General features: G+C 38.6%; 8 protein-coding genes, 3 non-coding genes and 1 pseudogene across 29 annotated transcripts; 6 read left to right on the top strand and 6 right to left on the bottom strand.

Moving 5' to 3' along the window:
• Window positions 1–9,995: 9,995 nt before the first annotated feature.
• Psmb2 (proteasome 20S subunit beta 2) lies at window positions 9,996–42,432 on the top strand. Its single transcript, XM_047521529.1, has 6 exons — window positions 9,996–10,206; window positions 15,483–15,605; window positions 18,538–18,608; window positions 38,370–38,532; window positions 40,027–40,076; window positions 42,197–42,432. The coding sequence occupies exons 1-6, from the start codon at window positions 10,116–10,118 to the stop codon at window positions 42,302–42,304; spliced, it is 606 nt and encodes a 201-aa protein (XP_047377485.1). The 5' UTR covers window positions 9,996–10,115; the 3' UTR covers window positions 42,305–42,432.
• A 6,475-nt stretch (window positions 42,433–48,907) lies between these two features.
• Window positions 48,908–64,855, bottom strand: Tfap2e (transcription factor AP-2 epsilon). The gene is made up of 7 exons (XM_047525324.1): window positions 64,628–64,855; window positions 64,018–64,500; window positions 63,401–63,452; window positions 53,486–53,708; window positions 52,021–52,139; window positions 50,994–51,135; window positions 48,908–49,960 (listed from the first exon to the last, which is right to left on the bottom strand). The coding sequence occupies exons 1-7, from the start codon at window positions 64,853–64,855 to the stop codon at window positions 49,678–49,680; spliced, it is 1,530 nt and encodes a 509-aa protein (XP_047381280.1). The 3' UTR covers window positions 48,908–49,677.
• An 8,552-nt stretch (window positions 64,856–73,407) lies between these two features.
• Window positions 73,408–82,951, bottom strand: Ncdn (neurochondrin). 3 transcript variants are annotated; one of them, XM_047539262.1, is made up of 7 exons: window positions 82,565–82,951; window positions 81,189–81,329; window positions 79,116–80,084; window positions 77,906–78,147; window positions 76,774–76,998; window positions 76,220–76,362; window positions 73,408–74,915 (listed from the first exon to the last, which is right to left on the bottom strand). In XM_047539262.1, the coding sequence occupies exons 2-7, from the start codon at window positions 81,309–81,311 to the stop codon at window positions 74,479–74,481; spliced, it is 2,139 nt and encodes a 712-aa protein (XP_047395218.1). In that variant the 5' UTR covers window positions 81,312–81,329; window positions 82,565–82,951; the 3' UTR covers window positions 73,408–74,478. The 3 variants fall into 3 exon arrangements, with proteins under 3 accessions (XP_047395218.1, XP_047395212.1, XP_047395219.1); XM_047539256.1 differs by having other exon boundaries at window positions 82,229–82,951; XM_047539263.1 differs by lacking the exon at window positions 82,565–82,951 and adding an exon at window positions 81,750–81,984.
• Kiaa0319l (KIAA0319 like) lies at window positions 82,780–186,864 on the top strand. 3 transcript variants are annotated; one of them, XM_047539243.1, is made up of 21 exons: window positions 82,780–82,898; window positions 86,361–86,530; window positions 118,309–118,826; window positions 149,813–150,059; window positions 153,523–153,624; window positions 157,032–157,129; window positions 159,908–159,995; window positions 161,258–161,350; window positions 163,491–163,623; window positions 166,603–166,831; window positions 168,050–168,173; window positions 168,750–168,882; window positions 170,641–170,789; window positions 171,808–171,959; window positions 172,314–172,452; window positions 174,101–174,260; window positions 177,985–178,127; window positions 178,916–179,038; window positions 179,750–179,840; window positions 181,013–181,104; window positions 185,673–186,864. In XM_047539243.1, exons 2-21 carry the CDS (start codon window positions 86,389–86,391, stop codon window positions 185,858–185,860), a joined length of 3,144 nt encoding a protein of 1,047 aa, XP_047395199.1. In that variant the 5' UTR covers window positions 82,780–82,898; window positions 86,361–86,388; the 3' UTR covers window positions 185,861–186,864. The 3 variants fall into 3 exon arrangements, with proteins under 3 accessions (XP_047395199.1, XP_047395205.1, XP_047395207.1); XM_047539249.1 differs by lacking the exon at window positions 82,780–82,898 and adding an exon at window positions 83,045–83,235; XM_047539251.1 differs by lacking the exon at window positions 82,780–82,898 and adding an exon at window positions 83,273–83,393.
• LOC124969017 (U6 spliceosomal RNA) lies at window positions 115,692–115,798 on the bottom strand. Its single transcript, XR_007105911.1, has one exon. It is a non-coding gene; the product is annotated as a U6 spliceosomal RNA (small nuclear RNA).
• Trnas-uga (transfer RNA serine (anticodon UGA)) lies at window positions 127,169–127,241 on the top strand. Its single transcript has one exon. It is a non-coding gene; the product is annotated as a tRNA-Ser (tRNA).
• An 8,287-nt stretch (window positions 186,865–195,151) lies between the features above and the next one.
• Zmym4 (zinc finger MYM-type containing 4) lies at window positions 195,152–381,647 on the bottom strand. 8 transcript variants are annotated; one of them, XM_047543836.1, is made up of 31 exons: window positions 381,329–381,612; window positions 321,359–321,425; window positions 290,985–291,030; window positions 253,827–254,351; window positions 252,108–252,169; window positions 251,576–251,746; window positions 244,033–244,117; window positions 243,544–243,799; window positions 238,351–238,525; window positions 238,032–238,244; window positions 234,594–234,744; window positions 234,138–234,253; window positions 233,453–233,728; window positions 233,129–233,279; window positions 232,140–232,312; window positions 230,940–231,090; window positions 229,884–230,024; window positions 229,524–229,561; window positions 228,124–228,268; window positions 224,976–225,094; window positions 224,148–224,319; window positions 221,919–221,972; window positions 221,357–221,536; window positions 220,676–220,770; window positions 215,241–215,412; window positions 214,974–215,069; window positions 212,133–212,284; window positions 202,064–202,175; window positions 200,253–200,501; window positions 198,159–198,288; window positions 195,152–197,003 (listed from the first exon to the last, which is right to left on the bottom strand). In XM_047543836.1, exons 4-31 carry the CDS (start codon window positions 254,338–254,340, stop codon window positions 196,796–196,798), a joined length of 4,557 nt encoding a protein of 1,518 aa, XP_047399792.1. In that variant the 5' UTR covers window positions 254,341–254,351; window positions 290,985–291,030; window positions 321,359–321,425; window positions 381,329–381,612; the 3' UTR covers window positions 195,152–196,795. The 8 variants fall into 8 exon arrangements, with proteins under 8 accessions (XP_047399792.1, XP_047399790.1, XP_047399793.1 ...); XM_047543834.1 differs by having other exon boundaries at window positions 212,133–212,302; XM_047543837.1 differs by lacking the exon at window positions 321,359–321,425 and having other exon boundaries at window positions 212,133–212,302; window positions 381,329–381,647.
• On the top strand, window positions 320,102–320,541 carry LOC124979434 (60S acidic ribosomal protein P1-like). The gene has a single exon (XM_047543855.1). The coding sequence runs from the start codon at window positions 320,197–320,199 to the stop codon at window positions 320,539–320,541; it is 345 nt and encodes a 114-aa protein (XP_047399811.1). The 5' UTR covers window positions 320,102–320,196.
• Window positions 327,395–327,468, top strand: Trnat-cgu (transfer RNA threonine (anticodon CGU)). Its single transcript has one exon. It is a non-coding gene; the product is annotated as a tRNA-Thr (tRNA).
• A 60,361-nt stretch (window positions 381,648–442,008) lies between the features above and the next one.
• On the bottom strand, window positions 442,009–448,620 carry LOC124964740 (nuclear transport factor 2-like; annotated as a pseudogene).
• Window positions 448,593–463,481, top strand: Sfpq (splicing factor proline and glutamine rich). 2 transcript variants are annotated; one of them, XM_047549954.1, is made up of 12 exons: window positions 448,593–449,508; window positions 450,086–450,274; window positions 450,626–450,927; window positions 451,023–451,118; window positions 452,039–452,235; window positions 452,330–452,414; window positions 452,755–452,872; window positions 453,389–453,437; window positions 453,516–453,637; window positions 462,374–462,421; window positions 463,113–463,197; window positions 463,387–463,481. In XM_047549954.1, exons 1-10 carry the CDS (start codon window positions 448,699–448,701, stop codon window positions 462,395–462,397), a joined length of 1,992 nt encoding a protein of 663 aa, XP_047405910.1. In that variant the 5' UTR covers window positions 448,593–448,698; the 3' UTR covers window positions 462,398–462,421; window positions 463,113–463,197; window positions 463,387–463,481. The 2 variants fall into 2 exon arrangements, with proteins under 2 accessions (XP_047405910.1, XP_047405900.1); XM_047549944.1 differs by lacking the exons at window positions 462,374–462,421; window positions 463,113–463,197; window positions 463,387–463,481 and adding an exon at window positions 456,040–456,413.
• Window positions 463,482–528,463: 64,982 nt separating this feature from the next.
• Window positions 528,464–552,053, bottom strand: Zmym1 (zinc finger MYM-type containing 1). 7 transcript variants are annotated; one of them, XM_047523443.1, is made up of 10 exons: window positions 551,982–552,053; window positions 546,020–546,186; window positions 544,582–544,654; window positions 544,151–544,400; window positions 538,239–538,413; window positions 537,933–538,145; window positions 533,455–533,608; window positions 531,809–531,946; window positions 531,603–531,640; window positions 528,464–531,228 (listed from the first exon to the last, which is right to left on the bottom strand). In XM_047523443.1, exons 2-10 carry the CDS (start codon window positions 546,110–546,112, stop codon window positions 528,922–528,924), a joined length of 3,441 nt encoding a protein of 1,146 aa, XP_047379399.1. In that variant the 5' UTR covers window positions 546,113–546,186; window positions 551,982–552,053; the 3' UTR covers window positions 528,464–528,921. The 7 variants fall into 7 exon arrangements, with proteins under 7 accessions (XP_047379399.1, XP_047379405.1, XP_047379414.1 ...); XM_047523449.1 differs by lacking the exon at window positions 551,982–552,053 and adding an exon at window positions 551,706–551,973; XM_047523458.1 differs by lacking the exon at window positions 537,933–538,145.
• Between the last annotated feature and the right edge of the window lie 24,663 nt (window positions 552,054–576,716).

Here is a 576,716-nt window from a genome sequence, read left to right on the forward strand (position 1 = left end):
TTTTTTAAAAAGGAGAAAAAGGAAAATCTACTGTATGACAGTCATATACTAATGAAACCTCCCAGTGTTCAGTAGCCTGATGCATGAGAGGTACCTGACAATGAGCTTCAAGCCTCCAGCAGGCGTTGAAGGATGGGATTTGCCCCACCCAAAGATCAGAGTTACGGCTTCCAGGATTATCCAAGATGGCCTTTCTGGCTTCGAAATGTGTTGGCAAATGGGGAGCTGCAGCTCAGGGGTGGACGTGGTCAGCTGGAGGTCCTGGAGATGGGATGCGGTTGTCCGGCAGGGTTCCTGGAGGTCCGGTGTGTTTGGTGTAGTTGTGGGATCCTGGAGGCCGGGACCTCCTGCTTTTAAGGCTTTCTTTTTTACTACTGGTTTTCCGCAATTTGATTGTGATGCAGATCTGTGTAGCTCATTTCATGTGGCTGGTGATTGGGGATTGTCTAAATTCTTAGATATGTTAGTTTTTATTTTCCCTCCAATTTGAAAACTTAATTTCCTTTTTGCAATACTGGGGATTGAACCCAGGGACACTTACCACTGAGCTACATCCCCAGTTCTTTTTGTTTTTTTAATTCGGAGACCGGGTCTCATTACGTCACTGAGACTGTCCTCAAACTTGTGATCCTCCTGCCTCCGTTTCCCCAGAAGCTGGAATTATAGGCATGTGCTATAGTGCCTGGCCCTTTTTGCTATTATTAAAATTTCTGTCTCCCTCTCTCTCCTTTGGGGACTTTAATTATATTACATTAAGGTATTTGATCTTGACCTACAATTTAGTGATGTATTTTTTATTCTGCTTCCAATCTTTTTCTCTCTCTTTCACTTTGGGTAGTTTTTATGTGATATTTTCCATAGACTATAATGGTTGGAATTGGGCTTTTCCTTGGCATTTTACATTATAGCATCTCTTATTCTAGAGGTCAAGGATTGTATGTGAGGTTTCTGCCAACTGTTAAGCATGTCTACTAATGATGTATTTAGTAACCAAGGAAGTAATCAGTGGTGAATCTCTGAACCTAATGGACCCACTATGAGAGGGGACTAAACTTGGCCTCTATTTGTTATCTGATCCTCATAAGCCTTAACCTAAGTGGGGAGTCATGATGGCTCTTTGAAGTCTTAGGTATAAATATTGAGTTGGATCCTATAACCAAAGCCCTTAAAAATCTGGGTATTCCCTTTTCTTGGTATATGGTTGCCTGAAATGACTATATCATCCCTTGGGGAAAAACTAAGGTACTCAATACTAAATGTATTTGTCCTGGTGTTTTAGAGTCTTTGGGGAAGGACTAGTACTTCTTTAATTAGTAGGTTCTACTTGCTTGGGTTTGGACATTTGACAAGTGATTTGAACTTTCTATTGAGGTGACTTACCTCTGTATTCCAATTTATTCTTTATCCCTTTTGATTATGTGTATGTTAAGCACTACCTGGTTACCCATCTATCGTGCCCCTAGGAAGACTATGTTCTTTGTGACATCTCTTGAACCTGGAGGCCAAGAGTTCCTCTCTGGTCACTGATGTAATTACAGCCATCTTGTTTTTGATGCCTCTGTGCTGGTATCTTAGTCTGTTTTCTGTTGCCATAACAAAACATTTGAGATCCAGTAACTTATAATCAATAGAATTTATTTGACTCAGTTCAGGAGACTGGGAAGTCTGAGAGCATGGCACTGGTATCTGTTTGACATCTGGTGAGGACCTACTTGCTGCATTGTAATGTATTTATATGGTGGAGGGCATTACACGATGAGACAGAACAAGTGTGCTACCCTGAATTTCTTTTCTTTTTCTCACAAAGTTATTAATGCCATTGTGGGATCTGTATTAGTCAGGGTTCTCTAGAGGAACAGAATCAACAGGAAGTATGATTATAAAAGGGAGATTTATTAGATTTGCTTACACAACAAGAAGCTGGATAATCCACAATGGCCTTCTGCAGCTGGAGAGCTGGAAGAACCAGCAGCTGTGCAGTCTGAGGTACTGAAGCCCCAGAACAAGAAAGATCAATAGTGCTACCCTAGTCCGTGACCAAGGCTTCTGAAAACTACCTGGAGAATCACTGGCAGAGTCCACTTTGGAAGAGTGAGGAAATAAGTCATATATCCTCAGGAACAAAACAGCAATCAAGAACTGTTCAAGAAGAGTGGAGCTTGCATCTGCATCTGCTTCCTTGTTCTTCCAGCTTTTATTCCATCCTATTGGGCAGTGCCGTCCACGCTTAGGGAGGGGCTCCACTTCAGGTCACTATCCCACATGCCAATCATTCCTAGACACGCCCTCATTGACACACCCAGAGGCCTCTTAATCATCGGCATTTCTTAATCCAATCAAGTTAACAATTCAAATTAACAGGGTCCCATTCTCATGATCTTATCTATTTATTTATTTATTTATTTTTTTTTTTTGCGGTGCTGGGGATCGAACCCAGGGCTTTGTGCTTGCAAGGCAAGCACTCTACCGACTGAGCTATCTCCCCAGCTCATGATCTTATCTAATTGTAATTACCAATCAAAGGCGCCACTTCCAAATACCATCAACAAATGATCCTCTGTGCCCCCACAAAGCACATGATTAATAGGTGGGTTTTTGAACTGATTAGACCAATTTTAGCCTGTTTACTTCAGAGTCTGTTAATCTTTTTCTCCACAATTTGCCAATCCAATTCTAGTTTCTTTATTTTGTTTAACACAAATTATTGCTTTTCAAAAACTTCCAAGTGTAATCTCAGCAGCATATTAAAACCATCTCTTGGGGTCCTTGTTGAAATTGTTACTTCTTTGCATATTAGTATTAGTCAGGGTTCTCTAGAGAGCAAAGCCAACATACATACATACGCACACATATGTATGGTTATAAAAGGGGGATTTATTAATTAGTTTACAGGATCAGAAGTTGGATAGTCCTACAGTCGCCATCTGTAGACTGGAGAGTTGGAGGAACCAGGAACCAGCGGCTACTCAGTCCAAGAAGTTGGAGCCTCTGAAGAAGAAGGACAAATGATGCAGTCCCAGCCTGAGACTGAAGGTCCAGAAACTCCCTGGAGAATGGCTTGTCAGAGTCCGCTTTGGAAGAGTGAAGGAGTTGGAGTCAGAAGTCTTCAGGTGATCATAGCAGCAATCAAAGCATCCCCTCAAGAAGAACTGAGTTGAATTTACACTAGCTTCCGCCTTCTTCCACCTGTTGTTTCATCTAGACCCTTAGCCTATTGGACTGTGATCCCCACATTTGGGATGATTCTCCTTTCTGGAAACACCCTGATCTATACACCCAGCAGGTTCATCTTAGGCATCTCTTAATCCAACTGAGTTGACAATCCAGATTAACCATCACACTGTGTCATGGTAGAATTCTCCCATGCTGAGAATTCTGTCCTATCTTATATTCCCTTGATACAGCACACTCAATATCCACACCCAAGCACATTATGCTGGTTCCTGCTGGCACTTCTTAAAAGATCCTGCTGTTACTTTTATTCTCTGTATAATCTTTGTCCTTTTTGCAGGACCAAGATATCCCCAGAGAGGATGTACTGAGATTTGACCCTAACTATGAACCACTGGACAGAAAGGGAGTTGGGGACAGATCCTAATAAGAGAAAGAGTTATTTTATAGGACACCTATCTTATTTGAGGCTTTTGCATAGATTTCTAACATAATCTTTCAGCAAGAGGGATGGATCACTTCTGTAGACTAGAGAGATTAGAAGAATCTTAAGATTTAATGTTCTTGGTTTTGTTGCAGATATATCCCTATATGAGGTTTCACTCCTTTGTCAGGATCCTAACTTGAAGTAAGAGACTGACTTTAATTCAGTCTTTTGGAAACTTTGTCACTCTGCAGTTAAGTCTGGGCCTGACCTTCAGGTCTCTGCTCTCAAGCTGTAGAAGAGGGTCCCTAGAATGAGCATGCCAAGGAAACCTTCTGATTCTCACACTTTGCTTCAAATTGTTGGTTAACAGAGTTGATATCATCAATTTTTCATCTTTAATGAATCAATATCACAAAGCAACAGCCACCCAATTCCTTGGTCCTTGCAATTACTCTTTTATATTTCTCAGATGTCCAAGTGTTTGTTTCAACTAGAGCACCCCCTTCTACTGTATCCCATTTTCAGTAAACACAGGTGGAAGTCTCAACAATTGCACTGCTACAGTTTCGCACAAGGAAACTCTGGAGGACAAACCATATCCCATTTTTAAGTTAAGGGAACTGATCTTTAATAACTGTGTCAGTAAATCAATGGCCAAGTGTGGACATAGGTGTACCTTCCAGGCGAAGTTGACTTCCATCTGGCTGAGAAAAATTCTCTGAATAAAACTAAAATTCTCTGACCAAAATGTCTGACAAGAACAACTTAGAGGAGGAAAAGTTTATTTTAGCTCATGGCTTATGAGATTCAGTCAACTCCATCACTCTGGGCCCAAGGTGAGGTGGAGAATCATGGAAGAAGGGCTTTGCAGAGGACAGCTACCTACCTCATGAAGGCCAGGAAGCAGAGAGAAAAAGAAGTTGGGGATGAGGGGAACAAGATATAACCCCCAAAGGCATGACTGCCTACAGTTACCACCCAGCATATTAGTCCTTTCAAATTATTAATCCATCAAATGTGTTAATCCACTGATTAGGCCACAGCTCCCATAATCTAATCATTTCACTTCTGAATATTCCTGTATTAGACACAGGAGTTTTAGGGGTAACACCTCATATCCAAACCATAACACTGGGACATTTGTGCCAGGTAGGTAAAGGGGAGAGGAAGAGGGCATCAACAGCATCCACACATTAACTGCCCTGAACACTTCAGGATGTAATTCTCATTTCCAATCTACCCTTGTCCCAACCCTATTATCTAAATTGACAGAGTCTTTTGAGGATGGACTAGGCTGATGCTTTCATCTCAAGTTGGGTCTTTGTAAGGTAGCCTCCCATTTTATGGCCACATTACATAACAACACAGTCATTCTTTCTTTTCTTTTTTTCTTTCTTTCGGTACTGGGGAACGAATCCAGTACCACTGAGCCACATCCCCAACCCTTTTTATTTTGGGGGCTGGCTTTGAACTTATGATTCTCCTGCCTTGGATTCTGAGTTGCTGGGATTATAGGCATACACCACTGTGCCTAGCTGACATGATCATTCTTTATTAAGTTCCTGTCAAAGTCCCCAGGGTTTATAAGGGACTATGATGTATTTCCTTATATTTACCAAGCAAGCCTACATCCTTTTCCCATCTCAAGAAAATAAAAATCAAATCTCCTTCTGAATGTCTCTTTTGCAAATAAGGAAATGGTGCTCAGACTAACTGAATTTTGTACCAAAGTTGAAAGAGATAGGGATGAAATCTGATTTAGGTGTTGATTTTCAGTCTTCCCACTACATCTGGGGTTAGGAATCTATGTCCATGGGCCAAATCTAATTCCCTGCCTTCCCAAACTGTTTTATAAATAAAGTTTATTGAAACATATCTATGCTCACATTTTTTACCATTTTCCATTCCTTCAAAAGGACACTAGAGTTTATTCAACCTGTTGGAAAGGATTAAGAATAAGTCCAAAGTCCACAAAGATCTTTTATTGCATCACTGAAATAACAGATTGACTGCAGGACTGTGTTTCTGTGGCTGGATAACTCTTAGGTCTTATTCATCAGCCTGCTGAACTGTTCCTTTTTCAGAAAAATAGATATCATCCAAAATTTTTCTGATATCCTTCTTTTTCACTGTTGTGGTTTCCATGCTCATTTTTTTTTTTTTTTTGTATTGTCTACGGCTGCTTCCACACGACAAGGGCATCATCGATTAGTGATTACAGAGATGGTGTGGCCTGCAAAGCTAAAAATATTTACTCTTCCTTTACAGAAAATGTTGTTTACTTCATGCTGTTCCCAGTGAGCCTCCACAGACTTCCAAATTCATTTTCTTCCTTGCCTCAGGTTTATTTGTACAACTAGCACAGGAGGACCACCCAGCCCATGCAGATGGCAGCCCAGGGCTCACACCCGCCCTTCTGCTCTCACACTGGCAGAGGTCTTTATTATGACGACTTCATGAGGGTGAGGGCAGCTTTGGGAGCCTGGTCAGGAGCTAGAGATGGACCTTGAGCTGCACCCTGGGCCTTGGTCTTGGTTTGAGCCTTGGCCTTGGGCTTGGCAGTGTGGGGATGAACACATTCCCAAAACTTAGGGTAAGCCATATAGGCAAGTCAATTGAGCTTGGACTCAACACCTTTTGGGATCTTGGGTTTAACTTCCTTCCCAAGGGTCTTGATAGTCTTGGCAGTGTTGACCTGAATCTTCTTCAGGTGCTTCTTGTCAAAATTCAAGTTCCTCAGGAACAAGGGGTCTACCTCCTTAAGAAAGTCATATCTTTGTGTTCAGGGTTTCTTTTTTTTTTTTTTTTTTTTTTCCTTTTTAACATTTTTTTGATTCATTGTATACAAATGGGGTACAACTTTTCATTTCTCTGGTTGTACATGAGCCACATCATTTGTGTAATCATACATGTACATAGGGTAATGATGTTTGTCTCATTCCACTATCTTTCCTCCCCACCCCTCATTTTCCTCTACACATTCCAAAGTTCCTCCATTCTTCTCTAATCACCCCCACACTCTGCCCCCTGTTATGCATCATCATCCACTTATCAGAGAAAACATTTGGCCTTTGATTTTTTGGGATTGACTTATTTCACTTAGCATGATATTCTCCAACTCCATCCATTTACCTGCAAATGCCATAATTTTATTCTTCTTTATGACTGAATAATATTCCATTGTGTGTGTGTGTTTCTTTATCCATTAAATTATTGAAGGGCATGTAGGTTGGTTCCTCAATCTAGCTATTGTGAATTGAGTTGCTATAAACATTGATGTAGCTGTGTCATTACAGTATGCTGGTTTTAAGTCCTTTGATTATAAACCGAGGAGTGGAATAACTGGGTCAAATGGTGGGTCCATTCCAAATTTTCTGAGGACCCTCCATAGAGTGGCTGCACAATTTGCAACCCCACCAGCAATGTGTGAGTGTGCCTTTTTCCCAAAATCCTCACCATGTGTTCAGGGTTTCTTATGCCATTTCTGTGCCATTTTCAGAACTGGTCATATGTGGTGTGGTTCTCGAACTTGTCCATGAATGCACCAAAATTCCAAAGTTTGTTTAATTATAAGACTCCAGTTATTCTAAAATTTTAATTGGAGAGGCGTTCTCCCTGCTTCTAAGCACAAGTTCAGTCTTAAAAACCCACGATACTCTATACTAACATGAAGTTAGGACAGCTCTAGTTTTACTTAGTTAGAGGCAATTTTAGAAGTCCTGGAGCGAAAAGGAAAGATTGGTGCTTTAAAAAGAAGTTTATTTTTGGTTTGTTTGGTTTTGTTTTGGTATGGGAGGTTGAACCTAGAGAGCTTTAGCATTGACTACATTCCCAAGTCCCTTTAATTTTTCATTTTGAGGCAGAGTCTCACTAAGTTTCTTAGGGCCTCACCAAATTGCTGAGGCTGGCCTCAAACTTGTGATCCTCCTGCCTCAGGCTTCCTAGTCACTGGGATTACAGATGTGCACCCCCACACCCAGCTTGTTAGGAGTAAACCAAATGGCAGATCTTCCAATTCAGAGTTCTGTAGTTTTAATGAACAAATGAGTGAATGATTATTGATATGTACAAAGGAAAAACTCTGAAAGGATACAGACATTTGGTGGGTTTACCTTTGGTAGGAGGAAAAGAGATTTAATTTCTCACTTCTGTATCATTTGTGTATGCATATATGTATTACATAACTGTGTACTTTTCTGCAACTAAACAACGGAGAAAGAGAGTGGGCTAGCAGTAACTGGGCTTCCCCAGTGGTGTTTAAGAAAAGAATCTTTCTAGGATGATGGATGCAGCTGTGTTCATAGTGGGATGGTTGACTTAATGACCTCACTTGCCCCTGGCATCCATTTCATGATAGATAGGCTGCCCTAAACTCCTCAGGCTCTAGGTTCTTTTACGGGCAGAGAACTAGAAGAAACATTCAGAGTGAAACGAGTACTTCAATTTTTGAAGAGACAAATAAATTGCATAGTTGTGTTAGGAGATATAATTGCAACCCCCCCCCCCCCATTTCTCAAGAAGCGAGAATGAAGACTCAGTTGTGGGTACTAAAACTTATGGAATATTTTACCATCATCGGAATTGCTGCAACATTGAAAGGGATGACTGTTATTTTTTAAATTTAAAAATTACAAGTACCCAGGTGCAGTGGCACATATCTCTGATCCCAGCAACTCAGGAGGCTGAGACTTGAGGATTACAGGTTTGAAGACAGCCTCAGCAATTTAGCAAGACCCTCAGCAACTCAGCAAGACCCTGTCTCAAAATAAAAAAATAAAAGGACTGGGGATGGAGCTCAGTGGCAAACTGCCCCTGGGTTCAACCTCCAGTACCTAAATAAATAAATAAACATTATAAGATATGATCTGGGAGTGTAGCTCAGTGGTAAAGTGCATGTTTTAGTATGAACAAGGCCCTGGGTTTAATCCCCAGCGCTAAAAATAAATAAGCAAACAAACAAAACATATGCAATACATGAGCATTGTAAGACATTTAAACAAAACAAGTGTGCACAAAATAAAAATAAAAGTACTCTCTTTGAATCACACTTACCAATGCTTATAATTTTACCTTAAACATTGTAAATAGATATTTTCCCATTCATATTCAAGTATTCATTTTTTAAACAACATTGCATTGTGCTACAGATATGAAAGGATTTTCATTTTCAATCTTGGGCCATAGAATATGTAGGTATATTTAGCTTCATTTCATTTCTTTTTGTGGCTATATTATATTCCACTGTATGAGTATACCATCATTTATATAACATTTGTATTTAAACATGTCAGTTGATCCCTTCTTTGTTGCTCTTGCAGTAGGGAAACACTATCTCTGTACACAATATTTGGGTTATTTATGCAAATCTTTGGATACATAAGATCCAAATACATAAGATTATTAAAATTACACACATTTTTTTTGAGTGCTAGGAATTCAACCAAAGGCCTGTACCATGCTAGGTGAGCACTCCACCGAGCCACTCCCCTGGACACTGAATTTTAAGATATCAAATAGTCCTTTATGAGGTCATATAATCATAATATTATCACCAATTCACATTTTTCTCATTGTTTATTTGTCATTTTGCCAATTACCATCAAGATTGAGGATTTTTTTTTTCAGGTTTCTTGGTCATTCATGTTTCTTTCTTTATGGATTGCTTTTCTTAATCTTTCTTTTTGTTTGTTTTTGGAGACAGGGTATCACCATATTGCCTAGGGTGGTTTCAGATGCTTGAGGTGCTCAAGTGATCCTCTGGCTTCAGCTTCCTGATCGCTAGGGTTATAGACATGAGTTTAGGAATGGCTTTTAAGTTACAGATATCAGCTATTTCATCTGAAACATCCCCAGAATGACTTTGCACCATATTAGAGTTGTAATCTTATGTAGTCAGAGCTGTTTTTTCCCCGTATTGCTTCTTAGTTCTCCGTCACGTTCAGAAATATGACTCTTCCAAAGATTATGAAAGCATTTTTTTTTTTCTTTCTATCATTATCTTTGCGACTTTGGTCATCATCCTTCTATCTTTAATGCAATCATGTATTATTTTTGTGAAGGATGTTAAGTAGGGCTCCTCTTAACTTTTCTTCAATCTGGTTTGCAGGGAAGGGGTTCCGGAGAGATTTTTGCCCAGCAATGAAGAGAAAGAGAAACCTGCGAAACTACCACTTTTGGGCTACCACACGTGCTTGGCTCTTTAAATACAGTGCGTGATTTCGCCCTCAAACGGATTTTTAAAATTCAGATTTGCAGATAAAAAGCTGGGTGTTACCCAAGTAACGATTGGCGGAGTCAAGGACAATCCCAGAGGCAAGCGCAGGGCAATGCTCCCAACGCCACGCCCCTTTCCAATCTCTCGCGATAGTTTACGTCATCCGAGAGCGCCAGTGACCCAGCCGGTCGCGCGGTCTGCGTCGCGCGGAGGCTCGCTGGGCAGTGCTGTCTCACCGGTGAGGCGGAGAAACCGACAGGTCCCCCATCCTGTCCCGTTTGCAGACCCCAGCCTTCCGCCACCATGGAGTACCTCATCGGCATCCAGGGCCCCGACTATGTTCTTGTCGCCTCCGACCGGGTGGCCGCCAGCAATATTGTCCAAATGAAGGACGGTGAGAGGAAGCACAGGCCCTGCCGGGCCTGGGTAGGGAGGGAGTTCGTGGGGATGTAAGTCCCGGGGAGATCTGGAGGGTAGAACCCGGGCCATTCTGCGGTTTTTTAGAACCGAGGAGACTGTCAGGACAATCCCAGGGCCCTGGCATTAGCTCCTAGGTCAATGCTGTCCTTTTGCTTCGCTAAATGCTTCTTACTAAGTGAGAGAGTTGCCTAAGGGAATTAAGTTTGTAAGAATTGAAGCGCCCGCCCAGCTCTAGGCTCCCTAGAACCCCGAATTTCTCATAAGTTTCCGTTGTCGCTAGTAATGCGGTTAGTTTGCGGTCAGTCAAAGATGGGATCCTGGGCAGGGTGAGACTGTGGGACCAGAGATTTGGCATTTCCCTTCTGCCTCCCTTATCTAACTGTGTCTCAGCATCAATCCTCCTTTTTCAGTTTTCTCTGGCTTCCAGGTTTTCCTTATAGTTAAGTAGTTATTGGAGTTTGGAAACTAGTGCCCTATCACTTATTTGCATTAATGCTTTGTACAGGTTATTTTGCAGTACCCAGATTTACTCATCTGTTAGATAAGTAATATCCAATTCGAAAATTGTTGGGAGAATTGAGTGAATTGAGTTGTGTGCAAATGCTTCACACTTGACAGACATTTAATAGTAATAATGCTGCACACTATCTGGTGCCTAAAGTGATTTGCATTAATTCATTTATCCTTTTGTGATGGGCACTATTATATTCTCACTCTGCAGATGTTAATTTGAGGCACAGAGGTTAAGAAACTTGCCTAAGGTCACAAATGGCAGAACCCAAGTTCAACCATGTACGATCTGAATCCAGATATTTTACTCATAACAATTATCCCATACTCTCTATAGTAAAGTAACTCAATACATAATTTAAAAAATATTTTGATTGTTGATCTGCACAGTCCAAGGATGTGCTTTCATGATCCATTATAGATGTGCTACTGTTGAAAAAGTGTGCTTTGGGTCAGATGATTTAAAATTCATTTGACAAATTGTTGGGGACACCTATGTGCACTTTTTACAGTGCTGAGGGGATGAAAGAAGAGTTAGATGTGATCTCTATTTTTAAAGAAGTTACAATTGAGATGTGTGTACAAATAATAAGGACAAGTTAGAAAGTGATTTGTTGTAAGACAAGTGCAATCAGACTTCTCAGTTAATGCAAAGGAAGAATTGTTGTTAGGTAATTAAGAGGAAGAAGAGATTCTTTCTGGTTGTAGAGATTAGGAAAGGTTTTGAGGGTAGGTGACAGTTTATCTTGGGTTTAAGGAAATATATTTCATCTGGGATTTCCTGCAGGATCTGAACAAAGGCAAAAAAGTATCTGCTACTGTTTTTGTAAAGAGATAGGCATCTATTTGGTTGTCAAGACTGTGACTCCCATCCAGGAAAATGGAAAGAACTCTGAGGGACTTTGCTTGAGGTCTGCCCTTTCTAAAGAAGAAAGGAGGATCTGAAATTGGTTCATTAAACATCTGTGATATGGATTGTTCCTCAAGTGAGATTACTTTATGAAATTCCATGATTAGTTGGTAGAGGTTCTGTTAGTAAACCAGTCTCCAAAGGAGTAAATTTGTTTTGAGAATAAATAAGCCCATTATTTGAATACTGAGGTCTTTGATTAAAAAAATTATTTGAGCATGAAGTAGTGCTGAGGTAAAGCAATGACCAAGTCAATACCTTTACAGGTTTTCTGTTTAATCCCATAATGTATATAAAATCACTTTGAGGAATAGATTGTACTTTAAGCCCACTTATATGCACAGTACTTCTAGTTGTTACAGGGGGTCAACCTATTGAATATAATCCATAGAAGGGACCAAACATTAAGAAAACAAGGAAACAAGTACTATAAAATGATTTTGTATGAGAAATGAAGTATTACTAGTTAGTATTAGATTACTTTTAAAATGAGTTCAGGAGTAAATCCTAAGAGAATTCACAGAAAAAAAAAAAGATCATTATGGTTTGGGAGAAAGAGAATTTTAGCTCTCAAAAGACAGTAGGAAGGGCTGGGGTTGTAGCTCAGTGATAATAGTACTTGCCTAGCACATGTGAGGCACTGGGTTCGATTCCCCAGCATCACATAAAAATAAATAAAAAGTATTGTGTCCATCTACAACAAAAGATATTTTTAAAGAAAGATGATAGGAAATAATTGCACTCAACTCTCTCATTTTCCCTGTAGTTTTTTCCGGTATAAAAATTTTATGATAGGTTGGGCATGGTGTCATCAGCCTGTAATTCTAGCCACTCAGGAGGCTAAGGCAGGAGTATCACAAGTTCAAGCCCATCCTAGGAAGTGTTACCAGACCATCTTAAATTAAAACAAATAAACAAACAAACAAACCCCATTAATTTTAGAATTGTATTGAGAACTTCTCCTAACCATTTCATGAAGGAACTTGTATAGAATAAAATACTGAAAATAGTAACCTTTTGAGACTTATTTTCTGCAAGCATAAAATGCAAATAATTGTTATAATCAATTTTCTAGTAGGTCAGTTTGTTAAAAAAAGAAAATTGAACTCAGGGGTGCTCTACCATTGAGTTACATCCCAAGCCCCTTCCCCTTTCTTCAATTTTTTATTTTTTTAATTTTTTTTATTTTTTTTATTTTTTTACGTTTACATAGGGTAATGATGTTTATTATATTTTTCCCCTCCCCCCCACCCCTCCCACCCCTCTCCCTTTCTTCAATTTTGAGATAGCATCTTACTAAGTTTCTTAGAGCCTCTGCTGAGGCTAGTCTCCAACTTTCCATCTTCCTGCCTCAGCCTCCTGAGTTGATGTGATTACAGGTGTGCTCAGTTTGTAAAATATTTGGATACTGTAGAGAAGACATATCCCAAAGTTTGACTGCTTATTAAAGTTAAATGGTGCCACTCTGGGTTTGGTTATGCAGCATGCTGCCTTTTGTGCCTCTTTTCTCTTGGCCTTTATAGAATTGCTTTTAAGTTACTCAGAGTATTCCAGCCCACAATGAACTCTTGGTTCTGAATTCTAATAGCATATATAATCTGAACTACATTACCCAACACTGAGGATAATAGTATTGTACGTGTATAGAATTCAGTACAGTTTTCCTTACCATTTTACGCATTTGCACCTGGAACTTAGAGAGGCAAATGATTTGCCCAAGTTCAGAGTACTGGGTCCAGATCACAATGGAGGTTAGTCCACTTGGCTTTACGTAGTATTACACAATGTTGTTCATTTTTTTGTCCATTTGTTTCATGTATATGGATCTTGTAAATTCCTTGTCAAGGGCTAGAATGCCCCTAGAGCTGTACGGGCAGTTTCTTATAGAACAGAGAGCCATTACTATCTGTTACTTATGTTTTTGTATCATCCTCCACTGGACATGTTCACAGTTTAAAAAAAGATTTGGTTTTGTATTAAGTTCATTTTTAAAATTCAGTGGCTTAAAAAAAAATTCAGTGGCTTAGTGCTTACAATTTTAGCCTTTTCTTAAATGTGACATAAATTCTTTGTAAACTCATTCCCCCTCCAAAAAAATAAGAACAGCTTTTTTCTTATAACAATAGTGCAAACTTATTAAATAATATTTTCTTACAAAAGTGGTGCATATTAAGTATAGAAATTTAGGAAATACTGATAAACAGAAAGAAGAAAATAAAAATTGCCCATGTTCTTACCACTGGCAAGAACTTAGAACATACCCTTCTGGTCCTAAAGTGAATGTTTTATAAACAAGTTTGCAAACTAACAGTTTTTAAATCTGTAGCCTGTATAACAAAGTGTATTTGTTTAAGTTTTTAAGGCAAACGATACTATCTACAGACGCATTTTATGGGGGTTTTCCCCTCAAAGTCTAAGAATCCATATTACCAGTATCTACAACTCTCCAACATTTGTAAAGTATTTGATAGTGACATTTATTCTTTAAATCCTATTAAGAGATTTTGATATTTCAAAAGCTTTCATACAGGAAACATGTCTCCCAGGGAAGATTATTCAGCACTATTTGAAAAATGAAAAGTGAAAGTGAGGGTAAGATAGGAAGATTTAGACTTTTTCTGAAGCTACTGACTGAATACGGAGTTTTCTTCCTTAGGCAATAATTGTGATCTGAATATTTATCTATCTAATCTGAAGGAGTCTGGTTCAGCTAGATAAGGGTAGAGTATTAGGATTTTTGTGAGGTATTTTAAATGACTTACTGTTAGAATATTTGCTTTGGCAACCACTTTTTTTGCTTTGGAAATGGAGTTGGTTTATATTCTCAGCTAATTTTTTTCTTCCTTCTTGAGGTGATTCCTTAATTCTAATTGTCGCACTGATCCTTTTTATATTCACTTTTGTATATATATAAGTACAATAAATAACATTAGTATTTGTAGAAACATTTCACAACTTTGTGATCATGAACCTAAAGGTAATCACCATTGACTGGATTCCTTCAGTTTCCTCTGTTCTATTCCTTGCATTTCATATGCCTTTAAATGTTTTAATTAGTATTTTATTTATTTATTTATTTTGTTGTGGGAAATTGAACCTAAGACCTCACTTGATTTACCACTGATCTACACCTAGCTCCAAATTGTATTATTATTATTATTATTTTGTGTACTGGAGATTGAACTTGGGAGCTTTACCTCTAAGCTACATCCTAGCCCTTTTAATTTTTTTTTTATTTTGAGACTAGGTCTTACTAAGTTGCTTAGGGCCTCCCTGAATTGCTGAGGCTGATCTTGAACTTGCAATCCTCCTTCCTTAAGCCAGTCACTGGGATTGTAGGTGTGCACTACCACACCTGGCATCCAAATTGTATTTTATTTTATTATTTATTTTTGGTACTTGGAATTGAACCTGAGGTGCTTAACCACTGAGCCACATCTCTAGCCCTTTTTTATTTTTTGAGAAAGGGTCTAAGTTGTTTAGGACCTTGCTAAATTGCCAAGGCTGGCTTTGAACTCAAGATACTCCTGCCCCAGCCTCCTGAGCTGTTGGGATTACAGGTGTGTGCCACTGTGCCTGGCCAATTTTTTATTTTAAATTGTCACATTTCATCTGTATTTTTCAACTGAAATGGACATTATTAAAATATGCCAATGGTTTAACATGGATAATGAGAGAAATTAATAGTTTCCTATTGAAATCTTCTAAAGACAGTGATTAATAAAATTACTCAATATAGTTAACTAATAAACCTGTTTATAAAGTTGTATATGTATTAGCTGTCAATTTATGTTAAGGCAATTTCTAACATGAATTTTTTCTTTGACCAGATCATGACAAGATGTTTAAGATGAGTGAAAAAATCTTACTCCTGTGTGTTGGAGAGGCTGGAGACACTGTACAGTTTGCAGAATATATTCAGAAAAATGTACAACTTTATAAGATGCGAAATGGTGGGTAAGACTCAGAGTATAGCTTTGTCAGGTGTATTAGATTGCTAGGGCTGCTGAAACAAAGTACCACAGGCTGAGGGGATTAAGCAGCAGAAAATTTTCCCATAGATCTGGAGACTAGAAGTCCAGAATTCAGATGTCAACAGTGATGATTTCTTCTGTCTTCTGAGATCTTTGTTCTTGGCTTATAGATGGCCATCTTCTCCCTGTACCTCACATGATATTCCCTCTGTATTATTTGTCCAAATGTTCTCTTCTTATTAGAAGGACACCAGTCGTATTGGATTAAGGCCCACCCTAATAACCTCATTTTAACTTTTTTTGTGTGTGATAACTGGGCATCAGACACACAGACATTCTACCATTGAGCTACCTCTCCAACCCTTTTTATTTTAAGACAATCTTGCTAAGAGGCCAAGATTAGCCTTAGACACGTGCTATCCTTCTGCCCCAGTCACTGGGATTACAGATGTGTGCCCCCCCCATACCCAGCTAATATCAGATTTTTTAAGTGTTAGATATTTCAGAGAATGTGATTTGAGGTGAAGTATATATTAATCTCAGAGCTAAAAGACCTGAGAAAACTTGGCTTTACTATTCCCTCACTGCCCCCATATACTATTTTCTAGGTGACAAGGCATTTATCTTCTATGGGCCTTTATTTTCCTTATCCAAAAATGGGATTATAATTATATTAATGCATAATACATATGAAAATGCTTTGTTAATTAAAAGCACTGTGTAATTATAAGGCATTTACTGTGCCTTAAAAGGATTCTGTGTTACATTTCTGTTAAGTTTCTGTCTACAGACATAATTGGAACATTGTGAGATATTTTGTGAGCTTTCTCTGGAGTTAATGAGCACTTATCTACAGGGAAGGCCTCCTATCAAACAACACTAGCTACTAGTCCTCTAACCTAGGAAAGCTTGTAATGGTACTCTGGAAGAGAAAACCGAATTTCCAGTTATCTACTTCACAGTTCAGTAACACTTACTTTCCATGCTGTAAAATTACATTTTGCATATGTAATGATATTCAAATTAAGAGCTTAATTTACATATGTAAAATGACTAGATAAAATTGATTCATACAGTTTTTTAGGCAGCACATTTAGCACTATACATCCAATTCCATAATTTTTTTTTTTTTTTTTTTTTTTTTTTTTTTTTTTTTTTTTGTGGTGCTGGGGATCGAACCCAGGGCCTTGGGCTTGCAAGGCAAGCACTCTACCAACTGAACTATCTCCCCAGCCCCTTCCATAAATATTTTTAAGGATCTCATCTATGTTAAGTATTGTGCTTAGTACTGCACAAAATTCAAAAGATGAACAAGGCTCAGTCCCTGCTATTCAGAAACCAAAAGCACATGATACTTAGGTTTTTAAATTGTTTGTTTGTTTGTTTGTTTGTTTTTATGTTACTATGGGTAGAACCCAGGGATGCTTTACATACTGAGTTATATCCCTATTTGAGACAGATTTTATTAAGTTTCCAAGACTGGCTTCCAATTTGCCATTCTACCTCAGGCTCCCACGTAGCTGGGATTACAGGTGTGTTCCACCGTGCCTTATTGGTACTTAGGTTTAAGCATTTTTAAGGTGAAGGAGTCTGATAATGGTTCTGAAATACAGTAGGTACAGCAATATTTTACCATCTCTGCTAGGAGAGGAAGGCAGCCAGGACAGGGAGGAGGAGAGGGAAAAGGAGTTACTGGGGAACAAAATTAACCAAATTATATTGTTATACTGTGTGTACATACTATTCTATACTATTCTGTTTTCATGAGACACCGCCACTTTTTTTTTCTCTCTAGCTTCTACATATGAGAGAAAGCATATGACCCTTGACTTTCTATAGCTGAACTGGTATTTTACATGCAAGTCCACTGACTTGTGGATTATTCTTGTGCCTTTTGTCACTTATCTGATTTTACTGGGGAGTTAAGTTCCAAAGTTAATGCATTCTTAAATGCATAGTTGACATTATTCCTCTGGTTGTGTGTTTGTTGGCATTACAACTTTTTAAAGAGGTTTAATACTCTGTTTTTAAAAATATTGTAGAATGATGGAAACATTCTTTTTCTTTCCTTTTTAAAATATTTTTTAGATGTTGATAGACCTTTATTTATTTATTTTTATGTGGTGCTGAGATTGAGCCCAGTGCCTCACACATGCCAGGTAACTACTCTACCACTGAGCTATGACTCCAGCCCCAAAACATTCTTTTTCTATGACTTTTACTTTTTTGAAAATCATACTACACTCTTAATAAAGCTATGTGTTTTTTAAGCCAGGTGTGGTGGCATACTCAGAAGGCTGAGGCAGGAATATTGAGGTCAGCCTGGGAAACTTAGTGAGACCCTGTCTCAAAACTTAAAAAAAAAAATTAAGAATGGCTGGGGACATAGGTCAATGGTAGAGTGCCCTTGGGCTTGATAATAATAATAATAATGCAAATAATAATAATATTGTATCTTTTTTATAAAGTATGACTCTGAGACTATCTAACTTCCAACCTCTCTTTTCCAGTGTTCTTTTAAAATTACTAAAAAAATTAGCATCACATGACTGATTTTTCTCTTCCTCTCTCCCTTACTGCCACTTTACTTTTCCAATATGTGTGTTTGTATCCCTTTCCTTCTAAAGAGGAAACTACATTCTGTTGATGAATTAATAACTTAAGCAAGACTATGTATTTGATCAGTTTGAACAGTTACCCTGATCCTGTTTGGAGCCAGGAAATTGCTATCAGTACTTACCAGCTCTTTCACAGCTGTTACATGAGGATAGGGACTAGAAGTAGGATGGTACCCCCACCCCCATCTATGTACATTATATACTCTGAATAGATAAAAAATAGTGGACTTTAAAAATAGGCACTGTTATTCTTTTTGCTTCACTTTAAGTATGAATCTTTATCTCTGTACTAGGATATGAGTTGTCTCCGACAGCAGCAGCTAATTTCACACGCCGAAACCTGGCTGACTGTCTTCGGAGTCGGGTAAGCAATATAGCTGGCAGCCTTAGATGAGAGCAGAAAAATCACTGTACTTCTTTTGTCTTCTTTCCTTTAGGTACTGGAAGTTGAACCCAGGGACACTTTACCGCTGAGCTACGTCCTCAGCCCCTTTTATTTTTATTTTGAGGCAGGGTCTTGCTCAGTTGCTGAGACTGGCCTCAAACTTGTGATCTTCCTGCCCCAACTTTCCAAGTCACTGAAATTATAGTAATGCACTACTGTGCTAGCCATCTGTACTTTTCTTATGTTCCTGTTAGACATGAGCAGTATTTTTGCCCTTTTCAGCCCTCCTGAACCTTTCCATTGCTATTCACTCATTTTTCCCCCCTTTGGATTTGTTTTCATTTTGCACAGTTGTTAATTGATGTCTAGAAGGCAAATATACATTCACAAAGAATTTGTTTGGGGCATACTAATACAAAGGTCTGTTTTAACATGAAGGACTTTTTTCCTCCCTAAAGATTTTATTTTATTTATTTTTGAACAGTTGTAGGCTTAACAACAAAATTAAGAGAAAAATACAAATATTTCCCACATAAACTCCACTCATACACATATTTATAGCTTCCAACATTGTCAGCATCCATCAGAGTGGTACATTTGTTGAAGTTTATGACCTACATTGACACCCAAGGTTCATAGTTTAGATTAGACTTCCTCTTGGTGTTGTACATTCTGTGTAATGTGTAATGACCTATACCCATCATTATAGTGTCATATGTAGTGTTTTCAGTGTCCCGAAAATCCTCTTGCTCTACCTGTTCACCCCTCTCCACCCACTCAACGGCTGACAACCATTGATCTTTTTACTCTCTTTGTTTGTTTGTTTTTTGTGGTGCTGGGGATTGAACCCAGGGCCTTGGGCTTGCAAGGCAGGCACTCTACCAACTGAGCCATAATCCCAGCCCTTTTTACTCTCTTTGTAGTTTAACTTTTTCCAGAATGTCATGTAGTTGAAATCATACCTTAAGTAACCTTTTCAGATTGGCTTCTTTCACTTAGTAATATGCATTTAAAGTTCCTCTGTCTTTTTATGGCTCGATAGCTCATTTCTTTTTAACTCTTAATAATATTCTATTGTCTAGATGTAATACAGCTTATTTATCCACTCACTTCTGAAGGACATCTTGGTTGCTTCCAAATTTGGGCCAATACAAATAAAGCTACTGTAAACATTCATGTTTAGGTTTTGTTTGGATGTAAATTTTTATTGCCTTTGGATAAATTTACACCAAGAAGTGTGATTGCTGGTTCATACATTGAGTATGTTTAATTTTGTAAGAAATTGCCAAAATTTCTTTGAAAGTGTTTCCATAGCAAATCATTATTCTTAATTCTTAACGACTAAAGGTTCTTAAATGGCAGTAGAGGTAAACGGTGCAGATTTTCATTTTCAGATTATTTATTTGTGCCTTTTTATGATCATTTTTGCCAAAGCATAGGGAGTTATTCCTCCTCCCTTATTTTCGCCTTGTTCTCTTAGAACTTTTTCAGTTCTGTTGACATCATGTTAAAAGATGCACCATTAAGGATTAAATGCATTAAAGGTTGTGTGGGATGTGCCAAGAAAGTTCATATGATTAAGTAAGATGTGTATCATTCCCTTCCCACAGGGACTAAGTAGATAGTGGCTTACCATGTGACCTTAGCCCCCTGTGCCTGTTTACTCATCTATAATATCAAGATAACTTCCCAACCCCACAGGAGTGCTAGGAAGATGAATGCTTGTAAATCATAATATTTAACATTCATGTGTCTTTTGCCCAAAGCATTTTGCTTAATAATTTAATCTACTCACAGTTCCTCTGAGATAGTAGTTAATTCTCTATTGCTGATACAAAGTGAAAAGCATAAAGTGGCAAAGGGACTGGTTCAGGTCAACAGCAGGACAGATGGAGCCACAGTAATGATACTATTATTTGACTCTTGCCTTAAGATTGCCTCTTTTGTTCCTTAATAGTTTCTAGAACCCTAGTGCTGTTCATGGTTATGTATATGATTGCTTAAACTGAGCTATATAGAATCCAAACAAATACAGGTGTTAGGTTTTTTATAAAGTTAACACATCTTTTTATAAAGTTGCACATCTTTCAAGCAGTTTATTCTCCAGTGCCTAATACTACTGAAGTAAGAACTTCTTAGTACATAGAATCTCTCCCAGTACTAGTTTTGACCCAAGGGTTTACAATCTAAATGATCATGAAGTTTGAGGAGCAGCTGGAGACATGATGGATTGGGAGGAAGAGACAAATTTACATACATTGTTTTGATATGAGTGAAAAGTCGGTGGTTGGTTTGTTTGTTTGTCTTTTTGTTTTCTTGGGGTGGGGTGGGGTTTGGTACTAAGGACTGAACCCAGGGGTGCTTAACCACTGAGCAACATTCCCAGTCCTTTTTTATATTTTATTTGGAAATAGGGTCTCACTGAATTGCTAAGTGCCTCCCTAAGTTGCTAAGGCTGGCTTTGAATTTGCGATCCTCCCGCCTTAGCCTCCCAATCTGCTGGGATTACAGGCATGTGCCACTGTGCCCAGCAGTGTTCTTTTCTTGTTCATTCCTCCTTGAGAGAGGAAAATGGGTCATATAGAATTGGCCACTAAGAATTTCCCATGGTATTCAGCAAGAAGTATGCCATGGCTCCCAGTTGAAATGTTCCTCCAACTTATCAGGCAGAACCGAAATAAGAATTCCAGCTTTGGGCACAATAAACACTTTGTCATTAAATGCTGCAGACATTAAGTGAATTAAGCTCCTTTTAGAATTGAGATAAGAGTGGCAGTGTGCTTCATGCAAATGCAGTGAATCCTGTTAATCTTCCCCTGGCAGACATGTTTGATGTCTTAACAAGTAAATATCCCTTGTAGACTGTGTTGTAGAATTCTAGTAAATGTTGACTACTTCTGCCTTGTGCTTCCATCATAGGTTCAGTCCTTGCTCCCCTACTCCTAGCAAAGTAGATTTTTAGTTCTAAAATACGAATTTATACCTTAGTCATTTTATTCTGAGAGAAAGGTGATAGTTTTGTCAGTCTTCCTAATAAGTAAAAAGTCACTAAATTTAGTTGTTTAAGGTCTAATTGCCACACACATGCGTGTGTGTGTGTGTGTGTGTGTGTGTGTGTGTGTGTAAGAGAGAGAGAGAGAGAGAAATGTTTGGTGGGGAGGACATTTATTAGATTATATAATGAATCGTATGTAAACTGCTTCTGTAAGATGGCAGGCAATTAAGCATTGTAGTTAAGAGCACAGTCTGGAATTAGGCTGTCAGGCTTGAATATTTGCTTAAGGACTTGCTAGCTGTAGGTCTTTGGACAAATTCTAAGCCTGATTTCCCTATTCACAAAATAGTAATACTTCATAGAATTATTTGTTGTATAGATTAAATGAGGTAGTCATGCAAAGTTTTTCACATAATGTATAGCACATAAAACTAGTGAATGATTTTTGTTTTCATGCTGCTGTTCTTGTTTCACTAATTGGTACACGTTAGCTTCCTGTAGTGGACTTTTCATTGTGCTATTTTAGTTGAACTGATCTGTTAGTAAAGTGGGGGATTGAATATTATGTGCTAGAATTTGTTCTAGATCTGTACAGTCTAATATATATGGTAGCCACTAGCTATGTAGAGCTCTTTAAATTTAAATTAACTATAAATTATAAGTATTCTTATTATGATTCTGTAAGATGTGTGTCATACCTATTTTACTTAAAAGCTCCTGAGGCTGGTGTGTAGCAAGATTAAGGATTTCTCTTGATTTGTCCAAGTATATGTGTCTGAAGGGTATGGTGGGTGCGTGTGTGTGTGTGTCTGTGTGTGTGTGTGTGTGTGTGTATAGACTATAAACTGAGCTAAGATTCTATCTTCAGATGTACTCTTTTGTTCTGTTTTCTTTTTTAATTACTAATGTCTGAGTATGTTTGTGTATTTAGAGGATCCTAAAATGTTCCTTTCTATTAAATGTCAAGATCCCCACGTATAGATTAAATGAGGTAGTCACGTAAATTATATAGATAAGGTATGAATATGTATCTATTCACTAAGTATATCAAATCCAACCCCTTCTTTTATAATCTCAAATAAATTACTTATGTTTGCTGAGTTTCACTTTCCTCATCTGTTAAGGAGTATTCAAATGTGTCAGAAATTTTTTTAAAGTACCCAATTACAAGAACTGAAAACAAGTGGTTCAATAAAATATATTTAGAATGAATGAATGATACCGCCCTAGAAAAGAGTATTTATTAAATGACCCCATCATTAAAGAACTATTTGGATTTTTGACAGGATTATTTTGAAATTTTTGCAGTGACTTTTAGAAATTTGGAATTTGAGCAAGGCTTGCTTTTTAAAATTCTCCTTAATGTTTGATTAATCAACTAGGAAGGATGAAAAGTAATAGGGTTATTTCTTTCTTACAATTATGAATTATGAATTATGCAGCATGTTTGGTATAGAGTTGTAGCAAATATTGACTACTTCTGTCTTGTGCTTTCTACCATAGGTCCAATCCCTACTGGGATACCCTAAAATTATCTATTAGTATTCACCATCTGTATTTTACAGATGTGGAGACTGAGGTATGAACTAGCCAAATTTGTTGCCCATGGAGAATGTGGAGTTTTGTGGACAAGTCTAATGTAGAACGCTGCATCCATGGTGTATAATCTTCAGGACTTTACTACTGCCACTTATTGGCCAAACTGTTCTTATAGAACTTTTTCTGAAGTGCTTCCTGAGCCTTTGGTACCTAATATTTTCATAGGGCTAAACTTGTAAATGCTTAGTAAATAAACAATAGAAATAATGAATTGGAAAGATATCTAGCCCGGTTAAATAGTTTTCAAACCTTATTTCATAAAGCTACCTTAGGAAACTCACCAAGAAAGACCAGTGTTGTGAAACTTTAGCTGTGTTTCATGTAGATCAACTCTGCTTTGATCTCTTGTATATATAGAAATTGCATGTGAAATTTTATTTGAAAAGGTAGCTGTACCATTCCCTTCCCACCATAGTGTAAAAACTAATAATATAATGGAAAGACCCTTCTCTGAGAAGCTTAGCACTAGCTCTACTGTGAGTTAGTTGAAAACCTTGGGAGAAAGAGAGCAATTGATTGGATGATTTTTATAGTTTCTTTTAGTCCCCAAATAGCATGGTTTAAAAGTACGATGTCATATAGCTCAGTGGTTGAGCATGAGGCTAGCGTGCTTAGGGCCCTAGGTTCAATCTCTGGCACCAAGGAAATAAATAAAGATCCAAAGTCAAGACCATAGTTAGTTAACTTTTTCAGTGAAAGGAAAAGGAATTTTAGAAAGAATTTTCTAGAAGTGACCATAACTTGTCCTAGCAGTCTGCTATGAATTTGAGTGAATTTGGTCTGGTTAATAGTAGGCACATACAGTGGGCTCCCACCCTAGAAGAATCCTGTTGCTTTGAGCCTTCTGTTTTGCAATAGTTATTCTTTCATGCCTTAAGTGGCTGGCACAAAGACATCATCTGTTTATTGGTATCACTGAGGTCATGTGACCTTGTGAACAGATGGCTCAGGTGGAACCTTTACTTTGCAGGTCTTGTCCCTAAACACTACCAACCATTTGTTACATGTGATTAAAATATCACTAACAAGGGTAATTTCAGTGCTTTTTGGCAAATGTGGTTAGCAGGATGTGACATGACGCAGCACTGCCTTCTTCCTCCATGTGCCATCTCCCTTGAGGCCTCATCTCTCTTGCTCTCCCCCATCTTACCCATGCCCAGGCTTGCCTTCTAGCTCACCTGCTCCAGATGGGCGGCACAGTGGGAGGACACTGGCAAAGGCAGATGTGTTTATTTTCCGGAGACAAAATGTTGTGCTGCTGCAGATGGCAGTGCCTTAGAGCAAATGGCAGCCTTTGACACCGCTGCCACATAGCCTGGGCATCTTGACAGACAGTGCTGGCTTACTTATAGTAAAAGGGAAATTGGGGGAAAAAAATCAAGATGTTAATCATGAATTGCCTGGACATTTTGATGCCAGCAGCAGCCCTTTTAGACCTGGAGATCAGGTTTTCCCTCCACCAGACATCAGTCAGTTTGTCAACTAAATGTGGATTTTAAAAGTCTATGGGCCCAGAGTTATGTCTGTTCATAACTTTTGCCCTCATAGCCTCAATAGAACACAAAGTAAAAACTGGAAACACATAACTACATTCAGATGGATATTCAGTGGTATTGCAAAACACATTTATATCCCAGGTCACATCTCACAGAGGTCTCTTAGGGGTGGCTCATGTCTGCCCCATTGGAGATACTGTTGTTCTATTTTTAGTGATCATTTTGATTATCCAGAGGGCCAGGGACAGATGTGCTTTGAAGTTGAGGTTCCTTAATTAATATGACAACACTTTGTACTTATAGTGTTTTTCTACCAAGAGGAATAAAAATTCTGACAGCTGCCCTTTTAAGCAGTTTGCTTATGCAGTCATTAAGGTTTGAGTAAGTCTATTAGGAAGACAGAGAGTGGCTGTTGAGTCATTGTACTTACCTAGGCTCCTAAGAATGTCAGGAGAAGATTCTTCTTTGAAGCTACTAGCTTTATTAGGAAACCTTTATTTCCCTCTTTAAAAAAAAAAAATATGTGCTGTTTTTCCCAGCCCTAGTGCTGATAAAGTTAGGAGTTTGCAGGTGTAAAGTCTTCCCCCTCCCCTTCCCTGTCTCTCTCCAGGGGGTTGTATGTGAGAAGGTGTTGCTTTCTCACTTAGAGAGCATATATGTGCTACCCTGTTGGATGCCTGCTGTGAGCAGAGAACCCCTGTTCTGGTTGAATGAAATAAGTCTGTTGGATGACTGGAATTGTGCAATCTTATAATGCCAACTCTTCACTTAAAACGTCTTTCCTATCCACAGTGGGGAGGGGGGCCGCAATATTGGTAATTGATTTAGATTTATATTGTTCTGAAATTTGTGTCTTAAACATTTATAGTTTTCTGCTAACGTTTGGTTTAAGAATAGAGCAGCAGAATATTGTGTCTGTTTAATAAGAACATACTTTATTTATACAATGTTTACCATTAGAAATAAAGATTTAGGGGCTGAGGTTGTAGCTCAGTGGTAGAGCGTTTGCCTGGCATGTGTGAGGTACTGGGTCCCATCCTCAGCACCACATATAAATAAATAAATAAATAGTGTCCATCTATAACTAAAACAATTTTTAAAAAGAAAAAGATAGATAGATTTAGGTTGGATGGGGTAGCACATCCCTGTAATCCCAGCTACTTGAGAGGCTGAGGCAGGTGGAAACAAGTTTGATGCCAGCCTCAGCAACTGGTGAAACCCTGTCTCAAAATAAAAAACGAAAAGGGCTGGGGAAATAAATAGCTTAGCAGGAGAGTACCCTTGGGTTCAACCCCCAGTACCTCAAACAAACAAACTAAAACATTTTGTACACCACCTTCTTAAGACTGCATTAATCCAGTACCCCGATCTGAGTAGGCATAGGTCTGTGTGCATGCCCTCACACACACTCACAGATAAGAAAGTGCATATATCCTGGCATTGTGATGCCTCTTTTTAACCTGCCCTGACCTAGAATCAAGCAGAGGTGAAATTTAGGAACTGATTACCATGAGGTTTTCTTTATACTCTCCCCCCAAAATAACATCAAAAATGAAGGGCAGTGAAAAAGGGTGGACTAATGTTTTTGACCTGGGAGGTGGTTGCATGTGAGTTTGTTATATTCATTAAGCTATACATGTGTGTTTTATGTACTTTTATATGTTATTTTATTAAAGGCTTAAATAAATAAAAACAAAAACTAATAGGGTAGAAAAACATAATTTTTAAGTTAAAAATGAAAATAAAAATGTATAGATTTACTAGTACCTTTGAGTGTGGATAAGAAAGCAAATAGAATTACCCAGATTGGAAAGAAAAAAGGAAGGGAAAAGAAATAATAATGTCTGAATCTTTGTAAACTAAAGTATTTTACCAGAATTCCTTACTTCCCTTTCTGATGCCTCTGAATAGGTGCAACTTCTTATAACCGAGATGTTCTGTAACTGCTAATAGTTATTCATTCAGTAAACCTCCAGCCTGCATTGTCCTTGGGGCTGAGGAAACAGGTGCAAAGCTCAGTGTGTGCCTTCAGATGGGGAAAAAGAGAAGAAAACAGTCAGTTGCACTGCTGAGTGACAAGTGCTAAGATACCCATATACACAGGGTGCTCTGGGGACACAGAGCTTAATCTGAGCCTTGATGTACTAGCTGTTACTAAGAAATATGAAACAAAAGGGAAAGCTGGAAGCACAGACCCAAGGTGAGTGAGAATGTGTGTTAGGTTAGGCATACTGTTTGAAAACAATGTTCAGGGCAGGGACTAGTTCTCTGCGCTTTCAACTTCTATTTTAACTACTTTAGTTAATGGGGTACTATTTATGAATTAGAGCTCTACTGATTAAAAGCAAATATAATTATGGCACATACTATGTTTATTAAATTCATACTCGAGTTTGTTAGCTAAGACTAGAGTTTTGGGGGAATCATAAGAGATTAAAATTAGAGAGGTAGTTCATGTTATGAAGATTGATAAAGCTTTATCCTGAAAGCAGTAGGCCTCTGTAGAAGCTTGTTGGCTAAGAAAAAGTTAGTGTGAGCAGATGAGATTTGGTTATATCATTGGCTACTCTTTGGTGGAAAATTTGGGGCAAGAATGAAGGAAGCAGGGAGACCTATGAGAAGCTTTCATATCCACTGGAACTATAGGAAAAACTGTGGGACCTAGGTCGTTACTAGGGAACTCTGTTCTAATGGAAGAGCTCCTACTTAATCTTTTCCCCAAGAGTTCCTTGATACTTTGTATAAATGCTCTGGACATCTTGGAAACATGTACAATTATATGTAGTCCTAATGTTCAGCATTCATGTTATATTCACAGATATGCTTATTGTAGAAAACTTAATATATGTCTTGTAGTATGTAGGTCTGTACCAAAGCATGGCTTCTGCGTTTGAGTTTTAACTAAAAGGTATATGGAATCTTAAATTTTCCTTGGGAACTGCTAACTCATGGCAGCGGGGTCGGGGTACAGATATCAAGTGGCCTTGTTGCAAACATGGTGTTGGTTTTGCCATTGCACAATCAGCAATTTTATTTTGATGTTATTTGGGGGGTAAGCGATATTTTTGATTAGCAAGTAAAATTAATGTAGAAAATAAATACCGTGTTAACTAGTTGGTATAATAAGGCATCTGTGCCATGTTGCATTTCAACTCATTAAATTTCTAAACTTGTAATTACAATAAGGTTACAACTTTGATTTGGGGAACCAGTCAACCTTGGTGTTAGTGATGGCTTTAGAGAACTAAAGTTTATAGAAAAGTTGGAATTATTGACAAAATTGAATTTTGTCAAAGATTGAAATATATACAACATTAAATTTTTTTTTTCTTCTGAAGTTCAGATTTATTGGGCACCTACTGCTTACCAGGCTGTTTTCCAGGAACTTTAATATAATTAAGCACTTTAATTCTTCACAACTCTTGTCAGACAAGCAGTGTTATCCCCCACGTTACAGATGGGGCACTGGAGGCTCCAAGTAGACTGTCTAAGGTATACCAAATACACTTTCAGAGAATGATTTAAGACAGAAAAGAAACAAGAGTGGAACACTTGTATAATCCCAGCTACTTGGGAGGCTGAGGCAGGAGGATCACAAGTTTAAGACCAGCCTGGACAATTTATTGAGACCCAGTCTCAGAATAAAAAATAAAGGTCTGGGATGATAGCTCAGTGGTAGAACACCCCTCGGTTCAATTCCCAGTACCACAGAAAGAAAAGAAACAGGAAAAACTTGGTTGGATAGTCTCATTTTCAGAGCAATGTTTGATTTACTTCATCTTGGACTTCTGAAAGTCAAAGGTTTGTTTTGTTTGAAACATGCTTGCCTCCTTATTTCTAGTATGAGAATTTATAAACAGTTCGTTTGTTGTTTTAGTAATACAAAAGATAAGTGTGTCTGATACAAAGAGAACAAGAAAAGTCAGGCAATCAGTTTCCTGTTTGTGAAGCTTAGTATAATATTCAGATTCTGGTCAATTTAAACTTGTACTTTTTTTGAGAGGAAACAGCTTTCAGATTCCAAATCCCTACTTTTCTTTGCTCCAGTGGTACCCATAGAAATAGGAGGATGACCTGCTTTGAGTTCTTGTATACTCACCTTTGCCAGTGTTCTCTGATTGTACTTATGTCCTCACATAGCTCTTAATTGCTGGTTCAACATTTATCATACAAACTTTCTCTGAACTTACCCCACCACACTCCCCCATATATATGTTATCCTCAACTTCTTTGTGCTATTAATGGCAACCAGGAATACGTCTCTCATTGTAACCTGTTCCTTTGCTTTCTTATAAAGGTGAGTGTGAGAGCATATATATTCATGACAATAAAACCTCTCAACTGACTGTCTATTTGTTCCCATTGACTTTGGCAGTACACTGTTTTTTCTTTCCAGCTGCCTCTGAATGGCTCTATTTAAGCTCATTGGGTCTAAGCTGAGCTCTTAGCATTTGCATGACCACTTTTCCCCTTGAGAGTCTTCTCTTTCTCCCTTCCCTTTTCTATTCTACTAATTATTCAGTCCTATCAAGTTAGTTCACTTTCTAAATACATCTCATATGCCATATCTCCCCCTCATTCCCTTCTGCTTCTGCCTTAGTTTGGTCTTCATCTTCCATCTATACTTTTAAAGTATCTTCTGTTCTCCCTTGCTCTTTTTCATCCCAGTTCATCTTCCATGTAGCTGTCAGTTGCAGTCCTAAAGTGGTAATCCATTTGTATTACTTTTCTATCTAAAAATCCTCTATTTTAAGAGAAGAGGAACTCAGTGCTATGGTGCATATCTATAATCCCAGCTACTTGGGAGACTGAGGCAGGAAGACTGAAAGTTTGAAGCCAGCCTGGGCAACTTAGTGAGACTCTGTCTCAAAAATAAAAAGGGTTGGGGATGTCCTCTGTGATAGAATACCTTTCGATTGATCTCTAGTACAGGAGAGAAAAAAAGAAAATAAAAAAAAAGGAAGGAAGAAGAAATACTGAAACCAGTAGAATATTTGTTCTGAGACATCAGGATTCATCAGGGTTTCTTGGCACCAGTTAACCTGTGTCCTGATATGGAAAAAAGACTTGTTTTGGCAGAGGGATGGGAGTGATAAATTTTCACTGGCTCTGTGGTTTACATATTAAAATTGATTTTCTTTAGTCCACTAGGTAAATGATAATGCTATCCCAGTACCTGCTGAAATTCTGATTCTCCAAGTACATATGTCCCATAGTCACCAGTACACAACATTCCATGTTCTTCTGTTGCTTTACTTTTACATATGCTCTTTCCTGTCTGGAATCCTTTGTACCCATGCCTACCTTGGGAGCTTCTTCCAGATTCAGGCTTTTATCTTCATCACCTGGAGAAATACTATACTTCTTATAAAAGTAAATGCTAATAAGTAAGCAATTATGGAATTTATTCACATTCCAAATGTAGAAGTGAAGTTGGTTGGAGCATCTGCCCATTTTGTAATTATTCTGTCTTGTAGTCCCAGAGAACTCTTGTAGGATTTGGTTGAAGCATTTTATGAACTATGTACTTTTATAGGTAAGGCTAAAAGAGATTGAATCTACACATAGGTTCCCTTTAAAAAAAGAATATATAAACAGTATGATAGCACAGGCCCATAAACCTAGCAACTTAGGAGACTGAAGCCAGAGGATTGATTGCAATTTTGAGGACAACCTGGGTAATGTGGTAAGACCCCATCTCAAAATAAAAATGAAAAGGACTGGGGATGTAGCTCAAATGCCCCTGGGTTCAATCCCCAGCACAAAAGAGGGGGAAAAAAAAAAAAGAATGTATCCCAGAGGATTAAAGTCAAGGGTATGCATGGTTCTTCCCATCCTCTTCCCCAACCATAGGACCTTACTCTTTTAGAGCTAGAAAAGGTACTTAGGTCATGATAATTGGAAGTTGCTGAATTTTAAGTGTTTGAAATAGTGAATGTCATTTCAGGTATGAAACATTTCTTTAGTTAAGATGGGGAAATTGAATTTTTAAAGTTATACCATCAAACCTACCCAAAGGTAGTAAATTCTGTTGGTTATTAAAAACAAGTTCCTGACCTGGTGTGGTGGCACATGCCTGTAGTCCAGTGACTGGGGAGGCTGAGGCATGAGGATCTTGAGTTCAAAGCCAGCCTCATCAATTTAACAAGGCTCATAGCAACTCAGTGAGACCCTGTCTCTCACTAAAATTAAAAAATGGGGGCTGGGGATATAGTTCAGTTGGTAGAGTGCCTGCCTCGCAAGCACAGGGCCCTGGGTTCAATCCCCAGCACCGCAAAAAAAAAAAAAAAAAATGGGTTGGGGGACTGGGATTATAGCTCAGTGACAGAGTGCTTCCTTGTACACATGAGGCACTGGTTTTGATCCTCAGAACCACATAAAAATAAATAAATAAAGGTATTATGTTCATCTACAACTAAAAAAATAATTAAAAAACTTTAGGCCGTGGGCTGGGATTGTGGCTCAGTGGTAGAGCACTTGCCTAGCATGTGTGAGGCACTGGGTTAGATTCTCAGCACCACATAAAAAGAAATAAAGATATCTTGTCCAGCTACAACTAAAAATTTTTTTTTTAAAAAATGGACTGTGGATATGGTTCAGTGGTTAAGGCCACTAGATTATTAATGAAGTTAAAATGTGGGCATTTACAAAGCAGTTAAGATGTTGGCTATCTATTATGACAGGTATTTATAGACTAGTAACTTATATGTAGCATAGTTTTAGGAGTCATAATTGTGACTTAAGTCTGCCTTTTTAAAACTTAAAATAATATTGATTGTATACATCTTGACAAATGAAAGAGAGGACAATAGACTGGCATTAAAATAGTACATTCTGAAATATTTGAGTGTGCAACTGACATTTACATATTGAATCATATTTTTATACTGATTTCCATTTTGTGTAGGCAGCATGGTTTCCTGGAAAAGACTTGCAGTTGGGAAGCCTGAATTCTGGTCCTTATTCTGATGCTAATTACCTGTGTGATCTAGGGCAAGTCACTGTCGCCTCTTTGAACATTAGTCCTTACATGTGTAAAAGGGACACTGGATGCTAGTTGAACTCATAGATCCCTTCTAACTCTAAATTATATTTTTATGAAATACTTTCAGTGCCAAAGATGGAATATTAAGCAGCTTTGACAATCAGGGGACTAAAGAATTAACGGGCATGGGGCTGGAGGTATAGCTCAGTGGTGGTGAGGTATACCTCAGCTGGCGGTATAGCTTACTGGGCTGTAAGAGGCCCAGGTTCAATCCCTAGCACTGAAGAAAAATAAAAGAAATAGCTTACACACTGTTCCTTTCAAAGTCCCTTATCTGTTTAGGGTATGTAGGAGTCTATTAAAAAACACTCATCTCTGGGCACACGTGTCTGTCCCATTGGTGGTCTGTATCTCCTTCCATGTTACTGACCCACCAGGAATGGAAGTATGCCTCCCATACTGCTTAGCATTCCAAGACACAGCACACCACAAAAGAAACTGCACCCCTCTTCAAGGCACCTCACTCATAGCTGTGTCATCCTAGTCAATTAGAGGTGGCAAAGGCTGGCCTGGCTCCAAAGGAAGACTGTCAGTTCCTCTCCTTTTCTGTGTCCACGCTCGGCAGGATGCTTCCTCACGCCCACCTCTCTCCCCCTTGCTGTGACTTTGGCTTCCGCCAGATGTCACACCGCTGCTTGTCACCGCCCAGATTTTAGTCGCTGATTTTGTTGTTTCAGTGTATTTGTCACAACTGTTCTCTTTAGCTGTAAAATTTATGGAATTTCACGCTTTTCTTAATCACCAGTGTTTCTTTTTCTTGATAGAGGGACTATACAAGGAGTTTTATGAACAAGAGTGGGAGGGAGGGAAATGCTCCATCTAACTTAAAGGAAGTTTCTGTGTGTGAGATGTACACTCCCTACCCCCAAGTGCACAAGAGTCCAAAGTGGAACTGTGGTTATTTCAACAGGACTCAGAGGCCTAGAGATAACTTTTATAGTTATAATTTAAATTTTTAGTATTTTAAATTTGTACATTTTATTTGGTATGTTACAATCATTCGACATGTGTACAGTGAATATCAAATCATGGTAATAAGTGTTTCCATCTAATTAATAATAAATAAACTTAATTATTTTTAAGTTGGGAATTTCATACTCTTGTTGTTGTTTTGAAATATATTACAGGTTGTTTTGCACTGTAGTTACCCTAGTATGCTAAAAGAAGAACCAGGAATAATTCCTGTACACTGTTTTTGATGCCCCATATTGAATTTTTTTCTGTCCCCACTTCTCTTCCCAGTTTCTAATAACCACTGTTTCATTCTGTTTTTCTACAAGGTTGACTTATTGGTTTCTCCAAAACCAGAGATATGTAAGTCCATTTCAATTCCAGAAGGACGTGTATACATAGAAGATGTGCTTATTGGCTAATACCCCTGACTTCAATTTTTTCCCTTTTGAAACTATAAAAAGCTTTCTCTGTGATAGTATGTTCTTGGTCTTATTATCATCAAATCTTTTAATGATTATGAGACATCATTACTCTGTGTACATGTATGATTACACGAATGTTTAAAAAAAATGGAGTCGAATCTGAAAAGTGGTAGTGGTGATAATAGCCTATTTGAGCCCTTCCCATGTATTTTATTTAAACTTTACCACACCCTATAATGGTGGATATTTGTATTATCCTTGAAGAAATCTCAAAGTAACCTAAAGCTTGCCAGGCACAGTGGTTCATGCCTATAATCCCAGTGGCTTGGGAGTCTGAGGCAGGAGGATTGCAAGATCAAAGTCAGCCTTAGCAACTTAGCAAGGTGATAAGCAACTTAGCAAGACCCTGTCTTAAAATAAAAATAAAGGACTGAGTTAAAAAATATATATATATATATATATACATATATATATGACCTAAAGCTCCTTATAAATAAGCTTATACCATGTATTTGTTAAGGGAGGAAAAGTGCTATAACTAAATGTTTGGGTTCATTTACTGGATGGACATTTGGACATTTAAGGTTAGTTCAAAACTATAATATTTAATCTTAGCCTTTGCTGTGGAAGATGCCTAGTCATGTAAGATATAGTTCTTCCCCTTGGGGACCTCATAACTTTGTCTTATTACCTAGACTATCTGCCTAAGCAATTAGAATAGTGGAGACAATTAAAGGCTAGATTATATCATGTGCAGAATGGAAATTACTTTGTCAAAGATAGAGGATTCCTAGCTGTCGTGTCATTATTGGTGTTTGCATTTCTCCAAGATAACTAGACAAATTCTCACATGTAGTACCATAATGAGAAAGAAGAGAACTGGTGAAAAAGTATCTAGAAGTAATATTCAGTATTCAGGACATATATCTGTAAGGAAGGAAATGTCGAAGGTACTTGGTACATGTTAATTTATTTCCCAAATAAATTCTGGGGGGCTAGGATGGGTGGACCATGAAGCAGGCATGATCTCAGTGTCTCTGTGAATGCATGTAACAGTGAGCATTGTTACTTATGGCCCCAGAAAAGAGTCCCAGGAAGGGAGAAAAGGAAACTTTCATTTACTAGGCAGTATACTGGGCTCTTCTTCATCATCTTTGTCTTCATCATCATCTTTTTTGCAATGCTGGGGCTGGGGTTTGAACCCAGTGATGCTGTACCACTGAGCTACAGCCCTTTTATGTTTTTTTTGTTTTTGTTTGTTTGTTCGTTTGTCGTTTTTTGTTTTGGCACTGGGGATCAAACCCAGGGGTGCTTTACCACTGAACTACATCTGCAGCCCTTTTCAATTTTTTATTTTGAGATAGGGTATCACTGAGTTGCTTAGGGCCTTACTAAGTTTCTGAGGCTGGCTTTGAACTTGGAATTCTCCGCCTGAGCTGCTGTGAATACAGGAATGCACACCGTACCTGGCCCCATATAAGAATTTTATTTTCTACCTCAGTGCCAGGAATAATTTGACTTCTCAAAATTACTTGCATTTTTGTTTCATGGACATTTCACAGATTATTATATTTCCCTAGTAGTAACATTTACCATTTATAATCCTTTACTATGTTTTAGGTACCATGCTTATTGTCATTTATATGCATTATCTCTGAATCCTCACTGCATTATCTTATTTTAGATGAGAATAGTAATATTCAGAGAGGTTAAGGGACTTAAGTCACACATGGTAATAGAGCCAAAATTTAAAGTCAGGCCTAGCTATTTCTTCCTGAGATATTCATGCTGTTGATCTCTTTGGGTGGTTCTGAATGCTGGACCTGCATCCTAAATTTTTCTTTCTATAACAACCTGTGTCTAAAGAGAGGTAGAAAGAAGGATCCAGAGCTAAGCTAAAAGAAACAAATGTATGAATTCGTAGAGATGCTAGCAGTTGACTTAAACTTGGATTGGTTCTCAGATACAGGACCTATCACTTTTTTTACATTGGTTTAGTGTTCTTCTTGTGATATTAGGCATTAGCCACATGTGTAATGCTTTCTGGTATGTTTTTTATTATTCATTCAACAAATATTTATTGAGCATATGTTATATACTTGAATATCATTGAACAAGCCAGACATAGTCCTGCCTTCTTAAGGTTTATAATTGGCATAAATATTTGAGTAGGTGGGTTGTTTTATCTATATTTTGTTTTTTTCTTGAGCACACCACAAGCAGTCACACATGTGTATGCTGTAATTATAGCACAAAATTGAACTCCTTAGAATTTATCTTGTTCCAGGAAAACACTACTAAATTCAAAATCTGAAGAAAGATAGCAGTTATGAAATGTATAACTATGGGGCTTTGTCACTTTGAATGCCACAGTTCTTAGAGTGAGAGAATGACAGTACATAAGATTTTATTTGGAATTTTAAAAAACTACTGTGAGCCAGAGATCTTTGATGGAGCATTGTCAGAGAATTTCAGAAACTGCAAGTTGTTACACAGATGTATTGATTTAATTAGTCTGGATAACACCATTTATTTATGCTTAAGCATCTCACACATGCAAAAGTTGGTAATTTGAAGTCGCACAGTATTTGTGAGTTATCTTTTATACCACAAATTGTAGCTTCTGAATACCAACTTTGGTGAGTATGTGTATCAGATGCTCAAGCGTAAATAAATGATTATATAGACCAGTTAAGCAATGTAGTTTGCTTATGAAAATCTTTTGTCATAGGATTTTGTTTATTTGGTACCAGGATTGAACCCAGGGATGCTTACCACTACGTCACGTTGCCATCCCTTTTTTTTTTTTTTTTCATATTTTATTTAGAGAAGGGTCTCTGAATTGCTTAGGGCCTCACTAAGTTGCTAAGGCTGGCTTTGAACTCACAATCCTCCTGCCTCAGCCTCCCAAGCCGCTGGAATTACAAGTGTGCGCCACTACACCCAGCTGACATAGGTTTTTATGTAAAATCTCTGGCAGTGGCTTTTAAGTAACATCAATTGTTCTAAATACTATTTAATCTTAGAATATAGGCAAGAGCCTCATTAGAAACAAACATCTGGGTTCTGCTGGTTAAGGACTCTTTGGGAATCTGAGTGGATCCCTAATATAACATTGAAACTTGGTAAGATTTTTTTGGTTAATCATTGGGTGGTTCTGGCCAGTGAGTGGAGAAGGGTAGAGTTATTCTCTTAGCAAAAAAGATTAATTTATTTTGTGATGAGTAAGAAACTGTATTATTAATTTTCTGTGGGAAGAGAAATTAGTTAGAATCATTTGCTATTCTCTCTCTCTCTCTCCAATTCTAGTTTTAACTGTAAGAACAGCAGTGTATTCAGATTTTGAAATGGTATTTTCCCACTTTTAAAAAATTGCTATTAAATATATTTTTATCTTTAGCTAATTTAAACAGTTTGTTGTTTACTGTGGCAAGTTATCAAAAGGTGGCTAGTATGTAGCTAATGCACTAGGAATTTAGGTAAGTGTCTTTTCTTCCAGAGTTTGGGATGTTTCACCTCTATTGTTTTTTTCTCAAAATACTCCCTAGAAGATAGAAAGGGGAGGATTAATTAACTCACTTTTACACATAAGAAAGCAGAAGCTCATAGTGGGGGTTAAGGTGAGACTTACTGAGAAGGTTGTCCCAGGCGTGACGGATAAGTCCAAAGCTTGACAGAATGCAGCACATTACTCGTTGGGAAATGTGATAGGCAGATAATAATTTCTTCAGAAGTCTTGACCACTGCTGGTTAGTTCCTTTTCCTCCAAGACTGTCCACCATCTCGTCCCCAAGGCAGAAACTTGTTTGTAGGTTAGGGCTCCTCTGTAATCTTCAAGAGATTTTTAGGAACTCTTCCTAGTTAGCACAGCTAGTTTGGGAGAACAATTCTAAGTAAACAATAATACTTTCATGTGTTCTTTTAACATGAATTTCTTCTGGTTACTAAGTGCCCATATTAATCAGTGTTGAAAGAATATGACATGTCACTTTAAAAAATCATTAGCTATACTTACTTCATGTTCCATAATAGGGTATATGCACAGTTAATAGAATACATACATTAAGTATAGGGATGGGCACATAACCACGGGTAAGACTTGTTCACTTCTCACTGAAGCAAATGCAAGAGCAGAAACACATCTTGCAGTCAAAAGGGAAGCCGTATAAAATGGGAGTTCCACCACTGATGGCTGGGGACATGGACAGACTGAATTTAACATGGTGAATGGTCCAGTTGGTGAACAGAAAAATAATTATCCATTTGGAGATAAAAAGCAAGACATACTTAGTTCAGTTTCTCTATAATTTGTGTTTTTAGGCTTGCAGATAATACAAAGAAAAGACATTTATTAATCCAAGTTAGTCTCATTGATGAACAATAGGTTTTATCTATTTTAGGAGAACCTTGTTATATTAAAAAAAAAAAAAAATTAGCATTTACCTAAAGCTATCGTTCTGGCACCACCATGTTTCTTTGTGTTTGTGAACTTCCATTACTGCTATCTTCATTAAAAGTCTAGTGATTTCAGGGACTGGGGTCAGAGCTCATTGGTGGAGCACTTGCCTCACACATATGAAGCCCTGGGTTTTATCCTCAGCACCACATAAAAATAAATAAAGGTATTGTGTCCATTTACAACTAAAAATATATTTTTTTAAGAAGTCTAGTGATTTGATTTAAATACTTGAGACATACTCTCCTTCCATCTCAATAATTATTTATCACTTCGATTTTGGTCCCAGATACCCAGATGGAGCTTAGATTTTGTTTTGAGATGCAACTTCATGTTGCCATTCTGACCTTGAACTCCTGGGCTTATGAGCTTATTTGTTTTGGGATGATATGATTAGAGCTATTTTCTTTAGTCTGTGGCCTGACACTCAGAATTATTGTTTGTTGGTTTCAAAAATTAGGAATGACACAAGGCCACCCATGCTTTGCCTTTGAAGTGCTTTCATGTCAGGTTCTTATCCATAGGCTTTAAGAACCAAGCAGCTTTTTCATATATCAAAAGTGCTCCAAATGTTCAAAGAAACCAAGTTGACCTCCCTTCACCTCTGACCACACTCCAGTCTTCTAGATTGCTCTATGTTTTTACTTTATTGTGATTTACTCAGTTGCTGCTAAATTTCTTATTCATCAAGGGTCAGAGTACTACCATTTGCCTTGGGAAGGGATGTTGGTGTTCTGCTTTAATCATCACTTTGCCATTTCTTTCCTTTGCAGACCCCATATCATGTGAACCTCCTCCTGGCTGGCTATGATGAACATGAGGGGCCAGCACTCTACTACATGGACTACCTGGCTGCCTTGGCCAAGGCCCCTTTTGCAGCCCATGGTTACGGTGCCTTCCTGACTCTCAGTATCCTGGACCGATACTATACACCAAGTAGGTTCCAGCACTGCAGGAAAGGAGCAGTAGCAGAGCCCTTTGCTCAGCTACTTCCCAGTGTGTCCACCTTGGAGTTGGGTGGCTGAGTCCAGAATAAAGGGTGGATCCCCTCTGGAAACTGTTTTCACGGGTCAGTAGGATCTTTACAAAGCTTGTTGATAAAAGACTTATTTTGTCAGCTAAAATGAGATACTGCATATCTCTAGAACAGTTTATTTTGGTTTATTTTGGGTTTTGGTTTATTTTAAAGGGGGCTCTGGAGTAGGTGTCATAGTGAGTAAAACATTTTTATTAGGTTCTGTAGTTCTTCAATTACATGAATTAAGTTTTTGCACTCATTTTGCTCTGCCTGGATGCCCATTGACACTTCAGCTATAGAGAATGAGTGAGTAAACCAAGTAGTTTGTGCATTGTTTTGAACTTGTGAAGATGAACAGGTCCTTAGCATGACAACTGAGGGTTTCTTTGTTTAAACATCAAAGCTTTTTAAGGTCAATGACTTGGACCTTTCCCTTCATTCTTAGCCCCTGATTGCTGCTCTCTTCTGCAAGAAAAAACTGTCCATTTACTTGTCAGTACACTGTTAGTTGGCAGAACCTCAGACCCAGGGATGCTTTTGTGCTAAGTTCTATCTTCTGACCTCAGTCTCAACCTCAGCTTCAGCCATGGCACTTGGAATTCCTAGTTTTTACAGGCTAAAGATATAGCACAGATAATTACTTCTCTCCTTATATTCTGTTCTTCCCTCTCCGTGTCATAAGAATCTGGCATGTTCATTCCTTTTTGGTGCTGTCCTCTTGTTCAACCTCAGCCCTACTAGAGCTCTAGGCCACATCCTGAAAAGAATTAGCCTGGCCTCCTGGTGACTGTCTCTTGATTTGGCATCTGTCAGTAATACAGCTGATTCGCCTACCGAAATAACCACCAACCACCCCTGAAGCCTAACTGTGTAATATGTCAACACAGTTTGCCATGCCCATAGACAGTTCCTTTGCATCCTATTTTAGGAGCATCTCAGTCCCATCCTACGAATTCTCATCCCATTGTTAAACTGAGACCCCACTGAGAAAGTAGGGCTAAAACTCTGGCCCTGTCCTCCCTTTCCCTGATTTGCAGCTGGCTGGGGCAGATGGAATTGATTTAAGCCCTAGACTAAAGGAGGGTGGAGGGGGTGGGTTATGAAAAAGAGAGGCAGGCTGCTGGACTTCTTCAGAGGCGGGTCCTGGCCAGGGGAGGCAGAATTCCGTCATGCTTACCCTTCTCTGTAGCAAATCAATTTGCAATGGCTTGTGGCTGCTGGAGCACTGAGTCTGGGCACCCTCAATTGCATATGGAATAAGTTTGTTGCAGGCTTAGAAGGCTAAGTGTTTTTTTGCCTTTTCTGTTTGTCTGGCACTTATACCTAAAGAAGATTGAAACTTCATCAAAAGCCTCTGAGAGTTGGACATAATGACAGCACCTTGAGTGTTTGGCGTGTGTGTTCTCTTTCAGCTATCTCACGTGAGAGGGCAGTGGAGCTTCTTAGAAAATGTCTGGAGGAGGTGAGTAGCTCCTGAAAGGATCCTGAAAGGAATGTTTTGTGTCTTGGTTTGCCAATATCATACCCATTCCTTGGTTGCTTTTGTTCTGGGCCTTGCCAGAAGGTGTAATAAATACCTACTGACCAGATGTGAAGTTACCGCCAGTTTGGTGTGAGTAGCAAGTTTATTTTTCTTTCATGGGTCACCTTCTCATCAATGTCAGTTTTACAATGTAATTACTTTTCTTTCTGGTTCATACAGACCATTGGTTCTCAAAATTCAGTGTGTATAAGAATCATCTGGGGAACTTATTAAAAAAGCAGGTTACTGCTGGGCATAGTACTATATGGCCTTGTGATCCTTCTACTGCAGCTTCCCCAATCACTGGCAAGACTGAGGCAGAAAGAGCACAAGTTCCAGGCCAGGCGTGGCAACTTAGCGAGACCTTGTCTCAAAATAAAAAAAATTAAAAGGACTGGACTTGTCGGTCAGAGCATCCCTGGGTTCAATCCCCTGTACCACAAAAAGAAAGGAAAGAAGTAGGTAGGTTTCTTACTATGCTTCTGTCCCAGCCTCTGATTTTGATTCCATTGTCCTTAGATAGAGAGGGAGAATCTATTTTTTAATGGACAGTCCCAGGTAATTTTGCTACAGGTGATGTTTGGTACCATACTATCCATACCTGCTATAAAAATTTTTGCCCTAGACTTGATACTTGCTCTGTTCTTGTGCCACCTGATATTGCCCTATTCTACTCCCTTAACTGTGCATGAACCCTTGTAATCTGGAGACAAACCCTTCCAGAGCATTGAGGAGTTCACAGAAAGCAACTGGGAAGCTTTAGACAGAAGGGGAGAGTAGCCTTTGGTTGGTGAGACAAGAACCTGTACCCGCCCCCTTCCAGTACTACTACTGAGAGTCTCAGGCTTTAGGTGTGAATGTAGGGTAAGGTGGCAAAAGAGTTCCATTAGGCTTCTTCATTCTCTTACTCTTCTTGTGGCCTAAGGATGAATTTAGTGAGAGTAGCAGGATGGGAGCAGGTTTGGAGGCTTGGCAGTATTGTCAGTTTGCCTGTTACATGGTCCTGTCCACAGTACCCTCTCCCTTCTTCCTCTTCTTTGTAAATCCCCTTTCCAAAGCAGACACTGAGAATAAACTCATGTACTTTTTAAATTTCATGTACTTTTCTTAACCATTCAGCTAAGAGACCATATTAGTCCCAAATGTTGCAAGGGGCTGCTGGGAAGAAGCCACTGGAATATCAAATGCTCTTTTGAGATTTTAATCCCTGTGGATTCTAAAAAGAATCCTTTTTGAAACCCTTATTTCCTTATTTTCACCTTTTCTTGACCTTGGAGCTTGATTCTGACCATAAGAGTCATTAGCCAGAGAGGACTCTGGAAATGGAACGAGCTGTTGCTGCCTAAAGTCCTCAGCTGCAGAAGAAATGGAAACATGAAGGGAGGGAGGGTTAAGCCTGAGGAGGTGGACATTTTCAGGGTAGGCTTCTGAGGGAACCGCTGGAAAGCCTGGTGTGTTCTCTCTGGAGGCTGGAAGTGAGATGTCCAGGAAGAAAAGATTTCAAACCTATGTTCCTCAGTAATCTCCCAACTGGATGAGTGTGATTTCTGTATATATACTTCACAGCTGCTTTGGAACAGCCTCAACCTGGACTGGAGGAGACAGAAGCAGGGTTTGTCCAAGAACTGTTCTGTTGATACCCTTCTCACCACTCTGGCAACTGCACACTCAAGTTCACTCACACTTGCCTGGTCCTTCTGATGAGGGTAGATGACTAGTGCAAACCTTTGAGACCTAGGAGTGCACTGCTTTGGTTTAGGACTTTTCTTAGGACAACGGGGATAAGAACATTGGATTATCTCTTTCTTTCATCAGCTAACTGACCAGAGACAGGTCTCCAGCTGCATCTCCCATGTCACACTTGAGTTGGCCTCCAGCTACTGTTTGGGCATTCCTGTGTGCCCTAGTGCCAGTTGCCCCCAGTAGAATATCTGGGGGGATATTCCCACAAAAGTAGGAATTTTTATCTGCATATATCCACCATACCTGAAAGAGAGCCTTCCACATACTTAGTGCCTAATAAATGTTTGTTAATTGGTTTCCTTTACATCTCTCTGCAGCTCCAGAAGCGCTTCATCTTGAATCTGCCAACCTTCAGTGTTCGAATCATTGACAAAAATGGCATCCATGACCTGGATAACATTTCCTTCCCTAAACATGACTCCTAACATCATACCCTCCTTCCCACTTACCAGGGAACTTTTTTTGACAGGAACCTTTAATTTTTTTCTACTCTTTGGATGTGCACTCATGATAGATGGTTAATTCTGAATAAAACTGAATATGGGTAAATTGACCTTTCTGTCTTGACTCTCAGTTTATCTAACATCACTTCGGAAAAGAACTGGACAGAGGATTATGTTTTTTGCCAGGACTGTCCTTCCTCATGCCCCTTTCTCTTTGTTAATGCTCTAAGTGCCCTTAGCAGCTGACAGCCCCCACATTCTGTTTCACTGCCCAAATTCTTTTCTATCTTGCTCTTTCATATATCTTGCTTGCTAATATTCCATTCTCTCTAGAACAGTGGTTCTTTTTGCCCTTAAGCTTAAAGTATTTAAATTAATTTAGGAAGGTATTACATGCATTTAGCAAATTATGCAAATAATACAAAAACACATAATAAGAAATGTTTCCTCCCATCCTTAAAATCTGATCATCTGCTTATCTTCCCAGAGAAAATTTCAGTTACAATTGTTTTTTTTAAAGAGAGATTCTATTCCTGTGTAAAGTATACATACACACACATACATGTAGACATACAGACACACACCCCCTTTAAAAAGTATTTCAAATGTTCTATGTATTGCTTATTTCATTTAACACTTTTTTTTTTTTTTTTTTTTTTTTTTGCGGTGCTGAGGATTGAACCCAGGGCCTTATGCTTGCAAGGCAGGCACTCTACCAACTGAGCTATATCCCCAGCCCTAGAGATTGTTTTCTGTCAGTATATCTAGATCTATCTTAAATTCTTGTTGAAAGTTACATAATATTCCTTTAAATTGGTATACCTTGGGCAGTTAACCAGATAGCTGCTTTACCCCAAACTAGCCTTTTGGGAATAACATACATATATGCTAATGGAACCACTAAACAGTGGTTTCTTTGTGTGTGTGTGTGTGTGTGTAACTGGGGATCAAATCCAAGGCCTTACACTTGCTAGGCAACACTCTACAACTGAGCTACACTCCTATCCCCTAAACAGTGGTTCCTAACCAGATGCTTGTATCTGAATCACCTAGAGTGTTTCCTTTCTTAGTGTACAGATTAGGCTGTACCCCTAGATTCTAAGTAACTTTGGGGTTTAGAATAAGAATTTTTTTTTTAATTTTGTTTTTAGTTGTGGATGGACACAATATCTTTATTTTACTTGTTTTTTTGTGGTGCCAAGGACTGAACCTAGTTCCTCACACGTGCAAGGCAAACGCTTTATCTCTGAACTACAACCCTAGCCCTAGACATAAAAATTTTTAAGAAGTTTTCCAAGTCATTTTTATCATCTGTCATGATAGAAAACCACTGGGTTGAATTCTTTGGGGCTTTGGCTCTCAAACTTCAGTGTGCATCCTAACCGTTTTTAGGGCTTGTGAAACAGATCACTGGGTCCTACTCCCACAGTTTACGCTTGTTTGGGAGCCTGAGGTTTTAAATTTCTAACATTTTCAGTCACTGATGGGGAGCCACACTTTGAAACTAAGTCTCACTTTATCCCAGGTATAGATTTTTGTTTTTTTAAAGAGAGATCATATGAACAGTATTGAGTTAATAACAGGTTTAGGTGTCTTAATATACTTTTTAATATACCAGTAGTAGTGCTTTATACCATAAGAAAACTAATTATCAAATAAAGCAGGGGTTGGGGCTGGGGAGATGATTCACATTACCACAACTGGGTCAGCCTCAAACATCACTGAATGGACATCCAGACCTCACCAGGAATGAAACTTTCTCTTCCTTCGATGTTAATGTCCTTAGGGCAGTCTCAGGCAAGCCAGCAAACCCACCTCAGTGGGTCAGTTCTCCCTGCTGAGTTCCAAATCAACTCATTCCTAACCATCACCCTCTAATGTCAGAGACATCAAACTCAACATGTCTGAAGCTGAGCTTTACCATCTGCCCCCATCCAAACATCCTCTACATTGTTCCATCTTAGAAAATTAGTTACCTGTCTCCCAGGTGCCCAAGCTAGAAGTATAGGCATTATTTATGTTTAATAAACTTTTATTTGGGAATCATTTTGGTTTCACAAGAAAGTTGCAAAGATAATAGTCCTTAACCCCTTCCCATCTGGTTTCTGTTAGCATTTTACATAACCATGGTACATTTGTTAAAACTAAGAAACCAACATCAACATCAGTATTAACATCAGACTTTTTCAGATTTCAAGTCTCCAACCCCACTATTCTGGCTCATCCCCCACCAATTGATTTTTTTTTTTTTTAGTTGTAGATGGACATAATATATTCATTAATTCATTTATTTTTGTGATGCCGTGGATCCAACCCAGTACCTCACAAGTGCGAGGCAAGTGCTCTCCACTGAGCTGCAGCCTCAGCCCCACTCCATCAATTCTTAAATACATTAACAACCTACCTTCACTCTGTTTAATCTCTTCTCTCTCCAGTTGTTTCTCATCTCACTAAAATAGTAGTTGACCATCTATTACTTCAGTTCTCTTAAAACTTTCTTTTGGTTTTTCATTGCTTATAGAATAAAGCCCAGTTGTTTGGTTTGACATAATAGGCATCTCACACTCCTCTCCCAACTAGCTCCCTAATTTCCTTTCCCTTTTACACCTCATAAAGCCCAGCTCAGTTTCCATGACCATAGCATAGACTTAGGACTTCACAACTGTAAACAAATAACCTGCTGTAAGAAGGGTAAGTACTACCTTGTGGAACTTTTCTTGTATGTATGTGTGTGTGTTTTGAATCATGATGCTGTACACTCATACTTTTTTGTTTTCTTCTAGATTTTATTTCTAAAAATGCCAGCCATGTCCTAAATTGATTTCTTGAAGTTTGAAAAACCCTAGGAATGAAATGATTCTTTAACACTCCTGGCCAAACATTGCCCAGAATGGTCTTCCAATTGGTTTCCATCTGCTTGCAGGTGATTAATACACAGAAAACAATTTATTCCTTCCCAGGCTTAGGGTGGGAGGGGTCAGGTTGGAGAAGAGAGCAGCTGTTTTGCCTGAGGGCCAGGAAGCTCAGCTTTGACTGGTGAAGGGTTGGGAAGACTGACAACCTCTGAGAGAAGGAAGAAGGCGCTGAAATGGCTTGAGAAGATCTTGGTGTTGCCAACTGAGCAATGGAGACTAAGCCTGCTCTGTGTAAAGCCCAGAGTCCTGTCACTATTGCTGTCCTTACCTCAGTCCTTTGACAGGGAAACCAGCAGTGCTCAAGTAAGAGGAGGGACCTCCCAATTCTAGAAATCTGTGTGTCAGGAGGAAGTGTGTGAGAAAGCCTGCACCTCATGCTTAATTGGGAAGGGAAGACTTTCAAACACTGCCCTTATTTCTCCTGAAACACTCTGACTCTTTCAAAGAAAACAGAAAGGCATTTTCTTTGAGTATAAACTCAAACACACAATTTGAAAAGCATGTTGCTTACCCAGTCTAAATACTCTCCATTTAATTCACAGCTTCTTGCTTTGCAAAAGAGAAGTTGTGTAAACCAGAGTGAATACCTTTTCTTTAATCACCATCTCCTTTTCCTCAGGGCTAAACCCAGCTAGTCAGAGGCTAGCACACTTTTGCTATGGGGAAAAATAATGGGAAGAATCAAATGCTGAGACCTCATTAGATGCTTCTTATGCCACTTACACAGTCTCCACACTTGCTTCCTCTGCACTGTTAATGATCCTGACCATATGCTGGCGTAGCAGAGCCTTGGGGCATGAGGGGCTGGGAGGACCTGCTTTCCCTTGTTGGCACAGGCCTGTGATTCTGCACAGGGCCTTGAGTTGCAGTAGAAATGAAGGGAGGGTTGTATCAAACAGATCTATGTGAGATCCATTCACTTCTGTGACACGAGAGACCCTTGGCAAGTTATTCAGCTACGATTTTCTTAATTTTAAAATAGGTCTGGCTGGGTGTGGTGGCACATACCTGCCATCACACAGCTTGGGAGGCTGAGGCAGGAGGAACACAAATGTGAGGTTAGCCTCACCAACTTAGTGAGAACTAGTTTCAAAATAAAAAACGGGCTGGGGATTTTGCTCAGTGGTTAAGTGCACCTGGGTTCAATCCCTGGTACAAAAAAATAGGATAGATAGGTAGGTAGGTAGGTAGGTAGATAGATAGATAGATAGATAAAAATAGGTTGTAGTGAGGACAACCTGGGCCTTCGTGAGAACTACTTCGTCCTTAGGGAAAGTTGTCTGGCATTGAACAATTATTGAGGAACTAGCTTCTTCCTTGTTTATCAACCTTTTATTGATTTGTTGTTATATATCAGATGTTGTATAAGTTAAATGCCTTTTATGTCATTTCAACCTCTCAACTTCCCATAATCTAAGATAATTTTAGTAGAAGAATGTCTCTTTCCAGGTCCTGGGCTTTGGTTACAGCACAGCATACTTCCACCTTCCCCCATTTTTCCTTTCCTATGGGTGGATTGAGGATTTGAAACTTCCCAGGAAAAGAAGTCACATCTTTGGACTCTTATCCTGAAAGATGATGCCTAGACCTCAGATGCCTTGCACACCTTCACCTCTGCAAAGCACCCCAACTTCTGTGCCTGACAGCATACCTGTAAAGACATGGGGTAAGAGTTGTCTAGGCAGAGGCAACAGTGGTTGCAATGGCCCTCGGAGAAAGTTTGGGGACTAGAAAATAAATCTGTGTGACTGGAGGAAAGGGGCTGTTGAAGAGAACAGTTTAAGATGAGGTTAAAGTCCAGGTCATTGTAGGGCCTTGAGATGAAGGTATAACAGTGAAATCAAGCCAGTAGGGAGGCTCTTATAGCCAGAGGATGAGGGTGGTGGCAGTGGAAATGGGAAGATAGATTCTGAATCAATAGGACTTACTGGGGAATTGAGTGTAGAGGAAGAATCAAATATGACTCCCCAGTTCCTGGCCTGAGCAGCTGGGTAGAAGATGATGCCATTTGCAAAGATAAGTTTGGAGGAGGTCATGATTTGTGTAGAGTCAAGTCCTCCATGTTGTTATAAGTTTGAGGTGCCTGTTAGATAATCCAGCAGAGACATCAGGCAGGCAGTTCAACCCTGGAGTTCAGGTTTCAGTCTCAGCCAAAGATGCAAATTCAGGGATTTGCAGCATAGAAAAGATGTGTAAAGTCATGGGATTGAATAAGAATCTAGGAAGACAGGATAGAGAAGGGAAGTGCAACTTTTAGAAGTCAAATAGAGAAGAATCCAGCTGCTGGGAGCATGGTGGCACACACCTCTAATCCCAATGGCTTGGGAGGCTGAGGCAGGAGGATTGTGAGTTCAAAGCCAGCCTCAGCAACTTAGCAAGGCCTTAGCAACTCGGAAAGGTCCTGTCTCTAATAAAATACAAAAAGGAGTTGGGGATGTAGTTCAGTTCTTAAGTACCCTTCGGTTCAATTCCCAGTACCAAAAAAAAAAAAAAAAAGAGAGAGAAAGAAACAGAGAGAGGGAGATAGACAGATAGATATTAATTGAGAGAGAAGAAGCCAGCAAAGTAGACAGAATTGGGACCAGTGATGTCAGGGGTAATCAGGAGTGTTTTAAAGAAGAGCAAGTAGTAAGCCATGTCAAATGCTATTGTTAAATCCAGAAGTCCTTTAGATTGACATTGTGATCTTTGATGACCAGGCTGAATGGATTTCAACAGACTAGTAGGAACTGAAGTGGTTTGAAGAGAATTGGGGATGAGGAGATGGAGGTAGGGTGTAGCAATCTTTCAGAAACTAGCCAGTTTTCAGAAACTGGCTAGGGTTGTGGCTTAGTGGTGTAGCACCTGCATAACATGGGTGAGTCCCCACGTTCAATTCTCAGCACTGTAAAAAGCAAAATAAACTTCAAATGCAAAGGAAATATATAGATGGGGAAAAGATTTACATTTGTTTGTTTGTTTTGCGGTACTGGGGATCGAACTCAGGGCCTTGTGCTTGCAAAGCAAGCACTCTACCAGCTGAACTATCTCTCCAGCCCAAGATTTACATTTTGTAAGTAAGAGATCCTACAATATGTGTGCTTGTGCTTGGGGAACAATCTAGTAGACAATTCAGTAGGGAGGGAGAGACTGATAATGCAGGAGAAAGAAAAGATGCCTGAAGAGTGAAATCCTCAAGAAGAGATATGAATTAGTGTTTGCCTGATAATCACACACTCACGGAGTCACCAGCGTTCACAGACACACATGTGTACCTACTACCAACAGTCATGACAACACATTACAGAGACCTAACAGCCAAAATGACACATTCACCTACAGGACCAGCAAGTCTCAGTAATACACACAGAGTATTCACTTGACACATACTCACAGACAGCCACACTGACAAGCCAAATAGACCCATAACATCTGTACTCCCTCTCAGGTGTCCACACCCCTCCTAATGTGTTCCCCCTTAAGGACCTTTTTCTTGCCAAGCTCCTCCTAAATCCCAAGTTCTGCCTCTACCCAGTGATCTTATCCCCTTAGGAGGCAAATCTAGGTACCTGGACTGAAGAAGGACAGGAAGGATTTCATAACCAATGAAAGGTTTTATTCAGAGATGGAGGAAGCAATCTAAGAGATGGGAGGTATATCAACTGCAGGGTGGAGAGAAACAGCAAATACAAAATCCCTGGTGATGACCTCAGGGTGCCTGACACACCCTTCTTCCCTCCCAGCCCATGCCCAGCTCTTTGTGAGCAAAACACCCTCTCTATCCTGGTCCTCTCAGAGTATGAACAGAAAATAGTTAAGCAAATCTCCAACTCACTGGGATAAATAAGTTGTGCTGGACATTTTTAAGCTTTCAAATTTAATTACAACATATATAAATAAATAGGACAAACAGTAACAGGACTGGGACGTGCAGCCTAGATTCAAGTTCTGCAAGTTGTGCTTTGTCTTGGTTCCTCAGGGGCCTCTCCTGCCCACTTTTCTCCAAGAATGGGACCTCCTTCCAGCACCTCTTTTTTGGGGTAGGAGATTCTGGGATGAGGCTCACCAGCTCTTTAGTAGCACCTCTGATTTGTAATAATGTCCTCCAGCCATTAGTAAAAAGTAGAAAACCTTGGCCCCTAGGATCCTGCTGCTGCCCAGACTCCCTAAAGAGTAGGGCTCTGCTCCACGAGCCAGACTCTTCCAAACCAATTCCCTGTCCAGGTCCTTTTCAGAAAAGGTCAGACAATTGCACATGTGAGACATACCTGGACTCTTAACAACAGACCACTAGAGAAAGGCCACCTCCCTTGCTCCTATCCAGAGCCCTAACGAGTTTCTGGATGAATATTCTTTGTCTGGCCTGACTCTAATCCCACCTTTTAGTCCTTTCAGGGCCACCCTAGGAGCTAAGTCTCAGCTGAGGTCTTGGGAGTCCCTTGGGATGAGTGAGATATTCTGTTATTTCCGATGTTTGGCATCCTTCTCTGAAGCCTTGGTTTCACCATGTCCACTGCCTGTACTGCTTAGAAACATCTTGTCCAGTCCCTTGAGTGACTCCAGCAGGTAGTTCTGGAAGGCAGTAAGGGCAGCACAGATGGCAGGCCCTCCAAAGCCATGGGTGATGAGGCTAAAGTGTGTCAGGCAACTCTGCACGCCAGGCTCCAGGATGAGGGCTGGACGGCTGTTGCCCAGTGGGGAGCGATCCTGAGCCATCAAGTCCGCAAACTCCTTGCAGATCTGCCTGGAGGGGGAGGAAGGTCAGAGGTTAAAGGACAAGACCCAGAGAAGAATCTGTTCTGGGTTCTTAGATTACACAATTGCTTGACTCTCCCAACTGTCTACAAATGATGATTATACACAGAAAAGAAAACCAAGGTTCAGAGAAGTTAACTGAGTAGCCCAATATCATACACCCAGGAAACAGCACATGCTCTATGGACTGCACTGTGCTCTCTCCTTGTGGATGTCCTGCCCACATTTAGAGGTCAGCTCAACTTCTTTTTACCTTATTCAGGAAACTTGCCTTGATACCCCCTACCACCCCCAAAACCCAATGCTTCACAGAACTTTGTCTTTGAAATTATTAGGGAACAGAGAAATTTGCCTTACACAATTGAAATACTATCTAGCAGCAAATCATGAGGCTTAGATGCTGTGCCAAGTACACTATATATATCATCTAACTTAATCCTGAAAACAAATCTATATTATCATTATCCCTGTCATATGGATAAAGAAACTGGTTTCAGCAGGTCAGATGACCTGCCACAGGGACTAAGCTGGGATATGAGTCCAGCTCCAGTCTGTGATCATTATCTATTTCTTTGTGCATCCTTTAGTGGCTCAGGCAAGATCAGTCATCACTCTTCTTTGCACCATGGAACCAGCCAGCATCTTAGACATTACTGGAACTCAGGAAGCACTTGAACCGATTCATGAACTAGGTGTGTTCCACCATAGATAGGCTTTTCCAGCGTACTATAACCCCCAGGGTTCTCCATTTGATAATCCCATGAGTCTGGTTCCTCTTCTGGCTAGGTCTGAAAGTGATGAACATGGTGCCCAAATATACCCACCTGTGGTGCCCAGGTATGCCAGTGCAGCATGCAGGAGTGTGCCCATGTGACCCTAAGCAGGGAGTCCAGGTGTGCCTGCGTGTGGTGCTGTATGCCACATGTAGGTGTGTGCTCATAGGTAGGTCCACTGTGCCCAGGTCCGAGGTCGGTGGCTGTGCATTGCACTCATGACAGCCTGAACACAGTGCCCTCACTCACTTGGCAGCCAGCAGCATGCTCTTGCGGCTGTGCAGTTCCCCGGGGTCAGCGTGCTGTCGGCACAGGTACTCAGCAGCTGCCTTGGCTGGGAACTCAGTCTCACAGACGTAGCCAAAGTCTCGAGCCAGGTGCACAGCCTCTCCTGTGGGGATCAGAGCTGTCACTACTACCATGTGTGCCTCTGAGCCTGAACCCAGCCTTGAACCTCTGACCCCCCTGGCCAAGGGGCAACCTGCCCCATCCCATTTCTGAAGATACCTCCCTCCGATTTCCTGCACCAGCCCAGATTCAGACTCAGCTCCATTACCCTGTCTTGGGACTACTGGGATTGGGCTTGGAACTTCCAGAGGCAGAGCCCAGAGTCACTGACCTCCAGGGAAGAGGACTGTCATCATCCCATCTAAATACCACATCCAAACACTGGCTGCGCCTTTGCCTACATGCACACAAGTCGCTCTCTACTGCATGTGCACATGTATGCATGGACATGCAAGAAGACATAGTGTCCCTCAGTATCCTCATGGGACTGGTTTTAGGATTCCCTGCAAACACCCAAATCTGTGGGTGCTCAAGTCCCTTATATACAATGGCATAGTGTTTGCATATAACCTATGCACATCCCCCTATACAACTGAAATCATCTCTAGATTACTTATGATAGCTAATACAAAGTAAATAGTTTTACTGTATTGTTTAGGGAATAAACGACAAGAAAGAACTCTGTTCACGTTCACTAGAGTTACAATTATTTCCAAACATTTTTGAGCCATGTTTGGTTAAATTCTCCGATGGGAACCCACAGATATAGAGGGCCAACTATGCACACATATCACACACACACACACACACACACATACACACACACACACACATTCTTACACATGACACAGAGTACACGCACAGATACTGCAAAGCTTACATTAATACACACACAACTAAACACACCCTCCTGCATTAGAGACAGTCACGCCGGATGACACAGACCCCCTCACACTCATGCTCACGCCCACCTTCAGGTCTCACTCACCCTCCACCAGTGAGGTCAGCAGTGTCACGTTGGCGGCTTTCCGACGGCCAGCTGGCAGGTTGAGCCCAATCTTCTCTAGTCTTTCCCGTAGACACCGGCCACCATTCTTGGACTTGGCCCTTGATATACAGAGACAGAGAGAGACAGACACACACAACTATGAAGATAAGAGAGAAGCCTGTGGGCTAAGTGACACTTACAGGGCCTTGTTGCCTGCACCAACCCCTGTTGAGGCTTGGGTTTGGCCTTGGAGATTCTCTGGGGTCTCTTTTAGCAAGATCTCAACCTCCTTCTAATTTTACTGGTTTTGCAGTCAAGACTGGCTCAGGGGGCCCAGCACCTGACTCCAAGATTCCCTCACTTCTTCCCAATTCTCTCAACAGCAGTGGCAGCCCAGGGTGGGGAAGGGCAAGATAGGGCAGCATCTCAGGGTCCTTTTCCCCACTTTAGCACATTTGCTGGGGATGCACAGACCCACATGCAGACACATATAGAGACACAGATAGGGAGACACAGGTAACGCAGTCACCCAGGACTCAGACACACATACACACAGATGAATGCACATTGAGGGCCAAGTACACAGAGACACCACTAGAGACATGCATGCAGAGACAGACTCAGACACAGAGTACACGCACAGACACTGCAATATGATCACATCAAATCAGGATCCCAGAGACATACAGACAGATACTCAGTCCCTCTGGGAAGCTCAAATTGTCCAGGAATAGGGAGGCACCTCTACAAATTGGTGCCCATACAGAACTACAGGCATGCAAACTTACATAAGACTAGCTGCATGTGCACATGCAATCACACACTGAGTAGGACACACTCTAGGCCACACATTCCCACTGAGTAACAGGATGCTCACACTAATGGAAACATATAATTCCAGTCATCTCCTAACACACAAACACACAACATCCTCAGACTCATCAAAACTTACAGCCCTGAAGCAGAAGTACCCTTCCTAGGCACAAGGGCATGCATAGAGAAAAACACAGCAAGGAAGACAAACCGACAACTACCAGGATGCTCCCCACCCTCAACACACATATACCAGTGAGGTCTGTGCTGCCAGGGAACGGGCCTTAGCTGCTGGGGTCCCTTTCCAGGGGGAGGGGGAGATAATATTCTCTTTTCCAGACTCAGCCTCATCCATCCTGTCCAACATGGGTGAGTCCTCCAATCCTTTCTCTTTCTCTGTGTTTAGGCTTCTTTCTCTATTCCTCCCTCCTCCCACACACAATCTCAAAGGTCTATGGGAACTGCTGGGGACCTGGGTCTGCCCCGCAGCGCATGCATGATCTAGTGTCCCTGGGCCTTCCTCCTCCAGGGAGACTGGGGTGGAGATGATGTTTGGGCAGGGAGTGAGACTGGCCCCTTTTCTGATGACTCAAAAGGTCTAAAGAGACCAGGGATTGTGGGTGGCGCAGGGGCTGTGGGCTGGCCTTCCTACCTGCGAAGGACGCCCCCCAGGAGGGAGGCGTTGAGGCACTCAGGAGGCGAGAGTCGCCGCTGTACTTCCCCCACGGTAACCTTGTACTTGGACGTTGAGCTGAGCAATGAGAGCCGGCCAGGCACGGAGCAGAAGACCTCACTGGGGTTGGTGATGCCGCCAACCAGGCTGTCTTTGGCCAATGAGAGGGCTGAAAGGCTGCTGGCTTTGGAGGGGATGGGGACTGTGGAGTGGAAGGAATGAGAAAGTGGGGGACACTGAGTCAGCAGCCACAGGTCAGTCACCAGCCAGCTGGGGAGCAGGCACGTTCCTGACTCACCAACCATGTGCCTTGAAACACCCCAGTATCCCTGCTTTTCAAAGGGAGAAACAGAGGTTAAAGTGATGCACCAAGTCCACTCGGCTAACGGGTGTGCATCTGAACCCAAAGTGTCTGGCTCTCGAACTCATGTCCCCCAAAGTCTCCAACATGATTCCCTCTTAAAACTCAGCTTCAGCAGACTGCTGATATCTTGGTGGGTGCTATTAGTGAAGGAACTGGACATGAGAAAACGGAGTCTGAGCTGGGGACAGAATTCCTGGGTCAACACGACAGGGCCATGCTGTCTGAGCAATCACAGGGAGTCTTCAACACCTACTCCGCTTAAGCTCTACCCTCCCACCTCCTGAGATCAACGAGGGAGCTGGGAGCTTCAGACTTCCCCCATCCTGGGGAGCAGGAGGTTGTGGCCCTATTAGGCCTCCAGCCCTATTCTCCCTGCATTCCTTCTGGGATGCTCTAGGAAATTAATAAGGAAATAAACCCCAAAGTGCCCTTGCCCAAATACTTCTTAATTAATACTTCCTTTATGAAAGGAAGGGAAGGGAACTAGAAGTTAATCCATGTTGTCGCATTGTCCCAGATGTGGAACACCTATAAAAAGTTTAAAATAGCTGGGCGTGGTGTTCACTCCTGTAATCCCAGCAACTCAGGAGGCCGAGGCAAGAGAATGCAAGTTTCAAGCTAGCCTCAGCAAACTGGCAAGGCTCTAAGCAACTTGGTGAGACTAAGCCAGATCTGGGGACATGGCTCAGTGGCAAAGCACCCCTAAGCTCAACCCCCAGTACCAAAAAAAAAAAAAAAAAAAAAAATTTAAATGAAGTGTAGGGACTGGGACTGGAGTTGTAGCCCAGTGGTACAGTGCTTGCCAAGCATGTGTGAGGCACAGGATGGATTCTCAGTACCACAAAATAAATTAAAAAAAAAAAAAAAAAAAAAAGGTATAATGTCCATAAACACCTAAAAAACATTTTAAAAATGAGATGTAATATATATTATAATATAATATATAATATATTATGTATATAATATATATACAACATATAATACAATCATATGCCATAATATAATTATGTAACAGTAAGAATATAATTATGTATAACTTAATAATTATAATAATAATATTAACTAATGTAATAATATATAAGCTCTAAATAAATCATGACTCCCAACCTATTTTAATGTACCTGTGTCAGTTTTGTTGAAATATTCACAGAATTTAAAACTTAGGGCTTAATGGGTTAATTTTCTAAAACTCAGATAATGTTGCTCTAAAAGAAAGTTCTTCCCACAGTCTAACCTCCATCTTCCTGCTTGACCACAGGGGGAAGGGAGAACATTGAGGCACTTGCTTCTTCAGAGGAACCCCTTAGGCTTCTGTTTTTTCAGCAAACTGAGAACCTCAGAAGACAAGGTTTGTGTGTGTGTGTGTTGGCGATGGGAATTGAGTGAGGGGTCTGGAGTTAACAACTACTGAGCACACACCATGCTTTGAGTTCACATAGATAATCCCCCTGAACCCTCAGAACCACCCCCCAGGGAGCTTCCCTTATTCCCACTCTACAGATGAAGAGATTAAAGCCTCGAGAGGTGAAGTCAGCCAGCGAAGATCACAGGGCTGCTAGGCTGAGAATCAAAAGCAAACCCAGGACTGTGGTCTCAAAGGCAGTGTCCTTAGCCTTTCCACCACTTGGCAAACTTGCTGATCACCTGTGTGACAAGAACCTTGCTACACCTCAGGAATACAGAGGTAAACAAGGTTCACCCAGTTAGCTTAGAGTTAGCTAACTCTGCCTAGTCTGGCAGAGCCCTCTTCCCTCTCTGGAAGACCATCCCCACCTTCCACCCAGCGGCCCAGCCAGACACCCTGTCCTGCAGTATTTGTATCCTCACCTGCCTTGCATGCCGCCCCTTTTGTGCACAGACAGACACTTGCTCACTTCCCACCTGAATTTCCTCACAGACCCTGCTCTGGTGCCTCTGCTCCGTTCCAGAGGGATCTTTCTGAATTATGCTTCACTTCACAGCCTTAAGCCCATCAATGCCCCGTGAGTTCCCTGAGGATCAATCCCCAACTCCACAGCTGTGGGGAATGATGTCACCTGCTGTCAATGAGGGCCAACTCCATCCCACATGCTGTATGTGAATAGCCCTGAGAAGGAGAGCTGATATCCACGTCCCATGTCAAAAGGAAGAATGGAAAGTTCAAAGAGGTTAAAATGGCACCTCAAGTAAGGAGCAGAACTCACTCTGGCTACCGACTCCGAAGCTCATGACCTTGACCACAATGCTACAATGGCCTCCTTTACCCTCCTTTGTGTTTTGCCTGCTGGTCTTACCTGGTCACATTGACTAGGAGAAATACAACGTGAGTCACATATGTAAACTCCCAGACCTGCTCATGTGTATGCAAGGGTGCCCTATCCCCAGGTCCCTCTTGGCCTGTTTTCCTCTGCTTGGAGGGGACTTGGGGCAACAGAACTATTCTACAACTGGGTTGCTTTAGTGGTTCCATGACTACATGTATACATTTGTCAAAACTCACAGAAATGGACATTTAGAAAGGGCGAACTACACTGTATGTATTTTATACTTCAAGCTTGACTTTTAAAAAATAAAAATACAAATTGATCAATGAGAAATAAAAAGGGGCTGGGGTTGTGACTTAGAGGTAGAGCATTTGCCTAGCATGTGTGAATTTGATCCTCAGCACCACAGAAAAACAATAAAATAAATTGTGTCCATCCACAACTAAAAGAAATATTTTTTGAAAATTCTTTTTTTTTTGGGGGGGGGGGTGCTGGGGATTGAACCCAGGGCCTTGTGCTTGCAAGGCAAGCACTCTACTGACTGAGCTATCTCTCCAGCCCCTAAAAGAAATATTTTTAATAATTAAAAAAAGAAATTAAAAGGACAAAGTGACTGTTCTCTCTCCCATCACTCCTAGTCAGAGGGAGGGATCAGAGAAACAAAATTTTTTTCTCTTCTATTCAATTGCTATTAAAACCTGGTGTGCCCTGAGATCAGGCCAGTGAGAGGGGAGAGAGACCAAGGCTGTGTGAAGCTGTTTGTGCATGTGCAAATATGGATGTGTGTCACAGAAGTGACCGTACACAAATTATATGCCCTTGTCATAGAGCAGTAAGGGTGAGATTGTTCATGTGTACACTCACTCAATACTTAGCCACACCTCTGTACACAGACACTGTCTCTGCCCTCCTTGAGTGTGCAAGAGTGTGACCACATGCATATGGACACATGCAAGTACCTTTTCCTGTCTATGGTAGATTTATGCAAACTAGGTGCAGCCAAGTGTAAGTAAGTGACATGGCAGGGAACATGTGTTTGTGTCTATGAATAACAGACCTTGCTGCTTCTGGTTCCTTTTCCTTCAGAACCTCTTTCCTCAAAAATGGCAAGAGGGATGGAGTCCAAGGTTAGGGAAGCTGGTGTGTTGGCGGGGGCGGGGGTCATCATGTAGGGGGCGGTTAAACTAGCCCAGACTGGAAAGCTGAGACATTGGTGTTTGTCTCCCACATCCACAGGACAGTTCCCACCAGTGACTCCTGAAGCTGAAGTGGTCTGCCAGTGGCATGCCTCTGGTCACACAGGCAGAAGCCATTCATGTACTCATGGGGCACAGAGCTGACACAAGAGCTCTCAGTTATTCAACACACATACCCAAGTCACACTCTGTCCACAGGTGGTAGATGCAGTCTGGTTACTGAATCTGGGGGGTTGTGCAACAGACTCTCAGAAAGCTTGTTAAAATTGCAATTCCTTCTAGAACCAAACAGAGGAGAAAAATCTTCATGATCTTGGGTTGGGCAATGAGTTCCTAGTTATAACACCGAAAGCATGATCCACAAGAGAAAATAACTATAATTGGGACTTTATCCAAATTAAAAAATTTTGTACCTCAAAGGATGCTATTAAGCAAATAAATAGATGATATACCAGGTTGGAAAAAAATGCTCACCAATCATATATCTGACAAAGGAGGTGTGTTCAGAACATTAAAAAAAAAAAAAAAAAAAAAACAACTCTTAAAACTCAACAAGATAATCTAATTAGGAAAACAACAAAATATGTGAAGATGTTTCACCAAAGATGATAGATGAATGACTAATAAGAACAAGAAAAAGTGCTGATCATTCATCATTAGAGAAATACAAATTAGGCATGGTGGTGCAAGCCTGTAATCCCAATTACCTGAGAGGCTGAGGCAGAGGATCACAAATGTAAGGCCAGCCTCAGAAATTTAGTGAGACCATGTCTCAAAATAAAAAAATACATAAAAGATTGGGGACATAGTTCAGTGGTAGAGTGTCCCTGGGTGGTTCAGTCCTCAGTACCACAGACAGAGAGAGAGAAAGAGAGAGAGAGGGAAAATTAGGACTATACTGAGATACCACTAAATGGTTATAATAAAAGATAATACCAAATGTATGTGAGAGTCTGGAGAAACCAGAATCCTCTCATATTGTTGGTAGGAATGTAAAAACTTAAAAAGCTATTTTTATTTTTTGGTACTCAGGATTGAACCCAGGACTACTTAACAACTGATTCACATTCCCAGTCCTTTTTATATTTTATTTAGAGACAGGGTGTCACTGAGTTTATGAGGCTGGCCTTGAGCTCATGACCCTCCTGCCTCAGCCTCCCTAGTGGCTGGGAATGATTACAGGTGAGTGCCACCAGGCCCAGTCAGTAAAGCCTCTTTAGAAAACAGCTTGAGCCAAGTATGGTGGCACACACCTGTAATCCCAGAGACTTGGGAGGCTGAGGCAGGAGGACTGCAAGTTCAAAGTCAGCCTCAGCAACTTAGTGAGGCTGTAAGCAATTTAGTGAGACCTTGTTTCCCTAAATAAAACATTTAAGAGCTGGGGACATAGCTCAGTGAAAAAGCACCCCTGCATTCAATCCCCAGCACCAAAAATAAATAAATAAACACATAAATACATAAATAAAATAGAAAACAGTTTGGCAGTTTCTTTAAAATTAAACATAAATTTACTATATAGTCCAGCGATTCCATTCCTAGGGATTTTCCCAATAGCAAGGAATACACATGTCTGCCCAAAGGCAAGTATATAAATGTCTACAGCAACATTACTCCTAATTGCCAAAAAGTGGAAACAACCCAAGCGCCCATCAAGTGACCACCAATGGTTAAATAAAAATGTATGTTGCTGGATGTGATGCTACATGCCTATAATCCCAGTGACTCAGGAGGCTGAGGCAAGAGGATTGTAAATTTGAGGTCAGCCTCAGCAACTCAGTCAGGTCTTAAGTAACTGAAAATTATGCAAATTTACAGACAGAAGCAGATCAGTGATTGCATAAGGCTTGGGGGAGATAAGGATGAGCTACAAACGGGAATGAAGAAATTTTGAGGGGTGACAAATGTCTCAAAGTAGATTGTGCTAATGGTTCTACAACTCTATGCATTTTACCAAAAGTCATCAAATCATATTCATAAACAAATGAATTTTAGCTATGCCAATGTTTCCTCAATCAGTTAAAATGCAAGTTCCAGGGCCGTACTTTCAGGGATTCTCATTCAGAGGTGCCTAGGAACTTCTTTTTTTGGGGGTGGTGGTAGTACCAGGGATTGAACCCTGGGGCACTTAGCCACTGAGTTACATCCCCAGCCCTTTTTATTTTTTTGTTTTTGAGACAGGGGCTTGCTAAGTTGCTTAGGGCCTCACTAAATTGCTAAGGCTGGCTTTGAACTTGGAATCCTCCTGCCTCAGCTTCCCAAGCCACTGGGATAGGTGAAATGGTCAGAACTGCATTTTTTGCCAGCACCACCAGGGGATCCTGATGCCTGTGCTTCCTTAGCCCACACTCAGGGTCCCAGGGGTCCAAAACCTTGAGTGGGTGGTGCAGCAGGAGGAAGGCATACAGGAGGGACAGTGACCCTTTCCCCCCAGCTTTCTTGAGTCTCTTCTACCCCAGCAGCACCTGCCAGTTAAGTTTCTTTCTCATCAACTGTCAGAGGGTTTCTTTTAAACATACTCTCATCCCTTCTCTCCCCTGCTTCACATCTTCCATGGCTCCCACAGCCCTTGGGTTAAGTCCAAACTCTCTGCATTGCCACTGTTCTTTTAGTTGCTTTCTAGAGCAGAGAGCAGCCTGAGAGGCAAGTGAGAGTGCTGTGGAAGTACAGGGTTAGATTCTGTCTTTATGTAAAATTTTTATGTCATGTTTGTTAAGGATTTTTGCATTTTTAAAAAATTTAAAATATTCCTTTATTATTTATCTTCATTCGTAAGGTGAGTACCTCACTCACCTCGCCCCACTACTTGGAGATTCATTTGGAAAGCCAGGGGAGAGGGTGACTGTTGGCATCAGTCACTATCCAAGAGATCCTCTGAGATTGGACAATTGATTCCCCGCTCCAAGAGGGCAACTACCCTCTCTTCTGGGGGGGATGGAGGAATACAATTCAATTCTTGATCCTAAACCACGCCCCTCCCGCTGTGACTGTATAACACTGAAACCCACACAAACTTTGACTCATTTTATCCTAACTGGTTTTCCCACATGGAGGGCATTTGCACATGCTTCACCCAGTGTGGTAAAAGTAGATCGGCCCTTTCCACGCTCCCTCTCCCAATGCACTCAGATTTCAAAACCCAGCACCCAAGCCCTCATGCGCACCCACTGCGCCTGGCTAAAATCTCTCTCCTCTGAGAAGCCTCCCGACCTCAGGCGCTTGCAGCTCATTGTCCTGTGAGTTCCCACCATGTCATGCACAGACAACAACCCCCCCACCCCCCGCACACACACACACCCCGCCCTTCTCAGCTGGAAAATATTTCTGCCCCGCTTGGTCTCTCCTACCAGTCCCGCCTGCTTTCTGTTTCTCTGGGGCAGGTTGCAAAACTGGAGGTGACAAATGTGCGCAGAAAATGGAAGGATCCTCACTTCCCCTCTGTTAGGCCTTACTCCAGTCTGCCACCCTCAAGCCCACGAGGTGGCTGCAAGGGGTCGACCTGGAAGCGTGTGTTGGGGCCGGGCGTCGCCGGCCCTCCGTGTCAGGACAAGCGCCTAGAGTCAACCAAGATTGCACAATCAAGGGCCGGGTCCTGAGGGCTTCCAGGCTCCACTCCCGGGTGGCACTGGAGAGATGGAGGCCCGCCAACGCTGGAGGACCTGGAAGAGTGGGACGTTTCAGCTGGCCAAGAGCGACTTTCTATAATTAGGGCCCGGGAGGAGTGGGGTCCCTCGCCGCACCCCGTGGGGCTGGAGTTCCCCGGGAAACAACAGGGATTCCGGGGGCTATCATAAGGGCCCAAAGACCAAGAAAGGCGCTAACCCATCGCCCGGTTGGCGACCCACGGGGCTGGCTATGAGGCCGGGTCCCACAGTGACCGCAGAGGACCAGGGAAAACTGGTCCCTGCGCCCGGGGCATCGAGGCTCCTGGGGGCAGGGCTAGAAGTGGGCTGCCTGCTTCGTCACAGCGGCTCCTCCAGGTGGGGACCGCGGGAGCCAGCTGTGCTTTGGCTTTTGAGAGGACCGAAGGCGCAGGCATTGACATTCTCTACTCTTCTGATGCCTGCCTGGCCGCCGATTGCCAAATTCCGAGCAAGAACTAGGCGCTTCCTTCCGCCAGGAGCCCGGGGCTCTGGCTTCCACCGCTTCCCCAGCTTTGCTGCAGCGCCTCGGGCTATAACTCAGGTTCCCCGCTTAGGTCGCCGTCGCTCCGCTTCATTCCACTCGGCCACCTGCGAGCTGGCACTGCCATCCAACCAGGGTGCGAACTCACGTCCGTGCCTTCTGCCAGCTCCCGCGCCCATATCCGCTCCAGGAAGCCAGCGCGCAGCGCCCTGGACAGTCCAGGGCACACTCACTGTGTCTTTGGGACTGCCTTTGGAGACTTAAGAGCACACCTGAGATTCAAGAGTGTTGGAACCGGATGTCCTTTGAAAGAAACCAGCTCTGGGTTGATTCCAGTCCCTCCTGGCCAGGATTCTACATTAAGGTACTCAGAGAAACAGCAGATTCTTTTACCCTTCCTCAGGACAGAGGTCCCTAAGTTCCTTCCCAAAATGTAGGGTCTTGATCTCCCTAGTGAGTGAGTTAACCTAGGTCACCTGTCCTTGAACCTGGATGGGAGCCAGGAACTGGGGAATTGCAAGATGGTCCTATTTCCAGGGAACAGTGGACAAAGTATAATGGAAGACTCTTGGAGGTAGTACATCCAAGTGTCCCTTCTATCAGGACAGGGGCTGTCCACTAAGCCAACAAAGCCCTGCTAGTTGGCCTGGGTGGGATGCACAGTGTGATTGCTGGGGTCTCCCCACAACCCCAGCTACTGCTGACATAGCCCAATTCCTGGAGCTCCCCAGCAGCAAGTTCTGGGAAGCCTGTCCTCTCATTCCCTCTACACTGTCCTCCAACTCAACCCCAGTTCCTGGAAGTCCAGCTCCATCTCCCATTCCTATTCCTGTGGGTGGGGCCCTCCCCTGAGAACCTGCCAGGGGCAGACAGCCTGGGCTTTAATTCACTTGTTGAAAAATAACTACAGCCAAATCTAGCAGGAATAGAACCTGCCCCAGCATGGTTCTGAGGCTCTTCTGTGCTTCAGATTTCCTTTGGTGAACTGCCCCAAATCCTGCACTGGATCTATATCTGCATTTCACCTTTCCCTGGCACAGTCAGAACTTGGTCCTCAGACCCGAAAAGCCACTCAATGGTGTGTCTCATACACTTGGTTTTACTAATGCAAAAGGACACAGAAAATACACAGGAAGGGACCCTCACATGGCCAGAAATTATCAGATAAATAAGGACAAATTCCAGGACACAACAAAGACCCTATCACATACAATGAGAACCCCAAATAGAGAAATGTACCCCAAGTACACAGATGCAAATTACAAATACATTCACCGCAATAAAGACATACCAAGAAATATCAGACATACACAGGACCTTGAACTCTAACAAAGATAGAGACATCCAGGAGTAGGCAGGCTCTGACCCACAAGCATACAGCCTAATACAACAATATTCAGTTCTAATCCTAAATACAGTGGGAAGCTCCAGCTGAAAGAAAATTCCCTTGCAGAAAACCAGAAAGGCCTCAAGGCTCTTCAGAGAAGGAAGGGTAGGAAAGCCACTACTGGGCTCCAAAATGCTAATGCTCTATAAGGTGGAAATCACTTACAAAAACCTGTGGAACAACACTCCCATTCCCGCCTCTTAGGAAGTGGGGAAGTGGTTTAACTCGTTCTGCAAATTAACTCCAGATCCACAAGAGCGCCCTCCCTTCGGAGAGGAAAGGTCAGGCCCAGGAGTCGCAGCCAAGGGAGCAGACCCAGCTCAGGCTACTGCAGGCGGCAAGTTTCAGGACAGTCACTGATCCCGCTCTGCTGTCCAACATCTAGCCAGGTCTGCAGCCTTTGCTGTCCCTTGCTCAGCCTTTGCTGTCTCTTGCAGCCATTGCTCAGGAAGAATGTTCAGTGGCCACCGAGCCTGGTGACGCACATGAGGCACTGGCAGCAGTGAAGAAAATGGGTCTGTGCTCCCCGGGCCTGTACTATCTCGCCTGGCTCTGCCCTGGCCGTTGCACGCCATTCCTTACCTTTCTTGATCACAGACTGGTCCAGGAGGCTCATTCCCGGCTCATCCATGACCTGCAAGTAGGTGAAGATGGCAGGGAGGGCGCGTGTGAATTTAGTCATCTGTTATTCCCGAGACCCTGCTGCCCCTGATCTCTGTCCGTTCCGCCCTACATGCACCATCGACGCGGGAGTCGGCGACCAACAGAATCAGGAGTAGCCGTGGTTCGCACTGTCTGCCTCCAAGCTGGGGTCCTGGGTACTTACGGTGGCTTAGACAATCAACTACCGCCTCCCTTCACTCTAGGCGCAGGATGCCCCAGAAGACTGCCCAGCAGACAGGTATGGATGCCCAATGTGGCTCAATGGCACACGGAAGAAAGAGAAGGGATTTGATCCCTCCCTGCCCAGGGTTGCACAGGCATAGCGCACTGACAAAGTGCCGGTCTGCCTTAAACGCCAGTCAGTGTCTAACCCAGGACGTGGGACATATCCTCGGAGTCACGAGTGGGAGAACAGGGAGAAGTTACGTCCCTGCATTTGTCACTTTTTGCCTCCAGTCAGGGTGCTAAATCGCCGCAGCAGCCGGGGAGAGAGAAGACGGCGTGGGCGTCCCATCCCAAGACCCCTCGAGTCTCACCTGCAGATCCTCCAGGCCAGGTGGCGCCGCCAGCCCGGGAAGGCCGAGGGGCGCCTCGGCTAGGCCGTGCGCGCCGTCGGCCAGGCTGTGAAGTAGCCGGGGCACTGTGGCAGCGTAGTCACGGCGCGGGTCCAGACTCAGAGCGCGGGCGGGTGGCGCCAGCAAGCCGGGCGGCTCGTCGTGGGCGCGGGCGGCAGCGCGGGGTGCGGCCCAGGCAGCCTGCGGAGGTTGCGGCTGCGCCAGGGGCGTCAGGCCGCTGTATGGGTCGCCGGCCAGGTGGGGAAAGGCGGTGGCGGCGTCGGGTGCCTGGCCGTAAGGCAGTGGCGGCTGCGGGTAGGGCGGCGGGAAGTAGGGCGGCTGGAAGTCGGCGGCAGCGGCGGCGGCCGGCGTGTGGCAGAGCGGTGGCGCCGGTCCATAGGCTGCCTGGGGCAGAGACGACAGACGGGCCCCGCCAGCTGCTGCGCCCAGCCCGTCGGGGCGCTCCTGGGAAGGAAAGGGCGAGTTAGGCACCGACTGGCAGCTGAAAGGACCCCAGCCGGAAAGGATCCTTCTTGAATCCGGAGGATCCAGCTGCCGTCCCACCCTCTTGCTAGGGCCCAGTGTCTATTACCGAATGACCCGCGGGCGCAGGAGCCTCAGGCTGGGGTCCGTGGTCTCCTACCCACCTCCCTCTAAGCTGGCGGAGACCTTGTTGCTCCCTCCCTCTGAGATTTCGTTGGCGCAGGGGCAGGAGGTTTGGAAGATGCAGCACTCGGGCTCCTCGATTCTTGGGCCAAGTGTGCCCGGTGCGGCGGGACCTGAGACTACTCACCATGGCGGAGTAAGTGTGCACCAGCATGGGGCGGGTAGTGCGGGGTGTGAGACGTGGCGGTTGCAGAGCCCTCGCCCGACGGCGAGCGCTGCGGGAAGAGGTGCGGGGAGCCCGCACAGCCCCCTGGGTTCACGGCGCGACAGCTGGGTACCACCCAGCCCAGAGCCCAGCGGGCGTGAAGTCCTCAGCTGTGAGCGCCCCGAGGCTGGTCCAAGGAGCAGAAAGGACCGGCCGCTGATGGCACTTGGAAAAGTCGGTCAACGGGTACCCAGCGCCCGCCCTACTCCCTCTGAGCACAGCCTGGTCCATGCACTCCAGTTATAGTGGCGGGGGCGCGCCAGGCCTCGGGGGCGCGCATTAAAGAGACAAGCTGTGGCCTCTCTCTCCTTTTCCCCCAGCAGTCGCCAAAAGGAGGGCGTGGCTTTGGTGGGACCCGGTGGGAGGGAGGTAGCAGGGAGTGAATTCGACCCCTACTGATCTGAGTTGCATTCTGAGTTCGAAGCTCTCGCAACTGCAGTGAAACAGAGGGTTCGAGGCTGGGACGAAGAGGCCCTAGATTCGCTCAGCTCTCTGGCATCCTTAACTTTGCTCAAAGCACAACTCCTTGCTGGCCTCAGCTTTCTGGTCTGTAAAATGCGTATCATTTCTCAGGAACGGAGTTTTAGGGGAAAAAAAGAGAGCAATTGACTTATTTATTTATTTATTTATTTATTTTTGAGAAAAAGGAAAAAGAAGGTTTATTGCATTGCTGGCAAAGGAGAAACACAGAGGACTCCTGTCCCAGAGGCTGTGATCTGCCCATCAGCAGGAAACAGGGTACTTTTAAGAGGTGACTCAAAGGCTACATTCCTGTGTTCTCTGTCTTCAGTTGTAATTCACTTGTTAATTTGGGAGATAGTCATTTCTGAGATCTTCTGGTACCATCCCCAAAGTCTGGATTACTTTGTTCTTATGGTGGGCGTGTACTCATGGATAACTCTGCCTAGGATGGGGAAGAAAGGTAATCCTGTTTCCCCAAAGATTAGGGAGGAGGAGAGATTAGGGAGGAGTAGAGAGAGGAAGAGAAACATGTCCGTTTAAAAAATAAGTTGCAGTGGCAGAGCAGCAAGGGTTATTCAAAGCATAAAGTGAACCACTGTTACATTTCCCCACTGTCAATTTCTACCTTCAATTTTTATGGCAAAATTGACAAGACATCTCCAAACTGCTCCCTGTTGAAAAGGGCACTGGTGAAGTTGGGGGAAGTAACCCAAAGTCCTTGTTCTCTAGCAGGTGGGGTGTGCAGAGTTAAGGGCATTCAGCATCAGAGCAGGATTGACTTAATCTTTAACCACCTCGATCTGGCTTTGGATGAGGTGAATGATTGTAAGTGTGGAAGAAGTTTGTGAACTGCAAACTCAAGGCCATCAGCTCATATACGCAGGTGTCTATGTGCATCTGTATGGGGAGTCCCTCTTTCTTGAGTGGCTCTGGATCAAAACCCCTCTGAAGGTGACCACTTCACTCCGGCTTCCTGGGTTTGTAACCCTAATGCCAAGCCAGAGTCTGAGGAAGTTGAAGACACAAACTGGCCAGAGACAGCTGCTTGTGTGGGGTTTTGGTGCTAGCTGCACATGAGAAGGAAACGAGATGTTTCTGAAGCCATAGGTGTCAGGGCTGAGTATGGCCCTTAACATCCAGATGCTGTTGAGTGAAGCTGTGTGAAACTGACTCGCTTGGTGCAGTTGTTACACTAACATGCACAGGCTGTGTGTTTGTGTGTTACCATGGCAGGCACTGGCTGACTGTCAAGCACGTTTCAATCTCCACAGTCAATCCCTCTTTTTTCCCTCTAAAACTCAACCCTCCCCTCCTGAGAAGCAGAGACAGGGATTAAAGAAACGCAAATGAGAGGAATGCTAAGGAGAATGGGAATTAAGAGAAAAGAAGGAAGATAATCTATTTTTCCATATTTTATTGGTTCATTATTGTTGTACATAATGGTGGGATTTGTTGTGACATATTTGTACATGCACACAATATAACACTATAATTTGGCCAATATAATTCTCCAGTATTTCCCCTTTCCTGTCCCTCCTTCCTTCCCCTGGTCCTGTTACTCTACTGATCTCCTTTAGAATTCTTGAGATTCCCCCACCTTTTTTTTTCTTTTTCCTCTCTAACTTCTTTTTTTTTTTTTCTTCTTAATATGGTGCTAAGGATTGAACACAGTGCCTCACATGTGCTAGGCAAGTGCTTTACCACTGAGTCACAACCCCAGCCCTCCTCTCTAACGTCTACATATGAGAGAAAACATACCATCATTGATCGTCTGGGTTTGGCTTATTTTGCTTAATGTAAGGGTCTCTTAAGTTCCATCCATTTTCCTGCAAATGACATAATTTCACTTTTATTTATATAGCTGAATAAAACTCTGTTGTGTATATACACCATATTTTCTTTATCCATTTATCCATTGATGGACACCTAGGTTGATTCCATAGTTTGGCTATTGTGAATTGTGCTGCTATAAACTTGGGTATGCATGTATTGTTATAATATGAAGACTTATTGTTTTGTACTGGGAATTAAATTCAGGGGCACTTTACCACTGAGCTACATCCCAAACCCTTTTTGTTTTTTGTTTTGAGACAGGGTTTCACTAAATTCTGTGGGAGCTTGCTAAGTTGCTAAGGCTGATCTCAACTAAGATCAGCTTTAGGATTGCCAAACTAAGGCAATCCTCCTGCCTCAGCCTCCTGAGTTGTTGGGATTACAGGCATGCTCCACCACACCCAGCTTGATGACTTAAAATTCTTCAGGATAAATCCTGAGGAGTGGTATAACTGGGTCATATGGTGGTTCCATTCCTGGATGATTTTGTTTTTGTTTTGTTTTGTTTTGTTTTGTTTCTATCAGAGATTGAACCCAGGTTTGCTTAACCACTGAGCTACATCTCTAGCCCTTTTTATTTTTTTTGAGACAGAATCTCTTTACGTTTCTTAGGACCTCGCTAAATTGCTGAGGCTGGCTCTGAAATTTTGATCTTCCTGTCTCAGCCTCCCCAGTGACTGGGATTACAGGCATGTGCCACTGCACCTGGCTTCCATTCCTAATCTTTTGAGAAACCTCCTAAGAAGGAAGATATTTTAAAAAGCAAGAAAATGCACAGGGCATAGTAGAAAAAATAACAGCAAAGATTTATTACCTAATGTGCCAGCCTCTGTGCTAAGGAGTTTATGAATAATAAGTTATTTAACCTTCACCATGGCCTTTTGAGATCTATCTGCAGGTGAGAAATGAGGTGAGGCAGTGAGAGTTGAAATGACAAGCCCAAGGTCAAGCAGCTAGTTAAGTGACAGGGCTGGGGTCGTCCCCCTCTGGTCTTTCTCGGTGCTCAGGATCACTGTTGTGTACTGCCTTAGATTTAGGAGCCTACAATTTAATCCTGCCTCTAATTTAATCCTGTGTGATCCCAGGGAAGTCTCTTCTCTCTGATCTCAACTTCTGTAACAACAATAACAACAATAAAATAGGGTAGGATGGAAAGGACTAGTTGTTTTCTTAGATCTCTGTTTAGTGGGGTAGTAGACAAGAAGGTAAAGGTAACAAAATTGAGATGGAGTAGAAGCAAAGGAGACAGGAGGGTGACATGATTAACTCATGGAATGTATGGTACTAGGTGAATATCTTGGGAGACATGTGACTGGTGCAGAGCCCAGACTCGGGTCATCTCAGCTTGAGGAAATGTGGGGAAAGGAGTCTAGCAACCAAGCATTCACCACTAAGAACTTTCCTGAGTCTGGAGCCATCAGCAAGGGTGGTGGATGAGGTAGAAATGGGCAGCTCTTCAGGCTTCCTGCTCAGGATACATGAGAGGTCAGGAGTGAGTTGTGTCTGTGGGTACATCCCTCTCCTATCCTAAACTGTAACCTCAGGAACTCACAAGTCAAGCTCCAGGAGAGGTGTCAGTACCTGGCAGGCACGTGGGTGGACACCTTCAGAAGTCCAGGAGTGTCTAGGGGGTTGATGTCCATGCCCAACTCTGGAGATCCCACTGCTTCCCAACAGGCTGGAGAAGGATGAGCTGCCTATTGGTGGCTTCCTTGGGTTTCCTCACCCTCATTTCCTGCAGTTTCACACATCCCCTTCTCGCCTCTTTCTCCTCCCACTCTGACCATTTCACGCCCATCCTTAACGTCAGCTTTTCATTCTCAGAACAGTGGCTGACTTTTCTTACCTTCAGGAGCGAGCTCACCCTCTCTCAAGTCTCTAATGACTCTGGCTGCTGTTATTTCCCAACCATGTTACCTTCAGTCTGTAGATCTCACTAGAGATCCAGAACTACACATGCAAGTACCAGCTGAGATCCCTTCAGACATTTCCTTGCATCCATCTGAGTTTCCAAGTCAAACATCTCCTCTGCCCCCACCACCAACCCAACCTGCTTTTCCTGAGTTCTAAGTTCCATAAATGACACCACCAACCTTCAAACTGAAAACTTGCCAGTCATCCCAGAAGAATCTGGGAACTTTCCCTCACTTCCACAAGCCAATCATTGAGGAGTGTTGCCTTTTCTAACCCTTAAATATCTACCCATGGGATGTTTGTAGTGGAGACTTGAGATGGGTATCCCAGAAGGCCTACGGCACCACTCTCTCAGCAACTTAGGCTACCTTACTCTTTCTCTAGTTCTCAAAGTGTGTCCTTGGAGGGGCATCATCAATAACATTTGAGAACTTGTTAAAAGTGCCAACTCTTGGACTCCACCCCAGATCTACTGACTCTCAGCACTCTGGAGCCCTGCAATCTGTTTTAATAAGTCCTTAAGGTTACCCAGAGCTCACCAAAGTTTGAGGGTCACTGTGTAGGCCATTGCAACAACCCTCTAACTGGTGTTCTGACTTCATTCATATCTCTTTTGCTGCAATTCCAACTCCTTTCAGCAACAAGAGTGACTGGACCGTGTCACCTCCCTACTGAAATGCCTCCTGGGACTCCCATGGCCTGTCTTCAGGAAAAAAACTTAAAACACTCTAACCAACTTTCCAGACTCTTTGCAGTTATAACTAACTTCCTGTTTCGTGAACTACTTCACAAGAAGTTTAAAGGAGAGCTGGGCAAGGTGGCACATGCCTGTACTCCCACTGACTAGGGAAGCTGAAGCAGGAGGATCTAGAGTCTGAGGGCAGTCTGAACAACTTAGTAAGACCCATCTCAAAATTATAAAATAAATTAATTAATTTAAAATATAAAAGGGTTAGGGAAGTAACTCAGTTGTAAAGGATCTCTGGGTTCATTCCCTAGCACTGAAAAAAAAATTTAAAAAATAAGCCAGGCATGGTAGTGTATGCCTATAATCCTAGCAACTCGGGAGGCTGAGGCAGGAGGATCAAAAGTTCAAAGCCAGCCTCAGCAACTTATCAAAGCACTAAGCAACTTAGTGAGACACTGTCTTAAAATAAAAAATAAAAAGGACTGGGGATGTGGTTCAGTGGTTAAGTGCCCCTGGGTTTGATCCCTGGTATCAAAAAAATAAAAAATACGGCTGGGTTTTGGCTCAGGTAGAGTGCTTGCCTAGCATGCATGAGGCATTGGGTTCAATTCTCAGCACTGCATATAAATAAATAAATAAATAAATAAATATGTAAAAATATTACATAAAACTTTAAAAAAATAAAGCAGTTTAAAGGATAAACAGAAAATATGTCTGGCACTGCATGGAACATGGCAGGTGGTCAATGAATACATAGTAAGTACATGATAAATGAATGAACAGATGACTTTATGAATCCTCAGCCAATTAAGGGATCCTTTGGGAAGGCTGTGAATATGACCCTGGGCAGGTAGACATGGGACCCAGGTACAATCTGAGGAGATCATCTTGTAAATAAGTGGTTTTGCTTATGTCTACTGGGGAGAGGGATCTTTTCATGGCCTGATGCTGCTTTGGGGCTCCCCCAAACTGTAGAATCCCATGGTTTCAGACTCTGGGACCCTTCTGTTTCAGTGCCAAGGGACTCCACTTTCTGAGGCATGGAGGTTAGGATTTCTGGTTGTCCATTTTCTGAGATACATGCACACACCTGGGGCCTGGGATGTGCACATCCTGGAAAAATGGAGTGTACAACATGCATAGAGACATTCATGGGAAACATACGTACACATGGAAATACAGGACATATATTGACACACAGTTGTGCATGCTCCAACATACATGAACTCCCAGGTGGCATACTTGGCATATTACTCTCTGCAGGTTCACCTTTCCCCTGCTCTTTTCAAAAAGTGAGCTTGTGTTTGAACTTTGTGGTAAGAAAAACTCATGTCTGCCTTCCTTACTGTTGACAGTAAGGAAGGCAGACATGGACTTCTTCCTGGACGAAGAAAGTGTTTGACAACCTTCTTCACTGGGTCTGGTTGGTAGTATTTCCGCAAAGGGGAAAATGGCACAAGAAGATGCAGAGGCTCCACCTGGTGGTTAGATCTTACAACTGCGGTTCAGAGCTCCCTTTTAACCTCAGGGGAATCACCAGGAGTAAGGCTTGGTCTCTCCCAAGTGCAGCCTAGCCAGTTCCTCACTCCTGAGCCCAGAACTGTCTGACCAAACCTCATTAAAGTGCAGAACTCAGTCTGCCTTGTGTTTTCAATCTTTTCTGGGCATAGTGTCCCACTGTAATGCCCCCTGGATATTTCACAAGTTGTACAAATTCACCTTTGACTAAATAGCTGATCATTTTTCACAGACCTGTTTCTCTCAGTGTTCCCCATGATAGCCCCACTCTCCACTCAGTGGCCCAGCTCAGAAGTCTGCAGTCATCCTTGGTTCTCCTCCCCTTCTTTGTTCTTTTCACATTCAATTAATTGCCAAGTCATGTTACCTTACTCCTACCTGTACTGTCTCCATCCTCACTGCCACTGGCTTAGACATATCACCTCCTCTCGAGCTCCCTGCCTCAGTTGTTTCTGATGGCTAATCATCTTTCTGAAATGCAAGCTGGACACAGGCACAGTGGCACACACCTATAATTGCAGTGACTAGGCTGAGGCAGATGGATCCCAAGTTCAAGGCCAGTCTCATAAATCAGCAACATCCTGTTTCAAAATAAAAAATAAAAAGGACTGGGGATGTAGCTCAGAGGTAAAGCACCCCTTAATTCAATCCCCAGTACAAAAAAAATGCAAAATGAATCCTACTTAATCTGTTCAAAACTCTGCAGTCTGGTCCCTCATTATGATCCCATATCTAAGCTTCTGAGTTCGGCACAACAGGAATCCTGGGATCTTATCCAACCTCACCTTCTGCCACTCCCCACTTCACACTCCACTGTGGCAATAATAAGCATGTAAGCCTTTATGCCTACTGTTTCTCTGTCCACCTGGCAAATCCCTCCTCTGCCTTTGGTCTTGGAACAAATACCTGCTGAGTTTTCTTGGACTCGTTCAGCCAAGCTGAGAGGCTTCATGACCCAGTCACACCATTTTAACTCCGTAAAAACCACTGATTATACCTTTATGTTGCCGTGTCTGTTTCCCCTCCAGATTTTAAACTGTTTGAGTGCAGAGGCTATGTCTTTTCATACTTATCCCAGAGAATCCATACCAAGAAGGCTTTTAGCACATCCAATAAGTAAATGAATGTTCTTGTTATGTATAGCCAACCACAGGTGGGCAACAGGATGTGCTCCGTGAACACTTGTAGGCTTGAAGGTCTAAGTGAAGGAGTCTAGACAGTGTGGGCCTGGGGCTAGTCTGGCTCCAACTTGACAGTTTTGGTTTACACCAGCTGTGGTAGAGGGTGCTTGGCTTGTCTCTAGCTGAAGCTCTCAGGATCCTTCCCCTCTCACTTGGCATAGAACAGAGGTCAACAGTTGGTAGCCTAAAATCCACATTTGGCCTGTATGTTTTTTTAGACCAGTAGTGATTTAATGAAAAAAGAAAAGAAAGTTACCAACACCCAAAATTTGGATTTCACATAAAAATTAGGATTTCTGGCTTGGCACCATGGTACATGCCTATAATCCCAGCTGAGGCAGGAGGGTCACCTTTGAGGCCAACCTGAACAACTATGTGAGCCCCTATCTCAAAATAAAATTAAAAAGAAAAAGCTAGGGATATAGCTGAGTGGTAGAACACTTCTGGGTTCAATCTTCAGTACCACCAAAAAAAAAAAACCAAAAAAACAAAAAAACTTTCTTAAAAATTGGAGGGTATGGCAGTGCCTCTTGGCAACAACCTGTTGACAAGGGAGGGGGCAGTGCTTCATTTGTCCCAGAGCCCCCAGCAGGTCTGGCCACATCAACAGCGGGGATTGTGAGTCTGCTGTGTCAATGAAGGGTATGGCTGAGAGGAGTAGGGGTCTGTGTGGAGGCCTGGCTCTAGCTGCAATACCTCGAGCAAATCACGTATCCATGCCTATGTTTCTCCATCTGTAAAATCGGAATTATAATCCCTTCTTCCCAGGATTCCTGGGAAGGCTGAATCACACATTGTGAAGTGTACTTAGCAGGACATGTGTTCAGCAAATGATAGCTGTGAACTGACGGTGCCTGCGAGGGAGAGCAGGTGCAGGGCGGACCACACAAGAGGCTTCTTGTCACCAATGAACATTTATTGAGTGTCCACATGTGCACAGCTTTGAACTTGGCGATCACAGAACATACTGGGGGAGGGCTGGGGGAAGCAAGGGATCAGGTGTGGGGGATCCCTTCCCAGGTTCGTAAGGTAGTCCCTGCTGGAGCCGCCAGTCGCGTCTCTCTGCAGAGAGGAGTAATAGCAGGGGTGGGGGCTGAAGCCAGGCACCACGGTGGCAATGGGGTGTGATCACTGGGGAAACATGCGGAGTCTGGGGAGGTGTTCCTCCTGTTCCTGGCTCTGGCCAGGCCAGATGGCACCAGAAGGACAGGAATCAGATGCTCGGGTGTCCAAGCAGGGATAAATACAAGCAAAATAAATAACCCCCCAACCCCCATTATCACTCTGCTGCAACATGACACATAAGCTTAGAGACCCGGGCCCAAGGACTCTTGGGTCCCCTTAAGGAAGCTTGGGTGGAAGGAGGTTTCCCCACCCCTGACACTGGTCTGTCTGCCCCAGGTTGCCCTGAAGGGATAGGGGCAGTTCAGACCCTGGGTCACTGAAGTTGAAAGGAAGAACTGTGATTTCAATGGCCTGAGGCTGCTCTCTGCCCAAGGGGGCCAAGGGCAAGAGCCAAATGGCCGATTTAAAGGACGTGGACCTGGGGAGCCAGAAGGGGCACCACAGCCTGGGGAGGCCACGCCCTGGCCGGCAGGGCACTTGGGCTGAGGCAGTCAGCTCCTGCCAGCCCTGTCCTACCCTGGGGCCTCCCTCCTGCAGGGGAGCCAGACATTGGGCACAATGACACCTAGTGCCCCCCTCTCTGGGGGCTTCTCCAACCTTCCCCGGCCTGGCGGGGACAACCACGTTGATTTCCAAGCCGATCCCTGCCCCCATGGGGGCCTGGGGGGCGGGACGCAGTTCCTTACACTTGAGGAGTGGGCACCATGCCCTTGCCCTCAGAAAAGCCAGAAAGCTGGGGTGTTTGGGGGGAAGGAGTCTGGGGAGGGGGTCTAGTTTGGGGGCTTCAGGGAAGATGCCTCCTCCCTCCTTCCCTCGCTGCCCGCCCCCGGGCCTGTCCCCAGTGGACACCCTCAGGGCTCTGACAGGCACTGTTCCAAGGCGGCCATGCGGTAGTGGCTGGCCGTTTCCTCACCTGCCTGCAGCCTCATGGCCTCCCGGCACAGCCGATTGGCCCGCGCCAGCTCCACCAGAACACCCTGATAGGCGGCCACCATCTCAGGCTTGACAGAGTTGGGGCTGACACTGCCTAGCAGCTGGAGTAGCTCTTGAGGCCAGCGGGAGCGCAGGGCAGCGGGGGCCAGCCAGGGTAGCAGCGGCACACAGCCTGTGAAAGCCTGCATGCCCAGAAACCAGAGCTCCTGCAGGTCAGCCCAGATGCCCTCATAGTCAGGAGACAGGGCCAGTACTGCCTGGTCAGAGCCAGGTGTGGCCCGTGCCACATGGGACTGCGATAGGAAGAGGATGGCGGCTCCGAAGAAACCTCTGGATGCTGGAGTCCCCTGAAGAGCTGGAAAGCATGGAGAAAATGGTAGATGAACCAGATGGGCCAGCGCTGGGCCAGTCCCTCACTTTCCCTCCTGTGTGGACACACTCAGAGCTCAAGCATCACTTGGAATCAGACTGTCTGGGTTCAGACCCTACTTTCACACTTACTGTATGACCTTGGGCAGTTAACTTTTCTGGGTCTTGTAAAATGGGGCCACTAGTGCCAATCTTAGCAACTTGTTGTGAGAATTAGATGTAATAACCTTGGTACATGCCATCAAGACCTCTATAAGTATGGGAGGTGGGAGTGATCCACACATCAGAGAGAACTCTGAAAGGTTCTCACAGCAGGGACCTCAGCAGCTGAGCGACCTAGAGCTCTTCAACTAGAGGCTGTGGAGGCACATGCTTGATTCCTAAGCCAGAAGAGGGCGCTGAGGGTGGAAGTGAGCAATGACCAGGTTTTGGTGAACTGCCATACTGGGATTCTCCTCCTCTGCAGGTGCTCTCCAGGAGGCTTTGCATCTAACCTGGTAAGCTAGTACTGGGACCATGACATGGCGGCTCTATTGGAGGTTGACTGAGTGTGTGTGTTGGGGGAATGACCTCCTGGTTTCTGGTCCAAAGGGACGTGTTCCCCTTCCCACTGCTAGGTACCCTGCTGGGATCCCCAGAGAGAAAACAGAGGCAGCTGAGGGTATGGGCACGTTACACCCTGTTCCCGGGCATCTGCTCAGCTCCTCCAACCTGACAGATGGGGCACAGGGAACAGGCGGGGACAGAGGGACTGAAGCAGACACCCACGGCCACAGTGGGAGACACTGAGGGCTTCCAGAGGCTGAAGGGGACGCCCTTCCCCCTGCACACAGCCAGAGTGAGGCAGGGTGGCAGAGAAGCTGTGCAGAGGGGCAGAGTGCTGACACCTGTCACTGAGGCGGGTGAGCTGTTGTGCAGTGAAAAACCTCAATGGAGGGAAGTCAGGTTTCTGACTCAGGCCCTGGGTGGGGGCGGCTCCACCTTGAAAACACTGGATTTGGAGTCCTTGGGCTGCCAGGGATTCCAGGTGCCTGTGCCTGTGCCTCTGAGCAGGCCTGTACTTAACACCCACCAGACCTTGCCTTAAAAGTCTTTAGAAGGAAGAGAATGTTATCATTTTGGGAAGAAGGGTGGGGGTGGCGGATAGAGATAGAGATATACTGTAGAGATTTCCTCTTGACAGAAAAAATCTGCAAAATCATTTTCTGTAAAAGGACTTATGCCCGGAGCACAGCAGATCCACTCAGGTCTTCTGCCCTCACCCATTAGGCCTGGGTCCCCAGGGCTTACCTGGAGATGTGCTAAGGAGTCGGGCCATGAGTAGGCCCAGGGTGGCCACATTGGCAGCCAGAAGCAGCCTCCCTTGTTGTTGCACCAACGCAGGCAGAGATGTCATCAGAGTGTTCATAAGAGATGTGAAGCAGGCATCACGCCTGGGGGAAAAAAGGGAGGCAAGGATGGGGGCAGGAAGAGGGTTAGTTGACCAGATCAGATCCTTTGGAAAATCTGGATCTGGGACCCCCGACTTCACTGGGCCAGAGTCTGGCAAGGAATCAGGTAGCAAGGTGAAGAGTTAACCTTGAGCCCCAACCATAGCATCTGGGGTTATGGCTGGTGCTGAGAGATGTACCTCAGGAAAATACCTAGGGGTTCAGACATGCCAAATTCTTGAGTAGAACTGGCTTTGTCTATTCTGAGACTCTTTCATTCTAACACTAAGAGAAATCCAAATGCACAGGGAAGCAAAGTAGAGGTCAAAATTTAAGGCACTCAGGCAGCCCCCCCAACCCCATGCTTGATTGGATCGCCTCCCAGCCTCTCCCAAACCCCTCCAAACCCCTCACTTGATTAGCCCTGGTGCAGTGACCACGAGGTTGAGGAAGATGTGACAGCAGGTCTGCAGGCCGATCTCCACACTGTCAGGCAGCACTGACGTGTCATGGCCAGGGGATGTGAGCTCCCACTGCTGCAGGAAATACTTGCAAAGAAGTGAGGGGGCCCCCTCCTTGATCAGGATCTCCCGGGGCCCATCTTCAACAGTCAGGTGGCACCAGCCGGGCAGAAGGAGCCTGGGGGTGTGGAAGGGCAGACGTGTGTGGGATTGGGAGAGATGAAGGTACAAAGATGTCCTTTTTCAGGGTACCCTGCCTAGGAGAAGTGAAAGTAGGGGAAAAGAAGGATATGTCCTAGTAGGTATTACAGAAAAAGCACAAGATTCAGAGTTACACAGGCCCAGGATCAAATTGAGGCTCGGCCATACAACTTGACTGCAGTAAGTTACTTTAACCTCTTTGAGTCTCAGTTTCCTCATCTTTAAAATATGAAACTTTTGTCAGATTTGCCATGTGGACCAAGTGAGATAGATAAGCCTGGAGCAGTGGTGCATGCCTGTAATCCAGCAATTTCGGAGGCTGAGGCAAGAGGATCGCAGGTTCGAGGCCAGTCTTACCAACTTAGAGAAGTCCTAAGCAACTGAGTTCTCACCTGTTTTAAAAAGGGCTGGGTCTGGGATTGTGGCTCAGTGGTAGAGTGCTTGCCTAGCATATGTGAGGCACTGGGTTCGATCCTCAGCATCGCACAAAAATACATAAATAAAATAAAGGTATAGTGTCCATCTACAACTAAAAAAAAAATAAGTTTTTTAAAAAAGTGTGTAGCTCATTGGTAAAGCACCCCTGGGTTCAATCCCCAGTACCAAAACCAACAAACAACCAGAGATAGTTCTAGTAAAAGGTATAGCAAAATACCTGGCTTGTAGCAGATGCTCAATAAACCTATGTTCTCTTTTTGAGAAATCTGGGATTTGGCAGCTCAGGAGTCCTGTGGGAACAAGCCTCCCAAAATGAATAGAAATGATCCTCAGAGAACTCTCATGGCCCCATGAAGCCTAGCACAGCCCAGTTTATGGGGGACAGTCTGTGTGTGATGGTTTTCTTTAGAATGGTCTGGCTCAATATATTGTAATAACAAACTCACCTGAGAGCATCCCCTGGCCAGGTGGGCCCTGGGGTGGTGGGGGAGATGGCCAAGTTGGCCACCTGCTGTGAGAGGTCATTGGCCTCCTCCGCCTCCTCATAGAGGGTCTTGGCATAACGAACGAGGAAGGGCAGCAGCTGGCACACCTCCTTACGCAGGGATGAGGTTTCCTCGGCCAACCAGGCACCCAGGATCCGAACGGAGGCAAACACGAAGGGTTCCTTCTGTTTCTCTGGCCCCACCTGTTGCCATAGGACCCCTCTGAGATAGAGCAGGACCTGAGACCCTCCCCTGTTTTACCAGCCTGCTGGCCAGTCTACAAATGGAAAGGAATGCTGGCCTGTGAGCCCTTCAGAGGTGGGCACCAAGCCTTATCCTACCCTATGTACCCAGTACCCAGCAAATGGGACGGACACACCCAACAGAGCAGGACCTCAGTGCATGTCTGCTGAGACTCAAGGCACATCCCCATCTCTCCACCACCAAGAGAGTTCAAGGCTGGGAGGAAACTCTCAAGACTACAGCTAAGTAACATTCTATGGAGGCTCTGACCTGGGATGGGAGGACAGGTCATGCCATGAACATATAACCAACAGTGGGAGGAGGGATGCCCTTTTGGGCTAAATAAGAAAAAGAGACCTGAGCTGGATATGTGGCCAGTGAATTCAGTGGCTGGAGTAGACCATTAAAGAGAACAGAGTCATAACTGAATCCCTGCAGGACAGGAGAGTGGGCTTCTCAGAGAGAAAGGGAGAAAGAGGTTGGGAGTGAGTGGGTAGTAGATTTGACTGAACCTCTAGAAAGGCCAGGAACTGGGCAGCCTTGCTCCTTTTTCCTGCACCACTATAAGTCTGTATGTGTACGTATGTAAAACAATGCTCCAGAGTGAGCAGAACAGACTGCTTCGACTTTGCGTGTGGTGTGTAGTGTGTGTGTACTGGGGAGTGCTGTGTGAGTGGGAGGTTACTGTGTTGTGTGTGTGTGCTGGGATGTGAGTGCACATATGGTGTGTGGTATGGTGCTTCGTGGAGGCTTGCAGAGGGAGGGAGAGGGAGGGAGGCTAGGCCACACACTACTCCTGAGGGCTGCTGCAGTACCAGCCCGCCTGCACATGCAGCTTTGTCTCTTCATTATACCCCTTTTCTTTGCCTCTGGCTCCTGCCCCGGCTCCCCGACACTGGGCTGCCTCTGTAGGTCACTAGCCACTTACCTGCTGCAAGTAGAGGATGACTGCTCCAATGGCCTCCTTCATGATGCTCACGAGCTGCACCTTCTGTGGCTCCTTCAGCAGTGACTGCTCACAGCGGGTACACTCCTGGATCCCCAGCTCCATGAGGGCATAGCAGGCAGTCACCACATCCTCTTTCACCTCTGTGCCTGTCTCCTCCAAGGCCAGTCGCACCTCCACACATGCCAGATTCACCAGTAGGGCCAGGAATTTGCTCCCAGAGCTGCCCGCCGGGATCCAGTCAGAGCCGCAGGCGTGTGCCAGGCGGGCTGCCAGCTTCAGGGCAGGGTTGCGCTGCCAGGAGCTCAGCTTGCTTCCCAGGATGCGCGCCAGCCCAGCCTGCAGATCCCGGAGGCATTCAGGGGGCACGGTTGTTGGGGGCAGGAAGAGGGGCAGCAGCTGGCAGAGCTCAAACTTGCTGGCATCCTCGGCTTTCTGGAAATCCTCACTGAGGCCCCGCAATACTGCCAGCAGGTCGGGCTCCGCCTCCTTCCAGCACTGTGTCTCTGCAGCAGCCAGCAACCCCACCAGGAGTGCCAGGGCCTGGTCAAAGCCATAGCCATGGCCCAGGTATGCCTGACACAGGGCAGACACGGTGCCACCAGCAATGAGGTGCCGGGGCCCTCGGGGTGTGCCTGCTACAGCTGTCAGGCACTGGTAGGTGTCATCAATCATGGAGCGGCGGGCAGCATCATCAGGGTCCCCCCGGGCTGTGAGGAAGGTGCTAAGGATAGGGATCTTGTTCAGGACCTGGGGATGGGTGGCCAGTTCAGGGTCACTGCAGAAACAGGCCAGCAGGGCCACACCAAGGGCACGGAGAACGTGGTCAGGGCAGCCATCCGGTGCCTCCTTGGTGGTCAGGAGACGATTGGGGAAAGTGAAGCCAACGGCATCAAAGATCCGCCGCCGGGTTTTGGCATCGATGTCACCTGCTTTGACTGCCTTGGTCACCTACAGGGGCATTGGGAGGGGTAGTATATGCTATTAGCAGGATGAAAGGAAGAGGTGGCAAGGATCGTCCCTTCCCTGAACCTTGGGGCACTGAGTACTAATAGGATTAGGTTATGCAACGAACTCACTCTGGGATCATTTCATCCAGCTCCTTCTTTTTCAGGCTGATGTGACTTCTGGGATCCCTCTCATCTATGATCATCCCATGGCAGGGGGATGATTTAGTCCTTCTCAACCACTCATTTGGGCACTTCATTACCTGGTCAGTTGAGAAGTTCTTCCTGATATCTAATCTAGATGCCCACAACCTGGGTTGGAAGGGGCTTAGAACTCAAGTGTTTAAAATTCCCCAAAGATTTAGGGTCCTTTCCTAAATGCTGTCTCCAGATAAGTCTCTGATCCATTTCCGCCACCTTCTCAGGGGAAATGGCTCCTGTGTCTCGCTGCTCTGCATGTCAAAACATTTCCCCTTACATTTCACCTAAACACCTCCTCTGCTGCAGTGTGAGCCCTTGACTCCAGAGCCTTCTCCCTGTTGCCATGGCAAACAAGCAGCGGCTGTACTCCCTCCTCCCTTTACCCCCCACACACTACTCACCCCCCCTTTCTAGCACTGCAGCTCCTGCTCCACTGTCCCCAGCCTGGGTTCCTCCAAAAGGCCTAAGACCCAAACCAGCTCTCTTACCCTCAAGATACCTGCTGCCATCCTGGTCATCCCCTAGGACCCTTCTTTAATCACTTCCCGTCCTGTTACTCTTTCAGATCCCAGAAAAATTATCCCAAGCCCTCAAGTACTTTGCACTAGTTACTACCTGCTGCTGTTACCCTATGAGTCAGCTCCCATCTGCTATGGGACACTCCACAAAGCAAACCCAGGCAGCCTCCTCCAATGCCCCCAGTGCCACAGCCCTATTCACCCACATTCTCCCCTTTTCTCCCATTCTAGGGGAGCAAATGAGTACAAAGGTAGGGGTCTTAGAACTCCTTTGGTGCCCCCGAAGTTGCCAGCACCACCTATATTTCCTTGGGGACTGGCTGATCCCATTCCTTGGGGGCCCGACCACCCAGTCCTTCCCATCTCCCAATTATCATCCAGTTCCTTACTAGCAGCAGGGCTGCAAACTGCTCGCTGTCATTCTTGGCCTCACGGAGAGCTCCCAGGTAGCGCTCCAGGGTGGGGTTTCGGCTCTCTGCCTGGTTCAGAGCTGGCTCACAATCCGAGGCCATGATGCCCGCCTTGCCCAACTGTGAACACAAGAGGGACTGAGCATCCCTCTGCAGAGGAGGGGTGGGGGCGGGGGCAGGGGTGGGAGTGGAGGATGGAGGGAGGGATTAGCACAGAGGGAGAGGAGGGAGGATTTGGAGGGGTGGCTTCCTTAGGACTGACCTCCCTTGGAGGGGTGGGGGGACTTTAAAAGGCTGGACCTGCATATCCTTAGGGGTGAAGAAGGGACCCTGGTCCAAGGTCACCTCCAGAAAGTGGGAAAGGAGGACTGTGGATCCTGCTGCTCCGCTGGACAGCTCTCCTCACCAATCTCCTGGGAGTGGGAGGCGGCTGGTCCCACCAATTAGTGGACCCCTGACACATGAAGTCAGTATTTATCTCCCTCTCCAGGAGCACAGGGAGTAAGTAGTGAGGACAGACAGGGAGGAATGGAGACATACATGGGTGAAGTTCGATTATCCGGACTGGAGCTGACATGGGGGAAAAGGGCATCCTAGGCTTCTTTTTCCCCTCCCTTCTTCAGATGAGGCAGGAGATAAGCTTCAGCAGAAGTGAGATTTCGAGCTCACCAGGGAAGGTCTGGAGGCCCCTCTGGGGACCCCATCCCTCCAGCCAAGGCTCTCAGTCGCCCCCACAGGCTCCTTGCCTTCTCTCCTTTCCCTCCCTCGGGCAGAGGCTGCAAGAGCAGCAGCAGCAGCAGCAGCAGCAGCAGCAGCAGCAGCAGCAGAATTAACCCCTTACGTTCCCTGTCCTCGCCCTCCCTTTCCAGCTACCAGCCTGAGGAAGCCGGTAGGGTTGGAGAAGCAAGAAGGGGTCGGGTAGCTCCCGGGACAACAGCGAATCCAAAAGCCGGATAATCGAAGCGGGGCTGTAGAGATGGGGAGATGAGAAGGGGAGCAGGGTTCTTGGCGGTCACCACCTGTCCCGCCGAAGCCAGGTCACAACACGACATTGATGAAGTCACGACAGGGCGGCGATGAGATCACACTTCACGATGGCGCGATGATGTCACGAAGAGATCACAGCAAAATCACGACATGGGGGGACAGCCCCCAAAGATGATGGGGCAAATTAAAACAAGATATGTATTGAAAAGGGCTGTGACAAAATGGAGTCTCGACAGGGCGCGATGATGTCGCGATATGGCGCGATGATGTCGCGATAGGGTCCCCGGGGTGCGTCGGCATCGATCGGCGCCGGTTCGGAGAAGCCCCGGCTGGGATGCAGGGGAGGGCCTGAAGGGGGCTGAGCTCACCAGGCTGCGGCCCCGAGCGGTGAAGTCTTCTGCGGGCGCCCTGCTGCCGGAGCCTGGGGCCGCTGCTCACGCCGCGTTGCCCACTCCGGGCTCCCGGCTGCTGCAGCTCCACCCCCACCCCCGCATCGCCCTCGGCCAATCCGCGGAGGCTTCACTCCGGGCTCTGACCAATGGCGCGGCAGGGCGCTACGCCGTCGGTGGTGCCGCCGTTGCCGCCATCTTCCTTGTGGGTATTGCCCGAGTTTGGGCCCTGGGGCTCGTGCAAAGAAGGCAAGGTGCAGGCTGTCCCAGGAGAGCGGGAGGCGAGAGGCTGGGGGTCCAGACTCCTTCGCTTGTGCGTAGTTCTACCCCCAGCGCTGCCCCTCCTCCCCCTCGGGCTCGCGGCTGGAATTGCGCTTCCGGAGGGTGGGGGCGGGAGGGCTTGATTAGCATGAAGAGTGTGTTTCCGGGTTGAGCCCCGGGAGGTGGGAGGAGGCGGCGTTTCCGGCCGACGTCGCTGTCCGGGGAGGCTGAGGCGAGAGGGAGCTGTCCGGGTGGGGACCCCGCACTACCTTCTTCCTTTTTCTCCTCCTCCGGGTGAAGGGAGAGAAGGTTGGGGCCCCGAGCCCATGGACCGGGAGGAGGCGGAGGCCGCCGAGAGCCGGGGCCCCGCTCTATGGCCCTGAGCCCCGGTAGGTGGCCGGGGCGGCTGACTGCCAGGCCGAGGACCATGAGCTCAGGGGAGGGGCTGGCGGGACCGACGATGCCTGGGGGTTCGCTGGCCCGGTGTTGGGACTCGGAGGTGGCGCTCCTGGCTGGCCAAGGCAGTCAGCTGCTTCTGGCCTTGCAGGTGCGGAACTCGAGTCCCAGACTGAATCCCGCTTCTTTTGGGCCCCGGTCTAGTCATGCAGCTCCCTCCATTCCCTGACAGTCAGTACTGACAGATCGGGCTCAGGTCGCTGCCGTCCTTCTAACACCCTCGACCTCTGCAGCCTCGCCTTTATCTGCTGCTGTCTCTGGTGTTTGATCATCCACCGAGACTGAAAGTTGATGCAGAGTAAGGGGGGCGGGGTTGAGTGTGATGTGTAAATTACAATTCGAAACCAACCTCATTCAGGATTTTGAAAATTATGCCCCGCAGAGGGTCCTGTGGTGCCTGCAGTGAGTACAGAGGTGAAGCCTAGGAAGTCAAAAAGAAAATCTCAGCGAGGTTCCAGGAATGCTTTGTCTTCTCTCACCTCGTGATGGTTGTGCTCATCGACAATGGATGCTGTTAGTGAAGAGCATTAGTCAACTCTCCTTGTGCTTTCTTATGGTTAACAGACTGGAAACTAGGAACGATTTGGAAAGACGACCTCCCAGAACAATCTGTTCATTTTTCAAGCTATTTGGAAAACAGTGTCTGCAAATATAAGCAAAGCTATTCATGGCAGTCTGTTCTGTAACTTTCCCAAGTATCTGAGACTTTTTTTTCTTTAAAGCTTTATTTTTGATTACTCACACCCGCTGAATAGGCTTTTTCAGACGTGCTCTGTCCTTATTCAAACATATCTTATCGCTGTGTACATAAATGGAGTTCCACGTATGTAGCTGACAGACTGAACTATGATACATCCCCCATCAACCTGAAGTATTAAGTAAACATTACCCCCTGCTCTCTCTGAACAGCTGCTGCAACAGAGAATGCTTTTATTTCGAGTGTACTTGTAACGCCCTAAATGCCAGAACTATTGGGAGCTTTTCTGGATTTTCATTTGTCAAGTATTGTGGGGGTGTGTGTTCTCTCCCTGGGTTGTTATCCTTTGATTTGATAACAAACCATTTGGATCTTGGTGCTGTGTTGTTTCTGCCTGTGGTCAGCAAGCCTTTAACTGGACCCTAGCAGTGATTTGTGCCCATAGGGAATTGTAGGTTTCAGCAGAAGGACTGGTTAGCAGTTCAAATGGAAATAGATGTGCCTCTCTTGTGCACGGTTTGTAAGATATTGCACTTCTAATCAGCTTGCTAGTCCAATGGTGTTTATTACTCCTGTTTTCAAAGCCTATTCATTTCTTTTTTCTGCTTTTCCCGCCCACCTGCCAGGCTACTGATGACAGGTGTTGAGTCACCTTGAGTTTTAAATCCTTTTGTGGTAGGCAGAAATGTGTTGGGTAAGATCATACACACACACACACACACACACACACACACACCCATTCCAACCTGGAAGGCTACAGAAGTTGCTGGATATACTTTCTAACTTAGGCTCCATTTCATAATCTCTTGAGTGTATCTCTGATCCACACATCTCTTTTCTGTCCCCTGTTTCCTAACATACAACTATGAAACAAACTAGAAAAAGGAATGGTTTCTTTTTTCTTTTGGGTGCTGGGGATGGAGCCGAGGGCCTTATGCTTGCTAGGCAAGTACTTTAACTGAGCTGCATTCCCAGCCCCTAGAAATAGGAATTGTTGGACGAGAAAGATGAAGTCCGTTAAGGCTCAGTGAAAACCTTTTCTTAGGTAGGTTATACCTCAGTTTTCTAGTGTGTTTGTGTTTGTTTCCTGGCATTAGCTTTGAAATCCAACCTAGGTAATGCTGATCTGGATTTCTGTGAGCTCGCTGGAGGTGAGAATTAGGGGTTGTCATTCTGTGTTGTCAGATGTGGATGGCAGGCATACATATATATTTAAAATTTCTTTTTGTGGGGAGGTACTAGGGATTGAATCCCAGGACCTCCTCACTCATGAGGGCTCCACCACTGAGCTATGCCTGCAGCCCATTTTTTAAAATTTTATTTTTGAAAAGGTCTTGCTAAATTGCCTAGATTGGCCTTGAACTTGTTATCTTCCTGCCTCAGCCTCTTGCATACCTTGGATTACAGGTGTGTATCATGGTGCCTGGCTGATGGGTACATATTTAGGGTAGAAGTCTCCCCCAACCCACCAGATGGGGATCTTGCTGTGTTGCTCAGGCTTGCCTTGAATTCCCAGGCTCACACAATCCTGTTCCCTCAGCCTTCTGAGAAGCTGGTGCAAGCTGCTTTGCCTAACCAATAGATTATTAGTTGCTTCTTCAGAACTATATCAACCCTCTTATTGCCAAGATTTATATAACAATTTATAGAATATAGAAAAATTGTGTAAAGAGGAAGAAACTTTTTTTTTTTCTTTTCCTGCTAGAAGGGACCTAAATCATCTAACCCTTAAATTCTGGAATAGCCAGCACAGTACCTGACAAATTACTGAATGTGTGTATGAATTTAAGCCAGGAATTGTAGATGACTCTTAGGAATTGGGGGAATAATAGGAAGTATATAATGGGTAGATTTTTAAAGATAATAGTGGTGGGAATTGTAACAAACTGGAGAGTGACAGTACATGCCCTAAATATGATCACATTAAAAAAATTTTTACAACTCCCGCAGGTCAGTTTAGTCAGAAGTCCAGCCTCTTTTTATAGATAAGAAAATGTGTTTGGTCAAAGTCACGAAGCTATTAGCAGAACTGGAACTGAAAAATCAAAAGCATTTTTCCCTCCCAGGCTGCTACTCTTTCCATTCTGTTACATAAATGATTTACTGTTAGATTAGACAATAATGGAATATAAAATGTTTCAGTTTTACAGTGAATTCATTTTATTTCCCTTGCTCTGTTGTTATCCTGATAATTATAGGTTATGTCAAAGCTCAGGTTTAAAATTTATAGACAGGGATGTGCACTGAAAGACAAACTTGAAATTTTTCTTTCTCCTAATCTGTCACATTCTCCAGCATTCCACATTTCCAGGAATCAATTATTAATTACTTGGCATTTAATTTCTTTTTCTGTCTTTCTAGTGTACTGGTTCTGCCAGTCTGGAAGGCCATGGAGAAGAGGCTGGGAGTCAAGCCAAGTCTCGCTTCCTGGATTTTATCAGGATGTTGTTGGCAGACATCCATGAAGTGGTTGAGAAGCCGGTACCTGCTTTATACTTGCTTCTGCTTCAGTGCTCTGTGGTTGTCAACAGGTATTGTTTTCTTTATAGATTTAAGATTCAAAAAGGGCACTCTGTTTGAGTCCCTCAGTTCACTTTAAACACTACTAAGAGGCAGAAAAACAGTTTACTACTTGACAGAAAATGTTATTTTTTGGTATTAAAGTTTTTGGGTTAGTTTGTTTTGTTTTGGAACCAAAATTTAAATAAAAAACTGGCACGATCATTTTGTGATTTGAAAAAATGCTTTGAAAAGAAAAAGCTTTCAGAGTTGGACAGATCTGGGGCCTGGAGCTGGATGTTTCTACTTAATGACTAAGGCCTTGGGCAAGTTACCTAGTGTCTTTGAGGAAGGATAAGATCCATCTCATAGTTTGATTTGAGAACGATTTAATTAAAACATGCAGTACAGCACTCTGAACGGACATGCTTAGTAAATGATACTTTGCTTCCTTTCCTAGAGGAGAGAATGTATTCCTTGCTTTTTCCATAGAAAATGCTGTGTTTTGTAGAGTAGGCTTTCCTCCTCAAGATTATTTCACCCCACTAGAGCCTATTGCCAGGAGTCAGTGCCAAGAAGGCTGAATATCAAAGGAAAATACTTTTTTTTTCCCCTTCCCTCTTTCAGTTCTTTTATTGACACAGTTCCTTTTCAGAGTATGGAGTGTGAGAAAACAGCAATTTGAAAAAGACTTCTGAGTATACTGCCATTCTGGGCAGTGACCAAAATCCTTCTGCTATAGAGACCACTGTTGGGGATAACTCATCAGACTTTTGCTCTTGTAATTATAAAGATTTATGTTGCTTTTCTAAAGCAATTGGTGGTCATGATTTTAAGAGCTAAGTAATTACTGTATTTAGCAATTTTACTAACATCAGCTTTGGAGTTTTTGTTATCTTACAGTGGTGGTTGATGATTGTATAATTAATTGCAATTGATAGAAAAGTGACCTAAATGTGTTTTTTCATTTTTTTTTTGTTTTTGTTTTTTTGGTGCCAGTGATTGAACCCACGACCACTTTACCACTGAGCCACATCCCCTGCCCTTTTTTATATTTTATTTAGAGACAGAGTCTTGCTGAATTGTTTAGGGCCTTGCTAAGTTGCTGGGGCTGATTCTCCTTCCTCAGCCTCCCAAACTGGGATTATAGGCATGTGCTACCGCACTTGGTAACCTAAATTTTTTTTTAACCCTATGATGTTTTCTTGACTATTTCTAGGCAACATTTAATGTAAGACCATTTGAAGTAAAAAAGTTACTGATTTAACTCCATCAAATTAGAAAAATAACATTTTTTAAGTGTATCATTCACATACCAGACTCCTGGTTATAAACATTGCATACATTTTCTCATTTAATTCTCATGATAACCCTAAATCAGATAGTTTTATTATCATTTTGTAAATTAGGAAATTGAGGCCCAGAGAGGCAAAATGACGTGACCAAGGTCACACAGCAAAAACATGACAGGTTTGACCCCTCCAGAGCACATCTTTTACAGATAATCTTTTTGAGGACCAACAACTTTCTCTTTACCCAGAACCTTGATAAACAGCTTGTTATTTGAGGGATTCGAAGAACAGGGGAGGGATAAACAAGTCTGGGTCTTTCTGTGTAAAGACATGGGGCTGGGGATATAGCTCAGTTGGTAGAGCGCTTGCCTCACAGACACAAGGCCCTGGGTTCAATCCCCAGCACAGGAAAAAAAAAAAAAAAAAAAAAAAAAAAAAAGTAAAGACATTTAGTGTTGCTAAGGGATGATGTGGTTGCCCTAATATATGCTGGAGAATTTTTAACAGAGAACTCCTTGGCATAAGTATATGAGACCTAAAAGGTTTATTTCCTTTGACTTAATTCCCCTTTCAAGTATCTCAAGGATACATTTAGGTAGTTGTGCCTGAGAGCATGCATCAACACTCATTTTTTTCTATGCTGTGAAACATTGCTATAACCTGCTCAATGATAGGGCAGTAGTGGAATTTTTGCATATTCACAAATGCAGAAGATATTATCTAACCCCTAAATAATAATTTAGAAGAACAAGAACATGAGGAAATGCTCCTAATGTTAAATGATGAAAGCAAGATATGCAGTTACATTTTCACTGTACTACCAATTTTGTGAAAAGAATAATTATATATAAATAGAAAACAGTCTAAAATAAGATATATAACTAAAAGTTCATATATATTTTTTGAGTAGTGGAATTATTATCACTTTTTGTCTATGTTTTTCAGATCTTTTTTCAGTGTATTTTTATAATCATTTTTATAAGGGAGGAAAATACCTACCTGAAAAAGCAGCAACAAAAAATAGCAGCAAAAAGCAACTGGTGATAACTTGAGTCAGGTTTTATATATTGTGAGTTTACTCAGTTTTTACCTGAAGTCTTAGGTTTTTTCCTGGTCAAATACTTTTTTTTCCCCCCCAATACTGAGGACTAAACCTAGACCCAGAAGCATTTTACCATTGAGCCACATCCCCAGCAAATTTAATTTTTTATTTGGAGACAAAGTCTCGTTAAGCTTCTGAGGCTGACCTCAAACTTTCAATCCTCCTGCCTCAGCTTTCTGAGTTGCTGGGACAGGTGTGTACCACTACATCCAGCATTCAAATACATTCTTAATTGTTTGCTGTTGTCATTTAGCTCATGGAATGTAGGGATTATTCCTGAAAAAAATAACCAAAATAAGGGAGTTCTTCAGTTGTCTCCTGTTCCTGTTTACCACTTAATAGTTTATTTCATCCTTGGTAGAGCCCCAGTCTCTCTGACTTATACTTTAAGGGTTTCTTTTCTTTTCTGTTTTTGGTTTCAATGATGAAGCTTGCTGCAAGAAAATAGTGGTTACAGTTTATCTGATAAAACCACTGTCTTCCTTGTAGGCCATTGAATTGCTATTTTTATGTTTAATTTTACTATTAAATGGCTTGAAAATAGCATTTTGGACCTGGCAGTTATCATTTGGAAACAAAGGTGAGGTGATCCTTAGAACTTAGAAATTCCTGTAGTAATCTGTCAATTTCTTGAGAGCAGGGATCTTTATTCTTTTACTTGTACTTAGTATTCCAAGTAAGTACAAGTGCGTGGTACATAGTAGATGTGCCATAAAGATATTTATTCGCTGAATAAATTAATAAATTAGCAATAGGGGTGTTATGGTTTGGATATGAGGTGTACCCCAAAAGCTCACGTGTGAGACAATGCAAGAAGGTTCAGAGGAGAAGCGACTGGTTTATAAGAGTCTTAACCCAATCAGTGATTTAATCCCGTGATAGGGATTAACTGAGTTGCAACTGAAGTGGTAAGGTATGGAAGGAGGAGACTGGAATTGGGGTGTGGCTTTGGGGTATATATTTTGTACCTGGAGAGTAGAGGTTTTCTCTCTGTGCTTCCTGGTCACCGTGATGCAAGCTGCTTCCTTCTGCCACCCTCTCCTGCCATGATGTTCAGCTTCACCTTGAGCCCTGAGGAATGAGGCCAGCCTTCTATGGACTAAGACTAAAACCTCTGAAACTGTGAGCGTTTTCTCCTCTACACTTGTACTGGTCAGATCCCTTTAGTCACAGCAGCAAAAAAGCTGATTAAAACAGTGGGAATTCTCTTTTGAGAATTAAACTGCAAAATCAACATAGTCAGAACAGAGATATACAAAGTCTCCTTAAGGAGCCACTGTAATCCCACTGGCTCAGGAGGTTAAGGCAGGAGGTGAGTTCAAAGCCAGACTCAACAACTTATTGAGGCCTAAGCAACTCAGTGAGACCCTGTCTGTAAATAAAATATTAAAAAGACTGTTGATGTCACTCAGTGGTTAAGTGCCTCTGGGTTCAATCCCTAGTATCAAACAAACAAACAAAAAAACCTCAAGGGACTAAAATCTTAACAAATAGATTAACATATTGAAAGAAAGAATGTGTACATGTGAAAAGGTGAAGAGGTGTGTGTGCAGGTTTGTTGGAGATGCGTGGATAGACCTAATTGGTCCTGGAAGCCTAAAACAAGACACTAATACAGGCCTAAAACTAACAAATGGCTATGAAAACTTCTGCTGACCTGCTTTGGGGAAGGAGATTACACAGTTGATGTATTTAGGGTACAGAGAAAAAAATATTTAATTCAGAAACATTACTTGAGAACTTACTTGAAGTCTGGGCCTAGGCTAGTCACCTGGGGTGAAAAGATGGAGAAATACTTTGCAGAGTCCTGCTGGAACCAGAGAGAAGGCATTTAGCTTAGAGATGAAGGGAAGATCCTTTCCAGAGAGGCTGATATCTGAGCAGTTTTGAAGGTTGAATTCGAAGGATTCAAAAGATGTTCCCAAGCAATGTGAATGTAAGAACAGAGGCATAAAGTGTGGAGCAGCCTGGTATACAGAGGAAACTCCACCAGCTGTTTAGTGAAGCTGTAGTATAAGAAGCAAAGCTTCCTGGAGAGGTAGGTGGTGGTCAGGTCACAAAGGATCTTGTTTGCCATGTTAAGAAGTCTCAGTTTTGTTTTGTTTTGTTTTTCTTTTTAGATATACATGACAGTAGAATGTATTTTGACATATTATATATATAATTGGTGTATATATATATATATATATATATATATGGAGTATAATTTATACTAATTAAGATTCTATTCTTATGGTTATACATGATGTAGAGATTCACTGTGGTATATTCCTATATGAATATAGGAAAGTTATATCCAATTCATTCTACTGTCTTTCCTATTCCTAGCCCCCCTCCCTTCCCTTCATTCCTCTTTTGTCTAATCTGCTGAACTTCTGTTCTTTCCCTACCCCTTTTTGTGTGTTAGCATTCACATATCAAGGAAGCCTCAGTTTTAATTTTTTATGCAGGCGGTCTGCAAATTACTTTGATTATGCATTAAAATCTGTAAAAAAGTTGAGTATACACTACAGTATATTTTTAAACATTATATCAAGTAACACTGAACTAATTGTATATATTAAATTATATATATAATTATATATATATAATGCCCAAACCAAAATTTAATTTATTTATATATACGTACATACATACATACATACTGGGGATTGAACCCATTGGCATTCTACCATTAGGATACATCCCCAGCCCTTTCCATTTTGAAACAGTGTCTTATTAAATTGCTGCAGTGGCTTTGAACTTGCCATCTTCTGGCCTCAGCTTCCCAAGTAGCTGGGATTACAGGTATTTGTGACCATGCCCAGGCAAAATAAAAATTCTAAAAGGATGCCCTAGTGATTTTCTAAAATCATGCCCTAGTGATTTGTCTGTATACTTCTTATAGGCAAATACTCTATAGTACTTTAACATTGTTGTCAAATATTATATTAATATGTATTAATTATATTGTAATATCAATAAATATTTAGGTCAGTTTTGCTGAAGTATAAGAGAATGATAATGGTGGAGATGGGAGGAAGATGGGAGGTCAGGGCTGGAGATAGAGTATTCATTAGGAAGTTAATGAAATAATCCAGGAGAAAGTTGGTGAGGTTCTCTGTCTTCAAGGAATCTCTCTCACTGAAGAGAACAGTTGTACTCAATACCAACCAATAAATGTAGTCCTAAATAAATGGGTAGACTTTAGGTGTTTCGTAGTAAGAGATCAGAGGTTATTTTTTTTGAGATATACCACTAATTTTAGATCAACATTCTTATTTCCAAAAGAAACCCTGAAAACAAGATATATTCCATTTGTTTACAATAAAAATAAATTAAAAAAAAAAGAAACCCTGAACTTATTACCAGTTGCTCCCTATTCCCCTGACTTCAGCTCCTAGAAATTACTACTTTATAATGTGGTTTTGCTTGTTCTGGATATTTCATATAAATGGAATCATATATAACTTTTTGTATCTGGCTTCTTTTGTTTTCAAGGTTCATCTGTGTTGTTGCAGTTTTCATTCCTTTTAATGTCTGATTGTTATCCTGTTGTCTGGATATGCCAAATATATTTGTTGATTTACTAGTTGGTAGACACTGGGACGTTATTACTTTTTGGCTATTATGGGTAATGGTGCTCTGAAAATTTTTGTACAAGTTTTAGTGTGAACATGTTTTTTCATTGTCCTGAGTATGTACCTAGGAGTGGAATTGCTGGATCACGTGATAACTCTTTGTTTAAATTGTTTTCTATGGCACCTGCCCTGTTTTACATTGAGGGTTCCAATTTTCTCTGTGTCTTCATCAATGCTTGTTATTATCCATCATTTTTATTATAGTGGAGAAAATTAAAAGGTTAGAAAATCAGGGAAGGCTTCAAAGAAAAAGCAGAGGTTGGCATTGGGACTAATACATATCCAGTTTGCCAACAAACTAACATAGCGAGAGATAAGAACTAGGGAACCAACCAGATGGTAGAGGTTTCTTAGTTCATTCATTTGTTCATTTTTTATTACGTATTCACTCAACAAATATTTACTGAGTAGGCACTGTTCTTTGTGAGACCTTTGTGTAGTTCCTAACTTGGTCTTCCCGGTCAATAAAACTATATGAGAGAGCAAATCATGTTTGGTTTCTCTGTTCTCCTACCTCTGTCCTCTTCTGAGTTCAGTGAGATCTGACTTCTGCCCAAACCTTTTTGGTTTTTGCCAAGGTGACCACGACCTGTCCTGGTTGGACACTTTCACATTTTACCTCTCCTAACATCTGTGCTGCACTTGATCCCTTTGCCTATTTTCTTTGGACCTTTCTTCACTTGTCTTAGTTATTCCATGCTTTTCTTTTTCCTCCTTCTAGCTGAGGCACTGTGCTTTCTAGTTATTTTTCCCTCATTCCCTACTCTGTGTCTCTTCAGTATTTTCTTCCTCAGAGTTCTGTTTCAGACCTGTCTCATCCCACTCTTTTTTGCTCTCTCTAGACTGTCTCATTCCTGCAACCATTCCTGCAGTTGTAACCTATGTGCTCACCACTCCCAGATCTACAGCTGCTCCTGAGCACCAAACCACCTGTCTGTCACGTATCTCTAACTAGATGTCTCCCAGCTACCATTGAGTTAACATATCAGAACTGAACTCTTGAATTTTTGCTCCTTTCTCCTCCTTTATTCTCTATAAACATAAAAAATACCATCTCTACTATATTTTTTAAATTTAATTTGGTTTAATTAGTTATGCTTGACAGTAGAATGCACTTTGATATATCATATATAATGGAGCATAATTTCTCATTCTTCTGATTACACATGATGTAGAATTCCTCTGGTCGTATAGTTATATATGTACACAGGGCAATAATGTCTGATTCATTCTACTATCCTTCCTATCCCGGTACCCACTCCCTTCCCTTCAGTCCCCTCTACCTAATCTGAAGTAACTCTATTCTTCCCTAGCTCCGGACCCCATTGTGCATTAGCATCTGCAAAGCAGAGAAAGCATCCAATCTTTGGTTCTTTGAGATTGGCTTATTTTGCTTAGCATGATATTCTCCAGCTCCATCCATTTACCAGCAAATGCCATAATTCTATTTGTCTTTGAGGCTGAGCAATATTCCATTGTGTATGTATTTTGAGGTAGAAATTCCTGAGCCATTCTTTTTTTTTTTTAGTTATAGGTGGACACAATAATTTGTTTTTTTTCTTTTTCTTTATTTTATTTATTTTTTATGTGTTGCTGAGGATCAAACCCAGTGTCTCACACATGCTAGGTAAGCCTTCTACCACTGAACCACAATCACAGCCCCCTGAGCCTTTCTTTATTCACTCTGACAGGTTCAGAGTTCTAATATGGTCCTTGGTTTTTTTTGGGTTTTTTTTGGCAGTGTTGGGGATTGAACCCAGAACCCAGGGCCTCGTGCTTGTGAGGCAAGCACTCTTCCAACTGAGCTATATCCCCAGCCCCATGGTCCTTGCTTTCTACCCCCAGCACTGCTTGTCTTCTAGTGATTCTGTTTCCCTTTCAGTCCTGTAGCATCTGCCATCTGATAAACCTCAAGCAGTCTTGCCCTGTGCCTTTATTATAGAGCCCTTGGCCTCAGACTGGTAGGAGACCTTCCCACTGGATTCTGGAACTTCCTTTTTATAACTCCTTACTCTCCAGTTTATTATCTCTTGAATTCTAGCCAAACACATATTTCGGCCTCTGGGGCTCATTGAGATCCTTCTGTTTAGGTTCTAGATTACCCTGCCACAGTTGGGAAATTGTTCTTTAATAGAGAATTGGGCAGTTGTGAGGTTCACTTCAAGCTTTCCTTTTCTCAGGATTGCAACCTTGCACTGTTTTCTCCTGACTAAAAACAGTTGTCTTGTGTATTCTATCCAGTTTTATAGTTGCTTATGGCAGGATGATGAGAGGTGCCAAGTTCCTCCATCATGGCTAGAGCAGACTCCTACTGTGATTACCTGTTTATATGTCTGTTTGCTCCACAGAACTGACTTTGACTCAGAGTTATATCCCTAGCACTTAGCACATAGTAGGTAGTAACATAGGTTAGGTTGGAGTAACCTAAAGACAATGCTGGAAAGAGTACTACCTTGGAATGTGTGTTAGGGAGAATCCTTTTTTCCTCTCTACTTCTCAGTCTCTGCCCCTTAAGTAGGTGCTTTACTCTCCAGGAGGGAACAACATTTGGAAGGTAACTTTTGCTCTTTCTTCACCTTTTCTCTGCCTCACTCCACAAACAGCAGAGTGATTTTTCTGATTGATGAGGTTAGAAAAGAATCCTGTTGTATGGAGTGAGTGGCCAGTCTTCAGGATCTGCATTGTTCTTACCCTGCCATGTGCTGCCCTGCCCATGCTAGGGCAGCCTTATTTCCAGTTAAGTTTAATTCTGTATTGGAAAGTATAAGAAAGGCCATTTCTGATTACGTATCTCTGCCATGTTCTCTAGTCACCCTGTCACTTACTATAAAAATGTCAGTTTGATCTTCATCTTCCTTAACTGCCATGTTTTATATTTTAATTAGTCCCAAACTCTGGGTGGGAGAGTTTAATTATTATCCTCAGCCCTCTCCAAGTCAGAGGCTAAGCTCCTGGCCTAGCAAGAAATCTTTTCCTCACTAGCTGCCCTTCTTTTTTGTTTTTGTTCCTACTTGTGTCTGTGAGCACAGGTAAATGTTCCTGGCCTCACTTTCCTTCTTTGCCCTTACCCTTTGGTAGGACTTTGAGGGCAGTAGCCCATATTATAAGCAGTTAGACCAAGCAGTATCTTTCCTTTAAGAGAATGATATATTATGTTCATTTTTTATTTTTTATTAGAGCATTATAGTTATACATAGAAGTTGGGTTCATTTTGACAAAATCATGCATGCATGGAATTTGATTTTTCAATTCCCATTAGCCCCTCTACCTGCTGAAAATTATATATTTTGAGCATGCATTGGTCTTATCTTCAGGGGAAAAGCATTTTGGGTAGACATTTTAGATGGCATTATATCCCTGCTCTTCTTGTATTTTCTGGGCACCTAATTTCAGGTGGATGACTAATGGAATGTACCTTACAGCAATGAGCCTTCAGCAGGAACTTTTCCCTGCCAAACTATCCTATATTCTTAACTATATTGCAGTACAGGAACATAATAAATTATTAATCCTAAATCTGTCTCCTCAGATTGTAGGATAATGACTTGAGTACATGGCAGCTGGGAGACGGTAGACTTTTCTGGCTGTTAACACAAACCATGTAAACTTTTCGATTCTAAAATTCAGCTAGCATTGAACAAATCTGTGGGATCTTGTTATATCACAATTTAATTGACATAAGACCAATCAGAATCCCTAGTTAGTCTCTCTCCAATGAAATTAAATCCTTGTATCTTGCTTAGATAGTCTCTGGTAAAAGATAATCATCTTATGTCCTTCTACCTTGGAAAACTATGATTTTGGTGAGTTCTTTTTGTCTTTTAGAAAAAAACTATACAAACATAAATGTATTTTCTAACTTGTGTAATAAGTGAAGAGGGATGAGAAAATGGCATAATTAGCAGTAAACCTCAATTTTAAAAGCTCTTTTAAATTGACCCATCTGAGAAATTTCTCATGGGAGGAAATATGGTAGCAGAGTAGTTTATAAAACAAAATAACAGTTTCAGGCCAAAGCATAGTCTTTTGGTTTATTTTGGAGATCTTATAAAAATCTTAGTATTTAGAACAGCTTCTAATTCAAGACATTGTATGGAATTGGCAGGAACATGGTCAAGAGCTGTGTGTAGTTAATATTTGGATATCTATTTTCAGGTGAGCAGTACTGATAAGTTTGGGTCAAAATGGATAGCTCTTGATTTGAGGGTCTGTTCTCCCCACCCCTGCCACACACTTTTTTTGTGTGTTGTGTACTAAAGATTGAACCCAGGCTAGGCCTGGTGGCACATGACTGTAATCCCAGTGATTTGGGAGGCTGAGGCCAGAGGATCACAGGTTCAAAGCCAGCCTCATCAATTTAGGAGGCCTTAAGCAACTCAGTGAGACCTTGTCTCTAAATAAAGTATAAAAAGAGGACTAGGGATGTGGCTTAGTGGTTAAGCACCCCTGGGTTCAATCTCTGGTACCAAAATATAAAAGTAAAAAAAGATTGAATCCAGGACGCTGTGTATGCTGAGCAGGGTTCTACTATTGAGCTATGCCCTTATCCCCTAGGGCCTACCTTTAAATTTTTCTTTCTGATCCTTCATCCAGGAGTTTCCTTAACAAAAATCAGCCCATGTGGTTAAGATCCCATATATACTTTTGATTCTGCACAGAACTGGTAAGTTTCAAAAAGAAGTTTAAGAATTGGACTGCCTGTTCATCAGCTAACAACAGATAGATAGTGGCCAAGAGTGGGGTTAGTAGTCAGACAAGCAAGAGTCTGAGTCTTGGTTTTATAGACTGAGTGGTGTTGCTGAAACCCACCTTTGATCAGGTTCTTCATTTATAAATTTGGGAATGACAGTACCTCTAGGATTTTTGTGAGAATTAAATAAAATATTAACACTAAAGACTTATTAGCCCTACTCCTAGCAAATGTTAGCAATAGTTATTTTAACGTGATGGCATGAAGTCCAAGTTGTTTAAAGTCTTGCCTAATCTTGGGATGATCCAGTGGCCAGCAGGTTCTATGCTGATTCCCTGTCCCCCAGCTGAGTACTGGGGATTGAACCCAGGGGCATTTTAGCACTGAGCTACATCCCCAGTTCCTTAAAAAAATTTTTTTTTTTTTTGAGACAGGATCTTGCTAATTTGCTTAGGCCCTTGCTAAATTGCTGAAGCAGGCCTTGAGCTTGGGATCCTCTTGCCTTAGTCTCCTGAGTTGCTGGTATTATAGGTGTGGACCATCTTGCCTGGCTCTGCTGGTTTCTTAAAGCTTCTGTCCAGAGGTATCTCAGTCTGCTCATTACTAAATATAATGTAGGCAGCTGGGCTTTTTGCATTTTCAGAAAAAGTAGGCCTCCATTCATTTGGTTTTACAGACTTGGCATTGATTGAAACTCATGACAGGGTGAACAGAATTGTCCATTTTCCATGGTGGTAATCTGCCACTAAGGAGCATGTCAGGCTACTTGTTTCCTCCTCTAGCTAAGGTAGCTTTTCCTCTGGAGGAGGAGGACTCTCTTATCATGATACCACCTTGCCCTCTGCAAGGCTTATTTCCCTGAACACTGATGTATGCTTCCACTTTGCAAGGCCTTATTCCAGGCCAGGTCTACTCTTTGGTCAGGATAGTGTTTTGACTGGGTCAGTTCAATAGCAGTTTTGGATTTTGTGTTTTAGTAGCTTGCAGAGTGAGTTAGTCCCTTCCTTCTAAGCATATTTCTTGTGTCCTCATTATAAGCATTAGAAATACAGTGGAGAGCAAGACATACAGCCTCTGGCCTCATGGAGCCTGCTGTCTGTGTATATCTTTGCCTTGCTTAGGGACCAGAAATTCTGTTTCAGAGGAATGATGTTATTGGTATCAAGATTCCCTCCAAGAAGTCTGAGCCCTCCCATGGGTTCTAAGGTGATGAAATGACCATAGAGATGTAGTCTTTCTTGCAGAATTCTAGAAATGTAAGCGAGGGAATTTGATGTCTCAAGCTGGTCAAAATGGAGTAACCTACTGCTAAGAGTTATGTAGATGTAGAATGAAGTCCCTGTCTCCAGTTGTACTTTTAGTCCCGCTTACTCTCTCACCTTTAATAATTAATCTATATCCCTGAATAAGCATTGAGGGTAGTTATCTGGAGAGAGCTCTACAATAGCAACCTTTGCCCCCTGTTTGGAAGTGCGTGTCCTCTGGTCATTTTATGTGTATTAGATATAGCCAGTTAGTCAGCACTTAAAGGTCTTTTTCTGTGTCAGATGCCTCTGTCTTTTTTGGCATCAGGCTTGTTCCTCAGGCCCTCAAGTGAACAGTTCCAATGGTTAGCATCATGCAAGCACCAAATTATATAAGTCCTGAATTTCCCTGGTCAATCACAAAGGAAAACTATACAATACCCTAAGACAAGAAGGAGTTGTGAATGTGCTTGGATGGTGACTTAAATATTACAGACATTATCTAAGGAAAAACAAAAGCAGAGAGGAATGCTGACCAGGCCTGTCTCTACCCACTGAATACTCTACCCCTAAAGGTGGGAGCCCAGAGTTTCTCACAATTCTCCTTTTTAAACTCTCCCAGCAGATGACAGGATTTTTAGGAAAGCTTTTTCTTCCAACTGGCTTGACATTATGCTTTGATTTTAATCCAACAGCACATCTGAGTTCAAAATAAATGTGTGCTCATGAATTCTCTCACTTTTAGGTAATAAAGGGAATGAGTAGTATTAACAGTCCTGGAGAAGAGGTGTTTACATTGATTTGGTTTCACTTTTGTAAATTTAATTTCAGACTCAGGTTTACAGTTTTAAGGGAATTGCCATCTTGCCTGTTAAGAGATGGCTCCTCTTTTTTTTTTTTTTTTTTTTTAAATATATATAGCTCAGTGTTTATTGTCCTTAACCAAGGGCAGCCTGAGTCAGCTGGAGGCTTATGGAAATGAGCCTGCTAGAGTGAATGAGTCTTAATCAGAATAAATGAAGCAACTTTGTAGAGAGGAGCTGAAGAGCCATATTCCATTTCAAAAAGTTGAGTAATCTGCATCCTGCTGGGTAAGTCTGGGCATCTGACCTGAAGCAAAATAGCCCCGTGCATATGCTGAAGCAGCGCCAAGCTTTCCTTCTACCTGTGGGCTCTACTTCATCAGTTCTAGCTGCTTGGCTTTCAAAATTGCTCTCAGCTGTGCTCCCCAGAGTGCACTTATAAGCTGCACTCTGACATTTCTCACAGTGCACTTTTCAAATAACAGGGTGAATTTTAATGACTCTTTGAAGGGTTCCTGAGAGGGCTTGGCCCCTAAGTTCAGGTAAGCAGACCTCAAGAAGGATTATTTGCTGAGGGTGGTCAAGGCAGAAGCAAAAGTCTTCTGGCTTGTCCCCGGAGACTCTTCTCTGATAAGCATACCCTCCTTTCTTTTCCCAAGCTGCTTTGATTGAGCTATTTCGCCTCCACTCTTTCATATTTCATATGGGGGTTGCTGCCTTGGCAGCATGGCTGCCCTGTTAGTGAAGAAGTGGTAGAGTGAAAGTTCTCTCTCTGTGATGTGTTTCTAGGGGTTTTCCTGTGTGCCTATGGAGAATGTGTGTGTTTTTGAGAGACAATGAGACACATTTGGGTGTCCTTATTACTTTCATCCCTAGAATTAATGTCACTTTTGAATCTGCAGAGAAGTGTTGCTATTTTACAGATGAAGTAAAGGGCCTGTTTCTCTGTGGTTAGTCTGTACAAGATAATTTGATAGTCAGAAGCCTTGACCAATTCGCCCATTTTTACTTCTGTTAGTAGAATGTAAATTACAATCAATTTGAAAATGGAGGTATAAGAGAAACATCTATGTATCCAAATACGTGTCATAAAAATGAAGTCTACTGAAAGCCACCTATCTGCAGTAAAGAAGCAGACATGGATGTCAATACCAAATTCTCTGAGTGTCGGTGCTATAGTAGGGTGATGAATTGGACTACACTTCTCTACTACTTGTGATCCTTGGTTCTTTGTAAATGTTGCCTCATATTCAGTGTATCAAATATGTTACCTGCATTTAAAATACCTTCTCTAGGATACTTAATTCAAATAATGATAACTAATAAATAGGTGTTAGATGCTTACATAGATAACATACATTTCAGGTCAACAAATACTGTAACAGGCTAAAACCCAGTTTCTATCATCAGAGAACTTACAATATGGAGGCAGAGGTAGATGTAGAACATAAAGAAGCACAATAAATTTGCAGCACAATGGGTCAGCTAAGAGTAGAACCCTGTTCTATAACAGTCTGGTGAGACATGAGATATTCTCATTCCTTTGAACCTCTTCCAGGTTCATCTGAAGTGGTTTTTAACCTGCAGAGTTCTTTTTACTTTTTTATTTCAGAGGCAGGGAAGAGAGGACGTACAGCTCTGTAACGTCTAGAGAGTAAGAGTCCTGAGAAAAGTATTTCTGTACAGATACAGATTGGCTTTGATTTAATTTAAATAAACTGGCTCTCAAAAATTCTAAGAATACTAACTACTCACACAGTTTTGCTTTCATTTACACACAGATGAGAAAGCAGCTGTAGCTCTGCTTTTTATTTGCTATAAGCAAAAAGTAGTTTGAGATATTTAAGTGTTTGAAGCTCAGTTGTATTGAGTCCTCACATGTCCCAGTTCAGCCCACTGCAGGTTTTTTTTTAATATTAAAAAAATTTTTATGACACTTACATAATGCTCCAAAAAGGGAGATTTTCAATGGATAAATTGACATAAACTTTTCTTCTATTGGCCGTAGCTGCTGAAATAACACTTCATGCCTAGCTATATTATTTCCTTATTTCTTTTTAAGCTTATTGCTATTTTATTTAATTTATATATCTTTGCTGCAGCCTTCTAAATGATCTTTTCCTAAGAAATAAGAAAACAAACCAGGAAAAAAAAAAGGCAGAAAAGAACATCCTCAAAACAAAACAGTGCTCTGATTCAAGGTTCTTTGTGTGGGTTTCAAAAGGAGGTTGGTGTGATTGTGGTGAATGCAAATAATTTATCAGCCCATAATGACTGCAGTCAGAGATGGCAATCAACTGCAGGTTCTTAACAATAATATCTATAAGTGGGCCAATACAGGGAATTGCTAGATTCACAACATCCTTTCTAGGTGTTTTTCTTTTTAGAAAAAAATTGTTTTCTTTTTAGAACCACTTTCATACACAGACCAAAGTTTATCTGTTATCATTTGATACCTGTGCTTTTTGAAATACAAAGACAGTGGTACATAGAGAGGTGTTGGCTCCCTTCATGCTGTGGCTGGGAGGCGTGCTCTCCTTGCTGACAGCATTCTCCAGAGTCTTTTAGTCATAATGTGGTGGGAGAAAAAGCGAAGCAGGATTCTGAGTACATCACATGGCGCAGTGTAACCCCCTAGATACAGTTTTTTTTTCTTCCAAAAGTACATGTTTTAATCATTTGCCATCAATCTGCCTTTAAATATTATAAAGCCCATGATGACTGGATCATTTCTGAACAGGTGGCTTTATGGTAGGAGAGCTATTTTCATCTACCCCAGTGATTTGATTGATACTTTTTTTTTTTTTTTTTTTTTTTTTTTTGCAGTGCTGGGGCTCACACCCAGGGCTTTATGCATGCAAGGCAACTGCTTTACCACTCATCTATGTCATCTTTGGGCTAGACCTCGACAGATGATGGGTCAAGCAACTATCCAATTAATGCAAACTTTTTATTTATTAATAAGTATCAGATAGAAGCTAAATATATTAGAATTGTGATAGGATGGTTTCCTTTTTCACCCAGGAGAAGGTGAGTATGGATCTAGGTGTCAGCAGTGATGGATGATTGTTTGCCTAGGTGAACTGGGAGGCAATGCTCCACTGTTGCTTGTTCAGAAATTTTCATGGTGAAGACCTCTCTCACCTTTAAGTGGAGTGATCTGAAATAGATAGCTCAGGGAACTGAAATTTGATGAGGAAAGATTGCTTTGTGATTTGAAAGGATTTTCTAGTTTAGGGTATAGGCAGGAAAGGCTCTTAGCTCCTGATGTTACTCAGTTATCGCTTCATCCACTTGGCTTTTCTTGTTTCTTAACATCTCTTATTATACTTCTTTTTCAGTACTCTCCCAAGTGAATTTCAAAAACTCTTAATTTGTGAACTAGGAACTTTGCTTTCTTCTTCTGTCTCTTCTTTCAACCAAAGAAATTAATTAACATTTAAGGATCTGACTCAAATGATTAAACTCGAATGATTGCATTCTGGAGCTGACATCTTTTGCCAATTTTGTTAGATTAAAAAATATTTAAATATTGGGTGAATTTTTAACATTAAAAAAAAACTTTTTACCTACTATGTGTCAAGTGTATATAAAGATAAGATATAACCCCAGCCCTTAAAGAGGGCAGAGTGTATGAGGCAGACAAACAAATATGATCAGGGAAAGAAATGCTATGATAGAGCTGGGCACAGTGGCATATGCCTGTGATCCCAGCTATTCAGGAGGATCACAAATTTGAAGCTCACTGGACAACTTTGTCTCAAAATCAAAAAGGGATGGGGATGTAGCTCAGAAGTAGTGTTTGCATAGCATGTTTGAGGCCCAGAGTTCAATCCCCAGTTCTAAACAACAACAACAAACCCCTACCCCTTACCACATACAGGCTATGATTTAGGTATATGTGGGGTACATAAGAGAGATAGCTTGGGGTGAAGGTTGCATCAGGGATGCCTTCCTGGAAAAAGTGGTGGCTGAGCTGAAAATAAGTATAGCAACAACAAAAATAATGGCAACTAATATTTACTTAGTTTTTACTATATGCCAGGCATGTATTAAGTACTTTGCATAGATTATCTCCTTTAATATCTTTAATGACAAGGTGATTTAAGAGCTATTATCATTATTCCTGTTTTATACATGAAGAAACTAAGAAATTTGACTCCAGATGACCCAGTTAGGAAGTGACTAGACTGAGATTCAAACACAGGTAGTCCTATTTTAGGAGCCAGAGCCTCAACTGCAGATTTTTGGGGTGGCTGAGAATAGTTAAGGGACAGGGATATTGATCTTGATGTGGGATTTTCTTTGACACAAATTTCAACTCAATTTTCTAAAGGTTCGGATGAACATCACCTTGGGGACTGAACATATTTTCTTATTAAACCTAAATTATATGAGAACATTTTTCATATTTTCTTTAACCTGTGAAGCATAGTTATTCTACCTTAAGTAGGTAAATTAAAAGGACTCCCCCCCCCCATTGTCTATAAGTATTGCTCTCTGTTAGACAGATGTTATGGTACTGTTTTTTTTTTCTCTTCAGCAATTTGCCACAAAGCCAGTACCTTTGAGGCTTCTTTGGTGACAGTCTTAGAGGAGAGGACTTGCTCTTCTGAGCATTATTGACTAGCTAAGTGCTACAAGGCCCAGCTTTTGTGATTGAGCCCTTCAAAACTTGTTTTCCATCTGGCAGATCATCTAGAGTTAATGTCAATAGTAACTGAGATGTATGTTGGGCAACTAGTTCCTGAGGGTTTATCTTGCATCAGAATGGTCTTGGGGAAAAATGGAAACACTATAGTCAAAGGAAAAAGAGTCAGAATGTGGACACAGAGCCTAATAATACTTGTATAGCAGTCAGTTTAGTTTCAGCAAGTCACCTACACCATAACATTTAACAAACTGTTCTCTTAACAAAGCTAGGCACACAGCAAAGGCGGTGAATAGTAATTATTTTCTTTTCAAAGGACTGCTTTTGTGAGGCAGCTGCCACCTTTCAATATAACCTATATGCAGTTGAGGAGAAAACTCTCCTCTTTTGAAAAGAAGGAGAGAGGGCAATGGTTATTACTCTAGCCTTTTCTGAACTTCATAATACTGGATTGTGTTTGTCAAAGGTTTTAGGTACTCCCTCTGCTTTGCTTTCTGAGAATGGTAACCCCTGCAGGAGAGAACTGGTGAGGAGAATAACATGGAGCCATTTTTGTTTATCAGTAGTTATGCAGGTGACAGACATGCTAACAGTAAAAAAGAAGGTAGAGGTGCCCCCTGAGGTGGTTTGATTTTGAACGGTTACTGTGAGTTTATTTTTGGATGATAGTGTGCTTGTTGATCCCATATTTGTATTGCAGCCATCTTGGCTAAGACGCACTGCTTCTGAGAGAATACATACTTTTGATGATGCCTACAAGAAGACAGGTGGTACAGAGCCACAGTTCACTGGTTACAGCACCAAATTTAAGGCTTCTGCCTTACTACTTGACAATAGTTCATTATGGTTGTAATGATCAAAGGAAAACTTTAAACAAATTCTTGTTCATTTTATAAGATGATGAGGGTGTTTTGTTTGTTCATTTGTTTTTTGTATTGGAGATTGAACCCAGGGGTACCTTACCACTGAGCGCATCCCCAGCCCCTTTTGTTTTTTATTTTGATACAGTGTCTCACTAAGTTGGTGAGGGTCTGGCTAAATTGCTGAGACTGGCCTTGAATTTGCAATCCTCCTGTCTCTGCCTCCCAAGTTGCTGGGATTACAGGTGTGCGCCACCACACCCAGCAAATTGTGAGATTTTTGAGAACAGAATTTCAGCTTCATCTGGGCATGGTGGCACATGCTTGTCATCTTAGCTACTCAGGGGTCTCAGGCCAGAGGACTCAAGTTTGAGGTAAGTTTAGGCAACTTAGTGAGACCCCATCTCAAAATTTAAAAAATGCAAAGGTAACTCATTGGTAGAGCATCCAGGGTTCAATCCCCAATCCCCACCCCCACCACACACAGAGTAGCTTCCATGAATGTTACAATTAAGTTTAAATTTTGCCTATAAATTACCCTATGTGTTATTTTTTTTGCAGAGAAACCCTTAACCAAGAGAAGAATTTATCAATTGCTGTTTATTTTTTCTTTTCTGAATTAATATTGGTGGTTCATTCTTTCTATTCCCATTTCTACCATCATAGCCCTTCCATTGGGAAATAGTATGATGAATTTGGTTAAATTCCTGGCAATTTAAACAGCATGGCTTCTAAGATAGTGCTGCCATATGGCTGCCAACCATTGCAGTTTCCAAGTTTTCTCATGAAGTCAAGCTTGTTACCTGAGATTTGAGAATGCCAGAGGCAACAGCACTATCTCTAAATATTTCGAGTTGTTCACAGTTTTCTAAAAGAATTTAATGAATTTCCTTCTGGCAATAATTCATATATTCTGCAGACTTTTCCATTCTGCTGCTTGGAATTATGAAACCTGGTCTAGATTTTGTGCCAGATTTATTAGAATTCTGTCTTTTGAGAGGTAGTGATGTAAGTACTGCTAGTTCTAGAACTTCTTGTTTTGGGGATCCTCCAGGTAATACATATGGGAGCCCTGTCTTCTGTGCTTCACCCTGGTTTTAGAAAGAAAGAGATTGGCTTTGCCCCATTGTTCTCACCCCAGATAAGCTTTCTACATGCCCCTACCAGCAGTGAGTTCCAGACGTTCCCAAAGAGTTTTCAGTCTAAGGTTCTACCAACTATCAGCCCTTCTTTGTAAAGATTTAATGTTGCTTTTTCCTGGACCCTGGGAGCAGAGCCAGGCTATGGCAACATGGGCAGGGAGAGGAACTGATCTAAAATTGGAATTTATTTTCATCTTACCTTTTATCTAAGTTACTTCTACAATCCAATATTGACTCTACCAATGCTCTCCCTCTTCCTCCTCTCATGAACTCTGTTTCCCAAGAGTAGCAACAATGAAAATTGAATCTTTGAGAGATTAAATTATTTTTCAGAGGTTAAATTTCTAGAAAATTATGGTCCTACAACTGAAACTAGAACCTCTTAACTATTTAAGATAGTTGCTTATCTTTTAATCATCTTGAAGAACTATACGCCAGTGAATGAATGAAGAACTATTTTTCTTTCCATATTTTTATTACTGAATACCTAATGGAGCAACATTAAATAGCATTAAAAAAAAAAAAAAAAAAAAACCTCAGTCAAAATCCCACTAACTGAGCCAGATGCAGTGGTTGCATACCTATAATCCCAGTTACTTAGAGGGCTGAAGCAGCAGGATCAGAAGTTTGAGGCCTGCCTGGGCAACTTAGCAAGACCTTGTTTCAAAATAAAAAATAAAAAGAACTGGGGATATAACTCAGTGGTAGAGTGATCTTGGGTTCAAATTCCCAATACCATAAAATAAACTAAAGTGAATTTGGATGCGGTGGCATATGTCTAACTCAGGATGCTGAGGCAAGAGGATCACAAGTTTGAGGCTAGATTCAGCAACTTAGTGAAACCCATTTCTCAAGATAAAAAATAAAAAAATAAAAAGGGCTGTAGCTCAGTGGTAAAGCACTCCTGGTTCAATCAGTAGTACTGCAAAAACAGAAGCAAAAACAACATGTAAACTGGAAGACCAGAGTACCTCTTCTCCTTATTGGGAAGCATTGGGATTAATTTTTGTAGCAATGTTATAGCCTGCTAACCTCCCCCAGGCCTCACATTTTTCATACTTCTAGTCATTGTCAAAGATATAAATACTTCTGATCATCAGCCTTCTCCCAGGTTCTATTCCTTTGAGATAATACAAAGGATCTAATTGTCAAATAAGATTTACGTGAATCAGAGATCTTACTCATTACTAAGGATTAGTAATAAATTTAAGAATAAAGCAATCAAAAGGTACAGTGAAATAGGGAGAGTCTGGGACATTTTGTATGACTCCCCAGTTTCTTCCTTTCCTCATTGAATGTGTTAACTGTGGACCAGGGTAATGGGTGAGGTCTCCTGCAAAGGCTTTCAGGTCACCTCAAAAGTATGGACAGTGTTTGGGTTATGAAATGTTTCCCTTTTATACTCAGATTATTGTGTAGTTTACCTGACATTCTTAGGGGAACCATGGAAGCAAAGAAAGGTCTTTGCAGGACAAACCAGTCTATTAGTCTCCCCCAGTCCTCACCTCCTTTCTCAGAGGTCTGTGTTTTACCAGAGCTGTTAGCAACATGCAGGGAATAGATCATTTTGTTTTCTTTGACCTTGAAATCTCTATAAGTCCCCCATTCCAAGTGCAGTCTGTTTCTCCCAGATTCCATTGCTAAGACATTCCTCATGATCTATCTCAAATCTTTTGCCATTTGTATCAAGGATGAATAGGTAGCCATCCTGCATCATTTCCTCATATTTTCCATCTTCTCTTTCTAGTTATGAAGTGCCTTCCTTACCCATTATGATTTGTGAGTCTGATTTGACATTCTTGTATAACTTCGTGCTTTTTGACTCACTGGCACTTACCATCTTCCCCTCCCAACTTTTAAATTGTGACACGAATCCATTGAATTAATAAACCTCATTTATTCTCAGTCTGGTTAGTTAAGACATTAGATAGAATGTTTTGAGACTGACTTTCTCTTGTAGAAAGACAGTCTTCCCTTTAGCTTGCAGGCAATAGCTATTCATTTTCCCCTATTTCATGTTCTTTTTTTAAAAATATTTTTTTAGATGTTGATAGACCTTTATTTTATTCACTTATATATATATGGTGCTGAAAATAGAACCCAGTGCCTCGCACATACTAGGCAAGTGCTCTACCACTGAGCCACAACCCCAGCCCTCCCATGTTCTTTTTAGTTCAGAGGTAGGGTTGATGTACTTATCATGACTCACTGCTACTTCTTGAATATTAATCCTCCACTTTCAAGTAAAAACTTGACTCTTTGAGGTTTCTATCACTAATCATTACAATTTACCAGCCATTCACCTCCTTCACCTATTGTGGCAGATGGGCTTTATTCCTTTCAAAGGTTTTTGTCAGCCTGGATGTTTTCAGTACAACCTGTTTAATACTTGACCACTTGGTTTCCTGACAGTTCATTTCTTCATTAGTTTAATATTCCATTCATGCATATGCACATGTTGTTTATGTATGTATTCATTTATAAATGGTTTTTGTTTGTTTATTTTTTGAACTGAGCATGACTGTAATCCCAGCAACTCAGGAAGCTGAGGCAGGAGGATTGCAGGTTTGGGGCCAGCCTCAGTGACTTAGTGAGAACTTGTCTTAAAAAAATAAAAAAAGGCTAAAGATATAGCTCAGTGGTTAAGTATCCCTGGTTCAAATCCTGGTACCAAAAAAGAAAAAAAGCATTTTTTAAAACACAGTGTAATATGCCAAGCCCTATGCTAGAATTTGAGATACAGTGATGAAAGGGCGAAAACATAATAACCTAAGACATGACCCTAAAGTACATTGTAGTGAGGGGAAAAGACATTGAACAAATAGCAGCTTTCTGAGGAGAAGATAGCTGAACTGAGATCTCATAGGAAGAGTAAATTAGATGGAGAAAGGAATCAAGAGAGTTCCAGATAGAGTGACTGCATGTGCAAAGGCCCAGCAGTAGGGGTGGGAGGGGTGGAGGGGGGAGAATGGTCCATTTAAAGAATTCAAGAGGATTGTTGGGTTGGAATGCAGAGGAGGAGGGAGAGAATGATACAAGGTGGGATCAGAAAGATAGGCAAGGTTCAGATCATTCAGGATTTTTTTAGGTTAGGTTAGGATTTGTTTGTGCTGCCAGGGATTGAACCTAGGGTCTCATATATGCCAGGCAAATTCTTTTCCACTAAGCTATACATCAGCCCTGTGTTAAGAATTTTGAGTACTGGAGTTGTAACTCAGTGGTAGAGTGCTTATCTAGAACATATGAGGCACTGGGTTTGATCCCCAGCACCATGTAAAAATGAATAAATAAAAAGCAAGGTATAAAAAAAAGAATTTTGGTCTTCATTCTAAGAGCTCTAGGAAGCCATCGAAAATTGTGTTTAACTTTTTAGAAGTCGTTTTCAAAAGATAATACCTGTAAATTATTAGAAGTTCAAAAGGCATTAAAGGGTATTTGGTGAACAGAAAAGTCTATTTCAGTCTCTTAGCCACCTAGCTTCCCTTCCTAAAGGCGATGATGCCAATTTCTGGACTATTCCAAAAATAGTCTGTGTATATATACACATACACCATACAGCATTTTCTCTTTTCCTCTTACAGATAGATTGTAGCACATTATTCACACTGCTCTGCCCCTTTCTTTTTCATATAATGTGCCCTGAATATTGTTACATGTCAGAACTCTACACATTGACTTTATTCATCCCTGTAGCTGCATGGATCTTCCATAATTCCCAGTTCTCAGTGGATGGGTGTGTAAATTGTTTCCAGTATTTTAATGTTTCAGTCTATATACTGTGAATACTTTTGATACTTTTGTTTTACATAACAGACAGAGAGGTATCACGTGTTGTATTGTCATTAAAAGTCATCAGAGATGCAGTCTGGGCTGGAAGTAGGAATCCACATTTAAGAGCTCTGGGAGTGTATGTAGTAACTGAAGCCATGGCATGGGTGAAATTATATATGGAAAAAAGTGTATTTCACCATACCAAATCACTTCTAATTCTTGCCAAGTTCTTTCTCAGCCTTGAGACTTTGTTTCTTTGCATTTCTACTTCCCTATCTCCTTTGTTTTATTTCCTTTTTATCCCTTAAGTCCCAGGTTACTTATCACTTCCTCAGGGAATTTGTGTGCAATTTTATATTTAGCCGTTTACTTTTTTTTTTTTTTTTTTTTTTTGTGGTACTGGGGATCGAACTCAGGGCCTTGTGCCTGCAAGGCAAGCACTCTACCAGCTGAGCTATCTCCCCAGCCCAGCCGTTTACTTTTAATGTTATGTTGTACATAGTTTTTCATCTTGTAACATGGTCCTTATTAATGACTTTTTCAAACATGTATTGGTATCAAGTTGACAGATTATAATTTACTTAATTTTTCCCCTAGAAAGACCTAATATCATAGAATATACAAAGGTAGAATGGTTGCCTTATTAATGAGTTCACAATTGTAGAGGGCAATCACAAAGGCTGGAAAATACTTGGGAGTTGGTTTAGAAGGGATTTTAACCCTAAATTGGTTGAACTGAATATCTTTTTAAAAAAAATCCTCCTCAATACCTGAAATTTGATGATTCTTTTATGTTTTATATCCTAAGTGAATGTGAACATCTTGTGTGTTTCAGAGTATATAAATTGCAAGAAGTTGAATACATTGTTCTCAAAAATATAAGGAGAGTATGTATCTGAAGTTTATTTAATGTAAGAATGAGGGAATCAGTAAATCGTAAAGCTTCTTTTAAGGAAAATAGATTTATGTGATCAGTCATGAAAAGAATGATGAAATAAGTTTGTAAGTTAGATATGAAGCATTAATAGTTTCATAGGACAATAAACCAAAGGCTTATCTGTTATATCTCTTTAATAAAATCAAAGTCAGCCAGGTGTGGTTGCATATACCTGTAATAATCCCAGCAACTCCAGAGGCTGAGAAGATTACAAGTTCAAGGCCAGCTTCAGCAATTTAGCAAGACCCTAAGCAACTTAGACCCCGTCTCAAAATTAAAAATAAAAAGGGCTGGGGATGTAGCTCCGTGATAAAGTACCCTGGGTTTTATCCGCAGGCTCCCCCTCCACAAAAAATCAAAATCATTTATAGCTTATCAGTATTCTATAAGTTAACATCTACATTCAGGTTCTTTTCAGTAGTAAATAGTAAGTCAAACAAAGGTACGTTTTCTTAGATGAGAATTTGGCAAACCTTTTTTTTTTTTTGGTGTTGAGGAATGAACCTAGGGGTTCTTTACCACTGAGCTACACTCCCAAACTTTTTTTTTTTTTTAATAAAAGTTGTTGATGGACCTTTATTCTGTTTATTTATATGTGGTGCTGAGAATCTAACCTAGTGCCTTACACATGCTAGGTAAGTGCTCTCCATTGAGCCACAACCTCAGCCTTCTCATTCCTTTTTTTTTTTTTTTTAAGATACCATTTTTTTTTCTTTTAATTTTTTATAGACTGCATTTTGATTCATTGTACACAAATGGGGTACATCATGTCATTTCTATGGTCGTGCACAATGTAGATTCATACCATTTGTGTAACTGTACATGTACATAGGGTAATGATGTCTGTCTCATTCCATTTTCATACCCCTCTCCCTCTCAAATTTTGAGATAGGGACTTGCTAAGTTGCTGAGGCTGGCCTCAAACTTGAGATTCTTCTCACCTCCTGAGTCACTGGGATTACAGGCTTTATATTTGGCTCAGTCAGGCATTACCTCATCTGGCTGGCAAACTTTTTCTTAAAGGGCCAGGTAGTATTTTAGGATTTGTGGGCCTAATGGTCTGTTGTAACTGCTTAACTCTACCAACGTAGACAATGTAAGTAAATGAGTATGACTGTGTTCTAATAAAATTTTATTTGCAGAAACAAGAAGAAGCCCAAGTTGGCTGCTTAGGCATAGTTTATGATCCCTGGTTTATTGAATCTGTAATGATATCTTTTTTTTCACTCTTGATACTGTTAATGACTAGTCTCTCTTTTTTCTCCTGTGATTAGTCTGGATAGGATTTTATCGGTTTTCTTGATCTTTCAAATGAGAGTTTAGTTTCATTGATTTTTTTTTTGTTTGTTTGCTTTCTGTTTGATTGATTACACTTTATTATTTCTTTGTTCTTATTTTGGGGTTTGATTTATTCTTTTTCAAGCTTTTATGAATGGAAGCATATGTCTTTTATTTTTCTGTTTTAGTTTAACCTTTATTTTTCCAGACCTTTTTGAATGCATATGTATAATATATTTATACAAACAAAAATAGCTTTAAATAAATGATAGTGGGATAGCTTAAAAAAACTAAGCAAGACTATAATGTATAAATTTTTTGCAACTTTTTAAAACTTAAGTATAATGGGGATACTTCTATGACTGTATGTAGAGTTCTACCTTATTCTTTTCCATTGCTATATTGTAGTCTATAGTAGCCATTTCCATATTGACAGACATTTAGGTTCTTCAGATATTTTATTAGTATAAACCTTGTAGAAGTCATGTGTTTTTTTGGGGTGCTGGGGATCGAACCCTGGGCCTTGTGCTTACAAGGCAAGCATTCTACCGACTGAGCTATCTCCCCAGCCCCTAGTATAAAACTTAATACAATGAACATCTTTTCATATGAGAAGGCTTCCAGGATAGAGGTCACAGAATATTTTTGTTAAATGTATAACTTATTGAGTAGCTCCTCTTTGAAGGTCAGAAGAAATAAATGACTTCTGCGTAATTTCCCACACTAGCTATAATTGATGACCATTTCTTTGTTATGAATGTTCTTATATTCTTTAAAGGCTAAACTTTGGGGAAAAGCCTTCCACATTCATTATCATTGTAAGGTATGAAGACCTGAGCTGTGCCTGAAGGGTTTCTCACTTTTCTTATGGTGATAGTGTTTTCTCCAATATGAGTTTTCTGTTGTTCAATGACTGAACAACAGTCATTGAACTTTTTCCACAGTCATCATACTGATGGGGTTATTTCCACTCTTGAGTTTTCTGATGTCCAGAAGCAAGGGATGTGATATCCCAGAAAGCTTCCACATATACAGTAGTGATAAGATTTCTCTCCTGTGTGCATTCTTTGATGACTAATACGAGTTGAGCTCTTCCTAAATGTTTTTCTGCATTTGTTATACTGATTAGGTTTCTCACCAGGATGGATTTTCTGATGGTCCATTATAGTTAACTTTGAAAACTTTCTTATATTTCATACATTTAAAAGGCTGCCTTCCACCATGTGTCTTTTTATGATGAGCAGACTACCCTCTGAAAAAAGACTTTCCAAATGATGAAATTTTTAGGGTTCCTGACTGTTTTGAATTCTCTGATGACTTTGAAAGAATAGGGTTCTTCCTGAGCACTTTTTCATATTTATTGCATTTATGTAATTTCTCTCTAGAATGAACTCTCTGATGATTAATAAGTGTTAAGTGCTTCTTGAGGAATTTCCCACATTCAGTATGTATACAGAGTTGCTTGCCTATATGGATTTTATGATGACTTAAATAAGATGATAGTGGGATAGCTTGTTCATAAAAATTATTCAACATTCTTTACTTCTTTGGGTATCACCAATATGATTTCTCTGGTGATTAATAAAGGAAGAATTATATTTGAAGACTTGCCCATATTCCTTGCATTATAGTGCTGCTTCTCTGTCATAATACAGGCCTCTTTCCATCATGATGCTTGTTTGCTCTCCCAGAAGAGGCCCTTCAGAAGCATTTTGCTTGAGGGCTAACATCTTTCAAACCAGTACCCCTGGACTACACAAGATCTGATGAAACTTCTCACAACTCCATGCAGGGATCTGCCCCTTGCTCCAGCTGAGTGATTTGTTTTGGTTTGAAAGAGAGATGCCCACAGTCACCAGAGTCCCATAGTTTTCAGACATGTCCCTCTGCAGTGCCAATTGAGTGGCATCAGGGGCTTCCTTCAATCTGTGTAAAGGCCACAGCCACATCCTCAGGTGTCAGTGACCCTTAGATCTGGTCTGTTGATAATTTTGGGGCCTTCCGTCTCCTGAATTGTACTCCCAGGCAAGAGCAGAGAATCTTGTGTAAACTAATACTTCTGGAGGCTAAAAATCCAAAATCAAGGTGTAATTATGGTTGATTCCTTCTGAGACCCTGGGTAGAATCTTTTGTTGCCTCTTCCTAGATTCTGGTGGGCACTGTCAGTTTTTGTCATTCCTTGGCTTGTAGCTCTGTTGCTTTAATTGCTGCCATCACATATCCTTTTCCCTGTGTCTCTTTAAATCATTGGTTATAGACTTTTCTTGTTTTGGGAAATAAGTGTTTAAAGCTATGAATGTCCCCCTAAGCATTGCCTTTACTGCATCTCACAAATTATGATGTATTTTCATTTTAATTCAGTTCAAAATATTTTCTAATTTCCCTCATGCAGTTTCAGCCTGCACTCAGGTAAATTTAGTACTCATTGAAAGATTTAAGGAACCACTAGCCAGATTTCTAGAGTTCTGTGTAGCTTCCTTCTTTCTGATACTTTGTTAAAAAAATTCTAGCTGTCAACAGCTATTCCCCAACTCAGCCATTCCCCACCCTGTTCTGTTGAATTCCCCTTTCTTTCTTTCTTTCTTTTTTGCGGTGCTGGGGATTGAACCCAGGGCCTTATACTTGTAAGGCAAGCACTCTACCAACTGAACTATCTCCCCAGCCCATGAATTCCCCTTTCTTTAAAAAAAAAAAAAACAGAACTTATTCCTCCTATTTAGTTACATTTATATATTTTATATATATAATATATATACATATGTATTATATATATATATATTTTGCTGAGGATTGAACCCAGTGCCTCATGTGCTAGGCAAGCGCTCTACCACTGAGCCACAACCCCAGCCCTGAATTCCCCTTTTTTATTCCACAAAACTCCACCAGGATGCTCATAGGGCCCACATGGTTTGCTTTCTTTCTCCCAGGCATCACAATCCTGCATTGCCTGTTGTCTCCAGTGTCTACAAACAGTTGCTTCATATATTTTATGTGGTTTTCTAATTGGTCATGGTGGGAAGGATAGTAGTGGAATCACAGTTTTTTTTTTTTTTTTTCCTCAGTACTGGAGATTCAACCTTGAACCTAGAGGTGCTTTACTAGTGAGCTATATCCCCAGCCCTTTTTATTTTATTTTGAGACAGTGTCTTGCTAAGTTGCCTTGAATGTGTGATCCTCTTATCTAAGCTTCTTAAGTAGCTGGGATTATAGTTGTGTCCATCTGTCACAGTGCATTTTAGAAAATTAAATAAAAGAGTAGATTACAGAAAAGTATGTTATTTTCATCATGTTGACTTCTTCAGTATGTTAAATATGAGAGTTTTAAGAATGGAGGAAAGTTGATTTAAAGGTAACTGACAGTAGTTACTGATATAACAGTTTGTCTATTCCAACAGGGTTTGCAAAGATTCATATTTTTGGTGACTGTGGGAAAGTAGATAAAGAAATGGCGGTTATTTCTGAAGTCCTTGGTAGCTTCATTTTTTCATTGTTGTTGTTATTATTATTTATTTATTTTGGTGTTGGGGATTGAACTCAGGGGCACTTAACCACTGAGCCACACCCCCAGCCCTTTTTTTTTTTTTTAATTGTAAGCAAATGGGATACATGTTGTTTCTCTGTTTGTACATGGCGTAAAGGCGTACCATTTGTGTAATCATAAATTTACATAGGGTAATGTTTGATTCATTCTGTTATTTTTTCCCTCCCCCCCCATCCCTTTCACCCCTCTTTTCCCTCTATACAGTCCTTCCTTCCTCCATTCTTGTCCTCCTCCCTAACCCTAACTCTAACCCTAACACTAAAAAAATACGGAAGGCTTCACGAATTTGCGAGTCATCCTTGCGCAGGGGCCATGCTAATCTTCTCTGTATCGTTCCAATTTTAGTATATGTGCTGCCGAAGCGAGCACCCCCCAGCCCTTTTTTGTATTATATTTAGAGACAGGGTCTCACTGAGTTGCTTAGTGCCTCACTAAGTTGCTGGGACTGGCTTTGTACTTACAATCCTCCTGCCTCAGCCTCCTGAGCCTCTGGGATTATAGGCATGTGCCACTGCACCCAGCTTCATTATTTCTTTCTTTTTTTTTTTTTTAAATTTATTTTTATTGTAAACAAATGGGATACGTGTTGTTTCTGTTTGTACATGGAGTAATAGCATACCATTTGCATGATCATACATTTACATAGGGTAATGATGTTTGATTCATTCTGTTATTTTTCCTTCCCCCGCCACCCCTCCCACCTCTCTTTTCCTTCTATACAGCCCCTCCTTCCTCCATTCTTGCCCCCCTCCCACCCCCCATTATGTGTCATCATCCGCTTATCAGTGAGATCATTCGTCTTTTGGATTTTTGAGATTGGCTTATCTCACTTAACATGATATTCTCCAATTTCATCCATTTGTCTGCAAATGCCATAATTTTATTATTCTTTATAGCTGAGTAATATTCCATTGTATATATATATATATATATATATATATATATATATATATATATATATACCACAGTTTCTTTATCCATTCATCAATTGAAGGGCATCTAGATTGGTTCCACAGTCTGGCTATGTGAATTGAGCAGCTATGAACATTGATGTGGCTGTATCTCTGTAGTATGCTGATTTTAAGTCCTTTGGGTATAGGCCAAGGAGTGGGATAGCTGGGTCAAATGGTGGTTCCATTCCAAGTTTTCTAAGGAATCTCCACACTGCTTTCCAGAGTGGCTGCACTAATTTGCAGTCCCACCAGCATTGTATGAGTGTACCTTTTCCCCCACATCCTCTCCAACACCTATTGTTGCTTTCATTATTTCTTAAGGATGTTCTCTTTTCTCCAGCTTTGTAATTTACCTTGCCAGGTATTACATTGGTACCAATGTATCTCTTTGCTTTTAAAGAACAATGGCAGGTTAGTTTCCATACATAGTGCTTCTGACTCAATAGTCCAGAAGGCTCCCTTTATCTTCCTTTTATCTCCTTTTATCTGTTGCTTAGTGTCTGCATTTAGTCTGTTGGATATTTAGTAAGTATTTTGTGTGGGACAGGTTGGCTCTGGCTGATGATCAACTTGTTTCTTCAGTCAGAACCTCTTTTCAGTTATGTGTTCTTGCAAAACATTATTATTCTTTGATAATAGAAAGTATTATGCTTTGATTCTGTTACATGTTTTCACTATGTAATTCAAATGTGTTATTCAAATATATAATTCAAATATGTATTTTTATGTTATAACTCTGGGCTCAGACTAGGGTGAGGGAAGAAAGGCACTCAGAGCATGAAGTTTAAAGAGATTCTTCCCTGTCAAGTTTGCTTAAAGCTACCCTGAACTCATGTGACTCTTAGAGTGAACATCTTAAATTTTGTATCTGGGATTCCTCTCTTGCTTTAGTCTTGTTCTGTTCCTCTGTAATCCTGATTCAGTGGTTACAGATACCTATAAAACACAAACCTTAAAAATTAAATTGTAACAACTTTCTTTTAGAATGTTTTGACGTTATTTCTTCTAAGAAAACAGAAGTGAGATAGTATATTAGGAAAATCAATGCCATGCTAGAAATAGTTCCGCAGCTCAAAGTTTATCTGTAAACAACATTAGCTGAAACTTTGGACCATGTAATTGGTTACCCGCAATAGGTCACTATTGTACTTTTTCTTATTTCTTATGATGTGGCTTGTTGTTCAGGAGTTCCTTCTGATATAATCCCTTTCATGACTTAAATTTTTGGTAATCTTTAACTACTACTGTGCTGATGCCATGTTATCAAAGCCACCTGACTTTGGTGGCAAACAATTGGTTAGAAAACATGTATGTACCTGTAACCTGATGAGGTCAAGAATACTCAGTCTGTGTTGCTGCCAGTTGTAGCTGGTTCTGGCACCTGTTCTGGCCCCATAGTCTTCATATTGTCCCTAATAGATACCTTAGAGGTAGATGGGAAGTGTTAGGACTCTGTCCCCTGTAGTCCCATGTATTTCTTTCTTTTTTTAAAAAATACTGTCATTTTATTTATTTATTTATTCATTTATTTATTTGCAGTGCTGAGGATGGAACCCAGTGCCTCACATGCTAGGCAAGCACTCTACCACTGAGTTATAACCCCAGCCCTAGTCCCATGTCTTTCCATGAGAATAATGCTTTTTAAAATTTTTTCTTTTTTCTTTTTCATAAACAAATTCTGCATAAGGCTCTATATGGCAGGAACTCATTGAGAAGGGGAGCCATTGATGAACGTGGAGCAGTTCTCCTTCAAGCTAAAATACCCTGAACCAAAAAACACTTGACAGTTTCACTTATTTGACAGTTTTCTTACCCTCTTAAAAACCTGTCTTCAAAATACCCTTGAATGTTAATCAATTCAGGGCTCTTTATAAAGCAGTAGACTGTTTTTCATTCATCCTAAAATGTTCCATTTTTTGTTTTTAGATGCTGTTGAAAGCGGGTGCCACCAGGGGAAGACACAATTTGGAGTTGGCCTGAGAACTGGGAGAGAAAATCACCTCTGGCTTTTTAAAGGAACCCCCTCTCTCCAGTCATGTTGGGCTGCCTGCTGCCAGGACTCGGCCTGCCATGCACTTTGGTGGCTAGAAGGGATATGCATTCAGGCTGACTGTAGCAAGCCCCAGAGCTGCCAGCCTTTTAGGACAGACTCTTCTAATTCCATGCTGGTATTTTTAAAAACATTCCAATCTGCAGATGATTTGGGCTTTCTATCTGAAGAGGATATACCACATATTCTAGAGGAGGCCTCTTGGAGGAGGCAGAGCCCACCCAGAGCTCCACTCAGATCTGCTATGTTTTCCAGTGACCAACAGAGCTTAATCAGGAAGCTTCAGAAAAGAGGAAGTCCCAGAGAAGAAGTCCTTCCACCTATAGTGGCACAGCATTCTAAAGAGAATGACTCTAATGAACTAGGTATTCTGACTGCCAATGGCTCTGCAGAGGTAAGCATATTATGAATAAGGAGCAGAGAAATTTCAATCTGTTGTTTCATTTCCACATATGAACAGTGAGGCTGGTGGTGGGCAGTGCTCACAGGCTGAGAAGTGTATATATAAAGTTGGTGGGTGTCAATCTTCATGGGTACTGCCCAGATGTGCAAGGATGATATGACCTTTGAAATGTTCACTTCATTCTGGTCTGACCATTGTTTTGGTAAAAGCAGAAAGCTGCTCATTATCTGGTCTTATCTGGTTCTTGGCTGTAGGTAAGTGCAGTTGTGTGGGTGTTAGTCTCCATCAATGCTTCTGTGGTGTTTTCTGCCAGATTGCAAAACAGTTGATTGGTGTAGTTGTAGTCAGGTTCTCCTCCATCTCCCCCTGTAAACACATTTCTTAGGAGGTAGTTTCTATTCCAGTCTGAATTAGCTATGCCTGGTACTGCAGACTAAGATCTGACCTGCTGGATTGTGAAGCTGGATGTGGCTATTAGCCAAGAAGTCTCTGGGGTGAATTCTTACCAAGCTGCATATGCCAAGGGACATACCACCAAGAGAGTTTATTTTGCTTATTATGTTTCTTCATTGTTGATCTCCCTGGGCAAATGATTAAAAGGAAATGACTCACTCTATGCTTAGTCTTCCTTGATTACTGTGACTTATTTTTGTATTTGTTTTGTCCTAGTTGTCTCCATCAAGTTGAAGCCAGAGTGGGGAGTCTACTATATACCAGGCACTGTGTGTGCTAATTGTTGTACTGTATCATTTTGTTTAATTTTCATAGCAATATTTCCAAGTAGGTATTGTTAGCCCTATTTCACTAGTGAGGAAACTGAGGCCCAACAAGTTTGAACAACTGCCTGTGACCATGCAGCTAATGATTAGCATAACTAGAATTGGAATTCAGTTTTATATTAAAGTAAAAACCCTTTCAGCAGAGTATTAGAGTATATAAGTGTTTGGTTTAATTGCCATAGACATTTATGGAAACCTACTATCATTGTCAGGTACTTTTCTAAGCACTAAATGTACAGAAGTGAACCAGACATGGTCCATGCCCTCAGGTCATTTATAGTCTAGTGGAGACTGAGACTTGAAACTAGGTATTTACAATAGTGTATAATTATTACATTAACAGTAATTATTATTATTTATGTACATAAAACAGAACACAAGGAGGAAGTGATTCAGTTGAGCAGGCAGGTGGTATGTATGTACAAGTAGTATTTGATAGAGATTATCAATATTTCTTGAAAGATGTATAGTATTTCACTAGGGGGCTAAAGATAGTAAAAAGCATTCTGTACAGACCCAAAGTCTATGAAAAAGCTCAGTCAGCAAGTATTCTAAAGCTTTTGCCATGCACTAGGTATTTTGCTGAGCTGGGTACTAAGAATATTATAGTAAATAAAGAATATTTGACTATTGCCCCAGTAGAACCCATACTTCGGTAAGAAAATCAGATATTATGTTTTTAATAATTAAATAATTATATGTTTGTTGTGGGTTATGAGAGGATAAGTAGAGTGCTGTGAACATCTAGCAGAAATCTAATAGAGATTAAGGTTGTCAAGTAGGCATTGTGAAGGACAGAAGATGGCAAACTAGGTAAGGAAACAGGAAGATTGCTGGGTAGTGTTGAAGATGGAAATTATGCACTTATAATGGTGGCACTGAGCTTAACAGTTGTGTGAGTCTCCTCAATAACTCTCAGAAACCCTGTCAGGAAAAGACTGATAGCTTGACTCATTCAGGATAGGAAATTTGCTAAGTGATATGTACAGAAAGAAATTGGAACATGGAAATTGAGGTTGTTGTCAAGAGAGCGGATGGGAGAGAGAGAATAAGAAGATACAGAAAGAGGCAAAGATAGGAGGGGACTGAGAGAGGTAAAAATAGGGAAGTTTGGCATTTAGAGATTTACATGCTGGGAAGCAGATATAAGGGAACTGGTAAACGTGAGTCCTGGTGGGACAGAGTATGGGCTTTTTTTTTGAGTATGTACTTTTTGAATTGAAGATTTTGGGGTGGAGAAGTTTTTCTGATGACAGGATTTGAGGTGCCAGTATGAAAGAGGGTTGTTGGGGTAGAGTGGACCGGAGATAAGGAGCTCAAAGAAGTCCAGCAGCTAAAAAAAATGTTAAATGAGTTATCCATGAGGATATTGAGATAGTTTTTAATAATGATGATGGTGTTGATGATAGCAGTACCAGCTAATGTTTACTAAGCACTTACTATGTGCCAGATGCCATTTACATGTATTAACTCTTTTTTTTTTTTTTTTTTTTGGTAGTAGTTGGGATTGAACCCAGGGCCACTCTGCCACTGAGCTGTGTCCCCAGCAGGGTCTTACTAGCTGAGGGGCAGGGTCTTGCCAATTTGCCAAACCTGACATTGAACTTGTGATCCTCCTGCATCAACCTCCCAAGTATGTGGAATTACAGATGTGCACCACCACACCCAGCTTCATGTATTAATAACTCCTAATACAAATAACAAATCATATTACTATTATTATTATTCCTATTTTATAGATGAGGAAGCTCAGAAAAAGATAGGTTAAGGAACATAGCAAGGCAACTCAACTGTCATATGGTGAAACCAAGACCTGAACCTGGGCAATCTGATACTATCCAGAGTCTGTCCTCTTAACCTTCTTACTCCTGAGATAGGACTTGAGATGAGGAGGAATTTTAAAAGCTAGATGTCAAAGCCACCTATAAAGTAGGAGGAATGATAAGTAAGTTGGAGATGACAGCTGTGATGAAAGTTGAACTGTAGTGCAGCAAAGGAAAAGAGGTTTTCACAGGAAAGTAGAAGAGTAATGATTTGCAAAGGGCACTGGGAAAGGGGATCAAAGAAAATACTTACAGCATGCCAGAGGATAACTGTGGCCAATGAAATTAGAAATGGATCAATAGAATTGAAAATATGATAGATTTAGATCTGAGAATCTCTTGGAAGATAGTGAAAACTCAAACTCAGGCCTTACAGATTCAGAAGGAAGACCCTGAGGTTGTGTTTGCTGGGGAGTTCTTTTTCTTCTTGCTTACCAGTGGTGAGCACTGGCAATGAATTGCTGTTAGTGATTTATTTTTCCCTCTTATTTGTTTGTTTGTTTATTATGTACCAGGGATTAAACCTAGGGGTGCTCAACTACTGAGCCACATCCCCAGCCCTTTTTATTTTGAGACAGGGTCTCAGCAGGGCCTTGCTAAATTGCTGAGGCTGGTTTTGAATCTTTAATCTTCCTGTCTCAGTCTCCCGAGTTACTTGGATTATAGATGTGCACCACCATACCTGGCCTCCCATATTTTTTAATTGATATGTTGTAGTTGTACATAATGGCAGGATTTGTTGTTACATATTTGTACATGAACCCAATATAACACTATAATTTAGCCAATATTATTCCCCAGTTTTTCCCTTTCCCTTACTTCTTCCCTCTCCCTGGTCCCTTTCCTCTACTGATCTCCCTTTGATTTTCATGAGATCCAACCCTCCACCCCCAAAACACACACTTTCTTTTCTTGCTTCCTCTCTAGTTTCCACACATGAGAGAGAACATAACAACCCTTGACTTTCTGAGTTTGGCTTATTTCACTTAATATCATGTCTCAAGTTCTATTCATTTTCCTGCAAATGACATAATTTCATTTTTTTATGGCTGAATAAAATTCCACATTTTCTTTATCCATCCATCTATCCATTGACAGACACTTAGGCTGGGTTCCGTAGTTTGGTTGTTGTGAATTGTGCTACTGTAGACATGGATATGCATGTATTGCTATAGTATGATGACTTTAATTCTTTAGGATAAATGCCAAGGAGTGGTATAATATGGTTGTTCCACGCCTATTCTTTTGAGGAAACTTCATACTGATTTCCATAATGGTTGTACTAATTTACAATCATATAGCAGTGTAAAAATGTTCTTCTTTCTTCATATCTTCTCTAACATTTGTTATTGTTTGTGTTTTTTTTTTAATTTAAATTTTTTAAAATTTTTACAGACAGCATTTTGATTCATTGTACACAAATGGGGTATGACTTTTCATTTCTGTGGTTGTACACAATGTAGATTCACATCATTCATGTAATCATACATGTACATAGGGTAATACTGTCTGTCTCATTCTACTATCTTTCCTTCCCCCACTCCCTCCCACCTCATTTTCCTCTACACTATCCAAAGTTCCTTCATTCTTCTCTCCCCACTCTCACCCCACTGCCCCCACATTATGTATTGTCATCCACTTATCAGAGAAAACATTCGACCTTTGATATTTTGGGGCTTGACTTGTTTCACTTAGCATGATATTTTCCAACTTCATTCATTTACCATCAAATGCCATAATTTTATTCCTCTTTATGGCTGAGTAATATTCCATTGTGTATATATACCACAGTTTCTTTATCCATTCATCAATTGAAGGGCATCTTGGTTGGTTCCACAATTTAGCTATTGTGACTAGAGCAACTGTAAACATTGATGTGGCTACGTTACTGTAGTATGCTGATTTTAAGTCCTTTGGGTATAAACCGAGGAGAGGGATAGCTGGGTCAAATATTGGGTCCATTCCAAGTTTTCTGAGGAATCTCCATACTGCTCTCCAGAGTGGCTGCACCAATTTGCAACTCTACCAGCAATGTATGAGTGTGCCTTTTCCCCCACATCCACACCAATACTTATTATTATTTGTATTCTTTTTTTTTGGTGGTGGTGCCAGGAATTGAACCCAAGGCCTTGTACATGCAAAGCAAGCACTCTACCAACTGAGCTATATCCTCAGGCCCCTGTATTCTTGATAATGGCCATTCTAATTAGAGTTAGATGAAATCTTAGGGTGGTTTTAATTTGCATTTTTTTAATTACTAGGGATGATGAGCACTTTTTCATATATTTGTTGATCACCTTTATGTCTTCTGTGACATGTCTGCCCATTTCCTTAGCCCATTTATTGATTGGGTTCTTTGTATTTTTGGTGTAAAGTTTTTTAAGTTCTTTATAAACTTTAGAGAGGAGTGCTCTGTCTGAAGTGTATGTGGAAAAGATTTTCTCCCACTCTGTAGGTTCTCTTTTCACATTATTGATTGTTTCCTGTGCTGAGAAAAAGTTTTTCTGTTTGAATCTATCCCATTTATTGATTCTTGCTTTTATTTCTTGCGCTGTGGGGGTCTTATTAAGGAAGTCTGGTCCTAAGCCCACGTGATGGAGATTCAGGCCTACATTTTCTTCATTGGTGAAGGGTCTCAGGTCTAATTGCTAGGTCCTTGATCCATTTTGAGTTGAGTTTTGTACAGGGTGAGAGATAGGGGTTTAAAACTGAATTTCCAGTTTTGCCAGCACCATTTGTTGAAGAGGCTATCTTTTCTCCATTGTAAGTTTTTGGCACCTTTGTCTAGTATGAGATAACTGTACTTATGTGGGTATGTCACTGTGTCTTCTATCCTGTATTGTTTGTGTTTTTGATGCCTGCCATCCTAACTGGAGTAAGATGAAATCTCAGAGTAGTTTTGATTTACATTTCCCTAATTGCTAATGATGTATTTGTTGACCATTTATATTTTTTCTATTAAGTTTAATTCATTTAAGTTCATTATTAATTGGGGTTTTTTTGGTGTTTTTTGAGTTCCTTATTTATTCTAGATATTAATCCTGTCAGAAGAATAATTAGTAAAGATTTTTCTCCCATTCTTTTTCTTTTCTTTTTTTATTTAATTTTTATTTTTACAGACTGCATTTTGATTCATTGTACACAAATGGGGTGTAACTTTTCATTTCTATGGTTGTACACAATGTAGATTCACACCATTCATGTAATCATACATATACATAGGGTAATACTGTCTATCTCATTCTGCTATCTTTCCTTCCCTCCCTCCTGCCCCATTTTCCTCTACATCATCCATAGTTCCTTCATTCCTCTCTCCTCATCCCTGCCACTCCCCCTCATTATGTATGGTCATCCACTTATCAGAGAAAACATTCAGCCTTTGGTTTTTTGGATTTTTCTCCTATTCTGTATATTCTCCCTTCATGTTCTTGTTTCCTTTGCTGACAGAAGCTTTGAATTTGATGCCATCCCATTTATCAGTGTTTTACAGTATTTCCTGAACTTTAGTTCTACTGAGAAAGTCATTGACTGTGTGTATATGTTGTATTGTATATGTTTTCTTCTAGGAATGCATAGTTTCTGGTCTAATTTCTAGGCCTTTGATCCATTTTGATTTGACTTTTGTGCAGGGTGAGAGATGAAGAGTCTAGTCTCATTCTTCTACATACAATAACCAGTTTTCCCAGCACCAATTGTTATAAAGCCTGTCTTTTCTCCAATGTGTATGCTTTTGGTACCTTTGTGAAGGATCAGATGACTATATCTGTGTCGGTTTGTCTCTGTGTCTTCTATTCCATACCTTTGGCCTGTGTGTCTCTTTTTCTTCTGGTACTATGTAAATTTTTATTACTCTAGCTCTGTAGTATAATTTTTAAAATTCCTTTTAGATATACATGACAGAATGTATTTGACATATTATACATACATGGAAGATTCCATTCTTGTGGTTGAACATGGTGTGGAGATATACTGGTCATGTATTCATATATGAACATAGGAAATTTATGTCCGATTCATTCTACTGTCATTCCTATTCCCATCCTCCCTCCCTTTCCCTTCATTTTCCTTGTCTAATCCAGTTAACTTGTATTCTTCCCTTCACCCACAGCCCCCCTTATTGTGTGTTAGCATCCACATATCAGAGAGAACATTCGGGCTTGGTTTCTTGGGATTAACTTAACATGACAGTCTCCAATTCCATTCATTACCAGCAAATGCCATAATTACATTCTTCTTTATGGCTAATACTCCATTGTGTATATATACCACATTTTATTTATCCATACATTTGTTGAAGGGCACCAAGAATGCTTCCATAGATTAGCTATTGTGAATTGAGCTGCTATAAATATTGCATAACTTGAAGTCAGGTATTGTGATACTTACCAGCATTGCTTTTTTGGTTAAGAATTGCTTTGGCTATTCTAGGTCTTTTATATTTCCAAATGAACTTCAGGACTGTCTTTTCTAGTTCTGTGAAGAATGTTATTGATATTTTCATGGGGATTGTATTGAATCTAAATATTGCTTTTGGTATTATGGCCATTTTAATAATATTATCTCTTATCTACTCAAGAATATGAGAGGCCTTTCCATTTTCTTCAGTGTCTTTCTTCAGTTTTCTATAATTTTCATTGTGGAGGACTTTCACATCCTTAGTTAGATTTATGCCTAGGTTTTTGTTTTTGTTTTTTGAAGCTGTCATGAATGGGATTGATTTTCTGATTTCTTTCTCAGCAGATTCATTATTGGTGTATAGGAAAGCTGTTGATCTTTGTATGTTGATTGTATAACCTGTTACTTTGCTGAATTTGTTTATTAGCTCTAGAACCTTCTGGTGGAGCTTTTTGGATCTTCTAAATGTAGGATCATATCTGCAAACAGTGATAATTTGCCTCTCTTTTCTATTTTTATCCTTTTTATTACCTTCTCTTGCCTAATTTCTCTGGCAAGAATTTCTAGTACTGTATTGAATAGGAGTGGTGAGAGTGAATATCCTTTTCTTGTTCCAGATTTTTTTTTTTTTTTTTTTTTTGGGTATTGGGGTTTGAGCCCAGGACCACTTAACCACTAAGCCACATCCCAAGCCTCTTTAATTTTTTATTTTGAGACAGGGTCTCACTATGTTGCAGAGACTGTTTTGAACTTGTGATCCTCTTTCCTCAGCCTCCCAAACTGCTAGGATTATAGGTATGTGCCACTATGCCTGGTTTTGTTCCAGATTTTAAAGAAAGTACTTTCAGTATTTCCTTAATCACTATGATGTTGCCTTTGAATTTGTCGAATATAGCCTTTATGATGTTGAGGTAGGTTCCTTCTATCCTTGGTTTCTTCAATGTTTGAATGGGTGCTAAGTTTTGTTTGCTTTTTCTGCATCTATTGAGATGACAAAGTCCTTAATTATATTTATGTCAAGAGTTACATTTATTGATTTGTGTGTATTAAATCATCCTGGCATCCCTGGGCTAAAACAACCTTTGTCATGGTATGCAGTACTCTTAATATGTTGCTGAATATGATTTGCTAATATTTTATTAAGGATTTTTGCATCTAAATTCAACAGAGATATTGGTCTGTAGTTTTCTTTACTTGACATAGCCTAATCTGGTTTTGGTATAAGTGTGATATTGGATTCATAGAATGAATTTGGAAGTGATCTCTTCCTTTCTATTTTGTGACTAATTTGAGGAGCATTGTCATTAGTTCTTCTTTAAAGATCTGATAGAGGGCTGGGGATGTGGCTCAGTTGGTAGAGTGCCTGCCTTGAAAGTACAAGGCCCTGGGTTCAATCCCCAGCACCGCCAAAAAAAAAAAAAAAAAAAAAGATCTGAGAGAATTGAGCTCAGAATCCATTTGGCCCTGGGCTTTTCCCTTTTATTACTGCTTCTAACTCACTGTTAATTATTGGTCTGTTTAGATTTTCTGTGTCTTCTTGATTCAATTTGTTAGATTGTATGTGCCTAGGAATGTATTCATTTCTTCTAGGTTTTCAATTTATTGGAATAGAAGTTTTCAAATAGTCCCTGATGATCCTCTGAATTTCTGTGATGACTGTGGCAGTTTATCTTTTTCACCTCAAATTTTATTAATTTGTATATTCTTTTTCTTTTGGTTAGTTTGGCTAAGGATGTATCAATCTTGTTTATCTTTTTAAAGAACTAACTCTTCATTTCATTGATTCTTTTTTTTTATTCTTAATTTTATTGATTTTGACTGTGAACTTTATTGTTTCCTTTCTTCTACTGGTTTTGGAATTGATTTGTTCATTTCATGTTTTTCAGGTGCTTGAGGTATATCAGAAAGTTTGTTGTTTGGGATCTTTTGTATTATCTTATGTAGGCACTTATAACTATAAACTTTACCGTTAGAAATGTCTTCACAGGGGTTGGGGTAGAGCGCTTGCCTAGCACGTGTGAGTCACTGGGTTCGATCCTCAGCACCACATAAATTATATAAAGGTATTGTGTCCATCTACAACTAAAAAATAATAATAGGAAAGAAATGTCTTCACAGTGTCCCAAAGGTTCTGTAATGTTATATCACTATTCTTGCTTGAGTCTAATTTTGAAAGTTCTCCTCTGATTTCTTCTATCACCCATTCATCATTCAGAAATTTATTGTTCAATTTCCATGTATTCATATAGTTTCTATAGGGTTTTTTAGTGTTTATTTCTATTTTCATTCTATTATGATCTGACAAGATGAAGGAATTACATCAATGTTTTTGTATTTGCTAAGAGTTGCTTTGTGGCCTAAACTATGGTATATTTTTGGAAAAGGGTTCATGAGTTGCTAAGAATTGGATAGTGTAGGATGAAATAGTCAATGAAATATTGTAGGATGTCTATTAAGTTCATTTGATTTGTAATATTTTTCAGGCCCAAGGAGTTTCTACTGAGTTATGGGTGACCTATCTACTGGAGGGAGAGATGTGTTGAAATCAGCCAGTACTACTGTACTGGGGTCTGAGTCTTTAATTTGCATAATGTATGTTTTATGTAATTAGTTGCAATAAAATTTGGGGCATAAATACTTATCATTTTATCTGCTTGTTGGGTTGTTTTCTTTGGCAGTATGTAGTGATCTTCTTTGTCTTTTATGCTTAATTTTGGCTTGAAGTCTGCTTTGTCAGATATGAGTCCTGCTTGTTTTCATATTCCATTTGCATGGCATATCAGTTTCTCTCCTTTTACTTTCAGCCTGTGGTTGTCTTTGCCTGTAATGTGCGTCTCTTGCAACAACATATAGTTTGGTCTTGTTTTTTAATCCATTTTTTCCAGCTTTATATCTTTTAATGGGAGAGTTGAGACCATTTACATTCAATGTTATTGTAGAGAAATGTTTATTCCTGCCATTTTGATTTATTTCTAGTGTTTAATTTGGTCCTGTTTCTCACTTGATTAGCTACTGTTCAAGTGAGATTTGTTCATTTGTGAACTTGGGTTTGTTTTTGATTTCTTCCATGTGAAGTATTTCTATAAGTTTTTTCTGTTGTGCTGGCTTAGTAGTCATGAATTCTTTTAGTTTCTGCTTATCTTAGAAGATTTTTACTTCTTTGTTTCTGAAGGATAGCTTTTCTGGATGTCGCTGTCCTAGTTGACAGTTGTTTTCTTTCAGGACTTAGAGCACATCTTTCCAAGTCCACCTGGATTTTAGTTTGTGCTAGGAAATTGAGAATAATTCTGATTGGCTTGCCTCTAAATGTGACCTGACATTTTTCTCTTGAGACTTTAAAAATTCTATCCTTATTCTGTAAGGCATTAATTATAATGTGTCATGGAGAGGTTCTTTTTTTGATATTATCTTTTTGGGGTCTGAATGCTTCCTATATCTGGATGTCTATCTCATTCTCAAGGTTTGGAAACTTTTCTGTTATTATTTCCCTTGAAGAGGTTATCCAATTATGCATTCCTGCATTTCACAACCATCTTCAGTTCCAGTGATTCTTAAATTTGGTCTCAGTATTATTCAAGAGTTCTTGTATATTCTGGTCATGGTTACCTATTTTCTTAACTGTCTGAATATTCAAGACTGGCCACTTTGTCTTCAAGCTGTGAGATTCTATCTTCAGCATGATCTACTCTATTAGATTTTCAACTGCACATTTTATTTGATTTATTGTGTCTTTCATTTCCATGATTTCTTTTTCAGTATCTCTATCTCCTTATTGAATTTGTCATTCATATCCTGTACTGATTTCCTTAATTCTTTCAGTTGTTTTTCTGTGTTCTTTTGGAATCATTAATCCCAATCCATGGAGCAACTGGAAATGCAGCCTTCCTCTAACCCACCATCTTGAATTCCTTAGTGAATAGGAATTTAAGAATTTCATGGTCTGACATAGAGAGTGGGTGGATATGGAGGGAGGAATATTGAACTTGAACTGTGAACTCTAGGATAGGAATGGGCTTTTACTGCAGCTAGTGTTGTACAGAGGCATTACATAGTTTGACATTACTTTTTTTTTTTTTTTTAACATGGTACTGGTATTGAGCTTAGGGCTTTGAGCATGCTAGGGCAGGTGCTTTATCTCTGAACTACATCCCCAACTTTTTTTTTTTTTTTTAAGATGGGGTCTCATTAAATTACTCAGGCTGACCTTGAACTTGCAATTCTGTTACACGTTCCCAAGTAGCTAGGATTACAGGCCTGTGCTACCACTCCCAACTTGACATCACATGTTGAGAATTGCAAGCATTACTGAAAAGTGGGAAAAAGTGATATCTTCAGATCTCTGCAAGTTATATTAGACCCTGTATACCATGCTTAGGAGCTCAATTCTTACTCTGAATGCTGTGTATAGTTCTGGAAGATGATGAGATTCCCTCACAATAGTGAACTGGAGTATTTCTTCAGGGAGAGAACTTGAGAGTTCAAACTTCTTAATGTACTAGGGAAAGGAAGAGAAATATATGCACTGCAAATCTTTTCCTTCTAATTAGCGATTACTGGCTAGCGATTAACATAAAAAATTACTGTTTTTATAAGGTAGGTCAAGCAACTTGGTATTCAAAGTAGGGAAAAATTGTATCATACTGCTCTTTTCTTGCCTGAAATGGCCTGCAAAGCTGCAAAGGCATTGGATTCTCAGTAGGCATTTTTCATTCTTTTGAATACATACTTATACCATATCCAAAAGCAGGTATTGTGGTCCTTTTGCACTTCCAAAAGTGGATAGAAATGTCATTTTTCCTCTTTTCTCCACTTAAAGAGGGAGAAACTTATCCCACTGTTTCAGTACTGCACCCTTTCAGTGCCATGGTTGGCAGAAGGAACATGGAGGTATGTTAATTGGGTCCTGGCATGTGTACAGTACAAGTGGTTCAACCCCCTGGCAATTAATTGCTGCTGGACTTGCTTTGTTACAAAGTAAAGAGTGATTTCTTAGAGCTCAGGAATGAAGGGTCACATAGGTGGCCCCACATATAAGATTTGGCTGTAGGAAGACTGCGGTGTTGTCTCTATCATCCTTATTTCCCTGTTGCCAGTATCAGTCACAGCATTTCAGCCCCCAGTGAGCCGGTGGCTGGTGTGGAAAACATGACCTAACACCTCTCTGCTACCTTTTTGCACAGAAAACTCCCATGCTAACTCCTTAACTTATCTCTTATTAGTAGATAGAGGTGTGGGGTGTAAGTAGCAACAGAGAACTTAAGCAAGGACAGCATCCTGAGGTCTGTTTCATGTATTTGTATTTGTTTTCTTTGTGTGTGTGTGTGTGTGTGTGTGTGTGTGTGTGTGTGTGTTTGGTTTGTTTGTTTTTGCTTTATGTTTTCAGTGTTCTTCACTTGCTTACTTTTGGTTTTGTTTTAAAATTCCTTCCAGATCCTTTAGGCTTATGAAGTTGTTGGCAAGAATTCATTTATTCTTCTGGTTATTACTTCCTGACAAATTTGGAATCCCTCAGGGCCTAGTTTTTCTGAGATTCTTATTCTCAGTTATCTGATGGATAAGCTACAAACCATTGCCAAAACTTTTTTAGCCCCAGAACCCCTTCCAGACCTCTGACTTGGATAATGTGTGGTGGTTTCCCACACCTCAGTAACTTAACTCTTCAGTAGATTATCACTAAGTATCCTCTCTGCCTTCTAATTCTATATGAGTGGCTATTGTATCAGGAGAAAAACTGGGCAGCCTGTTTGCTTGTTGAATGTGGACATGACAGAAATGCCTGAAGTTGTGGTCGTCCTTTTTCAAAAGTATTAGTTTTTGAATCAAAATACCTTTTCCTTATTTTTGTCTCTCATAACTGCCCACTTTTTCTATGCTCTCCTGAGTTCTGGTTCTTTAATCTGCTTATCTACTTTTTACTGTGTGTAATAAGTTTGAAATTGTGTTTGTTAGCTACTTTGTAAGCTGATCTATTTGTTGTCTTGGTATTTGGACTGCTATAATAAAATTCCATAAACGAAGTGACTAAAAAACATCGTTTATTTCTTACATTTCTGGATGCTGGGACATTCAAGACAAAGGCACCAGCAGATTTGGTGTTTGGTGAGGGGCCTGTTCTTAATAGACAGTGCCTTTCAGGTATTTCCTTACCTGGTGGAAGAAGCAAACAGCCTCTCTTGGGTTTGTTTTATAAGGAACACAGTCACCTCCCAGAGGCCTACCTCCTAATACCATCATGTGGAGGGGTTAGGATTTCAACATATGCATTTTTTGTGGGGACACAAACATTCAGTTCATAGCACTTATGCAGGAGGAGATTATGAGGATTTGTATGAGTGCAGTACAGATCCTTGCTATCCGAAAGAACTTGAGTCATGGGGAAAAACTTTTAAAACTGGCCATTCTTATTTAACATTACAGACTGCCATCCTTCCCTCTTTACCACTTTATGGATGGCCCTAGTTTCTTTCAGTAGACTCAGAAAAGACATAAGTTTGTGACTAAGTGCTAGAAAGATAACCTTGCCATATACTTCAGCCTTAGCTTTGTTGCTGGGAGTTGGGTTGGTGTGTCTTTTAAGTCCCATTGGCTTTACTGCTGGAGGAAGATGTTGTCTCCTCTGGTAGAATTTTTATTAGTAACCATGGTAGATTTTTGTCTAATTACAGTGGTTTCTCAAATCAAAGTGTGTTGAAAGCTGGTGTGTGTGTGTGTGTGTGTGTGTGTGTGTGTGTGTGTGTGTGTTACTAGGGATTGAATGCAAGGGTACTTTACTGCTGAGCTACATCCTTTCTCTCTATTTAAAAATATTTTTAGGGACTGGGGAGATGGCTCAGTCGGTAGAATGCTTGCCTTGCAAGCGCAAGGCTCTGGGTTCAATCCCCAGCACCCCCCAAAAAAAATTTTTTTTTAGTTGTAGATGGACACAATACCTTTATTTTACTTATTTATCTTTATGTGGTGCCTCACACATGCTAGGCAAGTGTTCTACCACTAAGCTACAACCCTGATCCCCCAATCCCCTTTTTTTTTTTTTTTTTTCCATTTTGATACAGGGTCTGAGTTGTTGAGGGTGGCCTCAAACTTGTGATCTTCTTGTCTCAGCCTCTTGAGTTGCTGAGATTACAGACATGCACCATGGTGCTGGGCAACTTTATTTTTATTTATCAATATTGTTTTGCCTGTTTTAGCTTTTTTTGCATAACCATTCAAATTTTTTTAACATAAAATTTTAGTTGTCCTTGGATCTTTTTATTTATTTATTTATTATTTATTTATTTATTTATTTATTTATTTATTTATTTATATGCAGTACTGAGGATTGAACCCAGGGCCTCATACATGCCAAGCAAGTGGTAACTGAGCCACAACTCCAGCCCTAGTCATCCAAATTTAAGGAACATGTTGCCAATTTCTTTTGAAAAATTCTTCTGAAATTTTGATTGTGATTGTGTTTAGGATGCAGATCAATTTAGGGAGATAAGATAGCCTAATGGTATTGTTGATTTTGCTGATACATGAGCACAGTTTATCTTTCCATTTAATTAAGTAATTTATGATTTCTCTCAATGATGTAATATGGTTCTCACTGTACAGCTCTTGTCTATCCTTTGTCAGATTTATCCAGATTTGTCAAACTTTGCTACTGTAATTGGTATTTTTTTTTAAATTCAGTTTATGACTGTTGCTAGTATGTAGAAATATACTTTCTTTTTTTGTGTGTGTATTGATCTTATATCCTACAGTCTTGTTAAACTCACCTAATCATTCTGGAGCCTTTTTTAAAAAAAAAAAATAGATTCCATGGAATTTTCTCTCTGTATAATCATGTCTTTTGTGACATGAGAATTTTACTTCTTTTCCAGTTTGGATGTATTTTCTTTCTTTTTCTTGCCTTGTCACATTAGCTAGAATCTCAAGTACAATGTTGAATACAAGTGGTAAAAGTATACATCCTTGTCATGTTCTCGATCTTGGCAGCATTCACTCTTACACCATTAAGTCTGATGTTAGCTGTTGTAGGTTTTCAAAGATGTCTTCTCTCAGGTAAAGTTCCTTTCTGTTCCTAGTTTGATGTGAATTTTTGTTTAATTTCTTAAAGTACTGAGAATTGAACCCAGCAACATGCTAGGCAAGTGCTCTACCACTGAGCTATATCTCTAGCCCTTGATGTGAAATTTTACCTGGAATATATGTTGGAGTTTGCCAAATGCTTTTTCTTCATCTATTGAGATGATCATATGGTTTTTAATTTTTAGTGTGTTAGTACGGTGAACATTGTGGTTGATTTTCAATGTTAAACCAACCTTCATTCCTAAGATAAATGCTTTTTGTTCTATTTTATTAAAATTTTGTTAGGAATTTTTGCCTGTAGATTTCTTTTCTTATAGTGTCTTTGTTTTTAATATCAGAGTAATGCTGGTTTCATAGAAAAGTTCACTGAAAAGTTTTTCTTCTTCAATTTTCTAGAAGGGTTTGTATAGAATTAGTATTATTTACTTCTTGAACATTTGCTGTAATTTCCCAGTAAAGCAATTTGAGCTTGGCATTTCCTTTTGTAGGAAAGTGTTAAATTGTAAATTCAATTGTATCATCTCTTTCATTGCTGATAATGGTAATTCATATTCTCCTGCTTGCTCATTCTCTTTCTTCTCTTGTTCTGGCTCTTGATTTCTCACTTTTCCTGATCAGACTGGTGAATTTTTTTTTTCAAAGAACCATATTTGATCTAATTATTTTTCTTTATTTTTTTTTCTTGTTGTTCTTTATTTTACTGATATTTGCTCTAATCTTTTTTATTGCATTGCTTTACTTTAATTTGGATTTCATTTGGTTCTTTTTTCCCTTAGTTTCTTAAGATGTAATTTGAGATCACTGATTTGGGACTTCTTTATTTTCTAGTGTGTTTATTTAGTGCTATAAATTTCCCCGTAAGTACCATGTTACCTGCATCCCATTAGTTTTGATATTTTGTGTTTATAGTTTCATTCAGTTCAAAATATTTTTTAACTTCCCTTTTGTCTACTCTTTTGACTCTTGGGTTATTTAGAAACAATTTAGTGCCATATAGTGTCCAAATATTTGGGGACATTTTCTAGATATTGTTTTATAATTTATTGGTAATTTAATTCTACTGTAACCAGAGAACATTCCATGACCTGGAATTATTTTAAACTTATGGAGATTTGTTTTATGGCCCAGAATATGACCTATTCTAGTAAATGTTCCATGCTCACTTGAAAAGAATAAGGATTCTTTATCCCACTCCTCAGGTATACCCAAAGGACTTAAAATCAGCATACTACAGTAATGTAGCCACATCAATGTTTATAGTTGCTCTATTCACAGTAGCTAGATTGTGGAACCAACGTAGATGCCCTTCAATAGATGAATGGATAAAGAAACTGTTGTATATATACAATAAAGAAAATTAAAATTATGGTATTTGCAGGTAAATGAATGGAGTTGGAGAATATCATGCTAAGTGAAATAAGCCAAGTCCAAAAAACCAAAGACCGAATGTTTTCTCTGATAAGTGGATGAAGATACATAATGGGGTGGGGGTTGGTTAAGAGAAGAATGGAGGAACTTTGGATTGTGTAGAGGGAAATGAGTGGGTGCAGGGGGCAGGGGAAGGAAAGATAGTGGACTGAGATAGGTATCATTACCCTATGTACATGTACGATTACACAAATGGTGTGAATCTATCATGTACAACCATAGAAATGAAAAATTGCACCCCATTTGTGTACAATGAATCAAAATGCCGTCTATTAAAAAATATGGATTCTGTGTTGTTGAGTAGTGTTCTATAAATGTCAATTAGGTCAAATTGGTTAGTGTTGTTCAAGTCTTATATATACTTACTTATTTCTGTCTCCTTTTTTCATCAGTTATTTATAGAGAGTTGATGAAATATCACTATAATTTTGGATATATCTCTTCTTTTCTCCTTGTTCAATCAGCTTTGGCTTCATGTATTTTGAAGTTTATTATTAGATGTGTAAATGTTTAAGATTGTTAGGTTCTCTTGATGAATTGGCCTTTATCATTATTAAATAATCCTCTTTATCTTTGGTAATACATTTTGCCTTGAAATCTGTTTTGTCTCATATGAATATAGCCACTTAAACTTTCTTTTGATTGGTGTTAGCATATCTTTTTTTATCCTTTTATTTTTAATTAATTTTTTCCTTTATATTTAAAATGATTTTCTTATAAGCTACATATAGCTGGGTTGATTTTTATCCAATCTGGCAATCTCTGCTGATTAATTGGAGTTGGACTGCATTTACATTCACCGTGATTAGATTCAAACTTACCAACCTAGTATTTTTTCCTATTTATCCCATGTGTTCTTTTGTCCCATTTTTCCCCTACTTTATGCCTTCTTTTGAGTTAATTAATCTTAAATTTCAGTTTATCTCTTTTGTTGGCTTATTAGTTGTAGTAGGCAGAGTAATGACCCTCGAGGATGTTAACATCTTGATTCTAGGAACCTGTGAATGCATTATGTTACTTGGGAAAGATGATTAAGGTTGCAAATGGAATTTAATTTGTTTATTATTTGTCCTTAACATGGGAATATTATCTTGCATTATCTGCATAGGCCATAATGTAAACAGAAGAGACCTTTAAAATGTAAGAGTAAGTTGTTGCTGTTATTTTCCCTGAGAGATCTGCTATCATTTTATCATTGTTCCTCTATATATAATGTTCCTTTTTTCCTCTGGTTGTTAGATGATTTTCTCTTTATTATTATTTTAAGCAATACCATTTTTCTTCAAATATTTTTTCTTGCCCTCTACCTTTTGAGAAAGCCAATTATAGGCATGCTTGACAACTTGAATTTGTTTCACAGTTTACTGATATTCTGTTACTTCTTTTCAGTTTTTTTTTTTTGTTTGTTTGTTTGTTTCAGGTAGAATGATTGCTGTTAAAATTCTGCAAATTTACTGGGTGCAGTGGTGCATGACTTTGTCTTCAGCAACTTAGGAAGCTGAGGCAGGAGAATTAAAAGTTCAAGGCCGGCCTCAGTAATTTAGCAAGACCTTCCAAAACTTAGCAAGACTCTGCCTCAAAATAAAAAAATAAAAAGAACTGAGAAGATAGCTCAGTGGTAAAGTACTCCTGGTTTTAACCCCCAGTACCAAAAAATTTTTAAAAATCTTCAAATTTACTAATCTTTTCTTATACATTGTCTAAATCTGCCATTAAATCCCCACTGTATATTTTTCATTTCAGACATTGTAGTATTGATCTTCAGAAGTTCGTTTTGGTCTTTTTTATGCCTCTGTGTCCCTGCTTAAGTAGTGGTTCCCCCTTGTCTGTGAGGAATATGTTCCAAGACTCTCTGGTAGTTGCATAAAATTATAATACTACTGAACCCTATATAGACTATGTTTTTTCCTGCGTGTACATATATGCAATAAAGTTGAATTTATAAATTAGGCACAGTAAGATACCATGGTAGTCAGCTTCCTGTCACTGCAGCAAAACCCTGAGATAATCAACCTAAAGGAGATAAAGTGTCTTTTAAAAAAATTTTTTTTAAACTCAGCTTTGGAGGTTTCACTCCATGGTCAGTTGTCTCAGTGCTCTTGGGCTGGTGGCAGTATGTCATGGGGGAAGTGCATAGCAGAAGAGTCCTGTTCACCTCATGGCAGCAGGGAAGTAAAGAGAGGAAGAGGAAGGACCAGGGTCCCAGTGTTCCCTTTAAGGGCATGCCTCTTTATTAAGTCCTACATCCTTTTTTTTTTCCCCAGTGCTGGGGGATTGAACCCAGGGCCTTGTGCTTGCAAGGCAAGCATTCTACCAACTGAGCTATATCCCCAGCCCCCCGTCCTATGTCCTTTTAATTTAATTTGAATTTTTTTTAATACTGGGGTTTGAACTCAGAGTTCTTTACGCCTTATCCACACCCCCAGCCCTTTTTATTTTTTATTTTGAGGCAGGATCTTGCCAAGTTGCCCAGGTTGGCCTTGAACTTGTGCTCCTCCTTCCTCAATTTCCCAAGTAAGTTGGATCACATGCACCTGGGTAAGCCCTTTTCCAATTGCACCATGGGATGGGAATTAGGGGTTCAATACATGGACCTCTGGGGCAAATTTCGTATCTAAACTATTGCCGAGACTTATAGCAATAATAATAAAATAGAAAACGTATTGGGTAGAATAAGGATTACTTGGATACAAATACTGCAATATTGTGATAGTTGATCTGATAACCAAGATGGCAACTAAGTGACTAATGGATGGGTAATAGTGTCGATACATAGGACAATGGGATGATTCATGTCCCAGGAAGGACAGAGCTATATGGCTTTCAAATTTATTGATAGTGTTACTCAAAAATGGTGTACAATTTAAAATTTGTATATTGTTTATTTTTGGAATTTTCCACTTAATGTTTTCAGAGTGTATTGATTTTGGGTAACGGAAATCACAGAAAGAAAAACTGATTTAGGAAGGACTGCTATATGCTTAGTCTTTCTTATAGCTTTTTGAGTATATGGAATATAATCATACCAATTAGTTTAGTGTCCTGTCTACCAGGTCTGTCATCTCTGTTATTTCTGGGATCTGTTTGTTTCTTCCCTTTGTTTCTTTTTCTTCATTCCTCCCTCCCTTCTTTTGCTGGGTATCTACCCCAAGACCTCACATATGCTAGGCAAGCACTCTGTCACTGAGATACATAGACCCCCATCCCTCGATCAGTTTTAATTGATTGATAGTTTTCCTAATAACAAGATTTATTTTCCTGCTTCTTTACATCAGTTTATTTTTGGTTGGGTATCAGCTCTTATAAATTTTACCTGGTAGGGTGCTGGATATTTTTGTACTTCTGTAGATATTAAGATATTATTCAGCTTTATTCTGGGATGTGGCTAAACTATTTGAAAACAGTTTGATCCTTTGAGTTCTGCTTTTAAGTGTTGTCATGCGACTTCAGAGCTGCAATTAGCCTAGGATGAATATTTCCACACTATTAAGGCAAGAAAGACCTTTGTTAGTACTCTGATGCCCTGTGAACTATGAAGCTTTCCATTCTGGCTTTTTGGAATAGGTCCTATTTCTAGTCCGTGTGAATTTGAGTACTTTCCTATACTTTTAACTGGCTCTTTCCCTGGCCTTGGGTAGTTTCCTCACATACATGAAATGTTTATTACTTATTTGAATGCTTGAAGGGGGTCTTCTGCAGATCTTCAACATTCTCTTTGAAGCTCTGTCCTCTGCTGGACTCCCAGTGCAGACATACCCCCGTTCTCTGCTGGATTGCTCCTTCCAATGCTATGGCCTAGAAATTTTCTCCAGATAGTCATCTGGGGCAAGAAAGGCCTCACCTTAGTTGCTTTTCATCTCTTAGGAATTGCTGTTTTTCATTACTTAATGTCAATGTATTATCATTGTTTTATATACTTTGTTTTTTAAAATACATGAAAATTAAAAATTTTTTTAAAAAATTGGTTTTAAAAAATTATTTCAGGTAGGATGATAAATCTGCTCCCGATTATGTACTCCATCTTCGCTGGAAGCAGAAGTTCACTATGTTTTTTTGTACCTCCCCCACCTTTTTAATAAAAACATTTTGGCTTTCATCTGTGAAACTTACTATTCCCTCTGGTATTTACCTCCCCAGATTAGGCCCAGATGCTCTCTTAAGGGTTTGCACAAAGATCCTAGCCTCCGTCATCATATTTTCAGTTCAAGAACATTATGCTTGTCATTCAAACTCAGCATTTCCAAATATGTACTTAATCTTATCTACTTGTATCTTTGTTTACTCTTCCAGTGTACAATTGTCCTTTTTATCAATAATTATCAAGGATAGTCTATACTTACTTTCTTTCTTTGGTTCACTTTTGTTTAATCCTCAGCCCTGTGAAATTTGGTTTCTACTGAAGCTGCTCTTGCTGATATCACTGGTAACATTACAGTTGCCACTTGTACTATATTCTTTTTAGTCCTTATTTGATTGGACCTCTCTTCATACAGGTTGCAGTTTTTCCTTATTTCTTATTATAATACACTTTATGATTCTTTTCTTTCTATCTGATGATAACTTTGTAGTCAATTTTGTGGGTCATTTCCTCTATTCACATATTCAACCTTGGTAATCCCAAATATTTTTGAACTTCTGTTGCCTTTGCTTGCATGCTTTGTGTTGTAGTTCATCCTTTCTCATGACTTTAGCTACTATCCTTGGAAACTTGAATCCAAGCCTGTTGGAATTTCCTAGAGGTACTTTATTATTTGTTTAAAAAAATTTTCCCCCTTTATTTCTTTTTTTTTTCTTTTTAGTTATATATGACAGTAGAGTGTATTTTGACATATTATATATACATGGAGTATAACTTCCCATTCTTATAGTTGTACATGATCTGGAGTTACACTGTTTGTATATTTATATATGAACATAGAAAAGTTTTATGTCTGATTCATTTTACTGTCTTTCCTGTTCCCATTCTCTGTCCTTTCCCTTCACTCTCCTTTGTTTAATCCAGTGAACTTCTATCCACCTTCCCTCCATTGTGTGTTAGCATCCACATATCAGAGAGGACATTTGGGCTTTGGTTTCTTGGGATTGGTTTATTTCAGTTAGCATGATAGTATATAATTCCATCCATTTACCAACAAATGCCATACTTACATTCTTCTTTATGGTTGAATAATATTCCATTGTGTATATATATATCACATTTTGTATTTAAAATAGAAAATATTTTATATTCCATTCATTTGTTAAAGGGTACCTCAGTAGGTTCCATAGCTTGGCTATTGTGAATTGAGCTGCTATAAACATTGATGTGGCCACACCACTATAGTATGCTGATTTTAAGTCCTTGGGGTATATACCGAGGAGTGGGATAAGTGGATCAAATGGTGGTTTCATTCCAAGTTTTCTGAAGAATCTCCATACTACTTTTCAGAGTAGTTGCAGTCCCACCAATTTGCAGTCCCACCAGCAGTGTATGAGTGAACCTTTTCCAACCCTAACCTTTTCCCCACATCCTCACCAACTTTTGCTTCTTGTATTCTTGATAATTGCCACTCTGGAGTTAGATGAAATCTCAGTGTAGTTTTAATTTGTATTTCTCTAATTGCTAGAGATATTGAACATTTTTCCATATATTTGTTGACTAATTGTATTTCTTCTTTTGTGAAGTGCCTGTTCCATTCCTCTGCCCATTTATTGATTGGGTTATTTGTTTTTTGGTGTTAAGTTTCTTTAGTTCTTTATATATTCTGGAAACTAATGCTCTAGTTGAGGGGCAGGTGGCAAAGATGTTCTCACATTCTGTGGGCTCTCCCAGAGGTACTTTATATTTAGTATATCTAAAATACAACTTGCCTCTTATTTTTTAAAGTTGCTTTTCTGTAGACTGCCTTGTATCTGACACTGCTATAATCAGTCCCTCACCCAGGCTGGAACCATGAGTGCCATTTTATATGCTTTTCCCCAAATCCCAGATCTATTTTAGTTTTACAAATATTAGATCCTTAATATTTTAAAATCCATCCCACAGGGGGTATTTCCAGTAACGATGGCAAAGTGAAGTGGTCTCCTGAACCTTCCCACAGGTAATAATGATAAAATCTGTTTAAAAAAGAAAGTATCTTAAGAAGCTGGAAAGCATCCAAAAGCAGAGAGAAGCTAGAGGAAAGTACAATTTTGAAAAATGGCAACTGGAAGTGATTAGAATTGTGAATTGCAGCTTTAAATTTTTTTGCCTGAGGGCATTCAACAACCTCCACAGCAGAGAAAAGTGGCAGAGGAAAAACCCAGCCTTGCTTTCTTAAGTTGGTTAAGAACAGAGTTCCCAATATAAAAAGTACCTGGAAATTTAGCAGGAGGACCTTATAAGTAAAAACCACAGAAGAGGGTGAACCCCATAACTGGCTATAAACTAAAATCCCTGGCTGAACCTCTAAACTATACCTGAATAGGGAGATTCCAAGAGGCCTGGTGAAAAAGCAGGCAGAGGTCGGAGAGGTCACACCAGATGAGCTCTGTGAATTTACTACTTTTTGAGCTGAGTGAACTAATTGTGGGACTTTTAAAAGTTATTTATAGTTAGTTTTTATTTTTTATTTTTTTTAGTTAGTTCGAACTATCCATGGGATACTAGGTGGCAAAAATCTAAAGCTTAATGAGCTTGAGGTATCTGTCAGAAGACAGAATCTTAGGCTGAAAAGTTAGGGAAGAATCCCTGGAAGCAAAGTTCAGCAAGGACAGACCCCAGATGTGAGTGAAATCTGTGGCTAAAGTGTTGGCCAGTTAGTTATCAGTAACACATGCAGACATGTAGGAGCCAGGTTGAAAAAGCAGCTATAAGAATTACACATACCCCATTTGTTTACAATAAAATAAATAAATAAACAAAAAACAAAAAAAAGTAAAGGGGAATCACAGTAAAAAAAAAAAAAAAAAAAAAGAGTTACACAGAAATATCAGTTGAAGGAACACTGCAGTGGGGACAAAGCCTATGGTTTAAATCTAGATAATTTACTTGCCTACTAGGGAAATCCCCCAACAATTCCAAAGGAAATACAGTAGAATCCAGAGCTACTATGTATTTCAGACAGAATGTCTAGTAGTCAACCAAAAATTACTAGACATGCAAAGGCACAGGAAAGGGTAACACATACTCAGGGACAAAAGGCAGTCAATAGGAACTACTTCCAAGTTGACTCAGATGTTGGAATTTGTAGTCAAAGCTATAAATATACATATATTCAGAGAATTAAAGGAAGTTGGTTTTAGCAAGTGAACAGATAAGGAATTAAAAAAAAGAATTGGGGAATAATTTTATAAATGGGAAACTGAAAACAAGAGGGCTTCATTTATGGCAGCAAGAAGGGATTGGTAATTTTCTTGTAAAAAAACTGAGGAAAAACCAAATATTTCAGGGCCCTAGTAATAAAATGAAGCCCTGAGCGCCATGGTGAGTGCCTGTAATCCCAGTGACTGAGGCAGGAGGATTGCAAACTCAAGACCAGCCTCAGCAACTTAGATTCTGACTCAGGAATGAAAAAGAAGGACTGGGGATGTAGCTCACTGGTAGAACCCCTGGCTTCTATTCCCAGTACCAGGGAGGAAAGGGGAGGGAAGAAGTGATACCAATCTTGGAGATCAGGTCTGGGAGATCAGGTCTGGAAGTTCAGGAACTGGTCCTTGTTCTTCCCGGTTTTGAAGATAAAACCCCTGAGAAATGCTGAGGCAAGCATAGAAAGCAAGTTTTATTTAGAAAAGAGCGACAGAATTCTGTGAAGAGAAGGGGGTCCAGAGCTGGGTATCGGCTGAGTGGGTATGTCTTGCTTTTATAGACCCTAGAACCCTCTTTTTAATCATTGCCTTCTCTTCTCTGTGTACTTGCCTGAGGACAGGAAGCAGCAGGATCAGAGTCATTAACTGTTAGCAATCCATTGTCTTTTCTTTGACGACCAGCTCTCATCCTCTTAACCCTATCATTTATTATCTATACTGAATGCCTGACCTTCACCCCCTGCCTCAGTTTGCTGAGGAATGTGACATATCCTGTCCATTCAAGCCAGGCCGGGCTGCAGGCAGATTGCTTTTTGGCAAAAAAGACATGTGGGGGGTCAGCACAGCGGGTTCATTTTATAGAATGATTCCCTTAACCTCTTGTTCCCACCATCATGTGTCTGTCCCTTTACAGAAGCAGTAGAAAAAAATGAAAAAGCATTTATTCTTAAAAAGCTGGTAATGCTTTGAGTGAGTACAGTGGGAGTCAGTGGTTGTTTTCCTAGGCTTCTCCCATCTGTCCCTATCTCCATTGCCTCAGCTCTGGTGACAATAATTGTGGTTTTACCAGTGTTGACCAACTGTGAAAGTAACAACTTTTTTGCCAGAGGGGGTGGACTTGGTTCGGAGTAGAGGGTGAAAAATCACAGCCTTGCCAACTGAAAGTGGCCAACTTGGTTAGAATCAAATGCATAGAATCCATGGCTTTGCTAGCCAGCAGTTACTATACCTTTTGGGGTGAGTGGAGTGGTAGACCTGCCAGAAATATTAGAGAAATTCCTGAAAACTAGAGAGCCATAGATGGCCTCCACATATTTCTGTCTTATTAGTAAACTACCTACATCTGAAGAGAGACTCAAGCATGTCTGATGAAAAGGAAAACTTAGGGCATACTTGAGAATTGGCTGCAATTTTGAATGCATTTCTCAGCCAACAATGGATTAACAAAGGACAAATACTTTATGGGCTTAAGGTATATAAGCAACCTCTGCCTAGATCTTTGGCTGAATAGTAGTTAACTATGCAAACACAGGGATACTTCCAGATGCAATTTGAAGTCAGAGTCTACAATTTACAGGCAATTTATTACAAATAATCAATAGCCTGTCAGAAAAAATCTAGAATTGCTACAGTATATTATCAAAAACATCCCGTTTTAAACCAGATATTATGGACTTGCCAGGAAAGAATCGGAAGGTGTGACTCACAATCAGAGGGAAAATTTAGTAGAAAAGAATTCTGACTGGGCCTCCCCATTAGATTTATTCAGAGTTCAAGGTAGCTGTTAAAAATATTACTGTCTAGGATTACTGGGTTTATTGTCTGTGTTCAGCAAATAATTGAAGAACAGGACACAGAGATAGCAAGCAAGAAATAGGTTTATTGCAGAGGCCACAGAGATACAGAGGCAGACATATCCAAAGAGAAGGGGCCCCAGAGCTGGGAATCCAGTGAGGAGTTTTGGCTTGTTCTTTTTGTGATCTCTGGAATTTCCTCTTTTCCTTATTCCTCCCCTGTTCACGTGGTCTTCACTATTATTGATTGGTGCCCCCTCTGTCCACAGGTCTGTTTCAGTTTTTCAATTGGATACCTCCTCCCACCCCCACCCCTGCCTTAGGAGCACAAGTATGGAAGTGTCAGTGTGATTGGGTCCCCTGCTTGTGTCCAGGAGCATGTTCCTCAAGCAGGAAGTTGTCCTCATCAGAAGCCCCTCTTCTGCCCCGACCTCACTTGCCGTCTTGCCCTGGTTGCCTAAGCCCTTCTACATCTCACTCAAAAACATGCTTTAAAAAATTAAATTGCTAGGGTTAGAGTTTTAAAGGAAAATGAGATGATAAATAGCTCTAACTACTTTTCTTCAACATCATATTAGAAGTCCTAGCCAATGTGATAATGCAATAAAAAGAAATGAAAGAAATACATATTGGACATGAAGAAGCAAAACTTCCTTTATTCATAGATGATATGATCTTGTACCTAGAAAATGTCAAGGAATCTACATAAAATTTAGCAAGATTGTAGGACATAAGGTCAGTATACAAAAATCAATTGTGTTTACTAATAATGAGCAATTGGGAATTGGAGTTTAAAAGTGTATTGAAGCATCCAAAAAACATAAAATACTTAGAAATAACTTTAATAAAATATATGCAAGAACTATATTCTGAAAACTACAAAGCACTGCTGAGAGAAATTTGAGAACTAAATAAATGGAAAGAGAAGCCATGGTAGCTTAGTGTTCCTGCCACACACCCCCGCTCTACTCCCTCTGAAATTTCAGCATGTTACCTTTTTTTGGATTAGGCTGTTTGTAAATATAATTAGGTAAGTATCTTCTGATGAAAGGGTGGGCTCTGAATTCAGTGACTGGGACTTTACAAAAGAAAGGGAGATATGAATCCTGTGAAGTTGAGGGCACAGGTTAGAGTTGTGTTACCACAAATTGAAGCCAAGGAATGCTTAGAGCCTCTGGGAACTAGAAGAAGCAAAGGATTCCCCCAGAGAGAGGAGGATGGCTCCGTGAACACCTTGAGACTTCTGGTCTCCAGAACTGTGATAAATTTCTGTTGTCTTAAGCTACCAAGTTTGTGGTAACTTGTCATGGAAGCTCTAGAGAACTAATATAACCACACACATGGATTGGGATCTAGGATGATCAAAACAATTTTGAAAAAGAACAACAATGTTGGAGGACTTAACTAATTATAAGACTTACTATAAAAGCCAGTGTTCAAGGCAGTGGTATTGGTATAAAAATAGACTAAAAGTAAACTCCAGGGGTGCTTAACTACTGAGCCACATCCCCAGCCCTTTTTATTTTTTATTTTGAGACAGGGTCTCACTCAGTTATTTAGGGCTTTGTTAAATTGCTTGGCTGTCCTTAAACTTGTAGTCCTCCTAGCCCAGCCTCTTGAGTCGTTGGGATTACAGGCATGTGCTATCATGTCTGGTGGAACGGGTAATCTTTTAAATGGTGCTAGAACAATTGGATGGTGATATAGAAAAAAAATAAACTTTGACCCTTGCCTATTACAATATGGCAAAATTAGTTCAAAATGGAAGGATCATAGACCCAGATTTAGGAACTAAAACTATAAAACTTGTATAAGATAACACAGGTGAAAAATTTTATGATCTTGGTTTTGTTTGGAAAAAATTTCCTAGATATTATGTCACTAAAATCATGAACCATAAAAAAAGAGGTAAGTTGGAACTCATCAAAATAACAGATTTTTGTGAATTAAAATATAATGCTGCCAGGCATGGTGGCACGTGCCTGTAATTCCAGCCACTTGGGAAGCTTTGTTAGAAGGATCACAAGTAGAAAGCCAGCCTCAGCAACTTAGCAAGACCCTGTCTCAAAATAAAAAAGAACTGGGGATGTGGCTCAGTGATTAGGCTTGGCTGGGTTTAAGCCCCAGTATCAGAAAACAAAAATAGAAATAAAAACAAACAAAAATTCCCTACCAAGAATAAAAGATAATGCTAAGAAAGTGAAAAAGCAAGTTACGGTTTAGGAAAACATATGTGTAAGTTACATTTCTGACAAAGGACCTGTTTGTAGAATATATAAAGAGGTCTTGTTACTCAGAAAACTAATATCCCATTTTGAAACTGGACAAAATATGTGAGCATATAGTTCATTAAAGAAATCATACAGATGTCCAGTAAATACATGAAAAGTCAATCAGTGTGATTAATCATTGGGAAAATGCAAATGAAAACCATAATGAAATGCCACTATATCCTCTAAAATGACTAAAATTAAAAAAAAACTTCCAGAGCTGGACATGGTGATACATTTCTGTAATTCCAGAGATATGGAAACTGAGGTAGGAGAATTGCAAGTTTAAGGCCAGCCTTAACAACTTAGTGAGACTCATCTCAAAAAAATAAAAAATAAATAAAAAATTTCCACATCAAGTTCTGGCAAGGTTGCAGGATATAATTGGAGTGCTCAAACTGGTGGTAGTGCTATAAAATGTCACAAAGACTTTTGAAAACTATTCAGCAATTTAAAAAAAAGATACACTTTCCCTATGACTGAACATTCTACTTCTAAGTACTTACCTAAAGGAATGAACATTCAATTCTATATAAAGGCTTGCTGGAGAATGGCTTTGGCAGCTCAGTTTTAATAAGCAAAAAACTGGAACCAATCAGATATCCATCTACAGACAAATGAATAATACATGTTCAACATCACTAATATCCAGGAAAGTACAAATTAAACCACAGTAAGATACCACTTCATGACCACTACCATGACATGAAATAAAAAGATCAGGAATACCACGTGTTGAAGTTGTGAGCAGCTGGAACTCTCTCATACATGGCTGGTAGAAATGCAGAGTGGTACAGCTGCCTGAGATAACAGTTCTCAGGTTCTTAAAATGTTAACCATGTCCTTATGTATATAATCAGCAATTCTGCTCCTAAGTATTTACCCAAGAAAATTAAAAGATATGTTTGCAGAAAATTTGGGTTCAGACATTCATAGCAGTTTTACTTATGATAACTGAGAACTGAAAACAACTTAAATCTCCATTGATAAATCTCTATAATGGAATACTATTTGGTTAAAAAAAAAAGTGTTTGTTTTCTTAAATAATTTTTTTTAGTTGTATTTGGACACAAGACCTTTTTTTTCTTTTTTTAAATTTTTATGTGGTGCTGAGGATGGAACTCAGTGCCTCACACATGCCAGGCAAGTGCTCTACCACTGAGCCACAACCCCAGCTACAAGAGTGGTGCTATTGATACACACAATACTGTAGATGAATCTCTAAAACATATTGAGTGAAAGCAGCCAGAAACAAAAATAGTGTGTACATGTTTCCTTTTATAGAAATCTAAGAAAACCCCAACTAATCTTAGAAAACAAATCAGTGGTTACCTGAGCCTGGAAGTGGAAGAGGAATTTACTGAAAGGGGCATGAGTGAACTTTTAGGGCTGATGGAAATGTACTTTTTCTTAGTTGTGGTTAAGTGGGTGTACACATTTGTGAAACGATTGACCTTATACATTTGAAATGTGTGCAGTTTATTTTATTTGGATTACATTTCCACTAAGTTGATTTTTAAAAGTACATACTACCACCCTTGCAGCCACTCATTTCTCATTTGGATGACTGCAGTACACTCCTGAGAGGTATTTCACTACACTCCTGAGTGGTATTCCTGCTGTTGCTTTACTTCTTCAGACCCAAACAGTACAATATGACCTTTTCACTTCCCTGCATACACCCTTTAATTGCTCACCAAGCTGGCTCCTTAACCTGGCCTATAGCCGCCTTCTGTGGCCCTTACCTGTCTGTCTAGCTAATCATCCATTGCCTCCTGCTTCTTACTTTGCTTTTGGCTCTCCGTTCCCAGAACAGACCATGCTAATTTCATTTCTTGTGCCTATACTTATTATCTTCCCTAAGTCTTTTGTTTAGTAAACAACTTTATCCTTTAAAGCCCAGCTTAGGACTCTTTTTATCCAGGATGTACTTTTCTTTTTTAAAATTTATCCTTCTCCATGCCCTCCCTCTCTCCAAGGGAGAGGGGGTTAAGTACCTTCAGTTAGTTTCTTTGGTTCACCATAACTTTTATAAATATATTTACCATTTTGACTTATTATGTTTTTAGTTCTTACTCCACCACTTGTTGAAGACAATAATTAGTTTTATTTATATTTTGGATCCACACAGCCTGTTCCATAATAGGGGCTCAAAAAGTATGTTGGAAATATTGACTATAAATGTTAAGAAGATACAAAAGTATACATAGTCTGGTTATTATTCTTTTATTTTAAATAAAAACTCTCCTTAGAAAAGAACTGAGATCAGGTATGGTGACATGTGCTTGTATCCCAGCTATTTAGGAGACCAGAGGATCGCAGGTTCCAGTTCCAGCCCAGCCTTGGAAATTTAGTGAGACCCTGTCTCAAAATAAGAAATTAAAAAAGGACTGGGAAATGTAGCTCAGTGGTAGAGAAACTTAGGTTCAATCCCAGTACCAGCAGGGGGAAAAAGTGATATAAATCTTCTCAGTTATTTTTCTTTTCTCTTTCTCCTCCTGTCCGCCCCACCTGTGTGTGTGTGTGTGTGTGTGTGTGTGTGTGTGTGTGTGTTTCTGGAGATTGTGCATGCTAGGAAAATGCTCTACCACTGAACTACATCCCCAGATTTTATATCAACATTTTAAACACTGTTTTTCTTTGGGTGGTTTGTTAGCTTTCCATTGCTGAAAACAGAATACCTGAAATAAACAAAAGGTGAAAAGATTTATTTTGGCTCCATTTTAGAGGTCACTTGGTTCTATCGTTTGGGCCTGTGGTGAGGCAGCGCATCAATGTTGAGGAATATATGGTGAAGCAAAGCTGCTCATCTCATAGCAGCTAGGAATCAAAAAGAAGGAGGGAGGAAGAGGCCAGGCGCAAAATATAGCCTTCAAAGACATGCTCCCAGTGACTTACTTCCTTCAACTAGACCCTGCCTCCTAAAGTTTCTACCAACTCCCAGTTGTGTCACCAACTGGGGACCAAATTTTCAACACATGAGCCTTTGGGGGACATTCCAGATCCAAACCATTAACAGGTAGCAAGATTAATTCTTTAATATTTTTTGCATTTTTGTGTCTTCAGGAAATCATTTAATGTACTAATATTTCATGGGATATAACCTGAGAAACTAACTTTTGCTGACTCAAATTATTTTTTACATTTCTTTAGGTCCCGAAGGCAGTTACAATTTCCAGTCCCTTAACCACAGACCTGACTGCAGAGATTGCCGGTCAGCCAAAGAGTGTATCAGTCCAACCTGAAACATCAGAGGATCCTGGAACTATGCCCAGCACTCAGCAAGTAAAAAGTCCTGGGAAAATCCAAACTGCTATCCCTCTTCCAGTGGCTCCCACCTACATTTATACCACTCCTACCCCCCAGGACTCCTTCCAGAGCACCTCAGCACCCTACCCAGGTGAGGCCCTTTGATCCTGCTCTTGGAGATAGGATGGAAAAGTGAAGTATTCAATCCAAATGTTTGGTTTTCTCTGCTTTTAATTGATTTGAGTATATGTATAACTCAGAAATAGAATTACTGGATGATTTGATAATTCTACTTTTAGTGGGTTTTTTGGTTGGTTGTTTTTGTTTTGGTACTGAGCATTGAATCCATGGTGCTTTACTACTGAGCTACATCCCCAGCCCTTTTTATTTTCTATTTTGAGACAGAGTCTCACTCAGTTGCTGAGGGTCTCACTAAATTCTTGAGGCTGGCCTTGTGATCTTGTGATCTCCTATCTCTACCTTCTGAGACACTGTCCTTATAGGCATGTGCCCCATGCCCAGCAAAAGCATCTTTGTATATTTATTTTTTTATTTTTGGCACCAGGGATTGAACTCAGGGGTACTCAATCACTGAGCCACATCCCCAGCCCTATTTTGTGTTTTATTTAGAGACAGGGTCTCTCTGAGTTGCTTAGTGCCTCACATTGCTGAGTATGGTTTTGAACTTGCGATCCTCTTGCCTCGGCCTCCTGAACTTCTGGGATTACAGGCGTGTGCCATCACACCTGGCAAACATCTTTGTTTTTAAAGCAATCCATAGGAAGGAGATTTATATATAGTGTTACCTTAACAAATTTGTGCTTCATAGGTACTGCTCTAAGGTATTAGGAGGAAGTGCTTAATTAATGGTTAATAGTTAATCCTAAAAAAGTCAAGAGGGTGAAGTAAAGCCAATAAAAGTACATTTTTGCCAATTTTTAATTTCCTAGGGTCTTTTTTGGTGGTACTGTTACTTGAAATTTTAGTGTTTAAATTCTTAGGCACCAAAGTAACTTTCAGTGTAATTGTAAAGGGTTTGAGTTGGACTGCCTTGACTGTCCATTTTTTCGTTCATTGCACTCTCTCTATGATTTCCCTTTTTGTTTTTTTGAAAGTTACTTCAGAGAGCTCTTATTCCATCTCCTGGGGCCATCCAGAGGCTGCAGCTTCCATAAAGGATGGTTTCATTTTTCTCCAAGTGCAATGTTCCCAAACAGAGGCAGATAAATCTCAAGTTTCATATTTATCTGGGAAGCCCTTTTCACCTCTGTATTAAAATACGAGTTGACCAGTCTGGTGTTTTCTTTAAGCTCTCCTAGCATTGAAGTATCATACGAAATGAAGATTTATTGTCAGAGAAGAAATAAAATTTATATAATCAGTAGTTCTCAATAGTCTGCAAGCATTTTTGATTGTTATAACTGATGGGTGGGTGGAACTATTTTTTTTTTTAAATTTCTGACTGCATTTTTATTCAGTTAGTTTAAAATATTTTTTGTTGTTGTTGTAGATGGACTGAATACTTTTATTTTTATTTATTTATTTTTATGTGGTACTGCTGAAGATTGAACCCAGTGCCTCATACGGACTAGGCAAGCACTCTACCACTGAGCTACAGATCCAGCTCCCTGGGTGGTACTATTGCCATGTAGTGGGTAGGAGCCATTGATACTGCTAACCATCATACAGTGCTCAGGACAGTCCCCCTACCCCCAGCAAAGGATTTTCTGTTTCAGAATGCCAGTAATGCCAAGGTTGGAAAACCTTGACATAAGAGGAATGGCTGGTGAATGGTATAAGAACAGTTCATAGCTATTTACAGTCTTGGGTGTTCCAAAGTGCTAAAGCAATTCAAGAAGTAGATCAGTTGAACTGAAATGGTCTGGGAAGATTTTTTTGGAGGCAGTTTAAAGCTAGAAACAAAATGCCATATTTAGAATACAGAAAGGCAAACATTCCAATGAAAAATAGCTTTAGTAAAGTCCCCAGGAGTGGACCATGGTTTCTGTGGAGCACAAAAGGAAAAAACAGTGTAACTTAGAGGCAGAATTGGATAAGGAAAGCTGAGTCTGTGAGATCAGATCATGATGGTTCTGTAGTGCCAAGTTAGAAGTTTGGCTTTAACATAGTATGGGAGCAGGGGTCTTAAATAGGAGAGTAACGTGGTGGATGAGTATTTTAGAAAAGACTAATGGTGAGGGTGTTTTATGAAAATAGAGTGGATTCGAGTGGGGAGAGCTAGGAGAAGGGAGATCAGTAACAACTAGAATGGAGAGAAAGTAAGGCAGGCCTTATGACTGACATTCATTTTTCTTATTTATGTATCTTATTAAAAAGTTATTTAGTTATTTATTATTTATAAATATATGAAAAAGTGTTCAACATGTCTAGTAATTAGAGAAATGCAAATTAAAACAACTCCAAGATTTCATCTCACTCCAATTAGAATGGCTATTATCAAGAACACAAACAATAATGGATGTTGGCATGGATGTGGAGAAAAAGGCACACTTTTACATTGCTGGTGGAGTTGCAAATTTGTGCAGCCTCTCTGGAAAGCAGTGTGGAGAATCCTCAGAAAACTTGGATTGGACCCACCTTTTGACCCAGTTATCCAGTTATCCACTCCTTGGTTTATACCCAAAGGACTTAAAATCAGCATACTACAGTAACGCAGCCACATCAGTGTTTTATAGCAGCTCAATTCACAATAGCTAGATTGTGGAATCAACCTAGATGCCCTTCAACAGATGAATGGATAAACTGTGGTGTGTATGCACAATGGAATATTATTCAGCCCTAAAGAAGAATAATATTATGGCATTTGCAAATAAATGAATGGAATTGGAGAATATCATGCAAAGTGAAATAAGCCAATCCCAAAAAACCAGAGGCTGAATGTTTTCCCTGATAAGTGAATGATAATATATAATGGGGATTGGGGGATAGGGAGTGAGAGAAGAATGGAGGAAATTTATGTCAAAGGAAATGAGAAGGAGGTGGGTATGAAAAATAGTGGAATGAGACAGACATCATTACCCTATGTACATTCATGTATGATTACATGAATGGTATGAATCTACATCATGTACAACCGTAGAAACGAAATGATGTACCCCATTTGTGTACAATGAATTAAAATGCAGTTTGTAAAAAATAAAAAAAAAAGTTATTTATCAACATAAAGGCAATCCTTGAAACAGGATTTGAACTCTTTGGAAAGTATTGTATAAAGAGGACTTAGGGACTGGCCGTAATTAAAATACAGTGCAGATAAAGAGAGATGGGAGGAAAAGTAAAATAATATGGTGTGATGATAACCAAGAACTTTAAGAGGGAGACAGCAGGAGTAAAGTCCTCCAAGGTGATGGTGGAGATTGAGTTAAGCCGTTAGATTTACTAAGCAGCCACTTGTTGATGACCTTAAGAGATCCTTTTCAATGGAAAAGTAGAGACAGAATCAAACTTCGGGGGATTAGAGAATAGAAAAATAATTAGGAAATGAAGGCCATAGCTGAATATTGTTCAGGAAAGGAGTCTGATCACAAAGGAAGGAGAGAAATGGTATAGTCTAGATCTATTTCTTATTTCTGATATTTTTATTTTATTTCTAGTTATCAAGGAACTGGTGGTATCTGCTGGGAAGAGTGTCCAGATGACCCTGCCTAAGAATGAAGTTCAATTAAATGCATATGTTCTCCAAGAACCACAGAAAGGTAAAAATTCCTTTATACTTGGGTTACGTTTCAGTGTACAATATCCATATACCTCAACTCACTCTTTACAAAATAGTCCTGTGAAGATAGGATATAACGTGTGGGAGAACAAATATTTCTGGAGTACAAGAGGCAATAGGGTTTGAGATGTTAAGCCTGGGTTCAAATCCCAGCTTAGCCAGTCTTTAACTGAATGATTTTAAGCAAATGACTAAACTTCTCTGAGTCAGTCTCTGTCTCTTTTTGTAAAATGAATAATAAATAATTTCTACTTCATAAGGTTACTGTGAGGGCAAAATGAGATACTATATAAATCACCTAGTTCAGTGCCTAGCATATAGCTGATACTCATTACATAGATCTTACATCTTAGGTTGTATTATACCTATTTATTTGCTTATTTATTTTTGGTATTGGGGATTGAACCCACTGAGCTACATGGCTCACTGGCTCACTGGCTTTACCACTGAGCTACATCCCTAGTCCTTTTTTTTTGAGACAGTCGTGCTAAATTGCTGAGGATCTTGCTAAATTATTGAGGCTGGCCTTGAACCTGTGATCCTCCTGCCTCAGCCTCCTGAGTCACTGTAATTAGAGGCATGTGCTACCACTCTCAGCTATTTTACCCATTGAAAGAGGAAGAAATTGTGACTCATTAACCTGTTTATTTTGGCCAAACAACTAGCAAATAGAAAATGTAGAACTTGGAGAGAAGTTATTCAAGACTACTAACATAGGTTTGTCACTTAAAAAAAATTGTTATACAAAATTCAAATTTATAAAATGTATATTTCTTAAAAAAATTTTTTTTGGACTGGTCATTGAACTCAGGGATGCATTACACCACTGAGCTCTATCCACAATCCTCTTTTTATTTTTTATTCTGAGATAGGGTCTTGCTAAGTGCTGAGGGCCTTGCTAAGTTGCTGAGGCTGGCCTTGAACTTGTGATCCTTCTCCCTCAGCCTCCCAAGACACTGGAATTACAGGGCCATGCCTGGTCAGATTTATAAAATATATAAATGAGTTGGTGATTAATTCACTATTTAAGGAAAGTTTTGTAACATGAGCATTCTTTCACCTTTGAAGTATATTTTCCCACAACAGTTTGACTTATAAACACAAACATTTTCTCTTAAAACTACCTATGACATGAGTGAAGCATTGGAAAATTATTGTGTTGGATTTATGTTACTCTCATTAGAAGATTAGTCAAATAGAATGCTCTTCCCTATTCAGGATGGGTCCTTCCATTTCATGCACTTGTTTCTAACACAAAATTCTTAATTTCTGGGTCTAAAACCAAATACTGTATTTATGCAAAAAATACTTTTCTAGAACTCAAATCCCTCCTCTGGCCAGTATTTCTGCTCTCAAATTGAGGTTTTATTACCAATTCATTCTACCTTTAGAGAAACTCTTTCCTTTCTTTCTTGGGTGGTAAATTACAGTGAGTAGATTTGGTGGCCTTTGAAGATGGAGTTAAGAGCTGTCTTGACCAGTGTATGAGAGATTTGCTGGGCTCTGCTTTTTTTTTTTTCCTTCAGTGCCGGGGTTTGAACCCAGGGCTCTGTGCATGATAGGTAAATGCTTTCCTACTAACTACATCCCCAGCCCTGCTTTATTTTTTTCTAACCTGTATTTGCATATACATTTCTTTGAATTACTGTCATCTTGTAGATCAGTGTTCCAAAACACATCCTTCAGATACAGATTCTTTTTATCTCTTCTCTGCCCAGTTCTTCAGCTTTAATTAAATCCATGCAATAAATGGTCTAAAACTTTACAAGATTGGGGGCACTGAGGCAAGGCAAATTCTGCATACTCTTTGGACTTCTCCTGCCCTGTGGCAGCCCATTAGAATCCCTGAGGAGTTCAAAGGTTAGTTTCAGACTACTGCCCTAAATCATTATAGTCAACATTCTAACAGACCTATACTCTGTTTTTCTTATCCTTGGGCAAATTTCTGCCTGTAAGGCATAATTCTTCCCCTCAGCTTCTCTGTCCTAGGAATATCTTCCCTTTTTGACATTGCTGTTACTAGCTTTGCTTTACTTTTGGTACTGGAACTGAACCCAGTGGCACTTTACAAGTGAGCTGCACTCCCAGTTTTTTGTTTTGTTTTTATTTTGTTATTTTGAGACAGGGTCTTGCTAAGTTGCTGAGGCTGTCCTTGAACTTGCAATCTTCCTGCCTCAGCCTTCTAAGTCTCTAGGACTACAGGTATGCACCACCATGCCTAAGTGCAAGCTTTAGTTATTTAAAAATGATCGGTTCCCAAACTAGTGAGCATTTATTTTCTGTGTGGAAAAGCATTTCCAATTAGAGTTGGAAAAAATGTGTCTCAGCATGAGTCCTGTCTCTGCTGCTTCTTACTGCTTCTCCTGACCCAACTTTTTGTGTATACATTTGTGAAAGCAGCTGGGACTGACAACTCTCCAAAACTACTAGTTTGCTGACATGAGGAAGATCATGAGTCCCAGGCTTATAAAATAACATCTGGTCTTCAGATGAAGGATATCTAGGAATTAAGACAGAAAGTGTGCTAACTTTAACACTTAAACTCGTGAAAGAAAGAGATGACTGCCCTCTGCTAAGAATTTGAGGTTTCTTTTTTTTCTCTTTTTGGATAGTCACTAAACCTTTCTACCAAATCCTACCCTTCCCTAGCCAGAAATGCAATTTATCCCTCTTCCTCCCAAATTGAGACCAGTTTTACTGGGCGGGATTCCATTTAGATAACAGGATTTTACCCTTGTGCTACCAGGTGATATAGTCTGAGCTGCAAATGAGGACCGTTTAATGTTTCATTTGATCTTAATTAATTTCAGTGGGGCCTGTTTTAAATGGGCCATGCCCTACCATCTTCTGCAGTGTGTTATTTAGCTCAGCAGGAATGAAGTAGCTCTTTTAACTCACTAGGGTGTGATGACCTCAGTGAGAGGAGCATTGTTAGCACTCTGTAAAAAGCTATTTTGGAACCATGTTATTTAGAAGTCATTGCTGTTCTTTGTTGCAAAAGAAGTTTTGCAAGAAAATGGCCTTTGTTCCCAATGAGCTCACCTATAGAGTTGGTAGGGCATGTGTTTTCAGTGAGATGCCATACTCCAGCAACCTGCACATTTAAGGGAGGATTGACCTGAGGGTGGGATGGGGCAGAAATGAGCATAGTTAGCAGAGAGAGGATGGAAGAAGCCTTAATTTGAGCCAAGTCAGCAGAATCCACCCTTTATTTCAGCAGACAGTTTGGTTTCCCTGCAGGCTTTGGGGGTACAGACTTAAAAACGAAGGCCTTGTCAAGATTTAAAAGAGATTCATTATTGGCAGCCTTTAGAAAAGATTTGCTATTGGCAGCCTCTTTGTGTGTAGGTGTGTGTTTTCATGATTTTCATAACTGCCCTTCTATAGGAGAAACCTACACCTACGACTGGCAGCTGATTACTCATCCTAGAGACTACAGTGGAGAAATGGAAGGGGAACATTCCCAGATCATGAAACTATCCAAGGTGAATTTGCTTCCTTTCATTTGCAGGACTAAGGCAGAGTGGGTGACTACATTCTAAAATAGATAGTATAGAATTTTCTGTCCACACTGAAGTTGGGAATAATATTTCAGAAGTGAACCCTTCAAGTCTGACTGGCTGACATCCAGTGTTTGTTAGTGTATGATTCTCAAATTTTCATTTATGGTGAGAAGACTAAACCAGTATGGCAATGATAGCTGAAAATAAACACTAAACAGCTTTGAAAGGGTAGCATAAGGATTTTAGAATTCGGGAGATAGGCTAGGTTATTTGTGGCCACATGACTGTGTACATTGACTCAGTCCCTTTGGGAATCCATATAGTTATTAAGAGCCATAAAAATGTTAATTTTCTTTGGCCCTTACTGATTCATTCATTAAATGGACAGTTATTCTTCATACACTGGTTATGTGGCTGCCATTGGAGATTAACCAGTGAATTAATCATATTTCAATGTTCAAGGTAATGGAGGCACCTAGGAAGTAGGGAAGGCTAACACGTGATGCACTAGGTCAGTGCAGGGTTCATTGGAGGCCCAGAAAGTTAGAGTAGATTTCTTAAGAGTTTGCCTACTTGGGTCTGAAAGGTGACTGACTTCCTGGGTAAAGGGTGGAGGGAACATAACCCAAGAAAAAGAAGCAGCATGTTCATTGGGCCAAGAATGAGAGAGAAAACGTGGGGAGCAATACGTGGTTCAGCCTGAGTGGACGCTCATGTTTGAGAAGAACAGTGGCATAAGTCAGCTGGAGAGATGCAGGGCCAGACGAGGTGAGCAGAGCCTCATATGCAGATTAAGGACTTTGAATCTCATCTAGAGGGAGGGAATAGGGAGCTTTTGAAAGGTTTTAAGTAGAAGAAAGATGTGTTCAGATTTTCAATTTGAAGAGATCACCCTGTCCTCAGATTGGAGATGAAACTATGTGGTGAGACCAATGAAGATTGCATAGAAAACTTAAGTGGGAAATGGTACTATCCTGAGTACAAAAACTAAATAAATGATATTAAATGAGAAACCACCAATTGAGCTCATACCATATGCCACACATGGTGCTGATTGTTTTACTCAATTATTTCTTCTAATTGTCATAATATCCCCAAGATGTAGGTGTTAGTATTTGTTTTACAAATAACAAAACTAAAATTTTAAAAAAGGAGGTGGTTTGGCCAAAGTTCACAGAGACATTAAACAGTAGATTTGAACCAGAGATATAATTCCATACTTTAATAACTAATATGATGAGTAGTTAAAAACCAAGGTGATGGTTTGATCCCCAGTACCACACAAAAATAATAATAATAAAATAAAATAACTAAGGTGTGGCAGTATAAATGGAGACGAGTGAGTGGAGGTAAGCTTGATAAAATGTGATGATCAGTGATTTGTGTGGGGTGTTGGGGTAGAGAAGACTAGGATGATTGTAGCTTTTTTGGCTTAGGCACCTGAATGAATGTTCACTGGAATAAGGAGCAGAGAAAGGGTAGCAGATTTGGGGGAAATTTTTAGATGATTAGTTTGCTTTCAGGTGGAGTGAGCTTAGGTACTTATGAGACATTTGAGTGGAGTTGTCCCAATAGCAGCTGGGGGAAAGAAACTAGAGACTGGAGACATCTGAGCTAGAAAGATATCAAATAGCTAATTGAAGCTAGAGTCATAGATAAGATCAGCCAGGGAGAATGTTTGGAGTGAAGAAATAGGCAGACTGAGGTTGGAATCCTGGGATGTGTTCTCATTTAAGGGATGGTAGGTAGGGCAAGCTGGAGGAAATAAGGAGTAGGTACAGAAGAGAAAACCAGGAGGAAAGCATTACAAGGGCGAGAGTGGTCAGAAATGCTACCTGTGCCCAATTAGTGTTTATCCAAAGGAGATAAGTCAAAAGAAATGTTATCCCTCATTTTTCTTGAGGATGTTCATTACAGCATTAGTCATAACAGTAAGTTTGGAAGTGCCCCAAGCATCCAACAATGTGAAATGTTTATGACACATTTATTATTCATAGTCATTAAAGTGAACATTAAAAAAGACTATATCCTAATAGGAAAAGGGTTCATGCTAAATGAGTAGAAAAAAGAACAATAAAAAGTTTGATATTTTGGTTTCTTAGCTAGACTTGAATACCACTGAAAACTGAACTGCTCGAATTTCGTTTTTATAAGTGGGAATCTTGATTTATTTCCAGACCCCAACCCTAGATAGTGACTGGTATATGATTGATTCTCAATAAATGTTTGTTGAATGAACTGGATAAAACTAGTTTTTTCATGTGGTCAAGGATTGGAAGGAAATGGAGAAATACGATGAGTTGATTGTTAGGGTAATGAGATGGTAGGTGATTTTTATTGCCCCCTTTTATGTTATGTTCATATAGTTAATAGAAGTCAGGAGGGAAAACTAGATATTTGGGAACTATTTGGAATTTTTACAAGATGTTTTTCTTTGAAGAGATGATTATTTTAATTTCATAACTCTGTGATGTAGGATGGTTGGGCCCTTAATGTTCTGAAAAGAAAATGGGAGTACAGAGAGATTGAAATCCCTTCTGTTATTCTAGAGGCAGCTAGTAATAAGACTCACATTAAAAGCTATGTTTCTTTTTAGTTTAACTCATTGTTTAATCTCTTCAGCTAGTTTACTTTTTCCATTTTGAAAATAGGATGAGGAGAGTGCAGGATTCAGTCTGCAAAAGCTCAGATAGTTATGTTGTCTTAAATACAATTGCTGTTCTTGGTGGTTGTCTGAAAGATCCTCTCTCGCTTCTGCAGCTGACTCCAGGCCTGTATGAATTCAAGGTGATCGTAGATGGTCAGAATGCCCATGGGGAAGGCTATGTGAACGTGACAGTGAAGCCAGGTACGTGTTTCCAGCCACCACTCTCATTTCTTTCTCTGAAAGACTCCTGAAGAGAAGGAAATTTGACTTTTGGGTTTTTAATCCCATCCTTTTTTCATGAAGTATTTATCAGGCATTTCCTAATTCAGGGTAGTAAGAGGCTATGTCAGCAAAGTACGTATTTGTTCCAAGTGTTCTAGTTGGAACACTGGACTGGGCAGGGAAACATTAGTCACTGCGTCCACAGTGCAGTGTGCCCTAAGCAATAACCTACCTACCACAGTACTACTCCAAGTGGGGCCATGCCGAGAGAGGAACCCAGGAGCCCAGAAGCATGCAGAAGAACCCATCAAGTGACCAGTTCTTTCTTATATCTTTCCAGAGATGTGGGCCTTTGTACACAGAATTTCTCATTTAGACCTTAGTCTCTTTCGCCTTGGAAACCAAATCCATCCTGTCATTCTTTTAAAATGAGCCACTGTTGGCACATCATAGTGCAATAGCAAGGTATAAAGTATCTTGTTTTGCATTTTCAGAGAAATTTGGAAGCTAGAGAATAGTACACGTACTAGCACAAATTAATACTGTTTCCTGCCTTTTTTCTTAATAGATTTTCTTTTCATTTCTTGAGTTTTGTAGCCGATGTAATCTTTTTACCTTCTTTAAAATGTGGTCGTGGTCAGGAGGCTGGGGATGTAGCTCAGTGGTAGGGCCCTTATCTAACATGAGCAAGTCCCTGCTTCAGTCCTCAATATGAGGATCAACCTGTAGACTGATCATTTCTCAAAGAAAAGGCCACTGGATTTGTAGCTCACAGTCATTCATTCAGGTGGACCAGCGTGGTTTGTGACCTTCCCTTATACAGCCGTAGTCACCCCCTACACCATCAACTTGGGGATGGTTGAGAAATCACCCATTATCTTTTCAGTATTGTCTGTGCCAAGGAATGGTTTGTTTGCCAAGGTTTTTATTACACAAAGCTTGTTTGTTGTGCATCTCTCTCAGGCCAGCCTGAAAGCAGCCACTGACTGCTCTTGAGCTGGATACACAAGAGCATTGAGAGCATGCACAGGGCACAGTCTTAGGAGTGGTCAGGTTTGAAAGAGGCCTGTACATTCCCAGGTTTCTTACGTTAGAATGGCAACCTGGACTTTAACATCTGGTGATACTTAAGCCGTCAATTATTGTAATGAAGCTGATTTATAACCCACTTGGATATGACTCGACCTTCTTAGAATTTGTAAAGTTCCCTTCCCAATTTCTCCTGGGTCACTTTCTTGCAGAACCCCGTAAGAATCGGCCTCCAGTTGCTATTGTGTCACCCCAGTTCCAGGAGATCTCTTTACCAACCACATCTACAGTCATTGATGGCAGCCGTGAGTACTTGTCTAAATGGGACAGAATGTGCTCACAGTGTACTCTCATAGAAAACTCTGGTAGAAGGTTCAGGATCAGCTGCATTCTGCTTGAACCAATCTTCTTGACCATGTTATGGGTCTGAAGTAACTGACAGGACAGGCCCTATTAAAATCCCCAATGGCTTGTTTGAAATGATACTTCTGTTCTAAGATGCAAGAAAGTGGGGTTATACATGTATTTAGAATTACTTTAGTTGAAATTGTCTGTTTTTCAGATTTGCTTTGATGGTTTCCTTTCTGGGCTTTGGGAACAATATTTCTTGCTGTCATGCTAGATAAGTAATTGAGAGGCAGGACCTGGGAGCACTCACTCTGCCATTAGTGCCTAATAAGATTGTGAGCCTTCTCCTGGGGAGACTCAGAATGCTCTCCATGCCTTCCTGGACTCACTACCATTTTACTCTTCAGAGTAGCATCACCTGATGGGTGACAGGAGAGGATTTCTGGGTCTTAGATCTTGATCTTTGCAGTGTGTGCAGGAGGTTTCAATCCCATCTTCTCAGTGGTATTCTCTTGGTTTCTTTTGAGACTCATTAAGGCTCCATTACCCTGTCTTGGCACCAACAGTGGTTTTTGTCAGATGTATTCACTGCTTTGGCAGAGGACCCTCTAACAAGGTTAAGCATTTCTTGTCATTGGTTTTGGCAAGAGAAATAGAAGAATAGAAGCCAAGAGGGAAGAGACAGAACAGGAGGAAGCACTTATAGAAAGTGTTCATATAGCACTGTTATTTTATAGTTTTTGAATAGGTCAAAGTTAAATAATACATAAAGGTACGCAGTGAAAAGAATCATACCATCCCTGTCTCCCAACTATTCAGTTTTTCTCCAGACAACCAATGGTATTGTTTTATGTATCCTCTCAGAGATTTTTTTATGCATATATAAGAAAATATGTATATAGTATTATCCTCTTGTTTACACACAACACATGTGTAAACATTGATAACACATTATATGCACTATTGTATATGTATGTGCTTGTTTTTCTGTTAGAGAATTTTTCTCAATCAGTGCATGAAAAGCTTATTCTTTTAGCAATTACACAGTGTTTCTTTATATGGCTATTTAATTTCATTGTGTGACTATATACTTGTTTTTGATCTCTGATGAACATTTAGACTTCATTTTTTTCTTTTGCTATTACAAACATTATCATAAATCTTGTCAACATGATCTTTAACATATATATAGTACATCTATAGAGTAAATTCCTAGAAGGATTCGTTGCTGAATATAATTTCATTGTATGAATACAAACTTTCAATCTCTAGGATGACCATTTATATTACTTTGATTCTTTTGCTATTACAAATGTTATCATAAATAATATTGTCAACATGATGTTTAACACATGTGTAGTGTATCCGTAGAATAAATTCCTAGAAGAATTGCAGGAACAAAGATATATATTACCAAAGTACTCACTGTGGAATAACTAGTTGTATCAGTTTATGCTTCCACCATGACTAATGAGAGGTCCTTTTTCCATACATTTACCTATATAATGTTCTGTGAAGCTTTTTTAAAAACAATCTGATAGGTTCAAAAGTGATATATCAAGTGTAATTTTAATTTGTTTCTTTTTAATGAAGTTGAGTATGTTTTTATGTTTTTAAGAATTACTGCTTTTCATCTAGGCATGGAGGTACACACCTATAATCCTGGTGACTTGGGAGGCTGAGGCAGGAGGATCACAAGTTGGAGGCCAGTCTGAGCATCTTAGCAAGACCGTGTCTCAAAATAAAAAATAAAAGGGGTTGGAGGTGTAGCTCAGTGGTAGAGTACCCCTGGTTCAATCCTCAGTACTGGGTTTGGGAGGGAAATTCTTTCTTTCTTTCTTTCTTTTTTTTTTTAACAGTAATATTTTAATCAGAGGTGTCCTGTGTTGGAGTTCCTAGAAAACAATGCTGTGGAATATTCATAGAGAGACAGAATGACCCAATATTTCTAGGAAAGAAACACTCTAGAGAGATATCTGTAATTTCATGAGGTTTTACTAGCTTGAAATCTCTGAGGTAGTTGCCCTGGTTTGCGTAAACTGGTAAGTGCTGGGACCCAGCATTTTCATGTTGTAAACAATGTTCTTTGTGGTTCAGAAAGCACTGATGATGATAAAATCGTCCAGTATCATTGGGAGGAACTTAAGGGGCCTCTGAGAGAAGAGAAAATTTCTGAAGATACAGCCATATTAAAACTAAGCAAGCTGGTCCCTGGGAACTACACCTTCAGGTAAGTTAGGATTCAGTGTCAGGTTGGCCAGAGACCATCCTTTTTTTCCCTCCTGTATTTGGCATTCCTGTATGAGTCTGACAAATGTCAGTTCACTGTGGATCTGACTGATAGTAAGCCTTTAGTTTCATTGGTTCTGTGAGCCATAGAGTGCTTGTGATCACAACAATGGTAATTGCTCAGGGCACAGAGTTGGTCTAGTAGATCATGATCCACCATAGTCAGTACTTTTCAAAGCTTTATGTGGGAGATCTCCAACTATCTTCTAGGATTTCCACCATTAAGTGAGAGGACCCATCTCCTTTGCCTTTTCTCAGGTATAATCCAGAATTTCTCAGGTCTAATCCATCTTGTCAAAACTTCCTCAGCTCCAGATGCCTTATAGTCTTTACTTTTGGCTAGTGGTTTGTTTCAATATGATTTGTAGGATCTTTCTTTATTGGGCCTTTTGGGAGGATTTGATTCAAAGAAAGCCCTTCGGGGAACTAGTGTTGACATTTTAGAAAGTGCTTTTTAGGCTTTGAGGCTGACTCTAGTATAATCCTTGTTATATTTGCATAATTCCTTTTGTGTTACAAAGCACTCGTAGATGACCATCATACAAACACCACATGTAGATGTTACTGTCCCCATTTTATAGTTGAGAAAAATGAAACTGCTTGTATTTTGTAACTCTGAGATCACACAGCTAGAAATTAAAAGCAGATTTTCTAATCCCCAAGTCAGGATTCCAGTCTACTCCATTCCTTATCTTGATCCACATATATTTTGGTTATGCTTCCTTGAATGTCTTTCTCAAACTGTTGAAATTCTGCTCATTAGGACAGACTATGACTCTCCTCTTTCCCTCAGTGTTTCACCAGCACCTGCCATAGGGTGACAGCTTATTCATGGGCATCTGTCTTCCTGTAGGTCTGAGATTGATCAAGTTTTAGACTCTGCTAGGGTCACAGAGATGAGTGTTCTAATGCAACCTTTACCATACACATCAATTTGCAAATTCAGACTTAGCAGCATTCTCTACCAGAAGGTAACTTAAAATGAAAAGTTGAATTGGTTTTTACTATAGATTTTTTTTTGCTTTTTTTTTTTTATTGTAAACAAATGGGATACATGTTGTTTCTCTGTTTGTACATGGCGTAAAGGCATAGATTTTTTAAATAGAAAATTTTCCATTTATAGAATTTAGCCTGGGCCAGGTTAATCCTTTTTAAAAATAGGGACAATAATAGCTAATGTTTTTGAACATTTACTGTATGCTAAGTACTGTTCTGAGCTCTTTGCTTATAGTATCTCATTTCATCCTTTTAACTGACATCATGGTTACACTTATTAACATATTTGGAAGTTTGGGCACAAAGAGGTTAAGTAATTTGATCAAGGTCATGCAGCAGTCCGACTCTAGAGTCTGGGCATTTAGCCACAATGGTAGACCACAGGTTGTTGTGTGGATGGGACATTGGGAGCAATTTTTTTTCCCCTAGCCCTCAATATGTTTTTAATCTATGAGATGATGGGTTTGGGATTTGATTAGCATTAAGGCCCAATCTGGTTGTGGTTTGCTTGCCTTCTCCTCTCTCCTAATTTTATATGCCAGTAGCTTCTTTCCTGGGCCGTATATTCAGCTGCTTTTTGGTTCCAGGGTCTGTGCAGGCAGACCAGGGACTGTTTGGGGTGAAAATCAGCAGTGGGCAGCTGCCATTTTGCTGTCTGCCTGTAACCCCCTTCTGTTCTCACACAGGAGATAAGTAGGTATGTTAGCAACAACACACCTGTGAAAACAACAGGGAAACTGGGAAAAGAGGCCAAACATCTGTGACTTTTCCATTTCTAGTACTTGCTGACTTGTACATGTGTGCATGTCCCAGGTTTTTGTGTTTTTTCCCTTAAGGCTGAAATATCAGAAATCCCCTTCAGACCACAGGTAAAAGTGGGATTGCGGGATAAAACCCCAGAGATGTCTGACTCTGTCTAAGGCTGGTGAGAATTAAACAAATCACATGTCTTTTCTATGCTTTTCCTCTTTCTGTCAGCAAAATGGAAGGATCCCAAACCTCCTTGCTTGCTTATGCTCACATTTTGAGGTGGCATGAGAAGCTCTAGGCTGTTCAGCTGGAAGGCATCATTTAGGTAAAAGCCTGCTCTTATAAAAGAACATTTTTTTCTCTTGCAAATCCTGTTTCTCACTGGCACAAACTGTGGGCCTGTTGCGTGGGAGAATTCATTTCCATCTCAAACTCCTGCCTTACCAGAGCCAGCCCTCCTGGTCTGTCCCAAAGGCTGTGTGCCCAGGATGTCCATTCTTATGATATGGACACAGCTAAAACAGGATGTTGGGGACAGTCTGCAGCAGACAGAGTGTGCTCTATATAGTGTGGTGTCTTTGAACTAGGGGTCAGGGATTATCTCTTTGAGGCTAGATTTCTGAGCTTTGGGGAATCAGAGAACTGGGCTTGCATCTTGGCTCACCATGAAGCCCTGGGCATGTTGCTTCTTTTCTCTAAGCCTCCTGTAGAGTGCACTGATGATACCTACTCTATATGGTTGCCGTGAGAACTGTATTAGAATGCATATAAGATCTCAGCATACAGATTCTCGCAGCAGAGCAAACTGGTGCTGGAGACATTCTGCCTGTCAGATCCTGAGTCCACTGCTGTCTAACTGAATGACCTTGAGTAGGTTACTTTTCCTCTCTTTGCCTTGGGCTCCTCATGTGTATAAGGAATAATATGAGGATAATATTTTATAGAGCTTTTAGATGGATCCAATGAGATATAAAGTGCTTGGAACAGTTCCTGTCTCATAGTAAACCCTGAGTCAATGTTAGCATCTTGTGTTACTTTGCTTTTCCAATAGGAAAAGTAAGAAGAGGTAATCCTGCCACCTTGGGATTTCATAGTCTTGATTTTCAATCCTCTAGATTTTTTCCCTCTTCCCAAACACCCATCCCTTATTGCACTCCTCTCTCTGCCCTGATAGCTTGACTGTAGTAGACTCTGATGGAGCTACCAGCTCCACCACTGCAAGCCTGACAGTGAACAAAGCTGTGGATTATCCCCCTGTGGCCAACGCAGGCCCCAACCAAGTGATCACCCTGCCTCAAAACTCCATCACTCTCTTTGGGAACCAGAGCACTGATGATCATGGCATCACCAGCTATGAGTGGTCACTCAGCCCAAGCAGCAAGGGAAAAGTGGTGGAGATGCAGGTAGGAGGGAATGGTTTCTGTCTTCTCTTGTCCAGGGGATGAAGAGCTGCTGGATTGGGTCACCCATTCAAGGTTTATTTCTTTTCCATTTCAATTATGAAAGTCAGATTTGTACATTTAGATTTAAAAAAGAAAATCCAAAAACAAATCCAGAAAGTTTTATGGATCTTTGGTTGACAGGTTAGCAATAATCTTTATCTTAAACCTTTAGTATTGGGGGTGGAAAGATTGATGAGAAACGTAGTTGTTCTGGGTGACTCCAGAGGGTCAACTACTTAGAAGCCACAAGGGTTCAAATCTTGGTGTGCTCTGTTCCCAGTTGGAGTAGATTGTCTGACTCAAGGGTGTCTTCTCTGGAGATACCTAAGAAGAGATTAGATCTGTCACCAGGCAAGTCACATAAGAGGCAAGTCACATAAGTAATAAAGAATACTGTGTGGGACTCTGGTGAGCCAGAGAGCTTAAGTCCTGATTGCAGGGGTCCTCTGCTCTTTGGGTCCAGCTGGCTGTTGCCACATGGAAGTGTGGTTCCAGTATTGCTGGCTAATCCAGCTTTTCAGGAGCAGACAGAAGCTAAGGACTTTATGTGAAAATTTGCAACTTTTAAAATACTATAGACCTGGCCTGCAGGCTGCCAGTTTTGCCCACTGTTCTACAGGAAGCTCCTGTTAGAAGTTGGCCCGGAATTATTTATTATGTTCCTTCTGATATTCAAGATGCTGTTTCTAGCCAGGCACAGTGGTATGCCCCTGTAATCCCAGCTACTTGGGGGACTGAGGCAAGAGAATCTCAAGTTTGAGGCCAGCTGTGGCAATTTAGGGAAGCCCTCAGGAACTTAGCAAGACCCCATCTCAAAATAAAAAAGAAAAAGGGGTGGGGATGTAGCTCAATGGTAAAGCACCCCTGGGTTCAATATCCAGTCCAGGGGGCGGGTGGGGGAGATTTTCTGTGTTTCTAGTTTAGAGACCTGACTTAAAGCCCATATTGTACTTGGGTTTAATTCTTGTAGTGTTAAGTTTTGCTGCTGTTGCAGAATCTTTGCAAGATGTCACTCATGTCTGATCCAGCAGTTACTAATTACATTGAACTGGGAGATAATAGCCCATTACCCACTTAGGTTTAGAAAACTGGGTACATCATTTCTATCAGAGTAAGAATTATTATGGGGTGTTGTGATTCCAGGAGCCCACTTTTCCACTCCTGAATTTCTGTGTGTAGGGTGTTAGAACACCAACTCTGCAACTGTCTGCAATGCAAGAAGGAGACTATACCTACCAACTCACAGTGACTGACACAATAGGACAGCAGGCCACTGCTCAAGTGACTGTTATTGTGCAACCTGGTAAGTTCCATCCCTGGGGTTCAGGCTCTTCTGTTGGTTGGTCCCATTAACCTTGAGGGGTGGAAGGTTTGGGTTCTGAGGTTGTGAGGTTAGGAGCAGAAAGCACCAACCCATGGAGCCTCAAGAGCAACTTCTTTCATCCATTTCCCTCATGCTTTCTTCATGGCTAGAGATGAAGGGTTCTTCCCAGCCTCAGCTTGTGCCTTTACCTTGGCTAGTTACTATACTTTTATATGGGCCTCAGAGGTAGAGGTGACACCATCCCAAATCCTACCATGTTTTTAAAGGTCAGCTTAACTCACTTCTCAGGAAAGCCCCATCTTGTCACTCAAATCTTATAGCATTAGATTTCAGATTTAGCACGGCTTTATAACGGAGCTGTGTTTCTTTCAGAATTGTTGGTATATTTCAGTCTTATATTCTTGATTGTTAGCTCCCTGACATCTCTCCCACATATCTGACATTTCTGTGGGTTAAGAGACAGAGTTCCCATGGCTACCAGAACATGTCTCACTGGGTCCTCTTCTTTCCCACCTGGACTGGCTGCTTTTGACCTCCATGTTTCTCTGTCTCTAGAAAACAATAAGCCCCCTCAGGCAGATGCGGGACCAGATAAAGAGCTGACCCTGCCTGTGGATAGCACAACCCTGGATGGCAGCAAGAGCTCAGATGATCAGAAAATTATCTCCTATCTCTGGGAAAAAACACAGTGAGTGTTGACACAGAACCCTGATCTGTGGAAAGGCTCTAGACCTTGGAGGAGCAGTTTTATTTGCTTTTAAGAGTTGACTTATTTTTATTGGCTTATTCAGGAGGGTCACTGAGAAAGAAATGTTTACAATCCCAAACTTCATCTCTTAAGAAAATAATACCACAAATAATTTTTGCAAGGAAAAAAGAATGCTTGCCATCAGTCAGTCCCCAGGTGGTACCGTATGGTCATGGTGCTTTTGCAGGTACAATCCATTTTCTAAATGCAGTTTAATTACACTTGAGAGGCAGACTAGGAGGGGTAATGGAGCAGAAAATACCATTGCTCAAAATTAACTGGGTAAGGCCAGTGGGGGATGGGGCAAGCAACTATCCAGAGAATTGAAAACAGTCTATTAGATGAAGGCATTTCTCTGTTGTTTTCTGGGAAGACACCATATACCAGTTAATTTAGCTAGAGGCAAAGGCCATAGCCCAAATAATACTAATTAAACTGAAATTACCTAATTCATCCATTCTTGGTTCTTGCAGTTTGTTTCACCTTCTTTAAACCATAACAAATGGAGCTCAGGTTTTATGCAGGATCTCATAGGAAGTGAAAGAATTAAAAGAGTTAAAAGCATTCTTAATTTTCAAAGACAGCAACCATAGGACAGACTGTTATTTATTTTATTTTTTTAATTTACACGCACACACACACACACTTATATGTATTAATTCTTTTTTGAACTAGGGATTGGGGATGGGTGGAAAAGGGCTTTAATTTCATCATTGAAACTTATTTCACTTACAGTTGCTGAGGTGAATGCTAGAAATTATTTCTCCCAGCACTTGTTTCTGATTTTGGAGAACCTAATCTCCCTCAGCCTGCCATGTTTTCTCTTTAATTATTTATTGAAGACAGGCCTGATGAACCTTTGAGCTGAATTTTAGTAGCTTTTGTGGCAGAGAATACTTAGAGAGCTTCATGGAGGAGACTCTTTCAGGAGAGGCTATGCAGGTCAGAGGTAATAAGTTCAAAAAGCAGAATGAACCAAAACTGACTCTGAAGTCTGCAGGTTTCTCTGGTTTGACCTTAATTTGAAGGAAACTTGGGGTATTCAGGACTGCAGCTATGAGCAGCCGTGTGCCTGGATGTTGGCATGCAGGTCCCTCTGCTGGTGCAGGTTGCTCACTGAGCAGGATGCGAGAAGGTGGGATACAGGTGTGCTGGTCCTCTGTGGCCCTGTCCTTGAGGTGGAGGAAGCTTTGCTGATAGAGCTGCTATGAAGAAGATCTTTGTCCTGAGAGGTCCCCTGCAGCCTGAGCCTTTTCCTTTCCTTGATTTTTCCTCAGGAGGGACTTGGGCATGTGGTTAAGAAATGCATTTTGCTTATTTGCTGGCAAGAGATGAACCAACTCCTGAGCCAGAAATACTTTTTAGAAACCTCATTCTTAAATCATTTTGATCATATACCTGCTCAGAGAACTTCATTCCTTTTATAAACTGGAACAGTTTGAATGCTCTAGAAACTTATAGAAAGGATAAGCCTAGATCTCTTTGAAAGCTGGTGAGTGGAATTTTCTGGCCAGCAGGTAGCCTGTATTTTGGGACCAAATGACACTTTGTCCAAATGGAATATTTTTAAACATGTCCTGTCAAGGTCTGGGAAATAATAATTCATGTCTCCGCTGAGGCAGTAATGGTCCCCTCCCATTGTATCAGGGACAGGGGAGAGGAAGATCTAACTCCACCCACAAATATTCTTTTTTCCAGGGGACCTGATGGGGTGCAACTGGAGAATGCTAACAGCAGTGTTGCCACTGTGAGCGGGCTTCAAGTGGGGACCTACGTGTTCACCTTAACTGTCAAAGATGAGAGGAACCTACAAAGCCAGAGCTCTGTGAATGTCATTGTCAAAGAAGGTATCTTCCTGCCTTGAGTTTGTATAGTACCCTCTTTGGGTCAGATGACTGAGAAATCTGCCATGTCTTGTTTGGCTGCAGAAATTGATTAATGATAAGAGGTGGAGAAGAAATTGGGACGAGGGTAGCTATTATTTGCTTTTTTTAATGCAGTGTTTGAGTGTTTAATATGAATTTTAACTTCCTTCCTTCCCTTCCTCCTTCCCTTTCTGTATCCAATTGAATAGGAAAAGAATTAGGATTCAGCATTTTGATTTTGCTGCTAAATCCTGGGGTTTCATGACTCTCCCACAAACTACAGTGACACCTGCTGTCAGGCCTTATAATGACAGTGCTATACTGCAGCTTCCTGTGCCTGTCCTTTGAGCCCACAAGCTGAGGCCAAATTGAGGCAGGAGTTGATTGACATGCCCTGATTTGACAGGCACAGTGACCAGGAAGGGCCATCAGCTGATGGTAGAAAAACCCATCTGCTGTGCAAGGATTGTCCAGTATAGTCTGTTATGCTGAATCTGTACTGAGCTACACCCAGCAAACAAAGCTGCTAGTGTGGTCCGGGATCAGAGTGGTTACTATCCTTTCTCTACAGTAAAGTACCAACAGAGGAATGAAAAAGATATTCAGAGAATAACATTTTAAGGTATTTTAAAGAAGAATTTGTGATGTCAACTGAATGAAATCTACCCCAAGACTTTATGCCTCTTTGAGCCTTTGTTTCCAATTATCATATAACTCCAAGATGGGGAAGTGGCTTCTTCTCAGGAAGGCTGCTATGAGACCACAGGAAGAAAGTACACTTGTGCCCTGCTGTGTGGTGTCAGGAGAACATATCTCTGGGTAGGACTGGAGCTTCTGCAGCTCTGGTGGCTTTAAATCTGCACTGCTGGTTGCTGGCACAGACAGGCATTAAGATAGCTCCCTGCTTAAGATGCTCATTTAATTTCCCCATAAGCACCATGAAGCAGCATTCCTTCTTTTCCAGAAAGTCTCATTATTTCAATGATTTATCTTTGGTTAGAAATGAACAAACCACCTGTAGCCAAGATATTGGGGAATGTGGTGATTACCTTGCCCATGAACACAGCAGAGCTGGATGGCTCCAAGTCCTCAGATGACAAGGGAATAGTCAGCTACCTCTGGACTCGGGATGAAGGGAGCCCAGCAGCTGGGGTAAGTGTGCCAGGAACTGGGGAGCTGCACAAAGTCTAAGTAGCAGCTGATGAGGGGGAACCAACACTCCAGTGTCTGTTTTAACAGGCCCCTGGCATCAAACCAGGATTGTTCTCTGAATCCAGAGAGGTTAAGTGAATTACGCTCAGTCGCTCTGCAACTAGTGTGGCACAGAATGTTTTTTGTCCCTTGATCCTAGCAGCTGTGGGCAGCAGTGCTGTTATGGATCAGGAACTGACACAGATTGAAACAGTCCAGCCCAGACAGAACCTAGTTATGGCAGAAACAGCAACTGACTTCAAGAAAGGAGTGGTATTTTGTTCTGCAACATAGCTGTGTTGTTCAACCCTACAGGAGGTGTTAAATCACTCCGACCATCATCCTGTCCTCTTTCTTTCCAACCTGGTTGAGGGAACCTACACATTTCACCTGAAAGTGACTGATGCAAAGGGTGAGAGTGACACAGACCGGACGACTGTGGAGGTGAAACCTGGTGAGTTCACTTAGTGATAAGACTGAGTGGAACTGCCAGACGGGCTGATGGAGGCCTCTGTCTTGAGATGCCTTCCTCTCTAGCATGGACAAAGCCAGATGGCATGCCCAGTTTGAAAAGCAGTCTATAGCTGGGTGTGATGGTACATGCCTGTAATCCCAGTGGCTTGGGAGGCTGAGGCAGGAGGATTGCAAGTTCAAAGTCAGCCTCAGCAACTCAGTGAGACCCTGTCTCCAAATAAAATAAAACAAAGGGCTGAACCCAGTGGTAAAGCATTCCTGGGTTCAATCCCCGGTACCAAAAAAGAAAAGAAAAATGAAAAACAATCTAGAAATTCCATGCTGCAAAGTCCTTAGGAACTTCTTACTCCAGCAGTATACCTCTTACCTATACATCTGCTCATCTCAGATGGAAAAAACAAAACTCAGACAGGGTAGGGCTTGCTCAGTGTCACACAGCAGTTGTGCCAGAACCAGGCTTTTGTGCCCCAGCCAGCACTTTGTCCGCTATTGTGGCTGAGGAGATAGGACTCAGATGCATTGGGAACCTGAGCACAGGAGTAGCTCAAATCATGTTGTCTCATCAGCACCAGATGCAGAAAACGAAATTATTTGTATAAGTTGAGCCTCAGGCTCTATCTGACAGCTCAGGAAAGGTAATGTGACTGGTGACCTGCATACATTTGAGATTTCCAGAAATAAAATTTTATTCTTACATAGAACCATGTTTTTGTTTTACTTTGAGACTAATTTGGTGGAACTGAATGTGGAGGTGGGACAGAGCTTTGTACGTCCTGGGGTTCTGATGAGCAGGTATTAACTTTAAGCTTAGTCTTACTTAGGTCAAGCTCATGCATAGAGGTTTAGATGGGAAGGGATCTTGGGAAGTCTTCTAAGCCTTGTCCTGCCCCTGGGAAGGACAACAGCCAAGACACCATAGAGTTTCTTCTGTGTTCGAAATCAGGTAGAACAAGCAAATGGTGCATCCAAGTATTTGTAAATAAGGTATTCTGAACAATTCACTTTAACTTCTAAATGTGGAATAGTCTTTAGGACATGTTCAGAAGTAAAGCATGGTAGTCTTTTAGTTCTGGACTTGTAAAAAGACAGTGTAGCTGTGCGTTTGCTCTAAGGAAATCCTTCCTTAGCTACCTGGATTTTCTTTGTGTTTCCTGTATTTAAACCTATTGAGATGGATGCATTCACATTACTGATAATATTCAATAAGACTGAGATAGACATTTTTCCTCCTGTTGTCATAGACAAAGTACAGCAAGTCACTGAAAGTCAGATGGGATCAGGAGAGACTGCATGGCTCCTCTCTTGGCCTGGAGAGCTCAGCAGTACCATTGGGACAGAGGTTTTTAAAACAAAGGCTGCAGTGTACCCTCCTCCCTTGTCCCTTCACTAAGTCCTTTGCCTTGATGTAACCTTGCCCCCAGCACACATGTGGCAGTTCTCAGGTTGGTATAAAGCTTTCCAAGCCAGCCCCAGATTGTCTTGTGAGGAATTTACTATCATCCATTACCACTGGAAGAAGGACTAAATGTTGTCACTACTTCCCCTCCTATGACAAAGCAAATGCACAGTGGCAGGTCTGTGTTAACTCTCCTACTTGCAAAGCCATGACCGATCCACATGCTTTCCAGATCCCAGGAAAAACAACCTGGTGGAGATCATCTTGGATGTCAACGTCAGTCAGCTAACTGAGAGGCTGAAGGGGATGTTCATCCGCCAGATTGGGGTCCTCCTGGGGGTGCTGGATTCCGACATCATTGTGCAAAAGATTCAGCCGTACACGGAGCAGAGGTAGCTGGGCAATGAATGGGGGGAGAAAAGGAAAGGTCAGCGGGTAGATGGAGAATGGTGGGCTCTCTAACCAGGAACCACTCATGGTGTTAGTCTCATTAATGAGCTTGCCCTTCTGACACAGGTTGCATGCTCTGTATTGCATACCAGCCAGGTGCTAGGGCACAAGGTCTGAGGGTGGGTTCTATTACTTTTTGCAGACTACAGTCTGGGAAGGGAGGTAACCAAGTAAACATATCACCTCATTATGGGGCAAATTTGACACAGAATGTGCTATCAGGGAACCTCAGAGGCAAGGGCAGTCAATTCTGGGGAATTCCAAGAGAGCCCAAAGATTTTCCAGAAGTAGAACATGCTTTGACCAGTACAGGAGAACTAGAAGGAAGTTCAGAAGAGGGGAGCAGCATAAACTGTGACCCTGAGTTGGAAAGTGCCAGGTTTCTTCTGGAAGAAGTCATTTGGTTCAGAGCTTAGGGAGCCCCAGGATGTGTTCAAAGATAAGGCTGCCTGTGGAGCCTGAGAACACTGCATGCAAGCCAAGGAGTTTAGCTGTGACAGTTTTGGTGGGAGGCCCCAAGTTAGTTTTATGTGTGTGAGGTTTTGTTTGCTTTTAAAGCAAGGACATGACATAATTAGTAAAGTAAAATCAATAGGGTGAAGATTCAACTAAAATGGGAAGAAACAGAGGCCAATCAGAGATCTTCTGGACTAGCCCAATAAAAAGGTGGTGACCCTGAATTGAGAGATAAAAAGAAGATATTCAGAGGCAAACTAGCAGACCTTGGTGGTCCTTGGGAAATGGAGGTGATCTGTGGGTCGCTTTTGGTTTGAAGGTCTGGATGGATGGTTCAGGCCAATAAGTGAGATTAGGGAGGAAGGAGGAACCTGTTTTGACTACTGAATTTGGGTTGTCTTATGGTCTACACAGGGAGATGTTCCCCAGATGGTCCTAAGTATAGGCTGGAACTTGGGGTGAAAGGAAGAGCTAGGAGTCACCAGTGTCTAGGAAGAAGTCAAAGCCATAAGGATGGATGAGTCACATCAGGGTGTGACAAGAGGGCAAGGACAGAATTCTGGAGAACACCAGTATTTAAGGAAGAGGCAGAGGAAGACGAGGCAGCAGAGAAACTAAAAAGAACAGCCAGGGAGGTGGGAGGAAGGCCAGGTGGCAGTGATCTGCTGGAAGTTGAGGTACAGTCTGGCATTGGGGGCTACTGGTACCTTCAGATGCTGTGGGCGGTGGTACAGTGAGAATGCACAACAGCTGGGATGGGTCAGGCTCCCGTGAACACCACAACGCCAGTGACAGCAGAAGGAGGCGTCACGTCCCAGGCAGAGCTTCTAAGTAGGAACCTCTGCAGAAGCTGTTACTGGAAGTCCTATGGGGGACAGGATGAAAATATGCCTTTTTGAGACAGTAAATCTTTGAGCCTTTCTATCTGTTGAGGGCAAAGCGCTGAGGAAAAGGAGGTGATAGAGATAAACAGAGTTGAACTGAGGAAAACCTGGGGCTGGTGTGGTAGAGCTGGAGGAGGAGGGGGAAGTACTGCCGAGGGAAGTTGGAGCATTGGTGCCAAGTCCCATGTTTTGTCTGTGTGGCAGGGTCAGGGCCATCGGCCTCGAAGAGGGGAGAGTGAAGTAGGAAGCAGGGAGACTGGTGAAAGTTGGGAGCAGCTCTACAGAGGGATGCCAGCTTTGAGCAATATTAGGGTCTCAGTCAGAGTCCAAGACATGAAGGGAGAACAGTGCTTCCCACTTGTGACTACGCACTAGAATGACCTGGGGCTTTATGACAGTACCATTGCCCAAGCCTTATCCCTGGAGAGTAGGATTCAGCTGGAGTGGGACCTGGGCACCTAAGGTTTAAAAGCTTCCCAGGAGATCTGATATGCAACCAGGGTAGACTGGACCAGAGACAGTTTGATTAGGACGCACTCATTCACTCCTTCCTTCATTCCTTCATTCTTTCTCCTCCTTCTCATTCTCCTCTTTCTCCTCCCTCCTCCCACTCATGCTTCTCCTTCTTCTCTCCTCCTCCTTCCTCCTCCTCCTTGGTATACTCAGCAGCCTAGGAGTAGCAACAGGGCAAAGTCCAGGTTGGTGGGAATCGGGTGGGTAGAAGCAGTTGAAAGGTTTTAGCCAGAGTGCTGGTGACAGCATTGTTGGTGGATTTGTTCAGACTTGCCATCACAAGGTATGAGAAAGAGAGAGGCATCTGGATTTCTCTGGGTTCCTGCTTGGACTGGGTTGACTGAGCTGAGAATTCAGCTTGGGGGAGGTGGGGTATTACAGCTTCTGCATACCACCGTGAGCCGTGTGATGTGCACAGCCACTTCACCTCTCAGAACCTGTGTCACCTGTGAAAATGCTAGTACCTATTTTATAAGATTGATACTGAAGATTAAATAACATGATATTTATATATATCCCTAACACACTCAATTAATGGTTATTACCATGAGTTTTTTTTTTTTTTTTGTGGTACTGGGAATCCAACCCACAGCCTTGAGCTTGCAAGACAAGCACTTTACCGACTGAGCTATCTCCCCAGCCCATGAGTTTATTTTGAGACATGTTGGGTTCCAGGCTTCCGAGAGATCTGGAGTAGATATTCTTACAAGCATTTGCAGGTATAGAGTGGTCACTATTGGTTCTGAAGGGAGAAGAGATAATGATTTGAGAGTTATTAGTATACCCACAGAAACTAAAACTATAAGTACAGAGTAGGTAACTGGGAGAAAATAATGGGACATGGACCATACATCTTTTAAGGTATGTTTTCTTGATTTTTTGGAATTTGCAAGACTTCATTGTTAGTCTTACTGTGTAGCAAGCTTTTAGTTGATGATGGTTCTTTCCAAACTTTCATGTTGTACATAGAAAATGATAACTATTTGCACTGACACCTTGGGATAAATACAAAGGTTACTTATACTGGCAGCAACTGGTCCAGGGCCTTTGAGATACCTGGGTCCTCCCAACCAACCTATGCTGAGCAAGTCAGTGTCTTGGGCACACCTTTAAATCCAATGTGACCCACTGATTAGGAAGGTTTGATTTATGGAGTTTGAGAAGCAGACTATCAAAAATTAAGGCAAAGACACAGAGAACTGATTTCATGCTACCCGTATATGAGTTCAGACATGGTCCATCTTGAATAGAAACTGACGATCAGAAAGCAGAGATTCTGGGCATGGAGTAACGGTTTTGTACCAGCCGCACCATCTTTCTTTTTACTGTTACAGTAACAGTCGTTTTGGCTGTTTGGCCTATTGATAATCTTTGATGCTTTCCAACAGTTTACATTTTATAAAGTACTGTAGTTGGTTTAACCAGTGACCAAGCCACAAACCCAGCAGCACCATGGTCAACTGTGAAAAGGCTAATGACAAATATTGCCATAACCAAATCCCCAATCTTCTCTTCCTGTCATCCTGTTAGTTGGGGCATTTTTAAAGTATAGGCTTTGGAGTCAGTCATGGTAGGGTGAGGATCTGGCTCTGCCATAATTAACTGTGTGACCTTGGGCAAGTTACTCAACCCCTCTGAGCCCCAGATTGTCCTCTGTGAAATGAAGATGGCACTGATAAGACTTTCTCACTGGCTTTCTGTGACAGAACGCACAGCGTCAGGCACAGCAGAATGTTCTTGGTAATTAGTAAGTGCTAGCTCCTGCGGCCCTGTGGGTCACTCCAGCTCATCATACTGTCACATGTCTCTGCAGCACCAAGATGGTATTTTTTGTGCAGAACGAGCCTCCGCACCAGATCTTCAAAGGCCACGAGGTGGCAGCAATGCTCAAGAGTGAGCTGCGAAAGCAAAAGGCAGACTTCCTGATATTTGGAGCCCTGGAAATCAGTACTGTCAGTGAGTAATCCTGGGGCACTGGGAGGAGAGCCTGCCCATCCCACAGCTTTCCTCTGCCCCGCTGTGTTCATCTCCTTTCTCTGGGAACGCTCAGTCGTTTTCTTGCACCACCATTATGGCAGGAGTCCCCATTCGCCTAGGGGTCCTTACCCTATGCCCTGTGCCAGTGCGCCCTAAGAGTGCTCAGGGAGGCTGCAGCTTGAATGAAAAAATTGTCTCTTTATTTTCACTAACCTCAGGTTGAAATTCATAATCTCCCTCAGTGACACAGATGGGTACAATTAGCAGCACCTGTGACTTCAAGCAACACAAATCACATTTCTATCACATTACATGACAGAGCACCATTTTTACTCATCACTACTATTTCAGCATTATAATAGACCCACTACTAAATCTTATTATAATGTTTTAATATTATTTCAAAAATTTGTGTTCTTAAATATTTCAAACCACATTCAATATAACTACTCCCTTTGTTATACTCTATGTATTGTCTTTTTGAAGTTTGTTGTTCTCAGAAGTGGGTGTATGAGATGTAAAAGCTGGAGAGTCTCTCATAGAGCAAGGGAAGACCAACCGGAACTGTCTCTGGTGGCCTTGTTGACCCCTCTGCCTCATGCAGCATGCACCAGCCATGCTGTGAAAGCTCTTGAGTCCGCTCACCAGGAAATGGCACCACAGGGCACTGAGCAGGGCTTGCTTGAGTGTCCACAGCCCCACATGCTGGATCCTGGTTGTCCCCTTGGCACTGATTGTCAACATTTTCCTTTTCCTGCCACCTATAGCATGTCAACTGAACTGTTCTGAGCATGGCCACTGCGATTCATTCACCAAAAGATGTATCTGTGACCCTTTTTGGATGGAGAATTTCATCAAGGTGCAACTGAGAGATGGAGACAGCAATTGTGGTGAGTCTGTGTGGCCCAAGCTGGTTGCTGTGGCTGGAGTGTGGATCTGCACCAAGGGGACAGGTACTGATATTTCTGAGGAGATGAGCAGGTGAGGAAGAGAACTCAATGTGCTTTCTGTTTGCAGGGGGGCATTTCCTTTTTTCTTCACACTAGCTCAAGGTTAGTGGAAAATCTGGGCATGGTGTACACGCCTGTAATCCCAGCAACTCAGGAAGTTGAGGCAGGAGGATGGCAAGTTTGAGGACAGACTGGGAAACTCAGTGAGATACTGTCTCAGAATAAAAGAAAAAAAGGGCTGGAGATGTAGCTCAGTGGTAGAGTGCCCCTGGGTTCAACCCTCAGTACTGGAGGTTGGGAAGAAAACTCTGGAGCACTCATGGAAGAAGAACGAGGCTTAAATCAGACTGGATGGACGCTGCAGTACCCCACCTGGCGTCTCTCCTTCTGGAGCACCTGTGTGCTGTCCCCTAGTGGACGCCTGCAGTCCCCTCATGAAGACTTGTGCCTGCACACTACTGCAGGACCTCAGAGCACTCACAGCAGGGCCTGGGAAGTAGGGACCCTTCAGAAGCTTGCAGGCTTCAGCTGTCCTGGGCTCCAGGGTCTGGTCTTTCCTGGCAAAAAACTACTTCCTGCCCAAGCAGGACAACTCATCCATGCCTTCCAGCCTCTCTCTTCCCAGCCTCACCATTTTGATTTTCTTGACAGAATGGAGTGTGTTATACGTTATCATTGCTACCTTTGTTATTGTTGTTGCCTTGGGGATCCTGTCTTGGACTGCAATCTGTTGTTGTAAGAGGTAAGATGGATTCTCCTTTGAAACTCATTTGGGGGGCTTGTCATTTGGTACTTTCCACATTGAAGGACCACAGTCATGGTTGGAGAGGTTTGGCTCACACAAGGCCTATGCAGAAAGTTCCTCACCTTCAAACTCTGCTGAGGGCAGGCCCACATACCTTTGGTCAGGTGGGGAGACTGTTGCTGTGGAGATCCACAGCCTCAGAACCCTGGAGTGGAGAAGGGTGGAGTGGATCCCACCCAGGTGCACTCCTTGGATGCTCCACCCCCAGCCTTACACTTGAACACAGGAGTTTTCACACAGCTTCCTTCCTAGCTGAGAATCGTGTGCGTATCTGATTTCACACAATTGTAGACTTGGGTTTATGATGATGAGTGGTTTAGGTTTCTTCATTTAAGTCTTCCCATGTAGTCTTACAACATTCTGTAGTTACATTTATTATAGTTTTTCATTATTAATATGACTTCTGTGTTTCCTGTGTGTTATGATAACATTTTATAGGTAATATCTTTTTTATACCTGTAGCAGCCTTTCCTCATTTTATGAATTAGGAAACATAGGTTCGGAAAATCATGTCACCTGTCTGAGATGCAGTTAGTGAGTGACAGGACTGGGATTTAACCTGCAATGTTACCTCATATAGAACTTAGAAAATTAAGAGAATTTTAAAAATTCCCACCCGCCTGAGACAACCACCTTGAACCACCTCAGGAACACCAGGGAGTCTGCTGCTTCTTCCTCCCATGCCACGTGCAGGTTTCCTTTTCTGTTGTCCTTGCTGTATGTGGAGTGATGAGACCATAACATGGTCACAGCTCCCTTGCCTTCCCAGGGCTGTGAGGAACATTTTTATTTTATTTATTTATTTATTTATTTTTTAAGTTTTGATGGACCTTTATCTGTTTGTTTGTTTGTTTTTTTATATATATATATATATGGTGCTGAGGATCGAACCTGGTGCCTCACACATGCTAGGCAAGGACTCTACCACTGAGCCACAAACCCAGCCCCATGTGAGGAAGGTGTTTTGAGGAACAAATCACAGTTGCCACCTTCCCTGGCTGCAGAATGAGGAGAGCCACCTGCAAGGGAGGTCCCTGCATGCACTGGCCCTTGTCCTGAGCCTCAAGAGAGCATCTTTCCTGAGCAGGGATGGGAATTGTGTGTTTTAGGCAAAAAGGAAAACCCAAGAGGAAAAGCAGGTACAAGATCCTGGATGCCACAGATCAGGAGAGCCTGGAGCTGAAGCCGACCTCCCGAGCAGGTAGGCTGGGAGCTGGACCGTGGCCAGCTCATTGACCCACAGCTTCGTGCTGCAGACGTGGTTCCCGTGCCTGTGGAAAGTACAGGCGGGACGGGCCAACTGCTGGGCCCACCTCCCAGTGCTCCTTCCACTCCGCAGAGATGCCAGGCCTCCTGGTTCCCTTGCCTGCTGTCCCTCAGGCTTACCATCTGGATTCAGCTTTTCAAGCTGCCCATGTGGTGAGGTTCAAGGTCCTTGGCCCCTTATGCCTGTTCTTTCTGGACACAGAGCAGATCAGAACAAGTGTCTGCTAGCTTACTTCCTTCTCAGTCACCTCCTTCCACCCTCCTCTCTCCATCATCTGGTGGTCCACAGCTGCCATTTTTGTCTTAGGCAGAGATGCCCCAGCTGCCCTGCTGGCTGTAGGTGTTTCAGACAACTGTCTGCCACGTGCCTCCCACTGAAGGATTTCCTACTGCACCAATAGCTCCAGTGATTGAGTGGTGGCACTGGCGGAGTTAGACGGGTTGTGGACCTCTCTTCTTTGCTAGGCTTGGTTACGTGGTGACCTCATCATGCATGCCACAGAACAGGTGCCATATGTTTATGGGAGCTGTGCTCCATACAAGCTATGGCAAATCCTCTGCAAGTAGAACCATTTTTATAGAAAATGTTAATTAAACCCCCTCCTGCTTTGGGCTTTGTGTTAAAGGAGGCTGCAGGAAGTAGAGTCCTGACAGGCTCTGCCGTCAGAGAATTTCAGCCTGGTTGGGGAGACATATCTGCAGAGAGGAAGCGTTCCTGGGCAGGCAGCCCATCCTGGGCTCTGCTCCATCTGAGCACTGTGGGCGGGGCCTGCCTCAAGCCAGCGCATCAGGAAGCAGAGGACTGAGGAAAGCCACAACACCCACCCTCTGCAGTGCCGAGTTCATCTTTATGGCGTTACTCTCTTTTTCTCCGTCTTGGAATCTTCATGATTCACTGTTTCCAGCACAAAAAAGCTACAGCTTTGGTCTAGTGGGGCCTTTGTGAGCTCATGTCAGTTTGTTTTTCTAGGATCTTCCTCTTTCCTGAATAAGTCCTACTATTTTGTATCTCTGTCCAGAAAGCTCTTTATCATCCCCCTTCCCCTCCCCAAGTCATGCTCACAATTACACGAAGTGTGATCATGAAAAGTCTTCATAAAGAGTAACCCGCTGGGTGGAAGTGAGCCAGGCAGACACGCTTGGGCTGAGCATCACAGGCGGGGCTGGCCCGGCTGGAGGGCAGAGCTTGTTGGAGGAAGGAGACAGAGGTGACATCCTGGGCAGATGAGCTGGGCCGGGGAGCAGGGACCTGGCTGTGGGTTTCTTCTAAACAGAGGAAGCCACTGGTATTTTTAAAGGGGGTACAGATATATTTGTTCTGATGGTGATGAGAAGAGACATCTTGAAAGTGCCATCTTTGGAAAATTAACCTGCTGACCACATAAACCAATTGAAGGGAAGAGGTGACAGGGAGGCTACAAGGAGAGTTTTGCAGTGGTCTGTGGACGAGTGACAGTTTCTTGAACAGTATCGTGTCCGTGGGGCAGTAGGGTCAAGGCCGACTTCTGGGCTGAGAGACAGAGAATAATATAGCACTGTCGAGAGAGCTGGACGTCTGGTGCAGCAACTGGGTGAGAGGAGATGATTAAATTGAACTCAGCAGAACACTCAGGACTGGAGGTACAGAGGGCAGCCATCCCCTGCTGGTGAGGATGAGCCCCCCACAGCCGGGGCCTGCAGCCCTGAGCAGGGAAGGCCAGGGCCCCAAGGTGGACTGTGAGGAAGGGCTGGGACCCTGAAGTCAATGCTTGCTGCTGCTGAGGCCCGAGAGTCAGCAAGAATGATGACCCTGGGAGGATACCAGCCACCTAGAGAGCTAGGACAGAATGTGAGTGCGGTCAGCCAGGAAGTAGGGTGGTGAGGAAGTGGAGGCCCTTTTTGGGGCATGGAGAGGTCCTTTTCAAAACTAGAAAAGTTGGAGTAGCAGGACAGAGGGCCAGGGCTTTAGTGGTGGCTTCTATGCACAGAGATGCAGAAGGTGTGGTCTGGCAGAGGTGACATTCCTGTGGAGGAGGGGGCTGTGGCATTAAGGTGCCTCTTGAGGCAGGCAGTGCTGCGCTCAGGAGCCAGCATGGTGATGAGAACATTCACAGGACACCTGGCACCAGAACCTGCCTGTGAGACAGGGTGAGAGGTTCAACAGTGTCCTCCTCTTGTGGGCAGCCTCTGGCCAGGGAAGGAGGGGACCCACCAATGGGTCTGAGCAGCCAGAAGTGCTGGCTTGTGCTCTGGCTCTGTGGATGGGCAGGTTCAACAAGGGTGCAGCCACTGCAGGATGCCACTTGGGTTCAGGGACACATCACACAAGTGTAGAGCTACAGAAGTTCAGCATGAGGAGCTGAGAGTGGGCATGTGGCACAGAGAGGGCAGTGTGTGGTGTTAAGCCTGAATGGAGGCCCGTTGGGTGTGGACCATGAAAGCAGGGCCGCTGCATGGAGCAAGGAGATGCCCGCCCTCAGGAGACAGGTCTGCGGTCAGCAGTTCTGGTTTGGGGTCTGGTTTTGTTTTGCTATTCTATTGGTGTTGTTCTTGTTTTTGTTTTCAAAAAGTTATATTAAAATATAGTAGATTAAACCATATTAAATTACTGGTATTTAACTTTTTGACCTGCAAAATAGTCTGTGGTTCAACCCAATCTGGTCGGAAAATTGTAGGTATAGCCATGCTGGGTCTCCACAGGTGAATGCACTCAGGTAATTAGCTCTCCAGGTCCCTGTTTTGTGCTTCTGTCCTGTCAGTTCCCTTCCCCCAGTTCACACTGGTGTCTTGGAGTAGTTTATATGAAAGGAATCATGTGTTTGGCTCCTTTCACTCACCATTAAATTGATGAAATTTATCTGTCATTCATTCACATTGCTGTCCAATTTCTGTTGTGTAAATGTATTTATTCACCATTATAGTCAATGGGCAGTTCTTTCCATTTTGGCTCTTGAGGGTGCTGTGAACATTCCTGTCTGTGCCTTTGATGGACACAGGTGTGGATTTCTATTAGGTGTAGACCTAGAAATGGAATTGTTGAGTCTCAGGGGATGTGGATGTTCAGCTTTCATTGGTAGTATGTGTCCCAGCTTGCCATTTTTAGGGCGAAGTCCACTCAGTTCTTTAGGCCAACAGGAGCTAATGGTGGGAGGGCCCTGGGTGAGTCTCTGGCTCTGGAACCAGGGATGGATGTCCCCAGCGGGACCCTCTCCTTGGTGTGGGTAGCCCTAGAAGGCAAAAGCTCCCTAAAGGACAGGGAGGCAGGGGTGGGCATAGCAACTCCAGGGGCACAGCAAGGCCTTTCCCTGTCCTAGGCTTTACGCTGGCCACTGTCCCCACCGTATTGGGGAGAAACCTCAGTTGTCAGTGCTCTTCTACTGCTCTTAGACCCAGGGGAGGGCAACTTACAGTCATGTCCCAGGGCTGTGCTCCTGATGTGGATAAGGCTGCGCAAGCTCCTTGCCAGATTCTCAGCCACAGCACAGATAAAACTGCACGTAGGCTAAGTTGGCAAGAGGTATGGTCCCCAAGAAGCAGATGCTGTCAGGGAACCCAGAGCACTCAGAGCTATAAATCAGGCTGGCTGGGAAGGGCAGGGTGGCCCAGGCTCTGGAGACACTGTTGCGATGTTTTGGAGAGTAACTGTTAGGTGATAAGGTTTGGGGGCTGGCTGGTTCAAACGCAGCTCATCTGACTGGTCACCTTTTCAATAAAGGAAAGAGCTTAGTTCTTGGGAGCAGACAGAGCTAGGCCCGAATCACTGCCATGGTGGGGTGTCCCTGTTGGCAACTCCTACTTCTAGCCTCCCCTTTGCTTTCTCTGGAGTATTTGCACCAGCCAGAGAGCAGCCATTTTGCTGCTGAGCAGGATCCACCCCAAAACTATTACCAGACCGCATTCTGACTGGCGCAGCAGCAGCCAGCAAGTAAGTAGTACAGGTGGCATATAACATGGCTTGCAGTCTTAGGCATCTTTTCTGACCCAGGTGCTTCTCATGGTCCCTGGTTTGTGTTCTGATGAGATGGTTGCTTGGGACTTTGAGAGTTCCCACTTCTGCCACATGCCTGCTCTCCCACCTCCAGGCCCCACCCAGTGAAGCCAGACTCAACCCAGAACCACGGAGCCAACATGGACATGGAGTGAGGCTACATCCTCACGCTGTCAGGGACTCACTGTCCTTACTGAGCTAGGAGATGGCTCGAGGCTTGTTCTCCAGGGTCCGAGTTCTCTGGCTTTCCTGCCTCCCACCTCATTCCACCACCCTGTTCAGAAAGGGGTGTGAGAACACACTACAAATCTAGAAGGAAGTAGAATGCCACTGGGGGGCACTAACCAGAGCTCAGGAATACTGGGGGTAAAGACCCAGCAGCAGAGCCCAGGTCTGATCCCCAGGCTGTGCTTTCTGTGACTTCCCTTAGTGGACTGTCCCTTGGCTCCTGTTTGGGCTGGGATGAGGGTACAGGGTGTGGCTTGGGCCTGGGAAGGGCTGTCTCCTGACACTGGGGTTCGTCGTTTTCCTTGCAGGCATCAAACACAAAGGCCCCATGCTGAGCAGCAGCCTGATGCACTCAGAGTCGGAGCTAGACAGCGATGATGCCATTTTCACGTGGCCCGACCGGGAGAAGGGCAAACTCCTGCATGGTCAGAATGGCTCTGTGCCCAACGGGCAGACACCACTGAAGGCTAGAAGTCCACGAGAGGAGATCTTATAGCTACCTGGTCTGTCTCCTCAGAGCAGGGGTTGGTAGTGCCAGGGCCCACGCACGGCCAGGCTGGTTCCCCACCACCCAAGCCTGCGGGCAGCTGATCTCCCAGTACCTGCTGGTCACTCCACCCCAACACCCCACCCCAAACTGCTGGTACTTGAATCACAGACACTGTCCAGGAACCCGTGAACGAAGCTGTGAATGAAGAGGTTTCCTCTTTGAACCTGTCTGGTAGGCCCCCAGATTATCCGCACCTCAGGGCCTCCTTTATTACAAGCCCGCCCTTCCCACCCAAGGGCAAGTACAGCCTGCTTCAGCATCCTCTCCAGCTGCCCTGTGGTAGTGCAGCTTCCTGGCTCCAGGGGCCCGATGGAGGGCATGTTCTTTGTTCTCTTCTCTGGGGCATAGTGGGTCCCCTGGCAAGGCCAAGAGGATGTGGCATCTCTGTCCCATTACTGATACTAAAACACTAGTGCAGAAACAATGTCTGGCCCTCAGCATGGGAGCCTGCTCCCTTCTCTGATCAGCACTATCAGGAGAGGATTAGCTATCCAGGGGTGACAAGGGGCCCTGGCTTTAGGGGCAGTTGACACAGGCAGCCTCCTCTTCTCTCCCTCTGCTGCTCCAGGCTCAGGCCACCGCTCTGTCCCTAGAGGAGACAGCCACAGACTGGAATGTTGTGGCGTGAGAGTGCATGTGTGTAACTGCCCACTGTGGTCCCCCCCATCCCTCCGTCTGTCTTTTTTCTGTGTCCACTGCACGTGTGTGTTGAGTGAACGTGTGCATCTCCTCCTCATAGGGCTCTTGGCTGCTCAGAAGGCAACTTTAACTCAGAAAGACTCTCAGCTCCTTCAAACAGAGAGGAATCCCACTGGTTTCTGTCACTGTTCCTCAGACCTAGTATCTGGGAGTTGAGGAATGGGAGCGCTGGGGGAATGACTTTAAAAAAAAAAGACGTTTCTACTGCACTACTGTGTGTTGTGAGATGATTAAACATGTATTTAATTGTGTGCCTACATCTCTGACCTGTGTCACAGGGCCCACCATGGCCGCAGCCTGCAAGGTGCTGGTCTCTGGCAGGCAGTCTTGGACCTGCCATCAGCACATATGACCCCTGGTGCTGGGCCCTGTCTGCATTGGTGGGGGGGTGTGCAGCACTCCTGCCCTTTGGTTAAGGGAGGCAAGTTTTTGTCCTTTCTTTCCTTATTTTTTATTAATATTGAAATAATAAGTGTCCCTCTATGTCTAAGCTAGGGGACAGAGTGTCCTAAGATTCTCCTTTGGGTTGACCAGGCCCCAAGTATATGCACTCTGCTTTGTTCATGGAGCCCTTTGCTGGGCATGTGAAAGAGGGGGAGGGCTGGGCCAAGAACGGGAGATGAGAGCAAAGGCCATTGAACTTGTGTTTTGCCCAAGGCTCTGTATAAAAGCCAGCTGTAGGAGGGCAGCAGTGTCTCTGGACAGGCCCAGAAGCCAAGGCATAGCGAAAAGTGCTTCAGTCTACACATGTGGTGACCGAGCTCAGGCTCAACAGAGCCCCTGCTCATGCTGCTCAGGACTTCTTCAGAAACAGTCCTGGGGTTCCAATGCAGTAGGTCTGGGATGGAGCATGAGAATTTGCCTAGAAGATGCTGATGCCCCTAGTACAGGGCCCCCCAAGGACCTCTAGGTGAGAAATGCATGGTCAGTGACACACAGCTGCAGCCTTCCCATCCTGAATGAAGGTGGAGGGAGTAAGTTCAGAGAGAGCTCTAGCTTGCCAAGGTGTACACTCCAAGTGAGGGGCACTGCTCAGCTGAGAGTGATAGGGCTGAATGGTGGCAGTGCTGCAGTCTTGACGGCCACAGCAGGTGGGCTCAGGGCGTGGTGGGCACTAGGGGAGGAGCCTGACCAAACATTCAGCCTACACAGAGCAGAAACTATTCACTATTTGAAGCTTGGGCAACAAAAACAATGGAGCTGGGTGAGGCTGGCTAGGCAGGTGGACATGTAGGAAGGTAAGGACCTGGTGAAGCCGGGGCACTGCAAGCAGCTTCGAATTCAGGAAGGCTCTCAAGAGTTTGAGGGCCCTGGCTTTCCCCTGGCCTGTCTGGTAAGCAGCGATAGCTGCACAGGTCCTCACACACACTGGGAGAAGATGCCTGAAGTTGGGCCATCAGTCCCCAAGATAGGCTGGTGGAGCAGCCTTGACACTTTTGTGGACTTGTGTTGACTGGTTTGAGGGCCCCTATATATGCTCTGGTCAAACTCGGCCACCGCTGTAACCCTCCCACTCCCTAACCCCCCCATCTGGTGGCGCCTGCTGACGGTGGCTACCTAATGTCTAATAGAATTGGGCTGTTGCCATCCACTCTCGTGCCTCTGCCCTGCCCCTAGAACAGGGTGGGCACCTGTGCCCAAGTGCTACCCAAACAGGCACAACTTCCCTGCTGCCTCAGGAGCACCAAGTTGCTCAGGTTTGACACTGGAGGGTACCCATTAGTTTCCCCTGATCACAAGAAATAAAACTGAGGTTACCTCTCATGGGAAGGGAACTTTTATCCAGTTCTGAGTGCTGATACCGAGTACCTCTCCTGGCGACTTACTTCGGTGCCCTACTACACCTTCCTGGCTGTATTTTATCCCCTCCTCTAATAAATCAACACATTTTTGTGCACTGACATTGGTGGTTCTCCCTTATTATGATTCTTATTAGAATAACTTGGGAAACTTTTAAAAAGCACCGAACCCTAGAACCTAAACCCAGAGTTTGATTTTTAAGTATTTAACTATCTTTTATTCCTCAGGTAGGGCTGGGGAGATAGCTCAGTTGGTAAGAGTGCTTGCCCAGCAACATTAAAAAAAAAAAAAAAAAAAAAATTTCCTCAGGTAATTTGTGCAGGCATACCATGCCCTTGAGAAGGGGAAAAATAGCTCTTAGCAGCTCAGCTCCAAAAGACTGGGTTTTGGTAGATGAAGAAGGAAGCCACCAGGCACCATCTCCTGATCAGCCCAGGAAAAGGCCCTTGAGGTTCGGTGTGGCAGAGGTTGCTGTTCACCAAACCCCAGAGCTTGTCATGTCCCCACAACTGCTGACACAGGTGGTATATCCTTTAGCCCAGAAAACCAGTCTCACTTTAAATGTCCATTTCTGTGATCTTGCTTAAAGAGCCAGGACAAAACAGCAAAGTGTTTAATTCAAGCTTTGTACTATAAATGGCTGCAGCATTTCAGGATTCTCAACTGGAAGTACAGCTACACCAATAAGTTGTTTTTGCAGTAGTCACCGACACTCAAACCTTTGAGAACTTGGTGCCCGTAATAAATATTTTAAAAGTTCCCCTCAAATATGTGGGCATCCCTAAGGAGATGGATGGCTATATACTGGAGGGGCAGGCAGGACATGAGTGAGATGTGTGCTATTGCTGGATGGGGAACAATTGGTCAAGTTACTGGTATCAGTGAGACCCTCTCAAGGCAGCTGAAGGCTCTGCTGGGATGGACAGGGGTGGGCTGGTGTATGACACTTAGGGATTGTGCCTTTCTCCTTGGCACTGCTGCTTCCCAAGACCTGAATCAGGTATCTCTAAGCAGTGGCGAGGGGATTGGCCAATACTAACTGTAAGGTACCTGGAGGTCAGGACCTTCCCTTTAAGGTCACTGGCAGGGACAGTGCAGAGGTAACAGGCTAACATACCCAGATGCCACTTGGGGAATATGACCTCTGTCCCCCAAAACAGCAATTAAACATGGACTATCCAAACCAAGAATTCAAAATGAGGCAATTTAATTAGGGAAATCCTAGCAATGTGAAACAGAACATGAACTAAGTAGAAACATTAAGTGTAAAAACATAGTGAATAGGATAAAGGACAGCTGGCTCAAAAACAGTGAGCTGGAGCATACTCTGGTAAAAACATGGGATCACGTGCTGTCCACACATATTTGTTGAATGCTTGCCCTACCCACTGAGAAGACAGGCAATTTTAACTCAGTAATAAGCACAAGTCTAAGGCATTCCTAGAAAGAAGTGGTAGTGTCCAAGACGATCACTGAACGTGGAAGGGGGATGGGGTAGCCTGGAACACATTGTTTTGAATTAACAAATGCTAAAGAAGAAGAAGAAGAAGAAAAAAGATGTCAAGTCAGAAAGATACAGCCCATCAGAAGAGGAGCTTCTGTTGGCCAAATCTAGGACAAATGGTTTCAAAATAAATAATCAGAGCACCAGATGTTAACTTTAAAAAATTTTTAGTTGTAGATGGATGCAATATCTTTACATTTACGTGGGGCTGAAGATTGAACCTATTGCCTCACATGTGCTAGGCAAGCGCTATACCACTGAGCCACAATCCCAGCCCCATCAGATTATAACTTAATGAGTAAAACAGGAATCCATGAATCTATGATGTATGTGTGTATATATGTGTATGTATGCATGCATGTAAATTGTGGGTGTAAAATCAATATTTTTGTTCCTCCAGTACTGGGAACTGAACCCAGGGATACTCTAATACTGAGCTACATTCCCAGCACTTTTTAAAATTTTGAAACAGGATCTTGCTAAGCTGCCCAGGCTAGCTGGTACTTGCAATCCTCCTTCCTCAGCCTTCTGAGTCCCTGAGATTACAAGTGTATGCCACTTAACCTGGTTTCAGTATGATTTAAAAAAAAAAAAAATCCAAATTCTAGAGCAAAAATGATGGTGAAAGCCCCGTATTGGACAAATATTCATCAAGAGAAACTGCAAAACAGGACTCTGTGGAGAAAGTGGGGGAAAGTGGGTGAAAAAAAAGAACAATCAAAAGGTAAAGAGGATGGTTATTACTATATCTCCAACACATCTGAAAACAAAACAAAATTGCAGGTAAGAAAAGGGAGAATGGACAATTTGGTTTAAAAAAGGAAATGAGAAAATACCTAGAACAGACTGATACTATCATCCTGTCTGAACTTGGGCACAGTTGAAGCATGCTGACAGAAGAATTCAGATGTGAAATCATTTTTGGAAACAGAAGATTAACAATGAAGGAAGCACTCACTCACGTATTCCAAGAATGAACAACACGGCTGGGGTTGTGGCTCAATGGTAGAGCACTTGCCTTGCATGCATGGGGCACTGGGTTCGATCCTCAGCACCACATAAATAAATAGAATAATGAATGAACAACATAGGGGGGGACATGAAAAATAGTGAGAAAGCCAGAAAAACATGGTAAGACTGACAAAATCAAATGCTGGTTCTTAAAAACTTGAGTAGACCAACAAGTGTTATGTAAATGAAAAGGCAAAGACTTTGGGGGGGAGGGCAATAACCTTAACTACACTAAGGAATTTTTATATAAATTGTTTCACCAAATGAAAAAGAACTAAAACCTGTCTAGATCTTTAACAGTGATTCCAAAACCAAACAAGTATTCAAGAGAAAAAATACTTTACTCATGACTATGGGTGCAAAAGCACAACAAAAATTATTAACTAGCTAAACCTAACTATATATTTTTAAAAAATCAACATGGGTTTATCTAAGGAATTCAAGAAAACTTCAACACTAGAATATTAATCCATGCGCTTTACAACAATAAAGGAGAAAAGTAACTATTTTTATAGATGCCCCCCCAAAGCAATTGATAAGTTCATCACTTATTTATAATTAAAAAGAAAAACTCATAGCAAACCAGGAATAGGAGGGAATATCCCTAACTTGATAAAGGTTATATATCTGTTAGCGTGTACACATGTAGCGATACATGTAAAATGTCATGATCAATTAAGATTTAATCAAGGAATACAGGCTTAATATTAGAAAAATTCACTAAAAAGTCACTGAATAAAAACTATGATTTTACAGAGAGAAAAAAAGTGTTTGATAATGTTCACCTTTTATTTGATGAGGGGTAGGGTGGAGATGTAGAAAACAATCAAACCTAACTTAATGATATTGAAAACTGCTTTCCAGATGGATATACGAGTCCATGTTTACTCTTGCCCTGTGTAAGGTTTTTTTATTTCCCTACACCACCAGCATTACCCATTTTTCTATTTTAGGACAGTTTTCAGGGTATAAAAAAAACCCCAGCAAACCCTCCACTATGGAATTTTGAGCATCTCTTCATAAACTGTTAACCTTTTTAGGCTTCTATAAACTATCATTATCCTTTGTTCATTCAATATTCTTTGACTCAGCAGTTTTTTTGTATATTCTAAATATAAATCCATTGGTGGCTTTCAACATTGCAAGTATCCAGAGTCTTTATCCTTTATCGAACAAGAATCTTTAATTTTGACGTAATGAAATTAACCTTATTTTCCCAATGTGGTTTGTGCTTTGGGGAATTTACTTAAGCTTGTTGATGCACCTAGATCACAACAATATTCTCCCATATTTTATTTATTTATTTATTTATTTATTTATTTATTTATTTATTTATTTATTTATTTTTTACAGTGCTGGGGATTGAACCCAGGGCCTTGCTTGTGCTTGTGAGGCAAGCACTCTACCAACTGAGCTATCTCCCCAGCCCGCTAATAATTTTTTAGTTTACCTTTCACTTTTAGTCTTTAATTCATTCCACACTTTTGCATAGGCTAGTAAGAGAGCTTGTTTTATTTTCCTCCATGTAAGGTGCTAGCTTTCCAACACCATCTACTAGAACTCAGGGGAATCTTGTGTATTACTGTAAAAAAAAAAAAAAAATGCTTTTATACTTTACTTTTACCTTTTGTTTCTACTGTGTATAGTTTCAACTACATTACCTAATAAGGTTATTCTTATAGAAGAATGATTGAAATGTTTATAAATTTATTTTCTATTTAATAAGGCTAACAAACTTTTAATAGCTTGTTGATTTCCCTCTTTTTTGTATATAAGATGGTCATAAACATCTGAAAATGCCAACTTACAAATAGTTTTATTTCTCACCTTTCAATATTGATAATCTTATTTTTTCTTACAGTTGTGATCAGAACTTCCCATTCATTAAGCAGTCAGGGGACACTAAGCATAGTGGGCGTATTAGGATACTGGTTTGGCTACTTAAGAGACCAAATAACGACTTAAGTAAAATGGAAAGTTTCTTATGTGAAGGCCTGACCAGGAGATAAGTAAGTGACTCTGCCATGAGGTGAATGTGCTTCTGGTACAGCCCTTTCCCTTATGGAAAAAAATAGTCTGCCACAACCACAGTCACATTCTAGCCTATGGAAGAGGGGAAATGCAGGAGGACTACATGCATCTTCCTTTAAAGATGTGGTCTGGTAGTAGTCAATTCTCTTCTGCTTCCATCCCACTGGTCAAAACTTAGTCCCACAGTCAATGTTAGCTGCAAGACAGCTGGGAGAGGGGTTGTCTATGAGGTGAAGTAGGGAAATGGATAGATACAGCTGTCTTATTCCTAAAGGGATGATGTATAACTGTTACCAACTAAAAGGAGTTTCACAGATGAGGGTTTTTCCTCCAGTGAAAAAATAACTATGAAATGTTCCTTCTATATCTATTGCCATACCATTTCTTCCCTTTTGCAATATAATAAAGTACATTAATGGATTTTTGTGATGCCAATCAATACTGATGTGCGTATATAAACATATAAGTAAAGTACTTATGATTTTATTACAGTAATTATACTTAATATTTGATTAAAATAAATATAACTGATGATGTAGAGTATTATATTTGCAGAATCCACAGTACTGAACTTAGTGAAAATTCAGACTGCAATATGGGAACTAACATTTATTTGAAGTCTTAGTATATGTCAGGCAATTTGTATGTTAAAATAAAAAAAAAATAAAAAAAAAAAAGACCTGACATTTAAAAAGCCTACCATGAGCCAGTCAAAACTAAGGGAGTTGTTGTCTGACCTATAAATGAGAAAACTGAGACACAATTTACCTATTGTTGTATACAACCAGCAAGTGGAAAAACTAGGTTGCAAAGCCTATTTTTGTTCCACTATGTAACAACGCCTCTGAATTAAAATTTTCTTCAATGATGGTAATACAGTGTGATGGTAAGACATGACCAATATAGAGGAATGGAGGTAGTATTGCTCAATGCTTTTCTAAAATTTCAACTCAGCATTGTAAGGGATCCTTTTATTCACATGGAAAAGTGAAATCTGAATTTAATTGAAAACTGTGATTCCTTTACAAAAATTCATTTACTTTAGCCTTTTTTGGGGAGGGGAAACTCTATTTTACAAAACAAATATCACAAGGCAGATAGAAATGGTATACATGCAATCTGGAGGAACAATTGCAGAACACCAAGACTAACGAGAATGCCATTAGTCTTACATTCCCACGTTAAGAGATTTTATGTTTACTTAGGAATAGACAGATTCCTTATTCTAATCTCACAATTTCAAAATCACTGAAGTTGAACTGATGCAAGTTTTGTACACATCAAAAAAAAGAGGTCCGAAATGAAATATATACATACCTGATATTTGTTGATACTGGGGCGTTGAATATAGCCAAGAAATAAACTAAAAAATGGGAACAAATCTTTTGATAGAAAAAAGGAAACTGAAAGATTATGAAGTGAAACATTACTTCTGGACTAAATAAAAGTCAAATAATTTCTTTTCTGAAAATTGCTTTTTCTTTGTGATTTTACTATCTGTTGGGTCACAACAATATGGTCAAATATTTCATAAATGTATTTAAAGTTGCTTGAAGACAAAGAAAAAGAATTCATCCGCCAAATACAAATATACTGTTTTATTCTAAGGGAATATTTCTGTGGTTTCTGCAAAGGGAAAACCCAAAAGTAGTTAAAAGCCAAAAGAACAGAAAGGATGATTAAGATGTTTTCTTTTTTGTTTGATGGTTTTTTCTCTCCTGGGGGGAAAAACGTAATTTTATACAATTTTAATAAACTTTAAAAAGCAAACAGTTGGACACATCAACAGCTATGCTTATGAGCAATGACCAATGATTAATGGTATTTTCTTTACGAATTAGTTTAAGGTTCTGAGTGACTCTGTACTAACATGCAGTTGAAATCCTGATACAGTCATTTATCTGGTTATTATTGGTTGTTCTCAATTAAAAGATACAGATTTTTTCCTTTTGGGTATAACAATTTATCTACTATGTGCTAACAGGACTTGTTTTTCATACAACTACAGAGATGGGGAAAATGTCAGAGTTTATACAAACCATAAAATTCGTATAGTGGGACTATTACACCTGATGTTTCTGGATGGTTTTATTGGCAGACTTATCAGACAATCCAATTGTTTTCCTCCAGTTGAACAAGGTCTAGAAGTAAGAAGTTTTCCAGTCAGAAATGAGACACACAGATGTAATTAATCATACAGAATTGGGGCAGATTTACTTCTTTCACACAGTTCTTGGTAACAAAAATGAGATTTGTTACAGGCAGAGGGACAGAACCATCAAGTACACAATGTCAAAAGGCCCACTTTTAATTCTGTTATAGTTAAGTGACTTTCATTTATTAAAAAAAATAAACCTGCCATCCCCACCTAAAATATGGGACATACTGAAAGTATTCCAAGATTAAACTTTCTAAGCTTTTGACTTGGTTCAATTTTATCATAAGGTCAAAAAAACTTGGCTAAAGATGTTCTGAGATTGGCCAACATCATAAAAGCTATGATTTCAAAATTTTGTGGGGAAGAACTGAGAATTGTGATAAGGGACATGGACTGATATGGCCACACACGCCTATGACTTGCAATCCTCATAGAACACTACAACAGCTAGAGTCTGGAATAATGCTACAAGAAGACCTGCTTATGGAGATGCAAGACAGTCAATGTCTGAATCCTAACCCCAGAATCCCCAATTTTAAGTTTCCTAGGGCAACAAGGTCGTCTTTCAAATGCTTTACACAAGAACCTACTGAGACCTTTTCTACCATAATTCGAATAGCTAAGTAATACTGTCTCTGGAACTGCCCAGGGTTTGCCAGACAAAGTTCAGGAGAGAGACTATATTTTTTGAAATGACAAGGGCCTCCAAAAACTGGTGCAAACGACAAAATAAGAGGAGTCATTTGGGAAATAGAAAGGTAAAACAATGGGAGAAAAGCTGCCATTGGGGGAAAAATGGAAACAAAAAGAGCCCCATTTCTGTGTACCACAGCTCAAGCTATGAGACAGCAGCAATAAAGGCCTGCACCCAAAGAAGTGGGCATTTTAGTGGATTCTTTACAAACATGTCAAGACACTTGGGGTCCAATGGGCTCCACAGATCTTCTATGTGCATAATTAGTTTGTGGAATATCATACCCTTTACCTTCATTTACCCACATCTAGACCCAGAGATGAGAAGGCTAAACCCAGAAAGTGAAAGGGATACATCACTGTTAATAGGAGTGAAGGTTGTTTTCCCTGATATGAGGGGCCCCTGGTAAAAGTACCAGAGGCTTCTATCCTTCACATAATTGGCTTGGCAGTGAAAATCAAAATCAAGACCACTTCACTATGTTTTAAAAAAAGTTGAGTATTTTTATTGGGTCTTTTAAGACTGGGTCCCACAGTCCCCATCTGATGTCACTCTCAGCTCTGCACTGATTTCTCCCCTGACTTTTTATGAAGGGTTTGCCCAAGTAGCCAAGGTCTCACTCCAAAGCTACTTCTCTAAGGTCTAAGGTTACTATGGTAGAGTTTTATACAACAATTTTCCTTAAAAATATTCCACAATTTTGTTATTCCCAAACAAAATAAGATTATGCACCACTCAGAGAAATTGGTTAGTCATTCTGAAGATGTCTAAGAACTATATCACTGCCAAAGAACATTTCTTAGTTCATATTCTTTCCTTCAGTTTTCATTTGTACATCCATACTGTGGTTCACAAGTCATCTGTTTCCCATGTCTCATAATCAAGTCAAGAGGACTTGGGCTTATACACTGCTTTCCAACAGCTGGATGCGTTCACAGTTTGGTGCATACCAATGTGTATGAAAATAGGAACCTCACTTCCATCTTAATCTGATAGTTCAACATCAGAGTCTTCAGATTTGGCTTTGGCAAGTTCTTCATGTACCTCCCTCACCATGAGAATACGTGTTAACATGGTGTCCAGGGTACCAGGGTCTATCGGGAATGTGGAGTACCACATGGGGCTATTCGGAACACAGGAGCGCTCAGGCTGAAGGTAAAACACATCATTCCTCTGCTTCACACTTTCGGAACTATCCACAGGGGGAAAAAAACAAAGAAAATTGAGGATCAGAGAGTTCAAGAAATATGAACTATTCTTTAATATAATGGCTCTCAACTTTTCCCCACTGTGACTCACATCATAAATAACAACGTGACCAAAGGGATAAAAAGGTTTATAAGCATTTTCCTCCCAGAAGTAATCTGTCACTTCACATCTTTTCTTGAACGCTTAAGAAGTTTCATTGATTGAAGTGAATATGTTAATGTAAGAAAAAATGTAAATCATAAACTTGAGTCCTTAAAACACTGTTAGAGGGGCTGGGGATATAGCTCAGTTGGTAGAATGCCTTCCTAGCATGCACAGGGCCCTAGGTTCAATCCCCAACACCACCAAACAAAATACATTGTTAGAAGCAACAAGTCAATTCATGTGTGACAAGTCAATTCATTATGTGACACACATAAATCACACATCCTAAGTGCCCAGTATCCTAAAATGAAACCCAAAAGTACTTAATATCATAGGGCAAACAACTATTTTGTTTCTTTGAGAAAAATTGCTTTAGTATGGCTCATACAATTTTACAATCATAAAGTTTCTTTAAAACAAAGAACCAATAAAAATCTCAATTCCTGCGCTGAAGATGTGGCTCAGTGGTATAGCGCTTGCCTGGCATGTGTGAGGCCCTGGGTTCAATCCTCAGCACCACATATAAATAAATAAATAAAATAAAAGATCCATTGACAACTAAAAGATATTTTTTTAAAAATGTAGACAATCTCTCTTTAAAAAAAAACAAACAAAAAGTCTCAATTCCTTAAAAGTTGTCTTTGCATTTGTAGATTTAGTAATAGAACCTCTCCTTAGAATTTCATTCCTACATTAATAATAAACTACTATAGATTAGGTCTCACACACAGGCTGGGCAACACTTGTAAAGATGAAATAATAGCAGTGATTCTTACCAAGAATTTTTTTTTTTTAAATATCAAAATAAGGTGATTTGTTTCTGGATTCAAAATTATGAATCTATAAACTCTAGAATGGAAGGAAAAAAATTGAGAGGCAAATCCCTACCTAAGGTTATAGGCCAGCTACATTTCTGATGTTCAAGCATCTGAAATTCACACTGTTAACTGAGTTCTGAAGTGTACTCTATGTAGTGCAGAGGAAGATCACTTACCATTTTGACAAGTAAAACTCATAAAGTCGGACTGGGCATCTCAGTGGGTTATCAGTATTCTCTGCCATCTCTACACCCACTGGAACCTCATCGTCTTCATTTCGTTTTCTCTTGCCAACAGTTAGTTTATCTTGAGACAGGAAATAATAATCAAAGGATTACATTAGAAAAGTCTATTTCTCCAGTGTCAAGACACCAAATGTGCTATGCTTCACAGCCAGAACTTTGCCACTCCTTCCCTTTCACTCATGCATTCAACAAATATTTGTTAAGCTCCCGTGGAAATGCCAGGCATTATCCTAAGGGCAGGGTTTATAGCATTAAACAAATGAAGTGCCTGTCCTGGGACAGTTAGGTTCTCTAGTTCACCAAAGTGGAGGCACCATGAAAAAAAGCATGGTGCTGAAGATAAGTCCCTATTCTGAGCCCAGCACTTTAGAAGACTTAGAACAAGGAGGGCTCCTAAGCACACAGGGCAGAAAGAAGTTCCATGAGCTCTTCTACTACAGCATACACCTAGCTAGAGGTTGTCATTCCTTTATCAGAAACTCTTTCTACCGTGGGGCACCAGTGCCGACTGGGGCACCTGATCAAGTTGCTTTTATTCTAGTATTGTGTGCTTTTATTCTAGCACTGCTCTTAGGAAAAGAAATTCTTAGAACAAATCTTTCCTCACCAATATAATTCTGCAGAGGCCAAGGATTACTACAAAGACACCAGGGTGAAGACATGGAAAGTAAGCTTTTTCTTTCCCACTTTTCCATTCAATTTTCAAGAGAACAGTACAGTAGGTAGATCTGAGAACCCATAAAAAGGCTTTCTTCTTCTAAAGTTACTCTTAACAAGCTTTTAGGACTTTACTCAGCTTCCTGCATTATTATGTCAACAAAATTCACCCATTTTCTATTTACAGGTTGCCTACATAGGAAGACCTCAGTTTTATAAAACAAGTTGTATTTATTACCAACCTTGTCAAGCACCTAATCAGAAAGTGGAAATATTACCTTGCTGCCTCTCCCCCCTCCAACTAGTATCAATTAAGAACACAAAAGCGGGTTACATATGAACAAAACTAAGGAAATAGGATGTAGACATTAGGAGAAAGAGACAGTATTTTTTCAAGTAAAGGAGCAAATGAAGGAAGTTCATACAAAGTTGTATGCCACAATTATTCATGGATTTCAGTTTCAGAAATTTTAAGTTCTCATATTCAAAACATGTTTCACTCTTACAAGTATAATTCAATTTAGCGCATTTCAGAAGTTTTATTCTGGTCAAAACTAATTAATTTCTAGTTCTACAATGCCAATATTAATTTTTTAAATACTAAAATAAACATTTAACAGGGTGTTTGTCAACAAAAGATCAAACCATGTAATAAAACTGCTCCTGCTATCCAGGCACAGTGGCACATGCCTATAATCCCAGTGGCTCAGGAGGTAGGAGGATCACGAGTTCAAAGCCAGCCTTGGCAACAGTGAGGCGCTAAGCAACTCAGTGAGACCCTGCCTCTAAATAAAATACAAAATAGTCCGGGGGATGTGGCTCAGTGATCAAGTGCCCCTGAGTTCAATCCCTAGCACACACAACCCCCACAAAAAAATACCTGCCCCTGCTGACTTCAGTTTACTGTGGATTAAAGCAGTATGTGTAGGACAGTTTTTAAAGTCCCCTCAGAATTTCAGTGTTACTAAAAAAAGGTGCCATGGTCAAAAAAAAAGATTTAGAAACAACAAATTAAAAGTTGAGAAGGAGTCTTTTAAGTAGCAATTGATTGATATTTGTATAGCAGTGATTCTTTATTCTAGCTGTATATTTAAATTCCCTGAGAAGTTTTTAAATGTAGATTATTTGGGCTCTACTCAATTAAACCAGTATTTCTAATTTAAAAGTCAATAAAAGTATACTGAAGTGAGTGATTCCTCATATTTTGAGGTAAGTGTTTAAGTTTCCCTGATGACAGAGAAAAACATTCAAATGTTAAAAGAAAGCTACATTGCACCCTCCTGTGTGTGTAACTTACAATCACCCCCCTGTGATAACTGTTTTAGTACTATGAGACTTCAAACAGAAGACTCAGACACCACCACACACCTGGCTCTGACTCTTGCTTCTGTAAAGGTGGGAAGAACCTCAGATATGTCATCTTGGTACTGTACTTCAGAGTCCTGGTCCGCCTCATCACATGGGCAAAGGAAAGCTTCAAGTGCTCAGTAACATTCTTTAGTTGAAAGTATTTGGTATTGAAAAAAAGGAGGGTGTTTAAGAGGACGATTGGTGAGTAAGCGCCCAGCTGTTTGCACTCCCACAAATGCTCTTCTTCGATGCGAGAGAACATGTAACCTAGACAGAGGGGGAAGAAACAGTACTGAGCTCCTGCTACACAGCACTACATAAACTCTCAAATTCTAGGACAGGAAGGTATGAAGGGAAAAACAGACTGCTCCTCTCTTTCCCCCTCTTCTTTATGCAGAAAAAAATAAGAAACGCCATAAAGAAAAGGGCAGAGGGGCCAGGGGAATGGCTCAGTGGTAGAGCGCTTGCCTAGCATGGGCGAAGCCCTGGGGGGTTCAACCCCCAGAACCAGCAAAAAGAGAGAGAGAGAGAGAGAGAGAGAGAGAGAGAGAGAGAGAGAGAGAGAGAGAAAGGGGAGAGAGAGATAGGATTCCATCAAAGTAGACACTGAGCACTCCCAAGAAAACTGTTCTAGCCTATTATTCTACATCAGAGGGTGAGGCAATCTTCCCCTGTGAAGGTTTAGAGAATTAATATTTTAGGTTTTGTGGGTTAGATAGGCTCTGAACTTCTTTACATCTTTGTTCTTGTAGAAAATAGCCACAGACAATATATAAAACAAAACAATGTGACTATATGCCAGCTAAAATTTATTCATAGACAAATTTGGATTTCATATAATTTTTATTACAAAAAATATTAATTTCTTAAACTTTTCCCCAACCATTAAAAAACATTAAAACTATTTTTATTTTTGCTCATGGACTACAAAAATAGGAATAGACCAGATTTAGCCACTGGGTAACAGTTTACCAACTTCTGTTGAGATCACTAAACTTACTGCTAGCAGGCTCAGTCTTATTTAGCCAAGATTAGAAGGCAGATGACCCCCTCTCTGTCACCCTTCTTAATCTTATATTAACAGTGATTACATCCTAACGACTTAGCTGGGATTCTTTTTCAAAGGTAGAGGTCTTATGTAAGAATTTAATATACCTTTATGGTACCCTTTAAATGTAGGTTTTTCCTAATGTTCTCAATCCTCTTTGTTGCTGCTTCTGCATCCTATTCTTGGATGCAGAAAACTTAACTTTATTACTTCCTAATATGTGTCCCTGGTCCCCTCTCTGGTGAATGCATCAAATCATCATGTTGCTTAGAATACCTCAATGGTGTTCAGTAGCCCAATTAACAGGGACATAATTTCTGAGAATACTCAACTTCTCCATTCACAGTCAACGAGTCTAAGATGAAGAGTGAATTATGATAATTCTCTGATAACATAAGATCAAAGAAAATTCAAAGAGGAGACCATAACTCTCTTGACCAGTTCTGTGTAAAGATTCAATGATAACAGGGCAGAACACATGTGAACTACAGGTCAAATGTGTGGCTTCACTGATACTACCAGATAAAAAACAATTTTAAAATAGTAAATGAAATCTCAATTTAGTTTTCATTTTGGGGATTAGTACCCATACAGGCATTGAAAGAAAGTTACAATGTTATTAAAATGTTCCAACAATAAACCAAAGACTTTCTTCTCAAAAGCTCAAATATTTTATAAACCAGGACATATAAAACAATTTTATAAAAAGATAATCACAAAATGTAAGCTATTTTAAAAAGCATATCATAAAAACAATGAAAATAAAAAATAATCATCCTACCATTAGGAAGTATTGTAGGTTCCCATATTTTCAAGAGTTTGGTGAGTTCAATCATAAATCTTGAATAGGGCTCAGTAAAAATGTTATCTATTCTACCATTTTCAAACAGGTACTAAAAGAAAAAAGAAATACACATATTGATACAGAAAAAACACAAGATTAAAAAAATACTATTTTAAGGAATATAGTTTTTCCTTAATTTTTACTCTTATAAAAATGTAAACCATGTTTAACCCTCTAAATGTTTTAAAGATTCATTCTGAAATGCCAGGATTCAAGTTAAAGGTTTCTTTCATGTTTGCTGAAGTTATCCTCAGCACTGAGGTAAAGTTTCTATTTTCTTTTTAAAACATAAAATAATTATTATAAATTATAAATCTTTACTCAGTTTAAGACACTGATAAAACAAAAACTGGTTCTAATGCATATTTCCCAATCCTATGTTTTTCTTATAATGTATATCTGCACATCTTAGAAATTTGTTTTTTACACTAATTACAAGATTGTTTCCTAAAATAACACAGTTAGCTAATATCAGGTGACCCAAGGAAACCCAAGTAAAAAAACTTTATTTGGAGCCTTCTATCTACAGCTCTCAGCTCTCTCTGTTCCACAACCTAGCCCTCAAAAAGTTCAAGTTTAATTATAGAACATTAATCTATGCTAACTATAACCATCAACAGCTATACCACAGGGTACGAAATAGGGAATAGCTTGGATAAAGTTCAGTTAAAAATGAGTTTTTAAATAAAGTTAACTTTTAGGTCAAATAAAATTAAGAGGGAACTACAATTAGCAAGTACAGAACAATACAAGGCAGCATTATAATTACATACTAAAGGTCTTCAGCATGTAATTATAAGAATATGTTATATAGGTATAAATATTATGTATCATAATTATAATTATAGTATTTTAATTCTTCCATGGCTAAAATCGTTTCAAACCTGCATTTCTATCTACATATGACCTGGAGAAAACTATACACCCTTCAATGTGCATTTTTATGAGGCCACTTCAAAGACAATTTATGATCTTACTGCCAGATTATAGTTTTGCTGTTGAATAATACTTTTGTCCTTCCTTTTAATAAAGTCATTTTCCCAACTTAAAATATTTTATCGTCATTATGAAAAAAGTTTAAAATACAGAAAAAATGGAAGAAAAGACTATTTTAACTCAGTTTACAAAGTCAATTATTAATATGCAGGGATATTTCAATCTTAAAAAATATCCATTATAAACAGAGTTGAGGTTTATATACTTATACAAATATATCAGTACATATATTTTTTTTCTTTCAGTACCAGGGGTTTGAACCCAGAGCTTTGTGCATGCTAGACGATCCCATTTCCAGATCTTGTAATTTTTTGATACAGGGTCTCATTAAGTCATCCAGGCTGGCTTGGAACTTAAAATTCTCCTGCCTCAGCCTCCTGAGTCACTGAAATTACAGGCATGTGTCACTGCACCCAAGTTTAAAACAATTAAAAAAAAAAATTGCATCCTGCTTAGATCAGGAGTAAGAAAAGAATGATAGCTCTTGCCACTTTTGTTTAATATTGACCTGAAAGTCCTACGCAGAACAACTATGTGCAAGAAAAATATAAAGCATTCAGATAGGAAAGAAGTAAATATCTCTACTTGCAGGTGACAGGAACCTATCTATAAGGAATCCCAAAGAATCCACACTAAAAAACTTAAAGGCTTGTAAGTGAATTCAGCAAAGTTGCAGGAAAGGGCAAGACAGCCCCCCCCCCCGTCAAAAAAAAAAATCTGTTTTATTTCTATAAATTAACAATGAACAATCCAAACAGAAAATTAAGCAAACAGGCCTATTTAGAGTAACATCAAAAAAGAATAAAATACTTTAAAAATGTAAAGCTTGTAAAAGACTTATACACAACTACAAGAAGGTGCTGAAAGTAGAAATTAAAGACCTAAGTAAATGTAAAGATCCTGTGGTTCATGAATTAGAAAAATTAATATTGTTAAGACAGCAATGTTCTCCAAAGCAATTTACAGATTCAATGCAATTGTATCAAAATTCCAATGGCCTCTTATTTTGTAGGAAAGGAAAAGTCAATCGTAAAATTCACATGGAATTTCAAAAGACATTTGAACAGACAAAAGAAATCTTCAGGAATCTCACATTCTGGTTTAAAATTTAATACAAATCCATAATATTCAACTGTACTGCCATAAAAAACCATCATATCAACCAATAGATTAGAACTGAAGGTCCAAAATAAATATATATATATATATATATATATATATATATATATATATGGCCAAATGATTTCCTACAGTAGGGGTTTCAAGACCAGTCAATGTATAAAAAACAGCCTTGCTAATGAACTGAGCTGGGAGACATGGGTATCTACATATAAAGGAAGGCAGATCTTATCTCACATCAGATACATAAGATAACTCAAAATGGACCAATGACGTAAATATAAGATCTAAAACTGTAGAACTCTTAGGAGAAAAATTATGTTCATGACTTTGAATTTGGCACAGGCAACAACAAAACAGCAACCCCCCCCCCCAAAAAAAAAAGAAAGAAACTGAACTTCATCAAAATTAAACATTTTTTGATTCAGAGAACACTATCAACACAATGAAAATAAAACCCAGAGAATGGGAGAAAATGTTTGCAAATCACATATCTGCAAAAGCTTAATACCCAGAATATATAAATGATTCTTCCTAGTCAAGAACAAAAATTTTTAAATAGGCAAAATTCTTAGACATGTTTCCCAAGATATAACAAAGTCCATAAGTACATGAAAAGATGCTTATTCATTAGGGAAATGTAAATCAAAACCACAAAGAGATATCACTTATCCACCAGAAAGGTTATTTTAAAGGGGGAGGCAGGGAGTGCCGTGGGGATGTACAAGTGGTACAACACTTGCCTAGCATTTGTAAAGCCCTAGGATGGAACCTCAGCATGGGGGGGGGGTTATATGGTTATTAACAAGTATTGGCAAGAATGTGGAAATATTGGAATCCTCATATACTGTTGCTGGGAGCATAAAATAGTGCAGCCACTGTAGAAAAGTTAATCACAGTTACCATATGACCCAGCAATTCCACTCCCAGGCATATACACAAAAGAACCAAAAACAGGTGTCAAATAAAAACTTGTAAATGAAATATCACCAAAGGAGTTAACAACTCAAATGTGCATAAATGGATAAACAAAATGTGGTACTTCCATGCAATGGTATATTATTCAGCATAAAGAGGAATTATGTTGCAATAGGGATAAACCTTGAAAATATATGGCAAGGGAAAGTCAGACATAAAAGGCCATATTGTGCAAACATTGATATAAAATATCCCAAAGAAGCAAATCTATGGAGACAGAAAGCAGATTTATACTTGCCAGATACTAGACAGAAGGAGTAATAGGGAGTGACTGCTAAATGGGAATGGAGCTTACAATTGGGATGATTGAAAAGGTTATGAAACTAGGTAGAGGTGATGATTGCTCCCACTAGCACAACTTAAAATGGTAAGTTTTTAATGTTATTTATTTTCCAATAACAAAAAAAAAAATATATATATATATATATAGTTTTTGCAAGTTACTTTTTTAAAATGTATGGCTCTTAGAATTCTCCATGTCATTACATATAGAAGCAAGTCATATCTTTTTAACTACTGTACAGTACTCCATAATGTGGACATAATGTAGTTGATCCAACTATAACTCTTGATTAACACTTGGGTGGTTTCTAACTTATTGCTGTCTAAAAGAGTATTACAAAGAAAATTCAAGAATATGTCTATGTGTATGTGTGTATTCCTCCTAAGACATAAACTGATCAATAGATTTGTCAGGATAAAGAGTCTATACGCGGGGTGGGAGGGGTGGGGGGGAGGGGAAAAATAAAATAAACATCATTACCCTATGTAAACGTAAAAAAATAAAAAAAAAAAAAAAAGAGTCTATACGCAATGTGTCAAAATGCATTCTATAGTCATTTATAACCAATTAGAACAAATTTTTAAAAATTAATAAAGTCTATATGCATTTAAAATTTTAATTACCACTGTTAACATGCCTTCTGAAAAGACCAACAACAGTACAGGTAAGTTATTTAACTTTCATATGCCTCAAGTTCATCAATGGAAAACATGGTGACACTTGCTATATTTCATGGGGTCATTCAAATAATAATAATTACATGAGTTAATGTATATAATGGGTTTACCTTAATGCAAGGCTTATTAGTAATGATCATTAGGTATTACCTGGTAGATACTATTAAGCCATTTTTTCCCCTGTTCTTGCCTATTTGTATTTTTTGACAATTTTCTCTATTATTATTGTATGTTTTATTGATTTATAGGTGTTTTTCATACATGTTAGCTAATAATTCTTAGTTATATATGATAATACCAGGAACTAAGAAAACACTCAATTTGTATGAAGATGTGGAAAAGAGATACAAAACAGATGGTTAACAGAAATATTAACTATCTCAATTTTTATGAAGAACAATTTGGCAATACGTAGCAAAAACATAAAATAAAAAGTTTATATATCTTTGCCCCAGAAATTCTACCTTCAAGAATTCACCCTAAAGAAATAATTAAGTGGTATACAAACATATATGTACAAAAAGAAATTTCAACAAAGCATCAATACAGAAAAAATCTCATCAATTAAATGACATTATCAGCATATGTATCACAAACCTGATGAAAGGCTGACTGATATATCATTAAGTAAAAAGAATAGGTTATAGACACATTTAAGAACAATTTTGTTGTTTAAACAGTTTCCTTCATTGTCATCTTTTCCAGTTAAAGTTAAAGTGATGGCTAAGGTATTGATTCTACAGTTGAGATCAGTTTCTTTCTTTATATTTTTCTGTTTTCAAATTTTCTTGGAATTACATTGTTATTATTATTGTTGTTGTTGTTGTTGTTGTTATTATTATTATTATTATTATTTTGGTACCAGGGACTTAACCCAGGGCACTTTACCACTGAGACATATCCCTAGCCCTTTTTATTTTATTTTGGTGGTGCTGGGATTGAACCCATGGCTAGGCAAGCACTCTACCAACTGAGCTGTATTTCTAGCCCCCCTTTTGATTTTTTACTTTATTCGTTTATTTATTTTGTACCAGAGATGGAACCCAGGGGCGCTTAACCACTGAGTGGTTAAGCCCCATTTTTATATTTTATTTTGAGGCAGGGTCTCACTGGCTTGCTTAGGTCTAAGTTGCTGAGGCTGGCTTTGAATTTGCAATCCTCTAGCCTCAGTCTCCCAAACTGCCAGGATTACAGGCGTGTGGCACTGTGCCCAGCTATTTTTTTTATTATTATTATTTTCAGACAGGGTCTCACTAAATTAAGGCTGGCTTTGTTTTTGTTTTAAACAGGACAATTTTTTTTTAGTTTTGACGGACTTTCATTTTATTTATTTATTTATTTACATGCACTGCTGAGAATTGAATCCAGTGCCTCACACATGCTAGGCAAGTGCTCAAAACCCAGTCCCTAAGGCTGGCCTTGAACTTGCAATCCTCCTGCCTCTGTCTTCCAAATTGCTGGAATTATAGGCATGTGCCACCATGCCCAGGTTCCATAATTATTTTTGGGAAAAGGAGAAGTCTGAAATATGTTGATAAGTAACCTTTTGAAACTTAATCTTATTTTTTATCAAAATTGATTTTTAAATTCTTATGAAAATTGATTTTAAAATATTTATTGCCTCTAATCATTTAAGTTATTTGTTAAAATATGGTCAAATTTTAGTAGTATTGTAATATAAAGTCACTTATTAACATAAACAGAATGAATACTCTAGTAAAAAATCTTTCACGTGTTTATGACTAGCTTCACAAAATATATCTTATTGACAGCAAAATATCTGACATGTACTCAAGTGTTATTGATTGAAATCACTGCACTAAACATGTTTCGAATATATTGATGCCATTAGAATATTAACCATCAGAAAACATATTTCCTAACACCTGCATTGATAAAATTTTCTTTTAATCTGTAATATAATGAAATCCAAGAGCACAGGCATGTTCAGAATTTTATTTAAGCAAAATGCATGCATAGCAAGATGCTCAATAAATTTTTGTTTAAAGAAACTAAAAATTCTCCAGTTTCTTTAAAAAGAAATTGGAGTCTACAGACTGAATCAAAATAGAATGGAAACTTACAACAAAGGTGCCACTTCAATTCTGTGGGAAAATAAATGCTACCTGCATAATTAGGCTACCCTTCAGAAATAATGTCTATCAGAAATATCCTGGTATCACATGTAATAATGAATTTTAGATGGTTTAAAGATGTTAATCTTTAAAAAAAAAAAAAAGAAGAAGAAGCCCACATAAATATTTGAGAAATTGTCAATTTCAAGTAAGAAAGACCATACTAAGCAATAGAGAAAACCCCAGGAAAAAATAAAGAAAATAAGATTCATGAAATGGGCACTAATACACATTGGTGTGATTTTTAATCACTAAAAATATTCTTAAAAGGAATCTGAAAATATCTTAATATTGAAAATTACATGTTTGGTATGCATATATGCTTTGACTTAGAAATAAATATATCAGTTCATAAGATATGTAAGTGAAATATTTACTGAAGTGTTGCTTTAAAGAGCAAAGTTGTAGAGAAAAGGGAATCTTTGTACACTGTTGGTAGAAATGTAAACTGGTACAGACATTAAGGAAAAATGTTTGGGGGGTCTTTGAAAAACTAACAACAGAAATACTAACGGATCCAGTGATTCTGCTTCCAGGAACTTCCTCAAAAGATCTAATATCAGTTTGCCAAGGAGATGTCTACACTTCTTCCATGTTTACTGCATCACTACTCACAATAGTGAAATTATGGAATGAATGTAAATGTCCATAAGTAGATGCACGGATAAAGAAAATGTGGTGCCTATACACATAATGGAATATTATTATTCAGTCTTTAAAAGAAGGCAATTCTATTATTTGTGATAGATTTTAGAGATAGAATTGGAGATTATTTGGCTAACTGAGGTATGCCAGGCAGAGAAAGACAAATACCAAATGTTCTTACATATACATGGCATCTAAAAAACTGTGGGTCCTAAGTTACAGGCAGGAGCAAGAAGTTCTGGTGTGTTACGGCATAGTATGATGATGGTAGATAATAACTGTATTTCAAAAAGCTAGAAAAGATTTTGAAAGTTTTCATGGTTTGAAAGGAAATAAGTGATAGATATTTGAGGAGATAAGTACAGTTAACCTGATTTAAACATTACATAATGTATATTACACATGTACAAAAATATAGTACCCTGATAATATGTATAGTTTTTTAAGTTATTTCTTTCTTCTTCTTTTTTTTTTTTTTGGTGCTGGGGATTGGACCAGGGTACTTCACCACTGAGCTACATCTTGAGTCCCATTTTTGAAGTTTTTTGTTTTGTTTTGTTTTCCTTTTTGTTTTTTTCAGACAGGGACTAAGTTGCTGAGGGTCTTGCTAAATTGCTGAGACTGGCCTTGAACTTGAGATCTTCCTGACTATGATACCTAGCTAATATGTATGATTTTTATGTGACAGTTAAAAAATAAATTCAGGGCCAGTGCTGTTGTTCAGCGGTAGAGTGCTTGCCTAGTATACATGAGGCCCTGGGTTGATTATTTTGCAAAAGCAAAATAACTAAAAAAATTAAAAAACAGAAAAAATAAATTTAAAAGAATAAATATTTTAAAAAGGAGCAATATACAAAACATTAAACTCACAGAAACAGAGAGTAGAATGGTAGTTACTAAAGGCTGAGGGATGGGGAACAGAGAGATGATGGTCAAAGGATACAAATCCTCAGGGAAGAATAAGGTTCTTTGTTTTTTCCTTTTATTTTCAGTTTTACTGCACAGTGGGGTGAATATTATTAAGAACAGCATACTGTACATTTCAAAATTGTTCAGAGTAAATTTCAAACATTCTCAGCACAAAATATAAGTATTTGAAGTAATGGACATATTCATTGGCCTGATTTAGTTATTCTACATATATTCATGAATCAGAATATAACACTGTAATCCACAAATACATAATTATAATTTATAAATTCACAATTAAAAGAAATAAGGTATGGGTTATATCTTATATTTATATAAAAATTTTCAGACTATTTTTATCAAGAATATATATATGAATATATTAAGAAAATACACATACACACACTCATATACATGTGTACACACACAGAGAACTGGGTACAATGCACATGACTATAGTCTCAGCTATTCAGGAGACTGAGACAGGATTGCCTGAACCTAGGAATTAAAAGCCAGCATGCGTAGAATAACATAAAAAAAAAAAAAAAAAAAAAACGAAGAAAGGAAAAGAAAAAACAAAGAATATAAAGAATACAAATACTGGTATACTGAATCAGAATGTGTTATTCATAGAAAAGAATGAGTAAAATAAGTCTAACAAATTAAATCTTAAATCGATTTAACTGAAATCCATTTAAATTTAATTAAATATACTGTGAGGGTGGGAAGCATAAAAGGGGTGGGGAGAGAAAAACAAACTGAATATCCAAAAGAAGAACTACTGAGTAACTAGTGTGTTTATACCCAGCAATATCATAAAGAATTTGCTTAGAAGAAAAAGTTTTGATTTATATTGACCTGGGGGGCTAGCCAAAAAAGCAAGCTGCAAAAGCATATTATGGTATGGGTCTCTATTTTGTTAAAAACTAAGCAAACTCAAAACTAGTAACAACACTTATGTTAAAGGTCCGACAGAAGACAGCAATGAAAGAAAATGTGACAACCAACCAAACAACAAACAAACAAAGCCACAACAAAAAAAGAAAGAAAATCAACAACATCCAGATTTATACCATCAATAGATAATAACCATTGTAAACATTTTTGGTATATTTGTTTGTATGTATGTATGTATTTATTTTGGTACCAGGGATTGAACTCAGGGCATTGAGCCACATCCCCAGTTCTATTTTGTATTTTATTTAGAGACAGAGTCTCACTGAGTTGCTTAGTGCTTCACGATACTGAGATTGGCTTTGAAACCAGAATCCTCCTGCCTCAGCCTCCCGAGCCACTGGGATTATAAGCATGTACCACCACAACCGGCCTGGTATATTTAATTTTATTATGTATTTAAACCACTACATCAACATATAATAATATACATATAATTTATACTCTCGTTTACTTAATGCTTTAATGTTCATATTTTTACATGTCACTGATGCTACTTTGTAAGTAAACTTATACTACTTAAACTACTTATATTAGGTAGATAACATACTACTTCATGAAGACACTATAATTTATTTAACCACACTAGTGGGCGCTGAGGTTATATCGTTGCTTTTTTTTTTTTTTTTTTGGGCAATGATGTGTGAACTTCAGAATATGAGTTTTGAAGAGACTTGAAAAAACTGAGTTACTAACAAAAAATTTAAAAATATTCCTGAAACATGTTCAAACTGTTTTCTAGAAAGAATGCATTAACTGCCTCCAATTAACCAGAACCTCCATATCACAGCACTCTTTATCAACAGTGTTATAATCTTTGGGTCTTTACTAATGTGATAAACAATGATATATCTTTTACTTTAATATGCACTTAAAAATTTACATGAAACTACCTGATTAATACACACAAAATACATAGTCATCTATGCTTCTTTAGGAAATTGCCATTTATGCCCTTTTTATTCATTTACCTATAAATGCACCTTCTCCAATATCTGTTATCCTACCAACAGTTCTAATTTAACTTATAAAAGGCCACTACATGGGACTGGAGAGAGAGCTCAGCTTGCCTAGCATGCATGAGGCCCTGGATTCAATACCCATCACCACATAAAAAAATAAACAACAACAATAACAAAAAAGGCCACTACAGGAATAAGACTTTAAAATTAGACAGTGGCTCATTAATAAAGCGTATAGGAGCAACATAACATAACCAGTATATATCATAATTCTTCAGCTTAATTCACATGTTCTCTCAGAATTATTAAAAATTCAACCAATTTCTTAACAGCCATTTAATCTGATACCTGCTGAATTCCAAGGCACAAGTATAAGATACTGTCTGGATCATATTTTTCACCATTTGGTCTCCGCACCTCTTGGATAAACTGGCATAAACCCAAACTCAATTCAGCAAAAGTGCAGGACAGAATATCTTCCTTCAGCTTGACAGAGCGAACTGTAGAAAGGTAAACATCTGAAACATTAACATAACAAACATAGTAACATTACTTGATTCACTGAATAAACACTGAGTACTACGGTACCCAGGTACTGTGTTGTAGACTATGGATTAAAAACAGATCTTGATCTCAAGATACTTTCAGTTAGGGAAATAAAGACAACGTAGTGTATATAGTGCAACAGGTTCCATGACAGAGATTTTGTTTACACAGGATTCTGTGAAACCAAATGAGGAACACCTAATAGGGAAGAGTCTGATTAGATTCTAGAGGAAGTAACACAGGCAACACCTTAAAAGGTGAGGAATTTAAAAGGTGAATAGGTAAAAATTCCAATTGGAGGATACAAAAAGATATCCCAAAGTATATTCTATAAAACACTAGTTCTATGTGAAAGCCAGAGAAAAATGAGTTTCTGAGATCTGATAATTTTGGAAAATGCAAGATACTGTAATCTTTCCTCTGAAGAATTCCCAGTGCCTCCTGGCACATTTAAAGACTAAGAATATTCATAAAAAAGAATGCTGCTGAACTTTCTTTAACTCAGATTTGACTACAGAATACCCCAAGTAATGTGAAATATCTTCAGGCCCTTAGAAATGATAGAATACAGTATTCTTCCATCCACTGGGTCACAAGGGTAAAAAGGTTCAGGTAATTTAGGTATATAGAAGAAGTTAGGACAGATTATGATGAGCTTCATGTATTATATCAAGATTTTGAAGACAATGAAAAACAATTTTGGGTAGGGAAGACACCAATTTGATTATACTTGTATAAATTCTATTGCAATGGCTGATCCATGATGTGAGGTTAGTATTAAAACACCCTTTCTACTTCTTGCTCTTCTGCATTTAGCCAAGACTACACATTTTCAAAGATACACTTGGTCTCTCCTGTATTGTTTTTTTTTTTTTTTTTTTTTTTTTTGCAGGAGGGAGTTGGGTGGGTGGGTAACTGGAGACGGAACTCAACCACTGAGCCACATCCCCAGCCCTATTTTGTATTTTATTTAGACAGGGTCTCACTGGGTTGCACTTAGTGCCTCACTGTTGCTAAGGCTCACTATGAACTTGCGATCCTGGACCTGCCTCAGCCTTCTGAGCTGCTGAGATTACAGGTGTGCATCACCACGTCCAGCTCCTTATGCACTGGCAGGTGGAGGCACATAAGGGTAAGGACCAAGCTTGATATTTTTACCCCATATCATAGCAAGGATGCCTGGTACATAATAAACATTCAAAAAGTATTTCATAGGTGACTGAGTAGTAGAAATGGGTAGGTATGTCCTATGGCTACTTCATTTAGGTCTTATAGTCTAAAACAATATTAACTCTCCATTCTCACTATGACCCTTTCTTTCTTGAGACGAGGTTTCCCAATTTTGCACAGGCTTGTCTCAAATCTGTGTGCTCAAGCCTCTCAAGAAGCTGAGGCTACAGCTGTTATTTAGCTTCCTTCCTTTCTTTCTTTCTTTTTTTTTTTAAGTTGTCAATGGATCTTTTAATTTTATTTATTTATAAGTGCTAAGTATGGAACCCAGGGCCTCACACATGCCAAAAGCGCTCTACCACTGAGCCACAACTCCAGCGCACTACCACTGAGCCACAACTTTTAATGAGACCAAGAGTGCCATGGTTTAAAGTGGGTGGTCACTGGCCTAACAAATCCCCATCACAGGATAATATTTACAAAACCTTGGAGCAGAAAGATTACACTTACCTGTAGGAACTTAATGATGTCAGTCACAGCTAAGCAATAACTAATAGCTAAGCAATAACTAATAGGAAGGCTGAGTGCAACCCAAGACCAGCAGGACAGAGTAATAGTAGGTGAAGCCAAAAGCATATGCAATCAACCAGGTATAAGAAAGAAGATACAGTTGGAAAGTGCCCCCCCTAAAAAAAATCTAATTAAAATGAATATACTTAAACATTCCTATCCTACTTCATTCCAAAGGATTATATACATACGAAACCAATAAAAAGTAAAATATAAATTGAAAAGAAAATTTAGAGGGACTGGGGATGCAGCTCAGTGGTAGAATACTTGCCTAGCATGTGTGAGGCCCTGGGTTCAATCCCCAGTACTGCCAAAGAAAAACCCACCCCACCAAAATAAAAACCCTAAAAGAACAACAACAACAACAATGAAGCCAATGAGACCGCAAAACTAGTAAAAACTGAAAATTATTTGGCTCTTAAAATTATGTAACATTGCTTTATTTTAAGTATTTTTGAACTATTTTATTTGATTCTACGTTTCCTGGCAGCTGAAGTGAAACAAATATTGCCAGTTATATAGCTATTGTTGTTAAGAACAATTCTTATCAAAGCAAGGCTTTTTTTCCTGTTATTTTTCATAAGAATATGAAAAATAAAAAATGTCACACTGGGTTACATATGGGTAACTATATAGACAAAAGGGCAAAGAAAACATTTTGATCTACTTGTGAAGCGTTAGAAAAAAATTTCCTGTATTTGTGTAATAAATTCACCATCAGGAGACACAATTTTACCTTTATACCTTTATAATAACCTTTAAAATTGAGGGCTGGGTAATAGTTTCTCTTTTCTATCTTAAGATTCAAAAATTATAAACTTTAGACAGTCACCATCTTACAAATTTAAATCAACAAATTATGAATAATTCATAGCAAATGGAGAGGAAATAAACAAGTTTTACCTCTACAGCTTGACTCTGAGGATTCTTGATTGAGTACCTGGTCTTGAGCACTTCCTAAGTGGTCAGAACATGGGCTGGATGAGGCATGTTCACCTCCTGGAAGGAGAGAGAAACAAATAAAAATGAAAAGTGTTAATTAAGTAAAACCAAACTGAGTTTTATGGGGTTTCTGATAAAAGATTTATCCCTTTTGGGTTAACTTATGGCTTTACTTATTTACATTTCCCCTGCCTAAATCAAGACACAAATTCATGCAGTTATATTTACCTCCACACTTTAGATCCCCCTGCTCTTCCTTGGCGTTTTTCCACTGAACCCAGTTCTTCCAGGCATTCACCCCATACATGTATTTCAGGGTCATTCCAGACACTGAACACCCTTGAAAGGCTCCTTGAATAAGACTCCTGGGCTCCATAGCCACTATAGACTTCTTCCGGCCCTGTAAGAATTCCAAAAATTTACAGAATATAAAATGCAGTTTTGGATCTTTAAGAATCAGAGTTCACAAAGCTGGATAGGATATGAAATTTAGTTTTATGTTCTTAAGATTTAGACTTCTGAATGGGCATGGTGGAACATGGTTTAGGAGGCTGAGGCAGGAGAATCACAAATTCAAAGCCAGACCTACAATTTAACAAGAAATCCTTCCAAAATCATAAATTAATAGTATACTTATAAATATTCCATGGGTCAAAGAAGAAATTACAAATGGAGATGAAGCTCCATGGTAGAGCACTTGCCTCACATGCACAAGGGCCCAGGGTTCAATCCCTAGTACTGCCAGGGGGAAAAAAAAGCAAAGAAGGAATTACAAATATTACAATATTAGAAAATATTGTAAACATAAATGAAAACAAAATGTATGAAAATTTCTGTGATGGAGTTAAGACTTTAAATACTTTTATGAATAATGATACAAAAACCATAAAATATATATTCTAAGCTTCTACCTTAATAAACTAGAAAAGAGGACCAGACTATAACTCAAACTAAGTAGAAAGAAGGAACTATTTAAAATAAGAGCAAAAATCAGTGGGGAATAAAAGGTGGCAGAGAAAACTTAATGAAATAAAATTGATAATCCGAAAAGCTATAGAAATTGTATTTATAATTTAAAACCTTTTCCTCAAGAAACACTGGACCCAGATGGATTCACGGTTGAACTCCACTACAGTTCAAGAAATTATACAAATTGTATTTCACATAATGAGAGAAGGAAATATTAGCTCGCTTTTTGATATAACCAATACCCTGATATCAAAACCAAAAGCATTACAAGAAAACCATGTAAATAACCCTCATGAACAGAGACACTTACTTATAACCTTGATAAAATATTAGCAAATTGAATCCTGCAATATACCAAAAAACCAAATAAATACATCACTTTCAAAAAGTAGAGTTTATCCCAGAAATGCAAATTTAACCATTTGGATTTTTTTTTTTAAGCAATATATCTTGCCATTTAATAAGACTCAAAAAAGGAAAACCAGATATGATCTCAAAAGATGCAAGAAATCCACCTAACAAAACTCAACATCCAACCATGATAAGAACCTGCAGCAAATCATGAGAAGTGAATGTGCCCAACCTGATGGAGGCCATCCATGGGATACCTACAGGAAACAATACACTAAACATTGTAAAACTGAACTCTTTTTGCCTGAAGATTAGGAACAATGCAAAGGTCATCTTAGTAATAATAATCAGGAAAAGTCCTTGCTAGAAATACGTGTTTCTTACAATATAGCACCCCCCCCCCAAAAAAAAAGGAAAAAGGAAAAATACATTCAGATTAGGAAGGAAAGAGTAAAACAAATAATGTGATTATCTAGGTAGAAAAACCTGCGGAATTTAATGGAACAAAGTTAAAAAACATAAACACAGGAAAATCATTGTATTCCTATATACTAATAAGGAACACAGAAATGAAATTTTAAAATACTACTACTTATAACAATTAAAACTAACTAACTTACTTACTAATTATTTATTTGGCAGTGCTGGGGATTGAACCCAGGGTGTTCTACTACTAGACTACATCCTGCCTCTTTATTTTGGAACAGGGTGTTGTTAAATTGCCTAAGCTGGCCTCCAAATAGTGATCCTCTTGCCTCAGCCTCCCAAGTCACTGGGATTATAGGCATGTGTCACCGTGCCCAGCTCAGAATAAAACCTTTAAGTACTTATGGAACAAATTTAACAAACTATGAAAAGAGTTGTAGGGGATAGGCTTGTGGCTCAGTGGTAGAGCACTTGTCTAATGTGTGAGGCACTGTGTTCGATTCTCTACACTGCACATAAATAAGTAAATGAAATAAAAGTACGTCAACAACTACAACAACAAAAAAGAGCTGTAAAATGAAAGATAAAAAAGCATTGCTAAGAAAGCTACTTGGGAGGATGAGGCAGGAAGATCAGAACTTCAAGGCTAGCCTCAACAACTTGGTGAGACTTGTTTCAAAATTAAGACAGAATAAAATAAAGAACTGGGGATGTGGTTCAGTCGTAGAGCACCTTGGTTTCAATCCCCAGTGCTGTAAACAAAACAAAACAAGAAACAAACATTGCTGAGAGAAATTAAACATGACCTAAATAAATGAGAAAGATACTATTCTCATAGACTATATGACTCATAATTGCTAAGATGATAATTCTCTGATCTACAGATTCAGGACAGCCCCAAAAGAAATTCTCTTTTTTTTTAATAAATAAAAATCAAGGTGACTCTGAAGTTCATATAGTCATTCAAATGGCAATTTAGAAAAAATAAGAACAAAGTGGGAAGATAACACTCTTGATTTCAAGACTCATTTTAACAGTAATCAAGACAATTGGTACTGGTGTAAAATCAGACATAAATCAACAGAGCAGAATGGAGAGTTTCAGAAACAAACCCATACATATACGGTCAGCTAACATTTAACAAAGGTACCAATGGAATTCAAAGTGGAAAGGACAATCCTTTCCTCAATTGGTGTTAGAAGAATTGGATCTGCAAAAAAAGTTAACCTTGGCCCTTGCCTCAACTGATTACATGAAAACAGGTCTGGGTACGTGGCTCAGTGGTAGAGCATTGCCTAGCATGTGTGAGGCCTTAGGTTTGAGCACCAGAGCCACAAAACAAAACAAAATGAAAACACTGGATCATAAACATAAAAGCTAAAACCATAAAACTTCTAAAAGAAAACATAAGAGAATCTCTTACATGAGTTGGATAAAGGTTTTTAGCTGACATATTAAAAACATGATCCATAGAAGAATAAAAATTGGTGAAGTGGATTTTTCTTTTCTTTTTCGATTTTGGTGGGGTACTGGGGATTGAACCCAGGGGTGCTTAACCACTGAACCACATTCCCAGCCCTTTTTAATATTTATTCAGAGACAGGGTCTCACTGAGTTGCTTAGGGCCTCACTCAATTACTGAGGCTGGCTTTGAACTTGTGATTCTCCTGTCTCAGCCTCCCAGGCTGCTGGGATTACAGGTGTGAGCCACTGCACCCGTTGTGAAGTGGACTTTCTCTGGAGCCTTTTTTTTTTTTTTTGTGGTACTGGGGATCGAACTCAGGGCCTTGTGCTTGCAAGGCACTCTACCAGCTGAGCTATCTCCCCAGCCCTTGAAGTGGACTTTCTCAAAATTAAAATCTATTTACCACTAAGAAAATAAAAAAGGAAATCACAGAATAAAAGCAAAACTTCAAGTAGATAAAGGAATTATGTCTGTAAGAAAGTATTTACAACTCATTGACAACCAACCCCTCCAAAAACAAAAAAGAAATGTGCAAAAGGTTTGAATAGATACTCTACCAAAGACACAAAAATGGCAAATATGCACGTGAAAAGTTGCTCAAAACCACTAAACACAAAACCAGAATATGACGCTACTACAAAGTCACTGGAATGTTAAAATTCAAACTCCACAATATCAAGTGTTTGCAAAGTCACGGAACTTACAGACTCTTCAACATGTTAACTGAAATGTGAAATGGTATATCCACTTTTATTTCTATGTTTTTTGGCAGTACTGGGGACAGAACCCAGGGACCCTTTACCCCTGAGCTATATATAGAGCACCAACACTCCTTACCCCTGACCTTTATTTTGGGGGGAGGGTTTCACTAAGCTGCAGAGACTGACCTCAAACTTGCAATCCTTCTCAGCCCTGAGACAATAGGATTACAGGTTATGTGCCACTATGCCTGGCAGTAGATCTATTTTCAAAAATAATGTGGCAGTTTTCCTATAAAGTTAAAAGTATATTTATTGTAAAACATAGCAATCCCACTTCTAGATATTTTTCTTTAAGAGAAATGAAAATATATGTTCACACCAAGGCTTATTCTAAAATATTCCTAAGAATGTTATTCAAAATATGCCACACTTATCATCCTAGATATTTGGAAGACTGAGGCAAGAGGACTGCAAGTTTGAGGCCAGTCTTGGGCAACTGAGTGAGATATTGTCTCCAAAAAAATAAAGGTGCTGAGGAAGTAGCTCAGTGGCAGTACTTGTCTAGCATGTTACATTTAATCTCTAGTACCAAAACCAAAAACAGCAATAAGAACAAAAAACCCCAAAATGGAAACAACACAAATTTCCATCACCTGTCAAACAGTTGCACAAATTTTGTTTGTCCTTAAGAAATGCTACATAAAACTAAAAAACTAAAACCACTGAGACATGAAACAACATGGATAAATCTCAAAAACACTATGCTAAGTGAAAAAACCTAGACATAGAATACAATATACTTATGAGGCCATTTTTATGAAATTTTAGAAAAGGCAGACATTTCTATCAATTGACACAGAATACTGGTGGTGTCAGCAAGTGGAGATGAGGCTGACAGAAAAAGGTTCTGAAAAAACTTTCTGGTTCTTTCAGAAAAAAGAATTTTTCATAATTGTGGTGATCTGAACATACTGTATACATGTGTCAAAGTCCATCACATTATACCTTTAGAATTTATTAAATTCAATTTTCATAACTCAACAGAACCAATTAAAAAAATAAGTATTCTTTTAACTTTGATAAGGGAAAAAACCCTTTTAACAAAAGATAGCCTATATGACCTTCACCATTATACTTTACTATATAAAATAGTGAACTTAAGTATTAGAACATAAAGAGTAGCTAAATTTAGACTTTTTAAAGGAGAAACATACATTAAAAAGGATTATGAAAACTTTTAAATATAATAAAACAAACTGTTAATTACAGAAAAGAAAAAGAATAAGGAAGGAAGGAAGAGAGGGAGGGAGGGAGGGTCAACCTTGACTGAAAGAAATGTAAAATACAACCAGACACAGTGGTTTATGACAGTAATCCCAGCAACCTGGGAGGCTAAGGCAGGAGGAGGATCGAAAGTTCAAGATGGGTTTCAGCAATTTAGCGAGATCCTAAGCAACTTAGCAAGACTCTGTCTCAAAAAAACAACACCAAAACAAAACAAAAAACCAGCTAGGAATATATGTCAGTGGTAAAGCACACCTGAGTTTAATTAATTAAAATGAAATGTAAAAAAAAAGATGTGATACTGAACTTTAATAAATAAAAACAAAAAGCACGAAAACATGAGGCTGTAAAATGATGTAGGAAACTACTTGATTCTAGCTATTACAGAGGTTTATAAATAGCAGGAACTAATAAATACTGGTAAAATAAAGGAAAGAAAACTGTAGAAAAATCAAGTTGCTGCTTACTCTTCGTCTGGGCTGGGGGAAGCCATCTCTGTGTCGTCGTCTTGTTCGGGAACGTGCCTGGATCCCCTGTCCTTTGTTAAGTGGGTCAAAGGATTCTATGACATCAGCAGAAAGTATGATAAGAGTTAATTAACTTCCAGATTTAAATAAAGATTTAGCCTGGGGAAATACTAGGTAATCATCACTACAGTCATTAATTTGTTTGTGATGAGAATTTATATACTTAAGAGAAACAAGGGATACAGTACTTAAATGAAAACTTTACTAACAAGCAAGAAAACTTCCTATAAATGGTTACTGTGGGAAAGGAAAGGAAAGAAAAAGATGTTCAAAAATCAATGTTCAAACCAGTGACTTGGGAGGCTGAGGCCTATAGGAGGACTTCAAGTTCAAAGTCAGCCTCAGCAACTCAGCAAGCACCGGTTTCAAAATAAAAAATACAAACAACTGGGGATGTGACTAAAAAATTCCTGATACCAAAAACAACAACAACAACAAAAAGCTCAAAACAATTTAACCACTTTTGAGAACAATATAGTACAAACCAACAGCTACAAAAACAGGAACCACTTGTACCCTAGATTATTTCTAACACATTTTAACTGCTTTATAATGGCAATCTGGAGTTTCACCATCTTCTAAAATAAAAGACTTTAAGTGAATAGGTTCTATTGCACAAACCTGATGGAAAATCTGCTTCCAGATCCTGTTCGGTTTCCCCTTTCGAGAACTGTTTCAGTTCTGAATCAGCTTCTTGCACAGCATTTGACTTTAAGGCATAATGATTCAACTCTTCTTCCCAGCTATGGGGAGTAGATACTGCCTCTGATTCAAGATCACCACTATATGTACTTCCTTGGTCTGAAATATTAAGAAAACAAACCCTCAAAACAACATAGCCTCTACACATGTCAGAAACCTTCCTAAACTTCTGAACACCAAATCTGAAATACAACTGATGAGCAATTACCTAGGGACACTGAAGAATGAAGGAATTTGTTCGTCTGTCTTACAGAACTGAATTCATATTCTTGGTAAGCACTTTATAGCTTATATCAATCCTTAAAACAAATATTTGGGGTAGCTTTTATTATTCTCATTACAGACTGGCATGTGCCATAGACACGTGATGCTCCTTAAAAATAGTTAAAATCAAAAATATTAAATGGAATTCTTTCCAGGCTTTAATTACTAAGAAAGGGTAGAATTTCAAAAAAACCAAAGTATATTTATAACTACAAACCTTTTTCAAATATCTTAGTGTCTAGAAACAGTTCCTGTTCAGAAGTCTGAGATCCTAAAGAAAAAGCAAAACACATAAAAAATGACTTATAATTGTACAAAAACAAACTGCATTTCAAATGAGATGACTGTTATATACATGAACAATACCATGGAGTTCTAAGTCAACAGACTTCATACACATAAAGGGCAATCAATATAATTAAACATGAGTGGCAAAAGCAGTTCAATTATCACTATTAATAGTGGTTATACTTCTAGGTAGTGGTATGAAAAAATTCATGGAGAGAGGAATTTTTACTTCTGATTTTATACTCTGTTATATAAAATCCTTTTTTAAACCACACCCTCCATATTTATTCAAAGATTAACACATCTGCTTTAAGTTGTTTCCCCAAATACAATAATCTTTACTATCAAACTGAAAAGTCAATAGACTTATAATTAAATGTTTTATTAGCTGACCATGGCAGTGCACAACTGGAATTCTCTGTTACTCAGGGAAGCTAACATGGGAGGATGGCAAGTTCAAGGTCAGCCTCAGTAATTTGTCAAGCCTGTCTCTCCTCAAAATAAAAAATACAAAGTACTACAGATATTATCTCAGTGGTAGTAAATACCCAGAACAACAACAACAAAAAGTTACATGAGCATTCAGCATATAGAACTAAACAGAACATAGTACTATCAACTATAAAGTACAGTATAAAAAGTACGAAGCTGAAAGATTCAAGTGGTGTTTTTTTTTTGTTTTCCTTCTAGGTTACCCAGGAACCTTGTGGGTTTCTTTTCCCCCTCCTAAAATCGAAGAGAAATTACAGCCCTAGATCCCCTTAGCTGGAATTCACCTCTCCTACACTGTTTCTAAACCATTTTATTTCATACATACTGCAGTGATTATGCCTCTTGAAACTCAGTTTTTCAAGTTTCTTAATCTGGCTCAACTATAGAAAAAGGCAAAAGTCACAGCATTTGCACAGAGCAAGAACTTGACAAAGGTTAAACGTTAATGTGAAAGGAGAAGCCAATTTAAAATGATGTATATAATCAAGAACTGTCTGAACTTCCAAAGTAAATGTATTACCAAAGATTAGACGATCAAGCACAGGGACAATATTTTGGAACATTAAATTCTATACGTATGCATCAGAATTATGAGATTTTAACATTAAGGAGCAAAATAATAAAGAGATACTGGGAAAAGAATAAATAAGCTTCCATCAATCTCTCAAAATATATGACTTAGAAACTGTTTCAAATCCTACAATGTTCAGAAAGTCATCTAGCTTTTACTATGCAAAATTAAAACAATGTGACTAGCCTTCTAAAATCTAACACTGAATAAAAGAAAAAACTGTCAAAAGAGTAAATTTCTTAACTCATCAGTGATACATGAAAAGGTCTTTGTGAAAACTCAGCTGCATATTTCAAATATTATAAAGGATATTTTCTCCATCTCTTTCTACATCTAAAAATCAAGGACATGTTAATTAAGGCTAGAAACCTTTCTGGTATATATGTGTATATCTGGTTAATATGTTCTTTGGTTCCACGCTTGCTGACTGCATAATCAGTGCAAATCTAATACTCTATTTTTATATGAGAAATCTAAAGTAAACAATACCCTCCTCTTAGGGCTCTTGTAGAGATTAAAATAAAACAGGCAATACTCAAAATGCACTTAGGGCAATGCTGAAGGTATGGGAAATATGGATGAATGTTACTATCATCCTTGTTCCAACCTAGTAAAATGAGATTTATATATAGACCATTTTGAGCTCAAAGGTTTTACATCCTAAGGTTCTGTTTACCCTTTATCAGCATGCTGGTGATTATATATCGGGAATTTGTATATGGAGATCATGGCTTTGAATACACAGATAAAACTGAGATTATCATAATTTAAGTTTAAAAATTACTTGAATTACCAGAAATTTTGTAGATGTCTTTTTTTTCCTCTTTCTTTAGTTTTCCTTTTTAAAAAAACTTTTAAGTGGGTGGGGGTGGGGGAGGAGGGATCAAATCCAAGGGCACTTGACCACTGAGTCACATTGCTGACCCTTTTTATTTTTTATTTAGAGACAAGGTCTCCCTAAGTTGCTTAGGGTCTCGCTAAGTTGCTGAGGCTGGCTTTGAACTTGCTGTCCTCCTGTCTCAGCCTACTAAGCCACTGGGATTACAGGTGTGTCCACCATGCATGGCTTTTTTCTTTACTTTTGATTGTACCAACCTCCCTGGGATAGAGTCTTTTCCTTCTCTTCATCTTCTGCAATCATTTCTGCCATCTCAAGGAGATCAGCTTCAAATGGATGTGTAGGGAGTTTATCCTTAATGTCTTCAATACTTTCAGGGACTTTATCTTCATTATCCATTGAGGAGGGAATAAGCATGGGGACAGGCATCTGAAAGACCAAGGACAGACTGAAGAGTTTCTTACACAATAGATTGTTCTAAAATCCATTATTTATGAGATGATTTAAGTAATAAAAACAATAAATTCAAGATGTTATCATTGCTGATGATAATTATTCATTTTTGTAAGACTAGAGCTATTAAAATAAAACGTTAATAAGTCCTTTTCTGAACACTCTACAAAAAATATGTCTCTGAATCCTTCAAAATAGTAATTCTATAACTCAGTTTCATTTTTGTTTTGGCATAAACTCCTTGCTTAACATTTTCATACAATGATTTCCCTTAAGGATTCAGTATAAGAAAAATAAATGTTAAATAAAAATAAATAAAAAAATAAAATAAAATAAAATAAAAAACTTTCTTTAAAAAAAGACCGAGAAATAAAAATCACAGTATTCTTTTCACCCCGACTAGAATCTAAGATTCTAATACATGCAGTTCCTGATCTTTTTCAATTTGAGTGGTTTTATATCATCTTCTCTGAGAAGGCAAGACATAACTAAAAATAGTCCTCTACATACTCCAGAGTCAACCAGAAACAGTTACATTCTACCAATGAGTGAAAATTTCTTTAGAGAGCTGTATAATTTTAACTGAGGAAAACACATGCTAAATTAACCTTAACCTCTACATGAGTACTCACTGGAACAGGAATTCCAAAGGGAACTGGTGCATACTGAGTATAAAGATGAAGAGGTATCGGCACAAACACTGGCACAGGAACTGGCACCACAATAATCTGGGGCTGACTTGGAGTGTCTTCTAATGGAGAAAAAAATTGACAAACAAAAGGAGAAATATTTTAATAAAATATCTTTTAGAAAAAGGCTATGGAGATTTGTGTTTCAAAGTAAGTATAATCTCTAATAAGACATGCTGGATAAAAGACGAATTTATCTTCAATAAATGGTACCAGGAAGATAAAATGTATGCAAAGGAATGAAGCTATACTCCTTATCTCTTACTACATTAAAAAAAAATAAACAAACTCAAAATGGACTGAAGAAATAAATGCAAGACCTGAAACTACGAAACTGTAGAAGAAACTGGGAAATGCTTTAGAACACTGATCTGAGCAAAGATTTTTTTAATATGGCCAAAAGAGCAGAGACAACATAAGTAAAATGACAAATAGAAACAATTAGAAGAGTTAAGAGTAAAGTTACAGACCAGAAGAAAACATTTTTAAACTATTCATCTGACAAGGAATCTATATCTAGAATGTATAAGGAATTCAAATAACAAGCAAAAAAAAAAAGTAATCTGATTTTAAATTGGGCAAAGGATCTGAACAGATATTTCTTCAAAGAATAAATAAAAATAATGGACAATGCTAAGGTTTGAATGTTTGTGCCCACAAGACTCCACTATAATTAGGCTTGGCCCCTGTTGAGAGATGTGGAAATCTTTAAGAGGTAGGAGCTACTGGGAGATCCTTAGATCACTGGGTGCACACCCTTGGAATGGACTATGAAATGCTAGTCTCTTTCTGCTCATGGTTCAAGATGCAATTATTTGCTTGCTCCCATATGTGCTCCTCCCAATGCTGTCCATACCATGAAGTAATGAATGGGACTGAGTTGATGCCAACTGGCCTTTGAACATCCAAAATTGTGAGATGAAGAAACCTATTTTCTTTATAAGGTTAGCTGCCTCAGGTTTTTGATATGAAAAATGTTCAACATCACTAATGATCAGGGAAATATAAATCAAAATCACAATATCACCTCAGAGTGACTTATCAAAAAGACAAAAAATAATGAATGCTGACAAGGATAAAGATGAATTCTACACTGTTCATGGAAATGTAAATTAGTACAGCTATTAATGGAAAACAGTATGGAGGTTCTTCATAAAAAAAGAAATAACTGGATGTTGTAGTTATTCAGAGACTAGAAAAGCTGAGGCAGGAGAATCACAAATTTGAGGACAGCCGTAACAACTTAGTGAGACCCTGTCTCAGAATAAAAAATAAAAAAAGTTGGGGATGTGGTTCAGTTCTTAAGCACTCCTGTGTTCAATTCCAGGTTAATAAAAAGAGAGAGAGAGAGAGAGAAACATGAAAACACAAGTTAGGTATGGTGGCATTTGCCTGTAGTAGCAGCCACTTAGGAAGCTAAAGCAGAGCACATCAGCATGGGAGTTCAGGGTCAGCTTGGGCAACTTCGCAAAACCCAGTCTCTGAAAAACAATTGCAAAAACTAGAAACAAAACTATCATTTAAAAAGAACACAGGATTCATTCTATTATTTAACAAAAAATATCTATAGAGAACTTTCTAAATTCCAGAATATGTGATAAATAACTGTAAAATCATTAATGTAGAAGAACAAGTGACAAAAACAGAAAAGCTGATAATCTGACTAGGATTAGAGGTGAGAAGATTGTAAGGTATCAATTTTAGCATGGTGCAGGAGACAAAAAATATATATATATTACTTGATTAGACAGGCTTGATGGTCAAATTATATAATATTAAATAAGTAATTACTAATACAATAAAAAGAAATCATTAAGTTAGCTATAGCTATTTTGTGTGGTCAATGGACCAGCAGCACTGACTTTACCTAGGAGTTTATAAAAATGTAAATTCTCAAATTCCATTGAGTAAGAAGCAGTTTATGAGTATATTGAGAAGCACTGGCCTATAGGACAACCTCACAGATTTAGGAATCTAAGATTCCTTTCTAGTTTAAAAATTCTGGGACTTTTGGATGGAAGCATGAGAAAACTATGCAGATCCATTCCCTAGTGCAATAAGCAAAGCAGATGAAAACTCCTAAAACTGTCTGGGGAACTATCCTAAGGGCACACAGCCAATGAAGAAAAATTTCTTCAAGAAAAACTATTAAAATTCAGTAAGAATAGTGAATCTATGATATTCCAGTCCCTACCTGCTCTATCACCCAAGTTCAACTCAGCTCAGCTTGACATAAGTTCCATTCTGAGTCACTGTAACAAGGAAGAACAAGCTTCTCTCCCCAATCAAGGATTACCAAACTCACCAGTATCAGGTAAGAATTACCAAACTCATCAGCATTTCTCATTCCCTCCAACTCAGGGTTGAAGAAACTAAATTGCTGGTGTGTATGGCCAAGCTTTAGCCAACTTTCATTTATAGGATGGAGGATCTAAAATAGGAATAGGAAGCCAAGAATATTGGAGTCCTGATCACCCTCACCCCAGCTCACTTATAGGGCAAAAGCTGCATGCCAGCAGAGGTCAACTAAGTAGACCAGAGGCTACCATCCTGCCCAGTTTTCAGAGAAGCAGCACAGAGATTTTTCCTATGGAGAGAGGCAATTTATAAGGAAGAAAGCTCCTCTCCTTCTTTAAAAAGTTCTTTTCTGAAGCTCTCCCCAAGGCAACCAACTTTATTTAAAACAGAGTGTGAAGGGCTGGAGTATAGAGAGGGCTTACGTTAGAAGGAAGGAACAAGAGAAGGAAGGAAGGGGGAACAAACAAAACAGAGTTGTAGTAGTTCAAACTTAAATAGCCCCTCTTTAGAACCTGCCTACATTACTCCAAAGCTTATGCTTACCCCTCATTAATACAATCATTAATAAGGAAATCAAATGAAGTGTTTACAGAATGCCATTATCAATTAACTTTCTTCTCTTCAACCTAACTTGTTAAGCCTCAGGGAAAAAATTTTACTCAGAGATGTTGTGAGAATTAAATTGGCAATGTATATAAGTGACCCAAGACCTTACCCAGAAAAAAGTGTGTCCTTAATGTAAGTAGATCCCACATTCCTTTCCCATAAAAAAAACAAAGTCCAAGGAACATACCTGTCTGGCATTCTTTATTTTGGGTATGTGGTTTGCAGGAAGTGGCTTTAGTCTGTGTGATAGGTTTGCACAATAAAGCTTTATTCTTCAAAAGTCTTGGAGGCTGGCAAGGAGGCAGTTTTAGGGCATCTGTTTGTGTACTTGCCTATTAAAAAATAAAAGAGAAACCAAAGAGGTTTTCAAAATCTTATCATTAATTATAAGAACTATTACAATTTTAAAAGAAATACCAAGGGAACAATATTGGCCAAATTACAATGTTATACTTTGTGTATGTACAAATATACAACAACAGATCCCATCATTATATACAACTCCAATGCACTGACAAAAAAAAATGTGGCAAGAGAAAAACAAAACCAATTATTATATGGGAATTATGCAGAAGATACAGGATGTAAATATTCAACTGAATGTCAGAAACACAGTATTTCTGAACCATTAAAAGTAATCAATGGGTATTTTAATAAGCATATATTGATTCGATGTATTTAGTTCCCACTTCTGTACATTAAGTAAAATGCTAATCCTATTATAATACATTGTAGATCAGTAACAATACTGGCAAGGTTTGAAATAAGACCTGTTATTTCTTAATCAAGTTAGAATTACATAATCACTGTCAGAGGACTGAACTAGGAACAACAGAATCATTTATGATCTTTAAAGTAACTTGAATAACAATGATTGAATTATTCCAGAGACCAGTAAACACTTTAGAAATGCCACTGTTCCAGATATGATTTTTGCTCATTATGTATTTTCTTCTTCTTTTAAGAGACAAAGTAGAAAATATTAATGAGTTTTTAAAAAATGAATGGTTATTTACAATATAATCTTCATGAGACAGGGTGAGAATAAGCTAGCTACACTTTAAAAATATTTTATTGACAATCTTAAGTATGTTATAAATCATCTGAAAGTCTAAAAGATAAAATGCTTAAATTCTGTAAAATTTAACTCTATACCATTTTAAAAAAAGAAAACATTCAGTAACAGCATAATTGTAGCAAGCATTCAAAGAAATTAAAGTACACAATAGGGGCTGGAGTTGTGGCGCAGTGGAAGGGTGCTTGCCTGGCAACTGGGAGGCCCTGGGTTCACTCAGCACTACATATAAATTAAAAAAAAAAAAAAAAAAACTAAAATTGAAAAATAAGAGATCCACTGACAACTAAAAAATTTTTTTTAATTTAAATTTTGAATTATTTACAAAAAGAAAAGAAATTAAAGAAAAGATCTAATTAAATAGTCAAGAAATCCTATTCCTGAACAAAGGTTAAGAGAACTCATGAAATTTATTTTAAATAAAGGAGGGCAAATTAGCTTGGCTATATTTGTATTGCTTAAGAACAGAAAATAAATACAGTGACAATACCAATAAAAATAATAAAACTTACATCCCCAATGATTTTCGCGGTTACCGTTGGAACTGCACCTTGATATAAATTAAAAGAAAAATTTAGGATATTTTACAGTTATTTAAATATTAGTATTAAAAGCTGATTATTGGTCTATAAGAACAAAGTCTCAAACTAAGAGCATGTTTATCTTCATTCAATTCAGTGGAAGAAACTAGCAGTTCTAAAGTAAGCATAGGATGGAGAGAGATGGAAAGTACTATTCAGGCCCTACTCACAGTGAGTCACTCACTATTCCTAATATGAATGTGTCAAACATATAACCACATGAGAAAAAGGCAGAAAACCACTATATTTAACTCAAAAAGACTACATAAATCCTTTCAAATCCAGTCATACCTTGTAAGACACTGTTAGAATTCACTGTGGGTTGAGCAGCAGGAGCACTTGCCAATGACACCACGTTAGCTATAACTGGAGTTGAATCTTTTCTGAGAGATGGGGGCCCTGCAGAAGCAGCTTGAACCATGGAAATACTTGCTGGTTAAAATAAAAATAGAGAAACCTCATGTAATTTATATGTTCTCACATAGAAGCCAGCATCTCAAAGAGTTAGCAGTGCTTTCTTTCAGGTCTGAATAATTTCTTTTGTAGCAGAGTCACTTCAGGATTAACAGGGTTTTGGTTTTCTAGTTTTCAAATAGTGAAACCTGAAAGTCTTCCACGTTGCTTTATAAAAAAGCAACAAATACACTTAAAAACAAATAGCAAAAATCTCCAAAGCACTGAAGATCACAGGGTACATTTAATGGACATTTAATGTTTGAAGGATTTCTTCAGTTTATGGAGTAGCCTTTTATACTTCTTTTTACTTATAAAGATACTATACAAATTACTCTAACTTTTACGATGGTACAAGTTTTATTTTTAAACCACAAAGTTTCTGAGATTAAATGGCATAAATTGTAGTAAGTGGTGTATTTAAAAGGCCATGGGATTTAGTCTTTATTCTTTTGTTACAAGAGTCTCAAATCTTTTTTAAAGGAATCCAAAGTGTGTTTATATATTTATAAAACCTTAACTGTCATCCTTTCCCATAAAGTTAAGTACTTGCAGAGGATGATTAATTCGATATAGTCAGAAATTCTAAAAAACAAAACAAAACAAAACAAAAAACCCAAACTCATTTGTCTGGCTTTAATTTAAAATGTTTAGGGGCTGGGTTTGTGGCTCAGTGGGAGAGCACTTGCCTAGCAGGTGTGAGGCACTGGGCTTGAGCACCAGCACCACATAAAATAAATAAATAAAAAATAGGATCTAAATGTTAATGCCATTTGAAAATAAAGAAATTTACAATTAATTAAATTACTGACAACTGTAGTCCCTAGTTTGTAGAAGAAAAGTAGTTCTTGGCATTGATCAAAGACTCCATTTATTATTTAAGTTTAATTTTACCTGCATTGTTTTGTGAAGGTGGGTCACATACACTTTGCTGATTGCAGAACATCAAGATACAAAGCAGGTTACAAAAATGTTTTATTTCCCCTCGCCATTTTAAGGACTCACTGAGTTTACCCTGTCGTTTACAACCATCGCATTTGGCCATCTGAAACCAAAATAAAAGATAGTAATGAAGAAATAAATTATCTGAGGTCTGACAGAATAAAACCTGACACATAGAACAAGTAAGGATAGTAACATAGAATATAAATCATAAAACTAAAGACTGCCCTAAAATGGTATTTACTTATCTATTAATGATTTTAATTTTTTTAAGTCATATTATAAACACCCGAAAAAATAACAGTTAAAAAAAAAAGTAAGCTGGGTGTAGTGGTGCATGCCTATTATAATCCCAGCAGCTGGGGAGGCCGAGGCAGGAGGATCCCAAGTTCAAAACCAGTCTCAGCAACTCAGCAAGGCCCCAAGCAACCCAGTTAGACCCAGTCTCTAAATAAAATATTAAAAAGGGCTGGTGATGTGGCTCAGTGAAGCACCATGGGTTCAACTCCAAGTACCAAAAAAATTGAAAACAAAACAAAAACAAATTGAAGCTTAAATTCAAATAAGGAATATCTTCATCAGACTTCAAAATAAAAATCTGTTTTATTTAAATAATAAAAACTAGGGCTAGGGTTGTGGTTCATTGGTAGAGCACTTGCCTGGCATGTGTGAGGCACTGGGTTCAATCCTTGCCATCACATAAAAATAAATAAATAAAAGTATTATGTCTATCTACAACTAAAAAATATTTTAAATAAATAAAAATTATAATTTTAAATATTTTAATATCTTATGACTAATGTGACTTCTACAAATAATTAAAAATAAAAAAGGAATAAAATTTAACAACATTAAAGTCTTCCTAAATCATTAAATTCCACGTTGGAGTGCGGGGGTACTGCATTGAACTCAGGGGCAGTTGACCAGTGAGCCACATCCCCAGCCCTATTTTGTATTTTATTTAGAGACAGGGTCTGAGTTACTTAGCACCTCGCTGCTGCTGAGGCTAGCTTTGAACTCATGATCCTCCTGCCTCAGCCTCCTGAGCGGCTGGTATTATAGGCATCTACCACCGTGCCCAATTATAAAATTTGAAAAGAAAATAATTCATACCAAAACTCCAAAAACCCAGGAATGTGAATTATAGATTACCTGATAGAACAAAACTGTATATTTGGACATGCATTCTTCACAACAAAAGTCTTCCACCTTTCCTCCCAAATTATTCTGTACTAATTTGGGAGATGTCTGTAAACAATAACTGCACATTTTACAATGACTTCCCCAGCGTTTTCCCAAGTCATGTTTATAAAGCAGTTTGCAACCTAAAAATTAAGAAAGATTAAAGTTAACTTTCAGGAGAAATATTAATTATCTACATCTTTAAATTAATTGGCCTAGAACAAAGTTCTCATACTTGGGTCCTGACCTACTAGCAGGTCAAGAGATCAATTAAGAGGATCAAATCTAGCATTTTTTTTTTTTAAGTAAAAGAAACTAGGACAGACTAGAAAACAATATATGGTATCCCATATATGAAGTTTTATTTCATGAAATTGTTTTTATTTGGGTATGTGAAAATACACTAGGTCACAATGTAAGATGTAATTCTTTTGTGCTATGACCAGAAGGTTTGAAAGTCATGGGTCTAAAATGATAATCCTGTGAAATTTAAGAGCCAAACAAAACATTGTCTAAACAAAACAATCACCTAAAAAAAGAAAAAAAATCTACTCTATATTAATTTGCATATTCAGATCACTTATATTCAAAACCAGAATGGCTGTTTAAAACAATGAATGTCAAACTAGAATGCTACTAAAATTTAAGGATTTCCATTTAGAAATTAGAACAAGAACTAAAATATCTTTTAGTTCCTCATCAATCCAATAATGTAAAATGTTTTGCATTATCACCATCTTCTGAATTATACTTTGAAGTTTTCCGACTTCATTTTATTATCCATATAATATGAAGGACTAGATTTTTAAAAAGTAAACTATGTGTCAACCAATCTAAAAAGCTTTGGGAATATACACAAAAGATAAAAACAGTCAAATTTACATAGTAATACCTTAAATCACCAACTACTTTTAAAACAACCAACATGTGCAGTAGATAAGATTATCTTCTGCCTTTACCTTCACTACAGAATGACTTGTCAGCACCTGAGAATCGCACAGTCTCCTTCACAATTTTCTCAATTTTACAATATTCACACATTGCCATTACATTATTTATTTTCTTATATTCGTCAGAACAATTCTTGCCACAGAACTGAAACATTTTACCCTGCAAAAAAATAATTATTAAGTACTAATTAAGCATTCGGTTTGTTCTATGGAAATCCTTATTCCTCTTACTTTCAAAACAAGTGGTGTAACTCTGAGAGATTTTGAAAAGCTAAAAATAATTCTACAGAGACCCATTTATACTCAAACCCTTGTCATGAACCTATACTTTACCTTATAGTCAAGAAGTTCTGGTTTTGTGGCAAAAAGACGGCTACAGTGTTGACACCTGAGTTTCACAACACTTCGGGCAAACCCAACATGCTGGGATTGGGCAGCAAGACGCTGGAGACCAGCAGCAGCAGAGCTACTGATGGAGGTGGGAGAAACAGCAGAGGTGTTACTGCCTCCTGCTGACACTGTTGAACCTGTGGGGATGCTTACAATTACTTGGCCCTGAGACAAGGGCACTACTGAAGAATTCATTCCAGTTGGTTTGTTGAACAAATTCTGAAAAAACAAATATAGATCAACTTAAACCATTTATTCACAAAAGCAAGAACTGTGCACCTACATATGCCAAGCAATTTTAGACACGTAAGATACATCAGTGAGCAGCAAAATACCCTACCTCTGAACAGCTTATAACTGAATGGAAGAAATTCACTTATGTCCAAATATAAAATAATTTAGTAATGTTAAAAAATAATACTCTCCCAACAGATACATAATCTGGTAATAACAGTGCCAATTTTATAGAAAGTGGTTCAATAACACGCCTCAAATACAGAATAAACTACAAATCTAAGTTTATAGAACTGAGACAGAAATTAGGGAATCCAGGCACTAGCAAACAAGTTTATATTACTACAGTAGGTGACTCACTGACTGACAAAAAGGAAGATTCCTGAAGCCATACCTGGAAAGCTACCACACAACTGTAGCTGCAGAAGTTGCGTATACTTCCATCTGACATGGCTAGGTGATACTGAGGGATTGCTGAGGTTTTACAACTGTTACACTGAACTTGTACACCTTAGCAAATCAAAATAAAAACTGAGTAAATTATACAAATTTGAGAAATTAAGTGCTATACAATAAACAGAAATTTAAGGGCCAGGTTAAGTTATAGGAACTGACACTAAACTCAGTCATATCACATACAAAAACTAATGTAACAGAAAATTTTTTCTTTTTAAATCACAATCTACACTGAAACTATATAAATGAATGTTGAAAGAAATCAGGTATGGATAAACCTGAAATATCTTAAATTTGCCTTAAAAATCAACTAAATTTGGACAAAACTGTACTAAAGGCAAAGTAAGTATAATTTTCAACTATTACATTCTATAGTTTATGAAAGCAGTATTACCTGCAGAAGTAACCATTTTAACTCTGTAAGCAGATAAGCAATTAACAGAACAGAAAAGCTCTGTCTTCCCCAAGCTATTGGTATTTTCAATCATTTCTGCTGAGGATCTCAATGATTTGCAAAGCGCACATGGTGTAATTTTGGCTGATTTCTATTAAGAGAATAAAACAACATTCTATTTACCAAATTCCTAGTAAAAGCACAGTTCTTTGAAGTATTAATACTATTGAAATACTTTAAATCAGTGGTTTTCCAACTTCCATGATCACAATCCTCATTAAGAAGTTTTACAAAGTAACTGACACATACTTTTAAGATTTTGCATTTCTGTACTATGTATCTATGTAAAACTAAAGTTTCATAGAGGAATATATATCAAAATGTATGATGCACTCTGATATTTTCCATTCCATTTCATTAGAAAATAATACTGGTTATATCCTAGCAACTAATTTCCATATCTATTAATTCACTGTTTAAAAACATTAAACATTAATATACCAATGAGCTCATACTCTTAGGCTATACTATCCTAAAAATTTGAAGAACTTCCCCCAAAAGGTGCCATATGTAGCAATAAAGTGTAAATTTAAGAAAATTAATGACTTATTAGAAAACACAAATATACCACCACCAAATAACAAAGTATACCATAAGCAGTAAAATAGGAGATTTTGTATATCACAAGTATCCAAATATAAATGACCTCAATTAGGTATTCAACAGCAAATAATGTTAAAAGCTATTAACATGTCACACATTCAGAACAACAAAGTATTTTCAGCACCAAGTAGGAGATTTTAAGAACTTTCTTCCCTCTTAAAGAGTACATTTCTGGGGTTGTAGCTCAGTGGTAAAGAGCATGCCTGGCATGTATGGGTCACTGGGTTAGATCCTCAGCACCACATAAATAAATAAAATAAAATAAAGGTATTGTGTTCATATACAACTAAAAATTTAAAAAATTAAAGATAATACATTTCTGGGGGTTGTGATGAATGCCTGTAAATCCCAGTGGCTCAGGAGGTTGAGGCAGGAGAACTGTGAGTTCAAAGTCAGCCTCAGCAACTTAGGGAGGCCCGAAGGAACTTATTGAGATCCTGTCTCTAAATAAAATACAAAAAGGGCTGGGGATGTGGCTCAGTAATTGAGCACCCTGGTTTTAATCCCTGGTACTAAAAAAAGAAAGGGAATGCATTTGTGAGAATTGATATTAAAATAGAAACATGAAAACAAAGATATGCCTGAATTCTGCAATGTCTTCTAAATCTCAAAACCTGCCTTTCCTCCTGCATTAGGACTTCAAACACAAACTTCATTTATAAGACTTAAGTTACTTTATAAGGCAAGAGTTAATTTCTGTGAAGCTCTTGCTGACACATCTTGTCCTATTGAATATGGATAACTATGCTTTCTCTGTAGCCCACTTTACCCCCATAAAATATGTATCATATTATCTGTATTTGCTCATTTGTATCAGGAGACATGCAGTCCCTCAAAATAGGAAATGGATTCAATGATGCATTTAAGAATTATAGTTAAGAAAGAAAAGTAACAGAAATGGCCATCAACAATGTGACAGGCTCTCATTCTTAGTTTATGTAATCTCAACAACATCCCAGTAACATAGGTGGTACCACAGTCATTCAAAGACAGTTAAAGTAGGATTCAGGGAGTTTAACTGCTTTCCACAATGTAAAAGTGTATATGAACACAAGGCATAGGAATTAAATCTTAGATCTACTTCAATATTACATTCCAATTTTTCCCTACCACAGTACATACTAAAATATGTGAGAAGCTGAATAGGTATTGACTAAATTAAAAGTAACGATAGGGCTCAATGTAGAGCACTTTCCTAGCCATGTAAGGCCCTGTTCAATCCCCAACACTCCAGAAACACAAAGATTTTTTAAAAGTAATGAATAAATGCAAAATTAAGGTATTTCATCCTATTTTTTCCTTCTCTTGTGGAACAGGAATCATCTTTCAGGGAACAGAGTCCAGTAAGTTTTAGTATCTTATACACCATCAGGAAAATAACAACCCTTTGAATAAATATAATACACAAGAAGATTCTAGGATTTTTTTTCCTTTTCAAGAAAAAACAAATTAATAATAAAGCTAAGTCCTTTCAATGTGCTATATATTCATTAACAAGAAATAAACTAAAAATTGTCTATTATACTTAAAATTCCAAAATCACAGCAGTTTTTAAAAATAATTCGTAGGAAATTTCCTGACACTATTAAATTCACCAATTTTTGTGAATTGTTTAAAAAAAAAATCACTATTCTTAAAAAGAATCAATAAATGCACTTAAACAGAGAAACATTCCTGTAATCCCAGCTTCTTGAGAGGCTGAGGCAGGAGAATCACAAATTCAAGCCTAGCCTAGGCAACTTAGTAACAGCCTGTCTCAAAATAAAATTTAAAAAAAAGCCCTGGTGGTGTAGAACAGTGGTAGTGTTTGCTCGACATGCTCAAGGCCCTGTGTTCAATACCCAGTACCACAAAAATAAAAAAAAATTAACTGAACAATTAATTAAAAATATAAAAAGTACTTAACTATTCCTTTAGACTTATTTCTTCTTGTTGTTGTTTAAAGTACCAGGGATTGAACCCAGGGGCACTTAACCCCTGAGCCACATCCCCAACCCTTTTTATATTTTATTCCAAGACAAGGTCTTGATAAATTGCTTGTGGCCTTGGTAAATTGCTGAGGCTGGCTTTGAACTCACTATCCCCCTGCCTCAGTCTCTGGGATTAAAAGTATGAGCCATTGCTCTCAGTTAGGTTTGCCAATTTTAAAACTATTAAAGTATTTGATAATTAAAAAAAAAATTACTAACAAAAATGTAAATCTAATACACACAAAACTGAATCAAAGACATCTGTCATGTGAGTTTACATAATTTATCTGCAAACTTTATAATTCACAGAATACATATATAACCCCCATTTATTATTTCCTATTTCATGAAGAAAAACCCTTTAAACAATTAAGACTTTGAATTTCTGATGCAATTTTAATTATATGACTCCAATTTCAAGAATACAACTTGACCCTTTCTTGTCAAAAAGTATACATGCAAATCAAAATGTATTTCAAAGATTATGCTGCTACACACCAAAAGCACAGGACTGGATATCTCTGGGAGAAAAATTATATTTCTTCTTCATAATTTTCTGCATTTAAGCAATATTGTTCAAAAATATCCTAGAAATACCATACTATACCCTAAAACACCTATTTCAAATCCATGAACTGAAATTGTTTATTATAGGATATTTAACACTCACATTCATTCAACAAACTACAAGGTTTAAAAAGAAACAAGCTTTTAATATTTTAACTATTTCATAAATAATTTCTACCAAAAAATTGTATTCCTTTGAAATGAACAGAGACATCAGGATTTAAATATGGTAAAGTACCTGTTTGTATGCTGTGATGCATGCTGAACTACAAAACTTCTTAGACTGTCCTTCTATCTGAAGCATGTGGCACTGTCCAGAGCCACTGTAACAGTAACCCCCACAGTTCTCACAACAGTTCATAGTGAGGTTGTTAGCAGATCGAAACTTAGAAAAACATGCATCACTGCAAAGCTTATGTACCACATTCTGGTAATTCACTTCATGTCGAATCTAAGAATTGAAAAACAACAACATACAAACAAGCAGAGACCATCAAAAGTTGTTCTTTAAGCAAGCATTAGACTCATTCCCCCAATAAATTTAAAAGGTAACTTACAACAGCATTCTTCTGACACATGCTGCATTTGGTTGAAATGCTATTTGTATTAATGGTAATGATAGGTTTTTTTTTCAGTTCATATGTTGACAAACATGACTGACTGCAAAAATCTTTACTGGTGGTGGTATTTTCAAACTGGGCACTGATCACATCCTTTGGATTTAAAATGTCTCTAGAAATGATAACAAAGACAAAATAAGCCACAATATAATTCTTACTTTTTTCTTTTCATGAGTTAAAGTAAACAAATAAAACAGGCAATTTTAGTGAAGGAAAAAGGCACTGGAATTGATATTTTGAATAAACATGAATTTTTCTGATCCTTACATTCTTTTCTATAAAACAGAATAATAACCATGTGCTTCATGAAATTATTGTTGAGTATTAGTATAATGTTTCAAAGATGATTAGCACTCATTATCTTTAGAGGTGGGATTATAGATTTTAATTTTCTTCTTTAGAATCATCTGTATTTTCAAAATATTCATTAAAGATAATACTGCATTTGAAATTCTTCAAAACCATTCTTTTAAAAGCAAATAGACATTTTAAACAACACTATGTATTCCAACATGGATTAATAAAATCTAGTATTTCCACACAAAAAAAATCAATTTGATTCGTAAGCATTAGTAGCAAAAAGCAATAGATTCTAAAACCCTAATGAATAAGGAAGGCTCTGTATCACTTCAATCCTAATTCTACCATACAACAATCTTCTTAAAATAATTTACCAGTTTAAAAGTATAAAACATTTTAAAAATTTTTCTCAAGCTGGTGAAATTTTGTAAGCAGTCTCTCTTATGAGCACACACCCACAAAATAAACTATTATGCCCAGTTTTGCATCTTTAACAGAATACACTAACAGGACACTTTTTTAGGAAGATAATTATTATTTCTGCTTCAATGAAAGATAATAAAGTAAACATAAAGGAAAAATTATCATAAGAAACACTTAATCGTGTACTATTCTATAATACATTACTCCATTCTTTGCTGTCTTCTATACTTGGTAGAGTAGACTGGTTTGCTTTCTGCTTTTTTTTTTTTTCCCCCCTTCATGGCATTTTTAAAAAATTACATTCTACTGTGTTTCACTAGTATTTTACTAAGCAGTTATACTGAGCCAGAAACTAGCTCAACCCAGAGTCAAGACATGGTTCTTGCTTGTGCTTAAACTCAGTTTTTGGGACAATCCATTATTTTTTCATTTATGTAATTAATTCATTCATTTGTTTACCAGGGACTGAACCCAGGGGCGTTTAACCACTGAGCCACGTCCCCAGTCCTTTTTATTTTTAGACAGGGTCTTGTAGGTTGCCTAGAGTCTCACTAAATTGCTGAGGCTGGCTTTGAACTTGCAATCCTCCTGCCTCAGCCTCTTGAGCTGCTGGGATTACAGACATGTGCCATGGAGCCCAGAAAGGACAACAAATTTACAAGACTGTTACAAAAACATTGTTAAAATTTGTAATATTATGAATGATTCTGAAATAGGTATAATGTACTACAAAAATATAAATGAAGAAATAGTTATTTTAGATCAGACCATATGTGATAGGAAAGGCCTCCCAAAAGAAGGCAACATATTAGCTGAGCAACTTAGCTCTTAAACAGAAATGTTTTAGAAGGTTAAAGAGATGAGGACTAGGTACAACATAGATCAGAAAATGGAAGAAATACCTAAAAACAGGTATGTCACACTGATTTCAATATACTCAGAATCTAACTTGATTATATTTCATGTGGTTGATGATATCATACACCAGAATGAGAAGCAGCAATCTCATTCTAGTTAGTGAAAATTCAGAAACAGTACAGACAATCCAGAAATGGTAACTTGTTTGAATATTATTATACCAAGAATCTGAACTAACAGAATTATCCTCCAAATTAGTTCTTTTGTATAGGATTTAAATAACATTTCAAATAAATTATTAATTTCTTCTTACTAAAAGAAACCTTAAAATCAAATGATGATTGACCAAAACATATTTAGAATTTAGGTAAATTCAAGAGGCTAAGAGAGATACTACTTAACAAAAAAAAAAAAAAAAAAAGAAGAAGAAGCAAACAACAAACAAAACTGCTACTCTGAACAGCTAATGAGTTTCTTTTAGCCTAAGTGCTACTGGTCTATTAAAAAAAGCAGTTTTTAGGAGGAAAAAAAAAAATATTTTCTTTTTCTAAATACTTAAACACTAAATACTTAAATTAAACTGAAATTCTTCCCACTGTGATTAATTTACAAACTAAACCTGTATGACGTTATGGACTACATAGGAAAATAATGCATATGCCAAAACTAAAGCTATGTAACACTACATGAATCTTTCAGCTTCTTTGAATTTAAATTTCCTTATATTTAAGGTACACCCAATTGGGCAACTGTATAAGCACATAAACCATACTGTATCAAACTGTTGAAATGACTATGTAATAAGAGGGGAAAGAAAGAAAGGAAAGGGGGTGAACAGACATGAAAGAGTAGTCAACAAATAAAACAGAGTTCAAGGAAAAACAAGATTGATCAATGCCTGAGGCCAAGACAATAGAAAAGGGTAGAATGTAAAAAGAAAAGAAAGGAAAAAGTAAGTTAATACAGGAAATTTTTAAAAATTAAAAAAAAAAAAAAAAAAAACAGGCCAATGAGAAAAGCAGGTAAACAGTACCTGAAAGAACAGAAAGTGCGGCAGAGGAAAAAAGTAAGAGATTTAAAAAAAAAAAAAAAAAAGCTCAAATAGTAAGTGAATGAACAGTTAAGAGTCAGGAATAACAGGATAAAAAGAATAGAGAATCTCTGAATAATGAATAAAATCAAACATGACAGGCAAAACGCAATCTCAAAGAAAAACTGAATTATGTTACGATCAAAATAAAGACAAGAGAGGTAGGTAAAAATTAACCATCTTCAGACAAAGCTATGGAAAACAGCAAAGGCTGAAGAAGTGTGATGAATTAACATGAAAATAACATATAGGTAAGACTAATATATATATATATACACACACACACACACACACACACACACATATATACACACATACGCACACATTCACATATATATTACATATAAATAAAATATAAATATGAAAAGGGGGCACACATTTTTAAATGCGAGTTTTCTATGGTCACTTTGAAAATAACTGATGTCTTTGAAAGAGGTATCTCTATTATGAAAGGGGAACAATCACTGAAATTTTAGAAACTCCTGATCCCTAAAATAAGAATAAAGATGTCTAAAAGGAAGTTATCACATCAAATTATTACATGGCAAAATAGTAAGGAAAAAAATCTTTAAAAAAATTATAGTTTTCAATTGACTGAATCTTAGAATCTGATAGTATAGAACACAGAAATTACAGACATAATATATACTTAAGTACATTTTTAAAACCATCTATTATAACAAACAGTATAAAGAAGTTTGTTATTGTTAAACTTGCCAAAATTATTATATAGAAATCATTTATATCACAAAAGCTACAGCTATAAGACAGTAAGAATAGTTCCTCCCCCTCCAAAAGTTAGGGTCATTAAATAATCCATTCATCAAATATGGTGGAATGACTAAATCTAGCTAATTAACATATGCATTACCCACACAATTATCATTTTTATGGTGAGAATACCTTATATTCACTCTCAGAATGTGTTTCAAGAATTCAATATGTTATAGTCACCAAGTTGTATAACAGATTGCTTGAATTTATTCATCAAATTGTAAGTAACAAAAACACCAATCTTATTCATCAAATTTGATTTTTAAACAAAAACTGATATTTCTTAGTCTATCTTTTACTCAATATACATGGTTCTAGATGACTTTTAGTCACATATAATGAAAAAGACTCCCAGAAGATAAAAATTTGATGGAACTGAAACATGCAAAAGAATGTGTTCCGGGTTTAAAGGTCCTTTAATGTCTGAAATGCTCGAGACCAAAAATTTTCAGATTTCAAGACTTTTCAGATTTTGAAATATTTGCATAGACTTAACTGGTTAAGTATCTCTAATCCAAAATCTGAACTATTCCAAAATCCACAACGTTTTCATTATCATGTCAGTGGTAAAAAAAATGTTTGGATTTTGGAAAACTTTAGACTCAGATTTCTGGATTAGGGATGCTCACCCTGTATTCCCTTTAAAAGAGATAATCCCAGAACAAAACGTTGCAGAGTCTGTTTTTGTTGTTTTAAAAAGCAGAGTTGTTACAAGGAAAACAATTTCCAAAGGAAACTAAAATTAATCTATACCTGTATACATGAATTACAGTATGTATTTAAAAAGCTATTTTACTACCCAAATATAACCAGAATTTATTGTTCCAAACCTTTAAAAGAAATGAAGCATAAAAGGATGTGCATATAACTAGCTTCTGGCAAAAACCTAACCATATTCAAACTTAAGTCTCTTATCTAACCAAAGCAGAAAAGGGACCATCTTTTCCCCTTTCTAGACACAGAATGGGTGCCACCATACATCTATAAACCCTAATAAAGTAAAAAATCATGGTTTAAATAGAAGCCAACATGTTTCAAGACCAGAAAAGAATTAGTTCTCTTTTTGTAACTTACTCATTAAAAATGTTTCTAACAATTATCTTACAAAGTATATACCTTAGTATTTCTATAACATACCAGTTTGACCTTACTAAGGTCATGGGGTCATATTTCTTTTTTGTTTTTAAATACTGCAGTGGATGGTCTGGGGTAGTTCAGTGGTACTGAGATGATTAAAAATATATATATCTATACACACACATACGTCATATATATATGTATGTTATATATAGTCATTTAAAGTTAAGAAGAAAAACAGTAAATAAATTCCAGTTATATAACAATGTAAAACATAACTTTTAATATTGTTGCACTATTATCTACAGCTACAAGATAAAATACTTTGGTACTACAATACTCCTAAATGCATATTTTTTGTTATGTAAAGCATCTCAGCTGACAAAGATGAAAGGATTGATTTCTTAATACATAAAAGGCACATTATTTAAAGTTAAAAGAAAACTGAACACCTAACACCTAGAACGACTTAAAGTAGCAACATGTTGGCACTAAATTATGTGGTATTTCTGATAAGACACAGAAACATAGGAAATTAAACATAACATACAGGCTAAGAACAAAGTACGTTAAAAGAAAAAAGAAGATAATTTAGAATTCTGCTATACTTTGAGCAACTTGAGCAAGTTTTCTTGGTGAGAGGAGGCGGTGGGCGCGCAGGTGGAACTGTGTATCCTGTGAGGCACAGTGTAGAGCAGAAAAGCTGAGTAGACCCTTTCCTCTGATAAGCAGTTTGCCCCTTCTGGAGGATTTTTTTACAACCAGAACAGGAAACTCGAACAGCTGTGGCTGGAACTGAAGGAAGCATTTTATTCATGCCAGATGATGCCAGTGAAGGCTGAAAGCCAGTAGTCAACTGTGGAGCTTAAGAAAAAAATTGAAAGAAAAAAAAAGTTTTACTTTTTACCATGCATTTTAAGTATCCATTCTTTCTTTTTCTTCTAGAATTAGTTTTGAAACCCAACAGTAATTATATAAGAAACAATTTAAAGGCATTCTAAATGGGCAGACAGAATTGCCTTAATACAAATAGAAACTTCCTCTCATTCATGTTGGTCAGAGTAAATAAAATTCATTTATTCAGTTTTGTTTCTTACCAAGAGGACTGCCACTGACTGAAAACACAGCACTAATTTTCAGTTCCCCCTCTTGAGTTTTTTGCTGTTGGCCATGACTATACTCCTTTAAAAGGGAAAAAATAAATAAATAAACACACTGAGAAAACATTAAATGCCTAAAGAAATCCAGACATTCAAGACATTTTAATACTGCTATATAGGTGGAAAATGTTTATATTAACATCAATAAAAAAATAATAAAATACAAAACAGTAAGCAAACTATAACAAGGTGTTTGTACACATTGGGAGAATAAAAGAGGGAAAATGAAAGTTAGCTACCTAATGAGCCTTTGGCACTCGATATTTATAAATTAATATACTATTTTAAGTTACAGTTTATTATAAAAGTAATACACACTCTATAGAAAATTTAGATAAGCAGAAATAAGAAGAAAATCTAAACGTATTTCCATCACCCCAAAAAAATCCACTGTTGTTCTTTTGGTATATTTCTTTCCAGTCTTTTCCCCTCCTCTATTCAAAGGTTTTTTTTCTTTACAGAGTTGTGATTATGCTAAATAAACTATTCTTAAAAACTGATGTCTTGTTAAAATGCATCATGAATTTCAATCATTTGAACTTCTGCATATTATTCATGTTACTCCAAATAACTTCTAATGGTTAAATACCAATGTTTCCAAGATGGAAGGCCAAGAACCCTGTGGTTTAGGTAGTCTGAGAAATCTAAAATAAATTTTTTTTAAATTGCTATTTAAATGATTTTTAAATGCATATAAACATTTTAAGTCATGAATAACCATCACATAAATGAGGTCTAATACAATTGATTGCTGTTGTTTGCTTTTATAATGATATTGTTGCATTGTAACACCATTTAGTGACAGATTGAACTTTTAAGATATTGTTTATCACACTAAAGCTCAAATTACTGCAAAGATCCCTTATTCTTGGAATTCTGGAGTATCTCAGACATACTCCATTTGTGTGTGTGTGTGGTGAGGCAGGGTGTCAGTACATTATTACAGTTTGAGAAATATCAATACATACAACTTAACAGATATAAGATTACACAGGGACATGATGGAAGTGCAGTTGAGTACACTTGCCTCAGGCACAAAATTAAAGGCACCAAAATGTTCAGCAATTAAGGGAGTATTTTAATGCAGTATTTTCAAAAACCAAAACTTATGCAAAAATCCATGATGAACAAAACAGCAAATTTTTAAATAAAGACATCAACTTTTTCTCTTTTGCCTCAGGCTCCAATATGGCCCTGCATGGTACTGAGATGATATAACCCAATGCTGGTTCATTTAATGTTTCCACACATTTAGTACAATCAATAATGCCACGATTAATATCTTTTGTGAATACCCATAATTTAATTCTTAAAATGGAATTACTAGATAAAAAGGAACATAATAAAGGCTTTTGATACTTAATGACAGATTTGTTCTCCAACAAAACTGTTCTCTCTCTCTCTCTTTTTTCTTTTTGGTACTGGGGATTGAACCCAGGGTGCTTTACCACTGAGCTACATCCCCAGTTCTTTTTATTTTTGAGACAGGGTCTCACCAAATTGCTTGGGGCCTCGCTAAGTTGCTGAGGCTGGTCTTGAACTTGCGATTCTCCTGCCTCGGCCTCCCAAGTCACTGGGATTACAGGCATGCGCCACCATGCCCAGCTCTAAACTGTTCTTAATTATATTTATTCCAGCAATTAATTAAAAAAAATTTTTTAAAGTATTTTCCCATTGTTTCCATTTGCAGTTATTTTTAGTGTTCCATAAGTACATTATAATTTACAGAATTAACCTTCTGTACCATCTTGTCAACATTTCCTCAATATGTACTTTAAGTTAAAATTTTTATGTACTGAGGTTTCCATTTTTATGCCAAAAGTCTAACAATCTTTACCTTTGTGGTTTCTTCTATCTCTTACAAAGTTTTACTTCCATAATAAAATAATAAGAAAGTGGTTTCATTGTTTATAATACAGTCCTTTAATCCAGGGGTCGGCAAACTTTATCTGCAAAGGGCCAGATAGTAAATATTTTTGACTTTGCAGGCCATACGGTCTGTGTCACAACTATTCAACTCTGGTCTCTGTTACAACTACTCAACTCTGCCCTGGTAGAGCAAAAACACCCAAATAACATGTAAATAAATGACCGTGGCAATGTTCCAATAAAACTTTATTTATGAAAGCAGTGGGTTAGGGGAAAAAAAAACACACACACACACACACAAGGTGGACTGGATTTGGCCAGCCAGTGATAATTTGCCAACCAGGATTAGGCATCTTTTTCTTCTCCTAAACAACTAGTGAATTCCTTCCCACTTGCCATTAATAATATATTAAGTTCATAAAGATTCAGTCTCAGCCTCAGAACAAAAAAAAATAATAAATAAAAATTAAGTTCATGACAATAATGTATACCTTGGAACTATCGATGCTGTGTCATTTTCAGCCTAACTGATCTTATACCACACTATTCTAATCAAATGAAACTGTAGGATATTTAACCATTTAACATGATTTGCCACTCTCAACCTCCCCAACTAATTTTTAGAATACATAAGTATATAGCTCAGTGGTCCAGCATGCCTAGCTTGCACGAGAACCTGGGTTCAAACCCCACCCTAGTACTATTTTAAAAAGGTAAAAAGAAAAGGTAGAAAATATATGTGTACACATATTAGTCTTCAAAACTTGGGACCTAACCATTGACATTTTCCTCAGAATTATATCAAATATATATCTTAAGAATAACTGGGCTGGGAATATAGCTCAGTTGGTAGAGTGCCTGCCTTGCAAGCACAAGGCCCTGGGTTCAATCCCAAGCACCGCAAAAAAAAAAAAAAAAAGAATAGCTGACATAATATTTCTTTTACATTTATTTAAAAAGTTGTGTCTCCAAGTTATCTTTCATGTGACATAGTACTTATTAGATGCTGCTGGGAATAGCTATCTTTCTCATTATTATCGCAAAACTTTGGAGAAGTAATTTATAGAAATATTACTAACTTTTTTATAACTATAACTCAACTAGGTACTCCACTAAACCTTCAAAAGTTCTAGTAATTCTCTAACAAAGATCCTTACCAGCAAATGATGATCATTTTATCTCCTTTTTTCCATTACTTTTTTCTTCTAATATCCTTAACATCTACTGGGCCAAAAATCCAGTAAGAGTTAAATAATAATGTTGACATCAATAATCTGTAGTCTTTTAACAGAGTATCTATTATAAGAAATGTATAAGGAATTACATGAGATGTCTTTTGGCATCTAAGAAAATGACTAAACAAATACTCTTATTTGTGCTGCTGATGAAATGTATATATTAAAAGTTATTCATATATTGACATCCTGACATTCCTATGTTATAAAGTATATTAAAACAAATTTCCAGTGGCAAAAAAATTTTAATCTCAGAAAACTCCAAAAATAATCAGTGTTCATTAGCTCACATCAATGGTCTCCAAAGAGCTCTATTATTCTCTGTGATGGCAATTCCAAAAGTCTGATGCATTCTTAACCAACCAACCTATATTATTATACTTATATTACTTATAGTAAAATAAGTATATATGTTAAGTTCTCTGTTTGAATACACCATAATATCTTCAGAATATCTGCAGAATATCTGGTTTGTCGGTATTCCTCCACAATGAGTAATTTTACAAATATTTGCTAAATGCATCAATGAGTAGCAAATAATTAATAAAGGTATTTTGAGAACTGATTGATGACCCAAAAGCTTTCAGAAGGAGAAAAACACAGGTGCCAAAACAATCCTTTACCAATACCTTGACTTTGCTTACCACACAGAAAGATCCATATCAATATTCCAGTACATTATTTTAGAAATGAAGAACACAGTTCCTATAGCCAAATTAACTTGTTAAGGCTAAAACAAAGTCCTAACATTTGAATAACTGTATTCTATGTTCCAAGACTATATGAATCACTATTGTGACAATTAGGTAAATTTGCTTTCCCATCTTAATTAATTTACTTCAATGAGAGATTACAGATTAACTCTCCCTAGCCAGGCACAACAGCACACTTCTATAAGCCCAGCAACTCAGGAGACCGAGGCAGGAAGATCATATGAGGCTAGCCTCAGCAACTTACTGAGACACTGTATTAAAATTTAAAATAAATAAAGTTGTGAATATAACTCAGTGACAAGAGCACCTCTGAGTTCAATCCCTAATACCAAGAAAGGAAGGGGTTGGGGAAAGCTCTCCCTCTATTTTTATGAGCAAGAAGAAAAGAATCATGATTTTCATATAGTACTTGCTGTGTCTAGTTTTCAGAACTGTTAAAAAAAAAAAAAAAAAGAAAAGTAAATGTTAGATCTCTGGCCCTCCTTAAAATTTCCATTTTAAAATCTTCTTCTCTTGGCATTTTAAGAAATGAAGCAACAAAAACAAAACCTTGATTATGACCCCACTTTGGTTCTTTCCGGGACATAAGACCTTGAGTAAATAACAATCTCTAGAAATGCAGCTCCCCCATTCAATAGTGGTTAAATATCTTTACTCTGGCCATCTTACACAGTGTTGTTGAGTGGATGAAATACCATAGTACATATAAAGGCATCTATACCTATTAAAAAAAAAAAAAAACTACAGAAAACACTATAGTAACATGCAATGGGATTAGAATGAAGAAATGAAACTGGAAAATCAAATGATGTTATGCTAATAAGAGGACCTGAAGGAAGAGACTGACAAACCCAGAAGTTTATAACTGAAGAAATAACCAAGAGCAAATGGGTAGAAGTTAAATATACATATACACATTTCAGTTCCTTTGCAATTTATATATAAAAGTAAAGAAATTAAAACCAAAATGAACTGTGTAAAAAAGAGAATTAAGAAGTGAACTAAAAGCAAAACTACAAAGTTAAACACAAAGAAAACCAAGGGAAGTTTTGAAAAGGTGCCATGAGTTCAAACTATGATTTTTATTAAACCATGAGATGTTACTAGTAAATGACAGTCAAAAGTAAAGGCTGACCAACTGTTAAAGTCTATCAGTATTATAAGAGGTTAAAGTAATGTTTTTGAGGCTATGAAAGTAATACATAGGAATTCCCTTTTTTAGTCCATGGGAAATGAATAAGATTAATAAAGCATTATGCAGTATTGAAAAGCAAGGAATACAGATTTCTATGGGTCATGGGGGAGAAATATATAAAACAACAGGACAATGAAGAGGGAGGAGAAGGAAGTCAGGAAGGGAGGGGAGAGAGAAAGATGGAGAGGGAGCCAGAGAGGGAAAAACAAAGAGGAAAGAACTTGTGTATCTATAGTTTATAACATGAGCTCCCCTGGGGGATTCTAGAAGAATTATCAGAGGTCTGGTTCAACAGGATTACTGTGGCTGACAATAGAGAAGACTGCTCAAGGAAAACCTACATTTATCTACTCACATGCTGGGACTGCTTTATTATGGGGTCAGGGTAAAGAATGCTTTTGAATCATATGCCCAGGACCTACTAACATTACTGCTTCGTTCTTAAGAATCCAACCATGAGGTGAGCAATTGGGGAAATTCTTCCCCAAAGTCAGGATAAATTTTCATATTCAGCATTTTATAACATATTTTATAATTCTGAATATGTAAAAAATATGCTTTTCTATCCATTCCATCCTATTTATATTTTCCAGTCACCAATGTCCTCTACCCCCACTGTATTTGGTCTTTGCTATAACTGTCCTTTGTTCCAAAGAAATGTCACTGGGTCATGTACAAGAAAAACCAATGTCTTTGGTATCCTGCCAGCACTATGATTTCTTATGATATCTCCCATGTCCACATTGGAGCATGTAAGATTTGAGATCTTCCCTGCATATAGCCATAGTTGTCATCTTCTAAGGCATATACTCTCTCATGAATTTTCCCTGAGTGTCAGGACATTTTATCTCTAGTTCAAAAACCTAAGATCTCCATTTTACCTGTTCTTACAAAAGTGTCCATTCTACTTTCTATTCAAATATTTCATATTTTTACTGCCTTCTTTGTAGAACCACACTTTTATCAATCCAATACCTATAGCTTTATTGTCACTACACTAATACATATACACCTTCTCTTAGGCACCATGAAATTCTGGCTCCATTTGGTATCAATCTGATACATATGAATCACCTATCTCCATAATCACCTATTCTTTCCTGTCTTTACTCTAGAACAGTGGTTCTCAATACAACATGATTTTGCTCTCCAAGGGACATTTGGCAATATCTGGAGACATTTTTGGTTGTTAAAAACAGAGAGAGAAGTACAAGCCAAGGATGTTCCTAAACATTCTGCAATGCACAGGGCAGCCCCTACTAACAAAGAATCATCTGGCCCAAAATGCCAATGGTGCTGAGATTTGAGAAATTCTGCTCAAGGAGACGTGAATAAAAAAATCCTCTTCCACAGAAATCCCACATTCTTAAGTTCTCTAATAAAACAGAAAGATGGGAAAAGGTAAGAGTCATGGTGGCACATGCCTGTAATCCCAGCAACTCAGGAGGCTAAAGCAGAAGGACACCAAGTTCAAAGCCAGACTCAGTAACTAGCAAGGTCCTGAGCAACTTAGTGAGACCCTGTCTCAAAAACATAAAACATAAAAAGGGCTGGGGATGTGGTTCAGTGGTTAGGTGTCCCTGGATTCAATTCTCAGTACCAAAATATAAAAAAATAGAACATTCTCCAGATCAAACATAATTTCAGAAAAATAGCTAATTCATGCTATGTTCACTTATCATCTGAATTCATGCCATCTGTATAAAACAATAGACAACTTCAAATAATTGTTATTACTGTGTATTCATCCTTTACACTCCCTCCTCTATTTAAAAATGATGATGGCATCTGATATAACTTCCTTCTTCCATATCAACCAGTGTAAAGTCATTAACTGGATAACTTAGTTGACTTCAAGATTTCAGTTACAGGATACCTATGACTTTCACCTTGAGAGCAACTTAAAATACTCTTAACCTTAGTTCTAAAAAATCTCAAACTTGGAAACATGTATCACTCACCAAAGCTTCCTTTACTTTCTACCCATTAATCCAATAAACTGGTTCTTTGTTCAATTAACCCTTTCAAAGATAATCTGGCCATTAACCCCATCCTGAAAGACAGTAAATCCATATCTAACCTGTCCTTCATTAGCAGTAACTGCAAAGGATTATTATTCTATATGCAATCACACCACAAACCCATAATCTACCATAAGCCTTCAGCAAATCTACTCTATCAATCTCAAATCCTTAAAGACTCACTGTTTCCTAATCCTTCACTGAGATGCATTGCAAAAATCACAGTGGTATTGACAAAGATAATTAAAAGCCTTAATTACTAATTGGGAAATTTTCATTTAACTCTTGTTAATGCCTTGCAAGACAATTTGAATCAGCTCAACCTCCTTTAACAGTCTCCTTTCACCCTGTCAACAAACAACTTCACTTAAGCACTTCCTCTCTCAAATGAATAATTCAATGTGTGGAACAAAAAGGAGGGGAAAAACAAAAAGGTGAAATGTTTACTTGAGCATTTTCGGGTTCATCTTTAATTTTGTCTAGTAGTCCCTGCTGTGGTGCCATTGCTTTGTCATACTCATCATCCAAAGGTTCTTCTTTAATTCTAATATTTGATGCAAAGGAATTCCCCAGATCCGAACCAATGGATTCTTTATTGGCAAATGGGTAGCTGGAATCCTAAAACACAATATAAAGGATTAATAAATATTCAAATTTAAAAATTATTCCTCTTCAGGTTTAACACCCAAAGAAAAGCTTATTGGAAATGAAGAACTATGGACATTCATCAGATTCCCTATACCTAAAAGTAAATGTGCTATAGGTCTAAATATCAAATATAAATAAAGCACCTAAGAGCTGAGGCTTTGTAGAGTGTCTCCAAATATGTCCTTACCCAAATAATAAAGCAAATTAAAAAAAAAAAAAAAAAAAAATCAGCGTTCTACCTAACACATATAGTTAGAGTAGAAAGTGACATAAAGAAAAGTTTGACACTTGCCACAGTTAACAGCAATCTACATACACACTGAAAACTTACCCTAAAGTTTGTTTCTGGGGTTTGTGGTAAATGGGTATGTAATGTTTCTTCAACTTGATTAGCTATTGAAAGAAAAACAAACAAACAAATACATGTATATGAATAACAAATCTTATTAAAAGTGACCTAAAAAGCTATCATTTGATAATCACCTCTCTTTTCTAACAAATAAGCTCATTAGAGTGAACTGGGTCCCAAAGAACACCCAAAAGGGAAGTTTCACTCACAATTCTGCACAATCTGGCCTCACCTACCTTTTAGCATTACCTCACTTCTTTTCCTTGCTCCTTTATTCACTGTGCTCTGAAAATTACTTGTGTTTGTTCTCCATTCATTTCTGCTAATTCCACTTTAAGTCTCCTCTATCCTAATGTTTATAATTTTCCAGACTCTGCTTAGTTCAAATTCACCTCTCCTCTATAAAACACTACCTGCCCTGTTCACTAGGTTAAGAAATATCTCTCCTAAGAATCCTCAGAACACAATGTTTCAGCTATTTGAAAGAAATCTTATATTGCCTTATGATAAACTCTTCTAATATTGCCTTTAATAATAAATTAAATCTTAAGCTATTCAACTGGTCATTCAAACTCAGCTATTTGATGTCTTGCCCCTTCTACTACTAGACAATATGTTCCTTCGGAAAAAAGGACTCCTATAATTTTCAATATCCTCTATAGGGATACTGAAAATATATACTGAATTACACAAATCAAAAACACAGTATATCCTTACAGAACCTTGTATATAATTTTCCTTATAAATAATACTACTTTGTTCTTTTAACTATAATATTAACTAGCATTGTCAAAAGAAACATAATAATTGGCAGGGTGTACTTGGCTTTCCTTCCCATCACTTGAACATTTGTGGAAGGATTACAATTTTCACTGCACCAGGTTAGGCCCCAAGAATACAAAGATGAGAAAGATACAATCCAGCTCTCAAAAAACTCCTGCACTGATAGGTAAAGAAAAAACAAAAACAATAACAACAAAAAACAACTATCATATTGTGTGGTAAGTACTACAAATGGGGCAGAAACAAAATGTTGTGGAAATACAGATAAGAAAACAATTCAGTCTTGATATAGAGCAGTTAGGAATGATGACAGAGTAGAAAAGGTTTATGAGTTAGGCATCACTGAGTAAGAGGCACTTTTATAGGCACATATACAAAGAGAAAATGACATACAGACAAATGGAACAGCAAGAATAAAGAAAGGCATAGAAGAAAATATGTGGTATATTCAAGAATGGTACTGAAGCTAACATTTGTTGCACTGGGCAAAGAGACTCAACAGGAGCCTCAAGAAACTTCTAAAACATAAAATAGATTTTTGTTTTTTTAAATCTTTCTACACTAATTGGTGGGACAGCAGTTTGAATTAGTGCTTACAGCACAAAGAAGTTAAATCCAACTTCAGGTTCCAATGTTCAAAGAAAATGAACAGGTGATTCAAGTATCTTGCCTTTTCATCAAAATACTGCAACCAGGGGAAGGAGAAATGAAGTTTAGAGCTATTTTTCAACCATTTATACCATTACCAAAAGTTACTGGGATAAATTCAGTCACTCTGCAAAGAACAAGGATAAAAGAAAAATGACAAGCTTACAATGAATTTAACTTTTCATATTCACTTAACATCAAAGTAATAAAAAGCTATATTATTATCAGTACTTTGTTACTGTGTTCATGGTGCTTTCCAACAATTATTACCTGCTTTATCAAAAAAACTGCTTTTCAACCTTGAATCCAAATCTTTATGGGGTTTATCCAACCGTTTTTCACGTTCATGATAAGTTAGGTCTCTATTTTTCTCCTTTCCAGAAAATGTCTCTTTGCTGTTTTCTCTTACTAGACTAAAATCTTTCCGTATTGATTTAAAGACAGAAACCTGATCAAACTGTTTAGGCAAGTCTTTTTTTAATTTATTCTGAATTTGTATTTCATTTTCATTGTCTGATTCATGCTGTGTGACTCTTCTCTCTACTTCCAAGCTATCATCAGTATGAATTGAAGAAACAAGATTGTCCTTTGAACTAAAATCCTGTTCATCCTCATTGTCACTACCAACGACTGGAATTCCTGCAAGATCCCCAGAGTTCAAAAAATAATCATCTTCATCCAGCAATGAATTTTCAGATCCTGTTTGATTCGGCATTCCATAAGACATGCTGTCAAGGGTAGGAGTTAAGTTGTGGTCTATATCTTCAGACATTTCTGTATCCATGATACCACCACCTTAAAAAGTAAAATACTGTTTAGACAAATAATAGTGCTAAGAATGACCACAATTATAAGGTCTGTCTGGTAGTTAGCCAAATATATGTATTTTTTCTTTTCAAACAAAATAGATAATATAACCATAGTATTCATTTAACACTTGGATATAGGTGTGACAGATATGATTATCCCTATCTGACAGTTAAAAGAAATGGAGAGCCAAAACTTGAAAAACTACTTTAGATTAGAAAGGAAGACAAAGTGACATAGAGAAAAGAGCACCAACTTCAGAATCAGACACATCTGGGTTGTACTCATACCATGATCCTGAAAAGCTCTGTGATCCTGAAAAGTAAACTCTCAAGGGTCTATAGATAAAACGGCATAATACTCACCTTGGAGATTAATTTATGGTGAGAATTAGTGAAAGATAAAGAACCTACTAACACAGTGACTGAAACAGAGAACGGAATATAAAGTGATAAATGTAACTTTACAATTCTGGATTCAGCTACCCAGCATACTCTCTACACTAGAACCCAGGACTTTGGTCTAAAGAGTTCCATTGCCTTTCTGTTAACACTAACTCAGACTTAACACAGGTAATATTTACAAAATTAAGTAAGTAAACATAAAAATAAAATTCAGCCATCCTAGAATTTTCTTTTAAAAAAAAAAAAAAAGTCTGTTTACTCTTTATAACTATATGCTAAGGTCTCTCCCATTCCAAAATTAAAAAAAAAAGACCCCCCCCAACCCTATACTGCCCTCAATTACCTTTCCTACACAAACTTGTAGAAAGAAGTCTACATTAGTTCATTTCTACTTCACCTCCCAAATCACCAGTCTTTTGAACTTGATATAATCAGCTCCCAACTTTCCACTGAAACTACTCTCATTAATAACATTAGCATCAAGACCAGCTGATTATGTTCAATCCATTTGTGGGTATGTCCCTACTGCATAAAATTCTTCTGGTTTCTTTGAAACTGAATTTCTTCTCACCTTTCTAACTGGGCTATTAATATTAACTTATTTCCTATCCCTTTTCCTGTTCATAGTTTCAATATTAGCTTATCTCCAGAATTCTAGTTATCTTATTTCACTCAAATTAAAATATTTTATTCACTTAAATAGCCTTGACTTTTGCTACTGACTTTCTAATTATTTTAGCTTAGACATTCTCCTAAGAATCAGATATCTATATTTAATTATCTCCTTTGTACATAGATTCCTAAGGAATTCCAACTTAGTAACTCTAAACTCAAACTCATCCTATACCTATTCCAAGATAATGCTTCTTGTATTTCCCTCACTTGCTCCAAAATAGCAACTTCTCAAGATACAAAAGAGAACTGCTCCAATTCTCCTCTCCCCTGAACAATTTCTGTCAACTCTTTTAATCTCCCTCAAATATATCTCTTACATTCAGCGCCTAATTCTAATATTTCAAATTTCTTGCTGTCCTACTGCAGTATCTTTGACAGTAAACTAACTCAATCCATATAATCATCTAGGAAACAATTATATTCTTACAAACCCTAGGCCCAGTATACACTTAATTGGTCCATGAATAGGCAAACCAGAACTAATAAGAAACAGTGAAGTATGAAAATGGTGGAAAGAGACAGACTTCATTACCCTATGTACATGTATGATTCCACGAATGGTGTGAATCTACATAGTGTACACCATACAAATGAAAAGTTGTACCCCATTTGTGTACAATCAATCAAAATGCAGTCTGTAAAAATATTTTTAAAAGTCCAAATGATAAGTTTATTTATTCTTATTTGATCTTTTTAGTTATATATGACGGTTATTTTATGCAGTAGGGACATAATGTGTTATTTGACATATTGATACAAACGTGGGATATGTCTTATTCTAATTAGTATCCCAGTTGTGTGGATGTACTCAAATGAGAATTATAGACACACCAGAATTATCTAAAACATTAATCATTTCATATTATTCCCTCCATGAGATTCTTCAATAGCGCCCCTTTCCTAAAATATTGATTCACTCATTGGACACATATTCTGTGGTAAACACTGTGTTAGGTACCAAGGATAAAAAGATGATTATAATTTCTATTCCTCAGAGCTAGAAAAAAACAATAAAATGGAAAATTAGAAAATAGGGTAATGGTAAATAAAACTTTCAAGTTCATAATGATGTCAGAAGACATAAAAGATTAAATTTTTTTGTTTAATATATGAGAAGAATGCTTGCTAATAAATGAAGAAATACTGAACCAAAAAAATCACTCCTACTTTCTGAAATAATAATAAATTCAGACAACAAATGGTAAAACATATGCTAAAATCTTAAAGGATATGTGCACTTAAGAATTTATAGTCATCATCATGCCTGTAACTTACTTTCTCACAGTATCCCACACAGAAGCAGCAAGGACGGAGAAGACAGAGGGAATAATACTATAGATATTCATTGCATTATTCTTTTAATTTTTCCATTTATTTGCAAATTCTCATAACAAGAGAAGATTAGGAAGAAAATACAAATAAACAGTGTGTATAACACACACACACACACAAACTCTACCAGACTGTAAGCACCTAAAGGTCAGGGTTAGAGCCTTTTCTCTTCAACAGTTTATCCTTATTAGCAGGCCACATAGCATATGCTCTCTATTCCATAAATTAAATGCATTTTATAAGACCTGCAGTTTAGGGTGGGAGGGGTTAGCATTAGGTTTAGGGTTAGGTTTAGGGTTAGGGATAAGGAGAGTGGTAAGAATGAAGGAAAGAAGAACTGTATAGAGGGAAAAGAGGGGTGGGAGGGGTGGGGGGGAAGGGAAAAAAATAATCAAACATCATTGCCCTATGTAAACGTATGATTACACAAATGGTATGCCTTGACTCTATGTACAAATAGAGAAACAACATGTATCCCATTTGTATACAATAATAAAAAAAAAGACCTGCAGTTTAAGTTCTACAGTAGATGAGAAATCAATATTAAAAAGCAATATTGCAAGCAATTTTTTCTACCTCTACATTTAAATTCAGGATGCAGTATTGGAAAAAAAAAGATAATCACCTGGAAAAAAATCAGATCCCTAACCCACACTAAAATAACTTCCATATGCACCTAGTTTGGATATCCTAATTTTTTTTTTAAGAAACCATGAATTATTTTTAAGTCATAAAGATTAAACAAGTTTCATAATGATAAAATGAAATTAAAATACCAGTTTACTAAATAAAAACAAAGGATCAAATATAACTACAAAAAATCAAATCAAAAGATAGAAGGATGAACTGGCTGAAAAGATTTCACTGAACTATATCATAAAGGGTAACAGAGTCTAAGAGAAAAAGAGACTCACAGTTTAATAAAGAAATACATAACCAAATATATAGATAAAAGCAAAGGATTTGGGGTTGGGGATACAGCTCAATTGGTAGAGTGCTTGCCTTGCAAGCACAAGGCCCTGGGTTCAGATTCCCAGTACCGCAAAAAAAAAAAAAAAAAAAAAAAAGGCAAAGGATTTGAACAAACATTTCAAAGAAGGGAAATACCAAGGGTTAGTAAAAGAAATAATGCAATGAGTTAGCTACCATGTTCACACAGCAGGTTGGTAATTAAAAAAAAAAAAAAGTTTTGGTAAGTCTTTCAATAACACTGTACACCAAAACTGTCAACTATGGCCCAAAGCCAAAAAATAAAGAGTATGTGACAGAGACCAAACATGGACTACAAAGCCTAAAATATTTACTATATGGTCCTTAACAAAAAACTAATTTTCCAAACCCTGTAGTCAGACACTATTAGTAGGAATGTAAACTGATACAAAACTAATAAAGAACAGTTAGACAATATTTATGATGCTTTAAACAGATATACCTCTTGAAACAATAATCCTTTTAAGAATTTATCCTGCAGGTATACTCTCATGAAACATCTATGAAAGAACATCTACAGCAGCACAAGATGAGAAAGGGCCTATTTGTTCATCAGTGAGAATAAATTAATTATAGTCCATAAGGCAGCTACAACATAATACTATGCAGTTGTTAAAAAGAATGAGGTTGGCGGGCGAGGTGGCACTTGCCTATAATCCCAGTGGCTCAAGAGGCTGAAGCAGGAGGATCATGAGTTCAACCAGGCTAAGCAAAATTGACGTGCTAAGCAACTCAGTGAGAACCTGTCTCTAAATAAAATATGAAATAGGGTTGGGGATGTGGCTCAGTAGTTGAATGCCCCTGAGTTCAATCCCAGAACCACTCCCCCAACACCCCCCCCCAAAAAAAAAAAAAGAATGAGGTGACTTTGAGTTCCCGATATCTAATGAGTAAAGGAAAAAATATGCATATATATAATATTATACATACATAAAGGTTATCACTGCACAAAACATCATTCACTGATTTTCTATGAACATGGATGGCAGGACAACAAACACTCACTTTTCATAGGATCTTTTAACTTTGAGTTATGAAGCACATGCATCTATTACCAATTTTTAAAATCTTACTAGAAAATGCACCGGAGATTTAAAGCTTTCCTAGGTGTCAATTTCTGATAAAACCCCTAATTTGAATTTGCACTCTGGTACTTACCACACAATAAATATGCAGGCTGCTTAAACTCTTACACAGTTAAAAGGTGATAAGTATATTAATTATTTGAAACAATTTTTTGTCACCTTTGTGGTTCATACAACACGTGGGCATTCTGTTTCACAGCCCAGATCTATGGGGGGAAAAACAGCACAATGACCACAGTACCTCAAAAACTTGAAAGCACAAATTTCTCATGGAAGATTCCTAGGTTTTAGACTCCAGGAGTTAAGGATGTGCCACCTCAAAACATGCCAAATTGATTTATTAATGATTTCAAGTCTAAAGCACCCAGGAGCTGTGGCTACAGGAAGGGCCACTTGACCTGTGCAAGCCATAACAATTCTTTGAAAAGCAGTACCTTCCCTGTATGTACTAGGGGAGAAAATAGTTTTTCTCACTATAGGCTAGAAATTGGAGGTACTATGAACCTCAATAAATAAACTTGTTGGAGTAGCCCCTGATGTTCCAATAGATTTAAACCCTTCCCATATGTCTGACTCTTAGTGACATTCCTAGAATTTACTTATCCAGATATCCATTTGTTCTGGTTTTTCTATTTACAAATTTATTGTTCTATGTGCAAAGAGTGTAAAAGCATCTTGTTTTGGTCACTTGGATTTAACTTTCTTGTGAAGGTCCTCATGTAGGTGTAAAATTATTAAAACTTGTATGCTTTTTTGGTTGTTGTTGTTGCTGCTGTTGTTAATCAGTCTTAAGTTAATTTGGTTCCTGGATCCAGTCAAAAAGCCCGAATAAGGGTTAAGGGGGAAGGAAGAAAGAATCTCTTCCTCTCCTATACTGTACATGATGCTTGGCATGTTTCTGGAAAAACAAGTACATTATGCTAGAATTGAATGAGCAAAAGTGCTAAAAATGAACAGGGAAGGAATAGATCTATTAGATATTTGCAGATAACAGAAAAACTGTGAAGTATTTAAGTGAGAAGGGAAGTCACTTACAATTCCTGAAGAGAAACTGACATAAGGATCTTGTGTTTTACATATGGCTTCCATATCCCAGAGGAGTGTTACATGTTAAATGTTATAGGAGGAGAAGAACAGAGGATGGAAGACTGGTTAGGAAGCTACTGCAATAATTCAAGGAAAAACTGGTGACTAGGGTCAAGGTAGTAATGGCATAAAGAAGTTATCAGATTTGGATATACTTTGAAGGTAGAGACATTTCCTGATATGAAACACTGGGAATAAAAGAAGTCAAGGATAACATAACAAGTTTCCATTTCTTAACAAAGGAACACTAAAGGAATAGCAAACCAAAAAGAATAGGATGAATAGTTTGGTTGTAGGCTTGTTCGTTTTGATGCCTTTATTAAATCTTCAAGTGGAAATATAAGCAGTTGGAGCCCAGTGAAAGTCTAATCCCAGAAGCTGAGAAGTCTGAGGCAGAAAGATTGCAAATTCAAGGACAGTCTGGCCAACTTAGTGAGACACTTTCGAAACTAAATTCTTAAATTTTTAATTAAATTTAATTAAAATTTAATTTAAGAGGGGGCTGGGGATGAAACTGGAGGGAAAGCTACCCTGAGTTCAATCCCCAGTACCAAAAAAAAATTTTTAAAATGAAATAGGGCATTTGAATATAATAGTCTGTAGTTAAAGATAAAACTTCTGCCAAGTAATGAGAAAAAAATATTGGGAATACTAAGTAGAAGATAGTATAAAATCCACATGACTAGATAAGATCACCTAATTAGTTTACTTACTACAAATGGAAAACAGCCAAGAGTCATGAGGTATTTTAACATCTAGAAATCTGGTAGAAAGAAAGGGATCAGAAAAAGACAAGAACAGCCAGGGTTGGAAATGCAGTGGTGAAGTGCCTGCTCTTAAGCACCAGAGCCTGAGCTCAATCCCCAGCAGGGGATGGGGGTGAGGATGGGAGAGACAAGTCAGAAGGCAGGAGGGAAAAAAGAGAATAACCAACTATATATTGAATGCTAACATGACTAAAAAATGAAGACTGAGAATTTATTACTAATATTGGCAAAGTTAAAATGAACTTCTATCTTAAGAACTGAAGGCAGGAGGTAATCTTTAAAAAGAGAAGGTAACTTGACAAACATTAAGTACAGATAACTCTTCAAAGAAATTGTGCTCTGAATTAAAGAAAATAAGCTGAAACTAAACTAAAATCTGGAATAAAGAGAGGTTTTTTAACTTGTATTTTTATTTTGTTTTGTTTGTGAGAAAAAATTTTAAATGGAGAAAAATTTCAACTTTGTAATATGCTCATGGGAATGATTCATTAAACAGTAATTAATGTATTCAGGAGAAAAGTCATTGGGCAATAAAGTTTATGATCAGTAAAATGGGTAAAATATAGATTGGTAGAATTAGGAGAGAAATTATAAAGTTATTTTAACCGATTTAAGTAGAATATTTGTTTGCTATCAAGAGCAAATTCATGATGACAGATAAAGTCAAATTTTACTACTACTTGTTCTTATGCTTAATCCTTGCATTAATGGTATACTAACAATTCTATACTATGTCCAAAAATCATTTCATTTTAAGATACTAACAACTAAGAGATCCAATTACCAAATGAACATTGCAAAAGGGCTATTGCTTTCATTTATAATAACACTTAATTCTGCCTATTTTGTTTAATTAAAGTGTAACTGTCACAAAGTAATGTCAATTGTAATTCCAACTTCAGAAATCATGGTTTTCTATCAATTTCCTGAGGTTGCTACCTTTCTCTGCTATAAAAAGGAACAAAGAATGGGGGCAGGGGATTCTCAAAACTACTAGGAATGCAAAAACAAACAATAAACATAAAAATGAGGTGACTGTGATATATTCTAAATAAAAGTTTAAATCAGCATTTTGTCACAGAAATATTTCATAATTTGATTTTTATGGCTACTTAATATGATACAATTTTCTAAATAATAAGTCTCTTTAAACTATAAGATCACAAATATAGTTCAACAGCTAATAACATTTATATAAAGCCAGAAATCATTAAACATGAAACATAAATGCCTTAAATGCTTATTTTTATTTGAGACATATAGAAGCACATTTGCAGTCACGTGGTGATCAGTCAAAACCTTGATAACGTGACTTCTTGAATAAATCACAACTCTAACATCATGTTTATAACTGCAATTAAGTTTCTTTAAAGTGGAATGATAAAGTCACTCACACATTCATCTTTTTACTGACTCACCTAGTGTTTTGAAAGCATTCAAATTATTCACAGAAAAAATGTCTCACTTTTCAAAGGAAGACTTTAGTTGTGTAAAAAAGGCCATAGTCCAAATATTTAATTACAATGACAAATATTAACAGTTAATAAACAAATTTGGGAACAAATAAAACTAACTCTTGGTAGGCATACTGAATTTTGTTTGGGAAACTACCATATGCTGAAAAAGACTTATTTATCAACAGGCCAGCGACCAAGAGAAAACTAACTTTTCATGAAAATGGGACAAGATGTAGAATATGTTTCAATCTACTTTCAAACTGCAGGTATCAACATATTAGTGGACCACAGCCAGAATTTTCATTTAAATTAACTAACAGAAAGCAAAAGTTCACTATACAGAACTACAATAAGCAATGCTACAAGAAACATTTGTGGATACGTGTACACAATGTGCACAAATATATACAGTCTCGATGTAAAATATATTTCTAACAATGTTTCAAAAAATTTTTAAAAATTTGACACAAGTGGAATATTTAGATCAATTTGATTTTATACATTACTAAAAGATAACTAACAGATATTGACACCTGAAATTTTTTGATAGGAATTTGATTTTACCAATTTTAAGTCTACTTGTACAAAGTAAATAAACTAAAAATTATAATTTTTAAGTACATTATAAAAATATCTTATAAAATAACCATTTGTTCTTCAAAGGATAAGTCCAGACAACAGATTTTACTTTTCTGAATGATCACTGATATTTGTAATGATCAGATGAGAGGTAGCTATAAAATGATCCAAATATTCAGCATGTACATAAAAATTGTTAATGGCCTATTAAAGTTGAAGCACATGACTACAATAAAGTATCACATTTTATGTAGTAAAGTTATTTGTTTTCTGTGAGGTTTTCTTGGTGTCTTTTTTTTTTTTTTGGTCTTTTGCAGTGTTGGGGATTGAGTCCAGGGTCTCCACATGCTAGGCAAGCACTCTACCACTGAACTTACAGGAACTTACTGCCTCCAAAACTTTTTTGTTGTTGTTACCAGGGATTGAACCCAGGGGTGTTTAACCAATGAACGATGTTCTCAGACCTTTTTTAAAATTTTTATTTAGAGACAGGGTCTGAGTTGCTTAGGGCCTTGATAAATTGTTACAGCAGACTTTGAACTCACATTCTGCCTCAGCCTCCCGAAAGGCTGGATTATAAGTGTGAGCCACCACATCTGGCTCCCTAGGATTTCAATAAGACAGTGATAGCACATTGTCTAGCACACAGTATTTAATAAATGGGATCTTATTGTTAATAAATTTTAAATATTTATGTGCTTCTATTTATAATTATTACTTTGCATTACTATTGTGTATACTTAATTTATAGGATATTTTGTCTTTGAGATAGGTGACAATTTATCTATTTGGTGTGTTGGCCTAAGGCATCTAAAAGTAAATCCTGCTAAAAGAAAAATCTCCAAAAGGGAGAAGTGTTGTTCACTGTTTTATATATTCAAATTTAATTTGTTTAAAAATATCCCCCCCCTTTTTTTTTTGGTACTGGAGATTGAACTCAGGGGCATACACACTGAGCCACATACCCAGCCCTATTTTGTATTTTATTTGGAGAGAAGGTCTCTCTGAGTTGCTTAGCACCTTGCCTTTGCTGAGCTGGCTTTGAACTCTTGATCCTCCTGCCTCAATCTCCAGAGCTGCTGGGATTACAGGAGTGTGCCATCATGCCTGGCTTTAAATGCCCTTCTCATACCTTACTTTAATATGTTAATGTCATTTTAATGAAACTGGTATAAAAGTAAATTTAATTGTTTTTAGATATTTTCTTTCAGCATATTAAATATCAATATAAAATGAATTACATTTTGAAGAACTTGCCATGACTTACATACCCAAATGCATTTTTTTTTTTAAGTAGCCACCCTGGTCAGTGACTTTTTACCATAATGCTGCCCTTGTTTAGATTTGTTTATTTATGTACATATTTATTTATTGTAATACCAGGGATTAAACCCAGGATCTCACACATGCTACGCAAATGCTCTGCCCTGAGCAGCCTCTCGAAAAGTTTTTTATCTCTGGTATGGCACTGCCTTCAGAGTCTCTGAAACACTCTTTTTGATTAAATTAGGGTACACATCTGTCTTTTTAGCATGAGTTGAAAAGTTACTTGATGCCTTATCAAGTCAAGATAGTGAATGATTAAACTGAATTATCCTGTCAAGCATGAAATTCACTCATATAATTAAAACTGTTTTCAGGTTCTTATAAATTAAGAGAAACTAGGGGAAAAAAAAAGAGAAAACAGAAGGAAGTATTTTGAGCCATGCTGTTATAATTTCCCCCCACCCAGGATCAATATTACAGTTTAACACTTATTTGAATACATAAGGTTTAAAGTGCATTTGTATGTACAAATTTTCTTAAAAGTCATTCTTAATGACTTCCTTGTACATACATTATATCATTGATGGATTTGCCTTAATAGGTAAAATTCTTTATTGCAGTTTTTAACAAAACAAAGCAACACTTTTTAAAATTAATAATTCACCTATATATAAGCACATTTACTTGCTTTTATATTCTGCATGATAAAGATACAGGATGGGAGCCAGGTTAGCAGAATGATTAATTCCAGACTGCTGCATTTGTATTCTGCCATCACTGCTTACCAGCAGTATGACTTTGACAAGTGATTTCACCTCTGATTTGCTCTCCTTACCTGTTAAGCTGGCAATTATATTTCCCGCCTACTGTTTTGTGATATTCAAAATGGGTAACTGAGCTGGGTGATGTGATACACACTTGTAACCTCAGCTGCTCAGGAGGCTGAGGCAGGAGGAGGATCACAAGTTCAAAGCTAGCCTCAACAACATAGTGAGACCCTGGCCCTGAGCCACTGGGATTACAGGTGTGTACCACCCTGCCATGTCTGGCTCCAAAACTTTTATATGTATTTTAACACCCCAATATTTGGAAGAGCATATTACTTTCATATGCAGAAAAAATACTTAAATAAAAATAAATGAAAGCCAAAGTCACTTATGCCAATAGATGAAGAAACAGAGGTATGAAGAGACAGTTCCAACTGTGCTCTAATCTTCAAGTCCAAAGGCATTCCTACTATTCTTCCTTCTAATTAAAATATTTCTGTAACATAGTTATGTTATTTATAAAATGGAATTTTTATTTTTATTTTTCCTCTCCTTTATTGCCACCCAAGATTTACCTGGTATCCCCCTCTATTTAGATAAACAAAGATCTGTCCAAGTCCTGAACCTAATAATCTTGACACTTTATAAGCAAGAAAAAAAAGCTATGTTTAAATTCTCTTTTTTTAGAGCCTTTAAACTGCAGAGACAGAGTAACCTATACTTTTTCTCCCCTTGATAACATTAGTAAGTTTATGACAACATAATTTTGTTACTCTCATGAGACCATTAAACACAAGACATACCACTTCTACTAGCTCATGGTATCTGCAACAGTCAGTAAAATTCTTTTTAATTTTTAAAGAAAAATTGAAGAATTATCTTTGAATAACATTTATCTAGAATAAGAGCTGGTGAACTACAGCCCTTGACTAAGGGCATTTTTTAAATTCTTTTATATTTTCAAAGGGTCATGAAAACTCACGAGGCCCCTGGGTTAAATCCCAACACCACTAAATCAATAGATAGATCAATCAATCAACAGATAAAGAAACAAATATTTGAAGATCAAGAAGAGGAGGATGAGGAAGAGGAAGAAGAGGAAGAAGAGAGAAACAGTATTTGCTCACCACAGTCAAGAACTAGTTTACTATTTGGCTCTATGAAAAGAGTGTGCTGGCCTCTGACCTATAGGAATATTTCCACGCATGGTTCACAGAATACAAATGGCGTCATGCTAGAGAAATATATTGAGTTAATCAGGTCCAGAAAACCACTTAGGGACAATTCTTATAGAACTGTACTTGAGTTAAGTTCAAAAGAACAGAGAATGTAAATCAGACACCAGCTACAATAATGACTGAAACACTCCACTTCCAGCCATGGTAGAGGTACTATTCATAGAATGAATAAATCTGCTGCAGATAACTAAAAATAAGGCAAAATGTACAAAACAATTCTTTTCAGAGTATAAACAAGACAGTGCTCTGAGAAAACAAGCAAATTATGTGAGCCCTATGTTCATCTTGGTTTTTAGTCAGGGAACGTAGCAAACCCAGGCACCAAGAGGGAAAACTCAAGAAGAGCACTCCAGGTTCAATAATCTGAGGATACAAGATATAGAGCTTAAGAAAGAGGGGGGCTAGGGAGATAGCTCAGTTGGTAGAGTGCTTGCGTTGCAAGCACAAGGCCCTGGGTTCGATCCCCAGCACCCAAAAAAGAAAGAAAGAAAGTGGCAGCAGCTGGTATTTGTTGAACAAATTACCAAAGAAGGAACAAATACTTAGAAAAGAAGCACTAAGAATTCTTGGGCTAGATAGTAAGCTGCACATGTACAGGTAAAATTCTGTAAGGATGAACACAGAACAACTACCATGGAAGTATAAGATGAAAAATTACTGGTGTTCTCACAAGGATGAGAATACTTTTAAATTCTGAGTGATGAGACCTTTTCACTTTATACACTGATAAATCTAGATAACGGAATATTATTCTATGCTTTTTTTAAAAAAAGGTATTATCGATCCAAAAAAAGATAGCCTTAAGCATATAGTACTAAACGAAGAAGGCCAATTTGAAAAGGTCACATACCATACAATTCCAGATACATGACATTTAAAAAAGGCAAAATAGTGGAGAAAGTAAAAAGACTGGTGGATTTACAAAGGTTAAAGGGAAGAGAAAGATGAACAGAGAGAACACAGAGAATTTCTACAACAGTGAAACTATTCTATATGATATTACCATGGAGGATATGTCATGATACATCTGCCACAGAATTATTAACACCAAGAGTGAACCCTAATGCAAACTATGAAATGTGAGTGACAATAATGTGTCACTGTAGGTTCATCAATTGTAATAAATGTACCACTGCAGTTTGGGATATCCATGTTTGGGGAAGGTACAGTGAAGGAGGTAGGGAAAGTATGGCAATTCTTTGTACTTTTAATTACATTTTCCTATGAGTCTAACACTGCTCTAAAACATAAAGACTATTAAGAAAAAAAAAAGAAAAGAAAAAAGAACTTGTCAAATACCTGGGTTAATCAATAGCAATCTCTAAAACGTTGCACACTAAGAATAGGGCTAAACTAACTCTACCATGAAATCAATCCTAGAGCTGTTCTCACAAGGTTAAAAAACAAGTGCCGAAAAGATGAAGCTAATTCAAAGCAAACTAACTGCATCAAGCCCCCACACAATAACACCCATCTAAGAAAACTCAACAATCACTCTTTAGAGAAAGAAAAGATTATAAAGGAAAAGATGAACTTGAGGAGTAAAGTAGAAACTTTATTTATTTAGGTACTGGGGATTTAAACCAGGGGCACTCTACCAGTGAGCAACATCCAGCCTTTTTTGTTTTTTATTTTGAAACAGGGTCTCACTAAGTTGTTGAGGCTAGCCTCAAACTTGCAATCTCCCTGCCTCAGCCTCCTGAGTCACTGGGATTACAGGGCATGAGCCACAACACCTGGTGAAACTGTATTTTTACAACAAGAACTTCCAGAACTGGAAAACACAGATCTAAAATAAAAATTCACTGGTAGGTTCACAGCAACACAAAATACAAAAGAAAACAGGAGCAAAACAGGAAGATAGGAAAATAAAAACTATACAGGGGCGGGGAGTTGTGGCTCAGAGGTAGAGCACTTGGCTAGCATCCAAGAGGCCCTGGGTTCGATCCTCAGCCCCACATAAAAATAAAATAAAGGTATTGTATCCACCTACAACTAAAACAAAATATTATTTAAAAAAAACTATATAGACAGAAGCAAGGAAGAAAAAAAGTTGAAAAACAACAAATGCAATATTGATCCACAGTACAATACTGGACAGGCTAACACATTCAACTTGAGTAGGAAAGGGTGGGCATTTCCAGAAATATTTTCACCAGTCTTTGAACTTTAAAATGCTAAAACAAAGACATTCCTTCATCCTAAAATTCCTTATAAAGTAAAAATAATCTTCAAAAATAGAGGACGGCAAAATATGTCACCAGCAGAACTGCATGACAATGTGTTTTAAAAAGTTCTTCAAATGGAAGAAAAAGATACCTTATGGAAAACTGATCCTTCAAAAAGGAATGACAAAAACTAGAAAAAGGCAGAATTAAAAGCAGAAACATACAATTCCATAATAACATTTGAAGAATTCAGCACTTCCCTAAGTATAATTCACAGAAAAATCAGAAAGCTAGCAAAAATATGAAAGAGCTGAAAAGACACAGTCAGTTAGCTTGATCCAAATGGTATTTATAAAATAACATAGCCCAAAATGGCAGAATATATACCAGTCCAGTTCACATGAGAATCATCGCCAAAACTAATCATATAATAGATGAGGGAAATATTATATGGCATAATTTTCAAATAATGGAAATCTTATAGAATATAAACTCTGACCTCAATGAGATTAAATTAGTACTAATTTTTAAAAAACTTATTTGGGGTTGGCTTATAGCTCACTGATAAAGTGCCTGCTCAACGTGTGTAAGACACCAGGTTCAATTCTCAACTCCCCCTCCCCAATACCAACACCCAAGTATATTCGAATATCTCAAAATATTTGTAAATAAAATAAAATGCTTCTTTTGTTTAAAAAAAAAAATCCCATGGATCAGTCAGGTATGGTGACACACAGGAGCAATCTCAGCTACTTCAGAGGCTAAGGCAGGAGGACCACGAGTTCAAGGTCAGCCTGGGCAACTTAGCAAGATCATGTCTCAAAATGAAATAAAAAAGGGTTGGGGTATAGCTCAGTGGTAGAGCACTTGACCCAGCATGTTCAATACCACGAGTTCAATCCCCAATAATGCCCAAAAACTAAAGGTAAAGGAAAATATTCTATGAACCAAAAGAAATCAGGAAGATAATCAGGAAATATTATGAATGAATAACAATGAAAACTTATCAAAATATGAGCAGTACTTATGAAGGAAATAAATAGATTTGCTTCTGATAAGAAAAAGCCCAAAATCACTATCCAAAACTTCCACTTTAAGAAGCTCTCACCACTTCTATATAATGTTGTACTAAAGATCCTAGCCTTTGCTAGGAAAAGGAATGTAAGGTAGTTTGGAAAACAATAAGTAAACTGTCTTTATTCAGAGGTAACATGATTATCTTTGCAGAAAAAAGTTTTTTTTAAAGACTATGAACTTTTTTAACGTATATTTTATTTATTTATTTATTTTTATGTGGTGATGAGGATCAAACCCAGTGCCTCACACATGCTAGGCAAGCGCTCTGCCACTGAGCCGCTTCTCTACAGCCCTAGAAAAACTTTAGAATTCAACAAAGTTACTAGGACTAAAAAGTGGTCTCAGCAAGGTTGCAGGGTACAAAATCAATACACAAAATAAACTGTATTTTTATACTGGTAAAGATCATTAATTTTTTGCAGTGTTGAGACAGAACTCAGGGCCTCATACATGATGTACTCTACCACTGAGCTGCCAAAAGTTGTATTTTTTAAAAAATTATAATAAATTTAAAATAAGAACACATTTTAAGTCAGTAAAGAAAAGATCATTATACAGCTAGGCATGGTGGCACATGCCTGTAATCCCAAGTGCTTGGGAGACTTGAGGCTAAAACACGAGGGTGGCAAGTTTGAAGCAAGCCTCAGCATTTAGTGAAGTTCTAAAAGCAATTTAGCAAGATTCTGCTTCAAAAATTAAAAATAAAACAAAATAAAAATAAATAAATAAAAGGGCTGGGTATGTTAGTCAGCAGTAAAGCACCCCTGGCTTCAACCCCTCAGTACCAAAAAACAAACAAACAAAAAGAAAAGATGAGTTATAATTTTATAATTCACTGGCTTAGAAAGGACTAACTGGCTATCTTTCAGGGCTATCTTTCAATTTATCCATAAACAAGAAATTCAGACAAAAGATTTAAAAGACTATGTGAGTATGTACACACACACACACACACACACACACACACACACACACACACAAACACTAAACTTAGCAAAATATATGGAAGATTGTATATGAAGAAGTCAAAATGTTGATTACAGATTTAGGGCTATAATAGAGAAATGTATCATGCTCATTGATAGGAAGGCTATATACTAAGGTTTTTTTAATATGTCTCAAATTAATCTACAGATATAATGTAATTCCAATGAAATTTCTTGTGGCTTCTTTGCAGAAATTTATACTCTGACTCTAAAATATGTATGTGAATGCAAAGAATGTCAACAGCCAAAACAATTTTTAAAAAGAACAGAGTTGGCCAGGCGTGGTGGAGCACACCTGTAATTCCAGCGGCTTGGGAGGTTAAGGCAGGAGGATCACGAGTTCAAAGCCAGCCTCAACAATTTAGTGGGGTCCTAAGCAACTCAGTGAGACCCTGTCACTAAATAAAATACAACAAAAGGGCTGGGGATGTGGCTCAATGGTTGAGTGGGTTCATTTCCCAGAATCAAAAAAATTTTAAAAATTAAAAAAAAAAAAAAAACATTTGGATGGCTTATACTAACTTTATAAGTATGGAATTATTTCAAAGTGAAATGACTTTAAATGACTTTAAAGCATAGCAAATTTTGGGGGCTGGGGATATAGCTCAGTTGGTAGAGTGCTCGCCTCGCAAGCACAAAGCCCTGGGTTCGATCCCCAGCACCACCAAAAAAAAACAACAACAAAGCATAGCAAATTTTATTATCTGTAAATTATACCACAACAAAATGTATTTAAATTTTTTATTAAATGTCATTTACAACTAAGAAACTTACAATACCTAAGGACAGTCAAATATGTACAAGATACACTCTTTAAAACTATAAAACACTGCTGAGAGATATTAAAGAGGATCTATAGAAACTGAAAGATATTATCATGCTTAATTAACTGGAAGACTTAAAATTATTTAGATGTCAATTCTCTCCAAACTTCTTGCTTGACACAGCACCTTTTTTTTTGTTTAAGAAACTGACAAGCTCATTCTAAATGTTATGCAGAAATGCAAGATATAGAACAGCAAAACAACTTTGAAAAATAATGACTTAGAAGATCTGATTTAATATAAAGTTAAATTAACCAAGATAATATGGTATTAGCCTAAGGAAAACCATAGAGATCCATTCAAAGGGGTCCAGAAATGGACTCAAACATATTAGGTCAACTGATATGCAACAAAAGTACCTAGGTAAATCAATTTGAAAAAACAAAAATCATGTAATGAATGGTACTGTACTGGATATTCACATGCAAAATATTTATTTTGACTTACATTATACTACATATTAAAACTAACTCAAAATGGATTACTGATTTAAATATGAAATTTAAGGTTTGTAGGAGGGAAAAGTTAAAATCATCATGATTTTAAGACATTTGTTAATACACAAAGGGCACAGACTATACAATTTTAATAACATGGGGCTTTATCAATACTAAAAACTTGTGCTTTTCAAAGGATACTACTTTTTTTTCCCCAAAGGATAGTATTAAGATAATGAAAAGGCAAATCTCAGAAGAGATGGATGGATGTAAATGGAGAAAGATACATGAATATAGGTATAAGAAGAAACATACAGAAATATTCCCATTTATTTCTTGCCATCAAACAATCTATAGTGACAGAGACTTGAATCCAAAGTATATAAACTTTACATCCAAAAAAACAAAAAGAACAACAACAAAATTCAAAATGGACAAAGACTTGAACACAGGTTTCACAAAACAGCATTTAGGAAAGTCCAATAAGCATGCTGAAAAGATGTTCAAAAGCCTTATTTATCAGGGAAATGCAACTTAAAACAATGAGATGTCACTATCCAACCCCACTAAAATAACTATAATTCAAAAGACAAAGAGACAATCTAACTAAAATGAACCAATTCCATGAAAACTTACCAAAACAGACACAAGATGAAACATTAAATGTGACTAACATTATCTCAATTGAAAGTGAATTCATAATTTAAAACCTTCATATCTAGAAATCTCTAGACCCAGATGTTTTCACTGATGAATTCTTTTTAAAAACTTAATGAAGCCATAATCCCAATCTTAACAAATTTTGACAGGAAACTCCTTTAAAAAAAAGTAGCATATCAGGGATGGAGATACAGCTGAGTGGCAGAGAATTTGCCTAGCATGAGCAAAAGACCATATAACCCAAGAAAAAGAAAATATTAGCAAATAGAAGCCAACAATATGTAAATTCGTCAGCAATTTCTCCAGATAAAATGACAATATTTTTTAATGTGATAAAGCTTAAGTTTATTTGACAGAAACCAACAAAAATTAATCCCCAATGACGAAATGTAAGAACTACTTGAAGTGAAATCAAAAATCAGTAAGAGGTAACTATTTTACCTTGATTATTACTTCAGGAAGTCCTACAAGTTTTACCAAAACCAATGAAATTATATGTGAGCAACCACTGAGGGTAAAAAAAATTCTATTCAATGATAATGTTTTTTGTCTAGATCACTAACGACTCAAGTTTATTTTAAAAGCCTCTAGACTTTGTATAAATATTCTAGACTATTCTAGCAGTAAGAACCTAGAAATGAAAAAAATACTTCATTTCAAAGGTAGCAAAGTACTTTGGTATAAATGGCATAAGGAAAAGCATAAAATATTTATTACTAGAAATCAATCAAAATTTTATTGAATGATATAAAACAAGATCTGCATGACAATGTGGCCCATAATACAATATGAAATAAAAATACTGATTCTTTCCCAAATTAATATATAAATGTAGGCATTTGTCAATTAGAACTCCACTCCCCCCACCCCAGTGCCAGGGATCAAACCCAGGACCTCATTCATGCTGAGAAAGCATTTTACCACTCAGAGCTAAAAATCCCTCCAACAATATTTTTGAAACTGCCATAAGAAATACATCTTACACTGAATTTCATACATGGTATTTTTTATGTGTTACCAGGAAACATAAACATGAATATTCACAGAAGATTTATAACAGAAAAAGTGGAAACTTCAAGGAATCTACAGACAACATAATATAATTTAAAACTGTTATGTATTTTAAGTATAAGACTAAAAATATAAAATTCCTACAAGAAAACAGAAGGGGGGGAAAAAAAGAAAAGAAAACAAGGAAAAGCTTCCTCATACTGGATTTGGCAGTATTTCTGGGATATACCAACAAAAGCACAGGCAACTAAAGCAAAAGTAAGACAAATGACCACTTTTTTTTTTTTTTTTTTTTTTTGGCGCGGTGCTGGGTATTAAACCCAGGGCTTTGTGCTCTACCAACTGAGGTATATCCCTAGCCCTGGGCCACATTTTTTAAAATATTTTTTTTAGTTGCAGATAGACACGGTATCTTTATTGTACTTACTTATTTTATATGTGGTACTGAGGATTAAACTCAGTGCCTCACACATTCAGACAGACACTATCAAAAACAAAATAACAAGTATTGATGATGATATGCAAAGATTAAAACCCTTCCACACCCTTGGTAGGAATGTTAAATCTTATAATCACTGTAGAAAACTGGAAGGTAGTTTCTTAAAAAATTTAAAATGCATTACGTATGATCCAGTAATTCCATTTCTGAGAATATATTTTTTAAAAAGTCAGCATCCCAAAGAGGTTCTATCTGCCTACCCATATTTACTGCAGTATTAGTCACTATAGCAAAGAAATAGAAACATCTCAAATGCCCATCAAATAGATGAATAAATAAAATGTGATATATGCATACCACTTATCCTTAAAAATTAAGGAATTCTGACACATATTTCAACAAAGATAAAACTTAACATTATGCTAAGTTAATCAGCAAGAAAAAACAAATATTATATGATTCCACTTATAGGAAGTAGCTAAAGGAGTCAAACTCTTAGGAAAAATGTAGTTGCCAGGGGCTGGGAAGAGGGAGTAATAGAGAGTTGTTGCTCATTGCATATAGGGTTTCTGTTTTATAAGATGAAAAGGTTCTAAAGATTTCTTGAACAATGTGAATACAGTTAACACTACTGAACTGCATGCTTAAAATGGGTTTAGGGTAGTAAGTTTTGTTATGTTTTTAACTATTTTAAATAAACAGATAAAGAAATATGTGGTATCTTTACATAATGAATTATCATATGTTAGTAATCAATGAATAAACTACTTACATTGATACAGCCAAGTCTCAGGAACACATAAAGGAAAAAAAGCAAGGGTAATATATACACTATGATACAAAAACAATGCAAAGTTCAAAAGTAAGGAAAATGAAAGATATTAGTTATAAATATGGTAAAATTATTTTTAAAGCAAGGAAATAAAGTTCAGGATAGTGGTTACTGAAGAACTGGTTATTTACATGGGATTGAAGAACTGGCCTCAAAAGCATGAAATTTACTTATTTTAAAAGTTAGGGAGTAAAGTCACAGATTTTTGTTTTAATCTCTCTCATGTTATATTTTGGTGCTTATTTAATAATTTATAAAAACAGATTTCTAAAACTCTAAGAAATTCTAGGACAGCATATAATCAAGAGATAAGAAAAACTTTCCTAACCAAGACTACAAATCCAGATGTTACTTTTAAAATTGTTGAAATTTTTAAATGTTAAAAAATTTATTTAGGGGGCTGAGGTGTATACCTCAGTGGAGGAACACTTGCTTAGCATGTGTGAGGCACTGGATTTGATTCTCAGCACCACACAAAAATAAGTAAAATAAAGGTCCATTGACTACTAAAAAATTAAAAATTTACTTAGGGCTGGGATTGTGGCTCAGTGGTGGAATGCTTGCCTCACATGGCTGTGGCACTGAGTTCAATCCTCAGCACCACATAAAAATAAATAAATAAGTTAAAGGTATTATGTCCACCTACAACTAAAAATATTTTTTTTAATTTACTTAACAAAAGATGACATAAAAAAGAAAGCTAAACACAGGAAATCAGGACCCCAGCCTCCATTTTCAAAAGAGTTTTTAGTTATGCATTCCAGAAGTTAAAAATACTGAGGAACACAATGATTGTCTATCTTTTTAAACATATGCCTAAATATTCTTTCAAATGTTTATTATGGTGTGACTCACCTCAACAATTTTTATGATAATATAAAACAAGACTACAACCTGGCATTAAAAAGGAATTAGAAAAATAAGCAAAAGATATTCAACAAATATTTGTGATTAGATAATACAGAAGAACAAGTTCAAATGTTAAACATATTAATTCAATAAGACTAAAGACCATGCAAATTAAAGTAAACAACAGAGGTTTTACATCTACTGGATTGGAAAACACTAAGAAGAGCTATAATATGTACTGAGGAATGGGACAAAGTATTCTTACACACTGCTGGCTAAAATGTTAGATTTAAGGATTAAAAGCAGCCCACCAATACCTATTAAAATTAGGCATATCCCTTATCCCATAATCTCTACTCTTCAGAATTTATGCACAGATAGAAAGTCCCAAATAAATAAGGACATATATGAAAGGATTCTAAATGCAGCATTTTTTATCATGGCAAAAGGAAAAAAAAACCCTAAGAACAATGTAAATGACTAAAAACAGGGCAGAAAAAGACTTACTGTGCAGTTAAATCACAAAATATTATATACTACAAGAGGTATAGCTATTCCCGTTGTGATGGAAGGATTTTATGAAGTACTTTTGGAAAAGTAAAATTGATTAGAGTATGTACATGATTCCACATTGCTATACAAAATACCCCTCAAAACTCTTACATATGTTTATCTATGTATGTTCATGGATAATGATTTATCAGCACTGATAAGAACGCGGAGCTACCTACAAAGCTGTTGACATCAACTATGAAAAGGAACAGGGTCAATGACATGGAAAGGAGAGAACAAACCAAAAGAAATGCCAAAAATTACTCTAAAAAAGAAAAAACATAAACAGATTCATGCAACTTATGAGTATGTATTACAAGAAGTGATTAATGCTGTGGAGATTTATATACATTCATACAGTATGAATTTTTTAAAAGTTACTCTATAGTTAGAATGAAATATTTAATTACAGAATCCTATGCTGTGACAGCACACTGTATTTTCATAAAAATGGCCATAATATCACCTTACATCCGTGTGCTTTCCATAATGTGACCTTGACTACCTCCTATAAAGATGAAGAGTCTGCAACTTCTTCTGAACCCAGGCAAGCCTGTGACTTGCCCATAGACCATGCAATGTGGTGGAAGTGATACTGCAAGGCTTCAGAAGTTCAATCAAAAAAGATGATACAACTTCTGCCTTATTCACCAAATTACCAATTTGCGTGGAACCCTAAGCCACCATTAAAAAAGTCTGACTACCCCAAGACCATCTGCTATGTATGAGGAAAGCAAGCTCAGACTATTTCCTGGTGCTCAAGTCACTGTCCCATACTTTGAGTCCTCTGGCCTAGGCACCAGACATAAGTCAATAAACTTTAAGGCTATTCTTCCAAGTTACTCCAGGCTGCTAGAGTCACCCTCAGCCTTCAATTCTTCTGTCAAGACCCGAGACACTGTTTTATGGGGGGGAGTGATCCCTTTCTGAATACCTGAGTCACCCAGTCTTTGAGCAGAATAAAACTGTTGATATTTTACATTAAGTCTCAGAAGGTTTAAATTGCATGTAGTAATTAGAATGCAAATTCAAACTGTGTTCTATCTTACACAATTTTAAAAAATCCTAGAAAACTATGTCAATTGACTTTTAAACCTACACTTGTGATTAAAATGTCAAAGTTCTAAAACACGTGATACACAGTTAAATAAACTTTCACAAAATAACTGGAAGAAAATCAGTATAGTTGTCTCTCGGTATCCATGGAGGACTGTTTCCAGGATCCCTCATAGATTAAAAAAATCTACAGGTGCTCAAGTTCCTTATATGACAAAATGGCATTGAATTTGCATGTAAGCTAGGCACATCCTCTTGTATAATTTAAATCATCAAGATCACTTATAATACCTAATATGATGTAAACAGTTGTTATACTCTATTGTTTACAGAAAATGACAAGGAAAAAACTATACATGCTCAGTACACATGCAATTTTTCTCCAAATATTTTATCTAAGTTTTACTGAATCCAAAGATACAGAACCCATGGATATGGAGAACCAAGAATATTTTCTGAATCATTCAACATAAATAAGTTTTAAATATATACACAATTAGGTTACTATATTTCATCCATGTGTCTCTCTACATGTGTTCTAAATGGCCACATTCTATTTTTTCATCTTTCATTGGAGAAATAGGTCCGAATCCTGTACTACAAATCACCTTATGTTTACACACTTACAATATGCTTTTATTCTCTATAATCTTACTGACCAACCTGAACTAAATTTCACATACAACTCGTTTTCAGTTTCTCTGACACCACTCAGTATTATTGATAACAATACTGAAATATAGCTGTAATTTGTTCACAAAAAATACAAAAATAAAACAAAAATTACTTTAAGTCCAACATTATACTGGTTACTGGTCAATCTGCTTAATTCAAGAAGAACCTCTGTCTCTATTTAAATTAACTAAAAAATTGTAGAGCACTGTAAGGTGCCCCACACACACCAGTAAAGGACCTAGCAATTCTCAGGTTACACCCCTAAAGAAACTTTAGGTTTCATTCATTTTCTAAGGACAATATTCGTTCACAATGTCTTAAGAATTCAAACATTCAACAATGACAATGTAAACAAAAATATGTAAACAGTTCTGGTTATAGGGGGAAAAACTATTCAATTATCAGGGTTTTTTAAATCGTTTTCTTACATTTTGCATTTTAAAAATTGTATCAATTTTCTAAATTGAACTGTACTGATAAGGCAGATAAATTCAGCCATAAACTGACATTGACTCCCCATAAGCAACAACAAAATCCTCACAGTTAATATTCCTTAATATATTTCAAAGTTACTTTATAAATTCCTTGATTCCTATCAAATGATTGTTATTCTCCCAAAACTGTGACCTCCAATGATTTTACAGGTAATTCAGAAATAGGTAATGAAAGATTTTAAAGGAGGAGCTAGCTAGGTGCAATAGCTCACACTGTAAATTCCAGCGGCTTGGGAGGCTGAGACAGGAAGATCCCGAGTTCAAAGCCAGTTCAGCAACAGCGAGACACTAAGCAACTCAGTGGGGACCCTGTCTAAATAAAATACAAAATAGGGCTGCAGATATGGCTCCTGGTTCAGTGCCCCTGAATTCAATCCCCAGTATCTCCACCCCAAAAAAATAAAAATAAAAGGAGGGCTTCAGAGTTACGGAAACTTGCATTCGAATCCCTGACCACCAATCAATTAAAAGCTAATGATATCTCTAAGCCTTAGTTTTCCTCCTTAGTAAAATGAAAACAGCCATATTATCTTCATCCAGATGGTTTGCTGTGGCAGATAATGCCTACCAATAACAACTCCTCTCTTCCTTACTAAGAGATGCTCAATTTTATTTTTGGCAACAACAGGCTCTGCTACAGGACTATAATTTCCAGCTTTCTTTGGAGCTAGGTTAGGGCAAGAAATAGATACCCGAGATTGCTCACTGTCAAGCGCCTATCATCCGCCATTTGCCTGCCTCTCGCCTGTCCATCACCTACCTTACACCTATCCATCACCAAACAACGAGGTTCACCTCCCGATCGTCTGACAACAGTCAGCAAACTGATCACCGACCGCCAGTGGGACCACCAGCTGCCTGCTGTTGCCTGGAAGTTCAATGTTACAGTTCCTGCAGGTTTGATTACACCGTGGCTGCCGCCATTTTGAGAAAACAGCCAGGTCCATAGGACCACCCGCAGGACTGACTGAGCCTCGTCTCCAGGATACCTCAGCCTGACCGATCACTCCCTGCCTCTAGGGCCCTCACATCGACTGACTGCTCCCTGACTCCAGGAACCCCAGACCGACTGACTGCGCCCTATCACCCGGGACCTCAGACCGACTGATTGCACCCGGCCTCCAGGATCCACAACCACACCAAACACAGCCGACCTCCAGGAACCCCTGCCTGACCAACCGCATTCCCGACTCCCAGGACCTCCAGCTGACGACGTCCACACCCTGAGCTGCAGCTCCCCATTTGCCACACATTCGAAGCCAGAATGGCCATCTTGGATAATCCTGGAAGCCATGGCTCCGATCATTGGGTGGGGGCAAGTCCCATCCAGAGATGCCTGCTGGAGGCTTGAAGCTTATTGTCAGGTACCTCTCATGCATCAGGCTACTGAACACGGAGAAGTTTCATTACTATATGACTGCTACACTGTCGATTTTCTTTTTTCTCCTTTTTAAAAAATTTAGGTTTTATTTCTTTACTTTTCTTGCTCTCTTTTCCTTTTGTTTACCTGTTCCCTCAGAGTCTCTTTCTCCCTTTTTTGCATGCTAACATCCGATTCTTTGATTACACTCTCACCCTTTCTATTTTCTAGAACTTCTGTATATTCTTTTCTTATCCCATTAAGAGGCACATTCTATATCGCTCTGCTTCCTCTTTGTCCTCCATTAGAAACTGCAGACCTTACTGCAAACCTGATTGTTTTATTGAAGATAATATTTGAACTCATTTTCTTTACTATGACAATATTGTTATTGTCCTCATAGGGGCTATTTGGTATAGGATTGCATAGTGTCTGATTGGGGCACTGCTAATATTGATCTCCCCTTAAAGAAAGGTTTTAGAAACCTATGGGGCCACTATAAGCCTATAGGGGGAAATCTGCAATACCCCAGATCTGCACTGCTAGAGGGGAAGATACATGAACAACATGAAAAAACAAGGGAAGAAAATGATCCAAACACATCTAGATTCTATATTAATAGATATCCAATGACAGTATGTTAGAAGAAATGTCAGAAAAGGAATTCAGATTATACATGATTAAGATGATTCGCGAAGCAAAGGATGAGATAAGAGAACAAATGCAGGCAATGAATGATAATACCAAATAAGCTGAAAGAGCACCTGCAGGAAGCAAAAGATCATTTCAACAAAGAGACAGAGATTCTCAAAAAAAAAAAAAAAAAAAAAACAAACGGAAATCCTTGAAATGAGGAAACAATAAACCAAATAAAAAACTCAATGGAAAGCAGCACCAAAAGACTAGACCACTTGGAAGACAGGAACCTCAGACAATGAAGACAAAATATTTAATCTTGAAAATAAAGTTGCCCAAACAGAGAAGATGGTAGAAATCATGAACAGAATCTCCAAGAACTAAGGGACATCATGAAAAGACCAAATTTAAGAATTACTGGAGGAAGGCACAGAGATACAAACCAAAGGAATGAACGACCGATTCAATGAAATGATAGCAGAAAATTTCCCAGCCTGAAGAATGAAATGGAAATCAAATACAAGAGGCTTACAGAACACCAATGCACAGAATCACAACAGATCTACACCAAGGCACATTATAATGAAAATGCCTAACATTCTAAATAAAGACAGGATTTTGAAGGCCGCGAGAGAAAAGCATCAGATTACATATAGGGGGAGACCAATACGTATAGCAGCCGACTTCTCAACCCAGACTCTAAAAGCTAAAAGGGCCTGGACCAACATATTTCAAGCTCTGAAAGAACATGGTTGCCAACGAAGAATCCTATACCCACCAAAACTAACCTTCAAATGTGAAGATGAAATAAAATCCTGCATGATCAACAAAAGTTAAAAGAAGTTTATAAATAGAAAGCCTGGGCTACAGAATATCTCAACAAAACATTCCATGAGGAGGAAATGAAAAACAACAATGGAGGTCAGCAAAGGGAGGAACTACCTTAGAGAAAAAACCACTCAAAGGAGAAACCAAGCCACCTTAAAACAAAATAAGCAAATGACTGGAATACCAAATCATATCTCAATAATAACCCTGATGTTAATGGCATAAACTCATCAATCAAAAGACATAGACTGGCAGAATGGATTGAAAAGAAAGACCCAACAATATGCTGCCTGCAAGAGACTCATCTCATAGAAAAAGACATCCACAGACTAAAGGTGAAAGGATGGGAAAAAACCTACCACGCACATGGACTAAGTAAAAAGTGGGGTTTCCATCCTTATATCGTTAAGTGGACTTCAAGCCAAAGTTAGTCAGAAGGGATAAAGAAGGACATTTCATACTGCTTAAGAGAACCCTAAATGAGGAAGACATAACGATAGTAAATATAATGCCCCAAACAATGGTGCATACCTGTACATCAAACAAAGCCTTCTCAATTTCAGGAATCACATAGACCACAACCACTAATTCTGGGTGACTTTAATGCACCGCTGTCACCACTAGATAGATCTTCCAAACAAAATCCAACCAAAGAAACCATAGAACTCACTAATACAATCAATAACTAGACTTAATAGACACATATAGAATATTCCATCCATCAACGAGCAGATGGACTTCTTCTCAGCAGCACATGGAACCTTCTCGAAATAGACCCATATGTTATGCCACAAAAGCACCTTATGAATGCAAAAAAATAGAGAAACCACCTTGTGTTTCTATCAGATCATAATGGACTGAGAGTAGAAATCAATGACAGACATAAAAAACAGAAATTACTCCAACACCTGGAGACTAAAATAATATGCTATTGAATGAAACATGCATAACCCAAAACATCAGGGAGGGAGATTAAAAATTCTTAGAGATCAATGAGACAATACAACATATCAAAATCTCTGGGACACTATGAAAGCGGTATTAAGAGGAAAATTCATTGCATGGAGCGCATTCCAGAAAAGAATGAAAAGTCAACAACTAAATGACCTAACATTACAGCTCAAAGCCCTAGAAAAAGAAGAACAGAATAACAGCAAAAGTAGCAGAAGACAGGAAATAATTAAAATCAGAGCTGAAATCAATGAAATTGAAACAAAAGAAACTATTCAAAAAAATTGACAAAACAAAAAGCTGATTCTTTGAAATAGTAAACAAAATAGACAAACCCTTAGCCACACTAACAAAGAGGAGAGGAGAAGAGGAAAACGCAAATTACTAAAATTCATGATGCAAAAGGAAATATCACAACAGACACCCACTGAGATACAGAACATAATGAGAAGCTACGTTGAAATCTGTATTCCAACAAAATAGAAACTACCGAAGACACTGACAAATTTCTAGAGACATATGCTCCTCCCAAACTGAACCAGGAGGACATACACAATTTAAACAGATCAAAATCAAGCAATGAAATAGAGAAGAAGCCATTAAAAATCTACCATCCAAGAAAAGCCCAGGACCAGACAGATTCTCAGGCCGAGTTCTACAAGGCCTTCAAAGAAGAACTCATTCCAATACTTCTCAAAGTATTCCAGGAAATAGAAGAGGGTCACCCAACCAAACGCATTCTATGAAGCTAATATCACCCTCATACCCAACCAGGAAAAGACACATCAAGGAAAGAAATTTTAGACCAATATCTTTGATGAATATAGATGCAAAGATCCTTAACAAAATATTGGCAAACCGTATCCAAAAACATATTAAGAAATCGTGCACCACGATCAAGTGGGGTTCATCCCTGGAATGCCTAGGATGGTTCAACATTCATAAATCAATAAACGTAATCATCATGTCAATAGACTTAAAGATAAGAATACTATGGTTATTTCAATTGACAGCAGAAAAAGCATTCGACAAATATACAACACGCCTTCATGGTCAAACACTAGAAAAAATAGGGATAGTAGGAACATACCTGAACATTGTAAAGGCTATTTATGCTAAGTCCAGGGTCAACATCATTCTTAATGGAGAAAAAAACTGAAACCATTCCCTTTAAAAACAACGGGACAAGACAGGGATGTCCTCTTTTCAACCACTTCTATTCAACATTGTCCTCGAACCAACTCTAGCCAGAGCAATTAGGCAGACCAAAGAAATTTAAACGGATACAAATAGGAAAAGAGGAAAAGCTGTCACTATTTGTGGATAATATGATTCATTATGTAGAGAATCCAAAAAAACCTCTTCCAGAAAACTCCTAGACCTCATCAATAAATTCAGGCAAAATAGCAGGCTATAAAATCAACACACATAATCTAAAGCATTTTTATACGCAAGTGACGAAAACAGCTGATAGGGAAATGAGGAAAACAATTCCCATTTGCAATAGCCTCAAAAAAAATAAAATACTTGGGAATCAATCATACCCAAAAGGTAAAAGATCTCTACAATGAAACACTACAAAACACTGAAGAAAGAAATTGAGAAGACCTTAGAAGATGGAAAGATCTCCCATGTTCTTGGATAGGCAGAATTAATATTGTCAAAATGGTCATACTACTAAAAGTGCTATACAGATTTAATGCAATTCCAATTAAAATCCCAATGATGTACCTTACAGAAAGAGAGCAAGGAATCATAAAATTCATCTGGAAGAATAAGAAACCCAGAATAGCTAAAGCAATCCTTAGCAGGAAGAATGAAACAGGCGGTATCGCAATACCAGAACTTCAACTATACTACAGAGCAATAGTAACAAAAACGGCATGGTATTGGCATCAAAATAGACAGGTAGATCAATGGTACAGAATAGAGGACATGGACACAAACCCAAATAAATACAATTTTCTCATACTAGAAAAAGGTGCCAAAAATATGCAATGGAGAAAAGACAGTCTCTTCAACAAATGGTGCTGGGAAAACAGGAAGTCCATATGCAACAGAATGAAACTAAACCCCTATCTCTCACCCTGCATAAAAATCAACTCACAATGGATCAAGGACCTTGAAATCAGACCAGAGATCCTGCATCTTATAGAAGAAAAAGTAGGTCAAATTTTCACCTTGTTGGCTTAGGATCAGACTTCCTTAACAGGACTCCCATAGCACAAGAAGTAAAAGCAAGAATCAACAACTGGGATAGATTCAAACTAGAAAGCTTTCTCTCAGCAAAGGAAACCATCAGCAATGCGAAGAGAGAGCCTACAGAGTGGGAGAATATCTTTTCCACTCATACTTCAGATAGAGCACTAATTTCCAGAATATATAAAGAACTCAAAAAACTCTACACGAAGAATACAAATAACCCAATCAACAAATGGGCTAAGGATATGAATAGACACTTCACAGAAGAAGATCTACAAGCAATCAACAAACATATGGGAAAATGTTCAACATCTCTAGTAATAAGAGAAATGCAAATCAAAACCAACCTAAGATTCCATCTCACCCCAATTAGAATGGCGATTATCAAGAATACAAGCAACAACAGGTGTTGGCGAGGATGTGGGGAGAAAGGTACACTCATACATTGCTGGTGGGGCTGCAAATTAGTGCAGCCACTCTGGAAAGCAGTATGGAGACTCCTTAGAAAACTTGGAATGGAACCATCATTTGACCCAGCTATCCCACTCCTTGGCCTATACCCAAAGGATTTAAAATCAGCATATTACAGAGATACAGCCACATCAATGTTCATAGCTGCTCAGTTCACAATAGCCAGATTGTGGAACCAACCTAGATGTCCTTCAATTGATGAATGGATAAAGAAACTGTGGTATATATATACAATGGAATATTACTCAGCCATAAAGAAGAATAAAATTATGGCACTTGCAGGCAAATGGATGAAACTGGAGAATATCATGCTAAGTGAGATAAGCCAATCTCAAAAAACCAAAGGAAGAATGATATCGCTAATAAGTGGATGAGGACACATAATGTGGGGTCGGAAGAGTTAGTGTTAGGGTTAGAGTTAGGTTTAGGGAGTGGAAGAAGGAAGGACTGTATAGAGGGAAAAGAGGGGTGGGAGGTGTGGGGGAAGGGAAAAAATAACAGAATGAATCAAACATTACCCTATGTAAATTTATGATTACACAAATGGTATGCCTTTACGCCATGTACAAATAGAGAAACAACATGTATCCCCATTTGTGTACAATAATAAAAATAAAATAAAATAAAAAAATAAAAAGATATGGTTAAGCTATAAAAAGGCAAACCACAGGTTCAAACAATGTATCTGTAATATATAAATCTGGCAATGAACTTGTATCAAAAGTATGTATGTGTGTGTGTGTGCATGCATATAAAAACTCTTGATAGTTTAAGGCAAATAACCCAATTTAAAAATATGTGCTAAGATTTGGACAAGTCAGAATAGAAGATGTGCAAAGAGCCAATATGCTATATGAAAAGGTGCTCAACATGTTTAATTATCAGACAACTGCTAATTATAACCACGAGGTACTACTACGTACCCATAAGAATGACTAAAATTAAGAGGACTGACAATATCTAGTGTTGGCAAGGATGTAGAACAATTACAACTCTCATGGAAATGAAAATATACATTCAAAAAATGACTTGAACATGAAGGTTCATAACAGCTTTATGCATAATAACTGAAGCTGGTAACACAAGCATCAAAGAATGGATAAAGAATGAAGAATGGATAAATTATGGCACATCTATACAACAGAATACTACTCAGCAAAACAAACTATTAAAGTATGTTGTAGATAAATCTCAAATGCATTGAGCTAAGTCAAGCCAGAAAAAGAGTACGTTCTGTATGATCCACTTATATGAAGTTATAGAATAGGCACAACACTTGCACAGTGATAGAAATCAGCTCAGTGGCTACCTGAGGCAGGAAATGGAGAGACTGACTACAAAGGGACCCAAGGAACCTTTTGGGGTGACTGAAGAGTACAATATCTTTACTGGGATATTAATTGCATGGGTGTACATACTTGTTTATATTCATCAAACTGTGTGTGAATTATGCCTCAATAAAAGTGAATTTCAAAGAAAAAAAAAAAAAGAAATGCAAATCAAAACTACACGAAGATTCCATCTCACCCCAATAAGAATAGCGATTATCAAGAATACAAGCAACAACAGGTGTTGGAGAGGATGTGGGGAAAAAGGTACACTCATACATTGCTGGTGGGGATGCAAATTAGTGCAGCCACTCTCGAAAGCAGTGTGGAGATTCCTTGGAAAACTTGGAATGGACCTACCATTTGACCCAGCTATCCCACTCCTCGGCCTATACCCAAAGGACTTAAAATCAGCATACTACAGATACAGCCACATCAATGTTCATAGCTGCTCAATTCACAGTAGCCAGACTGTGGAACCAACCTAGATGCCTTTCAATTGATGAATGGATAAAGAAACTGTGGTATATATATATACAATGGAATATTACTCAGCTATAAAGAACAATAAAATTATGGCATTTGCAGGCAAATGAAATTGGAGAATATCATGCTAAGTGAGATAAGCCAATCTCAAAAATCCAAAGGGCGAATGATCTCACTGAAAAGCGGATGATGACACATAATGGGGGGTGGGAGGGGAGCAAGAATAGAGGAAGGAGGGACTATATAGAGGGAGAAGAGAGGTGGGAGGGGTGGGGGGAAGGAAAAAAATAATAGAATGAATCAAACATCATTACCCTATGTAAATGTATGAATATGCAAATGGTATGCTGTTAATCCATGTACAAACAGAAACAACATGTTTCCCATTTGTTTACAACCTAACCACACAGGTAGAATTTCCAGAATAAAAGGCCTTTAAGAGGCTGATTGTGTTGAGAAGTGTGCTGGTTTTGCTCTCCTTCCTCCCCCGGAAACATCATCCATCGTAGAACACCAAGACATCTTGAAAATGGAAGCCATGCATTAAGAATGCAATAGAGAGAGCTGAAGGCCCCTGGATCCCTGAAAACCATGAACCCATATTATCATCTGGGCTTCTTGATTATGAGAAATAAATTTCTATCCTGTTTCTACTATAAATAGTTGAACCTAATATCTGAATTTTTAAAGAATAATACTTGTAAGATTTTTTACAAATAAACTCATACATTCCAAGTAATCACAATAAATTTTTGAACCCAAATAACAACTTCAAGAACAAATGAGTAATGCTCCTACTCTTCCTTTGAAATTGTCAAGTTTATTACATTCAGTGAACTTGCTCTATCATTAAGAAAATTAACTGATGCTAAACTGGGCACAGTAGCACATGCCTGTAATCCCAGCAACTAGGGAGGCTGAGGCAGGAGGACAAACATTCAAGGCTAGCCTCAGCAACTTAGTGAGACTCTGTGTGAAAAAATAAAAAGGACTGAGGATGTAGGTCAGAGGGATAACATTCAGGTCAATCCCCAGTACCAAAAAAGAAACAAAATTAACAAATCACTGCTGAATGACCACTTGGTTATCTCAGAGTCATTTAATGAAAGGTCTTTAAGAAAACAGCTATGTGAATACATTAAAGAAAAATAATCTGTATACTATTTGAACTTCTTTCAAACTCCACATTAACTATCAACAGATAGGAGAACATGAATGATTCACAGTATCAGTCACTTTCTCTCTTACAATGTATCTTGAAAAAGCACAGCACATATTCCCCTGACAAATGAACAAGATGGACAACTGTACCTTCTCTTTTTACCCATAAAATGAAGACTTTTTTCTTTTAAATTCCATTCACTAAAGACACTGTATCTCTGGAAAGTCAATTTAGCTTTTTTGCCCCAAATTCCTCACTAATGGGATTACGTTCTATCGATTTATGTATACCAATAATTAGCATGTACAATAATTTGCTAAAAGTTACAGAATTCAATCAACAAAATAAATATACGAAATTTCATGTCCTCCTGACATCTTGGGTCAGGAGTACATGGTAAGTCTAGCACTACAACTGCAATATGATTTTGAGGCACTCAGTTGAAATATGGTGAATCTATTTTTTTCTGGACATGTATCCTAAGACAAAGTGTAAGGCCTTGAAAACCATCTTGGTATCCTGAATATTATTCAGAAAGCAGTGTGCCCTTACCAATTCTAAGAGATGTTTCTACATATTCATGGAGAGAGGCTTGGTGTCTCCTCAAAATTAAGTCACCTCCCTGCTTCCAGAGCTTTCAATATCTCTTTAATGATAAACTACCAGAAAGGGAGAGAAAAAGGGAAACTGTACCACTTACATCTGGCCTTTGGTGAAAAACCAACTGCTTGTACATCTCCAGTTTTGTTTTGTTTTGTTTTGTTTGCAATGCCTGGAATCAAACCCAGGGTCTCAAGCATACTTGGCAAGCACTCTACCACTAAGCTACATCCTCAGCCCTTCTCCAGCTTAACAGTGTCTGAGAGAGTAGAGTGAAAAAGCACTATTAGTCAGGCGCAGTGTCACACACCTGTAATCCCAGCAGCTCAGGAGGAGCAAGAGGACTGCTAATTCAAATTAGCAATTTAGGGAGACCCTGAACAGCGTAGTGAGACACTATCTCTTTTAAAAAGCAAAACACAAAAAGGGCTGTGAATGTGGCTCAGCAGTTAAGCATCCCTGGGTTCAATCCCCAGTACCAAAAAAGTTTTTAAAAAAGATTTTAAGGACTGGGGATATAGCTCAGTTGGTAGAGTGCTTGCCTTGCATTCACAAGGCCCTGGGTTCAATCCCCAGCACGGGGAGGGGGGGTGGGGGGGTGGGGGGGGTGGGGGGGTGGGGGAGGATTTTAAAAAGCACTATTAAAAACATAAACATAAATGTTAGGTATAAGACTCCAGATAGAGCAGCTTGATCACAGCTTTAAAGATAAATTCCTGTTGCCACTTTTAAGATTATTGTTATTGCAATAACTACCAAATACAGCATCTGATTAAAACCTTCATTGAAAAATTATTTTGTTCATTTCCATTACCAATATATAGACTTAAGCACAGACACATCTAGAGCAAGTATTCAAAAATTACTTGGTGAAGGCTGGGCACAAGATTCTTGGTTCGAACACCAATCCAACAACAAAAAAAAGCACACAATGAAAATGTTGGGTGAGGTGGTGCAAGCCTGTAATCCCAGAAGCTCAGAAGGCTGAGGCAGGAGGCTCAAGAGTTCAAAGCCAGGGCTGGGGTTGTGGCTCAGTGGTAGAGCACTTGCTTTGCATGTGTGAGACACTGGGTGCAATCCTCAGCACCACATAAATATATAAAATAAAGACATTGTGTTCATGTACAACTTAAAAAAAAAAAAAAGAGTTCAAAGCCAGGCTCAGCAAAATTGAGGTGCTAAGCAACTCAGTAAGACCCTGTCTCTAAATAAAATACAAAATAGGGCTGGGGATGTGGCTCAGTGGTTGATTGTCCCTAAGTTCAATACTCGGTACTCAAATTAAAAGAAAAGTAGTGGTAGAGGAATGTGTTCTAAAAGCTGTTTTAACATTTGATTGTTTTCCTATATCACACTATTGGTTCAAAGATGAACATCAGAATCAGGGTGATCCAACCATAATGTTTCTTCTAGAAACTTAAAATTAAAAATGAATAAACAAAGACTAAAAGTCACTGCCATATAACTGTTCTCTGACAGCACTGTAGAGAGAGGCCGGTTATCTTTTGCTGAGTACCCTGGAGGAAATTTGTTCTTTACCTCCAACCTAAATTTTGTGGAACACCAAATATATATCTAAAATGTTTCTTCCAGATAAACTAGCTAGTCTACTTTGTTGCCTGTAACAAAACCAATATTCAATAATTAAATCCACTGAAGACCAGAACTAGTTATCTCAATATCAAATGACAAAAAGTTAAGACTAGTCTTAAAAAAAACTATTATCATTCGAAAATATTACCCAGCAAATTCCAAAAAGAAACAACCTACTCACAGATTCTACTGGTGGATGAAAACTTTAAAAAAAGAAAGGTACCTGATCTTTTCTCATGCTTTCTATCTCCTACTCACTTTCTTTCTCTCTCCTCCTCTCTTTTCACACTCTCTCTTGCCCATGTCCTTTCTCTTTTCCTCTCATTTTCTCTCTTACCCTGCAGGGAGATACTCTGTTTGCTTAATAAACCCTCTTATGTCAAAAAATAAATAAATAAATAAAAATAAAATAAAAAAGAAAGGTACCTTTCCCTGAAGACTTCTAATTGACAAAAATTACACTCCATAAACAAGCACACAAACATCCTTTAATGATTTATCAATTCTATTCTTAGAATTTATCCTACAAAAACACCTTAACAAGTGTACAAAGACATGTAGAGGAAAACATATCCAATATTGTTTATAATAATGAAAAACTGAAAATAATTTATACATGTATAAAAGAAGAGGCTGGTTAAATTATAATATAGCCAAAGAATAAAATACTAAGTGGCCATTTAAAAGAATGCAATAAGACTATACCCACTGACACAAAAAGATGTCTATGCAATTGAGTGAAAAACAATGGCATTGATATGATTCCTGCACATACACATAAATTCTCATATGCCGTATGTATCTGTGTTCATAGAAAAAAGTCTGGAAAGATATATATTAAACTCTTAAAATCAGTTATCTTTGGAGAATGGTAATGATAAATGCTTTTACTTTCTACTTTATTGATTTCTATACCATAAATTGAATGTATTACTTTTATAATCATAAAAAGAATTCTTTAAAATGCTATAGTGCAAAGATTCTAAAGAGGACATTAAAAGATGTTATAAACAAAGTAGAAACCTTTAAAATGGTTAAGTATAATTTTCTATGTAAGTCACACTGGCACAAAGTGTTACTATATTTCAACACATTAATAACAGAGTAAAATATTTCATGGAAAATAAAAAGCATGATTCATAATTCAAACTAATCTGCTAAAAGTACTAACAGGATGTGATGAGATCTAGATTAAATATAACTGGACCATCACATAAATCAACCCTAACCACGCTAATGCTAAATACTTTGTCTAGACTTAAAACCATCTAAAGATTGTTTTCTCAAATGGTACTTACAGTTCTCTACAATTTCGTCAAAAACTGCACCACTTTTCTGTTCAAACTGAAAAAGCAAAAAAGGAAAGAGAAAAGTAACGTTATTCTCATATTCTTCATTCATACTTCTTGGTATCCTTCCCTATTCCCCCAGGAGCTCTAATTTTCAAGACAAATTATGCAAATAAATGACATAAACATTTCCAAATGGAGTAAAATAAAATTTAGGATGAACAAAAACAGTTCTTAGGTCAAAGCCTCCAAATCAAAACCCAAGAACTATATTACAGTCCCTATCTTATTAATCACTCTTATAATAAATCACATAAAAAAGGATGACCACATATATCCATCCATAATAAGCACAGTCAACATTTAAGAACTTATAAACTATTGGGCTGGGGTTGTGGTTCAGTGGTAATAGCGCTTGCCTAGCATATGTGAGACACTGGGTTTGATCCCCAGTACCACATTAAAAACAAAACAAAACAAAAAAAAACTATAACAAAGTAAAGGTATTGTGTCCACCTACAACTAAAAATATTTTTTAAATGATGCCCTCTTCACTAATTCTGCCTTCCTTCCTTCCTTTATTGAAAAAAGAAGAAGAAGAAGAACAACAACAACAACAACTACTACTACTACTTAAGGAGAACTACGTAAAGACTTACCAAAACAAAATTAAACAGAACAATTGGCAACGACAATTTCTGATCTTAGGCTAAGAGTAGAAATTTGTTGTTCTCAAAATGAAAGTAAGTCGTGTTACAGGGATATTTTCAATTGAGTATGTTAAGGCTTAAGACAGAAGTAGAGTCAAGTCGAAAGAAATTCTAGACCTTAACAGACACAGAGGGGAAATTAAAACACAGGCAACTCCACCAAGGAATTAAAGAGGTTGCATGCTCCACCCTGAGTCTTCAAAAACCTCCTTACTTTGGTAAATCTTAGTATTCCAGCCTCCTGTATATACCAATGACATAAGAACACAAGAACACCACTTCTTGATAAACCTTGCCTCCTAAAACTCAGAGTTGGCCACTCCATTCAAGACAGAAACAGAATTACCTAGCTACCTATATTAACTGCAAAGAAAACATAGTAGCTATAGAAATTAACAGTGCCTGATATTCACTATATGAGAAGAAAAAACAAACAAACAAACACAGCATCCCATGTTCCTAAAAGAAATTAACTCCATGGAAGAGAAGGTTCAAAGTGAACAAATGCAAAAGCACTCAAGAAGGAAACGGGTAATTTAAAGAAAAAAAAAACTTCTAAATGTTTTAAGTTAAATCTGAGAAATTTTGAGAGGCTACACATGCAAAATAATAACAATAATTGCATGAGGTCATGAGAAGAAAAAAAGACAAAATGTTTGGAAACAAGAAAATGACTGCCAAAATAAAAACTTTATTGGGAAGGATAATGACAAAATTCTTGATCAATTAAAAAAAAAAAAGACAAAAAACTAGAAATAATTTGAGTGACATGAAGATTAAATAATAGGTCTGACAACAATCTCAAAGGTACCCTCTGGCAGAGCACTTGCCCAGCAGGTGTGAGGCATTGGGTTCGAGCCTCACCACCACATAAAAACAAATAAAATAAAGGTATTATGTCCATCTACAACTTAAAAATAAATAAATAAATAAATTTACATATAAAGGTACCCCAGAAGAAGGGAATAATGTAAATCAAAATTTCTTGAACTGAAAATACAAGTATCTGGTGACTGAATGGGCCCAACCAATATCAAAGAGGTAGAGAAAAGATACAGATAAATTTCAGAATTCCAAAAGAAAGTAAGAGGAGTTGTTTTTAAAATGCATAAACTGGGATGGCGGCCTAAAGGGAGACTGCACCCCCTGTCGCTCCAGAACCCAGGAGTTAAGAAGGGGAGGCATCGAGAGACTCGGACTGAAATAGAGCCACGGGTGAGTCTGCCCACTGGGTAAAGCTCGGCCCGGGGGGCAGGCCCAGATAGAGGTGGCTTATCGGAGCCGGGCAGGGCAGCTAGAGTCATCCACAGGCAGCCCTGCGCACTCTGGCGGTGGGCCCCGCCCACACAGCCAGATTCTCCAGGTTCTCGGAATGGAACTGGCCCGCTAGTGAGAGCCTTTCTGACCAGAACAAGCTCCGAGTCCCGGAGCCAGTGCAGCTCAGCGTACTCTGGCACGCAAGCAGATTCAGGGTCCAGACAGGGCAGCCAGAGACTTCCCCAAGTAGTCTGGACCCCTGCGGTGGGAGGTGCCGTTCAAGGCTAGCTTCTCAGAGCTGACCGCCCAGTGAGAGACTTTCTACATAGAACCAGCCACAAGCCCCCGAACCAACGGAGAGCCTCGATCCGCAAACAGCCTCTGGGATCAGGGCAGGGCAGCCAGAGACCTCTTCAGGCGGCTCTGCCCACTCCGGCTGCAGGCCCTCTTATCGGGGCGATCCAAGATGGCGGCCTAGAGGGAGACTGCACCCCCTGTCGCTCCAGAACCCAGGAGTTAAGAAGGGGAGGCATTGAGAGACTCGGACTGAAATAGAGCCACGGGTGAGTCTGCCCACTGGGTAAAGCTCGGCCCAGGGGGCAGGCCCAGATAGAGGTGGCTTATCGGAGCCGGGCAGGGCAGCTAGAGTCTTCCCAAGGTAGCCTTCCACACTCTGGCAGTGAGCTCCTCCCACACGGCCAGCTGCACAGTGCAGGCCCACAGTGAGAGCATTTCAGCACAGAGCCAGTTCCAAATCGTGGAACCAGTAGGGGGCTAGGGGCAGTTTTCTTCGGATACGCTGCTTTATCAGATTCCTCCAAGACATCAGGCTACTGAAGGCTGGGAGGTGATACACTGGAAATCTACCGGGACACTATAAGCCAAGAGCGGAAAACTGCAATATCTCAGGGTCCCACTGACAACTGACCAATATGAGAAAACAAGGGAAGAAAATGTCCCAAACAAACCTAGATACTACATCAATAAAACCCAATGACAGCACAGCAGAAGAAATGTCAGAAAGGGAGTTCAAAATGTACGTAATTAAAACGATTAGGGAAGCTAATGAGGAGATGAAAGAGCAAATGCAGGCATTGAAGGAGGAGATGAAAGAGCAAATGCAGGCATTAAATGATCGCACCAATCAACAGTTAAAAGAGCAAATACGGGAAGCAAGAGATCATTTCAATAAAGAGTTAGAGATACTGAAAAAAAAAACAAACTGAAATACTTGAAATGAAGGAAACAATAAACCAAGTTAAAAACTCCATAGAAAGCATAACCAATAGAATGGAGCACCTGGAAGACAGAACCTCAGACATTGAAGACAAATTATTTAATCTTGAAAGCAAAGTTGGCCAAACAGAAAAGATGGTAAGAAATCATGAACAGAATCTACAAGAATTATGGGATATCATGAAAAGGCCAAATTTAAGAATTATTGGGATTGAGGAAGGCTTAGAGAAACAAACCAAAGGAATGAACAATCTATTCAATGAAATAATATCAGAAAATTTCCCAAATCTGAAGAATGAAATGGAAAACCAAATATAAGAGGCTTATAGAACTCCAAACATACAAAATTACAACAGACCCACACCAAGGCACATTATTATGAAAATACCTAACATACAAAATAAAGACAGAATTTTAAAGGCCGCGAGAGAAAAGAATCAAATTACATTCAGAGGGAAACCAATAAGAATATCAGCAGATTTTTCAATCCAGACCCTAAAAGCCACAAGGGCCTGGAACAACATTTACCAAGCCCTGAAAGAAAACGGATGCCAACCAAGAATCTTATACCCAGCAAAACTTACCTTCAAATTTGACGATGAAATAAGATCCTTCCATGATAAACAAAAGCTAAAGGAATTTACAAAAAGAAAGCCAGCATTACAGAACATTCTCAGCAAAATATTCCATGAGGAATAGATGAAAAACAACGATGCAAATCAGCAACAGGAGGCGCTAGCCTAAAGGAATAGCCAAATAAAGGAGAAACCAAATCATGTCAAAAACAAATATGAGTCAATTGACTGGGAATACAAATCATATCACAATAATAACCCTGAATGTTAATGGCCTGAATTCATCAATCAAAAGACACAGACTGGCAGATTGGATTAAAAAGAAAAATCCAACAATATGCTGCCTGCAAGAGACTCATCTCATAGAAAGAGACACCCATAGACTAAAGGTGAAAGGATGGGGAAAAACATACCATGCACACGGACACAGCAAAAAAGCTGGAGTATCCATCCTCATCTCAGATAATGTGGACTTCAAACCAAAACTAGTCAGAAGGGATAAAGAAAGACATTACATGCTGCTTAAGGGAAGCATAAATCAGCAAGACTTAACAATCATAAATATCTATGCCCCAAACATTGGCTCATCCACGTACGTCAAACAAATCCTTCTCAATTCCAGAAATCAAATAGACCACAACACAATAATACTAGGCGATTTTAACACACCTCTCTCACCACTGGATAGATCGTCCAAACAAAAATTGAATAAAGAAACTATAGATCTCAACAACACAATCAGCAATTTAGACTTAACAGACATATATAGAATATACCATCCAACAAAGAACGAATACACTTTCTTCTCAGCAGCACATGGATCCTTCTCTAAAATAGACCATATTTTATGCCACAAAGCTACTGTTAGCAAATACAAGAAGATAGAGATACTACCTTGTACTCTATCAGATCATAATGGATTGAAATTAGAAATAAATGACAGAATAAAAAACAGAAACTTCTCCAATACTTGGAGACTAAATAATACACTATTATATGATGAATGGATAACAGAAGACATCAGGAGGGAAATAAAAAAATTCTTAGAAGTAAACGAGAACAAAGATACATCATATCAAAATCTCTGGGACACTATGAAAGCAGTACTTAGAGGAAGATTATTTCATGGGGTGCATTCAAAAAAAGAAGTAGAAATCAACAAATAAACGACTTAACACTACAGCTCAAAGCACTAGAAAAAGAAGAGCAGACCAATACCAAAAGTAGTAGAAGACAGGAAATAGTTAAAATCAGAGCCGAAATCAACGAAATCGAAACAAAAGAAACAATTGGAAAAATTAACAAAATAAATAGTTGGTTCTTTGAAAAAATAAATAAAATTGATAAACCCTTAGCCACACTAACAAAGAGAAAGAGGGAGAAAACTCAAATTACTAAAATTCAGAATGAACAAGGAAACATCACAACAAACACGAGTGAAATACAAAACATAATTAGAAGCTATTTCGAAAATCTATACTCCAACAAAACAGAAAACCTCGAAGACATCAACAAATTTCTAGAGACATATGAATTACCTAAACTGAACGAGGAGGACATACACAACCTAAATAAACCAATTTCAAGCAATGAAATAGAAGAGGTCATCAAAAGCCTACCAACAAAGAAAAGTCCAGGACCAGATGGGTTCTCAGCCGAGTTCTACAAAACCTTTAAAGAAGAGCTCATTCCAATACTCCTCAAACTATTCCATGAAATAGAAGAGGAGGGAACCCTCCCAAACTCGTTCTATGAAGCCAATATCACCCTGATAGCTAAACCAGACAGAGACACATCGAGGAAGAAAATTTCAGACCAATATCCTTAATGAACATCGACGCAAAAATTCTCAACAAAATTTTAGCAAATCACATACAAATATATATTAAAAAGATAGTGCACCACGATCAAGTGGGTTTTATCCCAGGGATGCAAGGTTGGTTCAACATTCGGAAATCAATAAATGTCATTCACCATATCAACAGACTTAAAGTTAAGAATCACATGATTATTTCAATAGATGCAGAAAAAGCATTCGATAAAATACAGCATCCCTTCATTCTCAAAACACTAGAAAAAATTGGGGTAGTGGGAACATTCCTAAACATTATAAAGGCAATCTACGCTAAGCCCATGGCTAATATCATTCTAAATGGTGAAAAACTGAAAGCGTTCCCCCTAAAAACTGGAACAAGGCAGGGATGCCCTCTTTCACCACTTCTATTCAACATTGTCCTTGAGACTCTAGCCAGAGCAATCAGACAAACCAAAGAAATTAAAGGGATACGAATAGGAAAAGAAGAACTCAAACTATCCCTGTTCGCTGATGACATGATTATATATTTAGAGGAACCTGGAAATTCCACCAGAAAACTTTTAGAACTCATAAGTGAATTCAGTAAAGTAGCAGGTTACAAGATCAATGCTCATAAATCCAATGCATTTTTATACATAAGTGATGAATCTTCAGAAAGAGAAATTAGGAAAACTACCCGATTCACAATAGCATCGAAAAAAATAAAATACTTGGGAATCAATCTCACAAAAGAGGTGAAAGACCTCTACAATGAGAACTACAGAACACTAAAGAAAGAAATTCAAGAAAACCTTAGAAGATGGAAAGATCTCCCATGTTCCTGGATAGGCAGAATTAATATCGTCAAAATGGCTATACTACCTAAAGTGCTATACAGATTCAATGCAATTCCAATTAAAATCCCAATGATGTACCTTGCAGAAATAGAGCAAGCAATTATGAAATTCATCTGGAAGAATAAAAAACCTAGAATAGCTAAAGCAATCCTCAGTAGCAAGAGCGAAGCAGGGGGTATTGCAATACCAGATCTTCAACTCTACTACAAAGCAATAGTAACAAAAACGGCATGGTATTGGTACCAAAATAGACAGGTAGATCAATGGTACAGAATAGAGGACACAGACACAAACCCAAATAAATACAATTTTCTCATACTAGACAAAGGTTCCAAAAATATGCAATGGAGAAAAGATAGCCTCTTCAACAAATGGTGCTGGGAAAACTGGAAAACCATATGCAATAGAATGAAATTAAACCCCTATCTCTCACCCTACACAAAACTCAAATCAAAATGGATCAAGGACCTTGGAATCAGACCAGAGACCCTGCATCTTACAGAAGAAAAAGTAGGTACAAATCTTCAACTTGTTGGCTTAGGATCAGACTTCCTTAATAGGACTCCCATAGCACAAGAAATAAAAGCAAGAATCAACAACTGGGATAGATTCAAACTAAAAAGCTTTCTCTCAGCAAAGGAAACTATCAGAAATGTGAAGAGAGAGCCTACAGAGTGGGAGAATATTTTTGCCAACCATACCTCAGATAGAGCGCTAATTTCCAGAATCTATAAAGAACTCAAAAAACTCTACACGAAGAATACAAATAATCCAATCAACAAATGGGCTAAGGAAATGAACAGACACTTCACAGAAGAAGATGTACAAGTAATCAACAGATATATGAAAAAATGTTCAACATCCCTAGTAATAAGGGAAATGCAAATCAAAACTACCCTAAGATTTCATCTCACCCCAATTAGAATGGCGATTATCAAGAATACAAGCAACAATAGGTGTTGGCGAGGATGTGGTGAAAAAGGAACACTCATACATTGCTGGTGGGGTTGCAAATTAGTGCAGCCACTCTGGAAAGCAGTGTGGAGATTCCTCAGAAAGCTTGGAATGGAAACACCATTTGACCCAGCTATCCCACTCCTTGGTCTATACCCAAAGGACTTAAAATCAGCATACTACAGAGATACAGCCACATCAATGTTCATTGCTGCTCAATTCACCATAGCCAGATTGTGGAATCAACCTAGATGCCCTTCAGTTGATGAATGGATAAAGAAACTGTGGCATATTTATACAATGGAATATTACTCCGCAATGAAGAATGATAAAATTATGGCATTTGTAGGCAAATGGTGGAAATTGGAGAATATCATGCTAAGTGAGATAAGCCAATCTCAAAAAACTAAAGGACGAATGATCTCGCTGATAAGTGGATGAGGACATATAATGGGGGTGGGAGGGGTTAGCATTAGGTTTAGGGTTAGGTTTAGAGTTAGGCTAAGGAGAGCGGTAAGAATGAAGGAAAGAAGGGCTGTATAAAGGGAAAAGGGTGGGAGGGGTGGGGGGGAAGGGAAAAAAAATAAACATCATTACCCTATGTAAACGTAAAAAAAAAATAAAAAATAAAAAAATAAAAAAATTAAAAAAAAATGCATAAACTGGCACAGGGGGAGGGGGGCACCCACCATATTTTTTTTAAATGTTATATGCTTTTTATAAAATACTGACCATAGACAATTTACCAACCATGTTCGACCAATGAAGGAACAACCTTGCACAATGCTATAAGGAAAAGAAATGGCACTCATGATATTACCAAAATGAAGTAGGTCTATAATTTATGAGTGACTTAAAAGATTCCCCGCCGCCCACCCTGAGGCGCCGGGGATTCAAACCGTGGACCCTTGCGCATGCTAGGCAAGCGCTCTCCAAAACGAGCTATTTCTACAGCTCCTAATTTTTTATTTATTTATTACTATTATTTTTTTTAATCCTCTGAGGTGCCAGGGATTCGAACCGTGGCCCTTGTGCATGCTAGGCAAGCACTCTCCAATACAACCTATTTCTTCAGCTCCAGGATTTTGTAAGGAACATAACCTTTACATTTTTTGAGCTGACACTAAACCTAACTCCTAAGATCAGACTCCATTCTATTGGAAAAAGTATCTCCTCTCTAAGTCGGACACAAAAAAGATGAATAACTTCCACAGTGTTCTAAAAAAGAAAAAGAAAAAAAAAAAAAAACATGTAATTTAGACCCTCTACAATTTCATATGAAAAAATACTAAAATGAAAATGAGAAAAAGTAATTAAAATTACTCTGAATATAAGAAATAGCAACTGATCATTCTCAGGAAATGAACAAATCTAGTCAGGAAGAACACTGGGTGTTGCCAGGCATGGTGGCACACGCCTGTAAGCCCAGTGACTCAGGAGGCTAAAGCAGAAGGATCACAAGTTTGAGGTCAGTCTCAGCAACCTAGTGAGCCCCTCAGAAGCTTAGTAAGACTCTGTTTCAAAATAATAAATAAAAAGGACTGGGGATTTAGCTCAGTGGTAAAGCACCCCTGGATTCAATTCCCAGCACCAAAAAAGCAGGGAGGGAGGAAAGAATCAGGTGTTAAAATTTCAGAAAACACTCTTTCAAAATGTCAAAGATTTCAGAATTAAATTTCCTTCTCTACAGGTTCAAAACCAAACTCCTGTTTTCCTGCCTCTCCCTCCCTCCTCCTCCTCCTCTCAAAACAAAAGACTAAAACATTGCCTCTTGATCACCAACCAATTTACAAATAGACAAAATTATACTCAGTCTCTTTTGTTGGAAATGGGTATACATTTCAAAACCCTGGGGAAATAAAATAGATTAGTGGCTGCCCAAGGCTAGGGCAGGAGCAGGAGGGAGAATCAGTAAACAATTTACTAATGGATATGCACAACTATGAATACAGCAGTTCCCCCTTATCAGCAGAGGATACTTTTGAAGACCCTCAGTGGATGCCTGAAAGTATGGATGGTGCTAAACCCTATATATACTATGCTTTTTCCCTATACTTACATATCTATGATAAAGTTTAATTTATAAATTAGGCACAGCAAGAGATCAATTATTAATAACAATTATAACTGTAATAAATAATATGAATGTGGTTTCCTCTCATATCTTACTGTACTATACACTCACCTTCTAGTGAGGATGAGATGATAGAATGTCTACTTGATGAGATGAAATGAAGTGAATGATGTAGACACTGTGACATGCCTACTGTGTCAGTTATTTGAAAATAAACCCTGCTATTTGATAATAGCATTACCTCATTTCAATGGAAATCACATATATGAAGGTACAGTATCAATTAAAGGATAGTCTAGTTTTGGATGACTTTTTAAATTTTGCTTTTAATTCAAATCTGCTGATGACCACTCACTTAACATTATACAAGCAGATAACATTAACATGATTCTCAAATGTTGGGCAAGACTCCAGAATATCTGCTTGGCCTATGTTCTCACCAACTGAGTAACAACAAACAAGTAACAGGCTGGGCATAGTGGCACACACCGGTAATCCCAAAGGCTCGGGAGGCTCAGAAGGCTCAGGCAGGTGGATTGCAAGTTAAAAGGTCAGCCTCAGCAACATAGCAAAGCCTTAGGAAACTTAGCAAGACCATGTCTCAAAAATTAAAAAGGGTTGCAGATGTGGCTCAGCAGTTAAGCACCCTAGGTTCAAACTCTGGTACCAAAAGGAAAAAAAACCACCACAACAACATGTAATACTTAGCTTCATGATACTATGGTTTTACTAAACTGAAGTTTGAGTGCTTCTTGTTCATTCTATATTTTAGATGCTTTCCCCTCACCCCATGCTGGGGACTGAATTCAAGGTCTCTTGCATGCTAAACACACACCTTACCATGATGTAAGCCCCAAATCTGTACAACCTATATATTTATAAATTAGACAGAAGCAGTTCACAATTTAGCTTGAAAATCAAAGTCATACTACTCATCCTTCAAATTTAAATGAAAAGATTAAAGTGAACCTAAAGTTGATTTTCTTTCTGTAATACTATTTTGGAGAGAGAGCAGTTTTCTCAAAACTACAAAACCAAAAAAGAAAATAGGAATGTGGATCCTAATTCAATACAACAAATATCACTGAATTTTTAATCAGCAACAAAGTCTCATAGTTTCTACACATTAACTATTACATGTTACTATGTAACTATTGCATGTTTAAGCTTATTTTACATACATCATTAAGAACAATCAAAGCACATTAGTTAAAAGCCTACGTCACTCTCAAATTGCTTGATTTTAAATTTCAACTCTGGCCACTTACCAGTCATTTAAAAGTCCATAAAATCTAGATATAGAGATACCTACTTCATAAGGTTGTTAGGATTAAATTTTTTAAAGTACAAAAAGGAATTAGCATGGAACTTTGTCAAGTTGTAAATACAGTCGGGCAAGGTGGCAAACACCTGGCTCAGGAGGCTAAGGCAGGAGGATGGTAAGTTAAAAGCCAGCCTCAGCAAAAGTGAGGAGCTAAGCAACTCAGTGAGACCTCGTCTCTAAAAAGAAATACAAATTAGGGTTGGGGATGTGTTTCAGTGTTTGAGTGCCCTGGAGTTCAATCTCCAGTACCCACCCGCCCCACCCCCTCAAAAAAAGAGGCATATTTCCCTGCTTTAAATCACAACAGACACGACCGAAATACAAAACATAATTAGAAGCTATTTTGAAAACCTATACTCCAACAAAATCGAAAATTTCGAAGACATCAACAGGTTTCTAGAGACATATGAATTGCCTAAACTGAACGAGGAGGACATACACAATTTAAATAGACCAATTTCAAGTAATGAAATAGAAGAAGTCATCAAAAGCCTACCAACAAAGAAAAGTCCAGGACCAGATGGGTTCTCAGCCGAGTTCTACAAAACTTTTAAAGAAGAACTCATTCCAATACTTCTCAAAGTATTCCAGAAAATAGAAGAGGAGGGAACTCTCCCAAACTCATTCTATGAAGCCAATATTACCCTGATTCCTAAACCAGACAGAGACACATCGAGGAAAGAAAATTTCAGACCAATATCCTTAATGAACATCGACGCAAAAATTCTAAACAAAATTTTAGCAAATCGCATACAAAAACATATTAAAAAGATAGTGCACCACGATCAAGTGGGTTTCATCCCAGGGATGCAAGGTTGGTTCAACATCAGAAAATCAATAAATGTCATTCACCATATCAATAGACTTAAAGTCAAGAATCACATGATTATTTCGATAGAGGCAGAAAAAGCATTTGATAAAATACAGCACCCCTTCATGCTCAAAACACTAGAAAAAATAGGGATAGTGGGAACATTCCTTAACATTGTAAAGGCCATCTACGCTAAACCCATTGCTAATATCATTCTAAATGGTGAAAAACTGAAAGCATTCCCTCTAAAAACTGGAACAAGGCAGGGATGCCCTCTTTCACCACTTCTATTCAATATCGTCCTTGAAACTCTAGCCAGAGCAATTAGACAGACCAAAGAAATTAAAGGGATACGAATAGGAAAAGAAGAACTCAAACTATCCCTATTTGCTGATGATATGATGGTATACTTAGAGGAACCAGGAAATTCCACCAGAAAACTTTTAGATCTCATAAGTGAATTCAGTAAAGTAGCAGGATACAAGATCAATGCACATAAATCTAAGGCATTTTTATATATAAGCGATGAATCTTCAGAAAGAGAAATTAGGAAAACTACCCCATTCACAATACCTTCGAAAAAAATAAAGTATTTGGGAATCAATCTCACAAAAGAGGTGAAAGACCTCTACAATGAGAACTACAGAACACTAAAGAAAGAAATTCAAGAAAACCTTAGAAGATGGAAAGATCTCCCATGTTCTTGGATAGGAAGAATTAATATTGTCAAAATGGCCACACTACCAAAAGTGCTATACAGATTCAATGCAATTCCAATTAAAATCCCAATGATGTACCTTACAGAAATAGAGCAAGCAATTATGAAATTCATCTGGAAGAATAAAAAACCCAGAATAGCTAAAGCAATCCTGGGCAGAAAGAGTGAAGCAGGGGGTATTGCAATACCAGATCTTCAACTCTACTACAAAGCAATAGTAACAAAAACGGCATGGTATTGGTACCAAAATAGAAAGGTGGATCAATGGTACAGAATAGAGGACACGGACACAAACCCAAATAAATACAATTTTCTCATACTAGACAAAGGTTCCAACAATATGCAATGGAGAAAAGATAGCCTCTTCAACAAATGGTGCTGGGAGAATTGGAAATCCATATGCAACAGAATGAAACTAAACCCATATCTCTCACCATGCACGAAACTAAACTCAAAATGGATTAAGGATCTCGGAATCAGACCAGAGACCTTGCATCTTATAGAAGAAAAAGTAGGTCCAGAGCTTCAACATGTCGGCTTAGGACCAGACTTCCTCAACAGGACTCCCATAGCACAAAAAATAAAAGCAAGAATTAATAACTGGGATAGATTCAAACTAAAAAGCTTTCTCTCAGCAAAGGAAACTATCAGCAATGCAAAGAAAGAGCCTACAGAGTGGGAGAAAATCTTTGCCAATCATACTTCAGATAGAGCGCTAATCTCCAGAATCTATAAAGAACTCAAAAAACTCTATACCAAGAATGTAAATAATCCAATCGACAAATGGGCTAACGAAATGAATAGACACTTCACAGAAGAAGATATACAAGCAATCAACAAACATATGGGAAAATGTTCAACATCTCTAGTAATAAGAGAAATGCAAATCAAAACCAACCTAAGATTCCATCTCACCCCAATTAGAATGGCAATTATCAAGAATACAACCAACAACAGGTGTTGGCGAGGATGTGGGGAGAAAGGTACACTCTTACATTGCTGGTGGGGCTGCAAATTAGTGCAGCCACTCTGGAAAGCAGTGTGGAGATTCCTTAGAAAACTTAGAATGGACCCACCATTTGATCCAGCTATCCCACTCCTTGGCCTATACCCAAAGGACTTAAAATCAGCATATTACAGAGATACAGCCACATCAATGTTCATAGCTGCTCAGTTCACAATAGCCAGATTGTGGAACCAACCTAGATGTCCTTCAATTGATGAATGGATAAAGAAAATGTGGTATATATATACAATGGAATATTACTCAGCCATAAAGAAGAATAAAATTATGGCATTTGCAGGCAAATGGATGAAACTGGAGAATATCATGCTAAGTGAGATAAGCCAATCTCAAAAACCAAAGGAAGAATGATATCGCTAATAAGTGGATGATGACACATAATGGGGGTGGGAAGGGTTAGTGTTGGGGTTGGAGTTGGGTTTAGGGAGGGGGGCAGGAATGGAGGAAGGAAGGACTGTATAGATGGAGGAGAAGGGTGGGAGGGGAGGGGGGGGAAGGGAAAAAATGGCAGAATGAATCAAACAACATTACCCTATGTAGATTTATGATTACACAAATGGTATGCCTTTACGCCATGTACAGACAGAGAAACAACATGTATCCCATTTGTTTACAATTTTATAATAAAAAAAAAAGCTCAAAAAAAAAATTAAGATTTCAAAATGGCAGAATGAATCAAACAACATTACCCTATGTAAATTTATGATTACACAAATGGTATGCCTCTACGCCATGTACAGGCAGAGAAACAACATGTATCCCATTTGTTTACAATTAAAAAAAAAAATCACGGCTTAGTTCACAGTTTCAGGGAACTATACCAAAACAAGCCCAAGTTTTCTGTTAAAAGTCACCCTGTCCATTTTACATGGGTAAATTATATGGTATGTGAACTATAGCTCAATACAGCTATTTTTTTTAACAGAGCTCAATACAGCTATTTTTTTTAACAGACTGCATTTTGATTCATTGTACACAAATGGGGTATGACTTTTTGTGTCACACACGATGTACATTTTAACTTAATAAAAAATACAAATTTAAAAAAAAATTAAGATTTCATTAAATATTTATAAAAATGTACCCACTTTAAAAAATAAAAGCACTGGACAAATGATACACAGTCCCTTGTATTTCAAAAATTAAGCGATGGGGGTCATAATATAATTTTTACTTACAAAACTTAAACCAAACACTCAAGTACCCTAATTCCAGAGGAGGGGGAACACTTTATATAGTGTGAGTTGATAAACATATCACCTGCACACACACCCTAGCCAACCCTCCAAAGAGGATCACAATTAGAAATATATTGGATTCTGGATCAATAATTCTTATTTTTAGAAAGTTAATTTTCTCTTCTACCCCTGACACAAACACCATGACACTTCACAAATTCCCTAGACATGAGTGATAATATGAATAATAACATTCTCAAACTGCTTTCAATATCTATGTAAAGAGTTCACATGATAAACTCTTTCAAAGACAAATAATTAACACATCAACAACTCCAAAATAGTGTGGGGAATTATGCTAAATTATTCACTGATTAAGAAAACAATAAAACTACCAAATAAGATTTATTTCTTCCTATCTAAAACCTTTTCTTTTGTTCCCTCTCTCATTTTAGCGGCAGCCTCAAACACCCTGGAGTTCAAGCTAGAGACCTCAAAATAAGAGTATTTCCCCCATTCTCTTTAATTACACATATCATTATTATTTCTAACATACCTTAATGTTTTAGATAAATCCTCTACTCTCTATTCCTTCTGCTTACATTTGTAGCTTTTGGATATGTTTTCAGTCTATACTCTATGCCAGACATCTTGCAATAAAATGGTGGGCAGAAAACAGACTCAACCCTTATTTCATGTGGAAAATACTTATCAATCAAAGGTCAACTAAAGAAATTAATGGTTACAGAGACAGACTGTAGGAACAGAACTCTTGTCAAATGAGAATGAGAAAGCCAGCCTAACCTAGATCCAAGAGTCTGCAAAGGCAAACAAAAAAAAAAAAAACTATCCTATCCCTTCACTTAAGATCTAAAGGATAAGTAGAAATTAAAACAGGTGGACAGGTGGGAGGAGGTCAAGAAAGAACAGCAAATATAAAAGTTGACAGCAGAAGAACAAACAGAATTCAATGGCAGAAAGGTTAGGAGGATGAAAATTCAGGGAATAAAGCAGGTAGAGCAATATAAAGCTGAGGACAAAGTAATACACCAAACACTGCAGTACATTCTTCACAGACAGATGGTCAGGCATCCCAGTTTATATCTATCATCTGCACATAATTTTTTATATATATGGTACCGGGGCTTGACCCAAGGGCACTTAAACACCAAGCTACACCCCACGTCTTTATTTTTTTATTTTCAGGCAGAGTCTTGCTAAATTGCCTAGGGCCTCACTAGATTGCTGAGGCTGGTCCCAAACTTGTGATGCTCCTGCCTTAGCCTCCTGATGGCTGGGGTTATAGGCACAGGCCACATGCCCAGCTTCCTAGTAATTATTAATATGCTCCCCTTCAACTCTCAAAAAAAAATGTCTCTTTGCTCACCCTAAATATCAGTTGTACTGGACTTTATCCTATGAAAAACCAATGAAGGAGGGAGGCAGCAAAATAGAAGATTTGGGTTTTGAAAGTAACTATGAAGTAATGTCCTTTCTCACTCCTACACAAAGTTCTATTCATACCATTCTTATATTATTTCCACTCTTTGGGGAAAGACCTAATAAAATCTCACTGCTCTTTCAAAGTACAGCTGTTCAGTGAAAACTTTTCTGACCCTTTTATAAATCATTTCTCTTTTGTAGCCCTTGATTTATATTTCACTTACAGTCACTTGTGATAGTTAATTTATACATGTATCAGTATCACTTTCTAGATCAATCTTTTTTTATCCTCGGATATCAACAGGACCTAGCACACTGTATTTTGCATATTCTCTCAATATCATTTAAAACAAATGACTGCCATAACTTTATATTTCTCAATTTCTGCAATTAAAAACTAATAAAAAGAGTTCTGTGATCAAGCCAAGCACAGTGAGGTACACCTATAACCTCAGTGCCTTAGGGAGCTGGCCCAGGCAGGAAGATTGCAAGTTTGAGGCCTCAGCAATTTAAAGAGTCAAAATTAAGGACTGGGAAGACGTAGCTGTGTGTTAAAGAGTGCACCTGGGCTCAATCCCCAATACTAACTGTGCCCTGAAAGAAAGGAAAAGAAAAGGAAGGGAAGAAAGGAAAGGAGAAAGAAAAAAGAAAGAAAAACTTTCTGTGATCAAGTAAATACGGAAAATAGAAATCTCTGTTTTTGTGATTAACAATGCATGTTGATTCATTAAATGCTAACCAAGACTTCTAAAACTCAAGAAACCTGCATTATTTTTTATCTAGCATTTTCCAAATACACTTGATCATAGAACACTTTTGAAGGATAACACTAACAATACCAAACCACTTTGGGAAATGATAGTAACAATGGTGTCAGCATTAAAGATCATTAAGTTGGGGCTGGGGTTGTGGCTCAGTGATAGAGCGCTTGCCTGGCATGTGTGAGATTCTCAGCACCACATATAAATAAATAAATAAAAAATAAAGACTCACCAACAACTTAAAACATTTAAAAAAAAAAAAAAAAAAAAGATCATTAAGTTGTGTGCATTAAGCTGTGACCAAAATATCCAACATGAACAACTTAAGAGGAGGAAAAGTTTATTCCAGCTCATGGTTTCAGAAGTTTAGTCCAGGGTTGGCAGACTCCACTGCTCTGGGCCCGAGGTGGGACCCGAAGTGAGGCAGAACAAAATGGTGGAAAGGTGTGGCATAGGAACTTCTCACAGCCAGGAGGGAGACAGAGATAGGGGAAGGGGCGGGAGGGAAGAGGAACCCTTCCAGGGCACGCCCCCATGACCCACCTCCTCCAGCCACGCCCCACCTGCCTACAGGCAGTCAGTCTGCTCAAACTAGGATGGACTAATTGGTTACAATTCCCATCATCTCATCTTTTCACCTCTGGATATTCCTGCATGAACACAGGGGCTTTTAGAGGACTCCTCAAATCCAAACAATAACATGAATTCCTATACATGTTAATACAAGAAAATATTTTTCAATATTTAGTAACATAATCCAAAGTAATATGAGGTTTTTAGTTCATTTCTGGAATTGGGGATGTAACTCAGTGATAGAGCACTTGCCTAGCATGCTTAAAGCCCTGGATTCCATCCCCAGCACCATAAAAGCAAATCAGTATATAAAATAATACCTGCACTCATGTTCATTTCAGCACTATTCACAATAGCCTAGATAGAGACAACCCAAGTAGTGATCAATGGATGGATGAAATTGGAGAATATCATGCTAAGTGAGATAAGCCAATCTCAAAAAACCAAAGGACGAATGATCTCTCTGATAAGTGGATGATGACACATAATGGGGGGTGGGAGGGGGGCAAGAATGGAGTAAGGAGGGACTGTATAGAGGGAAAAGAGGGGTGAGGGGGGGAGAAAATGTGGTGTCTTCTCTCAGTCTCTCTCTCTCATCCCTCCCCTACCTCACAGACATACACAATGGAACATTATTCAACCTTAAAAAAAAAGGAAATGATGTATCCTCCTCTAGTTTGTATGTCTAGATGAGATACATCTGACCACAGTGTGTTGACTATAGACAAAATCATCACAAAATGTTCTCTTTTGGGTTAAAAAATGAAGATGCTATACAGTAGGGTATGAGTGTTTGCATGTCATCCTCCCAATTTAATTCATACCATAGAGTGGCTACAAAAGCTTTTAACTATTCTTAGATTCTCCAAAAATTTTTAAAAATTAAGTTCAGTTTTTTATAGCTGAATAATTTTAATGACCATTTGGTGCAACTCTTTCTCAGTAATCACTATATGTGTTTTCTTTAACTTTTATATACATTATGGCTACCTTACAGTAAGTGGTTGGGTAGAAACTCTTTTTATTTGAATTCTGGAAGGTTTTATGGATGACCAACTCTAAATTGACAGGGTATGTGTAAAAATCAAAGTCTGTCTTATTAGTAAATTAGATCCTTTGTATTGTGAGGCATATTCATTCTAATTGTAATGACAATTTAAATTATATACATTAATCTTCTATAAGATAATATTTTCTATAATATGCCACCTATGTCTCTCCTTGACAGTGTAACCATTGATGCTTTCCTCTTATCTACTTATTTTTAAATTTATATAAATGCATACTGTTGGTTAGGCATACACTAATCTGTAAGAATTCCAAGTACACATATATAAATATATCAACTTTTGAAGATTTTGGGGAAAAAAAAAAAAAAAAAAAAAAAGAAGGAAATGCTGCAGGGTCCAGTGGACTGGCATACCTGAAAGGACTTCTGAGGCTGAAGTAGGAGGATCACAATCTCAAAGCCACCCTGGAAAACCCTGTCTCAAAATAAAAAATAAAAAGGGCTGGGGGTGAGGCTCAGTGATCAGAGTACCCCTGGGTTCAATACAGCGGCAAAGGAGGAATTCTGTCATTTTCAATTACATGGATGGACCTGGAGGGTGTAAGGTTAAATGAGAAAAGTCAGACATAGAAAGACCACAAGATCCTATTTATATGTAGAAGTGTTTCTTAAAAAAAAAAAAAATCAAACTCATAGAAACAGGGTAAAACAGTGGCTACCAAAGACTGGGAGGTGTGAGAATTGGGGAAATGTTGGTCAAAGGACACCAAATTTCAGTTAGGAGAAAATATACTGTGGTGAACCTAAATAACAGTATGTTGTATACTTGAAAATTGCTAAGTAGATTTTAAGTATTCTCACTACAAAAGCAAGGTAAGTATGTGAGGTAATGCCCATGTGAATAGCCTTAGTCATTTTCCACAATGTATACATAAATCAAAACATATTGTTCACCATATATGTAATTTCTACTTTTCAATTAAAATAATTTTCTTTTTTTATCAAGGAAAATGAAAAGAACATCTGCAAGTCTCCACTGCCAATCATATCGCCCTCCTTCCTTCTCTCTTTGTTATTAAAGATGTGCTATCGATGCTCCTACCAAACTGAGGTCAACTCCTCTACTTGGGCACTAATTTAAATCACACTCTCTCTTATTTTCTTAGAGACACTGTCCTGAAGTCTCCATTTTCTCTCCTACACCATCAATTTTCCCCTTTCTAATGGATTTTTCCCAAAACATACACACATGCTATATTATTTCTTCCATCTCAAAAAACGGTTCTCAGGCTGGGGTTGTGGCTCAATGGTAAAGCACTTGCCTAGCATGTGTGAGGCACTGGGTTTGATCCTCAGCACCACATTTAAAAAAAAGAAAAAAAAAGAAAAAAAACGGTTCTCACATCTCCCTATTCCCCTAGAACTACTGCCCACTTTTCTTCTCCCCTTGACCAGCAAGAGAGTTGTTCACACATGCTGCCTCTCAGAGTTGTACCATACATGCTTACCTACTTCAGTAAGGCTTTTGCTCCTATTTCTACTGAAACTGTTCTTGTCAATGTCATGAAGGACCCCTCTATGCTGCTAAACTCAAAGATCAATTCCCTTTCTTAACAAAAACAAAACAAAGCAAAACAGACTATAACAAGCAACCATTTACAGCAGAAAAACTGAGACGACTACTTCACACCAAAATAAATTTCAGATAAGTTAAAAATAATTTTGGGGGAAAAAAAAACATCAAACATACTAGAAAATAATTAAGTCTTTTAACCAGAAACATAAATCTTCATAAAAAGATTTTTAAAAGCTTGACCACAGTTTTTAATATTGCTTTAAGACTTAAAATCAAACTAGTTTGTATTAATAGTATGTCAGTGGTTAATATCTTATTTACAAAACAAACTTAGCTAAAGACAACCATCCCAAATGATGATACATAATACATAAATACTAAACATATACTCCCCTCCAAAAATCAAACTTAAAATCAGATACCACTTTCTTTGACACTGACAAAGACATAAATAAGTACAGAGAGAGAAAAATTCCCCATTAATTTTTTATTTTTTTTTTTATTTTTTATTTTTTGGCGGTGCTGGGGATTTGAAACCAGGGCCTTGTGCTTGCGAGGCAAACACTCTACCAACTGAGCTATATCCCCAGCCCCCCCATTAATTTTTTTAACAGTACATCTTGGAAATTTCTCTTTACATAGAAATTTATCTCACTTCTCGTAGTGACTATATAGAGTTTATTGTCTTATATTGATGGATGTTTAAGTTGCTTCCAGCTTTTTTTTACAAATATAATATTGTAGTTGTCATCCTTGAAACTATAATTTGGCTTATACATGTTAGTTTATCTGTAGAATCAATTCCTAGAAGTAGAACTGCGACATTAAAGGACACAGACTTTTAACTTGTTGATATGTTACCAAATTGCCCAACAAAAAACATTCCAGTATTCACACCTACCAGTGTGCATTTTGTTGTTTTATTTTATATTTATTTTCATTTTTGTTTCTCCAGTTTTGAGTAACACTCTGGCTACTAACCATCTGTCATTCATGTTTCTAACCACTACCTGAATAGAGTTTTGTAGGTGGCCTAAAACAGTGATTCCCCAACCATCAGAGCCAGCAATAACACTCAGCAGGAACCTCATTCTGTGTCAAACACTTTTTTCAAGCTCATGAGTTAATTATACTTACTCTCCCCCAAAATTTCAGAAGGTAGGTACTTGTTAACACCTCTGTTTTATAGACAAAGAAATAGAAGTACCGAGAGAGTGAGGGGATGGCATACATAAACAGCTCCAAAAGAGTCTCTTAAGAAAAAAATCCAAATTTCTAAATAAATATTACACTCCAGAACCTACCTTCAGAACCTACCTCCAGAACTCCTACCTTCCCTTCCAGTTCCTACTTTCCCTAACTTCATGTTCCTATTATATTTTCATTCCCCAAACAAATGCTCTAGCTATTATGAATGACCTATAGCTCACCCAATCTTTCAGGTAGTTTCAATACATCTGGACTGTTGTGCAGTTGTTAACTTTTACAGTTTTCATTCAAGAGCAAACACCTACTGAGCTAAAGTTACAAATCCTCTATGATGCCTTAATCTTGCACACACTCAACTTTCTAAACAAAGTATAATTCACAACTCTCTTCCCAGTTCCTCTGGGGTAGATGTGTCTTAGGACAACAATTCTGAAAAACATTACTTCAAATCTGAAAATACCATAAAGAATCAAGTACTCATGCATTTTGGAAGCTGTACAATGAAATATTCCATTCTTTTTATAGTCCAATCTACCTACAAATAACAAGGGTTATACAGTGATTTTTAATTCCATTTTGGAGACTATCTTCTTTAAAAAATCAATAAAAATAAACTTTTTATACAATGACCTTTAGAATTATACAAAAATTGAACAATCTAGTTGGTTTCTTTCAAAAAAATCTAAATGAAATCAAGACTGTAAGGGATTAGAAACAAATTTTCTTTTTATAATTATCAATGAATCTTTCATTTTATTTATTTATCTGTGGTGCTGAGTACTGAACACAGGGCCTCGCACATGCAAGGCAAGTGCTCTACCACTGAGCCACAACTCCAGTTCCTCTACCTTTCTTAAAGCCAGAAGGTAGGCAAAAGAGCATCCAGCTAGATGTGGGGTGGGGGAGATGACACTTTTTCTCCTACTATACTATCACATCTCCAGAAGATACTGAGTGTCCTATAATTCAGTTCAATTCTGATACTATCTACCTGGAGTTATTATCAAGCTCCACAAGCTGAAGGTCCAGTCCTATAAAACTTTTCCTTACTTCAGATGCCAATCACAAGCCCCAAGTTGTGACCTATGATTCTGACTAACCAGCTATAAATCAGGTTCCCACAATCTCTTCCTCAATTTATTAGTAACAATGAGCTCATGGAACTCAGAGCAACACTTAAACTTATGTTTTTGCTTTACAATAAAAAATAAACATGAACACTCATTTAAGAGAAGACACCTAGGTCAAGGTATTGCAAGGAAGGAGTTTTCATATCTTCTGTAAGCATGTTAACCTTCCAGTACTTCCATATGTTCAGTAATGGGGACACTCTATGAACTCCACCCTTTGGGGATTTTATGGATACTTCATTATGAAGGCATGATTGATTAACACTGGTCACTGATGACTGACTCAACCTTTAACCCTCCAACCATGCCTAATCTTTCTGGGACCAATACCCACCCTGAAAACTGTCTAAGAGCCCCCAGCCACTGATCCAGAATACAAAAGACACTTCTACTTCCAGAGATCCAAGGATTTTAGAATCTATGTGCCAGGAACCTGGGACACATATCAAATAAATATTTCTTCTATCATAATGTCACACTAGCCTAGAGAGAATTTTTGACTGTTCTGCTTTGTTGTAAGTCTAGCACCTATAACACTGCATAACATAAAACAAAAGTTCAATAAAAGTTTGCTAAATAAAAGAATCAATCAGGCACTTCAAAAGTTGCTTAGATCGAATGTTCAAACATCCTTAAGTGCACCTTAAATTGTGCAAGAATCTTCAAGATTACACAGAAGATTCAAATAATTTTTTATGCTTGCAACAGACCACTCCAGAACCAAGGTCCAATCCTCCTCTTTCACCCCACAATGGTAATGACTGTTTCTTCCTTTTATTACCCCAGTTCAAACATCCTTTACTTATTCTTTCAAATGTATTCTTCCTAATGATTTTTATAATTATTTTCTCAAGTTGGAAAATGCAACAAATGTTATGGAAAAAATTATATTTTTTATGCAAGCAGCCATACAGCAGGACCATAAAAATGGTCATACAAGCTGAAAACATGCAAAGTAATCTTAATGGTCAAAGGGAAAAATTAAAATTGTTTCATGATCTTTTGAATTTTTGTTAAAACATTAAAACTCTGCCACTTTAAATGTATAGGGAAATGAAAAATACTGTATAACTAGTAACTTAAACCCAAGAAACACTAGCCAGGTATGGTGGCACAAGCCTATAATTCCAGCAGCTCAAGCCTGCCTCAGCAATTTAGTGAGGGCCTGAGAAACTTAGTGAAACCCTACCTGTCTCTAAATAAAATATAATACAGGGTTGGTGATGTGGCTCAGCAACTAAACACCTCTGGGTTCAATTCCAGTACCATAAATAAATAAATACATACGTACATACATACATATATACATACATATATACATACATACATACCCACACACAAGAAACAGTGAGGATCAAAGTGGTGTTTTTTGTTGTTGTTGCTATTTTGTTTACTTTAGTGGTACTGGATATGCAAGCTAGGCAAATGCTCTACCAACAGACTAACAGCCCCAGTCCGAAGTGTTTTCTTTGGGGCACAACACTGGTCTAGCATTATGAGAGGCCCTGGAATACATACCAGCACTGGAAAAAATTCAATTCAAACACATCCACACACATAACAAGCACTTTTTCCATGCTTGGCAAAGTGTCACAATTCTTTCTAAGTTTTTATTGGTTTCCAAAATTTTACCCTTTACCCTTTCAATCTTGTGAATATCTCCAAGAGTTCTTTAATCTGAAACTGTTACCAGTATCATTTCTACTAGGACATCTTCATCCTTTCTGTTATTTATGTTGAATATGCCTTTACTATAAATTCCTGAGACTATGTATCTATACACTTCTCTTTAAGGCCACTTGGCAATTCCATGTTTTTTCATTACACAAGTTAGTGAGGATGGTTTCTAAAAATGACCTATTTTAATCAGTATTAAACAGGTGAAAACCCTAACTACTCAACTTAATCAATCCTTATAATGTGGATACAAATTTCACAGCAGCATCTCTATCTTCTCTAGTAGCTTCATTTCACCAGAAAGATTATTAATCCACACACATTCTGAAAAAACAGAACTAGTCTTTACTAACATAAAAAGTTCTTTAATCTCCTTTTCATTACAGTTTTCTATCAACGTAGCTAACTTCAACACATTTGTGTCTGAATGCTGGAAAAACTGATGTGGGATCGGTTACTAAGATATTTAAATGATGTTGAAGCTATCTGTTTTTTATATTTATTGAACTTTTTCACACAATAGCTACATGTAGGCCTAGCACCTGTCCTATCTTCATGTACCTTTCATCATCTTCAACACTTTTAACATACACTTTATCAACTCCCACGTTATCACTTTTCATTTCTTTTCCACATTTTCATCTTTGTTGGCCAATTCTGTATATGAGTTGTGTGTACACAGTGACCAATCCAAAGAGACTGAAATAAGTAACATGACTGGTCACCAAACATGACAGAAATTTGTCAATTACATAGTGATTTCATTTACTATGGTAAACTGTTGTTATGGCACTGGTGTTTGAACTGTGCCATCTGAAATTCTAAGCACACCAGAACTGTGAAGTAAGAACTAACTGTACAAATAAAAAATCTTCAAATAGATGGGGAAAATATTTGCTGTCAAATATGTAACAGGGGCAGCAGGGGCTGTGGTTCAATGGGAGAGCATTTGCCTAGCATGTGCAAGACACTGGGTTTGATCCCTAGCACCACCCAAAAAACACAAAAATTAAAAACTAAAGGAATACATCTCAACAAAGACTGCCACTTTCTGTATTATTATGTTCTAGTCACTGCTCTGCTACTAATTCACTAACAGACATTAAGCTAGACACTTGACTCCTCTGGCACTCAAATTCTTCAGTCTACATAAAAATAAAAGTTCTCTCTAAACTCTCAATCTTGATGTTCACAATTCGCTATCAAGCTAATCATTAACCAAGAATTCAAATTAGTATAATGGTAACTGAGGACCTGATAAATTAGTCTAAACTAGGCACGGTGGCACACACCTGTAATCCCAGCAATATGCTGAGGTGGAAGGATCACCAAGTTTGACAGCAGGCTCAGCAACTTAGTGAGACCCTGTCTCACAAAATAAAAAAGAAGGCCAGGTGCAGTGATGCACACCTGTAATCCCAACAGCTTGGGAGGCTGAAACAGAAGGATCAAAGCCAGTCTCAGTAACAGCAAGGTGCTAAGCAACTCAGTGAGACTCTGTCTCCCAATACAAAATAGGGATGGGGACGTGGCTCAGTGGTTGAGTGCCCCAGTCCCCCCCTCCCCCACCCCAAAAAAAGGAAAGATAAAAGAAAAAAGGGCTGGGGATGTTAGCACAGTAGTAAAGTGCCCTGAGTTCAATCTGCAGCATGCACACAAAAAAGAGTATATAACATTCTTTCTCAATGTGCCATTTTTCTTTCTCAATAATGACTTTTTAACCTATTAACTTTTCATTTAAAATGGAATGCAATTCATCTTCTTTTCATATTTTTATTTATTTCAAAGTTTATGTAAACTTTGTTAAACAAAATTATTATTTCCAGTGAAATTATCTGACTTCTGAACTAAAATTTAAATAGCTTTGTTTCTCCCTCAGTACAAAACTGGCTATCTACTATCTACCAACTTGTAGATAAGATTATCAATTGTAATTCACATTTCATGTGCAGGCAGCATACTTTATTAGCAGTGTTTTTCAAAATTCTAAATAGAAGCAGAGGAGGTTAAGTTGGATTTCAGAAACTCTTAATTCTGTAACATGAAACAAATGACCAAATTTCAAATTCAAAAATATATTGACAAGCCGGCTATTACAAATAGCTATGGGGCTGGGGATTGTGGCTCAGTGGTAGAATGCTCACCTAACATGTGTGAGGCACTGGGTTTGATCCTCAGCACCACATAAAATAAATAAATAGGGAGAAGGTGGAAGAAGATAAGATAGTAGAATGAGACAGTACTACGCTATGTATATATATGATTACACGAATGGTGTGAATCTACATTGTGTACAACCATATAAATGAAAAAGTTGTACCCCATTTGTGTACAATGAATCAAAATGCAGTCTGTAAAAATAAAAATTTAAATAAATAAAGGTATTGTGTCCATCTACAACTATTAAAAAAAAAGACAGATTCATTAAAAAAAAATCTATTGCAAAACATAGGGTATAACTTCCCAGTCACTGTTGATAAAATAGTTTTATTAAAAAAATATTCAATTATGAAAAGTTATCATCTTAAAGTGATTTAATAACTTCATGGCAGCTAAAGAGAATCAAGTTACACAGATTTGGAAAGGAAAAAATAAAACCTTTAGTAGTTACATATTGCCTCCTTTTTAATCTGCATGTGTAGAGTGTGCTATATCTATCTTTGAAATAAAATGAAGAAAATGTGTTCCCCAAAATTCTGTGTAAGTTGGGAAGTTTCTAAACTACACTTTTTGTCACTTTTTCTAGATCAAAAACAATGCATCAAGTATTTATTAGCTTGGAAAATCAAGAACATTTGTGATAAAATTCATGCTGCCCCTCAAGGAAAATATTTTCAGTGCTTTGTAAAATCTGCAAGTATGAACATGTAAATCTTAAAACTTACAAATAAAAGAACAACATAAGTTTCATCAATTATTTAAGTTAAAATCAAAACCCACTTGAACTACTTTAACATGTAAATCTTAAAACTTACAAATAAAAGAACAACATAAGTTTCTTCAATTATTTAAGTTAAAACCAAAAACCACTTGAACTACTTGCCTTCAATTAGTGATCCCTGACTTCAAATAAGGAAGAAATTATCACAACCTCCAAAATGTAAAAATGGATCCAAAGAAAACTCTGAAATAATATTTTGACAAAAAATCGAAGAGACAACTAATGTCTAGATTTTTCCAAAGCATCTGTTTGATGAAGAAAAAGATCATTCTACCTACAAAGATACCTGTAACCATATAAAAAAGCTTTTGAAAAGAGGGAACCCCAGAAGCAGTGATTTTCAGACCCATAAAGAATTTCATGACCCTTTCAGAAGCCCCAAAAGTCAAAACTGTTTTCACTGTAATACTAAGATAGTATTTGTATTTTTCACTGTGTTGACATTTGCACAACTGGTGCAAAAGCAATGGTGGGTAAAACTACTGAACTCATAAGCAGTGAGTTGCATTAAACTACACTGAGAGTCACTATATTCAACACAGTCATAAATGTTATATAGTAAGCAATCTTAAGGGAAAGGGTTTGTTGCTTTTTGTCCCTTTATAATTTCATCCTTATGACAAGGCAAATATTTTTAAAAGCTGAATCCCAAGCTTAAGAAATAATTTGTGATAAAGCCCAGAAAGGTATATATCCCACAATCAAAAAATTCATAATATTTTTCCATAAAAAGAACAAGAAAAAGCAAAGACCAATAAAAATTATGCAAATCCATACTTTTGAATATTAATGGTTGTCATGCCAAGTATATATTAGAGAGAAAAAAGCACTTAAACATTTTAAAATTTCTTAAGTGGGAAAAGCATTATAGAACTATATAGATCCAGGAAAATTTATATATATATATATGTATATATAAATTTTATTTTGGTATTGGGAATGAAATCCAGGGCACTCACTCTACTATAGAGCTATATCCTCATCCTTTTTTATTTTTTATTTTGAGACAGGGTCTTGCTAAGCTGCCACAGCTGGCCTCCAACTTAATATTGTCTCAGAGTAGTGGGATTACAGAATAGTGTTACCATACCTGGCAAGGACTTTTATTTAAAGAATAACTCAAAAGCAAGACTAATCAGTTCAACTATAATTGTAAAATATTCTTTCCTTTAGTGATATCCCATTAACATTTTTTATAATTTTTATTAGTTGCTGATGGCTCTTTATTTTATTTACTTATTTATATGCGGTGCTGAGAATCGAACCAATGCCTCACACTGGTAGAGATAGGAAAGCACTCTACCACTGATCCATAACTCCAGTCCCCCATTAACATTTTTTATCACAAAAAAGACATTTCTACAATTTAAGTTCTTTTTGTTTTCCCAAGTCACAACTAATGTGTGATAAGATAAATATAATTACAATTTAGTATAATTACTTAATATATTAAACAAGATGGCATTGGTAGAGGCAGGCACAACTGGCACACACCTATAATCCCAACTACTCAGGTAGCTGACGGAGGACTGCAAGTTCAAGGGCAGTCTGGGCAAGGTATGGAGATCCTATCTCAAAATCAAATAAAAATCAGGATGGGTTGTTAGCTCAATGGTAGAATGCTTGCTTAACTATATACCATGCCCTGGGTTCAATTCCTGGTTCCTCAAAAAATAATAAAAAACACAGATTTTTTTTTTTACAACAGATTTTTAATTGCTAATAATTTTATACTTTGATCTTCTATTCTCTACCTATATTCTCTTTTTTGTTTGGTTGGTTGGTTTTATTTGCATTAGTGGGGACTGAACCCAGAGAACCCTAACACTGAGCTACTGGCCAATCTTTTTAAATGTTTTTGAGACAGGGTCCCCCTAAATTGCCCAGCTAGTCTCAAACTGTAATTCTCCTGCCTCGCCTCCCAAGTAACCAGAATATAGGCATGCCCCACCATGCCCTGCACAAAGAGTACTTTTTCACTACATTTTCATATTTCTTACTTCTCACAATTTTTTTGTTTGTTCTAATTGATTATACATGACAACAGAATGTATTTTGACACATTGTACACAAATGGAGCATAGCTTCTCATTCCTCTGGCTGTAGAAGTGGTGCTGAGTCACACCAGTAGTGTAATCATTTATGTATATAGGGTAATAGTCTGTCTTATTCTACTGATCTTCCCATCGACTTCTCACAATTTCTAGTGTGGTGTTTTTATCTTCAAGTTAGCAAAAAAGAAATCAATAAAACTGTATCTAAGAAGTAAAAAACCCTTTTTTTCCTCAGCTGCCGCCAAGGTGCTCGGTCCTTCCAAGAAGCTAAGGGCGCGATGGGGTGAGGCCCTCACTTCATCCGGCGACTAGCACCGCGCCCGGCAGTCAGCACCATGGCCTCTGTTTCCGAGCTGGCTTGCATCTACTCTGCCCTCATCCTGCACGATGACGAGGTGACCGTCACGGAGGATAAAATCAATGCCCTCATTAAAGCGGCTGGTGTAAATGTTGAACCTTTTTGGCCTGGTTTGTTTGCAAAGGCCCTGGCCAATGTCAACATTGGGAGCCTCATTTGCAACGTAGGGGCTGGTGGGCCTGCTCCAGCAGCTGGTGCAGCACCAGCAGGAGGTCCTGCTCCATCCACAGCGGCTGCCCCAGCTGAGGAGAAGAAAGTGGAAGCAAAGAATGAAGAATCCGAGGAGTCTGATGATGACATGGGCTTTGGTCTTTTTGACTAAATTCTTATAACATTTTGAATTAAAAAAACTGAGCTTTGCTGATAGTTTGGAAAAAAAAAAAAAAGTAAAAAACCTCAGCATTTCTGGATCATTCATCTTATATAAGAGTTGTCTTCTTAAATAAACATTTTACTGAATGTACAAGATACCCCCATATAAATTTAATGTAATGGATCTTCTATATGGCTTAGTTATCAGTATATTACAAGTTAGTAAGTACAAAGCTTTCCTAGCTATAGAAACTAGATGTTCTCAATTACGTTTCTCAAACTTCTAATTTATGAAAAGTCCAAACAGCTGTTTACAAACATATTTAAAGACTAGTAACTCTTGTTTTGTTGTTTTGCAGCACTGCTGATCAACCCAGGACCTCACCCAGCACACTACTATTCATTAAAAAATAATAATAATCATGTATCACTTTGATACACAGAAAATAAAAATTTAAGCCCTGATGTCAATGATATATGCATTTAAGACATACAATGCATTTCAATCTAATTTGGGGAACAGGGATACCAGGGACTAAACCCAGGAATGCACACCACTGAACTACATCCCAAGTCTTTTTTAATTTTTATTTGAGATTAGGTGCCAAGGCCTTGAACTTGTAAACCTCCTGCCTCAGTCTCACAAGCAACTCAGTTTACAGGCATGAGCCACTGCACAAGGCCACTTCAATACAAATATTGAAAAACAAAATAGCAACAACTAACAACAGAAAGAAGACTTTAATTTTCACCAAACACTCACATTCTTACAAATATCCTAACCTCTAAACTATCACTGTAAACAAATCTGACAGAAAAAAGCTTACCTTCAAAATACTTCTATTTAAAGTAGTACCCAGTACCCCATTTGTGTACAATGAATCAAAATGCAGTCTGTAAAATAAAAAAAAAAATTTTTAATGTTTCCATTTTATTTATAACCGTAAAAAATTACTGAAGTACTTTTGCCAGGTAAAGAGTCAAACAATTTATTAATACATATTATACTATAGGATTCTATGCAGACTATAATAAAGTAAAAAGTTCTGGAGATGAATAGTGGTGACCATGGCACAATAGTGTGAAGTACTTAGTACTACTATACTTCACACTTAAAAACAGTAATAGGCCAATTTCTAGTTATATACTTTACCACAAAAACAAACAAAAGGTAAGGTACCAAAGGGTACACTTGTAGCTACACGAAGGTGCTTATAATCAAATGCTGAAACCTAAAGATTTGAAGAAAAAAAAAAAAAAAAAAAACTTTACTAATAGAGAAAAATAACATATCACTTATATTTCTATTGATATTTCATCAGAAACAATGGAAGCCAAAAAAATGTGGAAAAACATACTTAAAGTGCTTCAAGAAAAGAACTGTGAACTGACAAATCTACATGCAATGAAAATAACCTTTAGGAATAAACATGATGTAGAGACTTCTCTGATGAAGTTAAACTGCAAGTATTTGTTGTCAGTAGGTATGTTCTGAAAGAACCACTAAGTAAGACTAATTAAAAAGTAAAATGAGATTATCAAGAATACAAGCAACAATAGGTGTTGGCGAGGATGTGGGGAAAAGGTACACTCATACACTGCTGGTGGGGTTGCAAACTAGTGCAGCCACTCTGGAAAGCAGTGTGGAGATTCCTTAGAAAACTTAGAATGGACCCACCATTTGACCCAGCTATCCCACTCCTTGGCCTATACCCAAAGGACTTAAAATCAGCATACTACAGAGATACAGCCACATCAATGTTCATAGCCGCTCAATTCACAATAGCCAGATTGTGGAACCAACCTAGATGTCCTTCAATCGATGAATGGATAAAGAAACTGTGATATATATATATATATCACATATATATATATACACACACACACACACACACACACACATATATACACACACAATGAAATATTACTCAGCCATAAAGAATAATAAATTATGGCATTTGCAGGCAAATGGATGAAACTGGAGAATATCATGCTAAGTGAGATAAGTCAATCTCAAAAAACCCAAAGGATAAATGATCTTGCTGATAAGCGGATGATGATACATAATGAGGGATCTAAGGTGGGGTAAAAATGGAGGAAGGAGGGACTGTATAGAGAGAAAAGAGGGGTGGGAGGGTGGGGCTGAAGGAAAAAATAACAGAATGAGTCAAAAAATATTACCCTATGTAAATGTATGATTACACAAATGGTATGCCTCTACTTCATGTACAGAGAAACAAGATGTATACCATTTGTTTACAATAAAAATAAATTTTTTTAAAAGGTAAAATTATATCAGAAGAAAATTTAGGATACAATAATGAAGAAAAAGCAACAGAAATGTGAACTATCTAAATAAATATAACTAAATATAGATTATTTTATTCTTGAGTTCTTTACTCAATGAGTTGAATATAAAAATAACATTATACAATGGACTTTCAATATTGTGTATGTAATATGACACTTAAGGGGAGAGTAAAACCACCTCCAAATTCACTAAATTTTACTTGAAAGAAAATATTCATTCTGAGAAGCAAGTCTCAAAATGTTACACACTATTTGACATTCTCAAAACACAAAAATATAGTAACAGGGAATACTACAATGATTTGCAGTGGTTTAAGACTGACTGAAGGGGACTCCTAGCATTTGTGAGGCACTGGGTTCATTTAGCAGCACCACGTATAAATAAATAAAATAAAGATCCATCAACAACTAAAAAAAATTTTAAAAAGAAAAGACTAAATAGAGCATTTGAGTATGAATGGTAGCATGATGAGCTTTAGGGATAATTAAACTGTTAGGTGAGGTTGTGGTGGTATTTAGAAGAATCTATATATCCATGTTTAAAATTCATATGGGGGCTAAAATATAGGTCAGTGGTAGAGCATATGCTTATTGGCATGTGGAAGGCCCTGGGTTCTATCCCTAGCACCAAATTTTTAGTTATTTATAATTAATACACTATACAGCAAATATAAAAAAATTTTTACATGCATTCATTTAAACATATGGATTGGGAGTATAGGAGAGCATTTGCCTAGCATATGTGAAGCCCTGGGTTTGATCCTGAGCACCAGGTTAGTTAATTAATTAATTAATTAATTAAATGCATGAGCCAGGCATGATGGCACACATCTATATAATCTCAGCAACTCAGAAGGCTGAGGCAGGCACACTCCAAGTTCAAAGTCAGCCTGGACAATTTAGAAACAACCTGTCTCAAAACTACATAAAAAACCTGCTGGGGATATAGCAGTCTAGCACGCATGAGGCCCTGAGTTCAACTCCTAATACTAAAAAAAAAGAGCAACATAAAAAAAAAAAAAAAAATATATATATATATATATATATATATGTATGTATATGCAAGATAAATTTATACAGAATTACAAATAAATGCATAAGCAGGTACACTTTATACCTTTCATAATCTTTCAAACTATTTACAACAATGCTAACTTTATAACAAAAAATAAAGTAGAATAGAATATTCAAAAGAAACTGCAAAATACTTAAATTTATTTATAAGATGCCACTTAAATACATTTATCTCATAGAATTATTTGGAAAGTGAGTATATCAGAACACTATGTTTTTTTGAGATTTCAAAGAATAAGCAGTACATAGCAGGCATCTGCCCCCACCCACCCAAAATATACAAACAAAACAATTATAAGGCTTTTTTTGTTTTAGTTATCGATGGACCTTTATTTTGTCTGTTGTTTATATGCGGGCTGAGGATTCAACCCAGTGCATCCCACATACTAGGCAAGCGCTCTAACACTGTATTACAACCCCAATCCAATTATAAGGCTTTTGAAGAGTCAAATGAGCCAGTATAACCTACAAAGTATATGCAACTCCCCTTCCAAAACACATAATCATTATACAGATATAAATGATCATTAAAAGCCAATTATCAGACTAAATTATTCCAACTAATGAAAATTTTGGTTGCACAATTTCCTATGATAAATTACTTTATCCTTTCCTTTAAGACAAGCCTAAGACAATACCTGGCACTAAATTAAAAACTAAGTGTTTGTTGAATAAGCAAATATAAAGTTGTTATTATAATTTAAGGAAAATGGACTTATTAATATCAAAGAAAAAAGCTAAATTTTCAAAGACTAAAACCTATTAAAATACCAATTTTTATAAAGATCCCCAAGTTTGTAAGATACATAACCAAGATATAGTTAATGGACATAAAATATCTACAATGAGGTTACCTTGTTTCTTTCAATTCCCTGATTCAGTGAGTGTGGCATCCATTATTCTGTCAGGATGTTACATCTATACTTGAGAACCTCTTTGTAACCCATCCCCCATTTCTTCAAATATACTTACCACCCTAACATGCCACTATCTTCTCTTTCTGTCATTTTTCCTTTCTCAAACCAGGATCCCTGCTCTAAACCTTTAACCTACTATGGCATCAATTTGGTCTTAATGTTTTGCACGAATATTCCAAAAGCACCTACCTTCATCATTCATTCTTTCCACAAAAATTCATTACGAATCTACAACTTTAAGCAGAACAAACACTAAGCAGAAAAGTTAAGGCAACCAGGACTCTAAAGATTAGCTCAATCACCAATTTTGAGACACAGGACTTAAAACTGAAAATCCTCCACGATTGAACTCTTAAGCATGTAGAATGTGACAAGTAGTTTGTATAGACAATGTATTTGTATATGCCACTGCATTTCATTTGTGTGGTATACAACAGCTGCTCTATACCTGCCTGTGCCTACATGAACTTGCAGACATAAAAAGGCAGCATTTAACAAAAGAATGGTTTCCCTAAGCAAACCATATCCATCTGTTGTCAGTCACATTTTTACCAAAGTGTGAAGATTTTCCCACTGCATTCATACCCTGAAGAATTTCTAAATTGTGTTAACACTAAATACACACACACACACACACACACACACATATATAATGTTTTATCACCCAAATGCAGTGTTTTGTCACCCTACTTCATGATGTGGATTTTATGCTCAAACTCAATTAGTCTCTTAGTCTCACCACATACTATGAAAGAATTCCAAAGATGAATGAATTTTAATGATAATTTAATGCTAGTAGAGCTCTCTCACTTTGGAGATGAGGAAAAATAAATCACCCAAAGATAAATTTGGTTAACATGCCTGCTTTAATCAGTTAGCCAACAGATATTTATTGAATAGCTGCCTGCTACATATCAGGCACAAACTGTTCTAGTCATTATGTTAAAACATCAGGAAATGAAACAAAATTCCTGGTTTTTTTTTTTTTTTTTTTTTTTTTTGGAGAGACTAGCAGGAAATACAGTTATTAATGAATTACAAAGTTAGATGAATGTTATTGAATAAGCAAAGACTTAACGTAGTTGGAAATTAAAGACATCCTTTAGATCGGAGGATGAAAAAGTATTTGCTATAATAGAAAAAGGGAGTTTTAGTTAACAAAAGGTGGACATGAAAACTGAAAGAAGTCCACAACAGTTAAGACAAAATAGGGTACAGGCATAAGAAAGACAAGATAAACTAGATACATAATCAGAGCCACATATGTCCAGTCTTGAGTGGGTTTTGGACTATATCATATGGTTGATGGGTAATTTTCTAGAAATTTGAAAAAAAAAATAAATAAACTTGAAGGGAAATACAAATTGAGAAATTCAACTCAAAATAACCTACATCAAGACAGTTTGATGTAATTACTGGATTTAAAAGAAAAAGAAAAAAATCCTCTGGGTATACAGATGAAAAGATCAATTCTTTTTTTTTTTTTTTTTTTTTTTTTTTGCGGTGCTGGGGATTGAACCCAGGGCCTTGTACTTGTGAGGTAAGCACTCTACCAACTGAGCTATATCCCCAGCCCAAGATTAATTCTTTATAAGGTCAAAATGACTGCCATAAGGCTTCCACAACAATATATTTATGAAATTCAAGTTAAGAGAAGGGACTTTATGCATAGACCAAGTGCCTTTCTAGAACAGTGGTTATATTGGGTTTTTATGCTTAGTTCTTCTCTGTAGATATATTGTTCTGTTTCTTGCTTTTTCCTAAAATAACTGTTTGGAATTCAATTTTTATTCATTTTCTTTTTATTCAATCAATTTTCCCAAACTTTTAATAGGGAAAAATTTTTCAGGTTAGATGTCCTAGCTCCATACTCTAGAGCTCCTACTGTGTTGTTTTCATAAAATTATAAATTAAAAAAAAATTTGTTACTCTGAGATCTGGCTCTCTATGTGTTCTGCTTTATTTGGCTCTTTCCTATTATGGGTTCCATTTAATCCTGAGCAAGCCAATTAGGATTCTAAAGTCACATATTACATAACAACTGAGATACATTCTGAGAAATGTGTCCTTAGGTTATTTCATTGTTGTGCAAACATCATAGTGTACTTACACAAAACTCAATGGTACAGATCACTCAACATAGTCACTTGATATAATCAAGAGGCACAGTAAACAAAAGATATATGAAGCTGCTGCTAGTATAACACAACCTACTGTTTGATTTTTTTAATAACTTTTTTATAGCTTTTTTAAATAACTAGGAGTAACTCTAACACTAAAAAGTATAGCACAGAAATATATCAACAGCAACATAGGTCTCTATTGCCATTTTGAAGTATTATCGAAATATTACTGAAGTAGTATTGTCATTGTATAAGCTATACTTTTATATATATGTTACTTTTACAGCATATAACGTGGCATATCAGCATATGAGGATTGTTAACACCACCATTATCACAAACAACTGTAATGCCACAACTCTATGATAGCTGCAACATCACTGAGATATAAATTGTCTAGCTCTATTACAATCTTTTTTTAAATATGTTTTTAGGGGGCTGGGGATATAGCTCAGTTGGTAGAGTGTTTGCCTCGTAAGCACAAGGCCCTGGGTTCAATCTCCAGTACCGCAAAAAAAAAAAAAAAAAATTCCATAATAAATGTTTTTAGATGTTGATGGACCTTTATTTTATTCATTTATTTTCATGTGGTACTGAGAACTGAACCCAGTGTCTCAGATGTGCTAGGCAAGCACTCTACCACTGAGCCACAACCCCAGCCCTCTATTACAATCTTACAAGACAACTTTAATATATGTCTGTCACTGACTGAAACATTATTATTTTCACACATGACTATTTCTATCAATTTCTTCCCAGTTTGGGTATTCATCCTGGTAGCAATTCTGCCTGTATTTGACCTCTGTAAGAAAGTTGTGTGTATTGTATTTAAGTTCCAAGAAAACCCTTTGCTACATTCTTCTTGCATGGAAATTGATAACATGTGAGTAGCATAGCCACTGATGATTGACTTTTATTTTCTTAAATTTTGAGGTTCACAGACATACTTTGCCACCTAATTTTATTGTATTTTTTGTCTAGATTTTTTTGTTGTTGTTTTTTGTTTTGCTCTTCTAGTTGTTCTGTTGCTATAGTCCTATAATTTCCTATATTTTTAGAGGAAAAAACTTTACTCCTTTCCCTGATTATAAATTATTCCTATGGTTTAAAAAATTTAGATGTCACTTACCCATAATCTTTACCTCCAGAAGTAATTACTATCAACAATGTGGATTACATGCCTTGAACTCTTTTTAATACACAAATGTATTATCTTTATAAAACAGAAACACTGGATGTTTTATATTAGCACATATAGTAGACACTTTTGTAACAATTATCATGGGTCTGTTGTATTTTTTTATCAGCTGCATTGTACTTACTACATTATATGGGTATAGGTTTTGATTTATTATTGCTATCCTTCACTCACATTGTTATTAAAGGCTGTAGATATCATTGTTGTTAATACCTCTGACACTTAGGGTAGAAAATTCTAGAGAAGCAACAGTTGGAACAAAGGGTATCAAAACTTAAATTTTTAAGGGATTATTTATCATTGCCCTCCAAAATAGTTGTACTTACATTCTTATTGCATGAGTGCTCATTTTTCTGCACCCTCAATAACATTGGAAATTATCAATATTTTTTTCATTTTCACTAATGTGAAACTTGCAAAAAATTTCAATTCTATCTTTGACTCGTTTTATGGTCATTTCCAGTCTCAATCACTTTTCCTTCCTTTCAAGAGCAATATGAACTATTCCTAGAGAATTTTGTATGTTAAAATTTCTAAATCATATATTCCCAACTGGTATGTTATAAAACATAAAATTTGTTGTGAGAGAATGTTTGTAAATTTTTTCATTATGACTTACACATTTTAAATACTGTAAGGATTGGTGTGATTGCTTCCAAGCTCTTGACATGACAGAGCTTGAAACTGCAATCCCCATTTTAACAATTTTTGAACATTTCATCCATCAATCAATACAGAAAGAATGGGTATCTTAATATTAAATCTTTCTGATCAATCAGCATAAGATCCCTAATTCATTTCTTTAGGTCTTATTTCTCCAAGCATTGGCTTGTAGTTTCTGGTGTACAGATCTTTTGTAAAATGTTCCATGTTTGATTGCTCTTGTATATACATTTAACCATTTTCTCAATTGTCTGTTGTTGGTACATGAAAATTTAATTGGATTTCTGTAGTTTGATCTTTTACCTATAACCCTGATAAACTCATTAATTCTAGAAACATTATGGAGATTACTTATGACAGCCTTATATACAATTATGTTATTTAAGAATAAAGTTTCACATCTTTCTGATTACTCTTTTATTTCTTTTCTTGTTTTACTGAATTGGCTACATCCTTCAATAAAAAAATTAATGAGAATAGCAAAATTGGACACACATGCCTTATTTCCAATATTAGGGTATAAGCATTAGTCTTTCAACATTAATTACTAGCTACTTATAAGATTTTCTTAGATGCCCTCTTTCAAGATTGAGGACATTCCCTTCTATTACTGGTTTGCTTAGTCTTCCAATTTAGTATAATTCTGTCAAATGCTTTCTATCTGTTGAGACAATCATATTGTTTTGTTTTGTTTTGGGGGGAGGTGTACACACGTGCCTGGGATTAAACAGAGGGGCACTTAACTACTGAGCCACATTCCAGTTCCCATTTTTTTATATTGAGACAGGGTCTTGCTAAATTGCTTAGGGCCTTGCTAAATTGCTGCAGCTGGCTTTGAACTTGTAATCTTCCAGCCTTAGCCCAAGCTGCTGGGACTACAGGCATGTGCCCCCAAACCCTCAGTTTCTTCATTTACAGTACGATTGCTTTTTGAATGTTGTAAGTTTTTTAAAATACGTTTTAGTTGTAAATGGACATAATACCTTTATTTATTTTTATGTGGTGCTGTACCACTGAGCCACAACCGCAGCCCCAAGTTGATCTTATACTGCTATAAGTCCCATATGACCATGATCAATAATACTTTTTATATGCTGTTGGATTCCATTTGTAACATTTAGATAAGAATTTTTATATATACATTCATGAAAATATTGGTCAGCAGTTTTTCTTGACTACTGTCATCTTGTTTTATTTTAGGGGTAATGCTAGTCTTACAAATTGAGCTAGAAAACATTTCTTCTGTGTAATTTCTAAGTAAGTTTGAGTAAGGTCAGTATTATTTTTTTTTAAAGGTTGGATAGTTTTGCTAGTAAAGCCAACTTGGCCTAAATTTTCTTTGTGAGAAGATTCAATTAATATTTCAGTTTCTGGTTTGGTTTTGTTTTTATATTGCCCAGGCTAGTGTCAAACTCCTGGGCTCAAGTGATCTTCCTGCCTCAATCTCCCAAGTGCTGGGATCACAGAAATGTGCCATTGTCCCAGGTTACCCATTTGAATTCTTTAAAAGATACAGGATTTTCTTTTTTTTTTTTTTTTTTTTTTTTTTTGGGTGCTGGGGATCGAACCCAGGGCTTTGTGCTTACAAGGCAAGCACTCTACCGACTGAGCTATCTCCCCAGCCCCAGGATTTTCCTACTCTTTTTTTTCACGTTTTATTTTTGGTAATTTGAATCTGTTAAGGTGTGATGCATTTCATCTTAAGTAGATGAATTTATTGGCATAAAGGTGTTCATAATTTTTCCTATTGTCCTTTTTAATGCCTGTTTGTAGTGGTGTTCCCATTTTCATTCCTGATATTGGCAATGAGCATCTTTATTTTTTCTTTCATCAGTCTAGCTGAAGCTTTTTCAATTATATTGACCCTCTAATAGAACTAGCTTCTGGGACCACTAATTTTTATGCTGGTTTTCTTTTTCTATTTAACTGATTTTTGCTTAGACCTTTAATTTTTTCTTCACTTCTTTTCATTTGCTTTATTTAGCTTTTAACTTTATTTTTTCTGCACAGTACTGGTGTCTGAACCTGGGGCATATGCTAGGCAAGCACTCTACCACCGAACTACATCCTCAGCCCTTTTAATTTTGAGATAGAATTTAACCAAGTTGCCCAAGTTGGCCTCAAACTTGTGGTCCTCCTACCTCAGTCTCCTAGGTAACTGAGATTACAGGTGTCTACCACCACACCTGGCCTCTAACTAACAAAACTATACATCTAGTAAACATAAGTGGAGATTTTGCTTATCCCTTAATCTCTTTTAAGAAGATTTTGCTTTATGTATTTTGAAGCTGTAATGTTAGGTACCCCATTTCATGTATTTTGAAGTTGTAATGCTAGGTAATACATAACTTAAAATTATGTATTATTGATCATGATATTAAATGAGTCCATACTCATTATACTCTTCAAAAATCTTACTTCATCAGACATTAATACTCAGGCATAACATGTAGATATTATGGGTGTGATTTCAGACCACTTCAATAAACTGACTTACGTGTTTTTTTTGTTTTGTTTTGTTTTTTTGTTTTTTGTTCCCCAATGCATGTAAAAGTTAAGTCTGGACTATAATCTATTAAGTATGCAGTAACATTATGTCTAAAAGAAAATACAAATATCTTAGTTTAAAAATACTTTATTGCTTAAAAAATATACTAACAATCTAAGCCTTCAGCCAGTAATCTATTGCTGGTAGAGAGTCTTGCATTAACACTGCTGGCTACTGACTGATGAGGGTGGTAGTTGTCTAAGCGTGGCAATTTCTTAAAATAAGAAAACAATGAAGTCTGCCACATCGATCAATTTTTCCTTTCATAAAAGCCTTCTCTGTAGTATGCAATGATCTTCAATAGCATTTTGCCCACAGAACTTCTTACAAATGGGAATCAATCTTCTCAAACCCTGCCACTGTTTTATACCAACTAAGTTTGTGCTATATTCTACACCCTTTGTTTTCATTTCGACAAGGCTCACAACACCTTCTGGAAAAGATCATTCCATTTTTAGAAACTACTTTCTTTGCTCATCACTAAGAAGCAACTCTTCATTAAAATTTTATCATGAGCTTACAGCACTGCAGTCACATCATCAGGCTCCATTTCAAGGCTCCATTCCTAGATGTCTTGTTATTTCCACCACAAGTGCAATTACTTCCTCCACTTAAGTCTTGAACCCCTCGAAGTCATCCATGAGAGTTGAAATCAACTTTTCCCCAAACTGGTATTGATGTCGAAATTTTACCTCATTCATGAATAACAAATGTTCTTAATAGCATCTTATGGTGAATCCTTTCCAGAAAGTTTTCAATTTACCATGCCCAGATTTGTCAGAGGAATCTATCTATGGCAGCTAGAGCCTTACAAAATGTTTCTTAAATAATATAACTTGAAAGTTTAAATTATTCTTTGATCCTTGGACTACAGAATAGATGATCTGTTAGCAGGGATAAATACAACATGAAAACTCATTGTACATTCTCCACCAAAGATCTTGGGTGTCCAGGTTCATTCTTAATGAGCAGTAATATTTTGAAAAAAATCTTTTTTTCTAAGGAGTGGACCTCAACGGTTGGCTTAATATGTTCACTAAACCACGTTGTGAATAGATGTGTTGTTCACAGATTTAGTGTAATTCTTAAGGGCCCTAGGATATTCAGAATGGTAAATGAGCACTGGCTTCAACTGCATTAATTTCCAACAAGAGAGTCAGCATGTCCTCTGAAGCCTTCAAATCAGGCAGCAACTTCTCTCTAGCTACGAAAGTCCTACATGTCATCTTCTTCCAACATAAGGCTGTTCCATCTACAGAAAATCTGTTGTTTAGTGTGGCCACCTTCATCAATAATCTTAGCAAGATCTTCTGCATAACTTGCTGCAGGCTTCTCCATCAGAACTAATTCGTAAGTGGTGCTGAGTATCAAACCCAGGGTCTCACATGCCTGGCAAGTGCTCTACCATTGAACCACAACTCCAGCCCCTCAACCTGCACTTTCATGTTATGGAAATGGTTTCTGTCATTAAACCTTATGAACCAACCTCCATTGGATTCAAACTTTTCCTGTGCAGCTTCCTTAACCTCTCAACCTTCCTAGAAATGAAAAGAGTTAGAGTCTTGTTCTTGTTCTGGATTAGGCTTGACTTGAAGGAATGTTGTGACTGGTTTGCTAATCTTTCCAAACTACTAACACTTTCTCCAAATCAACAATAAGGCTCTTTTACTTTGGTATCATTCATGTATTCACATGTTTTTTTGTTTGTTTTGTTTTGCTTTTTTCCAAAGCTGGGCATCTATACAAGGGCCTCATACATGCTAGGTTAGACAAGAAATCTACTACTGAGCTGTATTGCCAGCACTGGAATAGCACTTTTTCCTTGCATTCATAGCTTGGCTAACTATTTGGCACACGAGGCCCTGCTTTCTTCCTCTTATCTTTCCTCACTGGGCTTAGCCACTTTCAGACTATGATTTAGAATGAGAAAGACACTGGCCTCTTCCTTTCATTTGAACACGTAGAGGCCATTATAGGGTTAACTGTCCTAATTTCAGTAGTACTATCTGAAGAAACAGGGAGGAGGGAGCTAGTCAGTGGAACAGTCAGCACAAACACGTTTACTGATTAAGTCTTCCATCTTATATGAGTACAGTCTGTGGCCTCCAAACAACTCCAATAACATCAAAGATCATAGATCATCAGAGCAGATTTAATTTTAATAAAGAAAAAGTTTGAAATATTGTGAGAATTACCAAAATGTGACAGAGATATAAAGTGAGCGCACTCTGTTGGAAATGTGGTCCCAACAGACTTGCTTGACACAGAGTTGCCACAAACCTTCAATTTGTAAAAAAAAAAAAAAAAAAAAAAAAGTAGTAAGACAAGGAATCCCTAAAGCCAGGTTTAGCAGCATATACCTGTAGTCTCAGTTACACTGGAGGCCAAGGCAAGAGGAGGATTGCTTGAGCAGAGGAGTTTGAGGCAAGTCTGGGTAACACAGTAAGCAAGACCTTATCTCAAAAAGTAAAAATAATAAAATAAAAACAAGGCAAGCCTGTACAAAAGTATCAACATGTGAGAACAACTTGGAATGTTGTTCTCACTAACCAATACTGAGAAATCTTCTAAAGCAGGTGCTGGCAAATATTTTCTATAAAATACCAGATAGTAAATATTTTTTAGGCTTTGTAGTCTACAAAAACATCTGTTTAATATTTTTCTTCTTCCTCCTCTTCTTTAAACAGCTCTTTAAAATGCAAAAGCTATTTTTAGCTTATGGTAATACAAAAACAGGCCACAAACTAGATTTGGCCAGCAGGTCATAGTTTGCAGACCCCTGTTCTAGAGAATGGCTTCAAAAAACAAAAAGCAATGGAACTGTCATCATGAAATAGCATTAGACTGGCACATGTCTGTAATCCCAGCAACTTAGGAGGCAAAGGCAGGAGAATCTCAAGTTCAAAGCCAGTTCAGGAACTTAGGGAGGTCTTGAGCAACTTAGCAAAACCCCGTCTCAAAAATAAAAAGGGCTGGGGATGTGGCTCAGAGGTAAAATGCTTCTGGGTTCAATCGAGAGAAGGAGGAAAGGAAGAGAAGGAGAAAGGGGGAGGGAGGGAAGTAACACTTATGTATAATTATAATTCACTAATAAAAATAAAATTTAAAATTTTTTTAAAAAAAGAAGTAACATGGGCTGGGGAGATAGCTCAGCTGGTAGAGTGCTTGCCTCACGAACACAAGGCCCTGAGTTCGATCCCCAGTACCGCCAAAAAAAAAAAAAAAAGAAGAAGAAGAAGTAACATAAGATTGGATTTAAATTTAAGACAGATTTCTGTCTTAAACAACTAAAAGATCAAAGTTGATCCCTGAGAGAAGAGATGCAAGTGAGATGTCCTATGACTACCCCAAGGAACTAAAGGTAGTGCCTGGAAAGAGTTTTCAGGCCACAAAGCAGTCAAGGAAAACAAAAATTGTGCCCAGCAGTCTGAGTTGAAGAAATAGAGTTCAGAGTTAGCAGATATTGAAGAGCCTAATTCACAGGGCAGAATACTGAAAGTGAGACATAGACTGAGAGAGACCTATCTCCAGAGATCTACAGAGGATTCCCCTCTAGTTTTTATTGAGTAGTGAATTATACACATAAGAGAAAAAACTATGGAGGCCCACAGAACCACCACCACAAAGGAACAAGCTGAACAATTCCTAGAGCTTACACAGGACCTAAAATAGTTCATATTCCCACCAGTCAGAAAGAAAAGATCAGCCAGGCATGTTAGCCCTCATCTATAATCCTAGTGACTAAGAAGGCTGAGGCAAGAGGATCACAAATTTGGGGCCAGCCTCAGCAATTTAGAGACCTCAACAACATAGAGAGACCCTGCCTCAAAATAAAATTTAAAAGGGATGGGGTAATGTAGTTCAATGGTAAAAAGTCACTGGGTTAAATCCCTAGTACCACACACACAAAAAAAAGAGAGAGAGAAGGAAAGACCTTCTAACACATATGATACCAATTATACAGAGCATAAAATAGAACATTCTAGCACCACATAACAAAGCATAAGAGTAAATCTCAAAAGGATCATCAAACTGTTTCTAGTAACTTAACTGTATCCCAGAACACAACTCAGAATTATTTAGAGGAATTTGAAAACAACCCAGCACTGAACCAAGTGCCATATCTAGAATTCAATCAAAAACTACCACACAGGGCTGGGTTTATAACTCAGTGATAGAGCATTTGCTGGGCATGATGAGTGAGGCACTAGGTTTGATTCTCAGCACCACATATAAGTAAAAATAAATAAATACAGGTATGTCAACAACTAAAAAATTTAAAGTTCCCACACATACAAAGAAGAAAAGTCAACTCATAATGAGAAAAATTAATCAACAGAAAAAGACCTTGAGTAATACAGATGACTAGTAAAAAAAGGTCATTAAAAGAGCTATCATGTGTGCTGGGGTTTGGCTCAGCGGTAGAGCACTCACCTAACACATGTGAGGCACTGGGTTCAATCCTCAGCACCACATATAAATAAAAATAAAATGTATTGTGTCCACCTACAACTAGAAAAAATATTTTTAGAAAAAGAGCTATCAAATATATTCAAGAAGGTAGAGGCAAAAGCATGAACAAAGAAGACACACAGAAGGTATAAAAAGGACCCAAATTTAACTCTAGAGATGAAAAATCCAATGTCTGAAATAAAAATTACAATGAATAGAATTAGTAGATTATATATACTGCAGAAGATTAGTAAATTAGCACACTACCAACAATAAAAGGAGAAATAAGACTAAAGAAAATGAACAGAGATATTAGTGAACTCTGGACCTATATCAAGTGACATAACAAACATGTAACTAGAATCAACAAATATGGTAAGGGGAAGGAAGCAAAAGTTTTTGAAAATATAATGGCTAAAACTTCCAATTTGATTAAAAAAAAAAAAAACTACATACCCATTAGAACCAAGATGCTCAAAAAACCCTATACAGAAGGTTGAAGTAAACTACAAGAAAGCATAATCAAATTACCAAAATTAAGTGAAGAATTCTTAAATGCAATCAGGAAAAAAAATGACATCTATAGAAAAAACAGTGGAAATAAAGCAAGCTAAAAGATATATAAGCAACATCTTAAAAGTACTCAAAGATGTAGGGCTGTAGTTCAGTGGAACTTGCCTGGAATGAGCAGAGGATCCTTATGGTTCAATTCCCAGTACCATAAGGGGAAAAGATAAAAAGAAAAAGAAAAGTCATTCAAGTACTGAGAAAAGGAGGAAATATCCACTTAGAATTCTAAATCAAGCAAAGGTACCTTTCAAAACTGAAAGCAAAATCGTTTTCCAGATATACAAATTGAAAGAATTCAATACCAGCAGACCAGTACCACAAGAAGTGTTAAAGCAAAGTCTTTCAGGCAGAAGGAAAATGACAGTGCATGGAAATCAGGGTCAACCCTAAGGAATAAAAAATATGACAATGCAAATATGTTAGTGTACCAGTTACACATAGATTTTCTCTCAACTCCAAACCATCTCTCTGTCCTACTTCCTATAATGGAGTTGGTCCCCATAAACATTTCCTCTTTGCCAGCTACAATGATGTCAAATGTTAACTTTTGTCAGTAAATGGCACTGGAGAAATACTCCAGAAAGAAGAAACTGCTCTTCCCATTATATTGTGCTCTAGCCTTCTTGCTCCAGTAAAGGGTTATGGTGTATAAGATTCCAAATGGTCCTCCCAAGAACCAACACCTCAGCAAGTCGCAGCAACACACACACAGGTAGTTTCCCGGTTCTGTCAGCACCCCAGAGGATAGCTTCCCAACAAGTTTCAGCAGCACTCCTACAGGAAGGACTTCCCAGAAAGTTCTGCTAGTGCCCCCACTGGTTTCTTAGCCAGATTTAATAAGGGGCTTCCTGATGACTTTTGCTGGCACCCCAGAGGGAAATTACATGCTTGCCAGCAGCAACTCAAACTTCTCCAGCATCCAGTGAACCACACCTTCCCTCGCCCAAGATCTGCACCTCTGCCTTAAGGCTAGGGGACTAGGCATCAACCAAATGTGTTCCATCCTTGCTACTTTACCTCAGTTCTATAGTTCTAATCTGCCCAATACCTTGTTCTGAAAATAGCCATTTCCCTCTGGTATTCCTCTTTTTTATAATGTAGTAATTTTTTTCAATGTAGTCTACTCTATCTTTCTTTTGAATGACAATTTATTTGCTTGAATGTTTATGCTTGAAAAGGTAAGTCTCCATTCCAAGACAGTGACTTCTACTTTCTTCAGATACCTTAACAGTTTCATTTTCTATTATGCATATACTGAATCCCTCTAGAATATAGTTTTGGTGATCTGGATGAGAAAAAGATTTATTCATTTTTTCCAAAACAACCACCAGACTATCCAAAAACCATTTAATGAACAATCTGTATGCCATATTCTTAAACATACATAAATCTATTTATTCATCTGTAATAATTTATCTAAATATTTTCATATTAGCATCACAGAGTCCAGAACAAGATTCATAATCCCCTACTCCATCACCATTATTCTAATTTAAAACAATCACATATTTATAATTCCCTATGAATTTGTTACCCCAAATTCTGCCTTCCTCACCAACAAAAAGATTAAGAAAAAATTTTTCACTGGGATATTTACTGAAGTAATAATATTAATTTCATGAAACATATATTTTTGTAATAGTTTTCCAATCCAAGAACCTGGTATATCACTCATGTTTTTCAAGTCCTAGAATTATAAATTTTATGAAAAATCAAGGAAAGAGCACATTAAAAAAGTTTCTAAGACATTGGAGTTCAAGTACTTCTGGAATTGTCATAGCCAATTTCGAGAAAACAAGGACTGAAAGAAATAATAACTGGAAGACACATTTTGATTCTTTTTTTTTTAATTCTTCATGCACTGCTTAGGCTCAAACCACTAAGCTACATCCCTAGTCCTGACATTTGTTACAATATACAACTTACACTGACAAAGCACTACTACCCAAAGTCCAGTCTATATTAGGGTTTACTCTTGGTTGTTGCACTTAATCTGAGTTTTGACAAATATATATTGAGATACATAGTTTTACTTTCCAATACAATTTTTATTTATTATTTATTTATGACTTAACTGTGCAGTACTAACGATTGAACCCAAGGCTTTACTTATACTAAGCAAGCACTCTATTACTGAGACATATCCCAGACCAAAATTTTGATTCTTAAATAATTCAAGTGTTTTGCACAAAAGGGAAGGCAAGAAAATAGGAAATGTTCATTCCTACTTCCTAGCTTCCCTAATACTACCTTTAACTCCTACTCTTTCTGCTTTGTTTCTAGAAATTACCACCTAGTATTATAGGTGTTCAGCGCACACTAATCTATCGAAATCTACAAAAACATAATTAAGTACTGAGTTTCCATTTTACCACAAAAAATAAAACCCATGTCACTGGCACCAGGGTTACAATTTGACGATAGTGGTTCTTACCCTGCAATCCTTCACCTTGCATTCCATATTCCATTTCAGAATGGCCTGGGCTTTAGTTTATTTTAAGGATGAAAGGAGAAAATCCCAGAGGGTTTTGAAGCACACTGCTCATTAAAAACACCACCACCAAGATATGCTTTCTAGTAGGTCTTCTCATGTTACCTGAAGATTTCTACAAAATTAAATTTGTAAGGGTGAGTCTTTGTGTGTGTATTCACCAGCGTTAATCTCCAACTTGGGTTTTAGTTCCCAATTACCTTTAAAATAGTCTTTTCTTGCATGACTCAAATAAAAAATGCTATGATACCAAAGCAGGGATATGGTATAAAAAGGGCCTGACAAGTGAGGCAAGGTGGCACACATCTATAATCCCAACAGCTTGGGAGGCTGAGGCAGGAGGATCACAAGTTCAAGACCACCCTCGAAAGAACAGTAATCAACTTAGTGAGAGCCTATCTCAAAATAAAAAAATGAAAAGGGCCAAGGATGTATCTCAGTGGTAAAGCATCCCTAAATTCAATCTTCAGTCTGGATGGATAGCTAGCTACATACATAAATAGACAGACAAAATAATTTCTATTCATTGAAAAACACTGCTAAAAAATGAAGACAACTCATAGAGGAAGAGAAAATATGTGCAAAACACATTAATAAAGATTTTGTATTCAAAATATACAAAGAACTCTCAAACACAATATAAGAAAAAAGATATTACCCAAAAACCAATTCCTAAATATTTACTCAAGAAAAATGAGTACATATTTTTGTAAAAAATTATAAAACAAGAAATTTGGGGGCTGGGAGCATAGCTCAGTGATAAGAGTACTTGCCTTGGGTTAGAATCCTAGTGTAGCAAGAAATCAAAGAAAGAAATTCAGGCTATTTTTTCTGTTAAAAAGAAAACATTACTGAAGACATTACTCAGTACCTCCTACTAAAGAATCATATCTGAAATTACTTCTAGAATCAGTTAAATAATGCACCAATTTTTTAAAAATATGGAAAGAGAATCAGTGTTAGAAAATGCTTCTTGGCAGATGCAGCGATGTTTTCTACATCTGATAATGGAACATATTTAACTAATCATATTCTCTGATCAATCACAACATTAAAATTATCTGTATTTTCCTTTATCATGGTCCTTATATCTTTACTCTTGGATGCCTTTTGTTGAACTGTCTCAAATTCAAACAAATATCCATAAAGAAATTAGATTAAACATAGTAAGTTTTTTCCTTTTACTAATTCCTTGGTTAGCAATAAAACTCCTTTTTCCTTTTTTGTATACTTTGCTTTAAAATTTTTTTAAAAAACTAGTAAACTGTTAAGAGTAGCATACTCTTATTTAAAATACATGGGGGTTTGTTTGGTTTGGTTTATTTGTGGAATTAGGAACTGAACTCAAGGGTGTTCTACCACTAAGCCACAGCCTCAGTCCTTTTTATTTTTCAAGACAGGGTCTAACTTGCCTAGGCTGGCCTTGAACACTCAATTCTCCTGCCTCAGTTTCCAAAATAGCTGAGGTGGTGTAAATCACCACACCTGGCAAAATACAGTATTTTCTTAAACGTACAGGAAAATGTGATGACTTTATTCATAATCACCCAAAACTAAAAACAACACAAATATCTTTCAACTGGTGAACAGAAAATAAATCTCAGTACATCCATACAATGAGTATTAGCCAGATACATACAAAGACACAGATCAATCTCACATGCATAACATTATATCAAAGAACTCACACTGAAAAGACTGCACATATATGACATAATATATACAATTTTCTGAAAAAGGAAAATTACGGAAAATAGATCAGGGACTGCTACAGACTAACAGAGGGGGAAGCCTGGCTATCAAAGGGCATAAGGGAATTTGGAGTGGTAAAGAAAATGCACTGTATCTTGATTGTAGTACTAGATTTACCACTACAAGCATCTGTCAAACCTTACAGAACAGTGCCAGGCGCAACAGTGCATGCCTATAATCTCAGTGACTCAGCAGGCTGAGGCAGCAGGATCACAAGTTTGAGGCCAGCCTCAGCAACTTAAGAAGACCCTATCTCTAATTAAAAAAAAAAAAAAAAGAAGAAGAAAAGAAAAAGAAAAGGGATGGAGTTCAATGATAGAGTACCCCTGGGTACAATTTGTGGTACCATGAAGAGAAATAAAAGAAAAAACCCTTTTAGAACTGTTCAATGAATGTTACTATATAGTTAGACCTGAATAGACTATTCATGCCTTGAAGCAAAAAATTCCCTTTTTGGAAACTAGAGCTATAGACAGAAATTACACATAATCCTACATGGCTTACCTTCCTTTTTTTGTAAGAGCTTTACTGAGATACAATTCACATACTATATAATTCATCAGTTTAAAGTGCATAATTCAAAGTGGGTGTAGTGGTGCAGGTTTATAATTCCAGCTACTCAGAAGACTGGCAAGTTTTAAGGCCAATCTGGGCAATTTAACAAGACCCTATTCTAAAATTTTTGAGAGTGGGGGAGCAGGTGGTATAGCTCAGTGGCAGACAACTTAACCTAGCATGCACAAGACCCTGGGTTTAAAACCCTAGTACATTTAAAAAATGAAAATTCAATGGTTTTTAGTATATTCAGAGGTGTACAACCATTACCACAATCAATTTAAAATATTTAATCCAAAAAAAGAAATCCTGTAGTCTTTATCATTCCTCTGTCCCCTCAAACTCTCCAGTTTAGCTCCATTTTTAATGGGGGAAAAATTTTTTTAAACAACCTAAGAATCAAAGAATGTTCCATATTATAGTATACCTATTCCATAAAGTACTAAGCAGTTATTAAAATTATGTTTATAGATTTTCAATAATAGCAACATGCATAAGATGCAAATTAAGATAAAAATGTTTAAGACAAAATTGTACATATGATGTTAATTATGTTAAAATACACATATGAGGGTGGGGGTTGTAGTTCAGTAGTTTTGCCTGCATGTATGAGGCCCAGGTCCAATCCTCAGTACCAAAAAACATAAAAATAGAATAAAATATGCATAGAAATACCCTGAAAAGAAATGTACTAGGCATAAGCAGACATTATGACTGAATAAATGTTATGATCTTTAAAAGGCAAGTGGTAAGAAAACTGAATCAACAAGCTGTATTATCAGAATTTATATAATCAGAAGCAACTACATAGAACAGAAGAATCTGGAAGTCTTTCAGGTACATAGTAAAAAGATCTTGACCAGTAGAATTCAACCAGGAGCGATTTTGCCCCTTCAGAAAATATTTAGTAGTGTTCAAAGATACTTTTAGTTGCCATAATCTGGAGGACAGTGTTACTAACATCTTAGTTGACAAAGAGCAAGTATACTGTTAAATATGCCAAAATGCATAGAATAATCTCCCACAACAAAGAATTACCTCACCCAAAATGTCCATAGTGCTAAGGTTTAGAAATTTTGATCCAGAGCACACTGAGAATGTGAGGTAATCACCAAGAATTTTTAAATCAGTACAGTGATCTAAAGTAAGGAAATAATAGTTTCCTCATTTCCCGCATTACAATGTGTATTCTTTCCCCGGTTTTCCTATTTCAATTTATGATGCCACCAACTATCTAGTTTTTCAGGGATAGGAATGTAGCTCAGAGGTAGAGAACTTGCCTAGTAGCATGCATGAAGTCCTGGGTTCAATCCCTAGCACCTAAGCAGAAAGAGAGACAGATGGATAAATAAATGAGAGTTGTGGTGTAGTATAGTGGTAGAGCACTTGCCTAGCATGACTGAAGACCTGGTTTTTACTTCCAGCACTGCAAAAAAAATCAACTATATCCCTTGATACTTAACAGCTCTGGGTTAGGGGTGTAGCTCGTTGGAGAAAGCTTGCCTAGCAAGAGTGAGGCCCTGGGTTCAATCCCCAGCATGGGGAGTGAAATGGCGATACGCAGCTTTTCAAGCTAAAAACCTAAACATCTGAAATCCTAGACATCAGCAGTCTTTATTTTTCTACACTGATCAAGTTCTAATGACTCTACCTCCAAAATACATACCAACTAATTATCATCTCCATCCCAATGATTAGTTTTATACCATAATTATATCAAAAGTCTAAATGATCCTGTTTCCCATCTTGCTCTAGGATGGTTATCTACACAGCAACCAGAGGAATCTTTTAAAGATATAAAGATATACTAACTAACAGGCTTCTCAGAGAAATATCTACTATTATTTCTCCCTACCCCAATCATTACCATAATACCCTACCTGAAATTATTCACTACCTGAAAATATCTGATTTATATATTGTTATTTTCTATCTTGTAAATATCACTAACACAATCTTTATATATCTTGTTCATTGCTCTTTGTCCAGCACTTAGAACCATGCCTGACCTGTGTCCTAAATAACTACTGAATGAACCAACAACTTTACTGATGTTCTATTTGCTCTGTTGGAGCCAAAAAGTAATAATACATCTTTGCAGAAAAATAATCACATCTCCTAAAGTTAACTGATATTCTTCTCAATCTCAATCAGTCAAGAAACAAATTACAGGTCAGGAAGTAAGGTTCTTGGAGAGAAAAAGTTCTTCCCCCCAGGTCTCCAGCTACTTCCAAGTTTCCAACAAAAGATGTTCTCTGCTCACCAGGAGACAAGATGAAGGCTTAGCAAGTAGATGTTGCCTGTTTCTCCTAGATCACCCATATATAAGAGCTAGTTATATTTTTTTTTTTGTTCTATAATTGCCTATTGCACTACATCTTAATAAAATTTGTTTAAAAATATTTTTCTTGAAAAATACCCAGGTCAGGGGCTGGGGAGAGCTCAGTCGGTAGAGTGCTTGCCTTGCAAACACAAAGCCCTGGGTTCGATTCCCAGCACAAAAAAAAAAAAAAAAAAAAAAAAAAAAAAACCAGGTCAGATGTGGTGGTGCACACCTATAATCAAGCAACACTGGAAGCCAAGGCAGGAGAATCCCAAATACAGGTTAGTCTCAGCAATTTAGTGAGACTGTCTCAATATAAAAAATAAAAAACCCTCGGGAGGTAGCTCAGTGATAAAGCACCCTGGATTCAATTCCCAGTACCAAAAACAAACAACAGCCTGGTCTCAGTGTGCTGGGTAGAAATAGGCAAAGATTCTATTCCCATACTGGCTATGGGACACAAGCAAAATAGGCTAGCAAGATAGCAGCAAAGATCATCTCAAAGAAACTACTGACAAAAGCACTGTGAGACTAAACTGCCTCTTGCTACAGGGAGAAACACTGACCAGCACCTATCTTAGGGAACTGGAATATTAAGGGAGCCAATGTGTTATCATACAGAAGAACAGATTTTTACTTTTGAAGATAAATCCGTCTCCCAGTATATAAATAGGACAGAGGGTAGAGGAAACAGTAGAGAAAGGAGAAGAAAAAGAAGAATTGCAAAGGTAAGGAAAGTTAGAAGAACTGAGGTGGTGGCAATATAAATCAAAAAGGGTTTTAAAATCCTATCTGACATAGTTTCAACAAGACTTAGCAATTAAAACTAGATAACAAGGGAAAGTTTAGAAGCAATGATGATTCAAAGGTACCTAACTTCGGTGACTAGAGGTCAATAACTGAAGAATATATAAAGAAAAACATGTTGAGAAGAGACCATTATTTGGCAAAACAAGTAATTGATAGGGAATGAGGAAATAAGGGTTCAGTTTTACACACAGTAAGTTTGTAACATTTGTGAAAGTTAAAGTCAAGTCAAAGCATAATTCAGAAATTGGTTTTGAGTTTTAGAGATAAAACAGAAGGAAAGAAAGGGAAAGAAAGTCACATGATGTATTTAGAGAGTAACTGGCAAAAAAAACTACTACTGTAGAAGTGACTGCCTGAGAAAAACAGGCTGAGGAAACTTATTGGGTATGTAAAAAGAAACAAGATGATTGTAAATGAGCAGTTCAAAAGGAAAACCACTAGAATGCCATCTTATAAAATAAGAAAAGTTTCAAGAAGGACAAGAACAACAGAGTCAGATGTCTAAGAAAAGGTCACATAAGAATATCCTGAAGGGCTGGAGTTGTAGCTCAGTGGTAGAGCACCTGCCTAGCATGTGTGACACACTGGGTTCAAGTCTCAGTACCACATTAAAAAAATATATAAAAATAAAGATATTGTGTCCATATACAACTAGAAAAAATATATATAGATATATATCTATATATATGTAAAAGAATATCATGGAAAATATACATTAGATATGGTGATTAGCAGAAAGAAAATCTCTTCGTAAAGAAGAGATTTCAGTAACAAAAGAAAAAAAGAAGCCAGATTCCAATTTCAAAAGGCCTATTTGACAACACTAAAAACACCAAGGATCATTAGTGACTCTTTTGAAAACTTATATTGCAATAAACTGGAAAAACTAGAAGAAATGGATAATTTGTAGACATATATAAATAACCAAAACTGAAGCAAGAAGATACAGAAAACCTTAGCAAAGAAGACTGAAGTATTAATAAAAAGTCTTCCAACAAAGCAATATTCCAGACCAGATGAATAATCACCTGAACTACACCAGAACTTTAAAGAACTAATGTCAATGCTCATTCTATAAAACCAGGGTCACCGTGATTCCAAAACATGCCAAGGAAAAGAAAATCAGAGACCAATATTCCTGATAAAAATACTTGTAAAACTCCTTAATAAAATATTACCAAAACGTACTCAACAACACAGTAAGAAGATTACAGATCATGACCAAAATTGGTTTTATCCTAGGGATGCAAACATGGTTCAACATACACAAAGCAATAAATGTAATTCAACCCATAAATAGACTTAAGGGCAATAATCACATGATCATCTCAACAGACGCAGAAAAAGCATTCAACAAAACTCAGCATTCATCCATGATAAAAACACTGAAGAAACTTGGGACAGAAGGAACTCATCTTGACATAAAAGAGACAAAGTCAAAGCCAACATGATACAGAAAGAGGAAAAACTAAGTGATTTCTCTAAAATCAGGTACAAGACAAGGATGTCCACTGTAACAACTCCTATTCATAAAGTACTTGATAGTTCAGTCGAGAAATTAAGAAAAAGGCTACACCAAGAATACAAATAACCCAATCAACAAATGGGCTAAGGATATGAACAGACACTTCACAGAAGATCTATAAGCAATCAACAAACATATGAAAAAATGTTCAACATCTCTAGTAATAAGAGAAATGCAAATCAAAACTACCCTAAGATTCCATCTCACCCCAATTAGAATGGCGATTATCAAGAATACTAGCAACAACAGGTGTTGGTGAGGATATGGAGAAAAAGGTACACTCATACATTGCCAGTAGGGATGCAAATTAGTGCAGCCACTCTGGAAAGTAGTGTGGAGATTCCTTAGAAAACGTGGTATGGAACCACCATTTGACCCAGCTATCCCACTCCTTGGCCTATACCCAAAGGACTTAAAATCAGCATACTACAGAGATACAGCCACATCAACGTTCATAGCTGCTCAATTCACAATAGCCAGATTGTGGAACCAACCTAGATGTCCTTCAATTGATGAATGGATAAAGAAACTGTGGCATATATATATACAATGGAATATTACTCTGCTATAAAGAACAATAAAATTAGGCATTTGCAGGCAAATGAAATTGGAGAATATCATGCTAAGTGAGATAAGCCAATCTAAAAAATCCAAAGGATGAATGATCTTGCTGATAAGCAGATGATGACACATAATGGGGGGTGGGAGGGGAGCAACAATGGAGGAAGGAGGGACTGTATAGAGGGGAAAGAGGGGTGGGAGGGTGGGGCTGAAGGAAAAAAATAACAGAATGAGTCAAAAACTATTACCCTATGTAAATGTATGATTATACAAATGGTATGCTTCTACTTCCTGTACAGAGAAACAAGATGTATCCCATTTGTTTACAATAAAAATGAATTTAAAAAAAAAAGAAAGAAAGAAAAAGAAAAAAGAAGGGGGAGATCCAAGATGGGGGACTAGAAAGAGGCTGCCTTCCTTGTTGCTCCGTAACTTGGGATTCAAGCAGAGGAAATACTGTTTCTCTATGAAGCAGTCATCGCTGCCCCATTTGTCCACCATGATCACACCCTCTGCCAGCATATCGCCTGCCTTTTGAGTGTGGGTCAATTTATATATCAAAGCCTGTATCATCTGCCATTTGCCCGTTTGCAGGCCTCTTGCCTGCCCATCACCACCACCCAATGTCTACCAGCCAATCATCTGCCATTAGCCTGCACACGACCCGCAGATCGCCAGCAGTTAGCCTGACGCCCACTTTTGCCTGGAAGTCCATTATCACAGTACCCATGGCTGCCGCCATTTTGGGACAACAGCCAGGTACTGCAGGTTTGCCACAGCAGACTCAGCCATCTCAGGGCATAGCCACATCAGTCTGGGGACCCAGGCCAGGGCCTGGAGATATAGTGGTAGTGGCTGCCATCTGGCTGCCTCTTTGCAGAGTTGCTCCTTTGTATGAGCACACCTCTGGTGGTCTCTCTGCAAACTGAAAAGGCATTGAGATCCTGGAAATTGCAGCAAGACAGGGTCTGGAGAAGCTGAAGCCCAGGTCCATCAGATTGCAGCTGGGTTTGCGTGGGTCAGTCTGGGTCTGGCAAGCCTGGGGAAAGTTGGAGACAAGGGGCAGTTCCCTGCAGGGAGCACAGGTTGAAGAAACTGGAGAAAACTGGGCTCTCTCCAGGTCAGTGAGTCCTGAAGTGTGCAGGGACAAAAGGGGCCAGCTACAGTTAGAAGACTGTAAGAGGGTGTGAGGGCATCTTGCTATCGACTCACTCAACCAAGCAATCCGACACCCACAGGACTGGAGTTAACATCAACCCCTCCTATCAGCAGAGAAGGGAAGCTAAGAATATTTCTGAAAGCTAATGGAAGCAATCATTCAATTTTCCATTGGGACGTTCCTCCTTTTTTCTTTTCTTCTTTCGCCCTCTCACATCTCTACCATCTTTGAAACCAAATATTTTTCACGCAGCCATTTACTGAGGAATGAGATGTCTGAATAGTGTATGACAATTGTTGTATATTCTTATATTTTTACTTTTTTAAAAAAATCTGTATATATTTTTTTCCTCTCACCTGTCTCCCTAGATTCTCTTTCTCATTTCTCTCATACTAACAGCCAACCTCTATTAATTCCTCCCTCGCTCTTACTATAAATTTTTACTTCCATCTTCTCTTCCTCTCCCTAATAAACATCACATCTTACACTACTTCTGTTCCCTCAGTGTCCATCATTTGAAATGGTAAACTTCATTAAGTAAACTTACTGTTTATATTTTAGACAATAATTGAACACTTCACTTCTATTATGACAAAATTGTAAACCTTAATAGGAGCCATTTCATTTAAGGTATACTGTTTTCAATGGGTGCTCTTAACATTGGTCCTCCCTTAAAGGTGAGGTACTAGAAGCCTTCAGGGACACTAAAAGACTACAAGGGTAGAATCTGTACTGCCTCTGTCTATACTGCTAGAGGAGAAGCACAAAAACAACATGAAAAAGCAAGGGAACAAAGTGCCTCAAACAAATCAAGATGATCCAACAATAGAATCCACAGACAACACAAAACAAATGTCCCAGAAAGGAGTTTAGAAAATACATAATTAGATGGATGTTCAGAAAAAAGGATGGTATTGTAGAGAAAATACAGGAAGTGAAAGATCATGTCAATAAAAAGGCAGTGAATATAAAAAGGAATCAAGCAGAAATCCTACAAAAGGAAGGAAACAAAAATAAATCAAATTAAAAATTCAATGGAAAATATCACCAACAGACTAGATCACGTGGAAGACAGAACCTCAGACAATGAAGACAAAATATGTGCTCTTGAAAATAAAGTTGATCACACAGAGAAAATGGTAAGAAACCATGAACTGAACTTCCAAGAACTATGGGATGACATGAAAATATCAAATTTAAGATTTATTGGAATACACGAAGACATGGAGTTACAAACAAAAGAAATGCATAATCTTTTCAATGACATAATATCAGAAAACTTCCCAAATCTAAAGAATGAAATGGAAAATCAACTACAAGAGGCTTACAGGACCCAATGTACAAAATTACAGCAGACCCACACCAAGGCACATTATAATGACAATGACTAACATACAGAATAAGGATAGAATTGTAAAGGCTGCAAGAGAAAAAAAAAATCTATAGGGGGAAACAAATTCAGATCTCAGCTGATTTCTCAACCCAGACCCTCAACAACAGGAGGTCCTAGAATAACATATATCAAGCTCTGAAAGAAAATGGATGCCAACTGAGATTTTTCTTTTTCTTTTTTTTTTTTTTTGCCGTGCTGGGGATCAAACCCAGGGCCTTGTGCTTGCAAGGCAATCCCTCTACCAACTGAGCTATCTCCCCAGCCCCAACTGAGATTTTTATATCCAGCAAAATTAAGCTTCAGATTTGAAAATGAAAAAAAAAACTTACATGATGAACAAAAGTTAAAAGAATTCACAACTAGAAAGCCTGCACTACAGAATATTCTCGGCAAAATATTCCATGAGGAAAAATAAATAAATAAATAAATAATAATAATAATGAAAGCTAGCAAAGGGAGAAAGGACACTAAAGGAAAAGTCAATCAAAGGAGATACTAAGTCAAGTTAAAAACCAAAAATAAACCAAAATGACCAGGAATACAAATCGTATCTCAATAACAACCCTGAATGTTAATGGCCTAAGCTCATCAACCAAAAGACATAAACTAGCAGACTGGATTTTTTAAAAACTCCAACAATATGTTGTCTTCAAGAGACTCACATCCAGGGCTGGGGTTCTGTTGCAGTGGTAAAACGCTTGCCTAGCATGTGTGAGGCACTGGGTTCGATCCTCAGCACCACATAAAAATAAACAAATAAATAAGTATGTGTCCATCAACAATTAAAATTTTTTTTAAAAAAGAAACTCACCTCTGAGGAAAAGACATCACAGACTGAAGGCAAAAGGTTGAGAAAAAAAACATATCATTCACATGGACTAGGTAAACAAGAAGGGATTTCCATGTTCATATCACACAAAGTGGACTTCAAACCAAAGTCAGTCGGAAGGGATAAAGAAGAACATTTCACACTGCTTAAGGGAAGCATAGCACCAACAAGACATTTAACAATTGTAAATATATATGCCCCAAACAAAGGAGCATCTATGTTCGTCAAACAAACCCTTCCCAACTTCAAGAATCAAATCGATCACAACACAATAATACTGGGTGACTTTAACACACCTCTCTCACCACCAGATAGATCTTTCACACAAAAACTAAACAAAGAAACTATAGAATTAAATAATACAATCAACGATTCAGACTCAACAGACATATACGGAATATTTCATCCATCATCAAGCAAATATATTTCCTTCTTAGCAGCACATGGATCCTTCTCTAAAATAGACCGTAAGTTATGCCACAAAGAAACTCTCAGCAAATGCAAAAAAAAAAAAAAAAGAAAGAAATACAAACCTGCATTCTATCAGACTATTAACAAAATGAAACTACAAATCAATGATAAAATAAAAAGCACAAGCTACTCCAACACCTGGAGACCAAATAGCATGCTAGTGAATGGATAAAAGGAGAAATCAAGGAGGAAATAAAAAAATACTTAGAGGTAAATGAGAACACCAATACAACATATCAAAATCTCTGGGATGCTATGAAAGCAGTGCTAAGAGGAAAGTTCATTGCATTGAGCTATGACATTAAAATAAGAAGAAGTCAACAAATAAATGACCTAATATTATATCTCAAAGCCCTAGAAAAAGAACAAATCAACACCAAAAGCAACAAAAGACAGAAAATAATTAAAATCACAACTGTAACCAATGAAACTGAAAGAAACAATTCAAAACACTGATGAAACAAAAAGTAGATTCTTTGAAAAAAAAATAAAATTGATGAACCCTTAGCCACACTAACAAAGAGAAAGAGAGAAAACTCCAATTACTAAAATTTGTGATGAAAAAGGAAATGCCACAACGGATACTACTGAAAAACAGAGGATAATTAGAAACTATTTTGAAAATTTATACTCAAATAAAATAGAAAAACTTGAAGACATGGACAAATTTCTAGAGATATATGATCTATCCAAACGGATGCAGGAGGACACACACAATTTAAACAGACCAATTTCAAGCAATGAAATAGAACTCATTAAAAGTCTACCAACCAAGAAAAAGCCCAGGACCAGATGGATTCCCAGCCAAGTTCTACAAGACCTTGAAAGAAGAATTAACACCAATACTCCTCAAATTATCCCATAAAAAGGAAGGAACTCCTTCAAACTCATTCTATGAGACTAGTATCACCCTTACACCAAAACAAGACGAATCAAGGAAAGAAAATTTCAGCCCAACATCCCTAATGAACATAGATGCAAAAATTCTCAATAGCATTCTGGCAAATCACATACAAAAACATGTGAAAAAGATAGTGCACCACAATCAAGTGGGGTTCATCCCTGGAATGCAAGGTTGGTTCAACATACAGAAAACAATAAACATAATACATCACATCAACAGACAAGAAGCATATGATTATCTCAACAGACACAGCTAAGCATTTGACGAAATATAACTCTTCTTCATGTTCAAAACACTAGAAAAATTAGGTATAGTAGGAACATACCTCAATATTGTAAAATCTACCTATACTAAGCCCATGGCCAACATCATTCTAAATGGAGAAAAACTGAAACCATTCCTTTGAAGAACTAGAACAAGACAGGGATGCCCTCTGTCACCACTTCTATTCAACATCATCCTTGAAATTCTAGTCAGAGCAATCAGACAGAAGAAACAAATTAAAGGGATATGAATAGGAAAAGAACTCTAACCATCACTATTTGCCGACATGATTCCACATTTAGAAGATCCAAAAAATTCCAACAGAAAACTTCTAGAACTCATGAATGAATTCAGCAAAGTAGGATGTAAAATCAATACCCATAAATCAAATGCATTTCCACACATAAGTGACAAATCCACTGCAAGAGAAATTAGCCTCAATGAAAATAAAATATTTCGAAGCAGAGGATGTCTGTTTTTAGGTGAGGCAGGTTCTGCTGCTTCTCTATCTCCTGGGGTTTACCCCATTTGTCTGCTGTGATCACCTGCAGTCTGCCAGCATAGTGACGCCTTATTTGAGAGCAGATTGCCCCGTCAGACGCCTATAATCCGCCATTTGCCTGCCTCTCACCTCTCCATCACCTGCCTTACACCTATCCATCACCCAAAGCACGAGGTTCACCTCCCGATCGTCCGACAACAGTCAGCAAACTGATCGCCAACCGCCAGTGGAGCACCAGCTGCCTGCTGTTGCCTGGAAATTTCTCTGTCACAGTACCTGCAGGTTTGATTACACGTGGCTGCCGCCATTTTGAGAAAACAGCCAGGTCCCATAGGACCCCTGGCCAGACTGACTGAGCCCCATCTCCAGGATCCCTCAGCCCGACCGATCACTCCCTGCCTCTGGGGCCCTCACATCGACTGACTGCTCCCTGCCACCAGGAACCCCAGACCAACTGACTGAGCCCTATCACCGGGACCCCAGACCGACTGATTGCAACCGGCCTCCAGGATCCCACAACCACACCAAACACACCTGACCTCCAGGACCCCTGCTTGACCAACCGCATCCCAACTCCAGGACCTCCAGCTGACCACGTCCACACCCTGAGCTGCAGCTCCCCATTTGCCAACACATTTCGAAGCCAGAACGGCCATCTTGGATAATCCTGGAAGCCGTAGCTCTGATCTTTCGGTGGGGCAAATCCCATCCTGAGATGCCTGCTGGAGGCTTGAAGCTTATTGTCAGGTACCTCTAATACATCAGGCTACTGAAGACTGGGAGGTTTCATTACTATATGACTGTTATATTGTCGATTTTCTTTTTTCTCCTTATTGAAAAAATTTAAGTTTTTATTTCTTTACTTTTCTTGCTCTCTTTTCCTTTTGTTTACCTGTTCCCTCAGAGTCTCTTTCTCCCTTTTTTGCATGCTAACATCCGATTTCTTTGGATTACACTCTCACCCTTTCTATTTTCTAGAACTTCTGTATATTCTTTTCTTATCCCACTAACAGCCACATTCTACATCCCTCTGCATCCTCTTTGTCCTCCATTAGAAACTGCAGACCTTATTGCAAATTTGTTTGTTTTACTGAAAATAATATTTGAACTCATTCTGTTTATTATGACAATATTGTTATTGTCCTCATAGGGGCTATTTGGTCTAGGATTGCATAGTGTCTGATTTGGGCACTGCTAATATTGATCTCCCCTTAAAGAAAGGGTTTTGGAAACCTATAAGGCCACTATAAGCCTATAGGGGGAAATCTGCAATACCCCAGATCTGCCTGCTAGAGGGGAAGATACATGAACAACATGAAAAACAAGGGAAGAAAATGATCCAAACAAATCTACATTCTATATTAATATAATCCAATGACAGTATGTTAGAAGAAATGTCAGAAAAGGACTTTAGATTATACATGATTAAGATGATTCACGAAGCAAAGGATGAGGTAAGAAAGCAAATGCAGGCAATGAATGATAATACCAATAAGCTGAAAGAGCACCTGCAGGAAGCAAAAGATCATTTCAACAAAGAGAGAGAGATTTTCAAAAAAAAACAAACGGAAATCCTTGAAATGAAGGAAACAATAAACCAAATAAAAAACTCAATGGAAAGCATCACCAAAAGACTAGACCACTTGGAAGACAGAACCTCAGACAATGAAGACAAAATATTTAATCTTGAAAATAAAGTGACCCAAACAGAGAAGATGGTAAGAAATAATGAATAGAACCTCCAAGAACTATGGGACAACATGAAAAGACCAAATTTAAGAATTATTGGGATTGAGGAAGGCACAGAGATACAAACCAAAGGAATGAACAACTTATTCAATGAAATAATAGCAGAAAATTTCCCAAGCCTGAAGAATGAAATGGAAAATCAAATACGAGCGGCTTACAGAACACCAAATGCACAAAATCACAACACATTCACACCAAGGCACATTTTAATGAAAATGCCTAACATTCAAAATAAAGATAGGATTTTGAAGGCCGCGAGAGAAAAGCATCAGATTACACATAGGGAGAAACCAAAACGGATAGCAGCAGACTTCTCAATCTAGACTCTAAAAGCTAGAAGGGCCCGGACCAACATATTTCAAGCTCTGAAAGAACACGGTTGCCAACGAAGAATCCTATACCCAGCAAAACTAACCTTCAAATGTGAAGATGAAATAAAATCCTGCCATGATAAACAAAAGTTAAAAGAATTTACAAATAGAAAGCCCTGCACTACAGAATGTTCTCAACAAAACATTCCATGAGGAGGAAATGAAAAACAACAATGGAGGTCAGCAAAGGGAAGAACAATCTTAGAGAAAAACCAAACGAAAAAGAAACCAAGCCAACTTAAAAACCAAAAATAAGCCAAATGACTGGGAATACAAATCATATCTCAATAATAACCCTGAATGTTAATGGCCTAAACTCATCAATCAAAAGACACAGACTGGCAGAATGGATTGAAAAGAAGGACCCAACAATATGCTGCCTGCAAGAGACTCATCTCATAGAAAAAGACATCCACAAACTAAAGGTGAAAGGATGGGAAAAAACCTACCATGCACATGAACTCAGTAAGAAAGGGGGGTTTCCATCCTTACATCAGTTAAAGTGGACTTCAAGCCAAAGTTAGTCAGAAGGGATAAAGAAGGACATTTCATACTGCTTAGGGAACCCTAAATGAGGAAGACATAACGATAGTAAATATTTATGCCCCAAAAAATGGTGCATACCTGTACATCAAACAAATCCTTCTCAATTTCAGGAATCACATAGACCACAACACAATAATTCTGGGTGACTTTAATGCACCGCTGTCACCACTAGATAGATCTTCCAAACAAAATCCAACCAAAGAAACCATAGAACTCAATAACACAATCAATAACCTAGACTTAATAGACATTTATAGAATATTCCATCCATCAACGAGCGGATTCACTTTCTTCTCAGCAGCACATGGAACCTTCTCAAAAATAGACCATATGTTATGCCACAAAGCAGCCCTTAGGAAATGCAAAAAAATAAGAGATACTGCCTTGTGTTCTATCATATCATAATGGACTGAGAATAGAAATCAATGACAAAATAAAAAAGAGAAATTACTCCAACACCTGGAGACTAAATAATATGCTATTGAATGAAACATGCATAACCCAAAACATCAGGGAGGAGATAGACAAATTCTTAGAGATAAATGAGAACAACCATACAACATATCAAAATCTCTGGGACACTATGAAAACAGTACTAGGAGGAAAATTCATTGCATGGAGCACATTGAGAAAAGAATGAAAAGTCAACAACTAAATGACCTAACATTACAGCTCAAAGCCCTAGAAAAAGAAGAACAGAATAACAGCAAAAGTAGCAGAAGACAGGAAATAATTAAAATCAGAGCTGAAATCAATGAAATTGAAACAAAAGAAACTATTCAAAAAATTGACAAAACAAAAAGCTGATTCTTTGAAATAGTAAACAAAATAGACAAATCCTTAGCCACACTAACAAAGAGAAGGAGAGAGAAAACGCAAATTACTAAAATTCGTGATGAAAAAGGAAATATCACGACAGACACCACTGAGATACAGAATATAATCAGAAGCTACTTTGAAAATCTGTATTCCAACAAAATAGAAACTACCGAAGACACTGACAAATTTCTAGAGACATATGCTCCTCCCAAACTGAACCAGGAGGACATACACAATTTAAACAGATCAATATCAAGCAATGAAATACAAGAAGCCATTAAAAATCTACCATCCAAGAAAAGCCCAGGACCAGACGGATGCTCAGCCGAGTTCTACAAGACCTTCAAAGAAGAACTCATTCCAATACTTCTCAAAGTATTCCAGGAAATAGAAAAGGAGGGTACCCAACCAAACTCATTCTATGAAGCTAATATCACCCTCATACCCAAACCAGGAAAAGACACATCAAGGAAAGAAATTTTTACACCAATATCCTTGATGAATATAGATGCAAAGATCCTTAACAAAATATTGGTGGGGCTGGGGAGATAGCTCAGTTGGTAGAGTGCTTGCCTTGTAAGCACAAGGCCCTTGGTTCGATCCCAGCACCCAAAAAAAAAAAAAAAAATTGGCAAACCGTGCTCCACTATCAAGTGGGGTTCATCCCTGGAATGCAAGGATGGTTTAACATCTGTAAATCAATAAACGTAATCCATCATGTCAATAGACTTAAGGGTAAGAATCATATGGTTATTTCAATTGACACAGAAAAAACGTTCGACAAAATACAACACCCCTTCATGATCAATACACTGGAAAAAATAGGGATAGTAGGAACATACCTGAACATTGTAAAGGCTATTTATGCTAAGCCCACGGCCAACATCATTCTTAAAGGAGAAAAACTGAAACCATTCCCTTTAAAAACGGGAACAAGACAGGGATGTCCTCTTTCACCACTTCTATTCAACATTGTCCTGGACTCAAGCCAGAGCAATTAGATAGACCAAAAAAATTAAAGGGAAACAAATAGGAAAAGAGGAACTTAAGCTGTCCCTATTTGCGGATGACATGATTCTATATTTACAGGATCCAAAAAACTCCTCCAGAAAACTTCTAGACCTCATCAATAAATTCAGCAAAATAACAGGCTATAAAATCAACACGTATAAATCTAAAGCAATTTTATACCCAAGTGACATATAAACAGCTGAAAGGGAAATGAGGAAAACAACTCCATTTGCAATAGCCTCAAAAAAAAAATAAAACACTTGGGAATCAATCTAACCAAGAGGTAAAAGATCTCTACAATGAAAACTACAAAACATTGAAGAAAGAAATTGAGGAAGACCTTAGAAGATGGAAAGATCTCCCATGTTCTTGGATAGGCAGAATTAATATTGTCAAAATGGCCATACTACCAAAAGTGCTATACAGATTCAATGCAATTCCAATTAAAATCCCAATGATGTACCTTACAGAAAGAGAGCAAGGAATCATAAAATTCATCTGGAAGAATAAGAAACCCAGAATAGCTAAAGCAATCCTTAGCAGGAAGAATGAAACAGGGGGTATGGCAATACCAGAACTTCAACTGTACTACAAAGCAATAGTAACAAAAACGGCATGGTATTGGCACCAAAATAGACAGGTAGATCAATGGTACAGAATAGAGGACATGGACACAAACCCAAATAAATACAATTTTCTAATACTAGACAAAGGTGCCAAAAATATGCAATGGAGAAAAGATAGCCTCTTCAACAAATGGTGCTCGGAAAACCAAAAATCCACATGCAGCAGAATGAAACTAAACCCCTATCTCTCACCCTGCACAAAAATTAACTCACAATGGATCAAGGACCTTGAAATCAGACCAGAGACCCTGCATCTTACAGAAGAAAAAGTAGGTCCAAATCTTCACCTTGTTGGCTTAGGATCAGACTTCCTTAACAGGACTCCCATAGCACAAGAAATAAAGCAAGAATCAATAACTGGGATAGATTCAAACTAAATAGCTTTCTCTCAGCAAAGGAAACCATCAGTAATGAGAAGAGAGAGCCTACAGAGTGGGAGAAAATCTTTTCCACTCATACTTCAGATAGAGCACTAATTTCCAGAATATATAAAGAACTCAAAAAACTCTACACGAAGAATACAAATAACCCAATCAACAAATGGGCTAAGGATATGTACAGACACTTCACAGAAGAAGATCTATAAGCAATCAACAAACATATGAAAACATGTTCAACATATCTAGTAATAAGAGAAATGCAAATCAAAACTACACTAAGATTCCTTCTCACCCCAGTAAGAATAGCGATTATCAAGAATACAAGCAGGGGTTTGGGGATATAGCTCAGTTGGTAGAGTGCTTGCCTTGCAAGCACAAGGCCCTGGGTTCGATCCCCAGCACCGCAAAAAAAAAAAAAAAAGAATACAAGCAACAACAGGTGTGGGAGAGGATGTGGAGAAAAAGGTACACTCATACATTGCTGGTGGGGCTGCAAATTAGTGCAGCCACTCTGGAAAGCAGTGTGGAAATTCCTTAGAAAACTTGGAATGGACCCACCATTTGACCCAGCTATCTCACTCTTCGGCCTATACCCAAAGGACTTAAAATCAGCATACTACAGAGATAACAGCCACATCAATGTTCATAGCTGCTCAATTCACAATAGCCAGACTGTGGAACCAACTAGATGCCCTCAACTGATGAATGGATAAAGAAACTGTGGTATATATATACACAATGGAATATTACTCAGCTATAAAGAATAATAAAATCATGGCACTTTGCAGGCAAATGGATAAAAATGGAGAATATCATGCTAAGTGAGATAAGCCAATCTCAAAAAAACCAAAGGATGAATGATCTCACTGATAAGCGGATGATGACACATAATGGGGGGTGGGAGGGGGGCAAGAATGGAGGAAGGAGGGACTGTATAGAGGGAAAAAGAGGGGTGGGAGGGGTGGGGGGGAAGGAAAAAATAACAGAATGAATCAAACATTATTACCCTATGTAAATATATGATTATGCAAATGGTATGCTGTTACTCCATGTACAAAGAGAAACAACATGTATCCCATTTGTTTACCATAAAAATAAAATAAAATAAATAAATAAAAGAAAATAAAATACTTGAGAACTGATCTAACAAAAGAGGTGAAAAACCTCTACAAAGAAAACTACAGAACACTAAAAAAAGAAATTGAAGACCTTAGAAAATGAAAAAATGTCTCATACTCTTGGATAGGCAAAAATTAAGATTGTCAAAATGGCCATACTACCAAAAGTATTATATAGATTCAATGCAATTCCTATTAAAATCCCAATGACATTCTTTATAGAAAGAGAAAAATCAATCATGAAAAATTCATTTCGAAAAATAATAGACCCAGAATAGTCAAGACAATCCTTAGCAAGAAGATTAAAGCAGGAAGCATTGCACTTCCAGACTTTAAACCATACTACAGAGCAACAGTAACAAAAACAGCAGATACTGGCACCAAAAGAAACATGTAAACCAATGGTACGGAATAAAAGACAAAGAGACAAACCCACATGAATGTGGTTATCTCATACTAGACAAAAGTGCCAAAAATATACATCGGAGAAAACATAGCCTATTCAACAAATGGTGCTGGGAAAACTGGAAATTCTTATGTAACAAAATGAAATTAAACCTCTATCTCTCACCCTGCACAAAAATCAACTCGAAGTGGATCAAAGACTTAAGCACTACATCAGAGACCCTGCACCTAATAGAAGAAAAAGTAGGCCCAAATCTTCATCATGTCGGCTTAGGACCTAACTTCCTTAACAAGATTCCTAAAGCACAAGACATAAAATTAAGAATCAATAAATGGAATGGATACAAACTAAAAAAGCTTCTTCTCAGCAAAGGAAACAATAATGTGAAGAGAGAGCCTACAGAATGGGAGAAAATTTTTACCGCATGCACATCAGATAGACTAATCTCCAAGATATATAAAAAACTTGGGGAGGGCTGGGAAGATAGCTCAGTTGGTAGAGTGCTTGCCTTGCAAACACAAAGCCCTGGGTTCGATCCCCAGCACCGCAAAAAAAAAAAAAAAAAAAAAACTTGGGGAAAAAAAAAAGTGAGAGGCACAGGGGATATAGTTCAGTTGGTAGAGGGCTTTCCTCACATACACTTGCGCTGGGTTCAATCCCAGTACCATCAAAAAAATTTAAATTAAATAATAATAATAATGATGAATCCACTGAGACTGGAGTTGTGACTCAGTGGTAGAATGCTTGCCTAGCATGTATGAGGCATTGGGTTCAATTCTCAGCACTGCATATAAAAAAATAAATAAAATAAAGGTTCATCAGCAACTAAAAAATAGTTTTTAAAAAATAATCCATTGAAAAAGAAATCAGGAAAGCAATTTCATTCACAATAGCCTTAAAAAAAATAAAATACCTAGAAATAAATCTAATCAAGGAGGTGAAAAAGCCCTACAATGAAAATTACAGGCCACAGAAGAAACTGAAAACAATAGAAGATGGAAAGGCCTCCCATATTCATGCATAGGTACAATTAATATTGTGAAATGGCCTTACTACAAAAAGCAATCTACAGGCGGGTTGGGGAGATAGCTCAGTCGGTAGAGTGCTTGCCTTGCATGCACAAGGTCCTGGGTTCGATCCCCAGCACAGCAAAAAAAAAAAAAAAAAAAAAAAAAGCAATCTACAGATTCAATGTCATCCCATCAAAATACCAATGATATTCTTCACAGAACAAGAAAAAGTTCTAAAATTCACATGGAAGAATTTTAAAAGATTCAGAATAGCAAAAAAAATCATTCTGAGCAAAATAAGCAATGTTGGAGTGGTTACAATACCTGATTCAAATTATACTACAGAGCTATAGTTACAAAAACAGCATGGTACTGGCAAAAAAACAGACACACAGACCAATGGATCAGAAGGCATAGAAACAAACCCACACAAATACAGTCATCTGATTCGTGACAAAGGTACCAAAACAAACACTAGATAAAAGACAGTCTTTTTTATAAATGGTTCTGGGAAAACCAGACATCATACAAAAAAGAATGAATCTAGATTCCTATCTCTTACCCTGCAAAAAAAAAAAAAAAAAAAAAAAAAACTCAAATTGGATCAAAGACCTAGGAATTAAGCCAGAAAATTAGGCAACTGCCCGAAGAAAACATAGGGGCAACACTCTGACATAAAGGCACAGGCCAAAATTTCAAAAGGACTCCTAAAACTCATGAAACAAAACCAAGAATAATGAGATAGCATCAGATTAAAAAGCTTCTACAAAGCAAAGAAATAAGAGTGTGAACACAGCCTACAGAATGGAAGTAAACCTTTGCTAGCTACTCTTCTGACAAAAGATTAGAACTCAAAAAACTTAACATTAAAAACATAAATAATAAACCCACCAATAAAGGGGCAAATGAATTAAATATATTTCTCAAAAGAAAAAATGCAACAGCCAAAATGTTCAAAATCTTCAGCAACTGGGGAAATGCAAATCTTAACTAGAGGGGCCCAGCGCAATGGCACACTCCTGTAATTTCAGCTCAGGAGAGGTTCACAGGTTTAAAGCCAGCCTCAACAACTTAGTGAGGTTTTAAGCAACTTAGTGAGATTCTGTCTCAAAATAAAAAATAATAAAGGACTGGGAATGTGGGTCAGTGGTTAAGCACTCTTGGGTTCAATCCCTGGTACAAAAAAAAAACAGCTGAGGGGAGAAATGATTTTAAATAAAATGTTAAAAAAATGAAAACTACACTGAGGGGCTTGGAATGTGACTCAGTGGTAGAGCACTTGTCTATCATGTGCAAGGTCCTGGGTTCAATCCCCAGCATCAAAATGCAAACACCCAAAAACAAACAAACAAACAAAAAACTATACCAAATCCTGGTATGGTGGACTATTCCTATAATCCCAATTGCTTGGGAGGTTGAAACAGGAGGATCCTAAATTCAAGGCCAGTAGCAACTTAGCAAGACCCTCTCTCAAAAATAAAAAAGAGCTAGGGATATGGTTCCATGGTAAAGCACCCCTGGGTTCAATACCCAGTACCACAAAATAAAACAACCTACACTGAGATTTCATCTCACTCCAGTTAGAATGGCAATCATAATAAATGCTGGTGAGGATGTAGAGAAAAGAGAACACTTTTACACTGTTGGTGGGATTTTAAATTAGTACAACCACTATGGCAGTCAGTATGGACATTCCTTGAAAGACTAGAAATGGAACCACCATACGACCCAGTTATACCACAACTTGTTATTTATCCAAAAGAATTAAAATCTGCTCAATCTACAGTAGTCAAGTTATGGAAATCAGTCAATATGTCCGATAATAGATAAAAGCATTATGAAAATGTGGAATATATACACAATAGAGTTGAACTATAAAGAACAAAACTGTCATTTGAAGGAAAACAGATTTAACTGGAGAACATTATGTTAAGTGAAATATGCCAGACTCACAAAGTCAAGAGTCCTTTGTTTTCTATCATATGGCAAAGTTAGAGGAGAGGAGGAGAAAAAATCATGAAAATAGAAGGGAGACCAGTATGGTAGAGGAAAGGGATTAGGGGAAGGAAGAAAGTAAGTAAGGAAAAAGGTATTGAGAATGAAATTGAACAAATTGTGTTATGTGTATGTACAAATATATCACAATGAATCTAATATGTACAATTATACTGCACCAATAAAAATATATTTTAGGGGCTGGGGAGATAGCTCAGTCGGCAGAGTGCTTGCCTTGTAAGCACAAGCTCCTGGGTTTGATCCCCAGCACCCAAAAAAAAAAAGCTTGCTTGAGTTCGGACTATGTTCCCTATACATTATTTCTTACTGAAAGGTACCAGGGCTTCTCGAAGAATTGCTTAATTTCTTCTTTTAAATATTTTTTGTTGTAGATGGACACAATATCTTTATTTTATTTATTTATTTTTATGTGGTGCTGAGTATCGAACCCAGTGCCTCACATGTGCCAGGCTAGTGCTCCACCACTGAGCTACAACTCCAGTCCCCAAACTGGCTAATTTCAAGTATGAGAGTAATGTATAGGATGAGCCTGGGTACCTCTTTTTGGAAGGAAGGAATCTTCCAGGAACTACTGAAATTTAAGTTAAAAGGATACAGGTGCTTAAGTATTTTATTGTTTTTGATGCTAATATAAGTAAAATCACTTGCTTTTTTTAATTTGGTACCATGGATTGAGGATTGAATTCAGGGGCACTAGACCACTGAGCCACACCCTCAGCCCTTTTTTATACTTTATTGAGAGGCAGGGTCTCACTGAGTCGATTATTGCCTCACTTAATTGCTGAGGCTGGCTTTGAACTCTAGGTCCTCTTGCCTCAGCCTCCTGAGTCACTGGGCTGCAGGCATGTTTTACCGCATCTGACTCTGCTTGCTTGATTTCTGAGACTGTTCATTAACAAATATATAGAAATACAATTGATTTTTATGCATTGGTTTTGTATCCCTCCAACTGAATTTCTTGTTTGCTCTCCTTTTGTGTATTTTTAGGGTTTTCCATGTTTAAGATCATGCCATCTATAAAGACAGTATTACTTTTTCATTTTCAATTTGGATCCCTTTTCTTTCTTTTTTCTTACATAACTGTTCTGGCTAGAACTTCAATACAACATTAAGTAGAAGTAGCGACACAGGTCATCCTAATCTTTCTAATCTTAAGGGAAAAACTCTTGTACCACAGAGTATGATTGTATAAGACTTTTAATATGTACTATGATTATTAATGTGTACTCTTAACATGTTAAGCAATTTCCTTCTATTCCTAATTTACTGAATTTTATCATGAAAGGCCACTGAATTTGTTAAAAAAATTTTTTGGGGGGGAGGCATCAACTGAGATGATGATGTAGGGTTTTTTCTCTTTAACCTTTATATGTGGTATATTACACTAATGGATACTTAGGGGGTTTTGTTGTAGTTGTGATCCTGGGGATCAAACTGAGGGCCTTGCATATGCTAGGCAAGTACTCTACCACTGAGCTAAAATCCCCACCTCTTAGAAATAAATTTAAATACCAGGTGTGGTGGGCTCATACCTATAATCCCAGCAACTCCAGAATGTTGAGGCAGAAGTATTGAAAGTTCAAGGTTAGCCTCAGCAACTTAAGAAAAGATCATCTCAAAATAAAAATATGGGGGGTAGGGGAGATAGGTATAGCTTAATGGTAGAGTGCCTCTGGGTTAAATTCCCATTACCACCAAGAAAAAAAAGCGGCGGGGGGGGGGGGGGGGGGGGGGGGCACAAGACTTTTGAAAGACATACAAAACATAGTTAAAAGCGGCCAAGGCTGTAGCTCAGTGGCAGAGTGCTTGCCTAGCATGTTCGTGAGGCACTGGGTTCACATAAAAATAAACATATAAAATAAAGGCATGCCGTCCATCTACAACTACAAATTTTTTTTTTTTTTTTTTTTTTTTTTTTAATAAAACAGCAAAAAAAAAAATGAAAGACTGGGCTGGTGTTGTGGCTCAGTGGTAGAGTGCTTGCCTAGCATGTGTGAGGCACTGGGTTCAAGTCTCAGCACCACATATAAATAAATGAATAAGATAAAGGTCCACTGACATAAAAAATACATAAAAAATAAAGGTACATCAACACTAAAAAACATTTAAAAGGAAAAAATTAAAAACCAAAATAAATGGACATTCCATGTTGATGAACTAAATTTCTTAAAGCATTTTTATTTTATTTTTTAAACTTTTTATTTATTTATTTATTTGTTCTCACTGATTTTTGACAGTACAGTGATAATTTTTTTTTTAATTCTTCTCATACATGTATATAGAGTTTGATAATGTCTGTCTCACAATCTACGGTCCTTCCCCTCCCCATCCACCCCAACCTCCTCTCCCTCCCTTCTGTACAATCCAAAGTTCCCTCATTCTTCTCTACCCACCCCCTCTATGGATCAGCATCCGTTTATCAAAGACAACATTCAGCCTTTGGTTTTGGGGATTGGCTTATTTCACTTAGCATGATACTCTCCAGTTCCATCCACTTACCTGCAAATGCCATAATTTCATTGGAAGACATAACTTTTAAGATGACAATATTACTCTTGATTTACAAATTCAATTCAAACCCTATCAAAATTCTAATGGATTTTTCTTTTCTTGCAGTAACAAAAAAAAAAAAAAATTCTAAATTTTATGGCACCCCAAATAGGCAAAACAATCTTGAAAAAGAAGACTCACACTTCCCAATTTCAAACCTACTACAGAGTCACAATAATGAAAATGGAGAAGTACTGGCACAAGAATAGACATTAGGGGCTGGGGAGATAGCTCAGCTGATAGTGCTTGCCTTGGAAGTACATGGCCCTGAGTTCGATCCCCAGTACCACAAAAAAAAAAAAAAAAAAAAAAAAAGAACAGACATTAGAACCAACAGAACAGAAATAAGATTCAAGAAATAAACCCCCCTAAATTCAGATATTCAAGTCTTAACCTTCAGTGTGATGGTAGTTGGAGATGAGGCCTTTAGGAAATAATCATGAGATCAAGAGGGGTGATGCTCTCTCGTGACAGAATTAATACTAATGCCCCTGTACAAGAAACACCAAAGCTGGATATGGTGGCATGTAGTGGCATTTCCAGCTACTCAGGAACTGACGCAGGAAGATAACTAGTTCAAGGCCAACCTGGGCAACACAGCAAAACCCCATCAGGAAGGAAGGAAGGGACCCCATCAGGTGTATTGGCACACACACCTGTAATACCAACAACTCAGAAAGCTGAGGCAGGAGAATCTCAAATTTGAGGCCAGCCTCCATAATTTAGTGAGACCATGTCTCAAAACAAAAAATACAAAGGGCTGGTGATGTAGCTCAGTACTAGAACACACCTGGGTTCAATCCTCAATACCACAAAAGGAAAAAAGAAAGAAAGAAGAAGGAGGGGAGGAAAGAAGAGAGGGAAATTCCATAGTTATACCCTCTCCTTTCTCATACACACTAAGTCTGTGAGCACAAGCAAGACGATGACCATCCACAAGCCAAGAGAAGAGGCCTCAGAATGAAACCACCTAACTTACAGTCACTAATCTTGAATTTCCCAGCCTCCAGAACTGTGAGATAGAAATGTCTGTTGTTTAAGTCACCCAGTCCATGGTATTTTGTTATTGTAACGCAAGATAACTAACACAATGATCAAATGACTTTCAAAAGAATACCAAGATCATTCAATAGCAAAAGAATAGACTTGAATAAAAAGGTGCTTGGAAAACTGGATACCAACACACAAAAGAATAAAACTCAATACTTCCTTATACCGTTAACAAAAATTAACTCAAAATGAACTAAAGATGTAAATTAAAATTAAATTCTATGACAGAATGAATAATACAGATGATAATGTATATTTTCTAGAAGCTAGAAGAAAGGAGTTTTAATGTTTTCACCATATAGAAATGATAAACAATTGATGATAAACATTACATAAGTACACCTGTATTAAAATATCACAATTCTCCCATAAATATGTATAATATTTATGTGTTCATTTAAAAAGACACTTAGAAGAAAACACACTCAACCTTGAATTTGGCAATAGTTCCTTAAATATGACATCAATAGCTTAATTAAGCTACAAAGAAACACAGATAAAACTGGACTTCATTAAAATTAGAAACTTGAAAAGAGAACCTACAGGGCTGGGGATGTAGCTCAGCTGGTACAGTGCTTGCCTTGCATTCACAAGGCCCTGGGTTTAATCCCCAGCACCACAAAAAAATAAAGAGAACCTACAGAATGGAAGAAAATCTTTGCTAGCTACTCTTCTGACAAAGAATTAATATTTAGACTATATAAAGAACTCAAAACTTACCACCAAAAAATCAAATAACCCAATTAATAATGAGCAAATGAATTAAAAGACAATTCTCAAAAAAAGGAATACAAATGGCCAACAAATATATGAAAAAAGGCTCAACATCATTAGCAATTACAGAAATGCAAATCAAAACTACACTGAGATTTCATCTTACCCCAGTGAGAATGGCAGTTATCAAGAATACTACTAATAATAAATGCTGGAGAGGATGCAAAGAAAAAGGAACACTTTTAGACTGTTGCTGGGATTGTAAATGAGTACAATCACTATGGAAATCAGTAATGGAGTTCCTCAACAGATCAGGCATGGACTCACCATATGATCCAGCTATACCACTCCTTGATATTTATCCTCAAGAATTAAGGTCATCAGGGTTGGTGATGTAGCACAGTTGGCAAAGTGCCTGCCTCACATGCACAAGGCCCGGGTTTCAATACCCAGCACCACAAAAAAAAAAAAAAAAAAAAAAAAAGAATTGAGTTCACCAGTTGAGCGCAGTGGTACACACACCTGTAGTCCCTGAAGCTCAGGAAACTAAGACAAAAGGATCACAAGTTCAATTTAGAAATTCAGCAATTTAGCAAGATTCTAGGCAACTTAGTGAGACCCTGTCTCAATGGTCAGTTATTTATTTTGTCCATGTTCTGATTATTGTGAATAATGCTGCTATAAATACTGGTGTATGTAAAGTAGCATTATTCACAATAAAATAACAAATGATGATAAGGTCATGGAGCAACTGGATCAACTTCATGCATTACTAGTGGGAACAGAAAATGGTACAGGAACTATGGAAAATAGTTATACAGTTCCTCACCAAGATAAAGACAGAATTCCCATATAACCCAGCAAATCACGCCTAGGTATATACACAAAAGAATGGATCAAGATCAGGGTCTTGCACAATAGTCAGAAGGTGAAAACAACTCAAGTGACTATTGATGGATGAAAGGATAAGCAAAATGTGGTATACAGATACAACGAAATATATTTTTCAATCATGATAAGTTCTGACATGCTACAACTGGATGAAACTTGAAAAAACAAGGCTAAGTGAAGCAAGTCAGACACCAAGGAAAAATTTATGATTCCACTTACATGAAATATCTAGAATTGGCAACTTCATAGAAACAGAAAGTAGATTAAAGTTTACCAGGAAGGGTGAGGGGCTATGGTGAGCTACTGCTTAATGTGTCATGTTTCTATCTAGGTGTAACAGGTAATGGTGACAGTTGTACATCATTATGCCACTGAATTATACAATTAAAATAGTTAAATGGTCAGTTTTGTGTATTTTTTCTTTTCTGACAAATAATTATATATAATTATGGGATATATATATATATATATATATATAATGTGAAATGACTGAATTAAGCTACCTAACATATCCATCACCATAAATAACTACCCTAACTCCACCTTGTTACTCTTTGACCAACATCTCCCTATTTTCCCCACTCTCCAGACTCTGATACCACCATTCTACTGGACTTCTATGAGTTCAATAGTTTGGAATTACACATAGAAGTGAGAAGATTGGTTGTCTTCCTGTATCTGCCTTATTTCACTTAATGTTATGTATATTTTAACATATTAAAATCTTGAATATAACTGCTTAAATATAAACAACAAGGCTGGGCATGTATAGTAGAAAGCTTGCCTAGCATGTGCGAAGCCCCGGCACAAAGGCACCACAAAATAAATAGTGATTTTTTTTTAAAGGAGTCTGGTGCCAACCTTAAAGACTTCTATGAACTAGTTAAATTCTCATCCCCAAAAAACATGTGTCCCTTGGAGAACTAATTAATGTAAGGATCCTAAAATGCGATCATTCTGGATTAGGGTAGAAGACACAAAGAAAAGGAGCTCATTTGAAAACAAACTGGAGAAAAGATACCACAAATTAAGGAATATCAAAGGTCACCAGAGGCTAAAACAGATTCTTCCCTAGGACTTTCAGAGAATGGCTCTGCAAACACAATGACTTCATACTTCTAACTTCCAGAGTTGTGAGATGATACATTTTCTATAGTTTTATTTTATTTTTTTTTTTCTTTTTTTTTTTTTTTTGCGGTGCTGGGGATCGAACCCAGGGATCTGTGCTTGCAAGGCAAGCACTTTACCAACTGAGCTATCTCCCCAGCCCACATTTTCTATAGTTTAAACCACCAAATTTATGATGATTTGTTATGGCAAACCTAGAAAAATACTATAGATTTTAGTACACAGAAATAGAATGTGAGAACAGGAAAAAACTAAAAATGTGGCTTTGAAACTGGGTAACAGGATGGAAGAATTTTAAGAAGCGTGTTTTTTGTTTTTTGTTTTTTTTTTAAAACACAGAACTACCCTTAAAAGATGGTTAGTAGATATATGGATGTTAAAAGCAATTCTGGAAAAGGTTCAGAAGGATGGAAGGAGCCAATAAGAAAAAGCAAGATCCAAGATGGCGGACTAGAGAGAGGCTGTGTTCCCTGTCACTCCGTAACTGTGGTTTCAAGCAGAGAATATCTATTTCTTGTGAGGCAGTTTTTGCTGCTTATCGATTCCTGGTGTTCACCCCATTTGTCTGCTGTGATCACCTGCAGTCTGCCAGCATAGTGACGCCTTTTTTAGTGCAGACTGCTCACTGTAAAACGCCTATAATCTGCCATTTGCCTGCCTCTCACCTCTCCATCACCTGCCTTACACCTATCCATCACCCAAAGCACGAGGTTCACCTCCCGATCGTCCGACAACAGTCAGCAAACTGATCGCCAACCGCCAGTGGAGCACCAGCTGCCTGCTGTTGCCTGGAAATTCTCTTGTCACAGTACCTGCAGGTTTGATTACACGTGGCTGCCGCCATTTTGAGGAAAACAGCCAGGTCCCATAGGACCCCTGGCCAGACTGACTGAGCCCCATCTCCAGGATCCCTCAGTCCGACCGATCACTCCCTGCCTCTGGGGCCCTCACATCGACTGACTGCTCCCTGCCACCAGGAACCCCAGACCGACTGACTGAGCCCTATCACCGGGACCCCAGACCGACTGATTGCAACTGGCCTCCAGGATCCCACAACCACACAAACACACCTGACCTCCAGGACCCCTGCTTGACCAACCGCATCCCAACTCCAGGACCTCCAGCTGACCACGTCCACACCCTGAGCTGCAGCTCCCCATTTGCCAACACATTTCGAAGCCAGAACGGCCATCTTGGATAATCCTGGAAGCCGTAGCTCTGATCTTTCGGTGGGGCAAATCCCATCCTGAGATGCCTGCTGGAGGCTTGAAGCTTATTGTCAGGTACCTCTCATGCATCAGGCTACTGAAGACTGGGAGGTTTCATTACTATATGACTGTTATATTGTCGATTTTCTTTTTTCTCCTTATTGAAAAAATTTAAGTTTTTATTTCTTTACTTTTCTTGCTCTCTTTTCCTTTTGTTTACCTGTTCCCTCAGAGTCTCTTTCTCCCTTTTTTGCATGCTAACATCCGATTTCTTTGGATTACACTCTCACCCTTTCTATTTTCTAGAACTTCTGTATATTCTTTTCTTATCCCATTAACAGCCACATTCTACATCCCTCTGCATCCTCTTTGTCCTCCATTAGAAACTGCAGACCTTATTGCAAATTTGTTTGTTTTACTGAAAATAATATTTGAACTCATTCTGTTTATTATGACAATATTGTTATTGTCCTCATAGGGGCTATTTGGTCTAGGATTGCATAGTGTCTGATTTGGGCACTGCTAATATTGATCTCCCCTTAAAGAAAGGGTTTTGGAAACCTATAAGGCCACTATAAGCCTATAGGGGGAAATCTGCAATACCCCAGATCTGCCTGCTAGAGGGGAAGATACATGAACAACATGAAAAACAAGGGAAGAAAATGATCCAAACAAATCTACATTCTATATTATATAATCCAATGACAGTATGTTAGAAAGAAATGTCAGAAAAGGACTTTAGATTATACATGATTAAGATGATTCACGAAGCAAAGGATGAGATAAGAGAACAAATGCAGGCAATGAATAATACCAATAAGCTGAAAGAGCACCTGCAGGAAGCAAAAGATCATTTCAACAAAGAGAGAGAGATTTTCAAAAAAAAACAAACGGAAATCCTTGAAATGAAGGAAACAATAAACCAAATAAAAACTCATGGAAAGCATCACCAAAAGACTAGACCACTTGGAAGACAGAACCTCAGACAATGAAGACAAAATATTTAATCTTGAAAATAAAGTGGCCCAAACAGAGAAGATGGGTAAGAAATCACGAATAGAACCTCCAAGAACTATGGGACAACATGAAAAGACCAAATTTAAGAATTATTGGGATTGAGGAAGGCACAGAGATACAAACCAAAGGAATGAACAACTTATTCAATGAAATAATAGCAGAAAATTTCCCAAGCCTGAAGAATGAAATGGAAAATCAAATACGAGCGGCTTACAGAACACCAAATGCACAAAATCACAACACATCCACACCAAGGCACATTTTAATGAAAATGCCTAACATTCAAAATAAAGATAGGATTTTGAAGGCCGCGAGAGAAAAGCATCAGATTACATATAGGAGGAGACCAATACGGATAGCAGCCAACTTCTCAACACAGACTCTAAAAGCTAAAAAGGGCATGGAACAACGTATTTCAAGGTCTGAAAGAACACGGTTGCCAACGAAGAATCCTATACCCAGCAAAACTAACCTTCATATTTGAAGATGAAATAAAATCCTGCCATGATAAACAAAAGTTAAAAGAATTTACAAATAGAAAGCCCTGCACTACAGAATGTTCTGAACAAAATATTCCATGAGGAGGAAATGAAATAAGAAAAAGCTTCCACAATCCTAGAAAATACAAACATTATGAACAGAATGTTCATTATAAACATGGTGGTTCATATCAACATTTTAGGTAAGGACATTTTGTTGAGGTCTCAGAAAGAAATAAAGGGTAATGACTGGAAAGTGGATGAGTGGTAATCCTTTTAATAAAATGGCAGAAAACTTGGCTTAACTGGGTTTTACTAATGAGTAGAAAGCAAAACCTGGAAGCAATGAACTTAGATATTTAGCCTTGGAGATTTCCAAGTAAGGCATTGAAGATGCAGCTTGGTTTCTCCTTGCTGCTTACAATAAAATAGAAGAAAGAAATGCAGGAAGAAACTATCACTCAAAACAATCAACTCTCGATTTCATGTGCAAAGTTTCCAGATTATCCACATTGAAAGGATGCTAAAATTAGGAAATTCACTATCAGAAAAGCATGCTCTAGAAAGACGATCAATGGTGTGGTTAGATAACCATTTACTGAACTTATTAGCTATGTGACTCATGGAGCCAATCAACCATCTCACAGAAGTCACAAATAAGGACAGTGTTATCTAGAAAGGATCTGTGAAGAATTCTCTTTTCCAATGGTGTGGAACCCTAGCTACATAAGGAGGAATATTCTACCAGAAAAAAAAAAAACAATGCTAGTAGTGGAGCCCATCACCCACGCTAGCCAGTAGCCACTTGGGTCTACTAGTGAGGAGCTCCTGAGGCGAAGTGGCCCGGGGTGGGCAGAAGCGGGAGGGGAGGGGGTGTCACGCGTAGGAGCCCAAAACCTCACACTTTCCCACCCTCCACAGTAGGCCATCAGAGTGGTCACTGGAGGTGCCCAGGGACCCCTGCTTTGTGGAAACCATCTGTCCGCCCATTTATTCACTCGTGTTCACACCACATTCCTGCTCTGGCGCATGCTGTATGCTGCACCTTGTGGGAAGGTAAAACATGGAGCATGAAAGTAAGTTAAATGCAGGGTCTCTGGTCTAATTCCTAAGTCCTTGATCCACTTTGAGCTGAGTTTTTGTTCAGGGTGAGAGATAGAGGTTTAATTTCATTTTGCTACATATGGATTTCCAGTTCTCCCAGCATCATTTGTTGAAGACGCCATCTTTTCTCCAATGTATATTTTGAGAGCCTTTGTCTAGTATGAGATAACCATATTCATGTGGGTTGTCTCTGTGTCCTCTATTCTGTACCATTGGTCTACAAGTTTAGTTTGGTGCAATACCATGCTGGTTTTGTTACTATTGCTCTGTAGTATATTTTAAGGTCTGGTATTGTGATACCCCAGTTTCATTCTTCTTGCCAAGAATTTCTCTGGCTATTTTGGGTCTCTTATTTTTCAAAATGAATTTCATGTTTGCTTTTTCTAGTTCTATAAAGACTATCACTGGGATTTTTAATAGGCATTGCATTAAATCTGTATAACACTTTTTGGAGTATGGCCACTTTGACAATAATTCTGTCTATCCAAGAACATGGGAGATCTTTCCATCTTCTAAGGTCTTCTTCAATTTCTTTCTTTAGTGTTCTGTAGTTTTCATTGTAGAGGTCTTTCACTCTTTTATTAAATTGATTCCCCCCCCAAAAAAAAAAAATTTTTTTTTTATTGCAAATGGGTAGTTTTCCTAATCTTTCAGAGGATTCATCACTGATACAAAAATGCCTAATGTAAGCAAAAGTAGAGGAAGCTGAGGCAGGAGGATGTCAAGTTCAAAACCAGCCTTAGCAATTTAGCAAGGCCCTAAGCAAATTAGCAAGACCCTGTCTCAAAATTAAAAATAAAGGTAGCTAGGATATAGCTCAGGGGTCAAGCACCTCTTTGTTCAATCCCTGGTGCCAAAAAAAAAAGATAAGAAAGGATCCTTCTCTGAAGTCTTCAAGAGAAAGTATGGCCTTGATAACACTTTAGCTTTGGGCTTTTAGCCTACCAAACTATGAAAGAATAATTTTCTCTTGTTTTAAGCCATTAGGCTTGTAATATTTTTTAAGAAATCCTTAGAAAACTAATACAAACCACCAAGATTAAAGATGTGACAAATATGTGACAAAAATGAACATCAAAAATAATGACCAGAAACCTGGGGATACAGCTCAGTTGGTAGAGTGCTTGCCTCGAAAGCACAAGGCCATGGGTTAAATCCCCAGCACGGTCAAAAAAAAGACCAGAATAAGGCTAGAGAGGGCTCTGGTACAACTCAGTAGTAGAATGCTTACTTATCATGCATAATGCCCTAAGTTCAGTTCAATCCCCTGCACCTTAAGAGAAAAATTCCCCATGAACAAAATGACAATAAATTAAATTCTTAAGTTCATAATGATACCCTCTCCCAAACCTTACCTCTAGGAGATGCTAGAGCATCAATTTCTTCCTCTGAAAACTGATAAAGAGGCAAAAAACACTTACCCAGATATTCCTGCACAACTGATAATTATAGGGTACCCAAATAACTGACCATAGATTTATGGGAAAATTCCACTTGATAAATAAAAAAGAAATGATAGAAAATCATCTTCTAATGAAATAATATATCTAAGCAACAAGTATTAAAGACTGATAAATCCATTTAGGTGAAAAATTAACAAAAAACTGTTGTGCTCCCACGGACAGAAACAAAACCAAATGATCAACTGCAATATCACTAGATGAGGGATAAACACCTATGACCCTTCTGAATGATGTAATAAAAATTCACAGCACCATCTAATGGTGTGACAATACATTCAATTTATCTGTAACAGTCCTGGTTTATGGTTATCATCCCACTGTAGTAATAGCCCCCCTTTTGTTTTCAAAATTGGGGCTGGGGTTTGGCTCAGTGGTAGAGCACTTACCTAGCACACATGAGGCCCTGGGTTCGATCCTCAGCACCACATAAAAATAAAATAAAGTTATTGTGTTCGCCTACAACTAAAAATTATAAGTTTTAAAAACTGTGTGGAAATAAATTATACAATCTCTATAAATTTGCCTAAGAAACTGAATCTAAATGTCATCAAGCCCTACCAGTCCAAATTCTTAATTTTGGCCACAGACTATACATCACTTGGGAAATTTTTTTAAATACTGGTGTCTAGATTTCATTCCATGAGTTCTGATTAACTGGTATGAGATGTGGCCTGGGCACTGAGATAATTTAAAGTTCCTCAAATAATTCTAAAGTTTCAGCAAAAGTTGAGAACCACTGCTCTAAACTTAACTACTAATTTGTGGGAAATATGAGGGGTAAAAGAACATATTAAACACCATAACAAGGATTCACTCAAACAGCCAAACCAGAAATGTGGGAAATTCTCCTGGACAAATGACCTAGTTTTTTCCACAAATAAACAGCATGGGAAAAAATTACTGGTAGTATACAGTAGTGAGGAGGATGGCTAAAGTTAAGAAAAACTTAAAAGAGACACATAAACCAAATAAAATGTGTAAATCTTATTTGGACACTGATTTAAAACAAACCAAGTGCAAAAGGACATTTAAAGAATCAGAGGGCTGGGGATATAGCTCAGTTGGTAGAGTGCCTGTCTTGCAAGCACAAGGTCCTGGGTTCAATCCCCAGCACCACAAAAAAAAGAAAAAGAAAAGAATCAGAGAAATTTAAACATAGACTGAATTAAGAACTCTTTATTTTGTTAGGCGAAACAGTATTATAACTATTTGTTAAAGTTCTTACCTGAACTGGGTGCAATGGCACAGGCTTGTAATCCCAGCAGCTCTGGAAGCTAAGGCAGGAGAACTGCATGTTCAAGACCAACCTCAGTAATTTATTGAGGCCTAGGACTTTAGCGAGACCCTGTCTCAAATAAAAACAAAAAACAGGGCTGGGGATGTAATTCAGTGGTTAAGTGACCCTGGAGTTCAATTTTCAGTAACCAAAAAAAAAAAGTTATTACCTGTTAGAAATATACACAGGATTACTTACAGGTTAAATAAGGAGATGCCTGAGAGTTCCTTCAAATTATTTCAACCAAAAGGAAAAGGAAAGGAAGAGGGAAGAAAAGAAGTGAGAAGTTAGAAGAGGACACCAATGATAAAATGCTGAAACTGCAAAGTTGTCAAAACTGGTTAATAGGAACATGGGGGTTTACTTTATCATTCCATACTTGTGCTCAATACGTAATTATGAAACTTAAGAAAAATTTTTAAATGTTTTGCTTACAAATGTAACAGTACGCATGTCAGAATATATATAAAACACTTAGACAGGCACAGTGATTCACGCCTGTAATTCCAGTAGCTCAGGAGGCTGAGGCAGGAGGGTTCGAAGCCAGCCTCAGCAATTTAGAGAGGCATTAAGCAACTGAGCCAGACGCTGTTGCTAAATAAGAAATAAAAAAGGGCTGGGGATGTGGCTTGTGATTAAGTGCCCCTGGGTTCAATCCCTGGTACAAAAAAGAAAAAAACACTTAAATTTTAAGACATGGGAAATGTAAAGAGAGATGAACGCACATGATCCTTGACCTCCAAGAGCCTAGAGTGGTAGGTAGAGTACATCCTGGATAAGGGGGAGGGGGGAGTACTATCTTTGGCCAAAGGTAGATAGTTCAAGTGTGGTATAATCCCAGCAACTTGGGAAGCTGAGGTAAAAGATAAGAGGATCTGTCTTCAAAATATTTAGTGTATATTTTCTAAAACAGAAATATTGAGAAGCAAAGACGTGTTTTAAGATGATCTCAAACAAGGAAGTACATCTTAGGGAAAAAGTTAATTGATGCTTCCTGAGAGATAATTTACAGCAATATGATTTAATGTAATTCAAATTATTCTAACATCCATAAATTCCACATTAAAAATTCTGTTTTCTCAAATGAAAACAGAAACTTTAACTATGAATATACTGAATAAACAACTTTTAATAGATATCAACACAAGATTTATTATTTTATGTACCTATTTAAATGCAATTTAATTGTATTTATGACACAGTGTGATATTTCAATATATGTATACAACATGTACTGATCAAATTAGGTAATTAACATTTCCATCCCATCATTTTCTGGAAATGAATAACAAAAATGTGGTATGTGTATAAAATGGAACATTATTCAGTTTTAGAAAATAATGCCGTCCTAACATTTCCAACAAAATAGATGGAACTAGGTGGCATTGCATCCAACGAAAAAGTTGGACACAAAGAAAATTCTGCATGTTCTTTCTCATCTGTTGATGCTAAAAAGAAAATCAATCTGAATATAGAATAGTGATTACTAGAGGTTCGGAAAAATGAGGTGAGGAAGTACAGAAGGTGAATAATGGGTACCAAAGCACAGAAGTTAGTAAATTCTAGTGTTCTGCAGCACAGCACAATAACCTGTTATATATTTTATGAACAACTAGAAGAGAGGAGGTCAAAGGTGCCAAACAACGTTCAAGTGATCCTCAATTCTGGTTTAGTCCATTACATTATGATCTCATGCAATTCTCTGTTTCCTCATTTATAAAGTGGAACAATAATAGTGACAATCTCATGAAATTAATGAGGATTCTAAACTATACTACATATAAAATACTTAGAATGACTAGTAATTAAAGGTTTATAAATAAAAAATATCATTTACAGATGTCTCTGCTTAATACAAGATGGTAAACAGTATGAAAACAACTCAGGATCACTGTCAATTCCAGAATGGCCTCTTGAAATGTTCCCTATAAAAACAGTCAATGCACTCCCTCTCCCCTTCACTGCCTCATCCCACAACTGGGAACTGAACCAGGGCCTCATGCACACTACCACTGAGCTACATCCCCAGACCTTTTACTTTATCTTGAGACAGGGTCTACATTGCCTTGACTGGCCTCAAATTTGAGATCCTCCTGCCTCCCAAGTAGCTGGTATGCACCACGATGAACCATTATGCTTGGCTCCAATACATTCTTTTTTTTTTTTTTTCACATACATATGTACATGTGTGTGTGTGTTATATATATATACATATATATATACCTATATATACACACCACATGTGTATATATATTTTTGGTTTGTAGACAGACACAATACCTTTAATTATTTTTTATGTGGTATTGAGGACCAAACCCAGGCTTCATACACGCTAGGCAAGCACTCTACCACTGAGCTACAATCCCAGTCCCTGATACATTTTTTTTTTTTTTTAAACAAATGGGATACATCTTGTTTCTCTGTACATGAAGTAGAGGAGTACCATTTTGGAATCATACATTTACATAGGGTGATAGTTTTGATTCATTCTGTTATTTTTTCCTTCCTCCACCCCTCCCACCCCTCTTTTCCCTCTATACAGTCCCTCCTTCCTCCATTCTTGCCCCCGATACATTCTTAAAATAGATGATTTATTCCATATATACTTCAACTGCAAGTATTTTAATATGTACTACCATGCTCTTAAGTAAAACATTTTACAAAAAATTAAAAAGAAAAAGTCCATCAAGGAATTAAGAGTGATCAATCTTTTATAATTATTTTGCTATAAAATATTAAAATAACGGAAATCCAAAATCATATTTCTCCATAATCCCATTAACTAATGAAATCAAAGTTTTCATTTGTTCATGTTATTTTCTATTCCTTATCTATATGCATGTCCAGTTTTTACATATTACAAGAACATGACATTTTATAGTCCACATTTTCATTTCACATAATACCATTCCACTTTACAAAATTTTCACCCTTATACTCTTTCCTTTATCATCTCTACTCCTTGAAGATAACCAATGATAACAGCTTGACAAGTATCCTTCACAACTTTCTCTTAGTCCTTACACATGGACCTTCTCTTAGTTCCCTTCCTATGGTATGTGTCTAGCATACATAGTCACATACACAGAAACAAGTTAAATTTGTTTTTACAAAAATTGAAGTATATAACTTATAGATATGCCATCTATTTGGTTAAGCATATCAAACATTTGTATTTTGAATTTAATATAGACCAGAAGTTTAAGTATTAGGAGGGATCTGCTGGACCAGTTAATAATATATACATTTACAAAAATTATTTTTTGTAAGATAACTTTGAAAAGATAGGAACCAGATTTAGACCTCATACCTAACACACTATTTCATCCATGCATAAATAATTCAACTATATACAACAAGCCTAAACAAATCTCAAAACCTATTTTAGAAAATAAAATTAGTTACTATCTTTAAAAAAAATCATGAATAGTATCCCAAAAATATTCTCAGTTCAGTGTATGTGTACGTAATGCTGGCCTTCACTATAGACAGTAGAATATAAACATGGTTTTCTCTGTAACAAGAGATATTGATGGATATAGTGCTGATCCACTCACAAACTCAGAGACTGGCACTCAAGTATAATCTGATTACAATCAAAATGATCCTGCCTAATTAATACCTATTGTTATGAAAGACCCACAAACAGGAAAAAAAAACATCAAGCAGGTCCACAAAGAATTTAAGGTTACACCAACAGTCTTATAACAGTCACTCTCCACCTAAACAATCTTGAATAATAGAAGATCCCCTTAATCTGGAGCTACAGGAGAGAACTTTGGGGCATCAAAGATGGTGTGAAGTATTTACTGAAGTCCCCAAAATTACAAAGCAGAGAATGTGGTACCCAAACTATACAGCCTCTGTTGTAAGAGGTAAACTTTTCTTACTAAAAATCAATAAAAGTCTTTGAGTTCCTCTCACGTGGAGGGTCATAAGTACTGAAGACACAAAAAGCAGTAAAGGGCTCTATCCTAAAGAGGTTCACCATTTAGAACTACCAACATGTACTATCCCAAAATGACCATAAATAACATGGCCCAAGGCCTGGCATAGAGCTCATCAACTAGCATAGGTGCTCAATAATTTTCTTGCAATTTATGATTATAAACATTAAAGGCAACAAGCATCATAACACAGTATCATGTCACCAATGCAATTTCAGATTAAATAACCTAATGGTTATCATCCAGACCTATATAGTTAATTTGCTTTAACTGCCTCAAGACAGTCAAATTATTTAAAAAGAAACTACTACATAATTTCCACTAATTTGTTTGGAATACACATGTGTAACACACATGGAGTTTGGCTCACACACGCACACACAACGTGGGGGGAGAGCATTTGTACCCTGTAAGAATATCCTACTGAACATTCTAATTAAACACCAACAACAAAATGGACTATGGATCTAAAAGATATTGAAGATATTGAATGTAACCTTCCCCCCACAATGAAAACTGTAAAATAATGGGTAAACCCTATACAAGTGCTACACATGTTACACGTATAAAGTTTCTACTGCAACCAGTGTGACACCTTTGAATGTAACAGGAGAAAGAATATACTTAAAATTTAGTCTAATAAGTTACCAATGTACCTAGATGTTTTCTAGAACATTCTAGAACATCCTAAATGATGAATGACAAAATCTTCCTGAATTAACATTACACTTAAACTCATCCTATATATTTTAATTGGTCGATCATACTTCCATATGCATTCATTCAAGAAAATGAGGGGCTGGGGAGATAGCTCAGTCAGTAGAGTGCTTGCCTTGTAAGCACAAGGTCCTGGGTTTGATCCCCAGCACCCTAAAAAAAAAAAAAAAAAGAAAAATGAGGATCTATCTGAAAAACTGATCACAGTTTGCAGAACAATTTAAAATTTCAAATACATGCATTCCATACCCAATATTTATATTCAATGAACTACTTAGTCCTACTATCATTCAGTTTAACTTGCTTTGACTAATTACTGCATGAAGAGAATGTAACATTTTGTAACCCTAATACTATCAACATTAAATTTTAATTGCTCAAAATACAATGACATGTATTTTAAAAAGACTACTGGTGAATGGATAGATAAGGCAGATGGAATAAATATGATGAAACTAGGTCTAGTAAAATGCTGATGAGCAGAATCCAGGTGGTAGGTTTTATGATGCATCCTGAATTGGACTGTATTTTCAATTTAGATGGACAGTTATAAATATTTCCCAATGACTTACCTTTTAAGAAACGCAGATTTTAAAAAAACTCCTAAGTGGTATCCCAACACAGGCACATTACTTTAGACAAACCTGGGGTTTGAACCTGCGTTCAAATCCCGTTCAAAACTCTTAACTAGCAGTCTGATATTGAGTAAGTTACTTAACCTCATCATGACTACATTTCCTCATTCGCAATGAGTTTACAATAGTTATTCTGAGGTTAAATTTACACATAAAGCATTTCACCCAGTGCCATCACTCAAAATATTAGCTGCTAACAACATGATGAGATTGACAACTTTGTGCTAAAGGAAAGGGCATCTCATAAAGAGAAGTAGCTATTTTTTAACCAGGTTGGCTTAACACTAATTGATCATTTTGAGACCATTCCCAAAAGGAAGATTCCTGATGAGAAACTTACTGCTTAACATGTTGGGGGGAGGGGGAGTTTAAAAGAAATGTCTGAAAAATATTGCTCAATGGATAGTATTGTGCTCCATCTGAAGAAAACCACTCAGAATCCAATAAGAAAAGTTTCAAGGCAAACTTTAATAAAAGGCATTCAACAACTCCTATGTAGAACTGGCTTCACCTATGCAGGCTGGTTGGGGGACATCCTTGTTATGACAAACTTTGTCATACTCTTCCACGTTCCTAATCGCAGGAACGTGTGTAGGTGCCGAAATCTTTCTCCTACATCAGGATAGGCCAAGGATCCCACTTCTTCACAGGTAAGAGTGCCACCTCCACTTTGGTCTTGATAACGGTTAAGGGGGGAGGGGAAAGGATGGCAGCCAAATGAATTCGCGAGGATGTTTCTTGAAAATCCCTCTGGTTATCGCTCACGAGACGCCCTCCACCACTTATTCCCGCCACCACTACCCCCACCTGACCTCTCCCAGTGAAACTTCCACGGACTCTCATTCACTGAGCACGTAGTTGAGGTTCTGACCCCTTCCCTCCGGGGCCCCCCCATAACACATACACCCGGCCCCCCATTCTGGGGGCGGGGGGCGACGCAAACAACCGCCCCCCGCCCCTCCCCCCAGCAGCCAGCTTTGTCCCACCTCCGAAGGGACCACTCGCCGACGCGCTCCTGCCCGCGAGGTGGCCGCTGACCTGCCCGCGACCTCCCCCCGCTGCGGGCGTCGGCGCCCCCTGCCTCCAGCCCCGGCTTGGCCCGCCGTCCCGCCGCGGCCCCGGCCGGCCGCGCCCCCGCCCCCCGCCGCCCGACTTCTGCCTCACCTCACTACCCTCTTTCGGGGGCCGGACTCCAACCTCCTCTCTCTCCGCCATGTTGGGCCCCGCTCGGAACCGCTGCGGCTCCCTGCGCGGCGGCGGCACCGCTCGGGCCCCCGGCCCCCGCCCACACTGCAGACACGGCCGCCGCGCCTCGGCTTCCCCGGACCCGGCCGGGCCTGGCGCGCGAGTGAGGAGGGGGCGGATGCCGCGCGCGGGGCTGCGGATCCTGGGGTCCCACGGGTGTGCGCGTGGGCGGGAGGGCCTGCCCGGGAAAGGGGGGCCGGGACTCGGGGGGTTAATGGCCTCCAAGGGGCCCCCGTGAGTAGGATTATTTTCTCTCAGAGAAATTCCTCCGCCTGCGGTTTCTTAAAGGGATCACCAAACCAGCCCCTTGCGCGCGCCCCTGATGCGCAGGCGCACCGTAAGCCCCTCCCCCCTTTCCCACCAAGCCCCCGGTCCTGAGCGTGCGCGGTGAGTGGCCCAGGGTAGGCCAAATCCTGCAAGTCTCTTTACTGCCAGCAGCTGCTCCCACCACTCAACTATGGCCGCTCCCTTAAAGGGACCATGACGCAGTGATGAAGGAAGAATGAAAGAAATCAATGAAAGGACAGTCTGGAGGATTGGGTGAAATGTCATTGAGGGGTCCACAACACCATCTTACACCTGACTACAGAGATACTGTTGAAAAGAGAAAATGTTGATGAGCTGAAGTTCTCAGTGGACCTCTAAACATGAAGAACCCTAACCAATAAGGGAACAAGACAGTCATCTCCAGAAAAATTCGCTTCCCTACCTCTTGCCAACCTGATTGAAGCACAGGATATAGAATATCAAGGACCAACTCCAATAGCCTAAGCTCAAAATCAGATCCTTTGGTGATTTTGAAGACTGAACCAACAATGGAGATAATTTCCTCAATAGTAATTTGCCACTACAATATCAAAATGAGAAAGGAACCATCTACTCCAGTCTCTGAATGGTAAAATTGCAATATGGTCATGGGAAGAATTTACCTCAAGATACCTACTGGCTGATGTGGAACTAGAATCAAGAGTTGAGTCACAGTCCTTCAGGATTTTCAAGGCACCAACCTTCTTCAAGGCAAGCGAGAACATTAAAAAGGAAAGTGCCATGATAATTCAAGAATATTGTAGTCCTTCTTGGAATAAGTTTGATGATTTGCAGCTTTTGTACGTCCACATTCACCTCCGTTTGAGATAAGAATTTGGGGATACAAAAAAGATACTGAGTCCCAAAGGAAGTACCCATGAACCATTGAGATGCAGAAAGCGCCCATGAACCTTTGCAACTCCTGAGCAACCGAGTCAGTACCCTTGACCCTTGCCCTCCTTTGCATAAAGTAGGTCGAGAGGGCAATGCGCAAGCACAGGGAAAACTAGCAGGAAATTGCCTAACTCCGCAGTAACTCTACCTGCAGACCAGCCTCTATCAACTTTCCCTCCTTAAATATTAACACCCAACACCAAAGAGTTGCCGCTTTTCACTGGAGGTAAAACTCATTCTCCCTTGGATGTGCCTGTGCTTTCCTAAATAAACTTCTGTGTATGCTTCTGACTGCTGTGTGCTGAAATTCTTTTCTGTCAGGTATGCCAAGACCCCCGCTGGTCCTGAGTTGAGCTCCCGCTTCTCTCCAGCCTCTGCCCCTTCTCAGAGACATCTCTTCTCCCATGACACACTAAAGGAGCTTGAGAATCTGATTTAAAGAATGAACATCTTCTTATTGTCTAAGCAAGAAACCAAGAAGTAGATTTGGGTCCATCTTGCCCTGGAACCTAAGCTGGATCATCTATGAGGTTGGCTGAGGACAAGAAGGGCTTGATTCTTTCTTCTTTCTTGTCCCCTGAGTCTTGGGTGCAGAAAAATTTCCCTAATGGCATTCCTAATGATAGCTTAGAGACAATGGGGAAATATTGTAGGAAATGCAAAGAAGTTGCCTCTTTAACCTCATTCCCCATGACAAGACACATTCAAATGGAAATGAACAACTCCTAAACTCAAAAGGTTATTGAGATGTAACATCTATATGTCACTTTGACTTTTGTGTGTCACTTGGGAGGTGTTATGAACCCAAAAAGTTTGCAAATCTATGATGTTTTGCTGAAAACTCTGAAATGGTTGGAAATGTCCATTCTGGTCCTTGTTCATATATATATATGAAAAATTATATATATATTATAAAAAATTCTGGCTGAAATGATCATATATACATATATATATATGTATATATGATCATTTCAGCCAGAATTTTTTAAAAATAATATGTATATATGATCATTTCAGCCAGAATTTTTTAAAAATATATTAGACTCTTTAGTTTCATGTTCTGAACAAGAAGGAAATTAAAAAAAAGAAAAGAAAAGAAAAGATAATTCCAGGTGACTGTAGGTACATAAAAGATCTAGTGGTTTTCACCTGTTTTATTAACAATGGAGTATTTGCTTTTAATAGAATCTAGCTGCTTAAAGTGGAGCCGCCAAATTTAAATTGGAAGTGGGTGTCCACAAGACTGTTCCTCAGCCTCAGACTTGACTTCTGCTTCTTCAGTTCCATCCCCTCATTAGAAAAATGTTGGGTTTCTCAGAATACAGTTTTAGAGCCATTGATTTAGGCCAGTTCCACTCCCCTCCTCCCCCACCGCTTCATGGTGCTGGGCATCAAACCCAGTGTCTTACACATACTTAGCAAGCACTCTCATTGAGCTATAACCCCTGGACTATTGGACATTTTGAAGATGGAACCATGGGCCCAGAGATGAGATGTGACTTGTTGGAGATCACACAAAGGATTAGTAACAACTTCAGGACTGGAACAGACACCTTGACCCTCAGCCTAAGGTTCTCTCCTGCATCAGGCTGTTTCTAGAGGTATTAGACATGTGTTGGGTCTTGAATAATAGGCAGGGTTTATGCATTCCAGATAAGATACAAGCATACCAGGAGTGTTTGATGCAATCGTTTATGTGGAGGGATAGGAAAAGAGAAAACCAATATTTAGTGAGGACTATGAAGTTAATCATAATTTTACAGAGGGGTCCATAGAGATTAAGGGACTGATCAAGGTTATTAAGCAGAGAGGTTGAGACAATTCATATTTGTTCTTCCTGGATTTGAAATATCTTTAGTGAGAAATTGCAAACTAGTGACCTTGTAACCAAATCTGTCTGATAGATATATATTTGACATACATTGTGTGTAGCTACATGACCTTGGTCAAGTTACTTATCTTGCAATTTGGTTTCCTCATCTGAAAATGAATTATTGGGAGGTTAAATAAGCTAATATCTGTTAATCTGTTAGAACACTTCTGCTTCCTAGCACCATGTGAGTGTTTTTACTTTATCTTTTTAAAAGTTGTTTAAGTATACGCCCGCATTTAAAATGAGATAATTCACTTATGAATTCAGTTTTTTACTTCTCTAATAAATAAACTAGAATACAATGAGGGTAATAATTTGCCCTCAGTATCAAACTGATTTAATTCTCTTAAGTCATATTCCATTATAGACTTTTTTCCAAAGTATGGCCCTCAGATTTATTTTCTTATTCAGAAGAGAATAGAATAGGCTTAATGGAGTGAAAAAGAATTTGCTAAATTTCCTTGGTTCCATTTAACCTATGAAGTTCTGCAAATATTAAGAGTCTCAAGAGTTCTCCCACACTCCAGAGAACATAATTCTTTCATCTAGAACAACTCAGCCATGAGACTGTGACATCAAGAAGTAAAAGCCTGATTCTTTTAATTAAAGAGTGAAAGGGGGGGAAAGGAAGCAAGAGGTAAGAAAGGTATCGATTGAGTGACAAGTGCCCCTGTCTTCCCAGATCTTCAAAGCAGAAAGGACTCTTCTCTGCTGCTATTTGGGATTCTAAGTAGAAATGACTTGCAGATCACACCCACACCAGCAATCAGCCAGCCACATCTGAGTGAAAGTGATACCCCAGAGTAGTTGGGTAAAGAGAAAAGGGCTCTATTTGGCTCTTCTGAGTGTCTTTTAGCCAAGGGTAAATCCAAGTTTTACAGGTCTCGAAGCTTATGTGATAGAGACAGAAAGAGTTTTGGTTTGGTTTTGTTTTTAAGAAAAAGAACACAAAGTTACACATATGAATTGAATAAAGACTCTTAGAGTTCTGCAAAGAGAGTGACTTTTAGCTGTTGTGTGATATAGAATGCATCCAGAAGTTCCCCCATGCCCTGTGGAATAGGGAAAGATAGCCAAGAATAGTTCTGGAACGAATGGGGAAAGTGGCTCTGTAGATGACATTGGTCTGGAAACAAAAAGTAGTAACAGTCAGACCTCAGGAAGAGCTGTGTGTTGCCTTCACATTCTGAGCAAGCGTAGAGAGGTCAAGCTACAAGATCCTCCGCTCACTGACCAACAGAGTGCTGAGCATCTGAGGAGAAAGGGAAAGATACAGGAAATATCAAATTGACCCCATCCTCATGCTTCCCCAGCCATACACACAGACACCACTTAAGGGACACACACAGAGACAGAGGTAAAGGGCAGCTACATGAAAGACTTGGTGTTTCTTTCCAAAAGGGGGTATGCCATAAAAGAATTCTAACTGTCAAGTTCAAAGATGTTTTAAACCAAATTGGATATATTAGGTAAACTCAAAGAATGTTAAGAAGAAAGTAAAGCAAAATGCTGGGATGAAAAGAGACTGGAGTGAAGCTACTTTAGATATGGTAATCGGGGAATATTGTTGTGAGGAGGCTATTTTTTTTTTTTTTTTTTTTTTTTTTTTTTTTTTTTGCAGTGCTGGGGATTGAACCAAGGGCCTTCATGCTTGGAAGGCAAGCACTCTACCAACTGAGCTATATCCCCAGCCTAGGGGGCAACCTTTGAACTGAAACTTAAATAATGAACAAGAACCACCTATGCAGAATCGGACATGGTGGTGCCCAGGGAGGCTGAGGTAGGAGGATAGCAAATTCAAGGCCAGCCTCAGCAACTTAGACCCTGTCTCAAAATCAAAAAACTACAGTCTTGTATCACCCCACATGGTCATGGTAAAGATTTTTAAATTTTATTTTGTGTATGATAAAAAGCCATTGGAGACCTCGAAAAAAAAATTATGTGAACCCTCTGGATACCATATGCAGAATGAGTCACAAGGGAGCAAGGGTGGACATAAGTTAAGAGGCTTCATAGCACAGTCCAAGTGAGACATGACAATGGCTTACCCTAGAGCTTCATAGGAAGAGATAATGAGAAATAATTGAATTCAGGATATATCTTTTGAAGGTTTAGCCAATAGGATGTAGGGAGAGATGACTTAAGAATAATTAATTCTTAGCTCATTAGCTTTAACAACTAGGTTAATGGTGTTGCCAGTTATTTGAAATGGAGAGAGTAGAGTAGATATGAAGGAGCACGCAGAGAAAGAAGCAAAGTCATATTTTGGACATGTTAAATTTGAGATGCTTCCTAGACGTGCAAGTGGAAATGTCAAATGGGCAGTTGGATATTTGAGTCTGAAGTTCAGGAGAGATAACAGAGCTAGAGATAGAAATTGGGGAGTCATCAGTATAAGCCAAAGGACTGGATAGGATTACTCAGGGAGTATAAAATGAACCAAGCCCTGAGGCACTTCAACATTTATAACTCAGGAAGAGAAAGAGAATACATAAAGTAGCAGGAAACCCGGAAGAGCGTGTGGAATCAGAAGCCGAGAGAAAATGTTTCAAGAGAGGATATTAATTACCAATTTGTCAGATGTCACTGAGAGGATAAGGAAGATATGCTCCAAGGACTGACCAGAAGATTGAAAGGTCTTTGGTGGCGTAGACCAGAGCCATTTCAGTGTGTTGGTATGGACAGACCATAATCAGAATGGACTGAAGATAGATTCGGAGATAAAGAAATAGAGACAGTGAGCATGAACAATTCTTTCAAGAAGAAAGTTTGTCTGTTTAAAATGGGAATCACTAAAGCACATTAAAAATAGTAAAGCAGGGCTGGGATCGTGGCGTGTAGAGCACTTGCCTAGCATGTGTGAGTCACTGGATTTGATTCTCAGTATTGCATACAAATAAATAAAGGTTCATTGACTAATAAAAATATACTTTTAAAAAAAATAAAAATAAAAATAGTAAAGCAGTAGTGGTGCATGCTGGTAATCCCAGCGGCTGGGGAGGCTGAGGCAGGAGGATCGCAAGTTCAAAGCCAGCCCCGGCAAAAACGAAGTGCTAAGCAACTCAGTGAGACCCTATCTCTAAATAAAATACAAAATAGGGCTGGGAATTTGCTCAGTGTTCAAGTGTCCTTAAGTTCAATCCCCGGTACGCCCCTCATAAAATAGTAAATCATCCGTCTCCAAATATTTTGGAAATTTTAAGTAGATGACATATTCTCAAAGGCCTCTTCCTCCAAACTGGCACAAAGTATATAGAGGAATCTGTAACAGTAGGGGTGGGGGGGAACCAGGAAGTAAATGACAAGAGTGGGTTGAAAAGAGGAAATCATACATCTTGGTGTCAAAGCCAACGCTGCATCTAGCGTTTAATCTCTGGAAAATGCATTCTTTTTTTTTTTTTTTTTTTTTTTCCAGTACTTGGGATTTGAACCCAGGGCCTTGATACTTACAAGGCAAGCACTCAACCAACTAAGCTATATCCCCAGCCCATGGAAAATGCATTCTTTAGAGTTGTCATAATTATTAGTTTCCTTCTACTAAAGAAAGAAATATCATTATACTTCTATGAACCTTGTTTTTCAGGTCCTACTGCATGAGATAAAATTTCATTGCTAACAAGGATATTTTAAAGATGAGCACACTGAATGTTGATGAGTTAGAGATCTTGGAATGTCAAGACATAGCCTGGCAAGTGACAGTAATTGTTGTAAGTCAATTGAATAATCATGTTTTAATTCCCTAAAATAATGACAATAATGACAGCAACATTGCTTTCAGTACTATAGAAATTATTTTTCAAAAGTAAAGTCTTTAAAAGTTTTATATTTAAAAATTACCCTCCCTAAGAAAATAATATTTGTTTGCTTGCATATGTATTTTTAAAAATCTGGAAAAGAATACAGATGAAATTAATACTAGATTTGGGGTCATATGAAAGAAGACAAGGGAATAATCTTCATTCTGTACCTTTTTAATTTTGAACTAATAGTTTTTGAACTACTTAAATGTGTTATTTATCTGTTTACTTTCAATTTTTGCAATGTAAGGATGGAACCTGGGGTCTCCCACATGCTAGGAAAGCACTCTACCACTGATCCACACCCCAAAACCCCAACCCCATACTACCTTTTGTGTGTGTGTGTGTGTATGTGGTTCTGGGGATTAAACCCAGGAGTGCTCTACCCCTGAGCTACATCTGCAGATCCCCAGCCCTTTTTATTTCTTATTTTGATACAGGGTCTCATTAAGATGTCCATATTGGGCTCAAACTTGTGATTCTCCTGCCTCAGCCTCCTTAGTAACTGCAATTACTATTGTAATTCCATGTAAGTCACAGTGCCCAGCTGCCATATGGCTTTAAAAAATTAACTGAAGTTGACTATTATTTTTCCCAAATTTCTGATTAAAATATTAGAGAACTGAAGCAAAGTAATAATCTTCTTTTTCCTTTTTCTAAAAAAAATTAGAGAACGGAAATAATTTTAAAATAATGGTATAATAAACAAAAAGTCAAGCATACATTAAACATAGATTTGGAACACATATTGTTTAGCATGCTTTCCCTATGACCACTATTGCTTACAAGGTATTTTCACACACTTCATTGTCTTGCCTGTTGGATAGAGAATATTTTATCTTGTGTGATCCCTGAACAAAACCTCCAGCCCTCACATTACTGTATAGGAAAGGAAGCTGATTCTCAGGTTAAGTGACCATCACAAGGTCAAATATCTAATAAGAAAGTGAACTTGATAGACATTCAGGCTGACAGATTTCAGTTTTAGAGGTCATTTTGGGATATAGTGGCAATGGGTAGAAAAGAGAAAGAAGGTGAAAGACCCTAGAACACAGGCAAAAATGAAAAATTTTTTAAAACAGGAATTCGTAGGGAGCATAAATGAGTAGAACAAACCAGGCCCACTGTACAGGAGGCAGTCACTACTCCTTCCAGGAGATTCTTGCCACAAGGGAATGCCAGAAGACTTGCCAGATCTTCGAATTCCTAATTTAGAAACTGGAGTTTGTTTTATTTTGTCTTGAGATGGGGATATCATTATGTTGCCCAGGCCCATTTCGAACTCCTGGTCTCAAGCAATCCTCCTGCCTCAGCCTCCCAAGCAGGCATTCACTTTCATACCTGGTTAGAATTTACTTGAAATTTCTCAATTTCTTTCAAAGTTTTAATTGTGGTAAAATACACATATGACTGACCATCTTAAGAATTTTCAAGTGCACATTTTATTAATAATGAGGATATTCAGTTTGTTAGGCATCTCATCTCCAGCAGTTTTTTACCTTGCAAAACAGAATCTCTATATCGGTTAAATAATAACTCCTATTTTCCCCTCTCCCCAGCCCCTGGCAACCACTATTTGACTTTCTGTTTCTATGAGTTTGATTACTCTAGATACTGCATATAAGTGGAGTCATATAATATTTGTCCTTTGTGACTAGTTTATTTCACTTAGCATGTGTCAGAATTTTCTTCCTTCCTTTTTTTTTTTTTTGGTAGTACTGGGAATTGATCCCAGAGTCACTGAGCTATGTTACATCCCCAGTCCTTTTCATTTTGGGATTTGTTTGTTTGTTTGTTTTTAATCTTTTTTAAGTTATCAATGGAATTTTTGTTTTATTTATTTATCTGTGGTGCTGAGTATGGAAGCCAGGGCCTTGCACATGCCAGGCAGCGCTTTACCACTGAGCCGCAACTCCAGCCCTTATTTTTTGTTTTGAGACAGAATCTTGCTAAGTTGCTTAGGGCTTTGCTAAGCTGCTGAGACTGGTGTTGCAGTTGTGATTCTCCTGCTTCAGCCTCCGGAGTCACTGGATTATAGGTTTGTGCCACCACGCCCAGCAAAAAATGTCCTTCCTTTCTAATGCTGAATAATATTTCAAAACCATATTTTGTTTATCTATTGCTTGGTCAATGGATAGTTGGGATACCCTACCTCTTGACTATTGTGGACCCATGTACAGCTATGAACGTGGGTGTGCAAATAATTTCTTTGTAATCTTGTTTTCAATTCTTTTGACTAAAAATCCAACAACCACCCCCCAATTTTTTTTTTTTTTTTTTTTTTTTTGGTACTGGGGATTGAACTCAGGGGCACTGAACCACCAAGCCACATCCCCAGTCCTATTTTGTATTTTATTAGATACAGGGTGTCTCACTGAATTGCTTAGGACCTCGCTAAATTGCTGAGGCTAACTTTGAACTCAAGTTTCTCCTGCCTCAGCCTCCCCAGCCGCTGGGATTGCAGGCATGCGCCACCAGGTCCCACTCAGAACCCAATTTTTTAAAATGGCTTTGTTGAGACATAATTTACCTACCACACATTTGACCACTTAAAGTATATAATTCAATTATTTTTATATATTCACAGATATATGCGATCATCACCATGGTCACTTTTAGAACAGTTGCATCACCTTAAAGAGAGATTCTTTCAACTGGATGCAGTAGCGCACACCTGCAATCCCAGCATTTTGAGAGGCTGAGGCAGGAGAATTACCCAGGATCCAGCCTGAACAATATAGCTAGGCCTTGTCTCTAAAAATAAAAACAAAAATTAGAAAGTATACCCTTTAACTGCTAATGTCTTATCTCCTCCACCTCCCAGCCCTGAGCAACAACTAATCTACTTTCTGTCTCTAATAATATCCTATTCTGGACATTGCATGTGAACAGAATTGCATGATGTATAGTTTGGTGAATGCTTTCTTTCACTTAGCATACTATTTTCATGGTTCGGCCATGCTGTAACATGTATTTCATTCCTTGTTACAGCTGAATTAGATTCCACTGTATAGATGCACTTTTGAGTGATATCATTTAAGTCAAATGGTTTTAAATATCCCTCATACCAGGAAGAAACATCTGCAAAATCCCCATTCTGCAACTTTCCTATAAGGCTTTAAACTAATGTCACCTAACAGAATTATAAAGTAGGATAACAAAGATCAATAAGGAAGGCATGCAGGCAAACACTGGGAGAAGAAAACATTAAAAAACCAAGAGAGAGTTGGGTGCGGTGGTGCACACCTGTAATCCCAGTGACTGGGAAAGCTAAGGCAGGAAGATCGAAAGTTCAAAGTCAGCCTCCACAATTTAGTGAGGCCCTAAGCCTCACTAAATAAATAAACTCACTAGATAAATAAAATATAAAAAAGGACTGAGGATGTGGCTCAGTAGTTAAGCACCCCTGGGGTTCAATCCCCAGTACAAAAAAAAAACAAGAGAGACACAGACCTGGACAGACCAGACCAACACAGTCCATTCCCTTATTGGCCTCCCAGGGCAGCCTGAAGACAAAGCAGGCTCTAACTTCTGGGGTTAAAATAGGGAATAATATAGAGGAAACATTCCTTTCTCTTAGGTATGGGATGCCTGTCCTCTTCAACTTTAATCAATATAATCTTGTGCATTGTTAGTTATGACCAAACCTAGAATGAGTACTTCCTAGTGTGAGACAAACAACCAAATTGCATACAGTTTGTAAAACCCTAGAGAGTTTAAAGAGTTTGTGGACATGCTGACTTCTTTGGTAAATTCATGTCTCCTGGAAACACTCAAGTGACCCAGAGAGCTAAGTATTTTATTTATTCCCCCTACCTCTCACCAGATGACCACATCCAAGCCTTACAAAAGTGTAATGTGATGGTTCATTTTTATGTCAACTTGACTGGGCTACGGTGCCCAGATATTTGCTCAAACATTATTCTGGATGTCTCTGTGATGGTATTTTTTGGATGAGATTAACGTTTAAATTAGTGGATTTTGAGCAAAGCAAACTACTCCTCATAATGTGGATGGGCCTTATACAATCACTTCAAGTTCTTAACAGAACAAAGACTGGTTTCCTCTCTAGTCCCCAGTTCAAGTAAGAAGGCTTTCTGTCAGCAGGCCTCCTCAGATTTAAATCACAACAGTGACTTTCCCTGGATCTCGAGCCTGCCAACCCACCCTGAAGATTCTGAACTTACCAGCCTCCATAATCATGTGACCCTATTCCTTAAAATAAATCTCTCTTTGTGCATGCATATCTTATTGGTTCTGTTTCTCTGGAGAATCCTAGTACAGCTAAAGCATAGCCAGTGTTTACTTTTCCAAAGGAAGGAATGGGCACTAACATTTTTATTATGCTTTTATTAGTGCACCGTAGTTTTACAGAGTAGTAGGTTTTGTTGTGATGTATTCATACTGGGCAATTTCATTCCCCAGTACTTTCCTCCCTCCCCGATTCCCTTCCTTTTCTGTTCTTCCTTTTCTTTATTTACTTTTTAAAAGTTGGTGCATTTGGGGCTGGGGTTGTAGCTCAGTGGCAGAGCCCTTGCCTACATGTGTGAAGCTCTGGGTTCAATCATCAGCACCACATAAAAATAAACAAATAAAAAAAAAGGCATACTGTTCATCTACAACTCCAAATTTTTTTTTAATTTTTAAAAGTTGGTGCATTATAATTTTACATAAAGTGGGATTCATTATGATTGAGTCATACATTCACAAAGCAAAATTAGTCAATTTCATTCCACTGTTCCTCCCCTTTCCAACTTCTCCTTCCTCCTCCTCAATCCCTTCATCTACTCTATTGTTCTTTCTTCTATTTTCATAAGATCCCCTTTTTAAAAATCCTTATCTCTCTCTAGTTTCTCCATCTAAGAGAAAATATTTAACCCTCAACTCTCTGCATCTGGCTTATTTCACTTAGCTTGATATTCTCCAATACCATCTATTTACCTGCAAATTACTTAATTTTATCCTTCTTTATTTGCAGCATAGTTCACAATAGCCAGGCTATGGAACCAGCCTACGTGTCCATCAACAGATGCATTGATAAAGAACATGTAATGTGTGTGCATGTGTGTGTGTGTGTGTGTGTGTGTGTGTGTGTGTGTTCTACTCAGCCATAAAGAAGAAAGAAATTATGCCCTCAACATAATTAATGTAAATGTCAAACATTTTACTTTGTTACAAATAACTTAACAATTTTTTTTTCTTTTTACAAAGGCAACAATATATTCCTCAAAGAAAATTAAAAGCACAGATAAGCAAAAAAACCCTAAAAGTCAATATATTTCCTTTGCCCAAAGTATATGACCACTGGCAAATTTTTTGTGGCTTTTTATATCTTTTATATTTAGTTCATTATTTTTTCCACTGAATATAGCATAAATATATTACCATGTTGATAAAGATTAGTGTAATTTTTTATTTTATTTTATTTTTTGTGGTGCTGGGGATCGAACTCAGGGCCTTGTGCTTATGAAGCGAGCAATCTACCAATTGAGCTATCTCCCCAGCCCCAAGATTAGTGTAATTTTTAAAAAATATTTTGTTTTAGTTGTAGGTGGACACAATAACCTTTATTTTATTTTTGTGTGGTGCTGAGGATCAAACCCAGGGCCTCACACACACTAGGCAAGTGTTCTACCACTGAGTCACAACCCCAACCCTAATGCACATTTTTAATGACTTTATATATTCCATTGCATGGGTACACTATATATTTTTAACCACTCAATTTTTATTGGACATTTAGGTGGTTTCCAATGTTTTGCAATTATAAGCAACATTACAGTAAATGTCATTGTACACACACCTTTGCAAATCTATGTCCTTAAAGTAGAAGAATTTCCTAGAAGTTGAAATGCTGAGTCAAAGGTTATGGCTTTTGATACATGCTACCAGAATTGCCTTCCAAAAAGATATCAATTTATACTTTCAGCAACAGTGTCTGTCTCCTGCATGTTCCCATCACTAGGTTCTATATTTTTATGATTAAAATATAATTTTTACACATAGAAAATTGTGCAAATCACAAAGACATGGCTCCATAGATCTTAAAAGTTGTGGTGAAATACACATTACATAGAATTTACCATTTTATACAGTTCAAAGGCATTGAGTTCATTCATGTTGTTATGCAACCATCACCATCATTGATCTCCAATACTGTTTTCAATGTGCAAAATTGAAGTTCTATATTCAGTAAGTGATAACTCCCCTCTGCTCAATGAATTTTTTTTTTTTTTTTTTTTTTTGGTGCTGGGGATCGAACCCAGGGCCTTGTGCTTACAAGGCAAACACTCTACTGACTGAGCTATCTCCCCAGCCCTGCTTGATGAATTTTAAAACAAGAAACCAGTTCTCAGTTCAACAAATAAAATATTACCAGCATCCCAAATTTCCCTTAAGTATCCCCTTTCAATAACTATCCCCATACCCTAGAAAGTAACTTCTAACTCAGGCTTTTTCTAGTTTTGCCAGTTTGGTAGAATAATTGTATCTTGCTGTCACGTTAATTTCTTTGAATTATTTTAGGAGACCCAACTATATAAAACATAGTTATTGATCATTTGTATTTCTTCTTCAGGAGTTATTATGTTGTTATCTTATTAATTCTCACACACACACACACAAAAAAACAATGAGGGAAAAATTAATGAAACCAGGAGTTGCTTCTTGAAAAGATTGACAGCACTGAGGCACTGAACTGTTGCTCAGTGGTAGATTGCATACTTAGCATGCACAAGGCCCTAGATTCAATCCCGGCACCAGAAACAAAAGAAATAAAATTGACAAGTTTGTAGTTAGATTCGCTAAGGAAAAAAAAACACTCAAATAACTAAAATCATAAAAGAAGGAGAGACACTACCACCAGTTTTATGAAAAGAAAAGGGATTACAACAGAACACTATAAATAATACATGCCAATGAACTGGATAATTCAGATGAAGTGCAGAAGTTCCCAGAAACACACAGCCTACCAAGACTGAATCATAAACAAATAGAAAATGTGAGCAAACATATTACTACAAGAAAATTGAATCAATAATCAAAAATCTTCCAACAAAAAAAGCTCAGGATTGATGTCTTCACTGGAGAGTTACACCAAACATTTAGAGAAGAATTAACACCAATCCTGCTTAAATTCTTCCAAAAAGTTGAAAAGGAAGAATATTTCCTAACATATGCTATGAGGTCAGCATTGCCCTGACACTAAAACTAGAAAAGGCACTACAAGAAAAAGAAAACTACAAACCAACCCTTATGAATATTGTCACAAATTTCTCAGCAAAAATACTAGCAAAGGGGCTGGGAGATAGCTCAGCTGGTAGAGTGCTTGCCTCACAAACGCATAGGCCCTGAGTTCGATCCCCAGTACCGCAAAAAAAAAAAAAAAAAAAAAATACTAGCAAACCAAATTCAGCAGCATATTACAAGGATTGTACATCATGACCAAGTGAAATTCATTCCTGGAATGCAAAGATAGTTTAATATATGAAAGTTAATCAATCTAAAATATCACATAAACAGAATGAAGGAGGAAAAACTAAATGATCATCTCAACTGATACAGTGTAAAATCATTTGACAAATTTCAACATTTTCATGATTAAAAACATTTAACAAGCAAGGAATTTGAGAAAATTGCCTCTGCTTAATAAAGGTCATATATGAAAATCCACAGTCAATATCCTGATGGAAGATGGACAACTTTTCCTTATTTATTTATTTATTTATCTTGTAGTGCAGAGGATGGAACCCAGGACCCATAAAAACAGGACTGGGGATGTTGCTCAGTGTAAAGCACCCCTGGGTTAAATCCCCAGTCCCAGGACACAAGACTTGCATGTCATGTAAATGCTCTGCCACCAAGCTATACCCCAGCCCATGCTTTTCCTTTAATATCAGAAACAAGACAAGGATACTTGCTATTACCACTTATGTACATCATTGTAATGGAATTCCTAGTTGGAGCAAATGAGCAAGAAAAAGAAATTGAAAATATCAATTTAAACATGAAGAAGTGAAGTTATCTCTGTTTGCAGATGACATGATCCTACATGTTGAAAACCCTAATTATTCTACAAAAAAAAATCTGTTAGAACTAATAAACCAATTAGCAAAGTTGCCGAATACATAATCAACACCAAAATATCAGCTGTGTGGCTTTTTTTTTTTTTTTTTTGCAGTACTGGGGATAGAACCCAGGGCCTTGTGCTTGCAAGGCAAGCACTCTACAACTGAGCTATCTCCCTAGCCCTGTGTTTTTTTTGTTTTTGTTTTTGTTTGTTTGTTTGTTTGTTCATTCATCTTTATTTATGTTTTACAGTACTGAGGATTGAATCCAGGGATGTTTTGCCATTAAACTATATCCCCAGTCCTTTTTATTTTTTCTTTTGAGACTGGATCTCACTAAGTTGCACAGGCTGGCCTTGAATTTGTGATCCTACTGACTCAGACTACCAAATCACTAGTATTATAGGTATGCACCACTGTACCCAGCTCAGCTTTGATTATACATGAATAATGAAGACTCCAAAAAATAAAGAAAAAAATACATTTATAATAACATTGATAACAATAAAATATGTAGGAATAAACTTAACCAAGGAAGCAAAAGACTTGCATTCTGAAAATTACAAATTGCTACTGAAAAGAGTTGGGCAGGTGGCCCATGCCTGTAATCCCAGCTCCTCAGGAGGCTGAAGTAGGAGGATTTCAGGTTTGAGGCCAATCTCAGCAACTTAGTGAGCCCCTGTCCTAAAACAAAAAATAAAGGGCAGATGTAACTCAGTGCTAAAGTGCCTCTGGGTTCAATCCCCAATACTAAAAGGAAAAAATAAATTAAAGAATACACAAATATTAGGAAGACATCCTGGGCTCATGGATTAGAAGACTTAATTTTGTTAAGATGACAATAGTACCAACATAGATATCAATGTAATGCAATCCTTATCAAAACCCCAATGACATTTTTGCAGAAATACAAAAACCATCCTAAAATTCACATAGAATATCAATAAACCCCAAGTAGTAAAACAATTTTGAAAAAAGAAAGAGCTAATTTGGACCTTTCACATTTCATGATTTCAAAATTTACCATAAAACCATGGTACTAAGCCAGGCATGTTGACACCTGTTCATAATCCCAGAGACTTGGAACGCAGAGGCAGGAGGATTGTAAATCCAAGTCCAGTCTCAGCAGTTTATCAAGGCCCTAAGTAACATAGCGAGACCATGTCTCGTGGTAAAAAATAAAAACAGGCCTAGGGATGTAGCTCAGTGGTAAAGCACTCCTGGGTTCAATCCCCAGTACTACATAAATAAATAAATCTTTTGTGCATCAGAGAACATTATGAACAAGGCAGGTATGGTGGTGTATTCTTGTCAACAGAGTGAAGAGGCAGACCACAGAATGGGAAAAAATATGTACAAATTGTATATCTGTTAAGTATTTGATATCTAGAATATATGAAGAATTTGGTTGCAGATGTAGCTCAGTGGCAGGGTGCTTGTCTAGCATTCACAGGGTCCTGGGTTCAATCCCCAGCACCACAAATATATACATATACACATATCTGCATATATTATATATATATATATATATAAAAACACACATACATACTCAATATATATATCTCTTACAAATTAACAACAAAAAATGAACAATTTAAAAATGGGCAAGAACTTAAAATTTTCTCCTAAGAAATTGAAATAAACAATCAGAATAAGAAAAGATATTCAACATCACCAATAATTAGGAAAATGCAAGACAAAACTATAGTGAGATAATACCTCGCACCCATTAGAATGTTTACTATTTTTTTAGGATGGTTATTATCCAAAAGCAAAACCAAATAAAAACCCCAGAAAGTAGCAAGTGTTGCCAAGATGCAGGAAAAATAGAATACTTCCACATTGCTGGTAGAAACAAACATGACATAGTGTAGCTGCTATGGGAAATGATATTATGATGCCTCAAAAATTTATATACTGGGGCTGGGTTGCAACTCAGTGGTAGAACGCTTGCCTGGCATATACAAGGCACTGGGTTCAATCCTTAGCATCACATAAAAATAAATAAATAAAATAAAGGTATTGTGTCCATATATAACTAAAAATATTTTTTAATTATACACTGAATTACTATATGATCCTGCATTTTCACCTCTGTGCACACACCCAAAAAAGTGAAAATGGGACCTTGAACATATATCTGTAAACCCATGTGAACAGCAGCATTATTCATAACACCCAGAGGTAGAAGCAACTCAAGAATCTGTTGGTGGATGAATGGATAAAGAAAATGTGATGTATGCAAACAAGAAAATATTACCCATTCTTAAAAAGAAGGGAATTTTGATACATTACATGTATGAACCTTGAAAAAATATTATGCTGAGTGAAACAAACCAGACACAAAGAACAAATATTTTATTATTCCAATTATATGAAGTTCCAAAATGGTCAATTTCATAGAACTAGGAAGTAGAACGGTGGTTGGCAGGGGCTGGGGAAAGTGTAAACCGGGCTTAATGGATACACAGTTTCAGTTGGGAAGGTAAAAAAGTGTTAGAGGTAGATGTTGATGATAGTTGCATAACAATGACATACTTAAGGCTACAGAACTGTATTTTTTCATTTTTTAATTTGTTCTAATTAGTTATACTTGACAGTGGAATGCACTTTGACACTTCATACATAAATGAAGTATAATTTCTCATTCTTCTGGTTGTACATGATGTAGAGTTATACAGGTCGTGTAGTCATATATATAGTCATATATGTAGAATGATGTCAGATTCACTCTACTATTCTTTCTACCCCCATGCCCCTCCCCTCCCTTCACTCCCCTCTACCTAATCCAAAGTAACTCTATTCTTCCTTAGCCCCCACCCCTTATTGTGAATTAGCATCTGCATATCAGAGAAAACATTCGGCCTTTGGTTCTTTGGGATTAGTTTATTTCACTTAGCAGGATATTCTCCAGTTCCATCCACTTACCAGCAAATACTTTTTTTTTTTTTTTTTTTTTTTTTTAGTTGTCAGTGGACCCCTGTTTCCTTTATTTATTTATATGTGGTGCTAAGGCTCAAACCCAGGACCTCAAACGTGCCAGGCAAGCGCTCTGCCACTGAACCACAATCCCAGTCCCTATACCACAGTTTCTTTATCCATTCAGTTGTTGAAGGGCAACATATAGGTTGGTTCTATAGTTTAGCTATGGTGAGTTGAGTTGCTATAAACATGATGTGGTGGTTCCATTCCACATTTTTTGGGGGAATCTCCATACTGCTTTCCAGAGTGGTTGCACCAATATGCAGTCCCACCAGCAATGTAAGAGCGTACCTTTTCCCCTACACCCTCATTAACACTTATCTTATTGTTGCTTGTATTCTTGATAAATGCCATTTGACTGGAGTGAGATGAAATCTTACAGTAGTTTTGATTTGCATTTCTCTAATGCTAGAGATGTGGAACATTTTTTTCATGTATTTGGTTTTTTGTTTTTTTTTTTTTTTTTTGTGGTGCAGGGATCGAACCCAGAGGCAAGCACTCTACCAACTGAGCTATCTTCCCAGCCCTCATGTATTTGTTGATTGATTATATTTCTTCTGTAAAGTGTTGTTCATCTCCTTAGCCCATTTATTGATTGGGTTATTTGTTTTTTGTTTTTTTGTTTTGTTTTGTTTTTTGGTGTTAAGATTTTTGAGTTCTTTACACATCCTGGAGATTACTGCTCTATCAAGGTGCATGTGGTAGAGATTTTCTCCCATCCTGTAGACTCTCTATTCACATTATTGATTCTTTGATTGGCTGGGAAGAAACTTTTTAGTTTGAATCCATCCCATTTACTGATTCTTGATTTTACTTTTTGTGCTTTAGGAGTCTTGTCAAGGAAGTCAGATCCTTGGCCAACATGGTGAAGATTTGGGCCTACTTTTTCTTCTATTAGGCACAGGGTCTCTGCTCTAGTGCCTAAGCCTTTGATCCACTTTGAGTTGAGTTTTATACAGGGTGAGAGATAGGAATTTAATCTCATTTTGTTACATGTGGATTTCCAGTTTTCATAGCACATTTGTTGAAGAAGCTATCTTTTCTCCAGTAAATGTTTTTGGTGCCTTTGTCTAGTATGAGGTAACTGTATTTATGTGAGTTTGTCTCTGTGTCTTCTATTCTGTACCATTGGTCTATGAGTTTGTTTTGGTGCCAGTACCAGGCTGTTTTTGTTACTATTTCTCTGTAAGATAGTTCAAGGTCTCTGGTATTGTGAAGCCTCATGCTTCACTCTTCTAAACCCAAGGCCAACATCATTCTACATAAAGAAAAATTAAAAACAATCTTTCTAAACACTAGAACAAGACAAGAATGCCCTCTTTCAGCACTTCTATTCAACATTGTCCTTGAAACTCTAGCCAGAGCAATTAGACAGGAGAAAAAATTAAAGGGATACAAATAGGAAAAGAATAACTCAAGCTATCATTTGCTGATGACATGATTCTGTATTTAGAAGATCCAAAAAATTCCTCCAAGAAACTTCTAGAACTAAAAAATGAATTCATCAAAGTAGCAGGATATAAAATCAATACCCATAAATCAAAAATGTTCCTATACATCAGTGATGAGTCTACTGAAAGAGAAATTAGGAAAACTACCACATTTATAATAGTCTCAAAAAATAAAATACTTGGGAATTAATCTAACAAAAGAAGTGAAAGACCTCTACAATGAAAACTACAGAGCACTAAAGAAAGAAATTGAAGAAGAACTTAGAAGATGGAAAGACCTCCCTTGCTCCTGGATAGGCAGAATGAATATTGTCAAAATGGCCATACTACCAAAAGTGTTATATGAATTTAATGCAATTCCTATTAAAATCCCAATGACATTCTTCATAGAACTAGAAGAAGCAATCATGAAATTCATTTGGAAACATAAGAGACCCAGAATAGCCAAAGCAATCCTTAGCAAGAAGACAGAACTGTATATTTAAGTATGGTTAAAATAATAATTTTTTTGTTTACATCATGTATAGTTTACTACAATAACAAAAATACAGAGTTAAACAACTTTCCCATTTTATGAATGAAAAAATTAAGGCTATGAAGATTCAAGTGATTTTATACAGCTATAAATTAGAAATGATATTAAAATGGAAGACTTTTAACACCAATGCTTATGTTCCTTCTACTACATCAGTTTCTGTTTAAGTAAAATTTAGATAAAGCAAGATACATAAACCTACAGTGTACAATTTAAAGAGTTTCAATAAATGTATATACTTAATGGAATCACTACCTTAGTCAAGATAAAACATATTTCCATGAACCTGGAGAGCATCTTCATGTTCTCTTCCACTCCATTCCTGTTGCCTGTAGACAATTTTTGTTTTGATTTGTAACACCATACACAAGTTTTAACTGTTCCTTAACTTCATATAAATGGAATCTTCCAGAATGAACTCTTGTGTCTGACTCTTGACTTTTTGGCTCAATATGTTTTTGACATTCATTCAAGTTGCTACTTGGATCAGTAATTCTTCTTTATTGCTGAATAATCTTTCACTTGTAAATATGCCACAATTTCTTGATAGATATTTGGGTAGTTTCTAGTTGTTGGCTATTATAACTAAAGTGGTTGTGAACACTTTGCACAAGTCTTTGTAAGGATTTTTTTGGAATTTTGAGATTTTTTTCATTTGAAGGTAATCTTGAATGCTATTAAATTTACAAATACACTAATTTAAATGCCCAATTCTGTTTATCTAACCCACACATTGCAAACATAGCAGTATCTCTTCTCTCCACATATCAGTGCCCATTCATGTCATGGTTTGGAAATGCGAGAAATAGATTTCTCTTCAACTGCAAGTCAGTAATTGTTTCTTTACATCTTTAGCAAAATTCATGCAAAAAAAAAAAACAATAAACAGGGGCTGGGGTTGTAGCTCAATGGTATAGAACGCTAGTCTAGCACGTGTGAGGCTGGGTTCAATCCTCAGCAGCACATAAAAATAAGTAAATAAACAAAATAAAGACATTGTGTCCATCTACAACTAAAAAAATTTTTTTTTAAATAATGATCTTCTTTACATGTAACTAACAAGGAAAAACTGAATTTTTTTTTTTTGGGGGTGCTGGGGATCGAACCCAGGGCCTTGTGCTTATAAGGCAAGCACTCTACCGACTTAGCTATCTCCCCAGGCCCCTGAAAAACTGAATTTTTAAAAAAGTTTCTGTACTATTATGTAGAAGAACTGAAGTATGCAAATATTGAAAAATTTAAAGTTATTTAATTTTCTCTTCTGGTACCATTACCACAGTTTTCAGGGAATATATCTGATGTAATGAAAAAAAAAAGAAAAAAGAAAAAAGAAAAAAACTGTAATAGATAAAAGACCTCGGGAATGTACATCAGTCTGATATCTGATACCACATTGCATTGATCAATGGCTTCACTTTTTGCAAACTGTGGCCATAATCTTGAACAAGAAGGGCTTTTTAAATTTAGGCTTCAGTAACTTTTGGTTTTTTCTTTTGTCTTTCCTTTCCATCTTTTACAAGTCTGTAGCTCTAGCTCCTAGAAGAATATCTGCTGATTCATAGGAGGTGCTGAATAAATAATTGCTGTATAAATAACAAATGTTCATTTTTATCACTATAATTTCAGATATTCTTCATCTTAGTTTCTCATTGGTACTTAATCACCAATGATTTGGGAGATTACAGCTTTTAGTAATCTATAAACATATACATGAGATATTTCTTCAGGAGACTATCATAGTTCAGATATGAGATGTCCTCCAAAAGCTCATGTGTGAGACAATGTAAGACTGGTCAGACGTGAAATGGTTAGTTTATGAGAACTGTAACCTAATCTGTGAATTAATCCACTTGAATAGATTAACTGGGTGGTAAATGTAGGCAGGTAGGGTGTGACTAGAGGAAGTAGGTCAGTGGGGGTGTGCCTTTGGGATTTATGTTTTGTCCCTGACACCTCTTTCTCTGTCTCTGCTTCCTGGTTGTCATGAACTGCACAGCTTTCCTCTGCCATGCCCTTCTACCATGATATTCTGCATCACCCTAGGCCCAGAGCTAGGGAGTCAGTTGTCTGTGGACTGAATCTCTGAAACTGTGGTCTAAAATAAACCTTCCCTCTTTTAAGTTGTTCTTGTCAGGGCTTTTGGTCACAGCAATGAAAAGCTGACTAATACAGAGATCCTGCTTTTTTTTTGTAATTCGAGGGACTCCTTGTCGCCTATAAACTTTACATAGGTAGAATGAACAGATCTAAAGATATTAAGGAAGGCAACTCTGATGGTGATGTGGAGGATTAGAGTTGAGACCAGTATAGTGGAAGCTGTCACTGAAAGGGAGCAAGGACCTCACAAAGGTAGCAGGAAATGATGAGGAAATGAATTCAGAACCTTCTTCAGAACACAAGGTCACAGCCAGGTACAGTGGCATACCTGTAATCCCAGCTACCTAGGAACTGAGTCAGTTTTTTGTGCTGTGACCAAAAAAACCCGTCAATAACAACTTAGAAGAGGAAAAACTGATTTGGGGCTCTTGGTTTCAGAGGTTTCAGTCCATGTTTTTCCAACTCTATTGCTCTGGGCCCAAGGTGAGTCAGAACATCACGGGGCAGTGTGTGGTGGAGGAAAGCTCTCCAGTTCATGCCAGTCAGGAAACAGAGAAAGTTGCAATAATTTTTTTTCTGATTCATAGATCATAATTTCTTCTGTGACAGATTTTATCAGTTCCTCTCAACATACTCTTTGGGACACTTTTCTCAAGGAAACTGCAGCTTTCCTGACAATTTTCTCTACTTGCTTATCCTGAGAACTACAGCCCATTTTTGGCTATTGGTTTATAACGCTTTCTGGTACCATCATATACCTACGTCTGATCACCAAGATCCACTAACCACCCTATAGGAACTGCCCCAGAGTGTTCTTCCATTCAACCTTGTCCATCCTTTCATGGGTCCATTAATTGATTGCCATACTTCTGTTGCACTGTTTATAACTTCCAAAGTCATTGTCTTCCAATCATACTCCAAAGTTACTCACTGCTCAAAATTTCCTGCCGTTTCACTTTTAGCTATACCTAGATCATATTCTCCTCCAATCCCCACCATATCTTCATCAACCTTAGTTTTCCCCTATCTCTGGTCCCATCCACCACCAAAGTCTCCCATAGCCTCCTTGTCTACTATAACACGGGACCACCTCACCTTAGTTGCCACCATCATCCCCTCCAGTAACTACCTGCTGTTGTCCACCACTTCACCACCATAGCATCCTCTTCCCTCAGAGTTTTCACCATGGTCAAAATTACCTTACCATTTCCAAAGTTTTCTCCATGATCCATAAAGTTGCCAGATCCCCCCTCCACAACCTCTTTGTGATCCAGCAGACTTGCATCTCTTGTTTATAAAAAGGCCTTTTTCACTTCACTGTTATGTCCATTAACAGTGTGGGATTTCTGAACAACAATTTAATCAACTGTATTCTGATGATCATAAGTTGCAAAAAGCGGGCAGATCTGTGACCTGGAGCATCAATAGGTAGAGAGGTTTTAATAGCTCTTCAAGTCTGCAAATAAAAAAATGGCCTCCACAAAACAAACATTGGAAAAAATGGGAAAGAAACAGAATGGAAAGACGTAAAAAGTTGAAGAGGCAGAGTCTGAAGATTTGTGGTAGAAAAAGTACTTGACTGATGTGTAGTGACTGGAAAGGTGGATGCTTCCGAATTGGAAGGGATTTACAGATGCTGGCAAATACGTGGGAACCTAAAGAAAACTTAGATTGTTCCAGAGCTATTGAAGCATTCTTAATTCTCAAAAAGTTGGTAAAGGGCTGGGGAGATAGCTCAGTTGGTAGAGTGCTTGTCTTGCAAGCACAAGGCCCTAGGTTCAATCCCCAGCATCAGAAAGAAAAAAAAAAAAAAAAAAGAGAGAGAGAGAGGAAAGATGGTACAAATCTTTATCAGGACAGTGGTTCTGATGTTAGCAAATCAAAGAAAGAAAGAGGTCTTGATCCTGAATGATAGATAATTGGGGCCCACAGAGAGCAGTGGAGAATTGATGTTTCTCATGAAATAGAAAGATTCAGATGATGGCAGACCTGATGCTGGTAAAAAAAGCAAATATGAAGTGTCCTCAAATGGTAAATTGCTTTTTATGAAGAGAAGATGAAGCTCAATAATTGTTTACACTATTATATATAATAAAATATGTGCGTATATCTAATATATATACATACACCACCTTTATATATCGTTTATAGTTTAATAGCACTCTACTACATCAGTTTTAGGTCTCTCAAAATATATATATGTGGTATATATATATATATATATATTATATAATAGTTTATATATATTTGCTCTAAACTCTGTGTCTTGGTTTTCAATTTATTAGTGTGAAAAAATAACTACATTCTAATGAAAATCAAGTTTGACATGTTGTTTTGAAATACTATGGGGGAGTTGTTGGGTTTTACTTTTTTTGTTCTGCATCAATAGCAGTAGTTACTTTACACCATAAAAGCTTTCTGTTGTAATTGCCTCCTTAAAAAAAAACAAAGAAAAAGTTGTAAAAGCAGCTGGGTGTGGTGATGGTGCAGGCCTGTGTTATCCCAGTGACTCAGGAGGCTGAGGTGGAGGATCACCAGTTCAAAGCCAGCCTCCAGCAACTTAGCGAGACCTAAACAACCTTAGCAAGATCCCATGTAACAAATTAATTAATTAACTTAAAAAGGGCTGGGGATGTCACCAGGCTTTTCCTCACTGTTATATGAACACACCCAGGTTTTTATAGAATTCTCTCTAGAAAACAGCTCTTTGGTTCCCACTCCATGACCTCCCAATATGTGTGCCTCAAGTATCTTTGCTACATCTACCTCTTCAACACAGGAGTAGGTCACAGGATCAAAGCCCCTGGAATATATTTTTGTTTTAGTTTTATGTTTTTTGTTTTTTCAGGGTTGGAGATATCTCTCATTACTACAAAATCTGAGTATGCACCATCTCTCAAAATGTTCTCTCTCTCTTCTTTCTTTTTGTGGTACTGGGAATTGAACCCAGAGCACTCTACTACAATACATCAGTTTTAGGTCTCTCAAAATTGCCCAGGTTGTAGCTGGGTTGTAAGCTCAGTTGGTAGAGCACTTGCCTAGCATGTGTGAAGCACTGGGTTTGATTTCTCAGCATTACATATCAAACAAACAAACAAATAAATAAATAAAGTTCTCATCGACAACTTAAAAAAAAAATTGCCCAAGCTGGCTTCTAACTTTGGCCTTGAACTGGTATCCTGTGTCAACCTGCCAATTGCTGGCACTGAAGGCGTTGCACTACTGTGCCCAGCCTCTTACAATGTTCTCTTAAACCGCCCTCTGTAATTTCAAAGCTCCAACCACCAGTGTACAGCTTCCCTTAAGTTCTCTGTTTCCTTAGGATCAGGCTTGGCTCTTCCTGCCCCAGGTGCTCCAACAGTGGACGACTGGCTCTAGCTCGTCCACTGACTCAATTGATTCCCCTCTTCTGACAAGAGTTCAACATGGCAGTCAGCAAGAGGCCTGTATAAATACATTATTTCTCTTCTCCACATGACTTGCTTCAGCCAATGGAATAGTAGCAAATTTGATGCAAGATGTCTTGAAAAATTACCTAAGCGTTTTCTCTTTTCCTTAAACCTTGCCACTACCATGAGAACAAGCCCAGGCTAGCCTGCTGGAAGACGAGAGATCTTGGGGAGTGGATCCAAGGCATCCCAGCTGAGGCCAACCAGCCCATTCCAGCAGTCATTTATGGATCCATGAAAAAGTGGGACTAGCCTTGACTGGACAGGACCAGCTTAGAGTCATCAACAGTGAGCCATCTTTATGACAAATAACAGTGACTCCTTTACTGAGTTTGAGAAGGCTTGTTAGATAGCATATTGTGGCAATAGGTAATTCATACACTTTTGTCAGGTTTTTTTGTTATATAACAAATTATCAGAAACTCAGTAAATTAAAAAAGAAAATACCAAAAATTATTATCTCATAGTTTCTATGGGTTAGAAGTCCAGTGATGGTTTATCTGGGTTTCTGTTCAGGGTGTTACTAGGCTGAAATCAAGGTGTCAACAAAGAGCTATGACCTCTTCTAGATTCGGTGGTCCTCTTCCAAGTTCACAGGTTGTTGGCAAAATTCAGTTTTCTGCAGTTGTAAGACCAAGTTCCTCAACTCTTAGCAGCCCCCCACGATGCCCTGCTATAGCCCTCTCTCTATCATGACAGTTTTGCTGCTTTTTATTTATTTATTATTATTTTTAGTTGTACCTGGACACAATACCTTTATTTTATTTTTTATTTATTATTTTTTAATGGGGTGCTGAGAATCAAACCCAGTGTCTCACATGTGCAAGGCAAGTGCTCCATCACCGAGCCCCAGCCCCAGCCCACAGTCTGCTTCTTCAAGGCCAACAGGTAAGCCACTTTGGCCCTTCCAATCTCTGTCTTTCTTCTGTCTCTTACCTTGAGCTCCTTTTTTAAAAGAGTCAAACAATTAGATCAGTCTCACCTAGGATAATCCTTCTTTTGATTAAGTCAAAGTCAACTCATTAGGGACATATCAATGGTCCCAAGTCTTCCCTCTTTTCCCATATGAGATAACCTAATCACAGAATTATATCCCATCATCATTGCAAAGTCCTATTCATACTCCTGCTCACACTGAAGTGGAGGGAATTTTACAGACTGTGCACACCGGGGAATGGAAAATCTTGGAGCCATCTTAGCATCCTGCTTACTATAATGTCCTAACTCAAGGTATGCAAGCAGTTTCTAAAGACAAATAAATACATTGGGGCTGGAAGGTTGTGGCTCAGTGGTAGAGCGCTTGCCTGGGCATGGGTGAGACCCTGGGTTCAATACTCAGTACCATATATAAATAAATTAAACAAAAGATCCATTGACAACTAAAAAAACATAAATAAATAAGTACACTATGGTGCATTGAAAATAAATTTATATAGTATATATATGTAACATGATACATTAACCTTCAAATAAACAACTCTTTGAAGGTAAGCATCATTGGTACGTGAAGCATCATTTCAATTAGGTTACCAAACTGGCCAAAGGAAGAAGAGAAGACTTGATTGTGGGAAGTGGTTGGTAGAAAAGGGGTCATTCTTTTTTTTTTTTTTTTTTTTTGGTCAATTTTTACCAATTTTTAAGTTTTAAGTACTTGTGGTTATCTTGCACTTAAACTGCACTTAACCATTTTTTTTTTTTTTTTTGGTTGTTTTGTTTTGTTGGTGCAGGGGATTGAACCTAGGGCCTGCGAGGCAAGCACTCTATTAACTGAGCTATATCCCCAACCCAAAAATAAATTTGGGTATATATAAGATCCTGGTTTTGATTCCCCAGCACTGGTTATATAAAAAAATCAATTAAATTTTCAGGAAAAGTAAATTTGTAACCAGAAAAACTTCTCTAGAGCAAGTAAAGGCTAAATATTAAAGTACTTTGAAAGAGGGAAACGACACACATGCACAATTGTTGGAAGAGACATAAAGATACTACCTTGTCATTTCTCTCACTTGGCAGAGGCATCCATATGCAAAACAAAACATTGTGTGTTCATTCAAGCATAAGACACAATTTAAATGTGTTCATATTATAGTCTCTACCTAAAATCTGTAGCATCAAGTGTGTGAGTCTTCGCCTAAAATCAAGGTATTAAATATCCCTTCTTTTTTAAAAAATAATTTCAGTTGTAGATGGAACAATACTTTTGTTTTATTCATTATTTGTATGTGGTACTGAGGATTGAACCCAGTGCCTCACACATGGTAGGCAAGCTCTCTACCACTAAGCCACAACCCCAGACCAAAACACTTCTTCTTATAGCTGTTTGTTTTGGTTTTGTATACATCTAAGTGAAAAAGTCATACCAGGAGGCAAAAAATGAGTCACTGACTAGAAAAGTGGAAAATTTTTTCAAGAACCATTATGGCAAAAAATTGTTAAGTAAATGGCCATGCAGTAAGTTAAGTCTGTATTTCTCCCTCCTTAACTTGGGCTTCAAAGTTCTTACTGTTGATTTACTATACCAGCATGTCCCATGTCCAATTGATATGACAGCTGAGCTGCCATTTACTAAGCAGTTATGTGTGTCTGCTGAAGTGTTGGATGCACCATCTAATTTAAGCCTTTTTACTGGATACTGGGGATGAAATTGAGGTTTAGAAAGGTGAAGTAAACTTGCCCAAGGTCATATAACTAGGAATTAACAAACTTGGGATTTGAACCATCTATTCAAATCCCAAAACCATCCTTGTAGTGTCTTCTGCCAGTTTAAAACTAGTTTGGTATATGGAAAAACCACTGTTCTTAGAGCCCAGGACCAGCTTTAAGTCCAGTCTCTTCCACTTGAGAGCTGTTTAGTTTTGTTTAAACTTCTTAATCCCTGAGGCTATTTTGTCACCTATAAAATGGGGATAGGAACTCCTAATTCATATGGTTGCTATGTCTGTTTATGGATTAAAGAGATTATGAAAATATATTTAGCAGCATTTAGTAAATTATAAGTACATCCTCCATCAATGATAGGAGAATTTGGGCCTGAAACTCATAACCTCTTATCACCCTCACCACTATTGCATGTAAACATACTTCTGTTCTCCATTCCCGCAGGGTTATGGCACAGTTAGCCAATCTATCTGAAGTTAAATCATCTTGAATTTCTTTTTTTTCTTTTCCTTTGAGCCCCATCACCCACACCTTCAGAATCAAATCAATTACCATGACCAATCCATTCTGCCTTTGCAAGGTCTGTCACACCTGTCTTCTGCAGTCCAGTTCACTGCATCTGCCATAGCTAAAACCCTCATCAACTATCATCACAACTATTTCTTCCCTTAATTATTTGAATAATATATATATATATATTTTTGGTACCAGGGATTAACTCAGGAGCACTCGACCACTGAGCCTCATCCCGAACCCTATTTGGTATTTTATTTAGAGACAGGGTCTCACTGAGTTGCTTAGCACCTAGCTGTTGCTTAGGCTGGCTTTGAACTCGAAATCCTCCTGCCTCAGCCTCCTGAACCATTGGGATTACAGGCATGCACCACTGTGCCTGGCAGAATAATAATTTTTAACAATAACACATATACCTGATGTGAAATTTTTGGTTTTGGGTTTTGGTGTTGGGGATCAAACCCAGGGTCTTGAACACTCTAAGCACAAGTGATACCACTCAGCACTCGTGATACCACTCAGCACTCAGCAGCTATACCCCCAGCCTCTTTTTTTTTTTTTTTTTTGTACCAAGGATTAAACCCATGGGTGCTTAACCATTGACCCACATCCCCAGCCCTTTTTATTTTTTTATTTTGAGACAGGGACTTGCTAACTTGCTGAAACTGGTCTTAAACTTGTGGTCTTCCTGCCTCAGCTCCTGAGTTGCTGGGATTACAGGCATATGCCACTAAGGCCGGCACCCCCAGCTTCTTGACATGAAACTTTTTATAGTTACAAAAGGTTACAACAGTGAAAAGTATATCTCTCTCCATTGTTGTCTCTACTACAGTGGAAGTCACTATTACAAGTCTCTTGTATATATTACCAGATGCTACATATCTACCATACGCTTGCACACACATTTTTTTAGCATACAATGCACATTGTTTCCAACCCTATATTTTTCACTAACAATGTTTTAATTGTTAATTAATTGGAGATAATTCTATATTAGAATCCACAAAACTGATTTATTCTTTTCACTGATTTTATACTGTGCCATTATATGCATACCATAACATACATAACCATCCTATAAGGACTTTTAAAGGGCCTCTATTTTTTATAATCAACATTCCTTTAGGGGCTGGGGTTGTGGCTCGGTGGTAGAGCGCTTGTCTAGCATGGGTGAGGCCCTGGGTTTGATCCTTAGCACCACATAAAAATAAAATAAAGGTATTGTGTTCACCTACAATGAAAAAAAAAAAAGATTAAAAAAATTCATTTAGGGGCTGGGGAGATAGCTCAGTTGGTAGAGTGCTTGCCTTGCAAGCACAAGGCCCTGGGTTCGATCCCCAGCACTGAAAAAAAAAAAAAAATTCATTTATGTCTTAGTATGTTTTCTGCTTCTAAAACAGAGTACTATAGACTGGATAATTTATAAACAACAGAAGTTTATAGGTTTACCATGCTGGGGACTGGGAAGAGCTTGACACCAGCATCCAGTGAGAGCCTTCATGCCACATCATAACATAACAGAAAGGCAAGCAAGCGTGTGTGAGACAGAGGGAAGACAATCCAACTCATCCTTTTTTATCAGGAAACTGCTCCCAAAATAATTAATCCAGTCTCACTATAACATTAATCCATTCATGAGGGCAGAGCCCTAGTAACCTACCACATTTCAAGTGTCCTGCCTCTCAACACTGTTACAATAGCAATTAAATTTCAACATGAGTTTAGAGGGGACATTTAAGCCATAGTGGAAAAAAATTACATATATTCTATATCATACATATGTATTACACACATATATGTAATTTTCAACAAATGTGCATATTCTTTCTTTTCTTTTTTTTTTTTTTAAACAGGGTTTTTCTCTGTAGTCTAGGCTGGACTTGAACTCCTGGGGTTCAAATGATCCTCTGCCCTCAGTCTCCCAAGTAGCTGGATCTACAGGTGTGTGCCACCACCCCTAGCTATGTAATACAAATTTCTAAGTCAAATTTCTGGATATATATGTGTGTGTGTATCTATCTATCTATCTATAGATAGATAGATAGATATGTTTTACAAAGGTTTATATATCCTTCAGCTATGTGTGAAAGTAACACATATTTTTCTGCACTTTCATCAACAAAATACATTACCAGTCCTTTTCTTTCTTTCTTTTTCTTTCTTTCTTTGTTTCTTTCTTTCTTTCTTACTTTTTTTGTAATCTTTAAGCCTTTCTTTCACTTTGAGAATTGTAAAAAAAAGGTTCTGGTCATGTGGTACCTGGCAACTAAATCAGTGGTTGTCAAGCTTATTGGTGTCAGAATCCCTTTGCAATATTAAATTGTACAGTTTTTGTTTATATATATTTACCATATTTGAAACTAGATATTTAAAAGGTAGACAATATTTTCTGGTACCAGTGGTGTAGCTCAGTGGTAGAACATGCATGAGGCCCTGGGTTCAGTCACTAGAACCAGAACCAAGAAATAAATAAAGTAAAAAAAAAAAAAAAAAATATATATATATATATATATATATATATGTGTGTGTGTGTGTGTGTGTGTGTGTGTGTGATTTTTTAAAAAACACACATACACACACAAACATATGCATACTTCACTTATAATTGTACCAGTAAGCCAGGTATGGTGGTGAACACCTGTAATCCCACTGACTGAGGAGCTGAGGCGGGAGGATGGCATATTTGAGGTCAGCCTGGGCAACTTAGTGAGAGTTTGTCTCAAAACAAAATTAAAAGAGGTGGGAATGTAGCTCCAGGGTAGAATGTTTTTCTAGAATGTGTGAGGCCCTGAGTTCAACTTTCAATACAGAAAAAAAAAAAAATTGTAGCAATTGTTGTGGTTCGGATGTGTAAGCTCATGTATAAGATAATGCAAGAAGGTTCAGAGGGGATATGATTGGGCTGTGAATTAATCACCTGATGGGATTAGTTGAGTGGTAACTGAAGGCAAGTGTGGCTGGAGGAGGTGGGCATTGGAGGTGTGGCTTTGGGGTATATATTTGTATCTGGCAAGTGGAGATCCCTCTCACTGCTTTCTGATCATCATGTGAGCTGCTTCCCTTTGCCACACTCTTCCACCATGATGTCCTGCCTCACCTCAAGGCCCAAGAAATGGAGCCAGCTATCTATGGACTGAGATCTCTGAAACTGTGAGTCTCTGAATAAACTTTTCTTCCTCTACAATTGTTCTGGGTGGGTCTTTTAATCACAGCAGTGAAAAAGCTAAGTAAAACAGCAATAAACCCATTTTATGTATTGTAAGTGAAAAGTAACTGTATTTTCCAATACAAAAAAAAATAATGAAAAGTGCCATCTTTACCATTTTTGTGAAACTCTTTCATATCTGGTTTAATACAGATAGCTCACACTGGGTGTGGTGATACACACTGTAATTCCAGTGACTTGGAAGGCTGAGGCAGAAGGATTGCAAATCCAAGGCCAGTCTGGGCAACTTAGTGAGAGCCTGTCTCAAAAGAAAAGATAAAATGGGTTGTGGATGTAGCTCAGTGGTAATGCACCCTTGAGTTCAATCCTCAGATGACAAGACAAAAAAAAAGCAAGAAAACAGCTGAATTCTTCTATCCTTTGCATTCAGTCTATTGCAACATGCTTTTTTGCTTGAAGTCTATGTAGAGAATCTGGTCCCACACAGGTATGTTATTAGAAAAGAGGAATATTTCAAAAGCCTTTTGACATTACATCAACCATCAACAAATCATAATTGCTTTTTTTTTTTTTTGAGGTGTTAGGGATTAAACCCAGAACCTCATGCATGCTAGGCAAGTGCTCTGCCACTGAATTATACCTGCAAATCACAAAAAGTTTAATCTCAATATGGAATATGAAGCCATATTAATGATTTTTTTGTTCTCATTACATAAAAATTCATTGCATTATCTTTTTACCTTGAAGGGATGTTCTACCCATGAATAATTTTGTAACATCATGTGTTAGTCATTTAGAAAATATTGGTTCAGGCCAGGGGAGGATATAGCTCAGTGGTAGAGTAGAGCGCTTGCCTACTGTAACATGGAAGACCTGGGGTTCAATCTCCAGAACCACACACATGCACACACGCACACACACAAAGAATTAGTGCACCAAATTATACCAATCTTCCAGCTGTTGATATATTTCATTATAAAATATATTTATTTATTTTTAATTTTTAAAATTTGTTTTAATTGTCAATGGATCTTTTATTTTTATTTTTTATTGATTTACATGTGGTGCTGAGAATTGAACCCAGGGCCCCTCGCACATGCCAGGCAAGTGTTCTACCACTGAGCCACAATCCCAGCCCTATAAAATATTTTTAAAGTACATTCATCAATCTCCTCACAAAATTCCTCAGTACTGCAAAGTTGTCAAGCTCATGATGGCAAATACAAGTTTTCCAAAATTCTAATTTCACGTGAAAGTTTAGATTTTACTGGCAAAAAGACCGTCAGTTGTTTCCTTAAAGTAATAGTCTCATATCATTCAGCTTTGAGAAAATGTTTACCAAATACCCAAGCCTGCATAGCCACAGTTTGTCTGTCAGTCATTCTTTCAAGTACAAATGGTGTTCCTTGAAAAAAGCTGCTAGCTCTGCTTCCAGAACAAGAGCCAATTCCACAAGGGCATTTCCTTGAAATAATCATTATGTTTGGCTAAGCAGCAGAAGTGCTATATTCCTATATCCCACTTAGTCACACAGAATATTAAAAAGGCATGCATTTGTGGACTGAGATTTAATAAAATTAATATTTTTAATACTGCATCAGGAACATTTGTTTTACTACGACTGTGTGGTGGAAAAGGGCATAATGAGTACAGGACCAGGTTGGACTGTTGTGCTAAGGTCAGCAGATTAACCCACCATTGATTTGCAGCGTCAATGCAAATGTCAACAGAGTTAAAAAGGCAAATAACTGAATGCAAAATGGAACGGCTGCTAAGGAAAACGGTATGATGATTCCTCAAAGAATTAAAAATAGGCACTTGCACAGCGGAGTGTACCTATAATCCCAGCTATCTGGGAGACTGAAGCAAGAGGATTGCTTGAGTCTAGGAGTCTGAGGTCAGCCTAGGCAACACAGGGAGATCTCATTTCCAAAAGGAAGAAAGAGACAGGGAGGAAACAAGAAATAAAAATAGAAGTACCATATGAAGCAGCAATCCTACTTCTGGGCCTATATTCAAGTGAACTGAAAACAGGAGAAGATGGCAAATATTTGTGGTCTGGGGGTATAAGCTCAGTGGTCAAATACTTGCCTAGCATGTGTGATGCCCTAGGTTCAATGCACCCCCACACACAAAAAAAGAAAAAAATATTTGCACACCCATGTTCATAGTAGCATTATTTACAATAGCCAAGCAATCCAAATGTCTATCAACAGATGAACAAATAAACAAAACGTAGCATATGCCTACAATGGAATATTATTCAATCTTAAAAAGGGAGGAAATTCTGACACATTAGAACAGACAAAACTTGGAGACATTATGCTACATGAGATAAGCCACTCATGAAAAGACACATACTGTGTAAGTATGACTCCACTTATATGTGGTACCTAAAACAATAAAGTTTATAGAAAGAGAAAGTGGAATTGTGGTTGACAGGGGCTTGGAGAGGAGGGAAATGGGGACTTCCCCATTGAATCTATGGGCATAGATTTTCAGTTTTGCAAGATGGAAAAGTTCTCAAAGCAAAGTGAATATACTTAACTACTAAATTGTACATTTAAGAATGTACAAAAAAAATCAATCTAACAAAAGAGGTGAAGACCTCTATAATGAGAACTACAGAACACTAAAGAAAGAAATTCAAGAAAACCTTAGAAGATGGAAAGATCTCCCATGTTCTTGGATAGGCAGAATTATATTGTCAAAATGGCCATACTACCAAAAGTGCTATACAGATTCAATGCAATTCCAACTAAAATCCCAATGACGTACCTCACAGACATAGAGCAAGCAATCATGAAATTCATCTGGAAGAATAAGAAAACCAGAATAGCTAAAGCAATTCTTAGCAGGAAGAGTGAAGCAGGGGGATATACCAGAACTTCAACTATACTAAAAGCAATAGTAACAAAAAACAGCATGGTATTGGCACCAAAACAGACAGGTAGATCAATGGTACAGAATAGAGGACACAGACACAAACCCAAATAATACAATTTTCTCATACTAGACAAAGGTGCCAAAAACATACAATGGAGAAAAGATAGCCTCTTCAACAAATGGTGCTGGGAAAACTGGAAATCCATATGTAACAGAATGAAACTAAACCCCTATCTCTCACCCTGCACAAAACTCAACTCAAAATGGATCAAGGACCTTGATATCAGACCAGAGACCCTGCATCTTATAGAAGAAAAAGTAGGTCCAAATCTTCAACATGTCGGCTTAGGATCAGACTTTCTTAACATGACTCCCATAGCACAAGAAATAAAAGCAAGAAATCAATAACTGGGATAGATTCAAACTAGAAATCTTTCTCTCAGCACAGGATACTGTCAGCAATGCGAAGAGAGAGCCTAAAGAGGGGGAGAAAATTTTGCCACTCATACTTCAGATAGAGCACTAATTTCCAGAATATATAAAGAACTCAGAAAAACTCTACACCAAGAATACAAATAACCCAATCAACAAATGGGCTAAGGATATGAACAGACACTTCACAGGAGAAGATCTACAAGCAATCAACAGATATATGAAAAAATGTTCAACATCTCTAGTAATAAGAGAAATGCAAATCAAAACTACCCTAAGATTCTATCTCACCCCAATTAGAATGGCGATTATCAAGAATACAAGCAACAATAGGTGTTGGAGAGGATGTGGGAAAAAGTACACTCATACATTGCTGGTGGGGTTGCAAATTAGTGCAGCCACTCTGGAAAGCAGTGTGGAAATTCCTTAGAAAACTTGGAATGGAATCACCATTTGACCCAGCTATCCCACTCCTTGGTCTATTGCCAAAGGATTTAAAATCAGCATGCTACAGAGATACAGCCACATCAATGTTCATAGCTGCTCAATTCACAATAGCCAGACTGTGGAACCAACCTAGATGTCCTTCAATTGATGAATGGATAAAGAAACTGTGGTATATATATACAGTGGAATATTACTCAGCTATAAAGAATAATAAAATTATGGCATTTGCAGGCAAATGGATGAAATTGAATAATATCATGCTAAGTGAGATAAGACAATCCCAAAAAACCAAAGGATGAATGATCTTGCTGAAAAGTGGATGATGATATATAAGCGGGGAGGGAGGGAGGCAAGAATGAGGAAAGAGGGACAGTATAGAGTGAAAAGAGGGGTGGGAGGGGTGGGGGGGAAGGAAAAAATAACAGAATGAATCAAACACCATTACCCTATATAAATGTATGATTAAACAAATGGTATGCCTCTACTTCATGTACAGAGAAATAAGTTGTACCCCATTTGTTACAATTTAAAAAAGAATGCATAAAAGATGGCAAATATTATATTGTGTGTTTTTTAATCATAATTTTTAAAAGGCAAGTAATGTATCATTATGGTTGTTATTATCATTATTACAAAAAATTGTATCAACTTCATGTACCCTATGAAGGGGTCCCAGGGACTCTTTGGAATCCACTGACCACACTTGAGAACTGTTGCTCTCAACTACGTATTGGCACAACATTTTTACACTCATTTCTGATTATGTCCCTACTACCTTCAGAATCAGGTCATATGAGTGTCATAGCATGGCCTTCCAGACCATTCATGAGCTGGCCTTATTCCCTCTGTCTCTACCCTCTCTGCTTATCAACTACACAGTCATTTGCTGTTCCCCAGTAACAAAGGGCCCTTTCTCACTTTTGTGTCCTGAGCAAAGGAAACCCTCTTTAAATTCTATTTAAAATGTCACTCATCTTTAAGCGCCAACACAAACACCCATCCCCCTGATTTCAAAGTGGGGATAGGTGTTTGTGTTAGAGCTTAAAGATGAGTGGCATTTTAATTCCCTTTCTGTGGTTTTGCTGGGCATTTTGCTTTCCCCTTTACTTCCCTGCTTACGTCCTTTGTTTTATATATACTCATCTGTGTCCATCTTCTTACAGGATTATAAAATCTCCCTTGGTAAGAACCTGTTTTCCTCACGGCAGATGCACAGTGCCTTCTTAGGTGAACCCGGGCAAGGTAGCTGCTCTGCTAACATCAGCTTCCTGATCTCTGAAGTAATGCTACCCATCTGGTAAGATCCTAGGGAGATTATTCTGTGAGGTCATGTCTGTCAGATCTTAAAAAGTGGGAAGAACCTCTCTTCCCTCGATATGTGTTTTGTGTGTTTCGCAGTGCTAGGGCCTCACTGTGATAGACAAATGCTCTACCACTGAGCTACATCTCCAGCCCCTGGGTATGTGTTGAATGAACAGATGAATGAAAGTATTTGAATAGCAAAGTGTTGTAAAGTTCACAGCAGAGAGATTTAGAGAAACATTAGTGATTCTGATAATGGTTATCAGTAAATACCGGGATTATGGTGTCCCCACAGTTTTTACAACACCTGGGACAAATTTGTTTCAAGGGAAATCTAGTCTCTGTGATTCTCTGTCGTTTCTCAGCTGGGTTTGGTCTTAAGTCTTTTATACTCTCCCACAGAACTCGAGGCATTCAAGCAGTAGAAACGTCATGTACACCCAGAGAAACGAAAGTTGTACCCCATTTGTGTACAATGAATCAAAAATTTTTTTAAAGTCAGTAAAATTATCTTTTAGGTTGTAACCATACATCAGACAAAATTTATGAGATGTTCAAAGCTAAATGGGTGTCATGTATTCAAAAAACTTGTCTCATCCTAGGAATATGTAAGACTGCAAAATTCTAAGATTCTTTCAAGTTTCAAAGTCTTTGAAACTAAAAAAATATAAAAATTAAAAATAAACAAGATGTTATTAACATGTCCTAGGATCCCAACAGATTTAATGGTTTTAAGAATTAAGAAGAAATGACATGTATTTATCTTGTGAACCAAAGAAATGCAAAATTCAATCAATTAATTCACATGGATAGAATGTGAGAAGAAGAAAAAGGAAATGTATCATGGTATTATAATTCCACCTGAAGTTAGTAAATCACTGATACACACACACACACATTCTCTCTCTCTCTCTCTCTCCTCTCTCTCTCTCTCTCTCTCTCTCTCTCTCTCTCTTGTGTGTGTTGTGGGGGTACTGGGGATTGAACCCAGTGGCACTCTACCACTAAGCTACAGCCCCAGCTCATTTTATTTTTATTTTGAGACAGGGTCTCACTAAATTGCCCAAGCTGACCTTGAACTTAAGAAACTCCTGCCTCAGCCTCTGGAGTTGCTGGGTTTACAAGTATGCACTACCATACCTGGCAAATCTGGGAAGCTTTAGAATTGAAAATGGAAAGTTTTAAGGAAATCAAGCCATATTGTTAATATTTTTTGTGTTTAGAAATCTGTGTACAGGGCTGGGGAGATAGCTCAGCTGGTAGAGGTGCTTGCCTTACAAGCACAAGGCCCTGAGTTTGATCCCCAGTACCGCAAAAAGAAAAAAAAAAAAAAAAAGAAAAGAAAGAATCTGTGAACAGAGGTGGATAGAGAAGGGATGGTTAAGGGTACAGGAGTGCATTGGATAGCATGAATAACTTATAGTTCAACAGCACAGTGGGATAAGTGGACAACAATGAATAATATACTTCAAAGAGTTAGTAGAGAGGATTTTGAATGTTTCCAATGCAAAGAAATGATAAATGTTTGAGATGTTAATCACCCTGATAGGATCATTACATATTGCATACATGGATTGAATTGTCACATTTTACCCAGGTGTGGTGATGTACACCCCAGAGACTCTGGGGGCTGAGGCGAGAGGATCAAAAGTTTGAGGCCAGCTTTAGTAGCTTAGTGAGACCCTATCTCAAATAAAAAATAAAAAGGACTGGGAATGTAACTCAGAGGACCCTACATTCAACTCTTAGTACCAAAAAACTGTAATAATTATAATAATAGAAAAAAGGAAAGAAATGTCCACCTGTACCCATAAACAAGTATAATAATCATCATGTCAATCATTTTTTTAAAGTTTGCATGTTTGGCATTTATATATATTTTTGTATTAACAGAAATTGTCTCCAGGTTAAAGGAGCCTACCAGGGCTGGGGTTGTGGTTCAGTGGTAGAGTGCTTGCCTATCATGTGTGAACCACTGGATTCGACCACATATAAGTAAATGAATAAAATAAAGGTCAATCAACATCTAAAAAAATACTCTTAAAAAAAGAGCCTACCAACAGGATCAACACATGAATTTAAAAGGCACTCATCCTAAGGCACACCTTAAAATTTCAGACTTCATTATTAAAAAAAGAAGAAGAAGAAAAAGAAAAAGGAACTCCTGGCTAGGTGTGGTGACAACACACCTATAATCCCAGGTACTCAGGAGACTGAGGCAGGAGGAACACAAATTTGAGGCCTACCTGGACACTTAGTGAGACCCTGTCTCAAAATAAAAAATAAAAGACTGAAAATGTAGAGCACCCTTGGGTTCAATCCCCAATACCACCAACCAAGCCAAACGAAACTCCTAAAAGCTTTTAGAAAGGAAAAACAGATGGCATTCTGAAACAGAGTGTAACACTGGAAGCTGGAAGGCAATGGAACAAACCTTTCCAAATTCTAAGGGTGGGGGGATGGAGTATCACTCTGCTTTTCTTCACCCTGCCATATCATTAACTGTGAGAATAGAATTAAGTCATTTCTATCTGGATGCTACTGTTCTTAATATGTTTCCTTTAATTCCATTTGGTAATGGTTAGCTCTGGAAGACTTGAATGTTTTCAGTGGTTGTAAACATTAGTTATGGCACTATATGGATCTTTTTACTCTTTTTTTTTTTTTTTCACACAAGAGATTTTATTAAGCAGACAGGCACAGTGTCTCCCTGCAGGGTGAGAGGGGGTGGGGGGAGAGAGAGAGCGAGAGAGCTCAAGAGTGAGGAGGATAGAGAGAGTGAAAGTCAGGAAGAGAGAGTGTTTTTACTCTTGAATATTCTAATTTTATTAATATTTTGCACTAAACTTATATTATTTATATGTCACAAGAAAGCAAGTTTTCTTTAAAAAAAAAAAAATAATAAAGCTCTCTTTACTTCCTGGCTGTCATGTGTCATGTCCTGAGCTGCATTCCTCTGCCACGCCTTTCTACCATGGGGTTCTGGCCACCTTGGGCCCAGAGCAATGAGTTGGCCAGCCACATACTGAACCTCTAAAACCATAAGCCAAATAAACTTTTCTACCTCTTAAAAAAAGACATATATATAGAGAGAAACAAGACATGTCTAGTCTACAAATACTAAGTAAATTACATTATATGCCCCCTTAATAGAGAACCAATTGAAGATGCACTCCAGTAAAATAAGGGAATAAGTCTAGAAATACAATGAAATAGGATGGAAGAAATAGGTGATACAACACAAGAAAATGACCAAAATAATCCTGTGATAAGAGCTTGCAGCAGACATAGAAATCAAGTTCTTACTGCCAAATGGAGCAGCAGAAGGCTCTGGATAGAGATGGGGGGGAAGTGGAATTGATGAATATGTGATATAAATTACCGTGGAAAAGGAATATTGATAGGCATATAGCATATCCCATGGAACACATAAAGAAAGCTCATCAGACGAAGATTAGAAATTAAGCAAATGTGAGGCAAGAATTGCAGGAAAAAACAACAACAGGAGAAAAACTAAATTGCAATCATACACATTGGCACTGACGTGAAAATGCTTATGAAATCATAATAATGCAAATACTGATCACTGCTTTGACAATCAATTGCGATACTTGAAGAACGAGGAGAGGAAGTGGAAGTGGTGGGTGTTATGAGCTAAATCTTCATTTTCCATAATAGGAAGTCAATGAATAATGTCTGAAATTGAAAAATCAAAAAATTGTGGTATGAGCATATGATTAAGAGATATGAAAGTAGAAAAACAAATATAGGTAGTGTAGCTGACAGTCTGGAGGATAGAACTAGTCAGTGGGTACTGGTAGGAAAAAGAATTACTGGGTATCATCACAATCTGTTCATATTGACTGATTTTTTTTATTTTTGGCATTTTTAAAATAATATTTTTTTAATTTTTAGAAAATTTGTTCTAATTAGTTGTACATGACAGTAGTATGCATTGGACATATTGCACATAAATGGAGCACAACTTCTCATTCCTCTGACTGTATTGACTTGTAAGTATGATTTAAATTTTTAAATTTTTAAAATTTTTATATAATGCTCTAGCCCAGTATGGTGGTACAAGCCTGTAATCCCAGTGATTTGGGAGGCTGAGGCAGGAGGACCACAAGTTCAAGGCCAGCTTCTGCAACTTAGAGACCCTATCTCAAAATAAAAAAATAAAAAGTCCTGGGAATTAACTTAGTGGCAGTGAGCTCACCTAGCACGTACGAGGTCCTGAGTTCCACTCCTAGTACCACCAAAAATAGACAAATAGAAAAATACAATGATGCTGCTTGAACATACATTTTGTACCCATTTCTGATATGTCCTTACAATAAATTCCAAGAATTGAAATTTTAGGGTCAGGAAGAATACATATGTTAAAAATTTTTTTTTGGTGGAGGGTGGTGTTGGGTCAGAACCCAGGGCTTCACATATACCACTGAGTTACACCCCTAGCTTCCATCCAAGGTTTTACATCCTGGCAGCCAAGTAACTGTCACAGTGCTAGGCCGATTTACCTTCCTTTCAGCAGTCTAGCCTGGCCCATCACCTCCTTACCAAGTCTGCAACAGCTCCAAACCCAAATTAACAAGTTACTTTTCTTTCTCGAGTCATTCCTCTACACTCTGTCAGAAATTAGGATTTTTTTTTGTGTGTGTGTGGTGCTAGGGATTGAACCCAGGACCTTGTGCTTGTGAGGTGAGCACTCTACCAACTGAGCTATTTCCCCAGCCCAGAAACTAGGATTTTGATCTAGGAAGATTGTCTGGTCAAACAAGAAGCCTGGACCAAGAATAGCAGAATTTTTGTTCTGCTATTGCAGGGACTATGTGGTTTTGAGCACCTCTCTTCCTTTCTCTGGTTTGCATGATTCTGAACATATCTTTCTTTCTCAGACCTGAGTTTGTGTACTCTAAATTCTGGTGCTTGAACCAGACCAGTCCTTCTCAACATTTTTACCACCCCTCCCTTGAACACCATGTTTTTCCCTAAACAGGTTGCATTGCCTGGTTTGGTGGTGCTTACCTGTAATCTCAGCAACTCAGGAGGCTGAGGCACGAGGATCTCAAGTTCAAGGCCAGTCTCAGCAACTTAGTCTGTGTCTCAAAATGAAAAGTGCAAAAGGACTAGGGATGTAACTCAATGGTAAAGCACCCCTGGGCTCAATACCCACTGCCAAAAAAAAAAAAAAAGCATTTACTAACAAATTATTTATTCTCTTCCCCAGCATGTATTACTTATATGACACTCAGAACTTCTGAGTAACAAAGGAGAGCTACCCCTTGCAACCTAATCACATTAATAGATTCAAGTCAAAAGTTTCTGACTTATACAGCTTGGTTACAGTAAATACATATACTATGTTGACCCCTTTGCTGCTTGCAGGTTCCCCAGAGGGAAGATGTGGAATAAGTATCTCAGAACCAGTTAACTAATCATTTCCTCTACCTAAACCCCACCATAATCGGAGTTTATTCTGTCAACACCGCTGCCCAGTTAAATCAGTCAAACCACTGGCCTTGTGCATGTTTGCAGAAGCTAGCAAAGGCTACTGGAACAAAGATTAGCACCATGTCCTACTGAGAGGAGGAGGGAAGAAGGATTTATTGGGAAGTTAATGAAGCTTAGGTTTTAGTTCTTTTTTTTTGGGGGGGGGGGGGCGGTGTTGGGGATCGAACCCAGGGCCTTGTGCTTATGAGGCAAGCACTCTACCGACTGAGCTATCTCCCCAGCCCCCAAGCTTAGGTTTTAGGATTCCTCATCTGCAGGTGGTTTAGTGAGAGTTGGGAGTTGCTGAGACTTGTAGTCTGCTCTAGACAAAGGGAGGAAGAGATTTTGCTATCCAGAAGCCGTTTCCATGTAGGCATTTCTGAAAAATCGTCTGAAGATTTCAGAAAAGAGAGATCTAAACATCTAAGTCTTCAGTAATCTGTCTTGATTTCTCTTCTCATTCTAAACAATATTCACATCCATATTTAATATTGTGGTCCTAATTTTGTTCTCTTTCTCTTGAAGAAGGCCTCCAGAATTACAAAAGCTCAGCTCCTACAAAACCTGGATCCACTCCATGTATAGATTTTCATCCCTTTGCAGCAATATAAGAGGTAGAGATCTGGCTTATTCAAAGAAAAATGGTTCTCTGGTCTCTCCATTTTTGTCCAGTATATTCAGATAGTCATTTCTCCAGTCCTGTAACATGATCGTACACACAGAACCAGAAATTTCTGTGTAGTTGCAGATTATCTCAGTTACCTCTCTGGGGACACTCAGAGAGTGACTGCACGTTCAAATAATTTCCCAAAGATAAATTCTTCTTTACCATTGCTTTCAATTTTCCTCACTCAAGTCTTTTGCCTCATTTCTAATACATTTCAAAAGCAATGTGTTTGCTTTCCTATGCTTAGCACATTTGAAAGCATGTGATAAATAATTGTTTTAATGAATAATTTAGAAGAATGATTTCTAGCCTTTCTGGTTTCCAGCCTCTGACAAGAGTGCTAACAAGCTGTAAAAATTACAAAAATACAGACAGTGGTAGGAAGGAGGAAGACAGCTCTTCTTTGCTATTTATTCACTAACATAGTAATTCTCAAACTTCATGTGCTTTAGAAAGTCCCATTTAAAATGGAGATCCATGGGCTGGACTGTGTTCCCCAGAAGTCAGATCAGTAGTAGTCTGAAAAGAGATTCAGTTCGGGAAGTCAGTTTTAGGGATTTGTTGTTGTTGGGGTTTGTTGGTTTTGTGGTGTTGGGGATCAAATTCAGGGTTTCTGACAGTTTTCAAGTGCTTTAACCACTGAGCTACGTCTTTAGCCCTGTGAAGACCACATTTTTATTAAAGGCCTCCTGGTGATGTGACTGTAGGTTGCTTCTTTCTTTTGTAATATTTTTTAGTTGTAGATGGATACAATATATTTATTTATTTTTATGTGGTGCTGAGGATCAAACCCAGTGCCTCACAGGTGAGAGGCAAGCGCTCTACCTCTGAACCAGAACCCCGGCCCCTGTAGGTTGTTTCTTGGGGGACTGAGTTTGGCTGGGTATAGAATTTACTCTTCTTTTACAACCACTCCCTGTGTGAATCATTTTAGATCAAGATCTGTCTAGGGGTAGTTCCAGAGAAGTTTTGGCCCCTGGAAATTGTGGCAATCCTTAATTTCATAACTGCTAGAGTAGAAACAATAAAGATTTGGGGAATCAGACAAATCTAGATTCCTATTATTACATCTAAGTCTCCATTCATCTGTAAAATAGAGATAATAGTGCCACTCATAATTATTCTTGAGAATTAAGTATACTACTTAAGTGAAAGTTTTTGTACAATGCTTAGTGCTGTTCAGTTAAAGTTCATTTTTACCTCATATTTTCCCCTGAATATATCAGAGATGAAGAAATTTCCCCTAAGAACTATAAGACATTTGAAATTTTCCTATTTAGACTTTCACCTCTTAGGTTTCAGTCTTCAGTCCCTGTTAAAATGTAAATAGTCCTGCAATTAGTAACAAGATGCTCTACTGTTATTTATAGCTTAGTCAAGTGTGGTTCATGAATTGTTTTGAGAGGGTAAGAGAGGGCAAAGGCATGAGGAATGCTTGTGGGTGCCATGGTGGGAAAGGAAGGAGGGGAGAGGCTAAGGGAGAGAAGGGTGCGTTCGTCAGCTCTGTGTCAATGTGACCAAAATACTTAACAAGCACAACTCAGAGGGGCTGAGGAGGTAGCTGTTAGTACAGCACTTGCCTAGCATGCTCAAGGCCCTGGATTTTATCCCCAGCATCACAAAAAGCAAACAGACAAACAATAAAAAACTTAGAGGAGGGAAATTTTTTTCTGCCTCATGGTTTCAGAGATTTAGTCCATGGTTAGTTGATTCCCTTGTTCTGTTCCCAAGGTGAGGCAGAACATCATGGGGGAAGGGTATCATGAAGGGAAACTGCTCACCTCATGGCTACAGGGAGACAGAGAGAGAAAGGTGCAGGAGCCACAGGGAAGTTGAACCCTTTCTGGGCATGCCCCAGTGACCCATTTCCTCCTGCCATGCCTTGCCTGCCTACAGTTACCTACTAGTCAATCCATTCAAACTGGAATGGAGTGATTAGGTTACAGCTGTCATAATCTAATCATTTTGAAGCCAGAATTGGGGACAGGCAATTAGTGTAGAAATAAGAGATGGGGCAACAAGGAAATGGAGGCCATGAAAGGCATCTGCCTCTGGAAGACTGCCCTGGGAGAATGGAATGTCAAGGATCTCTGGAGCCCATTGATTACCAAATTTACCTGTCCTTATCAAGGACTGTAGGCAAGGAGCTGCTAATTAAAACTAATTAATGCAAGGGCCTGCCTGAATAACTTTGGCCCTCCCCCTGCCCCATCCACTTCTCACTTTTTACATCTCACCTGCAAAACCAGGCCTAGTCATGTAGGCAGGAAGGAGAGATAAGTGGGGAGAGAACTGGAGAACAAAAGAGACCTCAACTATAAAAGATGTAGGGTGCACTCACTTCTTGGGATTCTAGAACATCAGCCATGGCCCCTTTCTCCCCCTTGGGAGAAGTCTGTATTATTACTACTTTTAAATAAAACCTGCTTAATACGCTTGCCTTGGCTGCTTCTCTAGTGTTCAGACTTCAACATTAGAGGGAGCAGAACTCGTCACCGGTAAAGGTGGTATCAATTTTACCTGTGCACATTCCTGTAGCTTTCCAGGAGCTTTTGGGGGACACCTCATGTCCAAATTGTAACAAAGGGCAAAGAGGAAAATCCAAAGGGACTTAAGAACAATCTTTCCCAATATTTATATTCATATGGGGCCGGGAACCTGCTATGGACCGAGATTTTCAGATTATGCTCCTGTTCGCGGTGTAAAGAAATTTCAAGGAGTTTCTAAGACAAACAAATTTTACCCTGTCTGTTGGAGGGAATGATGTTCTTAGTGTGTAAATATGCTGAAATTTTTAATAAATTTTTTTCTAAGAGAAAGTCTTTCTCTGGGAAAATACCTTGATAATCCTCCTCTAGCAGTAGATAAAACCCTAAGGGCATAACTCTGAATGGATAAGCCATTCAAGGGAGTTGAGGGATATGGTTTTGCCCCTGAGAAGGAGGGGGAAAGAACAGTGGGATAGGACAAAGAAAGATGAAAATGGTATGAAGTTGGGGAATCTGGAATAAAAGGGGTTGGTGTAAATGCCTTGGCAGCGGGGAACTAGATGATATGAGAAAGGAATGTCTGGTGTTCACATTAAAATGTTGTAGTAACATAAGGAAGGTAGTAGTTAATAACCACCAAAGTTTTCTGAGTTTTCCATCTGTCTCTCACTCGTAAAATGCTTGCAATTTAGCTTTGACAGACTACTGATTGGCTCCCCAAAATCCAGCCTCTTCTTTAATAGTTATGGAATTTTAGCTGAGCAGAGTTTGCTAGCCTCCCTTGTAGGTAGGTGTGGCCTGGTGACTAGGTTCCGGCCAATGGAAAATAAGCAGAATGAATGAACTGTGTGACTTCCAGTCGTGTCTTTAGAAGGAAAGAGTATACCCTCTCCTTCCTGCTGATGTGAATGTGATTGATGGTTGGCTCTAGAGTACCAAATAAGCCATGCAACAGTAGCTGTGGAAGCTACTTGTTAAGGAAGACAGAACTACAAGATAAAAGAAACCTGGATCTCTTACCAACTTGTGAAGTAAATTTCTCTACAATCCATGGACTCTGTGGTCTACACCTTTTTTTTTTTTTTTTTAATTGTCTTTTTAGTTGCAGATGGGCACAATACCTTTATTTTCTTATTTATATGAGGTGCTGAGGATCAAACCCAGTGCCTCACACATGCTAGGCAAGTGCTTTACCACTGAGCAACAAACTCAGCCCTTGTCTACACCTTTTTGAGAAAAAAGAACTGCTCCTCTTCCTCCTTCCTTCCCTCCCTCTCCTCCTCCTTTTCCTTTTTTTAATACTTGAGATGGGGTCTCACTATATTGCCCACATAGCATTGATCAAAAACTCTTGGGCTCCACTGATCTTCCCTCCTCAGCCTCTGGAGTATAGGCATGTGCCACCATGCCTGGCTATGTTTTAATTTGTTGTTTCTTTTTATTATAGCAGTCAAACTTATGTTTAAAATTAATATATCAGAAAACACATTTCTTTATTTCTTGGGCAGAACTTTGAAAACACATTTTTTTTTTCATTATAAAAATAACCTAACTAGTCACGGTGATGCACACCTGTAATCCCAGCAACTCAGAAGGCTGAAGCAGGGGGACTGCAAGTTCCAACCTAGCCTCAGCAACTTAGCAAGACCCTACGCAAGGCGGAAAGATCCTGTCTCAAAATTACAAAATAAAAAGGGCTGGGGTTGTGGCTCTGTGATTAAGCTCCCCCGGGTTCAATCCCTGGTACCAAATAAATAAATACATATTTAAATAAATAAAAATAACCTGCCAGTTATGATAAGTACCTTTGGTATGATGTGATGAGAACAGTCCTTTATTTCTGTGGTCTTCCTCCCAAAAGTCCATAACTCCAGTATGATCATGAGAAAAACATCAGATACATCCCAACTGAGATATATCCTGCAAAGACTGATCCAGTACTCCTCAATACTATCAAGGTCATCAAAAAGAAAGAAAATCTGAGGAACTAAGAACCTAAGGAGATATGACAACAAATGTAATATGATATCTTGTAACAGAAAAAGGACATTGGGAAAAACTAAGGAAGTCTGAAAAAAAGTATGTCATTTCATTAATAATAAATCAATATTGTCTCATTAATTATAACAAAAGAAGTTAGTAATAGGAGGCTTCTTAGTTTTCTTTCTTGCTAAGAAACATTTTGTATACCCCAAGAAAATGAAAATAAGTGCTTTCCAATATCTCCTAGTTTTTCCTAGTCTGTTTGCTATGTTAATATCTATACCAACTTGCCAGGCATTGTATTTGTTACGAAGATAAAGGGATGAGTAGGACCGAGGGTCTGTTTCTCGCTCTCCTTGAGTTTACATCATGGCAGTATATATTTTATGTATTAGCCTATTTTCTCTTACTAAAACACAATACCTAAGGCTGGGTACTTTATAAAGAAAAGAGAGTTATTTCACTCACAGTTCTGAAGATTCAAGGGTATAGTGGTCCATGTGCCCAACTCTGGAGAGGGACTTTGGCAATAGCACAATGGCAGGAGCAAGTGTGAAAGAGATCACATGGTGAGACAGGAAGACAGATTCAGAGACCTGATTTGTTCTTTACAACAACCTACTCTCACAGGAACCAACTGGGCTCTCAAGAGAACTACTACCCTGATCCCTTCCAAGGATCACCCCCAGTGACCTAAGGAAGCTTCCACTAGGCCCCACCTCTTAAGGGTTCCATTTCCCAACACTGACACCTGGGGACCAACCTTCCAGGACATGAAACTTTTGGGCAACATACTCAAACCTCATCTATAACACAGTATGGGGTAACAAATGAACACTAGTATACCAATGAATAAAATGATAAAGTAGATAAATGCCATAAGGGAAATAAGAACATTATTAACTGCCTTATATATTAATCTGTTTCTTCCTCCCAAGAAAGTTCTGTCCTCATTCCAATGTAGTTGGCACTTAGCCTCAGGAAAGCAAATGCAAAAGAAAAGAGGGAGAAGGTAATAAACTGTCCCGCAGCTTTGCGTACACTTACATCCCTTTCACTCCCATTTATATGGCCTATGTAATTACGTCCATTGCTCTATTTCTTAGTGGAGGTCCCTTGTAATCTTTTGACCACGTCCTTGCTATTGTCCCCTTAATATTCCCGTTAGGCGCTTGAGGGCTTTGTTACTGAGCCAAGTTTTAAAACATTCAGCAACCATAAGGGTGAAGTAAGGCCTGGACTGGCTCAAAAGGGATATTTGTTGTACTTTCAAAGTACAACTGCAGTAATGTGTTAGAGCAGGAGCTATATTTCAAGGTATTGAAACTCATCTTTCTCCTTTTCTTTCTTTGTGTGTGTGTGTGTGTGTGTGTGTGTGTGTGTGTGATACTGGGGATTGAATCAGGGATGCTCTACCACTGAGCTATATTCCTCAGTCCTTTTATTTTTTTTATTTTAAGAAAGGGTCTGGTTAAGTTGTCGAGACTGATCTCCAACTTGTGATCCTTCTGCTTGAGCCTCCCAAGTCCTTGGGATTATAGGCATGGTCTACCCCGCCCTGTGACATAAGCACTTTCTTTTTGTACTGGGGAATGAACACGGACATTTAACCACTGAGCCACATGGCCAGCCCTTTTTATTTTTTATTTTGAGACAGGGTCTCACTAAGTTGCTTAGGGTCTTGCTAAATTGCTCAGGCTGATTTTGAACTTGTGATCCTCCTGCTTTAGGCTCCTGCTTCTCAAGAGTAAATTTGTATTTTTTTTAAAAACGGGAGTTTGGGAGTTGGGAGAGCTTTTCTTGCAAGCACAAGGCCCTGGGTTTAATCCTCAGCACTGCAAAAAAAAAAAAAAAAAAAGAAAAGAAAAGAAAAAGAAAAAAAAGTGAGTTTGTTTCTATTTCCTGAAATACATATTTTTTTGTTGTTGTTATTGGGTTTTTGTAGTTTTTTATTTTTTATTTTTTTTTCCTTTATGAAAAAGAAACTGATTCCAGAAATCTGGAAGTAGGCAATTCTTTGAGAAGTTTGAGAAGATGAGAAACATTGTGTGCAAGGCAATTTTCTTATGGTGTTGCATAAAATATTCCAAGAGGTTGGAGGTGTTCATGTTTTAGAATTAAGAGTTTTTGAGTCCCCCCCCGCCCCCCCCCCCCCCCCCCCAGAATCAAGGGTTCCAGACTTGGGAGGCTGAGGTAATTTTCTGGAAAAACAACAATTTTTTTTTTTCTTTAACTGTGGGAGGACCGCTGCTTAGGGATGGGGGAAGTTCTGCGAAGAAAGGAAAGGAGGCAGGGACAGGGTAGGCCAGGGGGACATGAGGCGCTAGGGGATTTGGTGGTGGGGTGGATTTAGTCCAGTTTTTTGAATATGCCATTCAGAGTTTTAGGCCATCGACCCCTTCAGGCAGGCATCTCTTGAGTGCCGGTGTGCGTTTTTTCGTACCAAATAACGAAGGCCGCCGCGGAGACGCGGGACCGGCGGTGGACTTGCGCCGGCTGCGGATGCGGGCGGGTGGGAGGCATCCCACTCTGGCTCCCAGCAGGGCTCCGGGCGCGGCGCGCACGTGGCTGGGTCTCAGAGCAGCCGGCGGGAGAGGCGGGAGGGGGCGGGATTCCCGGGACTTCTCTCCACTTGTCCCTCTGTTTACCTCCCCTTCTCTTTCTTTCTTTTTTTCTTTCGCCCTCTGTCCAATCAGCTTGGTGTTTGTTTAGAATTCAGCCCCCTGGTTCAGACTCGGCCCCAGCTGCCAGTCCTCGCCAGGCCTGCTGAATCCCGAGCTCTGGTTGGGGCGAGTCACAAAGAAGCCCCAGGGTAGGAGGGGGATGCACTTGACCCGGCCTAAGAGTGCGTGCGAGAGGGCTGGGAAGAAATGCTGGGAAGAAATGCTGCTGCCTGAGGTGGGAGTCTGGAGGCCGGCTTGCCTGAAGACTCCTGCCTGCATCTCCCTCCTGTGAGTAGAGTCTGGAATTAGCCCCAGAGAGGATGCGCGTCCATCCATTGTGGTAGCCCCCGTGGTAACACATCAGACCTCTCCTTCAGAGGACACAGCCATTGCTTTGACCTGCAGTCACAGCACATGTGCCTCATGTGCTTACTGCCTGCGAATTTGACAGATGAGGGAAACGGATACCAGATTTGTCTTTTCATTTCTTTAGCTTATGGGTATAAGCTCATGGAGGGGGAGGGGAACGCATTTACTGAATACCTCAAGTTGACGATGTCCTGGGGTCCCATACTGCCCTCCTTATCCTATTGAACGTCTCCACCACCAACAGTGCTATGAGGGAATTGCTGTCACCCCGTTCCCAGGTAGGGAAACTGAAACTCCTAGTAAGGTAACTCATGAGGGTGACAATGAAGCCAGAATTGGGGACAGGCAGTTAGTGTAGAATAGGGGATTGGGTCAGATCGAGGAAATGGAGGCCATGAAAGTCCTCTGCCTCTGGAAGTTGGAGACTGCCCTGGGAGAATGGAATGTCAAGGACCTGCAGAGCTCATTGGTTACTAAATTTACCTGCCCTTGTCAGGGACTACAGGCCAGGAGATGCTAATTAATGCCTGCTGGGCTCTTACCTGCCTGAATCACCTTGGCCCTCCCTCTGCCCATGGCTTCTCACTTTATGCAAAACCGGGCCTAATCACATAGGCAGGAAGGAAAGACATAAGAGGGAAAGAACGGGAGAATAAAACCTATAAAAAGGACAAGATTTGCTCAATTCGATGGATTCCGCCTTTGGGTCCCCTTTTTCCACCGGGAGAAGTCTGCTTTTACTTTTCTTTAATAAAGCTTACTTTCTACTCTGTGCTTGCCTCGGTGTGCTTCTCTGACGTTATACTTCTATACCTGAGGAAGCAGGACTCATCACCGGTAAAGGGGGTATCAACATGACTATTATGCATCTGTTCCAGGAGGTTGGGATTCCAATCCAGGCCTACAGACATTCTAAAATGCATACTTTTTTAAAACAGACTTTTTTTAAATAGTTATGAAACATTCATTAAGGACCTAATATATGAATCCACAGGCTGAATTCAAGGGTGAAAGACACATGGTCCCTGCCTTCAAAGAATTCACAGCCTTGTGGAGGAAATGTGCAAGGCAGGGGACAATTGAAACAATAGTGATTAAATAGAACAAGGAGGAACCAAGAGCAGAGCATTTAGGAGCCTCAAAGAGCAAATGATGGGTCCTGCCTGAGGAAGTTCAGGGGAAGGTGGGCATTAATCAACCAATGTCCACTTCATTCCTGGTCACATAGAGCACAGATCTTTGGAAGAGTGACAGCTCACCTTTTGGGTGGGCGCTGTACTTAGTATGTATTATCTCATTTAATCCTCGGTCCTGTGTTTCCAGGCATGCTGCTTCCTGTATTGTAGGCCGCTGTGTGGCACTCTCTTTATGGAGCCTTAGGCACACCTGGGAACAATGCCGGATTCCTTGAATAGTGGAACTAAACCTGGAGCTAAGGCCCTATTCTGGTCCTGTCTGAGAGGAGGCAGGTGAGGCAAAGGCTGGCATGCTGCAGTCCCAGTGACAAGGAAGGGATGACCAGCACCCAACCTGGCCTTTATTGCAGTGTCTCCAATGCCAGAGCTTATCTACTTTGTGCTCTGGAGGATTTTGAGAGTTAATCTTGCTCACCCCCCCCCCTTTTTTTTTTTTTTTTGCGGTGCTGGGGATTGAACCCAGGGCCTTGTGCTTGCAAGGCAAGCAAGCTACCAACTGAGCTATCTCCCCAGCCCAATCTTGCTCACCTCTAATGCCCCTCTGCTGTGCACAAAATGCCTTCCCCAAACCAACACACCTGGATGATCTTGCCTGCTTTGCCCTACCCTTCCAGATTGTTCCCTTATGTTCTTTCAGGGGAAATATCACACAAGGTATGCTTCCCTTGTGTCCTTCCATGCTCAAGCCAGTGAGGTTATTTTTAAGCTTGACTCTGTCTAACCAGCATCACCACATCAGTAGCCTCAGTTAGGGTCTCAAAAATTTGAATGTCGAAATGGATACCGCCGTTTACTGGTGATGAGTTCTGCTTCCTCAGGTGTTGAAGTATAACACAGAAGCACGCCAAGGCAAGCATATTAAGCAGGTTTTATTTAAAGGTAATAATACAGACTTCTCCTGAGAGAGAGAAGGGGGCCATGGCTGATATTCTAGAGTCCCCAGAAGTGAGCACTCCCTACATCTTTTATAGGTTAGGGTCTCTTTTGTTCTCCAGTTCTCTCCCTGTTATCTTTCCTTCCTGCCTAGGCCCAGTTTTGCAGGTGAGATGCAAAAAGTGAGAAGTGGATGGACAGGGGTGATTCAGCCAGGTAAGGTCCCAGGGGGCATTAATTAGCAGCTTCTTGTCTGTAGGCCCTGATAAGCACAGGTAAATTTGGTAATCAATGGGCTCCAGAGATCCTTGACATTCCATTCTCCCAGGGGCGGTCTCCAACTTCCAGAGGCAGATAGATGGCTTTCATGGCCTCCATTTCCTTGATTTGAGCTGATCCTCTATTGGATTTAGAAGCCAGATCCTGTTAAATTAGGTTACCTAATCCTCAGGCCACCACAAGAGATTATTATCCTTACTGTATTTTATAAGTGAGAGAAAAGAGCTCAGGGAGGTTCAGAAACTTGTTCAAAGACAAATGAGACAGCATTTGGTATGGGAACCTTCATAGTTAATCTATGCTGACTCAGTGTCTGAGAATGAACTAGGAGATATCAACACATAATGGAGGAGACATTTACAGTCCACTTTCTACATAATCTGTGACTGTGTAGCTGGAGAGATTTTGCAAACAATCAACCCCCTTCAAGGGAATTTAATTGGTACTAGCAAAATGTGACTCAGGTGAATCCATCCTTGGCTACGCTAGGGGTTCTAGTAAGGAAATGATTTATGTTTTATCTTTCATAACATGATTTAAAAAGCAATTATAAGGGGCTGTGGCTCAGTGGTAGAGCGCTTGCCTCGCACGTGTGGGTCACTGGGTCCGATCCTCAGCACCACATAAAAATAAAGATTGTGTCCATCTACAACCAAAAAGTATTTTTAAAAAAGCAATTTTGGGGGGCTGGGGAGATAGCTCAGTCGGTAGAGTGCTTGCCTTGCAAGCACAAGGCCCTGGGTTCGATTCCCAGCACCGCAAAAAAAAAAAAAAAAAGCAATTTTAAGTTAAAATAATTTATTTTAGATTAATATAATGATTAAAAGCAATATTGGACTGTTAGGTTCATAAATATTCAATAACATTCATATAAATAACTTTTACATTTCTCTATTTAATTAGTGAGATACATTGTTTATTTTATTTTATATATATATATATATATATATATTTTTTTTTTTTTTTTTTTTTTTTTTGCGGTGCTGGGGATTGAACCCAGGGCCTTGTGCTTGTGAGGCAAGCACTCTATCAACTGAGCTATCTCCCCAGCCCAGTTTATTTTATATTGATCACGTAACCTGGGTGCAGTGGCACACGACCATAATCCCAGCTACTCCAGAGGGAGAGGCAGGAGGATCGCAATTTCGAGGCCAGTCTCAGCAATTTAGTGAGACCCTCGGCAACTTAGCAAGACACTGCCTCAAAATTAAAAATAGGGCTGTGGTTGTGGCTCAGTGGTAGAGTGCTTGCCTAGCACATGTGAGGCACTGGGTTTGATCTTCAGCACCACATATAAATATATAAATAAATAAAAAAAAGGTATTGTGTCCATCTACAACTAAAAATATATTTTAAAATAATTTTAAAAAAAAGGAGAATCCTCCAGTTCTTCCAGCATCTAGTCTACTTTAAAAAATAAGTAATAAATAAATAAATAAAAGTGGGGATATGGTTTAGTGGTAAAGTACACCTGGATTCAATCCCAGGTAGCAAATTAATAAATAAGACATTCATAACTAGTTTAGGATTCTTATCTTTTTGCTTATTTATGAATTCTTGCATTTTATGTTTTTTAAAACATTTACTTATAACATTTGTGAGCCCAGGTAATCTTTATTCCCCTCTGAATGAAGATGCCTAACTCTATTTAGTTGTCACTCTGAGCAGGATAACTTAGTGTTTAAAGGTCTAAGTTCCACCATTTAGTAACTATGTGTCCCTGGATGGCTTAAATCTCTCATTACTTCAGTTTCCTTATCTTGAAAAAAAAGGAGAGGGGCATGAAATTTTAAAAAGTAAACAATTATGGGGTTGTGAAAATTAAATGAGCTAATAATGCACATAAGATCCATTTTAGAAAATCTAGAAATTACAGAAAATTTGAAACAACCCAGAAATCACCCAAACCTCAGTAACTCAATGTACTGTGGCTAATCCCAATGGTGCTTTTATACAAATTAGAAAAGGTGGCTTATCAGGCATAAACCAAGATTGTCTTGATCAAGACAGGATATTTGGTCATCTTGCTTATGGAGGACAACATAGGATATTTTCAATTTGAGGCTATTACTGATCATGTTGAGAGGACAAATTTGTTCAAAAAATTCTTTCTGAATTCAGAATTTAGGCTACATTCCAGCACCAAACAGGCACATGGACGATATGTGTTCAATAATAATGAGTGGGTGGGGGATGACTGAAAAAATGACTTTGCTAAATTATTTTTCAAAAACTATGTTTGTAATGGCTATTTTCAATATTCGTTAATTAATTAATTAATTTGGGGGGGTACTGGGGATTAGAACCCAGAGCCTTCTGCAGGCAAGGTAAGCACTCTACCAACTGAGCCATCTCCCCAGCCCCAATATTTGTTCATTTAGATGAAAAATTATATCTCATTTTCCATTTCTGTAATTATCAGTGAGGATGAATATTGTCTGTAAGGAAAATCCCACGAAACCACGCTGGACACGGGAAATCACATAAGGAGGTTTATTAAGCAAACAGAGTGTCTCCCTGCAGGGTAAGAGAGAAAATGAGAGGAAAAGAGAAAGGAAAGAGAAAGGGCACACACTAGACAGACTGGAAAGCGAGGAGGAGGAAAAGCAAGTGTGGGAGAGAGAAGTAAGAGAGGAAAGATGGCGGTTGAATTCCGCTGGGCTAACAGGGGACCAATATTGGAGAAGGATACTCGCAAGCTGAATGATGAACCAATAGCTAGCTAGGATGTTCACAGATTGACAAGTGGTTGGGAGGCGGGGAAAATGGCTGCACCAGAAAGGGCGGGGGAGCAGCTTTATACATTACATTGTCCATGTTTGTTCATGTATCTTGGCTATTTATTGGGATCTTGATGATTTTTCTTTGTTCGTTTGGTACTGGGGATTGAACCCAGGTGGACACAGCCAGCAGCCCTTTTTATGTTTTATTTTGAGATAGAGTCTGGCTAAGTTTCTGAGGCTGCCTCCAATTTGTGATCCTGCTTCCTCAGCCTCTGGAGTTCCTGGGATTACAGGAATGCGCCAGTGATGATTTTTCTAATAAAATTGAATAAATTCTTTATATAGTAAGGATATCAACCACTAATTATAATTTTTCTTTGCAAGTACATTTTAGTTTGAGTTTTATCTGAGTTATCGTATTGATTTTTTTCCTCCATGTAGAGATTTATAACCACACAGAGACATTTATTTCTATTTTGCTTTGTAATTTATTCTATAATATTAAATCTTAGAAATTCCTAATCCTGTGATCTGATATTTGTAAGAACCCAGAAACCACTCCGGACATGGGAACTCACATAAGAGGGTTTATTAAGCAAACACAGTGTCTCCCTGAGGGTAAGAGAGAAAATGAGAGGAAAAAGAGAGAGAGAGCATGCAAGAGAGAGTGTGAAAAGAGAGGAGGAGAGAGAAAGCATGAAAGTGAGGAAAAGAGAGAGAGAAAAAAAATGGCCAGAAGCTATCCTTAAGCAGTCAAATTCCGCGGGCTAACAGGACCAATAACAGAGAAGGATACTTGCAAGCTGACTGATGAACCAATAGCTAGCTAGGATGTTCACAGACTGACGAGTAGTTGGGAGGCGGGGAAATGACTACAGCGTAAAGGGTGGGGAAGCAGCTTTATATTATATTACAATATTCACTTCTACTTTTTTCTCATTATTTTTTCCATATTTCTTTTAAAAATGTGCATGTCTTTAATCCATTGGATTTGATTATATATGTATATGTATCTATATGTAAATATGTATGTATTTATATATAATATATATTTTATAAACTTGTTATTCTAATACCATTTGTTGAATATTTGTTTCCTTTCTCATTTATGTCTGATGTCCTCTTATGGTCTCTGAGCTATCTTCCTCCATTTGGTTCTTTATACTCTAGCCTTTTTTGACTCTAAAATCAATCAAAGTGGTAAATTTAGGAGAAGTTGAAGAATGGTAAATGCCTTTGATATGAAAGTAACTGTGTGGAAAAAGCATGAAGGACCTTTACAGAGCACTGTAGGGTTAAGAGGTGATAGAAATCAGGTCACTCATCACGTTCACTTCAGGCGAAGACCAAGCAAGTTCTCTCCTTGCCCTCCATCCCCATAAGGAGATGTACAGATAGATGAAGAAATCGTTAAATATGTGACTACAAACACAGCATGTTATTCCTAACTAAAAGCAAGCAGTAACGGAGTAAGACACTGCTGTTAATCCAGTGCTCCTATTATTGAGAGAGGTGATCTAGATGCTGATTAGATCTGCTGGAAAAATTGGCCCCTGTATTGAAATCAACCCTTCAGAAAGGTTATTTGCTTGGAGGCTCAATAACAATGGAGTAATGGAGACTGTGCAGCTAGCTGCTTTCCAAGAAGGTGGAGGAAGTGGCATGGCCACTGAGACACCTAGTGGTGAGGATCTCCGCAGCACCATTTGTTTGCCAGTTGGGCCCATCCAGGAACCACTTTCTTCCTGGGTAGAGGGGTGAATTTGGGGAGCTTAGATGCCTTCCATTAGGCTCCCTTTTTCTTTTCCCAAACAAAATAATGTCAGGTCTCCGTCATGTGAATGAAACTACAGAGTCAAGGACTGATAGATCTGGAAAATGAACAGCCTCAGCAAAATGGGAGAGGAGAGAACTATGAAGGTAAACTGACACATGCTGACCAACATGGTTTCTCGATCCTGGGGTACAGTTGAAGATGTAACTTAGTCAATTTAGTAAATATCCATCAGGGAGCATCAGTGTGTTTCATCAAGCGTATTACCTCCATCCGCTACCCTTCTAGGCCTCATAAAAACTCAAACCAGAGGATAATTATAACTTTCATTTATTGTAATTACAGTGTTTGAATTCTAAGTTCACCCACATTCAGAGTGCCACAAGGTGAAGACTGTTCTACATGCCATTCAGGCATGATAATTCACCACCCATTCAAACTACAGAGTTGTGTTAATATCTGAAATTAATCATTGAAATCTGGGGACATCCTTCAATGGTTGAAAACCAGATTAATGAGTTCATTCATTCAAACATATATGGTGTATCTTAGCACTGGGCTCTGGAGATTTGGTGGTTAAAAGAGAACCTCTGTCATTGTCCTCATGATCTGTTTCAAGTATAACATTGAGTAAGTCCCCACAGCAAAGTGGGATGAGTGCTATGAGAATCTAAGTACAGGATGTTAATCAAATGTACCAACTTGATCCTTGGGTTCACAGAAGGTCTCCAGACAAGGCCAAGCATAAGTAAGGTCCTAAAAGAGCTAATCAAAGACCAGAAATACAGTAGCCAGGGAGAGATTATTTCAGGTGATGAATGATAAATTAAAAGAACTAAAAGGGCAGTAAGTGTGAGTAGGTAAAGAATGCAAGAGGTGAAGAGACGGTTCCAGAGGAACCCCCTGGTGGTCAGGGGATGGAATGACATCATAAGAGACTATTTTCTCCTAAGGACAATGGGAAAATAATGAGGGGTTCACTTTTTTTTTTTTTTTTTTTTTAAGTGGTGGGTTCTCATTATGTTGCCTAGGCCGGCCTCAAACTCTTGACTTCAAGTGATCCTCCTGCCTCAGCCAATTGAGTAGCTAGGACCCAGAGAGTGCCATCCAGTCAGTGAGTTTGGAAGAGTCAAAGCACCAGATTCACTGTTTTAAATGATAATTTTGGTTCCTGCCTGGAAAATTAGAAAAGAGAAGAGCAATTGCAAAGACCAGTTTTTGCAGAAGTCTAGCTAAGAAACTGTCACCAAGTTATCTTGGATTACAGTGTAGGTAGTTTTTTTCATCAGTAGAATGGGAAAACAATAGTATCTCAGAGTTATAATGACAATTTAATATTAAGTACTTAATAGTGTCTGGCATAAAGTAAATGATCAATTAGTTTTGGCTATTGTTATGATACAGGCTATTATTAGAGGCAGTTATTTTCATTTCTTTCTGACCTTCCTTCCCTCCTTTCTAGCGCTGGAGATGGAACCCAGGATATTGTATATGCTAGTCAAATACCCTACCACTGAGTTGTATCCTTAACCCCCAGATGTTTCTTATCATATTAAAGACTTATCCTTTTGGTACACATACCCAAATGCTCAACAATAGGGAGGGAGGGTGGTATTTTATTCTAGAAATTTATACATTACTTGAATCTTCTATAACATGTACATAATGTAGTACTTGTATATTTAAAAAAACATAGCTGAGGCCAGAGGCAGTGACTCATGTCTATAATCCCAGTGACTTGAGAGGCTGAGGTAGGAGGATCACAAGTTTGAGGCCAACCTTAGCAACTTAGTGAGATCCTGCCTTAAATAAATAAATAAATAAATAAATAAATATGGCTTGGGCCAGGTGTAGTGGTGCAGGCCTGTAATCCCAGTGACTTGGGAGGCTGAGGCAGGAAGATTATGAGTTCAAAGCCAGCCTCAGCCACTTAGCGATGCCCTAAGCAATTTAGCAAGACCCTGTCTCAAAATTAAATAAAAAAGGCCTTGGGCTGGGGCTCAGTGGTTAAGCGACACTGGGTTCAATCCCTGGTACCAACAAACGAACAAAAAACATTAATAACAACCCAGCCATCAACATGTGAATAAAAGAGCAGGAACCATAGCAGAGTGGCCAAGAGCTGGAAATTTAAAGAGATCTGTATTCAAATCCCAGTTCTTTTCATTATCTGCATAAGGCTGTAAAAATTATTTAGTTTCTGTAAAGCCCCAGTTTCCTAATCCGTAAAATATGATTACCTAGAACTGGGGATGTAACTTGGTGGTATAACAGAATAGTACCTACTTCATAGGATTGTTGTTTACAATTAAGATAATGTTAAGTGACAGAGTGCCTGGTAAAAAGTAAATGGTCCCTTAACTGGCAGCAATTCCCATTACATGGAATGAAGAAAATCAGTATATATTTATCCAGATTATCCAGATGTAGTTGGCATAATATGATTTTCAGGGGACTGAATCCAGGGGTCTATCTACCACTGAACTATGCACCCCCAACCTGTTTTATTTTTTTATATTCAGACAGGGTCTCACTAAGTTGCTAAGGCTGGCCTCTAACTTGTGATCCTCTTGCCTCAGCCTCCCAAGTAGCTGGATAATCAGAACATTTTTAATTTTAATTTTATTTATCTATTTATTTATTTGGTACTAGAGATTGAACCCTGGAGCACTTTAACACTGAGCTACATTCCCAGCCTTTTTTATTTTTTTGAGACAGGGTATCTCTCTCTAAATTACAGAGGATCTCACTAAGTTGCTGAGGCTGGTCTCAAGGTGTTATCCTCCTGTCTCAGCCTCCCAAGTCACTGAAATTGCAGACACATCATCATGCCCAGCTATCTGAACAATTTTAAAAAACCGTTACAAAAAATCTCATGGTTATTTCATGTTTTTTTTTTTTTTTTTTTTTTTTTTCCCTCAGGAGGTATTAAAACATCTGAACAACTCAATATCTGGGTGGTGAGCAGCTGCTTTCTCAGTCACTTCTTTGCAACTTGTTGGTAGATTAAAAACAGAAGAAAGGAAAGAAAAAGGACAACCTTTTGCATATGATGGTACAACACAAAACTTCTGTCTGATACAGCTAGTCTAGCATTCAAACATCATCCAACACCTTGGTGGCAGCCCTGTAGTCACACAGTGCCTACTCACACAGTGGCCCTGCTGATTTGTGTATGATATTTGGAGCAACTGGAGGAATGTGATAGTGTCTGGAAGAGGAGAGAGAAGGAAATTCAGCATTAATGCCTGGACAGGATGAGGTCACCTGACTTGTGCAGGACAAGCCTAAACCCATCATTGGTGCCAACCTAAGTATCACTGATGTTCTTTAATAGGAATATCTGGTAGGAAGAACCTCATGAGGGGATCTTCGTTGGCCTTCAGCTGGCTCACACCCATGCTCAAGATGCAGGTACCTGGGTTGGGCTGATGGGCACTGTCCTGAATTTTCTGGAATGAAAGACAAGGCAGGTTCTCTATAATGGCAGCTTTCACCCTGAACTGCTAACTTCTAACATAGGCATGAGAGGGTCAATGTAAATTGCACCTATTATCAAATAATTGATAGGAATATTGAATGAAGCTGGATCTAACCTGCTTCCAAATTGGCTCGTCTCCCCTTCTGGCATGTCACCTGGCCTGACATCTGAGACATGGGTGTGATCTAATCTGAATATATAAATATATATTCATATATATATATATTCATATATATATTCATATATATATATTATTTATTTTAACTTCTTATTTTTAAGAGTTTTTAAGTAAGAAGGTGGCATGATCTTTATTTTATTTATTTATTTATGTTCATGTGGTGCTGAGGATCGAACTCAGTGCCTCACTCATGTAAGGCAAGTCTCTACCACTGAACCACAACCCCTAATCTGAATATTTTTGACCCAATAAAATAATAAAGCTTTTTTTTTTGTTTTTTTTTTTTTGTTTTTCTTGGTGGTGGCACTGGGGGTGTTTGAACCCAGGGGTGCTCTACCACGAAGCTATATCACCAGCCCCCTTTTTAAAATATATATTTAGTTGTAGATGGACACAATACCTTTATTTACTTACTTGTTTTTATGTGGTGCTCAGGATTGAACCCAGTGCTTTACACATGCTAGCAGAGTGCTCTACCACTGAACCACAACCCCCGCCTGTTCCCCAACCATTTTACTTTTTTATTTTGAGACAGGGTCTCGCCAGTTGCCCAGGCTGGCCTTGCACTTAACCCTAACCCTGCCAGCCTCTCAAGTAGCTGGGATTACAGGCATATGCTACCACACCCAGCAAAATAATATTTTGAAAGAATTATCCTCCTGTTCTAAATTCTTAAAAAAATTAAAAGCTCAATGAACATTGAATTTTATCAAATGCAAAAACTTTTTTTTTTTTTTAATGCTGGAGATCAAACCCAGGGCCTTTTGTATGCCAGACAATTGTTCCACTGAGCTGCACCTGCAGCTCCTTCCAAATCTTAATAATTTTTGTAATATTAAGACATCCTAGTATTCCTAAGAAGAGCCCTGTTTACTTGTGGTGCATCATTCTTTTAGTGTTAAATTCAAGGATAGTCTTTCTTTTACAAATACTACATATTTCCTATAATATACTAACTACATTTTTGTTAATGAACCACTTTTGTCATCTGGGCAGTAACACTCAAGTGTCTTTAGAACTGGTCTGTCACTTATTTGTTAATAACAGTAGCTAGAATTTACTGAGCACTTAGAAAGTACTAAACACTTTTGTGGGTATGAAACAAATGGTGAGAATATGAATGGGCCCCTCTTATTATACTTATAATTTATAAGTAATGAAATCACTTATTTTAATGAAATCATGTTCATGTGCTGATTTTATTTACTTGTTGTATCAATAATCATTGTGATACCTGGAAAAAAAAAAAAGACAAAAAAAGAAAGTACTAAACACTTTATATAATCTTTAGGACTTCACCAAAGTGGGTGTACTCTTAGGAAGGGTGTCAAAAAATGTGAAGGGTCCTGGAGGCTGACGCAGTAAGATTGCAAGTTCGAGGTCAGCCTGGGTAACTTAGTGAGACCCTGTCTCATAAGTAAATAAATGAATAGGGTTGGGATGTAAGTGGTAGAGCACTTGCCTAGCAAGAGTGAAACCCTAGGGGGCTGGGGTTGTGGCTCAGTGGTAGAGTGCTTGCCTAGCATGCATGAGGCACTGGGTTCAACCCTCAGCACCACATATGAGTAAGCTAATTAAATAAAGGTCCAACAACAACTAAAAAAATATTTCAAAAAAAGAGTGAAGCCCTGGGTTCAATACCCTGTATAGCAGGAAACAAAAAGTGAAGGCTCTTGGGACAATACCTAGGAGACAGAACCAGAGCCTGTTCTTCACTGTTATGCTTTCATTCATCAATTCAACACATATTAAGTATCTCTGTGCTAGTGTCTGTATGAGGTGCCACTGGTATAGCCTTGAAGAACTCAGTTTCAATCTAACAGGAAAAAAACTGTAGACAAGAACAGAAATATAGTGAGACCTGTATCAACAAAACAAAAAGAAACAAATGTAGCTGGGTGCAGGGCTACTTGGGAGGCCAGCCTGGGAAACAGTGAAACTGTCACAAGAGGCCTAGGGACGTGGCTCAGTGGTACATCACCTGCCTAGAGTATATGAGGCCCTGGGTTCCATCTCCAGTGCCACAATAAATAAATAATTAAATAAAAAATTTTAAAGAGGTAAACAAATTGTTAAGGAAGTTTTCATGTACATCATATACCAGATGGTGTAACAGAGAGGAGGCCTACTTGAGTTGTGATGATTGGCAGCAAAAACTCCTTTGAGGGGACTATCAAGCTGAGATTGAAGGAAGAAGAGAAGGTAACTGCAAAAAGGAGTTGGGGGAGCACCTCAGGCTAAGTAAACAGCAAGTACAAACACCCGCAAGGCGAAAAGCCTGCAGATAGAGCTGAGTGGGGGCATAGCTCCACTGCAGACCACGAAAAGGAGAGGCCCTGGGTCCTGTTCCCTAGCACTGCACCATCAAAGCGTGCAGATGAAGACACTTGAAAAGTCTCAACTTAAAAACAGACAGGGGTTTAGTGAGGAGGGATGGAGGGAGGGAACTACAATTAAGACTGGGGAAGAGGAAGGCAGGGTCAGATCAAGTCAGGCCTTGTATATTGAGTTTGGATTCTTATTCTAAGAACAATAGAAGCCACAGAAGGCCTTGTGCAGAGGAAGCAAATGACATCTGATTTTGTTCGTGTGTGTGTGTGTGTGTGTGTGCGTGCGCATATGTGTGTGTGCACTGGGGACAAGAAGTGGTTGCAATAGTTCAGGTAAGAGATGAAGGTGGAAAAGATTGGGGTGTAATGATAAAGGTGAAGAGAAGTAAATGGAGTCAAGAAATACCTTGGAGGTTGAACAGAGTTTTGAATTTTACGAAGTTGTTAATGCAATCAAGAGTTCTAGGTCGGACATATTAAGTCTGATATGCCAACTAAGTCTGTAAGTGGAGATGTCTAACAGGTAATTGAATATCTAAGCTGGAAACTCAGAGGCGAGACCGTTTCTGGAAATACAAATTTGGAGGTTTTCAACATTTAGGTGGTGTTTGAAGTCTTAAAGAGATTATCAAGGTAAGGAGAAAGCATTGTTAAAGAAGGTCCAGAACCAAACTCTGAAAAAACCCAACATTTAGAGGTTCTATCAGGGAAGAGATGAAATGATCAGTAAGGTAGGAAGAAAATTTAGAAAGCTCAGTGTCACAGAAGGCAAGTAGAGAAGTATTTTGTGAGAGACAGAGTGCCATTGTTGTTGAATACTGCCAACAGGTACAAGGAGACCAGCGTACAGAAGTGTTTATTAGGGGTGTACACCTGTAATTCCAGTGACTCTGGAATTTTGCTGAGGCAGGAGGATCACAAGTTCAAGGCCAACCTCAGCAACTTAGTAAGACCTTGTCTCAAAATAGCTGGGTGTTGTGGCACATGCCTGTAATCCCAGTGGCTCAGGAGGCTAAGGCAGGAGGATCCCGAGTTCAAAGCCAGCCTCAGCAAAAGTGAGGTGCTAAACAACTCAGTGAGACCCTGTCTCTAAATACAATGGGCTGGGAATTTGACTCAGTGGTCCAGTGCCCCTGAGTTCAATCCCCAGTACCCAAAACAAAAAACAAAAAACTCCCAAACAACCCAATAATAACAACAGTAACAACAACAAATGGGGATGTAGTTCAGTGGTAAAGTACCCTAGTACCAAAAAAAAAAAAAAAAAAAATTGGATTTGGCAGCACAGCGATTGTTGGTATCCTTGACAACATTTTTAGTGGAATAGTGTGAACAAATTAGGATGCATTAAAGAGGAAATAGAGGTGATGAAATAGAGATTATGAATATAGACAATTTGTTTTATTTTAGAAGTTTTGTAGCAAAGAGGAGTTAAGGAGTGGGAGAATAGGATAAAGGGAAGGATTTGTTTTGTTTTGTTTCATAATGCCTAGTATGGAATTTAGGATCTGACACTTGTTAGGCAAGTGCTTTACCATTATGTTATATCCCCGGTCCTATTTATTTTTATGCTGGTAATGATCCAACAGAAGTAACCATAATACCATAAAGAAAAAACCCTAGAGAAAACTTGAGTGGGTGGGATTGATAGCACAAAGGCACGAAAACATACCTTTCACAGTATCATGAAGAAAAATAGAGAAAATAGGGATATGCAAGCAGGTTTGTGACTTTCCATTTAGATGGGAATACTCCCCTCTGATGACTTCTATTTTCTCAAGGGAATATGAGGAGAGGTTATTAGTTATGGAGGAGTCAGAGAAGCAAGTGAAAGGTTGTGAAGTCAGAAAGCAAGTGAAAAAAAAATCTTTGGAAGTGGAAAAGTGAATTTGTTAGAGAAATGCAGTAAGATTGTCAAATAAAGTCCCATGCCCTTTTGAGGTTTGTGGGCAAGAATTTAATGTGAAATCTTCAGGTCCTGTTAAAGATGGTGGATTCAACTAGAATTTAGGTTATATCAGGTTTTTTTTTCTTGTACAGGGGATTGAACCCAGGGACACTTAACCACTTATTTTGAGACAGGGTCTCACTAAATTGCTGAGGCTGGCTTTGAACTTGGGATTCTCCTGCCTCAGCCTGGGATTACAGGCATGGGCTATCATGCTCAGCATAGGTTTTATAAGTTTAAAAGAGAAAGAAAAATAAGAACTTTATGTGTTTGTTGGCAATTACAACACTTAAAGGTAATACATTTAATGGCTTGGAGGTTTTTTTTTTTTTTTTTTTTTTTTTTTTTTTTTCAGTACTAGGGATCCACTCTGGGGTGCTCTATGCTCTATACTGAGCCTCATCCCCAGTCCTTTTTATTATTTATTTTTGGTCCTGGGGATTATTGCTTTACCAATGAGCTACATGGCCAGTCCCCTCTTTTTAATTTTTTTTCGTAACTGTAGATGGACATCATGCCTTTATTTACTTTTATGTGGTGCTAAGGATCGAACCCTCTGCCTCAAACGTGCTAGACAAGCGTTCTGCCACTAACTTCAGCCCCAGCCCCCCAAGTCCTTTTTATTTTTTATTTTGAGATGGGGTCTTGCTAACTTGTTCAGACCTCAGTAAATTGCTGAGGGTGGCTTTGAACTTGTGATCCTCCTGCCTCAGTCTCCCAAATTGCTGGGATTACAGGCGCGTGCCACTCCCCCAACCCCAGCAGTTTAGAGGATTTGATGAGCTCTAAATGTCATGAGGTTACTACTGTGAGTCAGAAGGAAAAAAAGAAGTGATACCAGCGAGAAGGACGCTTGAACTACAGATTTTAGAGATGGTGTAGTTATTGGCAATAGTAAACCCAGGAGGATGGGGTTGTAGAAAACTAAAACGGGATAGGACAAATTGCTCAGGATGAGAAGATAAAGAACTGACAGAATGCCAGGTGGGTCATACATATGGATGTTGAGTAATGAGCAGAAGCAAAAGTAGAAAGGAAGACAAGGAGCGAATACTGAGGAAATGTCTCCCAAAAGGTCTATACATGGTGATAACTAGGGGCAGTATCAAAAGCTATGGCTAGTCATGCGTGGTGGCTCACGCCTGTAATCCCAGCTACTGGGGAGGCTGAGACAAGAGGATCGCAAGTTTCAGGTCAGCCTGGACAATTTGTCAAGACTCTGTTTTAAAATAAAAATTTAAAAGGCTGGGGATGTGGCTCAGTGGTAGTGTGCAAGCCCTGGGTTCAATCTCTAGCACTTCCCCCCGCCCCCACGGCGTTTTTCTTTTTTGAACAAAGTGCACACCTACTCAAGCCTAATGCAAAGTTTATATATAGTTACAACAAATCTCTATTCCTATGGGTTTTCCAAGTAAAATCGGTAATAGTGTGTTTGAAATCAGTAAGATTTTCTCTAATGCTCAGCACGAGATAAGGGTAGATAATGGGCACTGAATTTAACTTTCAACCAGAGGACATCTATCTTTATGGGTAAGGATAGCTGCCCGTTTCTAAAGGCAAACAAGACAGAAAGGAGCCCTCTAGCACTTCCTAAGAGCAGCTAGGGCCCTGGATATTTGCTTTCACAGGAAAATTGATCTGGCATGCCCATTCAAATTTCTCGCAGCAAATCACAGTGGCCTACAGCCACCTCCTTCTCCTCTCATTGGCCAACTGGAAACTTCAGTCCCCTCTATGCCTCCCGCCTCTCACCCCCGAGCCAATAGAACAGATTTGCAGTTCGTAACATAGTGTCATCAAGTGCCGTACAGGCAATTGGCTATAGCAGCTGTCGATTGAGGCGTAGGCGGGGCCGTGGCAAGCTGGCCTATATAAGAGGAGGACAAAGGCGGCGCGCCGCCTGTGTCATCCGCCATTTTGTGCGAAGCAAGGTGGCCTCCACGTTTCCAGAGCGTCTTCTTCGCTTCTGCCTCGACCGCCCCTTGACCACAGACATGTCTCGGGATCGGTTCCGGAGTCGTGGCGGTGGCGGTGGCGGTTTCCACCGGCGCGGAGGAGGCGGTGGCCGTGGCGGCCTCCATGATTTCCGCTCTCCGCCGCCCGGCATGGGCCTCAATCAGAACCGCGGCCCCATGGGCCCGGGCCCAGGTGGCCCTAAGCCCCCTATCCCGCCGCCGCCTCCGCACCAGCAACAGCAGCAGCCTCCGCCGCAGCAGCAGCCTCCGCCGCAGCAGCCGCCGCCGCATCAACAGCCGCCACCGCATCAGCCACCGCACCAGCAGCCGCCACCGCCGCCGCAGGACTCATCCAAGCCCGTGGTTCCTCAGGGGCCCGGACCCGCTCCGGGAGTAGGCAGCGCGCCGCCAGCTTCCACCTCGGCCCCGCCCGCCACTCCTCCGACCACTGGGGCCCCGCCGGGGCCGGGCCCCACCCCGACCCCGCCGCCCGCCGTCACCTCGGCCCCGCCGGGGGCGCCTCCGCCTGCGCCGCCGACCAGCGGCGTCCCGACCACTCCTCCCCAGGCCGGCGGGCCGCCGCCTCCACCCGCGGGCGGCCCGGGCCCAGGGCCTAAGCAGGGCCCAGGCCCCGGCGGCCCCAAAGGCGGCAAGCTGCCTGGAGGGCCGAAGCCCGGCGGCGGCCCGGGCCTGAGCGCGCCCGGAGGCCACCCCAAGCCGCCGCATCGAGGAGGCGGGGAGCCCCGCGGGGGCCGCCAGCATCACCCGCCCTACCACCAGCAGCACCACCAGGGTCCCCCGCCCGGCGGGCCCGGCGGCCGCAGCGAGGAGAAGATCTCCGACTCAGAGGTGAGTGTCCCCATCAGCGACGCGTCGGTTCCCCTAAGATGGCGGCGCCCCCCACCCCCCACCGCTGCGCGGGCCTCCATTTTGTCGGCGGCCGGAAGGGCGCTTGCGCGCGGGGGCGGGGCGGCCCGGCGGGCCCGCGTCGGCGGGGTCGCTATTCGGCCCGGGATTGGCTGCCGGCAGGGTTGGCGGCGAGCCGCGGTGATGGGTAGTGTAGATCTGGAGATGTGGGGTTGGGGAGAACCGGGCTTCTGTCTCGGTTTTTGTTCACTGATTAGATTTGTGAAGGACAGTCGGCATGGTGTATATGTACATGTTGGTCTGCTGTTTGGGAGGGCGGCTGTTTCCAGGCGCATTCTGGATAATTAGATTCCCTTTTTTAAGGTAGGGCAGTGATTATGCTGGAAATCGCACAAATATAGTATTTGATTGCGACTCGGTAGCAGAGTAGAATCGCAACTGAGCAAACATCCAGTTCAGGAAAAACAAGAAATTGTCCTGGTTTTTTTTTTTTTTTTTCTTTCCTATTTGCAGTGGTAGTGGTCCCTGGTGTCTGAATTCATTTCCTTTTTTTCATTAGGGGTTTAAAGCTAACTTGTCTCTCTTGAGGAGGCCTGGAGAGAAAACTTACACACAGCGTTGTAGGTTGTTTGTTGGAAATCTACCTGCTGATATCACAGAAGATGAATTCAAAAGACTATTTGCAAAATACGGAGAACCAGGAGAAGTTTTTATCAATAAAGGCAAAGGATTCGGATTTATTAAACTTGTGAGTTTAATTGATTATATGTAGAATTAAAAATGGGTTCTGTTTTGTATTTTGCCTAATTCAAATGCTGAAGCCTTGGTTTTAAACTGGATAGAATTAATTGGTCTTTAAATTTGTCGTTCCTTCAAAAAAAAAATACTCTGATAGTGTGTAATTGTTGGTACCTAAGAAAAACATGGTGGAATGGGTAAGGTAGTTAACCACTACTCTACCACTACTCTTAGTGATGTTGGGTTGCCTGAAGATAATGCTTGAACTGAGTTGTAAGAAGTAGGAATTAGGTTTATGACAGTTTGAGAATAAGCATTAGCCAGTGATGAAGCCATTAACATGAATGCCTAATATTTACAGGAATCTAGAGCCTTGGCTGAAATTGCCAAAGCTGAACTTGATGATACACCCATGAGAGGTAGACAGCTTCGGGTTCGCTTTGCCACACATGCTGCTGCCCTCTCTGTTCGAAATCTTTCACCTTATGTTTCCAATGAACTGTTGGAGGAAGCCTTTAGCCAGTTTGGTCCTATTGAAAGGGCTGTGGTAATTGTGGATGATCGTGGAAGATCTACAGGGAAAGGCATTGTTGAATTTGCTTCTAAACCAGCAGCAAGAAAAGCATTTGAACGATGCAGTGAAGGTGTTTTCCTACTGACAACGTAAGTTGTCTTTCCTTTACCCTCCTGATTTCTTATTTGTTAAGATGGTTCAATAAACCTGGAACAAAGTTAAGATCAACCACTTTTGTTATTAGAACTCCTCGTCCAGTCATTGTGGAACCACTTGAACAATTAGATGATGAAGATGGTCTTCCTGAAAAACTTGCACAGAAGAATCCAATGTATCAAAAGTAAGATGTAAATTTTTTGGCACTTTTTAATGTAAATGGAAAGGGAACTTGTTCTAGGAATTTTTTCCATTTTTACTGAAAAGATAAAAAATTCTTTTGGGGGTGATGGTACTGGGGATTGAACCCAGGGGTACTTTTCCCACTGAGCCACACATATACTCAACCCTATTTGTATTTTATTCTGAGACTGGGTCTTGCTGCTAAGTTTTTTAGGACCTTGCTAAGTTGCTGAAGTTAGGCTCAAATTTGTGATCCTCCCACTTCAGCTTTCCAAGTTGCTGGGATCACAGGCATGTGCCATAGCACCCAGAAGATTAAAAAATTCTTTATAAATATGCTCTTAATAAAAGTTTGGAAAGTTAGGTTTTGAAGCTGTCATTTAAATGATTGTTTTTGGTGTAGGTACTTCAACAAACAATACTGTCACGTGCTTACAGTTGCTTGAAATACATTTTCATGGATGGAAAATATAAGCCTGGGTAAAGAATTCTGCTAGAGGAAAACATTAGTGAATGTGGAAGGCAGAATTTGTCTTCCAGATTTTGTTACTGTATCACTTTTTCTTAGTTTATTTTACATCTTGGTTTCTGACTCCTTATTAAGTTATAATTTAGGGTGAATAAGTCATTGGTTATGAGTATGAGCAGCAGAGTAGGAAGAACAGAATGAGAATAAAGGATGCAGGAAATGGAAAGACAAGGAAGTAGTTTTTATTTCTTACAAGTGATGAGGCTAGGAAAAAGACCCAAGTTTTACTTTTGCAATGCTGAGGACCAAACTCAGTGTATGTTAGACAGATGCTGTACTGCTGGCTGAACCACAATCCTAGCCCAAGAGAAACCAGTAATTCCATTAAGAGGAATCAGTAATATTGCCACTATATATGCAGATTGGTTCATGTTTAAATACTGTGTTGTCAGGGAGAGAGAAACACCACCTCGTTTTGCTCAGCATGGCACATTTGAGTATGAATATTCTCAGAGGTGGAAGTCCTTGGATGAAATGGAAAAACAGCAAAGGGAACAAGTTGAAAAAAACATGAAGGATGCAAAAGACAAGTTGGAAAGCGAAATGGAAGATGCCTATCATGAGCATCAAGCAAATCTTTTGCGCCAAGGTAAAGGTCTTCTGAGTTTTATTGTTAGGGTCAATTTATTGAACTTATCCAGAACCTCATTAATGTGAATCCAAAATAATATTCCAATATTCAGATCTGATGAGACGTCAGGAAGAATTGAGACGTATGGAAGAACTTCACAATCAAGAAATGCAGAAACGTAAAGAAATGCAATTGAGGTAAAATGCTGCTAAACTAATTCTTCGTTTTTGTATTCACAGTCTGACTTTTAGAAATAAGATGTATATAATTTTGCAGGTGAAACGTCAGTGTTGGTGTAATAGTCATAATCGAGTGTAAGGGTGTCATTAAGGTTTTGTTTGTTTGTTCCTAGTTATATGCCTCTGAGCTCTGAGGCTCACTCTCTAGGCCCTTGGGGTGGGGGGTTGCTTATTTTTGTTTTTTTACTGTAACATACAACCATCTAAGATTGTCAGACAAATTATTACCAGCTTTTTTCAAATTGAATTGTAAAAGATGTGGTTGATACTTTGGCTCATGCTTGATGAATGTTTTCAGGCAAGAGGAGGAACGACGTAGAAGGGAGGAAGAGATGATGATTCGCCAACGTGAGATGGAAGAACAAATGAGACGCCAAAGAGAAGAAAGTTATAGCCGGATGGGCTACATGGATCCAGTAAGTTAGGTTTTATTGAAGTCTAATAGGGAGTTGTCTACAGAATTTATAGGGTACCTGGGATGAAATTTTACTCAGTTGAATATAAAAATCACACAGTGTAGTCATTTTCTACCTTAAAAATATTTTGTTTTCTGTCATGCATAACATGTGGTGCTGGGGATTTGAACCCAGGGCCTTGTGCTTGCGAGGTGAGCACTTTACCAACTGAGCTATATCCCCAGCCCCGATAAGATCTAGGGATTACGTTTTTTCTTATTTTTAACTGTGTTATGTTTGATTTCCATGGATCTTGTTTTTCCTCCTCATTGTATGGGCCAGAAGATTGAACTGAAAGGGTTTTTATTTTAGTTCTATTGATAATTGAAACTAGTTAGTTTTCAGACTTGATTTTTAAAATACTTTAGTCAAAAGAAAAATGCTTTGGAACCTTACAATTCTTAAGTTTGAACATTCTTGGTATGCTTATAGCATAGGTCAAAAAAGGTTGTTTTTTTTTTTTTTTTTTTTTGTCAGAGAGAAAGAGACATGAGAATGGGTGGCGGAGGAGCAATGAACATGGGAGGTAAGCATGAAAATTAAGTTAACTGTATTACCAGAAAGCAGTGTTGGTGGAATCCTAACCACCATTTCTGTTTCCTAGATCCCTATGGTTCAGGAGGCCAGAAATTTCCACCTCTAGGTGGTGGTGGTGGCATAGGTTATGAAGCTAATCCTGGAGTTCCACCAGCAACCATGAGTGGTTCCATGATGGGAAGCGACATGGTAATGTATCCTGTGGGACGTAGTACAAAGGAAATTCTCATTTTCATGACTTAATGTGTGTGTTTTTTGTTTTGTTTTGTTTTGTTTTTAAGTAGGTGACTGGACCTCTTTTAGTACCCCTATCATGTAAATATATAATATTGAGGAATACTTTGGCAACATAGAAGAACTCTTGTGTGGTAACCTAAACAGTTATGGTTGCCAATGAGGAGTCAATGCTGTTAGTAGTATGTGGAGTTATCTTTGGCAATAAGTAGATGTAGGTGTTTTCCACTTTTTTGCTTGTGCACTTTTGAACTCCAGTGCATGGCAAACCCAAATTCTATGTTAAGTAATGTATGATTATTCTACACACTCAAGTGAGGGTAATCACATGGCAAACTTGTCATTCTTTAAGTTGGTATTTGCCATAAGTGGGAATCAGTCTTGTAGTTTGTAGCTTCAGGCATGTTTTAGTGATATGTAGAACTTTGACCTATATTTGGTGTGGCTTCTATCCCATGAAAAGAGAATTGCTTAGTGTTTTGACTCGTCGTTTCCCACCTGTTGGGTCTGTTTGTTAGGTATACCTTCTAAAAACTGACATCTCTTTTGCTACAGGGTAGCAAAAGTCAATGATAAATTTAAGCATACTAACTGTGTGCATTTGATCTGAACCTTCTTGATGCTATTATATTAGCTATACAGATAGTTTGTCAGATGCTTTACAACAGTCAAGTAAATTGATATGAGTGGCTGTATCAGGGCTTTACAAATTCTCAGTTCTGAATTTTGGTGGGCTTAGAAAAGTACATTTTTATAGCCGATTGAATCAGATTAGTTCACCTGTAGGCTTTTGGTAAAGAAGCTGTAGTGTATAGCTCACAAGATTCTTTTTATAAATAGAAAGCTTCAGAATTTATTGAGACCTTACCTATTTAAAATATATCTAAGGCTTTTTGACAAAGTTAGAATTACAAATTGCTGACTGGGTTAAATGTACTATTAGTTTCATCCAGCAGAATTTTTAAAAGTATGGGTAATGTTTTGGTTTCTAAGCTTCATAAAAACAGATAGTTTAGGTATGGATTAAATTCATAAACTCATTTGATATGATATTTCCACAATTCAGTTTCTACATATGTAAGTACTAGAACTCTCAGCCGTTGTAATAACAGTCCTAAAACCCCCAAATTTTCATCTCTTTGAGATAAAGCACAATGTGTAAAAACCATACACAGTTTTTAAGATTTTTCAGGAGGATTTGAGATTCAGTCTTCTCATGTAGTCTTACAGTATTTTGTAAAAAAAAGAAAAAGAAAAAAGTGAAATTATGTATAGGCATAGAGCAACTAAACCCTAAAACCCAATTTAAAGTTTATTTCTTTGGAATAATAACTGAGTAACTGGGCTATTTCAAATAGAATTTAAATGACAGTATAGACTGCTATGCTTACCTATAGGGTCTTGCTGTTTGGGTACATAACATTTCAAGTCTAATAAAAGTACCTAAAACTGGATGGAATAAGGAAGCTACTCACTGCTTTATTGCAGTCATTTTAGCTTGGTGTTCTATTGTTTGCGGAGCCTTTTAAAATTTCTAAAGCATGGATTCATAGTAAGGTTTCAGTGTACTTTTTAAAGACTTAAGGGAAAAGTTGGGCTGTTAGTGGGCTGTATGTTTGCAACAAATGCAGAATAGTACTGTGAAAGTGAACATAATTGTCTCTGGTTTTAGAGTGATGGCTCTGAAGGTGGTATACCTGTGAGAATATGGCAATACAAGTTTTTTGATCAAGTTACTGTGCCGGTTAAGTGACTAAATCTATTAGTTTTTTATGCTTTTTCTTTTTTGTAGTCTGGTAGCATTTTATTAAAACTTTCAACCTTTTAAGATTTCTGCAACTTAGCAGATGTGTCTTTAAGATCTTGAAAAGCACAAGGTTTCTTAAGCAGCACATGCCACTGACTGGTGAGTAGGTCTTGTCACTTCATTGAGTGAATTGACTCTGTCTGGTTGGGCTCGTTAGGCTTACTTGGAGAGTAAATTTTCTGTTCAGACCCTGAAAGTGAGAGTTTGCAAGCTTTTCATTGGCTTAATCTGATGTGAAATTTCTTAGAACGCATTTTGGAATGGATTTTCACATCTGCACTAATTCTTAAATTTTTTAGCACTACAGGGAAGATCTGTTCTTTGAAACAGGTGTATGAGAATGGCTCAAGTGGGAACATACCACAAGGCATGTATTATCGTAAACTAATTTTCAAATTACCCTTTTTTCCTTTCTATGTTCCCGGTACCTGTGGATCGACTCATTGGTGATTGTATCGACGAACGTTGACTACGGAACCTTCTAAAATATTTACTTAACACACATGGACATCAACTACATATAATGAACTGTTGATTACTGTTCCAATAGCGTACTGAGCGCTTTGGGCAGGGAGGTGCGGGGCCTGTGGGTGGACAGGGTCCTAGAGGAATGGGCCCTGGAACTCCAGCAGGATATGGTAGAGGGAGAGAAGAGTATGAAGGCCCAAACAAAAAACCCCGATTTTAGATGTGATATCTAGGCTTTCATTCCAGTTTGTTTTTGTCTTTTCTTGTTTAGATACCACTTTTAAATTCTTGCATTTTAGTAAGAAAGCTACCTTTTTATGGATGTTAGCAGTTTATTGACCTAATATTTGTAAATGGTCTGTTTGGGCAGGTAAAATTATGTAATGCAGTGTTTGAAACAGGAGAAAAATTATTTTCATTTTACTTTTTCTTTTCTCTCCTTTTTTTTTTTTTTCTTTTTTCTTTTTTTCTTTTTTTCTTTTTTTTTTTACTGTATAATGTCCCTCAAGTTAATGGCAGTGTACCTTGTGCCACCGAATTTCCAAAGTGTACCGATTTTTTTTTACTGTGCTTCAAATAAATAGAAAATAGTTATAATACTGATCTTCAACTTTGCCATTCATGCTTCTATGCACATTAGGCTAGTTATTCCACTTCGAAAGCATGAGAGTGTTGAGGCCTTTAAATGGCAGGCATATGCCATTTCTGGGAAATGTACGTGGAGGCTAAATATTGCTTTCTACAAGTAACTGCCCCCTTGTTTTAAAAAGAAGAAATGCAGATTGAAGTAGTTCATGATTTGTTTGGCATTTGTTATAGGAAGCAAGTTGGTGCTAAGTATTTTTAAATGGTTATGTAAGCAAAGCTGAACTGTAAATCTTCATTCAGGAATATGTATTAAGATTATGGAATGGGTGTAAGACTTGGTAGGGGGAGAAAATGGGTTTGGTTAATGAATCTTTTATGGCCCTATAATCTATCCTTTCCTTGAAAGTTTTTGAAAAAAGTGGAAAGATCATTTTGTTGCATTTCCCCTATTCTTGTTTTTAAAAGAACAACAAATCCCAAGCCCTACAAATGGCTTGTATTGAACTTTTACATTTGAATTAAAGATTGTTAAACATGAAGCCTTTTCATGTATTACTTCAAGTGATTTATAAAGCTGGGGCTTAGTCTAAAGAATTCAATTTGAAAGTAAGGTTTAGTTAACTGTAAAGTGGGTTTAGTTCTATTTACATTTGTACTCTGTAACTTTTACACCTCTTTGTGCTACTTTCTGTTGGGCAAAATCCGTAGGACTATAAAGATCTTGGTTTTCTTCTCTTAAGAGCTAGTGGTGACTTAATAACAAATAGGGTTGCAGATAACCATTCTTATAAATTGTTTTACCTGTTTTTAGATAGTTGCTTTCTGATGTAGCACTAAAGCTCAGTGACTTGCTCATGCTACACAGTACAAATACCCCTTCCTCTCACCATAAAGCTTTGGAATGTTTCGATGGTGTTGTCAGTTAATTGTCAACTTCATTGAATCTCCTTCCATTAGAACAAGAGACTTTGATTCAATATTAAAGTAGATTGTTTATTGTTGTTTGTCAGTACAGTGGGAGCTTGATTTCCCAGTGCAAATACGTTAGAGGAACAACTTCTAACAGTAGATAAAGTAATTGAATGGTTTAGCTTTGTTCCTAGCTATGTTTCCATTCAAGTCTACATTATAGAACTGTGACTGGAATATCTTCATCCTTTTCACCTCTGTTCTTGGGGCTGATTGGCAAAAGAAAAATTCTAAATCAAACCTTTTGTTACCATGCTGAAGTTTAGTATTGTGCCTGAGTACAAAAGGAGACCTATTGTTGAAACAACTGGGTACTTTCTACATAGGAAAACAGGATAATTATTTGAGTAAAACACTGAAGTATAAAAGCATGTCACCAAATTTTGGTTGTAGCACCGACAGGTACATGGTGTGTTAATTAAGGGAGAGAAGAATCTCCTTAGAAAATGTGCTAATTTTATTCACCCAACACATTTGGAAATGGGTAGTTCTATCTTACCAAGGAGGAAGTTTTGTCCCAAGTCATTAATGGGTGATGCACATGAGATTTTGTGTATGGAAACAAGGGTCTTGGTTTGAAAGGAGTCCGTTACAATTTGAATTGTATAGTAGGGACCCTATAATGATAAGAAAATTAGGGGTGTTCATGGGACACCCAGAGGGTGAACTTGAATGTATGTGGGTGGGGGCTGGAGGGGAAATGGGAAAATCTGCCTATAAAATTAATGTTTCAGTTTATTTTTCAGATTACATGCCTTTCTTTATAAGGGATGCTGGCACAGACCCCTAAAATAAGCTTTTGGTAGTACTATACCTTTGAAGAGTGGTGAAAGATAACTAATGAATAATCTCCTGAAAGTTGTGGCTTTTGATAGCCTTACTGTGGGCTGTAGAATTGCTAAATGTTGTTTAGCAAATAATGTTGCTTAGTTTCAACTGACATTTGACTTTTTATCATGGAAACAGTAGTGTACCAAGGGTTGTAAAGCTACTCAAATGGACTTTCAATAAGTCTTGCAATGTAAATAATAGTTTTTTAGCCTAATGTGAATTTAAATCATCTTAATGAGTAGTTTTCTAAAAGTCAAAGATGAAACTTGGGGTGGGAAATGGAAGGTAATAATTTTGAAATATTAGCCATTTTTCTCATTTAAAGAAACCACCTGCCCCTATTTTCCTCCTCTTCCCTTTCTCTCATAATTTTAAGAGGAACACTTCATTTTTAAACGTTATGTCTCCAAATCTTTAAAACTGCATTCTCTTTAAGACGCTAGTGTATTTCATAGGTGTCTTATAAACTTAACCCATTGGCTCATGTTACTTAGTGAAAATCATAATCCTTTTTTGCCTAGAACATTAAACTCCTCTAGGAACTATAAACCCCACCACTCTTTTTAGATGTGTTATATCACTGATATAGACAAATAACAATTTGGGAAATTGTAATGTTACGCCTGTGCAATTTTTATAAGTGGCATATTATGGCAGAAAAAAAATTTAGATACTTGGCTTGGGCAAGCCACTAAGTTGTGGCGGAATGTTTTGTGGTGTTCTTGGACTGCAATTATGCACTATTAAAGTAGTGGCCTGCTACATAACTGCATTTAGCCAGCATTTCTGCAGTGCGTAACTGTGAGGAACGTAGTACCGCAAATGGCAATGGACATTAGGACCCGGATGTAGTATTCCTGCTTGCTCCAAGATTCTCATTGCCGACTGCATACAGGTAGGTAACAAGCAATATAATCTAACTTGGTGACTTGCTATGTACTTTTATTCCGTGGGCATTCTGACATCACACTTCTGACAATGAAATTACAGTGCAGCACCTAACACTTGTATGATAAAGCTAGCTTATAGCAAAACTGCGTGGGTCTGGGATTAGAGCTGTAATTTGTTAGGCAGAATTCAGTGCTGTTGTAGTTCTCAGATAAAAAGTGCAAACTTGATTCTTGGTATATCTGACTCAGTTGTGTGTGGTTTTCTGTAGTTGCATTGTAACTGAAGATAACATGGAACACATGAGCGGTGTGGGGAAGAGGGAACCAAAACCATACTTGGGAAGGGAAGTTGGGTGCTCTTAGCACCTTGACACGGACCATATAGCATGGATCCACATAGCATGTGATAAGTAGTCTCTGTTGTAGCAAGCTGACCTGCTGAAAGGTCAGCAATATCAGTAATTTCATTATGCAATCTTCATAATTATTCTGCAAGTTGAGTGAATGAGACTAAAACTGCAGGACTTTTTGTAATGTGATTGGAAATTTTTTCAAACATGGGTTTCATGGGAACACTTTTGTTACTAACTTGGGCTTAGATGGGAATCTAACGTGAATAGTTCCAAGTTACGTGACTTGTCTAAATATGTTTATACTCTAAACCTGGGGGAAAGTGGTGTGAAACATTGACTTGCTTACAGTTGAACACATGTTGGGAATCATTCCCAATCATAAAACCTCGTCGTTTCTGTAGAATGACTGCATTTGTTCAGAGTAGCTTTTTTGAACTTGGTTCCCTTAGCCTTAGGGATGTGATGTTACAGACTAAAATGTTTAGTTACAAGAAAACATAAGTCTTCAAAAGCACTCTCTTGTTGCTTAGGATTTAAAGTTTTGCATCGACTGTTGTTCCAGACCTCAATTCAACTTAACTTTGGTCTCTGGTTTTTAGCTAGTATGCATGAGAAACAGCTTTTACTTACAATGCTTTCTGCTCTGTAACTGGAAAGTTTGGTTTACTTTGCATAATTGCCGGTGAAAACTTCATGACTATGAGAATTTTCTCTCATTTGTATCAAGAAAAATGACTTGCTCTTTGGCAAGTAAGTCACAGGGTGGGGACAGATTTGTACTCTACTATGTAGTTCATTCAAGCAAACAACTTTTGATTCTCCTGATAGATGAAAGAGCAAATGGTGACGAGTTTAGTTTCTTCGTATTAATACAAAGCAGATCAAACAATGCTCAGTATTAGTGATATATGAGAATCACCAAAATTGCATAGAACCCTCATGGGGGACTTCCTGTGTCATAATTCATTAAATCGGTGGCCAACACTTGCTACCGTGTTTTAGTGACTGGGTGTTTAGGACTAAAGGCTCAGGTTTATTTCTTAGCGGTCAGTAACAATTTTCAGAGAACTACTTGGTGTAATATATGGGTTTAAGGAACATCATTGGGGTGGGGGTTAATTTTGCTTTGTTCTGCTTACTTCAAGATTATTCGGCTTTTGCACTTCAGAAAAGAAACCACTGATTTAAGTCTATTCTTACTAGTTTTAATTTGTATGTAGGTATGAATTGTGAATTTAAGTGGCTTTTTGAAAAGCACTCAATCAAAACGCTGGGAACTAAGTGGGTTTCAGTAATAACTCTCTATACCGAGGTGCTTGCATTGTATTTCATAATCTTTTTTTCTTATAACAAACAAATTGCTTTTTAATGAGAACAGTCTTGAGTTCAGAGGTGTGATGCCAGAATGCATTTTCGTACTGTTAGGCCCTTGGAACAGATACTGGTGCTTTCTGAAAGATCAAAGAAATGCAATGGGTACTCTACACGCAAGGTTGCAAACCTACAAAGAACGCATAATAGTCTCATTTTACCTAATAAAAGGGATGTGTGTGACTAGTTTTGGACTTTTAACATTAATGGGGGTTGCATGTCTCCTATTGTTAATCATTGTCAGCTGCAGTGACATGATCTACAGTCCTGCATTTACTACCTTTCCCTTAATGATTCTGGACAGGTTTTAGAGAGCTGGGGTGTTTGTTCTGGGCCTTTACTTGGTTTTGGCTTTAGCTGATAATGTTCAGTGCTGTCAGCTAGTGCAGTTCTCAAATGGCTGCCTATTAGGGAAAGAATTAGAGGATTTGACTGCTCCTAATCATCTGTCATTGCTGCTAGATAATGATTGGCAATTTTTAAGACTCAACTGTGGCAATCTCACAGTTGCTGGTAACCATCAACCATAATTGTTGCTTTTGAACACCAGTGCTGAAAAGTTTTTGTTTTTTTAAGGTGAAAAAGGGACTGGACGTAGAAAAGAATAGGAATAATCTGGAGAATGGGGGAAGAATGCAAAACGATATAGTATCCCTTATGGATGGTACATGTGCAACAGGGAATTCTATTTCATATACCCGTGGCAGTAATGATACAGGGAGGAAGAAAAACCTGGAACTTGAATTAGGCTGAGCTTTCTGTTTTGTGCACTGTGGCCCTGCCAGCATATAGTGTGAAGGTGAATGTCTTCTCCCTCAGAAAACCTTGGGTTCCTTGCTGTCCCAGTAAGGCATAGCTTCTTTGCCCTAACTCAGTGAGGACTTGGAGGGGAAAGAAGAGGCAAATACATAGGATTGCAGGGTAACAACTGCAGTGTTGTGTACTGTGGGAAGGGGGGAAGGCACTCTTGGAGGACTCCTGCTGAAGGTGGTTAGCCCGCCTGAGAATGAAAGGCATACTTGAATGGGGAGCAGGGTATGTGCTTTCATATGAAAAGAGAGCTGATTACTGGGTGAGGTGAACGTTGTCACATACCTTCACATAAGGGATAGTATATTTTGGGTTGCAGTCAAACTTCATTGTGCTCAGACTGGTGAAAATAGAAGTTAGACTTTTGTATTTTGAAGAAGATACAGTTTTCATTATAATTCTGGTGTCTACTTATTACTTACACAAAGAATAATTTTAGATTTTTTTTTCCCCCATGAAATTTCTTCCTATTTTTTTATGCTGTAACTTACCCCAATCTTTGTCTCTGGAATTTTACTCTTTAAATTTTGAAGTTAACTAGCATTTTCAAGCCTTTATTTTATACCCTTGTCTTTTATATTAACTTTTTCTTATTATTCTTTAGGTAAGAATGGTTGATGTTGGCTGATATTAGAATGCTCATTCACTTGAAGTAAGTTCCCTTTGAAACCTTAACCTGTGGATTAAACCTCATTCTAGTGGATTTGGGGCTTGATTTATCTTCATTGGTTAAAATAACCAATGAAATATGGGAGGGTGAAATTCGTTTGTTTCTTGATATTTACATCTCCTAAGATAATATTCCTGTATTTTGTATTGAAAATTGTGTGAGGTGTCAATAGGAAAATGTTAAGAAGCACATGGTTATATAATAAAAATAATTACCAGAATTGTAATTATGAAAATGTGTTTTTCATAAAATTTCCAATAAATTTATGCACTAAAGGGTAGAATAACTATTAGTAGGAAGAGGGAAAATTTCATGTGTACTTGGGAAGAAAGTGTAAGAGAATAATCTTGATATGGGGAAGGTTTTTGCTATTGACTGATTAAATAAAAATCACTTGGACCCTATGCCAATAATGGACTTCCTGTTAATGTCAGAATAAAATTTACATGGTAGGTACATCCAGGTATGGAAGCTGAGGCAGGAGGATGGCAAATTCAAGGCCAGCCTGAGCAACTTAGCAAGGGCTGGGATATATATAACTCAGTAGTAGTACAGCACTTGGCATGTACAAGGCCCTGAGTTCAATCCCTGGTACCCCTTAGCAACACACACATAAATGGACGTACTTCTTAGAAATTTAATATGGCAAATTTATTTTTAATCCATATTGTAGGTGGATCAGAAATTTGTACTGAAGACATTACACAGCATGGGCCAACCAAGAAGGAAAACCACAGGTTGTTTGACAAAGTATGTAGGTAAGTCGAATGATTCTTGGTATTAAATTACCTTTCAAGGGTTGGTCTTGGGTGCTACCAAAAAACAAAACTAATGTTTGTCATTAATACTACAGTCTTTGATTTAAATGTTAGGAAACTCAGTTGGTATTGGTGTTTTTGATAACTCAGTCTGATTTGTCTTCAATTAATCATATCTTTCAATTGCAGGATCAGGAGAGCTATGTCCACAAAACCAATGAGGAAGAGTATAAGGAGAAATGATGGATGACTTATTTGCAATTAATAAAGACATTTAAAAATTGGATTGTCTTTATTTTCTTTAAGTAGGATTGTTGTAGAATTTTCCTTTCTTCAGCTTATTCTGCGTTTGAAAAAATTCATTTTACACATGAAATTAAAGGGACCCTATTTCTTCAGGATGTTTTGGTAGAGCTGCCTTTTTTTTTTTTTTTTTTTTTTAACATTTATGTGAGCCGAGGATCAAACCCAGTGCCTCACGTGTGCTAGTGCTCTCCCATTAAATTACAACTCCAGCCCCTAGAGCCACTTTTTAAATCTTTATTTATTTTTGGTGCCAGGAATTGAACCCAGGGGTACTTTAACCTCTGAGGCACATTCTCAGTCCTTTTTGAGATAGGATCTTGCTAAGTTGCTGAGCCTGGCTTTGAACTCATGAGCCTCTTGCCTCAACCTCCCAAGATGCTGGGATTATAGGTGTGCCCCAGCATGCCCAGCTATAAAACCACTTTTTTTTTCTTTCCTAAATATTTTTTTAAGTTGTCATTGGACCTTTATTTTACTTAATTATATGTGGTGCTGAGAATCAAAACCAGTACCTCACAAGTGCTAGGCAAGTGTTCTACAACCCCACCCCTAGACCCACTTTTGATTTCATAATTGCAGGCCAATTTTATGACCCCTTAAAGTCCAAAACCTGGTTTGGCCATCAATATTTTAACGTCACCGCCATTCTATAATTTTTATTCCTAAAATTTACTTTTATTAGCAATACACCACCTTGATTGGTTTCAGGCATAATAGCATTCTATATGCAGAAGTATACACAGTATGTACAAAAGAAATGCTGGGTGTTTGTTGGGTAGCAATATTGTTTCATAATTAATAGTGTGCCAGATAATCCTGCTACCTATAGTTTGAAATATAATTAAAAATGAATCTGATTTTGATATGCAGTGTGATGTGGGTGATTTTCTCAGATTATAGTTAGGAAAAGGAATGACTAAATCTTGCTTAATGGGTAAAATAAGTCCAGTGATCTGCCCCCTTACTACAGCTCTTAACACTAAGTGTTCAAGGGCTATTTAACACCACTGGAGGCATCTCTTCAGAAGAGACTGGTGTAATTGGTAATTTTGTGGTTATGTCCCTGGGCTTTACTTTTGGAACCTTATTTAAGGTTTTTAGTGTTAATTATCCTGTGATGGTTCAGAAAAGGTTGCACTTCACTATTTAAAAGGCACAAGAAGAGTTTGAAAGCCACAATTCACTTGTCTCATGAAATAGCAGGAGTCACTGCCAGGTATGAGACTAAAATCAGGGTTTTCCTGCTCATAGTTCATGTTTATCTGCATGGCATCTTTTTCAAATAGCTAAAGGTCAGCTACCCCTAATCAAGTTCATAGTGTTTTGGTGTGACTCATCTTTGGATTCTGAAGCCCTGTGGATTTGTCAAGGGAAAAGCAATGTGCTAGTTATACTAGTGCACATCTGAGGTCTGTAAATGAAGATTCCACCCTTCATTACAGGCTTATTAATAGAAGACATGAACTTAAAGCATTAGTCAACTGCCTAAGCTTAGATTATTAACAGTAGTCAAGGTTCACAGGCGACTGACCTTATACCATGTCATCGGAAGATGACTGCCAGGTATTTTCTTTGTCCTGGTGCAGTGGATTGCACAAAGGGATACTACCACTGTGGTATATCCCCAGCTCCTAATTTGAGTCAGGGTCTAAATTTAAGAACATAACTTCCCAAATCACTGGGATGACAGGCATGCTCCACCTTGTTCGTCTGAATTGTCGATTTTGATAACAGAAGGGAAATTTTAAAAATATTTGCTATGAATTCCAATAGGGAAAATTTAGTAATGAAATCAATGCTGAAAGGAATGGAGGCCCCAGTAAAGGTGTGTTGCAAGTTAACCTCAAATAATTGGGTTCAACACAGTCTACGCCCAGCAGGGTTGTTTATTGGTATTGACTTGACATAATACCTGACTTGGGTGTAGTTTTGGGGAATTTGAACCAGGGATGGATGCTCTACCACTGAGCTATGTCCCCAGATGCTGCCCCCGCCCACATATACCGTTAAAAAGTTTTTGGTTGGTCTTGATAAATTGTTTAGGGCTTTGAACTTGTCCTGTCTCAGCTTCCAGAATGATTACAGGTGTGTACCACCACACCCAGGTCAGGTATAGTCTTCAAGTGTGGGGAAAACAAGCTCAATTACAACATGACAAAATTCACAATGTATTAAATACAGAATTAAGGCAGGGAGAAGTGTAACACTTCAGAATAAAGACAGTGAAAGAGACTGGAGAGAGTGAGGAGTAATGGGCAAAATATGTATTTGTGAATTGAACATCAATATGGTAATAGTTCCTGTGCTAATCAACAACCAAACTGATTAGAATGAATCTTGTGGGCTGGGGTTGTGGCTCAGTGTTAGAGAACTTGCCTAGCTTATGCGAGGCCCTGGGTTTGGTCCTCAGCACCAAATAAAAATGGGTAAATTAAAGGTCCATCAACTATCAAAAAAATTTTACTAAAAAAAAATGTGATTCTCATGGAATTATAAGGAACCCATAATAGCCCTTATAAAGAAAGAATACAATGACACTGTGAATTCAAAAACTACAAAACTTAGAAGAAAACAGGAAAAGTTTTTGAGTTTGGCAAAGGATTTTTATATGTGATACCAAGGACATGAACAAAAGAAAAATGAGCTGGGCATGGTGGTGCACACCTGTAACCCCAATGGCTCAAGAGGCTGGCAGAAAAGGAAAAACCACCAGAAAAGTATATGAGGTAATGCATCTCTTAATTAGTTTAAGATAGCCATTCCACCATGAATACTTGTATCAAAGAAAGTACACGATAAATACATGCTTTGTCAACCACAGTTTTATTTAATACCGTAAAATGGGAGAAAATATTTTCAAATAACATCTGGTAGGGCAATTCTACTGAGAATTGTAGAAAAGACAACCCAATCAAAAATAGGAAAGAATTAAGCAGAAACATCAAGAAAGTTATATAGATGGCTAACATGCACATGAGCTCAACATTCTTAGTCATCAGGGAAATGCAAAGTAAAACAATACACTGTCTCACACATGCTAGAAAGTTCAGAATGAAATAGCTGGAAGCGGTGGTGCACACTGATAATCCCAGCAGCTCAAGAGGCTGGGGCAGGAGGATCATGAGTTCAAAGCCAGCCTCAGTAATTTAGCAAGGCCCTAAGCAACTCAGTGAGACCCTGTCTCTAAATAGAATAGAAAATTGAGCTGGGGTTGTGGCTCAGTGATCAAGTGCCCCTGAGTTCCATCCCTAGTACCCCTTAGAAAGTGAAATAAACCATGTTTCTTTCTTTTTTTTTTTTAATGAGGAGAAATGATATCAATGTTGGCAAGGATATGGAGAGATTGGGCCCTAATATAGAAATAAGTCTGGCAATTCTGGAAATGATTAAACAGAGTCACCATATGACCCAGCAGTTCCATACCCATGAGAAAATGAAAACATTCAGCCCACACCTGTAATTCCAGGAACTTGGGATGCTGAGGCAGGAAGATCACAAGTTCAAGGCTGGATGGGACAACTTAGCAAGCAAGACCATGTGTCAAAATACAAATAAAAAGCAATGGGGGTTGTAGCTCAGTGGTACAGCACCACTGAGTTCAATCCCCAGTACCAAAATAAATAAGGTAAGAAAATTTATATATACAGATGTTTATACAGCATTATTCATAATAGCCAAAACATTGAAATAACCCCAAATGTCCATCAACTAATCAATGAACAAAATATCTATATCCATACAATTGAATATTATTCAATGACCGTAATAGTATCTACTTGTGAGTGAGGTGGGAGGACTGGAATCTTCCAAAGACTGTTAGACTGGATATGTGTGGAAGGTGGTTATTTCGCTCACATGTCCAACACTCTGCTGTGGTCCCACAAAGTGATAAGATGTATCTCAATCCTAAAAGGAAAAGGGACTGGTAATTGTTTTTTTGGCTTTTGTTTTGGTACCAGGAATTGAATCCAGGGGTGCTTTACCAGTGAGCCACATCCCCAGTCCTTTTTATATTTTATTTAGAGACAGGTTCTTTCTGAGTTGCTTAGGGCCTTGATAAATTGCTGAGGCTGGCTTTGAACTTGCAATCCTGCCTCAGCCTCCCAAGCCACTGGTATTACAGGCATGTGCCACCATGCCTGGCTGGTAATTGTTTTTGAGGCCAATGAGAAAGGAGGACTTTGGAGAATGTTCTACTCTGAGCTTGTGGCATAGAGAGAGATGTCACCTAAATGACAGATTTTTATGTATTTATTTTGAGATGGGGTCTTGTTATGTTGCACAGGCTGGTTGTGAATTCCTGGGCTCCTGTGATCCTCCTGCCTCAGTCTCCTGAGTAACTGATGCTACATGTATACATCACTGTCCCCTAAACAACAGATTCTGCAGTAGTAGTTGCAATGGATTGGAAAGCCAACTTGCATCAGGAAGAAAAGAGGAACAAGGGAAGCCAGTCTGTGTCAGGAAAAAGGGCTTTGGGAACAGGTGCAGTAGCATACATGGAATCCCAGCTTCTGGGAAGGCTGAGAGTTTGAGGCCAGTCCTTGCAATTTATGAAAACTGTTTCAAAAAAATTAAAAATGCAGATCAAGTTTTAGGCTGAGCAGTAGAAAAATACCTCTGTGCACCTGTAATCCCACCAACCTGGGAAGCTGATGCAGGAGGATCGAAAGTTAGAGGCCAGTCTCTGCAATTTAGAGAGACCCTGTTTCAAAATAAAAAGGGCTGGGGATGTAGCTCTGTGGTAAAGTACCCCTGGATTCCATCCTCAGCACTACAAAAACAAACAAAACAGCAACAATTAAAAATCAAACAAAAAAACAAACAAACTCTGTGTGACTTTTCCCTTAGATTTTTTTCCCCAGTGCTGGGGATCAAATCCAGGATCTTGTGCCGCAAGGCAAGTACTGTGCCACTGTACTGTGCTGCTGAGCTACACCCCCCGCTCAGCTCAAGAATAGTTCTTTTTCTTTTTTAAACTTTTTGTAGTTGTAGATGGACAGCATGCCTTTATTTTGTTTGTTTTTATGTGGTGCTAAGGATCGAAGTGCCTCACAAGTGCTAGGCAAGCACTCTGCCACTGACCTATAGCCCTAGCCTTCAAGAATAATTTTTTAAAAATTCCTTTGTTCTAAATGGTTTTACGGGAATAGTTCTTACAACTGCGAATTTGTCAATATTTTACTTGGCGGCTCAGAGAGACTGGCTCTCCCCTTATTTAATAGTTTGGAACCAGGGATTTATTTTCATCAAATATTAAGACATAAGAAATATCTTTGGGTGGCGTATTCAACAAAATCAGTGGTAGTACCACAGGAACTGCTGGACAAAATTAAGGATGAGCCTGACAATGCACACTCCACAGTTCATTCTGTTTTTTAAAATGTTTATTAGTTCTTTTTAGTTATATGTGGCAGTAGGATGCATTTTGATATATATGTACATGGAGTATAACTTCACATTTTTGTGGTTGCACATGATGTAGAGTTACACTGGTCATGCATTCATGTGTGAACATAAGAAAGTTACGTCCCATTCATCCCACTGTCTTTCATCCCTGTTTTTTAAATGATTTCGTAAGTCATTTAAAATTTCTAGGTTTATGCTGAAATAATGGTATTTTTCCATTAGAGAGTGAAATCAAAATTTTTTCTGTTCTGCATAAAGACAAAGGAAAGAGATCACATAGTTTTCTCTTATATGGGATCAGGTAATAGATATTATCCACTTTTTCTTCCCTTTATTTTACAAGTTTAGGTTCTTAAGTGTTTGCTTGTATTATAGCCTTGTAACCCTCTTGTCCTTTCTCCTATTTTTTTACTTTTTTAGTAGATATTTTATATTTTACATGAGGGTTTTTTTTTTTTTTTTTTTTTTTTTTTTTAACTAAAACAGCAAACACTTGTTTCTTAGACTTTCCTTTTGTGGTAGAACTTGAGTTGGCATTATTTTACCATCTCTCCCTTTTTCCCAGTCAGTGGCTCTTCTGGTATTGTGGATTATGCTTCTTCAGCCCTTTAATTCTCTCCCTGTAAGGGCCTACCAGCGTAGTCTTAATCCTCTGATTCAGGCTACCCCACTGGACTCTTGCACTAGCCCTTTCCCGGTCTCTGCACCTTCATTCTCTGTGCTGAGGATTGAACCCAGGGCCTCACACATGCTAAGCATAAGCTCCATCACTGAGCTACACTCTCATCTCTCCTTTTTTTTTTTTTTTAAATTAACAAACAAAAATTATATATAGATGGTCTCTGACCATAATGGTTTATCTTCATGATTTTATGACTTTATAATGGTGAAAAAGTGGTATGTGTTCAGTAGAAACCATGTTTTGAATTTTGCTCTTTTCCTAGCTAGCAATGTGCACTATGGTACTGTTTTGTGATGCTGGGCAGTGGCAGTGGCAGTGAGTGACAGATTCCCCCAGCCACAGGATCACGAGGGTGAATCACTGAGTCTCTGTGGTGTGTGATGTTACTAAGCTATGATATGACAGGAATATTAAATCAATTATTTATTTACTTACTATTTTATAAATAATTTATTTAAACTTTTAGCTTATTTTCAATGTATGACAAGTTTTAATAGGATGTAACCCAATTTTAATGTCACCTGTATGTTTATGATGTACAATATAAAGTTTTGAAATATGTACACATCACGGAATGGCTAAATCGAGATAATTAATGTATTCATTACTTCACATACTTATCATTTATTTACGTTAAAAATTCTTGAAATCTACACTTAGGAACTTTCCAGTATACAATACATTGGGTGGCACGTTCCTATAATCCCAGTGATTCAAGAAACTGAGGTAGAAGGATTGCAAATTCGAGAACAGCCTGGGCAATTTAGCAAAGGAGTGGGGATATAGCTCTATGGTAAAGTGCCATGGGTTCAATCCCCAAAACCAAATGAAAAAAGCAAAAAAAGTCAATACAGTACATTGGGACTAACTATAGTCACCATGTTATACAATACATCTCTTGACCTTTTCCTTCTGGATTGTTTGTTTTGGTGGTGCTGGGTATTGAGCCCATGGCAAGTACTCCATCACTGAGCTACATCCCCAGCCTCTTGACCTTTTTCCTTCAGACAGAAATTTTTGATCCTTTGACCAGTATCCTCCTAATCCTGCCTCCCACACCTGCCGCTGGTAACCACCATCCGGCTCTCTACTGAGTTTGACTTCTTCAGATCATTCACAATGAGACTGCAGTGTGCAGATTACACAGTACTTTCTGTGCCTGGCTTACTTCACCTAACATGATGTGCTCTAGGTGCAACTGTGTGGTTGTAAATGACAGAACTTCCCTCTCTTTTGGTGGGGGGAGGTGCCAGGATCCACTTCCAGGACCTTGCTCATGCTAGGCAAGTGCTCTGTCACTGAACTACAACCCCAATCTAGGGATTTCATTCTTTTTAAAGGACAAATGGACTGAGCATGGTGGTGCACATGCCTGTAACCCCAGCAACTCAGGAGCCTGAGTCAGGAGGATGGTGAGTTCAAAGCCAGTCTCAGCAAGTTAGGGAGGCCCTAAGCAACTCAGTGAGATACTGTCTCTAAATTAAATATATATAAAAGGGCTAGGGATGGGACTTAGTGGTTAAATGGCCCTGGATTCAATCCCTGGTACTAAAAAGTAAATAAATGCCGCATGGTATCCTTTGTGTCTGTGTTTCATGTGTCCATTATCTGTGTACCCTTAATGGACATGGGTTGGTTGCATACTTGCCTTCACTCCTTATAAAACCCTAACCTCATAACTTCTCTAGAATCCATTTCTCTTGCACAATAAAATTCAACTTCTTATCAGGTCACATGAATCTGGATCTTTAGCTTCCTTTTCATGACTTTAAAACTATGCTTCTTCCATAACTACCTGATTTTCCCTGACTGTCGGGTTTTCTCTCCCTTTTCCATGGTACACATTGCTCCAGTTCTCAAGAAAGGCCTGCATTTGTCAGACTGGCAAATACTGATGTTCTTTTCTTTTCTTTATTATTTTTTTATTAAAATCTTTTTTATTTTTACAGACTACATTTTGATTCATTGTACACAAATGGTACAACTTTTCATTTCTATGGTTGTATACAATGTAGATTCACACCATTCAGGTAATCATAAATATACATAGGGGAATACTGTCTGTCTCATTCTACTATCTTTCCATCCTCCACCTCATTCCACCCCATTTTCCTCTACACCATCCAAAGTTCCTTCATTCTTCTCTTCCCACCAACCCCCTTCATTATATTTTGTCATTCACTTATCAGAGAAAACATTCGGCCTTCGGTTTTTTTGGGCTTGGCCTATTTCACTTAGCATGATATTTCCCAACTTCATTCATTTACCAGCAAATGCCATAATTTTATTCTTCTTTATGGCTGAGTAATATTCCATTGTGTATATATACCACAGTTTCTTTATCCATTCGTTCATTGAAGGGCATCTAGGTTGGTTCCACAATCTAGCTATTGTGAATTGAGCTGCTATGAACATTGATGTGGCTGTATCTCTGTAGTATGTTGATTTTAAGTCCTTTGGGTATAGGCCGAGGAGTGGGATAGCTGGGTCAAACGGTGGTCCATTCCAAGTTTTCTAAGGAATCTCCACACTGCTTTCCAGAGTGGTTGCACTAATTTGCAGCCCCACCAGCACTGTATGAGTGTACTTTTTCCCCCACATCCTCTCCAACACCTATTGTTGCTTGTATTCTTGATAATCGCCATTCTAATTGGGGTGAGATGGGATCTTAGTGTAGTTTTGATTTGCATTTCTCTTATTACTAAAGATGGTGAACATTTTTTCATATGTTTGTTGATTGCTTGTAGATCTTCTTCTGTGAAGTGTCTGTTCATATCCTTAGCCCATTTGTTGACTGGGTTATTTTGTATTCTTCCTGTAGAGCTTTTTGAATTCTTTATATAGTCTGGAAATTAGTGCTCTATCTGAAGTATGAGTGGAAAAGATTTTCTCCCACTCTGTAGGCTCTCTCTTCGCATTGCTGATAGTTTCCTTTGCTGAGAGAAAGCTATTTAGTTTGAATCTATCCCAGTTGTTGATTCTTGCTTTTATTTCTTGTGCTATGGGAATCCTGTAAGGGAAATCTGATCCTAAGCCAACAAGTTGAAGATTTGGACCTACTTTTTCTTCTATAAGATGCAGGGTCTCTGGTCTGATTCCAAGGTCCTTGATCCATTTTGAGTTGAGTTTTGTGCAGGGTGAGAGATAGGGGTTCAGTTTCATTCTGTTACGTATGGATTTCCAGTTTTCCCAGCACCATTTGTTGAAGAGGCTTACTTTTCTCCAGTGCATATTTTTGGCACCATTGTCTAGTATGAGAAAATTGTATTTATTTGGGTTTGTGTCCATGTCCTCTATTCTGTACCATTGATCTACCTGTCTATTTTGGTGCCAATACCATGCTGTTTTTGTTACTATTGCTTTGTAGTATAGTTGAAGTTCCGGTATTGCGGTACCCCCTGTTTCATTCTCCCTGCTAAGAATTGCTTTAGCTATTCTGGGTTTCTTATTCTTCCAGATGAATTTCATGATTACTTGCTCCCTTTCTGTAAGGTACATCATTGGGATTTTAATTGGAATTGCATTGAATCTGTATAGCACTTTTGGTAGTATGGCCATTTTGACAATATTAATTCTGCCTATCCAAGAACATGGGAGATCTTTCCATCTTCTAAGGTCTTCCTCAATTTCTTTCTTCAATGTTTTGTAGTTTTCATTGTAGAGATCTTTTACCTCTTTGGTTAGATGGATTCCCAAGTATTTTATTATTTTTTTTTTTTTGAGGTTATTGCAAATGGAGTTGTCCTCATTTCCCTTTCAGCTGTTTTGTCACTTGCGTATAAAAATGCTTTAGATTTATACGTGTTGATTTTATATCCTGCTATTTTGCTGAATTCATTGATCAGGTCTAGAAGTTTTCTGGAGGAGGTTTTTGGATCCTCTAAATATAGAATCATGTCATCAGCCAATAGTGACAGCTTAAGTTCCTCTTTTCCTATTCGTATCCCTTTAATTTCTTTAGTCTGTCTAATTGCTCTGGGTAGAGTTTCAAGGACAATATTGAATAGAAGTGGTGAAAGAGGACATCCCTGTCTTGTTCCCATTTTTAAAGGGAATGGTTTCAGTTTTTCTCCTTTAAGAATGATGTTAGCCATGGGTTTAGCATAAATAACCTTTAAAATGTTCAGGTATGTTCCTACTACCCCTATTTTTCTAGTGTTTTGAATATGAAGGGGTGTTGTATTTTGTCGAATGCTTTTTCTGTGTGAATTGAAATAACCATATGATTCTTATCCTTAAGTCTATTGACATGATGGATTACGTTTATTGATTTACAGATGTTAAACCATCCTTGCATTCCAGGGATGAACCTCACTTGATCGTGGTGCACGATTTTCTTAATATGTTTTTGGATACGGTTTGCCAATATTTTGTTAAAGATCTTTGCATCTATATTCATCAAGGATATTGGTCTAAAATTTTCTTTCCTTGATGTGTCTTTGCCTGGTTTGGGTATGAGGGTGATATTAACTTCATAGAATGAGTTTGGTAGGGTACCCTCCTTTTCTATTTCCTGGAATACTTTGAGAAGTATTGGAATGAGTTCTTCTTTGAAGGTCTTGTAGAACTTGGCTGAGCATCTGTCTGGTCCTGGGCTTTTCTTGGATGGTAGATTTTTAATGGCTTCTTGTATTTCATTGCTTGATATTGATCTGTTTAAATTGTGTATGTCCTCCTGGTTCAGTTTGGGAGGAGCATATGTCTCTAGAAATTTGTCAATGTCTTCAGTAGTTTCTATTTTGTTGGAATACAGATTTTTGAAGTAGCTTCTCATTATGTTTTGTATCTCAGTGGTTTCTGTCATGATATTTCCTTTTTCATCACAAATTTTAGTAATTTGAGTTTTCTCTCTCCTCTTTGTTAGTGTGGCTAAGGGTTTGTCTATTTTGTTTACTATTTCAAAGAATCAACTTTGTTTTGTCAATTTTTTTGTTTCTTTTGTTTCAATTTCATTAAGTTCAGCTCTGATTTTAATGATTTCCCATCTTCTGCTACTTTTGGTGTTCTTCTTTTTCTAGGACTTTGAGCTGTAATGTTAGGTCATTTAGTTGTTGACTTTTCATTCTTTTCTGGAATGCGCTCCATGCAATGAATTTTCCTCTTAGTACTGCTTTCATAGTGTCCCAGAGATTTTCAATATGTTGTATCGTCATTCTCATTTACCCTCTAAGAATTTTTTTATCTCCTCCCTGATGTTTTCTGTTATCCATGTTTCATTCAATAGCATATTATTTAGTCTCCAGGTGTTGGAGTAATTTCTGTTTTTTATTTTGTCATTGATTTCTATTCTCAGTCCATTATGATCTGATAGAACACAAGGCAGTATCTCTATTGTTTTGCATTTCCTAAGGGCTGCTTCGTGGCATAACATATGGTCTATTTTCAAGAAGGTTCCATGAGTTGCTGAGAAGAAAGTGAATCCGCTCATTGCTGGATGGAATATTCTCTATAAGTCTATTAAGTCTAGGTTATTGATTGTGTTATTGAGTTCTATGGTTTCTTTGGTTGGATTTTGTTTGGAAGATCTATCTAGTGGTGACAGCAGTGTGTTAAAGTCACCCAGAATTATTGTGTTGTGGTCTAATTGATTCCTGAAATTGAGAAGGATTTGTTTGATGTACAGGGATGCACCATTGTTTGGGGGCATAAATATTTACTATTGTTATGTCTTCCTGATTTAGGGTTCCCTTAAGCAGTATGAAATGTCCTTCTTTATCCCTTCTGACTAACTTTGCCTTGAAGTCCACTTTATCTGATATAAGGATGGAAACCCCCACTTTTTTACTGAGTCCATGTATGTGGTAGGTTTTTTCCCATCCTTTCACCTTTAGTCTGTGGATGTCTTTTTCTATGAGATGAGTCTCTTGTAGGCAGCATATTTTTGGGTCTTTCTTTTTAATCATTCTGCCAGACCATGTCTTTTGATTGATGAGTTTAGGCCATTAACATTCAGGGTTATTATTGAGATATGATTTGTATTCCCAGTCATTTGGGCTTCTTTTTGGTTTTTAATTTGGCTTGGTTTCTTCTTTGAGTGGTTTTTCTCTAAGGTAGTTCCTCCCTTTGCTGACCTCCATTGTTGTTTTTCATTTCCTCCTCATGGAATATTTTGTTGAGAACATTCTGTAGGGCAGTCTTTCTATTTGTAAATTCTTTTAACTTTTGTTTATCATGGAAGGATTTTATTTCATCTTCAAATCTTAGGTTAGTTTTGCTGGGTATAGGATTCTTCGTTGGCCACCATGTTCTTTCAGAGCTTGAAATATGTTGTTCCAGGCCTTTCTAGCTTTTAGAGTCTAGGCTGAGAAGTCTGCTGCTATCCATATTGGTTTCTCCCTATATGTAATCTGATGCTTTTCTCTCGCGGCCTTCAAAATCCTGTCTTTATTTAGAATGTTAGGCATTTTCATTATAATGTGCCTTGGTGTAGATCTGTTGTGATTCTGTGCATTTGGTGTTCTGTAAGTCTCTTGTATTTGATTTTCCATTTCATTCTTCAGGCTTGGGAAATTTTCTGCTATTAGTTCATTGAATAGGTTGTTCATTTCTTTGGTTTGTATCTCTGTGCCTTCCTCAATCCCAATAATTCTTAAATTTGGTCTTTTCATGTTGTCTCATAGTTCTTGGAGATTCTTTTCATGATTTCTTACCATCCTCTCTGTTTGGGCCACTTTATTTTCAAGATTAAATATTTTGTCTTCATTGTCTGAGGTTCTGTCTTCCAAGTGGTCTAGTCTTTTGGTGCTGCTTTCCATTGAGTTTTTTATATGGTTTATTGTTTCCTTCATTTCAAGGATTTCCGTTTTGTTTGTTTGTTTGTTTGTTTTTGAGAATCTCTATCTCTTTGTTGAAATGATCTTTTGCTTCCTGCAGGTGCTCTTTCAACTGCTTATTGGAGTGATCATTCATTGCCTGCATTTGCTCTCTTATCTCATCCTTTGCTTCATGAATCATTTTAATTATGTATAATCTGAAGTCCTTTTCTGACATTTCTTCTACCATACTGTCACTGGACTCTATTAATATAGACTCTAGGTTTGTTTGGATCATTTTCTTCCCTTGTTTTTTCATGTTGTTCATGTATCTTCCCCTCTAGGAGTGCAGATCTTTTTTTAAGATAAGGTCTCATTGTGTTGCCTACGCTGGCTTTGAACTTGGGCTCCTCCTTCCTCAGCCTCCCAGGTAGGTGGGATTGTAGGCATGCACCACAGCACCTGGCTAATACCAACTTTCAAGATACTACCCTCACCTTTTTCCTTTTGCAACTAAGGGTGGAACCCAGAGGTGCTCTACATTGAGCTACATCCCCTGTCTTTTTTTATTGGGAGTGGTGATGGAGGATGGGAGAGCAGTTACTGAGATTAGGGGTCTCTGATGCCCTAATGACTGTGGCTTGCCGGGTTCTTGGGAATGTTTCTGTGTAAGGGCACAGGATGCTTAGCTGCTGTGGCAATGGTGTGCATGAGGAGGCTCTGTGCAAGAGCCCTGTCAGTTGTAACTTTGATCTCAGGCACACAGCTCCCCGGAAGAAAGGAATTCTTATGCTAGAAATCACAATGTTTCACTAGCTCGGTTTCTCCAATTCCTGCTGCCTTATAGCAACTTTTAACAATGGACTTTCTTGAGAGATACACAAAGCTCCTAACATTGCACTTTGTAACTATGGATTGCTACTGTGGAAAAGTTACATAGATATCCTTGTTTCTGTAATGTTCCTGAATACAAAGAACAATGCTTGCATAGTCTTTAACCTGATAATGAAACATATGTAAATAAAGATTGCTGGTGTAATTCTTTAGACCCGCATTTCCAACAGAGAGCAGGCTCCACCTGATCCCAGCCTAATCTTCAAGATCTGTTTCTGTCAATCTTTATTTTCCAATCCCCTTCCCCCTTCCTGGACCCCAGAGTTTGCTCTCTGCTAGCATTTTTTATTTTATTTTATTTTATTTTATTTCATTTTGAGACAGGGTCTTTCTAAATTGCCCAGACTGGCCTCAAATTTCCAATCCTCCTGCCTCAGCCTCCCAAGTAGCTGGGATTACAGGTGTGTGCCACTGAGCACTGCTCAAGATACTCTTAATTTATTTCTTCTCTGCCTCCCTCCCCTCTTTTTCATTTTTTTCTTTTTTAATTATTAACATGTATTAATTGTAAAAATTGATGGGTTTCACTGTGAAATTTCCATACCTCATGTCTAACCTCCCTGATGGAGTTATTTCTAATTCCTGCCTGTTCAAAGGGGTACACATATACAGACACACAAATAGAAAGGATGACTCTGTGTTCCCTTATTGCTAACCAAACATTTTCTTTATTTTTAGCATTGGGGATTGAATCCAGGAATATTCTACCACTGAGCTACATCTCCAGCCCTTTAATTTATTTATTTAGGTACTGGTGATTAAACCCAGGGAGACTTAACCACTGAGCCATATCCCCAGTCCTTTTTATTTTTAATTTTGAGTTGCTGAGGCTAGCCTCAAACTTGTGATCCTCCTGCCTCAGCCTCCTGAGTCACTGGGATTACGGGCATGTGCCACTGAGCCTGGTTTAACCAATTGTTTTCTCTCTTGGACTTATTTTTTGAACTCTGTTTCACCCACAGACCTTTCCGTGGCAGATTGCATGAATAATTTAACTTTGTTGCCCCCATGTGATGCGTGGTGTGGAATCAATTCCAAGTAACCTTATCATGAAAGAACCTCCTACCCCACTGAGGGAAGCCTGAGGGAATGTGGATTACTTGGAATTGGCAGATAGAAGAGCTGACACTCAGATCCAGGACTTCTTTATTTTTCTTTATTTTTGAGACAGGGTCTTGCTATGCTGCCCAGGCTAGCTTCAAACCCTCAGGCTTATGTGATCCTCCTACTTCAGTTTCCTGTATAGCTGGGACTATAGGCACTGGGCTAGATTCAATTATTTTTATTTCTAAATTTAGTATCCTATCCACTATGCCTAAGGTACTAATGATATCTTATACTTTAAATGGACATTTATTATGGTCTATGCATGCAAAATAAAATACTGCCCCTGCCTTTGAGACATGTTATTTAGTATTAAAGTGTTCTTACCATTGTGAGAGAAAAGTAATTATGTCTTCAACAGTGCATGACCAAGATTCAAAATAGCATGATCTTATATTTTGATGCCTACAAGAAAAGGCCTGTTTTATATTTTATTTATTATTAGTAGTAGTATTTGAACCCAGGGGCACTTAACCACCTAGCCACATCCTCAGCCCTTTTTTAATGTTTTATTTAGAAACAGGGTCTCACTAAGTTGCTTAGGACCTTGTTAAGTTCCTGAAACTGGTCTTGAACTTGTCATCCTCCTGCCAGTTTCCTTAGTTGCTTGGGATTACAGGAGTGAGCCACCATGCCAGGTAAGACATAGGCTTTCTTTCTTTTTAGATAATTTTTAGTTGTCAATGGGCCTTTATTTATTTACATGCAGTGCTGAGAATCAAACCCAGTGCCTCACACATGCCAGGCAAGCGCTCTCCCACTGAGCCCCAGCCCCAGCCCCAGCCCAGCATAGGCTTTCCTTATGCTATACTCGGAGCTATCTTTTGCTTTCATCCACCTGGTGACTGCACCATTTCTGCATGTTTTCCAGCAGCTTCGTATTTCTTTTGACTTACTAATTTTCCTTCCCCACCAGGTTCATTCTGACTTTGATATTTTTTAAAAGTAAATCCAACTTTTGTTTACATTCCCAGTTGAAACACCAAGACATTGAGATGTGTGGATTTATCTTTTCTTTCAGTAGCAGTTAAAGCTCTGTTCTTTTCTTCCCCTATACTCTATGCCAGGTAGTCCTATGACATTTGTTAGTAAATATTACATAATAATGACATTTAAGGACTGGAGAGGTAGTTTAGTGGTAAAGGTCTTGCCTAGCATATACAAGATTCTGGGTTCAATTCCCAGCACTTGGGGGAAAAATTATCATGGCAACTGCTCTGAGTAATAATGTAAGAATTGTTATTGTGAAATCAAATAGTTGAAGTAACTTTGTAAATGTATATTCTATATATTATAAACTTAATTCATTTCTAGTGTTTTATTTAATCCTTACACAATAACCCTGGGTGGTAGCCCTGATAAAATTTATTGTACAGAGATGGGTGTGGTGGCACATGTGTGTGATCCCAGCAATTTAGGAGGCTGAGGCAGGAAGATTGCAAGTTGAAGGCCTGCTTGGGCAACTTAGCAAGACCCTGTCTCAGAATAAAGAAATAAAAAGGGCTGGGGATGTAGCTCAGTGGTAAAGTACTCCCGGGTTCAATCCCCAGTATGGGGGGAAATGGAGATTTGTGGGAGGAGATTTATGGGGGAGTGTGCTCAGGAATAACACCTGTAAGAGATAAAATGGTAGCACAACTGAACAGAGGGGGACATTGGGCTGTGATATGCTTACAACAGATGTCTCAGCTTATTCAGGGAGCGCTCTGGAGTTGGGATGGCCCTTCAGAGTGGTTCTGAATAAAGATAAAGGGGCTGAGTCTTTTTATTTTCCACATCACGTCCCTGGATATGGGCTTTCTGTGGTGGGGAAGGGGAAGGACTGGCATAAAGGACAGAGGCAGCTCCCTTCAGCTGAGGACATTCCCAGGGAGGACTGTGGTTGTGAGCCTTCGGGGACAGCTGGGGAACAGCGTCTTATTTCTGAAGGGGAGATCTGGAAGGTGCACCAGAGTCCAGAGCAGATCTGTCAACATGGAGCTCTGGTGAGATGACAGGCTTGAAAGACATAATTTAGTTTCAGTATATGGGTAATATTTGAGATTGTTCAGGGAGTATATATAAAGTGAGAAAAGAAGGAGTCTGAGAATGGAGCTCTGAACACACTAGGATTTTGGGGTGAAAGTAAGAAGAGTTCATGAAAGAGATTAAGAAATAGGATACAGAGAGACAGAGGCTCCTGGACAGGGGAGGAGATAACCCACAGAACAATGATTTTGAGGCAGAGAAGAATTTTGGGGTCTGGAGTGCAACGAGATGGCTGATGGGTAGGAGGACTTGCTCTTCCTGGTACCCAAGGGTGAAGCAGGGCGTCTGGCCTCGCCATGCTGATGATTCTGCTTTTTGCTGTGCGTGTGTAAACACACCTGTTTTGCTCTCATCCAGTTTTGTCGTTAGCACATATGGAATTGTGTTAAGCTAACCAGTTTGCTTGCTTAGTCATCTTCCTCAGAGTCTCCTTTCCATCCTCTATGAGATTAAAGTTCTTCTGTGACAATGTTTAAATTTTACTGTGCTGAGTGTGGTGGTGCATGCCTGTGATCCCAGCAACTCAGGAGGTAGAGGCAGGAGGATTACAAGTTTGAGGCCAGCCTCAGCAACTTAGTAAAACCCTGTCTGAAAGTAAAAAATAAAAAGGGCTGGGGATGTGGCTCAGTGGTAGAGTGACCCTGGGTTTAATTGCTGGCTACCAAAAAAAAAAGTTCATTGCTTGTGGACAGCATACAGTTGAGTCTTGCTTTTTTATTAAGTCTGGCAATCTCTATTTCTCAATTGCAGAGTAGCTTTAGATCATATATTTAATGTAATTATTAACATGATTAGATTTAAGTCTTTGCTTCTCTCTATTCTGTGCTTTGCTCCTTTCCCTCTTTTTACCATCTTTTGGATTAACCGAATGTGTTTAGTATTAGTTTTATCCTATTGACTTGTTATTTCTCTCATTTATTTTTTTATTTATTGATTTATAATTTTTTTAAGCTGAAGATGGACACAATATGTTATTTATTTATTCTTACGTAGTGCTGAGGATCGAATCTAGTGCCTCACACGTGCTAAGCAAGTGTTCTACCACTGAGCCACAACCCCAGCCCCCCTCAGTTTATTTTGGTGGTGTCTCTAGAGCTACAGTTTACCTTCAAATATGTATCACTTCACATATAAAGTAAGAACCTTAATACTGAATATTTATAATTTTTTCTTTCTCATCTTCAACGTTATTATTGTCATACTTTACTTGTGTTATAACTCCTCTAAAATTATTCTGGCTTACACAAATATATTTGACATAAATATGTGTGTGTATACATACTCTTTATTCATTTGCATGGATCTGAATTTCTATCTGATATCATTTTGCTTTGGCCTGAAGAACTCTAACATTTCTTGTACTGCAGGTCTGCTGGTAATGAATTCTCTTAACTTTTATATGTCTCAAACTATTTTTATTCGGCCTTTATTCTGAAAGATATATCAACTGGATATTATAAACACACACACACCCATATACAGATGTCTATATAAATATATTTCTTCATTAATCAGTTTTCTTTCAGCACTTTAAAGATACACCATTGTGTCCTGGCTTTCCTTACTTCTGGTGAGGGATTCCTTGCCATCTTTATCTTTGTTTTCCTATTACAATCTGTCTTTTTCCTTTAACTGTTTTAAGCGTTTTCCTTTATCTCTGGCTTTCAGCATGGTTGAGTACGATGAGCCTTTGCTGTGCATGATTCTGCTTTGGATTTTTTGCTATTCTTGAATCTGAGGATTTACAGTTTCATCAGTCCTTTTCCTGCCCACTGCCTTTTCTTAGACTCCCAGCACATACTAGGTAGATTGCTTCACATTGCCCTACAGGTCACGGAGGCTCCATTTATTTCTCTCATTCATTGCTCTTCCTTGGGCATCAGTGAACTTGTGGACTTGGTACTACTGTCTGGGCGCTTCGTGTTCATTTCTTTCCTCCTGTAGTGTCTAATCTCCTTATGCCCAGTAAGTGAAAGCTCTATTTCAGATATTCTGTTTTTTGATCTGTAGCGGTTCTGTTGATTGTAATATTTTCTTATTATGTTCTCCTTTTTATACATGTACAGTCATAAGTAGCTGTTTTTAGCATTGAGCATTGTCACCTGCTAATTCCATGATCTGTCACCCAGTACCCCACCCCTGTTAGCTGGTTTTTCCCTCCTGACATAGGTCACATTTTTCTCTTCCTTTACATGTCTAGTAAATTTTTTTTTGTGTGTGATACTGGGTTTCAAACTCCACCTGCATGCTAGGCGAGCACTCTACCACAGAGCCCTGGCCCCAGTCCATCATATGCTAATAAATTATATACTTGTTTACTCTCTTTATTGCCCGTCTCCATCACCAGAAGGGGAACTTCATGAAGCTGTAGGGTCGACTTTGTCTGTCCAGTGTATTGCTGTTTCCCTCCACCTAGAAGAGTGTCTTGCAATGGTGGTGTGCTCAGTCACACTAACAGAAACGCTTACGTAGTGCCTGCCGTGAATGGGCCAGGCATATTTTAAGTGCTTTGTATTTGTAAACATTTCTTGAATTATTGAGTTGATGTATTTTTTTAGAATAAGTCTCAGAAAACTATTGATTTGTAGGTTTTTGCTTTTGAGGTTTTTGTGAATAGGGTTACCTATTTATCCTTAAGCAGGAATGACAAATGAAAATTTGTTTGGCAGATCCACTCCAGGTTGTAACATTGGCTATTCATGTCATTGTGTTGAAAAGGACTGAAGTTGGGCCTTGGTACCATAGCTGATCTCTGCTGTCACAGAGAAGGGAGGCATGAAGGCCTTGCTCCTGGTATTAGGAATGTAGACACACCGTTGACTGATAGTATGGAGGGTATGACTTACCACTTTGTTTTAAATGCTGTGTGTGTGTGTATATACACATGTACATATAATGCAATATATTTGTATTAATTTTCTTTTCACATTTTAGGTAATTTGATGATGTACATAAGTCAAACATGAGGCATAATACCCAGTATATAATATTGAATTTCAACATTGAAAAAGCTCTGTGAAAGAAAGAACTTCTATGTAATGATCACCTTGTATCTAATGCTCTTTTCCCTCCTTCTGGTATGAATAAAAAAGTTTTTTATCACCACTTATTGCTCTGGAGGTTTTGGTTCATGCTGTGAAATTATCAGGGTTAAACTGCTTATTAGAGAATTGTACTTTTTAACTCTTGTTACCGAGCAAATTTCATCTAGCATTTTACTACCTTCTACCAAGAAGACTCAGAGTAAAGTGGTAGTCTACGAACTACTCATTTCTGTGTATGTGGTTCTTAGAACATGGGGTTTAATTTTCTACATTTCCATGTTTCTGAAGAAATGTCACTGTAGAACAAACATGTTACTTCTGCTTTTAAACTTATTAGACTTCATCTTAATGGAGGGGTTTATAGATTCTAAAGTACCAGGGAGCTTCATTTTTCTTCTAGGCTAAATAATGTGACTAGTGGTTTGAAGGAACACATGAAACTAATTATTCTACCTCTTTCAACTGAAATTCTCTATCAAAGGAATAGTGTGTAGAAGGATTCTATTATAGTTCATTCCTGTTGGGAACTACTGTTTAAACATCATTCATTATTTAACAAAGGCCAGGAAATTCCTGAGGGCTCAGAAAAAATAAAGTTACTCTTGTAATATTATGTGGGAAGATTTTTCTTTTGAAGAAAAAAACTTCACGCACATACATGAAAACTAGACATTAGACCAAAGTGATGTCATCTTCCTCCACCCTTTCAGTAAACCGTCCAGCGTCACCAGAAACACGGGCGTGTCCGAAAAAGAATGTAAGTCACAGTCACATCTCTCCCTCTTTCCCAATATTCCCGACATTATCACATTAGGTTGTCCTTTCTGCCTCCTATTGGTGAGGACCCTTGGATGTGGAGAGGGGCCAGTTCGTCCCTAGAGTCAGTCACACTGCATTTGTAAGGAGGATCCTGAAACTCCTCCTCCGCCCTGAGATACCTGAAGATCTGGCAACAGTCTAGTTATTTAGCATCCTGTGGTAGGTACTAGAAATTCCAGGAGTACAGTATGTAGCCAGAGGTCAGTACTGAGGAGATAATTTTTAAATGTTTTTTACTTACTTTTTGTGTGTGTGTGGTGCTGGGGCTGGAGCTCAGGGCCTTGCGCCTGGTATACACGTACTCTGCCACTGAGCTACAGACCCCGCCCAAATGTTCTTGGCTTAACGCAAGAATATAATTGAATTTCTTATTTTACCCATAGATAAACTGACTGAGACTCTAAGAAATTTAGTTTTCTCTACTTGCTTTGGTGTAGAAAGTCTTTTATGTGTTAAAGTTGGCAAGAAAATGGAGTGTTTTAGTACAACTAGAAATGAAAGTGACTTTCCCCCTATTTCTTAGAAAATTAAATATGACTTTGTTATTATGCTGGAAACGTATTACTTAAAATCACATTTTCTTTTGTTTTAGTCTCATACAGAAGTGATGGGATACATTTTGGAAAAGCTTTTCAGATATGCTTAGTACTTAAGAATTATGGTTTTGATGTTAATATTGTAATCTTTTGGATTATTTGTTTAATAAAGACTTTGAAAATCAGCATGCTGGTGGTGCACGCATGTAACCACAGTAGCTTGGGAGTCTGAGGCAGGTGGACTGTGAGTTCAAAGCCAGCCTCAGCAACTTAGTGAGGCCCTAAGAACTCAGGGAGACCCTGTCTCTAAATAAAATTCAATAAAGGGGTGGGAATGCAGCTCAGAGTGGTTAAGTGCCCCCGAGGTATCCCCAGTATCAAAAAAAAAAAAAAAAAAAAAGCACATTTCATTATTTTTTATTTTTTTGGTAACTGTATCTTCTTATTAAAAGTTCTAGATTACTATATTTAAAATTTCTTTAAAATTATTTTTGTTTATTCATTTATTTGTGGTGCTGGGGTTGAGCCTTGGGCCTCACACATGCTAGGCAAGCACTCTATCACTAAGCTGCACCCCCGGCCTAAATTGTTATATTTTTAAATTAAATTAAAAAAAAATTAAACCACAAAATTTTCTTTTACAGTTATCATGGAAGAATTCTTTGTAATAATAATTACTTTTTATTTTATGATTTTAATCCAATCTAATTTTTATAGTTTTTAAACTTTTTAAAATGTCAGTATTCCCCATTTTTGTTATACGTATATAGTCAGCAAACATTTATTTCACTGATTTAATCACTATTTAAAGAAAAGTGAGAAGAAATTCATAAAACTTTTATATTATGTTTCTTTTCATCCACTCTGCTCATCTCTTTGCAAAATACATTTTCCCATTCTATGAACTTGGAAGCTTTAAAATCTATTTATAGGGGCTGGGGTTGTGGTAGAGCACTCAGTGGTAGAGCACTTGCCTAGCACATGTAAGGCACTGGGTTCAATCCTCAGCACCACATAAAGATAAACAAATCAATATAGATATTGTGTCTATCTACAACTAAATATATATATATATATATATATATTAAAAAAAAACTATAACAAGTTTTTTTGTTTGTTTTTTCAGGACTGAGTGCTGTACCATGGAGATATATCCCCATATGTTTTTTAAAAGAACTTTTTGTTTTGAGACAGTGTCTCACTAAATTGCTGAGGCTGGCCTTGACTTTGCAATCCTCCTGCCTCAGCCTCCCAAATGGCTGGGATTACAGGTGTGCACACTGCACCTGGTTTGTAGCAAGAGGCATAACACCATGTCTTAATCTTAGGCTTGATCTGATTCCATTATCTTTCTTTTAATTTCCTTTCTAGACTCTTCCATCTTTCTGCTTCCTATTGTATATTTTTTCCCTCCTTTGCATCCTCCCATTTGGCCTCTTCATGTAACCATCCTTGGCATTCTCCCGTTACTCATTTTGTTCCCACTTTTTTTTTTTTTTTTTTTGCGGTGCTGGGGATCGAACCCAGGGCCTTGTGCTTGCAAGGCAAACACTCTACCGACTGAGCTATCTCCCCAGGCCTTGTTCCCACTTTTGAGCTTTCATTTCCTCTGGTTCCACCTGGGGTAACTTCACTCCCACCCCTCTACAGCCTTCTTGTCAGTGTCCCTCTTCTATATTTTTCCTTTCTTCCCTGGACATCCCATCCCCCCAAAACACACACACACACACACACACACACACACACACACACACACACACTTCAGGACAGAGAATTGAACCCAGGGCTTTGCACTTGCTGGGCGAGTGCTCTGCCACTGAGCTACATCCCCACCCCCTTTTTATTTTGAGACAGGGCCCCACTACATGCTGAGGCTGTTCTGGAATTTGTGATCCTCCTGCCTGAGTTGTTGGGATTACAGGCCTGTGCCACCATGCCGGGCAGGCCTGGTTTCTTTTTAAAATGTTCTAATTGTGTACAGAACCCCCAAATGGGAGATGATCACAGGGGTCCTTGTCGGGGTACCCGGGACTCCCAGCCTTGGGCACGGTCAAGATGGCGCCTGGCGCTGAGCCAAAAGCTGTCGCGTCCCCTCTGCCCGCAGAGAGAGACACGGCAAATGTCTGAAGCTTTGGAAGTTTATTGTGCACAGGTTCTTTCCTACGCTTCTCTTACCCCTAACTTCTTCGCACTTTCAGCTTTCCTTTTCCCAGCTCCTTCCACTCCCGCGTACTTCCTCCTTCCAGCTCCGCTCCCGCTGCTGCCGCGGCCGCCGTCGTCGCCGCCGGTTCTTCCGCTTCTTCCGTCCCTTCCTCAGCTTCTTCTTCCTCAGCTTCTGCCTTCCTCAGCTTCTCCCTTTTACTCTCCCACCCACCAGGCTTATATACACTTCAGTCAATCAGGGGAGAGTACACAAGATAAACGCGGACAGCTGCAGGCACAGGACGGGTGCACGAGGGGGGGGCATGCCCTAGTCACATCATTAACTAGCCAATTATTGGAATTCGCTGGTTGTTTACTGTATAGCCGGCCGCTTTTGGCTCAGCGTCAGGCGCCATCTTGACCATGTCTAAGGCCAGGGGCTCTAGAAACCCCGACAGATCCCCCTTCTTTAATATTAAACTAAGGCTCGGGACCGTGTCTGTCTTAGGCTGAGTGGTCAGCATATGTCCTTACCCGTCATCAGAGCCTGCAGAGCATGCTGCAGCTCCTGTCTTAGGTCGGTACACAGCCACCTACTTCATTACCCGTCCTTGACTACCGATCCAGCATCAAGAGCCATACTAATGGGGGGCTGTCGGCCTTTAGGGCGGTCATGGCCTGATGAAAAATAATTTGATCTCTCTATTGGCTAGTTTGCAGATGCATGCCAAAACGAATGAAGAGAAGAAGGCCAAAGCAGAGGGGTACCACCATAGCTCCTAAGCTTGCCCACTGTTTGACAATTCTATAAACAGAAGAAGAACCTTATAGCCATATCAAATACAGAAACAATATACATCCCAATAGAGTTACAACATGGGTAACACAAAGCAGCTCTCAGGGAATAAACGCATCCCAGTCCCAAAAGTTCTTGCAAAGCATCCACTTGTTCTTATAATGAGTCCACTCTCTAATAGAGTCTCTATGGTCTGAAAGGCTGCAACTGCATTCTCGGCCGAATGATCATTGTTGTGGTTGTGTCAATGCTGCTACTGCAAGGACTGTGGTGGCAGTGATCATGGCTGTTGCAATGTCAAAGCCTCTTCTGTTTCTTGATAATAGCACTGGCAATTCTATATCTGCAACAGAAACTAGGACTGGTAGGAAGATAGAAATGTGCAAATTGCACAGGTGGCAAAAGAACCATTCCAGTATTGTGAGAGATAGGACACAGTTAGTGAACAGTTAAGAGGTATTATTAGAAATGTTAGTTGGTAGAAACATAAAAAAGAGAAAATACACAAGCTGACGTAGGAGGAAAAGCAATATCACAGCTAGGGTCAGCAGAACAAGCTGCTCTACTCTGGGTCTGATTTGTAGCATGATTCCAATGGCAAAGTGCAGAAATTCCTCCTGTTAAGGCAAAGAAAGGCTAGAAATATCCTTGTCACCAAAAGCAGCACGACCTGAAAAATCATCAGTAGAATTGACAGACTTGTAAAGAAATTGGTGAAAAACAAGAAAAAGAAGGATAAAAAATATGTTAGTCAGAAATGAAAAATATGGCCAGGCTAACAATGGCCCATAGGTTCCGGGTTTGCCTCTCCGTCTGAGTTTTCATTATTGGAGGAAGGCTCAGACTCGCCATTGTGAGGAGGAGCAGAATCACTTGCATGCTGTAAAACTCTGACCAGCCTTTCTGGAATCCAGACTGGAGTCTGTTGATCCTGTGGGAAAATACAAACAGACCCTCGGACCCAACGAAGGACTGGATCCGGTCCTTTCCAACAACCTGTCAGGACATCTTTCCATTTTGCCCATACTTGAGAAGTATTATGGGGATTATAATGTCGATCAGCTGCAGAATGGCCGTCCCTATCCAGAGTTAAGAAATTTAGAATGAAAAGAACTAAATTAAGTTTATCTTTAGGAGACTTGTAGGAGGCTCCTATTCCCCCTTTTTGTTTATTTAGACAATTTTTTAAAGTAAGATGTGCTCTTTCCACAATGCCCTGTCCCTGAGGATTATAGGGGATGCAAGTGACTGATTGGATGTTAAATGTTTGTAAAAACAACTGGAAGCTTTTGGAAGTATAAGCAGGACCATTATCTGTTTTAATGAATTTAGGTATGCCCCAGCCAGCAAATGCTTGTAGGCAGTGTTGAATGACATCTTTTACCTTTTCTCCAGAATGAGCAGAAGCCATAATGACCCCTGAAGCAGTGTCTACTGACACATGTACATACTTAACAGTACCAAATTCAGAAATATGGGTTATATCCATCTGCCAAATATGGCCAGGCAGCAGTCCCCTGGGGTTAATTCCAAAGGATTGTACTGGGATTAAAGGAGCACAATGTTGACAATTTTTTACTATTTGTCGAGCCATACATTTAGATATAGGAAATTTTCTGCTCAAAGTAGTGGAATTTACATGAAATTTTTCATGAAAGAGTTTTGCTTGTTCCTCTATGGAAAAAACAAAAATTGATTTGGTGGCCATATCTACCAAGTCATTAGCATTGGCCAAAGGTCCTGGTAAATTAGAATGAGCTCTAATATGTCCTACATAGAATAGATGTTTACGCTGTAGGATAAGGTTTTGTAGCGTAGTAAAATAAGAAGCTACCGTGGACATGGAAGAAATATGGGGTACCGTCTCAAGAACCTGTAAAGCGTTAACGATATATAAGCTATCAGATAGAAGATTGAATGGCTGATTATCTGCTAATTTAAAGGCTAATATTACAGCTGCAAGTTCAGTAACCTGTGCGGAGTTGGGCGGAACTATTATGGTATGAAGTTGTTTACCGATAAGTACTGCACCTACTCCATTTTTGGAGCCATCAGTAAAAATGGTTACACAGTCTTTAAGAGGCTGGACACTAGTCACTTTTGGAAAAACTATGGGAGTATTTTTACAGAATTGAATCCAGGGATGTTGGGGATAATGGTTATCGAACTGAGCTGAAGTGGAACAATATAATACTGACCAATCATCATCATTATTAATTAACCATTTAATTTGCTGAGTGGAATAAGGAGTTATAATAATAGACGGATGGATTCCAAAAACAGTAATGCAAGATTCTATTCCCTTGAATATTACCTGAGCAATAGCTTGGGGATATGATTGCAATGTTTTAGCCGGAGAGCTAGGGAGATTTATACTTTGCAGAGGTCCTCCTTGCCAAACTATGCCAAAAGGGGTATGCTTCTCTGAGATTATGATTAAACTTAATGGTTGAGTAGGATCACAACGATCAACGTAACACTGCTGAAGTCTATTCTCTACTAGCTGTAAGGATATCCGTGCTTCAGGAGTAAGTTTCCTAGGGGAATTCAAGTCAGGATTACCTTTTAATATATCGAATAAGGGTTTTAATTCCCCTGTGGACAATTTTAAATAGGATCTGATCCAGTTAATGTCACCTAAGAGTTTCTGAAAATCGTTCAAGGTATTCAATTGATCTGTTCTGATGGTCAACCTTATTGGTCTGACTGTAGTAGCAGTGAGCCTTGTACCCAGATATTCTTGGATCTCCTCTAATTGTAATTTTTCAGGGGCTATCGTTAGTCCTCTCTTTTCTAATGCTTGAGTCATAAATTGTAATGCTTCTAACAAAACTTCTTTTTCTGGATGGCAAATAAGTATGTCGTCCATATAGTGATAAATCAACAATCTCTTAAACTTTTGTCTAGTAGTTGTCAACGCTCCATCCACGTATATTTGACATATAGTAGGACTGTTAGCCATACCTTGAGGCAACACAGTCCATTCGAATCTCTGGTCAGGCTGAGTGTGATTAAGAGAGGGCAAAGTAAAGGCAAATCTCCAACAATCACTTTTGTGCAAGGGTATAGAGAAAAAGCAATCTTTTAAATCCAGAATAATAATAGGCCAATTTTTTGGTAGTGCAGTAACAAGAGGGAGTCCACATTGGATGGGTCCCATAGGGTACATTTGTTCGTTTATGGCTCTTAAATCATGTAATAACCTCCATTTTCCTGATTTTTTCTTTGTTAAGAATATTGGAGTATTCCAAGGAGAGGTAGAATGTTGTAAATGACCTGCTTGTACCTGCTCTTGTACTAACTTATGAGCTGCCTCTAGCTTCTCTTTTGTTAGGGGCCACTGTGGAATCCAGCGAGGCTTATCATCTTTCCATATTATAGGGATTGATGGTTTATCAGTGGCCCCTAGGAAAAACCCAATCCATGAGAATCATTTTTTGGTGGGGGTAAAGGCAGTGGTTGGGTAGATCCTTGGCTATGTCTTCCTAATCCTTTTTTATCATCATAATCCATATTTTGTAACATATTTCTTACAGGAGTCCCTTGGTAAATCTGGTCAGTGGTGAGTTTCATATCCATTTGCTGCAGGACATCTCGTCCCCATAGGCTAATAGGAACATTACAGACATATGGTTGAAATATTCCTGTGTGTCCCTCTGTATCTTTCCATGATAATGAGGAAGCACTTTGATTGGGGCTCTCTGCTACTCCTAAGCCTCTCAAGCTCTGAGCTGCTGTGATCAATGGCCAGTGCTTTGGCCAGACCATTGCACTGATAATACTTTTGTCTGCTCCCGTATCTAATAAACCTGTAAATTCCATATTTCCCACTTTTAATTTTAGGAGGGGCCTCTGTTCCATATCCATAGTAAGGTTTATTAAAGTGGTTCCTGTTGATCCAAAACCTCCTTGTCTTTTATTTGTATTTTCACTGGGCCACAAAGAATGTCGACTGGGCAATATAAGCATTTGTGCAATGCGATCCCCTGGAGAGATGACCGTAATTCCTTTTGGTGAAGAGACCAAGGCTTTTATTTGTCCAGTGAAATCAGGATCAATAACCCCTGGGTGTACTATAAGTCCTTTTAGTGTTGAGGAACCTCTACCTAGTAATAGCCCTACACTGTTCTGTGGGATTTTTTCATGCCAGTCGGTATCAACCATCTGCACCCCCATATCTGGGGTTAGTATGAGTCTGGAGGTGGCACAGATGTCCAATCCTGCACTCCCTGAGGTGGCCCTGCGCTCCCCTTCTCTGTGGGAGGATACCACCGTCGGGGAACTTGTTGAATTACCCCGTATATTTGTTGCGGGCCCCGGGGAGGGCCCTGTCTCCCGTTTTTTTGAAGTTCAGGATTCGACCCTAGGAAATTATCCTCCCTATCTCTAACAGGCTGACAGGCACCACTCCGATGACCTCCCTCTCTGCATCCTGGACACAGCCCTGGGGCATAAGGTGTAACAAATTTTACTATAGTTATCTCTTATCTTTTGTTAGGGCATTATCTCCTTGCTGCTGATTTTGTGCATCTATTGAAACGTATTAGTCTTCTCCTATTAACATTTCTATCGGGAAACCTTGCCACTATGTTTCTGCAAGCAGTTTCAACAGCTATTTCTTACTACTGAGCTTCCCCAATTAGCCATTGTTCTCCAAATAACACTGCTCTGCATACCTGTTTCCAAATAGTCTTAACTGCCTCTTTAAAGTTTTTCTAATGGTTGATGGTATCTCCATTTGCTCCTCAAATACGGGCAGGTTCTACAAATTTTGAAGCTCTTTTTATTAGGCTTAGGTTTCTCCTACCTTTTTCCCTTGTTCTTAAGTTTTCACTACCACTTGGCCATTCCCCCTGGGGGCTCTCTGCGCCAGACCCAGTTCCCTTTTTTCCCTTGTTCTTAAATTTTTTGAGCAATTATTTTCTAGGTCACCACCACTCAATTTTTCCTCACTTTATTCTCTTTAAGCGTTCTTTTCTGTTACTATTAGACCCTGTTCATGAAGATCCCCCTTGTGGCACACTAAGCGGCTTTTCTTTACTTTAGCTTTTTTTTTTTTTTTTTTTTTTTTTTTTTTTCCAATGGCGTCCCATTGTTTTTCAATGGTTCCCTGAGGGGTTGCCGCACCCAGACCCCATTGCTACTAATCTGAATAGCTTTAGTTTTGGCAATTACAATAACAGTGGCCTAGCTGCCAGGAGCAAGGAGATTGCTGAAGGGAAAACTATCAAGTGCGCATTAAAATTTTTATAGCGGCTTTTCACGTAGGACCGCTTCAAGCGTGTTTCTACTTTCACTTTAATTAGACCGCGTTCCACGCGCCAGGACCGCTAATGGCGTGTCCCGATACCGGACCACCTTCCGTGTGTCCTTATTTTTATTTTAATTGGACCGCATTCCGCGTGCCCCCAGGACCGCTGATAGCGTGTCCTGATACCCTTTAACTGGACCGCATTCCGCGTATCCGGATAGTCGCTATACCGCGAACGTCGAGGCGCCTCTCCTTTACCTGTTTACCTTTTTTGACTTCTTTACCTGTTTACCTTTTTTGACTTTTTTACCTGTTTACCTTTTTTGACTTTTTTACCTGTTTACCTTTTTTGACTTCTTTACCTGTTTACCTTTTTTGACTTCTTTATCTGTTTACCTTTTTTGACTTCTTTATCTGTTTACCTTTTTTGACTTTTTTATAACCGGTTTAGCTTGTTAAAAAAATTTTTTTAAGATATCTTACCTTGTCCCTTTTAAATTCCCGGGTTTCGGCACCAGCTGTCGCGTCCCCTCTGCCCGCAGAGAGAGACACGGCAAATGTCTGAAGCTTTGGAAGTTTATTGTGCACAGGTTCTTTCCTACGCTTCTCTTACCCCTAACTTCTTCGCACTTTCAGCTTTCCTTTTCCCAGCTCCTTCCACTCCCGCGTACTTCCTCCTTCCAGCTCCGCTCCCGCTGCTGCCGCGGCCGCCGTCGTCGCCGCCGGTTCTTCCGCTTCTTCCGTCCCTTCCTCAGCTTCTTCTTCCTCAGCTTCTGCCTTCCTCAGCTTCTCCCTTTTACTCTCCCACCCACCAGGCTTATATACACTTCAGTCAATCAGGGGAGAGTACACAAGATAAACGCGGACAGCTGCAGGCACAGGACGGGTGCACGAGGGGGGGGCATGCCCTAGTCACATCATTAACTAGCCAATTATTGGAATTCGCTGGTTGTTTACTGTATAGCCGGCCGCTTTTGGCTCAGCGTCAGGCGCCATCTTGACCATGTCTAAGGCCAGGGGCTCTAGAAACCCCGACAAAAAGCGGTTGGCTATACAGTATTAGCTAGTTAACAATGTGATTAGTGCATGCCTTTCTCGTGTGCCTATTCTATACCTACAGCAGTTCACCGTTTACCTCGTGTACTCTCCCTTGATTGGTTGAAGTGTATATAAGCTTGGTAACTTCCTGGGAGGGGGAGTAGAAGCGAGGAAGAAGAATGCGAGCGAGGGCGAGAGCCGAGTGGGCGAAGCGGAGTGGCCGAAGCAGGCGTGAGCCGAGCGGGAGAAGCGGAGCGACCGGAGCAGGCGAGAGTTAAGCAGAGGGAAAGAGAGCGAGAGAAAGAAAAGAGAGAAGGGGATAGAAAAGAGGGAAAGAAAGGAAGACTGTGCACAATAAATTTCCAAAGCTTCAGACGTTTGTCGTGTCTCTCTCTGCGGGCAGAGGGAACGCGATAGGTCCTCTAGGCCAAGTCCTTTATTTTGGGTTATAAGGAATGAGACCCAGGGAAGACATCAGGTACCAACCCCCAAGGGCTACATTCAGCGTTTACATGGAACATGTTTCTTCAGCTCAAGTTCAAACAAACAGCAGACCTGAGGGGATGCAATTGGTCTTCGGGTTGTTCTCTAACACAGTGATTCCCAAAGTTGACTGTGTATCAGAATCACCTATCGATTTTTCAAAGCCGATTTCATGAGCTCTGCTTCGGCTAGGTGAGAATCTCTAAGGACAGGACACGGAAATCTTTGTGAAAAACCCATGACTTGTTTTGGCCTATCGGGGCTCTAATGCTCTAAAGCAATAAAAGAGGGAGAAGAATTTTACTTGCCTCTGAAGTAAAATTCTCTTTGCTTATACAAGCAAACTAACTTGACAGGCCAGTCAAAAGACAGTGGCTACACATGGGTTGTGACCAAAGTAGCTAACATTTTTGAGTCCTTATAATGTGCTTGGTCAATTTGTTCTATGCATTTATGTATCCGATCCTCATAACAACACCATGAGGTAGGTTCTTTTTATTATCTTCATTTTATGGATAAGCAAACATAAATGGGCAAAGATTAAGTAAGTCACCTAAAAAAGCAGAAGTTCAGGGAAAGAAGCTTAGGATGACCCAGAGCTGGTCAGTGTTAACTGTTGGGAATTTTTCTGACAGCATTTGTATCCCACTTCTACAAGCCTTTAGAATTTAGTTCATTCCTCTGAATTTACATTAGTTAACATTGGTGTGTATTGCTATCTCATTTATAAAGATGATTTAAATATCAGGACTTGTAATGGAACATATATTCTTTAAATATGTAGACAATAGTTTAAATATTGTTTAAAAGTATTTTTTTAAGATAATAAACTCAAGTAGTATCTTTTTTTATTTTAATTTTTTGGGGTGCTGGGGATTGAACCCAGGGATGCTTTACCACTGAGTTACATCCCCAGTCCTTTTTATTTTTTAAATTTTGAGACAAGGTCTCAACCAAGTTGCTTAGGGCCTAAGTTTTTGAGGCTGTCCTTAAACTTGCGATCCTCCTGCCTCAGCCTCCCAAGAGACTGGGATTACAAGTGTGTGCCACCACACCTGGTTTACACATTGAAACTTGCATTTATTTTCCCTTTTCATTTAATAGAAAAGTCCATAAATCATGCCCTCAGATTTAAAAATAATTTAAGGTAGTCGAAGCAAGCTTGTTAGTCGCTTTGTAAGCCCCCTGCACATCAGAAGCAGCAAAGTAGAGACAAGGCTGCTGTCGTTTGGAGTGCCTGATAGAGAAGCACACCAGCCACGTCTTTGCTTATGCCAAGAGACTACTGTCTCTGCGAAGAGCTTTTCTTCCCTAGAAGGATAACTCCTATTTGTTTTTAAAGGTCTGCTCCAGTGCCACCATTTCTGCGTACTTTTCTCCAAACTCTTATTTATTGATGCCTATCCCCCTTGCTGCACCTGGAGTCAATGGATGGCTCCTCGCAAGTCCAATAATGCTTTTGCACAGATCTTACCAACAACAAGTTGAAAAAATCAACTAACTCAAATAATGTCATCTATTGCTATTTATCTTCAAAGGAAGAACTTTCTGCATGTGATATATACTATATATGTGATTTAGTACATATGTGATATATACTAAATATAGCATGTGGCCCTGCTATATTTAGTAGCAACAGCTGAAGATCAGGCAAACCCTAGCACACTTTTAAGAATCTATTCCAAATGTCAAAATGAAAAAGGACTTTCACTTCTGCTGAACATGGAGTCCCACAAGCCATTTTTACTCTCCTGACTAAAACAAACAACAAAACACCCAGGCAAAACAGAGGACATGATGCTGTTCCAGGTGTGGGCGTCTGCACAAATGGCAATGATCTCTGAGATGAGAAATGCCCTCCTGCTGCCTGTGAGAGCTTCCAGCTGTGAGAGCAAAACCCTGCAGAGCCAGTGGGCTCTGAGTTGACAGGGGTACAGGTGGGAGCTGGGGACATCGAGGTGGCTAGAGTTGATGGCAAGGAGACAGAGTCCTAAACTTCAGTGAAGGAAACTGAAGTAAATAGACCTCACTTGGAGGCCAGGGTGAAGTTTAATGCTTAGCTGGCTAGGGCTAGGCTGTGTCTACTATTTGCTGTAGCTGTGGCATCAGAGGCTAAAATTTCCCCTAGTGTCCTTACTGTGTCTCCCTTTGTTCTCTTGGGTGCTCCCAGAGACTCCTGAAGTAGGGTCTGAGCCTTGCAGTTCTCTTAGCTATGATTCCTTGTTAGTATGGGGGACCCTGTTGATGTGGGGTGAAAGGAGGGAGCGGGCAGGCAACCTGTGGTCCTAGGGCTAGGCCTGTATTTAGTGAGGCTGTCTCCCAAGTCAAAAGCCATCGGGGGCGGGAGTTGGATATTTCCCTTTCCCTGGGTATATGAGGCTTTAGTAAAAGCCTAGTGGATTAGACTCTGGTAAATAATCTCCCTTGAGTGCAGGCCTTGTTACCAAAACCAAAGAGATCTGAAAGTATTTTAAATTGGTTGCTTTTGCCCTCCTCCTGCCAGAAACACAAGAGGGGATTTTCATTAGTGCTCACTGTGAGAACCTGGCAGGGATTCTGGAGGTGAAACTCAAGACTGTGTGGCTACACACCCGCGTTTTTGATGCTCCAGCTTTTCCACACTCGGCCTCCAGCAGTTTGTTAATTAAGTTTTAATTGTCACACCGGTTCTGGCTTCAGCTGCCAGCTTCTCCTCCTAGACTTTAGCTCTCAGTAAGCTGTGATTTTCTGTTTGCCTCTCGCAGGTTTTGTGGGTGCCATTTGCACTGTGACCTCAGCTTTCTGATTGATCTAAGAATAGTTGTTGATTTTCAATTTGTTCAGTTTTTTCGTGTTGTGAAGATGGAGAGATGACTTGCAATTCTTTATGTTCCGCCTGGAAACCTGGGCATTTTCAGAAGCTCTCCCTCAAATATTTAGTCCAGTACACATCAGTGCATGTGTGTGAGAAACTTTATGAGGTCGAGACAGAATCGTTGGCCTGGATTAGGCAACAGTGGGCGACACTCATACAGCCCTGGGAATGCTGCCAGTTTCCACCCATCAGACTAGAAAAACTCAGCCTCCTCTAGGCATTGGAGAATACTCAGGAAGGTCTGCCCTGTCTAATTAGTCACAGACGGCCAAACAAATGGTGGAAACAAGAACAAAAAGGGTCAAACTATTGCTGAGTAACTTAAATGGATCCCAGAAGAAAGATCACGAAGTGTAACGGGAATATAAACATATTTAGTAATGCTGGGCGTGGTGGCACGTGCCTGTAATCCCAGTGATTTGGGATTGCAAGTGTTTTAGTCAGCTTTCTTCACTGCTGGGACTAAAAGACCTGATGAGAACAATTTTAGAGAAGGAAAATTTCATGTGGGGGCTCACGGTTTCAGAGATCTCAGTCCAAAGACAGCCAATTCATTCCTCAGGGCCTGAGGCGAAGCAGAACATCATGGCAGGAGAGTGTAGCAGAGGAAAGCAGCTCAGGACGTGCTCAGGAAGCAGACAGAGAGACTCCACCCACCAGATACAAACTATACACCCCGAAGGCACACCTCCTCCAGCCACACCCTTCCTGCCTTCAGGATCACTCAGTTAATCCCATCAGGTGATTAATTCTCTGTGGGCTAGGGCTCTCATAACCCAGTCATTTCACCCCTAAGCCTTTCTGCATTGCTTGACACATGAGCTTTTGGGGGACACCTCGCATCCAAACCATGACAGCAAGTACAAGTCAGTCTCAGCAACTTAGCAAGGCTGTCTCAAAAAAAAAGTACTGGGGATGCAGCTCAACGCAGTGGTAAAACACCCCGGGTTCAATCCCAGTACCTTCCCCGCACCAAATTCAGTAATCAACAAGATAAAATTCACAGTTTCTACCATTCAATTAATGGTTCTCAGGCAAGCAAAAAAGAGAAGGAAAGCATGATTCATTTTGAAATGCACTGGTACACACCCATAATCTCAGTAACTCAGGATACTGAGGCAGAAGGATCTCAAATTCAAGGCCAGCCAGAGTAATTAAGCAAGAGTCCATCTCAAAATAAAAATTAAAAAAAAAAGACTGGGGGTGTAGCTCAGTGATAGAATATCCTTGGGTTTAATTCCCAATATTGCAAAAAAACAAAAACAAAAAATAAAACAAAAAACAGGGACAATTCACTCCAATGAATTGAAAACAGGAACTCAAACACATTCTTATACTCCAGAGTTCATCACAGCATTAGCACAACAGCTAAAAGGTGGGAACAACCCAAGTTTCCATCAACTGATGAATAGATAAACACAACATGGTATATCCATACAATGGAATACTATTCAGCCATAAAGAGGAATTAAGTTCTGATACAGGATGAACCTTGAAACATTATACTAAGTGGAATATACCAACCACAGAAAGGCAAGTATTGAATGATTCCAATTATATTTAACATTTAGAACAGGCAAATGCATAGAGACAGAAAGTGGACTAGATATTAGAAGGGGCAGGGGAGGGGGAAATAAGGAGTTCGTATTTGGGGTTATGAAAAAATCTGGATATAAATAGTGGTAATGATTATACAACATTGTGAATATAATTGCTGAAGTTTTATTTTTTCTTTTTGCACTGGCCTTTTAATTTTTGAGCTCAGGCCTTTTAATTTTTTACATTTTGAGATAGGGTCTTGCTAAGTTGATGAGGCTGGCCTCAAACTTGCCATCCTCCTGCCTCAGCCTCTGGAGTTACTGAGATTATAGTTGTGCACTGCTGCACTCAGCTCCTACACTGAATTATGTACTTGAAAATAGTTAAAATGGTAAGTTAAAAAAAAAAATAACCCAGCAACAGTAAAAAGAAGATTCCCCCAGAAACACAACTTAAGAAACTTTGAAGGAAGGCAACATGCAAACAATTATAATACAATAGGCTAACCATTATACTTGAGACTTAGGTAGAGTGTGAAGAGTGTACAGAAGAGCTTCCACCTAAGTCTGTTGGGGAATTTGGAATGATCACAGTGAGAGCTGAAATCTCTCCTCAGCGCAGTGTTGCCAGAGCAGGAAGTGCACAGAGGGCAGGGACGTGTGCGGGGCTGCAGGAGCAGGCAGAGGCCAGAATGAACATTGCCAGGAGTGCCCAGGGAAAGGGCTTGGGTTTTGTCTTTCTTGGAAAGTGGTGGCTGTTAAAGAATTTTCAGCAGTCGGGTGAACTGTTAAGATTTCATTTGCTATTTAGAAACATGACTCTGGCAGGAATGTGGAGGATAAAGTAAGAGGAGCAAGAGTGGAGCAGGAAGGGCGGCCATGTTGGCGCATGGCTAGAGTTGGAGCAGCTCAGGAGGCTGAGGCGGGAGGATGGTGAGTTCAAAGCCAGCCTTGGTAACTTAACGAGGCTCTAAGCTATTTAGTGAGACCCTGTTGCTAAAATATATATATATAGAGAGAGAGAGAGGCTGGGGATGGGGATGTGGCTCAATGATCAAGCACCCCTGGGTTCAATTCCTGTTTGAAAACTACAACAAAAAAGGAGCAGGAGGACTCCTGAAGAGGGTAAGGCAATAATCTAGATGAGGGAAGGTAGAGAGTCGACCTGGGGCAAATGGAAGAGGATGGGAAAAGAGGAATGGCCCTGTACGTGGATGGAGACCACTCACAAATCCTGCTTCTGCTGCTCTTCATTTTCTGTGCATCTTCTGCACACTTAGGGCTCTGTGGCAGGATGGGTCCAGAGAGGTCACTTCTTGGTCTGCCTTCCTGCCTGTCTCCTCTCAGGCTCAATCTCCTTAGAAAGCAGGGCAGGACAGAAATCACCCCTTGCCATTCCACCCCCAGGTCACTCTTATTTGTCCCATGCTCTTTCCTGATTCAGGTCCTCTCATTATTTCTGAGCTTGTTGCTTCCCTGACTTGGCTCTGCGATCCTCATCTGGAAAGTGTCAATGAAACAATCAGATGAGAAATTTAGCCTCATATCTTCAGTGCCTCTGCTCCAGGACATAAGCAGTAACTTCTGACATATACAAGAAGTAAGGGGTAGGTCTGCTGACTCTCTCTTTAAAAATCAGAATATTTACTCAGCGTCGTGGGAGACTGAGGTAGGAATATCTCGAGTTCAAAACTAGCCTCAGCAACTCAGTCAGGCCCTAAGCAACTCAGTGAGACCCTATTCTTTTTTTTTTTTTTTTTTTTCAGCAAGACCCTATTCTAAATAAAATATAAAGGGCTGAGGATGTTGCTCAGTGGTTAAGCACCCTTGGGTTCAATCCCTGGTATAAAAAAAAAAATTCAGGATGGATGTTAAAGTGGATCATTTCTTTCTGCTCAATGCTGTCAAATGACCCACAAGGACATGAGGTAGGGATTTAGGATACAGAGATACATACTGAGTCTTAAAGAAAATGCCCACGAACCACAGGGATACAGAAAGCGCAGTTATAAACCTTGAAATCTACAGCCCTTACTATAAACATTGGACCCCCATTCCCAGGAGGGGCTTCTCACTCTCGGAATTGCCTGCATTCTTTCTTAAATGTGTGTATCTACTTCCTGAATACACTGTCTATGCCCTTGTCTGGCTCCTGCTGAAATTCTCTTCCATCACTGATGCCAAGAACCCCCACTGGTCCTGAGTTAAATTCCCCCTCCTCTCTGGGAACTCCTGGGATCCTTATTCAGAGACATTGCTACTCCCATGACAGACAGGCAACCACGAGAGAAAGGAAAGCTTCAGAAGACAATCTGCCTTTCATTTCAAGGTTGGGCCATGGCCAGCATCTACTTTCTGAGGAGCCATTGGAAAGTCTTGACAAGAAGTGAAATTTGTTACTGCAGCTGTACCCACAAGCTGACCAATCAGCTATGAACTCATGGATGTGAATGGTGGCCTGCACCGTTCATTGTAGATTTTTGCCTTCCTAATTCCAAACCCTTCGTTCTCTCTTCAGAACTGTTGTCAGTTCTATCCAAATCTGTGTGTCCTGGATTACAATTCCTAAAACCCCAAGTTTCATTTTAGCACTTAAAATAAAAATAGTGAAAGGTTTTGAGTCTAGAAATTCCGAGCAAGTTTATGAAGTAGGGAGGGGGAAATGAAACTGCCATTTTATCTCTGAAAGGATATTTATATTAAACAAAGGGAAGGCAACACAGTCATTTTGCAACTTCCTTGGAGGAGGGAACAATAAGAAATGTCGGGCAACTGGGCACAGTGGCACATGCCTGTAAACCCAAGCCCACGAACCACAAGAGGATCACAAGGGCAAGGCTGGTATGGCAAATTTAGCAAGACTCAGTTTCAAGTAAAATTAAAAGGGCTGGGTATGTAGCTTGTAGTAGAGTGTCCCTGGACTAAGTCTCCAGTACAGAAAAAAAAAAAAAAAAAAAAAAAAGAAAGAAAGAAGGAAGGAAATAAAGAAAGGAAGGAAGTGAAAAAAAATTATCATAAATAATAGCAAGAACCGTTAGAAGAAAAAGGAAAGAGCTTTTCTAGGTCCTGGAACCAGTGGCTAGGAAGATTGGAAGCATTTGCTTCTCCAGGGGATTTTTACTCTTCTTTTACAAATGGTGATGGAAACAATTTAAAACAAACAAACAAAAACAGCAGCCACAGAAAAAGCCACATTAAGTAGAGACAAAAGATAAGAATGTAAGAATGAACCAACTTGAGAAAAACAATAGCCCATGTAGTGGAAAAACACCTGTGAAGTACTACAGTGAAACTTAAAAATACTATTGAACCCAGGGTTGCTTAACCTTTGAGCCACATTCTCAGCCCTTTGTTATATTTTATTTAGTGAGAGTCTCACTGAGTTGCTGAGCCTGGGTTTGAACTTGAGGTCCTCCTGCCTCAGTCTCCCAAGCTGCTAGTATTATAGGTGTATGCCACATTGCCTGGTGAGAATATCTTTCAAAAACAAAGGCAGGGGCTGGAGTTGTGGCTCAGTGGTAGAGCACTTGCCTGGAACGTGTGAGGCACTGGGTTTGATCCTCAGCACCACGTAAAAATAAATAAAATAAAGGTATTGTGTCCATCTACAACTAAAAAAAAAAAAGGTCCATCAACAAATAAAAAATATTTTTAAAAAAGGGAGAAAGAGAAATGAGGAGAACAACTCCATTTGCAATAGCCTCAAAAAAAAAAAAAAATACTTGGGCATCAATCTAACCAAAGAGGTAAAAGATCTCTACAATGAAAACTACAAAACATTGAAGAAAGAAATTGAGGAAGACCCTAGAAGATGGAAAGATCTCCCATGTTCTTGGATAGGCAGAATTAATATTGTCAAAATGGCCATACTACCAAAAGTGCTATACAGATTCAATGCAATTCCAATTAAAATCCCAATGATGTACCTTACAGAAAGGGAGCAAGCAATCATGAAATTCATCTGGAAGAATAAGAAACCCAGAATAGCTAAAGCAATCCTTAGCAGGGAGAATGAAACAGGGGGTACCGCAATACCAGAACTTCAACTATACTACAAAGCAATAGTAACAAAAACAGCATGGTATTGGCACCAAAACAGACAGGTAGATCAATGGTACAGAATAGAGGACATGGACACAAACCCAAATAAATACAATTTTCTCATACTAGACAATGGTACCAAAAATATGCAGTGGAGAAAAGATAGCCTCTTCAACAAATGGTGCTGGGAAAACAGGAAGTCCATATGCAACTGAATGAAACTAAACCCCTATCTCTCACCCTGCACAAAAATCAACTCACAATGGATCAAGGACCTTGAAATCAGACCAAAGACCCTGCATCTTATAGAAGAAAAAGTAGGTCCAAATCTTCACCTTGTTGGCTTAGGATCAGACTTCCTTAACAGGACTCCCATAGCACAAGAAATAAAAGCAAGAATCAACAACTGGGATAGATTCAAACTAAATAGCTTTCTCTCAGCAAAGGAAACTATCAGCAATGGGAAGAGAGAGCCTACAGAATGGGAGAATATCTTTGCCACTCATACTTCAGATAGAGCACTAATTTCCAGAATATATAAAGAATTCAAAAAACTCTACACAAAGAATACAAATAACCCAATCAACAAATGGGCTAAGGATATGAATAGACACGTCACAGAAGAAGATCTACAAGCAACCAACAAACATATGAAAAAATGTTCACCATCTTCAGTAATAAGAGAAATGCAAATCAAAACTACCCTAAGATTCCATCTCACCCCAATTAGAATGGCGATTATCAAGAATACAAGCAATAATAGGTGTTGGAGAGGATGTGGGGAAAAAGGTACACTCATACATTGCTGGTGGGGTTGCAAATTAATGCAGCCACTCTGGAAAGCAGTGTGGAGACTCCTTAGAAAACTTGGAATGGACCCACCATTTGACCCAGCTATCCCACTCCTCGGCCTATACCCAAAGGACTTAAAATCAGCATACTACAGAGATACAGCCACATCAATGTTCACAGCTGCTCAATTCACAATAGCCAGACTGTGGAACCAACCTAGATGTCCTTCAATTGATGAATGGGTAAAGAAACTGTGGTATATATATATACAATGGAATATTACTCAGCTATAAAGAATAATAAAATTATGGCATTTGCAGGCAAATGGATGAAATTGGAGAATATCATGCTAAGTGAGATAAGCCAATCTCAAAAATCCAAAGGGTGAATGATCTCACTGATGAGCGGATGATGACACATAATAGGGGGTGGAAGGGGGCAAGAATGGAGGAAGGAGGGACTGTATAGAGGGAAAAGAGGGGTGGGAGGGGTAGGGGCAAGGAAAAAATAACAGAATGAATCAAACATCATTACTCTATGTAAATGTATGAATATGCAAATGGTATGCTGTTACTCCATGTACAAACAGAAACAACATGTATCCCATTTGTTTACAATAAAAATAAATTAAAAAAAAAAGGGAGAAGACTTTTTTCAGACACACAAAAGGTGAAAGACCCGGATGATAAAAAATGCTAAAGGTCCTCTTTCAGGTAGAAGAAAAGTGACACCAGCAAAATGACCATACTACCAAAAGCTACAGTTTTAATGCAATTCCTATTAAAATTCCAATGATGTTCTTCATAGGAATAGAAAAAAAGTCATGAAATTTATTGGAAAAATAAGAGGCCCAGAAGAGCCAAAACAATCCTTAGCAAGAAAAAAGAAATAAGAGTAATCACAATACCAGAACTTAAACTATACTACAGAGCTATGGTAACAAAAACAGCATGGTATTGACACCAAAACAGATATATAGACCAATGGTACAGAATAGAAGACACAGAGACAAATCCACATAAACACAGTTATCTCATACTAGACAAAGGTGCCAAAAACATTGGAGAAAAGATAGCCTCTTCAACAAAAGGTGCTCGGAAAATTGGAAATCCACATGTAACAAAATGAGATTAAACCCCTATCTCTCACCCTGCACAAAACTCAACTCAAAGTGGATCAAGGACTTAGGCATCAGACCAGAGACATTGCACCTTCTAGAAGAAAATGTAGGCCTAACTTTCCATCATGTCAGCTTTGGAATCGACTTCCTCAATAACTGCTGAAGCGCAAGAAGTAAAATCAAGCATCAATAAATGGGATGGAATCAAACTAAAAAGCTTCTTCACAGCAAGGGAAAGAATCAAGAGCATGAAGAGAGAGCCTACAGAATGGGAGAAAATTTTTGCCACCAGACAGAACATTAATCTCCAGGATATATAAAGAACTCAAAAAACTTAACATAAAAAAACAAAAAACTGCCAGGTATGGTGGCACATGCCTGCAATCCCAGTAGTTCTGGAGGTTGAGGCAGAAGGATCACAAGTTTTAAGCCAACCTCAGCAACTTAGTGAGGCCCTAAGCAACTCAGTGAGACCCTGTCTCTAAGTAAAATACAATAAAAGGCTGGGGAGGTGGCTCAGTGGTTGAGTGCCCTTGAGTTCACTCTTTGGTAACAAAAAAAAAAAAAAAAAAAAAAGGAAAGAAAATATCCATCTCTATGACCCTGACAGATTGTATTGATGTCATGACCCCAGGTAGGAGAACTAGGAGGGAGAGCTACACTTTATTTGAGCCTGGCTTCAGAGGGAAATGTTCACTAAACTTCTATAGATAAGACCCTGCCCAATATACTCAGATTGCAGCCAAGCACTGAGACCATCTCATGCCCAATTCAACCAGAAAGAGGGCCTCACAGTGTAATAAATTTGTCAGGAACTGTACATGGGAAAACTGTTCAGTAACAATAATGGCTCCAGGAAATAATAATCTTTCTTGAGAATGGCAGAACTGAAAAGCAAGTCGTGACTAGGGGATTAGGATCAGAAGTGTGTCATCTATTTCAACCACTATGAGAAGGTACCCACCAGCCTGTGGTTACCCGTTGCCTGCTGTAAGGAGGAACCCACTAGTCTGGGAACACTCCATCAGCTGCCTACATACACCACACCTAAGTCAGCTTCCCAGGAAGACTATCAGTAGTCCTCCATGTTCTCATCGAGCTGACATTTTTAGTAAAGTTGCCCTCCTTGCCTCAACACCTAGTTTAATAACTTAATAAGCCTGTTGTGTGGTGGGCTGCCAAACTTGGGTCCAGGAACAAATTTTTCTATGTACTTTATCATCTATCACCATGACCCCCCTTATTCCTCTATGAGAAGCCAGAGTCACTAGAAATGACAGCTTCTAGTGTTTACCATTTAATGGCTTTATGTTCTTTTTGATTTCCATCATTTGGGCTCACATCTTACTTTTCCAGACCTTCCCTACCTCATGAGACATTTCAAATCCACGGGTGGCCTCACAATATCTACCACCATCAATATGTTTAAAAAAATTATATATATATATATATATATATATATATATAGTACATATATATATGAGACTCGGGGTGTAACTCAATGGTAGAGTGCTTGCATCCACAAGATTCTGGGTTGATTTCCAGTACTTAAAAAGTTAAATAAAAAAAAAAAAAAGAAAAGGATAAGGAAAAGAAGAGAAATGTGTATCAAACAGATAGACGTGAGAACCCTGATTCCTCTTTACATTTTTTTACAGTTCAGAGGTCTTTTTTTTTTTTTTTAACACCTGTCTATGAAACTGTGAATTCATAGGTTGCAGCAGCTCAGACTCCTTTCCATTGGCTCTCACAAAGGGTGCTTCTCTAGGCGTAACAGGCTGGCACTTCAGCTGAACCAGGTCTCTTTGCTTTGGTTTCCTTCTTTTGTGATCATCTTCCTTCCTTTGTTTCAGGTTCGGGTAATGGCTGAACATGCTTAGTGTGCACACTAACTCTCGGGCAAGAATCTTGCTCTTGCTTGCTTACAACAGTGCCAAGGGCATGCTGGGGAACACCATGGACACTAGCGCTTTGTCACGGTAACAACACTCATGGGACATTCCTTTGTGAACAGTACCCATTTCCTTGATGTTTGCAATATCACCTCTTCGATAAGGTTCACTTGTATGGTGCCAAAGGGACATTCATGTTTTCTTTTGTTATTGTTGTCCTGGGGATCGAACTCAGAGGTACTCTACCACCGAGTTACATCCCTAACCCTTTTTAACTTTTTGCCCTAAACCTAATATCTGAAATGCTCCAAAATCTAAAACTTTTTGAGAACCAACCTGATGCCACAAGTGGAAAATTCCACACCTGAACTTCTGTGATGGGTCACAGTGGAAACACTTCTAGCCCCAAGCATTTCAGGTAAGGGGTAGCAACCTGTATTACACATTTCATTCCAACACATCTATTTCAAACACGGTGAAAATCCATCACCTATAATTTTACCCCTGTTGGTATTCACCCCCAAATTTCAGGGATTTTTATTTTTTGTAATTGTAGATAGACAGAATGCCTTTATTTTATTTGTTTGTTTTTAATGTGGTGCTAAGGATCGAACCCAGTGCCTCACACATGCTAGACAAGTGCTTTGCTACTGAGCCACAGCCCCAGACTCAATTTCAGGGATTTTCAAGGTATATCATTCCTTTCAGGTTATTTGAATCTTCTGAAGATATTTTCCAATGGGAAATCTCTCCTGTTATTTATTTTTATTTACTGGAGATTGAACCCAGGGATGCTTTCTTTACCCTTGGGCCACATTCCCAGTCCTAAATTTTTGTATTTTAAACTGTGTTGCTTAGGGCCTCGCTGAGTTGCTGAGGCTGGTCTTGAAGTCACGATCCTTCTGTCTCAGCTGCTGGGATTACAGGCATACACCACTGTGCAAGGTTATTTTCCATTTTTTTGATGTGAATTTCCTAGTGAGTATGAAATGGAATCTCACTGTTGATATGCATTTCCAAAAAGACTAGTGACAATGAGCATATTTTCATGTGGCTATTGGTCATTCAGATACCTTCTTTTGGAAAATGTCTATTGTAATCCTTTTGCTCATTCCTAAATTGGGTTGTCTTTTTGTTGTTGATTTGTAGATCTAGTATTCTGAATTCTAGAGACTTATTAGATATATATGATTTGCAAATATTTTCTCCCATTCTGTGGTTGTCTTTCTCTTAAATATTTTATTTTTTTATCTTTCTGTGCTTTTTTCAGGATAGTTTCTTCTGATCTACCTTTCATTTTCTCTAGGATTTGACTAAGTTGATCTTATTTTTATTATGGTATTTTCTTTTAAAAAATTTTTTTTTAGTTGGAGATGGACACAGTGTCTTTATTTATTTATTTTTATGTGGTGCTGAGGATCAAACCCAGTGCCTTACATGTGTGAGGCAAGTGCTCTACCACTGAGCTACAACCCCAGCCGCTTACAGTATTTTTATTTATTTTGTGTGTGGTACTGGGGATTGAACCCAGGGGCAATTTATCACTGAGTTATATCCCCAGTCCTTTTTATTTTTTATTCTGAGGCAGGGGCTCACTAAGTTGCCCAGGTTGGCCTTGAACTTGAGATCCTCTTGCCTCTGCCTCCTGAGTCACTAGGTTCACAGGGGTGAGCCACTTTGCCTAGCATAGAGTCTATTTTTAGAATGTCAGTGTAACTAAGTCACTTTTCTTTAAAGATAGTGTTTTCCAGCTGTATCTTTATCTACCTTTTATGCTCAACCTGTCTGGACCATTTATGTTTTAGATATGTATCTTTTAAATAGAATATATTTGCTTAGTTTTTAATCCACTGTGATATCTATTTTTTGACTTTATTTTACAGTTTTTTAAAAAAATTTATAACTTAATTATTTATTTTTATGTGGTGCCGATGATCAAACCCAGTGCCTCACACATGCTAGGCAAGTTCTCTACCACTGAGCCACAACCCCAGCCCTTCACATAGTTTTATTGTGATTGTTGATATATTTGGATGTTTATGCCACTTAATTTTTCAAATGTATTTGTTGAACTTAAAAAATTCCTCTCCTTTTCTTTTGCCCCCTTTGTATCGATTGAGTTCTATTTTTTATTCCATTTTTCTTCTTCTGTTTGAAGCTGTATGCTGTCATTTTAATAATTTGAATGATATAGACTGGGTGTGGTGGCGCACTCCTGTATTCCCAGCAGCTTGCAAGACTGGAGCAAGAGGATTCCAAGTTTGAGGCCAGCCTCAGCAAGTTAGTGAGACCCTGTCTCAAAATTCAAAAAAAGGATGGGTGATGTAGCTCAGTGGTAAAGTGCCGCTGGATTCAATCCTCAGTACCAAAAAAAATTTGTAAACGTATAACAGATAATGTATATTATGGAATATATATGTAACATATTATGCCCTCATAATAGAATATAAAGTTAATTGATATCATAACCCAACCCTGGAATAAATCAGTGTAGCTAGGACACATTTAATCTGATCACTACCTTTCAAATTACACATTATTGCTGTCTGGTCATTTATTTTTTTAATTCCAGAAATTAGAAATTATTAATACTATGATAGTATTTGTCTACATATACTTCCAAATTTGTCAACTTCTTTGTTCATTGTTACTTACATTTCAGAATTTTTGAAGCTATTATTTTTCTTTTCTTAAAACAACTTGCACATATTTTACTTACTCATTTAAGAGCTTTCTTATGGTACATAAAATCTTATGTGGTTGATGCCAATGTTGTTCACACAGAGGGGCGAGTTTTGTCTTTGTTTCTGTGTTTAAGGTTGTACGACTGCTGCTGCTGATGTTGGTTTATCTTCTTTCAGGATCAAAGTGGTTTCTTTCATATAAAATCCTATTTTAAAATATTTTTCAGAAAATTTGTTTTTGGATTCTTCGCTTTGCATAATTATACCTAAATGGTACCAGCATCCTAAATCCACCAAGATAAATCCTACCATATCATCACATGATCCTTTAATTCTGCCTTCCTCTTCTGAGTTCCCAGTTTAAGTGTGGGGTGCCAGGAAGGGTGTTTTCTTTCATTTTCATTCTTTTTAAATACATTCCTAAGAAATTTCCTTTGTGACAACCTCTTGTTGATGAACTCTTTTGTTTTTCTCTGAAAAAAAAATCATTTTGCCATTATTCTTCAAAAAGTTTCAGGATACACAATTTGAGGTTATATAATTTTTTTCTTATTGGTTCAATATAGTTTTGCTAGCACAGCAAGGTGGTGCATGCTTGCAATTCCTGCTGCTTGGGAGGCTGAGGCAGGAGGATCACAAGTTCAAGGCCAATCTGAACAATTTAGTGAGACAGGTTCAAAATAAAATAAGGCCTGGGGCTGTAGCTCAAGGATACAGTGCTTGCCTAGCATGTGGGAGGCCTGGGTTTAATCCCTAGTAACACACGTAACATACGCGTGTGTGCATGTACGCGCACACACACACACTCACACACACACTCCACTGACCTGTCCGTTGTTGATAAGTCTGAGGTCAATCTGAGTTGTCTTCCTTGTTGGTTATCTTTTTCTTACTGGTCTGTGGTTAAAGGTCTTCCTTTGTCTTTTCATTTTGTAGGACACTATAGATTGGAAATAGATTTCTTTTTATTATCTGCTTGATATATGTTGTGTTTCCTGTATGTCTCTCTTTTACCAGTACTAGAAAATCATAAGCCATGATTTCTTCGAATCTTGCCTCTCCTTCATTCCCTGATTTTTCCTTCTTTGAAATTCTGGTTAGATTATGTTAGAACTTTTCCTTCCGAGTTCATGTCGCTCCCGCCAGCAAGAACGACCCGGAGACGTGATGGGTGGCAAACTTCCCTATTAACAGCTGATTCTTCTTTTTATTTCTTCCCCTTTTGGGAAGTTATTGTCACTTATATAGGTTATATCAACTAATTAGAATATTCATGATATGTGGGGAGAAGATAGACGTATATGGGTATAACTTGAAGCACCTAAGAATCACGCAAGAATCATGCAGAGGCCCTGACCAATTACTGAGACTTCCTCAAGGTGAAGTTAGTTGTATACGTGCAGAATAGCAGTTTTTCAACCTCACTGGCAGCTTGCCAGGCGCCATCTTGGCCAGGCTCCACCTAGGGCCAGGGGTCCGGCCGAAACCCCGACAGTTCCCCCTTTTTTCTTTTAAAAGAAAAGCTCGGGACCAAGCCTGTCTTAGGCGGAGTGGTCAACCACCGTCCTTACCCGTCATCGGATAACTGCAGAGCATGCTACAGCTCCTGTCTTAGGTTGGTACGGCGTTACCTACTACCTTACCCGTCTGGTCAATGGTCCAGCCTCGCGAGCCACACTTGTGGGGAGCTGCCGGCCTCTAGGGCAGCCATGGCCTGATGGAAGATGATACGATCTCTCGCTTGACTCTGACGCACACGCATGATAGTGCGTGAGAGGAAGATAACAGCAATGATCATAAGCATGCATAATGCTCCCATACCAGCCCACTGCTTAATAAAACTGAAAGAGGAGGATAACCAATTTAACACTTCAGACATTGGAGCTACATCAACTCTAGTAGCATTAAGGCTAACAATTTGAGATCTAAGAATAACTGTAAGATTATCAAATTCATAAGACCAGTTGGAACGTAGCTGAACAGACAAGATTCTAGACAAATCTGCTGCATAGCTGAAGTTATGATAAGCTACAGGTGTAACGCACAGTCCCGCCAGATGATAAATACATCCCACGTTTAACAGTTCCTGTAAAATGTCCATTTGTTCTTGAAGTAAGTCCACTCGCTGGTTCACTAAAAGAATCCCTGCTTTTAAGTGTTGATCCACTGTCTGCTGAGTAGATAAGGCAGTAGCAGTCTGTTGAACCACCTTATTGATTGTGGCTGCAGATTGTACAGACGTAGTTAAGGCTACAGCTGCTGCAGTGGCAGCTGCCGCTGATGCAACTATAGCGGTAATGACTGCTGTGGTGATTCCAAAGTCTCTCTTGTTTCTAGAAAGCAATACTGGCAATTCATCATCTGTAACATAGACTGGCATAGGCAAGAAGGTAGGAACACACATTAAGTCTGCCAGCAGGAACCTAGAAGCATTTTAACATTGAGAGATAGCACAAATCTGAAGTACAATTGAGAGAAGCAGTTGTTTTGTTACATAGTTGAACTGTTCCTCCTAAGAGACTAAAAAGAGGTAGTAAGTTAGTTTATTCCGTGGAAACACACAAACTGAGCCACAGCTCCAGTAAAGCACCGAGTTACCCTTATTACCCAGAGTTAAAAAACCCCAAACAAAGAGACAAAGAGAAAGTTTATCTTTAGACCTGAAGGTCTCCTCTATTCCCCCTTTTTGTTTATAAAGAACATTTTTGAGGGTGAGATGTGTATGTTCAACAATACCTTGTTTTTGTGGGTTATAAGGTACATCTGTGGTTAGAGTTATTTTAATTTTAGTGAGGAATTGGTTCTTACCAATTTTAGTTTTTAAAGAAAAATTTAGACTTTATAACGTAGTACAAATTTTTAACAGTTGCTTAACCATAATTGTATAAACCCCTATTTTTAATAAAACTTAAGAGACACAAAGTTAAGAATGAATTGGTGTTTCTAAGAAATCCTTGTCATTTTACCATGTCATTTTACCATATAGATTAAACTTTGGCTTATATCAGAACATTAGTATTTCACCTTAGGAAAAACCTTAAATAGCTTTAGCTGTTTTACATACACACAACCAACTTAGTTACACACAGACTTGTTGAAACTTGTCCTTTGTTACACACAGACTTTCTTATCCAGAAACATTTCCTTTTACCTTTTACTAAATATATTTCTATACCCAGAACCTTTTATTTATTTATTTATTTATTTATTTATTTTTATCTGTTGACACCTTTTAGTTCACATTTTGAAACAACTCTTATGAAATTTCTGAATTTAGATAAATCACCCTATTTTAATAAAATTAAATATTTTGTTGTTTATAGTACCCTTAATTGAAACACAGTTGAAACTTTTGGGACCCTTTATATATAGAATTCCACTTGTTAGGACATAACTTTTAGTAACCTTGTTTTTAGTTTAGTGATGGCACAAAGCAAGTTTAAACCCTTTTATTTACCAACCTATGAAAACACCAATAATGTTTAAGTATGATACCCCATGGAATTTGAGGAGTTAAGAGTACTTGATGTTATTTAACAATTAGCATTTCAACTTTGTAAATTAACCAGACGTCTCTACAAACACATTTGAGTAATCCCATACATGTTAACTCCAATTTATTTATTTTATAAAAACCAAGATATCAGACAAGTGTCCTGAACAGGATCCGTTGCCTCTTTCCTGCTGAAGAAAAGTCCTAGAAGCAATTGATATTAGACATTGTTTAACATTAACATTTCATTAGTTTGACCACCTGGAAACTTGCAAGTTATTTTTAAAAATATTTTACTTTTATTAGTTTACCCAATTTAAATTCAACCCTTTTAAATCACGTGAATAAAAGTATTTGGATCCATTTTTAAATTTTAATTTTAAGAGCGCTCAGTTTTGATGCAGATAAGACATAACACCAGACAGTACGACATACAAATAACACAAAATCAAAGGCCTTGTAATTTATAGGTGAATGTTCATTGCAATGAAACAGCTGTTTAAAAAACTTCAGTTGAATAAAAAATAGAACTGATCAAAAATAAAATCATTAACCTAGGTATGTAGGATCAAAATTATGAGCTCAAAAATACAGCATTAAAGAAAAAAAACAAAACAAAACAAGAATCCTGAAGAATAAGTCAGTTTTATGCAGCGGCCCAGGAATTTAAAACGGACACTTTTTTTCTTCTTTTCTTCTTATCTTTAGGTTACCCCCCTTTTCTCCTTGAGACGCTGTAGTTACATTCCAATGTGGCTTCAGCAAGGCCAGGCAGGGGGAGGAAGGATCACCCAGGACTTTACTTTTTAACCCCTTTTTTACCTGGTTGAGAAATCAGGTTAGGTTTGAATGCAGAAAATCACAAAACATTATTTTTTACTACTTTTAAGGAATGGAGCTGCTGAGCTCTCTGCCTAGGGGGACCCTCCCCTAAACTGATTTTTCTCTTTGTGCTCTGTTTGTGGTTTTATTTGTACTTTCTCCCTTTTTTTTTTTTTTCCACTGCGCCACTGCATATTTTTGTAAGCTCAACTCTTTTGAGTAACTCTTTTTTTTTTTTTGTAACGCCTTTTTTTTGTCTTCTAGCTGCTGCCCTATGCCCTCCAATTCCCTTAATGCCTGTTGACTAATTGAACCAGCTTGAGAACACTTTGTTTCTTTACTAATTTTATTTAACTCCATCTCTGAGAGTCCCTCTTCGCTCTCATCAGAATCTGACTGAGTGCTAACAGAGCCCTTTTGTGACTCTTCTTTTACCTTTTCTAACACTTCCTCTCCCTGCGCAACTGCCTTTTGTAAAGCCTCCCGAGGGGAACGCAAACAAGTTCTGACTAATGACCAAACTGCTAACGTCCCTGGGAGCGTTACCGGACAGCGCTTTAAATCTTCCCCCGGGTGTTCCCACTGTGGGATAGTTAACAATCCTTCTTCCAGAAACCAAGGTGAAATCTCCTCTACCTGCTTTAAAAATGCCCAAGCAGTTTGTCTTTAAGGAAGTGCCGTTAGCTTTAAGAATTTCTTTCAAGGGACCTTCCATTCTACATCTAGCAACCTCGTTCCCCATTTTTTGAGGAAACTTTAACCTCTCGTTCCTAGGAACTTTATCGCAATCACAATATTCTCGTCTCTAGGAAACTTCCCTGTCCACTGACAGATCTGGGTGCACACTTTCATGGATCGTTGCTCACCTCACTCACCTCTCCGCGGCACGTAAGATTCCCGGGTTTCGGCACCACTTGTCGCTCCCGCCAGCAAGAACGACCCGGAGACGTGATGGGTGGCAAACTTCCCTATTAACAGCTGATTCTTCTTTTTATTTCTTCCCCTTTTGGGAAGTTATTGTCACTTATATAGGTTATATCAACTAATTAGAATATTCATGATATGTGGGGAGAAGATAGACGTATATGGGTATAACTTGAAGCACCTAAGAATCACGCAAGAATCATGCAGAGGCCCTGACCAATTACTGAGACTTCCTCAAGGTGAAGTTAGTTGTATACGTGCAGAATAGCAGTTTTTCAACCTCACTGGCAGCTTGCCAGGCGCCATCTTGGCCAGGCTCCACCTAGGGCCAGGGGTCCGGCCGAAACCCCGACAAGTTCACTTGTTTTCCATTTTTTTATGTCTCTGTGTTGAAGTTTTTTTTAAAAAAAAAAATTTAAAAAAATTTTAAACATGAGTTCTCTCTAAGTTGCACAGGTTGTTCTCAAATTTGCAATCCTCCTGCCTGAGCCTCTCAAGTGGCTGGGACTACAGTGGTTCAACATGCCCAGCTCTCTGTGTTATATTTTTGTTGATATTTTTCAATTTTATCTTCTAGGTCATGAGTTCTATCTTCAGTTGTACTTAATCTGTTGTTATGTGCATCTATTGTGCTTTTTTTTTTTCACTTTTGAAAATATATGTATATAGCTGAAACTAAATTTTAATTGATTAGCAAACAGGCAATTATTCTTCAGACTTTAAATAAGCAAATATATATGCTGATATATATATATACTTATTTAATATATATGATGCATAGTATATATACTAATATATATGCTTATTTAGTATATATTTGCTTTTTAAAGTATATATACATATCTCTTATACTTATTTAATATACATTATATATAATAGTATATATACACATGTCCTAATATACATAGACTTATTATATATTTGCATATTTAAGGTCTTAAGAATTATTGCCTGTTTGCAAATCAATTAAAATACAGTTTCAGTTATATACATACATTTTTAAAATTTATTTTTATTGTAAACAAATGGGATACATGTTGTTTCTGTTTGTACATGGGGTAATAGCATACCATTTGCATATTCATACATTTACATAGGGTTTGATTCATTCCATTATTTTTTCCTTCCCCCCTACCCCTCCCACCTCTCTTTTCCCTCTATACAGTCCCTCCTTCCTCCATTCTTGCCCCCCTCCCACCCTCCATTATGTGTCATCATCTGCTTATCAGTGAGATCATTTGCCCTTTGGATTGTTGAGATTGGCTTATCTCACTTAGCATGATATTCTCCAATTTCATCCATTTGCCTGCCAATGCCATAATTTTATTACTCTTTATAGCTGAGTAATATTCCATTGTATATATATATACCACAGTTTCTTTATCCATTCATCAATTGAAGGGCATCTAGGTTGGTTCCACAGTCTGGCTATTGTGAATTGAGCAGCTATGAACATTGATGTGGCTGTATCTCTGTAGTATGCTGATTTTAAGTCCTTTGGGTATAGGCCGAGGAGTGGGATAGCTGGGTCAAATGGTGGGTCCATTCCAAGTTTTCTAAGGAGTCTCCACACTGCTTTCCAGAGTGGCTGCATTAATTTGCAGCCCCACCAGCAATGTATGAGTGTGCCTTTTTCCCCATATCCTCTCCAACACCTATTGTTGCTTGTATTCTTGATAATCGCCATTCTAATTGGGGTGAGATGGAATCTTAGGGTAGTTTTGATTTGCATTTCTCTTATTACTGAAGATGGTGAACATTTTTTCATATGTTTGTTGGTTGCTTGTAGATCTTCTTCTGTGAAGTGTCTATTCATATCCTTAGCCCATTTGTTGATTGGGTTATTTGTATTCTTTGTGTAGAGTTTTTTGAATTCTTTATATATTCTGGAAATTAGTGCTCTATCTGAAGTATGAGTGGCAAAGATATTCTCCCATTCTGTAGGTTCTCTCTTCCCATTGCTGATAGTTTCCTTTGCTGAGAGAAAGCTATTTAGTTTGAATCTATCCCAGTTGTTGATTCTTGCTTTTATTTCTTGTGCTATGGGAATCCTGTAAAGGAAATCTGATCCTAAGCCAACAAGTTGAAGATTTGGACCTACTTTTTCTTCTATAAGATGCAGGGTCTCTGGTCTGATTCCAAGGTCCTTGATCCATTGTGAGTTGATTTTTGTGCAGGGTGAGAGATAGGGGTTTAGTTTCATTCTGTTGCATATGGATTTCCAGTTTTCCCAGCACCATTTGTTGAAGAGGTTATCTTTTCTCCATTGCATATTTTTGGTACCATTGTCTTGTATGAGAAAATTGTATTTATTTGGGTTTGTGTCCGTGTCCTCTATTCTGTACCATTGATCTACCTGTCTATTTTGGTGCCAATACCATGCTGTTTTTGTTACTATTGCTTTGTAGTATAGTTGAAGTTCTGGTATTGCGATACCCCCTGTTTCATTCTTCCTGCCAAGGCTTGCTTTAGCTATTCTGGGTTTCTTATTCTTCCAGATGAATTTCATGATTGCTTGCTCCCTTTCTGTAAGGTACATCATTGGGATTTTAATTGGAATTGCATTGAATCTGTATAGCACTTTTGGTAGTATAGCCATTTTGACATTATTAATTCTGCCTATCCAAGAACATGGGAGATCTTTCCATCTTCTAAGGTCTTCCTCAATTTCTTTCTTCAATGTTTTGTAGTTTTCATTGTTGAGATCTTTTACCTCTTTGGTTAGATTGATGCCCAAGTATTTTATTTTTTTGGAGGCTATTGCAAATGGAGTTGTTTTCCTCATTTCCCTTTCAACTGTTTCGTCACTTGGGTATAAAATTGCTTTAGATTTATGCGTGTTGATTTTATAGCCTGCTATTTTGCTGAATTCATTGATGAGGTCTAGAAGTTTTCTGGAGGAGTTTTTTGGATCCTCTAAATATAGAATCATGTCATCAGCAAATAGCGACAGCTTAAGTTCCTCTTTTCCTATTTGTATCCCTTTAATTTCTTTTGTCTGCCTAATTGCTCTGGCTGGAGTTTCGAGGACAATGTTGAATAGAAGTGGTGAAAGAGGACATCCCTGTCTTGTTCCCATTTTTAAAGGGAATGGTTTCAGTTTTTCTCTATTAAGAATGATGTTGGCCATGGGCTTAGCATAAATAGCCTTTACAATGTTCAGGTATGTTCCTACTATCCCTATTTTTTCCAGTGTATTGATCATGAAGGGGTGTTGTATTTTGTCATACGCTTTTTCTGTGTCAATTGATATAACCATATGATTCTTTTCCTTAAGTCTATTGACATGATGGATTATGTTTATTGATTTATGAATGTTAAATCATCCTTGAATTCCAGGGATGAACCCCACTTGATTGTGGTGCACAATTTTCTTAATATGTTTTTGGATACGGTTTGCCAATATTTTGTTAAGGACCTTTGCATCTATGTTCATCAAGGATATTGGTCTAAAATTTTCTTTCCTTGATGTGTCTTTGCCTGGTTTGGGTATGAGGGTGATACTAGCTTCATAGAATGAGTTTGGTAGGGTACCCTCCTTTTCTATTTCCTGGAATACTTTGAGAAGTATTGGAATGAGCTCTTCTTTGAAGGTCTTGTAGAACTTGGCTGAGCATCCGTCTGGTCCTGGGCTTTTCTTGGATGGTATGTTTTTAATGGCTTCTTGTATTTCATTGCTTGATATTGATCTGTTTAAATTGTGTTTGTCCTCCTGGTTCAGTTTGGGAGGAGCATATGTCTCTAGAAATTTGTCAGTGTCTTCGGTAGTTTCTATTTTGTTGGAATACAGATTTTTAAAGTAGCTTCTCATTATGTTTTGTATCTCAGTGGTGTCTGTTGTGATATTTCCTTTTTCATCAAGAATTTTAGTAATTTGAGTTTTCTCTCTCCTTCTCTTTGTCAGTGTGGCTAAGGGTTTGTCTATTTTGTTCACTTTTTCAAAGAACCAACTTTTTGTTTTGTCAATTTTTTGAATTGTTTCTTTTGTTTCAATTTCATTGACTTCAGCTCTAATTTTAATTATTTCCTGTCTTCTACTACTTTTGCTGTTATTCTGTTCTTCTTTTTCTAGGGCTTTGAGCTGTAATGTTAGGTCATTTAGTTGTTGACTTTTCATTCTTTTCTGGAATGTGCTCCATGCAATGAATTTTCCTCTTAGTACTGCTTTCATGGTGTCCCAGAGATTTTGATATGTTGTATCATCGTTCTCATTTACCTCTAAGAATTGTTCTATCTCCTCCCTGATGTTTTCTGTTATCCATGTTTCATTCAATAGCATATTATTTAGTCTCCAGGTGTTGGAGTAATTTCTCTATTTTATTTTGTCATTGATTTCTATTCTCAGTCCATTATGATCTGATAGAACACAAGGCAGTATCTCTATTGTTTTGCATTTCCTAAGGGCTGCTTTGTGGCATAACATATGGTCTATTTTCCAGAAGGTTCCATGTGCTGCTGAGAAGAAAGTGAATCCGCTCATTGCTGGATGGAATATTCTATATATGTCTATTAAGTCTAGGTTATTGATTGTGTTATTGAGTTCTATGGTTTCTTTGGTTGGATTTTGTTTGGAAGATCTATCTAGTGGTGACAGTGGTGCGTTAAAGTCACCCAGAATTATTGTGTTGTGGTTTATGTGATTTCTGAAATTGAGAAGGATTTGTTTGATGTACAGGATGCACCATTGTTTGGGGCATAAATATTTACTATTGTTATGTCTTCCTGATTTAGAGTTCCCTTAAGCAGTATGAAATGTCCTTCTTTATCCCTTCTAACTTTGGCTTGAAGTCCACTTTATCTAAGGATGGAAACCCCCGCTTTTTTACTGAGTCCATGTGCGTAGTAGGTTTTTTCCCATCCTTTCACCTTTAGTCTGTGGATGTTTTTTCTATGAGATGAGTCTCTTGCAGGAAGCATATTGTTGGGTCTTTCTTTTTAATCCATTCTGCCAGTCTATGTCTTTTGATTGATGAGTTTAGACCATTAACATTCAGGGTTATTATTGAGATATGATTTGTATTCCCAGTCATTGGGCTTATTTTTGGTTTTTAAGTTGGCTTGGTTTCTCCTTTGAGTGGTTTTTCTCTAAGGTAGTTCCTCCCTTTGCTGACCTCCATTGTTGTTTTTCATTTCCTCCTCATGGAATATTTTGTTGAGACCATTCTGTAGGGCAGGCTCTCTATTTGTAAATTCTTTTAAATTTTGTTTATCATGGCAGGATTTTATTTCATCTTCAAATCTGAAGGTTAGTTTTGCTGGGTATAGGATTATTGGTTGGCCACCATGTTCTTTCAGAGCTGAAATATGTTGTTCCAGGCCCTTCTAGCTTTTAGAGTCTGGGTTGAGAAGTCGGCTGCTTTCTGTATTGGTTTGCCCCTATATGTAATCTGATGCTTTTCTCTCACGGCCTTCAAAATCCTGTCTTTATTTTGAATGTTAGGCATTTTCATTATAATGTGCCTTGGTGTAGATCTGTTGTGATTCTGTGCATTTGGTGTTCTGTAAGCCTCTTGCATTTGATTTTCCATTTCGTTCTTCAGGTTTGGGAAATTTTCTGCTATTATTTCATTGAATAGGTTGTTCATTCCTTTGGTTTGTATCTCTGTGCCTTCCTCAATCCCAATAATTGTTAAATTTGGTCTTTTCATGATGTCTCATAGTTCTTGGAGATTCTGTTCATGATTTCTTACCATCTTCTCTGTTTGGGCCACTTTATTTTCAAGATTAAATATTTTGTCTTCATTGTCTGAGGTTCTGTCTTCCAAGTGGTGTAGTCTTTTGGTGCTGCTTTCCATTGAGTTTTTTTATTTGGTTTATTGTTTCCTGCATTTCAAGTATTTCTGTTTGGTTTTTTTGAGAATCTCTATCTCTTTGTTGAAATGATCTTTTGCTTCCTGCAGTTGCTCTTTCAACTGCTTATTGGTATTATCATTCATTGTCTGCATTTGTTCTCTAATCTCATTTTTTGCTTCGTGAATCATCTTAATCATGTATAATCTGAAGTCCTTTTCTGACATTTCTTCTAACATACTGTCATTGGATTTTATTAATATAGAATCTAGATGTGTTTGGATCATTTTCTTCCCTTGTTTTTTCATGTTGTTCATGTATCTTCCCCTCTAGCAGTGCAGATCTGGGGTATTGCAGATTTCCCCCTATAGGCTTATAGTGGCCCTATAGGTTTCTAAAACCCTTTCTTTAAGGGGAGATCAATATTAGCAGTGCCCAATTCAGACACTATGCAATGCTAGTCCAAATAGCCCCTATGAGGACAATAACAAAATTGTCATAATAAACAGAATGAGTTCAAGTATTATCTTCAGTAAAACAAATGGATTTGCAATAAGGTCTGCAGTTTCTAATGGAAGACAAAGAGGATGCAGAGGGATGTAGAATGTGGCTGTTAATGGGATAAGAAAAGAATATACAGAAGTTCTAGATAATAGAAAGGGTGAGAGTGTAATAAAAAGAAATTGGATGTTAGCATGCAAAAAAGGGAGAAAGAGACTCTGAGGGAACAGGTAAACAAAAGGAAAAGAGCAAGAAAAGTAAAGAAATAAAAAAAATTTTCAATAAGAAGAAAGAAAATCTACGGTATAACAGTCACATAGTAATGAAACCTCCCCATGTTCAGTAGCCTGATGCATGAGAGGTACCTGACAATGAGCTTCAAACCTCCAGCAGGCATCTCAGGATGGGATTTGCCCTACCTAAAGATAGGAGCTAAGGCTTCCAGGATTATCCAAGATGGCCACCCTGGCTTTGAAATGTGTTGGCAAATGGGGAGCTGCAGCTCAGGTTGTGGACGTGGTCAGCTGGAGGTCCTGGAGGCGGGATGCAGTTGGTCAGGCAGGGATCCTGGAGGTCGGGTGTGTTTGGTGTGGTTGTGGGATCCTGGAGGCTGGTTGCAATCAGTTGGTCGGGGTCCTGGTGATAGGGCGCAGTCAGTTGGTCTGGGGGTCCTGGCGGCAGGGAGCAGTCAGTAGATGTGAGGGTCCAGAGACAGGGAGTGATTGGTCGGGCTGAGGGATCCTGGACACGGGGCTCAGTCTGGCCAGGGGTCCTATGGGGCCTGGCTGTCGTCTCAAAATGGCGGCAGCCACGTGTAATCAAACCTGCAGGTACTGTGACAGAGAACTTCCAGGCAACAGCAGGCAGCTGGTGCTCCACTGGCAGTCGGCGATCAGTTTGCTGACTGTTGTCGGACGATCGGGAGGTGAACCTCGTGCTTTGGGTGATGGATAGGTGTAAGGCAGGTGATGGACAGGCAAGAGGCAAGCAAATGGCGTTTGATAGGCACCTGACAGTGAGCAATCTGCACTCAAAAAAGGCATTGATATGCTGGCAGACTGCAGGTCATCACAGCAGACAAATGGGGTAAACAGCAGGGGATCGATAAGCAGCAAAAACTGCCTCACGGAGAAACAGATATTCTCTGCTTGAAACCGGAGTTATGGAGCGACAAGGAATGCAGCATCCCTCTAGTCTGCCATCTTGGATCTCTCCATTGTGCTTTTTAATTCAGTAATTATACCTTTTATTTCTTAAAATAAGATTTGGTCCTTTTACTAACATGTTTAATACTTTATTTATTTTTTGCTTAATACTTTGACTTTTGTTGCTTGATCATTTTTGTAAATCTGTAATTAAATTTTGCAGTGCTGGGGATCAAATCCGGGGTGTGGCATATGCTAGGCAAGCACTTTACCACTAAGCTATATCCCCAGCCTTTTACTTATTTAAACATTTCATCCTTTGTTAATGTACATTCTGCATTTGACAATTTCAACAAAACAATATCTTTTTTTGTTTTGTTTTGTTTGCAATACAGTATTAGAGATTGAATCTAGGGGTGCTGTACCACCAAGCTACATACCCAGCCCTTTTCATTTTTTATTTCAAGATGGGGTCTTGCTAGATTGTTCAGACTGGCCTGAAACTTATGACCCTTATGCATCAGCCTCTTGAGTGACTGGGATTACTGTCGTGCACCTCTGCACCTGACTTTATTTATTTTTTTTTTAGGTCTTTGACTATTCTGGGCTAATGCTCCTGAGTACTCAGTGTGTCTTTTCAACATTTTCATTTTTGTTTTTGATCCTGGGAATTGAACCCAGGACCTTGCATATTGTAAGAATACATTATATCACTGAGCTACTTCCAGAGTCCTTCACATCTTTTAAATGTCAAGTAAATTCTCTTGAATTATAGTGCATTAGCCTGGATGTAATCAGGAGACAGAAACCTGGTTATTGGAATAGAGAAAATATTAAAAACATATTAACTAAGCATAAACTAACTAGTTTCTTGAGAGGATGCAAAGAAAACACTAGGCTGTCATAGAAGTAGCAGCTAAAATCCCTAGAGATGAAGGAACAAAGGAAGAACACAGGAATTATTAAAATTGAGGGGGGTCCCATGGAGCAAAAAAGTAAACTTTGAGGGGTGCTGGTGTTGTTCTCTGAGCTTGGGTCTAACACCTGGAATCCCGAAAAGGTTGTACGGGCTGGCTGGGGCCTGAGTCTCTTAAGGCGAGTGGGCATCACAGCAACTTCTCTCAAGCTGTGTGCATTGCAACCTGGACTCAGCTGCTGCTAGGAAAGGAGGTACTGCTGCCAGAAGGAAGCAGCAGTGCTGGACTGATGCTCCCAAGAGCCCCAGAGCTGACGGTGAGCACACAGGAAGTGGAGGAAAGAACAAATCTCCAGTCCTGCAGTCTCCCTATAGTGCTGATATTGGCAGACAGGATCCAGCAGAAATGTGGTTCGCAGAGTTCCAACTTCTACTTTACATAGAAGAGGGTGGGTGTGAAACGAGAGATAAGTTTGATTGGCACATGTAAGGCTTTATATTTCTCTTTGGATTGCTAGTCTTTCCCATTGCTTTGGATTTCTTTGAAGATTCCTAATACATGAATATTGAGTCTTCTCTATTCAATACCAGTTTTGAATTCCTTTTAAGCATTTTTTTGTTTTTGTTTTTGTTTTCAGTGCCAGGGATTGAACCCAGGGCCTGTGCATGTGAGGGAGGCACTCTACCAACTGAGCTTATCTCCAGCCCAAAGCATATTCTTTTGACTTACATTTCTCTCCTTTCTACACTCTATTTCTTTTAGGAATTAAGTGAATTAATCATTGGGTTTTCTCTTAAGTTCTAGTTTAATTACAGATGTGTGCAACTCTGCCTGGCTAAAGTAATTTTATATACAACTTTTTTTTTTTAAGTAGGGATTGAACCCAGGAGTGTTTTACCACTGAACTATATGCCCAGTCCTCTTAGAGACAGGGTCTCATTAAATTGCCGAGGTTGGCCTCAAACTTGTGATTCTCCTGCCTCAGCCTCCCAAATCATTGGGATTCCAATGCACCTGGTCACCTTCTATACTTTCAAATTTTTTTGAAAGTTAGTTCTTACCTGTTTGGTAGGGATTTACTCTGCTGTTTTATTAGATTTGTGTGTGTGCTGCTGGGGATCAAACCCAGGGCCTCCGGCATACTAGGCAAGTACTCTTACCACTGAGCTACTTTTCCACCCTTTGCTCTTTTGTAATTTTTAAAATAATATTCCATAATTCTGTTGCTCAGTTTTATATGAAGTACACTTTCCTGTACTTTTGGGAGGGAGATGGGACAGAATAGGTTCTCTTGACTCAAGGGTCAGGAAATTCTAGTTTTTCCCAAAATGACAACAGTCTAGTACTCCTCAAGATCTGCTTCCCCTGCTTCTCTCACTTCTAACAATACTTTTCTTTTGCTTCTGTTGTCCCTGTTCTGCTCCATGTGGCGTTTACTACCTTAAAGGGGTTTTGTTTTGGAACGAAGTTTGTTAGTTTCAAAAGTTCCTAAGAACTTAAACCTTCCAATATCTTCACAACTGCAGTTGCCTTAAATGCACTAGCAAACTGGAGTCTAAAGAGACCTTCAATTTGGCTGTTCACAAGTTGACATGCCATGTTTTTCAGAACCTGTTGACTTGGAGGATCTTCCAATCCTCACGTCATCCGTTAACTCAGTTTTCCCTCCATTAGCTTCTATATAGTCAATCCCACTTAGGTTTCATAGCTATTTTTAAATTCATTACGATCTGTTCATATTTTGGGACTCTGGTGATACCTGTCACCAAGATTTGCTGTAGCTGATGGACACAGGTTTCTCCTTTAACTATCCCAATTGACATATATATATGGAGGGATATGGGGAGATCAAAAACTACATGACTATTTGACATCTTTTTTTTTTTTTTGGCAGTGCTGGGATTGAACCCAGAGACTTGTACATGATGGGCAAGTGCTGTACCACTGGGCCACATCCCTAGCCCAACCTTACTTCTTTAATGCACTTCTGGTAGGCAACTTTTTATTTAGGAATATTTGTTAGTGATGATGATTTAAGAGGTAGCAGAGAATGATGATCTAAAGGCAGTCATACTGCTTTTTTCAATTCCTACCTTTTGCCTTTATTAGTTGTGATCCATAACCTTAGTTTCCTCTGTAAAATCATAGGTTGTTGTGAAAACTAAATGAAATAATACATGTAAAGCACTGAGAAACGTGCCAGATTATACAGGAGGCATTCCTCAAAGACATTCATTATACTTAACATAGTCTTCCTTTTGGGGTCTAGACCTTCCATTACAGGCTTTACAAACAACCCCCAACCTTTGATCTATAACAAGACAGAAATCACAGAAAATGATTGAAAAACATACATGGTAAACAATGCTAACCTGAGGAAACTTTTAGTATTATGCAACTTCCTTACAATACAAAGGAATGAAAACGTGCAGTTAAGTGTTCAAAACTAAGAGTTAACTAACACCTTTTTTTTTTTTTTTAAAGAGAAATCAATATAGTGGAAAAAAATAGAAAAAAGATAAAACCAAATATAGGCAAAAATTTGCAGCAACAGACACTCTTGTTGGGAATGGAACCCATGGTCAAGTTAAAGTGGATTATGAACAAAGTCTTGACCTCCAAGTCCACTTCCAGGCTAAGTATTCTTCTTAAATTTCTGGTAGTGGGGTTTGAAGGCAGGACACTCAACCACTGAGTCACATCCCCAGTCCTTTTTTCTATTTTATTTAAGACAGGGTTTCACTGAGTTGCTTAGGGCCTGCCTTGCTAAGTTGCTGAGGCTGGCTCTGGGCTCACAATCCTCCAGAGCCACTGGGATTACAGGAGTGTGTCACAACATCCGGCGAGGTTAAGTATTCTTGAGCGGACCTTCCCAACTCGTGTCCCAGAGATGGGTGGGTTAGATAGGCCTTAAATGGCCATAGCCCTCAAACTTCTGTTATTCTAGTGAAGCATGCAAGTGTTGTTTTCTGTCATCAATGTACATGATGGTAAACAATCTTTTAGTATCTGTATTGGATTTTTCAAAGTTGTAAATGGACACAATACCTTTATTTAAAAAAATTTTTTTTAGTTGTCAATGGACTTTATTTAATATGCGGTGCTGAGGATCAAACCCAGTGTGCCTCACATGGCAAGTGCTCTACCACTGAGCCACAACCCCAGCCCTCATTATTGGATTTCTACATTAGAAAACTAAAAACAAGGGCTGATCCTAATGGTGCATGCCTGTAATCCAAGGTACCTGGGAGACTGAGGCAGGATTCCAAGTTCAAGGCAAGTCTTGGCAACTTAGCAAGACTCTCTCAAAATTAAAAAACAAAAACACAAAAAAACAAAAGACTGAGGATATAGCTCAGTGGTAGAACATCTTCCTAGCATGTGTGAGGCAACAATTACATCCCACTGAATTCCAGGGTTTTATCTATTCTCTGCTAGATCTCTAGCAGCTAGAATACTATCTGGTTCACAGTACTTGCTCAATAAATATCTGCTGAAAGTACAAAGATCTGGACATGCTTGGCTGAGTAGTACAACGTGCAAAACTAGACACAATATAAAATGCCAATTTAAACAGCAGTATTAACTTGTATACTTACAGAATGGAATATTATCCAGCAGTTAAAATAAATTTAACTAGAGATACATGTACAAACCTCAAAAACAGAGTGAAATAAGACAAGCTGAAAAGATGTACAATGCAACTTGTATAAAATCTGTACACATATAAATCCAGACTGTGTATTAGTTAAAAAATTACATAGGCACATGCATCAAATAATCACTGCCTTTGGGGAAAAAAATAGAAAGGGAATGTTATCAGGAAATAATTGCAAGGGGGCTTCAATTTAATCTTTTACTTCAGAAATAAAAATCTAGAAGTACAGTGAATTATGATGACTATTATAGGACTGGGTGTTACTTATGATCTTTGTACTTATATATATGTTAAAATCAACCAAATATTTTTATATTTTAAAAAGCAGGATTGATAAATCCAAGAATGTGTTAAAAAAAAACTACTAAATAGAATCTTGTTAGCTTAGTTAAGAAAGAAAACATGAATATAGATCAATGAATAAAGTCAGAATAGGCATACAGAAATTAAGAATACTTTTCAAAACTCTAAGCAAATACATTTGAAACAAAGCCTCAACAAAATCCTCTTTATAGAAAAAACTATGAAATTATAAAAATGAATGAGACAAAAAGAAAGGTGCCAGAGACAAATATTCTTGAAAAACTCACAAAATTCTAAGCCCAGATTTTTTTTTTACCACCAAATTCTTTCAAATTCTTGGAGAACAGATGTCCTAAAAGTTTAAATAGCAAATTTAAACTTTTCTAAAGTGTAAAGAAAGAAAAGAATCCTTTCTTCCATGGTTATTTATTTGAAAAATAATATTTCAAAAAACAGCTTAATTTTTGTTGTCATTCAGATGGGATGTATAAATAAAAAATACACCATATCTAATTTTAATGTTTAAATGTGACAGTTCAAGAAAAGGAGATACAAATGGCTCAAATAAAGATATTCAACCTTATTCTTAAATGAAAACTCCCCTGAGATTAAAATACCATTTTCAACTAATAACACATTTACTTTTCTTTGCAGTACTTGGGGTGGAACCCAGGGATTCCTGTGTTGGGTTTTTAAGCTCTACCACCGACCTACATCTCCAGCCCAGATCAAAATGTTTGCTGATTAGACTTACAAAGATTTGAGAACATAGGGACTCTTGTGCATTGTTGGTGGGACTATCAATTAGCACAATCCTTAGGGAAAGCAATTTGGCCAATATCTGTCATAAATTTAAAAATGTACAAATCTTCTGACCTAGGAATTCAGTTTCATCTTAGGGTAACTCATTCATGCACAATATGATCCATGTACAAAGTATTAAATGGAAGCAATGTTTATAATAGCAAATGACTGCAAATAAAAATGTGTCAGCAAGCAATATTCACACAATGAAATCTTCTGTAGTTTAAAAAAAAAAAAAAAAGCAAGCTACCTACTGGTATGAAACAATTTAACAAATACCACAGTAGGTAGAAAGGACAAAGTGAAGAACTGTGCAATTTAATGTACCACTTAGGGAAAATATTTCTAGAAAGATATTTAAGGAACAGAAAAATTGAGGTGGTGGCTGGGGATGTGGCTCAGTAATACAGCACTTGCCTGGTGTGTGTGAGGTCCTGGGTTTGACCCCCCAGCTTTGCAAAACAAATAAGTAAAATCTTCGAAGGAAACAAGAAGTAAGAAGGCTTTTCACTATGTCTCTGTCTTTTGAATTAAAAAAAAAAAAAAAAAAAAAAAAAAATATATATATATATATATATATATATTTTAGTTGTAGATGGACACAATGCCTTTGTTTTTATGTCGTGCTGAGGTTTGAACCCAGTGCCTCACACATGCAAGACAAGTGCTCTACCACTGAGCCACAACCCCAGCCCCATGTCTTTTAAGTTTTTGAATGTGGGGGCTGGGGAGATAGCTCAGTGGGTAGAGTGCTTGCCTTATAAGCACAAGGCCCTGGGTTTGATCCCTAGCACCCAAAAAACAACAAAAAAAATTTTTTGAATGTGAATATGCTAAATGTTCTGTTGAGTTGTTTTTTTCCTTAAGAAACCCAATTTTGAAATAAAAACTAGAATTCCAAGCCAGGCATGACAGTATGTGCCTGCAATCCCAGCTACTCAAGAGACTGAGGCAGGAGGATCACTTTAGCTCACAAGTTTGAGACCAGCCTGAGCAATACAGTGAGACCTCATCTCAAAGAAAGAGAAAGGGATACGGGTATAGCTCAGTGGTAGAAAACTTGCCTACTGTGTGAAGCCCTGGGTTGGAGCCCCAGTACCACCAAACAAACAAACAAAAAAACCCAAAACATTCTTTAAAAATCAGTTTGATTTAGCAAGTATTATAAAGTTTTCACTTGACTGATAAACTTTTCTACAATCCCATTGAGTCTATCAGGTTCCATCAATTTATTTACTAATTCCTGCTCAATAGCCATTAGGGCCAGGCCACTAAGCTTCTCTTCTCCCATATTATGAAATAAATATGTTTTAAGACGAGGCAGTGTAGAAAATGAGTTTTCAGCAGTTGGTGAAGTAATTGGCCAAGACAAAGCAATACATAACAGCTTTGAGATGCAAGGAATACTATTGTGAAGACCATGCTGAATAAACAAATAGCCAAGATTGACGAAGGTAACGGAATCATAATCTATGACAAAGTTGAGCTTCGCATAGTGCCGATAAAATCTAAGTTCAGGGATAATGTCTGCATCAAGCTGATAAAATTCTTGAATATGTTTGGCTGTTGCTTCGTTTAATGGTTCATTCCACTTAAATAATAGTTCTGAAATTTGCTTCATTTTGCAATAATCGAACTCTGAAAAGCACAACTTTAAATTTTCTAATACAGTATCCAGGCCTTGGTAATAAATACTAATCTTATATTGTTCTTCTGTTGAAGTAGGAAACATACTATCTGAATTGCCAAAATCTATGGTTTTCTGAATTTTTCTTCTTCTCTGAAGAGAAGGTTTTTCAACTTCAAAACCCTTACTGGTTATTTTCTTACATATTTCCTCTGCTCCATCCCAGATAGTTTTGAAATATACATCATTTCTTTCAGATGATAAGCATTCCAAAATTGCTTCTATTTTTGAAGACAAAGAGAAGATGTCTATGGTTTCACTTTGAAGCTCTTTGGAAAGAATTCCTGTAACACTTAACACTCGATAAAGAAATTTCAAACAAAAGATAAATTCAAATTTGGAAACCAGTGTCAATAAATCACTCAATTCATCAGCCAAACTTGTATTTGAGGAATGGCTTGATACAAACTCTAATGTTTCAATAATCTCTGGAAGACTTTCGATCACAGATAACAATGTACGATCGTGGACTGTCCAGCATGACTGTGATACATGTTTTTTGCAAGTCTTGTTTTGACTTAGCTTAAAAACATCTTGAAAATTTGCCAACATTTCCCCAGACATATGAATAGTGTTGAACAAAGTACTGAGAGTATTTAGAGCACCTCGGAGTTCTTTAACTTCTTTACAAAACCTAATTACTGCTAAATCCAAAAAATGTGCATAACAATGTATATATAAAGCTCTTGGTTCTTCCTTCCTGAATTCTGCTGCAATTTTATTAAATTTTACCCTCAAATTAGTGGTACTGTCATAGGCCTGGCCACATATTTTATTAAAATCAACTCCAATTTGCTGCAGATAAGTTTTGATAGTCCTATGTAAATGGGTCCCAGTCATTTTTTCAATATCAACAAAACCCAAGAATCTTTCTTTAATTAAGATAGCCTTTGATGTTTTTTGTGGGTATCTTACACAAATTGAAAGCTGCTCTTTTGTAACACTATCAGTTGTTTCATCACATATTATTGAAAAAGCTGAGGAGACATTGATCTCATTCACAATATCCTGTAACATTTCAGTCTTTATTATTTCAATAATATCAGTTTGAATTTGTGTACTATTATAGAAGTCAACTTGTGAACTCATCAGTCGAAACATTTCTTCTCCTTTATCTTTTGCTCTGATTTCTAACAATTCTAAAAAATTGCCTTTATTGACAGATGAAACAGACTGGTCATTTGCTCCTAAGGGTAAACACTGCTTTCCAAGGAATAAAATATTTTCTATTACAAGTTTTAGGTACTTTTTATTTCCCTCAATCTGATTTGAATTAATAGATAAATTATCGCTAACAGCTTCATCACAAAACTGGTATTTCCTCCAAAACTGCAATGAATTCAAATGCATTTCACTTTTTTCATGCTTTCTGAATTTCTCCAGAGTTTTTTTCCAATTAGAAGTTCCTTGGGTTGCAAACGACTCTCCTCTATAGCTAAAGTTTTTCTGGCAGAACAACTGACAGGAATAACAGAATGTCATATCTTTTTTAATACTGTTTTCCACATGCTGAAAAGGTGAACGCCAAGGTTTCCTAGTACTTTGTGATTTACCTTTAACTTTTTGTACTTTGGCTGTAAATTTGGGGTGACGCAGTCCATCACTTATTTTCACAGATTTCATATTGCATGCAGGATCCTGGTTTGACACTTTATCTTTTTGTACTTCTAAACTGGCACCAAATGTGTGCTGGCTGAGTACTGAAGAAGATGGCAAAAGACTTGGCTGTTCCACACTATTAGCAATACCATTACTTGATTCATTGGGTGAACTCTTAGAGCTCTGTGGATAAAAAAGAAAAAAAATCAGTTGTTTTAACAGTCTTTAAATAAAAAACTGAACACATCTATTCTAATACAGTAAAATGAGTTAAGTTACAGTATGAACTTCTCTGGGGAAACATTTATAATTTAATTATTTCAATCTCGATTCAGTATTAAATATTATAGTTTCTTTTGGTATATAATTGTAATAAAATAATTTTTATTGCTCAGGTGACTAGAATTACTTAAGTAAAAAATGAATGTAGGAGGAAAATATGATTAATAAATATATGCAATACCTATACTACATGTAGGCACATATATAATTATATATTAAAAAATCTGCTCATAAAAGACAAGACCGTAGACAAAAATAATTAGGATAAAACTTACATCTGAAGTGACATTTGTTGTAACTGAAGAAACTGTACCTGTTAAAATAAATTAGAGCATAACTTTAAGATCTCATAACAAAAAAACAGCATCATAAAAACTAATTGCTTATTTCATATCAGGAGACAAAAAGAAAATTTAACACAAAGATTCATCAAGTATGACAAAACAATGTTTATATCAAATATCTTCACATCAACTTTTACCTTGTAAGACATCAGTGTCCATGATGGGCAAGGCAACAGGATTATCTGCTAATGACACTATATTGCTAATAATTGGAATTGAATCCTTCTTTGGAGAAAGGTGCTCCATTGAAGCATCATGCACCATGGAAACATTTGCTGAAAAAAATAAACAAAAATACTTTCTAAAAGTCAAGCAGAATGGGTCAAACCAGAAAGTGTTTTGAGTTAAAATATAGCTCAGTAGTAGTGCATGCACAAAGTCAAGGGTTGTTTAAGCTGCAGCAATACCAAAAAAAAAAAAAAAAATTCAAGGAATAATGCAAATATCTCATAACTTAGGATATTTCTGGACACTGAAGTAATCTTTAATGGGGTTTAAGGACAGCCCTTTTCCCCACTGCCAGGGGTTAGGGGGTGGGTAACAGGAATTGAATGCAGGGGTGCTTTACCACTGAGGTACATACCCAGCACCCGACCCCTTTATAAAATTTACTTAGAGACAGGGTCTTGCTGAGCTGCTTAGCCCTTGTTAAGGTGAGGCTAGCTTTGACCTTGCCATCCTCCTGACTCAGCCTCCTGAGTCACTGGGATTACAGGTGTGCACCACCACATCCAGCTGGATAGCCAGGTTTTTTAATATATTAGTAATAACAAAATGATCATTTACACTTCCTTATCATTTCATATCTTTTACCTTTATGCATAGTTTTTTAGTACTTTTATACTATTAGTTTGAAGTTATGAGCAAACGTTTGCTGTGAGTGGGAATCCATTTCTAACTCTTCCAGAATTCATAAACTTCAGCATCAATGGAGCTAAATTAGTGTCCATGTTAGTACTGCAGAAAATTCTGTAATAGATATACAAATTCCAGGGGCATCAATCATTCACCTGGTTGTCTAAATAGCACCACTGGTCCTATATGAGGCTCTTTGATAGAATACTTAGTCCTGGATTATATGTGCTTTTCTATCATTGAATATTTTAATTAATTAATTATTATTTTTTGTGGTGCTGGGAATTGAACTCAGGGCACTCTACCACTGAACTACACCCCAGCCCTTTAGTTTTATATTTATAAGACAGGATCTCATTAAATTGCCAAGGTTGGACTAAAAATTGCAATCTTCCTGCTTCAGCTTCCTGAGTAGCTAGGATTATAGGAGTATGCCACTGAGCATGGTTTATTACTAAAGCTTAAAGCATTTCCAATTACCTATACTTCACATGAAAATGAGTTGTAAAAGCCTTGTTTTACAAAGCAAACATTCTATATTTTAATAGAATCAATCAGAAATGTATTGAATAAACTCAACATTGTCTCCTATGAACCAAATTGTATAGTAGGTACTAAATGTGTACTAATGTAAACATGCAGGTGTTCGTTTACTAAAGGACCTAATACTCCAAAGGCATGGATCCTTAATTTTTTTCCATAAATATTGTTTTAAAATGAAGAGGTTCCGTATCAATCTAACATAACAATCTTTTTTTTTAAAACAATCTTAACAAATAAATGAAAGTACTGGAAAATTGTTTTTACAACGACTTTTAGACTGCTTTGACTTTTAGGTCAGTTTAATGTGGAAATGAATCAAGATTATATATTAAAAGCAAAATGTAGTTAAGTCAATAAAATTCTGAAGTGGCTAAACAGATATTACCTGTAGAAGATTCCATCTTAGCTTTATTATATGCAGAAAAACAATTAACAGAACAGAAAATCTCTGTCTTCCCCAAGTCATTAGTAATCTCAATCATTTCATCTGATGGCTTCAACGATTTGCAAGGAAAAGATGTAAGTATTTTGGCTGGTTTCTGTTTAAAGATTAAAACAATATTCATATTCCTGGCATGACACATATAGTTAACAAAAGCATATTATCACGTTTTTTGGTTGAAATATTACAAATAATGACAATGACGCCAATCTTTATACTTTCATAAAACCTGGAAAAACAAACAAAAAACACACTATAGATTGCAATGACTGAAATGAAGAAAATTGATAAATCTATTTGAAAACTGTTTTGTTATTTTTTGGACATATTTACCAATAATAATAATAATAATAATAATAATAATAATAATAAAAAAAAATATGCAAGCAATGAAGAAAGTGGTCATAAAAGATATTCATCATCCCATGCAATGAAAGTCTACTGAATAAATCAACAGTCTTATAATTATAGGTTTTCTTCAATACCAGCTTGCAAATCAACTTAGGAAAGCCTTCTACCTGTGCTAAAGAGGAGCCAGAAAAGGGTATTTTAACATACATTACAATATACTGTGAGAATCACTGTTTCTAGGCTAATTTCATGATAAAACTTATAAGCACACTGTAAGAAAACAGGATACAAACAGTGAGAAGTACAGAGTACAATATGTTCAATAAGCAGGAAGTATACAAAGGAAAAGGATAAACTGAGGTTCAACATCTATTCCTTCATACAACAACAGTGATCAGACAGAACTACTTTTGGGGATACATGGTGGTAAGACAAGACAAAATACGCAAATTTTCTCTGTGAAAGAACAGAATATTGGCAAAAGAAAAAGAAAATAAAAAAGATAATGTTGAAAATTTCTACTTTTAATCTTTTATTAATATAAATTTTTGTTATACATATTTTTAGTTTGAGTGATCTCAGCTATTGTTGCAGATGCTTTTCAAATTCCTTTTGTCCAGATCTTGCAGGTAGCACACCAAATGAATGAGACTCTATTGATGCCAGCTTCGATGACAGTGTTATCCACAGAGGGAGAAGGTCATGGACACTCAACTGTGGCTTCCAGAGGTTTTAAAAAAAAGGAGTCTTGAGAGGCCCAGCCTGCCTGGCATTTTGATGCTGCCTGTGAGTTTTACATTCTACAATGGTGTTGGGAGGTAGGTTGAGCACTCAATGAAATATAACTTGAAATTGGGCTGTGGTTGGTTGGTTGGTAGGCAGTCCTACTCCATATTGAAATAATTTCCTCCTGGAAGCAGACAGAGACCACAGTCCCACAGTTCTCCCTAACCATGAACTGTTTCCCCAACATGGCTAGTATGAGATTCTCCCAACAATGGGAGACCAAGCCCCTCTGCAGCCGATAATCTACTTGCTACCATTTTATCTGTGTCATCCTCCCACATTTAATTCCTTCCTTGAAAAGAGGGAAGTCACAATGTCTGTTAGGTCCCTGGGACATACCATGTGGCTATAAAACCTCTAGACCTGCTCCACAAGGCAAAGGTGGAGGAACTCATGCATGTACCTCTGAGCTACATCTTAGCCTTTTAAAAAATTTTGAGACAGGATCTTTTTTTTTTTATTATATATTTTTTAGTTGTTGATGACCTCAATATAATTTATTTCTTTATATATGGTGCTGAGAATTGAACCCAGTGCCTCACACATGCCAGGCAAGTGCTGTACAACTGAGCTACAACCCCTTGAGATAGGATCTTGCTAAGTTGCCCAGGCTGGTCTCAAAATTGCTATCTGCCTGCTTCAGCTTCTTAAGTACATGGGATTACAGGTATGCACCACTGTGTTCAGCTCTGTTTCATTCATTTTGATCATGGTCCCACTGTCATCACCTCAGCATCAGACTTGCTTTTTATTCTTTTGATACTGCTGTATCCATTGCCTCACAGAGTGACTTCTGCTCAACCAATGCAATTTTTATATTTTGATCAAATGTTAACAATTCATATTAAAATTTTATTTAACATTAAGCAACAATAGTGGTATAAGTCATAATTAAGTTAATTTGACATTCATATGGAAAAACTTCATATACTCTATTAAGGAGATATGGGGCCAAGCGTGGTGATGCATGCCTATAATCCCAGCAGCTTGGGAGGTTAAAGAAGGAGGATGGCAGGTTCAAAGACAGCCTTAGCAACTTAGCAAGGCTATAAGCAATCCTGTGAGACCCTGTCTCAAAATAAAAAATAAAAAGGGCTGGGGATATGGCTCAGTGGTTACATGTCCTTGGGTTCAATCCCTGGTACCAAAAAACAAAAAAACAAGAAGAAATGGTTGCAATCCCAAAGAACCAAAGGCCTACTGTTTTCTCTGATATGCAGATGCTAATTCACAGTAAGTTTGGGGGTGGGGGGTGGGGGGAGAATAGATGTACTTTGGATTAGACAGAGGGGAGTAAAAGGAGGGGAGAGGGCATGAGGGTTGGAATGATAGAATGAATTGGATATTATTACCCAATGTGCATATATGATTACATGACCTCCATATCATGTACAACTAGAAGAATGAGAAGTTATACTCCACTTATATATGATGTGTCAAAATGCAATGTCGTGTATAACTAATTAGAACAAATTAAATAAAGGAATGAAAGTTGCACAAACTTAAAAAATAAAAAGAAGAAATGATTGAGTGTGGTGGCATACACTTGTAATCCAATCTACCCAGGAGGCTCCGACAGAAGGATGGCAAATTCAAGGCCAGCCTGGGACACCTGGTGAAACCTTGAATAAAGAAATAAAAAGGGATGGGGATGTAGCTCAGTGGTAGAAGGCCTCTGGGTTCAATCCCCTGTACCAGAAGATGAAGAATACAAAAAAGATATGGCCAAAATAATTATAAAATATATCTAATAATTTATTTTTAAAAACAGCCAACTCATTTTTAGATTCCAATATTTGAACATTTCCTAAGTGTTCATTAACAATAAGAGTTTATTCTACTATAACTATTATACGATACCTTCATATTGTTAGGGTATAGTGTTAGGTTGTACTCATCAACCGGTTTATTCATGTCAGCCCTGCCCCATCACATGAGCTAAATAACTGGGTATGAGTCAGGCTAATAAAAGCAGGACAAGACCTACTTATTGAGTATAAGTCAAGAATATAAAGAAGGAATGGCACTTCCTGCCTTTGGAAGGATTCTGTGCCTCTATTCTTCTACTTTGGTCCCAAGGCAGGATATTCTAAGGGTGGGGACATTCTGTATAGAAAAGATGTGGCTCACAAATGAGGGGACTCCCACCCTCAGTTGCTTGGGTTGTGGGTTTTTCTTTTTTTCATACTGGGGAATTGAACCCAGGGGCATTTAACCACTGAGCCACATCCCCAGTAGCGCCCCCCGCCCCCCCAACCCGCTTTTTTAGCTGTGGATAGACCTTTATTTATTTATTTATTTATTTATTTATTTATATGCAGTGCTGAGGATTGAACTCAGTGCCTCACACATGCTAGGCATGTGCTCTACCACTGAGCCACAACCCCAGGCCCCCAAGCCCTTTTTAATATTTTATTTACAGTCAGGGTCTTGCTAAGTTGCTTAGGGCCTCATTAAGTTGCCGAGGCTGGCTAGGATCCAGGTGTGTGCCACTGCACCTGGCTTCAGCTGTTTGTTTTTTGATAAAGAATTTATAAGGATCAAGTCAGATCATAAAGTATCATAGGAACAAGCTAGATATCTAACAGTTCTAATTCAAGCAGGGCTAGCTTTTCTGCTTTCAGAAGCAGAGAGACTCTAGATATCTAACAGTTCTAATTCAAGCAGGGCTGGTTTTTCTGCTTTCAGAAGCAGAGACTCTCCTATCAGAAATGGGGTGTTATGGAGCTGTAGCTCAGTGGTAGAGCATTTGCCTCACACATGTGAGGCACTGGGTTCAATCCTCAGCACCACATAAAAATAAATACAAGATACTGTGGTCTGTCTACAATTTAAAAAAAATATTTAAAAAAATAGGGGATTATTTCTCATGGGTTATTTCCTCCGATGACTGATTCAGAAAAAGTATGTAACATTCTTGATATATCGTTACATTGTGTAGGTGAAAGAGTTAATTGTATTTAGGATGTTGCTTTTAAAAAAATTTTATAATAAAATTACCTATTATTATTAAAAAAAGAGTTAATTGTACTTTACAAACAGGCTACTGCCTGTTTACCTTTTCTTTGGTGAAAGACAATATGAGATTCTTTAGGACACTATCCACATAGTAGTTGTCATAAATTATGCAAGAAAGAACTGTCAAAAGTATTCTATTTCATCTTTATGAATTTACCAACTCAGATTATTCTCAATGGTACTAAAAATCATATTTCCACATTTTCCTAGAGTGGAACCATTCATAGACGGACTAAAAGGAGGAGCAATAGATCTTTTCTTCATACCTGCTTATATGCTGTAATATTCTTTGAACTATTAAAATAATGAGACTGTCCTTCCATCTGGAGTATGTGGAACAGACTAGAGCTGGTGTAACAGTAAGCGCCACAGTTCTCACAACAGTTCATGATAAAATTGTTAGCAGAGTGAAACTTTGAAAAGCAGTCATTACTGCAAAGGCTATGTTTCACTTTCTGGTATTTTACTTCATACTGAATCTAGGATTTAAATAAAAAATTTAATACAAACTCTGACTTTCAAGCAGAATCATCAGAATCCCTCTAGTTATTTTAAAAAAAGTTACAACTTACAATTGCCGTCTTCTGACACATATTACACTTGGTCAAAATGCTATTAGTACACATAGTAACAAATGGTTTCCTTTTTTCTTCGTATGATGAAAGACAAGACTGGCTGCAAAAATGTTTGCTAGTAGTATTATCTTCCAGTTGAACACTGATCACATCCTTCTGATTTAAAATGTCCCTAAAAATAAATACAAGGACACCATTAAACACTTTTACCACTAGCCTAATTTCTTTCTCTTTCATAAATTAAATGACCCCTGATCCCTGAAACAACTATCCCCCCCGGCTCCTTCATTTACCTTAAGAACTGTGAAACAGTGAGATTATCAGCTTTAAAATAAGAAAACCTGAATTTGACATTTAGTTCTACCACTTTCACTTAGCAACCTTGGATAAATAATTTGTACTCCCTAAATGCTAATTTCCTCATCTGTAACAGGGATATAAACACATCTGATCATATAGTTTTGAGGACTACCTAGTCTGTATTAGTTGGTGCTCATGTTAACAGAGTGATAACAAGTCACATATTCATTCCTGAGAAACACTGGAATTTATACAGTATATCAACATATGGTCTGCAAACCCCACGTGTGTGTGTTGACGGGGTCCCCAGATATTTTCCAGGGGACTCTAAGATCAAAAATATTTTCATGGCTGGGGTTGTGGTTCAGTGATAGAGTGCTTGCCTAGCACGCATGAGGCACTGGGTTCGATCCTCAGCACCATATAAAAATAAATAAAAAATAAAGGTATTGTGTTCATCTACAGCTAAAAATAAATAAATAAATAAATAAATAAAACTATTTTCATAATATTATATGTCATTTGCCTTTCTCACTATGTTGTCATTTTAACTGATAGTATGAAGGCAATAGTAATTCCAATCATAGACATGTACACAAAAGAACTGAAAAGCAAGTATATATTCATGCAAGTTCTTAACACTATTGACAATGGCAGAAAGATAGAAATGGCTCAAATGTTCACCAATGGACACATGGATAAACAAACTGATAAATCAGCAGATTACTCAACCACTGGAAAAGAATGAAGTATAATGGGATGAACCTTAACATGCCAAGGAAAAGACAGACACAAAAAGTCAAATGTATGGTTCTACTGATATGAAATTCTCAGAACAGATAAATCCATAGAAAGAATGCCATGATGGTTGCCAGGGGCTGGGGACAGAGGGAAATGGGGGAAAACTGCTAAGTAAGTAAGGCATTTTACTTTGGAACAATGGAAATGTTCTGGAACAAGATGGAGGTGATAGTTGTCCAACACTGAATGTACTAAATGACAGTGAAATGGCTAATTTTCTATTACATCAATTTCACCTAAATGAACTGGGAATAGAAAAAAAGTAGTGGTGGGTGAAACTACTGGAGCCTTAGCACAAATCAAGGCAATGACACCAAAGGTACCAACACACACATTTACTTTAAAACAAAAATCATTTCCATTTTAATTAAGGATGTCCTTAATGAAACACAAAGATTTTAAACTTAAATTTTATATTTGAATATACTGTTTTAATATTCCATATAACAAAATGGGACATGGGCATAAAGTACTTCTCCAAAGGTCAATGACTATCTCAATGAAAAGCCTATATAGAATGTTTAGAGTTACAACCTGAAAAAGCCACTTTTTTGTGTGTGTGTGGTGCTGGGGATCGAACCCAGGGCCTCAAGCACTCTACCAACTGAGCTATCTCCCCAGCACCAAGTCACTTTTTTTTTGGTGGATCACATTATTTATTTGAACATATGACTATAAGAAAAACTATTACCCAGAAGTTATCTGCTGGATACTTTCTTGAAAATGAAAATGAAAAAAAGTGAGACTGTCACTTCAAGAAAATAACTGACAGTATTTATTGCCAATGATAAAATTCAAGCTTTCAAGTATAAATTAGAATTTTCTGAAAACTTGTATTTGTTATCTCCAGCTTGATCACTTCCCAACATTTGAAGTCTTTTCTGTTGAGGCTGGTGGTGATTTGAAAAATATTGCATAATGAAATGTGTCAACATTTGGAAGATTTGGAGAATGCAATAAGTCAATATTTTCCAAATGATGACAGCATGCTGTTATAAAAATCATTCAATGGTAAAACATCTATTCAAAATACAAGACAAGGGGTGTTAGCTCAGTACATTTGCCTAGCAAGTGCAAGGTCCTTCAATCCCAAGAAGTAGGAAGGAAAAAAAGGTGTAAGACAAATCAATACATTAAAGACCACAGAGTATAAAAAATTCATTGATATGATTTCAGATTACATACTGCAACTATTTTTTTTTTTTTTTTTTTTTTTTGCGGTACTGGGGATTGAACACAGGGCCTTGTGCTTTCGTGGCAAGCACTCTACCAGCTGAGCTATCTCCCTAGCCCTGCAACTTTTTTTTTTTTTTTCCCCTTTTTTTGATACTGGGAATTGAACCTAGGGGCACTCTACAACTGAGTAACATCCCTAGGCCTTTTTTACTTTGTGAGACAGGGTCCTGCTATATTGCCCAGGCTTGCCTTGATATACAGGGGTGTGCCATTGTACCTAGCAACAATGCAATTAATATTTGAAAAACACTAACCCTTGATTTTTGGTATAGTATCAAAAACGTCCACAAATATCTGAAAGGCTAATAAAATACTCCTCCCTTTTCCAATTACATATTTGTGAGGTTATATTTTCTTAACTAACTTAACATTTTGCAATAAACTGAAAATAGAAGCAAATATAAAAATCCAGATATTAAAGTGGCTTACAAAACTGATAAACAATGCCAGTTTCTTAAAATTAACATTTTTAAAAAATGCTATTTGATTTTTAACATAGCAAATTTGATAAATATAACCTGTATAAACCACAACTCTTTGGTCTTCAATAGTTGATTTTGTTTTGGTATTGGGGATTGAACTCAAGGGTGCTTTACCACTGAGTTACATTCCAGTCCTTTTAAAATTTTTTATTTTGAGACAGGGTCTTGCTAAATTGCTGATGTTAACCTCAAACCTGCAATCCTCCTGCCTTAGCTTCTTGAGTTTCTGTGATTAAAGGCATTTGCCACATGAGTCTTCAATAGTTTTTGGAATGTAAAGGACACCAGATATAATGGCATGTGCCTGTAGTCCCAGCTACTCAAAGAGTTTGAAGCAGGAAGATCTCGAGTCCAGGAGTTTGAGGCCAGCCTAGGCAACACAGTAAGACCCTGTCTCATATTTAAAAAAACAAAACAAAACAAAAATAAAAGTATAAAGGGATCTTAGATTACAAAGTTTGAGAACTGCAGCTTTGGGAAATTCCAAGATACCTGGCTACCTAGAACCCTCAGAATATCAATCTTTGAAGACAGCAGTTTTCAAGATGAACTCCTCCTGAAATCAATAGTACTTTAACACTTCAACATCTTCAAATTTTAAATGTACATATCATGAACTTTCTACATTTTTAAACTGAAACTAACAGGTTCACATAATTATCACATCAGTGATTTTACTGTTCCAAAATAAGAATTTATTCCCAGTACAGATCTTGTTTTTTGGATATTTAATATTTTATGATCAGTGCTCTGGGATTTATGAATACACACTATAAAATCAGATCATGAATAATTAATTAATTTGAAGAGGTGATGGTAAGAGAAGAGTGAGGGACAGTAAGAAAGTAGATTAAGAGGTAAAGATATATAAGGCACATCTTTGAGACAAAAAGAAATTAGCCAGCTGGGAAAGGAGGCAGAAAAAAAATATGATCAGCAGATACACAAAAATCAGAAAAAGTGAACTGTAATTTTTACTGCTATTAGCATAATAGAATATTGACTTCTAATTTACTAGAGTCTTATAAACAAAATTAAAATATGAATCTCTGTTAGAAGGACCTAAAGTTAAACTCTGAATAAGCCAGTAAACAACTTTTATGTAAATAAAGTATTAGAGCATAGGCCTATTTGGCCTTTATTAATTGCTTTCTGGATTTCTAGTTGGTTTCAACTAAAGTGAAGAAATGACACTTTTTAAATACATACTTCTCAAAGACAAGTCACATCTTTCTAATAAGATTTTAAATATTTCAAAGCTAGCTTTCATTTGGTTCATGAATCAGGATAAAAACAGCATTAACTCAAAACAGACATTAAATCATGGCTATAAAAGAAAACTTAAAAGTAGATGCGGTGGCACACGACTGTAATCTCAAAGCTTGGGAGGACAAGGTAGGATGACAGCCTCAGCAACTTAGTGAGACTCTGTCTCAAACTAAAAAAAGGCTGGGGATGTAGTTCTGAAGTAAAACCCCCTTGGTTTCAATCCCTAGTACCAAACAACAACAAAATACCTTAAAATTACTAAAAGTTAGATAAAATTTTGAGAACTACAGAAAGAGGCTAATGAATGTGAAATTTAAAAGTTTTGAAAAAAAGCACAATTTACTATGAATAATGATGGCCTCTCCTAGTCTAAGTGTTACTACCATCTTTCCACCAACCTATAATTTTTAATGAGAAAAAAATTTATTCCAGAGGAAGCAAAATTTGCCTCTCATTTTTGCTAACACTGGATTTGTATACCTTAAAGAACAACTTACACACTAAATCTTTCCTGTTTCAGTCTTTTTCAATCTGTGAAGCTCCTGCTGAAGAAATGTAATGAGTATACTCCAAACAGAGCAACTTGATACCTTAACTTCTCAGGGCCTCTGTTTCCTCAAAACCAAAAGAAAAGGTTTTGATTGGATGATTTCTCTAAGGTCCCTTCCAGTTTTATGATTCTGCAGAGAAAGAAAGCAGGCTGAAGAGAGTGCCATATAGCCCACAGCTAAAAAGAAAAAAGACAAAGAACAAAGTATAGTATTGAGGCTTGAGAAAGCAAAAGAGAAAGGTAAGTAGACTTTCAGGGAATAAGACTTGAAACAACAGTTAACACCTGAAGCAGCAGCCAAATGAAGAGCTGAAGCAACCCACAAAAAAGGTCGGTGAGCTTGTTAAGGGAATAACAACAGTTGACTATCAACATGCATTGAATTCTTATTAAATGCCAGTATTGCTCTGATTACTTAAATATATTATTAAATGCTCATAATTCTTGTGTACATATAAAAGATGGGAATACTAAGGAAAAAAGTTCTCAATGCTTCTCATACTTTAGCATGTATAAGTCATATGGGGATAAATGCAATTCTGATACAGAAGGTCTAACTAGACCTGAGAACCTGTACTTCCAGTAAGCGCTCAGATGAAAATAATATAGTTGCATGGGGATAACACTTTAAGTAGCAGAATGCTAATAGAGGAAGCAAAAATTCAAATTATGGCAACCTAATTCCAAGACAAGACATTATTTGAAAGGAATTTAATATATTTATATGATGGTCTATAAAAATTCTTGTTTGGCATTAGCATTTATACTATCTTTGGACTTGCAAAGTCAAAATGCCACTAATCCAATCATATCCCCATAGAAACCTACATACACATATGTAGGTTTACCTATGGCTCTTTAACTTTTCAAAAGAATTAAATAATTTCACTTACCATCATAAGACTAATGTTATATTATTCTACATTTTGGAAGATTCATAAACTACATGACTAAACTTTTAGTAGGCTGTTTCTTATACAGCTAAATGATAGAATGGAATGAGCATACCAATAATCCTAATTACAGAAAATTTCAAATGAGAGCTCTGCAAGTCACATTATTTAAAATGGGAAAAAGAGTTCCTCATGTATTAATTTCTGCAAACCTCTCAATTACCAAAAACTACTTCTGAACAATCTATTAGAGCAACTGAAAGCAGCAGTTTTCAGTAAGTCAAGGTAACATATCTATAGAAAATATAGAATATTACAACTAAGACTCTGACCATGATCTATGTAGGGAAGTAAAAGGCAAAATTTAGAATTATATACTTTGTGCAGTTTGAGCAAGTTCTTTTGGCAGGAGCTGGTGAACTGGTAGATGAAATATGTTCTATGATGCATGGGGTAGAGCAGAAAAGTTGAGTAGACCCTTTCCTCTGATAAGCAGTTTGCCCCTTCTGGAGGATTTTTTTACAACCACAACAGGAAACCTGAACAGTTGTGGTTGAAACTGAAGGAAGCATTTTATTTATGCCAGATGATGACAGGGAAAGCTGAACGCCTGCAGTCAACTGTGATGCTACAAAAACAAAACAGGAAGAAACTTATTAGTATTTTCATAGTTAAATATGCACTCTTTCATTTTCTTTTAGAATTACTTTTACCCAACCCCCAACAATGCAATATTTAAAGGTGTTTTTAAATTTGTTTTTAAATCTGTTGGTCAGAATAAATATAATCAACTTAAATAATTCTATTACCACTGTCTGAAAATGTAGTATTTATTTTCAGTTCATTCTCTTGAGTTTTGGGTTGTTGGGCTTGACAATATTCCTAAAAAAAGAGTTGAAAACAATGAATACAATGCACCTAAGACAATCATTCAATAGAAAGCGATAAATTACACTTAAGCCTGTTCAATTAGCTGTATAACTGAATCAAACCAAGGTACAGAGGTGAGCATTTTCCTTTTGGTGCCCTTTGGCTGATAATTTTAATTTTCTATGATACCAAAAACTGATTATTAATATCAGGTTTCCTTTTTTGGTGTAATTATTAGATAGAGTGAATTCTATCATCACACCAATTGAAACTGGCCTGTTTGGGAAATTTGTTTGTTTTCTCTCTAATCCTGACTTCTGAGGTCAGGTAAATGGTTTAGTTTCAGCTTGGTGACATGGAACGTTAGTGACTTCATTTTGACTTTTAGCTTGGTTTTCTGGGGCCCAGTTACGGAGTTTAGTCCAAAACAATGGCCTCCTATAATTTTTTATTTAATAATTGGTACTACCAATAGAGAATAGATATAATGACATATTCTCCCTATTGTTTTAATCATTAACAATCAATTATCTGCATAAGGACCATAAGTCTAGAATTGTTGTATTGGGCCAAGTGATTCTTATAAAGTAGGATTTTTTTCAGAACTACAGGCAGTTTCATTGCCACCCTTTCTAAACTCAATCTGTATGTTTGACTGCCCATGGGTTGAAGAAGCAATAGTTAACTGTTAGATGAATATTTCCCAATGTCACCAACTTAATACTGATCTAATTTATGCTACCTTTTTTTTTTTTTTTTTTTTTTTTTTTTTTAATAAGAGAGGGCTGGGAGTGTGGCTCAGTGGTGGAGTGCTCACCTAGCATGTGTGAGGCACTGGGTTTGATCCTTAGTACCACATACAAAACTAAATTAAAAAAAAAAAAAAAAATAGGGCTGGGGATATAGCTCAGTTGGTAGAGTGCTTGCCTTGCAAGCACAAGGCCCTGGGTTCAATCCCCAGCACCTCAAAAACAATCAAACAACAAAAAAATAATAATAAGAGAGAGAAAGATGGGGTCTAGCAATGTCCAAATTGGTCCTAAACTTCTGGGCTCAAGCAAGCCTCCTGTCTCAGCTTACCTAACAACAGATGGACTACAGGCATATGCCACTGGACAGTTTAGGCCATTTTTCAATGGAAATAAGTTACAACTGCATTCTCTTGCCAGGTGCAGTAGTACACACCCATATCCCAGTTACTCAGGAGGCTGAGACAGGAGGATTACAAATTCAAGGCCAGACTGGGCAACTTAATGAGACCCCATCTCAAAATAAAATAAAAGGGGCTGGAAATGTAGCTCAAAGTTTAAAGTGGTCCTAAATTCAATCCCCAGCACCACCAAAATAGAAAAAAAGAAAAGAAGGTAAAATATTTACTTGAGCATTGTCAGGTTCGGTCTTAATTTCAACAAGCCGCTCCAGCTGTAATGCCACTGTCTTATGTTCACCATCTGAAGGTTGTCCTTTCATTTTAAAATTGGATGCAAAGGAATCCTCCAGTTCTAAATTAATGTATGTCTTCCTGGAGAACTGTTTCCAGATTCCTGAAATAAAATATTGATAGAAGTCTGATTTTAAAATTAGTGTTTTTAAATATGGTACATTTGTGAAATTACTAGAGGCTATAGACAACTCAGCATCAAGGTTCCTTCATAGCACCAACACAAGTTTCCTTCCTTTCATCCAATATTTCTAGATAGTTTTGCTTTACATTCTCTGATAGTTAATACCTCTGTGCTTTCTTCTAGAACTAATTTCCATTTCTGTTCTCCTAGGCCTGGATGCAGATACCACAAAACCTACAAATTGTTTTGTTTGTTTGTCTTTGGTATTGGGTATGGAACCCAAGGGTGCATTCACCCCTGAGTCATCTGCCAGCCTTTTTTATTTTATGGCCTAGTTAAATTGTTGAGATTGACCTTGAATTTGGAATTCTCCTGCCTCAATCTCCCAAATTGCTTGGATTACAGGCATGCACCACCATGCCTGGCTTTACTAACTATTATAGAGGGCAGGGATAACTTACTCCATGGGTATAAACTTACATTAAACATGTATAAATAGAGAAGTTAAAAGTTGTTACAGGAGTAATCCCAGACCTATGGTTTTATTCTGGGTTAGTATATAAAAGACCCAAGTAATTCTACTGCTATTTTTTTTATTTGTGAGGTTGGGGCCTAACCACCATCTCATCTCCATCTTTATCTCAGCTTCTATTGAATGCTCCTATTTCAAGGCAGAAAATTGAATAATTAATTATGGCCTGACTTTAAGTGCAGTTAATAACTCATATAGCCCAAATGAACAATGCACACAATTTGCACACCAAAACTCACTGGAAATTAATATATTGTCATTGAGTAGATTCGCTTCACCTGAAAGTAAATAGGCTGCGCATGTCTATCATCAATTAAAAACAAAGATGGTCACACCACCAAAAGTGTTATACAAATTTAATGCAATCCCTATTAAAATCTCAATGACATTCTTCAGAGAACTAGAAAAAGCAATCTTGAAATTCATCTGGAAAACATAAGAGATCCAGAATAGCCAAAGCAATCCTTAGCAAGAAAAGTGAAGCAGGAGGCATCATAATATGAAACATTAAATTGTACTACAGAGTCACAGAAACAAAAATGGCATGGTATTGGCACCAAAACAGACACATAAATACAAAACAGAAGAGACAGAGACAAACCCACATAAATACACTGATCTCATTCTAGACAAAGGCACCAAAACCATTGACTGGAAAAAAATATAGCCTCTTCAACAAATGGTACTGGGAGAACTGGAAATTCATATGCAGCAAAATAAAATTATACCCCTTTTTCACCCTGCATGAAACTCAACTCAAAGTGGATCAAGGACTTAGACACTAGAACACAGACCCTGTGCCTAAATAGAAGAAAAAGTAGGTCCAAGTCTTCACCATGTTGTTGGCTTAGGAAATGACTTTCTTAACAGGACCCCTAAAGTATAAGAATTAAAATCAAGAATCAGTAAATGGAATGGATTCAAACTAAAAAGCTTCTTCTCAGCAAAGGAAACAATCAAGAATGTGAAGAGAGAGCCTACGGAATGGGAAAAAGTTTTACCACATGCACCTCTGATAGAGCCAAAAAACCAAATAACCCAATAAATCAATGGGCAAAGGAACAGAAGAAGAAATACAAATAGTCAAAAAATATATGAAAAAATATTCAGCATTTCTAGCAATTAAGAGAAAAGCAAATCAAAACTACTCTCAAAATTTCATCTCATTCCAGTCAGAATGGCAACGATCAAGAATACAAGTAATAATATTCAAAACACAGTAAAAAGAATACAAGTAATAATAAATGTTGGTGAGGATGTGGGGAAAAAGGTACACTCATACATTGCTGGTGGGACTGCAGATTGGTGCAACCACTATGGAAAGCAGTATGGAGATTCCTCAAAACTTGGAATGGAACCACCATTTGACCCAGTTATCCCACTCCTCGATTTATACCCAAACGACCTGAAATCAGCATACTATAGTGACACAGCCACATCAATGTTTACAGCAGCTCAATTCACAACAGCTAAACTATGGAACAAACCTAGATGCCCTTCAACAGATGACTAGATAAAAAAAACTGTGGTATATATACACAATGGAATATAACTCAGCCATAAAGAAGAATGAAATTATGGCATCTGTAGGTAAATGGATGGACCTGGAGAATATCATGCTAAGCAAAATAAGCCAATCCCGAAGAACGAAAGGCAGAATGTTTTCTCTGATATGCAGATGCCAATTCACAATAAGGGGGTCAGCCAGGGAAGAACAGAGGTACTCTGGATTAGACAGAGGGGAATGAAAGGACAGGAGTGGATATGGGGGTAGAAATGACAGTAGAGTGAATCAAGACATTTTGACCCTATGTGCATATTTGACTGTGTAACTGTATCATGTACAACCAGACAAATGAGAAGTTATACTGCATTTATATATGATGTGTCAAACTGCATTCTACCGACATGTATAACTAAACAGAATATAAAAAACAAAACAAAACAAGCACCTATGAACTTTGGCATTCTGGAACCCCTTCAAATGTGAAATCACACAAATTGAAGAATACTGGAAAGCACCCTGAAAAAAAATCAGTTAATGTACTATTTCTGAGGCAGGGAAAATGGTACATAACATCTATCCAGTTATCAAAAAAATAAAGAGCAAAAAACATGAATGACAACAAAATGCACATGAGAATAAAACAAGTCTCAAAGATTAGATTTTTTGGGGGGTGGGGGGGCAGGGGTAACAGGGATTGAACTCAGGAGCACTAGATCACTGAGCCACATCCCCAGCCCTATTTTTGGGTCTCACTGAGTTGCTTAGAGCCTTGCTTTTGCTGAAACTGGCTTTGAATTTGTGATCCTCCTGCTTCAGTCTCCTGGGACACTGGGATAATAGGAGCCACTGGGATTATAGTTGGGCACCACCACACTGGGTGAAGACTAGTTTTTAATATAGTCCTTCAAATCTTTCCAAACGAGGGTTAAATGGCACTTTTGATTAACAGTCAAAAGATAACTGTGGCATTATCTTCCTGCTGGTAAACACTGCCTGGTAGTAATTTAAAGCATTTTGATTTAGGGTCTGAGGGTATTAGTCAATGGTAGATTTAGATAACGTTTAGAAAACACAAGGCCCTGGGTTCAGTCTCCTGAAGGGGAAAAAGAATCTTTTTTTTTACTTACACCAAAGAGTAACTATTTATTTATTTTTTGTGGTGCTGGGGATTAAACCCAGGGCCTTGTGCATGCCAAGGCAAGCACTCTAACAACTGAGCTATCCAAGTCCGAATTTTTAAATTTTAATTTTTAAACTCTTTTAAAAAATATTTTTAAATTGTTGATGGACCCTTATTTTATTTCTATGAGGTGCTGAGAAGTGAACCCAGTGCCTCACACATGCTAGGCAAGTGCTCTACCACTGAGCTACAACCCCACCCCCAAAGAGGAACTTCTTATAGAGTGGAATGCAAAATTCATTTGTTGTTTTGTTGTTGTTGTTGGTACAAGGGATTGAACCAAGGGGTGCTTAACCACTGAGCCACATCCCCAGCCCATTTTTTATTTTGAGGGGAGTTTTCGATAAATTGCTTAGGGCCTCCCTCTTGTTGCTGAGGCTGGCTTTTTTTTGTTGTTTTTGTTTTTGTTTTTTTGCAGTGCTGGGGATTGAACCCAGGGCCTTGTGCTTGCAAGGCAAGCACTCTACCGACTGAGCTATCTCCTCACGAGAGGTTGGCTTTGAACTTGAGTCTCCTGCCTCAGCCTCGAGTCACTGGGATTACAGGCCTGCTCTACCATCCAGGCCACATTTTCTTTTAAGTAAAACATGACTGCAGAGAAACTACGAATTATCAAGAGTTACTTTCAGACATAATACAGATGTCCAGAGGGAATACATCCACTTTCCTTCTGAAAAATTAGTATAACATTGCTTATATAAAACCTGATGTTTCAAACTGCTTCACCTTAATCTTTCTATTCCTCCCCACTACACCCTGCTCCTGTTTTCCATCCTGAAAAAGTAATTTTGTGCCTGTTCAAATTCTAGTCAGTTTATAAACAACTCAGTTCCAGATCTTATCAGATTGTTACTTACTCTAATAAATCAGTAGCTTTCAAATAGTGTTTGTGGTTTTCAACAAACATTTTTAAGATAAAAATTTACTTTTAAAAAAAGTAATAAAATCCTGAGATATACTTACCTGTTATAAACCAAATGTTATTTTGGAAACCTCCAAAGCATTAACTTGTGTTAATTAATATAGAACTTTTGGAAAGTAGCCTTTCCAAAAGGCTACTTTCCAAAACTGTATTCTGGATGAATACAGTTCATGCCTTGTAGCTCTGACATTGACTAGGAATGTGACGGGTCTGCACCAATCTTTTTTAGATTATATTCTGCCATCTATATATGTATATACACAGACACACAAACATACTCACATAAACCCTAGAGGTAAATTCACTACCTTTTCTTGCCGGGGAGGGACAGATACTGGGGACTGAACCCAGGGGCACTTTACAACTGAGCCAACTCCCAGTCCTTTTTATTTTTTGAGATAGGGTCTTGCCAAGGTGCTGAAGCTGGTCTCAAACCTGAATCCTCAATCCTCCCGCCTTAGCTGCTCCAGGGAATACAGGCCTGCACTGCCTAGACAGGCTAAATTCACTACTTTTGTAAGTGCATCTATTCCATTAATGCTCTTGCCACAATCTAGAAATTGAATAGGCAAAGTGTTCTAACGAAGTTCCTGTTGCAATTTTCGGATGCTCCTTAGGTCATGTATTGAGACAGGGACTACAAGGTATTGTCAGATGCTGTTAGTGATTCAACTCTTACAGCAAAAATTGTTAATTTATTTACTTTCAAGCTTCTGGTTCAGTTTAATTGAGAAGTATGTTGATACTGTATCCTGATTAAGCTAATTAAATCACTGTTGGCAAGCAGTAGCCCAAGGAAACCAAGATATTCTCAATCCTGCACTCCAAGGCATCTTCATTTAATGCCAATTTCAAATCCGAACTCATCTCAAAGAGTCGATTTTTTTTTTTTTTTTTTTTTTTTTTTTTTTGATACCGGAGAATGAACCCAGGGGCGCTTAATCATTGAGCCACATCCCCAGCCCTTTTTTATTACTTTGAGTCAGGGTTTCGCGAAATTGTTGAGGCTGCCTTTGAATTTGGGATTCTCCTGCCTCAGCCTCCTGAGCCCTTGAGACTACAGGCGTGCGCCACCGCGACCGCGAGTGTCAAACTTTTAGAACAATTAGCTCATTTATTTTTTTGTTAATTATTTTTTGTCTGGCGGGCCTACATGCTAAGCAAGTGCTCTACCACTGAGCTACACGTCGTTTCTTTTAGTTGAGACACCGTGCACCATTCTATTTGCAGAAACTGTTTAAAGATTTTTTCTTTTTGCTTGAAAAATCATTATTTAATGAAAGGACAGTCACAGGTGTGATTCCACGTTTTAGAAACCGAGGTCGCGGAAGGAGCAAAGGCAGAAAGGCCGGTTTACCATGCAGGAGCAGTGGGCGGCGAGAAATCTCTGGAGCGGGAGCAGTGACCCCCAGATTCTCCGCCGGCGAGGTCAACAAAGGTGACAAACGCGCTCCAGGTCAGGGCTAGGCCGCGAGTTCCCGACCCCCAGGTGCCAGCATTTGCATTCAGGGCCCAGTCTCTAGAACCCCGGCTCCACCCGCGCGCCATCCTCCCACAGACCGAAGAAACTCTGCCCCTTTCCGGTAACGCGCAGGAGTAAAGACCGAAACCAGAGCCGCAGAAGGAGGCTTACTAATTTCTCTCAGGAAGGCTCCCCGCGAACAGCCTCTCACGAACTCGTCGACGCAAAACGGCCCCGCCAGCCCCGCCCCTTTCCCGTCGTCCTCTGCGGCCGAGCATGCGCAGCGCAGCGCAGCCCGGCGCAGTGCTGTCTCGCGACGTTGGAAAGGGTGCTCTGCGGGTGGGCAGGGAGGTGGGAGAGGGGCCAGGGAGGAAGCTTTAAGTCCTCGCGGGCCTTTGTCATTGAAGTCATCTCAGGCAGGGCAATTGAATTTCCCGGATTTGAAAGAGGGCTGACCCACTTACTAGCAATAAATAAGTGATTTAACAACTTCTGTACTTTCCTATTCTTCATTTTGAAATGGTGTTAATTATAATGCCTACCCTTAGGCTTGTGAATATTAGGCAATGCTAAGCAAAGCTTCAGGTGCAGAGTAAGTTCCCAGTACATTTATCTGCAGAAATTGGGACCCTCTATTCAAGCGCAGTGGTGCATTCCTGTAATCCCAGCAGCTCAGGAGGCTGAGGCAGGAGGATCGTGAGTTCAGGCCAGCCTCAGCAATTTAGCGAGACCCTTAGCAACTCAGCGAGACCCTGTCTTTAAATAAAATAAAGAAAAGGGCTGGGTATGTGGCTCAGTGGTTAAGAACTTCTGGGTTCAATCCCAGGTACCAAGAAAAAAAAAAAAAAAAAAAAAGAAAAAAGAAAAGGAGGACTTCTGCTATCTCTTTGTTTTTTGCATTACTGGGGATCAGTTCCAGGGCCATCTGCATGCTAGGCAAGTGACCTACCAGGGAGCAACACCTCAGCCCCCCTCCCCCCTTTTTTAAAATTGCCTGAGCTGGCCTTGAATTTGGGATCTCCTATGTCAGCCTCCCAAGTAGCTGGGATTACAGGCATGCTCCAGGACACCTGGCTCTGAGTATATTAAAATCAAAATAATCCCAAAACTCTGGCAAAAAATTATGGTATATTTTAAATGCTTATATTTAACAAAGTAATACTTTGAACACTTAAAAACATACAGGATCAAAAATTATGATATTCCTGTTGGGTGCGGTGGTGCACATTTGTGATCCCAGTGACTTGGAAGGCTGAGGCAGGAGGATCATAAGTTCAAAGCCAGTTTAGTGAGGCCTTAAGCAGTTTAGCAAGACCCGGTCTCAAAAAAAACAAAAGAAAGAAAAAATGTTGGGGATGTGTTTCAGAAGTTGAGCACTGCCAGTTTCAATCCAAAAAGTACCAAAAATTATGATCTTCCTAAAATCATAATAGGATTAGAAAAAATACATAAAGTTATGTTACTTATTGCGGTCTTGTCTTGACTATAACTACTATTACTTTTTTTTTTTTTTTTTTCCTGTATTAGGGCTTGAACCCAGGGACTTGTTGCCACTGAGCTATATCCCCCAGACTTTTAAAATATTTTTTAGTTTGAGACAGGGCATACTAATCTGCCCAGGCAATCCTCCTTCCTCAGCCTCCCTAGTTGCTAGGATTACAGGATTACACCATGCCTGACTGACCATAATTGTGTGTGTGTTTGTGTGTGTGTGTCCAAAAGACCTGACAAGAACAATTTTAAAGGAGGAAAAGTTTATTTTGACTCACAGTTTCAGACTTCAGTCCATGATTGGCTGACACCATAACTCTGGGCCCAAGGTGAGGAAGGACATGGTGGAGGAAAGCAGCTCAGGACTTGGTAACAAGAAAGCAGACCATAACTTCTTAAAGAGGTACTATCAAATGTATGAATTTGAGGACCAGGGGCAGAGCTCAGTGGTAGAGTGCTAATTGAACACATGGGAGGCTGTGGGTTCCAATGCCAGCACTGCAAACAAAAACATAGAAGCATGTATTTGAGGCACTTTGTGAAGGTAAGTTCTAGACCAAAATGGCCTCCTGACACCTGCTGCCATGGTCTCTGAATACGCTTTGCAGTTAGCTTGGAATTCATGACCTTTGGTGATTTTTTTCTTTGTATAGTACTAGGCATCAAACCCAGGGGCTCATACATGCTAAGCATGTGCTCTGCCACTGAGCTCCATCCCTAGTCCTACTTTGATTTTGAATATTACACAAGTAGTTCCAACAGTTATGCTTATCTTTATCAAAGAAAAATCAAAATTGAGTAGCATTGAGTAGTAGGTGTGGTACACTTAAAATAGAGTTGGAAAGGTCATCATTAATCAGATCTTAGACACAACCACAACTGAACCTTTGCACTTGGCTGAACCACCACATCTTAAAGCATTGTTAACCTCTGAAGTCCTTCTGTACATCAGAACCCTTCCCTTAACTACACAGAAACTGAGATGGCATCCAGTTCCTTTCTTACAAGAGGGCTTAACTTTAACCAGCACTCGTCATCATTCCTAAGAAGTAATGTAATTTCCAACCCTGTTTTAGGCTTAAAGCTATAAATTCATCTGTCATTTTGTAAAATCTCAAAGAACATTTTCAAGATCATTTCCATCTGTATTTTTTTCTGGATTTATTCCTAATTAACCACCAATGAATGTAATTTTCTCTGTTCTCAACTAGGTTAATTTTTATTCGAAGTTGATGCCTTTCTCTATTTAGACTTAGAATTAGAAGGGCTCTTGCTGAAATTCTCTCTAATGACCCCATTCTACCAAAGGGTATGTTAAAAATGGCAGGGCAAAAGTAATTTACTCCAACCTACAAAGTGACTAGGATTAGACTAGAACCCAGAAATGAGTCTTGGTTCACTGGGCTTCCAAGGGCAAGTGATTTTTTTGTTACGAACTTCCTAGAGAGTGGAAGATTGGGAGGATTCATGACATCACAAGAACTGGAAAAATTTGTGATAATTTTGAGGTGTTGTGGTTCTTCAATTATCTTCACTTATACAGAGCTGAGAATCTGGCCTAATGTTTCAGGTAGTCTATGCAGATCACAAGTTGCCTGTGTCTTTCTTGCCCAGAAACCTCAACTGTTTTTAGTGCCCCAAAGATTAGGTCATAAACTAATGTCCAGGAAGAGAATTCAGAAACATTGGGACCTTAATTTCTTTTCAATTCTAGTGTCCAATGTCACCTAGACAGAAGTAGTTGAAGCCTGGAAGCATTTTCCAACCTTAGGAAAATGCATTTGGTAATGTGTAAGACCTGAAATGTGTTGTAATTTTTGTCACACCAGGAACCTGCTGGTGCTAGGAATCTAACAGGAAATGGAATCAGCATGTTAGGTTTAAGAGTGGGGAATGATGGGATTGTAGTGCATGGAAGATCGCATGCCTTAGCCTAAAGAGGTAGTTGGGCTCAACTCTGATCCTTGCCACTCAAAAGTGCATAACCCAGTGTTGCTCAAACTTCCAATTTCTAGGAGAAGACAGAAAGTCATATTCTCATATGAAATTGCCTGGATCTGTTTTATTATTTGTTTGTTTTTTTCTTTTTAAAAGTTTAGAAATAGTCTGGGAGTGCAGGCCTGTGGTAAAGCGCTTGACTAACATGCTCAAAGACCTGGGTTCCATCCCCAGCACCACAACAAGGGGGAAAAAAAAGGTTGGAAACAAATTAGAAATTTTAAAAGTGTTGAATAGACCCAAAATAACATATCTGTGGGCTAAATCTGGTCCACAGGCTCCTATTTGCAACCTTTTTATTACATGACTGCCAGTGAGAAACTTAGATTAGCAATCACTGAGTTTCAAATGCTGTTCCTGCCAAAGGCTGCTCATCCTTCAGATTAGCCCTAAAAGAACCCTTAAGGACATACAGCATCTTAAGCAAGCATTAAAATCTGTCAGATGGGTCCAATTTCCTGTACCAAAAAGCACTGCCCCCCCCCCCCAACAACAGAAACAACCAACCAACCAGAGCTAAACTTTACAGAGGCTTTTTCCCAGTTCTTGGTGAGACTAGAAAGTGGGAGTCCAAGAATTAAAGAAAGAAAAGAAGTTCCCACTGAGATGGTACATCAGGTTTTGCTTCGTTTTGGTTTGAATATTATGTTTTTCATTTAACACAAAATTGTTCTATGAATTTTAACACAGGAATATGTTTATGCAACCATCCCCAAATCAATATACCATAGTACCATTACCCCATAAAACCCTCTAACGAAACCTCTGAACATAACCTCTAGCAATCACTATGCTAGGTCAAAATGCTCTACCACTAAACTATACCTGCAGTCCCAATTTTTTTTATATATATATTTTTGGGAGGGGGTAATCAGGAGCAGTCAACCACTGAGCCACATCCCCAGGCCTATTTTATATTTCATTAGAGACAGGGTCTCACTGCTGAAGCTGGCTTTGAACTCTCCATCTTCTTGCCTCAGCCTCCCAAGCCGCTGGGATCACAGGCCTGCGCCATGGCGCCCAGCTCCAATCCTAATTTTATCTGTTGGGTGTTGAAAATTTATTTATGACACTTGTGAAAGATGGTGATAAAAGTTGGGTATGGTGTCACACACCTGTAGTCCTAGCACTCAGGAAACTGAGGTGAAGGATCACTGGAGTCCAGAAGTTCAAAAGTAGCCTAGACAATATAGCCAGACGCTACCTCAAAAAAAACAAAAACAAAAACAAAAATGGAACAAAAACTAACCAAACAGAAAAGATGGTGATGGTGATAAAAGAAAAAAACTGAGATGTGCTAAATTTAATTACAAAGACTTGCTGGGTGCGTGGCACATGATTGTAATCCCATTGACTTGGGAAGCTGAGGAAGGAGTATCCCAAATTTGAGACTAGCCTCAGCTACTTAGGGAGATCCTTAGCAAGACCATTTCTAAAAATAGCAGTCCTGGTTTCAACCCCAGTACCAAAACAACAACAGGAGAAAAAACAAAGGGTGGAGGGGAGAGAGATAAGGAAAGTTCATCAGTTAACAGCTGCTGCAGGACTAGGGATGTAGTTTAATGATAGAACACTTGCCTAGCGTGTGGGAGGCCTCTGGTTCTATTCCCAATACTGCAAACAACAACAAAACACTTGTTGCAGGCAACATCACACTGAATGAGGAAAAAATGAAAATATTTCCTCTAAGATCAGGAACAAGACAAGGGTGTCCACTTTCACTGCTCTTTAATATTGTGATGGGCTGACAAATCTGGCTCCATGGGAATGTTATAGGTCAGACTATGGGGGAAATGACTGGACAGACTCCATTTTGCTCTCAGACTCCATGCTATGTAGGAAATAAGCTTCTCCCATGGGAGCACCCCCGTCTCTGTACCCATCATCGATTGCTTAGCGTGACATGTTTAGCGATACAAAATGACAATTCTTATGTAATGAAAAATTGCTCTCTTTTGATTCCTATTGCTCCGAAACAATGTACCATGTGAACTGTGATTGTGTAAATGTTAGTAACCATTCTTTAGTTTGTACCTAAGTAAGGGTCATTTTGACCCACTTCCCCCTCTGTTGATGATTTCATGATGTTAGTTTGTAATTTCGAATCATAGCAACAGACACTTATGATTGATGTGATTTTTGGTATAAGAACCCCTACAACCCTATGGTCGGGGCTATTCTCCCAATAGCCATTTTTTGGGGCATTGTGTGAGACAGTCAGCCGGCCGACTTAATAAAGACCCTCAAATTTAAACTTCTTATTGGTGATTGGTCTGTTCTTAAGTTGTGCCCCATAAAAAATATAATATTAGAAATTCTAGTCGGAGCAATTAGGCAGGAGAAGAAGTAAGGAGGTGTACAAATAGGAAAGGGAGAAGTCAAATTATCCCTGTTTGCAGATGATATGATTCTATATGTAGAAAAGCCATGCCCTGTGCAGTGGTGTACACCCATAATCTCAGCTTCCGGGGAGGCTAAGGCAGGAGGATTGCAAGTTTGAAGCTAGTCTGGGCAACACTGTTTCAAAATAAAAATCAAAAGGGCTCGAGTGTAGTTCAGTGACAGAGTGCTTGCTTAGCATGCTGCAGACTTGTGAGACTCAAAAATTGTCTGTTCTTTGTCTTGAAAATCAAAGAATGAGATCCATGGACAAAAGTGAGAGCAAAGTAACAGGATTTATTAAAGGAATAGAAAGCAGCTCCCTCAGGGGGAGGGGGTCCCAATGCAAGACCAATTGATCTCATGATTAAAAACCTTTCAAAATAAAAATGTCCAGGCCCAGATGGTTTCACTGGTGAATCCTACCAAACATTTAAATAAGAAATAATATAAACACCTTATAATATCTTTCAGAAGATAGAAGAAAAATGAACATTTCTCATCTCCTTTTTTTCTTTTAAGGGTTGGGGATTGAATCTGGAGCCTTATGCATGCTAAGAAAGTGCTGTACCATTGAGCCACATCCTTAGCCCTCTCACATCATTGTATGAGGCCAGAATTATCCTGGTAATAAAACCAGTCAAAGATAGGTGACAAAACTATAGATGAATGTCCCTCATTAACATGGATATATGGATACAAAAGAGCCTCTGGGGGCTGGGGTTGCGGGTCATTGGTGGAGTGCTTGCCTAGCATGCGTGAGGCACTGGGTTTGAATTTCAGCACCTCATAAAAATAAATGATTAAAATAAAAGTCTATCAACATCTGAAAAAAAAAAAAAAGATCCTCTGGGGATATAGCTCAGTAGTAGAGTGTTTACCTTCTATACAGAAGGCCCTGGGTTTTATCCCCAGCAATGCAAAAAAGAAAAATAAAAAGTTTAACAAAAGTATTAGGGTAGTAGTCCTCCCTTATCTACTGTTTCACTTTCCATAGTTCCAGTTTCCCATGGCCGACCAAGGTCTAAGAATATTACATGAGAAATTCCAGAAATAAACCATTCATAAGTTTTTAATTATGTGCCATCTGAGTAGCATGATGAAACCTAATGCCTTTCTGCTTTTTCCTGTCCAGGACCTGAATTGGTTTTTTGTTCAGTGTATCTATCTTGTATGTGCTACCCACCAGTTAGTCACTTAGTAGCCATCTTAGTTGTCAGATTGACTATGTAAGTACTGCAGTGCTATCACAGTGCTTGTGTTCAGGTTTCCTTTATTTTACTTAATGATGGCCCCAAGGCACAATAGTAGCGATGCTGGCATTCCAAGGAGAAGCTATAAAGTGCTTTCTTTAAGCAAAAAGGTGCAAATTCTTGACGTAATAAGAAAACAAAATCATGAACTAGGATGGTTAAGAGTCACAGTAAAAATGAACTTTCCAGCTGTGAAATTGTGAAAAGGGAAAAGGAATTTGTGCTAATTTTGCTGTCACACCTTAAACTGAAAAAGTTATGGTCAGAGAGTATAAGGGTCCAGTTAAGAGGAAAAAGCCAGCTGAGTGTGTTGGTGCATGTCTATAAAAGGACTGGGGGTGTGGCTCAGTGGTTAAGTGCCTCTGGGTTCAATTCCTGATACCAAAAAAAAAACAAAAAACAAAAAACAAAAAACAAAAAAACATTAAAACATGGGTGGGAAAAAATGAATGGAAAACGTACCAAATTTATAAGCTAAAACTTATAGGTATGGACATATAGGAGAAAAAAATAGTATAGATGGAGTTTGGTACTATTTGTAGTTCTAGGCATCCATCGATAAGGGGGAACTACTATAAATCGAATCCAGCAACATGTGGAAAAAATAATACACCATACTAAAGGGGTTTTAGCCCAGGAAGTCTGGTTAAAATATTTGAAAATTAACCAGTGTAAATCACATATTAATAATGAAGGACTGGGGATGTAGCTCAGAGGTAAAGCACTTTATGTTGCTTTTTCAGTGGTGGGGACTGAACCTTGGGGCCTTGTGTATGCTAGGCCAGCACTCTACCCCTAGGCAAGAACACTTTTTATAAATTTTGGGGAAGGAAAGCATTGTAATCTACATTAGCAATTAATAAGAATGGTGGATAATGACTGTGATTCATTCCAGAGATAGGAGGATGATCTATATAATAAGTACTGGTTGCTTCTGGATTGGTGAAGTTAATAGTCCCAGAGTATGGTAGCTAGGATGGGATTTAAGTGAAGGTTTCTTATTGTTGATTTAGACAGTAACTGTTTTTAAGTTAACATGTTTATTATACATATTAAGGGAATTTGGTGTGATCTTTCCATTTATGCATACATAGTACATTGAGCATATCCAACCACCCTTCATCTACCACCCTGGTAATGTCTTCATTTTACTTCTATTTCTGAAGGGTATTTTTATTGTATGTAGAAATGATTTCCCTATTGTCTAGAGGGAAAAATGCCAGTGAAGTGCAGACTCCATTAATGACCATCCTTTACGTATTCCCAATACCTGGGACATGGAGCACTCAGATTCACCAGTCTAGGTCACATAGTGACACTTTTGATGTCTCTTTTCCCTGGATCCAGTCATTTGTGAAGTCCAACAGATTATTCTTTGTACTTAAGCAGTTTGACTTGGTTTTCTGTCATCTGTAGCCAAACATCCTAATGTATGTATTCATGATTAATTTGACAAATATGCTTTAGTTTCTAGGTGAATAAAATTTATCTCACTAAGCAAGATAAAGTGGTTGAGTTTACAAGACACATAGGATCCTGTGTCTAATTAATGAATAACTCACTTTTTTTTTTTTTTTTTTTTCCGCAGTGTGGGGGATTGAACCCTGGGCCTCACACATGCTAAGCAAATATCACCTTTAGAAGAACTGGAAGAGTGAGTGCACATGCCTGATTTTGGTAGTAGAGCTCAGAAAAATACCACAGAAAAGATTAAGGAGTGAGGATTTAGATCAGGGGTAGATTGCTTGCCTGATATATGCAAGGCCCTTGATTTGATCCCTAGTACTACGAAAAGAGAAAAAAAAGAAAGAAAGAAAGAAAATGATAGATCCTGGTCCCAAGCGAGGACTTACATTAGGTTTGTTTATAGGGCAGCCTAAACTTGGAGATACTAGTTCGTGTTGTTTGGTGTGTACTTTCTTCCCTTGATCTTTGTCTCAGAGATGTTGCTGGATCCCAAAGTAGAAGCTGTTGGAAGAGTAGGTCCTGTGTTTTGTTAAAAATTCATGCTGACTGAAAAAATTATCAAAGTATCCAGTAAAGGAACAAGGAGAGTGTGTGTGTTTGTGTGTTGACTTAGGAGGCAGTCAATGCCTTTGACAAAACCAAGGAAGAAAATGTTTCAGAAGGGTAGGAAGAGGATGAAGTTCTGTAGGTTGTGAGATTTCCAGGCTACCAGCCCAGAGCTCTTTGCAGCACTTTGGGGAAAGGTCTGGAGACCACCACTGGGAGTCAAGTCCTTGCTAAAGATGATCAACCCCTGGCCACAGGCCCCCATGAGGACATGAAGACGGGAGCAATGGCCATCTTCAAGGTAAATAGACCACTGAACCAATGACCACAGAGTCTCTGTGATGCTTTGGTGGCAGGCGAGACTGAGTGTGGATCTACATATAACCCTGGTGGCATTCCTCCTGGGAACCTCAGTAATGATTGAGATTAAATTTTGTCAGTGTGGCACCGTGAGGTCTCAGATTTGGATTTAATTTAATTATTAGAAAATAAATAAGTGTGTTTTTTTCCATACCTAAGTATTCCCTAAAATTCAAAAATTTTACTCTTGAATGAAGCAGTGGAATCCAACTTGGTCCCTGTAAGCTCCGGCGGGCTGGGCGGGCTCAACGGTGGGACCAAATGTAAACTCGGCGGGTCTTGGCGGGCACAGTTAGCAGCCAAATAAATGGGACTGAAAAGTGGCCGAAGTAAGCTTTATTGGAATTTGGCTCTCGGGCAAAATTCCCAGACCCCCGGGGTATAGGAACCCGGAGAAAATTGCACGTGGCCCTGGCTGCCCAGGGTTTTTTTAGACTAGGCTGGGAGGGGGTCTTGTTGAGTGACAGGTGGGTGTGAAGGATCAGTGGAACTTTCCATCCACCTTGCTGTGAACTTTCTGGTCACCTTTGGCGGGCTGGTCTTTGTTCTAGCTGCTCAGCTTTGCCCCCTACAGTCGCCTAATTTCCGACCTAACAGTCCCTTGATTTACCTTTTTTGAATAAGTGTCTGAAGAGAGAGGCCCTGTGGGAGTCAAGCATAGTCCAAGAAGGGTCCTTAGGATTGCAGGCGTAACCAGTGACATTCTTACCTGTAGAAGACACAGATGTTAAAAATATATAGGTTTGAGTCCAAGAGTAGAAGTTCAGAAAGAATAGGAATTAATATTACTACTTTATTCTTGGAATTCTATATCCCCCCAAATAGGCTTCATTTTTTTTTTTTTTTTTTAAGAGACGAGTGAAGCCAGAATTGAGGACAGGCAATTAGTGTAGAATAGGAAATCTGGTCGAATCCAGGAATGAAGTCCATCTGAGTCTGGGAAGTTGGAAACGACCCCTGAGAGCTTAGAATGTCAGTGTCTCCAGTGCCCTTTTGATCACCAAGGTTACCTGCCTAACTATCTCTCCCAAAATGCTGCAGGCAGGGAATTGCTAATTAATGTCCCTTGGTCCCCTATCTGAATCTCCATTTGGCCCTTCCCCCTGCAGTCTGCTGTTCACCTTTTTTGCCATCTTCTAGGCCTAGTCACTTAGGCAGGAAGGAGAGATATGGGGGGAAAGAGCAAAAAAGACCCTAATCTATAAAAGATGTAGGCTGTACTCACTTCTTGGGATTCTAGAACATCAGCCATGGCCCCCTTTTCCCTCCCAGGAGAAGTCTGTGTTACTACTTTTAAATAAAATCTGCTTAATATATGCATGCCTTGGCATGCTTCTCTGGTTGTTATACTTCAACACCTGAGGAAGCAGAACACGGGTAAATAGCAGTATCACTAGTACTAAAATTGCTTCATCTGATTGTCCCACGTGGATGGTGTATCCATTCAGCATTCTTGGTTGCAAGTAATATAAAATCTAACTTAAATGGTTTTTAAAAATAAAGGAAATGCATTGACCCATAGTAGTGAAATATATAAAAAGAGGACAAGTTGCAAACTTGCCTTAATTGGGGCGACTCTCAGCTCTATCTTTTAGATGGACTTTACTCTCTGGTTGCCCTCTTCATGGGGGATTTTTTAAATTGTGGTGATTAAAGGACGAACCAGAACAATTTTAGAGGAGGAAAAGTTTATTCGAGGGTTTGCAGCTTCAGAGGTCTTAGTCCATAGAAGCTTGTCTCCATTCCTCAGGGTTTCAGGTGAGGCAAAACAACTTGGTGGAAGAGTGTGGTAGAGGGAAACCAGCTCACATGGTGATCAGAAAGCAGAGAGAGAGACTGCATTAGCCAGACACAAAATATATACTCCGTAGCCACGCCCCCAATTAACCACTTCCTGGAGCCACCCCCCACCTGCCTCCAGTTACCACTCAATTAATACCATCAGGGATTATTTCACTGATTAGGTTAAGGCTATAAACCAATTATTTATACTCCTCCAAATCTTGTATTGTCTCACACTTGAGTTTTTTGGGGACACCACATCTAAACCATAACAGGGGATTATTATGAAACATCCTTCCTCATTCAGAACCAGGAAGAGAGAGGATATTTCTTTCTATACCTATTGGACCACTGACCTATTTGGGGTCTTGTGTTACTTCTGAATCAATTAGTGTGGCAAGGAGGCTGGGACACTGTTACTGAATCGCCGGTCAAGGCCCACCACTGGACTGGGAGGTGGTGTCAGCTCCTAAGCACATCCTAAGCACATGAGTGCTTAGGAGGGCTGGGATGGAGGATTGTGTAAGTGGCACAATTTCAAGTACATTTAAAAAATGATGGGGCTGGGGAGATAGCTCAGTTGGTAGAGTGCTTGCCTTGCAAGCACAAGGCCCTGGGTTCAATCCCCAGCACCAAAAAAAAAAAAAAAGATTCACAGAAAGAAGATAAGGTGAAATATGTTAAATGCAAAGTGTCTTTGAGACTATGAGACTCAGGGTGGATTTTTTCCCCTTACATTTTAAGTTAAATGTGTGTCTTAATATCTGTATCTACATGTATACCCCGACTATAACTACATATCACTTTTACAATGGAACTAGAACACCCCATGATTTTATTGAAAAAAATTAAAAGTAGCAGTATACCAATGTAAGAGTCCACCAATTAGTACACAATCAATTGCCAGTAAGTGGAAGAATCCAAAACAGGAGAGTAAGAATGAGTCAGGATTCTCTTTGTCTCCTTGAAGAGATTTTCGCTTTTTTCAAGGCTCTTTATACCAAAGGGGGAAAAAATTGAAAACACTCAATGCATAACAGCATGTCTCAGGACAGCTATTTGAAATATATTTGGGGTTCTATTTGCTGGCAGTGTAGGTAGGTCTTGCTCTGCCTTCGTGTTTGACAGTCACTTTCCATCTGTTCCTGAAACTGTGTGTCTCTGTCTCTTATAACCCTGTCTTCCAGGACCTGGGACACCAGTGGGCATGGAGTTTTCATTTGCTAAATGTTTGCTTAATAAATGGATGGGTACATGTAACCTTTCTGTCTCAGGGTGTCTTTGTGTTTGTCTTTCATTGTCTCTGTGGCTGAGCCATGAATCCAAATGACCAAATGTTGAATAAATTAACCTTAAAACTGGCTGGGTTTTTTCAACTGATCTATACCTTGCAGGGACACAGCACTTTTTTTTCATATATTTATTGGTGTATTATAATTATACATATTAGTGGGATTTGTTGTACATATTTGTACATGCACATGATATAATAATGCAGTTTGGTCAATCTCATTCTCTAGTTTTTCCCCTTTCCATCCCCTCTTCCCCAGCCCAGTCCCTATCCTCTACTCTACTGGTCTTTCATCAGTTTTCATGAGTCTCCCTTCTCCCCAGCAATGAGTGTTTTCCCCCTTTATTTTCTCTAGCTTCCCCATATGAGAGAAAACTTACAACCTTTGACTTTCTGAGTTTGTCTTATTCACTTAACACAATGCTTTCAAATTCCATCCATTTTCCTGCTAATGATAAAATGTCATTCTTCCATTTTTTCTTTTCTATTTTTCTTTTTTTGGTACTGGGGGTTGATTCCAGAAGTGCTTTACCACTGAACCACTCACTCAGCCCCCCTTTTAAAACATTTTTAAATTTTGAGACAGGGTCTTGTCTTGTTGCTTAGAGCCTCACTAAATTGCTGAGGCTGGCTTTGAATTTGGGAACCCCCTGCCACAGTCTCCTGAGTTGCTGAGGTTACAGGTGTGTACCACTATGCCTGGATAATTCTTATTTATGGCTGAGTAAGACTCATTGTGTACCACATTTTCTTTATTCATTATCCAATGACAAGTTATATAATTTGGCTATTGTGAATTGTGCTAGGTTCCATAATTTGGTCCTTATGAATCGTGCTGCTATAAACATGGGTATGCATGTATCCCTATAGTATAACTTTAACTCTTTAGGATAAATACTGAGGAGTGATACAGCTGACTCATATGGTGGTTCCATTTTACTAGTCTTTTGAGGAAGCTCCATACTGCTTTCCACAGTGATTGTACTAATTTACACTTTCACTCACCAACAGTGTAAAAGACTTCCTTTCCCTTCACATCCTCTCCAGCACTTATTGTTTGTATTCTTGACTGCCATTCTAACTGGAGTGAGATGAAATCTTAGTGTAGTTTTGATTTTCATTTCCCTAATTATTAAAAATGATGAACATTTTTTCTTGTATTTGTTGGCCATTTGTATTTCTTCTTTTGAGAAGTGTCTGTTTAGTTCATTTACCCATTTATGAATTGGGTTTATTTGGGTTTCTTGGTGGTCAGTTTTTTGAGTTTTTCATATATTCTGAATATTAATCCTCTGTAAGAAGAGTAACTAGCAAAATTTTTCTCCCATCCTATATAGGTTCTCTCTTCACATTCTTAATTGTTTCCTTTGCTGTGTAAAAAATTTTTATTTTTATTTTTTTCTTTCCATATTTTCAATTGACCATTTATTAATTGGGTTATTTAGTATTTTGCCCATTTATTAATTAGGTTATTTGGGTTTTTTTGGTGGTAAGTTTTTTGAGTTCTTCATATATTTTGGACATTAATCCTCTGTCAGAAGAGTAGCTAACAAAGATATCTCCCATTCTATATGTTCTCTCTTCATATCCTTAATTGTTTCCTTTGCTGTGTAAAAGCTTTTTATATTTAGTGTTGTTTTTTCTTTCCATAATTTTAATTGGTGCATTATTCTCATACGCGATGGTGGGATTTATTGTTACATATTAGTACATGTGCACAATATAACAATATAATTTGGTTTATATCATTCCCCAATGTTTCCCCTTTTCCTCCCTACATCCCTCCCCTGGTCCCTTTCCTCTACTAATTTCCCTTCAGTTTTCATGAGATCCCTTCCACCCACCATCTTTCTCTCCCTGCAAAAGCTTTTTAATTTGATGTCATTCCATTTATTAATTATCAGTATTATTTCATGACCTATAGGAGGCCTATTGAAAAAGTCATTGCTTTGCCTATATGTTGTGGTGTTGATCCTATGTTTTCTTCTAGGAGTTGCATACTTTCTGTTTTAATTCCTAGGTGTTTGACCCATTTTGAGTTGGCTTTTGTGCAGGGTGAGAGATAAGGGTCTATGCTTGTTCTACATGTGGATAATCAGCGTTCCCAGCACCATTTGTTAAAAAAAGCAGTCTTTTCTCCAACATATGATCTTGGTGCCTTTGTCAAGGATCGAATGATTACCTGTGTAGGTCTGTCTCTTTCTTCTATTCTGTACCATTGGTCTATGTGTCTGTTTTTGTGCCAGTATATGCAGTTTTTGTCACTATAGCTCTGCAGCATAATTTGAAATCTGGTATTGTGATGCCTTCAGTACTGCTTTTTTGGCTTCAGCTATTCTGGGTCTTCTGTTCTTTCAAATGAGTTTTAGGATTTTTTTCCTACTTCAGACTTGGGCACTATTCCCTAATCTTTCCATAGTGATCTCCAAAGGAAGGCTTGGGGTCACTGAGTCTGGGGTGAATCACTTGGTAGCATCTGAAGTAAGAGTTCTCCCACTTTTTAGGATTCAGGCTCTGTTTGGAGTGTTCTTTTTCTGCTAGTTCATCTCATTTTAAATACTGACATATATTGCAATACAATCTTTGGAGTGGTCCTGTGTATAAATCTGGCTCTGTCATTTACTGAGTAACTTGGGCATTAAGTCTCCTCATATGTAAAATGGTGATAGCAATATTTATTTATTCTTTTTAGTACTGGGCACTGAACCCAGGTGACCACTGGGTCACCTCCCCAGACCTTTTTATTTGTTATTTTGAGGCAGGGTCTTGCTAAGTTGCTTAGGGTGTTGCCAAATTGCTGAGGCTAGCTTTCAACTTGTGGTCGTCCTGTCTTAGCCTCCAGAGTCACTAGGAAAACAGGCATGTGCCACGATGCCTGACCAATACTACATTCTTAATGGGATTGCTGAGCAACTCAAATGGAATAATGTATGGAAAGTATATCTGCTTTAAAATGAGTGCTGAATCAATGTTAGTAATTACTACTTAATGTGCACATGTTAAGTAGTGAAGAATTAAAAAAAAAAAAAAACAACCAAAATAGATGTAACTCCTGCCTTCATGAAGCTCACCTGGGGGATAAGATTTGGACATGTAAATAAAATTGCTGGCATGAGATCCTCATAGTGGCAATATGGTGTGTTGGGGGTTTCATAAAAGGGCCACTTATTCTGGGATTAGAGGTCAAGAAAGGCTTCCAGAATGATGTTATGTAAAAATTGGTACAAGAAAACTGAGTATGACTGTACCAAATAAAGAAAAGAAGGAAGAGTATTCTAGGAATAGCATCTTCAGAGGCTGAGAGGCAAGAAACAGCTTAAATTAGTTGAGGAATTGAAATAGATTCAGCATTATTGAAACTGACAGGCAATCCTGCAAGTTGGAAATAGTAACAAGAACTAAGGCTGGAGGTAGGTGGAGCCACGTCACGGTGAACCTCAGAAAGCAGATTAGGAAGTGGAAAGGGTAGTGGGAGGACATAAAAGAGCTTTAATCTGGGAAGCCACTTGATCAGATTTGCCATGTACAAAGACCGCCCTACAAGCTGTTGCTACTGCGGGTAAGGGTGGAGAAGGTAGAACTTCTACAGATACAGAGACCACTTCTGAAGACGAATTCGAAGACCGTTGTCATAATCCAGATCAGAGATGATGACGGCCTGACTGGGGGTGGAGAGAAACAAACTGATCAGAAGGACATTTAGGAGAAAGAATCAATGTGGATGCATGTGATAAGCTAAGCATGATGATCAAAAAGCCTGGTGGATGGTAGTGTGTCGACCTAAAATAAAGCAGAAAGAGCAGCTTTCAAAATAAATGAGTTTATTTGGGAATTAACTGGGGATTATATTCCAATGTATGCCGGCTATGATCGTGGGTATATCTGAGGAGGTAAGGGCAAGGGAAAGATTTTAAAGGCTAAAAGGAGAAGTTCACACACAATGTCCTGAAACAAAGTTCATTAGTCGCAGAGGCTCACATATTAAATGCTATGGGTTAAACATTTCTGTATTTTTTTTGCACTTTCTTCTATTTAAAATTTTATTTATTTATTTATTTATTTATTTATTTATTTATTTATTTATTTATCTGATACCAGGGATTGAACCGAAGGGTACTTAATCTCTGACCCATATCCCCACCCCTTTATAATTTTTTATTTTAAGAGAGGATCTCACTAAGTTGTCTGGGGCTTTGCTAAGTTGCTGAGACTCGCTTTGAATTTGCAATCCTCCTGCCTTAACTTCCCAAGCCTCTGGGATTACAGGTGTGCACCACTATACCTGGCTTGATATCTTTTTAAGACTTCAGTGATATTATTATGATTATTTTCTGGGATTTCAGAAATCTTACCAATCCAAATGAAAAACAAATATAATTTTAAACCACTTGAGGTTACAAAGTATGATTTCAACTAATTCTTTCTTGGTTGGGAATATGAAACTTAGTTTTGCTGTTCAAGGTAATTTAGACCATTAATTTAAAATGCTTTTTTGAGGGGGAGGACAGAGCACACATGTAATCCCAGTGACTTAGGAGGCTGAGGCAGGAGGATCACAAGCTCAAGGCCAACTTCAGCAACTTAGTAAGACCCTCAGCAACTTAGCGAGGCCCTGTCTCAAAATAAAAAATAAAAAGGGCTGGGGACATGGCTTGTTATGGGGCGCAACTTAAGAACAGACCGATCACCACTGAGAAGTCCAAATTTGAGAGTCTTTATTAAGTTGGCCAGTTGACTGTCTCACACAATGCCCAAAAAAATGGCTATTGGGAGAACAGCCCCGATCACAGGGTTTTAGGGGTTCTTATACCAAAAATCACATTAATCATAAGTGTCTGTTGCTATGATTCGAAATTACACGTTAACATCATGAGATCATCGACAGAGGGGTAAGTGGGTCAAAATGGCCCTTACCTAGGTACAAACTAAAGAATGGTTACTAACATCCACACAATCACTGTTCACATGGTACATTGTTTAGGCACAATAGGAATCAAAAGAGAGCAATTCTTCACTACATAGGAGTTGCCATTGTATATTATTAAACATGTCACACTAAGTAACTGATGGGCACAGAGGCGGAGTGTTCCCATGGGAGAAACTTATTTCCTACATAACATGGAGTCTCAGAGCAAAATGGAGTCTGTTTAGTCATTTCCCTTAGAGTCTGGCCTTTAACATTCTCATGGAGCCAGATCTGTCAGCCCATCACAGGCTCAGTACTAAAGTGCCTCTGGGTTCAATCCTCAGTACTAAAACAAACAAAATCCTCCTTGATAATTAATTTTTATGTTTTATACCTCAGGGCTTATAAGTCTTTCTTATGGTTTTTAATTTTTGAAACTTAGTGTCTATCCCAGAAGTGATGTAAACTTTTAGATTTGCATGACCAGCAGTTCCTAATCCATTTTCCTGTCATTATATAACATTGGTCTGTTTTAAAACTTACAACTGATTCACCCTTCTCATTCTTCCATTAGTCTGAGGAATTCATTTTTATTTGCTTATTTTTAATATGGAGCTGATTAAATTCTGGTTTATGAAACCACCAAATGATGATGAGTCCTTCCTATTCCTGATACTGTAAGAAGTATACTTGTGGCTTTTAATTTTTTTCACATTTTTTATTGGTGTATTATAGTTGTACATAATGATAGGATTTGTTTTTACATATTCCACTTATAATTTTTTGTTCATATTTACTTTCTTGCTTGGCCAAAAACATATAAACAAATATAAATTGTATATGTAAATACATGTTTAAGTCAGCATACTCTTTAGAGAAGAAAAATACTGAAAGAATACTCATGTACCTGTGCAAAGACACACTTATAACTCATTATTAAATATATCACATTGCATTCACCCTTGTGTTAAAGTTAGTTTACTTTTCTCTTTTGAGTATTAGAGTAGGCATGCTTTTTGTAAATTTGACTTATTTTAATAAACTCTAATTATAATATTTTTAAAATAAAATTGCTATAACTTGACCAGTGGATGCCTCTTGATGCTTTGTCTGTTTGGCTATTCCCCTTACATTCTCGAAACATCTTTTCTTTTACGCTTCAACAGAGTAATTCAAAGACATGCTGATTTTTGTATGTATGCTGCATGGAATCAGCTACTCTGCAAAGGGGTTCCAGATACTTTTGGTAGATAAAAGCACTAAAGATCAATTTTAAAAAAATTTTTCGGTTCCCAGGGTTTTGTGTAAGTCCCAGTCCCAAATTTAGATTTTAGGGGTGTTCTTCAGTATAGATGCTGGACAAAAATTTTTGAACAGCTATCAGGTTTTTTATAGTAGTGACAAATCTGGAAAAAAATATTTTAAGGTCATGACCTTGAAATGCTGTTTTCTATTTTAACATGTTTTGTTACTGAATCTGGGGATTGAATCCAAGATCACTCTACCACTGAACAACATCTTTGACCCTTTTAAAAATAATTTTCAGGGTCTCACCAAGTTGCCCAGGTTGTCTTTGAACTTGTGACCCTCCTCCTCAGCCTCTTGAGTTGCTGGGATTATAGGCATGTGCCACCTGGCCCAGATGAAATCGTACTTTACTTGCAAGGTTTGTTAACCACTAATGCTTTCCCAATATTGACAAATATTACCTTGTCCTAGTAATTATTTGCTCTTCTGAGAGAATCCTTTAAAACTCAGGGCTGTTAGTCCTTGGTAGAAGTCTGTGGACACATATATATTTTAAAAATTCTTGCATCTGAACCCTGAACTATCAAAGCTGGAAAAGTCCTCGGAGACTTTCTTTTTTAATGCATGCAGATTATAGATGAACTGGATTTTTGTCATTTTTGGCAGTCTAGCATCCAACACTCCCTCTGACTCAGAACACTCTGATCTCCCCTTAGGGAAATTCTCCATTATTGTGAGTGAACACGATCCCTCTGCCTGCCTTTTACTGCCAGCTCTCACAGTGGAAGTTGTCTTAGTCCATTTTGTCACTAGTAGCACAGTATCACAAACAGGTAAGTTAGAAGAAAATAAATTTATTTTGGCCCATATTTCTGGTGCAAGGTGGAGGGGCTGCATCTGGTCATGTTGGCATGACCCTTTGTTGTAACTTTTTTTTTTTTTTTTTAACTTTTAAACTTGCTGAGCATTCGTTTGCACCATTGGTCTTATTTATTTATTATTGAACCCATGGCCTAGTGCATGCTAGGTAAGTGCTCTACCACTGATCTACATCCCCAGACCCATTGAACCACTATTAATGACATCTATCTTTGCAATCCACAGGTGAAGCAATTCCCAGGATCTCTTTAATGTTCAGAGAGTATATTTGGTCACAGTGACCAAAACACCTGATAAGAATAACTTGGAGGAGGAAAAGTTTTTTTGGCTTTCTATTTTAGAGGTTCAATCCATGGTTGACCATCCCTATTGCTCTGGGCCTGAGGTGAGGCAGAACATCTTGGTGGAAGAGTGTGGTGGAGGGATGTTGCTTGGCTTATGTCAACCAGGAAGCAGAGCGAGAGATTGAGACACCTGGGACAAAATATAAACCCCTTAGTACCAAGGGTACCAACCACCCAGTTATCCTTTCAAATCAGGCCATCAAATGGATTAATCTACTGATTAGGTTACAGCTCTCATAATCCAGTCATTTCAACTCGTGCATTAACCCAGGAGCTTTTGCAAAGGACAGCTCATGCCCGCACCATAACCAAGAGTTCTCTAAGTATTGATGCTGTACCTGTCAAGTGATATTGACAATATCATTGGAAGTGTTATTTCTGCTGGAGAAGATATGGAGGAAAAGAGAACACTTATACACTGTTGGTGGGAATGTAAATTAGTACAACCATTATGGAAACCAATTTGGAGTTTCCTCAACAGACTAGGCATGGAAACATCACACAATTCAGCTACACTATTCTTCAGTATTTATCCTAAAGAATTAAAGTCCTTATACTATAATGATACACATTTGTATCAGCACAATTCACAATAGCCAAACTATAGAACCAGCTTAGTTGTCTATCACAGATGAAAGGATAAATGAATCTCATTGGGATCAAATTAAGTAGCATGGTGGAGGCATTTACTGTCAGACAAATCTGGAGGCAGGTAAGCAGAGCACCTTGACCGAAAACCAAAGACCTGAATGTTTCTCATCATGCATTCTTTACAGATAAATATGTTAAAGCCTATACTCATTGCTAAAAAACCCTCACTGGCCCCAGTTTATACATACTCCCTTACTCTGCGTGAACTTCATCTGTCATTCCCAGGTTCATGAGCTGTGGAACTACTTTCACCTGGATTGGCCTTGAAAGGAGTTTAAGGGAAGAAAACTGAGCTTTCCAGTGAGGGATGGAGTTAATCCACCAAGCTAGAGAACTAAATAATTAAATTACTAATTACCCCCTATGCCAGGGAGATCAATATAGCTGAGGAAGGGAGGGGCTCTGAGGTTTAGACCAATATCCTAGAGAGGAAGAAGGGGCTGAGAATTGAGGCACAGACCTCCTTTAGACCAGAGAGAAACATCAAGAGGCAGGTAGGCAGATAGACATGCTTCCCCTGTGCCACAGTCTTTCTCTTTCCAAGTAGAAATGGAGCTTTGGGAAGAAAAGCATCCCAACACCCACTAAAATAAGATAAGAAGGTCTGGATGTGCTTCTACCCTCTCCAGAACCCTTCCTGGCCTCCCATGGGATGCACCATGGGATAAGTGGGCGTGCTGTACAAGACTCAGAGACCGTCTGGAACCTTGACATTCCTCACACATGGGATCAACCTTCAGTCATGACACTGGTTTTCTGGTTAGGGCAGAATGGTAGGAGCTGACCCCTCCATACAGGTGCCCCTACTTTCCTCAGAAAGTGGAACAGTATAATCTCACTGTAATCTATGTAGGCTGAGGCAGGAGGAGCACAAGTTCAAAGCCAGCCTCAGCAACTTAGTGAGGCCCTAAGCAATGTAGACCCTGTCTCTAAATAAAATAGAAAAGGGCTGGGGATGTGGTGCAGTGGTTAAGTGCCCCTGGGTGCAATCTCTAGTACAAAGAGAGAGAAAGAGAGAGGGAAGAAAATGAAACAGTGGAAAGTATGTGGAAGTAGAACTAAGTTCTGATTAAAAACGTCTTCCTTCTGAAATTCAACTAAAGTGACATTAAAGGAATAAAACAGAATACAAGAGAAAGAAAAGGATGGAAAAGAAGATAATAAAGAATGGAAGACTTCAACACGTTTTTGAAGACTGAAACATTATAGAAGGAGTAGGTACCTGCAGAGACAGGGTACTCTTAGGACAGAGTTAACCTATTCCAGAGAACTCTAAAATGGTCCAGGATGCAAAGGCACCAGGCATCTCAGATGGTGGGTGATGGTAGAGGGATGAAAACATCAAAATTGGTAGAAATTCTAAACTTGGGACAGTTAGATTCCCAGTACACTCCCCCATCATCTATTTCAGCAGGGCAACTACTCATCTCCTGACCTCCTCATTTTAGAGAAATTGAACCAGAGAGGCATTGGGTTGGGGGATATCTGGCACAATGGAGAACAGAGATGGTTAGCACCACCAGCAAAGAAGAAACGAAAATAGTGGAGGTCTGCAAGCAGAACGATAAGACTTGCATCCTCTTCCCCCATGTTCCTCCCAGATCACTGGTTATAAGACAGAAGGTGGAAGAGTTCTCTTCAGAAACTGAATGGCCCCAGAGAAAACATCTTTATTTTTTAATTTAATTTTTTAAAATTTATTTTTATTGTAAACTAATGGGATACATGTTGTTTCTGTTTGTACATGGGGTAACAGCATACCATTTGCATAATCATACATTCACATAGGGTAATGATGTTTGATTCATTCTGTTATTTTTTCCTTCCCCCCACCCCTCCCACCCCTCTTTTCCCTCTATACAGTACCTCCTTCCTCCATCCTTGCCCCCCTCCCCAACCCATTATGTGTCATCATCCACTTATCATTGAGATCATTCCCCCTTTGGATTTTTGAGATTGGCTTATCTCACTTAGCATGATATTCTCCAATTTCATCCATTTGCCTGCAAGTGCCATAATTTTATTCTTCTTTATGGCTGAGTAATATTCCATTGTATATATATACCACAGTTTCTTTATCCATTCATCAATTGAAGGACATCTAGGTTGGTTCCACAATCTGGCTATTGTGAATTGAGCAGCTGTGAACATTGATGTGGCTGTATCTCTGTAGTATGCTGATTTTAAGTCCTTTGGGTATAGGCCGAGGCGTGGGATAGCTGGGTCAAATGGTGGGTCCATTCCAAGTTTTCTAAGGAATCTCCACACTGCTTTCCAGAGTGGCTGCACTAATTTTCAGCACCACCAGCAACGTATGAGTGTACCTTTTTCCCCACATCCTCTCCAACACCTATTGTTGCTTGTATTCTTGATAATCGCCATTCTAATTGGGGTGAGATGGAATCTTAGGGTAGTTTTGATTTGCATTTCTCTTATTACTAAAGATGGTGAACATTTTTTCATATGTTTGTTGGTTGCTTGTAGATCTTCTTCTGTGAAGCGTCTGTTCATATCCTTAGCCCATTTGTTGATTGGGTTATTTGTATTCTTTGTGTAGAGTTTTTGAGTTCTTTATATAGTCTGGAAATTAGTGCTCTATCTGAAGTATGAGTGGCAAAGATTTTCTCCCACTCTGTAGGCTCTCTCTTTGCATTGCTAATAGTTTCCTTTGCTGAGAGAAAGCTATTTAGTTTGAATCTATCCCAGTTATTGATTCTTGCTTTTATTTCTTGTGCTATGGGAGTTCTGTTAAGGAAGTCTGATCCTAAGCCAACAAGGTGAAGATTTGGACCTACTTTTTCTTCTATAAGATGCAGGGTCTCTGGTCTGATTTCAAGGTCCTTGATCCATTGTGAGTTGATTTTTGTGCAGGGTGAGAGATAGGGGTTTAGTTTCATTCTGTTACATATGGATTTCCAGTTTTCCCAGCACCATTTGTTGAAGAGGTTATCTTTTCTCCAGTGCATATTTTTGGTACCATTGTCTCGTATGAGAAAATTGTATTTATTTGGGTTTGTGTCCATGTCCTCTATTCTGTACCATTGATCTACCTGTCTGTTTTGGTGCCAATACCATGCCATTTTTGTTACTATTGCTTTGTAGTATAGTTGAAGTTCTGGTATTGCCATACCCCCTGTTTCATTCTTCCTGCTAAGGATTGCTTTAGTTATTCTGGGTTTCTTATTCTTCCAGATGAATTTCATGATTTCTTGCTCTCTTTCTGTAAGGTACGTCATTGAGATTTTAATTGGAATTGCTTTGAATCTGTATAGCGCTTTTGGTAGTATGGCCATTTTGACAATATTAATTCTGCCTATCCAAGAACATGGGAGATCTTTCCATCTTCTAAGGTCTTCCTCAATTTCTTTCTTCAATGTTTTGTAGTTTTCATTGTAGAGATCTTTTACCTCTTTGGTTAGATGGATTCCCAAGTATTTTATTTTTTTGAGGTTATTGCAAATGGAGTTGTTTTCCTCATTTCCCTTTCAGCTATTTTGTCGCTTGCGTATAAAAATGCTTTAGATTTATCCGTGTTGATTTTATAGCCTGCTATTTTGCCGAATTCATTGATGAGGTCTAGAAGTTTTCTGGAGGAGGTTTTTGGATCCTCTAAATATAGAATCATGTCATCAGCAAATAGCGACGGCTTAAGTTCCTCTTTTCCTATTCGTATCCCTTTAATGCCTTTTGTCTGCCTAATTGCTCTGGCTAGAGTTTTGAGGACAATGTTGAATAGAAGTGGTGAAAGAGGACATCCCTGTCTTGTTCCCATTTTTAAAGGGAATGGTTTCAGTTTTTCTCCATTAAGAATGATGTTGGGGAGATACAAGATGGCAGACTAGAGGAAGTCTGCGTTCCTTGTCGCTCCATAACTCTGGTTTCAAGCAGAGGATATCTGTTTCTTGATTGCTCACTGTCAGGCGCCTATCATCCGCCATTTGCCTGCCTCTTGTCTGTCCATCACCTGTCCATCGTGTGCCTTACACCTATCCATTACCCTATGCACGAGGTTCACCTCCAGATCACCGACAACAGTCAACAAACTGATCACTGATCGCCAGTGGAGCACCAGCTGCCTGCTGTTGCCTGGAAGTTCACTGTTACAGTACCTGCAGGATCCCTCAGCCCAACCGATCACTCCCTGCTTCTGGGACCCTCACATCGACTGACTGCTCCCTGCCACCAGGAACCCCAGACCGACTGACTGCGCTCTATCACCGGGACTCCAGACCAACTGATTGCAACCAGCCTCCAGGATCCCACAACCACACCAAACACACCCAACCTCCAGGACTCCTGCCTGACCAACCG

Source organism: Sciurus carolinensis, chromosome 1, assembly GCF_902686445.1.
Source record: "Sciurus carolinensis chromosome 1, mSciCar1.2, whole genome shotgun sequence".
NCBI classification, from domain to species: Eukaryota; Metazoa; Chordata; class Mammalia; order Rodentia; family Sciuridae; genus Sciurus; species Sciurus carolinensis.

What these genes read in the sequence shown, in the direction of transcription:
- Psmb2 (XM_047521529.1), top strand. Translation starts at nt 10,116, where the DNA reads ATGGAGTACCTCATCGGCATCCAGGGCCCCGACTATGTTCTTGTCGCC. An exon ending in CTGACTGTCTTCGGAGTCGG is followed by an intron (nt 18,609 to 38,369) that starts GTAAGCAATATA and finishes TTTCCTTTGCAG; the next exon opens with ACCCCATATCATGTGAACCT. An exon ending in GGACCGATACTATACACCAA is followed by an intron (nt 38,533 to 40,026) that starts GTAGGTTCCAGC and finishes GTTCTCTTTCAG; the next exon opens with CTATCTCACGTGAGAGGGCA.
- LOC124979434 (XM_047543855.1), top strand. Translation starts at nt 320,197, where the DNA reads ATGGCCTCTGTTTCCGAGCTGGCTTGCATCTACTCTGCCCTCATCCTG.
- Tfap2e (XM_047525324.1), bottom strand. Translation starts at nt 64,855, where the DNA reads ATGCTGGTGCACACTTACTCCGCCATGGTGAGTAGTCTCAGGTCCCGC. An exon ending in CTGCGCCCGCGGGTCATTCG is followed by an intron (nt 64,501 to 64,627) that starts GTAATAGACACT and finishes TTTCCTTCCCAG; the next exon opens with GAGCGCCCCGACGGGCTGGG. An exon ending in AGCATGCTGCTGGCTGCCAA is followed by an intron (nt 49,961 to 50,993) that starts GTGAGTGAGGGC and finishes CTCCCCCTCCAG; the next exon opens with GCAGATCTGCAAGGAGTTTG.
- Zmym1 (XM_047523443.1), bottom strand. Translation starts at nt 546,112, where the DNA reads ATGAAAGGACAACCTTCAGATGGTGAACATAAGACAGTGGCATTACAG. An exon ending in TACTACATTTTCAGACAGTG is followed by an intron (nt 544,401 to 544,581) that starts GTAATAGAATTA and finishes TTGTTTTTGTAG; the next exon opens with CATCACAGTTGACTGCAGGC. An exon ending in CAACAAATGTCACTTCAGAT is followed by an intron (nt 531,229 to 531,602) that starts GTAAGTTTTATC and finishes TTTTATCCACAG; the next exon opens with AGCTCTAAGAGTTCACCCAA.
- Zmym4 (XM_047543837.1), bottom strand. Translation starts at nt 254,340, where the DNA reads ATGGATACAGAAATGTCTGAAGATATAGACCACAACTTAACTCCTACC. An exon ending in CCCCAGAAACAAACTTTAGG is followed by an intron (nt 251,747 to 252,107) that starts GTAAGTTTTCAG and finishes ATTGTGTTTTAG; the next exon opens with GATTCCAGCTACCCATTTGC. An exon ending in ATGAACCCGAAAATGCTCAA is followed by an intron (nt 244,118 to 251,575) that starts GTAAACATTTCA and finishes TCCCTTTTAAAG; the next exon opens with GAGTATAGTCATGGCCAACA.
- Ncdn (XM_047539256.1), bottom strand. Translation starts at nt 82,261, where the DNA reads ATGTCGTGTTGTGACCTGGCTTCGGCGGGACAG. An exon ending in AGTTTGCAGCCCTGCTGCTA is followed by an intron (nt 80,085 to 81,188) that starts GTAAGGAACTGG and finishes ATGCCCCTGTAG; the next exon opens with GTGACCAAGGCAGTCAAAGC. An exon ending in ACTCCTTAGCACATCTCCAG is followed by an intron (nt 74,916 to 76,219) that starts GTAAGCCCTGGG and finishes CATGCTTTCCAG; the next exon opens with CTCTTCAGGGGACTCCAGCA.
- Sfpq (XM_047549944.1), top strand. Translation starts at nt 448,699, where the DNA reads ATGTCTCGGGATCGGTTCCGGAGTCGTGGCGGTGGCGGTGGCGGTTTC. An exon ending in GATTCGGATTTATTAAACTT is followed by an intron (nt 450,275 to 450,625) that starts GTGAGTTTAATT and finishes TAATATTTACAG; the next exon opens with GAATCTAGAGCCTTGGCTGA. An exon ending in GGTGTTTTCCTACTGACAAC is followed by an intron (nt 450,928 to 451,022) that starts GTAAGTTGTCTT and finishes TTTTGTTATTAG; the next exon opens with AACTCCTCGTCCAGTCATTG.
- Kiaa0319l (XM_047539243.1), top strand. Translation starts at nt 86,389, where the DNA reads ATGGAGAAGAGGCTGGGAGTCAAGCCAAGTCTCGCTTCCTGGATTTTA. An exon ending in AGATCATGAAACTATCCAAG is followed by an intron (nt 157,130 to 159,907) that starts GTGAATTTGCTT and finishes TCGCTTCTGCAG; the next exon opens with CTGACTCCAGGCCTGTATGA. An exon ending in GAACGTGACAGTGAAGCCAG is followed by an intron (nt 159,996 to 161,257) that starts GTACGTGTTTCC and finishes ACTTTCTTGCAG; the next exon opens with AACCCCGTAAGAATCGGCCT.